The sequence below is a fragment of the Falco cherrug genome, chromosome 8 (genome assembly GCF_023634085.1).
Source record: "Falco cherrug isolate bFalChe1 chromosome 8, bFalChe1.pri, whole genome shotgun sequence".
In the NCBI taxonomy this organism is placed as follows: domain Eukaryota; kingdom Metazoa; phylum Chordata; class Aves; order Falconiformes; family Falconidae; genus Falco; species Falco cherrug.
The window spans coordinates 25,090,693-25,604,438 of record NC_073704.1 but is presented as its reverse complement, the minus strand read 5'-3'; the positions used below and the strand labels follow the sequence as shown (position 1 = coordinate 25,604,438).

The following is a 513,746-nucleotide window of genomic DNA, read 5'->3' as shown; positions in this document are numbered from 1 at the left end:
GCCTTAGGAGGGACATAGTAGCCTGTGAGTGCTGCATGGGGACCAGGTACTTGGTGCCAACCAGATTCCCAGCTCCTGGGTCACCAGTGTGGATACGCTGTTAGTTGGAGATGCTGCCCGTGTCCTCGGGACTGGAAACTGGCAGTCCTGGTGACCCTGACCCTGGGACCTGTCGTGTTGGGAGCTCGTGACAGCTCTGGATTTATGCTCCCAGCCCCCAGCACCTGCCTCTCCCCCCTGCAAAAGGAAACAAGCACCCCCACCACCTGGCACCCCACAACCAGACAGCTGGAGGGTCTCCATGTCAACCACAGAAAAACACAGGGCCAGTGCCCCAATGAAACGGGAGTAGGCTGGAAGCAGGTGCCCAGCACCCTGGGCTGGAGCTGGGCTACATTTGCCCCCTGCCCGGCACCCTCCTGCTGAAGGGATGTGGGTGCCGAACAGCCACTGCCCTGTTCCTCCTGCCAGCATCAGGGCCGGGTGCTGCTGGCTGGTCCCCAGGCCATGCCTGGGGGATGTCTGGGGACAATTGCAGCGTGGGTGACTGGAGCCTACGGCCCCCACAGCTAGTGGGTACCTGGTGGACATGGATGCCCAGGGCAGATGGGTCCCAGGGTGGGTGGGTGTGCAGGAGCAGGGGGTGACCAGAGCTGGGGTGGCCGGGGCAGGGGGTGAGTGGCAGGGCCGGGTGTGGCCCTTGCCCAGCCCTGCAGGCTCAAAGCAAAGGGCAGTGCCTTGGCATGCCGCAGCTATTCCTGGAGCAGCGGGGCTTCCAGAAAAAGCTCCTGCTGGCTATTTCCGGGTGGGCTCTGAATCACCCCTGGCTGGATGCCAGGGGCTGCACAACACCTGCCGTGGCTGCCCCCCACCCTGTCACCACGCTCCCGGGAAGGCACAGCTCCTGTTCCCGTCCCTCTCTGCCCCACAGACCCCCTGGTGCAGCAGGGAGCCCTCCAAACTGGCACCAGCTCCTCCTTGGGGTGTCTGCAGCGAGCTGCTGGGCTCAGGCGTGTGCCTGGGGATGCCTGGCAGGGGCAGGACCTGTGGGGACAGGGCACCGTGCCCCTTCCCACATCCCCTGCAGCCCAGGGTGGGGTGCTGTGCAGGCTTTGCTGCCGGCAGCCTTCCCTGGGGGGTGGGGGGTGGCTCTGGCGATGGGCAGCCGGAGCTGAGCCCCGCTGGAAGGGGTTAACAAAGATACGAGCCGGGACAGAGCCTGTAAATACAGCCAGAGCTCCAGGAAGTGCCACCCCCTCCACCCGATGCCTTCCAGGCTGCCTGGACCCCCGCCCTGCCAGGAGGAGTGCAGGGATGGCACCCATCGAGGTTGTCTGTCCCCCCCGCTACATCCCGGCCCACGTGTCTGAGCATGGGAAAGTGAAATCACTGCCCGGGCATTGCTGGCGGCTGAGCGAATGGCCACCATGCCTTACATGAGCCGCCAGTGATGCAGCCGGTGATCGCTACCTCATCTCCCTGGCATGAGTGATGCTATCGAGGCCTGCAGGAGAGCAGACAAACACTGCAGCATCCTCAAGGACCTTGAGGGCAGCCAGTCATCCCCACATCCATGTGGACCAGAAGGGCGCCTGGCACCCCAGCATCCCCATGGCCACTGGCACAGGTGAATGTCCCCATGGACCATGAGGACCAATTGCCATCCTCAGCCTGTTCCTGGGCTGCAGGGATGGGTGAACACCCCTAGCACCCCCAACAGATTGCAGGGATAGCTGGAGATGTGTGATGGGGGAGGGTATATGCCTTGAGCACCCATATGGATGTGTGGAGGTAGCTGATCTCTTCCAGCACTTAAATGACCCTGGGAACAACAGGTCAAACCCAGCATCCTTGTGGAGCACAGAGGTAACAGCTCACCCCGAGGACCTATGAAGACCCAGGGGGGCAAGCAAACACCCTGCAGCATCTATACAGGGGATAGCTGGACACCTCCATTATCCACGCATGCCGTGGGGCAGCCAGGCGCCCCCAGCATCCCTGTGCCATTCAGAGACAGGCCATCATCCCCAGCATCCCCATCACCTGGGACACAGGAGTAAGGATCAGGGGCAGCCAGACACGCTGTGTGCCCACATTGCCGGCCCCAAGTCCTGGTGTGGGCAAAGGCATGGGGGCAGCTGGGGTGAGCAGTGGGTGGGAGGCTGCAGCTTGTAGGGCACCCACCAGCTCTCAGGACCCCAGTGGGCCAGGCTGGGCTGCAGTTCAGGCAGAGAAGGAGAACAATCTCCTATTTAGACAATAGCACGTGCCCTGGGTCCGTCAGCACCAGAGAATGGGCCACACAGTCCTTCCCTCTTAGGGTAACGGCGCCTGGGAGGCTCATGGCTGTAAAAGGAGCGGGATGGAAGGAGACGGCTGGGGGCCAGGAGGGAGGAGGATGGATGCCCTTGCTGCCTCATTCCCATCTTTCCGCTCACCCCTGAGCCAGGGCCAGGCATGGGGGGGGCATGGGGGCCCTGGCAGCAGGGTACAGGGCTGAGGAGAGGCTGCCCAGCTCCAAGCCCTGAGAGGTGCATAGCACGGGTAGGCTGTGCCCAGTTCCCCGTGTGGCTTAAATCCTGGGGGAGCAGTGGGGAGGGAGGTCCGGGGAGGAGGGGCAGATGCAGGATGCAGCTGGCTTCCCTCACAGGGATGTCATGACCGGAGGGAGTTGTTTGACGTTCCAGCTCTCCCGACGCCTTCCCGGCAGCAGCCTTATCCCAGGGCTTGGTGGGAGCTGGGGTTGGGCCAGTGTGGGGGCTCAGGGGCCACTTCCCAAGCTCCATTGGTCTGGGTCAGCCCAGCCTGGGATGGAGCCTTGGGGAGGCTGAAGGGGGCTGGGCTGGACAGGAGGCACTCCTGCACCGCTGCTATCTACAGCCTCCGCACTTTTTGCAGCCCCTGGGGTTTTAGTTGGCATGGAGCACTTGGGGCTGCGTCCCTGGGATGGGACTCAGGCAGGGTTCCTGGTTCCTGCTCCTTGTCCCCTGCTTCCTGTGCTGCCAAACTCCACACGCAGATGGGGCTTTCCTAAGAGGCTGCGGAAATTCCAAGGCATTTGTCCACACTCTGCAAGCCGTGGGGCCCCTGCCTGCACAGAGCCATCCCAGAAGGCTGTCACGGCAGCTGTGGAAGAGCCACTTCAGTTTGTCCTAGAGTAGGGTCAGGAGGATGCTCCTGGTTAACCGCTCTTTGCTGCTTCCCTCCTAGCAGCAGTGCCCAAGAGTGCATTTCCCCTCCATGGGGCACCCCAACTCTGCACCTCCCTGCTCTGTGGGGTGAGGATAGGGACAAGGGCTCTCCAGAGTGGGGTCTGCATCATCCTACCTGAAGCACCAGGCCAGGGTTGTCAAGCACCACTGGACACACCACCCCTGGGGGGGTCATCCTTCCCACCCCCCTAGTCAGCAGGGCAGAGGGATGGGGTCACGGGAAGGGACAGCTGAACAGTAGAGCTGCCACTATGCTGGCACACAGCCCTGGGGTACCCTGTGCTGGTGTGGGCACCCACCTGCCCCTCTGCACCCCAGCCAAGGCCTGGCACGCCACCCTGCTGGCCCTCACAGGGCAGGCAGGGCACATGTGTGGGGCTTAAGGATGACAGGGCATGCTGGGAGCAGGGCCAGGAGGAGCAAGGATGCAGTCTTTTTTTCCATCTTCTCCCCCCTCGGCCTCAAACCCTCCTTCCTTCCATCCTCCCCCCTTTGCTGGGATGAAACAACCCCATCTGGAAATACCTTCCCTTTTAAAGGCAGGCTCCACCAGGCAGCGTGCACCCTCTGCGAAGCTGCCACATTACGCTGCCACTAGGCAGGCGGGAGGCGCTCCAGGGATGGGGGGTTTGGGGGGACAGAAGGGGTGCAAGGCATTGAGCTGCATGGCTGTGGGGCCCAGACCTTTGCTGGCCCCCCAGGTGGGAGGGAGCAGGCAGGCAGCAGCCAGGAGTGCCACCCAGAGCCGGGGCAGTTGAGGATGCTGCTGTGACCAAGCCCAAGCCTTTGTCATGCTGATGCTGCCGTGGGTGAGCCCTGGCATCTACTTTGCAGCCAGAGGGCCAGGAGGTGCGGGTCCATGCAGGACTCAGCGTTGCTCCGGCTGCTGAGTCATCCTGTGCCCAGTGGCACGTGGCGGTCCCCTCTGCCATAGCTTCCAGGGACAGAGGTGCTGGGGCTGTGCCAGGCTGATGTCAGCCAAAACAGCCCAGCTTGTAGGGCTGGCGGTCACCAGGTGTGCCAGTGGGCCTGGGGAGGAGGTGGTGCTGCCCATGCGAGGGGCAACCCCCGAGGGGTTCTCCCAGCACAGCCCCCCTCCCTCAGGATGTCTTCTTTGGCTGGCATGGGTTTGTGCATGGCCTCAGGGGTCCCTGCCATAGCCCACTGCCCGTGCAGGAGGTGGGAAGCTTTGGTGGGGGTCCTGGGGTAAACTAGGGTATTCCTCATTCTGGGAAGATTTGGGGAATTGGGCTGGGATTTCTGATCCCCAAAATACTGACAGGCCAAGGCAGAGGCTGAGGAGACTGGGCAGAGCTTGCAGCACCCCAGGATGATCTGGGGACCTTGTCCTGTTCTTGGGGTGATGGGGACCAGAGAGGGACTGGGGCTGCTCCAGGCAGAATCCCTATCCAGCCATACCCTCCACACACCTGGCGCAAGAAGGGTTAACAGGTTGCCTCCCCCGGCTATAAATACCTATGTCCCATGCATATGAGCTCGGGAGGCTATTTTGGTTGGGTGCCTGCTGCTTCGGGAATGTGGAGGACCCGGGGTGGGGGGGTAGGGGGGTGTGATGTCACCCTCACCGGTTGCTGGGCCCCAGCACCTGTTAGGGGTCACTCAGCAGCACCCCGAAAGCACCCAGCCCCAGGCTGGCACCCAGCTCCCCGTATCAGAAAGAGGGGTTTGGGTGGTGGGTCAGCACAAGGGCACTCAGGGCAGGGTCCTACCACATCCCTCACTCCCCAGGGCTCTCCCTTGCCCCCCCCCCGTCTGGGGGTGGGGGCTGGAGTCTGGCACCATATGGAGAACTGAGCCTGGTGTGCTTGCTATGGGGTGGGTCAGGGCATCATCAGGAGCATTTTGGGGTGTTCAAGGCCAGTTTGGGGACTGTGACTACTGGGCATAGGGTCTGGCTCAAGGGGCTCAAAGTAACAGTGTGAAGGGCTGAGTCCCTTTCTTTCCCCCCTCATGCCAGCCCAGGCCGTCGTCTGTTTGTCTGGGCAACCCCAGGTGGCACTGCACCCCGACGGGGGGTGGTGGGGGTGGCGGTGGGGAGCTCACCACCAGCCTGCACCACTTCCTCCCCTAGCACCCCCAGGGCTGGGGCAGTGCAGTGGGGGTCGAGGGGTGGCTGATACACTGGTAGAGTCTGGGAGTGCCCGGGAGTCGACGGGCATCGTCGTCATCTGCCTGGGGTGGGCAGGTGAGGGGCAGTGGGCGGGGGCTGGCGGCTGTCCCCCCTGCAGCAGCATCCCCCAGCTGCCCGGCAGCAGGAGGAGCGGGTGATGTCAGCAGGATACAAATAGCGGCGGCGCGGGTCCCCTCCCGAGCCTCGAGCCTCGCCGAGCTGCCGGCCGCTCGCCAGCCCCGCTGCCTGCTCCCTGCTCCGGCCTCGCCGCCCCACGCCGTCACCATGAGCCAGTCCTACTCCTCCAGCCAGCGGGTCTCTTCCTACCGCCGCACCTTCGGCGGTGCCTCCCCGGTCTTCTCCCGTGCCTCCTTTGGGGGCAAGGGCAGCAGCGGCAGCTCTGTCACCTCCCGCGTCTACCAGGTGTCCCGCACCTCCGCTGTCCCCAGCCTGTCCAGCTTCCGCACCACCCGCGTGACACCCCTCCGCTCCTACCAAAGCACCTACCAAGGTGCCGGTGAGCTGCTGGACTTCAGCCTGGCCGATGCCATGAACCAGGAGTTCCTCCAGACCCGCACCAACGAGAAGGTGGAGCTGCAGGAGCTCAATGACCGCTTCGCCAACTACATCGAGAAGGTGCGCTTCTTGGAGCAGCAGAATGCCATGATGATGGCTGAGGTGAACCGCCTGCGGGGCAAGGAGCCCACCCGCGTGGCTGAGATGTACGAGGAGGAGCTGCGGGAACTCCGGCACCAGGTGGACCTGCTCACCAGCCAGCGGGCCCGTGTTGAAGTTGAGCGTGACAACCTGCTTGATGACCTGCAGAAGCTCAGGCAGAAGTAAGTAGGGGGCCCTGGCATGTCCCTGTGGGCATTTATCCATGCATCTCCATTTCTAGGGTAGGTGGTTGCAGAGCTCCCTCTGGCAGCCCCTCAGGTGCTCACTGCCATCCTTGTACCCCACACTCGGAGCCGATTATGGCCTTACTACTCTGTCCCCCTCGTCCCATCCCCTAGGGTGAGAGAGCACCCCAGCCGTGCTTCTTGCTGGCTGCACCCATGTGCAGGGCACTTTGCAGGTTGCCAGGTCCTGACCTGGTGGCTGTGAGTTTTGGGAGGGAGAAGGGCACCTGCGACCTGCTGCACCAGTGCTGGGTGCTCCCCGACACAGGGCATGGGGCAGGCGGTGGGGAGCTGACCCAGCAGCATGCGGCAGTGCGAGGGAAGTGCCCACAGCCTGGGCATCTCAGCAGGGCAGTCCGGATGGTGCTGCCAGCCCTCGCCAGGTGCCCAGGCAGCACCCAACGGGCAGGCTGGCTCTGGCAGCAGGGGTGTCCTCCATACCGTCTTGCAGTGGGGCTGAGGCCAGGCTGTGATGCCATGGGATCTTGAGAGCTGGGGGATCAGAGTTCCCCCTCCCCAGGGTCCCCATCCCTGCTCACACCAGGGAGGGCTGCCAAGCCCATGGGTGAGCTGAGCCCTGTGGGACAGACAGATGGACAGAGCCAGCCAGGTAGGGCGAAGCAGGGGGGAGGATGGCCCTGGGGGCCACCAGCTCCCCATGTGAAGGAGGGGGAGGAGGAAGCGGCCACACTTCCACAGGCCTGCCGTGGGTGTCCATGGTGCCCCAGGAGCAACAGGGACTCCCCAAGGATGCTGTGGGCCTTGCTGGTGCTGGGGAGGGGTCTGGGGCCAGGGGGTAATAGCCACAAGGGCGGCCAGGCTGAGTGACCCCCCAGGGACTGACCAGCATGGGGGCACCCGGCATCAGGGACAGATGCTCAGGGGAAGCTGCTTGTTTTGATGCTGGTCTGCACCTTCTCTCCTGGCCCCTGTGCCCCAGGAACACAGAGTCCCCATCTCCTGGGGGTGACACCACCTGCTGCCTCCCCCTGCAACCCCAGCCTCTGCCCCAGACAGCCAGCACTTGGGATCCTGGCGGGGCAGAGCCCCTGATGCTGGGAAGCTGGGGGTGGCGGCAAGGAGGACCCCTCAATGTCAGGGGAGCAGCAGGGCCCAGAACAAACGGGTGTTGGGTTCCTGCCACCCCGTGTGCCAGCACTGCCTGGGCACCTCTGCCTCCTCCCTGCTGCCTTCCTCCCGACCCGCACTGCCCCCTCCTGTGGCACAGCCTGGCTCCCCAGCCCTGACCTTGGGCTCACACCCCAGTGGTCCCCACTCCACACCCCATCCCACAGCACCACTAAGAGCTGTCTGTCCTCCTGCTCTCCCCACGATGGCTCAGCCGGTGGCCATCCCTCAGACCCCCCAAGCTGGATCCTGCACCCTGTTGCCCCCGGCTGCCGGCCACTCTCCCCTATAAGGGCCGGGGCAGCTCACGTGGCACCGAGCTGACCTCATGCCTTTGTGCTCTCTCCAGCGTTGACTATAATAGGGAATGGGAGGAAGAGCCCCTGGCCTCTTGCCAGCCCTCCCGCCGCCTGCTGGGACTGCAGGACAATCCGCTGTCTTCTCACCGGACCATGCTGGGCTCAGGGACAGCTCAGGGGGACATCGCCGCTGGGGGATAGGGCTTCCTCTGGACCTCCCTAACCTCCCCTCTTTGCAGGCTGCAAGAGGAGATCCAGCTGAAGGAGGAGGCTGAGAACAACCTGGCTGCTTTCAGAGCTGTGAGTACCTGTCCCTCCAGGGTGGCACAGGGCCTCCACTGCCCTCCCACCCCCATCTCCCCCCTGGCAGCCTGGCCCCAGCACCAGGGCATGGGCCTGGGCACAGCTTTACACCTTCCTTCCCTGGTGCTCACCTGCACCACCCTCTGCTACCTCTCACTCTGTGTCCCCCCAGGACGTGGACGCAGCCACGCTGGCACGCATTGACCTGGAAAGACGCATCGAGTCCCTGCAGGAGGAGATTGCCTTCCTCAAGAAGGTGCATGAGGAGGTAGGTCAAGGGTGTCCCCCTTTCCTGGAGGCACCCATGGGGATGAGGGACAGAGTGGGTGCCCTGAGGTGTCACCTTGTCCCCCCAGGAAATCCGGGAGCTGCAGGCTCAGTTGCAGGAGCAGCACATCCAAGTGGAGATGGACATCTCCAAGCCCGACCTGACGGCCGCACTGCGGGACATCCGTGCTCAGTATGAGAGCATCGCTGCCAAGAACATCGCGGAGGCTGAGGAGTGGTACAAGTCCAAGGTGTGGGAGGCAGCGGGCTCTGGGCTGGCCCTGGCACAGCAGGTCCCAGCCATCCCAGTGGCCATGCCCACTGACCCTGGTCTCTCCACAGGTCTCTGATCTGACACAGGCAGCCAACAAGAACAATGACGCGCTGCGACAGGCAAAACAGGAGATGCTGGAGTACCGGCACCAGATCCAGTCCTACACCTGTGAGATTGATGCCCTCAAGGGCACGGTGAGCTGCGGGCAGTGGTGGGGAGATGACCAGCTTCCCTGCAGGGACCTGCTGCTCCAGGGATGCTCTGGGACATCTCTGGGGTGGGGGGCTCTTCCCAGCAATCTGAGTTGCTGCCATGGGGTGACTTGTACCCAAGATTTGGGCTGCGCCTCTCCCAGTGGAAGCCTGTGCCTCTGTGAGATGTTTTGGCAGAGCCCCAGGGTCAAGGCGCAGATTGCAAAAGGTTCCCCAGCCTTGGAGGCTCCAGGCAGGCGGGCACAGGGTTCAGGGTGTCTGGTTGCAGGCTGGGAAGGTGGCTGCAAACAAACAGGGCACAACAGTCCCATTTTGGCACAGTCACGGTCACAGGAGCCAGCCAGCAGCCACCAGTGTGGCAGTGCCACCCCTGGGCAGCCCTCTGGTGCTTCTGCACCTCTCCATGCCCTCCTGCTGGGGTAGGATGGCTTTGCTGGCAAGCCTGGGCACCTGGGCAGAGGGTTCTGGGGTTGCCCAGCTTGCCCCTGCCAGACCCTACTGCGCAGCGCTGGGCAGACAAAGGGTGACAGCTACCCACCACGGTCCCATATCAGCTGGACCCAGTCCAGGCCTGACCACGGGTCTCCCCTAGGACCCCTGCAGCATTCCCAGCTCCCACCACAGGTGACTCCTGGTCCCTCTGGGTCTCCCCCATTACTGACCCCCCTGTGCCCCCAGAACGACTCGCTGATGCGCCAGATGCGGGAGATGGAGGAGCGCTTTGCAGGGGAGGCTGGAGGGTACCAGGACACCATTGCCCGGCTGGAGGAGGAGATCCGGCACCTGAAGGACGAGATGGCTCGGCACCTGCGTGAGTACCAGGACCTGCTCAACGTCAAGATGGCCCTGGATGTGGAGATCGCCACATACCGCAAGCTGCTGGAGGGCGAGGAGAACCGGTGAGCAGCAGTGGGGCAGGACAAGGTGGGGGGACTAGCAGGGTCAGCTGTTTTTTGGGGCTCCCACTTCAGTGAGCAGCTGCCCAAGGGCTGGGTCTGGCTGGCACTGAGCTCTCCCCTCCTTGTTCCCGCAGGATCAGCATCCCCATGCACCAGACCTTTGCCTCTGCACTCAATTTCCGAGGTCAGTATTGCCCCATGAAGAGGGGGACTTGCGATGAGTCCCCAGGGGTCCCCAGTGTGGGGGCAAATCTCCCTCCTGGGGGGCTGCAGCTAGGCTAGCAGGGCACCCATGGGTGCCACACTGAGCCCCTGCTGTGGGAGCACTCAGTTGGGTGTTGCCATGAGCTGAGGGGGAGTTAAGCCAGGGCTCCTGAAGCCCACCAGTGGCCCCAGCCCCACTGCTGTGCCCCATGCCACATCCCTGTGGTCCTATCTCCTATGTCCTCCTGCCCGCAGAGACCAGCCCAGAGCAGCGTGGCTCCGAGGTGCACACCAAAAAGACCGTGATGATCAAAACCATCGAAACCCGTGATGGAGAGGTGAGCACAGGGTGGCACCAAGGTGGGAGGGGGGTGGGGGGGTGGGGGGGCCGGGCACAGCACCTGTCCCCGTGCTCAGGGACTCCAGTGCTGGCACGGCATGGCGTCTCACGGTGCCTCTCTCCCGGTAGGTGGTGAGCGAGGCAACCCAGCAGCAGCATGAAGTGCTGTAGAGGAGGCTGCTCCAGCAGCCCACTGGCACCTTCTGTCCCTGCCTCCGTCCCGCCGCCAAGCCCCCCTCCTGCTCCCCACCTCGCCCCCCGGCGCTCCCCAGCACTGCCTGAGGGCTACCCCTATGCAGGTGCCTCCAGGCCCCCTGCACCCCCCGGGCTTTCTCCTTTGGCTTCAGAAGGCTTGCTCTGCTTTCGCAGCTTCGCAGCCGCAGTGCCAGCATCAGGATCAGGCCCGGGCCAGGGGGGCGGGGGCGGCAGGAGGGAGGGAGGGGACAGACAGGAGGGGCTGGGGGGAGCAGGTGGTGGCCTGGGCCAGCTCCCCAGAGAGCCGGACGGTCCCAGCAGCGGGTTCTGGATCCCCCTGCAGCCTCCTCCATGCACTGGGCAAGGGCTCTGGGTTCATCCCACAGGAGCGGGGTCCCGTCCCCCCCATGCCGGCACCACTGGCCTCCCTGGAGCTGGCACTTTTCTGGGTGCATGGTGGTGGTGGTGGTGCTGGGGACAAGCGGGTTCTGGGCTGAGCCCCCTGTTCTCTGCCCAGGTCGGAGCCAGGGTGCTCCCAACCTGTGTCCCCACCGGCCCAGGGGTCTGGGGCCCTGTGCTCCCCCTGGCCCAAGAGGCAGCCCCGTGGGGCAGAGGAGGGCAGCACCCAGCTCTCCCTTTGCCCAGCAGCAGGAGGCTGTGTGGGGCCAAGCTCATGAGCCGAGAGGGTACCCGTAGGTGGACACAGGAGAGAGGAGGAGTGAGAGAGTGGGAGAGAGCGGGGAGAGAAGGAGAGGAGCCAGAGAGAGGCCCGGGGGCCAGGGCAGGCACCCCCATCCCTCGCCCCACTGCACCCCCACCCCACTGCATCTACGTGACTCTTCAGGCGGCTGAAATAAACAGCGGAGCATCACTCCTTTCTCCCAGTGCATCTCTGGGGCAGGGATGGGATGGGGTGGCGGAGAGGTGGCACGCGGGGGGGCATCGCATGGGCCCCCAAGGCTGGGCTGGGGTGGATGCAGGGTCAGCATCCTCCTGAGCTGTTTCTTCCCTAGGCTGCTGGTCCCCCCAAAACATGTGTGACCCTCACACTGAAGGTGCCCCAGAGCATTTTGCTGCCTGTGGTGGTGGATTTTCCAGTTGCGCTGTGTCAGGGAGCCCTGCTAGGACTGGGGACAGTGCCAGCCAAGCCCTGAGCAGCTTTGGAGGGGCTCTGGTGTGACTGTCCCTTGTGTCTCCCCCATACACCCTGGGCCTCACACCTTGGTCTGGTGGCTCTCAGCCCCACAGCCACCTTGTTTCTGCCCTCACCCAGGCCAGCCCTGCCCCAGACCCACACTTGCCCGGGACCTCTCCAAGCACGCCCCCATTGCCACCGACCTGCAAGCAGAGCCCCCCTTATCTCAAATCTTTCTCCACCCCAGTATCCCATGGACATCAGCCCCACCACTCCAAGCCTGCCCCCACCTCAGGCTGAAACTCCAGCCTTATCCTACACCCTGTGCCCTCTCCCCGCCAACACACGTGCCCCCCTCCCCATGGCCAGGGTGTGGGGTCCTTGGCTTCAGCTCCTTCAGCCCAGCGATGGGGGAATGCAGCAGGGGAGCCCGGGGTCAAGCATCCCACGGGGGGGAGAGATTCAGGGCTGCTCTGCCCTGGGAGGTGTCAGAGGGTCTGCACCCCACTTGGTGCAGCAGAGCCCTGGGAGAGCAGAGGGCTTGGCAGCAGGTGGCGTTTTAGGGACAAGGCAGGTGCTGCTGCCAGCAGCGGGGAGGGGTCCGGGGGGTCCCTGATGGAGAGGCCAGCGTGGCGAACCCCAGTTTTGGCTGCGGGGCCGGCCTGGGCCAGGGGGGTGTTGGATTTCAAGGACTGTCTCCAGCAGGTGGCCCTGTGACATCGAGGACGGTTGTCAGGTCTGCCCCGGGGAGAGGCGACACCTCCCTCCCTGCCGGGCCCAGGCTGGCGGTGGCAGGGCTGCGCCCCTGGGGCTGAGGGGACAGGCAGGGGACACAGCAGCCCTTTGCCCGCAGGGCAGTGCCGGCAGCGGAGAGCCCCCCAAGCCTCTCGCGGGCTTCTCCAGCCCAGAGACCCCCGTGCTTGCTCAGTTGCTCTGCAGCTGGGCTGCAGGTCTAGCAGGGCAGCAGCTCTGGTGTGCTCCAGCCGCTCAACCTGGGGGGATCCTGGCACCTTCTCCTTGCCGGTGATGCTTCACCGATGCCGGCGCCTTGGCCTGGTAGTGTGCCAAAGCCAGTGGGGCTGGTCTGCAGCTGGAAAGCAGTGTGCCATGTCACTCACATCCTGCTCACTTGGATTTACAGCCCCCAGCGAGGGCGGCTGGGGCCAGGTGCCCAGACGTGTGCCATCACACTGGGAGCTGGAGGAGCCCTGCCTTGCCCGGGGGAAGCGAGGCAGCACACGGCAAAGGCAGTCCCTGCTTGCTCGCTGCCTGGAGCGCAGCAAGTGGGAGCAATCGTGAGACACCCCAAATCCAAAAGCGGGGTGCTCCTGCTCCAAGCAGGGCCTGAATGGGGAGCTGGCTGGGACCCACGCTGTCCAGGGCAGCGAGGCAGGGACTCAGTGAGAGAAATGGGGTTTCACTGTGTTTGCAGCCTCCTGGTAGGGTGGATGTGGGGTGAGCAGCGATGCAGCAATCCCCCCTCTGCTGCCTGCTGGGGATGCGGCAAAGGGGACACGTGGGGCTGGCTCCTGCCTGGGGTCTCTCATTGCAGGAAGCATGAAGGTGTCCTTTCCCTTCACATGCCACCAGGGTCTCTCTGTCCCAGTCTGGTGACACTGCTGGAGAAGGCAAAGCGGGGAGGAAGGCTGGGTCCTTCCCACCCCCCCCCAAGCCTCACTGCTAATATGGAAAGGCTCTGGCCCCTTTTCTATCTTTGCAAGAGGAGCTGGGCTGCAGGGCCGGGGCGGCGGGTGCGAGAGGGGGAGCCCAGCCAAGGAATGTGACATATCAGAGGCAGCTGCCACTTGGAGAGAGGGAGCAGAGGGAGCGCAGCTCACCGGGGGCTGCGCGGGACGGGACGGGTGAGGGGGGGGGACGCCACGGCCCCAGCACCGGGACAGCTCAGCGAGTGGCCAGCATCCGCAGGACTCACACCCAGGCCGGTGGAGAAGCAGGTGCCGAGGTGCTGGGCAGGCTCGGGGTTGCAGCAGAGCATGGGGTGTGGGTGCCGCACTGCACCGGGCACTCGGTGAGTGGTGGCTCAGCGAGTGACAAGCCGAGCCCCAGCCTAAAAATAGGCCCTTGCTTGCCCACGGCGCTGCGACCTTCGGGGCTGCAGCCGGTGGGGGGGAAGCAGTGAACCAGACGGCACCTGGGCCGGGGGGCCACACCTGCCCCGGGACCCCTGGCAGGCACCCAGCACCCCCGGGCTGCAGGCAGGGGGAGAAGAGGGGCACGGTGGTGCCAGCTTGGGGTGGTGGGGGTCACGGGCGTGGGCAGGGGAGCTGCAGACCATGCACCGAGCGCAGGGACGTGGTGGCACGGGTAGGGCCAGTGGGGAGCCTCGGGTGGCCCCACCAAGCCCCGGCATCCCGCCGAAGCGCGCCAAGGTCACGGCGGACCCTGGGGTGCCTGAGGAGGGCCCGGCTCGCCTGGCAGCACCGTGTTTTGTGCGGAAGCTGAAGAATGCAGCTATCGGCACCGGCTGCGACATCCGGCTGCGGGTGGTGGCGGTGGGCAACCCCCGGCCCAGCCTCCGCTGGTACCGAAACAATGAGCTGCTGGCCCCACGTGGGGAGGAGTACGGCACCCTCTGGATCCGGGACAGCAAGAAGGAGGATGCTGGTGTGTACACTTGCATCGCTGAGAACGAGCGGGGAGAGGCCATGACCAGTGCCGTGCTGGCCATCATTGACATGGAAGGTAAGAGTGGTGTAGCCGCTGGTGCGGCCCTGAGCACAGGTTTGTCAAGGGTGGCAGCAGCGCTTTGCAGGCTCTGGCCACAGTGCATGCCTGGGGGCGTCCAGGGCTGGTCTTCGCTGTGCCCACTGCGCTGCAGGCTGGGGTGCCCAGTGCCAGTGCCGGCAGCACTGGGGCAGCTCTCTGGCCTGGAGCTAGCATGTGGCTGCAGTGTCCACTGCCAGGCCGGGCAGGGTGCCAGGGCCAGGCACGGAGGTGTCAGGAGCATGTGATGCCAAGCCTGCTTGGGGCAGGAGGAGAGAGAGAGAGAGCAGGAGAGAGATGTGGCTCAGGTGTGTGGCACTGATGGTGCCACCTTCTGCAGCCACCCACACTGTACCTCGGTACCCCCCAATGCCCCTGCATGTGCCACTCCTGTGCATGACAGAGCCGCCCATAGCATCACCATCGCAGCCGTACCAGGCACTGGGGTTGCACTGGACTGGGGCGAAGGGGCAGGAGCTTAACACTGCAGGGGGTTAAAGTGGGTGGAGCCTATGTCCTGCAGTGGGTGGGGCCTGATTTTAATTGACAGGGGTGGATGCAGCTTTTCCTGGTACCCAGAGCCCCCTAGCAACACCCACTGCCCAGCTCCTCATCCCTGGCTCCTTGGGCGCACAGGGAGTGCATGGGGGCTGCTGCAGGCCCTTGCATGGGTGGGCCTCATCCTGCACAGGGGGCCAGGCAGGTTTGGGGCTCAGCCACCTCTGCCCCAGGATGGATGCTACCTCCCCAGGGTATTGCAGACCTGGGTGTTTGGGAGCATGTGGCGCTGGCCAGTGGCATTGCACTGAGACATGAGCTGTGGTGCCTGTGTGGGGACAGTGAGGGCAGGGAGTGAGGGTGCTGAGCCTGGAGGGTCTGAGGAAGTAGCTGCACCTGGGGCTTTGCAGCACCGGAGGTGTGCTGGAGATGCTGCATCTTGAGTGGTGACTAGGGAGCAGTGGTGGGGGCAGAAGGAGCCTTGGTTGTGCTGAAGGGGAGCAATGCAGGAAAAGGAGGAGTTGCTGTGTGTGAGCTGGAAGGCTGCAGAAGCATGGTGTTCAGAGGATGGAAGAAGTTGTACATGCTGCTTATGGGCCTGGTGTGGGGGCAGGGAGTAGAGAAATGCAGAAGTCTGCCTTGTGGTGGGTCCGTGCAGGGTCACTGTGCATCGCATCTTTGGGGACCGTGGCACTCTGTACTTAGATGCATTGTGCTGTGTATGCAGAAAGAGTGGGAGACATGCACTGCCCCAGGGGCAGGAGCAGCCTGTCCCAGGAGGTGTGTGTGTGTCACCCTGTTCTCCCATTCAGCTGTGTAGCTGCATCTCTCCATGGCACTGTTGGCCTGGGCCCCCCTGCCTCTGCCCAGTGGTGCGGCACCACCTGATTTCCCAAGGTGCCTGTTCCCGTTGTGCTGACGCACTCATCCCTGTTCCCAATTCCCAGCCACCGGCCCTCACCACCGCCTTTCTGGAGCAGCTGAGGGAAGGACAGAGCAGCCAGGATTGCCTAAGGTGCAGGGTGAATATTGCCCTGCCCCAGGTGCTCCTCCCGGTGAGGTGAGCAGCCCGTGGATGCACTGCCATTGAGCAAACAGCTGCCCAAAAAGACAGCCCCAGGGCAGAGATGCCTCTGGAGCCATGAAAGCTCCAGGCTGGGTGAAGATTATGGCAGCCCCCAGTGCGGCTTTGTGCTTGCCCTGGAGCAGAAGGGTCTCCGTGGTGTGGTATGCTGTGGCAGTGCCCAGGGAGCACCATGTCCTGTTGGATGCTGGAGAGCGGTGCTGGTGTGGAGGTGATGGGATGTGGTGGGGGGTCCAGCTGCGTTGCCTGGCCCTGCTGTAGGGTGCTGGTAGTTAGCGTGTTGTTACCCCAAGGCCATTTTCTCCATGCCAGCAGCCAAGCGGTGGGGTGGGTCATTGCGTGAAATGGAGGAGCTGTGCCACTGCTCTGCACCCGCCCGCCCTGACACCCTGCCAGGATGTGTGCCGAGGCTCACCTGTCTCTGGCATGGAGGTTCTGGCTGCTCAGGGGCTCCCCACGTGCCCTGACAAGACTCAGCTCTCAGGGGACTCTGGAAGTTCCGCTGGTGGCTGTGCTGGGCAGGGGCACACCATCCTTGTGCCCTGGGGGGCCCTGAGCTGGGCCATTGGCCAGTTATGGGGCAAGGGGTGTGTATGCAAGGTCCCCAGGCAGGATGAGGCATTTCTTTGGGTTCAGGGTCCTGGCCCCCCAAGTCTGGAGGTGTTGGGGTGCCCTTGCTCTGTTTGCCTCCACTAGGTCAGGGTCTCCAGGGGGCACAGAGCCCAGTCCTCCACCTTCTGTTTCTGGTGAACAGGCCAGGCTGCAGTGCTCTGTGGGACCAATGCTGGCTTTGCCCAAGGTGGCTCAGGTCACTGCTGGTGGGCTGGGGGGGCTCTGTGCTGCCCAGCTCCATGCTCAGCACCAGCAGCTCCTCCTGCACCAGCTCAGCATTCCCCCTTGCTCACACAAGCCCGATTTAGCTCCTCTAATCCCTTGCCCTGAATCTGTCGCTCCACCCCACTAATGATTTTCTCCTGCTCTTCTCCCAGGTCCCCTGAGTGCGTCAGTGCCTGGTGTAGGGAGCGCATGTGTGGGGCTGGCCAGGCAGCTGGGCACAGGGGTTCCCAGGTGCACACCATCCCTACCAAGTCACACTATCCCCGCTGTGTCCCATCACTCTGCCCCTCTCCTGCTGCAGGTTTTCCCTCGTGCCTTGGCTCTATGGGCACAGGTAGGGTGTGTTGGCCCTTATCACGCCAGCACCAGGCTGGTCCAGGGGCTTCCCAGTTCCATCCAGGGACCCTGCAGACCCTTCTAGTCAGCCCTGGTCCGCACTGTGTCTCCACTGCCTCCAGGCTTGCTAAAGCCCGTATCACCTCTCAGCTGCATCTCCTGATTTTTTTCCCCTGTAAACCGGATTAAATCACCTCTTAAGAACCCAAGCTAATCTCCTTTTAGAGCCGAGCCCAGCCCTCCCTTGCCATGCCAACTCTGCCTGATCCTCCCCACCAGGGCTGCCTCTTGTTTCAAGGTTGGATGTGTCCATCTTGGGCTCCCAGTACAGGGTCTTGCTTCACTCGCCTCCACCTGCAGTCAGCAATCAAACCGTCTTGGAGTCTTTCCTCTGCCCAGGGAACAGCCTGCACCCGTCTGGATTTGGGGGCAGGGAAGGGGGCAGGAGCTGCCTGGGCATGGCAGCCCTGCACGGCCCCTTCCTGTCCAGCCCTGAGGTACGGTGGGGCAGTGTGGCCATGCTTTTGTGGCTAGTGCTGCGTGGCGATAGCAGTGGCACCCCAGTGGGGATGGCTGCACTAACTGTCCCTGGAGGGCTCAGTACCTCTGACCATTTATCTTGGTGCCTAATTTTGGTCTGTTACCTTACAGGGCCATGCCTACATTTAATCCCAACTGCCCCTTCCCTCTGGAGCCCCTGCCAGTCCTGCTCAGGGACCACATGGGGCTTAAGGCCTCCTTTTGCTATCTCCTCCCTCCTTTGGGACCCTCTGGGGCTGCTTCAGCTTCCCCTTGCTGTCCCTGGCTGTCTTCGCAGCCCCGGGGCACAGCAGCATCTTGGAGGAGCCCGGGATGCAGCAAGGCTCCAGCCCAGGCTGCCATGCCCTGCCATGGGGTGGGCACCATTCCCGGCTGTGCCAGCAGAGGGGCTGCTTCTGTAGGGCTTCTTGGCCTGTGTCACCCCAGGTGCTGGTCTCAGCTGGTGCCCCTGCTGGACCTGGCCCTCGAGGTGCCCGAAGCCCCCAAGCACAGGCACGTGTTCTGGGGCTGGGCTTGTTCCCTGGGCTCTGAGCTCTGTCTGCAGCCACCTGGGGGCTGGCACAGTGGCCACACATGCTGGGTCCCCGTCCCTGGGGTGCTGCAGACCAGGATGACTGCTTCCCAGTGAGCGGAGCAGCAGGTGCAGCTGTCCAGTCAGTCACCTCCACCCCTGCCCTCTCGCCCGCTGCCGGGGTGTTATTTTTGCTGAGGAATGTGCCGTCCCCTCGATTCTGGCGGGCTGTAGGGCTTGTGTTACAGGCAAGAGGCCGAGACCTGGGCTTGCAGTTGGGTAAATATAGCACTGCCGCTTGGGGCTGTGTGGTGGGGTGGCAGCCTCTTCCTTCTCCTGGGTCTGCTTGGTGCTCCCTGTGCCGCTCCAGCCTCCCAACACCAGGTTGCCAGCTTTTGCCCTGGCACAGTGGCACTGAGAGGGGGCTAGCTGCTTCCACCCTGCTGCCTGCACTCTTGCCTGCTTCCTCCCCCAGCTTCTGCATGCAGCCCCTCAGCCCCCCGCAGGGGGGATGCCAGCAGCAGGGCTGGCAGGTCAGGGACAAAGTGCCTCCTGCCATCCTGCTTTGTGCCTAGGCATCCAAAGCCAAGGTCACATTGCTGTCCTTCATCCCCGCATCCTCTACCTGCAGTGGGCACCATGTGCTTGGGCATCCTTCTAGTGGCGGCAAAGGGAGGGCACCTGGGATGTCCCTAACCCTATGGGAAAGGGGTCCCAGCAGAGCATCGCTTCTTCCCCAGGACGGGAAAGCTGCAGCAGTGCTGCCCTGCCCTGTGATGTGGGGCATTCTGCTGTGTTTATTTACCCCTGGGGACCGGGTTGGGGAGAGCTCCCACCTCTCCAGGCTCCCAGCACAGCCCCATCTCCTGCAGACGATCCCCAGCAGCTCCAGGAGGCACAAACACATGAAAGATTCATGCCCAGACCTCCTCCTACCTGAGACGGCTGCATGCACCCGCTGCCATCAATTATTCAAGCACCGAGACAAGGGGGCTGATGGCTGGGACTGGGTGGCTGGTGCCCAGCCAGTGCTGCGATGCAGGGGCAGCATCCATGCAGAGCTGCCGGGGAGGCCCAGCAAGGCGTGGGGAGCTGCAGCTCTCTGAGCAGCATAATTAATGCTGCATTTTGAGCAGGTGTTTGCTATCTGTTTTGCTCAGGGCCAGTGTGCATCCAGCAAGCAAAGCTGGAGCTGGTGGCAAGGAGGCCACCTGCTCTGGCTCTGCCCCTTGTCCTTGCCACATCCATGCTGTTCCCCATCCCCTGCCCTGTGTCCTTGTCCTGCAGAAGAGCAGGGCAGTGCCAGGGCTGCCCCCAGGCTGGGGAAGGCAGAGGGGCTGCCCTGGGCACAGGCTGCTATCACCTCCCACTGGACACCTTCTGCAAGGACTCTGGCTTTGGCATTGTGGGGGGATTTGCAGGTGCTGCTGCCTCTGCAGAGGACACTTGGGCCCCAAAGCAGACAGTCCCTTGGAGGTGACCCAGCTGCTCCCAGCAGTGCAGCATCTCTGGGGCAGCCCTGAGCCACCCCTGGGGCTTTTGCTGAGGGATGGCCGAGCAGTAGACCCACAGTCGCAGGGAAGAGCTGTGTGCCTGGCCAGGCAGAAGCCATAGCCAATGGGGCAGCAGATGTGGCAGTCAAAGGATACCCGAACGACTGCAATTTGGCTGGGCATATATGGTTCCTCCCTGTGGCCAGCCCTGGGGCTGTCCCTGAAGGTGCTGTGATGGCAGCACCTTTGCCCCAGAACCGCTGTGTACCAAGCCCCAGCCTTGGTGCTCCTCCCTGGCACCCCTGACGAGGCTTTTATCCCACTTGAGTGTGGAAAAAAAGGCACAGGCTGTGCAGGTCTGTGGCAGGACCGCAGGCATGCACAGCCTGGGTGAGAGCACCTGGCAGGGAGACTCTAGGTGCAGGGAACCTGGCCGATGAGCTCCACAGCCTGCCCCTTTACCCAGCTCTGGCTCAGGGGCACCCACCTTTGTCACCACCCAGGGCTGGGGGGCCCAGCAGAGTCCTCTGGCTCTGACAAGAGATTCCCTTAGTGCCAGCTCTGGCATACGTGGGACTTGCCTGACGTGTGGGGTCTCCACGGAAACCCCGCAACATCACTTGAATTGTGGGACTGTCAGAAATGTTGTATAAACAGCTCCTTTTGTACTGGGTAATTTGCAAGTTATTATGGAGCCATGAAAAGCCTCACGTTGGGAGTCAGGATGGGAGGAGAAGCAGAGAAAAGCTGCTGGAGCTGCCAAGCGTTGTGGGGAGTGTGGTGCCTGTGTGTAGCCCTGCATGGGGTGGCCGGCTCCCCAGGGGACAGGTGAGCATCATGGGGACAAGCGCTGGGTGGGGGAGGCCTCCAGCAGCATCCCCACGGATGCTCTGTAGTGGGAGGGGATAGCTGGACAGCTGGTGGGGCTGGGAACTTGGCAGCCTCTCCAGGAGCCTGGGAAGGGGAACGATGCATGTTACAGGGCTCAATGGCTTGGTGAGCTGGTGACACAGGGCACTGAGAGCTGTCAGGGGCACAGCAGACAGGAACAACCCCGGTGAGGCTGTGGGCTGGGACGGCCCCTCTGTCTTATTTGTGGCATCTCCCAGAGAACGGGGACAGGTCATCAGGGTTGGGGACCCTCAGCAGGGGAAGGCATGCCAAGGCCACGTCTGCACCCCAGGAGCTCTAACAGGTCTTAATGGCCCTGACCAGCCCCACCGGGGGCCCCCACTGACAGCTTCTGCCCACACCCCAGGAGCCCCATTCCGACCCCATCCCAGGCACCCAGCCATGCCCTGAGCTGTGCCATGCATCATCACCTCAGCACAAGGGGAGGTTTCATGTCTGTCATGCAGTGTGGAGAAGGACAACGGCCTACCTCTCTGGGTCAAGCTTGCATCCCTGCCAGACACAAAGCAGTGATGGTAGCCCAGGGCTCAGCAGTCCAGCCCTGTCATCCTGTGTGGGTCCTGAGGCACATGGGGGGCAGGGTGCACTGGGTGCCTGGGGCTGAAGGCTGTGTGGTTTGCGAGGAGAGGCTATGTGGTGTGCAGGGGGGCTCGTGCTGTGGCAGGGGGCGGCTGTGAAGGACTGTGCCTGTATTAGCTCTCGTTCATGTGCAGGCAGGTCAGCAGTGCTGGGACCCACACCCTGTCTTGCTAACGGGACCCTTATGCATTGCCGCTGGCTGGAGGACGCAGGGGACTGATGGGAGGCTGGCAGTGCTGGTGAGCCTGGATCTTGGCTGGGCAGTGCCATGGCACGCTGTGGCTGTGCTGCTGTGTGCAGGGTTGTGGCAGCTGTGGCAGTGGAGCTGCCCCGTTTGGGGGCCCTTCGGGGGCAGCGTGTGGAGGGCAGCTGTGTGCAGCGCTGGAGCGGTGCGGTGTGTTATTCATGTCCCCGTCGGGGTGCGGGTGGGAGCTGCGGTGGTGGGATGTGCCCTGTGGTACTGAGCACCGGAGAGAAGAACAGCCCCTGCCCCCGGCGGTGGGGCAGGAGGGACCCGTGGTAGGGGACAGTGGTACAGCTGTATTGCTGAGCCGGGGGCGCGGACCCCCGGGTGCCGTGGAGCTAAAGCCAGCGGGGGGAGGACGTGTTCCCACCCCAGCCGCTCCACCACCACCACCCCCGGCCCCGCGGCTGCCCGCGCCCCCTGCCACCTGTGCCCTGCCTGTCCCCCGCTGCTGTCACTGTGTGCCAGGGCTGGCGGGGAGGCGGAGGCGGAGGCAGGCGGGGGAAGGATGGAGGGAGGAGCACTCCAGTGATGCTTCACGATCACAGCTCCAGCCCTCCCGAGAGCCCAACCTGGCGAGCCCCTTCCTCTCCCTCCACCGTCCCCAGCTGCCGGCGGTGGAGGATGCTCGGAGCATCGCTTTTCCCCGCGGCGTGCTGACAGCGGGGACCCCGCCGGGAGCAGGCTGGCGTCCCGCCGGGCCTGAGCCGCTGTGACCGGGCCAGCGGGGCTCTGCAGAAGCATGAAGAAGATCTGGGTGAAGAAGCGTTTCCAGGTAAAGGCTCCGGGCTGCCGCGCCGGCGGGCGCCGGGCGGAGGGGGCAGCGCCGGGAACGGGAGCGCATGGGTGGGTTGGGAAGGGGGGGGTTTGCCCCTCCGGCTCTGCCGCCGCCGCTCGGGGCTTCCCGGGGCTTCGCCCACCGCCGGCTCCAGCCCCGCTTGCAGAGCCGCCAGCTGCCTGCCTGTCCTCGCCAGACCGCGCCGGAGGAGCAGAGGGCAGGTGTTCAGCACTGCCTGTGCCGGCAGCCGGCCTGAGACCCCCGCCGGGGGCTTTTCCCCGTGCCACCCTCTCCCCTCTCTGCCCTCCGGAGCCGGGGCAGCAAATGGAGGCTGCTTCATGGCTCCCCCCAGCTCCGCTGCCGGTGGTCACGGAGCTGGAGACGAGGCTTTGCATGCGTCATCCCCTCCGCGTCAGGAGCATGCCTGGCACAGGCGAGGCTGCTCCGCGGGCCCCGCCGCACGCTCCGCCGCCGAGCAGGGGACAAGGACGTCACTTAGCCTCGGCGACGGGTGGAGGATGGGGGCCATCCTTCCAGGAAGCCCCCACCCCTGCGGCGTGCAAGCCCACCCCACCACTCCACCCAGCATGGCACATAGCCTCCCTGCTGTCACCCAGCCTGGTGGCCCAGCAGGGACCAGGGAGGGGCTGTCACCCGCAGCCCCTTCCCAGGGGTGTGGGGCGCCCCGGGAGACACAGGTCTCCAAGGATGCCAGGAGCCACGCATGGTGGGGGTCTCTTCAGGGCAGGGTGGGTTGCACTGCCTGGCTGCCCCATCTGCCCTTGGGGGCTGCAAGCCCCGCGCGCCCATATGGTGGGGCAGGGTCCTGCTGCGCTGGTCGAGCATGGGAGGGTCAGGACACCCACAGTGGCTGTCCCTTTGCACCAGGCAAGCCACCTGCTACCTCCCCACCTCACTCCATCCCCGCTCCCTGTCTGCCTGTCTCAGACCAGTGGCACCAGTGCTGTGTGGTGCTGGGCTCCACATGTCAGGTGGTGGCAGGCTGCCAGGGCTGTGCTCCATGGTCCCAGGAGACCCTTCTTCCCCTGATTCCCCTTGGCCCCATAGCCATGGTCAAGTATGCCCCATCCCAGAGCTAGGGCAAGACCCCAGCCCGAGCAGGTGGATCTGCACCAGGTATGGGAAGGAGGCAGCACCAGGTGTCACCCAGCTGCCCTGTGGGGATCCCAGATAGCCCTTTTCCCCAGCCTGGGCTGGGTGGGCACAGAGTGGGCTCCTGGGGCTCCTCCACCCCTTTTCCTGGGTGCTGTGCCCAAGGGGGGTCCAGGCTGCGGGGTGCCCCGATCCCACAGTGACCTGTTGCGGGGTAGAGGGGAGTGGGCTCGGCCACCCTGTAGCTCTGGGTGATGGTGCCCAGCCCAGGCCTACTGGGTGTAATCACCATATTTGATGGGGAGCTGATGGCGCCGGTCCCTGGGGAAGCCACAAGAGCACCCGATAATGGCACTCAATTGCATTTTCATTTTTTAATGGGGGAATTATCCGCCGATGGTGCAGTTAATCACTCATCTATTTCCCTGGCCTGGAAGTCGGGCTGCCAGCCAGAACCAGCACAGTCAGCGAGGAGGGGAGGTGAAGCCTGGCTCAGACTGAATACAAATGTGTCTCGTGCAGTTACTGCCCTCTGGTCAGCACCATATGCAGGCAGGGGGCTGCTGGGAGTCCCCAGGTGCTGCCCAGCGGCAGGGGCTGCCGCTGCAGTTGCAGCAGCTTTGAGGCACAGAAAATGAGCCTGCTGCCCTTCCAAGGGCAACTGACTACTGGCCATGCTTGGCTGGCTGTCCCAGGGGGCTGGCTGTCCATGACCCTGCTTGGATGCAGGGGGCAGGCAGGAGGGGATGGCAGAACAGAGGGCTTCAAGAAAGCTGAGTGTCCAGCCCTGGGCTCCACGCTGGGGAGACAGGGCATGGGGTGTCAGTGTCCTGGGGAGACCCTGTTGCCCAGACTGGCTGGGAAGGATTCTCAGCCCTGGCAGCCCAACCCTGCCTGCCTGCACATCGCATCTCTGCTCTTGCCTGCCTTGGAGATCACCCCATCCCTCTGCTTTCCTGGGAGATGGCATCGGTGCACGCCAGGCCTGGCAGCTGGGTTGCCCCCAGCTGGTCCCTCCCTTGGCAAGCGAGGGCTCAGCCCTGGGTTGCAGCGCAGAGGGCAGCCAAGCTGGCAGGGAGCTCCGTGCGCCTCTGCCCCGTGCTGCATCCTGCCTGCCTGCCCAGACGGCGCGAGTGAGTGCAGCCCCCATGCCTCCAGCCCCGCACAGGTGGGCCAGTCCCATGCCGCTTGTGCCGGGCAGTGTCTTTTGCAACTGGCACGGCCTCCAGCAGGGATGGGGGATGCTGTCCCCGTGCTGGGCCGGTGCCCATGATGGTGTCTGGGCCAGCGTCTGGAAGGCACTTTGCTGGCCCAGTCCCCATGCTGGCGCGGGCGGTGGCTTCAAAGGGTCTACGGAGCATTTGGGCACCCACCCAGGCAAAGACCTTGCTGCAGGCAGCGCTGGCTGCAGACAGGGATGCCAGGGCAGCAGGGCTGCCCAGGGCTGTTGCTCCCTGGGCGTGGGCTGCAGCGCAGGGGTGGGGTGCACAGTGTCACCCCACAGCACGGGCAGTGGTGTGGGGCTGGGATGCACAGTGCCATCACCAAGGGGAGTGGTGTGTGCACACAGAGGTGTGTGTGCATGGCTGGGCATGTGCTACACGTGTCCACCTACACCCATCCATTTCTGCGTGCGCGGGGGTGTGTGCCTGTGGGTACCCTGTGGGTGTGCAGCCGGGGGATGGATGTGTGTGTGAGTGTGCGTGTGAGCGGTGCCAGGAGTGCCCTGCCAGTGGGAGGGTGTGAGCGGTGCCATGTCTGCTGTGCCAGTGTGTGTGTGTGTGAGCGATTGTGGGTGTGAGCGGTGCCGCATGTGCTGTGATGATGGGGGTGTGTGCGTGCGGGTGTGCCGTGCCAGCAGTGTGCGTCCGTGCGTGAGCAGGCGCGTGGCGCCATGCCATGGGTAACGCTCTCTTCTCTTTTCCTTTGCAGAAGACTGGCCACTCGCGTCGCTTTGGGCGCTTCACGCATGGTGCGTTGAGTTACCAGGACCTGACTCCCCCTGCCACCCTGAGTGTGCTGGGGTATGGGGTTCAGCCCCACCGCTGCACTGTGTGGGGGGGCATCAAGCAGAGGCTGGGCAGGGCTGGGCTGCATCTTGCCAGCCACAAAACGGGGTCCTGGTCAGCTGGTGGCTCCCGGTGTCCCCCACAAGGCTGGACTGCGCCTGGCCCTGCAGCTCTGGTTCCTCAGGGGCTGCCAGGCTGTTGCAGCTGGGCTGGGAAGCCTGATGTGGTGGCAGTGCACAGGGCAGCTGGCAGTGTGCCAGGCTGTGGAGGGGCGGCTTGGGTTGGGCGGGAGCAGCACAGCTCCTCACTATGCCATGGCAGTGCAGTGAAGGGGAGCGATGGTGGGGCAGGGGACACATCACTTCAGGGGTCTGTTTCAGCAGCTTGTGAGGGCTCAGGCAGTGGCCAGGGAGGAAAGTCTGACCCTCCCTGGCTGCACGGTGTTGGCTTTCCTGAGATGGGACATTAGGGTGGTGCTGATTTCACCTGGCCTCAGACTACCACGTGGGGATGCTCTCATGGATGCCCTGACCTGAGCATCCCTGCTTTGTCAGCTGGGGCCATGCTGTGGGGTGTGGCTGTATCATGCAGCACTTGCTAACTTGGGGTAGGGGGTGTACATGTACCTGCCAGAGGGAGGGTGCTTGCACATGGACGCACATGTCCGTGTGCCCCAGCACCTCCAGGAGCACCCAGCTGGGGCGCAGTCTAGGGGTCAAGCCCCAAGCTGTGGTGCCCTGCAGAGCGCAGGGACATGCAGGTGCTGCAGTGGCAAGGCCAGCCCATGGGGCAGCTCCAGTAGGTCTAGGGACAGAAGGTGGCTGTCCTGCTGGGCAGGAGGTGGCTGTGGCATGGGGAGGGGATGGTGCCGTGCAGGGCACAGGTGGGATGGTGCGTGTGTGAAGAGGGTTTGTGTGCAGCGCTGGGGTGGCATGCAGTGAACATGGGTGCAGAGTGGAGATGTGGTGAGGAAGTCTGGGTCTGCCAGACCTGTTTCCACACCCTGTGGGCGCCTGGCCCCTGCCATGGGGCTGGGCAGGGCAGGGGGTGCTCCTCGTGGGGTCTCAGATGGGCAAATGTCTGGTCCTAGCCTCATCCCTGGCCCCAAAGCCTGTCACAAGGTGCCGTGGTCGCCGAGCCAGCAATACCCACCCAGGTGCTGCCCTGGCAGGTCCCTGCCACATGGCAGCGTGGGGAGATGCTGGGGACAAGGTCCCTCCCCACTGCCCCCCGCGTCTCCGCAGGCTGGGCCGATAACCGTGTGTTGATGTCTCTCTCTCTCTTGCTGCCCCTATGGAAGCGAAGTTTTCCGCTCCTGCAGGAAACAAAGCTACGGTAGGAAGACCCCTGCCCAATGCCAGCCCTGTCCCCAGAGCGGGCCCTGTCCCCGAGCCTGCCACCCTGCCCCCTCGCCGCCACTGTCCCCCTGCCCTGCTTCCCTGCCCCCACATCACCTCCACCAGCCACATTCCCACCATTGGCACCGTCTCCGTTCCTTCCATCATCTAACACTACTCCTGCCTGCTTTGCCTGCCCTCCCCTGCTTGTCCTTGCCCTGGTGGACTTTCCCACCCCTGGTCCTGCTGTTCCCTGCTGGCAGCTTGTCCCTGCAGGTCACAGCCATGCCCCTGCCCTGGTGCTGCCTCCTCCTGGAGCTGCCTGGGTCTCCTGCCCCTGGAGCTGGTGGATCTGCAAGGGGCAGCACCAGCCTGGCCTTCTGTCCTCATGTCCCCTCACCCCCTGCTCTCTCATTCCTCCTCCAGACTCGGAGACAGGCGAGGATGAGCCCAGTGATCCCCAGGTGACACAGCGCAGCGAGCTCCAGGATGAGACGGCCTTCAGCACCCCCACGGGTGAGCAGGGGGCATCCGGTGGGCACCGAGCCCTGGCGCCGGCTGCGGAGCATGGCCCCCTGCAAGGGCTCTGCTGACCCAGCTGTGGGGCTCTCCATGGAGGGGGAGCTGTGACCCACCCGTCCAAAGGGGAGAAGGCTTGGTGCAGGAGGGGGCTGCTTGGGACACCCTGGGACACCCCATGGCAGCTCAGCCCTCTCAGAGCAGGGTGCTGGGTTCATCCCTGCAGGCACCTGGTGTCGGCTCACCCCTCTCCTTCCAGGTGGGTCTGACACCCTCGTGGATGCCTCCATGAACACTACGCCGACCTCTGTGCTGGCCCTGTCACAGGCAGAGGAGCGCTCCAGCTGGTCGGGCAGCCAGCAGACTGTGGTGGAGAAGGAGACGGATGCCAGCCTCCCCGCACGGGGACCCTACCTCCGCCCTGCTGCCTGGCAGCAGCCGCAGGGAACCCCAAGGCAAGCAAACGCGCCGGCCCCATGCGGCGCCGAGGTCCGGCACCTGGGCGTGGAGCCGCTGGTGCGGGCGTCACGGGCTAATCTGGTGGGCACAAGCTGGGGGTCAGAGGATAGCCTTTCAGTGGCCAGCGACCCGTACGGCAGCGCCTTCAGCCTGTACCGAGGACGGGCGCTCTCACTCCATGTGTAAGTAGCCGGGGGAAGCGCGGAGGGGACATTGTGCCGGGGCCATCGCCTTCCAACCCCCGCAGCCATCTCCTCCCCTCCGCCTGGGCTTTCTTTGCCTTCGCCATCCCAGGATGAGGAATGGGGGCTCTGAGCAGTAGGCAGCCTGTTCCTGGTGAGGAGGTGGGAGCAACCCAGGCTGGGGGTGGGGGGGGAACAGGCCCTTGCATGGAGAGGGGATGCGGAACGGAGTCATTTTCTGCTGTGGCCAGGTTGGGGCTGGGGGTAACCCCTGTGCCACTGTGTGAGCTGCAGCATCCCACCTGCAGGTTGTTGGGCTGTGGGTGTCCCCCTGTCCCACCCAGCGGTGGGGGCTCTGCGCAGCCCAGGACACCTGCTGGTAGAGCTCTGCCACCCACAGTCCCCACTGCACAGGGGTGGCAGCAGGGGTCAGGGACATGCTGCCTACCCAGGACCTGCTGACATGCTCAGAGCCCCTGTCTTGCCCCACCACCTTTGGTCCCCATCCCCACAGGCCTGCTCCTTTGACCTCCATCCCACCCCTTTTTTTGTTCAAGGCTGCTTGTTCCACCAGAACCTCATCTCCACCTTATGATTTCTGCACCGTGATCACCAAGCCTGCCCGGGCGCAGCAGGGAGTGGGGACTTGCCCATAGCAGCATGTGCATGGGGAGGGCTTGTAGCCTTGGGGACACCCTCCACCTTGTGGAGGAGCTGGCCTGTGCTGCGCTGCCCTGGCACGCCAGGACACCCTGGTAGACTGGGGCACCCTCCGGCCCCAGGTCCTGTCTGCATGGCAGCCCTAGGGAGGGGACACACTCACTGGGTATCCCAGCATCACCCTGCTGTTCCGCACGGGTACCCGCAGGCGAGAGGACACCACTGTGTCACAGCAGCCTAGGACTCTCACCCAACCCAGCCAGCTCCTGGTGGTGTCAGAGTGGCCAGATGCCCTCACTGAGGCCCCTCGAGGCTCCCCAGTCCTGGGGCTGCCCTGGGCACCTGCCTCCCTTACCATGCCCCGTTGGGTGCCATGGTGCAGGCTGGGAGCTGGGATGCAGATGGGCGGTGAGGGTGGGCTCTGAACCATGCTCCTCTTTCTCTCCCCTTGCAGCAGCATGCCCCAGGGAGGCTACCGGAGAGATGACTCCCACAGCGGCCCTGTGTCTCCAAAGCCTGGTGCTGAGCCTCCAAGGTCCCCTGCTGCCCTGCCACTGACCACCAAGCCACCCATCCTCCGCTCACCATCTCCCCGCGCTGGCCCATGCCTGCTGCTGCCCACTGGAGCTGTGTCCCAGCCTGCTGCCCGTAGCCCTGGCGTCCCCTCCTTCACACCCGTGACCCCTCGCAAGAAGTCCGCGGTGCCGGCCGAGTACCAGGACACTGTCCCTGAGGAGTATGAGGAGAAGATCAAGAAGCCCAAGTCCTCGGGGTACTCACAAGGCAGCACGCAAGAGTCCCGTCCCCAGACACCCATGAGCGATGCCTCCGGGCGTGTCTCGGTCCGGGCATCCCCCAAGCTGGTGCGTGCTGGCTCGAAGATCTTTGAGAGGCTGCAGTACTTCGAGGACCGGCGGAGGAGCCTGGAGCAGGGGGACAGCCCCTTCCCCACACACCCCTGCCTGCCCTTGCGCAAGACACGCTCCTTCGACCAGCCCGGCTCTGGCTCACGCCGTACTAGCATGCTGGGTGGCTCGCGGGAGGATGTTCGGGAAGGAGGCCACTGGGAGCCTGGCAGCACGGCGGCAAGCAGGCGTTTGGCCTTCCGGCAGAAAGCCGCATCCTTTGACGAGCGGGGCAAGTTTGCCAGCCGTGTCTATGCCATTGAGCACAAGTTTGCAGAGGAGCTGACTCGCATCAAGCGGACGGTCTCCAAGCAGCAGCTGCGGCGCTCCCAGGAGCTGTGCAAAGCTGGGCTTCCCCCAGCACCCTTGCCCCCAGCAGCTGCGGAGCCCGCTGCCCACCATGCTCCCCGCACCCCCTCCTCACAGGGCACTGGTGGGCGGAAGGCTCTGCCGCCGAAGACCTTCCCACCAGCGGAGAGCATGCACGTCATCCAGCACCTGGCACTTTCCAGCGTGACGCTGGTAGGACCTGATGGGGAGCTGGAGCCAGGGGGGCTGCGTGGGAAGAAAGCCCCAGTGCGGGGCGGGGCGGCAGCCAGCCAGCCCACTGAGGTGGAGGATGTGACCACCAGGAAGGGTCTGCAGCAAGAAGGCACTGGGGAAGTGAAGAAGAAGGAGCAGTGGCCATTAGCACAAGCCACCCCGCAGGGATGGGTGACCCTTCCACAGGCGGGTCCCACTGAAGGCAGCCCATGCCCAGACGGGAGTCCCGCTGGTGGAGCCCGTGCCCCCGGGGCAGTGAGCGAAGCCTTGGCCACCCGGCTGACCGTGCCCCATGGGCTGTACCGGAGGCCGGAGGCACCCACGGAGGTGCGGTTCCTGCCCTGGGCGAAGCCGGGGATGGAGCAGGAGGCTCGGCTGGAGAGGAGCTGGGCAGGGCAGCACGGCGTGGGCAGGGAGGTGGAGAGAAGGCAGACAAAAGTGTTGGAGAAGAAAGAGAGTGGCCGGATGGCTCAAGAAGGCAGGAGCATGCGGAGCAAGGGGAAGGGGCGCCGAGCCAGGCCCACCTCTCCGGAGCTAGGTAGGGGCATGGCTTTCTGCCCTCTGGGCACAGAGCTGGCCTGGCCAGCCCCTGAGCAGGATCGGGGACCCCCAGCCTGCCCCTGGGAGGCGTGGGGAGTCCAGGCCGTGCCAGAGAGCACAGGGGTGGGGTGACTGGCACAGGTCTGCAGCCTGGGGATGCTGGCACCAACCAGTGCTGTAAGACGGACCAACCTGAGTACCAGTTTACTGGGCCTTGAGAATATAATGCTTGCTGATGTCTCTGTCCCTCCTGCCTGGCACAGAAGGACACAGGGGGCTGACCTCTGGCACCCAGCCCTTGGCTGGGCTGGCCCCCAGGGGCACTGGGCACCCATTGCAGCTTGTCCCTGCTGGACCCTGCTCAGTGCTCCAGGCAGGGTGTGCAGCCCAAGTGTCCCCGGGGGATGCTGTGGTGACTTGGCCAAGGGAGAGGTGCCCTGCCCATCCCAGCATGCCCGGGTGAGACCAGACTGCACCCGGGCTGGGAGCTCCTTCCAGGCTCTGCTCTGGCCGGAGCAGTGCCAGGCCCACGTGCCTGAGGCTCCTGGCGCAGCCCCAGGACCTTTACCCATGTGCTGGGGCCACAGGAGGGGAGGGAGCTGGGAAGCTGATGTTGGTGTGGTGGGTCAGAGCAGCCAGCATCCCCCAGGGGAGCTGGGAGGAGCTGGGAGCAGGGACTGTGGTGGGCTGTATACTACTCTCCTCCTTCCACACCCTGCTGCCACCTCATCCCTTATGCTGTATGGGGATGTACAGCAGGCTGTATGCTCCCGGCCCCACGGTCCCCTGTCTTGTCCCACTGCAGGCACTATGCTGTGGTGGCCCCTGATATGGCCCTTTCCTCCACTGCATGGCCCAGGGACCTGCTAATGCCCCAGCGAGGGTGTGGGGCCTGTGGTGGCAGGGACAGGCAGGGGGTTGCGAAGCCCCTGCTCTGCCTGTGTGCAGCCTGGCGTGGCACAGGACCCACTTGCTCCACCCCACTGACATCCACGGGGCTCATCTTTCCCTGTCCAGAGTCTTCTGACGATTCCTACGTCTCAGCGGGTGAAGACCCCCTGGAAGCCCCCATCTTTGAGATCCCCATCCAGGACATGACAGTGGCCGTGGGGGCAGAGGTGCTGCTCAAGTGCATCGTCACGGCCAACCCTCAGCCTGAAGGTGAGCGACTGCAGGACTGGGGTTTGGGGGTGTGAGCGTGGCAGAGGGGCTATGTGTGCATCTGTGTGTCACCAGCTGAGCTGTCCCTCTGGGCCACCTGAGCTGTGTGGAGTGCACACGCAGCCCGAGCTGGGTGTCTCAGGGAGGTGATGTGCCCACCCCGAGAGCACCCCTTTTGCCCTGACTCCCCCTCAGGCAGCACTGAAGTGCTTGGACACTGCCTGCCAGGGCAGGGTGTGAGGGCAACTTGTAGGCAGCGTGCCTACTGTTCCCCGGCGCTGGGCTGTAGGGACAGCAGAAGGGCGGCTGAGCACTGTGCAGGCAGGGACAGGTGATGCCCTGGGTTGCTGTTGGGACAGTTCAGGTAGTTTCCTGGAGGCAGAGCCCCGATTCCTGGCTCAGGGCTGATGGGCTTTGGGTGTGCTGTAGCCAGGATGTGGGCATGGGCAGCTGGGCAGCCAGAGCTGGTACCCGCCGACACAGCCCAGCAGAAGCGAAGCAGCTTTGATTCCCTCCTCCAGCCTCCGCTGGAGGGCAGGAGGATGCCTGGAATCAGACAGGGGCCAGCCCCACTCCCTCCATCGGGGCCGGGGGAACCTGGGGCAGCTCCCCATGGCAAAGGGGTCCCCAGGCCAGGCAGGGCAGCACCTGGCCTCACCTCGCCCTGCACTCCCCCCGGCGGAGCTTGGGCTCTCCTGCCCACGAGTGACCCTCGCCTCTGCCGCAGTGTCCTGGAGGAAGGACGGGGTCCCACTGCGGAGCAGCACGACGCGGCCCATCAAGGCGGAGGGTGAGCGTCATACTCTGCTGGTCAGGAGTGCCCGGGTAGCCGACGCTGGCCTCTACACTGTCACCGCGACCAACGAGGTGGGGGCGACCTGCTGCAGTGCCATCCTCAGCGTGCGGCCTGGTGAGTGCTGGCGGCCGGCGGCGGGAGGGTGGCCGGCGGTGGGAGGGCTGGCGCCGCGGCAGGCTGCCTGCCAGCTCGGCCGCTGCTGTCACTGGGAAGAAACCGGCTTCCTTACCCTACAAGGCTCTGTCTGAACCAAAGCAGCTGACGTGCTCCCAGAACGCGCGGAGGGATCCTGCCGGGAGCAGGGGGTCAGGCTGTGAGCATCCCCCAGCACCCAGCAAGCAGCCCAGTGTCTGGCGGCCCCCACACCTGCCCCGTGCCCCGCTAGCCATGGGGATACCCCAGTCTGCCCTCCAACCCTCGAACTGCGGGGGTACCCCTGCCTCCAGACTGCAAACCATGGGGATGCCCCTGCCTGCCCTCCAACCTGCGAACTGCAGGGATACCCCTGCCCTCCAACCCGCTAGCCATAGGGGTACCCCTGCCCCACAAGCTATTAGCTGTGGATATCAGCGGGACGCCCTGCCTGCCCACCAAGCTGCAGGCCGCGGGGATGCCCAGCCCGCCGCAGTCCCGGGGCTCTCCTCATCCCTGGGGAGGGTGCGGAGGCTCAGAGCTGCCCTGGGGGCTGGAAGCCCCCAAAAATGTACCCGCTCCGTGGTGCGGCGGGGCCGGGCGCCCAGGGACAGCAGCGGCGGGGCAGAGCCAGCCGGGGGCCAGGCGGCGGGGGGCCGGGAAGGGGCCGGGAAGGGGCCCGGCAGCCCCCGGCCCGGCGGCGGGCCCTCCCCCGCGCTGCTGGCCCAGCCCCGGGGGCCGGGCGGCGCTGGGGCGGGGAGGGCTCAGCGGGCCGGCGGCGCTGCGGGCTGGAGGCGCGCCCGGCACCACCGCACCGGGCCCGGCGGCGGCGGCGGCTCGGCGGTGCGGCCCGGCACGGCGCGGCACGGCTCGGCTCGGGGCGGGGGCTGCCGGGGCCGCGTCCCCGGGTGAGTGCGGGGGGCGGCGGGAGGGCGGGCGGGGGGAGCCGGGGGTCGGGCCCCCCCTCCCAGCTCCCCGCCCTGGGGCTGCCCGCGGGGCCGCGGGGGGGCACGGCGCTCGCCCAGCGCCGGGCAGGGCCTCCAGCAAGGGGAGCGGGGCGGGCCGGGGGGAGAGGGCTGGGGGGGCAGCACCCCCTGCACGGCGGCCGGGCCGGGCCAGCACCCCGCGCCGCGCGCTGCTCCGCACTGGCACCCCCCGCCCCGGCCCCGCGCGCAGCCCGCACCCCGCGGGTCCCCCGTCCCGGCCCCGGGCGGGCTCCCGGTGCGGGCGGGCTCGGTCCCCCGGGGAGCGGGCAGGCGGCCGGCCGGGCTGGCGGGGGAGCGCAGCTGCCAATGTCACCTTCAGTCCTCGCCGGCTCGCGGCAGCGACAGCCATCCCGGGAATCCGGGCGGCTTAAGGATGGGAGCGCGGGCTGCTGCGTAAGAGCCACTTGAGCCCTGCTGTCGCCTTGCGGGATATCGCGTCCCCTTATCGTCCAGCGGAGCGCTGCTCCCTCCCCCTGCGCGGCCCCGCACCCCTTCGCTGCCGGCTGCTGCCGGGCTGGGGTGTGCCGCGGGCTGGGTGTCCCCGGGCATCCCGGGGTGCGGGGCGGTGGGGAGGGGTGCTCGGACCCGCGCGCCCGGCGCTGGCAGCTGCCAGCTGCTTACCCGGCCTCTCCCGTGCCAGCCCCCGCCGTGGAGCGGCATGGGAACCTGGCACCCCCCCTGGGCCAGGCCAGCCCCATCACCTCGGACGAGGAGTACCTGAGCCCCCTGGAAGAGTTCCCAGAGTCTGGCACGCCCCAGCACCGGCCGGCCATGAAGCTCCAGCCTAGAGCCGAGCATGGGGCTGCCCGTGGCTCCCCGGAGAGCACCTTCAAGGCTGCACCCACCTTTGAGGTGAGCTAACAGCTCCCCTGGGACCTGGCAGAGGGAAAGCAGTCAGGCCTTTCTGCCCCCTGATCTGGAGTGGTCCTGGCACCTGGGTAGCCTCCACCCCACCAGCTCCCCTGGTACTCCAGGGCTGCTGTTGTGTTGGGGAACACATAGCCCTGGGTGCAGTGAGTGGGGATGCATGATGCTAAGTGCAGGTGGGTGCTCGCTGCTCTCTGACCCCTGCTTCCACAGGTGTCCTTGTCAGACCAGTCGGTGCTGGAGGGGCAGGATGTCAGCATGAGCGTCCGTGTCCGTGGGGAGCCCAAGCCCATCATTTATTGGTGAGTCCCGGTGCTCGCAGGGGTTGTAGCTGGGCAGGGAAGGAGGGGACAGGCACGGTGACCTCCCCATTTGGGGATGGCCAGCTTGGAGCCCTGGTCCTGAGCAGGGTTGGGGGTGGAGGAGAGGGGTTTTCTGGGGACAGCCAGGTTGGATGTGCAGGGCCAGGCATGACTGTGCTGTTCTGCCCGTGTCCCGAGCAGGTTGAGGAACCGGCAGCCGGTGAAGTACGGCCGCCGGCACCACGTGGAGGAGGCAGAGGGCGTGCGGGGGCTCTTCACACTGCACATCCTGGCAGCAGAGCACACTGACACCGGCTTCTACACCTGCAAGGCTGTCAACGAGTACGGCACCAAGCAGTGCGAGGCCAAGCTGGAGGTCAGAGGTAAAGCTCCCCAAGCACGTCCCCCCTGACCCCGAGGGGCCAGCTGGCTCCAGTGCCCTGCATGAGCTGTGTGGGGAAGGGGCCACTGCAGACTCCCCCTTGGCCATGCTCTGGAAGAAGGGGATGAGCCTGCCTGCCCTTCCTTGTTGCAGGGCAGCAGAAAATTGGAGCTGTGTGGCCTGGGGCTGTCTGCAGAGGCTGGCCCTGCAGCAGAAGGCAGGCTGCCCTGCTGCCCCATCCAGATGTGCAGCCCCATGGCCCTGGATCCCACTGCCCAGCTCTGCCAGGACCCCTGTCAGCCTGACCCAGAGCCTGCTGCTCCCTGCAGCCCAGCTTCACCCCACATCCCCTGTCCTCCCACATACCCACTTCTGGGGCTGGGTGTTGCCCCTGTCTGTGCAGGCAGGGCTTTTGCCCTTGATGGCCCTGCAGGGGACATGTCCCCCCTGCCCCTGCTCCCTCCCTCCTTGCCCCAGGCAGCCTCCAAGCTGCATGTCAGGCACAGGGCAGCTTGGAGAGGTCCACCCCTGTCTGTTTCCAGCAATAGCCCTATGTGTGCACGGGACTGGGTTGTCCAGCCCCCTTCCCCTGCTGTCCCCCCCCCAGCCCTGCTGTGGTCCTCCCAGGACCCCAATATATGTGTGCAAATGGGAAGGGGTGGCTGGGGACTGATAGCCAGGCTCTGCCTGGCATCCCCTGAGATCAGGGAAGGAGCTTGTGGGGATGAGTGATGTTGCCTCTCTCCTTTTGCCTTTTGCTGTGTGTGCCCTGCTCCCCCCAGCCCTCCCCGCTGACAGCTGCCTGAGCTCCCTGGGCTGCGCCCATCCTGCCCCGGCCTTGGCTGCACTGCTTGTACCCTGCCGGGACCCCGCTCCCAGCCTCTGGCAAAGTGTGGTGGCACTGGGGTGGGAGTGGGAGCCGGCCCTGTACCTCACAGCCAGCAGGAGTTGGGCTGCGGGGGTGACGGCCTAAGCCCCAGCCCCTCTTGGGGGGCTCAGTGAGTGGCTCTGCACCTTGGTGGGCACTCACACCCCTTGTGCTGGTGCTGGCATGTGCGTGCGTGTGTGCCGGCCCTGTCGCTGCTGCACTAACCCTTCCGCTTGCTGACTGCAGTTTTTGTCTGTACGCAGGGGGAGTACGATAAGGGGGTGCATCTCTCAGAGCCGCGGCTGCGGGGCTCTTAGTTGGACACCTCTTAGGCAGTGGACCTCACCTTGTGTTATTACCTTCTGCTCCATCCACCGCCTCGTCCTGGATGCACCGCGGGGACGCGCGGGCCCTCGACTGCGGGCAGGGGCTCGCCGGATGGCTGGGGGAGGCGTAACCGAGGCGGGGCGAGGGGAGCAGTGGGGGAGCACCAGGCACCCCCTCAGCTGAGCCAGGGCGGCTGTATGATGCTGTCTTGTCTCTTGCTCCGTCCGTTTGTCCCTGTCTGTGTGTCCTGCTGCTCCTCTCCTTGCTGCCCAGGGAAGGGGAGCAGGGAGCTGAGCCCACGGTCGCCACTGTGCCGGCCGGGGCTGTAGGGAAGGGGCTGCAGTGTGGCAGCAGCTCTGCAATGGCCACCTTGGAGCGTGGGGGACAGGAGACCCTGGGGACCCCCGTGGGGGAGCACTCTGCCCCATCCGCAGGGGGGAGGGAGAGCTTCGGCCCCTTTGGCTTCGCGGCGGCCACCCAGGCACCAGCCTGGCCACCACAAGACGTCCCTTGCAGCCCCAGGGCTCGGGGTCTGTCTGGAACACCCCCTGGCTCCGGGTCTCTTCTCCCCAGGGAGGGGGCTTGGTGGGGGGGGCGGGCTGCGAGGCCGTGACCCTTTTTTTTGTAGCTCTAATAAAATCTGTTTGGTAAAGCGCTGTGTGGTGTGTTCCTGGCACGGACACCTCCCCTCACACCTGGCCCTCTCCCCGGCTCAGCTCTGCTTTCCACATCTTGCCCCCACCTCCTGCCCTTCCCCGCTGCACTCCCTGCCCACTGCGCCGGGCCCCCTCCCTGCATGCCTCCCCTGTCCTGCATGTTCCCTCCCTCCATCCCCACCGCCTCTCATGGTTGCTTTTAAGTTGCTGAGACGCGTCTCTCTTTCTTTCTCTCTCTTCCCCCTTCCCGGGCAGCTCGCCCCGAGTGCCAGTCCCTGGCCATCGTGGTTCCCCTGCAGGACATGGTGGTCGGGGCGGGGGAGCTGGTGCTCTTTGAGTGCCTGGTGGCTGGCCCGCCAGACATGGACGTGGACTGGCTGTCCCGGGGCCGGCTGCTCCAGCCCGCCCTGCTCAAATGCAAGATGCATTTTGACGGGCGCAAGTGCAAGCTGCTGCTCACCTCCGTGCATGAGGACGACAGCGGGATCTACACCTGCAAGCTCAGCACTGCCAAAGGTAAGCAGCGGTCACACAGCTCTCTAGGGGAGGGTCTTGCTCAGGGCTTGACCCTGGGGTGGTGCCTGGGATGGACAGCCCCCTCCCCTGCCCCTGGGTTTGGGGCTCTGGTCCCCCTGGGATGTAGCCGAGTGCTGCAGGTGGGGGACAGAGGAGCAGGGAAGGAGTGGTTACTGCCCCAGGAGCTGAGGAGCTTTCCCTAGCTGGAAACCTGGCGTGCATCAGCCCTCATGCTCCAGCACCCTGAGCCTTGCAGCCCTGTCCCACCTCACTGAGCACCTCAGCCAGTATGCATGCAGCTCCCAGAATCATGAAGAGATGCATTTGCACTGTGGCTGCACCAGCTGGATGCGCCGCACCGGGGTGCCCAGCTGTCCCTGTCCCCCAGCTCCAGAGCCTCTGGGCACCTGGCTGCAGTACCAACCTGTCTCTGCTGGGCTGGGAGGTGGCAGGGGGTCACAGCTGCCCATGCTCTCCCACCAGGCCATCACTGATGGCAGCTGATGAAGAGCAGCAGGAGCCGGCCTCTGTCCCATGGCTGTGACAACCCCTGTGCCTGCACATGCTGCCCAGCCTTTGTCCCCCACAGCAGGGTAGGGACAAGGGTCCCTTTCGTTCCCCAGCCTGCCTGGGCAGCCCCTTGGCGCTAATCCAGGCTGTGGTGGGTGTAGCAGTCAATGGTATTCCCAGCACCCTGAAGCTGGTGCCTGTGCATCCCTCCATAGAGGAGGCTGTATGCCTGCAGGGATTTGAGGGCAGCGGCAGTTTTGGGTGCAGGGAGGTCAGGCTGTGCCTGAGCATGGTGTCAATCCCTGCCCAGGGTGGGCAGCGACACCATCATTGCTAAGCGGTCCCTGCTGCAACCCCCCTCATCTGGAGCATCCAGCCTGTGCCCATCCCCATACTGTGCTTTGGTGCTGCATGCACTGGTGCTGCCTGCTTCAGTGTCACTGCCGTGTCCCCAGGGGGCTAGGCCAGCTGTGACCCCTGCCCTATGGGAAGGACGGGGCATTCTCCCACCCCACCTTGTTGCTGGCATCTGTACTGCTGTGAGGGGAGGGAAGAGGCACCCCACTGCCGGCAGGGACCCAGCCCTGGGCACAGGGACCCTGCACACACTTGTACCCCGCTTGCCCCGTGCAGGGACAGAGCCCAGCACACAGGCCACCCGAGCTCAGCCCCCACTGGGTGTGGGGTAGCTCAGCTACAGATATGTCAGCTGCTGGGGCTGCAGCTGGAGGGGCCACAGGCTGTCTCTTGCCCTGCTCATGCACATGTTATGTGGGGCTTACCCCTGCCCGCTCTCCTTGCAGATGAACTGACCTGCAGTGCCCGGCTGACCGTGCAGCCCTCTGTGCAGCCGCTCTTTACCCGCAAGCTGGAGGACATGGACGTAGTGGAAGGGCGGACGGCGCGTTTTGACTGCATGATCAGCGGGACTCCCCCCCCAGCAGTCACCTGGACCCATTTTGGTAACTCCCAAGCCCAGAGAGCTTGCCCAGGGCACTGCAGGGAGACCACTCCGGATCTCCTTGGGGGTTACAGTCAACGGCTGGTGTCTGGCTGGGGCTGGGAGGGGTGCTGATGCTGATCCTAGAGTGTGTTTCCATGCAGGCCAGCCAGTGCAGGAGGGGGAGAATGTGCGGATTCAGCAGGATGGAGGGCTGCACTCACTGGTCATTGTGCATGTGAGCAGCGAGGACGAAGGGCGGTACATGGTGACTGCCAGGAACACCCATGGACATGTGGAGTGCTCTGCCGACCTCTATGTGGAGGAGCCACGGCCATCTGCCGCCTCCCAGATGTAAGAGTTAGGGGTGCCCAGGATCTGCATCCCCCCTTCTTGCTCCCCACTGGTATTTGGGGGACAACAGATTCGTGCTTGGGCTGGGCTGGGGTCACTGTGCTCCCACTGTAAGTGTGTGTGGGCTCTTGCAGCTCCAAGCTGGAGAAGATGCCATCCATCCCGGAGGAGCCAGAGCAGGCAGAGACAGAGGCAGAGTGCTTCACCATGCCTGATTTCCTGAAGCCACTGCACAACCTGGATGTGGTGGAGTCGAAGGAGGCCGTGCTGGAGTGCCAGGTGGCCGGGCTGCCCTACCCCTCCATCACCTGGTTCCACAACGGTTCCCGCATTGACAGCACTGATGACCGCAAGATGATGCAGTGTAGGGCTCCCTGCCACCCTCCCCTCCCCCTTGAGGTCCCTCCACTGGGGCAGAGGAAGGAGGGACACCCTGGGAAGAGGCATCACCCCCCAGACCTTCACGCCCCGTGAGGCAGGGAGGGAGCTCTGCACCGCTTGGCTGGTGGGGTCTTACCTGTGTCCCCCTGTTCCCCCCCAGACAAGGATGTCCATCGCCTGGTGTTCACATCTGTCAGCCATGCACATGCTGGCGTCTATAAAAGCGTCATCGCCAACAAAGTGGGGAAAGCCACATGCTACGCACACCTCTATGTCACTGGTAAGCAGCAGTGGGCACCATCAGGGATGCGCAGCCACTTGCTGCCACACTCTCAGGCTGTGCCCTGCGGGTCAGTGGCACTACAGCAAGGTCCTAGGGTGATAGGATCACAGGGCAGTTCAGATTGGAGGGGACCTCGAGAGGTCTCTAATCCAACCTAAAAGTGGGGTCAGCTGTGCAGTCCTCACTGTGCAAGGTCAGGACCCATCCCTAGACTCCCAGGTCGCACATGAGACTTGCTGGCAGCACCAGTCCCACAGGGGCTGCCAGACAGACCCCCACTGCGGAACCAGTGAGGGTTGCTGGCCCCATCGTCTCCTCCAGCCTGTGTCTCCCAGGGAATGAGGCAGATGCCCTGAGGAGCTGTGGCAGTGCCCATGCTCACATCTTTGCCTGCCTCCCCATGCAGACGTGGTGCCAACCCCTCCGGATGGGCCCCCCACCGTGGCCTCAGTGACCGGCAGAGCCATCACACTGACCTGGAACAAGCCCAAGTGGCTGGACACTGCCATAGGTGAGGTGGCCAGAGATGGGGAGGGGCTGGGCAGGGAGTGGGCATCGCCGTGATGGGGTGTACAGGCTAGCCCAATGCCAGCAGCTCTGCACTGACCCTCTCCCCTTGCAGACCCCAACTCGGTAACCTACGTGGTGCAAATGCAAGTGCTGGGCACAACACAGTGGCTGGTGCTGGTGGCTGGTGTGCGTGACAACACCTACATAGTGCATGGGCTGACCAAGGGTGCCCAGTATCTCTTCCGTGTCATCACTGCCACCCCCAAGACTAACAGCAAGCCTTCCCCACCTGTGGGGCCTGTGCAGCTCCTGGACCGGGGTGAGAGGAGTGGTGGGGAGGGATCGGGTGGCTGGGGTGGAAGGGTCTCTGTCCCTGGTAGGGTGGTGAGCTGCCCAGGGCTGGGTGATGTGGGGTCCAGAGGTGATGGTGACAATGCGTGTGGCAGGTCCCTACCTGGAGGAGGCCCCAGTCATCCTGGACAAGCCAGATGTGGTGTATGTGGTGGAAGGCCAGCCAGCCTCCATCACCATCACCATCAACCATGTGGAGGCCACCGTCACCTGGAAGAGGTAGGACATGGCGCTGTGCCTGTTGCCTGCCCCATGCCCAGCATCACCCCACGGGATGCACAAAGAGGGGCTCCTGCACCAGCTCCCCATGTAGTCCACAGTGGGTGGGAGGTCTTCCCTAGGGTCTGGGCTGGGTGTGCACCTAAGGGTGATGTCCACAGCTGTGCCGAGCTGCGGGGGTGTGTGTGTGGGGGGTGGGCAGGGCTGGGGGGTGCTGTCTGTGGGATGCCGAGGGTCAAGCGCCATTCAGCAGGCAGAGCTAGCAGTGGGCTGTGAGCCGTTTGTGGGGGCTGCAGGGTGGGAGCTAGGGCTGCCTGTGGGTCAGGAGGTGGCCATGGGGCTGTGGGGTGGGATCTATCAAGAGCACTGCATCTGGGGCTGCCTGTGATGTGGCAGCTGGTGTGTCCGCAGGGGTGGGCAGGTGCTGGGGGAGCCAGAGAGCATGTGTGAGGTGATGATGCCCGATGACGACCAGCACTGCCTGAGGCTGCTGCGTGTGGGCCGGGGGGCTGCAGGGCCACTGACCTGCGAGGTGAGCAACCGCCATGGCACTGCCCGCTGCACCCTCCGCCTCCGCCTCGCAGGTAGGTGTCCCCGCACCGGGGTGCTGTGCCCCTCTGCCGGGGGTGGCATTGCCCTACATGCTCTGGTCTGTGTGCCATGGGGGAGGGCATTGCCCTGCAGGGTGGCACTGCTCCGTGGAATCCCATGTCCATGTGGTGTGGGGGCACTGTCCCACAGCACAGCACTGCTCCTCAGTGCTCCGTACTTATATGCCATAAGGGTGCTGCTCTATAGGGCCGCAATGGCCTGTGGGGCTGAAAACCCATGAAATGCATTGATACTGCTGGCTGGTATCCTGTACCCATATTTGACTTGGGTAGAAGCGTCCTGTGTGCTCCATGACCATGTGCATGGGTTGGCAGTGCCCCATGGTGTCCCTCAGCCATGTGCCATGGGTGGCACAGCTGCAGGGTATCCCATAGCCGGTACAATGTGGTGGTACTGCACCCTGGTGCCCTATAGCCAACAGTCATAGGGGACACCTCCATAATGGCCCACAGAGGTGTCATGGGTGGCACTGCCCTACGGTACCCCACATCCATATGTAATGAGAGATGCAGTACCACAGTGCTGCATGCCCACATGCCATGAGTGGCACTGCCCTGCGGTGCCCCACACCAATGGGGAACTGCCCCATGGTGCTGAGGCATATGCCATTGGTGGCCTGCCCTGTAGTGTCCCAGTGCCTTGTGGGCTGGCACCATCCCGTGGTGTTCCAGGCCCCTATATCATGGGCTGGCGTTTCCCCGTAGTGCCACACAACCATACAACCCGTGTCAGGCAGGGGGTGGCACTGCCCCATGGTGCCCAATGTCCTGTCTCTTGGCAGAGGCACCACGTTTTGAGTCCATCATGGAGGACATAGACACTCAAGAAGGAGAGACACCACGCTTTGCTGTGGTAGTGGAGGGGAAACCACTGCCGGACATCATGTGGTACAAGGTGGGCTGGAACCTCCCAAACCCCTGCCCGTTCCTGACCCACAGCCTCCTCAAACCCACACCCTCCACTGCCCCACCTGGGTTGCTCCATTTGGGCTTTAGGGTTGTGTTCACCCCCCGTGACGCTGCTTGTGCACCATGCCCCATCCATGGGGAAGGGGTGGTGGGAGCTTGTTGGGATGGGATGGGACACCACTGATGCTCCTGCCACCCCCAGGATGGGGAGCTGCTGGAGGAGAGCAGCCACCTGAGCTTTGTGTATGAGGACAACGAGTGCTCTCTGGTGGTGCTGGGTGCCGCCGAGCCTGACAGCGGCGTCTACACCTGCACGGCCAAGAACCTGGCTGGGGAGGTCTCCTGCAAGGCAGAGCTGGTGGTGCAGGCAGGTATGGCTGGCTGACCGCCCAGCCCTGGGGGGCAGAGCCTGGATGCCTGGCTTGCTCCCCGCCAGCGCCTTTCCTTCCCTCAGCCCGGCCCGCTGCCGATGCTGCCATGGAGGAGGAGGCACTGCACAAAGCACGACGCCTGACTGACTACTATGACGTGCATGAGGAGATTGGGAGGTACAGGGCTGCCAGCATGGTGGGCAGCAGGGCACCTTGGGCACCACAGGGACAGGGGTGCTGGAGCCAGGCTTCACCCTGGGGCTCTGACCCAGGGGACTGAGCTCCATAGTACGCCAGATCCTGATGTGCTGGGGCTGCTCTCAGCTGTCAATGGATGCTCTGGTGCCAGCTCAGGGTGGTGAGCTGGGGCAGCCAGAGCAAAGCCAGTGCTGGGGTGTCTCCATGGATGGTCCTGGAGAGCTGCCAGGACTGCGGGCTGCTCCTTGCAGAACAGGTGCCTGTGCCAGGAAAGGGGAGGTCCCCTGCTTGCCCACCTTCTTATCCCCCCCTTGCCCCCATTGCCACATTGCAGGGGGGCTTTCTCCTACCTGCGGAGGGTGACGGAGAAGAGCAGCCGACTGGACTTTGCCGCCAAGTTTGTCCCTGGGAGGACCAAGGCCAAGCAGTCAGCACAGCGGGAGCTGCACATTCTCTCACAGCTGGACCACGAGCGCATCGTCTTCTTCCATGACGCCTTCGAGAAGAAGAATGCCATCATCATGGTCATGGAGCTGTATCCTCTGCACATTGCTCCGGGAGCATGTGGTGTGGGGGATGAGGGGAGGCTTTTGGGGGGCATGGGTGGGCAGAGTGCGTGTGGAGGAGCTGGGTGCCCAGGAGGGGTGCAGGGCACAGTGGGGCATGGAGCTTCTGTGCTTCTTGACTGGGGCCCAGCTGTGCCAAGGAAGAGCTGCTGGACAGGATGGCAAGGAAGCCCTCGGTGTGCGAGTCTGAGGTGGGTGAACCTGGGGGGCAGGGGGGGAAGGAGGGAGCCGGAGGACCCCAGGGTCTGTCCCAGCCCAGGGACATGCAGTGCTCTATTGGGCTACAAAGGGGGCCACAGCCCACACCCTTCTTTGCACAGGGCCAGGGTGGGGCTGACCCAAGCTCAGGGCACCCACCCCCTCCACTCCATCTCTTGCAGGTCCGGTCCTACATGCGGCAAGTCCTGGAGGGGATCTGCTACCTACACCAGCACAGGGTCCTACATCTGGACATCAAAGTGAGTGTGGGGCTCCCTGTCCCCCTCCCGCCCCATGCCCACAGGGACGGGCTTCGGCCACACTGCAGGGCACTTGGTCCTGCTGATGGGGGACATCCCTTCCCTGGGGGGAACCCCTGCCCCCTGCCAAGCTCCCCTCTGCCCTGCACTGTCCTGTAGCCAGAAAACCTCCTGATGGCGGATTCAACCAGTGAGCAGGTCCGGATCTGCGACTTTGGCAATGCGCAGGAGCTGACGCCTGAAGAGCCGCAGTACTGCAAGTACGGCACCCCTGAGTTTGTGGGCCCTGAGATCGTCAACCAGAGCCCTGTCTCCAGCGTCACTGACATCTGGTAAGGGCAGCCCTAGGGTGGATGGTGGGCTCCTTGCTACATTGGGAGGGTCTGGGAGCCCCAGTAACTCTGTGCTGTGCAGTAACTCTGTTCTTCTCTACTCAGGCCCGTGGGGGTCATCGCCTACCTCTGGTAAGTGTCCTGGTGGGCCCTCAGTGGAGGGACACCCTTCCCACACCCTTGCCAGTTGCACTGCTGGGGCTGCAGCCATGCACATCACTCCTTGCAGACAGCCTCCTCCCTGGCTGCTCCTGCCTCCTCCCCATGGCACCAGTTCTGGGGCGCGGGGTCCCATCCTCGGTCCCCCATACTTGCCATGTTGTTCCCTATGTCCCCATGGCCCTATGACAGTGTCCCCTCCTCGGCAGCCTGACGGGGATCTCCCCCTTCGTTGGGGAGAATGACAAGACGACACTTATGAACATCCGCAACTACAATGTGGCCTTCGAGGAGAGGATGTTTCAGGGGCTCACCCGGGAAGCCAAGGGCTTTGTCATCAAAGTGCTGGTCAACGACAGGCTGTGAGTGCTTCGGGGTCCCCAGCGCCTCTGGCATGAGCCTTGTGCTCGAGGGAGGGTGGGAACCCCAGTCACCCCTGTGTATGGGGGTGCCCGAGGCAGGCTGGCTGCACAGCCCTGCTGGGGTGCAGCATGGGCAGCCAGACCCTTCTGCCCTTCCCCCTGGCCAGCCAAAGCCCCCCAGCCCGGGTGGTTCTCACTCAGTGGTGTTGGTTCACAGGAGACCCAATGCAGAGCAGACCCTGGAACATCCCTGGTTCAAGGTGAGCCTGGGCAGGGACCCAGCACCTGGAGGCAGCGGGGTTCCCTGAGCCTGCTGCAGGCTGCATGGGACACCACTGTCCCCTCACCCCACAGACGCTGGCCAAGGGGAAGGTCATCAGCACCGATCACCTAAAGCTCTTCCTCTCCCGTCGGAAATGGCAGGTGAAGGCAGGAGCTGGGGAGGGAGGGAGGGGGGCAGGCAGGGCTGTGTGCTGGGTGGGATGGGGTGATGTGCACTGGGCAGGACGATGCCACACCACCCACCTGGGTCTGACCCAGCCCTCTCCCCTGGCTGCAGCGCTCGCAGATCAGCTACAAGTGCAACATGGTGCTGCGGCCCATCCCGGAGCTGCTGCAGGACACGTCCAACCACCTCTCCATCGCTGTGCCCCGGCACCTCAAGGAGTCACCGGCGCTGTCATCCTCCTCGGACTCAGATGACCTGGATGAGCTGCCCTTCATCCCCATGCCACACCAGGTGGAGTTCTCCGGCTCCCGCATGTCGCTCAATGAGATCCCCACGGATGACGAGGCCATTGGGCCATCCGAGGGGCCACGGATGGAGGGGGTCATGTCAGGGGACGTCTCTGCCATGGAGTGGCAGAGCCAGGGCACAGGGAAGCCTGGAGTGGCCCTGGGGAAGCGGTCGAGGGGCACTGGGCCACGGCGGCCATGCGTGGAGATGGAAGCCCCTGGTTCCTCGGACGAAGAAGCCCCTGAAGCCCAGAAGCGGCCAGAGTACCCCCGCAAAGCCATGAGGAAGGGCTCCAGCCTGGAGTCCCCGGGGAGCACCCGGCGGGGAGAGCTGAAGAGGGGTGGCTCTGCCGACAGTGCCCTGCTGCCCCACCAGCCCCCAGGGACCCAGGAGGGGGCCGAGGTGAGCCAGGACTCTCGCCGGGCGCTGGCCAAGGCAGCATCCATGGAGCTGCCACGGCGGAAGGGGGCCTGGGGGGAAGACGATCATGCCCAGCGCCTGGAGCTGATGCGCCAGCGGCTGCTGCGGGGCAGCTCTGGGGACGGCAAGGTCAGTGGCTTGCGGGGTCCCCTCCTGGAGACCCTGGGGGTTGGCCCTGACAAGAAGGTCCCACGGCCGACCCGGTTGGAGCCACCGGCGGTGCCACGGCTGGTGCGGGCAGCCTCCAGCGAGGCCACCTCGCTGCGTCACCTCCCTGCTGAGCGCCAGCTGCAGAAGAGCAGCTCCTTCAGCCATGGGGACGCCGAGCCTGTTGTCCGGCACCGCCGCTCTGGTGCACCCCTGGAGATCCCGCTGGCCCACCTGGAGGCCCAGCAGCTCAAGGAGTCTCCCTCTCTCTCCGCCCTCTCTGATGCCCGGCCTGCAGCATCACCAGATGCCCCCAGCCCGCTGACACCCCCCACAGCAGATATCACTGTCCCCCGGCCCGCCCTGGCCAAGGCTGCCTTGGGGAGGAGGCACGTCCCCGAGCAGTGTGGCCAGCCCAGGGCCAGCACAGCCACCACCACCATGGGGAAGAAGCCCATGGCCAGGGGGCAAGAAGAGAAGAAGCCCACCAAGGCTGCTGGAGCCAGTGGGGAGAGAGCTTCCAGGACAGGAGCACCTGTTCCACTGCAGCCCCCAGCTCCCAGCACCCAAGCAGTCAAAATGTCTTCCTATGCCAAGGTCATGCAAGCCATGGGAGCCATCCAGGGTGGAGAGCCGGCTGCCGAGGAATCCTCCCAGCCCACATTGGCCACCCCTGTCGAGCCCCCTGCGCCCGCACCAACACCAGCATCAAGGAGGGAGGCGAAACCTGCTGGCTCCTCCAGCTCCCTGCTCATCCAGGACATTGACTCAGAGGAGGTCTTCGAGGCCAAATTCAAGCGAGGCCGGGAGTCATCGCTCAGCCGGGGGCTGAAGCTCCTCACCCGCTCCCGCTCAGAAGACCGGCACCTGGCCAGCCCCCTGGTCCCCGATGAGGGTATCTATCGTCCCATACCAGCCGGTGTGCCCCTGGAGCTGCGCAGGGACAAGCCCACTGGGCTAGCAGCCAAGTCCAAGTCGGTGCAGGACCTGCATGAGGTGGAGAAGGACAGGGGCTTCCTCCGGAGGATGTCTCTGCTCCTCAAGCGGACCCCACCTGCTGAGAGGAAGAAGAGCAGGGGGGAGGATGGAGGCAGTGAGACCCCATCCAGTGGGCGCCGTTTCTCCTGGAGCCTGGCCTTGGGCAGCTCGAAGGAGCGGAGGGACTCGGAGAGCCTCAAGTCGGAGCCGGGGGGCGGCGGAGAGAGTGAGTCGCCAGCAGTGGCCATGCGGAGGAAGATCAGCGCCACAGTGGAGCGGGTCTCCGCGCGGCTGCGCAGCCTGTCAGATGAGCGGCCAGAAGGCGAGGGGCCTGGGGAGCTGCGTCGGGCCAACTCCGAGGGGGAGAGCCTGCGGCCGGCCCCCCCCCCCAGCACCCGCACCCTCCTCTGAGTCCCTGCGTTCTGAGGGCAGCATTGGCTCCTCTGCCTCCACCAAAGGTGAGTGGTGAGGGGGGGTCCCACTGGCATCCCATGGCCCAGCCCAGGTCCAGCCGCCCTGGCCTGGCTCGCTCTCAGCCGCCCCGGGTGCCCGCAGGTGGAGGTGAGAGCCAGAAGCGGTCTCGCTGGGAGCGCTGGGGGCTCTCACGGAGCAAGAAGGAGAAGGTGGCCTCACAGCCCAGCATCCCAACCAGCCTGCTGCAGGAGGAGGGACCCGCTGCTGGCCGGCTACGTGCGCCCAGCGAGTCGGGTAGGTGCAGCCCCAGGACGGACGGTGGGTGTGCATCATTGCCCCAGCTTGACCTCCCCCTCTCTGCTTTCCAGATTTCCCCCCTGTTTTCCACATCAAGCTGAAGGACCAGGTGCTGCTGGAGGGCGAGGCACTGACCCTCTGCTGCCTGCCTGCCGGCAGCCCAACCCCCAGGATCCTCTGGATGAAAGGTGGGGGGCTGCCTGCACTGCCTCGGTGGGTGGGCTCTGGCGGGGCACAGTAGCATCCCTCTTCTCTGCTCCCCCCACAGACAAGAGGTCCCTGCAGCCAGACAATGTACTGAACATCATCTCCTGCAAGGATGGCCGGCAGATGCTCACCATTGCCAAGGTCTCCAGGAAGGATGCAGGGCTGTACGAGTGTGCAGCTGCCAACATCCTGGGCACGGCCATCAGCTCCTGCACACTGGCTGTGGCACGTAAGGAGAGGGGGGGGACACCTCAGGGGACAGAGGTGCTGCCTCACAGGGAGAGAGCATGTGCCAGGCACACACCCTAGGGCTGGAGACCAGTGCAGGTCACTTGGGCCCTGCTTTCCACATCTGCAAGAGACCGGAACTTTTGAGGGGGGATGGGCTGGTTTTGCACAGGCACTTCCAGCATCTCTGAGCCCATGTGTTGTGCTGCCCTTCTGCTGCAGCAGCTCTGCCCTGCCCCTGGCTGGGCACCCAGCCCACCCTGTCTGTCCACTCGCAGGGCTCCCAGGGCGGCCGGGCACCCCAGAGATCCCCCAGAAGTACAAGAACACGGTGCTGGTGCTGTGGAAGCCCGCGGAGAGCAAAGCCCCCTGCACTTACACACTGGAGCGCAGGCTGGATGGTATGTGGGGGCTGTCTCCTGTCCCCTGGGAGCTGCAGCCAGAAAGGTGGTCTTACCTGCAGACACAAAGCCAGGACAAAAATGGCCCAATGTCCTTGCTGTCCCCTGGGGCTTGGTGGGCTCCCAGGAGGGATGGGGGCCGGGGGGGCTGCCCCCTGCCCCTGATCTGCCCTGGCCTCACTTTGCCCCCACGCCGGCAGGGGAGCACGAATGGAAGATTGTCAGCACTGGCATCGCCGACTGCTACTTCAACGTGACAGAGCTGCCCCCTGGGAGCACTGCCAAGTTTCGGGTGGCCTGTGTCAACAAGGCCGGGCAGGGCCCCTACAGCACCCCCTCAGGGAAGGTGCACCTCGAGGCGGCAGGTGAGCCAGCCCTGTCCTGCAGGCTGTGGGGCAGCCATGGGGATGGCTGTGGGGCTGCAGCCTCTGGGATGCTCTGCGGGTCCTTGAGAACAGGGGATCTTCCCCCCAGGACTTTGGGGAACGGAGCGCCACTTGCACCCCACTCCTGGCTTATCCACACCTGGCTCATACCTGACTTTGTTCCCCACAGATGCCCGAGCTGCCCCAGCCAAGGACACCGCTGTCCCCACCGCTGTCCCTGAGAAGGTGGCTTCCAGCCGGTCAACCCAGACACCTGTGGTGCAGCTGGAGCCACCGGCCGCAGGAGCCCCCACCACCACGCCGCCCCACAAGCAGAAGGGAGCGGTGCAGAAGGCAGATGGGGCGGCAGAAGCAGATGTCCCCCTGGGGGCCCTCCAGCCCTCAGCACCCTGTGAAGAGGGTCCGCAGTCAGATCCCGAGCTCCCACCCAACATCACCGTTTGCGTGCCCCCTGAGCTGATGTTCACTCCCCCTCGGACTGTCGCTTCGCCCCACACGGACACCCCCACGCAAGGCTCCTCCACACCCCCTATGGACACAGCCCCTCTGCCCCAGGCTCTGTCTCCTTCCAAGGTTCCCCCTGTTTCCCCAGTGTCAACCACCCCCAGCTCAGCCCCCACACCGTCTCCCACCCCCAACGCTGCACCTGCACGGAAGATGCCCCCCTACATGGTCACCTCCTTTGTCTCCATGCCCCCTGCATCACCCCCTGCACAGGAGCTCCCGCCCACCACCCCAACCTCCAAGGAGTCCCCAGCTGAGAGCAGGGTCCCAGGGACAAAAGACAGCACAGCACTGCGGCAGGGTGTCCCCCAGAAGCCATACACCTTCCTGGATGAGAAGGCAAGGTGAGTAGCACTGGGACAGGACGCTCTGCTGGGGGCGTTCCGCATCCAGCATCCCATGCCAGGGATGCTGAGCGCTGCCCTGTGCCACAGGGGCCGTTTTGGGGTGATCAGGCTGTGCAAGGAGAACGCCACAGGGAAGCACTTCATGGCCAAGATTGTGCCCTACGAGGCGGAGCGGAAGCAGAGCGTACTGCAGGAGTATGAGATCCTCAAGGCGCTGCACCACGAGCGCATCATGGCCCTGCATGAGGCGTACATCACCCCCCGCTACCTGGTGCTCATCTGCGAGAACTGCGCCGGCAAGGAGATCCTCTACAGCATTGTGGACAGGTACAGGTGGGCGTGGGGCCACTGGGGATGGCTGCTGGCATAGGGCCACCTGCTGATGCCACCTGCCCTCAGATTTCGCTACTCAGAGGATGATGTGGTGAGCTACGTGCTGCAGCTCCTGCAGGGCCTCGAGTATCTGCACAGCCGCCGCATCGTGCACCTCGACATCAAGCCGGATAACATCGTCATCTCAGGCATGAATGCCCTCAAGATCATCGATTTTGGCAGTGCCCAGACCTACAACCCCCTCGTGCTGCGGCAGCTGGGGCGGCGTGTTGGCACCCTGGAGTACATGTGTAAGTGGGGCACCAGGGATGTGGTAGCATGGGGACAGGCACAGATCTGGGCACACTTGTGCCCAGGGTGTGCATGCATGTGTGCCCGTGCACTGTGGGGCTTGGGAATGGGGAGGAGTTGAGGTACCCTTGGGGAAGCTAGGGGGTCTTCGGGATGCTGGAGGTGTCTGCTGAGGGTTTCTGTAGGGTTGCTGTGCTCAGTGAGAGAGTTTGGGTGCTGTGGGGCAGCTGGGGTGTACTTGGAGGTGCTGGGCTCTGTCAGGGTATTGGGGTGTCAGGGAGGGGTGCTGGAGGGTGCAGTGGTGGGGTGCTGGTGATGCTGCGGGTGCTGGTGATGCTGTAGGTGCATATGACAGACATGGTTCTCTGCCCACAGCACCTGAGGTGGTGAAGGGGGACCCAGTGGGCTCTGCAGCAGATGTCTGGGGTGTTGGCGTCCTCACCTACATCATGTAAGAGAAGGGGCTGGTGGGACAAGCACCCTGAGGTGTAGTAAGCCTTGCCCAGGTCTTGGTGCCGTGGGGGACACCAGGCTGATGTGGACTGGGGGATGCTGTAGCCCTGCAGACCTTTCCCAGCTGGATGTGGGGATGGAGACACCCTGGGCGGTGTGGCTGTCCCAAACCAGGGACAGGTGGGTGCTCTCCCACCACAGTCTCCGAGCATGTGCCACCCCCTCCACCCTTGCAGGCTCAGTGGGCGGTCGCCATTCTTCGAATTGGACCCCATTGAGACAGAGAACCGCATCCTGGCAGGGCGCTTTGATGCCTTCAAGCTGTACCCCAATGTCTCACAGAGTGCTGCCCTCTTCATCCGCAAGGTCCTTGCTGTCCACCCCTGGTGAGTGCCCAGTCCAGCCAGTGAGGACGCACGGCCCCACACTGCACTTGCAACTGGGCCAGGCAAGCAGCTCCCTGCCCCACGGGGCCCCTCCAGACATCATCAGTGGGACCCTGGGGTCCACCCTTGCTGCCAGAGAGGGCTGGGAGCCTGGGTCTTGCAGGGCAGGGATGGCGGCTGGGTTTGGGGGGTGCAGCAGTGGTGGGCACCCTGTGGCCCCTGACGTGAAACTGCCCTTAACCCAGGAGTCGCCCCACGGTGAAGGACTGCTTTGCCAACACCTGGCTCCAGGATGCCTACCTGATGAAGCTGCGCCGCCAGACCCTGACCTTCACCACCAACCGCCTCAAGGAGTTCCTGGTGGAGCACCAGCGGCGCCGCGGCGAGGCCGTCACCAAGCACAAGGTCTTACTCCGCTCCTACCAGGGCGGTCAGCCACCGGGGCCGCAGTAGCCGGTGCCTTGGCCATGGCCGCAAGGGGCCGAGGAGCCAGAGGAACATTCCAGGGGCCATGGGACAGGGTGGCCGAGGAGGAGCCAGGACGTGTTGGGATGAGCCCATGGACCTCACGTGCCGCTGCCAGGGATGCTGGCGGCCGGCATCATTTTGGCGGTGCTGATGGAAAGGGGAGGTGTGGCCCCCGCTGGGCCAGCAGTGGGGTCTGGCAGCAGGCAGGCGACAGGAAGCCTTGCTGTGAGGAATGAAGAACGTGGCAGAGGGTCAGAAGAAGGATGGGATGGGGATGGGGGGCAAGAGAAGCTCCAGGTGGGAGCGGGAGAGCTGCCAGCATGCCGGCCAGCCCTGGCATTGTGGGTCCTGTCAGCCGTGTGCCTTATGCCGCAGCCTGCAGCTGACCCCGGCCATGGCATGGGGGTCCCTGCATGGCCCTAGGGGTGCATACCAGTGCCCAAGGACTGAGGCTGCTCTAGTGGTTCCTGCAGAGAGGGGTCCACCCACAGCCCCCTGCCCTGCTGCGGCCCTCCACCAGCCGGCACAACCCTGGTCCTCACGGCTGGGAGTGGGGGCCACCAGCCCCCCCTTCCACTCCTCCCAGCCCTGGTCCTGGCAAGCGGGTTTGCAGCCCCAGGACCGATGCCGGTGCCTTCCCTGGGGCTGTCGGCTGCGCTCCACACCAGGGTGGGAGGCTGGCCAGCACCCCCTCTTTGCAGGGGGGACCCACGTGCGATGCACACCTCCTGCACCTGCTCAGGCCCACGCTGCTTGTACTCTGCCGCCCGGCTCTGGCCCTCGCCCTGTGCCCCACCACCATCCCACTCACCTGTCCCCAGACTGCCCCCCCAGCACCTCCCCCCTGTCCCCCCCGGTGCCAAGGCACAGCCTCACAGGTGCCTTGCTGAGCCCTGCATCCCCTCCCCAGCCGGTGGCAGGATGCTCCGGTGTGTCCGAGGTGCCCTGCGCTGGGGAACGGGAGCAGCGGTTGGGCACCCACCTTCCAGATGCTGCTGTAGCAATAGGGCTTTATTTATTAACTGTTGGGAGAAGGCATCTGCCCATCCCTGCCCCCTTCCCCTCCCCTCTGCCGGGCTCCAGAGTTGCCAGCGTCCCCCTGGTTTGGAGCAAGCAATGTGCCAGAGCAGCAATAAAGACCCTGAGCAGCCGGTCCTGTCTCCGTGCCTCGCTGGGAGGGCATGAGGGGGTGGGCAGAGCAGCCCCCCGGGCACCTTGGCAGACTCCTGTCCCAAAATCCAGAGACCCAAAGCCAGGAAGGCTTCCAGGTGGGGCCGGGCTGGCGAAGGGTGTCGGAAACTTGGGGAAGGAGCCAGGAAAGCTGCAAAGCGCCGGGGTGGGTGTAGCGGGGTGGCTCACGGGGCACTGTCGTCATGGAGCAAAAATACCGGGTGCTGGCAGGCCCAGCGGTGGCACGGCCAGCAGGGCACCGGCACCGGGCTCCTGCCAGGGACACAGTGGGTGCAGGTGAGGGGCACCCCGCGGCACAGACCTGCCACCCGGCTATAAATACCCGCTGCCCATAAGAGGCTGGGCTGGCAGTGCTGGCAGGGGCTGCTCTGGTTACAGCCCAGCCTGTCCCTCCCCGAGCAGCACCCACCGGCCCCTGGGTGCACCCCCTACCCGTGTCCCGCGTGCATGCACCGCCGTGCATGGGCACACACGTCATGACTTGTGCCTACGGGCTGCCACGCTCCCACCCACCCTGACACAGGCGCACAGGCCCGTGCACACACACAGGCGCACAGCACCGTGCAGCCTGTCCCACACCCATGTGCCTGAGCACATACCACAGGCCACGGTGTCCCCGCCGTGCACGCCAACGCACCCCGCCCTTCTATAAACACACCCACTTACACGCACCAGGGCATGTGCACATGCATGGCGGCTCTGCTACATGCTCATACTGATGCTCCCCTATGCACAGCCACACACGGAGCCGCTCCCTTGCGCATATGCACACACGCATGCGTGCACAGGCAACCAAGTCCCTGCACAGCTGCTCCTTTGTGTGCCTGCCACGTGCATGTGGCTGCTCCCTTGCAGCTGCACACTGCCGCTCCCTTGCACAAGTACACTGCCACTCCTGGGCACTGCTGCTCCGTTGCACGCACACCAGTGCTCCCCTGCATGCGCGCACTGCCGCTTCCCTGCACGTGCACTAGTGCTCCCTTGCGTGCGTGCATGTCACTCCTTGGCACGTGCACCAGTGTTCCCTTGCATGCGCACACCGCTGCTCCCTTGCACGCGCACTGCCGCTTCCTTGCATGCGCACATCGCTGCTTCCTTGCACGCACACCAGTGCTCCCTTGCATGTGCACACCGCCGCTTGCTTGCACGCGCACGTCGCTCCTTGGCACGCGCACCAGTGCTCCCTTGCACGCGCACCGCCACGCACCCGCCACGCGCCCGGCCGCCGCTCTGCACGCGCACGACTGCTCGGCCCGCACACGCGCACACCGCCGCCCCTGTGCACGCGCGCAGCCCGGCCTCGCGCGCCCGCCGTCGGCCACGCGCAGGCGCGTCCCCCTCCCGCCGCCGCCGCCGCGCCCCCTGGCGGCCGCCCGCAGCAGCGCCGCGCGGCGCGGTGGCGCAGCGTCAGCCCCGCGCAGCTGACGTGTCGCAGCGCCGAGTGCGGAAGCGGCGGCGGGACCGGGCCGAGCGGGGGCCGGCGGGGCGGCGGAGCGGGGCCGCCATGCCGCTGAAGGCGGTCATCCTCATCGGCGGCCCGCAGAAGGGTAAGTGCGGCGGGGCCGCGGGGCGCCACCCCGCGCCGGGCCCCGCCGACCGCGCTCCGCTCCGCAGGGACCCGGTTCCGGCCGCTGTCCTTCGAGGTGCCCAAGCCGCTGTTCCCCGTGGCCGGGGTGCCCATGGTGCAGCACCACATCGAGGCCTGCGCCAAGGTACGGGGGGCCGGGGGCGGGGGGCTGGGGCCCGGGGCCGCGCTGCCCGCACTGCCCCCTCCGTCCGTCCCCAGGTGCCCGGCATGAAGGAGATCCTGCTGATGGGCTTCTACCAGCCCCACGAGGCCCTCAGCCGCTTCCTGGTGTCGGCGCAGCAGGAGTTCAAGATCCCCATCAGGTGGGCGGCAGCCCTCGCACCCCCGGGGTACCCGCGGGGGCCCAGCCCGCCCCCCCCGGGCTGGCAGCCTCCGGCCACCACCTGGCCGATGGGCGGGTGGGCCCTGTCCCGCCGTGGATGGGCACAGCTGTGCTCCCGCGTTCCTCCTGGCACATTTCCCTTGCCCTGCGCCCTGCCCTGGCTGGTTCCTGCTCCGGAGACGCCTCTCCAGCGCAGCTCCAAGCACACCTCCGAGCACACCGCGACCTCCTTCCCCTGTGCCCACAGCTACGTGAGCCCCGGCTCTGCGTGGCAGGATTATGGCTCTCCAGCCCCTGCCAGCCGTTCCCTGCCCTGCCGCCGGCTGGTGCCACCAGACACCCGCTCCCCTAAGTCCTCGCTTCTCCCTGCTTGGCTCGCAGGTATCTCCAGGAGTACGCGGCACTGGGCACTGGTGGTGGAATCTATCACTTTCGAGACCAGATCCTCTCAGGTGGTGCTGAGGCCTTCTTTGTCCTCAACGCAGACGTGTGCTCAGAGTTCCCCTTGCAGGAGATGCTGGAGTTCTGGCAGCGGCACGGGGATGCGCAGAGCTTTGTCATTCTGGGTACCACAGTGAGTGGCAGTGCTGGGGAACAGAGGAGCAGCGGTGCTTTACCATGGGCTTGTCTAGAAACCAGCAGCTCCTATGGTGGATGGGGCCCTGGGTGTGAGCTCTGGGTCTCATCTACGTGCCTGCTGCACTACCATTGCTAACATGTCCTCACTCTGCAGGCCAACAGGACGCAGGCACTGAATTATGGCTGTATCGTGGCGAATGTGGACACGCAGGAGGTACTAGAGGGCCTTGGGGAGCCAGGCATGGCATGGATGCGTGTTCCCAGTGTGCCACAGAGGGCGTGATGCCAGGTGTGGGGGCTGTACCCTGAAACTCATGTCTCTTCCCTCGCCTCCAGGTCCAGCACTACGTGGAGAAGCCCAGCACGTTTGTCAGTGAGATCATTAACTGTGGCATCTACCTGTTCACACCTGCCATCTTCCAGCACATTGGCGAGGTCTTCCAGAGGAACCAGCAGGAGCTAGTGCTGTGAGTGCCTCTCTCTGTCCCGCATCCCGCCCACCTCACTGCTTCCTGGGGCTGCAGTGGCACGCTCATCCTCCATTCTTTATTTATCTTCTCTCTTCCTCTGCCATCACTCACTTGTTTCCTGGTCCTGCACCAGCTGTCCTTACCTTGGGTAAGTCTCCCTCTGTGTCTGCCCTGGCTGTTCTTCGGGCTGGATCATCACTAGTGGTAATGCATGCTTTCCTCTGCTCCAGGCTGCTCTGCAAGGCTGCTCTCCCCTCTGCTCCCCTCCTGGCTAGCTTGAGACTCCCCCTCTTGCATCCTCTCCTCCCACCCCATTCTCATTCAGCTCCAGACAAGGGGCTGAACAAGCCTTTCACTTGGGAATGCTCTGCTCCCCCCTCCAGTTCTCTGCACCAGCTAGTCTGTCACCTGACATCTCTGCCACCACCCAAGCAAAAATCCAGCTGTGCAGGGCCCTGGAATGGGGGCAGGATCTGTTGCATATACACCCACTTGGACTGGGTGGGACTCTTGCACCATCAACTTCTGGCTCAGAGTTTATTGTAGATGGCAGAGCCCCATCCCTCTGCTGCTCTGGGGCTCAGGAGGCCTAGCCTGACAGGTAGGGCTGTCCCCACCTTTGGGGAGAAGCGCATGGTTAGATAGGAATCTAGGATCAGCAGAGGTCCCAGATGTGGGGAGGGTAGCTTCTGGGGTCCCTGGTTGAGGCCGTAACTGGAGTGGGTGCCTAACAGACCTCTCACTTGCAGAGAGGAGAGCTCCAATGGCTGGCAGCGTGCAGAAGTGATCCGGCTAGAGCAGGATGTTTTCACAGCACTGGCTGGGAGCGGCAAACTCTACGTCTACAAAACCGATGGCTTCTGGAGCCAGATCAAGTCAGCTGGGTAAGGGCTGGGGCTAGTGGTGGTGCAAGTGGGAGCATGTAGCAGTCTGTACCAGGGGTGGGAGAAGAGGATGCCCAGGCAAGGCCCTGGGGGTGGGTGGGTAGGGGGGTGCTGAATTCAGACCATTCTCTGTCCCAGTAGATGCCAGAGAGGTGATAATCTTTTGCTTTTCCTCCCCCAGCTCTGCTATTTATGCCAGTCGTCTTTACCTGAACCAGTACAGTAAAAGCCACCCAGAGAGGCTGGCCCAGAACAAACCTGGAGGCCCTATCATCCAAGGTACCTCTCTGACATCCCCTACCACCTTGGGGGCTTCCTGGCAGAGGCAGTGGGACCCATGGGCAGGACCTCCCCACATCTGAGAGGCAGGTGCTCCTGTGGGGTGCCTCCCCTGATGCAGCTGCCTTGTGTTGCAGGGAATGTGTACATCCACCCGACGGCCTCCATCGACAGCACTGCAGTGGTGAGTGCAGCCCTGGGGGCCCCACAGCAGGGTGATGCCTGCAGGTGCTGAGGGCACCATTGTCCTTGACCTCGTTTCCTCCCTCTGTCCTCACAGCTGGGCCCCAATGTCTCCATTGGAGAGGGGGTGACAGTGGGAGCTGGTGTACGTGTGCGAGAGTCCATTGTCCTGCACGGTGCCTCACTTCACGTAAGTATGGTTAGCCTGAGGAGGCAGGTGTCAACTTGCACCCCTTGCGGGGAGGCAGAAGTACCCTTCATACCCCTTTCTTCTGTCCCAGGACCACACTTGCGTCCTCAATACCATTGTGGGCTGGGACAGCACTATCGGGCGCTGGGCCCGGGTTGAAGGAACCCCCAGTGACCCCAACCCCAACGATCCCTATGCCAAGATTGACAGCGAGACCCTTTTTCGGGATGGGCGCCTCACACCATCCATCACAATCCTGGGTATGTCCCACCAGCACCCAGCTGCCCCAGCCCCACACCCTGAGGCAGTCTTTCACCTCCTGCTAACCCCCTCGTGCTCTCCTCACAGGCTGCAGCGTCACCATCCCTGCTGAGGTTGTTATTCTCAATTCCATCGTCCTTCCTCACAAGGAGCTGAGCCGCAGCTACAAAAACCAGATTATCCTGTGATCATCAGGTTAATCCTGCACCAGCCACCCACAGCAAAAGCCCAGGCTGAGGCTTCGTCTCCTGGGAGGTTTGCAGTTAGGGTTAGGTGCAATCCAGGAGCCCTGCAAGTGCCTGACTCCTACTCCAGACTGACATTAAAGCTGGTGAGCATCAGCCTCGTGTGCTGCTTCTCTTGCAGCCCAGGGACCGACCCTGGGGCAGGGTGAAGGCTTCAGGGACAGCATATGGCCCTGGCATCAGCCTGTGTGCCTGCGCAGGGAGCCCTGAACTGAGGCTGTTGAGGGAGCACTTGCTGCCTGCAGCACCTTGGGTCCAGCTTCGAGTGTTTCTCCACCAAAGGGTGCTACCAGCACAGTCTTGGAACCTCTAGCCAGGTTCTCCCTGCATCACTTGCTTTCTGCAACTCCCTGGAAGGTGTTGGCCCACCTCAGAGGCCAGGGAGCTTTGAATCGGCCTATCCTGCACAGGCAGCTCACCCTGCAGGAGCTGGTTGTGAGGATCCCTATTTCAGCAGCGTGATTGCAACAGCCTGAGCTGGGCTTCTGCCTGCTGCTGGGAAAACAGGGCAGCACCAGCCTGTCCTAAGGGCACTGGCACAAGAGCCAGGTTGGACAGGCAAGCTGCTGGCCCTGGAGGGAGCTGCAAAACCACACCTTCCCCCAGCATCACCTCTGCCCCTAAGGGCTCACAGTACAGGGGAGCTGCCAGCCAGCCTTGTTGAGCCTGCTGCAGTCAGGCCAAGACCTGCACAGGGTGCCTAGGCAGGGCTCAGGGTGACGGCAGCAGGCCCCTGCCACGCTGGTGGGCCAACAGCCTTCTCTTCACCAGCATGGGTGTAGCTTGGGTGGTATGCTGCATGTCTCCCCTTGCACCAGCCACATCCACAGGGCACCAGAGCAATCAACTTACACATGTAAGAGACCTACTATCTTGCTCAGTCTCAAAAAAACCCCCCTTTTTATTGAAGGCTGCTCCTTGCTGATACTGCCACAGTCTATGGTAACCAACACTGGCCTTTATCCGCTTACCTCCCCATCTTTGCCTCTGGTTTTGGAGCTCTGTGCTAAAGCCCTGCGGTCCACCGAGGGCCCCACCACTCCTTTCACCTTCAGTGAGGCACCGCATTAGGGATTCTCCATGCATCCAGTACCACCCCAGCCTGATGGATTTGCAGTAAATCCTTGCTCCTAGCCTTGTGCCTTCCTGTGCCAGTTCTTCTGTGGTCCTGGGCGGGGATTAGCTGTTCCCTGGCTTTAAGCACATTAAACTCCTTCAGTTTTGCCTCTGCCTTGGATGTGCTAATTTCCTTGCCCACTGGTGAACACCCCTGCACTGGGGGAAACAACTAAAGTACTTTCTTTCAGGATTGTACGTGAATTTTCTTCTGTGCCCCACCACCTCTGACCTGACTTTTAGTGTGGACAAAGGTTTCTCGGCTGCTGGGCTGCTTAGCCCTTGTTGTGTAATGCCCCTTCTCCCTAGGTGCCCCTTGTAGTGGCTGTCCCTTGTGCAGAGTTATCTGGGGAACAAGTCCTTTCTGGGCTCTTGCTCCATTACAGCCTCACCCAGCTTCCCCCTCTTGGGGGGAGAGCACTGTGCATCCAGCCCTGCTTGGGCTTCACAGCTCCAGTGCCAGGGCTGGAGGGGAGGAAAGAGTTAAAGGGGCTTCCACCGAGGTGCCAGGAAGTCTGGAAACGGTCTAAGGTTGTTCTGCCCTGAGCAGCAGCAGCTCTGATTAGTTGAGGCCAACATCTGGGCTGAAAGAGGGGCCTCCCGAATGCTGGCTCCAGGGCAGGGAGAGGAGGACTTCAGCTAGGGCTGGGGGCGGGGGGCTCTGCTTTGCCCTCCCCCTCTCTGCCCAGCAAAAGCAGGGGATTTGGGAAAGTACTGCTCACCTTGCTGTCAGTACAGCTCTTGACTGCTGCCCAGCCAGGCTTCATCATGCCAGTGAGCCCCAAAACCTGGCACCTGGCAGCAGGAGGGGGGGACAGACAGCAGCCACAGCCAGGCTTGGTTTACTGCAAACATTTAATACAAACTAGGCTGTAAGTACAATGCAGTGTCGCCACCGCGGCGGCTGGGCAGAGACAGCCCTGCTCCACCATCACTGGGGAAGCAAAGCAGGGCCTGGAGCTCAGCACCACCAGTCCACAGGCAGCTAGCTACCTGGTCCTGCAGGCTTCGCTCCTCTGGTGCCAGCTCCACGCCCCCAGGGAGCCACTGCTGCAGGCTACACCAGAGAAGGGAAGAACCGGCCCACCTTCTTCGGGGCTGGCCCCTGCCTGCGTGGGGAGAGAGATGAGTCAGGGGTGCAAAGCAAGCTCCCCTGCCCCCCCCCCCCCCCCAGCAGCACTCACTGGGGCTGGACGGCCGTGCCCATGCAGCTCCGTAGGGTGCCAGGGAGGCAGCAGGTGCTGGCTGGGCTCAGCTGGCCTGGCTTGGGCTCAGAGGCAGTGGTGGGGCAGAATGGCTCTGCAGGACAGAGTGATGGGCTGGCTATCACACCCCAGCCCAGCTGCAGGCACCCAGGACCCTTCGGCAGCCACAGGGCAAGGGCAGGGAGGGGTCAAGGTTCCTGTGCCTCACCACGATCGTCCCCCGGCACTAGCGTCTGCACAGGGTTCTCCTTCTCCATCCCCACAAAGCCTCTCCAGAAGTCGGGTGGTAGAGCGAGGAGCCGAGCCACCACCTGGGCAGGGAGGGATGGAGGATGGGGATTGCTGGCAGCACTCGGGGTACACACCCCATGCCTCTGTGACCCCCCTCACCTTGCACTGCCGCGGTGTGTCCTCCATGATGGCGAGTGGTGTGGGGTTGGCTGAGCCATGTCCCACCAGTGTGGGACCAAACACACGGGACAGGTTGAGCACGTCCATCTTGCAGTCAGGGCTGTGTGACACCCTGCGAGGTGGGACAATGTGAGCCAAGGGGCCTTTCAGCCCACCTTCCCTGCTCTGGGGCACAGAGCCCGGGCAAGGGGCAGAGCGCCAGGAGATGGGGACAGACCCCATGCTAGGATGAGCTCCTCACCTGAGCAGGTGCAGCATGAGGAAAGCCAGGGTGTCCCTGTTGGCTGGGGGCAGCTTGCTCACCATGTGGCGCAGGGCTGTGCCACAGGCAGCATCATCCGGGATGTCTGTGGTAGCACCAGGGAGCTGTGTTAGGGGAGGAGCAGCCCCTTCCCCCCCCACCTCAGGACCCCTGCTCACCAGCAGCCTGAAGGAAGGCAGGATGGAGGCTGAAGGTGACCAGTGGCTCCTTGAGCCCCCGCAGAAAGTCCTTGAGCACCCCGCATACCACGTGGATGTCAGCCACGCTGCTGAGGGCAGGCAGCGTGCCCCCAGCTCGCAGCAGCCTCCGCTTCCACTCCCGCACCTGCTGCTCTGCGCCTGGCACCCGGTACAGCCCTGTCTGGGGCACAGGAAGAGGGGCTTAGTCCTGGAGGGACCCTGCCATCACTGCCCCCACTGCCCTGGGCCTACCTCTGTCAAGCCTCGCGTCTCCACCTCAGTCACACACTGCACCACCAGCGTGGGCACCAGGGGTGGTGTCAGGGGGGCAAAGTCTGCCAGCACACCCTGGGGAGGACAACAGTGACCTGGTCTGTGCCCGCTGCCCAGCCCTGCGGGCAGAGCCCCAGCAATCCAGCTGACAGCCCAGCAGCCCTACAGGGACACGGAGCAGCCCCCAAGCACCACTGTGTCCCACTCACCTCACAGGGCCAGGCGTGGCGGTAAGGCTGGGGCGTGCAGGCGATGGGGCACTGCTCCCGGCACTTGGGGTGCAGCAGCAGCTGGCACTGGCGGCACTTGATGACAGCCCTACCAAAGCGGATACGGGAGCCACAGACACCACATGGCTCCGGACGGATCACCTGGAGAGGGCGAGCAGGGTCAGGAGCCCCCTTTCTTGCAGATACCACTCCACCTCCCCCAAACCAGCCCCCACTGCCTCCATCCATCCCCCATGCAGGCAGAGCTGGGGTGAAGGGGATGAAGGAGAGCTTTGCGCCCCTCCACCCCCACGCCAGAACAACTCCCTCTGCCCAGCTCCTTTTTCCATAGCAGCTAAAAGGAGGGAGACACGCTGGGACACACACCGTTTTGGAGGTGAATTGGTGCTGGGGTGGCGGGAGGCCCTGTGGAGGTAAGGGGAACGAGGCTGGCACTGGCTGTCCCACAGAGCTGCCTTTGGCATGGCTCTCCCGCCCCAGGGCACGGCTGCCCGGATCCTTGCTGGTGTCCCACACAGTGGTCAGCTCTGCAGAGAGAGGAGGCAGTCAAGGGGACCCTGAAAGGCAAACTGGCCCAGCTACTGGCTGGGACATGGGAAGGCTTCCCACCCCGCAGGGAGCCCTGTGGCATCCCAGCTAGGCTGGGACAATGGCATTTGGCATGTCCAGAGGACCCTAGTACCCCCACAGTGGGGACAAGCATCCCCCAGCAGATCCCCTCCCTCCCCGGCGACGATGGCAGCACAAGGCTGGTCCCACACCACCACACCATCCACAAGCCCCCTCCTCAGCCCTTCCCATGACCTGCATGTGTGGAGACACGATGTCCCTGGCGAGAGCGGCGGCATGGCAGCGGAGCAGCAGGCAGGAGGCTGTCAGCAGGGACCTCGGCAGGAGGGGGCACGGGGGGTACACTCACCTGCTGAAATGGGGGGCAGTAAGAACATGCCTGGCTACAGTCCCATGGTGCTTCAACATCTTCCCACAAGCTCTGCTCTGCCCGCTCCCTGTCCCTGAGGTCCTGCACAGCCTGGGATGCTGTCACCATGGGTATGGGGGGATACAGGCTGCAGGCCACCGGTCCAGCACAGAGAGGGACGCTGTCCCCACCAGGACCAGGGTGATACAGGCTGGAGAGCACAGGCACCCAGAGGAGACAACTGAGCATCTCCAGATCCCACAGCACCCACAGACCTGCAGGCCTGAAGGCTGCAGCATTGCCTTCTGACACCAGGGTAGCCCATACACCGCATCCCTGCACAAGGTATGCTGGGGTCTCTACTCACAGTGTTGTGGGGTGCCACGGAAGAACGGTGCCGCTTTGCCACCACTACAGGGCCAATCTGAGGGGCCAGGGACACACGCTGGGAACAAAGAAGATGGGGTGAAGGGTAGGCAGAGACCTCCTCCTGGACTCTGCCCCACATCCCAGAGCGCCCAAGCCAACCGGTCTCAGTTCCGCCAAAGGTCCCAGTCTCACCCTGCCTCCCAGCATTGCCTGCCCCACATCTGGCACCATGGAGAACCCAGGCTCCCCACTTGGGTCAGAGTCAGCCCAAGGGCTGGGGGAGGCCAGGCCTGCAATGCAGAGGTGTGAGTGGAGCAGGGTGTGGGATGCCTGCACATGGGGATGAATTATTGAGGAGCCCAGCTAGGCCACAGTGGAGGGTAATGGAGTTTCTATTGATCGCGGAAGGTTTGCTGAGAGACTATGCTCCCAGCACAGCATCAATAAATTAAACCCCCTGCCAGGCTCCTTGCAACCTCCTGTGCTGAGATGGAGAAGTATCTGGGTATCCTAACCCTGCGTGACCCAGGGCCAGCACCCCAGCCTGGGCCGCATGCTGGGACCTGTGCGGGCAGAGGGTCCCGCAGGCACAGTGCAGGAGAGCAGAGAGGACCTAGGGGAACCTCACCCATGGAGGGGCAGGGACCCCACCGCAGCACCCAGGACTGCCCCATCCCAGCATTTCCCTCATACCTGCCTCTCCTGGGCTTTGCGCTTCAGGGTCCGCACCACCGTCATATCAACACCCTGAAAGGCAGCAGGGAGGCTGGGGGCTGGCAGGGCCAGGGGCATCCCCAGCATCTGTCTGGCTCCGATGGCAGACCAGGGCAGCCCACCCCTAACCATGGCCATGCAAAGGGGCTTCCCCACACACACACAAATGGGGCAAAACTCCCAGCAGGGTCGCTCCTTACCACATCATCCTCAGTGCAGTCATAGCTGATGTCCGAGTGGGACAGGAGGGACTGGCACGACTCATCCACTACAGATGACCTGGGGAGCAAGCTGGGGGTCAGCCCAGCTGGGGCAACCCCTGCCCCAGCCAGCACCTGCTCACACAGCTGCTGCTGGCAGAGCTGAGGGAGAGCAGGGCACAGCCGAGCCCAGGGCTGCCCGAGGACCACCCGCCCCACTCACCTCCTGCCCTGTGCCAGGGCCACCCCGAGGCACCGGCCGGCCAGGGTGCTGAGGACAGAGCACTGCTCCCCACTCAGCACCCCGCTGCCCCATGGCTCCCGCATCAGGATCTCAAAGACCAGCTGAAGTTTGCGCTCCTGCAAGCGAAACAGGGCAGCAGTGAGCAGGTTGGGGTCCCCGCAGCCAGCCCCAGCGGGTAGCCCTGCAGCCAGCCCCCGGACCTGCTTCTCCAGCTCAGCCTCTGCACGGTGCCGCTTCTTCATCTCCACCTCCACCTGCTTGCGGGCGTGCTTGAGCTTCACCTCCAGCGCCGCCCGCTCGGCCTCCACCCGCGCCAGCTGCTCGCGGGCCCGCCGCCCGTCCTGCTCCAGGCAGCAGCATCGCTGGCGCGTCGCCTCGAAGCACTGAGCAATCTGGATGTAGTCTGGGGACAGCACGAGTGGGTGGCCAGGCGGGCCGGGAGCCAGCCCCCCGCTCCCCCAGCCCCCACGGGCAGCATTGCGGGGGTGCTCGGGGTGCCCGGGCCGAGAGGCTGCGCGCACCCACCTTCCTCCGCGCCGCCGCCGAGCTCCAGCAGCTGCAGCGCCCGCTCCAGCCGGGCCAGGAGCCGCCCGCAGCGCTGCCGTAGCATCCCGCCGCCGTGGGACAGGATGGGACCCCCGCAGCCAGGCGGGACGGTCCCCCCGCTTCCCACCCCTCCCGGGCACCCCCAACGCCCGCCGCCGGGGCCCGCCGCGCGCACCCGGGACGGCGCAGGCTCCGGGGGCGAGGGGCCCTCCCGGCCGGCCTATGTGGGCCGGGGGCCGGGGTGGAGCCCGTCCCGGCTCCGCCTCCGCCTCTAGCCGCCACCGGAGCCCGACCCGCCGCCCCGACGGTTGCCGGCGCGGGGGAGCCCTCCGGGAGCCTCGGGCGCGGGGTGCCCCGGGTGCGGGGCGGCAGTGCTGGCTGCGGGGGTTCAGGGCGAGAGCCCGGGGCAGGGTGGGGGGGTCACCTTTGGGGAGGGGGTGCCCAGGCACCGGGGATACCTGATGGGAGCACTTGAGGGGTGCAGGCGCAGCGGGTGCGGGGTGCTGTAGGGGTGCGGGGCCTTCGGGCGGGATGCCCGGGCGTGGGGTGCGCTGGGTGGTGCAGGGGTGCGGGGACGGCAGGGAGCTGGCTGCGACAGCGCTGCCCCCAGCCCCGCTCCGCAGGAGCGGCGTGGGTGGGAGCCGGAGGAGCGGGTGTCCTTGTCCGCTGTCCCCCACCGCTGCGCCCCGCATGCAAAGCGGCTGGCGGCGGGCGGGGGCGGTGGGGAACCCCCGCACCGGGGCTCCCGGCTGGGTCCGTGTCCTGCAGATGGAGCCACCTCCCCGCTTCAAAGCCCGGCCGCTGCCAGGCTGCTGTGCCCCCCGGGCTCCCCGACCCAGGGGCTTCCCGGCGCAGCCCCCAGGCCCGGGCCCCCTCCCTGCTGCAGCCCCAGGCCCTGGGGGCCCTGCGTTCCCGCGGGGGCTCCGGCAGCTCCCCCTCTCCGCTGCCTGCCCCGACCTGCTGCGAATACCGAGAATAGCAGAGGGGCTGGCGGCAGGGCTGGGCACGCAAGCCCCTGCACGCACCCCCACACCCCCACCTACCCCCCACACACATCCACCCCCCAGGTCACTTGCCTGCCTTCACACCTCCCCAGCTGCCTCCGACCTGGAGAAGGGATTTTGCACCCCGTGGGCATGAGGCGGCAGGTCCCCCCCCTCCAGCACCCTGGTACCTCTCGGGGGCTGCTGTGGGTGTAACAGGCTCCTCTCCCCGTGCCAGTCCCTCACAGGGCCCAGGCAGTGACAAGTGAGGGGCGCGGGGGAGCAACCCCCACGTCCCAGGGATGTGTCTGAGGCACTTGGTGAGAATAGCCTGGGTTCATCCTGAGCTATAGGGTCCAGGTGGCACAGACCCCACTCCAAAGGCTGAACCTCATCAGGGCCACTGCTGGGCTGTGTGGTGCTGGGAATACTGGCTGGGATGCTTTCTGATGAGGTGCTGCTGCCCTGCCCCCCCTCCCCCAGTCCCAAGGCAGGGTGCCCCTTGGGGACAGAGCCCGGCAGGGGTTGGGACAGGCTGGCAGCACCCCAGCAGGGCTGAGCTCCATGCTGTGCCGCACGGGGAGCAGAGGGTGTTTCTCAGAGAAGCTCCTTCCTCCCAAGGTTGAATATGAGTCAGGTTTTGGAGCGACTTTAATTACTGCTGGATCAATAGGCTCGGCATGGCCAAGCAAAATCCAATCGCAGCCCCGGGGGCCTGCCTGCTCAGCCCTCCCTGCCTGCTCAGCCCTCCCTGCCTGCTGGTGCTCCCTGGCTGTGGGTGCTCCCCAGCACCTGCCTGCCTGGCACCCAGCCCTGGGAGATGGGACCCCATCCTGCACATGGAGCCAACACCCCATTTGCTCAGCCCTAGCAGAGGACACGCATCCCCGGGGCAAGGCAGCAGATGGAGGTGCCCCAGCCCTGCAGGGCACAGCCGGTGCCACCCCAGGGGACCCACGCACCCCTTCGCCCCTTCGCTCACCATATAACACAGAGCAGATCTGTGGTCCCCAGATCGGTCCTGCACCCTGGGCACAAACCTGGGAGCTCCAAGGAGGGCATAGTGGCCCCAGCAGTGTACAGGCAGGTCCATGCCCGCCCAGGGACAGGAGGGGGGCACTTGCCAACCACCCTGTGTGTGTCCCCCAGCTGCTTCCCCCCTCCCAAGCCACCCTGGCTTGGCCAGGCATTGCATAAATAGCTGTTTGTGTCTCCACTCGGCCCCTGCGTGGGAAATAATATCGGCTGATGGAACATAATGCCCTGCTTCACATGTTCAATTTTATCATTTTCTGAGGCAGGCAATCTTCGTTTAAAGCTGAATGGGCTGGGGAATGTTAATGAAGCGCCGGCGCTGCTCTGCACCGCGCTTTATCTCTTCGAGAATAATTTGGGTGAGCTCGGAAATAGAGTTCCCAGTCCCAATTCAAGCGGCAGCAGCACCGCGTGCCGATAAAAGTGTAATTCCTGGCCAGCGCATGGCCCTGAATACATGACAACTTAACCCTTGGGGCCCCACAGGGAAGGTGCTGGCCACAGCTGCCTGCCTGCATCAGGCCCAGCTGCCCTGCGTGCCCAGCTCTCAGCCCGGGCAGGATGGGGTCTATCACTCCCGCTCGCCTGGGCCATGGAGCGAAGTGTGCAGCTTGGGGAGGCGAGATAAGAGGGCAGCAGCAGTGCTGGAGGAAATCAGTCTCCCTGGACAGACAGGACCCCACAGGCGGATGGATCTGTCGCAGTGCCAGCCTGCAGGATGCCTGGGGATGGGGGCTCTGCTGGGAGAGGGATGCCCTAGATCGAGGGATACCCAGGCAATGGGGGTCATGGAGGGATGGGGAGAGGCAAGGGGGTAGGAGCTGACCTGGAAGACCAGGCTGGAGGGAGAGGGCAGGGGACATGAGTCCAAGGGAGTAGCCCTGCATGAGCATCCCATCCCAGAGAGACTGGCAGAGCAGGGCAGGTGTTCATGGGCCAAGGGCACACACCTGCCCCAACAGCTGAGTGAGGGGCTCCCCTTTCCTGGACCCAAGTGCTGACTGAGGGGAGCAAGATGAATTTGCAGGAGATGTTTGCTGGTCTGCGGAAGGAGAAATGCAGGTTGGCAGGAGCAGGCACCTTGTGCCCCAAGAAGAAAGTCTTCAGTGGTCTGCCTGGTCCTGTTCTGTGCCTGGCCATGGGGCTCCCACTCCTGCTAGCCGTGGTCAGGACACAGGGTCCCTGTGGTCCCTGCACAGGGTGACTTGGGGCCCTACCCTCCTTGTTGTGTGCATAGCTCCCTTGGGCTCCAGATGCAGTGGATGGGTGTTCCCAGGGTAGCACAGCACCCTCCAAGCAATGGTCCCCCATGTCCTGAATCATCCCACTCCAAATATGCTGGGAAGAGGGTCTTGGCTCAGTGAGGGGTCAGCAGAGCCCTTTGGGCACCAGCCTGGGCCCCCTCTGGCAGGACAGCAAGTGAGTGCTGAGACAGACCCTTCCCCAGGGAATGAGCAGAGTGGGCAGGTTTCCAGCACCGTTAATCAGGGCTGCGAGAGCCGGGATTAATGTGCACTCCAAGGCTCTCCAGTCCCAGCTGTGATCCAGCCCTCTGCTCTCAGCCAGAGCCGCCTCCACCGCTGAATTATCAGCCTGAGTAATTAAGTGGAGAGCTTTGTTTTAATGCAGACATCTGATGCCTTCGCACCGAGGAGCACAACAACTGTCATGGGTGTTTATGCTCTGTGCAACACATCTGGCTCACAGGGAGAAAATCCATCTCTGCTGCTGTGCAAGATTAAAGGGAATGCGGCCTGGGTGCGGAGACAGGAGGGATGGCCTCGCAGCCAGCATGCCAGGCAGGATTTGTCCCTGAACATTGCCCCACCAGCTAGCTCCTCAGACCCTGCCAGCAGGAGACTGTGGTCCAGGGCTGCCCAGCAAAGCACGCATCCCCTCTGCTCCTCAGCACGCAAGGCAGCATAATACATTGTGAGATGAGGGATAATTATGGGCTGGGAGATAAATGGAAATAGGGCAAAATAAAACATGGGTTTATCTGAAGTAGATGGTGCCTGGCTCACCTGATACCTGCTGCTGATAAGAGAGCTGGCTTTCGGGGGAGGAGGGATGCAGATCTCAAACCAGCTGCTGTGCGACGCAGAAAATAGTTGCTTTGCACAGATTAGCGGATTAGCACCAGTGTGAGGAGCTGGAAAGAGGCTGGTGCGGGAAGAAGCCAGGCTGCAGTGGGAGAGGAGATAGCGGGAAGGAGAGGCTGCTGCTGGGACCACTGCGGATGTGCCTCACTTAATAGCTTCCTCTATCACCCCAAAAGTGAGGGCCATGGGGGAATCTGATGATGCCACAAAAACATAGGTCTTTTTCTCTCTGCGTGGTCCCCAAACCACTGGTGCTTTGCTCATCACACCCACTTGGGACATCTGAATGGTCTCACACGTATTTAGTGCCTTTCTTATGGAGCAGCTTGGCTGGCCAGGTGTTGGGGTGAGCTATACCTTCATGAGCCCCTTCTCCATCAGCTTCCCCTGGCACCTCGTGGCTCTGGGGACCCCATCACTTTGTGGACGCTGTTGACAGAAAGACTCCCTCGCTTTCTGCCCCATGGCAAGGCTAATTCCATGAGAGAGCCTGCCATCGCCTCCAGCCCCCAGGTCCTTGGCACTGCTGGGACAGGGGAAGGTGCTGTCAAAGCTGAAGGGGACAGCAAGAAGGACTCCTTGGTGAAGGGAAAGGCGGCTCCAGCCAGGAATGTAACTGCTGCATGTGGTGCTCCCAGTGTGAGCATCAAAGGAACCCTGTCGGGAGAAACTGTTCTCAAGGAGAAACCTTGTGCTCCAGGTGGTTTCCAGGGGAAAAAAAACCCCACTCCGGGCAGCTCCCCTGCTGAGAAAAATATGTCAGTATTTGGCCTGGGACCTCTGATCCTGCGCTGATCCAGGCAAGGAGCAAATGCCATTGCGGTTGAGTGAAGCTGCCTGGCTGAGGCTTGTCCAGCTCCGAACACATGGGCTGGCACAGCTCTGCTCCCAGGCAGGGCTGCCCGGGGCACCGGGCGCTGGGAGATGCTGCTCCTGGGCACAGGGACACTCGAGGGCCTTTGTCAAAATCTGGTGACAGAAATGGAGCTAGGGAAGTTCGGACAAGTGACACAAAATCAGCCAGCTCTCAGGGAGCCCGGGGTAATTTGAGACTGGGAAATTCAAGCTGAAGCAGCAGGAGCCGTACGGCCACCTCCGGGCAAGCAGCCTGATTTATTGCCTGTATGAGCCGAAATTGCAGCCCATGCTGGGCAGAGAGGCAGGACCAGATCCCCCGCCTGGAGGCACTCATGGCAGAAGATCACAAATGCTGTGCAAAGGAGATGGACGGGAATGGCTTGAGACATCCCAGCCAGTCGTGCCTAGCTGGGCATGACAGCTGCTCACCCTCAGTGCCGCTTCCCAGCCAGAGCTCTGAAGGCAGAGCCCACGGCAGGAGCAGGAGAGCCCTGAAGCTGCAGGATGGCCCTGAGCACACAGAGGTGGTGGGCCTGAACAGATGGAGTGGGGGCACTGGGCTCTCTATGGGCCCTGCCCCATAGGGCTGCATCCAGCTTGTCTGGATGCAACCCTGGTGCTCCCAGCACAGCCACCCTGGGAACCAGGTCACAGAGCGGGGGCTGTGGCACATTCACCTGGAGTGGGAGAAGAGGGGCTGCCCCTGCTGGTGCTGTGTACACCCATGTCACAGAATGCCACCATGCTCCTCCTTGTGCCCCAGCACCACCCTCGCTTCCTCAGCTGCACCCAGCCCGGGTGGGGGAAGTCTGTCCCTACCAACTGGAATTAATTCCCTGAGATGCTATATCAAATGATTCAGTAAAAGCCTGATATATCACACTTCTTGTCTCCTTTCCATCAATATATTTAGCAATTTTACCCCAAAGAGGCAATCAAATTGGACAGGGCAGATTTATTCTGTGTGAGCTCTGAGCACATCTTTATTGCTCCCTGTTCCCTTGCTCTTGAGGTCCTCAGAAGCACTTTTCTCTTAATATTTGTTCTGTCCTTTTACTAGGAATGAAGCTCTGTGATGGGCAGTGATTGCCTGGGCTGCCCTGCCTTCCTGTGATGAAGATTGGTACCTTACCAGTGGCTGCCTCCCGCTACCCTCCTCTCCTGTCCTTCCTCAGCAACATTATTGACTAGGAAAGTTCATTAACAAACCTCTTAATGACTGCAGCCACACCAGCCCAGCCCACGACCCTAACCTCTCTCATGGTTTCCTTTGGTGGCTGATTGCAGGAGGAGACATTGCAGGATGTTTTCTGCATCTCCAGAGCCACGTGGATGCCTGAGCCACTTCTGAAACCCTGCTGACTCCCCTTGCCAGCAGATGCTGTCCCTGCATGGGCTCTCATGCCTCCTGTTTTTGGGGACTGACCACTCCAGGCAGGCTGTGTTGGCCAGGCAGTGCAGGGGAGGTCTAGGTCACCGGTGGTGGAGAGCTTTTGGGGGTTCCTGGGAGCATCCCTGAGGCCGCCCGGCCCCTGGCAGCGCTCCGTGTGCCGGTGTTTGCTGTGCTGCCTGCTGTCCCAGCGCCGGCAGCCTTGTGAGCCAGGCTGGAGCCAAGCCAAGGCGATGCCGGGATTAGGCACTGCCTCCTACAAATGAGCTGTTAATTATCATAATCTGGTAATTGAGAAAAATCTAATTATGCAAAGCTAATGGATTTAGAGCTGTGCTGGGGAGCACAGGCCAGGGGAGCGCAGCTGGGCAGGGCCAGCATTGCCGGCACCGGGGCCTTGTGGTGCCTTTTGCTCTACTCTGGGGCCCTGCTGGGCGCCTGGCCAGGTCCAAGCATCCACAGGAGAGAGCCCAGCCCTCTTGCTTTCTTCCAGCCTCACAGAGCCTAGACACTACCTCCTCCCTGTGCCCAGGCATCCTTGCCTCTGATTAACCCATCTGCCCTCCCAGGAGGTTCCTGTGCCCAGTGTCGGGAACAGCATGGGGGAATGCAGTCCCTCCTCCCAGCTTGGGCAACCACCCCCATCCTGACCTGTCTCGTCCAGCCCCATGGACGCAGCTCTGCTCCGCAGCTCCTTTGCTCCCACTGCCAGCAAAACAGCGCTGTGCGATCTACCCAGGTGGGGGTGTGTGTGGCAAGCCTGGTAGGGAACAGCAGTATCTTTTACTAGACTGAGATGGTTCAGAAAGGGAGACAAGCTTTTGGGCACACAGGTGCTTCTCAGTGCTCACAAGCAACTGTTTTCCTCAGCTATATTGCTGGCCTCGTAAAAGATTTTGCCTCTTCCTGTGCACCTCAAGGACAAGGGATGCTGAGCTGCAGCAGACCCAGCACCGCACCAGAGCTCCTGGCCTTAAGACACCATGCTGGAGAGCCTGGCAGCATCCCCATGGTGGCATGCGGGGTGGTACCAGCACCCAGCACTCCCCTGGGGTCTGTGTCACTGCCCTGCTAGTGGCCTGCCACCTCCCACCTTTGCCCTGTGCTCACGGGAGCCTGACCCCTCGCAGCTTTTGGGGAGCTCAAAGGAGGTGCTTGGGTCCAAGGGTGCAGGAGCTGTGACAAGAGTGACACTTGGCACCTCAAATCCTTGGCCAGCCCAATGTCTCAGAACTGTGCTTCTGCAAGGCTGGTGCAGGGTTTGGGGTCCCCCCACGTTCCTGTGGCCAAAGAACTGTTGCCCCTGAGTCATGCCTGCCCACTCACACCTTCGGAGCCCAGGCCATGCAGCCCTGCCTGGGCAGCTCCTACATGTCCTGGCAGGGGGATGTGAGGATTTGCCTACCCCTCCCTCCCTGGGGAGCCCACGCTAAGTGCACAGAGATGGTGGAAGCGAGCAGGACTCTAGCTAATTGCCCGCACCCCCAGGGGACAAGCGGTGAGAGTGCCCCAAGCTTTCCAGGATGTTTCAGCCTCTGGCTCCAATTCCTGCAGGATGCGGCAATCGCTAAGTACGTCTGTGGTCTGGGCACTCAGAGAGCTTCCCGCTCGGGCAGGGTGTGGGCAGCACCATGCCGTGCTGGTCCCACCCGGCACTGGCACACGCCGCCTGCCGCACAGCCCAACCCACCCACCCGTCACTGCCTGGTCATCTGCTCCTCAAACCGCCCCCAGCGCCTTGGGCTCAGCTGGAGAGGCAGAACCGGGCAGCAGCATGTGGCCAGAAGAAGCCGGGAGGCCCCCCCCATGCCCCTGGAGTCCCCCCCAGCCCTCAGCATCCCTTCCCGTGGGGGGCTGCCCTGCCAGGCACCCAGCATGTGATGCCCCGGTCCCGCAGCAGCACCCATGCAGCCTGGAGGAGTTTGCTGGCCGCTCCACCCTCCACGGCATCCAGCACATCTTCCGGCACCAGCGCTACACTGCCCGTAACCTGCTGTGGCTGCTGGCCTTCCTGGGCTCGCTGGCCCTCCTCATCCATGCCTATGCCAAATGCATGGGCTTGTACTTCCAGTACCCTCACAACACCCAACTGGAGGAGGAGACGGAGCGCAACAAGACCTTCCCTGCCGTGACTCTCTGCAACCTCAACCCTGCCCGCTTCTCGCGGGTGTCTGGCCATGACCTGTACTGGGCAGGGGAGATGCTGGGTCTCCTGGATGGGGCTGGCCAGCCCTTGGTGCCAGAGGGAGCAGAGAGGAGCAGGCTGGAGGCCCTCCTGGGGACGCTGGCCATGACCAAGGAAGAAAAGAGCCACCCCTTTGACCTGGAGGAGTTTTATGGGCGCGTGGGCCACCAGCTGGACCTGGGCGAGATGCTTGTCCGCTGCACGTTCATCGATGAGGATTGCAATGGCAGTGACTTCCAGACAGTAAGTGCCCAGTGGCAGGACATCCCGGGAGGCAGGGAGGGCTGTACATGGTCCCTGTGCTGGCACCCACAGCCCAGGACACTGCTGGGGTACTGGCAAGGGGATCCTAGCCCCTGGTGACTGGGGATCAGGGAAGCGGAAAGCTGCCAAGGGCCAGTTTTTGCAGGCTGTTAGGCTGCCTGGTGTGACATGGGGTTTGTTGGGGCTGGGGCGGAGCCCTGTGCACAGCAAGGATGTGCTGAGCTGGGCTGGGGATGCTCCAGCAGGACTTGTGCTGTGAAACTAAGCTAAGAGGTGCCGGGAAAAGGCGGGCTGGGGATCCCAGCCCTGGAACTCAGTCAGCCTGGATCAGCCCCAGCAGTGGCAGGCTGTGATCTGCAGCCTTGCTCCAGCCTGACTGGGAAGCCTGGCTCCCTACCCTCCCGTGGACTCTGGGGGAGAGCCAGGTTCCCAAGGGCTTGTGGAGGGAAGGAAGGTAAATCCCTGCCTGGAGGGCTTTGGAAGGGAGCAAGGCATATTCCATTTTAGCAGAGCAGGGACCAGGGGATGGGCTGCATCCAGGCAGTAGCATAAGACAGCAGAGGGAGGCACAATCCTGCCCTCCCAGCCAGCACTGGGATTTGCCTGCAGGCACCAGCACAGGGAGGTGACCTAACTGTAGTGTTATCGGAGCTGGAAGAACTACAAAAGCTTATGAAAGTCCCAGTGATGGATGCCATGCAAACGCCCTTGCCTCAGATGCTTAGCACAGGTTTGTTTGCACAATCCCAGCTCGGTCAAGGGCGAGAGAGAGCCACAGTCCCATTGCACAGGTCCAGGGAGCCACCTGAGCCCTGCTGGGATGGGGAAAGCTGGCACACAGGGGCAGAACCAGACAGGGCTGTGTGAGGCCAGCACCCCACACGGGAAGCTGGCACCCCAGCCCTGCTGTGCTTCTGGCTGGTGGGCAGCCTGGGGCACCGAGCTGGCACCCGCTGCCATGCTGGGCTGTCCTGGCTTGGCAGATGCAGAGCTGTGAGCTGGGAGGGTCCCTGATTTAGCGTGATGGCTCCACTCATCACACAAATGAGAACAAAGCAGGGCTGCCACGCAGGGCCCTGCGGCCAGGTGTGGGGCAGCTGGTGGGAGACACAGCCACCCACCAGGCGGGTGTTGCTGGCGAAGGGGGACCCACAGCCGCCGGCGTGGGCCATCTCATACGGGGCCATGGCCTTTACCACAGCTGAGCTCCTGCCACTGTGCCACCCTCCATGGTCTCCCCACAAGCTGTGGAGAGCCCGGTGCCCAGCCAGATGCCGCAGGGCTTGGGCACATGTTAGCCCGCTGCATCAGAGCCAGGCAGGCATTGCGCAGGGCTGCAGGCAGGGCAGAGGCAATGCCCAAGGGGGAACCACCTCCTCCCTCCTGCTTCTTTGCCCACCTCCTCCCTCCTGCTTCTTTGCTCCTGAGTCAACAGCTGAGGATTACGGGGCTGTAAACAAGGGGATCAATGGTGCTGATGGGAACATTTCCTAGTAATAGCTCGGCCTGTAAAACACAGATCAGGGGGAGGAAGGGGAGGCTCTGCTCTCACAGCTGTTAACCCTTCCCACCTGCAGCCATGCGCTGGCTTCTTGGTGGTGAGGGCTTGGCCTGGGGCTCACTGGGGCTGGGCTGGGTGCTCCAGGCCAGGCAAGTGCTGGGTGCTGCTGTGCCCCAGGGGCAAAAGTGCCAGCAGCTCACAGGGCTGTTGCCATCCTGGGGACCTGGGTGACCAGCTGCAGGCCAGGCTGATGTGCCTTGGCTGGGACAGGCACCCTGAGCTGCTGGTCACATGGCAAGGTCAATGTCTGCTTGGTGGTGGGATGCAAAGCCAGCAATGCTGGAGGAGGTGTCCTGACCTCTGTGACTGAGGGGCAGCTGGCCTGTGCTGCTCGGAGATGGTTGCGAACAGGCAAGTGCCATCCTAAGGAGGAGCTGCCAGCACTGATGGGAAACGTTAACGCCGTCGTAGAAGGATACTCAGCTCTCCTCTGTGGTGCTTGGGAAGACAGGGGCTGCTGCAGGCAGATGGAGAGGTGGGAGCAGCCACTGTGGCATTCCCTGGCTCCTGAGCAGGGCAGAGAGTGCTGCCAGCCCAGGCTGCAGGGCTTCAGACGGGTGAAGAAGCCTCTTTCTGCTGGTTGCAGGGAAGGGTGCCCATGTGGATTTCCTTCACCTTCCTTGGGCATCTCCCAGGGCACCTCTGCTGGGGATTCCAGCCCTGCCTATTCTCTTCACTACCATAACCCTAGGAGGAATGAGTACTCCAGCAGGCTCCAGGCTCAGGCACCAGCCCTGCCCCGAGCTTACCCTCCTTCCCATGCCACAGCTGCCCACCTTGCTGCCTGCCACCCTGCTGCCCACATCCATGCGCAGGCAGCCCTGAGCACACCACAACCCTGGCCCACACACCTCCCTGCCCCATCGCTCTAGCATCGATGCCTGCATGTGCCCTGCACGTAACCCTGCCTCGGTGGGACTCCCTGTCACCAGTGCAGGGACACTGCCCTGCAGGCACACAGCCACACAGCTGCATGCCACATGCTGTCCCTACAGCCTAAGCAGGACAGTGGCTGGTGAGTACCTGGCACTCAAATGGATGCCTGTATCCCTCAGTGGACACAGCCTGGTCACGGTGCCCTCTACCCACTCTGCTCAGGGCTGGCAGGTAAATGTCAGCTTATTTTTATCTGCTCCCCCATGGGGCAGCTGTTCCTTCCATTTGGCTGAGCAGATGTACCTCCATTTCCCATCCCGCTGGGGACCAGGGTTAATCTCCCTTAAATTCACCTTCCCCGCTTCCCGGAGCTGCCCTCCCTGGGGCTGAGCAGTGGGGGATCACAGACTAATCCTCCTGAAATGAGCCGGGCTGCGGTGGGCTCTCACCATCACAACGCGGCGGCTTCTGAGAACATCACCTGCGGGTGGGGAAGGCCAGCTCCCCCACCCTGGCTGGCAGGGGCTGCCTCCTGCCCACAGCTGAGGCAGGCTGCACGGGGCCGGGCTGGCTGTGGAGGATGGAGAAAGCACTGAGGTCAAGCAGGGATGTGTTACGGGGTTTGCTTGGTGCTGGCTCACTGTGGGGCTGGGGACACGGGACTTGGAGGGTGACCCAGGCAGCACTGAACAGCATCAATGCAATGCGTAGCCAGCAGCACAGGTAACGGGGCTACAGCTGAAACACCCCTGGTGAGCACGATCTGTGTAATTATATCTGTTTCTAGGGGTTTTCCTGGCCAGTGCAGTCTGAGATGCTGCCGAGGGGCTGGCGTGGTGGCCGCAGCCACGCACTGAGTGATGGTGTGTGTAATAGCAGGGCTGGCAGGTAATAGCAGCCTTGGAGTCCATCAATAACCCTGCTTTCTGACTGATGCTGCCCTCCCCTCTCCTGGCACAGCAGGTGATTAGTCACAGCAAAGCTTGCCACCTTCCCCACCGTGCTGGTACTGGTAGCGCCAGAGCTTTTGGTGGGACCAGTGCAGGTCACCCAGGCACCCTCACCTTCCTTCACTCCCACCTCTGTGCTTCAGATGTGAGGGGGTATTTTGGTGTTCTATTAATGGATTTACCTCCTTAAATTATTGATCAGAATTTATAGCCAGAGCTGCCAGTGTAACAACAGACTTTCTCAGGAATCGGTCTGTGATTCTGCACAGGAGATCGGGGGCAGCAGGGAGGGTGGGGGGAGAGCTGGCCGGGCTGGGGGCACAGCACAGGGCTGGGCATGGGGGGCAGCATGGTGTGGGGCTCCCCAGGTACCCTGCTCACCTGCCACCTCTGCTGAGCTGTCTCAGGATGATGCTCCCAGTGCTTTTCCTCTGTGAATGCCAAGCCCAGGCCCTTCCTTCCCGGCTGTCAGGTGCCAGCAGACCCTGGGCAGCCAGCGGGGATGGCACCGCTATCTCTGCCGCCCAGCCGCTGCCTGCCTGCTCACACCCAGCTGCCTGCGGGAGCATCTGTGCTCGAGCTCACCTCTGTGAATTATTTAAAGCTTCCCCGGGTGCAGCAGGAAGACGATAATGTCGGAACCAGGGATGGATGGGGAGCTGGAGGTGTGGGGCAGCCAGTGGGGAGCTGTTTCTGTCAGTGCTTGGCGTCTGTGCCACCCCCTGGACAGGCCCCTCTGCAGCCAGGCTGGCTTTGGGGACGGGGCTGACCCCACCAGAGGAGCTGGCATGGGGCTACAACACTGGAGCTGGCAGAGGAGATGTGACCAACACAGGAGAGGAGCGTATTGCCCCCACCCATGAACACCCAGGACTACCCCCAGGGGTGCAGGCAGGCAGATCATGCCCGCAGGCAGGGAGCTGAGGCAGGCAGAAGCGGCAGGGCCACGCAAGGTGCCCTGGTGCGGGGAGGGCAGGAGGGGCCGCGCAGGTGGGGGAGCCCCAGGTCCTCTCAAGGCTGATTGCGGATCCGCCTGGCAGGGGATGCGGAACCAGCCGAAATAGCGGATTTAATTATCTCCGTGGAGCAGCGGGAAACCAGCAAGTGGGGAGGGGGTGGTGGGTACACGGGGACGGGGAGTCTCAGAGGGGGGCCAGTAAGGGCTTGATCTAGCAGGGCCATGCCCCCCACAGCAGCCACCCACTGCTCCCACGCCAAGTCCCCTCTCCCGCCTCCCCTGCAGGAGGGGCACAGCCCTGTGCTGCAAAGCCACCCCCCTAGTCAGGGTACCCAGGCAGTGCTGGGGACCCCTCGGCCATGTACTCCCCTGCAGCCCCCTCCCCAGCCCCAGCCCTGCTCAGTATGCTGCACGCTCCCTCTGGGCACTGGGCAGGAACTCTTCATTTCACACATCGTTTCCTGCTGCTGCTGCAGAGCCACCTGCAGTCCCACCCCTTTCCCCCCTCGGCTGCCCCCCATTTCCACCTCCTCAGCATCAGCCCCTCAGCTGGCCCTGGGACTGCTCGGTGCACACCGATGTCTGTGTGCCCTGGGCACCGCCCGTGGCTACCACACCCTGTTTGTCCCTGGGCACCGTCCCTTTGTCACCACCTGCCCTCCCTGTACACTCAGCACTAATCCCTGGCACCATGCCCCATCCCCTCCGTGCTGTCCCCTTATCACTGCCTGCCATCCCTGTCCCCTTGGCTTCTCCAGTCCTCCCCCCTCTCCTCCCCCCCGGGCTTGGTCCCTCTCCTTGCCAACAGATGCTCCCCATTGCCAACCCAGCCAAATTACCCCTGCCTGCCCTGTGCTGAGCCCTGGCTGGGAAAATCCTGCCATCCTCCCAAGAGATGGGCCCTGGCATCCCAGCCAGCCTGGGCTGGGTGTGCTCCTTGTTGCCCTGGCTGCTGCAGCACTGAGGTGTGCCTGGACACGGGGGCTCACAGGTTTGGAAGAGTTAACAGGCAGGGCTGGCTTGCCCACCTCACCAGGCAGCCAGGCAGCAGGGGCTGGGAGGTGAGGGAGCGGCAAGAGAAACCGGGAGTGATCAATACCGTGTGCTGGAGCCGCGCACAAATCGCAGCTCGGGGCCATAAATCTCCCTCTCGTCACAGGCGATGAGGATGAGAGGGGAGCTTATCTCCCAGCCACCGCTGCCAGCCCTTCCTCCCACACGTGCCCCACCGCACACCGCTGCGGGACCGCCGAGCCAGCCGGGAGCGGCAGCCGCCCGCCCTGCCAGGACCCCCTGGCCCTGCAGGGGCCGGTGGGGCAGCGGTGCGGGGGCTGGCAGCTCCCGGCTGCGGGTACAGCCGGGCTACATCCCCAGGGAGTGCCTTTGTGGGAGCGGGCGCGCGGGTTCAGCTGAGGGCTGGAGGCCAGGGTGATGGGCTGGCTCTGGAGGAGACATCCCAGCTCGGCTGAGGCAGCCCTGGCTCTCTGGCTGCTCCTGCCAGACACCTGGGATGAACCACCCCGAGGTGAGCGTCTCCTGCCGGCCCCCCTGGCCTCGGCCACCTTGGCAGCAGGGCTCAGCAGCAGCATCTGCTGCTCTTCCTCACCCACCCCTCAACACAGCGGTGGGGCTGCGGCTGCTCAACTTTCTGCAAGGGAAGCGCAGCATAGGGGGACGTCCAAGGGCCTGGGGAGGGACAGACAACACCAGGGGCTCAGCAGGGTCCTCAGGAGTGCTTCCAGTGTTCCATGTGTTCCTTTCCAAGCCAGATGCTGGCTGATCCCCATCAGAGCACCAGACGCTCCAGGCAGGCTCGGACCATGGGCACGTGGCAAGCAGCCTGCCACTGGCGTCTGGCCGGGATCAGTTTAATCCGTCCAACCCGAGGAAATCCAGCTCAGCCAGTTCTGGAAAGCACTAGCGCCTGGAGCAGCAGGCAGGCAGGCTGTGCTCACAGCCCCATCCCAACCCTGGCCAGCCTCCAGCTGTCCCGGTACGGCATGGCTGGTCACTCGCTGGAGCTGTTAGGCCAGAGCTGCTCTCACTGCAGCTGGCTCCGTGCAGGCAGGCTGCTGCCCTGAGCATCCCCCAGCTCAGCCAGCACACATTCCTTGTGCCCAGAGGAGGGCACACATGCTGCCGCTTGCACTGGTGCATGCAAGCCCTGTCTGGCAGAAGCCCTAAAGCCCAGTCCTGTGCAGGCAGCGTTGGGCACTGGTGCCCTGGCCGGGGGAGGACAAGGACCCATCACTGGGTGCTGCTCAGACCCAAGCAGAAGGCAGTTCTGGCTGCCAGGGGCTGCCAAGAGCCTGGGCTGGCATGGGTGATGTGTCACTAGCCCAATGTGGCATTAGCCATGAGCTGAGCCCCCGAAGCAGGCAGGGCTGGATGCCAGGACCCTGTGCCTCCCCAGGATCTCCCAACCAAGCCTGCCCAGGAGCAAAGAGCTGTGCAGTCAGCAGCTGAGCCAGGATTGATTTATTGATCTGGCTTCCATAGGGGCGGGAGCTGGGAGGGGCTTGGGCTTTGATCAACCTCCCGCAGATGAGGCAGACATCAAAGGCTGGTGCGTGGGCAGTGGTGGACTCTCTCTAGGACAGTGAGGAAATCTGGTTCCTGTCCTGCTGGGCACAGCCTGTGCTGGTGGCCCAGATGCCCATGGGGAGCTGGGGCTGGGCTTGGGCAGCCAGAACCAGTGTCCCCACCCTTTCTGGTGGTGCTGGGGAGAGGAAAGGGCTGGCAGGGACCCAGGCATCCCTTGATGAAGCTGATCCCTAGGGAGGCAGGGGGTGCCCTGAGGGTGGGCAACCAGCCTCCCTCTCTGTGCTGCTGGCACTGGGGCATCCGTCATCCCTGGGAGTAACAGCAGATTGGACTGCAGCTGCATCCCAGGGGATGACGGGCAGTGGCATTGGGCATCATGGGTCCCAGGGCTGTGCCCAGCTCTGCCCTGAGGGTGAAGGAGTGGGAGAGGTGAAGGGAGCAGGGCAGATGTTAGTGCAGCTGCTAAGCAAGGGTGACAGGTGGGATAAATGAGCACGGGCTCTCCAGGGGCCAGTAAATTAGAATCAATAGGAAGCAGGAATAATTTATTTGTTTGATATCGCCTGTTAATTAACTGGGCTGATGTGTGTGATGGGGAGTGGAATGAACCCCTCCACCTGCTCAGCTGGTGCCTCTCTGTGGGGCTGGGAACGGTATGGGGAAGTCCCATCCCCAGCACCACAGCATCCGTCCCTACTCTCAGCAGTGGAGCAGGACAGGGACAGGAGGGCATGGCATGTGAGAACTCCCTGCGATGGCCTGACTGCCTGTGACAGTGCACAAGGTGGGGAAGGGATCATGCATGGGGATGCTGCATGACTGGAGGGCCAGCATTCCTGGTTCCCAGCATCAACCCTGGCTCAGCACCCCCTCCCTGCCCTGGGATGCTGCAGAGATCAGGGGCTTGGGGCTGCAGGCGCTGCCAGACCTTGGCTCCTGCACCTCCCTGGCTGCTGGAGCACCAGTGTGGGCCATGTGCACATCGCTAGCAGAGCGTCCCTCCAACTGAGGCCACCTCTGCAGGCTGCCTCCACATCCTCCCTCATCTGCTCTGTCCCCAGAGCAGCTGGTAGACACCCTGGCAGGGTGGCTGGCTGGGCACTTGCCCACGTGTTGCCTGCGCTCCCAGCACGCGTCCTTGGCTCTGCTTCGCCCGCATCCTGCTGGACTAGCATGTGTCCTTGGCAGCTCTGGTGAGAACAGATGCAAGCACAGCTGGCTGGAGATGTGTCCCAAGGCAGCTTCACCCTTGCCGGGGTGCAGGCACAGAGCCGTCCCCAGGCCCCTGCCAGCGGGGGGGCTAGCCTGCCCCTGCTCCAAGGTCCTGCCTCAGCCCTCTGGCCCCGGGCAGCACTATCACCTCCCTCTGTTTTTTTTTTTAAAGAATAACATTTCTGCTAAATACTTTAATCAGATTAGTAGCAGTGTGTCTGCAGTGCTGTTAAATCAATGCTCCCCAACACATCTCGGCGGCTAGAAATCAATTACTGTTTAAGCCGTGCCTTGGTCCCTGGCCTGCGATCAATATGGGAGATGTATTACTCTCCCAGAGTCTTTCCCACTAAAACCCTTTCATTTGTATAACAGGAGCTCAGGCAATATGCTGGTGCCCTCCCCTCCCGCCTGTTTGCTGGGGACCAGGCAGCCCCATCCCAGCCCTGTGCTGGACAGCTGCTAGGGATTAGCTGGCTCAGGGGCTCTGTGCCACCAAGTTGGGACAGTCCCTGCTCCATGGGGAGATGTGCAAGACCGGGTGTCTCGAGCCTCCATGGCTTCCTGGCCCCTGCTCCAGTGTGGCTGGATCCCCTGCCTGCCCCAATGCCTGCTGCCCTGGTTTCTGCCCATCACTGCATCCTTGACCAGGGCACTGTCAGACCCAGACATCTCACAGAGAGGGTAGTGCACCACCACTGCCCCTTGTGCCCCTGCCCATTCCCCAGAGCTTTGCCCCCCTGCAGCCCCCTCTTTCTACAGGGCTTTTTACCCCCTCCTCCATCCTTGTCCCATAATTTGGAGAGTGAGCTCCATTATTCATGATAAGGATCTTTAATTAGCTGTGAATATTAACAACTTACTCTGTAATTAATCATGCTTTGCATGCTGGGGAGAGGGTAGCTCCTACCACCACCATGGCTAAGTATGGGTGGGGAGAACCGCTCCAGCAACAGGGGCAGCTCTGGGGTTTCACCCCATCCCAGGTGAGATGAGAGGCAGGGGGCAGGTGGCATGGGGTGCTGAGCTGAGACCCTGCATGTGGGGCAGGTGCCACCAGCCTGTCCTACAGCTTTGGGGTCGGCACACCTACCTGCGCCATGGTGGAGAGGAACTGGCCCTCCATAAACACACTGGCAGCTTCCCAGCTGGGGGTCCAGCCTCCCACCCCAGGCCAGGGCTGAGGGGTGCTGTGAGGCACAGCGGGGTGCTGCTCCCACCCTGCTCCCTGCCCCAGTCCTGCTTCAAGAGCTGGAGCAATCTGGACTGTGCTGGAATCATATCCCCCCGCCCAGCTCCTGGAGGTGCTGGGTGAGGGATGAAAAGTGGCTTTCAAGGCATCACGTCTTCTTCTGCCCCATGCAGTGGGCTCTGACAGGCTCCAGGCTGTGTTCTGCCTGGGGACGGCTGAGCCAAAGCACCTGCCTGTGCACGGTAGGTCTGCATCTGCCAAATCGCAGCCTCACCCCTATGCAGCTGCACGTACCCTGCCTGAAGCAGGCAGGCATCGTCCTGCCTGCACATCGCCTCACAGCTCCTGCTGGCAGGAAATTTGCACAGTCCCAAGTCCTGCCTGGCTGCCGCAAATGTGGCTCCCACCTTCCCTGCACCAAGGGGAAAACGGAGGCACTGGGGCTGGCAGTGCAGGGGGAGCCCCCACGCCAGTATCATACGCCTGTCCCCATCCTGGCATGACAGGGACGTTCCAAGTGCTGGGTGGGATGCCAGGGCTGGCTGCCCCGGCTGCCCTGGCGGCGGGTGGTGAGCGCAGGCGCCTGCTGCCCGCTGGATTCCCCTGCCTGCCCATGCCAAGCGCTCCCACGAGGGCAGAGTTTGCTTAAACAGAGACAGATTTAACTATTTCCATTACAGCTAAATGATGAGGCCCATAAACTTTATGGCTCCGTGCGCGCAAGAGCAGCTCTAATGGCCTTCGCCATCTGGAGGAGACAGCTCCACGGGGGACCCGCCGCCCGCCCACCGCCAGGACCTGCGCGCCGAGCCAGCACCTTCCCGGCACCAGCAGTGGCGTAGGTCTGCCAGCACCGACGGGTGGTGTGATGCCACTGGTGCTCCGTGCAGGGCTGGCTGTGTTTGACCCTGCTGTGATCCTGCCATGAAGCAGATGAGCTGGATGTGGAGGTGGCCCAGTTAACACTAGTGCCTGTAGGGGTCCGCAGCCCCACCTGCATCCACACTGCAGCAGGGTGATGGGAGGGCACCCCGGGTGCCTCTTCTCCCGTTTGCCCCACTGCTCTGTGGGGGTGGGCTGGGGGTAGCTACTTGCTTTGGTCCTGCCTGCACCTCCAAATGCTGTGGCCTTCAGCACGCTCCCCGCCACTTCTGCGCTGGTGCCATGCCACAGGATCCGTTGCTGGCAAGCGCAGGCAGGCTGCCCGGCGAGGGTCTGTGCTCTGCCCGCCCGGCGCCCCTCAAAAGCCCCTTGCTGCTGCCCCTGCTGATTGTGGAGGGAGCGCAGGGGGGCTGTGGGGTGCCAGGACTTATGGCGGTATCGACGTGATCCATACAGGGATGCTGCTGGGCTGGCAGTCCAGGCAGGGTGCTGTGGGCACAGCCCTCTCCTCTGGAGGGGTGGAGGGACAGACAGGTGTAGGTGAGGACTCACAAACCATTGCTTCCATGCTGCTGATCTCTGATTTTTTGTGGCTTCCCATGGCAGCACCCCCAAGGTGCAGAGCATTCCCCCATGATCATGGGCTAGGCTTGCTGTGGGGCAGCAGGACTAGTGGGTGCGTGGCCGCACGGCCACTGCTGGCCAGGGCAGAAGGGCTCTGGGGCTGCCAGCTGCTGGCTCTGTGCTGCGAGTGAGGGCTGCTGGCACGGTGCTGCAGCAGAGGATTAGGTTTGGTGCAGGAGAGCCAGGCAAGATGCTTTGAAGTCTCATGAATATGAATCAGTGGCTTGGGGCGGGAGTGGAGGGTCTACAGCTAATCTCTCCCTTGCCATGGTGACAGGTGTGACAAACATCATGGTGGCCAGGAGGCGAGGGCAGAGAGCCGGCAGGGGACAAGGGATGGGGCTGTGCTGCTGGCATGAAGGTCATCCCTGGTGAAGGGAGGGCAGGTGGCTGGGGCATGCTGAGGTGCTGCACCCAGCGCTTTGCAGCACACCCCGCTGAGCCTCCCACATCCTTGCACCCACCCGAGCTCCCTGTCCCCCCACCCCAGCAGGGTGCTGTCCCCATGGATGCTGGCACCCTGCCAGGCTGTGGGTCCCAGGGAAGAGGTGGCAGTGCAGCCACTGGCAGTGCCTGGCTGGCTTGGCACTGAGGGTGCTTGGGCTTGCCACCAGTGGCCAGGCACGGAGTGAAGTGCAGGCAGGATGTGGCCCCTCAGGGCCAGCTGCGAAGGCAGCAGGCAGCTACCTCAGCTCAGCCCTGCTGGGTGCTTGGGCAGGGGTGCAGGCACAGCTGCAGCCAGGGGAACCACAGCTGGGGAAGGGAACCCCCCTGTCCCTGGCTCATGCCACCACCAGCCCTGCCCTATATGAGCCGTTAGAGCCCCCACGGGACCTGACTGCGTCCCATCGATCCAGGCCCCGGTGCCATCTGCTCAGCAGCGCTGTGTCCCTGCCTGCCATACCTTGGGCTCCATGGAGATGTCATGTTTGGGTCCACTCCTCCTGTGACAGCCTGAAGCCTTCGGTGCTCTCCTAGGAGACAGTAACTAGAGCGGACGCTTGTTCCTAGCAGGACGTGACTGGGGCTTGCAGAAGAGTCTCAGAGATCAATTTGGAAGTTGTTTTGATGCTCTCCTGGTTGCAGGATGGTGGTGGCAGTTGCTTGCTTAGCCCAGGGGACTGTGCATGGACAAGCACTGGCTGGCAATGCACAGTGGGGCTCAGGGAAACTGTTTGGGCTGATACAAGCCACACAGCAGGCTGTCAGCTTTGCAGCCCTGTGAAGGCTGTGGGTGCTGGCACTGAAGCTACTGTTTGCTCTGAGGGGTGCCTGGAGCTGTCCTCTCTCTCCCAGTACCCATGGCCTGGGATGCTGTGCCTCCAGAATGGGGCAGAGCGGTGAGCAGGGGATGACGTCCCCGTCCGGAGTGCTTGCCGGAGGACAGGCAGCAGAGAGCGAGGGTTGAAGCGACGTCATGGCAGGAAGGCACACAAATGCAGAGCAGATGTTTAATTATCAGCACAGTGTTTTTGGATCCCTGGAAATCTCTGCATCCAAATGTAGATATTTTATGAGAGCATACACTTCTGCTGAGAGCTGGAGCTGTAACACAGTGCCCACAAGCCAGTCACTCCACCTCCCCACAGACGGTGTATCGCCGGGCCAGCGCAGTTTGCCTCTGCTGTGGATGTGGCACCCATGGGGCTGGAGCTGGGCTAGCGAGAGCGACCAGGAATCGTGTGCAGCTTTTAGGGATGAAGCGCTGCTGCAGACTTGCAGCCCCAGAGGCACAGCCCTCTATCCATCCTACTGCATCCTGCTTTGCACGGACACGCTGGGGTGCAGCGCCTGGCTCCAGTGCCCAGTCCAGAGCCCAGCCAAACACAGGGGAAAAGAGGTGCTAGAAACTGCCTTCTCCTTATATCCATCACTTCTCACAGCTGGTCCCTATTGGCCCAGGCAACTTGTAGACATTTCTTCTAGTCCTTTGAGATCTTTGAGGTCTCTCTTTTATACTGTGAGAATTGCTGGGTGTAGGCGTGCATGTCATCCCTGCGGACAGATTGTCTCTCCCATATCTCACATCCCTCCCGTGGCCCTTGGCTGTTCTCTGGCATGCCTCAGGCAGGTGGAGGGCTTTGCTATCAGCAGAGCAGGAGCTGGGGGAGGGCACAGGCAGGGCAGGCAGTGGAGCCACCCAGGGCTCCAGGCTGGTCCAAGCTAGGCATACTGCTTGCCTCTTAGCTGCTGGAGGAGTTGGAAAGGCTGTCTGTCGTGCCGCAGGCCATGTGCCGCTGTAGGTCCCTCGAGACAGGGACGTGCTGCAAGCCCCTTGAGACACTGCAGCTTGAGGCTGCAGCCAGACATGGGGCTTTTCGGCACAGACCCTAGTGCTTTGTCTCTGTAGTAGCATCATCCAGGCAAGTGCTGGCTGAGGCCAGCCCGTCTCCCTGGCTGGGCACATGGGCACAGGGAGCCCAACTGTGCCAAATAAAGGAGTCAGCAAGAAAAAAGTACAGGCTGGTCCCCACCCACAGGGCAGAAAGTGTTGAAGACCCCTCTCCAGAATCACCACAAGACCTCTGCAGCCCAGGGGAGCCCCCCATGCCAGGGCTTTGCCACAGGAGTGGGTTCAGCACTGGGGCATTGGGCCACCCTGAGTGTCCCCAGCTGGTCCCGCAAAGCTGCTGGGGGGATGCCTGTGATGAGAAAGGGATTTCCAACAGCACATCAGGGATGCTGTTGGTCTCTCCCCGGCGTGGCCAGCTCATCCCAGGCAACCCAGCCTGCCCTCCCTGCTTCACAGTCACCATGTCCCCTGAGGCTGTAAACATTTTGGATTCCCTGTCTTGCCTGCTCAGGCACCTTACAGATTCAGGGCATGTTGCTGTCTTAAAATCTATCAGGTTTCCTGTCACCTCCCGGGTCCCATGAATCTGCAGGCTGGCGGTGGCGCTGGGACTGAAATGACCCTGCAGGGGAATGGCTCTGTGCACCCCCTGCACTACCTCTAGCTCCCAGTGCCACTCCTCAGCCTGCAGGTTTGTAACAGCCCCCAACCCATGGAAAACTGCTCCAGCCCTGCGGAGGGGAGAGCAGTCTCCAGCATGCTGGAACTGGCTGCTCTTCCCTGGCTCAGCCAAAGCTCCTAGGGACATCCTGGACCTTGGGTACCACCTCCAGCTGTGGCCAGCGCTGCGCCCTGGCTGCCAGCTCTGCCGGTGGGCTCAGAGCTGGGGCAGGCAAAGGGCCCATCACTTCCGCCAGCCTAATAAGCCAGGACTTAGAGGCCGGGACATTTTTCTTGCTGCTGTCATGACGCTTGGACACGCCAGCTGAATCCCTGCCCTCGGGGAGGGGGGAATTAGTGATGCTGTGCGTTCCAGAGCCCTGCCAGGCGGCACGGGCTACACACACAGCCGACAGCCCCAAACCCTCATAAATCTCCCTCGCACGGCCCATGGCTCACCTAAGTAGATTTGATTTGTCAAATATTAAAATTAATTTAGGAAGGAATGGTGGCCTGTGTGTGTGCCCTGCTCTCCGGCCTTCCCCCCGCTGCCACCTCTGCTCCTGCCCAATGCATCATCCCCAGCCCCACGCTCTCACCCGAGCCCGGGCACCAGGAGCCGGGATAAATCATCCTGCTGCCGTGCTCGAAGATGAGCCGATTGCTTGCTTGGCGGCAGGGGATCACAGGGGAAATCACACCGCGTGCCGCCCGCTCCGTGCCGGGGGCGGGGGAGACGCCACGCTTAGGCAGAGATTTATTTATTTGATTTTACTGGGCTGGGATTTTTTTTTTTTCATCTCTCAAACGCCCACCAGGGAATTGCAGCCACTGGAATATTAATGCCACGCAGGACACCAGCTCGTTAAAATGTCACCTGGCTGTAATTTCTCCTGTGCTTATTATTCCCCAGGGAGCGCGAGCTCCCATCCCTCCCTGCCTGCGGTGGTCCCGGCACGCGGGGCAGCCCTGCCCGTCCCCTTTGCCGCAGCACAAGCACTACTCCATCACGTCACCCAAAATGTTCCTGGCCCTCTTCCACCACCGCAGAGGTGGGCTGCACCGCCTCCGGCATCTCCTGCTGAGCTGAGCCCCAGGGACCGATGCTGGGAGAGGCCTATGCCACCGGCCAGCGCCAGCATGGTGCAAACCCAGCCTGGCCAGCGCGAGGGACGAGGGGTGCCAGTGTGGGCAGGGTGGGGACAGGCAGGAGGTCGGCCAGTGGGCAGTGCTGGCATGGACTGGGGGCAGGGTGGCACAGGGAACAGCTGCCTTAAGGAAACTTTGGCTCAGTTCCTGCAAATTAATGTTTTTTTCCCAAACAGTTTCCTGGCGCTAAGCGCGACGCGGGGAGCAATTATCTTTAGTGTCGATGTTATTACCATAAAAATTGCATTGAGGACTTTTCTCCTCCGATTAGAAAGTTAACGATCATCACTGCCTTCATTGTTCCCCGCACCGTGCTCGCTCTAATAAAGAGTCTGTGCACTTTACTTTTCACTTAGCATGAAAATTACCCAGCTGCTGCTGTGCACGGCTGTGCAGCCCCCACGCTCACCTCCCAGTGACGGGCCCTTAGCAGGTACTGGTGGGGAGCAGCCTCTGGTACGCTGGGGCTGGATGGGCTGACCTGCAGGCTTCCATGTATGGCGAGGGCCAGGGGTCAGCTAGGAGCAGGGGTTGCCAGCATCAGGGCTGCCCGCCCCACGTGTGTGCCATGGGAGTACCTAAGGATCTTTTCCATGTGCTCTCCTCCAGGGATCTGCTGTCAACATGACCATCTGATGGGCATCCCCAGCCCACCAAGCCCCAAATCTGTGGGGTATCACCCCTGCTCCCCTTACCAAAGTCTTGGAGTGGCTGGGATGGGCCTTGCCATGGAGGTCGCATTCCCAGCATGAGCCTCCGCCACGGCTGAGCTGAGGGTCCCTCCCGGCCGTGCTCTCATTACCTCTCAAGGACAGGGGGTGAGGGGTGAGCCCTGCTGCTGCCAGCTGCTTGCCTGCCCTGGCATGCAGGCAGCACAGCATCGCTGCTGACAGCAAGCCGGCGCTGTGCCTGCCTGTGGACATCCAGGCTCTGGCACTCGCCGTCAGTCCCACTGCCTGTGATTTTCACAGGGAATATTTGTATCATTTTGCTCGATACCGGCATAGCTATTTAAATTCTCCAAGTGCTGTAAAAATCTTAGCTAATCTTCAGAGAGCTTTTTTTTTTTCTGAAGCTCTTCATTACTCCCTAATTGTTCAAACTTCTCTTCTTTTCCTTCTGATTAAAAGCAGATTTTAAAAGTGCAGTTCAGTTTCTCAGCTATTTTCAAGTCAAATGGATTCCATCCCCCTCTCCATGTATTAATAACCTGTTCTCGTGCATCCCCCAGTGAGCCAGTAAAAGCCCTTCTGAGCAGAGACAAGGTGACAGCAGTGCTCCAGAGGGAGCGATTGGAAGGGGGTTACAGCTTGGAGGGAGAGAGATCCATCCATCCAGCTATCTATCATCCACCCCGCTATCATCCATCTACCGGAGAAATAACATTTGCAATTCCGCTTTAGCTCTTCCTAATAATCATTAATTTTTTTTTTTTTTTTTTGCCTTCCCAACCTGTAACAGGAGGAGATGCAAGGGTTTGGGGTGTGGGCAGCTCTGTGGGGCTTGGGGGTGTGAGAGGAGGGGGGTACGGTGGGGTAGAGGGGTGGGTTGCAGAGGCTGGTGTGTCTGCATGCTGGTGTGCAGGATGGTTGTTCAGCTGTGTAGCTAGATGAGGGGAAAGCAGGAGAACCCGGTGCTGGCCCCCAGAGCATCCTGCAGCAGGAGGGAGGGTGCCAGGCTGGAAAAGCATCTTTCTGAGGGGACTGCGGGATGCAGGGACTCTGTGGGTGAAAGGCAGGCATGGTGCTGCCCCAGGCTCTGCTCCTGCCCAGCAGGGTGAGCCTGGTGCCAGTCCTGGGTGCACATGGTTCAGTGTGGTCAGAGAGCACCCAAAGGTGCAGCATGCATCATCCTCTCACTGTCCCCTGGGACTGGCCCACAGAGTCCCACTGCCCCTGGCTGGTAATGCAAGCCCCACCCCTGCAAAGCCCTGTCCCCCAGCCCAGCTGGCCTGCCACTGGAGAGAGGACAGTGATGGATTGCAGCACTTACACATCTTCCCAGGGAGGAAATGCCAGGTCCTGCAGGGTTCCGTCAGCTGTCCGGCTGCAGCCACGCTGGGGAGCAGGTGCTGGTTTCCAATGAGCGGTGCAGAGGGCAGGAGGGAGAATCCTGGGTGCCGATACCCAGCCCAAGCGCCTTCCATCTCTTAGGCACCTTCCCTCCTTTTAGTTACCACCACACAACCTGCCTTGGGCAGGGAAGCACCATAAAGGTGCCTGAAGGAGACCCCAGCACGACTCAAGGGAATGAGCTTCTGAGGTTAATGATCCCGCTCTCCAGGGAGCTTCAGACCTGCCTTCATGTTGGTTTGCACCATCTTCAAGCCATGTGCTGCTCTTAGACCATCACATGCCAGTGCCAGTGATGATAACATTTTAGAGCTTGTGAGCCATCAATTTGGTCACCAGGGTTCCTCAGACCCAGGCTAAGACATTCCTCTGCAGCTCTCAGCTTTGATGTCCTGGAAAGGTACACCGCACCCTTGAATCCCCAGCCACATCCATGGCAAGTCCAAGATGTCCCCTGAGCCCTGCTGGAGAGGACTCCTCTTCAAAGGTCTCCTCATCCCTCTGGATAACTCAGGCCACCCTTCACGCTTCCCATGGAGAACAGCAGGGCAACAACAGGGATCTGATGGGGCTGAGAGGCAGGAGGGCCGGGGGAGTTACCAGAGGCTTGCATCAGCACTTGGGAGAGGCTGCAGGCAGGGTCCTCCACACCAGGGTCAAACCTGCAGGTGATGCCAGCATGCTCATGGCTGTGGCCATGCCATAGGTGGAGGGATGCTGGTGGCCCAGGCATGGGGAGAGCTGCTGTGCACCAGGGTACCAGCATCACCTCAGCTGGCCTGTCCCGGCAGATGGCAGCAGGGACGCATCACAGCCTGGCAGCGCATGGGGACCTGCCTCACACCCCGACCTTGGAATAATCTTCAGTAGGATTAAGAGCTTAAACGTATCTGTGTAATTGCCAGGCCCCTGCTGAGCTGGAGTGTGAGTGCCAGCACAGGGAGGCAATGCCCAGGCATGCCTCTCTTCCTCCTGCTGCCTGCTGCTGCCTGCTGCCACTGCCACCACTGCAGGCACCACTGGGAGCTGCCACCCCGAGCACGGGTAGCTGGGTGCAGGCAGGTGGCTCAGGAGGAGCGGATACTTGACATGGAAAGAGATGATGCACAGGCACCACTGGGGAATGGACTCCACAGTAGGCTCCAAAGGAGGACGCCGAGTGTGCAGAGAGCCCTGGGTGTGCTGCCCACACCTCCCTGGCACCCCTTTGGTCCTCACAGGCGCCTCTCCAGGCACCCCTCTGGCACCCACCAGCTCTACGCTCAGGGATGGATATGGGGCTGCCCCTGTGTACCTTGAGGAATAAGGAGGGTTGGCCAGGATGCTGGGGGCCAGGGGACTGTGTCCTGCACGGCTGAGCCTGCCTGGGTGGATGATTTAGAAGGATTTGTTCCCCTGCCCAGGGGGAGCAGGGCACATGCCTGTTGGCGTCTGGAGCTGTGGGATGCTCAGCGTGGATTTTCAGCACCCATCTGCAATCAGATGTTCAGGCTTGGCAGAGGTGCCAGGGGGTCTCAGACACCCCTGAGGGGCACCCAGGCAGCACTGGGCTAGGGACACCCAGAGCACCAGTTTGGCCCCTGCCCAGCCATGCCAGGGAGGTGCCAGCACCCTGGTCCTGGCCCGTCCGGCTGGTGCAGGGCTTGGCACAGAGCAGGGAGCTGCCATCCCAGCCCCCTCCCTGTCTGCCTAATGGTCCCTGACATTTAAATGAGATTTAGTGCTCAGCCCGATGCTGAATATTCATGAGCCCATGCGGCCCTGACAGCCCGGCTGGGGCTGCTCTCATGATTAATAATTTGTTTTTCCCTTTACTGTAAACCTCACCTGCACTCGCTCCTTGCTCTGGCACTGCCAGCCCCATTGCTGCTGAGAAGCACCCATGCCTTTGCCCAGTGGGTCCTTGGCCTCCCTGCCTGCTGTGGGGCATCTGCTGCAGGGCCGGGCAGCCCCCCAGGGACCCAGCCAGGGGGTGAGTGGCATCTGCCAGGCTGGGAACCCCTTCATTGCTCTGAGTGGGCCAAGCCCTGCACAAGGGAAGCAAGCATCCTGCCTGCTCCTGGCATGGAAGCAGCCCTGGATGCCCAGCCTCTGCAAAGGAGCCCTGGAGATACTGCACGGGCCACCCCAGGGAGCAGTCTGCAGCCCACAGCAGTGCTGTCCCTTGCCGCCTCCCTGTGTCCCGAGCTGAGTGTCAGCACAAGCCCATGGTGGTGGGTCCTGGAGTAATTCCAGTTGCCCCCAAATAGAGACACCCTGGAGAGACACAACCAAGTCCTCTCGCTGTTTGCATGCTAGGCTCCATCTCTGTTGGCACCAGCCCAGGCAGTGCCGAGGCTGCTGGGCTCTCCTGGGTGGAATGGCAGTGGGCAGGCAGTCCACAAGCCCAGCATCTGGGACCCACTTTTGGTGCTCTTTGTGTGGTTTGTGGCTGGTGCAGGTGTTCCCGCTGCAAACCCAGCACAGCAGTGCCCAGCCCTGCCTCAGACACTCTGCCCTCCCTTGCATCCATGCCCAAGGTCACTGCTCCCAGGACCCTCACCTCCCATCTCACTGCCCGCCGGCTGCAGTGTGGAGGTGTGTGCAGTGACATGACCAAGCGGGACCAGCCCCAGGGAGGTCCCATGGGACCTGGGAGGGAGCCGTCTCCCCTCCAGCTCAGCAGCTTGGCTCCGGCAGCTCTGTGCAAATTGCATAAATATTCATGGCCAACCGAAGGAAATGTGACTGTCCCGGCTGATTATATGCGCCCGTCCTGAAGGCTGCAGCTGCTCCCCAGCTACTGCCGGCCGAGCACCTGCCTCACGGTGAGAGGCAGCGAGGGCACCCTGTGCTGCCCACCTGCAGCATGGCATGGGACACGAAGCTGCTGGCACCCCACACAGGGCTGGAACAAGGGCTATGGACTGGGGACATGCTTGTCCTCAGCCCTTCTGCAAGCTCAAGCCAAGGATGAAGCTTTTCCAGAAAAGGTCCCAAGATACCGAGGGACTTCCCAGGGTGTCCAGCCAGCCTGGCTACTGGGCTCAGGGACTCTCCTGAGTGCAGTCATGGAGTGCCCATTCCCCGGTGACATGTCACACCCACTCTGGTGACACTGGCACATTCAGTGCTGCCTGTGCTCCCCAGTGCTTTGGGCAGATGTGGGCAGTGAGTAGGACAGAGCTCCCGGGAGGAGCCCAGGGAGGCAGCCCAGCTGGGATCCCCCCACGCTGCAGAGATTAATCCCCTGCAGACCTGAGCAAGGTGCTGGGCTAATAGCCTGATTTATTCCTTCCGTCTCTCTGGAGCACGCGAGGTTCCCCACTGTGTCCTGAACGACCTCATGCATAATACCATGAACAATCCTATTAACGCCGCCCTGCCACGCACTCCCTGCTTAGCGCCGCCACTCGCCAATGCAATTTCCCCATGATATATGGGAAAAATAATTGAACTATATTTGAAAATATATTGAAAATTACAGCTCGCACCCGGCGGGATTTATAGGGGCCATATTTCACAAAACCACAGCCCTGCACACCAAGGCACCCGGTGCTCCCAAAGAGAGACCCATGGTCATGGTGGGTGCATGCCCAGGGCAGACAGCGGGGGGATGGGTCCCACCACCCTCATGAGGCTCAGCGTGTGCCCATGGGAGTCAGTGCAGGGCACAAGGGGGTTCTGGCACAGCCCTGTGCCCTGGGAGCAGGGTCAGGGTGCCATGGGAGTGGGCGGTGGGTGCAGTAGGCATGGAGCACCCAGCTGCGCCTGTAGCCGAGGCAGCAGCTGCAGCCACGGGTGCAGCCATGTGGGCACAGCTGCTGCCAGCCAGAGCTGGGCTGAACTTAATCCCCTCCCAGCGGGAGAGAGGAAACGCTCCTGGCATCACGCTGCCTGCTCAGCTGCATGGCTCTGCTCACCATGCCAGGTGGCCAGTTAGCCGGACACCGGTGTCCCCTTGCCTGCCACAAGGTGTCCCCTCGAGGGGCTGGTGGCTCCCTGGCCAGGCGAGCCCCCATGTTGAAGGAGGCAGGAAGGGGTCTGAGAGCTCTGCACAGAGCTTTGAGACCTGCAGCCCTCTGCAGCCACCCCTCTAGCCACTTCGGCCCTGGTGCTGCCCTGCCTGCAGGATGGCATTGCCCTGCCTGGCTCTGGATGCCCGACGGAGTGACGGTGGCGGTGGCTTCGTGCCCAGGGGACATGTCCCTTCCCTCCTCATGCCCACCTCTGCCTCTCACACAGCCCCCCTGCTCCCTGCCCACATGCCCCGGGCACCCCTGCCCCAGCCCCCCCAGCCTAGTTGCCATGCCAGGCACGTCCTTGGTACCGTGGGTGCTGCTGGCACAGGTGCCTCGGGGAACATTAATCTTTAATTTCCTGTCAAAGCCTCTCGCCGGAGAGAGCACGCCTGGTATGGGGGTGCAGCAGATGCCCACTCTGATCGGGGGCTGGGAAGCAGGCTGCTCCAGGACACAGGGGGCTCAGCTGGGGCACCCAGACCTCCACTGCATCCCGCAGCTGCACAGCCCTGTGCCCGAGGCGGGCAGGGGAGCAGCATCGGCAGATGTGCGCCCCTGCATGGGGAGGAAGATGAGAGAGGTAGTGATGCTGCCCAGATGGAGAAGCTCCCCCGGGGCCACTGGCTGCCCAGGCTGGGCAGAGTGCTGACCGCGGGAAGCCCACCTTCTCCCTGGCCCTGGCTGACCCGGCTGTCCTCGTAGCTGCCCCTGCTACGCATGCAGGGATGGGGCACATTTGCGAGCAGCTCTTAGGGCCTCGGAGCTGGAGAGCCTTCATTGCTGCAGCCCATTGAAGGGATCCCAGGGCATCGTCGTCTGGAGGAAACTCCCGGCGTGCCCTGGGGAAGGGGAGCTATAAATAGCTGCACAGCGAAGGGCGGAGGGAGACTGTTTGGGAAGCCGTTTTGTGATCGGAACAAAGAAGAGGCGTCTTTGCACTTGCTCTTCATTAGCTGCCTTCCTCTGGCTGGCCGGGCCAGGATGCGCTCGCATCGAACGACAGCAGGATGTAGCTGCCGGTGTCAAGGACGCGAACAATAAGGGCTTTAAATAGCAGCGTTGCCTTTGAAACCCGCTTGCCTGCACCAAAGATGGAGCCTGGGAAAATTGTGCGGCGCGAGAAGCCAGGAGATGTGGGAACGTGGGTGCCCTCGCTCCCAGGAAGGGTCCCCCACAGTGCCACGGCTGCTGCCTGTGGGCAGGCAGTGCTGCAGCCAGGACACACAGACACCTGCCCAGGAACGACCTGGGATGCCTGGGTAGATCCATCCAGCTCCTCCAGCAGCTCCCAGAGCAGCAGAGTTCAAATCTCCCCCTGCATTGTCCCCTGCATCCCTAGGCGTGTGGTTAATTAGTAGCACCTCCCTGCGCTGCCAGAAAGGTGTCCCTTGGTTGCTCCTGCTTTCCTCTCCCTCTGGCTTCAGGGCTCTGATCTCTTCCCACCTTCCTTCAGGAGATGAAAGAGCCCTGTGGAGGCTGACAGCGGTGTCCCTGCCATGCCCGGCACAGAAGCAGTTTTTCATCCTTTCCAGGATAAGCCAAACAGCCAAGTGGCATCCAGCAGTGCCAGCAGGGATTTGGTGCCATGTGAGATGGAGGAAGAAGGTGGTCTGCTGTCTTAGGGAGCCCAGGTCCATGCTGTGCCAGTGCAGGTCGTCCCCAGCCCTGGGTAGGGCATGGCGTTGGGCACCCAGGAGCTGCACATTAGGCTGATGCAGAGAGATCGGAGCCGGTGGGCCACGTGCGGGCACGTGCATGTGCACGGGGGGGGCCGGCTGCGCGTATTAGCAGGCCCTTAAATCAACACAGCACTTCAGACAGGAAGGAAATAGGCTTTGCCGACGGCAGGAGCGGCACTTGCTTTGTGCACATTACAGAACATCAGGAAAATGTCAAATTTACATAAAAATGATACAAACTCATTGGAAGAAACATGCATCCAATTATCGGCCCCAGCGCTGACACGGCTCTGCAGCCAGAGGCTGGCCGGCCGGCTGGCTGCAAGGGACCCAGCCCTGGGGCACGCATTTCATCTCTGGGTGTTTAACATCAAAGCAGCAAACAGGCTCGGCTCTGCGGGCCACCCTGCTCGCCTGCTCCCTCCCGCCAGCTGCCTGCTGCTGCACAGCCCCGGCACGACGGGTGCAGGGCAGGGGGCACGCCGGGTGCACGGCTGGGGTGGGGGCTGGTTCTGCTCCTGCCAGGGAATGGTGGGGAAGGGGCTGTGCGGCTGCAGCACCCCTGTATGGCAGGGGCGTTGGGGAAGTGGAGGCACCGCTGAGCAGCCCAGAGTAGCAGCGCTGGAGAGCCTGCTCACGCAAAACCCCTTCGGAGATTTTGCTGGCACAGCATTGAGATCCCGTTCCTGGCTCTGTGCCAGGCTGTGCCGGTGGCCCTTTCCCTCCTTCCTGCTCCTGCCTGTCCACCAGCGTCTCCAGGGCTAGGAGAAACCACATCTGACACATGCCTCCTGTTGTGGCCCCACAGCTGGGCAGCGTGAGCTGGGCATGACAGCCTGCATTCACTCTGGGGCTAGGGGCACCCAGAGGGACAAGGGCTGGATGTGGGGACACAGGAAGGGGTGTCCCCAGTGGGTGCTCTCTGGCTGTGCCCACTCCTTGCTCATGCTGGCATCCCACCCAGCTGCCCAGGATTGATGGCCCATCCTGCGTCCCCTTCCCGGCACGGTGAATGCTATGTTTCTATCCCTGCCGCCTGCTGGGATTGATGTCTCACTGAGCGCAGGCAATGGCCGTAACTCACACCCAGGAGCCGGGCTCCCGGCTCATTACTCACTGGGCACCGTCACTGCATGAGTTACAGCTCTGCTTCACACCGGGACACCTCAGCAGCAAGGGATCAGGGCAAGGGGGGACATGGCTGAGGCAGGGCTGGGACAGGGGACAAACCTCTCTCTCCAAGCATCCCATGGGCTGGCAACCCCAGACACCCATGCCTCCTTCCCTGGCAGTGGGGTAGGAGGTGGGCACACGCGGCCCCTAAGGTGGGATGCTGAGGTCCCAGCCGGGGGCAGAGGGTGGCACCGCAGCTGGGATTCCCCACACTGAACCCGCCAGCTGGTGCCCGGCTGCAGCGCTCGGGGGAGGCTGACGAGCTGTTAATTACAGGTGCTGCTTGGCTGGTGCAGCGCGTCTCTGCTGCTCGGCTGGCAGAGCCGTGCGGCGGGTGACACACTCCATGATAAATTGATATCCCGTTTAGCATCAATTTTCCCTTCTCTGGTGGCAGACAACTGTGCTAATGGGATGGGACAAGTGAAAATGAAATAACAGGCCCTGAGCACACCGGCACGTGCCGCACCACTGGCCCTCCTGCATGGCTGTTGCTTCCCAAGAGACAGGCAGGACCCCACACACCCTGGGGTGGGGGAACTGGGGGGCCAGCAGCCAGCGGGCCAGCTGCAAGCAGCTTGCCAAGTTGCTGTAGCACTCCTGGGGCAGGTTTGCAACACACGGTGTGCCAGCGTTTGGTGCCACTGCCAAGTCTGGTGTTTGCAGAGCACACTGTGCCTGGGGGGAACTGCTCTTTGCATCAGGCTTTGAGGCAGGCATTGGAAGAGGGCTGGTTGCAGCATGCCCAGCTCTTGGTGGTCAGCATGGGAGTGCCTGGTGTCTGCGTCCATGTGGTGTTTGCAATGCGTTTAGAGCAGAGTACCTTGGCACATTTCATTTATAGCACAGCACATAACAAGGAGCCGGAAATGCATTTGGTTGGCATTCAGTGCCCATGCTGTGTTGCATATTTGCAATGTACACAATGCCCAAGCTGATATATGCAGAATCTTCAGTGTCCGTGCCAGGTTTGGTGTCTGCCTTAGCCCGTGGCACTCTGTACCCACACTCACATGTTCTTTTTGACATACTCAGCGCCAGCCACACACTTGTTATCAGGAGCGTATTTGTCAAATTGGTGCCTGCGGTGTGTTTGCGGTTGCGGTGTGTGCAGTGCTTGATGCCCACGGTTTGCTTGATAATTGCAGAGTGCTCAGCACTTAATACCTGTGGCATCATTGTTATTTGCTCAGCACTCGCACTCAGTGGCAGCAGCTCTCAGCACACATGGTGTGCTTGGTGTGTGGGACCCGCCGCCGCTGATGTTTGCAGCACCTTCAGCATTTGGTGGCAGCTGCGGTTTCATGTTTGCCAAGCACCGAACAATCTCTGCAGGCAGCGTTTCATATTCAAGGTGTGCCCAGCGCCTGTTAGACTTGGCACTTGTGGCGTAGTCAGTGCTTGCACTGGCCTACTCTCTGTGCTGTGCTCAGTGTTTTGGTTCCTGTGGTGTGATCAGTGTTCACAGCAGACTCCTGGCACTGTGGATGGCGCTCAGTGCCAGTGCTGCATGCAGCGCTTGCAGTGGGCTCAGCCTGCGGCACCCGCAGCATGCTCCCGCTGTCCATGCGCTCCCTGCTTGCTCCTGCAGGTGTGCATACTTGCCACTTGCCCTGCATCCAGCCCCCAGTGCCTAACGGGCTGCCCATTTCTTGTGTGCCTTGTGATCACAGCCCATGGTGTGATAGGTACAAGCTTCCTGACGCTTTTGCTATTTACAAAGCTTCCTGCACAGTGTTGGTGGTGTTTCTGCTATTTAGCCTGTGCTTGGTGCTAGATGCCAGCCCACCTTGGAGTGGCAGCATGCTCTGTGCATACTGCTATTGCTGGCTCTCGCATTAGCAGTGCTATCAGTCTGTGCTTTCCCTGCTGAAGCTCGCTCTGCAGCACACTCAGCACCCACAGCCTGCCATGCATCCCATGTTCACAGCACAGTTTTCAGTGCCTGTGGTGCACGTGGCACCGGTGGTGCCCTCAGCACTTGGTGTCAGCTGCCCGTTTGCAGGGAGCTGGCACTCGGTGCCTGAAGGTGTCGTATTTGCAATGGCCCAGCTCACATTTGGGGTCGATGCTTCCAGGATGCTCGGCGGTCAGATGCTTTCCCTATTCTCAGCATGCCCAGGATGAAGCCCAGCAAGTTCCACTCTTGGTGCCAGTGGTATGCTGGGGGTTTGAAGCACACGGGGTGCTGAAGGCACCCAGCTCTGTGGCGTGTTTGATGTTAGCCATGTGCTCCGCAGCAGGCGGTACCCGCCTTGCTGTCAGTGCTCGTGGCCCATGCTGGGGCTGATTGATTTGATATGCTTGCTGGCCAGCTGCGTGCCGTGCCCTCAGCACACGCAGCCCGGGGGCCCGCCACCAGGCTGGATCCCAGCTCCAGGAGCTGAGCTGTGGAGCTGACATTGGGACTTCCCTACGGTCTCCTCTGAATTCTTGCTCCCCCCCAGCCCGACCTGGTCCAGCCACTGCCTCTCTGCCAGCCGCTGAGGCAGGGGCAGTCCTGGGCTTGGCTCCCAGCCCCTTCACCTAGCAGCTCGGGGACGGTAGGTAGGATGCCCCTGTCACACATGCCGTTGGTGGGGCCACGGCATTAAGGTTGAGGTTTTAATCACACAGATGTCAGGAAATGGGGAGCGATGGTTCCCATGGTAACACTAACTCTGCCCCTTGCCCGCGGCGCGGCGGCTGTGCATGCAGGGCCATCATGGGCACCATGCGGCTGAGCTACAGCTGCTCGGGGACCCATAACTTCCAATCTTCTGACTTGGGTGCATTTAAAACCTCAGCCCTATTGCTGCGCTGAGGCAGCTCTGCTGGCAGTTTATGGCTCTGTTGTTTTTAGGAAAGGCAAGCAGAAGGCAGGAGCTGCCTGGGAGAAGCACTGCAGATGGGGCAGGAGGAGCAGTCCGGGGCAGGAGGGAGCCACTGGGCACAGCCCAGGCACAGGTGCCAGTGGCTGCAGGGGACAGGGCAGGACAGGGCCTGTGGGCACAGCTGAGCATGAGGGAGCAGCTGAGTGATGTCTCCCAGAGCACGAAGAGCGGATCTGCATGCTCTGCTGCCTGGGCACACTCCCAGCCCTCTTCTTGCATCCCCTGGGGCCAGGGCCAAGACAGAGGAGCTGCAGTGGGTGGGCACCAGCCCTGCTGCCCAGTGTGGGTGTTGCTGGAGTGCCAGCATTACCTGTGCCCTGCACTGGGGCTACTCACAAGTTGCACCTCTCTAGAGCTGCCTAAAAAGCCTGGTGATGGGCTCCCTGCCACTGCTGTGCCAGGCTCCAGCCCTGCAGCATCCATCACCCTTCTGCTCCCATGCCAGTGCAGAAGAGACCTGCTCCCTGGTGCAGGGTCAGGGCTGTGAGGCGTGGGATGGGTTCTCATGCTCTCTGTGTGCCACAGCAAGGCTGCACCCAGCTGCACCCTGCCCCTCCAGTGTGGCACAGCTCTGGGCATGTCCCTTTGGCTATGAGATGCCCTCCCAGATGTGCCCATATAGGTGTGTTCAGAAACACCCCTACCCATGCATGCAGCTGTGCACGCTGGCACGCCAGCCTTGACAGTGTGCACCTGGGCTGGCGCTGTCGAGACAGGACAGGGATGCCCAGCTGACGCTTGAGGGCTACACACGGTGGCCAAGACTCATCCCAGCAGGGAGTCCAGTGCTGTGGGGGCCTCCCACCACTGGAACCATGGTGGTCCCCCAGGCTCAGCCCAGTTCATCCATTTAAGCAGCCCTTGACTATGAGTCAGAAACTGCTGGTAGGCTGCTTTAGGGTGTCATGCTCCCCCCAGTTCCTGGAGGTCTCCGGGCCTGGCTTATGATCAGGGAGGACTGTGGCCAAGGTGGGCTGCCCTTCGTCCAGTTGTCTTTACTTGGTTGTTGTTTAGGAGGGAGTGAAACAGGGGGTGCCCTGCTCACAGTGGGGCCAGGGGAGCCTTGACCATCTCCTGCAGTGCTGGCTAGAGCATCTCCCAGCCCTGATGCTGCCCTGCCTGCCTAACTGCTGCAGCTCCTATAATGTATTCATCCCAGGGTGCCCTGGTGCAGCTGCAATATCATTATTGGAGTTTATTACACCATTAGCTTTAAAGTTTTATAAACCACCAGCCAGGTAATAAGCGGGGGGTGGGGGGGCTCATGCTGCAGGTAAAGGGCCTGTGGATAGCACTGGGGACTGTCCCAGCAAGGTGCTGAGACCAGTTTCCCTGCTGTGCTGGTGCTTTAGTGGTGCAAGCCCAGAGGCACCCCAGGCACGTGCCCTACTGCCGAGCTGCTCAGCACAGTGCGTCCACGTGCCAGCCTGCCCGGCTGCCCTCCTCAGGATGGCAGAGACCAGGGAAGATCAACCAGCTGCAGCAATAAAAGGCTATAAAACCAAATGAGTGACTGCACGATGCAGTGATGGCTCCCAGGATGCCTTCTCCTTCCTAACAGCACTGAGGGCAGGAGGGACCACGCTCACCCCAGTGCCCTGTGCTCAGAGCCGGTGCTCCTGCAGCCGCGCAGCCACTCTCCGGGCACATCTGCGACTGCCTTTCCAGCCGCAGGTGATGCTCTGAGCGTGGCGAGACTGTTTCCTCCACTCCTTCCACTCAGTTCTGGAGGGCAGCATTAGCTGAGCCTGACCTCCTGCCAGTCATGGGCCAGCGAGCACCACCAGACCCGGAGCCTGGAGATAGGTGCTGGGCTGAGCATCCTCCTGGGGATGCTAAACACTCTCTGCTGAAACATGTGCACATTTTGCTAGGAAGGGAGCTCTGCTTTGCTCTTCTCCATGGATTTGGGAGGCTTTTAGATGTGTTTTCTCTCAGTGAGGATGTTTGTGTGGTGCAATCAAGTGGCTGGCTCTGTTTGGGGGTGGTTTGTACTGAGAGGGTCAGAGCAGAACACGGATAGGGGATGCTGATCACAGCTGCTCCTCTTGCTTTCAGCACGGCAGAGCCAGGGTGGTGCAGGTCCATGGCATGTTGATTGTCTCAGATGGAGACCAGGAATGGGGGCTGCTGGCAGGGGTGGGCAGCCCACAGTAGTCGCTGCCTGCTGCCTCTCCAGGGGCAGGGGGGCAGGGGCTGGCTGGGCTGGGAGCATGGCTGACCATCTTTGGCTGGAAGAAGTCAGGAGGGCAACCAGCAAAGTCTCAGCCATTCCCTGGGGCTAAATACCATGGAATCAACCTGGGCCCAGCACAGACCCTTCTCTTCTTTGAACTGGGCTGGGATCTGTCCCATTATCCCACTGAAAGTCCATGGGATTTAATCCAGCTCTGATGTGGGCAGACAATGTCCTCTCAGCCATGGTGGATGCTCCTACACCCAGATCCTACCGAAACCCACACCTTAAATTCCTGGAGGCAGGACCCCAAAAGCCGCATAAACCCAGCATTTTTCTGGCAACAGTAAAAGGTGTACAGAGCACCTTGTGCAAGCTCATGCACACAGCTTACAAAAGTGACTTTGTAATTGAGGTTTTGCGCTTAATGAAGGAATAAATTGCATGGGAGTGTTGTCCTTAATTGGGGTGTTGCATTAATTAAGGTATTGCACTTAATTGGGGTAAAGCATTTAATAAGGTATTGTGTTTAATGGGGGTAGTTTACGTAAATGGGGTCAGTGTGTTAATGGGGTGCTGCATCGTTGATGCATCTGCTGGTCCTGGCAGACGTGTCATCTGCTGCTGTGGGCTAAACTGGAGAGCAGCTCCCCACACGTGGGGGAGCCCAGCCCAACCCAGCCACCGCCTGACAGGGAACTAGGACCATCAGGGAGGCTGGTGTGTGGCACCAGAGCTGCTGTCCTCCCCATCCCAGCACCACGCGGCTGGTAACAGTGTTTGTACAATGGCTCCGCTCCCTGCGCTGGTGCATACAGCCCCCTCCTGCCCTTCCCAGCCCCGCCGCTCCCCACAGGCTCAGGAGGTTGTGCAGAGATTTTGGTGAAGTGGGGTGCAGGCAGCATTACCGCTCCTGTGGCTATCCCACAGCCAGCTCCATGGCAGGCGGTGATGCCCAGCATGCTCATCACACCGTTGCCAGCCCTGCTCTCCTGTAATTGGAGTGGACATCTTGTCATCCCACATCTCCCCACAGCCAAGGTACTCATCGCCCTCGCCACGGAGCCTGACCTGCCGGGCAGGCGCTGGCAGCATGCCGAGGAGGCCATTGGAGGAGGCTGTGCTTGTTAAGCTGACGTGTTTGCAAGGGTCTCGGAGGATCGAACTAGTGCGAGGCAGAGCCAAACACTGTGGCCAGCTGGGCTCCACGGTCACGTTTCCTTCAATTAGATCAAAATTAATGATCGCCCCAGATCCACTTCCCTCTGGGTGCAGGGCTGCGGCCAGCACCAGCTCCAGAGCGTATGGAGCTGTTGAAGAAGATGCAGCAGCCAGCTCATGGCTTGGGTTGGTGGCAGAAGCAACCAGCAAGCAGGATCTACGTCCCGGACAGCTCAGACTAGCAGGGCATCAGATGGAGGCTGCCTGCTGGGGGTCTCCCCTTGGGCAGATGCCTGCTGCCCACCCAGGGCTGTAACTGTCCTGTCACCAGTGTTCCTCATCCGCCTGGGCTGCCCCAGCCCCAGCACCCCTCGGTCCCCTGGGCTGACCCCCCTGTGCTGTCCCTGAGGACTCGCAGCCCCGCAGGGTGGCCAGGAGGGTGGGCTCACTGCAGTGGCACAGTGCCAGTGCCGGTGTGCAGTGGGAGGTTGCGTGCTGGTACAGCAAAGAGTAAATCCATCAGCTTGGTGGTCAGAAAATCACAACCAAACCCTCATCCAGACAGGCCTAAGAATAGAAACAGAGACAGTGTCTGTGTCTTGGGGGAGGGGGTGAATTATTACGAGGGTGCTGGAGGGCATCACAGCAACATCAGTCCCACCAGGCACCCCTCCAGGCTGTGGGACAGCTTCTCCCACATGGAGACTCCACCTGACCCCTGCTGTCTTCTACAGTGTGTCAGGGTCTGGTGCTCTAGAAAGCCCCCTTCCTGTGCTCACAGAAGTTATTTTGTCTATGGATGCAGCCTCTTAGCCTCCTTTGCTCTTGCCCAAACCCCCAGTGCCTCCAGCTGGTCTCCAGCATTGCTCTCTGTTATTGCCATCCTCTCGACTCTTTCCAATTAATTTGCATTTTTCTTGACGTGTGGTCCTGGATGAGGCACAGGGCTCCCACTGAGGCCTTGCCGCCAGCAAGTGCTTCAGATGCCTTGTGAATGATGCTCCTTCTCAGGCAGCCCTGAGCAATGTCCTCCTTTCCACCGAGCTCAGTGCAGTTGCAGGGCAGCCAGACATCCCATATTAAACTGGCAGATCCCATATCCCAAATGAATGAGGCTTCTCCAGTTTTTTCCTAGCTCTCGGCTGCTTTTCCAAACAGCTGCCTGGCTTCTGGGCATCTGGAAACGCAGCTTCTGCATGCACAGATAACTGCACCTGCACAGCACATCCTGCCTGGGGGGGTCCAACCCTCTGCACGCTTTGTTCATCCACCTGGGACTGTCCGGAGTGTCGGTGTTAAACTCGGACAAGCTGGTGCTGCTGCCCACTGCTGAGCCGGGGCTCTGCCCTGCCCTCCTGCTGCTCGCCCTCCGCTCGCTGGGCAGATTTGCTTCCCGCCCCAGCCCAGCTCTTGGCGCTTGTCCTTTTGAATTGTATCTAATTGTTTTCAGGCCATTTCTCCGATTTGTCAACATCATTTTGAATTCCAGTCCTGCCTTCCCCAGCACTCGCAGCCTTCCCCCATCATCTGAGCGTAGCGTGTGGGCCCTGCGCCAAGCCCCTGCTACTCAGCGTCCCCCCAGGCTGGGGGGTGTAGGGGGGAGCAGGAGGGATGCTCCTTTCCTGATCTGCCGGTGAGCCCTTGGCTGGCTCTCCCATCGTGTTGGCTTTCTTGCATGGTGGCTAGTGAAGTTGGTGCTCTGGAGCCTGGGGCATCAGGCTTCTCCTGGCTGTTAGCATCAAACCTAATGGCTGGATGTGGTAGCATCAGCAGGCACAGGCTCTGCAGCTGCTCATGGCTGGGTGGAGGGGCAGACAAGCCTCCCTGAATGCTGCACAGTCCCTCCTCATGGCCTTGTGCCCCCCCTCCACAGGCATGCTGTGCTCAGCCACAGGTGGGAGACTCCGGTGAACAACTGTGAGCTGCAGACATGCTGCCAAGTGGCAGCACCGGCCATTCCCAGCTGGTGCTCGCTGCCTTGTCTGGTCCAGGAGAAAGCAGTTCTTGAGCCCTGCTGTCTCTCCTCCCAGCCATGCTGCTTCCCCACTCCCTGTCCCTCCAGCCCAGCATCTGCCCCGACGTGCTCTCTCCCTGGGTGCTCCCTGGCTGCAAAGCCACAGCCCTCCCTACTCCATGGCTTGCAGGAGGCCTGCAGCCGCAGCTGGGGACAGGGCTTGTGCCACTCACTTGGGCACAGTTGATCCCAACCCAGCCTGGCTGCGCTTCAGCCCCGTGCTTTGGGTCATACTGCAAGGGGATGAGCCCCCAGCACCCATCTGCCCTTGCCAGGTGGCCAGGCAGAACCAGGGCACAGCAGGTGAAGAGAGGCAGCGGAGGAGGAAGGAGGGAACACATCTCTTTGGCTGCACAGGAGGGGGGATGCATGCTGTGGGGAGGGTGCTGAGAGGTGTCCCCAGCCCAGGTGGCAGTTGTTAATGGAGCAGAAGATGCCCAGAGCGAGCCTGGGTCTGTGGTGTCTGTGGTGTTGGGGCCAGGGCCATTCAGGGAGCCAAGACACAGTCCTGCTCCCATGCCATGACTGTCCATCACACAGAGGACACGGCTTCTGCTGATCTTACCCTCACACAGCCTGGTTTGCCCTGTACCTCAGGATCTGCATTTATGGGGGGGACCTGCCTGGCAGATCATGTGTGCCCTTGCAGCCCTCAGCACCACAGCACTGAGAAGCACAGGCAGGCACTCCACAGAAAGCTCTGCAGACCAGAGACCCAAACCCAGCCATTGCATTGCACCACAGAACCTCCTCACCGCTGGATCAGGCCCTTGGTGCGAGCAGTATTTGTGGGGCCAAGCACCCCTTGCAGCACCAGCAGCCCTGCAGAAGCGTCCTGGGGCTTGTGGCTGTATGGCCGGGGCCACCAGTGGTGGCGGTGATGCTTGGGTCGCCTGCCCAGCCTGCTCCCTGCTGTGCCTCTCCGAGCTGGGGACGCAGGTCTGGTGTACACTGCATCCACCGGGCAGGGCAAAGCAGGCAGCTGGGGCTGTGCGTGCTCCCCGCCGGAGGCAGCCTATCATGCTGTATTGACCTGCACAGAGGCAGGAACATGTGTGCCACGCACAGATCGATGAGAAGATTGAAGATGTGTGTGTGCTTGCTGGACGACTGGGGAAAGCTTTGCCGTTGGCATTGGCAGCACAGTGAAGGTCACGCTGACCTGCGGCGCAGTCCCTGGAGGGAGGCAAGGCCTCTTGTCGAGCTCATGGACAGCTGTCTCATCACTTGTCCTCCGGGGACCCTGGCTTCCCAGCCAGGCACGCACCTCCCCAGCAGAGCCACATCTCCTGGGTGTGTGTGGTGCTGGGCTCGTTCTGGAAGCAGGGAGTTGTTTCTCCTGCTGCTGTGCCACTAGGCAGGGTCACAGAGGGTTGCTTGACTTGGGGGTGAGGGGTCCGGCTCAGCCTTTCTATCAAAACTAACCTTCCATCACCAGCTGGGAAACTGAGGCAGGAAGCTGGGAGACCATGACTTGCTGGCAGAAGGTGCTGTGCACGGGGAGCACCCAGGTCCAGGCGGCATGTGGCTCTGGTGCTGCAGGGCGAACCCATAACCTCGTCACAGCTCTGACCCCCCGAGCAATGCGGGCTGAGCCGCGCTGCTGTGGGCAGTGCCGGGCAGCAGGACGCAGTCTCTGCGTGCGGGGCAGGGCTGCCACGGGACCTGGGTCCTGCGTGGGGTCTGTGCGCGGGGGGGGGGCGAGTGCGCCGTGGGGGGAGCGGGGACAGACCCGAGGAGGGGCAGGGGCTCAGCAGGGCAGGAGCGGCTGGGGGTCACCCTGGCTCAGTCTATCTCACAGAGCGGCTCTCTGCCTGCAGAGACCCCGGCTTCTCCTGCGCTGCCCTGGGGACACGCGTAGCCCAGCGTGCAGCAGAGCGGGGTGGGGGGCAGAAATGAGGCCGGGGGAGCCCAGCCCGGGCGCGCAGCCGGCGCCGCGGGGAAGGGGGTGGCGGACGCGGGGTGGGTGGCGGTGCTGCCGCCCTCCCGACTCCGGGGCACCAAGGGGCACCGGGGGCGTGGTGGGGAGCGAGGGGAGCTGCAACCCCGGCGCCACGTCTGCGGCCCCGCTCCGGCGGCGGCTTGTCGGCCGGGTCTTGGCGGAGCCGGGGCCGGGGCCGGGACCGGGACCGACGGTGCTGGGCGCTCGCCGACTTGGGGCGCGGCGGGCCGTGGCAGGGAGGCGGTTAACGGCCAGGGAGCCGCCGAGGCAGGAGGAGTCCGCAGGCGGGCGAGCAGGAGGGGGCCGCTGGGCGAGCTGCCCGCAGGCTGCCCGCCCCCGCCGAGCCGCGCCGCGCCGAGCCGAGCCGCGCTCTGCCCCGGGGCACACGGGCCGGCGGGGCACGGCGGGGCGAGGCGGCGAGCGCGGCGGCGGCGGCGGGGGGCAGGCTCCGTGCCCCGCCCGCCTCGGCACGGCACGGCACAGCACGGCTCGGCACGGCTCGGCGTCGCGCGGCGCGGCGCGGCGCGGCTCGGCATCGCACGGAGCGACGCGGCTCGGCAGGGCACGGCTCGGTTCCGCTCGGACGGCACAGCTGGGTTCCGCTCGGCTCGGCTCGGCTCGGCTCGGCTCGGCTCGGCTCGGCACGGCACGGCACGGCACGGCACGGCACGGCACGGCACGGCTCGGCACGGCTCCGGCAGCTCCCGAGCCATTCAAACAAGTGGCTCCGGCAGCACTTCGGAGCCGGGGCTGGGGAGAGGGCGCAGCGCGGCTCCCTGCCCCGGAGGCGCCGGGCCCTTCACACTGCCTCTTTTCTCTGCCGCTCGCTCTTTATTTGACGATGAAATAATGTTGACATGTCTTGAATTATTAAGTATTCCCTGGATTTTATTAGCACATGATGCCTAAATGCTGCCTGTATCTGCTGGGGTCTTAACCAGAGAGGAGCGAAGGAGAGAGGCAGAGAGACAGAGCGAGGGCGAGGAGAGAGAGGGGTTTTTGACAGCTGTATTTGTGCTGATAAGCGAAGGCACAAGGAGACGATCGACTAGTGAGACAAGAGGGAAGCGGCGGCTCGGAGCTGCTGAGAGGGGCTGCGCTTCCCTCCCGAGACGGCTCGGCCCTCCTGGCGCCGTGCTGGGGCTTGGGGGGGACCCGAGCCCCCTCCCAGCGCCTGGCCGGGCTTTCCGCCGGTGCCCGTGCCGGGGGGCAGCTCGCTGGCTGGGCACGCCGGCTGCACGGGGCAGATGCCGATTGAGATCGTATGTAAAATCAAATTTGCTGAAGAGGATGAGAAGCAGAAGGAGAAAGAAGAAGGGGATAAGGAGAGCCTGATCGAGGAGCCTGCCCGGCCCCGCTCCCGGGACCTGGCCACCTTTGCCAGCGCCAGCACGCTGCACGGCCTGGGACACATCTGCCGGTCAGGGCGGCTGGGCGTGCGCCAGACCCTCTGGGCATTCGCCTTCCTGGCCTCGCTTGCCTTCTTCCTCTACCAGGCGGCCAAGTCAGCGCTGCTCTACCTGGAGCACCCCCACGTCATGGCCCTGGACGAGGAGGCCATCCGCGAGATGGTCTTCCCTGCCATCACCATCTGCAACATCAACCGCTACCGCCACTCGGCGCTCACCGACGCTGACATCTTCCACTTGGCCAACATGACTGGGCTGCCCCCCAAGGACCGGGACGGCCACAAGGCCACGGACCTGCTCTACCCTGACCCCGACATGGCCGACATCGTCAACCGCACTGGCCACCAGCTCGATGACATGCTCAAGAGCTGCAACTTCAGCGGCGAGAACTGCTCATCCCATGATTTCACTGTGGTGAGTGCACACCTGGCTCAGTTTCCCTGGGGTCCCCTACTGGTGCAGGGGGCACCCACCTGGCTGTGCCTTGCTGGGGCAGGGCTCCCTGGCTCGCTCCAGCTGCTGAAGTTTGCATCTTTCTCTGTTTGAGTTTCCCTCCAAGTTTCACATGGAGAGAGAGAGAATCCTCCGTGGGAGCTCTCGGCAGGGCTCTGTACCACAGGACCAGGCTGCCGGCAGGTCTGTGCCGGAGGGGCTCGCAGGCAGGAGCCATGGCAGGGGGACAGCGGGGCTCAGTGGTCCCCTGGGTGGGTGTGCTGTGGGCAGGGAGAAAGCTGTGGTGTGCAGCCCTGCTCCAGCCTGTGCTTCTCTCTAGGTTGAAGTGCTCTGTTGCAGGGTGCTTTGCACAGCGAGAGCATCTGGTGGTGGAGGGGTACGGGCAGAGACACCTTTGCACACAGGGGAGCCTTCCCGCATTTGGGGGGGTTGATGCTGGGATGCCTATCAGTCTGGAGGTTGCCAACATCGCACATGCATTGGGCACACACACACGTATGCCGAGTGGCTCTGCTCCGGAGGCATGGCTGCAGCTGGGCAAGTGGGGGGCTGCCTGGGGCTACCAACTCGCTGCCCAGGACTTGCCAGCAGGGCCTCCTCCCGGCAGCACCCGCCTGCCCAGGCAGCGAGCTCCTGGCCCGGGTGCCGCCAGCATGCAGCTCTTGCTAATATTGAGGCTGGAATCACAAATCCCTGCTGTGGTTTGGGAAAATAAATGTGCTGAACGGGCGGAATACCTGATGGGACCCTTTTCAGACCATAATGACTCTGGAAATGAGCCGCCTCTCTCCTACAGCTGCCAGGGGCTACTGCTCGGCTGGCTTGATGCGCTCCCGGGAGCAGTGCTGCCAGCCAGAGCCTGCTCCATGCCGGGGAGGGGGATGCGATGCCACAGGCTGTGCGGGATGCTGCGGGGGGAGAGGAGCCTTCGTGGGGCTGGAAATGGCTGATGCAGCATGTCCTGTTTCACTTCATGCCCATCAGTACAATGCCTGCTTGCTGTGCCGGGTGATGCTGTCCCTTGGGAAAGTGCCACTCCGGGAGGGCTGCCCTGTGCGGGGGGGTGGGGGGTGGCATGAGGCACTGCAGCGGAGTGGGAAGGAGCAGGGGGCGTCGGGGGGGCAGTCCCATTCCTCCCGGGGTTTTGCTGGGCTCTGTGCCTGCTCTGTGCCAGCTGCCTGAGTTTGCCGGGGAGAAGTGCAGTTCAGCAGGGCTGGGAGCAGGGAGCTGTGGTGCTGGACAGTCCTGCACACAGCTCAGCCACGCTAGCTCCAGCCCCGGGGTCCTCTTGGGGGATCCTGCACAGCTTTCGCTTGGGGGGGAGGCAGCCAGTCCATCCTTGCGCCAGGCAGCGGCATGGCATGGCAGTGGGATTTGGCTTGTGCTGAGCTGTGCTGTAAGGCTGGCAGGGCAGAGCTCAGGCGGATGGAGCTGGGTACAAGCTTCCTGCAGCGTGGACATGGTCTGTGGTATGCGCCATGCTGTGTGGCAGCAGAGGGTGACTGCCAGGACAGTCACTGGGACCCAGTTTCTCAGTGGGTGGCTGTGCAGGACCAGCGGGCCTGCCTACCTCCTGCTTGCGTGTCTGCCCTGGGGATGCCCAGGCAGACAGGCTCTGGTGTGCCAGCACCTTGCACTGGAGCAGGTTCCAGGCATGAGGGTGGTCAGCGCCAGCTGACCCCTGGACTGTGGCACAAGGAAGGGGGGCCCTGGGCTCCCACAGCCTCCCCCCCCTCAACTTAGCCCTCCAGCCTGGCCTTTGTGGCATCAGGGGCTGTCAGGAGAAAGGGGTGTCCCTATCACCTCTGGCTTGCCTGGAGCAAAGGGATGAACCTGGGACAGGAGACGCTGCAGGGCATGAGCATGGGGAGGGATGGGGGAAGATGTGACCTCTCTCTGACGCATACCATGTCCCAGAGCCTTGCCAGGAAGCAGTGGGACTTGTGGAGACATCACACTGTTTGCAGCTGGAGCCTCCTACTCCCGTTCCCTGAGCCGAATCGGTCCCTTGTGCTGCCTGAGAATGACTGAAATGCAGCACGAGCTGCTTGGCAGGCAGGGTGAGTCCCAGCTGTGATGTGTGGGCTTGGGTGCTCCCGTGCCTCCCAGCTGTGGCCCTGACTCAGGGGCACCTAGGCTGCCCTGCACCCAGCAAACATGCGGTGGAGAGCTCCAGGCTTCATTGGTCCCAGTTGTGGGTCTTAAAGTGTGCTTTTATGTTCGGAAAGCTTTTGTACCCCCGCTGCAGTGGGTGGATATCGGGCGGATATGTGAGTCACAGCATGTCCCAGCAGTGATGGAGGGCTCCCAGACTGCAGCACATCCCAGTGGGGCAAATGGCCTGGAGTCCCAGGGTGCTCAGCTCTGGTGAGCAGCCCCTGGAGCAGAGGTCATGTTCCTAGGGATGCCGGAGAAAGGAAGGAGCTTTTCCTGCCGCCTGCTTGCAGGAGTGCTGGGCACTTTCCCTCTGGGCATGAGGTGGACTTCATCCAGAGGCTGGAGTTTTAGAGCATGAGGGTGGCCAAGCCGTGGGGCTGTGGCCAGCTTGCTGCCTGTTTGGGAGCAGGAACAACACCAAGGCTGGAGAGTGTCCCCGTGTGCTGCCGCTTGCAGCCTGTGTGCTCACACAATAAATAACTTGTGCGGATCCTTTAAGTAAGAGCTGCGAGTGGTAAATGATCTTCCCCTATTTAACGTCACAAATCCACATTCTTTATGGGATAGCAAATTAAGAAACTATGGGGGGAAAAAACCCAGCGTAAGCATCTTCCGTGTAATAAAGCCCGGCTGGGCTGTAAATCTCCCCAGGCGGCAGGGACAGCCCTGAGTCGCAGCAAGGTTCCCCTGCAACCCTGCTGACAAATGTGCCCCCTGTGTCGGCTGCGGGAGGTCCATGTCGGAGCCCTGACGAAGCCTCTTCCACCGCCCCCCGAGCCGTGCCGTGCTATGCTCTGCAGCCCCCCGATCCCTGCTCTGCTGGGAGGTGCGGGGCTGGGCTGCCCCTGCTGCTGCCCTGTGCCTGATGCCTTGGCGAGGGTGGCGGGTGCAGAGCCCTTCTGCCTGGGTGAGCGCAGCTGCGATGCCGAGGGTGCAAAAGCGTGCGGCGCCGGTGTGGGAAATCAATAGCGCTTTTTACGTGCCATTAAGCGGGAGGTTGGGAAGTGTCCCCACGGGGCTGAGGCTCAGCTGCCGCAGGTGGCTCGCACCCATCTTCACGCCTATGTCTGGCACCCTGCTATGGCCACAGCCCCAGGCCGGTGCTGGCCAACTCAGTGGGCATTGTGGGGAGAGCCCTGTCAGTAGTGCTTTGGGGATGGGGAACAGGCAGCTGGAGTATTCAGGGGTCTGGGGGATGAGGGAGGAAGCATGTGGAGGTGGTCCCCCCCGGCTGGCAGCAACATCCCGCCTGCTCACCGGCAGTGGCTGCGGCAGGAGGCTCCGCTCATGGCCAGGCAGGAGCCCGGTGCCTTTCTCAAAACCGCGTCCCCTGTCAAAAGCCTTTTGTTTCAGATGTGTGGCTGCCAAAGCCAGTTCTGCCAGGGCTAGAGGTTGGGGGGGGGGAGCGGGGAGGTTGCTGAGAGCTGGCAGCGCCTCTTGGAGCTGGCACTGGCCCCGGTTCTCCAGGCAGGGCCTCCTGCCTGCGCGGGACAGGGTTGGTATGGGGGGTCTCCCTGGCATCTCATGCAGACCCCAGAGTGGGGAGCCCCTGTGCTGAGCGACAGGGAGCATTCTCAGCTGCACACCACGTGCACCCCGAGAGATTCTGGCTGGGGTATGTAGGCAGGGGACAGCAGGCCGTCACCCCTGCCTCCTCCCAGAAAGGCTCTGCTGCCATCCCTGCTTCGACCCGCGCCAGTCCCGATGCGGGGACTCTTTTTGACCTTTCCGCCAGAACCGTACTTAATAAATGTCACATTTTCATCCTATTTTTACACTGGGTAAAAGAGCTAGACTCATTACTCTTCACCTGCCCTGCCCCACCTGATGCCTGCTCAGTGCCTGGCATTCATGCGCCCTGTTTCCCCTCTCCTCCTGCGCAGGGCTGAGTGTGCCCAGGGGCACAGGGGGCTCACCAGGGCCCCTCGGCTGCTCACTGGGCTGCAGGCACTGCAGGACCTGCTGAGGCTGGGGCACAGAGGGGCCCTAGGCCAGGCAGTGCCATACAGGTCCCAATACAGATTCACCCCTGCTGGAGGGTGGCATGGCTGTGGCTGTGGTGGGTGTCCTGCCGTGCATGGCAGAGACTGGCTGGGCTGAGGCTGGTGGTGTCAGTGCCCAGGAGAGCCTGGAGCATCCCTTGCTGATACCATGCCTGTGAGCTGCTTGGCTGAGCCCAGCTGTGCCCATCTGGGTCACCGCATTCCGCTCACCGGATCCATGTCCTGCAGCCCTAGCCCGGCACCTGAAAGACCTCCCCAGGGACTTGTAATTCCCCATCCTCACAACCTGGCCACTGTGCTTGTGCATCCCCAGGTCTGTGTCCCAGGTAGTGCAGGCTGGTCACACTCCTGTTTGGAGTGGCGGTGGCAGCAACTCCAATGCTGTTACACATGAGCTGCCCAGGCATGGCTCAAGGCACTGCTTGTGCCAGAAAACGGGGGACTTTAATGCAATTCGTTGCCATTTAATTTTACACAATTCCTGCTGCTTAATCCACTGAGAAATGCTAATTTATACAATTCACGTCTAAAAATAAATGTCAGTCCAGCAGCTCCCAGCAGCATGTAGCTGCGCCCACCAGCCCCCACTGGAACCTTTTGCAGGGACCCCAGCCAGGAGCCCACCTTGCTCCCAGCCAGCTGGGCTGCTGTTCCTCATCTCGCAATGTCCAGAATGTGGCAGCATGTGGGTGGATATAGGAGTAATGAGGATTTAGGGTACCATGGTGGGACAACAAGGGGTTGGCTGCACCTAGGGGTGTCACCACAAAGCCCCTCGCTATGGTGAGTCTCAGAACACCACGGCAAGGAGACACCAGGTCTCTTGGAAATCTATCTGTCTTTTGGATGACTGAGAAAGTGTGAGGGGCATGGGGCTCCCAAAGTGTCTTTGGGATCCCTGCTCCACCCTGGCTTCCCCCAGGAAAGATGGGCTCAGCCCCATGGGCAGCTGCAGCACAGGCTGCAGCTGGTGGTGCATGGTGTGAGAGGGGGGGTCCCATTTTGAAGGGCTGGTGTGGGGCCACCTGGGCTGCACATTGAGGGGTCCAGCCATAGATCAGGGCAGCCTCCGCCTGGCTGGCAGGTATTAATTGGTTGCAAAGAGCCATTAATGAATGTGGGAGGGGACCAAAGTGCACACTGCTCCTGCCTGGGGAGTAGGGATGCATCATTAGGTCCCTAAGGAGTCTGCTCTGCAAGAGAAAGGGAGGGGGTCAGATCCTGTGGGGAGGGGGACCCAGGGCTGTGAAGAGCCTGTACTCATCTCCCCACATCCCTGGCTCTTGCCCCTGAGCATGTCCATACCCTGACGCCCTCCTCCCCAACCTTGCTGGCTCTTGCATCTCACCCCCATCACCTTCCCTCTCCCACCCCTTTGCTGGGCAGATCCCCATGCTACCTCCATCTAAGTGGGTGGCACCAGCAGTGACACTGGGGAGGGGGTGCTGCGGTAGCGGGGTGGATGGTGAGGACCATGGCTGTGGGTGCTGACTCCCCACGGGAGGGGGCTGAGGCCGGGGGAGCAGGGGGGCGCGGAGGCGACACGGCGGGGGAGCGGAGATGCTGGAGGAGCCAGCGGCTTTCCCACTGTCTCCCTGATTGAGATCAGATCACCGTGAGCATAAAAAAGCTCTCTTCATAATTATATTTAATGAATTGACTTTAAAAGCTCTTACGCTCTTATCTGGGTAATTTAATATCACACACTTAATAAGCCTGTCTCCGATACAGGGGGGAGCCAGCGGCCAGGACGCCCGCGCCTGGTGTGGCTCCCTGGGGATGTGGGACGTGCCATGAGGCTGGTCCCAGGTGCCAAGCTGGGTGGATTGGGGACACTGCTGTTCCTGGGGCCGGAGCACCTGTAGGGTGTCTGTGGGGCAGTGCTCCCCCAGTGCTGCTGGCTGCAGAGTGGGATGGGCACTTTGGCTGGCTGCAAGAGGGATGGGGCCAGGGCACCCATGGGAGCTTGGCACCAGGAGTGGGTGCTTGCTGGTGTGTGAGGCGGCAAGACTGTGGGGCCACGGGGCAGTGGGGATGATGGGGTGCAGGATGAATGGCTGGAGGGGGTCATGGGGTGCAGTGTGGCTGGCTGGGCATGGGGGCTCTGGGCATCGGGCAGGGCTAGCTGGGGTGCAGGTACCCTGTGTCAGCACAGTGGTTGGATGCCACGTGGCACTGTGGCTGGCAGGCCATTTCTCTGACCCCATCCTTGGTGCCAGTGTCACCTGTGGTAGGGGTCCCACAGCCAGGCAGTGCTGGAGGCAGCCACGGGGCAGAGTGCACTGCGGGTGCCGGTGCCACGGTGCTGTTGGCTCCCTGTGTCCTGCCGCCTTCGGCCATCTGCCCACCTGGGGCAGCGGCTGGGGTGGCACAGGAGTAAATGGAGGCTTGTCATCATTGGTGTCTGCAGCTCTGTCTCCCCAGCTCCTATGCTGCCAGCCGGGGTGCCAGCTGCCTCCCTGCAGGCAGGCATCGCTGCAGGCACGGCAGGAGTCCCCGGCACCCCTGGGACCCATCGGTGCATGCAGGCAGGCGCCTGCGGCCAGCCGGAGGGGACAGGCTCTGCCATATGGAGCTGGAGGCTCCAGGGACCACAGGAGCCCGAGCATGGGCTGGGGCTGGGACCTGTGCCCCATGGCCGTGGGGGCAGCCCCTGGCATTCTGCCCGCTTGCTGGGCAGCGGGTTGGAAAGCCACTGGCCGGGCTCATGTACCCTGCATGTCAGAGCCTGAGCTTTGGGGAGCCAGCCTGCCCCCCAGCCTGGCAGTCACCCTGTGCCCTCCCGATTCCCGAGTGATGGAGGGCAGAGCAGCACCTGCCAGCATCCCAGCCGGAGCTGCCCCAGGACCCGTGGCCGGGACAGGGAGGGTTACAAGGGCAGGGTGTGTGGCGCTGGCCCGTGGGTGGCTGTCCCCAGGCGCTGGGGTGCCTGGCAGTGCCGGCTACTGTGCCAGCACTCGGTGCCAAGGCTGGGCAGGCTGGAGGCAGGCATGTGCCAAGGTGGCAGTGCGGGGGGATGAGGACACAGCTGCCACCTGGCTCTGCGGGGGGGTGGGAGGGCAGTCCCCGGCGGAGCGGGGACCCCGGACTCCCTGCTGGCAGCGCGGGGCACCAGGGCAGCTGTGCCGGGTCTCCCTTCACGGGGGAGCGGCTGGAGCAGGAGGTTTACGGAGCTGCACTAAGTGACGCAAATGGTTTGAAGCCCATAAAGAGAGACGGTTTTATGTAAGACGACTATATAAAGCTCTGCTGTTCTGCCATTGATGAGATATAGGCCTTTATTTATAGAAGGCAATGTTTGCGGTGCGAGCACTGAAAGCCAGCCAGGGACCCGCAGATAGGGCGTCAAGTCATTTTACATGCAGCTGCCGTCGACACTGTTCACACATTAAAGAAAAAAATTAACAAGTTTGCAGCCAGTCAGGTGGAAAAAACAATAATTGTTGAAAACTGTGTTTCCCCCTTTTTCCAATAACAAATAGCTGGAACGCTGCTGGTGAGGCTTGGGCTTGCTCCGGGAAAGGACAGGCTGAGGCTCCAGCTAGGCTGGGAGCTGGAGCAAGCAGAGGAAGGCAGCCATGGGCAGAAGGAGAGCCCAGGCAAGGGATGCAGGGACTGCTGCCAGCACCCAGGCAGTTGGCGGGGGGAGATGCCCCTGCCTGGGCATTTATACGTCCAGAACCAGACTAACAGGGCCTGCAGGCAGGGACGATGGTGCTGGCAGAGCAACATGGCCATGTGCGTCCTGGGGTCTGGGGAGGGGGGCAAACACCGGCAGCTGAAGGTGCTCACTGCATGGGGGGCTGCAGACCAAGCTCCATTGGATTTTCCTTCCTGGCCCAGCATTGTCTTTCCCCGCCTGCGCACACAGGGATGCTCTGAGGTTATTTCTTTGCCAGATGTGGCTGGGTTTTTACTGGAGAGCAAGCAGCAAGTCCCTGTGGTCAGAGCGCCCTGCCAAATTTTGTTTCATGCACGAAAGGAGGAAAAACTTCTCATGATTAATTGTGCAATAGGGGAGAACATGCATCTTTCTAACCTGCTCCTTGCTGGTCGCTGGCCTTTTCTCCCAGATGCTGCCCCAACACAACAGGACACACAGCCAGGGAGGTGGCAAGCTTGTCCCCAGGGCATGCTCCCTTGCAGGGGCTGCACAGCGAGGGTGTGAGGGCAGGAAGGTGCCGACACCTCTGCCACATCCTAACTCCGCAACAACAGCTGTGAAGAGGAGGAAAGCCAGCCAGGGCTTCGCAGCACGGGAGCAGAGTCAGGCTCATGCTTGAGCAGCTTCCCTGCAGCTCCCTGCACGATTCTGTGGGTGGCTGTCCCCTGCTTACGCTGCAAAACCTTCCCTCTGTGCTCTGAGCCGTGGCCCGGTGTGCTGCACCAGCAGTGGTTACAGGCAGGGTGCTGCTGGCTCCATCTGCGCACAGCTGCATCGCTGTGCTGGCAGCAAGCGGGAGGTGAGGACGGCCCCACCGCTGAGCCAGGGCACATGGCACCATGCCCCCGGACTTGGGGGTGGGGGGCTGGACCTGCACCCTGACTTGCTGGGGCTCAGGGCTCCCACGTCTGCCTGCCCTGTCCCTGGGAGACGTCGCTACTTGCACAGGTGGGGAGGGCCCCTTGGCAGAGGCACCCCCAGCTCGCCATGCCCCTCTCCAGGTGCCGATGCAAGCCAGAGAGCATTTTGCACCTGAATGGCTATTAAGAGCCAGGTAAGCTCAGCTGGACTCAACAGGTTTTCTTCCAGCAGAACAAAAGGTTCCCTTTGACTGCAGCACCGAGAAGGCAAGCACAGGAGGAAGGGGGGAGGAGGAAAGCCAGAGGCTGGGAGGACCTGCAGGTGCTGTGTCCCAGTGGCATGGGGGCTGGGGACCCCTCTGTGTGTTGGTGAGCTCAGCTGGGCTGCAGAGCTGGGCTGACCCCTGCCCACAGTGGCTGGTCAGGCAGGGAGCAGGGGCCGGGGGGACCCACTGGCCCGCTGCCAGCCGCCAGCCCCGGGGATGTGCAGAGCGGGAGGGGAGTGGAGGCACACACCTCGTCAGAGCAGAGCCCCTGATTAATCCCTAACTGCCAGCCCTCCAGCGAGCAGCTCATTAGTAGTTTAATTCCCGGTGCCTGGCGTGCTGGAGGGCTGCGTGTGGCTCTGATTGAGCCGGCCGCACTCATCTGGGCAGCTGCAATCAGGCCGTGCCCCCCCTGCCCCGGTCACAGGCACAGTTAATGGCCGTGGCCACCGTGCCCTGGGGGGACTGGGTGGCAGGTGCTGCGGGTGCTGCAGATGCTGTGGGTGATGCATGTGCGCTGGGTGCTGTGGTCGCGCACAGGTGAGGCACATTGTTGACAGTGGCTGTCGGGCAGCCTTGGGGGCAGGAGTCATGCCAGTGTCTCCTCCTGTATCCAGCTGTGCCTGGAGCATTGCTGTCCCCACGGTTTCATGGGGCCAGGCACAGCTGTCAGCTGTGTCACGGGCCATGGCCAGGCACTGCGCTCCGTTGCACGGGGATATCTCACCAGTCTGTCATCCCCAGGGGGCAGTGGCACCCTGTACGTCCCCGTACTGTCCACCTGCACCCACAGTGTGGCAAAGCAAGGTCTGTAGGTGGCACCCAAGTCCCTGCCTGCACCCTGCTGTTCCTGCCCCCACCCCAGGCTCTTTCCTGCCCTGGCTTTTCTTCTTCCCGGGCCAGGGCTCAGCCTGGGCAACCCCTCCAGGCATGGGCGGAGGATGCTTACTAGGGCCAGGGGAGCAGGGCAGGGGCAGGAGGGAGCTGGGTGCCCCAGGAGAGCAGGCACCAGTTGGGGATGCTGCCCATGGGCATCATACCCCATCCTGGGCATGCAGAGGTGGGTACAGCCGTGCCTCCCAGCTGCAAAGGGATGTTTGCAGCTTGGCCACCCCCCTTTGCCCTCCAAACCCTGCTGTGCCCTTCACTCCTGAGCTGCCGTCCCCGCAATTTCTTTGCAGTCTGAGGAGGGAGGGAGGGACCGTGCCACAGGGGAAAGCATCTCCATCTGTCTTCAATGCTCCAGTGGTTGGAGCAGGGCAGGGTGGGGGCCTGCAAGTGTCCTCAATGTGTGTGTGTGGGTGGGATGAGGAGGGATGGGGTGCACATGGGGGCAAGTCAGGGCCACGCGGAGGCTGTGACCCCCACGGATCCAGGTAGGGCTGGCCTGGCATCTGCTGCTGCTGCTCCTGGGAAGGGCACGGAGCAGCCTGCCTTACCAGGCAGCACGGGACCTAGGGCACTATGCAAATCCAGCCAAGATTGATTCAAGTATTAATTATGTCCAGACAGCTCAGCTCCCGCCCAGCGAGGCAGGGTGTTGGATGCCACGGCTGCTCGCGCAGGAGAGATGGGTTTGCACATCTGCTATGCCTGTACCCCTGTCCCCAGCCTGCTCCCACTGCCCTGCTGCACACCATGCTGTGTCATGCCAGGCCAGCCCTGCTCACCCAGCCCCATGGCCCAGCCTGGCCCAGGGGAGTGCAGCCGTGACCAAGCAGGGAGATGAACAGTCCAAGGTAGGAGCAGTGCAAGTGCTGTCAAGCAGCCTGGTGTGCCTGGCTCTGAGGCCCTGATAATCAAAGAGTGTCTGCAATTACATGTGCTAATTACGGGCAGAGGTTCACAGCGATTCCTGCCCTGCCGACATGGCGCTGGTCGTACTGGCAGTGGTGCTCCTACGCGGGGACAGGAGCAGATAACTACAGCTGCTCAGCCAGCTCTTCCTGGCATATCACAGCCGGGCCCCCTGCCCATCCCCAGCTCATCTTGTACTGGATGTGGGTCACTGGACCCACCAGGTGTCTGGTGCTGTCCTTGGAGTCCCTATGTGTGCGATTATGACAGCCGCTCCGTCCCCAAGTGCCTGGCTGGTCGCATCTAGGTGGAGTTGCTTTTCATACGGAGTTTTTCAGACTTTGACCCCCCTGCAATGCTGCCGCTCTGACATCCTGTTTCCTTATCGCCTGACATGACCTTAATTAACTCCCCAGGCTGATAACACTCTGGGCTTCTCCTCCAGGAGCTGTATCTCGGCATCATGCCCTGCCTCGCCTGCTCGGGGACTGCTGCAGAGACTGCACAGGCAGCATGGAGCAAGGGAGAGAGGGGGCTGCGTGGTACAGGCAGGGCAGGGCTGGAGAGGGGAGGTTGGTGCTGGCATTGAGGGTTGCAGGGGAGGTGCTGACCAGGGGGAGATGGCTGTCCTGGTGCAGAGGTGGGGGTGAGGGCAGGAGGAGGAGGGGCTGTGGTGATGCGTGGGCCAGGGTGGTGGGGGCAGTGGTGCCATGGCAGCAGCATCCATCCCAGGCAGGCAGAGATGCTGCACAGCAGTGTGGAGGAGCCCTGGTTCTTCTCGCACTGCTGCAGGCAGGGCACAGGGAGCTGGGAGCAGGGGGCTCGGGGGGGGCTGAGCTGTGAGTACCCTGCCACCCCAGGGGGCTGGCAGCCTGCCTGGCTGCCCCTCTGCCACCAGCCTGGGCAGATTGAAATGCCGGCACTGATGACTTTTGTAGCCACTTTATCTGCCACACTCGGCAAATATTGGCGGAGGGAAGATGATTCAATAGTGAGGTTTGCAGATGGGAATCTCGGCGTGTGATATCCCGCTGGCTCCGTGCCGTGCAGCAGCCCGGCTGCCTCTGCAGCAGCCGCTGCTCACCAGGTCCAAGCCTGGTGTGGGCAGAGCCTGGGGCCGGTGGGGCTGCTCCCAGCGCCTTCTCCCCACGGACTGGTTCCCAGCTAGGCACTGGCCAGAGCTTCACTGTGTTGCAGCTCGTGTCTCATCCTCCAGCACAGCTCGGGGGTCCTGTCACTCAAATGCCACCAGACTTGTAGGCAGCTCTGCCTGGCAGCATCTGGGGCGATGCTATGAGCCCTGCAGAAAGAAAAGGGTGCAAAATGCTCTCAGCCAGTCTCCTCCCGACTTGCAGCTACACAGTCCTCCTCCCCACAGCTCCTAGTCCAAAAAACCTTAATCCTGCCCGTCTCAAGGTGCTCAGCTCCCATCCCCAGGCCCCCAGCCTAGGCAGTGGGTAGGATGGGGGGGCCGGTTGTTCCTGGGGCATCTGTGGGCAGTGTGCAGTTTGTCCCCTCTGCTAATGCCGCCTGCAGATGCAGTGGGAATTGCATTTTTCTGAAGCTGGGCATACAGCGGAGACCATGGGCATTATGGCAGTGTGTACAGATACTCCTGCTCACAGCATGTGATGTATGGGCTGCTGCAGGCAGCACACTGTCCTGAGAATGTGGTGCTGGCTCCCAGTAGGGGGAAGGGGAGACAGTCTGAAGGATAGAGGAGGTGGGAGCTGCCAGTGCTGCTCCCCAGTTTGTGGGAGCAAAGGAGACATGAGGAGGGGGAAGGAGTCCCCCAGCTGCAGGGGCAGATTGTGTCATCCCGTTGCTGCCAGGACATGTCCCTGCTCCCACAGCAAGCCCTGAGATCCAGGAGGATCCGGGGTGGGACTGGGGAGCTCCTGCAGACATCAAGGATCAGCACAAGGGCAGGGACAAACACCCTGGGAGTCCTAAGACTCCCCAGCCCAATGCCACCTGCATGGCAAGTGGAGGATGAGGATACAGGGATAGGGGCTGCAGGGTGTCCCTGCCGACCGGTGCCTGCACCTCCTCCCTGGCCCGGCAACCCCAAGGAGGGAGCCTCTGCCAGCGCAGGGTCTCTGTTGATCAGTCCCTCCGCCCAGGAGCGTGCAGGCTGGGGAAAGCCAACCCCTATCATGTTTGTTCCATTGATTTAGCGCCGCAGAGAGGGTTTAATCAGCCTTTAGCCTGCACGCTCCAGCATTAAGAACAAATCCATTAGCCACGAGATAACCACAAAGGGTTGTGCTGAGGCTGGATGAGGTCCCAGCGCCTTCAAGATGCAAATTGGCAATCAAAGATCAAAGCCACACAGCTCCCTAATCTCTACTAAAAGGGCTCAGCTATTAACGAGCCCTTTCCCACTGGGCTGTGATCACCCCACTTTGCTCGGGCTCCCAATGTGCTGGTGGGTTACACTATCACCCCAACTGCCCCCCCCCAGGCCCCTGAGCTGGCCCTGGGGATGAGGCTGCAGCTGAGGCTTGAGCTGTTTGTTTGCATGTTCTTTCCTTCAATTTTGACATGCTAGGGTCAAATCCATGTTGTCGGAGAGAGCAAAGCCCCCAGCATCGTCAGGGGGTCAGCAGCTGGAAGGGTGGAGAAGAGGAAAATGCAGGAGCTGGGATGGAGCAGGGTGGTGGGGGAGCTGTGCAGGGCTTATGTGATGACTTTGGGGACAGGGGGGGATACTGGCAGGTGGCTCCCCCTCCTGCAGCTCAGGGATTTAGCCTGGTTCAGTCCCTGCCTGGCTGCACCAGGTGGGTCAGGACAATTCCCGCTGCCCTCAGGGAAATCAGTGCCCTGGAGTGTGGCAGTAGGGGGGGCAGGCAGCAGGGTGTGGATCAGGGACCAGGGCAGAGCAGGGTGCCCTGGAGACAAATTCCCCTTTTTGGGGTATTCCTGCCAACCCCATGTTGCCCTGGGGTAGGGGATGCACAAGGCCCTGGTTCCCATAGCTGCCCTGCCAGCTCCCATGTGGTGCTGGGGTCAGGCTACAGCTTGGGGGCTTCCCCCTCCCCGGCTCCCTGCCCAGGCCATCCTGCCTGTGGTGGCTCCACACACAGCTGCCCCAGCAGCCCCATGAGTCCCGGCTGCCCTGCACTGAACCGGAGAGCTGCGAAGCCACCGAGCTGTGACAGGAGCTGCGCTGCCAGCACCATCAGCAAATCACTGGCAGCACAGATGTGTGCTCCGCTCAGCCTGGCTCGGGGACCAGCATCCCTCTGCAATGACAAGAGGCTGGGCGAGGCACCCTGAGCCAGGTGGGCAGGGGACCCATCAGCCCTGGCAGCGGGGAGCAGAGGGTCGTGCCCAGCTCTTCTCCCATCCAGGGACCCGCTTTGCCAGTGGCCACCCAACAAGGTGCTGCTCGCGGCTCGCACGGCACCCCCAGGCAGGCAGCACTGCCTTGCAAGAGCAGCAGGCAGTGAGGCACTGGCAGCACCTCAGCCAGGGTGACAATAAATCTTATCAGTGTAAACCCATCCGTAGGCAGCAGGATAACCCCTGTGACAACCCCGCTAGCACGGAGGCTTCATCTGCACCATGTCAGTGCTGTGGATTTACAGATAAATGCCACGTCTGCAGAGACTGTGTCTCTGACGGCACCTGCTGGCTCCTGGGGGGCAGCCCCCCCCTCCCCTCCTGCCTCCACTGCCCTGGCTGCGGGATCTGCCAGGGCCAGGCCGGTGGTGACCCAGCGACATTGGCCATGGTGTGCCTAGTGGGTTGAGCAGCCAGAGCAAAGCTGGTCTGGCACCCGTCAGGGGAGCACCATGGCTAGGCAAGGATGAAGGGAGGAGGACATGCAGGCCGAGATGGCATTGCCCTGGCTGTTGTCCTGGCCTTGCTTTGTCCTATGCACATCGTCCCATGGAGCCCTGCATCCTCCATCCACCTGCAGGGCCACGGGCATGGCGCAGGCTGGACCACCAGGGCACATGTGCGGGGTCAGAGACCAGGGAACATGCATGACACCAGCAGCACATCCCCGAGGCCGTGTGGCAGTGCCAGGCGTGAGCCAGCACGCTCCGTGGGTGCAGTCTGTGTGCACACCCCCTGTCTGTGCGTGGGGGGGTGTCCCGGCTGGGCAGCGGGGGGATGTGTGTGCCGGGCGGGTGCCCCCCCGCAGCGGGCCGGCGGGGGCTGCCGAGCAGGCGGCTGGCAGCAGCCCTGCCCCAGGCCAGCGCTCCCCGGCTCAGCTCCTGCATCTCCGGGCGGCGCGGCCCGCGCAGCCGTGGGAGCAGTAATGAGATGGAGCAGCAGAAGGACGGCGAGATAAGGCTGCCTGCGCTGCCCCAGCAGATTAAACGCTGGGATTAAGCAGGCGGTGCCAGCTCTGCTGCCTTTTTATCTCGCTGCTTCTCCCCTCTTATTCTCCCGCAGTCGATAGTGAACGGTCTCCGAGCTGTCAGCAAAGGAAATTGCTTGTTAACCCTTTGGGGACGGGCAGCAGCGCTCCCTGCACGGTTGCTTTCAAAGAGAAGCGGTCCCCGGGGACGGGGCTGCCTGGAGAGCTCTGCCTGCGCCTGGCAGGAGAGCAGCGGGGGCTGCGGTGCTGCGCGCTGCCTGCCCGCAGTGCCCCGGGCTGCGGAGGGCAGCGGGGCTGGGCTGGTGGCACCCAGCACCTGCTGCTGTCTCCCAGCCAAGAGCCACCAGCGTCCAGCCAGCACCGTGCAGAGGCACTAATGTACCTGCAGGGACATCCTTGCAGCACAGGGGTCCCTGCGGGGTGGCAGCGGCCAGAGAGCAGAGACTGCCCGAGCTCCAGAAAGGAGACCCAGGGACCCCGTGTTCCCCGCTTCCAGGTATCCTTGATGCTCCTTGCTTCCTCCAGCCTGCAGGATGGATGGGCTCAGTGCTACATCTCTGTATGAAACCGCAGAGCTGGGGATCCTTCCCTGGTCCTGGGGCCAAGTGGCGCAGTGCTGCGCATGGCACTGGGTCTCCTCCAGCTGTTAAGAGGAGCCTGCTACCCAAACCCATAATTACTGCTCTCTGTGTATGTGTGTTTTGTTGGGTTTGCAGCAGCGAGGCTGAGTTGCAGCCCATCCTGGCACTTATCTGTAGCGTGCTGTGCTGTGAGCCTGGAGGCAGCGTGCTCGGCACCGGGGTGTCTGAGGATGAGAAGCTGGAGAGCACCAGAGGGTGCACAGAGTGGTGGCAGAGCTGCAGCTCAGCACAGTTCAAATCCAGGCCAGGGAGCACGTTAGCAGCTTGGCAAGCTCACTCTGGCATGTTTGGGCGTGCAGCTTTTGTGCACCTTTTCCATGGGAACCCTGAGCACCTCCTGGCTCTGCCCCATGGCTTTCCCCCTCTCCTTCCCAGGGGAAGCAGGAGGCAGACGTGGCACAGAAACCTCCTATAGCCCCAGAACCTGACCCACATGCTTAGGGACAGACCAGGGTAGGTAAGCAGCACGCCAGCATCTCAGAGAGGTTTGCTGGCTGATGACAGGCTGAAGTGGGCTTCCTTGGCTCCTGCACCCCTGCCTCTCTGCACCCCTGCACTGCACTGCAGCACAGCTCCCGCCTCTGCCAGCAACCCCAGCACATCATCTTCTGCAATTCCCTTGGTGCTGGCTCCTTCACCTGCCCAGGTCACCTTTTGATGGGTGCTTTAAAGTGCTTAGTGCAAGCAAACCATATAAAAGCATAAAGTGCCAGGAGATCTTCAGGGTCTAGGTTAACTCCGGCAGGGGCAGTGGTCCTGACCTGGGTGGGATGCTGCCCACAGCTGCTGTGGAGTGGAGAGGGCGGAGTCCTGTGTCTGCATGGGCTGGGGACCTTGCCAGAACAGTGTGTGAGCCCTGGACAGCCGGAGCTGAGGAAGCTGCTGTGGAGCTGGAGCAGATGCGCAGGCAAGCAAAGCCTGAATCAGGAGAGGAAACCAGAAGCAATTGGCACGTGCAGGCTGGCAGGCTGGAGGCTGTGAGGGGATGGGATTGCTGTTTATAAATACATCAAGGGAGTAAACACAAGGGAGGGAAGAGAGCTATTTAAGCTAAGGGACAATGCTGGCACGAGAACAAATGGTACAAACTGGCCATGAATAAATTTAGGTTGGAAATGAGGAGACGAGTGAGATTCTGGGATGAATTCCCCCCAGGAGCAGCAGGAGGGGAAAACACAACTTTGTGACTGCACTTGCTCTGCTGCTGCAGGCAGCTGTGTGCTGCCGTGCCCTTGCAGCAGAGCCAAGAGGTGAGGACCTGGGGTCCCCAGCCCCTTGCCTCTGTGTCACAGCAATGTTGGTTCTGTGTCGAACAGGCAGCACAGCCCCTTCTGGCTCCTGGCTTGGCTGGTGCAGGACTCCTGGAGCAATGGCTTGCAGGGAGAGCTCCTTCCCTGGCACACAAGTTTAAGTGTGCTTTCACAGATGCTGCTCCTGAAAGCAGGATGGTGCCAATGTCCCCCTGCTTTACTGTTTCCACTGGCAGCACCGGGGCAGATGCACTGGGAAGGTGTCCTTGCCTGCGTGTGCAGTGCATCCCTCTGCCATGCATCGCATCCCCATGCTCCTGACCTGCAGGGAGCCCTAGTCGGGGTCCTGCCTGCGCCTGGGGGACACTGCGCTGCATGCTGGCCCCAATGCAGCAGCCTGGCAGTGACCTGCTCACCCTGCCCACTGCTGGGTCTCGTGTGCCTCCTGCCACCCTGCCCGGCTGGCAGTGCAGCCTATGGCACAGCTGAACACTTGATATTCTGGCAGCGAGCCCGCTTAGCACAACAGGGGCTCTGCTGGCCCCACGCACCCATGTCTCCACTGCTGTCTTAGGCCTGGCCAAGGGGACTCAGCTGGCACAGGCTGGCCTGTGGCACAGAGAGAGGCACCTCTGTGGTGGCAGAAGATGTCCCAGCCCCTCTGGGAAGTGTCTGCAGCATTCCCTGCCCCCCCTGCTGCCCCATTGCTCTCCCTTCTCCTGGAGAAGTGGGTTGGGGTGCTGCGGAGGATGCTCTAGAGCTTGGCCCTTCACAGGATGGGGAAAACAAGGAGTCCAGCTCCAGTGCTGGTGTGCACTGCTCAGGACCGAAGGTGCCCTGCTCTGCCGGGATTGAGGCTGCAGGGCCCAGTGCCCCATGGAGGTAGGAGTCCCAGTCCCACAAGCAGGGCTGCAACCTGCAGGAGCTGACCCAGCAGGGGCAGGGGGCTGCACAAAGGGGCTGCTGGTGTGGGGCATGGTTGTGCTGCTGGTGGAGCTGGGGTTGAGCCAAACTGGCGCTGTTCCCCCACCCCTCCTGGGAACAGGGAAGGGAAATGGTGCGACCGTGCATGAGAGGGGACGTTGCAGAGGCGAAAACATCCCACTGGCTCAGAAAATTGCTGCAGAATCAGGCTTGAAATGAGCTGAAATTGCTGAATCCAAGCGGATCTCATATCCCGGGCAGTTGCAATGCTGGTGTCAGCGCTGCAGCTTCCCTCCCGGGGCACCCAGGTGGGGCCTGGCCATGCTGTGTGGGGGGAGCGGGCTGCTGGGGACGTGGTGGGGGGCTGCATCAGGGGGGCTGGTGTGGGGCTCCAGCAGTGCTGGGCTTTGGGCCAGGATGGCAGCAGCAGGGGACAGGAGCAGAGCAGGGAGCAGTGTGCGTGGATGTGCCATTGCCCTAGCTCTACTAGTGTTGTCCCAGTTTGGCCCCAGCTCCTGTGTTGTGTCTCCTGGCCAGAGGCATCCCTGTGCCTCCAGCTGCCTGCACTCACTCAGGAAGCAGCATTTCCAGTTTTGGAGGTTGCTTTCCTTTACACCACAGCCCTGCCCCTGCTAATTTGCTCTGTGGGCTGGGGTATCTGGAGATCACCCTTGAAGTTACCCCTGGAATGGCATCCCTGCCAAGCCCAGGGTGGGCAGCAGTCCAGTGTCTTCCGATCCATGTCCCCATCCCCACCATGCCCTGGTGATGGCTATTCTCAGAGGTGTCTCTGCTGGGCTGCTCACTTCTGCATGGTGTGCCCATGCCCAGGGCCTGCCTGCTAGCTGCAAGTCCCAGCAGGGACATGGGAGCAGGGCTGGATGTCCCAGCAAGGATGTGGGAGCAGGGGGCTGGGTGCCCTGGTGTGCAGAAGCAGGACCCGCTGGTACCGCACATGCTGCAGCTCGTTTCCTTCACATGAAAACATTTGGCTGGAAGCTTAGCACGGCCTCTTGTCTCCTCGGAGCAATCAGGATTTGTCGCTGCTTGCAATGTTTAACGTCGTCTTCCAGAGGCTAAATACCATAGGGAGCCGTGTAAGCCGCGGAAATACCTGTGTGAGCTGGGATCAGCTGGAGTCTGGCACAACGGGCTGGCAGCAGCAGGGATGGGGGACTGGGGGTGCATGGGGCTGGTCCTCATGACACCAGTGCTTGCAGGTGACCTGGCATGAGCCAGGGTGAGGATGCTGGGGGCCAGCACCTTGCTCCCATGGGGCTCCCAGCATCAGAGGGGCAGAATGGTGAGCCTCAGGGGGTTAAGGGGACTTGGGAGGCCCCAGAGCTGTGTGGGGTGGGGAGCAGGATGCCAGGGCCCCCAGTGATCTCTGGCTGGGATCCGCCTGCCAAGGCACAAGCAGCTATTTCTGTCAAGGTCAGCATGTCTCCACAGCAGAAAGCAGGGAAATGAGGAATCGTGTCGAGAAATTACCTCCCTAATGGGGTCTCCCCTGCATATGAGCGTGGCATGGGGATGCCAGCATGCGGCGGCTGAGTGAGGAGACCAGCACGCAGTGCGGGAATCCTGCCACCCCGGCCTGGAGGCTACGGCACTCATGGGTGCCTGGCAAGCAGAGAGCAGGGTGCCCAGGGGCCCATGCGCCGGGCACCATCCCTGGCAGGACTCATGTGCTTCAGCCCTGCAAGGCGCTTTTCTGGGTCAGCTGCAGGGAGGAAATCATGTTCATGGTGCTGGCAGGCTCTCCTCTGCCCTTCCTCCTCCTCCTCATGCGCTCCCTGTTATCTAATTGGGTTTGTCATGCTGGAAAGGCAAAGCCCTTCAGGACTGTGCTGTGCTCTCGCCAGTGCAATTTCACAGCTGGCCTCGGCACCCTCGCAGCCGACAAGTGAGTAACTCAGCTGGGCACCACGGGCACCCCTGCCCTCCCCACACGGCCCTACATCCATGCCTGCCTGTCTGAGGATTCTGAGGACAGAGGACAAGGCCACTGCCGGTGCTGGACCTTCTTCTCCAGCCCTGCCCAACACAGGTCCCTGTCCCCAAGCTGTCTGTCCCCATGTCCCCCAGCCTCTGCATCCTGTCCTCATCCCTCGCCCCACTCCAGGATGATTGTGATGCTGCCCAGAGATGTCTGAACTGACATGAGATGGAAGCGTTCAGAGAAATGACATTTCCTCCAGCCTGGGAAGCTCATCCTCCATTTAAAGAAAACTAATATAAAAGCTGCCCTGGTGTGCAAGGGGCTGATGGTATCAGGCTGGCAGCCTCCGGCTCTCAGAGCCACAATAAATCTCAGCAAGGAGCCCAGCCAGCTTGAGCAGCTCCACGCAGACGCACCAGCACAGGGCTGAGGCTCAGCCGTGTCCCCGTGATGGTGCAGGGACACACAGTTCAGGGTGGGGTGGGGTGACCCACTGGGCTGGTCCCGAGGGTGCAGAGAAGCAGGGAGCCCGTGCCATACGAGCATTGCGCCGGCTGGTGGCCGGACCAGTGACAGCTCGGTGGTGGTGGGGGGGGTGTTCATGTGGATGGCGAGGGCTGCTCCACAGCCTTGGCTTTGTGTCCCCGAGGAGCTGAGCTCTGTTCCAGGGAAGCTCTGTGGCTCCACAAGAGCGTTTGCTCCTCCAGCAAAGCAAGCAGCAGCGCTGGCATCCCGAGGTGGGTGGGACTGGGACGGTCCTGGATGTTCCCCAGGACACGCCGTGCCATGGGGCCAGCTGCTCCCTGCTGCTGCCTGGGCCACGCTGCCATCGGAGGGGCTGGGGTGCTGCCCTCACCCGCCCTGCCCTGTGCCGCGGCGTGGCCCGGCATGGCAGTGTGATGGGAGCCGGGAGTGCAGCGGGGCCCGGTCCGGCCCGGTCCTGCTCAGTGACCGTCCGGGGGTGGCGGGTCGGGCCGCGCCGGGCTGGGAGAGCGGGAGGGGGGGAGGGAGGGAGGAAGGGACAGAGGGAAGGAGGGACAGAGGGAAGGAGGGAGGGAGAGGAGGAGGGAGGCGGGGAGGGTGCCCGGCGGGGCCGGCGCTGCGCGCCCCGCTCAGCCCGAACGTGGGTCCCTGCTGCCCCCTGCCGGAGCCCGGCCCTCCGCGCCGCGCACCCACCTCCCGCCTGCGCCGCCGGGGCGCCGGGGTACGGGGCTGCGGGGTGCGGGGGTGCGGGGGTGCGGGGGTGCCGGGGTGCGGGGGGTGCCGGGGCGCCAGGGCGCCGGGGCCTGGCCCTGCCCAGAGCCAGAAAGGACCAGAGCTGGCACCCTAGGTGCCTTCGGGCTGGGCTTCTCGCTGCTGCGGGGCAGGACGTGCAATGGGGAGGGGAAGATCTCTCCACCCCCGGGCACCTGAGATGCTGCCCACACTGCCTCTGCTCACGTCCCTCGGTGACCTCCCTGCCCGCTCCATTCCCTGAGGCCAAGCCACGTTTCTGACCTGCCTGGAGTTCTCCTGCACCTGTCAACAAGCCGCCAGCTTGGCTCCTGTGCAGGTCGCTGGCATGGCTGCAGAGTCGTGCCTTGCTCAGGCAACAAGGCTGGCAGCATTGATGGTGCTGGGAGTCACTGCTGAGGCAAGCAGGAGCTCCCTCTTTCCAGTCCCCCTTTCACTGCTGCCCTCCTGTCCAGCTGCCATGGATGAACAGAGATGCTGCCCTTCTCAGGGGGCACAGCAGCCTTGCCTTGTCCCAGGGCTGCGGAGGCTGCGAGAACCCCCCAGGGCCAGCCCACACCTTGGCAGGGCTGGTGCCAAAGGTGGGTGTCTGGAAGCGGCAGCAGCAGGAGATGAGAGGCTGCCGGGGAGTGCGGTGCTGAGCTTTGAAGGCACCCTGACAGGCTGTCAGGGCCCTCCAGTTGTGCTGACAGCCTGGTGCAGAGGCACCCCCCCACCCCCTGCTGCCGCCGCGCTCTGATCACAGCCTTGTCGTCACTTCAAAGCGCCCGCCAGGCTCAGGTGGGCTCCCACGCAGCCTCCCGCCCCACGGCTCTACTCGTCCTGGCCCATGGCCCCTTTTCTCCCACCCCACAGGGCCTATATCCACTGGGGTCCCCAGTTCCAGGGCAGGGGTTACCAGGGTACAGCACTGGGGACCAAGGTACATGTAGTCCCAAGCAGTGCTGGCAGGAGGTGATGGCTCCCCCGGCCTGGCACTGCTCTGCCTCTGTGGGGCAGGGCCCTCAGCCCCAGAGCAGCCATGGCTGGGGACTCTGGGTGTCCAGGCAGGGATCCAGAACGGGCTGCAGTGCCAGGAAGGGGACAACAGGGACGAGTTTGGCACAGCACCCCTAAGCACAGGGTTTGCACAGTGTAGCTGGGAGAGGGCATCCTGTCCAGACACGGGTGCCCACTGAGCTGGGGCACTGGGGGCTGCCAGTTCACCCTATCTGGGGTAATGCAACACACCGCACCCTGTCCCAGCACGGCTCAGGGAGGAATTTTCCATTCCCGAATGGAGGTTGGGGGAAGGCGTGTGTTTGTAGCAGCCCCCTTCTCTCCCTCCCCTCGCCCGTCACCGGAGAAGCACGGGAAGGCGTCTGCCACATTTGTCTCCAGGAAGGTTCAGAGCAAAAGCCTCCCAGGAGGGAGAGCTCCCCGAAGGGGACGAGGGACCCCAGGCAGCGTTGGGGGCATCCTGCACTCCACTCTCCAGAGGGGTTACCCTGCCTGCTGCCATGCCGCTGCCCCTTGCCTGCTGCCAGGACGGGGAAGCTCTGACAGTGGCTCAGGACGGTGGCACTGGCCAGCTCGCTGTTGGCATCCTGAGAGCCACCAGGATCCCCGGGCTGCATTACATGTGCACCCGGCCACAGTCCCGCCTGCGCCGCCTGCTCTGGAGCCTGGCCTTCCTGGCCTCCGCTGGGCTGCTGGCCACCGGCGCCACTGACCGCCTGCACCACCTGCTCTCGCACCCCGTGCACACCCGCGCACGCCTCGCCTGGGCCCCGCAGCTCCGCTTCCCAGCCGTCACCCTCTGCAACCCCAACCCGGCACGCTTCCTGCGCCTCACCAAGCCCGACCTCTACTCAGTGGGGCAGTGGCTGGGGCTGGCCTGGGAGAACCACTCACTGGTGCCTGAGATGCTGGCCGTGCTGGGGGAGGACCAGCGTGCGTGGCTGATGCGTCTTGCCAACTACTCGCGCTTTTTGCCACCCCGCCGCTCTGAGCGCACCATGCAGAGCTTCTTCCACCGCCTGGGCCACCAGATTGAGGATATGCTGGTGGAGTGCCGCTTTCAGGGGGAGCACTGTGGCCCCCAGCACTTTGCCCCTGTGAGTCCCTGCCTGACAGGGAGCAGGACAGCTGGGCTTCCACATGGGTGTGCTGGCAGCGATGCTTCACCCCCCCCAGCAAGGGTGAAGGGGAGCAGAAGCGGGGGGGAGAAGGAGGGGGGAGGCTTAGATGAGCCCTTCCAAGGGGAGGTCTTGCACTTCCATGCAAGACTATTCCCCACTTCCAGCACTGCCGTGGAATTTGAAAGGGGTTCCTGGACCTCGTCCTGCTTGCAGAATGCCCTGCCAGATCCCTGCCCTCCCTCACTCCACCTTTCTTCATACCCAGGTCTACACACGCTATGGTAAGTGCTACACCTTTAATGGGGACCGGAGGAACCCACGGGTGACCCGCCAGGGTGGCATGGGCAACGGGCTGGAGATCATGCTGGACATCCAGCAGGAAGAGTATCTGCCCATCTGGAGAGAGACCAGTGAGTGGGGCTGTGATGTGGGCAGGGCACGGGTGAGGGGTGCTGGGAAAACAGGGAACCCCAGAGCGGGGCTATGGGGCAAGCAGGGCACTGGAGGGGTTCTGGGCCCCAGGGTGCAGGTGCTGGGTGGGTGCAGGTGTGCAGCCTCTCTCTCCTACTCCCACAGACGAGACATCGTTTGAAGCTGGCATCCGGGTCCAGATCCACAGCCAGGATGAACCACCCTACATCCATCAGCTGGGCTTTGGTGTCTCGCCTGGCTTCCAGACCTTCGTGTCCTGCCAGGAGCAGCGGGTAAGGCACGATGCCCCACAGCCCCCAGGGAGGTGCCCATGGGCACTCAGCCTGGCACAGCCCTGCAGCGATGCCCCTCTCACCGTGACAGCTCACCTACCTGCCTCAGCCATGGGGGAACTGCCGGGCCAGCGTGCAAGGGGAGCAGATGCTGCCTGGCTATGACACCTACAGCATCGCTGCCTGCCGCCTGCAGTGCGAGAAGGAGGCCGTGGTGCGGAGCTGCCACTGTCGCATGGTCCACATGCCAGGTGAGGGGATGCACATGATGGTCTGGGGGCACCCCACTGCCCTGACAGTCCTGCCCAGGGCTGCCCCGGCTCTGTACAGCCTGCGCCCAAAGATCAACCCTGCCCCATCCCTCTGCACTCAAGGGTAACCCCCTGCCCATCCCTCTCCACCCAGTGACCATCCCATCCCCTCCGCATGCTGGTTCAGCCTCTGTCCTACTCTCCTTACACCCTAGGTCAGCCCTTCCCTGCCTGCCTTGCACCCAGAGGCCACCCCTGCCCCAGCCAACCTGCAGCCAAGGGTCACCCATCCCCATCCCCATCCCCTCCGCACCCTGGGGCCACCCCTGCCTCACTGCCTTTAAGGGAGTCAGTCAAGGGTGGGGGACAGAAGCGAGCCAGACCCCCACCACCCCTGACCAGCTGCTTCTCCACAGGCAACGAGTCCATCTGCTCCCCCAACGTGTACATCGAGTGTGCTGACCACACGCTGGGTAGGTGCGGTGGCAGGCAGGTGGCTGGGCACCAGCCAGGTGCCCCCGGGGAGGGGCCGGGGGGGTGAGACCATGCCAATGGGTACATGCCCCCAGACGCAGCGGTGGAGGACAGCCAGGAGCGCTGCAGCTGCCCCACGCCATGCAACCTGACACGCTATGGCAAGGAGATCTCCATGGTGCGCATCCCCAACAAGGGCTCGGCGCGCTACCTCGCCCGCAAGTACAACAAGAACGAGACCTACATCCGGTGAGTCCCCAGTGCCAGGCAGCACACCCTGGGGTGGGCAGGGGACTGGGGACCTGGGCAGCCCCCACCCCAATCCTGGCAGTGTATGGGGAGCGGGTCCTGGCACATAGCATGCAGGGAGGGGATCCTGGCGCACGTAGTCCCTGCCACATCCTCTGTCCAGGGGTGGCTGCCACTAAGGCAGTCCATGTACACTGACCCATCCATGTCCTCCCAGCCCTCCTGCCATCATCTCCCCACCCCACGGTCCCTCCTGGCCTGGGACATGCCCCTTCCATGTCCCCACCACACCAGCATGAATAACTCATAAGGGCCCTGGGAGCACCTGGGAGCTGGAGGGCCGGGGGACAGGGGAGGTTTGGGGGCAGTGGGGGTGGGACAGTCGGTGACCAGCCCTCCTTGCCAAGCACTATGGTGTCCCCACAGGGAGAACTTCCTGGTGCTGGACATCTTCTTTGAGGCGCTCAACTACGAGGCTATTGAGCAGAAGAAAGCCTACGACCTTGCTGGGCTTCTTGGTGACTCCCCACCCACCTTCCCGTGGGACCCTGAGGCGCAGAGCTCTGGGTCCCAGCCCCAGGATGACGTGGGGCTTGTTGGGGAGGGATCACACAGGGCAGGAGCCGGCTGCAGGCTCACTGAAGGGTTGCATGCTGCTGACCATCCCCTGTCCCGCATGTCTCCTGCTCCCTCCATCCTGCTGCCCCTGTTCCCGTGACTGCTCTGCCCCCCTCTGTCCAGCAGCCCTGGCACTGCCCACAGCCCTGCTGGCCCACCCCAGACCCCCAGCAGGCTGCACAGCATCTCCCAGTGACCATCTCCCCCTTCTCCTCCCCAGGGGACATCGGGGGGCAGATGGGCCTGTTCATCGGTGCCAGCATCCTCACCATCCTGGAGATCCTGGACTATGTCTATGAGGTGTGTGGAGCCTTCAGGGCTGTGTCTTGGTGGTAGGAGCGGGTGAGGAGCAGAGCAGGGGCTGGGCTCCCTGGGGAGGGCATGCTGTGCATGGCCACCCCAGAGGGCTATTGCAGCCCCCAAATCAGGGAATGCACAGCAGGAGGTACTGGGATGAAGACGGGTCCTCCAGCATCCCTCAGTGAGCCGAGGACCAGGAGGATCGTGGGCAGAGGTGCTGTCTCCACTGTCGGCCCTGTGTCCCCGAGGCAGGCAGGGGGGCAGGCAGCAGGGCCATGCAGACCAGGGTGCCCACACATGGGGTGCTGCCTGCATGTGGATCTGGGGCTGACCCCCCGTCTGCACCCAGGTAATCCGGGACAGGGTGAGTCGGGTCCTGCGCCGCTCCAAGCCACCCCTGAAGAAGCCCTCAGGCAGCATCGCCACGCTGGGACTGGAGGAGCTCAAGGATCAGGTACCCCTGCGGGGTGGGCTGCCTGGGGGGCTGTGAGGACAGGGCCTGGGCATCATCTGACCCCACCCCAGGGGGAAGGGATGTCATCCCAAGGGCAAGGGACAGCTCGGCTCTGTGTTTGGCGCTCTCAGGCTGCAGAGCTGGGGTAGCCTGGGGTGGCAGGGAGCTGAATGCCCAAGAGGGGCTCCTGGGGACAGGCTATGGGGGGGACGGGGGGGCTGAAGGGGGCAAGGTGTATGGAGTCTGTGCCCACCTCACTGACTGTCATCACTGCAGAGCCCCTGCGAGACACTGGGCCGGCATGTGGAGGGCACCTACAACGCGGGTATCCTGCCCAACCACCACCACCGCCACCACTACCCTCACCAGGGCGTCTTCGAGGACTTCGCCTGCTAGGCCAGCTCGGGACTCGGAGGGGCAGCCCCCCGCCACTCCCCTCCCCACCATGTGTATGGAGAGGGACGGCGGCACCGGGCGCAGTGGGCACCGGCCCCTGCCTCCCCTACCCCACTGCTGTTTGCCCTCAGCAATGCCACCAGAGCTGCCTCAGCATCGGCACCAGCGTGGCCCCCCAGCCCTTTTGCCCATCCCCTCCACTTGCCCCCAGCACACGGGCTCTGCCCCGTCTCAAGCACACAGCGTGGAGGGGGGGACAGGCATGATGGGGGGGCTGGGGGAGCTGCCAGGTGCTGGGCAGAAGGGCCCTGGCAATGCAGAGCGTGCAGGGGGTAAGCTGGGGCTCCTGCAAGCCTCTCCGAGTCCTCTCCTGCTGGTCCCTCCTGGGTGGGTGGGGGTCTCCACCCTGCATGGTCCCCTCCAGGAGAGAAAGGTGCCTGAAACAGCTTCCCCCCTGCCCAGGGACCACCACTCCCACCTTCCTGCTGCAGGGCAGGGCAGTGTTGCAGGGCACCCCTCTGAGCAGCATGGCCCCCCCCGGCCAGCCCAGGGACACCCCACCTGCAGCCACACCTGCATGGCACCACCCTGACCCCTGGCGCCACCACCACTGTGACATCCCCCCGAAACATCTGCCCTTCCCCAAATTCATGCAGCCTGCCAGAGCTGCAGCCCCTGCCCATTGCTGTTCCCAGCCAGACCCCTGCACTGTGACTCCCCTCCCACTCCAGTGTTGGCCCCGATAGCCCCCAGTCATTGCGGTACTGCAAACCTACTGCCTCCCCCCTCTCCTGCAGCCCACCATGCCCCCAGCCCTCCTTATCCTCTTCTTGCCCATGTATTGCCCAAAGTGGCTCGTCCCTTGGTGCAGCCACCCGGCATGGCCCAGGCAGCACGTGGGGGTCCTGCCCTCACTCCCCTGCCTGTCGCCGCTCTTTTGCACCATGCACGTACCCCTCGCCACGCTCCCATCCCCGGGTGCTGAGCACCCGCTGTGCCTCCCCCAGACTGTACATGGTTAGGAGGATGCCCCGTGCCCAGCACTGCCTGGGCAGCCACAGCCCAAGCCGCCAGCCTGAGCCTCGGCCAGGACTGACACCCACAGCCCTCCTGCCTGCCCCGAGATGGCAGGACCCACGGCAGGACCCACAGCGCTCCCCCTGTCATGTCGGACATCGCCTCCTCCCCCTCCACTGTAGCAGACACCAGCGCAGGGCAAACTGCCCCAAAATATCTCAGGAGGGGGGGCGGGCTGGCAAAGCCCCCCTCGACACACACATGCAGCAGAGAGGGGGACCCCAGGGCAGGAATTTGGGACCTCTGGGGGAAGCTGTGGTTGAGCCAGGCATTCCCTGGCCCTGACGGTTTGGTCCCCATCTGTGGTGCCCACAGACACAACACGGCCATGCCACGCCGTGGCCAAAGCCATAGATGCAGGGAAGAGCCATCGTCCTTGCCTCCCCCAAGGCCCCACACATGGGAGATGCAGGGCAGGGATCGGAACACCAGCCTGGTGATGTGCCTGGCAGCCCTGGCTCTGGGTATGCATGGCCCAACAGCTCCCCAAAATACGCACCTATGAGGAAACATGTTCCCCATCAGTGCAACCACCCGGTTACATGGTGTCTCATGTCCCCCTGCATGGGGACACAAACACCAAGACTCCCAGCAGGGCCGGCACAGCAGCGCTCGCTGGGGAGCCCCTCCAGAGCACCCTGTGCTAGCTCCCCATGGAGTCCCCTCCCCACCCACCTGCAAGCAGGAGTGTCCCCAGAGGGGTGCCACATGTAAACCCGGGGACATGCTATGGCCGTGCCAACCAGCTCTACACCAGGAGCTCCTGTGGCAGGCATCGGGGGTGCAGGTTGCGGCTCCCTCCTTGCCAGCAGGAGCAGCAAGCCCCAAGCAGGGTGGGCATGGGCACCATGGTGGGAGGGCCAGCGCGAGTGCCCTCGTGCTGGCGAATGTGAGAGATGTGTGTCACTGTTTTATAAATGTACAAATGCTCCCTAATAAAGAGGCACAAGTAGGTCTGGAGCCGCCTGCAAGGGCTGGGGACAGCAGGCAGGCAGGGCTGGGGAGGGTAGAGGGCGGGGGAAGCTAGTCCCACCCAGGGGGAAGGTGGTGGTGGGACCCAGGCAGCACTTTACAGCCCTGAACTGTGCTGGGCACCATGAGAGCCAGCGTGCTGGGTCACCCGAAGGTGAGCACCTCTGCATCGCTGCCTGCAGAAAGCCTTGCCTGCTGCCCAGCGCTTTGAGTCCTGGCTGGTGGCAGAGGTGTGGAGGCTGCCAGCTGGGCACCAACAGCAGGAACTGCCAGAGCTGTACCTTGGCTGCCAAATTGATCCCCAGGGCAGGGTGGGCACCCCACCAGTGCCTTACCAAGCTCTACCAGCCCCAACCAGGTGGTGAAGTGGGGAACACAGGTTCCTGCCCCCCATATGGTGCTGCAGAGTGGGGGGCAGATGGACAGGCAGAAACATGGGCTAGGGGTGCTTTCGGGGTTGCCCCATGGATGTCTTGTGCCAGAGCGGCACCCTGCACGCCTACCAACACCTAGGACCCCATGCAGCACCCACTCGCCCGTGGGGTACCCCCCTGCAGCAGCTGTGTCCCCTCCGCTCCTGTGCCTGTTAGCAGTGGCAGGCACAGCCCCTGTCAGCTGAAGGCTGGCGCTTGCACTGGCGCTGCCCTCACACGGGCTCACCAGCACAGTGCCAGCTCCTCTGGACCCACTGCGGGCCATGGGCACTGTTCCCCCAGTAGGGGCTACAGCACAGGGGAGATGCCAGGGGCACCATCAGCCATCCCACATTGGGACCTCCCGCAGGACCCCTATGGGTGCCATGGGCAAGGGGTGCAGGCTGAAACTGAAATGGGGGAGGTGGAGGATGGTTTGGAGTGAAGGAGAGCCCTGCTGGGGCAAGACCCTGGGGCTTTCCCTGGCAGAGGTGCTCCTTCAGCTCCTGCTTTCTCCAGACCCTTGTCCAGCCACCCCAGCCACCCTGAAGCACAGGGAGGGGGACAAAGCGGGAGGCATGGCCTGGCCTCACAGTAGAAGCTGCCAGCACCGGGCACCACAGGGCTCCCTCTAAACCAGTGAGGACTGGAGATGTCCAGGTTAACTGGGTGCAGCTGGGACACAGGACCCCATCCCACAGTTCATACCATGCCCTGGGAGGGGAGCACTGTGGCTGGGTCCTGAAGGGAAAAGCAAATAACTACATCCTCCACATTTCTCATCACCCTGTGAGAGGATCAGGTTCCTTTGGGGTCCCCTGGGACAAGACCGTCTCTGGCACCAGGTCCTGACCCATCTGCCACTCCAGGATGCCCTGCCACGAAGCCACCTTCCTCCACACCCAGGCCATGACAGGGAGCTTGTGCTGCCTCCTGCTCTGCGGTGGAGCTGCATCAGAAGAGCTGAGCGAGGAGGAGAGTATGCGGTGAGCCCAGGGCGTGGTGCTGGAGGTGCCAAAGGGCATGCTGAGGAAGGACCAAGTCCTGATACAAAACCTGAAGGTCATGGTGGTGCTGGCCAGGGGGAGTGAGGGCTGGGTACAGTGCTCTGCCATGCTCACTGGGATGTTCCTGCACCTTGACTCCCAGCTCTGGCAAGCAGCTTACTGGAAGAACACCCACAAAGCCAAATCCTATGCCTATGAGAAAATAAAGATGATTTTGGAGGAGCAGGAGTGACGTATAGCTGAAGAAAAGGCTGAGCCTCATGCATGGCCTGTCCCAGCTCCCCAAGGCTACCAGCCAAGCAGCCTCAGGACGGGTCCCGGGAGCCCCATAGTGGTGATCTAGTGAAGATTTGATGTAAAGTTATTTTTATCTGTCGCTTTCAGCGCCTCTGTTCTTTAACGTGGCAACTTCCCAGTGGCACCTACAGATGATGCATCCTGTAGGGTCTCACACTCCCTCCGAACAGGATGGGCAGGTGAGGTGACCCCAGCATCCCCCCCTTGCCTGCACTGTGCCCAATATCTTGGGGCAGATGGCACTAGGCTGAGGAGGACCAGTGGGATGACCCAGATTTAACATCCCAGGGCCAGCTCCAAACTCCAGCACTGTGGTCCCTGTGTGCCCCCTCCCGTGCTGTGCCCATCCAAGGGCCACCAGGGCTCTGGTTCTCCCCCAGGGATGGGGCTGCTGCCACCTGGGGCTCGCCAGGCTGCAAAGTGATGTCAGCCCAGCTCAGCACTGCTTGAATCACCTGTAATGAGCCACATGAAATAGCTGGGGCATAATTAGAAGCGGATCCACTATAGTGAAACAGGCCCTTAATTTTAACGAGCGCAGCCCTCTGGACAAATGCCAGGCACCCGACTGCGGCAGAACCTGCTGCACTGCTGACCGCTCCTGTCACTGTGGAGGTGACAACCCTGACAGACTCAGCTCCTCGAGGATGTGGTGCCGGCCCGAGGGAGGGGGCACCAGGGTGGAGAAACCGGTGAGGATCCCTTCTGCCAATGGGACAGGTATCTCCTAGGGCACTTCCCACCATGCCTCAACTGCCACGCACTGCAATTCCAGCTTCTCCCGGGGAAAAGACATGTTACAAAGGAAACAAACCACCTTGCTTGGGAGCAGAGAGTCTGGAAGTGAGCCCTGGAGTACAACAGGATACATGGCCTCACTGCTGTCACCGTCTCCCCAGGCACCTTCTGCCCAGAGATGCTGGTGGTGACAGGCAGCACCTGCAGAAAGAAGAGACGCTCAGCATCTCCTGATGACCTGAGCATGCCAAGCTCACTGCTTTCCTCCTGGCTGTTTCCCCATGACCAACCTTTGCTGGGAAAATGGACTGGTGGGGCCTGTCAGTGGGGCCAGGCAGGGGACGCACAGCCCTCGCTTTCTAGCGCTTGCTTGGCCCCTGACAGCGGGCAGGCAGGCTGGAAGAACCAAGGAAGCAATTAAAATCAAAATCCAGGGGAGCTGCCTGCCTCTACCCCCAGCCCTGGAGTCTGCATTCTGCCCACACCAAGGCTGTGTGTCCCCAGAGGGGACATCGCAGGGCATGGCTGGGTGCACTGATGCCTCCACGCAGGGAAACCCCTGTGGGCAGGCACACACTGGCAGCAGCCCTGCCTGCACTTACAGCTACCAGCTGTTTCCCTCTTCATCAAAAGGCTCTGATTTCCCCAAGCTTGGCCAGAAAAGCCCCTGGCAAAGCCCCTCGCACCCTCCAAAGGAGCTCAGCAGCATGCTGGGCTGGGACATGGGGCACTGGGCCAGACAAAGCCCAGCATCTCCCTGCCTGCTCTTCCTCAAGCAGAGCAGCTTTGCCCATGTTCACTTGTGGCCCAAAGGAAACGTTTGCTGGGGTTGGGTCCCGCTCTGCAGCTGGTGGAGCTGCTCCTGCGGGACAGGCAGTGAGGCACCACTGGCCCCTTCCCAAGGAAAGCACAGGGACAAAAGGGCACTGAGCTTCTTGTTGCCCTTCAGCCCACTCCTGGCACAGCTGTGCTTCCTATGTCCTCCCAAAGGTCGGCTATTGAGCTGATCAACATTGCCAGGGCTGCAGTAACTCTGCTGCAGGGTTTAGCGCAGCCAGAAGTGACCCAAGCAGGGCCAGAGCAGCAGGTTTTGCTTTCCCTGCTTGCAAGCCCACTGCTACATTTGCAGAGACGCACCTGCATGACTGCATGGGGGAACAAATGGGGGGGGGCAGAACAGCACAGCAGCAGTTCGGGCTTTCCCCCCAGTTTAAGTCTTTTTCCTTGCCGTGGTGCAGGAAGGCGAGGGGAGGCAGGCACCCACCCAGCCCCAGTGCACCCAGCCAGCCCCTCACCCCAAAAGGAACTTGCATTGCTCTTCTCAAAGGCTGTGGTGAGCCACTAAGGCTTTTAGAAAATTTTCTCTAGGGAAGCAGAAGTCTACGGGCAGCCGACACATGTTTTCTCCTACCCCGCTAGGAAAATAGCCCTTTCAGTGCTCTGTCTCTGCAACTGCACCTGTGCAAAAATCCACATGTTGTATGGATGCACCAGTCAAACCTGAACAGGAACTGCAGAAAGTCCCTGTCTGCTCAGCCACCCACATCAGCACCCAGGGCTGCTCCTCCCTGCCTCTTTCAAGTGCCACCATCCTGGCCCAGTGCCCTGCCTGCACCTGCCAGCCCTGTGTGGGCAGGAGGGGAGCAGGGCACAGTTGTGCCTAAGTACCCATCATTGCAGGTCTCTGCCATTGCCCAGTGAACCCATTTACTTCACCCAGACGCAGGAAGGTTGTTTGGGGCCCCGACCAAGCAGGCCAACCTGCTCCCATCACCAACCCCCTTCCCGAAACTTTGCGCATCCTTCCCCAGGGTTTCAGCATGTTTTGACACTGCAAATAACCTGGCAAACACCACAGCGGCTTCAAACCTTGCCAGCTCCTTTTAAAGAGAGCAATAACTGCTGGAAGTGCCAGGAGCACTGTCATTTGCTTGTATGTATGTCGGAGCAGGGGGGGCTTCGCTGGTGCTGATAGTGTGGAGCGTTAAGTATGTAAATAGCTCTAACTCAGTCTGGGCAAACAGCAATGAGGATGCAAAAGCAACTCTATCTAGACCATCTTGTGACAATTAAACAACAATTCCAGCTTTATTACCATTTGGATACTCTTCTAATGCCTAATCACATGCAACTCATAGGTCTGCTTTTCAGACAAGAAATGTATCTGTAATGCACCTGCATATGCTTCGCTCCCTCTGTCCCAGATTCACATTTAAAAGGAATTAAGGATGTGCTCGGGGAAGATCAAAAATAGAAATAGTTAGAGCAAGCTAACGGTTATCATCTGAAATATAATAAAATTGTATTTAAACACTCCTACACTATGGATATGAAGACTGGAGCAGGAACATATGAATGAGGTATCTTTGGGGAAGGTATGCCACAGCCCAGGGGCTTTCCATGAGTTTCACTGAGCAGTAACAGCCTTGAAAACTTAACAGTTCAGTTAATTTTCTTGAGGATGTCTCTTTGATGTGTGTGTTTCACGAGCACATAAAATGTGATGACCAAAGAGCTGGTGGGAAGAGCAGGTGGAGCCATGAAAATTATGCCTGGAGCAGACAGCATGGCCAAGGGACACAGTTCCTGCTCCTCATTATGGCAACAGGGGCTGTAGGTGGTGAAACAGTCCGGGGCAGGACCATGGTGCTCTGCCCGACACAGAAGTGGAAACCACAAGATGCTGAGAAGCCCTGAGATGCAAAACAGCCCAAAAAAGGGTCAAACCAATGCAGAGAGGGCAGGTCTGGCCCCAACGATCTGCCACAGTGCTCAGATGCAGTTTCTGGCCCGGGAGTTTCCTTCAGCGCTGATCCCAGATGCTGGAGAGCAGAGCATACCCCACTTGGGGAATCCAACCTCTGCTCTGACATGGGCCAGGGGTTCCCTGTTACTCACATACAACCCACAAAGGCTGTTGTGGAGACAGCGTGTGTGGCAGGACACACAACTGTACCAGCCCCTTTTCCACCCACAGCTGGGGCTGAGGAGGGCTGGTCAGTGGGACCACAAATTTACAGCACCAGGAAAGAGGGAATTACGCAGAGCTCAGCACACTGCACACAGGCACCACAGCCTCCTGTGGCAAGGGGCTCAACACCCTGCTGCACCACCAGTGACTTGCAGCAGGTAACGATAGTCGGATAGCCCCAGGAACTGAACCATGGGCATCAGATGAGGTACAGGACCCCTGCTGTGAGCCCCGAGGGGCTCAAGCCAGCATTTCCAAGTGTCTGTTTGGCCACTCGATGGGCTCCCCCTCACCTCACTAAGGAGATGCAGTCACCTTTCAGCTCAGGTAGAAGATGCTGCAGGTGGTTTTGGGGAAAGCAGCATTTCTGCAAGGAAGCTGTCCAGCCAGCCGTAGCCAGATTTTATACGAGCAGCCAGCACCTGCCACCACACAAGACGCCCAGTGGGACACCCAGAGGTGCCCTGGGGAAGAATCAGCCAGACCCACCAGTTAATCTCTCCATTTTATTAGTGTAAATGCACCCCTCCCTCCTCTCCCCCCTATTAAATACAAACCAGGAGCAGAGAGCGGCTCCTCAGTCACTTTCTCCTTAGGAGATGCGCAGCCAAACCTTCTGCTGTGCCCACCAGGGCCGGGCACTGTGTCCCCTGACCCTGAGGGCGCCCCTATGGTGGGGAGGGCTCCCACCTCTGGCGGAAGGCTCTCGTCCAAGGGCTGCGACCTCCAACGTCCTATCAATACTGCGAAGGCCAAAGCGGCCTGGGTCATGGTTCCCATGGGGAGCAGCTCACAGTACATGAATACAGCAGGATCACCCCCTGTGCCCACCAGCCCTAGGGGCCAAGTACCCCCCCACTCCAACCAGCCAGGAGCGCTCCAGCTCACTGCCAAGTGGCAAAACCCCAAAACCACCTCCTTATTGCTCTTTTGGGGTGGGACATGCCCCATCCCACTGTCCAACCCTGTGGCAGGTGCAGGGATGTGCCCCCCCCCCACCCCCCACCCCGCATGACTGGGCCGATGTTCTGAAAGAGTGAGGGGCACGGCCCTGCCCCAGAACGCTGAGGGAACCACGAGGGATCACCCCCAGCCCCATGGCAGTCATGGCCCCACAGCAAGGGGGCCCTGGGCTCTGCATGCCCCCAGTCAAGGGGGGACAGCAAAGGACAGGGCAACCCATCACCTCCCGTCTGGGCAGCGGAGCCAGGACAGAGGGATGGTGCCAGCAGCCAGCAGCTCTGGGGCGAGGAGCTGGGCATCCCAACTCACAGCTCAGTGACTCCAACCCCACCTCGCCCTGGGGTCTGCACAGCCACGGCCGCTCTGGAAGGACCTGGGCACCCTGGGCTGGCAGACCCCGGCCCAGGCAGCCCCAGCAGGACAAGTCACAAGCTTGGGCACCAGCAATCCCTGCAGTTGCCGGGAGAAGGAAGACAGATTTGGGCAGCAGAAGAGGCAGGGTGGGCAGGCAGGCACAGCAGGGCATGGCCAGCCCCTCCATGCCCCTGGGTTCAGGTGCTGTTCCCCTGCTCCTGCTCAAAAAGCACCATGGCCAGCTGGGAGCGAGAGCCTACGCCCTCCAGGCTGCTCTGCACACAGCGGTGGTAGATCTCCTCGCTGAGCCGGGGGTTGCAGGCCTGGTTCCGGTAGCGCTGCAGCAAGGCAGGCTCTACAGCCCGGAAGACATGGAGATTGGAGTACTTGATGAACATTTCATAGATGTCCAAGGTCTCCAGGATGTCCTCATTCTCCTGCACATCACCTGCCATGCGGGTGCGTGCTGCCATGTAGTCAGCATTGTAGAAGCAGGCTTCGTGGAAGACGTCGCGGTCGAAGCGCCCTGCGTCCCGCAGCAGGTCCAGCGTGGCGGGAGGCACCTGGTTGTGGTAAGCAATGGCAGGGTTGTAGCCCTGGAAGTGGATGGGGAAGAAGACCTGCCAGTTGTTGATGGTGTTCATGCGGCAGCGGTTCAGGAAGTCAATGGTGACCTCTGTCCCCACACCAGCCACAAAGAAAAGCGTGTCCACGGGATGCTTCTTGGAGATGATGTCCATGACCTTGATTTGGGAAGGTGCATCTGTCTTAACACTGATCCATGGGATCTTCACCTCTGCATACTTGCGCTCATACTCTGTGATCTGGGCCTTCACGGGGGCAAAGATGTCATTCTGGGTGACCTGCTGGGCCTCAAAGGGGTCATAGATGAAGAGAAAGGTGAGAACCGTGTTCTCACTGCTCTCAAAGGCAGCTGCTGCATAAGCCTCCAAGAAGCGAGCAGCATGGTCCCGGTCATGGGCCGTCAGTGGCAGGATGACATTGATGCGGCTGGCCTCTGTCACATAGGGCATGGGGATGATCTCCACCTCACTGAGGGGCCGCACCAGGTGCACACGCTTGGTGACAGAGCGGCTGTGCCCCTTCTGGGTGACCACCTCCACCTGGAGGTCCAATGTGTACTCCATACCACGTGTGGGGTCGAAGCGTCGGTACCCATTCACCAGCTGCTGCTTGCGGACATGGAGCACCGGCTGGTACTTGCGGTTCAGTTCTTCCATGGCCGTGGCCACCACATCAGCCACGTCTGCCAGATCCGCGCCACGCAGCTCGCACTTGGGGGAGCCATCCATGCAGGCGTAGACCTGCTCCTCCGTGAAGTAGTCCCAGCGCAGCACTTCAAAGCGGGTTTTGGGCTGGAAGGGGGGTGGGATGCCAATGGGCCACGTGGCACCGTGGTCCCCATCAGCAGACAGGCTGCTGGCATTCTGAATCTCCAACTGCAAGGGAAGAGATGGAGGAGTGAGTACCAAGGTGGGCACAAGTAGGTCTTCCAGCTCTGGCTGCTGGCAAGCTGACACGCGATGCTCAGGGATCAGCTACTCCCAGCCCAAAGAGCAGTTCCAGAACAACTCTGCCTTCAGCCAGACTACTGTCCAGCACCTCAGGTCTGCTCTGAAGAGCACCCTGAATATGGCACACCACTTCCATTGGCAGGATCCACACCCTCTCCCACCCTGCCCAGCCTCTGCTGACAGACCTTAGCACCCTGCTGGCTCCATCACCCTGAACCACCACCACAGCTCCAGGACCCGTCCAGGCCCAAAGCTGTTCTCCAGCCAGCACTGCTGCCCCTGCAGCCACACAGGCTCATCTGACCCCATTCCACAGCAAGTTCAAGTGAGAAACCCTCACGTTAGAGGGGAGACGCAACAGAGCAATCAGAAAGCCCACAGGTATGACAGAAGGAGCCTAGACTCTCCCAACCAAGCCAGGTCTCACCTGAAGCTGCTGGATCTCCTGGTATGTCCTCTCAAGCTCCATCTGTGCAAAATACTTGTGCAGTCGGTACATCTGGAGGGGATCCAGCACAGGGTGGACAGTGAAAGCGCTCTGGAAACGGAGGTCGGTCTCCCGCTCGGGGTCCATGTTCTTCCCCAGCTCAAAATAGTGGTAACGCAGGCCCTGTGCCAGCCAGGAGAGACAGGTCACAGCCAGCCCTGACTCACACTCCCATCCCACTGGCTGCCAGCACAGCAAGCTCAAAGGACAACCAGGTGTGAGGGCTGGTCCCCCCAGGACCTGGGAGTCCACGGGAAGGTGGGCAAACACACTGGGCCAGGATCAGGCTCTCAGAGGCCATCTCTGCTGCAGGACCTACCTCATGCTCCTCGGCACAGTTGATGGCTGTGTAGTCAATGATGCAGCGGCCCAGCCACTCGTCAGGCCGGGCACTAAGGATGTCATTGCGGCAGCTTTCCAGGTGCTGCTGCAGGAGCAGGAGGAGGCTGCGGGACAGCAGGTAGCCGAACCCCCCATAGCAGTACTGTCCCTCTGTGTCCCCACCGATGAACTCCTCGGGACGGCCCAGGTAGAGGTGGGTGTCGATGCTGAGGTGGGCGACCAGGCGGCTGATGCGGTGTGCCTCTGTGTAGGTGTCGTCTTGCACCAGGAAGAACCAGTCAAAGTCATTCACGTAGTGGTCCAGGAGGTACCGGATGGTTTGGTACATGTTCCAGATGGGCCGCTCGTCACTATGTGTCACCACCGTCATGCCATGGGGCACCTTGCGGCCCCGTGTGCCTGTGAAGTACACCAGGCGCTCCAGGTGGTGGGCTAGCGTGCGGTTGACAGCCACCCCCAGGGTGTTCAGCGTGCTCTTGGAGGTCAGCACACCCACGAAGAGCCGCTGCCGCATCCCCAGCTCTGTGCTGATGTAGCGGGTCCTGTAGGAGGGAGAGAATGTCTGGCTCCAGGGCACTGCACCCCACCTCGACCTCCATGCTCCCCCTCCCCCCACAACGGCACAGACCTTGGCTCCTCTGCAGGAACTGCTCTCAGGCTTCAACTACATGTGCGAGACATCACCCCAGTGGCTCTGGCTGCCACTTTGCTTGGACCAGAGGCACAGCACAGCGCCCTGCTGAAGTCCTCCCTGCCAGCCTGAAACCTCCCTTCCCATGAGCCAGCCAGCCTGGCTCAAAGCAGAGGCTCGCAAGGGGCCGAGCACGGCTAAGAGAGGGAAGCAGGGCTGCACGCCCCAGCTTCAGCAGGGACACAGACCAGCAGGCACCCAGCCATGATGCCAGCCCTGGCTGGGACAGCCGAGCTGGGAAGCACCTTCCTGCCCGGTGCAGCGCCCTGGCGCAGGCAGACGGGCCGTGTGCCCTCCCGGGGAAAGCCAGGCCCCGCTGCAGTGGCTGAAGCCAGCGTGGGGCCAGCTGCGTCCCCCTCCCCAGCTGCCCCACTCACAATGACTTTCAAGTTTAATTCCCGCAGCCCGGCGCGGCGGCAGGAAGCGACCCCCCCCCCCCCCCCCCCGCCCGGCACACACTGGCCCCATTCAGACCCCTCCGTCCGACCGCCCGGCCGGGACAAGGAGGCCCTTTCACTGCCTGCTCCCTGCCAGCCCGGGGACGCCGGGCCGGGCCGCAGCCGGCCCCGGAGCGGGCTGGGGTGGTGGCGCGGGGTGGGGACGTGCCGCCGCGGGAGGGTCCGGGCCGGGGCTGGGGACCCGGCAGCACGTGCCGCAGCAGGCAGCCCTGGCACCGCGGGCAGGAGCGGGAGGCTGTTCCGAGCGCTCCCGAAACAAACGGCGGGGTGGAAGGAGCGGTAGAGGGAGGGAGGAGGCGGCGGGGAGGAAGGGAAGCAGCGGGGAAAGGCGCTTGCAGCGAGAAAAACCCGGCTGCAGACCGGGGCGGCCGCAGGGCGGAGGCAGCACACCGCCGGGTCACCGGGAAAGCCCCCCAGTACCAGCCCAGCGGGCAGGCCGCCCGCAGCCGGGCACCCCGAGCACCGTAGCCGCTCGCATCGGAAGCCCGGCTCCTGCACCGGGGCTCAGCTCCCCCAGCCCGGCCCGTCCCGGCCCCCCGCACCTGACGGCCTTCTTGGCGGCCCTGCCGGGGCTGGGCGGGCGGTAGGGTACGACGCGGGGCTCCCAGCTGTCGGCGCCCAGCCCGGCGGGCACGGCGTTGGGCCTGCGCGCCGCGTTGCCGTTGGCGTTGCCGGGGCCGGGAGGCGGCGCGGGGCCGCCGTCGGGGCGCAGGTGGGCAGCGGGGCGCGGCGGCGGCCCGCAGGGCTCCTCCACCCAGGTGACGCTGAGCAGGCTGAGGGTGAAGCCCAGCGAGACGCCGATGGCCACCGGCCCGGCGGGCCGCAGCACCGACAGCACCAGCGACAGCCGCATGGCCGGGACGGGACCGGGGGCGGCTCCGGCTGCCGCTCCCGCTGGCGGCGCCGCCGTCCGACGTGTCACCCGTTGGCCCCGCCCCGCTGCGCGTCACCGCGGGCGGCCCGCCCCGGCCAATGGGCCGCGCTCCCACCGCCGCGTCACGGGGCGGGGCGGGCCCCGCCGAGGGGAGCCGGGGCGGCGTGGGGGCGGGCCGCCGTCGCTAGGAGACCGCGCGGCCGGCCCCCGCCTCCGGCGCCCCCCGCGCCGACCCGGCCCTGAGGGGCGGGGCCCCCGCGCCGCTTCCCTCCGGGGCCCGGGGTCGCCTCGGCGGGGCTGGCCGCGGCACACGGCGTCAGCCCCCACGCCTTTTGCCCCCGGCCCGGCGAGCGCATTGGCCCGGCCCGCCTGAACCGGCTATAGCGCGGGGCTGCCCGGGCGTGTGCGGCGGGGCTGGGGCAGAGCCGGCTCTGCGCTCGCGGGGCCGGGGAGCAGCCACCGCGTTGCCACCCCCCGGGACAGCCCGAGCCGCCACGCTGGTGAACTTCCGGGGGTCTTGAAGCACGTGGTTGCCCGGGGGTCTTCCAAAAAAGCGTGGGCAGCGGCACCGGGCCCTACTTGCGCATCCCTGGGAGATGGCCGCGGCAAGGCAAGGGACACAGGGCTGCGGTCGGGAGCCTCGGAGGCCAGGCCATGGGCTGCCGAAGGCGCCTCGGGAGCCGGGGCAGTGGGCGTGCCGGAGGGCAAGCAGCGGCTGGAAAGCCTTTGGATGGGTGGCTGGAAAGCCTTTGGATGCAGAGCAGCAGACCGGTGCGGTACAGGAGGAGGGTGGGCAGAGTGGCAGGGGATCCCAGCAGCAGGGACCCTCATCCTGGGAGTCAAAATGGGACCGAAGAGGTGGGCCTTTCCAGCTGGCGGCCAGGTCACCGTCCCGCTATGAGCTGTGGTGCCAGCCACCATCCCACTGGCCACCGGCAGACAGCCCTCCGGCAGGCAGAGCTGGTGAAACTGGCTCAGGGCAGAACCTGCTGCACACACGGAGCCTCCGGTGCAGGATGGATCCAACCCAGAAGCTGCAAGGCCGGCAGCCCTATGTGGCTGCTCAGCGCCGGGCGCTACTGAATAAGGACGACAAGGACCCGTCCTTTCTGCCCATTCCCAGCCCATGGCTCTGCTTCCAGCAGTCCCACAGCTGTCAGGACTCTCAGATGCCCCTGGGTTTACTCTGGCTGGTGGGAAGCCCATCCCACCCTCCCCATGAAACACAGCCTGCCTGCCCCGGGGACTGCCGGCCGCCCACAGAGCACAGCAGGGCACTGAGGGCGGGCAGGAGCCTGCTTGGCTCCAGGGTCTCTTTCATATTCTGGAACAAAGCAGCCTGTTTTCACCAGGAAGTGGTTGGCAGCATCCCACCCCCCAGAGATACGGGACCATCATCCAAGCCCAGCTCATTTTCATAGGCCTTTTTCTCCTGAATAGGCCAAGAAAAGCAACAGGCAAAGGCAGTCACGTGGAAAGCAGTTTAATGAAGAACATATAAAAACTAGAAGCGGAGGGAATGCGATGGGACGAGGAGATGCCAGAAGGCAGAAAGATGCAGAAGTAAGAATGAGCACAGATTTTCATGGACAAAGGCCAAAAAGCAGGCACGATCATAAACAACCGGAGTCGCCTGTTTTCTGTACACAGAGGAACGTGTTAGGAAATAGATGTGTTTGATTTCCTTTACAGGTTGGAATATTTAACACTGGTCACCTTATACAAACCCGGATGATTTTGCATGAGTGATGAGAGGTTCATTCTGAAACGACCCTGCTGATCTCAACTTGCATTTAGGTAGAGGTGCAGGTTGGACAAAATCCTTAAGTTTTCAGAAGTAAAACTCTGAGCTCAGGAAAACCACACGGAGACAAAGCTGTTGGGGGCAGAGCGACCACCTCTGTAGGGTCAGCCTGGGCAGAGGCTACGTCCAGGCCCCCCTGCATGGCCCCAGGGGACCGCGCGGGGGAGGTGGCTGGTGGGCAGCAGTGCCGTTCCTCCGGCAGCCCCTTCGCAGCCCCCCACCAGCTGCAGCTCCTGCCTTTGTCTCCCTGGTGCTGGCGTGAGGCTGGGAAGGGGCTGCCAGGGGAACGGCTGCTGCTGCCAAGAGACTTATCCCTGCCAGGATTTCCCGGGGGGTCTCTGAGCGTCGCAGCCGGGAGGTGCCAGCTCCGGGGAGCTCTGCCTCCACAGAGCTCCGTGTCCTTCCGTCTGCCTGCCCCGCTTGCACCTCCCGGCCGCTCGCAGGGGGACCCGTGTGCACCTTTGCCCCCTCCGAACTCCGGTGCCGCAGCCCCTGCGGCACTGGCACAGGCCCCTTGCTCACTGCACACAGCCCCTGTGCCCGCCGCCCCCGGCGCTGGCAGCGGCCCCGCCGTGCACGGCGCTGCACGCACCTGGCACGAGGCTCCCCGCGGCGGTCACGCCCGCGCCCCCGCACTCCGGGCCCCGCCACCCCCGCAGGCCCCGCGCCTCGCACGCGGCCCTGTTCCGGCTCCGCGGCGCGCGCCCCACCACGCGAGCCCGCGCGCGGCCCGGGTCCGGGGCGCGCCACAGCGCACGTGCCGCCGCGCAGCCCGGCACCCCCGCCACACGCCCGCTCCCCCCCAGCCCCGACCCTCTCCCCGCCGAGGCCCCGCCCCCCGGCCGGCGCGGTGACGCGGCGCGGTGACGTCAGGCGGAGCTGTCCGCTCAGCACCGCGCGGCGGGCCGCGCCGCCAGCATGCGCGGGGGCCGGGGCCGGGGTCGGCAGCGCCGGGCGCCGCGGGGCCGCCGCCGCTGCGGGGCCGGGAACGCAGGTGGGAGCGGGCGGGGCGTGCCGGAGGCGGGGGGGAGGGCGGCACGTGGCGGGCCGGCGGGCGCGGGGCTCACCGGGTCCCTCGGGAAAGGGGTCGGGTACCGGGCTCCCGCCCCCCCCCCCCCCATCCCCCGGGCCCGGGGAGAAGAGCGCGGGGCCCGGGCCGAGCGCGCAGGGCCCGGCACAGCGCCCCCGGGCCCCCCGCCCCGAACAAAGAGAGGGGCGGAGCGGCCCCGCGCCCCGGCGGCCTTTGCGGCCCGTCGCTTAGCAACGCCGCGCCCGCCCCGCCGGCCCGGGGCCCGGCAGCCCGCCGGGGTGCGAGCGGGGCCGGCCGGGGGGCGGTGCGGTGCGGGGGAGCGCCGTGGCGGGGGCCGCTCCCCGAGCGCTGCCCCCGGGTCCCGCCGCGCCGTGCCTGCGGGGCGAGGAGCGGAGGGCAGGGGACCCGGGGCAGGCCGCGACGGCGGGGAGCCCGGGGCTGCGGGGAGGGCGGCAGCAGGTGGGCAAGTCCCGGCGCCAATGAGCAGGCGCTGGGCTCCCCTAGCAACAGTGCCCGCGCCAATGGGCGCCGGGCGCTGCCTGCAACGCTGCCTGCAACGCTGCCCGCAGCCTGCCCGCGACCCGCCGGGGAGCGGCTCTCCCGGGCAACCTCGCCCCACTGCCCCGGTACCGGCCTGCCGCGGGCCGAGGGGCAGAGCGCGGCCCCTCGCTGCGCTCCCCGTGCCCTGCCGTGCCCCATCCCCGCCCTCCCGGCGCGCCGGCCGGCGGAGCCCTGCTTCACCCCGCACGGCATCGGCCGGGCTCCGCGGTTAAAGTCCAATCCTGCTTGGCATCCCCCGCGGGGGCCCAGCGCTCGCTGCCCGCTCCCTGCCCGCCTGCTTCCCCGGGATTAGGCGCTGCGCTCGGCTCCCCGCGGGGATTTGCCCCGGCTGGTGCTGCCCTCCCCGGAGGGAGGGAGGCCGGCGGCGAGGGAAGAGGCGCTGGTGGAGCCCCGAGGTGCCGGGCGATAGGGAGCCATGTCTGCAGCCTCTGCCCTCTTGCCTGCACCTTCCCCGGGGCATCGGTTCTGGGAGCAGTCCTGAGCAGGCTGCTTTAACGCGGCACTTGGAAGGACTGGCACTGGCCCAGGGACGACCGGTGACAATAAACTAGTCCTAAACCAACTGAGCCTGGAAAGGGACCAAGGGAGCAAAGGGATGCTGGAACTGGCTCCAGGTGGGAGCAGGCAGACGGCGGCTGTAATTAGGTTTAAAGTGGAGCTGGATCAGTCTTTGCGGGGGATTATGACCCCTCCGTCTGAGTCAGCACTGCAGGGGGTCTGGCGACTGCCAATTTGGTATCCCAGCACACCCATGGCATTGCGGGTGAGCCCTTGGATGAGGGGCAGCACCAGCTGGGGCCAGTCCCCCTCCAGCCCCATGGGTCGGCGTGGGAGGGCTTGATCCGACGTGGAGGCCCACTTTGTTTTTACAAGGACACTAGGAGCTGGAGTGAGGATGAAAAATAGCCAGAAATATGATTAGAGGATTGGAGAAAATGCCTTGGAGTACAAGCTTAAGAGCTCAATCTGTTTAGCCTATAAAAATAGAAGACTGAGGGGTGACTTAATTACCGAGCATAATTACTTCACAGACAGAAAATACCAGGTAGTGGAAGTCTCCCTTTAATTGAGCAGGGAAAGGGTGCCGGAGAGCCAGGGGCAGGAAATTGAAGCCACAGACAAATTATAATGTGCTGCGTCCTGGCAGTGAAGCTCCCCAGGGGTGCAGGCGGGTTCTCTGGGGACAGTGTGTCCCTGCAGCCACCCATTGGGTGACGGGCTGTGCCCCCACAGGTGAAGCTGTTCCCCCATTCCCTTCCTTCCCACGCAGGAAGCGAGGGGACAGAGTGGGTTTTCTGGTGGCTGGGTGCCGAGCGGTGGGCTTCGCCATCAGGTGTGTGCCAGTGGTGCATCCATCCCCCTTCTCTCTGTCTCCCCAGCTGTGGCGGGTTCCAGGGTGCAGTTTTGCCGGCGAGCCATGGGGCAGGAGCGGAGATTTTGATGCCTCTCCCAGGAGTCCCCAGAGCCATGACTGCAACTGTGCAGACGCTGCGGTTCAAGCTGCTGCCGCATGAGCCAGGCCAGGAGTGGGGGCACAGCTGCCAGCAGGAAATCGAGCGTCGCTACCAGGTGGTGCCCTCGGTGGTGTGTGCCATGTGCTGCCTCTTTGGCATCATCTACTGCTTCTTCGGTGAGCCAGGCCAGCCTGACGGCTGGTGGGGCAAGCAGGGAGAAGGGCAGGGGGGAGCTGGAGGGGTGCTGGCCATCAAACCCCTGACTGCGGTGGTCTCTCTACAGGCTACCGCTGCTTCAAGGCCGTCATGTTCCTGACAGGGCTGATGTTTGGCTCCATCATCATCTTCATGCTGTGCTACAAGGAGCGGGTGCTGGACACACAGCTGAGCGTGGAGGCCTCAGTGGGCATCGGGCTGGGCATCGGTGTCCTGTGCGGGCTGGTCACCATGCTGGTGCGCAGTGTTGGCCTCTTCATGGTGGGGCTGCTCCTGGGGCTGCTGCTGGCAGTGGCCACGCTGGTGGTGATGGAGCAGTTCTACCACCCACCGACAGTGTGGATCCCCATTGCGCTGCTCCTAGGCGTGGGGATGCTCTTCGCCGTCCTCACCCTGCAGTGGCAGCGCTTCTTCACCACCCTCTCCACTGCTGTCTTCGGCAGCGCCGTCATGACCGTCACTGTTGACTACTTCATTGAGCTCTTCCTCCTGGTGCAGTACATCTATGAGCGCATCAAGGTGGCCCCTGCTCGCCCCGTGTGCTGGTACAGCTGGGTCATCCTGGGTGTCTGGCCGCTCCTCACCACGCTGGGAGTCCTGGTCCAGTGGAAGGTCACGGCCGAGGGCTACTCCCACACAGAAGGTATGTGGGGGCTGGGGGAGGTGGACGTGGCACAGGGTGAGTGCAGGAGCTGAGGGGTCTGGGGGCTGGAGTGGAGTTTCCCAACACCTGCTTTGCATGCACAGATAAGCGGTTTGGGACACTATGGGCACACAGCATACAAGGGGAGGCCTGGGTGTGTAGAGCTGGGTCTGGTTTGGGTGCCGAGCTGGTTTGGGTGCACTTCCTGGCACTCACAGGCCCCTCTACCCCACAGTGATCATCAGCCGGCAGCAGCGTCGTGTGCAGCTGATGCGCATCAAGCAGCGGGAGGACCGAAAGGAGAAGAAGAAGAAGCGGAGACCCCACCACCCACCGCCCCACCAGCACAAAGCCCACCCACCTGAGCCCGCCTACCGCCGCAAGCCCAACCCTGTGCGCCGCTTCGATGGGGACGTGCTCTCCCCCGTGAGTCCTGCACCCAGGGTAGAGATCTCCCCCAGCCTCTGCAGGCCTTCCTTCTCCATATGGGTGGACTGGGGTGCAGAGAAGGGAGAGGTGCCCAGGCACCAGCCGGCATCCAAGCTCCTCAAGGGACGAGGCTGGGGTATCCCAGGGACCAGGCAGCTCAAGAGGGGCTGAGCTGGCACGTGCCCACTGTGGAGCACTTCAGCCTTTGTGAGCAAATGTAAACTGGTGCCCAAAAGTGCTGCAGCTGCAGTAGAAACAGACAGTGGGCAAGGTGTAAAGCATGTGCCCAAGGGATGGGGCTGTGCACCCTGCTGTGGCCAGCCCCCAGAGGGCCTGAGTGCTGGGCTGAGTGGGATTGCACAGGGTTCTGGGGGGCTGCTGCAGAGCTTAGGGTGGAGTGGGATGGAGTGGGCCAGGAGCAGAGCCCCCCTCACTTTCTGTCTTCCCTCTCTCAAGCAGAGCTACATCCAGAGTTTTCGAGAGCGGCAAACAGGGCCATCCCTGAACAGCCTCATCGCCAGCTCCCACGCCGTGGTGGACCTGGACTATGACTGCAGCTCCACCGTGCCCCTCACCACGGGCTCTGGCCCCGCTGTGAGGGTATAAGCCAACCCAGTGACCTCGAGCGACACCAGCACCCCAGCCTGCTCTGACAGACCCCCTGGGACAAGTGGGGCTGTGCCCTTGACCCCAGACAACCAACTGCAGCTTGGGGCTGCAGATGGACACCCTTCCTGGGGACATGTGAGACTTGGCTGGGCAAGCCCTGGCTGTCCACGGGGCCCGGAGGTGCTGGGGGAGCCCTCCGGCAGGGACTCAGCCCAAGGACTGGGGACACCAGTACCCATGGACGTGTGGTGTGAGTGGCTCTGCTGGGGCGGGGAGTCCCTGAGCCCCTGCTGCTGAGCTTCCCTACGGCCTGGGCATGTTCGTCCTGCATCCCAACATTGCCCTCCCCATATTTGAGCCCCCCTTCCCTGAGTGCAGCTCCCTGCGCCTGTTCCCACCCCATCACACCCCCCAGCGACTCCCCAAGTGCCTGTGCCCCACATCCCTTCCTCAAAGAGCAGGTCCCACAGCCCTTGCCTCCCCAGGGACTTCCCTGAGCATGCGTGCCCTGTCCCACCCTGGCCCTGGGAGCAGCTCCCAGGCAGCGCTTCCCAAAACCTGCCTCCTCAGGAGGTCCCCCTGCTCTAGCCACCCTCCCTGCCTCCCAGAGTGGCTTGCCTCTCCCCACTTTTCCTGAGCTGGACCGGGGTGGTCCTGGGGCAGGGGCTGCCAGGGCCGAGTGGTTCCTGAGGTGATGCTGGCAAGTGGTGCCTGTCCAGCAGGAGCTGCACTGGTGGGGTGCACTGCACCCATCCCTCTCCAAAATGTTTTGATGGGAGACAGGACACTGGATCCAGCCTTTGGGCAGAGGCTGGGCTGCCTCAGGGATGCGGGGACCCCTGCAGCGTCAGAGGCCGTCGCTGTTTTGCTGGCGACTGGATTTTATAGTGGCTGGGGGGAGGGGGGCCCTGGTGTCAGGCTGAGCCTCCAACAGGGGCAGGGCAGGAGCCCCTGCCCAAAGCACCACTGTGGGCAGAGGCTACTGCCTTGTATATATTTCTCTTGCTGTGATTTGTATTAATTTATTACGGAGTGAGCCAGGACTTCCCCATGGCCAGGCAGGCAGGATGGTGTGAGACTGGACTGGGGTGTCCCCCTGTTTTGGGCCCCCCAGCCCAGCCTGGCCGGCCCCGCTGCCCCGGGAACTGCATGTTTCTGCCAGGCGCCCGTGTCCCTGCAGCGCCGTGCTGCTGTCCCCCTTTTCAGTCTCTTTTGTAAATGTGCCAAACGCTGCTGAGGCCATGGCCGCACAGTAAAGAGCCTTTCAGAGCCCGGTGTGTGGGGCTGGGGGATGTGCTGGGAGTGAGGGTGGGGGCCGAGGGCCAGGCTCCCCAGGGATGCTGGGTGCGATGCAGAGTGGTGCCACCACCCCTTCTTCTAACTGGAGCTTGGCTTGCTGGGGTGAAAGAAGCCATGTCGGGAAAAAATACTGTTTAATGCAGAGCCCTGCGGCTGGAGCAGACTGGGGATGGTGTCCCTGTATCTACATCCTGGGGGAAGCGTGACCCATCTCCCAGCAGCAGCATTCATCTGTGTCTGTGCAGCATGCTGGCTTCTAGCTCCCTGCGGGGACAATAGGAGTCAGGGAGAGCTGCAGCACCCCTGGAGCTGGTGGGGCGCCCAGAAGGGGTGTCCCAGACAAGGGGGGCACAGACCCCTGGTCCCACATCCAGCCTGCTCCCCCCACCCCAGTATTCGGACCCTCACCCTCCACAAGGAGCCGGGCGGTGGTGCGGTCATCGAAGGCATCACAGGTGTACGAGTCCTCGTCCTCGGGGCCCACGCAGTGGATGATGAGTGTGCGGTAGCAGTCCATAGCACAGATCTCATACTTGCCACTGGCAAAGATCTCGGTGTCTCCGCGGAGCCAGCGCACCCGGCCCCGGGCGTTGGACACGGTGCACTCCAGCGTCGCCTTGTGCCGTGCCAGCACCGTCTTGTCTCGCAGCGGCTTCACAATCCGGATGGGCAGCGCTGGTGGGCAGGGGGGTGGCCCGTGGGCATCGTGGAGTGAGCAAGCTCCCGTGGGGACCCCAGGGAGCTCAACCTGGTGCATCCCAGCCCCAGTGCTGGAGCCTGGGCAGCACTTGCACCCCGTGGTACCTTCCACCTGCAGGCTGGCCTCCGAGGCAGCTGTCCCTGCCACAAAGCGGATGAGTCCCTTGTCCTCCAGGCAGACACTGCACAGCAGCAGGAAGTGCCGAGTCCCTGGGGAGGGGGAGGCTGGCTCAAGCGGAAGGTGATGGGCACCCATGGCAGGCAGGGAAGCAGAACCCCCCCTGACCCCACCCCCAGCTTTTGTCCACACAAACTCCCTTTGCTTGAATTCGCACCCTCCCAGCCCCAAACAAGGTGTGGGGCTGCCTGCACCCCCCCCACCTTCTTGCCGTATCTTCACCGTGCTGGAGACCTTGATTTTCTCCCCGTCTCGGAACCACTCGCCCTTCACGTCCCCATGTGACATCTCGCAGGTGAAGACGGCATTGTCACCCTCCCGCACCTGGGCATCCTGTAGTTCCTGCACGATACAGACCTGGCGCTCTGCGGGCAAGGGGCAGGGTGCCAGGATGGCCAAGGGTGAGGGGGAGCAGGTTATGGGGGGGCACACGCCACCAGGAGCGGGGTGGCTGTACCTTGCACATGCAGCATGGCGGACGACTGGCAGTCACCCGCGTCGCAGGTGTAGGTGCCGGCGTCAGCCAGCTCGCAGCGGCTCAGCTGCAGGACGCGGCGCCGACCCGCTGAGTAGATGCGGCAGTTGGGCCCTGGCCGCAGCTCCTGCCCGTCCTGCCCGGGGAGAGTGTGCTCAGGGCTGCAAGCAGGCAGCGCTCTGCTGCTTTGTCCCCAGCTCCCTGCATGTAGCCCCCGCAGGGAGAGCAGCGGCCAGGGGGTGAAGCAAGGAGGAGGCCATGGCTGAGCAGCACTGGAGGGGATTGGGGTGAACCCTCACCTTGAACCACTTCACCTCCGCGCTGGGGCGAGACAGCTCACACTCAAAGCTGGCGACCCCTGTCTCTGGGACCCCCAGGTCCCGTGGGACCCTCACCATAGTGACTGGAGGCTCTGAGGTAGGAGAACACAAGGCAAGAAGGTTTGGTAGGGGAAAGACATGGGCTTGGGGCTGTGGGGATGGGGAGCTGTGCTGGGGGCACCTCAGCATGTGGTGAGGGTGGCACTTGCTGGGGCACTACCACGGGCACTCATGACTGGTGTCCCAGGTAACCCTGGACCCGGACCCTGGCTGGGAGTCTCCACTGCTCAGCTCACATCTTCTTCCATGGGGACAGGGAGACACCTGCCAGCATCTGCCCAGAGCAGCCCAGCTCAGCCCTGGCATCTACCTCGGGACCAAATGGCTGCAGGACCAGCAGTGCCGGTGCCATTTACCCTCCCAAGCCTGCTCCAGTGACTGTACCTCGCACAAGCAGGCAGGCGCTGCAGCGCAGGGTGTCAGTGGTGAAGGTGACAGTGCCAGAGTCCTCCAGCACCAGCCCCTCCAGTGTCAGGCTGTGCCCGCAGCCCTCAGCGGTGATCCGGCGTGTGCTGCTGGGCTTCACCCGGATGCCATCCCGTGTCCACACCCCATGCACGCCAGGGTGAGACAGCTCCAGGTGGAAGGTGGCTGTCTCCTTCTCAAAGGTCTCTATGTCTGCCAGTGGCGTCCGGATCGACACCTTCCGGGCTGCAAGGGACCTGTGTCTGTGAGTGGGTGCCTGCTCCACCGCAGAGCCCTGGCTCCCCTATCTATGCTTGTTGGAGCAATCCCCTAAATCCAGCCCTTTTTACCAGGCTCCTATCCCTGCCCATCCCTGACCCCCACAATCACCTCTCTGCTTGATGACCCCTTCCAGCCAAGTACCAGCTCTGCCCACACTCCCCCCTACAGCCTGCAGCATCGTTGCAGCAGGTGGATGCCATCCCCATCCCCACCTCCATCCCCATCCCCATCCCCATCATGGTACTCACGCTCCACGCAGAGCTTGGCCTGCGTGCGGTCGTGCAGGCTCTCGCAGCGGTAAGTGCCACGATCGGCAGGGCCAAGGCAGCGGATGGTGAGGGTGCGCCGGCACCCCAACTCTTGCAGCTGGTACTTGCTGCCCGACTGGAGGAGGACGCCCTGCTTCAGCCACTGCACCTCAGCGGCCTCGTGGCTCACCTCCACCTCCAGACATGCTTCCCCCTGCTCCTCCGCCACCACGTCCTGCAGCTTCCGCACGAAGAGCACCTGTGCCTCTGCACAGCCCATGCGCCAGGTCAGCAGCCAGCGCCAGGGCTGTGGCCTGGGCTCTGCCCCGGGCTGTGCCCCAGCCAGCTCCCTCCCTCTCACCTTGCACACTCAGCCGGGCCGTGCTCACCAGCCCCTCAGCGTTGGCTGTCACAGTGCCCGCGTCACCCAGCTGGCACTGCTGGAGAGTGAGGCTGTGGCACAACCCACTCCGTGTCACCAGCAGCCGCTCGTTGGTGGCCACTGGCTGGCCATTCAGCTGCCAGGTCACAGCCACGTCCTCAGGGGACACCAGGCACTTGAAGGTGGCGTCCTCCCCCTCTAGCACTGTCAGGCTCTGCAGCTCTGTGATGATCTCCACCACCCTGGGGACTACAGCCATGGTGTCGGGGCATGGCACTGGGGACTCCCTGTCCTGCAGGGCCACTGAGCATCCCCACAGCCACCTGCCATCACCATCCCTAGCTTCCTCACTGCCCCCACAGCACAAGGGTCCCCAGAGTGGTGGCCAAACCTTGGGCACAGCTCACCCTGCACTGTCAGCGTTGCCAGCGTCTGGTCGTCGTTGGACTCACAGCAGTACTCGCCAGCATCCTCAGGCTCCACGCAGCTCAGCACCAGCGAGCGCTCTCGCCCTTCTGCCATCATCTGCCAGCGGGGGCTGGGTGCCAGCTCCCGCCCATCCTTCCGCCACACCACGTCGCCCCGCGCCTTGCAGAGCTCGCACCACAGCACTGCCCGCTCACCCTGCCGTGCACGCACGTCCGACAGCCCACGCAGGAACTTCACCCGCAGCTCTGCATGGCCAAATGCCCTGCATCGGGATCTGCTGCCGCCCTGGGGCGGGGGGTCCCCGGGCACCCCCACCCCACTGCCCACCTCGGACGCTCACGTCGAACTGCATCTGGTCGTGGGGTGACAGGCAGGTGTAGACGCCGGCATCCTCCTTGGCCACGTTGTGGAGGACGAGGCTGTGCACGCGGCCGTCCCGCCGCAGCTCGCAGCGCTCGTCAGCCACCACGGCCTGCCGCGGGCCCAGCCAGGTGACATCTGCTCGCTCCGTTGAGGTGATGGTGGAGAGCACGACGCTGCCACCCTCCAGCACCAGCAGCTTCTCCCGCTCCTCACGTTTGTTCACGAACAGCACAGGCGCCTCTGCGCCAGGGGAGCATCGGGATCAGCCGTGCCCCAACCGGCACACCGCTGTGGGATGGGGGCAGGAAGTGTCCCGGTGCGGGGCAGGGGACTGCTCCTGCGGCATGGGCTGAGGGACACCTCCTGGCTCACCTTTCACATGCAGTGTGAAATGCACCTCGTCTTCACCGGCATCGCAGAGGAAGACGCCGCTGTCGCTCAGCTCTGCTTGCTTGATGGTGAGGCTGCGCGCAGGGCCCTCGCTGCACACCAGCAGCCGCCCACCGGAGCGCAGAGTCTGTCCGTCCTTCTGCCACTGCACCGCTGCCGTCTCCGGGAACAGCCGGGCCACCAGTGTCACGCTGTCCCCCTCCAGCACCTCCAGTGGGCTCTGCGCCTCCTCCTTGTTGACGATGTGCACGGGGCGGGCTGGGGGGAGCAGAGGACAAGGCAGGGTTCAGGAATGTCCCCACAGCACAGAGCGGTGCAGGGACAGGACTGCTGGAAGCGGAGAGGCAGCAATGCCCATAGTAAGTCACTGTGGGGTGGGAGGGCTGTGGGGCTGGTGGGGGTCACGGTGCATCCAGCTGCAGGATGCTGTGAGTAGCTGGGGGTTGTTGCTGGACTGGTTCGGGGTCACGGTGGAACCAGCCAGGAGTCCTGGTGGGGCATATGTGCAGGCTGGTGGGTCTGGCAGCTCAGGGTCCTTGTAGGGAAAGGGCCCCAGGCGGGGACAGCAGCAGAGCCCATTGCAGTGATGATGCATCCCTTCCTGCACAGGCAGCTCAGCTGCTGGGTTGGGGCCATTAGTTTTGGTGTATCCCTCATCCTGAGACCCTTGCTGGTAGCTGGGACACCTGCCTCCATGAAGCCCCCTCCCACCTTGCCCAGCTCTCCATCTCCAGCTGATAAGGGTCCCAGCTGAGCTCAGCCCTTGGCAGCAGAAGCAGGAGGAGTGGCGCCTGGGAGCTGGCCAAGGCTAAATTTAACCAGTCCTTGGCTGGGGGAGGCGAGAGGGACATGTCTCGCCACAATCTTGACATGTCCCTTTCTGACTAACGGCTCTTGTGGGGTTGGGAACAGGACTCCCACCCTCCTCTGCCATGCTGCCACCCTGGCCTCTGCCGTCAGTGGGGTCACAGAGGCATCCTCTCCTCTTGCCCAGAGCTATAGCACGATCCCATCATGCTGGGTGTCCCAGGGTGCTGAGCTCCTGCTGGCTCACCCGACACCTCCACGCTCATCACTGCACGGTCGCTGGCGGCGTCGCAGACATAGCACCCTGAGTCGCCAGGCTGCACTCCACAGATGGTGAGCTGCCGCAGCACCCCATGAGCCTCAGCCTGCACCCGCTCACCCAGCTGCACCTCCTGGCCATTCCGGAGCCAGCGCACGGTGGCATCGGGCCGGGAGAGCTCACAAGCCAGCACCAGGTCTTCTCCAGCCACCAGGCAGTAATGCTCTGTGGCACCCGTGCTGCTCACGATGGTCACCGGTGGCTCTGGGACTGGAGAGAGGGGCTGTCACCATGGGAGTGGCAGCCTGTGCCAGGTGCTGCAATGGCCAGATCCTGTCTGGACCTCCTCTGGCTGCAGCTGGGCAGCGCAGGAGTTTCCACAGAACCCCTACATAGGTGCAGCCCACTCCCTGTGTCCCCCCCACCAGCCTCCCCATGCTCGCTGCCGTCCAGCCCAGCCCCACACAAGCCTGGCAGCAGTCAGGGACCCACCTTGGTCCTTGCCCGACTGGCTGTCCCCTCCAGGACCTCCTGCTTACCTTCCACAGTGACAAAGAAGACGATGCTGTCATCGCCGGTGTCACAGAGATACTCCCCTGCATCCCTGCCTGTGGCACCCAGGATGACAAGGGAACGGCGTGCCCCGTCCTCCTCCAGCCGCACACACCCCGTGTCCTGCAGCTTCTCCCCATCCTTGTACCACTTCACCTCCCCATGGGCATATGAGAGGTGCACCTCCAGCACCATGTCCTCCATGGCCCGGCAATGCCGGTGGGTTGGCAGGATGTCCTTCTCCAGGATCCTGACCAGTGGGTCTGCAGCACCCAACACCAACAGAGTGGGGTTCTCTGGGGTCTGTGCACTCATCAGCCCCCACCACTCTCCCACAGCCTCTTATTCACCTGACACTTGGACAGTGAAGGTCACTGTATCATCGGCAGCAGTGCAGACATACTTTCCAGAGTGCTCGGCTTGGGCTGCGGGGATGAGCAGGCGGCGGTGGGCACCCTCCTCCTCCAGGACCAGGGTGCCCCCAGCCTCCAGCCTGATGCCCTCCTTGGTCCAGTGCACAGGCGCATCCGCGCGGGACAGCTCACAGCTCAGCGTCACAGTCTCCCCCGGGGACACGGTCACAACAGGGAGAGGTCTGTGGGGCTGCAGGATCTTCACCGGCGGCTCTGCAAAGACAGCGTGGCTGTGAAGCAAAGCAGTGCAGGGACAACACGGCCCAGGGGACACCTTTGCTGCCAGCTCCAGGAAAACACCCACGCTAGGTGGCCCAGGGGGTGGGCACCCACCATCTTTATCACCACGGAGGAGCCAGTACCGCTCACCCAAGCTGGGAAAGGCTCCACAACCAAGAGCCCTATCAGCACTTCTCTATTCCCAGTCCCTGCTGACCTGACACCTTGACATCGAAGGAGACAGCTTCATCCTTGCTCTCGCAGATGTACTCGCCCATGTCCTCCGCACTGCTCCTGGGGATGAAAAGGCAGCGCCAGGCCCCCTCTGCCAGCAGCACCAAGTTGTCAGTCTCATCCACCTCCAACCCATCCTTGAACCAGCGCACGGGAGCATCCGGCACGGAGAGCTTACACCGCAGCTCCACACGCCCTGGTGCCTGCACCAACAGCTCCACCGAGCGCTGCGGGGGGTCCAGGATCTTCACTGGTGACTCTGTCAGGGACGTGGAGGAAGGGTGTGAGAACTGCTCACCGCACCACTCCTGGCTCTGCTGTCCTTACTGTCATCTGCATCCCTGTGAGGCTGCACAGATGCTGCAGCCTCTCACCCCAGCACAAAGGGGCAGGAGCTGCTTGAGGGCAGGGGTGGTGGGCCCACAGTGCCAGCCCAGCGTGGCTGGAGGAGGGCACCCACCAGCCCTTGGGTGATGCAGCCACACCCCCTCCTCCACGATGCTGAGGGCAGGGAGCAGGGCTGGGGACCACATGGCACAGAGCTAGGGCAGCACTGCCCTTCCCGGGACATCCCTGCTCTGCCACCAACCTGCCACCAAGACATGGTAGGAGACAGACGCATCCCCGGTGTCACAGACGAACTCCCCTGCATCCTGCGGCCGGGCGCAGGGCAGCACCAGCCGGCACCGCAGCCCCTCCTGCTCCAGCACCAGGCTCTCGCCCGCCTCCACCTCCTCCCCATCCTTGTACCAGCGCACCAGGGCTGCCGGGCGGGACAGCTGGCACCACAGCTCCACGCGCTGCCCAGCCACGTAGGTGTGTGGGGCCTCCTCGTTGGAGCTGACGATCCTCACCGGTGCCTCTGCCAAGGGACACATGCGAGGGCTCAGCCACAGTGCTGGGTGAGCCCCACATGAGGATGAGCACCGCCCGGGCAGCTCACCGCTCACAGTCACCCTGAAGCTGGCAGCATTGTCCCCGTCATTGCAGGTGTACGTCCCCAAGTTGGACGGCGTGGCTGCGGGGATGTGCAGCCTCTCTGAGCATCTCTCTGAGCAGATGGCCAGGGCTTCGGTGGGGACCATGGCCTCGCCATCCTTCAGCCAGTGGACAGGGGCATTTGGGGGGGACACCTGGCATTCCAGCAGTACAGGCAGCTCTGGCAGGACTTCCTGGCGCTGCTGTGCCTCAGACTCCTGGGCAATGCAGACCTGCGGGGCTGAAAGGACCAAGACCCTGTGTCACTTGGCCTCCATCCTACCTGCCCTGTGGCCAGCAGTGGGGGGGTCATACCAGCCCTGCAGTGCTAGTAGCTGCGGGGGAGTATGAGGTGGCATGACTCATGGGCAGGCAGTGTGGCTGTGCCCTGCGGGCTGGAGGGGCAGCATGGCACAGGGCTCAGGGAGGAAACAAAGCAGCTGACCTGCCCCTGCCTGCATCCCCCTCCAGCCCAGAGGCCTGGGAAAGGAGCAGCTCATGAGGAGGCGAGGGGTAGCCGAGATGCTGCAGCCACTGGTGGGGCAGCAATACAGGCAGGGAGCCAGGGCAGAGGGAGAAGGAGAAGAGGACTGTAGCTGTGTGCTGCACCCACCTGTGATGGTGACAGTGTAGAAGACGGAGTCCCCGCCAGCATCGCAGACAAACTCCCCTGCATCCTGCGGCCGGGCGCAGGGCAGCACCAGCCGGCACCGCAGCCCCTCCTGCTCCAGCACCAGGCTCTCGCCCGCCTCCACCTCCTCCCCATCCTTGTACCAGCGCACCAGGGCTGCCGGGCGGGACAGCTGGCACCACAGCTCCACGCGCTGCCCAGCCACGTAGGTGTGTGGGGCCTCCTCATTGGAGCTGACGATCCTCACCGGTGCCTCTGCCGGGGATAACACGGGGCTCAGCCAGCATGTAAAGACCAGCTTGTTGGCTTTAAGGCTGGAAGGCACCACCTCATCTCCATCCCGCAGAGCACAAGTGGCTGTGCTGTCCTACTTGGGGCTCCTTCTTCTAACCCGTCACACCCGGGAGAAGCACTCAGCTTCCAGCTGGCTGTAAATTGCTGCTGTGCCCTTGCCCCAGTGGTACTTGCCCTGCTCTGTCCCAGGATGGAGCTGAGGGATGTGGAGGTTGGATGTGGGTAGGCAAGCACCTCACTAGAAAGCCCCAGCATTGCTAATTGCCATCTGTGGTGCCAGCAGCCGCCCCTGTGGCTGCCCTGTTGGGGGTACCAACCCCTCTGCCTGTCTCTCCATTTTGGAGGCCACCAAGTCCCAGCTGATGCTTCTGCCTTGTCTCAGCCTTGGCTGACACTGCGGTGCAGGCGTCTGGTTTGCTTGGGGCTGGCAGCCCCATTCCTCGGGCTAGCTGGGACCCAGGACCCCATGCCAGATTGCAGTGCTCACTCTAAATGCCACCGTTAATGGGTTACACTCGAAATGTGTGCCACTGCTTACGTCTCCCCGCTGACTTGAGTCAGATCTTTAAAGGCAGAGAGGCTCTCAGTACAAGCTTTAGGTGACCAGCCCTCCTTTCTCCTGGGAGAAATCCAGGATGTAGCCCCCACCTGCAGCAGCCAACGCCACCTGCCCAGCCATGTGCATTGCAGAGGGCTGTAGGTGGCCTGGAGTCTGCCGTGGGTGCTCAGCCAGCCTGAACCTCCAGGCGGGCACAGGGCACAGGCAGCACCAGAGCATGCCGGCAGCCAAGCAGTGGCCTGCCCTTCCCACGGCCCACAGCTCCCCCATGCTGGGTGTCCGGGCTGCAAACTTCCCAGACAACTTCCAGCCACGATGCCCAGGCTCAGCAGCCCACCGCAGCCCCGCAGCGCGCAGGAGTGGCGCGGCGCCGGTTTGCAGCATTCAACCTGCACCACACTGAGCCTGCATCCGCCTGGCTCCCTGATCAAACGCGCGGTGGCTGCCTGCCTCCCTGGGCCTGCTAAAAGCAATCAGGCTGCTGAAGTGCAGCTGGAGATGTTGAACGGCACCGAAGTGAGGAGGGGGCGATGTGCCAGCCCTCAGCGGGCAGCAGCGCTCTGGCCTCAGCCCCACCACCAGCTCTGAGGGATCCCCAGCGCTGTGCAGCTGCTGCTGGAAAACCCAGAGGCACGTGGGGATGGCTGGGCTTGAGGCAGGCGGACTCCGTGCCACAGCAGCCCCTGGGGGTGGGGGATAGCTGGGATGCCTCGGGGAAACCCAAGCGTGCCACACCAGTGCTGACTGCAGCGGCCAGCCCAGCAGTCATGCCAGAGAGGTGGCACCCTGAGCCTCCTGACATCCACACCCAGCCCTGCTGATGACACCGATGACCAAATCCTGATCAAACCAAGCCAGCCTGTCTAAGACCCTTCTGCTAAAGTGATGCAAAGCTGCTCAGCTGAAAGGCAGAGCTTCAGCAGATGGTGTTTGCCTCTCCCGCCCTAGGGGAGCTGAGCTCTCCATGCCCTGCACACCCACAGAGCAGACAGTGCCTCCTGCCTCTGCCCAAAGCCCACTGGACATTTTGCCTTTATCACACTAAACCTCCTCCCTTCTTCACCCTCCCACCAGTCACCACTTCACTGACTCTTACAGCACCTCTTATCACTCATCCCATTTTCACTCCTACATCCTCTGCCATCAACCTTGGCCCTTTTCCATGTATTAACACCGTGGAGAGGCTTTACCACTGCGGTCACAGAGCCTTTTAACTGGGCTTTAGCTCTGCCCCCAGTCACCTTCCTGTGGTTGTGGGATTGTGGGTTTTGGGGCCAGCAAGGGGAAGTCTTTCACTTGTTTTCAACTTTCATTATTCTCTGCCAGCCAGTAATGCCAGCAGCAGCTCCACAGCCAGGGCAGCTGCTGTGGGACCCCTGCTCACGTCCAGCAAAAAACACCCAATTGTCAGTATCCAGGCAACTGCTAATTTTCAGGTCAGCAATTAACACTGTTGGTCAAAGTGATGTCCGACCATGAGTCATCCCACACCAGGTGCCGGGCCCACTATTTTTAGGACCTTGGAGGAGGGCTTGGTTACTGGCCATGGCAAAGGTCCAGCAAACACCCTGGCGTGGAGGTCCTGGGTGCCCTTGGGTGCTTGAGCAGTTCAGATTGGCAGAGCAAGCTGTCCCTTTTGCCTGTCAGTCTGGGTGGTTTTAAGCACCAGAGCTGCCACAAAGACCCTGACCAACCGACCGACCTGTTGGTGAGGATCTGGCAAGAGCATCTCTGATGGACATCCCCAGAGCAGCAAACGATGGCAACACTGACAATGACACATGCTTTGGCACCCTCCACCACAAAAGAAAGCCCCCCAAGATGTGACTCTGCTAGCCCCTTGTATTATACCCACCTGTGATGGTGACAGTGTAGAAGACGGAGTCCCCGCCAGCATCGCAGACAAACTCCCCTGCATCCTGCGGCCGGGCGCAGGGCAGCACCAGCCGGCACCGCAGCCCCTCCTGCTCCAGCACCAGGCTCTCGCCCGCCTCCACCTCCTCCCCATCCTTGTACCAGCGCACCAGGGCTGCCGGGCGGGACAGCTGGCACCACAGCTCCACGCGCTGCCCAGCCACGTAGGTGTGTGGGGCCTCCTCGTTGGAGCTGACGATCCTCACCGGTGCCTCTGCCGGGGATAACACGGGGCTCACCATGGGCACCCGACTGACAGCAGCTTTCAGCCCCATCATGAGGACAAGAGAGGGGCAGGAGCACTGTCAGGAGGTGGGGTCCAGACTCCCGCACATGGTCTCCAGCTCACCAGTCACGGTCACCACAAAGCTCACAGCATCATCCCCAGCATCACAGGTGTACACGCCCGTGTCCGAGGGACCCGCTGAGCGGAGGAGCAGCCTCCGCACACAGCCTTCTTTCTGCACTGCAATAACATCATCCAGGGGCACAGCCTCGCCGTCCTTCATCCAGACGACAGGGGCACTTGAGGGTGACACCTGACACTCTAGCAGCACAGGCATCCCAGTCGGCACCTCCCGGAGCCGCTCAGCCTCAGGCACTGGGGCAATGTGGACCTGCGGGGCTGAGAGACATTGTGGAGGGGTGAGAAGCACACTCCAGCATGAGAGCCCCTGCTGCTCTTCTCCTGGCACGATCCCAGGGTGAGCGCACTGCTCACCTTGCACATGCAGTGTGGCTGAGTCCCGCAGGCTGCCAGACACGAAGGTGACCTGCGCCCCGCTGTCGGCCAGCCGTGCTCCTCGGATCAGCAGTAAGTGCTCTGTCCCACGGTGCTGCACACTGCACCGACCACCCGCCTCCTCCTTGCCCAGCCTGGCTCCATCAAGGAACCAGGTGCCGTGCACTGTGGCTGACAGCTCCAGAGAGAACCGTGCGTCCTCGCCATCCTGCACCCGCACATCCTGCAGACCCCTCTCCAGGCGAGCTGCTGGAGCTGGAGCACAGCCGCACTCAGCCCTGGTGGCACCAGCCAGCAGCATGCCATGGCACGACATCCCAGCTGGCCCCTGGGAAGAGCCAGCTCCCAGGTGGGTGTCCCTGGCTTAGCACCCTTACCAAGATGCACGGAGCCAGGGAACTCCACAGGGCTGCTCCTGCCGTGCTCGTTGGCGGAACAGATGCGGAAGCAGTAGTTGGCCTCGCGAGGCACACTGTCACCCAGCACCCGCACGTGTCCAGGCAGGTCAGTGGCAAGGCACTGCACCCACTCACCCCCTGCCACCTCCCGCCGCTCCAGCAGGTAGCGACTGGGGGGACGGAGGTGGGCATCGGGCGCAGGGCACCAGGTCAGAAGGGCTGTATTGCTCTCCACCACACTCATCTCGACTGCCACCGGTGCACTTGGAGGGTCATGCTTCACACCTGCAAGTCACAGCCCATGTTGCCTGCTTGGGGACAGCAGCAAGGCTCCCAGTGGGGAGGCAGAAGGGCTGAGTGGGGCTACACAGCCTGTTTCTCTGGGGATCCTCTCTCTGATGGAGAGGATGGAGAGGATGGTCTTATTCCTGTGTAGCACAGTGCTAGTTACAGGGGTTGTTGAGTGCCAGCAAGGCTGCGGCACTGGGGCACTGCTAAAAGCACCTTTCCCCAAAAAGCCATCACAGCATCACATCAACAGCATAGTGGGTGCCCATCTCATCTCTCCCCTGTGTCACCCCCCCACCCCCCCACACACACACACCCGTGAATGGGCAAGATGGAGGATGCGGGGCCCTCCAAGCCTTACACTTGACCCGGAGCTGGGAGGATGTCCGTGACTCCCCGACAGTGAAGGAGATGATGCCCGCATCCTGGCGGGTGACGTGCACCAGCACCAGGAGGTGTGTCCTGCCGAAGCTCTTGAGCACGGTGCGGGGTGACGCCCGTAGCTGCAGCCCGTCCTGGCTCCAGCAGGTCCCCTCTGCTGCCTCCCGCGTCTCCACACAGAAAACTGCGTTCTCCCCCTCCATCACATCCAGCTTCCGTGGCAGTCGCTTGGCTATCACCCCTACAGGAAGAGATGCATGAAGGCCAGGGAGGGATGCTGGGGAGCAGGGTGGGCTCTCTGGCAAGAGGCAGAGGAGGATGTTGAGGAGGGGCAGCAGCAGACCCCACGGCCAGATGGTGGGAAGGCAGATGCAGGGCACAGTGGGGAGCCTGGCAAGGAAGGGGATAAGAAGGTAAAGCCACACCAGCTAAAATCCTGACTCCCACCTCGGACAGAGACCTCGGCGATGCTGCGCCCCTTGTCCTTCATCTGGCAGAGGTAGATGCCATCGTCATCAGTGCAGGCATCACGGATGGTCAGGCGCCGCACCACGCCTTGCTCCTCCATCACATACTTGTGGCTGGGCTGCAGTTCCCTGTCCTCCAGGTACCAGGCAGTGGGGATGGTCTCCAGCGGCACCTGGCACTCCAGCACGGCATCCTCCCGCTCTGCCACCTCCACATCTGCCAGCTGCACCTGGAATCGTAGCCGGTGCTCTGCCAGCAGGAGAGATGGGTGCTGAGGGCACAGGGGGTACAGCACCCTCCGGCAGCCCTTTGCTCAGGGTGTTCCCAGCTCACAGAGTGCCAAGCCCTTGGCCCTTCTCTGCCCCTCTCCTCTTCGGTGTGTGTGGGATGGATGCTGCACTTAGAAGCATATTGCCCAGAGTGGGGGGAACCAGGGCATAGGCTGGGGAGACCCAGCCATGCCCCAGCATCTCAGCAGGGAGTTTTGGGTGATGCGAGAGCATGCATGCCAACATGCTGCAGCAGGCATCTCAGTGGAGGGGAGCAGTGGGGTGCAGGCAGGGTATGCACAAGCTGTTGGGTCACCCCAGTGGTGAGTGTCCCCAGCTGGCGGGCCAGCTCTGGAGGACAGGGCTGCCCATCAGTGCAGACACTTGGAGCCATGCCCTGCATGGCTGCCCACCAAAACCACTCAGCATTTCCAGGGGAATATGTCACCAAGGCACTGTCCCCTCTCTCCACTCATGGCTGGACACCCGCAGCCCTGCAGAGATGCCACCTCTCTGTTCGCAAGGGGCGAGCGGCACAGAGGGGGACACAGGTCCCTGAGGAAGCCCAGCATCCCCTGCTTCCAGCCCACAGCTCTGTCTGGTGGAGCCGCGGGTGACCCCAACTGCGCAGGGCAGGAGGGAGCCAAGGGATGCTGGGCTTATACACAGATGCATCCCTGCCAGATGGAACGCCCTGGACCACCCCAGCACCTGGCCACCCCCGGCAGTACTTGGGCAGTGCCTACCTTTCACCTGGAGCTGCACTGCGCTGAGGGTCTGGCCAGCGGTGTTGGATGCTGTGCAGACATACAGCCCCTGGTCCTGGGGTTTGCAGTACAGCACCTTGAGGATGAAGTAGCCCTCCCGGTCCTCGTAGATGAGGTGCCTGCGGCCAGGTGCAAGGGGCTCACCATCCTTCTGCCAGACAATCTCTGGCTTGGGCTTGCCGGTAACGTAGCAGCGAAACTTGGCGTGCTTCCCCGCGCTCACCGTGAACGCCTTGGCTCCCGGTACCCTGGATGGCACCGTGCCATTGGGCACCCAGGTCTCTGGTTCGGCGTGCCGTCCCGCTGCATGCCGCCGCTGCCGCTGCTGCCGCTCCACCAGCAGCTCTGGGCCATCAGCAGGAGAGCCATTGGGGAGACTGTCTGGCAGCACCCGGGATTCAACCAGGAGCACAGCAGCAGCCAGGGCCTCCCGGGAGCCACTGCGTGCCCGGCACACATACACCCCCCCATCCGGGGGCCGGGCACCAAACAGCTTCAGAAAGTGCCAGTCGTCTGGCTCCTGCCCCACTGCGAAGTGGCTGCTCTCGAAGAGGTCGGAGAGCTTGTGCCCGTCCTTCTCCCACTCCAGCACTGGACAAGGCTGCCCAGACACCCTGCAGGCGAACATCACGTCTTCCCCCCGGCACACCCGTGTGGACAAGGGGGCGACGAGAAAGGTAGGTGCTTCATTGCTTGAGCATTCCTCCTCCTCTTGGGGCTCCCCCACCTCCACCTTGAGTGTGGCAGCTGCGTAGGTCTCACCAACACTGTTCTTGGCCTTGCAGATGTAGAGCCCGCTGTCCTGGGGGGTGACGTGGGACACCAGCAGGCTGTACAGATCACCCTTGGTTTCCACATGGAAGCGGCCCGAGGGTTCAATTGGGATCTTGTCCTTCTCCCAGAGGATGCTTGGCCGGGGGTCACCCGTGATCTGGCAGCTCAGGACTGCATCGGTGCCGCTTCGCACCGTGAAGGCACGTGGGTAGGCCAGGAACCTGGGGGCTCCCCCAAACCCCTCCATCACCACCTCCAGTGGGTGATCATCAGCAGCTGTGGGGATCATCAGCCTGGGGGATGCAAAGACCACTAGGGTGGGGGCTCAGTCTTCTGCAAAGGGACCGGTGTGGAGCACCACCAGGAGGGACCTGTGTCTGGAGGAAAGCGCCCAGCATGGAACCCACACTGCAGGAGCATCACCCACACCCCGAGCACCCCAGCCCCACAGGATATGCTCCCGTCTCAGCCCGAATAGCCCATTTTCCAGCCCAGTGGCAACAGAAGAGGTGACAAAACGCGGCTCTTTGCACCTCGAAGGGCCGGGGCACCCACAGCCTGCCCCCGGCTCACAGAGGGGACCCCAGATCTAGGGGTGGGGGACCCCTGCCCAGACAGGCAGCGCAGGCAGCTGCTCGCAGGGCTCTGGATGCTGGGGCCGGGGGAGGCTGGACAGCCCCGGCCCGCCCCCTCCCCACCCGCGGGGCATTCCTGCAGTATCGGGTGATGGCAGAGCTGCATTCCTGCAGCATCTGGGCTGGCTCAGCAGGCAGGTGCTGATACGGGGCTGCCGCGGGCGGGAGGCACCCGGCCGGACCCGGGCGCTTCCTCCCCGGGCTCGGAGGGGCACGGACCCCCCTGAGCCCGGTGGGGACCCCGCAGAGCCGTGCGCTGGGGCCAAGTGGGGCTCCCCCGGGAGCAGGTCTCCCCTCCAAAGCGTGGTCCCACAGGCAGGATCCAGCGCTTGGGTATTGAAAGCCACAGCTGGAAATAATCAGCCCCAGGGGGTAGGGGAAGGCTGGTGAGATGGGTCCCGCTTTCGGAGGGCACTGTCTCCATCCCCAGCGCTGTGGGAAGTCGTGCCCGCTTGTCACAGGTGGGAGAGGCATCGTGGCCAGGGCTGGGGCAGAGGCATCTCTGCCTCCCTCAGACAGGGGGAAGAGAAATGAAAATACCTCCTGAAGGAGCCAGAGGGACCGTGGGAGAGGGCTGGTCCCCAGGGAGTGGCAGGGCCCAGGGCCCATCCTCTCCTGCCAGTCCCCTACCCCCAGGCCAATGCATCTATTCAGAGCCACCTCCCCAGCCACGGTCCCCTGACCCCCAGGCTGCCCCATGGCAGCTCCTGCAGGCATACACAGCCCTGATGGCTTGGCCGCCCCACTGCCCCCTTCCCCAATCACTCTGCCCCATGCAGCCCTACAGCCCCGTCCCCTACCCCACACACACACACCTCGCTCTGCCGCCTCTTCCCCGTGTCTCCCAGTGCCAGCACCCAACTCCTGCTGCTTCCCCCCGCTCTGCTCCCGGGTGTCAGGACGCAGGGACCAAACGTTACAAATGCCTGCAGCTGCTGTCCCCAAAAATACCCTCTGATGACACGCTGGGTTGATAAGACTGAGCCTGCTCCATTCAGTGCCTCGCTGGGGCAGGGCTGGCCTACCACCTATGTATAGCAGCCCCACTGGAGCCACCCAGCCTAGAGCGAGCAGGCAGCGCCCCACCTCCGGAGATCTGGGGTGCCACAAACCCAGATGTGCCTTGGTGCTAGCTGAGCCAGTGGCAGGAGGCAATGCACTGTGTGGGGTGCACAGCACGGGGGGCATGGCATGGGGTGGGGTGCGCTGTTCGGCGTGCATGGCCTGGGGTGCATGGCATGGGACACAAGGCTGCGGTGAGATGGGACATGCCAGGCAGGACATGCTGCACAGGGTGGGATGTGGCACGCTGGATGCTGCATGAGATGCCAGGCTGCAGAGGATGGGGTGTGCCATACAGGCCGTGCTATGTGGGATGCCAGCAGGAGGAGCAGGAGGGGTGCTGAGGCTGCCCAGCATCCCGCGGGGCAGGCAGGGCTGCTGGATGGGGGGTGCCTGGCCCTGTCCCCACAGGCAGCAGTGGGAGGAAGGGCAGGACACGCTGGGTTCCCTTGCAACCTGCACACCTCCTGCAGCTCCCACCCCAGGAGCCAGCTCACAGCCAGCCAGCCCAAACAGCACTCCAGGATCCCTCTCTTGGCCCTGCTGTGGGGGTCTCCAGCTAGCCTGGCTCTGCCTCACCTCTTCTCCTCCCCCTCCCCCTGAAGCTGGCCCAGCTTTCCCCAGCCCCAGGCAGTGCAGGGACCTCTTGCCATCCCCTGCTTCATGTCCTCAGCACCTCACCAGCCTCCGGGCTGCCCTGGAGATGCCACAGCCCCTCGGCACCCCAGCCTGCCCTCCCCAGAACCCTGTGCTCACATCCCTCCCGGCTGCCCTGTGACCCTGGGGTATCCCAGGCATTCCTGGCAGAAGGGTGCGCAGCCTGCCTCCCCCGACATGCCCCCCACACCAGGGCCTCACAGGGCTCTGGACCCCATCAGGTCCCTGCTCAGATGCCCCTGCTGTGCACAGTCACTGCCACTTCCACTGTCCCCTCAGAAGCCCCAAATCTGCAGCTCCTCCACCATGGGGGGCACTCAGCACCAGCAGCTGCAAAGTTTGCCCAGGGTGCCCCCTCCATCCCCACCAGCGCAGCAAAACCTTCCTTACAGCACCCTGCCTACAGCCCAGCCCCCCCCCCCCCCAGCCCCATGCGCCTGCCACCCCCAGCAGCATCCCCTCCCACCCCCCCTGCCCGGGCGCCATCCCCCCCCCAGACCACACTGTCCTTGCAGTCCTCGCATTCCAGACGTCTCAGCGCTTTCGCTGCCCAGAGATAATATTCACGGCAAGCAGACGTTTGCGTCAGTGTCAGATAGGTCTCAATGCCACCCTGCCCCGGGGGGAGTGCAGCAGGCAGACGGGCTAGGCAGGCAGGCAGGAGCCTGCAGCAGAGCCCCACAAGCCACCGGCCCACTGTGCGTCCCATGGTCATGCTGCTCCTCCTGCACCTGCTGCCTGCCATGCTGCCCACCGCTGCCCTGGCCAGCTGCACCGGCGCTGGTGCTGATCGGCAGCTCGTTCTGGCCAAGGTGCGGGCTCGGGTGCTGGAGCATCTGAGCCCCCCGGTTCTCCAGGAGGAGGCCCAGAAGGAAGCGAGGAGGGTACACCGGAGACACGTCCTTGAAAACCCTGAAGTTGAGCCAGAGGAGCTGGAGGACACTTCCCAAGTGATCCTTTTCCCTTCCACAGGTGAGAACATCCTGGTGGGATGGAAAGGGGTGAAGCAGGGTGGGCGCTCAGGGCGACACAGCTGCAGCAGGACGGTGGGGCTGCTGTGGTATGCCAGGCTGAGGCATGGGCGAGGTTTGGTGGAGAGCCAGGAGGTTGAAAGGTATGGCAGGCAGGGACAGGCAGAGAGCACAGCCCGGGACACAGGCAGGGAGAGGGGCAGGTGGCACAAGGGGGTGCCAGGAAGCTGCATAATGACTGGACCAGGCGGGATGTGGAGACGTGGGGAGGGCTGAGGAGCAGGCAGGGTGGGATAGGGTGGGGTGCTAGGGGATGGGGCAGGATGCTGGGAAATGGGATACTAAGGAAAAGGTCGGGATGCTGTGGGATGGGGCAGGATGACCAGTTACGGGGCAGGACACTGCGAGATGGGGCAGGATGCTGGGGGATGGGGGCAGCAGTAACAGACCAATCTAGGTCACAGCACGGCTCAGCTGTGGGGTGCAGCGCAGCGGTTGTTGTGTAGCAGTAGACATTCAGCTCCCCTGCACCCTGCCACTGCCCACGCCAGCAGCCAGGCACCCTACCAGCACCTCAGGGATCCTCTGCAACATCCCACCTCCCACCAGGCATCAGGGACCCTCCCCTGGTTTGGGCATATATCCTGAGCATATTTGTCCCCCCCTGCAGACGTGCCCTGCGAGCCCACACAGCCGGACAAGCTGCTGGAGGAAGAAGGAATTTTCACCTACCTCTTCCAGCCCTCGGCGCACACCCTGAGCCGCACGGTGACCTCTGCCAAGCTCTGGTTTTACACCGGCCCCTCTGCTGCCCCCAACCACTCAGCCCCCGACGTGCTGACCCTGTCACCACAGGGCCGCATGCCGGTGACGGCCATGGTGGTGCAGACGCCCGAGCACTGGACTGTGTTTCACTTCGCCCCGGCACTGCTGCCCCAGCTCTTGCAGCCGCTCTTCGTGCTCCTGGTGCGCTGTCCTGGCTGCCCCTGCCTGGCCGAGGGGGACAAGATGCCCTTCTTGGTGGCCACCACCCAGGCCAAGGGCAGCGAGAGGGCTCGCCGCTCCACCATGCCCTGGTCCCCGGCTGCCCTGAGCCTGCTGCAGCGCCCATCTGAGGACCTGGCTGCCCATACCAACTGCCGCCGGGCTTCCCTCAACATCTCCTTCGAGGAGCTGGGCTGGGACAAGTGGATCGTACATCCCAGCAGCTTTGTTTTCCACTACTGTCATGGGAGCTGTGCCGAGGGCCATGGGCTGAGCCACCGCCTGGGTGTGCAGCTCTGCTGTGCCGCCCTGCCCGGCACCATGCGCTCCCTGCGCGTCCGCACCACCTCCGACGGTGGGTACTCCTTCAAGTACGAGACAGTGCCCAACATCCTGGCGCAGGACTGCACCTGCGTCTAGGGCATCCTGCAGCCTGGCCCGTGATCCCACCCAGGGGACTCCTGGCCCCATGCCACAGGGACCTGGTGGAGGGGTTTGGGCTGTGCCACCCTCCCCTGCACAAGTTGGAGTTTTGGGCTGCCCTGGATACGGTCACGCTGCCAGGTGGTGGGACAGGGACAGGCACAGCCTCTGGCAGAGCCAAGCCCCTGCCAAAGCCAGCCTGCTGTCCGCAGCCAGCTCAGCCCCTGTTTCTCTCCACCTGCTCCCTTCCCCCAGTTCTCACCCCGCCTCCCCAAAAGACTGGGGTCCTGCTCCTGCCGCAGAGTACAACAGCCTCCCCGTGCTCCCAGGCAGGGCCAGGCTGCCACAGCAGGGACGGGGACGTGCCAGGGCAAGGCCATGCTGGGACCTCACACTGGTGGCAGGGCTGGCAGCACACGTGGCACTGCAAGCGAGCCCTCTCCTGGCGGCACAGCCTGTTGGAAAGCTTGACGGGATAAGTGAAATAAACCTGTTCTCTTTACCAGAACAGCTTGGTAATGCCAGCTTCCATCAGAGGCAGCCACAGAGGTGGCACGCAGTTGGGTGGCGGGATGCCAGTTCCCTGGGGGCTTTTGGCTGGAGGAGGGAGGGGACAGGCAAGTGCTGCAAGAGGTATCCAGGTCCCAGAGAGGGAACTGGTATGTGCTGGCCAAGATCAGCATGGCGTGGCTGGGTTTGATCCAGCCCCAGGGCATGGGGCATGGGGCAGGGCAGGGCAACATCCCTTCTGCTCCCGGTTGCAGTAGGATGGGGAGGCATGGGGGCAGCAGTGGGATGGGGAGGCATGGGGGAGCCCCTCACCGGGCGCCTGGCCGGAGTCAGTACCGCACAGGAACGTGGCTGGAGCAATCCTGCTCCACCAGGCTGATGGAGGCTGCCCTGGCCACAGCCGCCTCCACACAGCAGGAACGACTGAGTCACCCAGTGCGAGCAGGGAGGTCCCGGGGCAGGCAGCCGAGCTGCCAGCCCCAGCCCAGCTGCGCAGGATTCCCTTCCCACCCCTTCCTCCCGAAGGACCGGATGCAGCAGCTCAGTACAAAACGTCTCCAGCCTTTACTAATATAGATATAAAAAAAAAAAAAAAAGAAAAAGAAAAAAGAAAAAACAGAGTGACAATCATTTTCGAGTAAAAAACAATGCTACAAAAATCCCTGTGTGACCCAGGCTGAGATGATGAGAAATACCCCACTGGCTCCCAGCTGAGCCCGGCTCGGGGCGCTGCATCTCCCCCACCGTGGGACCAGGGTCCAGCCCTGCGCAGGGGGTCCTGGCCCCACGGCCAGAGTGGGAGGGGGTGGGCTTTGGTCCAAGGGCAGCTGGCTGGGAGCGGGGTGGAGGCATTGGGAAGGACAGCCCTTGCCCTCTGCACAGACATTTCTGAGTGGGCCAGTCCCACAGCTCACAACCCCGTGCCAGGATGCTGCACAGCACGGTCTCCCTGGCCACACCAGCACTTTCTGGCAGCAGAGCTGCCAGAACCTCTTGCGTCCCCTCTCTGCCATGTGCAATGCCAGCCCAGCACCCTGCCCCACGGTTCGGCCCAGCCAGCCGGACCCCCAGGCTCAGCACCCCCAAGCCCCTAGGCTGCAGGGGCAGCGCTGGCATCGCCAGCATGGCTCACACATGCAGCACTGGCCGGTGCACAGGTGGGTGGCAGCAGGCACAGGAGGGCACAGGGAGGTGTGAGGAGGACATGGTGCGGGAAACGGGTGTGGGAGGGGGAAAAGGGGGTGAAACTGGAGCAGGGGCAGGGCACAGGCCTGGAGCAGAGATTGGGAGTGGAGTATAAAAATGCCAGGGTGCACACACTGACAGGCTTATAAAAATGTACAAAAATAAGATATTCCCTTTTTGAAAATTAAGTAGGAATGTCCCCCAAGGCGCAGGTCCCCACCGCTGCCCACCAGGACAGGGCTGCCCAGCCAGCCGTGCCAGGCAGGCGCGCAGCACCCTCTGCCCAGTGCTCCCGGCAGGCTGCTCCTCTTGTGTGGTGGCGGCTGCTCCGGCAGGCATCGCCATTGCCCCTGGTGGCACTCACAGCCCTGCGGGGAGCAAGAGGCAGGTTAGCACCCACCCCAGGGGGAACGGCATCCCCTCCCCAGGGAGCCCAGTCAGCCCTCCCCAAACCCCTGCCCCAGTCAGCCGGATCCGCCCCCCTCCCTGGCTCACCTGTGGTCCTGTCGCAGGCGGCGGTCCCCTTCTCATGGGCAAGGTTGAGGCGGTTCTGCTCGGCAGCAATGCCATTGGCCTCGGGGCTGCTGCTGCGGGCAGGGCTGGGGGGCCGTGGGGCGGGCTGGAGGTGGAAGGCCACCTCCAGGTGCTCCTGGGCCAGGCGCAGGTGCTCACGTAGCCGGTCGAGCTCGTGCGCCGGGGGAGCCCCGGCCAGGGCGAAGCGCCCTGCCACCGCCAGGCTCTCCCGGTAGTCCAGCTTGCCATCTGGCAGCAGGGCTCGCGGCGGCTCCTTCTTCAGTGAGTGGTAGGTGGGGGGTGCGCCGGGGGCTTTCTTGGGGTACTGCGGCGCAGGGCTGCCACCAGCCGGGAGCGGAGGGCCGTCGGGCTGACTGAGGGCATCACGGATGCGGCCCACACCAAGGTGCACGAGCTCACAGAGGTTGAGGAAGAGGCAGAGCCCGCTGACAGCGTACATGACGAGGAGGAAGATGGTCTTCTCGGTGGGGCGGGAGACAAAGCAGTCGACAGTGTGCGGGCAGGGGCTGCGGCTGCAGACATAGGAGGGGCTCACCTCGAAGCGGTACAGCAGGTACTGCCCGAAGAGGAAAGCTGTCTCCAGCAGCGAGCGGCACAGCAAGTGCAGGACGTAGGCACGCATCAGCCCGTCCTGCTTGATGCGGCGCCGGCCGTCATGCTTCTCCCCACCCTCGGGGCTCTTCTCCTTCTCCACCTCGATTTCCTCAAAGATCATGGGGTCTTCTTCGTTATCATCCTCCGCCTCCTCATAGTCCCGCCCGGCTCCCCGGCGCACCACCGGCATGCGTGCCCGCCGGGCTGTCAGTGACCGGCGCCGCGAGGACTCAGGCATGCGGGCAATGCGGTGCATGGCAAAGCCCAGGTACAGCACTGATGGCGTGGCCACCATGATGATCTGGAAGATCCAGAAGCGGACATGGGAGAGCGGGGCAAAGGCATCGTAGCAGACGTTCTCGCAGCCCGGCTGCTGTGTGTTACAGACAAATTTGCTCTGCTCGTCGTAGTAGATGGACTCTCCCCCCACGGCTGTCAACACGATGCGGAAGACAATGAGGACAGTCAGCCAGATCTTGCCCACGAAGGTTGAGTGGTTGTTGATCTCCTCCAGGAGCCGTGTCAGGAAACTCCAGCTCATCCTGCCCAGGCAGTTGACTCAAACCCTGTGCAGAAGGGACAGGCAAACAGGCACTGAGCAAATCTGCATGCACCTCACTGGGCACCCCCCCCAACCACCAGCTGCCACCCCAGCTCTGTCACTCTCCCTCTCCAAGCACTGATGTCTCTTCTCTCATCCACAGGTCCAAAACCACAGCCCTGAGCAGGCAGCCATCTCCCCAAAACTGTGTCCCCTGCCCAGTGCCACATCCACACATTCCCATCCGTATCCTGTTCCTGCCCCACTGCCAGCCAGGTGGGTGGAGGGCACCTGGGGAGGAGGGGAAAGGCTGGGACGTCCCTGTCCCCTGCGGGACACATCTGGGGGAAGAATCATCACAGCCAGGGTAAACGCGGCAGCACGAGGCAGTGCCAGCTGGGGATTGTGAGAGGAGAGGCCTCCTCTGCCTCCAGTGCCATGGCACACATTTGCCACCTGGTCTTGGGCAGGTCCCCAACCAGCACCACACCCTGTGCCAGCACCCACACCCTCTCACGGGGGTCCTCCACTGGCCCCTGGAGGAAGGCAACACGCAGAGCCCCTCTGGCTCACTGCAGCTGCCAGCCCTGAGCCCCTGCTGAGGGGGTGTCCATCCCTGAGCAGTCCCCACCACATGTCCGTGAGCCAGCTCCTCTGTACCCCCCAGAGCTCTCCCTTGAGAGCCGGCAGAGACGCAGCGTCACTCTGCCCCACCAAACCGTCATGCTGCGCCCTCCCTCCCGCAGGGCCCCCACTCCCCAGTCCTTACAAGTCCCCAGAGCCTGCGGCGGATGGTGGTCAGAGCACCCGGCAGCCTGATGGCAAGGGCTGGCAGGGGGAGCAGAGCAGGAGAGCGGTGACAAGGGGCAGCACGGGGCAGCCAAGGAATTGCACAAAGTCCCGGCAAAGCAGCTGACACCGGAGGTCGGGGAGGAAATTACGAGGACTATGCCTCAGCTCCCAGCAAAAGGAGAAGACGCAAGAGGAGACACCCCACCACCGGCCACGGTTTCGGCAGTTTGTGCACAAGCTGATGCAAGGGCAGCAGGTGGCAAGACTGCCTGGGGTGAGCAGAGGGGACATGTCCCCACAGAGCCCTCAGCCTCTCCCACGCCTCACCTGCCCTCCAGGCAGCCCTGTTCCATTGCCTCTGGCCAGGGCGCATCCCTGCAAACACAGCTCCGCTGCACACGTGCAGCTATTGTCCAGAATAAGAGGATCTTTTTGGCTTATCTCAGCCTGCTTCCCGAGCAGCCTTGCCTAAACTGAAAAGCCCCTCCAGCATAAGCACCCATGCAGGGGACACGCTCTTGCTGATGGCCTGGTGCCCAGCAGAGCCTGCTGAGCTGCGGGAGGTGGCACAGGCTGGCACCGGGGACCCAAACCCAGCCCATCAGGGCCACCATCCTCCTGCAGTCAGGCACCCTACAAGGTTTCAATGCTGCCCCATCTCCCCAGTGTGCGGCCCTCTCGCCCACTGCCCCACTGGAAGGAGGATGCTTTGTGCCTGCATGTAGCCCTTGCCCGGTAGCAGCACAGTGCCCTGGCCCCAGGGCGAGGGGCTGGGGACAGAGGCGAGGGGACCAGGCGGGAGGGCAGCCCTGGGAGCTGGCACGCTCACGGAAAGTGAAAGCACACACGTGGGCACTGCCGTGGTGGCCAAGGAGGAGTAACAGGGATGGACCACAGGGATGGACACAGCGCGGGTCCGGCTCAGCCAGGGCGGCCCAGGGCTGCCCGCACCCACCCCCCGCCGGGGCCGCGCTGGGACCCGGGTCCAGCGCCACGTGCCTGGGCTGGGCCCCACGCACACCCCCAGCCCCACCGACCCCCGCGGCCCCCGGTCCCCTCCGCCCCTGCCCGCCCTGCCCAGGCCCCCGCAGCGCCGGGCAGCCCATCTCGGGGCTCGCCAGCCCCTGCCCGGCCGAGGACCCCTGTCCCACTGACCCTGGCCCGCCCACGCTGGGGCTCGCTGACCCCTGCCAGCCGTGGCCCCCGCCCCCCGGCCCCGGCCTTCCCAGCCCCCCGACTCCCGCCCGCCGCGGGCCTCCAGCCCCGTGACCCCAGCCTGCCCGAGATCCCCCCGCCTGCGGCCCCCAGCCTCCCTGCCCGCCGCCCACGCCCGGGGCTCCCGCCGCCCGTCCCAGCCCTCCCGGGGTACCACCGCCCGCCCCACCTGCCTCCCCCAGCCCCACCGGCCCGCGCCCTCCCGCAGCCCCCCGCTCCCCGGCCCCACTCACGGCGCGCCGGGACGAGCGGCTCCCGCCGGCAGCGGCGGACAAAGCGGCGGGGCGGCGCGCCGCCGCCTCCCGCCGAACAAAGGGGCCCGGGGCCGCCCCGCCCCGCGCCCGCCCGCCGGTGCGTACCGACCGCCCCGCACCGACCGCCCCGCACCGGCCGCCCCGCGCCGGCCGGCGGCCGCCACTTGGCGCGGAGCTGCAGCCCCGCTCCGGCCCGGCCGGCCCCACGCCCCCGGTGGCTCCATCGCCGCCCGGCCCCGGCTCGGGAGGCCACGCAGGGCTTTGGGCTGGGGCGGGCCGGCCGAAACTCGGCCGAGCATCGCGCCTGTCGGCGACACCAGCCGCGGCGAGCCTCGCTTTGCCGGCAGCCGCCGGGACCCACCCGTGCCGCCAGCCCCGGCCGCCCCACGCACCCTGGTGGGCCGGCTGTCCCACGCCGCCCTCGGCCCCCGGGTGCCGCTGCCGCCCCGGTGCCCAGCGGCGGCGGCCCGGCCGTGCCGGGGCAGCCGCTGGGGCCTGGCTCAGCCCGCGGGGTGTGCGGGGTCAGCGGCCCCGCGGGAGGTGAGCCTGGCCGCTGGAGACCCCTGCCCAGCAGCCCCTGCCCCTCCCAACACCAGATTCTTCCTCTCTCAGCGAAGAGAGAGGATGGAAGGAGAGACCTGGTGGCCTCAGAGTGGAGGTGGCCCCGGACGTGGTGGGAACGTGGAGGAAAATGTGCCTTTGTGGTGGGAATGCGCTTCAAAGCTTTTGAAGCCTGCGCTGCTTCTCAGGCCCCAGACCAGGTCCCTGCGGCAGGACCAGGCTGAGCGCCCGGTACCTCCAGACGTGCCCTTAGAGAGTCACAGCTGCTCATCCTGGGAGAAAGCACCGCTCTTCCAAGGCCGCAGCAATGGCAGCAGTGGCTTTGAGCCACCACCCTGGAGCTGTGGGCTGCCCCTCCACCAGTGCACACTGCCCACTCACTTTCCACACTGCTAAAATTGGCTCTGGGGGTTTTTGTCGGGGCTGAGTCCCCGCACTGGGCCACCCACGCCTGTGCCACGCTGGGCAGAGCACCCTGTCCTTGCACCCTTGCGTGGAGACGGCGAGGGACGCAGGGCTGCCTTGCGCAACCCGAATAGTCAGGGGGAAGCTGGTTTCTGCGTAAGTTTGTGGAACGCTGCTTCTCCCTACGGAAACACACGCTCCCTCCTGCAGAAGGGTTTCCAGGAACAGGCACTGGTGGGTGCAGCACCTCTGCCCACCTCCTGCCGGCAGTGCCAGGGGCTGGGTGCAGGAGGGCTGAGGCCATGTGGCTGTGGCAAGGAGAGGGGTGGGAAGTGTGGCTGCCACATCCAGCGTGGGGTTTTGGTTATTCTGGGCCCACTGAGTAACAGCAGACCTGCCACTTCCCCTGCTGCTTTCCTAAGTCAGCAAGAGCCACCATGGCTCAGTGCTCTCACGCGGGAGGGCAACTGGAGCCCCCCAGAGCAGCATGCTGCACCCCGACATGGGCACAGGATATGTAGAAGAGGAAAGGGCCCTGCTTCGGGCTCTCTTGCTCAATGCTGCTTTCCCCCCTGCTCATGGATGGGTCCTTGCCAGGTGACAGCTTCAGCCGTCTGGAGGGAGAGCTGCCACAGAAGGAAGGGGATTTGACCTGGCCGTGAAGAAACACTTCCCATTGAATTCTGCCCCCATGCATGCAACTGGCATTAACACTTCTAAAAGGGGAAATGCATGTTGCAGATCCAGCGATGTATCCTCTGGGAGCAACCCCTGGGCAGTCTCCATCCCAGGCTAGGAGCAACAGGCAGAGGTGGATGTGGGGAGACCACAGGCTGAGCACAGAAACTCAAGCTTTTGGAAGGGTGCAGGGAAGTGTTCAGGGCCAGGGAGGGAACCTGGTTTTCTTTCCCCACAGTCACCCCTAGTTTTCAAATGCTCCCAGGCCTTGCCTCCAGCCTGGCTTCACCGCCAGGCAGCCCAGCAGTTTGCCCTGGGTAAGGGACCTACATGAACCTCTGACTCTGGTGCTCAGTGCATTAAGAACGAGCCCCCATAGCACTAACCTCACATTAAACTGGGGAGCGTGACCCGCTGAGGCGCTGCAAACTGAGGCCATTGCACCCAGAACAAAGCCACTTGTTGGGTCGGGGCCAGGTATGGCTGCCGAAGCATTTTTACACAGCACAGCTCAGCCCACGCCTGGGCTGCAGGACAGAGCTTGCCTGGGGATACCAGGCCTGGAGGCCAGTGTCAGACACCCCTTGTGCAGACACTACTGTGCTTGCCAGCATCTGGCCATTGGCGTCAGAGCCTCCCGTTTCCTGTGGCAGTACCCTTGTTCCCCGGCTTTACCCTCATCTTGAGCTTGCAACACTCAAACGCCTGCAGAGGCATCACCTTTTCAGCCTGGGGTGGAGGGCAAACCCATAACAGCCAGGAAAGGAAGGTGGTAGGCGAAGGGTGTTGCCCACCCTCATCCTTCCCCACGTCAGCCTCAGCTGACAGCACAGGAGCCCATCGTGGGAAGGAAGGATGTGCAAGACCAGCAGCCTTGCGGGGTCTGGCTGAGACCAGCTTTGCAGAGGAAACAGGCACAGTCACCAACCGCAAAAACCAGCATCAGCCCCAAACTGCTAAGTCTGTGGGGCAAAGCCCAGAGCTGGAGCAAGCATGTGGAGCGTGGCAGGGTGGCTGCACAGCCCAGCAAGAGCGAGGGGAGCTGGTAATGGAGGAGACAGTGGCTGAGAGGGAGTGTAAACACAGGGATAAGAAGAACATCCACTTCTGGGACAAGCGCTGCAGCTCAGGAGGCGCATGGCAAGAGCTCCTGCAAGCAGTCCCCCCTCACTGCTCGGCCACCGGGCTGCAGTGGGGGCATCCTCTGTGACTCTGCCACTGACCCTCCTTCAGCTGCTCGACACAGGGTACCAGGGAGGGCATGGACGCAGTCTGGCTCTTGATAGCAGCCTCAGTTCCTGCTCTGATCGATAGGGGTGTCCTGCTATGACTGCCTCTGCTGCTGAGGATGATGGTGGTGTGGCAGATGGCAGGGCTGGGCAACTCAGGTGTATTTGCTGCAGGGCAGCATGGACTCTGCCCGGCTGGCACTCAGCAGCAGGGTGAACCAGTGGTGAGAAAGCCAGCTCCACCCTCCCCGAGCAGGGCCACCTGCGGGCAGTGCTGGAGGCAGCGCTGCAAGCGGGCAGCACGCATCCTCTGCAGCAAACACACTCTTCCCAGATTAAATAACTTGTCTGGCACTGGGACAGGGAGCAGACAGCTCTATTGGGGACTGTTTGTCCTGATACAAGACAGCTCAACAACTAGCTTAATAACTTTCTGATAACAGGCAGAGGCACGTTCCATTGCTGGAGCACAAAGGGTAATGACTGTCCCCTGTAACACAGGCCAAGAGAAGTCTGGGATGGCTTCAAAGTGAAGTCCCCTTCCCTTATTCCCCCCTGCCTGATTATGCAGCACAGTAGGAGGTACATGACACAGCCCCTACTCACCTCCTTCCTGCTAGGGTCTCCTTCCCAGTTCCTGGGTGCCAACTTCTGCCCCCACCCTGGTACTGTGTGTGGTACCCCAGCCCAGCCTCCGTTGGCTGCTCTTCCCCCCCCCCCCCCCCCCCCCCCCCCCCGCGAGCCAAGCTAATGGGCAGGGAAGGGGTTTACATGGCCCCAGGCCATTGCTCTGTAAGCTGGGTAAGGCTGTTGACATCTGCAGGAGGGATGAAGCTGGCCAGGCAGGTCTGTAAGCTGCAGGGAACTTGTGCCCATTGCTGCTACATCTCCAGTCCCCTGGATATGGTGCCAGCAGGGATATTCTTCTAGAAGGAAACGGTCAGCCCCTCCAGTAACCCAGTTGGATTAGAAACAGGGCTTTGTTATTTGGACATTGTGCAGGGGAGCTGACAGCTATCCCACAGACTATGTACGCTCAAGGCAGTACTGCTTTAGAGGGCAGAGTAGGAAGCACTGAAATAGCCAAACCCATGACTGAGGCATCATTTTCATTGATGAGTTGAACAGCAAAGTAAGGCAGGGCTGGTTATGTGCCCGTGGAACAGTGCTGGTAGCTTCAGGCTCGTGGCGATGGCCAGCCTGAAGCCTGAGCCCACGGCTGCCTGCAGCGGGTCTCCAGAGCCAGCCCTATGGCCACCCCAGGCCTGGGCATCCCTCCAGCACACACACCTTCAGAAGAGTCTGCTCCAGGCAGATGCAGGCAGGGAAATGCTGAGATTCGTCCCAGCCTTGCTCCATGCTAGCAGCTGAGTGCTGGAGCCAAGTGCACCCAGAAAAGGAGAGGGGAAGATGGGGAAAATCCAGAGCGTCTAAGAGCACAGCTGGGGGACGGCATACTCAGAACTGTGACAGGCAGTAGACATCTGCAGCTGGTTCAACAGATATCACACCTTTCTGTAAATCTGGCTCTCCTATGCATCCCCTGCTCCTGCACGGCCGTCAGTCAGGGCTGCCTGCAGTGCCGGAGTGGAGGAGCGCACACCCAGCTGATGCAATGAGGCCAGTTAATTCTATCATTCCGCCCAGTGCAAGGAGCCCACAGCAAAGTGTTCATGATCACGAAGGAACCACAAAGGAGTTAATCTGGTAACAACCAGGACAAAACCCGGAGGGAAAACAAAGCAAGTGCTTCATGAAGAGGCAGGAGACAGGTTGTGGCAGCACATGTGAGCTTCCCTGTCAGCACTCAGCAGTCTGAGGAATGCAGAAGAGCAGGGAGCTGTTAACTGGACCAAGAGGCTAGTGCTGAGCAGAGAGCACAGACTTGCAGAGACGTGGCAAGGAGCAGAAGCAAATGAATATCTACTTCTACGGTAAAAACTGGGAAGAGCTTCAGAAGAGCTATGGATGGGGACACAGCTGAAACCTTTGGTTCTGGCAGTCCACACTTTGTCAGGCCTCTCAACACATACCCAGACACCGGCATGGCAAAGCAAAGGTACAGCTCAGCTAAGATGGAAAAAACAAGCTCTAGGGATCAGCTTTCTCAGGGGATCAGCTTACACAGAAGAGACACCAGCAAGCTGGGCCAGTAACTCCAATTTTGACTCTTGCCCTTTGTGAAAAACGTGGCTATAGAAGGTGAAGACAAAACTTACACAAGATCCTTAAACGACAGGATGAAGACAGAAAACCCTTACTGGTCTTTACTGGCTCAGCACTCTCAGACTCTTTCCCCTGGACAAAGTGCTAGGTGCTGGCAGCGCTTCCACTGAGCTCACTCACTCCCACTTGTGATCTGAGATCACTCCAAAGGAACAGAGAGCAGCAGCCATATGCCCATTTAGGAAGAGGGGAGAAAGCGGAATGCGTTGTGACATCTGCCTCAAGACAGTATAGATCTTGCCAATCAAGTCTATAGGAGGCTAGATAAAAATATCGGCCACTGCAGGCCTTCAGCAACTCATCTGCTTCTGGAAGTGACAGGCGAAAATCTAACAGTATAGAAATTCCAAGAAAGCGTCCAACAGTGTACTGCAAGGTAGCATTCAGTCCGCTACAAAGTATGGAAACTGAACTTCCCTCTCTCCTATGCTATAAGGATGGCACAGCTGCGTTTGAACAGGACAGGAAACTTTATCTCATCTGTCCAGGTGAGACTGGAGCACCAGGATGCTGCAGGACCCAGTCACTGTGGTTTTCTAGATGACCAAAACTGAAGTCACAGACACCAACTCTGCGTATGTGGAAAGTTTGGCTGTCACGGAGACTGATGCAAAGAGCTGCCACACTCAGTATCCAAAGAAAACAGGCATCAGGTCACTGAATGACAAATACATGTCTTCAAAGAGATCAGGATCACCTTGACATAATATATAGATGTTTTGTCACTAAGGATTCAGCAGTCAAAACTTGCCCTGAAACTGTGGGTTGAACCCTCACAGCAAGACAGAGACACTGCTGGGAAAAGCAACCATCAGTAAAGGTCCCTGCTTAGGGTATCTGACCCCACCTGGCAGCACCTTAATGTAAAAGGCTCTTCTCTGCTCACCCCCACTGGGAGCTTCAGCTGCATCAAAGCACCATACGTGGCATCTCCACTTGCTCTTCACTGGGCAGGGTGCAGAGACACTGTGACAGAGCAAGCCCGGGCCAGACTGCAGCACTTCCTGAGCTGCATTGAACTCTGTGCAGGAGAGGCCGAGACAAGGTAAAGCCTAGTACAGGGCAGAACCTGGGGGCAGGCACTCCCAGCCCTACAGCCACAGCCAGCAGCAGCTCCTGTGAGAGGCATGCCTCTGTGGGCCTCCACAGCCAGCAAGCAACTTCCTGGGGCTGGAAGCCTACAGGATGCTCACCTAAGGGCAACTGACACAGGAGAACAACACAACCAGTACCTGGGGTCAAGTCTAATCCTGTTTGAGCCTTGTTCTCCTTGGTTGCTGCTTGGGAGCCAGGCAGGTGGAGATTAGTCCAGCAGCCCATCAGCACCCACCCTGAACAGGACATGGAGAATGGCTCAAACCCTGGGAGATGCTGGGGAATCCTTGAGGCTGCTGCAAAGGTAGTATGCAAGACCTTACAAAGACATTACAGCAGTGCAAGAGGATGAAACAAGGAAAACATGACAATTCAATAAATATAAGTTTTTATTACAATAGAAAATAGTAAAAGTCATGTTAAAATAGACTCTTGCTTTTGGACTGCTCGGAAAAGCCTACGCCTCACTTTTACCTGCCAGTGCCCATAAGGCTCCTGACCCGTAAGCAATGAGCAATACATTTCTGTGCTAAGAGCCTCACAGCTCCTCCCTCCCCCATGACAGTGAAGGACTACAGCAGCAGACCAAGCCATGCCCCATCAGGCAGGCAGGTAAGGGCTCTCTGTGGGGTTATTACTACAATACACCTCATCCCCTTGTGCAATCAGGCTCCTGTTGGAAGCAGGCAGCTTTAGGGAAGCTGTGGACAAGAGGGAGGGGGAGGAAAAGAAAAAAAAAAAAAATCAGCAGCAGATGATGGCAGCTGTCTTGAGACAGCTAGGAAGGCAGCAAATACACCCGCCAGAAAGACCACAACACCCGACTGTCTCTGGCCTGCTGTTTGCCTAGTACCACTGCACGTCCCACTGAACATGGTCTCGCCTGGCTCCCCCTCCTTCTTCAATGATTCTTCATATGACCCTGAAGGAGACTAGCAGACACTGTCAAATTAAAACTCTGTGTAACTTATGCAGTATTACAGTGAACACCCTCCACCTCCTCCTCCCATGGCCAGCCCAGTGCAAGTGTCTGTGCAGCCTGGATATATTGCGTGCTCCCCTCCTCCCCACCGAAAAGGGCCATGGGCGAGAGTTGAGTAGAAAGCAGAGGCCACAGGATGGGCAGGTGAGATGGGACTGTGAGACACTTATGCACCATTGCCAGCATAGCAGCACTCCCGACTCCAAGTCCTGCCTGCCTACAGCCAGCAAGTTCACTCCAGTCCCTCGTACACAGCCCTCCGCAGCTCAATCGAGAACATCTCCTCCCAGGGCCTGCGGATCCACTCCACCAGCTCTACCACGAGCTCAGGGCACTCTGTGCGGATGTGCCAAGTGCTCTCCAGCTTCAGCACCTGGGAGGGAGGAAAGAGAGGGAGGCAAATGAGCAGGGCCTAGCCTGAAAGGCACTGATCAGCCCCGAGTCGCTACTCCCCAGCACTGCCAGCTCCTCCCAATTCCTCAGTGACATCCACCTCCCTCTCTGCTGCCAGCCATGAGTGTCCCTGCATGACTTTTGTACAGCAGCAGTTTGCTGTGCTCCTTTGCCTCTGTGAAGCTGGGCCCTAGGTCAGGATGGGAGATGACGGCCCCAAGACACTCTTGGCAGGAACAGGATCTGAGCACAATCCAGCCCCCAGCATCCTGTGTGCCCCATGACCACCTCCTGGTTACCTCGTCATAAAGCATCAGCTTGATGTCACAGGGACAGAGGCGATACGTTATGACATTGCTAATACTGCTGATTGGCTGCTTCTCCTTCAACTGGATGTTGCTCCTAGGAGGCGTTTCTGCTTCATGGTCTTCATCCAAGGGGGGCTGCACCTGCCACTGGTGATTCTCCTCCAGCAGAAACAGCATGCTTCGGGTGCTCAGCAGGGTCACAGGGAAAGCAGATGCCCCTAAAAGGATACAACGGAATAAGAGAGGCTTTGCCGAGAGCTTGAGTCACCACAGAACCAGCTTTCCATTCCTCACCTCCTTTCCAGCAACAGTAACTGGGTGAACAGCCTTAGGCAGCCTCCCGACTGAAGAAAGGGAACAGGGTAGCTAAATGTGGCTGGGCTAGACCAGCTGATCAAAGCTCACTGCAGGAGCACGCATATGAAAGACCACTGCCCGGCAAGCCTTGTCCAGCCTATGTCCCCATTGAGGCAGGAAAAGACACTTGAGTCCTTTGACCTCTTAAACAACACTTTACTACCCCTTAGTTTAAAAGTCACTCAGCAGCTCCAGCTAAAAGGCCGCCTTTTTTGGCCTAGATTCATCTGGCTGCAGATATCTGATGGCTGGAACAGAGAGCACACACATAAAGTTTAATACAAAGCTGGGATGTGTCGTAAGTATGGCAGGAAACAAAGTAGTTTTGATAAACTGTAGGGAGCATAAACACCATCCAGCTGATTTCAGTGGATGCAAACAAAAAACGCTAGAACTTGGGAATAAGTCAGATGCACAGAAATAGGGAACCGCTGGCTAAGGTCACAGGGGATCACAAGCTGCTACAGCAACATGTTGCTTTTCTTGTCACATTTCACTCTTGGGAATTAATAGGAATATCAGAAATGGGACATTTAACTAGTCCTGCCTACTTGGCAATGAGGCCTCAAGCTGGAACTGTGTCCAGTTTTGGGCACTATACTCTAAAAAAGGAGAAAACTGTGGAGTAAGGAAAACGCACTGAAGTTCTCCCTCCCACAGGCTATTTGTTCAGCTTGAGGAGACCAATAAACACACGGATTCCTTCTGATTCTCATTCTCTCATACCTCCCCAACAGCCAACGGTGAACAAGAGTGCAAGAGCAGTAACAAATTGGTCAGATTAACAGCTAGGTTGCTTTTTTCAGTGTCCCAAGCTAAGATGACGCTGGAATTGTTCACTGAAGACTCAGATCCCAGGTTTGGCACGTTTGGCCCTCGGCAAGCCCTGGAACAGAACTTGATGGGCTCCAGCAGGCTGCTCCTGTCCTACTGTCTCAGATTCCGGACATCTGCTTCTGTTTTCCCAAACTGAGAGCCTTTCAGCTTTTCACACAAACCAGCTGTATGACCCCTCAGCTTTCCCCTCAGCTCAGGGCAATGATCCAGCTCTTAGATAATCTCCAGCTTCTCAGAAACCACTCCGAGTTGTCACCAAACCTGGTGTACAAGATCAACTGTTCCCTAGAACCTGGACTTCAGTGCAGAAAAAGGCTGGGAGACTCTTGATATACAGGAAGAAGCATGCAACTATCCTACACATCTCAACACCAAAAAAAAAAAAAAAAAAAAAAAAAAAATCTCACCCATGTCCCTGCCCTATCTTGCTGCTGTACTAATGGTCCAGCTCTTTTCTTATAGACTGTACACTAAAAACACAAGCATGTAAGCATGACAGCACAAGGCGTGGGACACCTGGCCACTGAGATCTCCTGTACCTTGGATCAGGTAGGCCAGCAGGTAGAAGAAACAAGCATCATCTGTAGCTGCAGAATCTGTGGTCTTGGAGTCCAGCAGAGGCCTGGAGGAGATACAACAGCAGGACAATCAAGGAAATACTCGTTTCCAGTCTAGGTTTGGCGTGAATTAGCTACTGTTCACTGTCCTCCTGGGGAAGGGACCCATCTCTTCCAGATGTTGCAAAATTCTCCTCTCTCCTGTTGCTATGCTTAACACCTTGTCAGCTAGGAACCAAATTCTTCCTGCAAGGGAGGAGGCTGCCCTGTGCCTCTTCCTTTTCCTCCATCCACTATGTTCTGCTCCTCCAGGAGAGCCGGAGTTGCCCCACCTGGTTCAGTCCAGGACACCCCTCTGTCTGCTCATCCCCTGTGCAGCAGGCACCTGAGCCAGCTCCTTAAACCTGTAAGGTCGGCCTGGCTGCCACTCCAGCAGCACCTCCTCCTGCGCTGCCCTGTTCGAGCACCATGCTTCCCAGGCACTGCTGGACAAGCAGAGATCCCCTTCAACCCGAAACCCCAACCTCTCAGGGGATGTTCTTACCATAACCAATGTTGTGGATTCATTTCCACAGTGGGGATTTCCTTCACCTTACTCCTGTGCTTAGCTGGCAGCTCTTGCATGAGATCTAAAGAGGGGGAGAAGGTAGCCATCTTTTACTGCAAGCCGAAGGGCAGTACCATAACACCTCAGGATGGTTCTCTAGTCTACAGAGAGGCACTGGAAATTATGATGCCAGTGAGGTTGTCCCTCAAGTATTTTCTGAGCTGGCAAGAAGTGAATTTCCAACGTACATCCAACTACAGCTCTCCTGGTAGCTCTCCAAGAGCAAATCTTTCAAATCCTCTTCTCCCCCCACCCCCACTACAGCTCTACTCTTACATGTCAGGGTCTGCAGGAACTGGTCACAGCAGCTTTGGTTCCGGATCAGCAGACTGTAGGAGGCTTTTGGGTTCTCAAACTCCATTCGCAAGCTCTGGTGGCAGAGTCCCACTTCCAGATGGGAAATATCAGACAGGTAGTGAGAGTCATTCTTCTTCAGCCAGTCTGCAGGTTGTCCCCTAATCACAGAGCACAGCCCTCAGCTGCAGCAGGCTGCGCCAGCTCTCCCACATCAGATTGCAGCAGGGGGATTTGCCAGGAGAACCTTTGCACGTCACCGCACCTCCAGGCTAAAGCTAGCACAGGCTGGCTTTACCCAGCATGCGCAGCCTTGTTGCAGGGTCTCACTTGCCACCATTTTCCTCACCTGATAGCCCCAGTGACTTCCAGCACATAAATCTTGAGATCAGAAGCAACCAGGATTGAGAGGAACTCTCCTTGTCGGCCAAACTTCACCATGACCACCTAAAGCACAGAGAGCGTGGGTCATGGCCTGGCCTGCCCCTTGCCAGCCCACCCATGGAAAGGACTAACTCATACACACTTCGGCTCCCTTCACACCCCACAGTCTCTGGAATGCCACCCCAACGCAGAACTTTCAGGGTGGCAAGGACAGCCAAGGAGCTGTAGGAGTGGTGCTACAGGAGCTCACCTTGAGGAAACACTGGAACTCTTCAGTGTTCTCCTCAAAAACCTCCATATCCAGGTACAATTTCAGCCGATGATCCACAGAACGGAAGTCCCTTGTGTTCAGGATGATGTTTACAGCTGAAGAGAGCAAAGGGTAGGCTGGCACTCTGTCTGCTGACCAGGTGCTGCCCAAGCATGCAAACTGGCACCAGGGCAGCAGCAGCGGTGTCACCCCCTCTGCACACCTGCTTCCATCAAGTCTCTCCTCAAGACAAAGGGCCAAAGCCAGGGTGTTCCAGGCCACAGGTCTCCATGTGGAGACACAAGGAGACTCCAACACTTGCCTCTTCAGATACACAAAGCTTTGTTCTAACCCATCTTCAACCTACGCTCAGCTGTTTAGTTACAGGAGGACACTGCTTTGCTGCCGGATTTGGCAGGAGGGCAATTCTTTATCACAAAGCCAGAAAGACATTTCTCATTTCAGCTGGTGTCAGCTCAGGTCAACTTTCTAAACTCTGACTTTGACTAAGGTCAAGGGGGACTGAGGAAGACACCAATAAAACTGCTTAAGAACATAATTAACTTTGTCATGCAATCATAGGACCAAAAAATAGCCGTGATACTGCCTGCTTGTATACTAGTAGTCTTGAAATGCTGGGGGAGATCTCTATAGAACAAGAAGCTGATGGGGTTGCAAATCAGGTGTAGACTGCAGTTGCAGCAGAGTCACTTGGTGGGCTGAACCAGATAACCTCCAGAGCTCCTTTCCAACTTCAGTTATTTTGTAAATCACAAGCTGATGCCCAAGCAAAGGCAGCCTGCTACGTCAGAAATCCAGGGCCCTGCACAAAAAGCATTTGTGGACCTTCTAGTAACTGGTATCTTGCATGATAGCCCTCACACAGACAGCACACATTCTCTTCTTTTGGACAGGCTTGGCCACTGAAACTCACAAAGACCACTGAGGAAAGCACAAGTAACTGTAGAGCCACTAATCACAGCCTTCTACAAACACACCAGCCTCACACTGCACTTAAGCCAGAGAACAAATACAGAGAAATTGTGCATAGTATTCTCCAAAGGTAGTGCTCCAGCTGGCAGCTCACTGGTGCCACAGGAACCCAGTGTGTCTGTAACTGAGCAGTGCAGCTCACGGAACAAGACCCTATTACTCATAGTCTGAGCAATACTAAGGATGAAGAGCTGCTCAGCTTTTCCTACCTTCAGGCATGAGAACTGAAGAGAGAGGGGAAAGAAACACCCTGCTCACAAGAACCATGGTTACTGCTGCTCGTGCTTGAGGATCCCCCCCTCCCTTCCCCATTAAACAGGAGGCAGGGCACCCTGCAAGCACCACTGATAAAACCCAACACCAAGATGTGCACACCCCTAAACCCTGCACAGCCCCTGCATACTCACAGGGACTGAGATTCCACATTTCCTCAGACTCAGAGTTCAAAGAGAGCTGGGAAGGAGTGGGCCCACGAGAAACACTGTAATGGTAGCTCCCCATCAAGCTGCCCCCGTTGGTGTCTGTGTGGCTGAGGGACAAATGCTGGCTCTTCATGCCCAGCTCCTTCTTCCTGCAGCCCCCATCTGAACTGCGGGAGCTGGAACGGAGAGCGCTGCTGTGCTCGCCACTCAGCTCCAGGATCCTGGTGCTGTTGCTAGTATCCATCTCCGAGCTGTCCTCCCCGCCGATGTAGAACTTCCCACTCTCGCTGGCCAGAGCAGGTGCTTCCTCTGGGCCCTCCTGCTGGCTGCCTCCCTCCAGGACAGAGTCTGACAGGTCCTCACTTGTGCTATCGAGGCCAGGGGGCAAAGGTGTGCTGGAGCATACCTCTGCAGGCAGGATGACCACATGGTCACTGGAACAACTGGGACAGGCTATGGTCTCACCCACTGCTGCAGCATCTGCGGAAGATTGCATCAAGGATAAAGAAAAACCAGAACAGCTCTCCCCCAACAAGATTTTGCTTTTTTGCTTTTTTCTGGTTTTTTTGTTTGTTTGTTTTGTTTTTAACTGTGCAAACCACAAACCAGCCCTTTCAAAGCAGACAATAGTTACAGTCCAACTTGAGCAGCTTGTTGGGCAACTCTGTTCGGAATCATATCCTACATACCTCCTCGCACAAATCAATGAGAAATTCTGCATCAGTGCCAACATCCACCTGAAACGGCTCTGCTCAGACTTAGAGTGACCGGTGTAGCTACAAATGAAACCACAATCAGGGTTTCGGCTCCTGACTTTCATCCACTTCATGCCCACAACTGCTCATGTAGCCCGTGAAGCCCAAGCTCACGACCAGTCAATCCAGCCTTCCTTAGCCACCTCTATCCCCAGCTTGGTTTATTCTCCAGGCAGCCAAACCACAAGCACGCCATGTCCCTTCTCCAGATGTGCTCAACCCTCCTGACCCCAGCTCCTGAGGCTCCCTTCACCCACACCACAGCAGACTCCCAGATGTATCTTGGGACTTCCACTACCCTGGTGGGAGGGAAAGTGTCCCAGCGTGAAGGACAGTGCTGCAGCCCGGACAGCACCTTTTCCCTCAGTGAGGTACTTCAATCCCAGGACACTTCATCTAACAAGCAGTATTGTCTGAGCTAGGGCTGACACTCCCCACTTCAAACACAAACTGAGCTTTGAAAAACTCAGCAGTCAGAAGGTGCCTATTCAGTACTAGCCGTGTCTCAGCCAAAATACCACATCTAGTTTCAGACACCCAAAGAAAAATGTGGACAAATGGGAAAGAGTACAAAGGAGACCAGCAAGAATAACTGCATTGTATGAGATAAGACTGACAAGCAAATTATCTAGGGAGTTGAGTTTATTCATTGTAGAGGACTGTCGTGGTTCAACCTCAGCCAGTAACTAAGTACCACACAACCCTTGCTCACTCTGCACCCCACCCTCCAGGATGGGAGGAGAATCAGAAAAAGGTAAAACCCATGGGTTGAGATTAAGAACCGTTTAATAACTGAAGTAAAAATAATAGTTATAAGAACAATAATTGAAATGAAGAGAGGAGGGGGAGAGAGGAATAAAATCTACGGGAAAAAAAGAAAAAAACCCCAAAACACCAAGTGATGCACAACACAATTGCTCACCACCTGCTGACTGATGCCCAGCCACTCCCCGAGCAGTGATCTGCAGCTCCCAACCAACTCCCCCTGGTTCCCCCTGGTTTATCTACTCCACACGACATTCTATGGAATGGAATATCCCTTTGGCTGGTTCAGGTCAGCTGTCCTGGCTCTGCTCCCTCCCAGCTCCTTGTGCACGCGCTCACTGGCAGAGCATGGGAAACTTGAAAAGTCCTTGATTTAGAGTAAGCAGTACTTAGCAACAACTAAAACACCAGTGTGTTATCACCATTATTCTTACACCAAACCCAAAACACAGCATTGTACCAGCTACTGAGAAGAAAATTAACTCTCTCGCAGCTGAAATCAGGACAAGGAGACAAGGACAGAAGACAGGAATAATTGTGGGGGAGAACAATGGCCCTCAAGTACAAAGAAAGGAATAAATAATTTCTCATAAGGGAAGCAAGATCACAGCCAGGGAGACTGAGGTTAGGGTTCTGGTTGTTTTTCTGATGTCTAATAGCCAAAGATTTACCTGAAATACTGAACCAGTTCATCCAGAAGCTTCTGTTAGCAAAAGCCCTTTAGAACAAATTAGTCTCTGTGGCAGAACTGACCGTGGTTTCAACAGGATGAGAGACTATATGACCTTTAAGGCCTTTGCAGACTTCAGATTTCTGTGGACCACCTGCAGTGTCCAGCACCCCTATGTTCTCCCAGACTCCAGGCCACCCACAACAGGGGTGGTTTGCTTAACCTTAAAACTGTGGCTTATTCCTGCTAGTGAACAAGGCAGGGTCCTTCCAGTCCAAGTGGCCCAAGTGAGAGTATATCCCCACAATCGGTTAATTCCAGTACAGCCAAGACATTATCCTTTCCTGTACATTCCATGCTCTGCACCATAGCTGCCATTCTGGCAGTCTGCCTGGGCATTAGCAAGCATCCTTTTCCTGGACACTACATCCTACCTTGATTTGAAGGAACTAGGGTCTCCAGCATTGTGGTGTCTCCAGCCTCTGAAGGATAAGGACCTTGATGCCAGAGAGTCAGGGACCGTGAAAACTCCTGCTTGCATTTCAGGCACTGGAGCTTTGTGGATCCCTTCTCCTGGTCCTGGTTTCGCCGATTCTCCTCAACAGCTGGGGACAACACTTCAAGGACACACTAAAAGTAGAACACAGGGAAAGAGTGCTAGCAGGCAACTATAACTATCCTAATAAAAGTAAGCCTCTGACACCAGCAAGTCTCCTCACATGCCTCATTACAGCGTTTCAGAGTGCAAGGGGTGCAGGGCTGTTTCCCAGCTAACAGTACAACAGCCAGTCTGTGCAGGACCCTCCAGGGGCACGGAGCTTCACTGCAGAAGACCAAAAGAACATGTTTTTGCAGGTCTGTGCCTTGTACCTACATATTGACAGGCCCTCCATAGAACTCAGGTCTCAAAGGTTCCATCTATTTGTGCCTTCTCTGTAACAACTTGTTTAAATGTACTTAAACAACAGTACCTCAAGAAAAATACTTGGATTTGAAACCAGAGTCCCTACAGCAGCTGTGCAGACCAGAGCTGCTGCAGCACTGACACTCTCATTGTCCAGAAGACTAAGTACAGGCTAGCGTATCAGTCAGCACCCAGGAAACATTATGTTGCACACGTACAACAAGTAAGGATCACTAACTTGACTACCAACTTACTTCCCCAAGAGGGAGAAAACTGCAAGGTTTTCTCCTTGAGAGCACCCTTTATGCTCCAGGAGCTCCACTGCCCATGGCCATGCTCGCAGGGCCCTGCACAGGTCATTTGTGCAGCAGCAGAAATCCTAGGCTTACAAGCAAAGTGCTGCCTGCTACAGGGCAGCAGATGTGCATATGCTCTGAGAACACTGACCCTGTGCTGGCTGGAATTATTCAGTGTCTTCCAGTGATACTGCTCCCTCCTCCCCAGGCCTTCCCTGCTAGCCTCCCCTACCTGCAGACACTGCTCCGGGCAGTTGTCGAGCACCACATACTTGCGCTTCTGACGGTCCTTGCGAATGTAGCTGAAGTGCAATGTCAGGACAGGGAAAACTCGCTCCAGGTCCTGCATGAGACAGAAAACACCAGTTCTAGAAAGAGGGTGCAGCATCCTGTATACAGGCTACGTATGCTTGCAACTGGCTGAAATGTGGCCATACAAGCACTTAATTTAGTAAGCCACAAGTAGCCCTCATGAGTAGCTGATGGCATTTGGGAGCCTGGTAAAATGGACATAAAATTGATAAATAAATAAAAGTAAAGCTCATGAGTGCTGAGGAAAACAGTAAGTTTCAGGGCCCAGAACAAAGCATTTCAAACAGAACACATTTTCACAAAGGTATTTCAGAAGAATGTCAAGCCACAGACTTTCAAGAGGTACAAGGGCAGGAAGAAAAAAATTAATTTGAGCTTTTGGGCAAAACAGTATTACAGAAGCCTGTGAACATGTCCATGCACACAGTGAATGTTAAAATCCTACCACAAGCAAAAAAAATTTCCACATTCCCTTTCTAAAGAACCACAAAAGCTAAATAGGGCTGGTAGGACTAAAGTGTGCACCTAGAGCAGATAGAAAACCACCCACTGAGCTACCAGTAGCTTTCTAAACATCACACTAGGCTTAGTGCTGCACTGTCTAAGAAAAAGTGCAAGCCACAAACAGTCCTCCAAGGCAAGGGCAATATCCCAGTGAGGAACAGATGGGAAGGAGGTCTCCATTTCATTTAGGCTCCTCTTGAGAAGTCTCTCATTCCTGCACACTGGAACAAGTTCAGCCATTGTCTTTTTAATGCCAGCTCTGGAACAGAATTGGTGCTGGCTTCTGCTGAATTATCACATTAGAGTGTCTAAGCAACACAGATGCTGTTAGATACACATGCATTGGGTGGAAGAGGTGCTCAGTCTATCAGGCTTTGCTGGAGCCAGGAGAAGACCTGCAGGGTACTCTGACAGAAGCCCAAATCCAGAATTCTGGCCCACATAGGGAATAAGATGCCAAAGGCTCACACGGAGGCATAACTCACCATTCTCTTCCAGTTCATCTCAGAGGTCTCAATCTTCTGCAGACATTTCAGTTCCAGCTTGTGAAGGACTCTGCCAGCCTTCAGTTCCACCTCAATCACATGCTTAGCTGTGACTCGTAGGAAGATCCAGTCTGGCTCTGGGTCCCCTTCACCTTCTATTTGGCTCACCAACACTGGCTGGCAAAGGTCCACTGCCGAACAAGACACAGTACAGGGTCAACACACACAGGATGCCTTCAGGCCTGCTTGGTCCATCCTTAGAATTTCCACAATACTAGGCACCACGTAAAATTTCAGGGATATCACATTTGATTCATCTATTTTATCATCACCCAAACCCTCAAACACAGCAGTGAAAGGACCCGTTTACCTTCTGGCTTCTCCTCTTCTTCCTCCCCCAACATCAGGTCATCTGCCTCCTCTTCTCCTCTCTGTTCTCCTTCCACAGGCTCATCAACCTGTACTTCAGGCTCTTCCTCCTTCTCAGCATCATCCAAAGGAGCAGAGGATTCTTTCTGGGATACCTGGGGTTTTCCTTGCTCTGGGTCAGAGCTCTCACTCTGCAAGTCCATTGCAGCAGGTCTGCCTGCGATGTCATCCGCAGAACGGCTACGGCAGATGACAGGCACTTGGTGGTCTTGCTCCTCCAGTTGTCTCTTGTACTGCAGCCAGTCAACACCAAAGCGATCTCTGAAGCTGTCCAAGCGCTTCATCTCCTTCTGATGCTGTAGGACCAGGCCTGCAGAGACAAAACTTGGGAAGCATGAAAATAGTCACCACGCCAAAGCACTCCTCCTCTGAGTGCAGGCAGTTCAGCTGCTGTGTTACTGAGGAAGAAGACAAGCCTCACCGGCAGAGAGAGGTAAAGCCTGGGACTCATGTTCTGTGTCACTGGGCTCCGAAATGCTCGCTCTGCGGACTTTGACTTTTCCCTGCAACAGAGTAAGAGCAGTTGGGAGGCACCAGAACTACCAAAAAAGCATCTGATGAGGGGCTCTGCCAAGCTGAAGTGTTCATAGCTGTTACAGTTGCAGGAGCACACCACAAAACATTTGTCACAGCATATCAAGGCTGATTGTTAAGCCCAGCCCCTTCCTAATACACAGGAGCATAGAGGCTCACTACCACACAGTCAGTACAAAACCACAGCCCACTGCATGAGGCTTTCATGTTGAGGCAGTCCCTTCACCCAGCATACTGGCTACATGGTTAGGAAGCTATCTCAGTCCCATACCTTGCTCTTCTTCCGAGGGAGCCTGACAGCCACATTCTCTGCTGGAGACTGACTGTCACTGAAGTCTGCGGCACAGGAGCTGTCCAGAGCACTTCGATCCAGTGTGGTCTTCTCTGAGGTAGAAGTGTGGATGGACTGCGACACACTTTGCACAAGCCTTGGAAGGTACTAAAGCCAAAAGAAGAGAATGCTGCCTTCTGAGTGCAAAGGGGAGACAAGGTAAGCAAGCCACAGCTCAGGCTGACAACTTCCCTGTCCCTTACCCCAAACTTTCACCAACTTAGTCAAACTGGTGACAACAGATCCTGACTGGTTGGACTGGATTGTTTATCACAACCACTCCAATTTAAATCAATCTCTGCCTTTCTTAAAAATAGCAGATGGGAAACTGATAACTGTTTGTTTTGTTGACATGTAATTCAAGTGTCAAGTACCAGACAGTACTGAAAGAGGAAACAGGCAAGGCTCCAAGTTCTGCAAGGCTGCATGGGACAGAATAAGTAACACTGGCTGGTCCCAACAATTATTAGGAATCAGCATGGACTGAGCCAAAATGAACTGCGTCAAAGAGTCAAGGCAGCCCATACAGACTTAATGGGACACATGACAATGCAAAAACCTGCCAGAGTTTCCATTCCCAAAGCCAGTAAGATCAGTTTACAGCACTTGTACTTACCATTAGGTCGGAGGAAGAGAGTGGCTCCCCATCCAAGAGGAACTGTAATTAGAGACCATTTCCAGTCAGACTCTATTTGTTTGGCACATACTCAGGACAACATCTGCTGACTCCTATTGCCCGTCAGGCCACCCTAGGATTGGGATCCCCGGCACAAAACTGCAAAGACTACCAGAAAGAACCCTGTTCCTGTCTATCCATCACTCCTTTAGTTGTAGCTACCTGACCTAATAGTGTATAAGGCCAGAAAGGACTGTTGTGGTTTTTCTGTTTACAAACTTTACAACTCCCAGAAACCTATCCAAGACAGTTCACGGAAGAGACACAATAGATTATTCTGCAACAACTCACAAATTGTTTTGAGCGGTACTCACTTTCACCTCAAAGCTTGCACTCTGTTTCCAACCCGAGTCCACCTAGCTTCCAGTAACTTGAGCTCAGTGAAAGCTCGGTCCAAGACGCAGTTTGAAAACAATCAACCCAGCCATTTGCAACTAATATGAAGGCCAGACCAGCTTTGGAACACCTCTGACCCTTAGCAAGCAAGTTTACTTCACTAAGTTGTCAGAACACTGTCTTCGCTGGCTTCTTTATTTAAAATCATATTACCAAGAACTGACCAAAGCACTAGAGTGCAAGGGAAACAGTGATGACAGCTAGCTGAGAGCAGTGTGATGGGGAGAAAGAAAGGTGGCCACAGCTGCCAAAGCAGTACGTAATTAGGCAAGGTGGCCAAGATGGCAAGTTCCTTCTTTGTAAAGTCCAGGCACATAGTCACTATCTAGCAGGAACAGAATAAAGTTTTGGTACCATCAGTGAGCAAAACTAATAAAGTAAACAGTGAAGATGTATTAAGATCTGAGGTCTTGCAAACCTGAGATCAGTATTCAAACTCTGTCTGCCCTGGTAAGCACACCACATAAAAGTTTAAGGATAAACTACTCTACCTGAAAAAAAACTCACCAATGCACAAAATCACCACTGTTACATCATTGGAATAAATTTTCAGGTTTAAGGAATTCTTCCCCTTCAATTGTCCCTGAATGTCAGAACACCCTATGCCAGGGGTCCTCAAACTACAGCCCGCGGGCTGGATATGGCCCCCCAGGGTCCTCAATCCAGCCCCCCAGGGTCCTCAATCCGGCCCCCGGTATTTACAGACCCCCCTGCCAGGGGTTGTGCAGGGAAACCGAGCAGCCGCAGATGACTGCCTGCCACTTCATCCGCGCGCCGGCTCCCTGTTTAAAAAGTTTGCAGACCCCTGGCCTATGCCTTCAAAAGCAGGAGCAAAAGGCACGTGGCCAGTACTCACATTGGAGGAGGCTGCCCTGGGAGACAGATGTACAAGGGTTGCAGATCGGTGGTTTTGATGGAACCATAATGGGTTTCCCTCTAAATGCAGCTGGGTGGAGGAAGTAGAGAAATTGTTATTAGAAGCAATATTCTACACCCTGACCTAATCTGTCTGCAGGCTCCAGGCTTTCCCTCTGCCTCGAGAAACACCCTTGCAGTGGAATGGTGATCAAGCCAGGACAAGACTAAGCTTTTACAATGCCTTCTGAAATTTGTTCTGTAAATAGAGAAGGAAATTAAAGTATGTCCTACTCATGCCCCTAAATCATTAGGAGCTTTTTCAGTATGGACTCTGAGAAGCGTTGAGAGAACAGTCCTTTGCAGGCTATCTTCCTTCACAAGCACTAGAGTGACTGCAGTTAGCCTCCTTCAGACTTCTCTGAACACATGAATCCACAGCAGGATTAAGGGAAGATCTTTGCTGAACTTGACAGTGTTAAAATCAGAAAAGGGAAGCAAGCAGGTGGGGATGAAACATGGAAAAAGGTTAGCTTGAGCAGGGGTCACCAAAAATGAAGGCTGAAATGAAGGTGTCTCTCCAAGGCTCCCCTGTCAGCTTCCCACATTAAAATTAAATGCTCAGGAGGTGAATTGATCTTTCAAAACTCTCTTCTTACCACGGTCTCCACCTTGCACCCCCTGACCATGATACCTCTAATCTCCCAACCCATCAGGCTTTGTGCTTACCTTTTTTAGATAGTGCAGAGTGGACAGTGGTGCCAACTGGGCATGTTCTAGCAGCAGGTTATACGCTACATCCAGGTGCTGCAGACTCACTAGCTGTTCAACCCCTGCAATCAAAGCAAGCAGCCATCAGCATGCTAGAAGATATTACTTAGGAAACTCCCACCTATCCCTCTCCCCCAAAATTGAACCCTAGTAAAAATAGCCGTGCTCAAGATTTCAAGTTCTGTTCCTCCTTGAGGAAGAGAGGAAGGCCTCAAACTCAGAAACATTCCTCCCTTGTGGGCTCACCATTAATGCTGTCAAGCTCATTGTTGCGCAGGATCAGAGTCACCAGCTTGGATCGGCTGAAGATGCTAAGGTTTGGCACCTTGGACAGGAAGTTATAAGCCAGATTGAGGTACTCCAGTTCCGTAAGGGTCTGTTCAGAGACAAGAGCAGCACCGGATCAATTGGGACTTCAGCACAAAGCCTGATCCTGAACTCAAGACAGGGCACTAGCCCCTAGCATTTTTTCCATCCCACCAAGGTCAACCAGCAAATGAGTTTCTTAAGACTATTTCTGCAGCAAGACTTTAATGTTCACATTTGGAGTGGTTTGTCTAGGGGCGCTCAGCATGATCTAACTGCTTTACAGAATTTGCTAGGAGCAGTTTTCTCCTTCCTTGTCAACTACTATGGAGCACAGGAAGGGACTGGACCCCCTGCCTCAGCAAAACAACTGAACTACCAAAAGAAGCCCTTTCTTACCTTTGCAAAGATGATGGTGAATGATACATTGTGAGCCCCACCAACTCCATGAAAAGCTGCTTCATAGCTTCTCTTAAAAGAAGCAGATCTAGCCCAGCAGAGCATGGATTTGTCATTCCCCAGAGACGCATGTGCCACTGTGATGGACTATCACCTTTCTAAAGTAACTGACAGGAGATTTCTGAGAGAGAGAAGGAAATGCTACTGGCAGTCTGAACAAAGCAAACAGCAAGTTGCTACAGCCCCACGCCTGGCTACATAATCCCCACCTGCTGCACAAACCATAGTGAAGTCCTGGCTGCAATGGAGTGCACACTGCATGTGCAACTGTACATACAGTGTACACTGCATGTATCACTGCATTTATCACTCGGCCACACTGGACTGCCACAGTGATACACACAGCTAACTTTCTTGTCTTAGAGCAGATGAGGAACACTACCTTCTCTGCCTCCGGCACAGGGGCTGCACATACAGGACAACAGTTTCAAGGCTGCAAGCACTAGCTCTAAACCACATGCCTGCTGGCCATGTCTCCAGTTTCTTTTGTCATACTTCACCTAGCAGGCACATGGTCAATGATTACAGCACTTGAGCAGTGTCTTCTCCACATGAAGAAACTCCGGTGCTCAACCCAAGATACTCACTGTTAAATAGTTCTCACAATCCTGGATCTTGTTGTGACTCAAATCCAAGACCCTCAGAGCATTCAGTAATTGCTGAAGGACAAAAAGATACAGGATCAGATCCCACAAGATGTCTCCATTGCAGCATGAAAACCCTGTCCTGCTGGGAGAGGCCAGCAAAATTAACACTGCCTACTCCCTCCCACCCAGATATAGCAGCGTCATTAAAGGAGTGCCCAGTTCTTGGCGTGAACATATCCTCTCTTCCCCTCAGACACACAGGAAGGATGCCCCACTCACCAGTGAGTCATCAAGGGCAGTGATCGAGTTATAGCTGAAGTTCACAGTCTGCAATTCCAACCATGGGAGAGCACAGCTCAGATCTCCACCACATGCTGAAATGATTTCCTAGGAAGAAGTGAGGACCCATTCCTTGGTGAGTACTAGCTATTACAGGAACAGCAGATGAACACAGGAGAACAGCTAGTCTAGAACAAGGCTGGCATATTGTGCTTTAAGGACCCTGCCCTGCCTAGAGTGGCAATGACTTTCATGTCGCTAATTCAAGCATTTGGAGCTGGTGGGAATTCCAAGGCTAGATATTTAGAAAGAAGGGAAGATGCTTTTGTTTCCTACACTCAAATGGCAACAGTTAACACGTTACAATTTGCAGGCTCTGAACACTGAGTGCAAAGATTCATGCTAAAAAACCCAATTTTTCAGACCTCCAGCAAAGCAGAAGAAAAATACGCACGCCCTGGCCAAACAACTTGTGCTCTGGCAGACAAAAGCAGCCGTCAAAGCATTTCCTACCAGCAGCCCCAGTTCCCCAGCAAGCAGCTGCTTCTCCGCCACAGACAGAAGCCCAGAACCCCACAGTTAGCATAGCCCACGCTACCCAGTTCTCCACAGCTGGAGCCTGCCTTCATGGCTCAGAAACCTGCTGGGCACCAGCACAGATAAGACACTGGTGCACAGCATTCCATCTGAGAATCAGCTCTAATTTGAGCCTGCTGAGGTACAATGAAATAAACCTCAATCAGCTGCAAGCCTTTGAGCATGGAAACAGCTAGACACACAGAACAGTCAGGTCTAGCTGATAGGAATATTGGTCAGTCAGAAATTCTCAAGGAGCTAAAGAGGAGACTACACAGCACATGTGTATCCAACCAGGAAATACCTCAACACTGTTTGAGTCTGGAGTAGGACCCCAGAACAGAGATGGGAGAAAAAGCTATATACAACATGGATCAATAAGATGGTTAACACCGATTCCTGCATCTTCCCTGTGTGAAGGTCTGTAGCATCAAGACAGTCTTTCTCCTGCAATTTTCCCCACAAACTGTGTAAAGGCACTTACCTCCAGTGTACTGATACATTTGCAACAGGTTAGAGATTCCAGCTGAGAGTAGACAAATCGCAGTCCCCGGAGGCAGTGTGGAGGGACAGACCTCAACTGCAGCAGTGATGAGAAAGTAAGGACAACATACATCAAAATACCACAGTGCAAGAACAGCTGCCATCCCAGGCCCATCTCTGCAAGGGATCTCCCACTTCCCTGCTGAAGCCCCCCTCTCTAACACTCCAGCCTTTGGTCATATGCAAGCTTCACCCCAAGCAAATGCTGCAGGACTTCAGCACAGCCTTCTAGGGAAGCCACAAAAGCCTACCCAGTTTTTAGGAGTAGAGGCATTCCGCAACCACAAAACTAAGTCCAGAAAAGCCAAACAGCAAAGCTCAAAGCCAGTTCTGCCTCCTGTACTTACTTCCAGATGCCGGAGGGACTTGAAAGGGAAGATCTTCACAGAAGATTGCAAAACACAGTTTGGAACATGAACAAGCTAGAGAAATCAGAAAAGAAGTCTCATGTCAAGCTCAATTTATGCTGCAATACCGCCCTCCCAATGCACTGACTGCAGCACCTTGAACAGGCTCCCCCTCCAGCTTGAGTGTTCACTAACAAGCTCTCCCCTGATGCTGGTATCAGCACTGTCTCCTGGCCCCATAGGTCAGTAGAGGTCAAAGAGAAAAGCATGTTAGCTAGCAAAAGACCATGGTCTACCAGACCATGGAGCTCCTTTTCTTCTTCCCTGCCTACATGCCTTCACCACTTCCAGAACCACAGGGAGGTCCGACAGCTGGATTCTTCATCAGCCACCACTAACCAATCTACTAACTAAAGACAAATCTAACTGCTGGAGCTATGTTTAATCAAGCAACCGAGCACACTGGTGGGAGGTGTGCATGTGCATTTCACTGGAACAGGCCAAATAAGGCAAATCACAAGCAGATACAATTGAAAACAGAAATGCTCTCCAAGACACTGTTAGCATTAGATTGAGGTACCTGCAAACCTCTTTGTATTTTGTAGTGCAGGCACAGGCTCTTTCACCACAGGGTAGTTAGGCTGCGTTGACATACCACATGGCAGCTTATTAAATACAGCTCTTTATGCTTTCTACATACAGTGCACAAACAATATTTCAGACAAAGTGAGTAATGAAGTAGTTAACGTTTCCACTGCAGACAGCAGAGTACAACTGGAGAGACTATCTCTGCCAGCTACATCCACGTTCACGCAGAAGTGACTCATCAGGTGCAGAACAGACATCCCAGGGCTTTGTCACCACTACTGCTCCCACAGTTACAGTGCTGGCAGTGATGAATCACTGCCCACTGCCTGCCAGCACTAATGCGGCATGTTGAACAGGACCATTTGTAGAGGAAGCTTGCACTGGGAAGCTCTGATGACCAGTTTTAGCAAAGGTTACCTCAGATTCCATCCTTACTGTGTGTCTTGACCAACTCCTCTCCCTCCATTGTCTAAAGAATCTGATCAGGCTGGTAAACATTATTAGTTTCTCCAAGCAAATCAGTTACCAAACCACAATGGGTAGCTTCCCCTTCTTTACAGGCTTGTTACAGAAAGAGACCATTTTTTGGTTAACACAAGCACTCACCACAACATCCTTCTGACTGCAGCATCCGTCTGCATTCTCTGCCCCCCCCCCCCCGCCACTCCTGCCAGGGGACCCGTGTTTCTCCCAAGGGCTCTGGGATCCAATCTCCAGCCTTAGCATGCTGCTACAAAACTCTCCCAACAACATTCAGATACTTTGTCCAATCCATCTCATACAGAAAAAACTTTTAGAGATGTTGCAGGCCATAGTGCTCAGCCACAACACTCCCGGAGCAGCACTGTGGAACCTAAGAACAGTTGCTAATTCCCCTTCCCCTTTCAGGCCCATTTCACCTCTGCTACACTCCCAACAGCGCCCCAGTACCATGTATAATCGTGTGCAGTCTCATAACACATGCCACCTTTCAAAAAGCCCTCTGAAGAATCCCTAGCTCTGTACTTTTACCTTTATTACAGCCTTCTTAAAATGAACGAGGACACGTTACTAGCAATAAACCATGCTGTGAAATGGATTGACCAGAACCACTTCCCAGGCAGGAGCACATAAAACTCAGAAATAAGAAGCAGAAAGTCTCAGAGTAGTGGGTGTACATACCCCAGCTCTGCTCCCTCATGTGGATCAGTCCTCACTCAAGGAGCACTCAGCTGTGCTCAGCTGCCAGATACTACCTGAATTGTGCAAGCATTTCAGGAAAAAATCATTTTCCCAACAGTGTTAACACCTTACCCAGGTCAGAACGTAATTAACTCCTGCTGCCTGTTTTTAACTCCGAAAAACTTTCTGCTGAGTTGCACGGCTGGTCCTAAACAAAGTAGCTACACACTATCACGCTGAACTATGACTCCATGCAACAGCCCTGCGAGAGCTATCCGACCCATGCAGCACGCACATAAGACGGGTTCAAGAGGCACCAAAGGAGGCCATCCTGAAGCCAGCAGCTGTGCCTGCCACCTCCACTGGCCGGCCTTGCAGTACCCCTGGCTCCTCACATCCCCGGCCACGGTGGGTACGGACCTTCAGGGAGTGAGTCTTCTGCAAGACGTCGAAGAGGAACTGCGCCTGGAGGATGGAGGCGGTCTCGGCGGGGTGCGAGGGCAGGGCCACGAAGCCCCGGTTCTGATTGCGGGAACCCAGGTGCTGCTCGAAGACCTGCGTGAGGTGCTGCAGGGTGGGGGTGAGCAGCGTCAGCGTGCTGGAGCCGTCCAGGACGAGGTCCCCTACAGCGATGGGGAAGGACGCGCCGGGCCGTGAGCGCTGCTGCCCCGCACCGGAGCCTTCGCTCCGGCCCGGCCCGGCCCGGCTCAGCCGGGCCCGCCACTCACCCGCGTCTTGCAGCAGCCGCGCCAGGCCGCGCACCAGCGTCTCCGCCGCCGCCATCTGCAGGGGGGAGGCCGAGGTGACCGCGGCCCGGCCCGGCCCGGCCCAGCTCCTCCCGCGCCGCCGCCGGCCCCTGGCACTTCCGCGTTACCACAGAGACGCGCCCTTCCGCCGCACCAGCGAGGCGACCGCCGCGGCTAGAGCGCCGCCGCTCACATCCGGTTGCCATGGAGCCCGCCCCAGCGTCCCCCTCCCGCCCGGCGGGGCCCGCGCCCCCCGGCCCCCGCCCCACTGCCGCCGCCCCGCGCCGCCGGGGGAGCGCCCCGCGCCGCCGCCCCGCAGCCCCTCCGGTAAGCGGGGGCTGCACGGAGCGGGGCAGCGGGCCCGCGCCGCGCCCTGCGCAGGGCCGGCGGGAGTCCGAGGCCGCAGCGCCGCCCGCCGCCGGCGCGGCGCGGCACGTGTCGGGCGGAGCGCGGTGGCGGGGCTGGGGCGCGGCGCGGCGGCGGGCGGCTCTCCTTCTCCGGCGGTGCGAGGTACGGGCCGGGCGGGGGCCGAGGGGGGGCGGGTCCCGGCGCTTATCCCGCCGCTGTCCCGGCAGCAGCAGCCCGCGGGCCCCGCGGACACGCGTGGCGGGCGCCGCTGCCCCGCCGAGCCCGGCTGGCCGCCCTCCTCCGGCCCCGTGTGCGGGGCGCGGCGTGCACCGGGAGCTCCGGTGCTGCACGGCGCGGTGAGGCTCGCTGCACGGTGCGCGGCGCGGGGTGCTGCACCGAGCGCGGTACGGCGCGCGGCGCTGCATGCTGCTTGCATGGCGGGGCACGGGGCACGGTGCATGGGGCACGGTGCATGGGGCACGGTGCATAGCACAGCACGCAGCGCAGTCCCGGGCACGGCGCAGTGCCCGGTGCTGGATGCTGCACGGCGTGGTGTGGTCCCGCGCACTGCACCGTACGGGTGGCACGTCATGACATGGCACGGCACGGTGCATGGTGCAGCTCATCCCCGGTGCCTGCCTGCATCCCTTCGCTCCCCCAGCTCTCCGTGTGTCTGTCGGAGCCTTTCGCACGCCCGGTGGAGGGGTGTCTCCTTGTCACTGTCTGGTGCTGGTGTACTTCGTTCTGGAGTGGGTTTTGTTCCCGTGTGTTTGTGTACGTGTCTGTCGGCCGTGTGAGATCCATCCTGCCCGGGACCCCTGCGAAGGGAGCGTCAGGGAACGGAGCAGGTGCTTCGGAAGTGAATGGCCGTGGTGGTTTATCCAGGCTAGTTCAGGGTGTAGGATTCATTTAAATATTTGAGCCTTGTAAAATACTTCTGCATTATTTAGTTTCGGCGTAGCCGTGTGGCAGAGAGATCCACAGGTTAAACCCTTTGTGCCTGAAAACTTTGTGTGTTTCATGTGCTACGTGTTGCCTTTTCGTTCTGGTGTGTGTGTCTGTTCCTGTGCCGTGGCAGGGGAGAAGCAGGGGCTGCAGGGCCCACTCCTGTTTCATTCGGCTTTGAGGCTGTGACTGTCACAGCAGCATCTGAATGCTTTGGTGTATGCAGCAGCACCCCTCCTGCTCCTTTCCTCTGTGGACAGGCTCATCAGTATATCTTCCCAGGAAAATCTTCCCAGGCCTCTAATCCTCCTCCTCTTTGAGCTCTTTCCATCTGTGTCTTATCAGTCAGAGTCTCTTCTCTTCTTCTGTCCCCAAACCAGCTTTGCCCCTGTGGCTTTATCCCTGTCTTAACATCCTTTCCTTGTCTAGACACTCCACGGCTAAATTATTCCCAGCCCGATGGCCAGGGGATTAGGGAAGAGCTGAGGAGGTGGATGCCGAGCCTGATGGCTGTCTTGGTGCAGCCCCTTGCCCACGGAGCTGGGGCAGCCTGTGCTAGCCCTCCCGGCTCATCTTTATTGCAGAGGGGCAGTGTGACTGCTCACCTCTGCCCCTCAAAGGTATGCCAGATGTGTTTTTCTCAGCAAAACAGGAAAGCTGCACTGACACTGTGAAGCAGCCTTTGGGGCTCAGGAGAAGCCCCACTGGAGTCCCTGTTAGCAACATGTGGGAGATGCCATACCATATCTGCCAGCATTGCAGGGGCATGCCTGCTCACTTTCCTTCAGCATGCATTTAGCCTGGGTGGTCGGTCCGAGGTGCAGTGGTTTCGGTGAGCCAGTTCTGTTTCCTGATGCGCTTGTGGAGAGAGCAGGGAGGTGTGAGTGCGCACAGGTCGCCAGGCTGTGGATTCTTCTGGCCTCCCTTCAGATCTGGCCTGCTGGCATGATGCTTCTATTACTGAAAATTACTTCTAGTGGGAATGCTGAATCACGTACTCCCAACAACCAAGAGATACAGTAGGATGAAGGTATCATTCATTCAGTTTTCTTTACTGTTTTTTTTTTTTTCTTTCCCCTTTTGTCTTGCGTTCTTATGGCAGCCCAGGCAGTGATGCCAGCAGACTGGGTGCTTCGGCATGATGCTCATTAGCAGAATTCTCCCTGATATTAATTTTAAGTTTCTCTTTTAAATTTTAACCATTTGTAAGTCTCTTTGTGCAGGGCCACCTGAAAAAAAAATCTTTTGTCATGTTTTACACCCTTGAGATCTTTCCAGACTGCTGGCTTGTTCCCTCCCCATCTTAGTCATCCCATATTGCGCTAGACCAATTTAGCTCCTAACCTTTCCTTACAAATCAATCCCTCTGGCCTACTGGCAATTTTTTGTTGCTCTGCTCTGAACACCGTCTGTTGTGGGTAATAGAAAAGCCAGGCCAGATCCAAGTAGGTGTCCATCCAGCCTTTCTCCCAGCGCTTGCACAGGGTGAGGGGCAAGTGTCCTCTAGTGGCCAGCCATCAATTAATGCACAGAAAGGGAGCACCAGTGATCCCAGGCCATGGGCTCCCCCTTCTCGAGAAGGCAGGAAAGCTGGGAGGGTTAAGGTCGGGGAGCATGCCTCCTGTCCTCGCCCCTTGGCCCCAAAGCAAAGCGGCAGACCCCTCTGGCAGCTCTGCCCCTAAGGCCCGCTGGCTCGTGGTGCCCATGCATTGCATCCCGCTTTCACTGGGTGACGAGTAGGGGATTGATGGCAACTCCATGGGCATCTTACAGTCCCTCTGAAATTTCAAAGCATGTCCCAAGGGCTGTTTTACTTTACTGCTAGTGCAACTGTCGTGCTTTTAGCTGTTCAGCATCACTGTTACAGTAATGTAATTTCAGCATAATTCAGAAGACACTGCTTCGGTGGGTAAAAAAAGACTAAGTGCTGGATTTTCCCTCCCTTTGAACTGCGTTTATGCAGTCAGGCTGTAGTTCTAAACTCAGTGTAACATCTTGCAAAGCTGGAGCCAGCAGGGTTTGTTGCATCCAGCATTTGTCCCAGCCGTAGGCTTCCTCCAGCCTGAGCACAGATGCCCCTGTGAGCCTCTGCCTAGCTCCAGATAACCCTGAGCTTGACCTGAAACAAAGCACTTTGTTTCACAACGTTGCTTATAGTTTGCACTTTCCTTTGGAGGCCCCACAAAGCACAATAGCTGCACAGAGGTGGAGCTGAGCATTAGCATATTTTTTTTTGTTAAATTACCTTTACTGTTTTGCTAGTTTTTAGGGATTCTGCCACTACAGGAGCTGCTGTCCAAAGCCCTGTTGTCATTTTATTCCCTGAAGTAGCAGTGCTTGCAACACGTTTTTGCAGGCAGTCTGTAGCTGTGGATGTTATGCTCTTTACAAATATCTGATCCTTTCTTTAACAGTTGTGATGCCGTGGCCCTGCAGGACTGCAGAGCCCGGTTCCCCACCAGCTCTTCCTGCTGGAATAAAGCGTTCCCTGCCTTCAGTTTCAAATGTGCTGCTGTTTCCTTTCATGGAATGATACCCTGTTCTTCAGTTAAATGTGAAAGGAAATAAAAGCCAAAGCCATGTATTACCCTTTTCTCTATCATGTCTCCTACTAAAAAGCAGCTTACTCTTTGTTTACAGATGATTTCCAGACCTTTCTCCTTTTTTCTGCTTTCTCCTCTGAACCCTTTTGCTCTCTTTTTCTTGGAAAACAGGGTGTAAAGTTGAAGATTACAGTTTAAGATCTACAGAGTAGATTGGGGATTTTCATTATTTTCTGTCCTGTTTGTTATGGCCTGGACTCTGCGTTTGCTTTTTAGATGTCTGTCTTGGCAGCGTATTTCTCTTGAGCTGTTCAGGCCTCATCAAGGGATTAAATTACTGAAGAGTCCAATGTGTTTTTGAGGGGTTTCTTCCAATAAGTTTGCCTTGTTCCTGATAATTAGGAGGGTGGACCAGGGAAGCATCCTTCATCGGTGGTCAGATTAGCTCCTCAGAAACTTGCCATACAGATAGCCCTGGGATTTTTGGTTTGAGTAAGCTAATTTTTCGGTTTGAATGAGCTCTTCAGGTGGGCAGAGTAAGCAGAGGCTGTAGTAGCACCTTATTGAGATCTTCAAAGATAGGAGGGACGATGAAGTGGCCTTACTGGTATCACCTTTAGACCATTTGTTTTAGTGGCCTGTCTTGGACAGTAGCCCATACTTGGTACTTCAGATAAGATAGTAAGAAACCCCTCAGCAGATCACCAGGGTATAACCTATAATACTTCTTCCAAACCTTTCACAGCTGGAGAATAGCTCGTTCTGAAAGATGTTTTTGACTTCTCTTAATTTTCTTTGTCATAAGTACGACAACTTGTTACCCAGAGAGATGGCCAAGCTACCCACTGACTTTGCAGATTTTTTCCTCCTTTGTGACATTACTGAAAAAAATGTATTCTTTTGCCAGTTTTGAATTAATTTGTATTCTACCCTTGTAGTTTTAACGAATGTCCCTTTTCTTGTGCTGCGAGATGAGAACACTTTGCTTATCCCTGTGTCCAAAGCACTGTGCATGTGCTTACATCTTCTTTCCTTCTCTATATGAGTTCAGATGTGGTTTTGGAGGTCAGTATCTTCCCAGTGCCAGTCTCTGTGCCATCTCCAATTTTTACTGGGGTGCAGCCCCCACTGAACTCAGCCTGTACTGTTGCTGTAGATGATATGACTGCAGCTGTTTCTGTGTTAGTCTCCATGCCACTCCCTGTCAACCATGGCACCTCATTGCCTTCCTCACGTGCAGCTGCATATTGGGCAGAGCATTCCCTCGGGCTGCTGTAGTCATATTGTCTACATGGTCTCTGGTGTCCCTCAGCCGCGCCGCTGCAGACAGGACACGGATCTGCAGCCTGAAGGTTGGCCTCTTCCCCTGTAACATGCGGTGTTTGGTGTTTGGTGTTTGAGTGGTGAACTGTTTGTCCTTGTGCCGTCTCTCTGGCCTGCGCAGATGCCTCTGAGGTTCCTTCTGGCCCTTTTGGGATCTTGGGCTCAGTTAAAGCTAGGTGGCACAGGACCACTCTACTGCCCACTCCTGGTATGCTCTCCCAGCACCCGATCTCTCCAACTTTATCCTTCCCCGGTGGTCTGTCACCCCCCAGCTTTACACAGTTGTGCTGGCGGGGAGATGGCCGAGCAGGAAGCCTTTTCTTCTCCCGCAGAGCCCGTGCAGGAGCTACGCGTAGCTGACGCCTCGGTTGGCCCCTGCACCCTCCATGCCAGCAGGCTGAGGGAGGGCAGGGTCCCACCTGCCCTTGAGCTGCTGGAGCGGTGCACGAAGCAGCACGGGCTGGGCCATTTCTGCCCCCTTGCTGCAGTGTTCCAGGGGACAGGTCTGTCCCAGTGATGCCGGGGAGGTTCCCTGAGGGGGCCGGTGAGGTGGCCTCTCTGGGTTAGGAGCCAGGGGGGTTGAGAGCAGTGGCCAGCAGTCTCCCACGACATTCCCTTGTCCTGCCCTCTCTCCACAGGTTATGCCACTCTCCAGGCTTGCTGGGTGCCTGCCGGTGAAAGAAAAGGGTTGATATTTTGCCCAGGCCCTTAGGTCCTGAACCAAAATGGCAGCTGGAGAGTCCCCTCCCGTAGGAGATGTCTTCATCGGCCTGCAGCAGGTGAGGTGGGAATCCAGCAGCAGCGGGGCCATCTCTCCCCCGGGGACTGTGCTCCTGCCAGGCTGAGTATGGGTTCCGCGTCCTGGCAGCCTGCTGCAGTCGGACACGCAGCCTCTGCTCTCCGGGGACAGGTCTGCACGAAGGGTGCCTCGAGGCTGCCCACGGCCTACGTCCCCTCCCTGTGCGGACAGCAAAGCTGTGGTCCAGGCAAGGCCAGAGGTCGCTCTGCGGGCTCCCTGTGCCTGCACGTGCCCCTGGAAGGGGTAGGCAGGGAGCAGGCGGAGCCGGGCAGCTTGCAGTTAGACTCTCCCCGCTTAGGCTGGGCTCGGGACAATGGTGCTAAGGTGAGAGGAGAAGCAGTCTCACCCACAGGTACAAGCTGCTCCTGGGGCACAGCTGGGAACAGCTGGGGGATGCGAGGAGAGGCACAACTCGGCTAAAACCGCCTTGCTCCCTCTTTCAGCCCAGCACAGACAGATTTGTCACAGTTGGGCCTTCTCCCGTTTCCATGGAAACACGGGAGTCCACAGCAGCTCCGCACTGGCATTTCAGCTATATTAACGGAAAATTTTACCAGCTGCAGCTGCTCAGGAGGCAGAAAGGACAGGGGTCACAGGCAATGGTCTTCCTGGAGCGTCTCTACCAGCAAAAGGCAGAAAAGCACCCATAGCCTGAAACAGGAGGAAAATGGGCAGAAAAGCCTGAAGAAAGCATGCCTAGGGGAATGGGGGCCCCTAGGAGTGCAGAGGGGAGGAGGGAAGGCACAGGGTGGTCACTGACCCAGGTGCAGCTCACCAGAGCAGGGATGCTGTTTCCCAGGGGGAGATATGGAGGAGGTCTAAGAAAGGGAGGGGTGGCAGACTGGGCAAACGGAAGGCCAGAAGGCAACAGTCAGATGTGAGGAGAGAGAAATTCCAGCTAAATAAAAGCTATGCATCTCTTCTAGTAGGAAGGACAGTCACTGACATAGCCCCTTGATACCTGCCACTCAAGGGAGGTGTGGAGGACTGCTAACGTATCTCTGCAGAGCGTGGCTGGAAGGCTTGCCGATCTGTTCTGGCTCTTGGTTTTGAGCAGAGCTAGCTGTGCCTCTAAATGAGAAACTATGCCTCAGCCCTGTTGTGTGGAGCCTGCTGCTCCTCAGCAAGCCCAGCACCATTTGCAGGGCAGAGGGATCCAGAGGGCTGTAGAGGTCTGCAGTGTTTGATTTCTGTGCAGGGCAGAGACCGCGCAGAGAAAGCCTCTCCTGGTGCCGAGGACGATGAGGACTTGGATAAGACTTTGTCAATCGAGAGATTTGGGGACCTGATAAGCAAGTCAGCATCAAGCAATCTGGAGAAGCAAAGACGCAGCTACAGTGAGAGAGATTTTGAATGTATGTAGGTTTGAACTGTTGTACCCACTTCCACCCTCTTTGCTAATCCTCGTTCAGCCCCACGTGCCCTGCAGCTTTGTGCTAGGACCCTGCAGATCGTGTTAGCCTGCTACTCACTTCCTTCCTTTGCAGCGTTCAGTACTATGTACACCCATTTTAGTACTAGTGCCCATGGCCTCTTCCCAGTCTGTTCCCTGTTTTCCCTGTCCCTGCAGGTGTAGCTACTGCCCACATGGCAGCATAGCTCAGCCCGAGGTGTTCGCTCACCTCCTCACCAGCATCGGGGACCTCTGTAGGCTCTTCCCCCACACTGAAATTTCCAATTTTTCTTCCATATGGCTGCAAAGAAACATCCAAATATGGTCAGAAGCCAGGCTGTCCTCCCCGGTCTGAAAGCAGATGGCTCCAGTCAGACATGCTTGTGTATTTCTAAATAGCAACCATGAAACCATCAGGCTTATCTGCTCAAAGAAAGGACTGCAAAATAAAAATGGGGTGTGAATTTAAAAATGCTGTAGCTATCTCACCTGAACTCCTCTGAGCAGCATAATTATTCCTTGAACTGCCCTTCCCTGATGAAGGCAACCAGTCTGCCTAAACTCACTTTGGCTGCAAAATGAGAGTGTGCCCACAAGAGTGGCCATAGGCTATTGCCTGGTGTAGGTGGCTTGCGTTGGCTTGTCGTAACAGCAGTGAAGGGCAGGAAGAAGAGGCCCCCGTCCAGCAGCCTGCTTGTGTGGCAGACAAGTAGCAATGGTTGTGAGAGGTTCCCACTGTATGGCTCTCCACAATCAGATACTGCTTATTTTCCAGCTCGGCTTTGATGGGATACAACGTCAAGAACATTATGTTGAAGTACATCACCAGGCTGTTTTCTGCTTGGCCACTCATTTCCAATGGCTGTTGTAAAAGTTTGCTGGTAAAAGTCTATTACTGTAGTGCACCCCAGCTGCTACTTTCTGCTTGTGTCATTTCTCTACAGAGGCTCCATTCAGATAACACTTTCCACCTGAGCACACAGTCACTCACGCACATGGCTGCAAGGTGCTAATAGCTTTGCTGTGGGTTGAATACCGGTCCCGTGCCCATAGGACTTACTTGCTTAGAAGCTCTGCCTGTGTGGACAGGTGTGTGGGTTGGCTTGGAGGACACGGATGATCTGCTTGAGCATGCATGGCAGAAGCTTCTTTGAAAATTTAACTAGATAATTGTACTGTTTGGTTTTTTTTTGGTTTTTTTTTCCTTCTTAATAGGAGAGTCCTTCTTTCTTTGTCAGAATCAAGCTTGTTTTCCTCCGAGCTCCTGACGTATCCCTGTTATCTAGGACTACGTCAGCCCTGGTTATCAGAAGTTTTATGCAGTTTGTATTCATAAAGCTGGAAGATCTGGTTAGGTCATTAGACTCTGAAAGATAACATACCAGCCTATGGAGATGAATGCTCTCTGGGTTTAGAAATGTTTCCTGCCCTATTCAAACCCAGGAATTCCTAATATGTAGGCTCTTCCTTCTGGGCTCCCTATCCAAATTACTTTCTCATATCTCTTGTATCAAGTTCACAGAGAAGTGTAATCAAACATGTTTGGCAATAACTTTCCATACAGGCAGGCAGTGCAAGGAAGGGAGCAGGGAAGGAGGAGGGCAGGGAGGAAGAAGAGGGAGGCATGAAGCCTTCTGTGTTTGGGAGAGGTGTGTTTTTCCCATGTCCAGGCCACCTCTGTGGAGATGTGATCAGCTGACATAAGGAGAGTCGAGTGCAGGGGTGAAGACTGGTGCTCCCCTCTTCTCTGCCAGATCAGCCATTTACCACCATTGCCCTTCCCTGCAGCCCAAGGCTTCGGTTTCCTTCTGGTCCAAAATGTAGATGTTTCTGTTTTGGCCCGATATGAACAAGCCAGAAGGGAAACAGACTGCATCCTCATCAGTAGCTTTGTGCTGTAGAAGGAGCAATGTGTACGGTTGAGGCCTTCCTTGCTTCTTCTTACATTAGAAATTCTTGCCTGACCTATCCATGGCATGCAGAGCAGTGCTACAGGAGTGCAGCAGTGGGATAGGAGGGTCTTTCTGCCAAAACCTGCAAGTGAAGTATGGTACATCTAGTTAAGTCAAAGAAGGCAACACTTTGGAGGAAAAGGGGTTTGTAAAGAGCCCAAACTTTCCAATTAGCAGATGTCTAACCATTTCCAGTCTCCTCTAATCTTGCCACAAGCCTCTCCTGCTGAACCAGGGAGGTGTGTGAAATATCTCTGCTGTTCCCAAGGGGGGAAACAAGGGAGAAAAGACTTGAGAAACCAAAGGAAAGGAAACATGACAGCAGAACAATGAACCTGCCTGGCTCTCCCAGGGAGAAGGTTACAGCTTCCATTGAAAATGCCCTTTGAAGGTAGTTTTCACTATAAACAGATTTTGCTGCCATGTCACAGGAAAGCTGGGAAGGAACCAAATCAAAACAGGCTGGAAACAATTCCTCAGGAAGAACTGCGGAGCAATGCTGCCTTGCGAGGTGGCTGCTGCCCCCCTGACTCTGGGTGCAGCCCCTGGGTCTATGTGCCCTGCAAACTGTCTGTGGGAGGCTTTGTGCCTGCAGGCAGACCTGGCAGAAGTGGCTTTCCTCTCTCTCACAGGGAGATACTGAACTTACCCTGTTCCCTGCCTGGTGCATTATCGTTGTTTTTGAGTGAAGGCTCAGAAATGCCATTAATTTTTTCTCACTCTGTAATTCCCACGACACCCAGGTCAAGCCTGTGTGAGTTTTTCTTTGTAGATTGGTTTAAAGAAAAGTCCTTCTGCCCTGTTTTTTACCCTGGTTTTTAAAAGACAGCCTCCTAATTGAACCTGCATTTCAGAGGCTGGTAGACACAAGCCCTCGCAGTACCTGGGGCGTGGACTTAGGCTGCAACTGCACTAAAAGACTCCGTCTGTGGTTCCTGGGTATGCAGGAGGGACTTTCTGTCAAAGCCTGGGGGATAAATAAGGTGCATCTGTTTAACTCAAAGACCACTGTGCAGGAAGGAAATCGTAGAATCGTTCAGGTTGGAAAAAACCTTTAAGATCATTGAGTCCAACCATAAACCTAATGCTAAGTCCGTCACTAAGCCATGTCCTTAACCACTAAGCCATGTCCCTAGAATGTTTGTAAAGGGCCCAAATCATGCTTGTTTAAAAATGCAAGAAATGTTTCCCCATCTTTAGGAATGGGACAGTGCCTCTGGCAGGTCACTGCAGCTCTGTGTAGCCATGTGAGTGGCTTTCAGCAACACTGGGAGAGGAGTCCTGCCTTCCCCAGGGCAGTGGAGCTGCACTGGGATGGGAGGGCTGCCTTCCCAGCCACCCCAGGCTGGACATAGCCTGCTGCATCACTGAAAGAGCTTTGCTATGTCCCTGCGGGCTGGTGGCTCTCCTTGCCCTTCCTGGCCCTTGATCTCCAGACCATGCTGTTTCCTGGAGGGGCGCCTGGCAGGTTCCTCCCAGCCTCTTCCTGCCCCTGACTCTCTTTTTCTCTCTCAGTCCACCGCCAAACCTCGCACCACATCCATCATCCCCTTTCCACTCACCTCCCTTCTGCCCTCAAGTTCCAAAAGAGGCCCCCCCGTGCCAGCAGGAGGAAAAAAAGGAGGAGGAAAAAGAAGAAAACCTCAGTACCCCCCTCAGAAGTCACCCCCACCATCCAGGAGGAGGACGAGGAGGGGGGAGAAGAGGAGGAAGAAGAGGAAGAAGAAGAAGAATCTGAGACAGAGGAGGCTCAGGAGAAAGAGATCTCTGCAGAGTCTGAGGGTGAAGCTCGTGGGAAGGACACGTCCCCTAAGCTGGAGCCCCCAAGCAAACCGAAGGCAAGGCCAGGGCATCCTTACCTGGATGGGGCTTAGAGGCTGGGGGGGAGGTGGAAGGAGAGTTGATGCTGGGAGGGTGCCAGGGTGCATTGTCAAGGGAGTGTGCTGCTCAGGGGGAAGAGGTTGTAGCTGTGCAGTATTGTGGAAAGAGTGGTTTTGTCCCCGCCTAACAGAGATGGGCACTGGAGGACAGCGATAGATAAGCCATTGCTTGGGGTGGTAGCTGGGGAGGGTGTGCATGACTATTTTGGGTGTGTAAGGCCCATGGGGGAAGGTCAGTATGTCTGTTCTTAGCCTTATGGGAGACTCAATATGGCCAGACCCAGGGTATGGGGCACGTGGGGGAAGTCAGCGTGGTCCGTTCTAGGAGGTGGGGATATGGGGAGGATCTGCACACCAGGGACGGGTGAAGGCTGCCTGCCCTGGCTCCTGCTGTCAGGACTGTCGTCTCTGCAGTTCACCATCGGCAGTGATGAGGAGGAGTCCAGCAGCGCTCTGGCCCCCGCGCAGTTCCATGTGGAGGAGGAGTGTGGCATCCTGTCCTCTGTGCCACGCTTTGCCGACCTGCTGCAGGACAAGGGCCCTGCCTCTCCCCGCAGGTAGGCGATCAGTGCCAAGCTGCCGCGGCTCTCCCTGGCTTGAGGTTGCTGCCACAGATCCTGTGCCCAGGGGTAGCAGCTGTGCCCAGCCTGAAATTGCCTGCTGAGCCAGAGGGGGCATGGGGTCTGGAGGGGGAGCGGCTGTGAGTGGCATGACTGCTCTCTGGTGGGACAGTCACTCCCTGGGACTCCTGTGACTTCCTTGTGTCCGTGGGATCCCCAGAATGCAGGTTTGGGGACACTGGGCTGCACAGCTGAAGCACCCTTGGTCCCAGCTAACTTGCGCTGTCCTGCTGACCTGCAGGCTGAGAAGCCCCAGGAGGGTCGGCCAAGTCAGGGGACCGTGAGGCCATTGACTCAGAGGTGGGTCCCCAGCACTGACCACAAGCTGAACCTCTCTGGGAGAGAGGAGGAGCAGAAGGGGAAGCATTTAGGTTTTGTGATAGGTGGCTCCTGGCTGCGCTCCTTTTCACAGACTTCTTGGCCAGGGCTGGGCTGAGGGACTTCAGCACAAGGGGCCATTGCCCATCCTCATTCACCCTGTTTGCTACTATCAGACTCTTTCGTTCCTACAGCCTCCCTGGGCCTCGAGAACGTCTGTCTCGTGGATGGGAGAAGCGCAAGCCCTGGGGCCAGGTGGCAAGTGGACAACGGGTTACCTATGACTTGAAGGAGAGGATGTGCATTGGCAGCATGACCACGCTGGAGAGCGCAGCGTACCAGCGTGTCCCCACGGACGAGGCTGAAGCCCAGATGCTGGCATCTGCTGACTTGGACGGCATGAAAAGTGAGGCTTTGCAATACTACCTATGTTACTAGTGTGTGTATCCCTTGCTTTTCCCTGCTTTGCCCCCTTCCCTAGCAGCTCCAGGCGTGGTCCTCAGCCTGCTGCAGGACTTGGTCCTCATCCCCCTGTCCCCCAGCCTCTGCCTTTCCAGCCCTGGCTCCTCTGTCAGCTTTGCAACGTTTGCAGCAGCAATCCCCACGTTTCCAGCACCTCTACTCACACCCACCCCATGGATGCTTGCTTCTCCACCCATCCCACTGCCCTTTCCAGTTTAGGGCTCCCTGTGTCTCCCTGAGACCCAGCTCTCTCTTCTCCTGACACACTTTCCCAGCAATCAGCCCTCTGTGCGACACGCCAGCTCTGGCATCGCAGAAAACCTGAGGCGAGGAGCCTCCCCTCTCCTCTGGTCTCCTGGCGGAGAGGCAGCTGCCCTCTCCGGAGTGCCTCGGAGGGGGACTGCCCCTGTGCGCGGCGTGAGGGCAGACAGAAGAGACGTCATGGAAATGCACGCTCCGGGCCAGAGGACATGGAGAATTCAATAGGTTGCTCTGCAGGCTGGAGAGGGAGGGAGACACCAGAGGGGAGCGAGGGAGAGAAGCGGTGCTGCACACACAGCCTGGCTGTCCCCGAGCCACAGGCGCTGTGCCCCTGGGCATCTGGCACGAGACCCCGCAGCAGAGCGAGGACCCTGCTCCTGAGGAGCTGGGGGGGCAGTCCCCCACAGAAGCATCCCTGGGTGGAGTCAGCTTTCTTGGGGCCTCAGCCATCCCCTGGGGCTGCTGCAGCTGGCACCTTCGTGCCCTTCGAAGAGGGGAGCGAGGCACAGAGGTTGGCCCTGGGGCTGCGGTGAAGCCCCTGCTGTGGGGTAGCTTTCTTTCCACACATCGATCTGGCTACCCCAGCCCCTCCTCTGAAGGCAAGTGGCTCATGGTGCCTGACCCCTGACCTTCACAAGGACAAAATGACAACCCTTCAAGACAGAGAGGAGGCAGCGAAGGAATCGGAAGGGGGCAGCAGCCCGGAGGTAGCGATAAGCACCCATATTCGCAACTCGCTCGGCTATGAAGACTTCGATGAATTTGCCTTCAATTTTGAAGACTATGATTTATGGGAAGCCATCAGAAACCATCTTGGCTACCCAGGCGGGGAGCCCACCAGTAAGTACTGGAGCAGTCACCTCACGGTTGAAGCTGTAGTTCAGAGCCCCCAGCTAAAGTGCATATCCCCCACCCTGTGTTTGCTGTCTGCACCCTCTCCGTGTCAGGTTGGTTTCCTGGTTTAGAGGCAGTACGGTCTGCCGGTCTGCCCCACTGTGTGCCTGGGGGCACCGGCGGAGCTGCCTGCTGTCTTGTGTGCCTGTCTGAGGTCTTTGTACAGATCTGTGTCATAGTGCTGAGGTGCTTCCCTGTGTGTGTCTCGCTTGAGCAGCTTCAGAGGCAGCTGCATCTTGCTGTTTGTGCTTATCAGGATGTGGCCCGTGCTGTGGTCAGGGAAAAAGCAGCTCCTTTGAGGTGTATATAAGGACAGAGCCATTTCCCCTTCCATCTGTGGCACAAGGTGACAGTGTGCTGCTGCTCTGCTGGAATTCAAGCTGAGCTGTGGATCTGACAGCGGAGGTGGGTATCAGGTTCTCAGCTCTGCACCGTAGCCTAATGCCTAGAGGAAAAAATAACTAATCTCTGTGCCTGCAGGCTTGAGTGTGGCTGTGAAACTACCTAGTGGTAGGCTGGCTGGGGTGTCTGGAAGGGGGAAAAGAGGAAGGAAGAGAGAGTGGGAAAAGCAGGGAAGGAGAGAATAGGAATCCTGAGAGCAAAGAACGTCTTTCTGTTCTCTGCATCTGTTTCCATACCCGTGCATCCTGTGCAGAGAGCTGGATGTCTGAGCTGTCCCGGGGACTGTGCAGAAACCGGAGCCTTGCTCCCACCTTGTGCAGGCGGTCCTTCCTCGGCAGATGGTGGTAACTCATAGTGAAAAGGTGGCTTTGTGTGTCGCTTGGGAGGGACAGTTCATAGCCATAGCTCTGTGGCAGTTGCCCAAATATCCTCATCCAGATCGTGTGTTAATTTTTCAAGAGATTTTAGGAGTGCACATGAGAGGGTGACATGACCCCAGAACTAGCCCATTTACCAGTTTAACACTCAGGATCGGGGAGGCAGAGTGCTTGCAACAGGGACTTGGGATGCCTCGGTTCAGCTTCTGACTCTGCCATAGCCTCTCTGTCTCTGTGTGATCTCAGGCAAAACACTACTTGCCCTGCCTCCCCATCCCAGCATCATGTTCTCTTTCCCAGCTGGCCCATCCCATCTTTACAAGCCTTTGGGTAAGAAATGTGTCTGTGTACCTCTGCAGGGACCAGCGAGTGGAGATTTGCTTCTGGCTGGGTCTGCTACTTGTTAACTGTAAATTGATAGACAATATAATAGCAGCAAAGTTCAAAATAGAACCCTGGAGCAGACTGGCTCCATCAGCTGTCCTGAGCTGAGCAAACTGTACATTAAAAGTGTGAGAAATTGACCCAGGTTCACACAGGAAAGGATGGCTATTCATGGGAAGGGAGAAGGTGCAGATCACTTCTGCAAGGTGTGGTGCTCATCACTTACGTAGTGGGAAAATTTGACTTGCTAGCAGTTAACGCGTTCATTGATGGCTACAGCTAATGCCGCAGGTGCTTGAAATAGGATGTGCTGTACAGTCAACTCTTAATTATTTTTGCACAATGAATCCACGCTGTGGATTAATCCCACAGAGAGAGATAGTGGAGGCAGAGATGGCTGAGACACCAGAGTCAGTTCTGTGCACAGCCAGCTCACGTCCAGCCAGTGCCACTTGCCCAGCTATTTACTCCATGGGGTACCTCTTCCAGGACCAGCTCAGATCCAGGAGGAATTTAATAGCTTTTGTGCAGAGTAGAGTCCTTGCTGGACCTGAGCTGGTCTCCTTGCATTCCTTTTAGTGTTTGGAGAGTGGGTAGTGCAGGACAGCAGCAGGGATGAGCTGGGGTCCAGCTCTCCCTATCACATTGGACTCAGCATCAGCCAGGGGAGACTTGGACTCTGCACAGCACAGGGCAGTAGCTTTTTCCAGAAGCCAGCATATGGTTGTGACTTACTGTATGTTGATTAACATTTTGCTTAGTCTAATTTTAAACATTCTAAGAGATGGGGTTTCAATCTCTTTTTTCTTGCTCTAACTTAACCATTGGGGTACATGGGAGGTGCGCACCCATGCTATGATGCTAGCAGGTTGCTGTCTGGTACCGATACAAATACTCTTGGTGCTTCTTTCTGGGCTTCCTGCTTGTGGATAGGGACTAATGAAAAGAGGGAAGCAGGAGCTAACACAGGAATTGAAGGCAGTCACCTGCTGAGTTGAACTGACTAGCACAGGCATTGTCGGAGGAAGAGTTTAACCATTGTAAAGTCATATTTGTCATCTTCGGGTTTAGGTTGGTGGAAAAGGGATTTGGTCATCCCAAGAAGTCTGACAGTGGAAGCCAGTGTGGCAAGATCTTCTGGAGGAGACTGTAGGAGATGCTGTATGGGAGAGTGCCGTACTGGTTTGTTGTAGCGGAGCTACGATAGGAATCACTCTCTGTCCTCAGATGCTGTCACTGTCTTGTGCTCTGCTCCTGGGGAGCACTGGAGAGGAGGTACAGCAAGAGCTGTCCTCAGCTATTTAATCTCACCCTGGAGAGTTTGGCTTCAAGCAAGAAGGGCAGAGCTGTGCCCTGGGCACATCACCCTTTGGTCTCAGTCCAAGATCCCATCCTGAGTAAGGACCCCAGACTTAGGTGCTCACTTGAGCTTGACTTTCATTTGTGGAAAGCACCAATCTGACAGAAGGGTTCTCTGTAGAGCAGCCTGGAGTACCTCAGCTGGGCTCTGCATGGGACTCCCAAAGCCAGTGGCCTCTTCCTAAATTAAGCCCACATGTCCACTCTGCTTCTGACTTGTCTCCCCCAGCAGGCATCTCAGTGGCCACAAGCTCTGCCAAGGGAGAGCAGCAAAGTGGATTGCTCCGTAGTCTTCTGTAGGGCTCTGGAGGTGTGCTTTCACCAGCTTGCTCTGAGCCTGCAGCACTCGGGCTCCTTTCCCTATCAGCAAGTGTGGGAGTCACTGGAGATGCTGGAAGGAAACTTGGCTCCTTTCATTTTATCTGTCCTCCAGCCATTTGGTGTCTGAGACTGAATGCCTGGGTGTGCTTTCTAGGGCTGTTGCTGAAGAGCACTGTGTAGCAGGTTGTCATCGCCATGGGGCAGGCTTGCCATGCTCTGGGTGAGCGCTCGGTCTTGATGGACAGAGTGTCCTCTGGTCCTGGTCTTCCAGGGACATGGTGAGAATGAGTCCCAGAGTGCATGAAAGAGAGCAAAGGTGCTGGGATTGGAGCAAAGTGCCAGATACCAAGATCGTCTGCCTGGTGGACTGTTTGTTTTATGCATGAACGCATACCAAGTATGATGAAGTGGCAGCCCTGCATGCAGGAACTGAGAAATCCATGCAAAAGCCCAAGGAAGCCCGACACGTGCCTGGCTCCCAGAAATGTTTGTAGCGGTGGGCAGTTATTGGTCCCCATCGAGGCTGTGATGCAGTAAGTGGAGCAGGGAGGAGTCCAGCTGTCAGCAGGATGTGCATCAGCAGGGCAGCCAATGGGGGAGTATGCCCTGAAGCTCAGTATCGATTCATTTTATATTTAATTTAGTGACCCAGATTTCCAAGGAGCAAGGCCATGGTATGCCTTGCTGGATGTGCCTTTCCATGCCAGAGATGCATGGATGTTTTCCTGCAACATCAAAGCAACCACTTGGCCTTCAAACCCAGTGCTTTTTGCTACCTCTCATGGCCTGAGAGCTGCAGGTCTTGAAGCTAAGTGCAGAAAGGTACGTGGTGACTGAACATTCATCCCAGCTGATGGAGAGCTGCCCTTGTTCCCCTAGGGAGAAGACCTTGGCTTTGCCTTACAAGCAGGACCAGTAAGCCTCGATAGACCGAAGCTAAGCAAAACCCCTGACTCCGTGGTCTACTTGGGCGAGTCTGCCTATCCTGGAGCCAGGCTCTGAGGCTTTCCCCATCCCCATGGGCTGTCTGTGCTGAGGAAGATACACTTGCTGTCTCTGGGTAGTGTCCAAGGAAACTGCTCTCCGTGGCAGACTGTTTCCCAGGTGCTGTTTCTTTGGCATTGCAAAAGGGGCTGGCACAGTTGTGGCCAGGTTTTGGTGGGCACTGGCTTGCCAACAGCACTGGTAGCTTGGTGGTGGGTCGTTAATGCGGCCTCAGCCACTTCTTTGGAGGCTTCAGGAGGTTTTGCTTCAGCCAACCGAACTCTGTAATGCAGACCTTTCAGAGGCATTACAGCAGCACTGCGGATCATCTAGAAACAGCCATAGCTGGAGTTAACTGCCCAGCCTCCGTGCCAGCCCTGGTCTGCGCTGTTATCCTACAGTCTCATCGCACAATTAAATAAACAGTCACTGATATTTCCATGTGTTTCCCAGACCAGCAGCTAAATATCCTTCCCCTTCACTGCCCTTTATGCTTGCTGAGCACCAGGCCTTCCTCCAGTGGGAGAAATGAGCCCCAGCCAGGTGCCTGTCTGTGCTGTCTGGGCACAGAGCTGTGCAGCCGAGGCTTCAGGTTGCTTTTTGTTGAGGGAGTATGGGGAGGGTCAGTGCACCGTTTATTCAGGAACCATGAATAAAAGCTTTTGCAGTGATGCTCCAGTGTATGCACAGCCCGGTGGGAAGCCTTGTTCTTGAAGGAATTAGCTTGCAGTCATCTGGAAGAGCTTAAAGTAGGCAGATGGGGCAGGAAGGATCTTCAAAGGTCTGGATGATGATAGTGAGCGCTCCAGCTGCCAGAGCTTTGCTGGCATAAGCTAATGAGAGAAGGGTGGCCTTGGATGTGTTTTTCTCCCAGACAGCATGTTTCCACTAGACAAACTGGTGGTCTTTTTTTTCCTTTCCCATATCTTTAGGCCACCGTTTTGAAGATAACCCAGGTGTGAGGAGGCATCTGATGAAAAAACCATCTCGGAGTCAGATCACCAGGACAAGCAAAAAATTAGCATCAACTCCATCTGTCAAGAAAAAGAAGAAGAAGAAGAAGTTGGATAGAAAGCCCCATGAGGTATCCATGTGCTGTCCTCCCACACTTCTTCAGAAGCCATAAGTCAGGACTACAAACAGGCACTTTTATAAAGTGATAAATGTGGTTTCAGTATAATTAATTCTTTACATGGCCTTGGGGGTGACATTTCAAGCTCTTACCTGTTGTCATGAGGGCTGAAAATACACTTTTTTCAAGATAAGCGTAGATTTTATCAAAAAAGTTTTGACCTTAGGAAAGACATTAAAAAGTCACAGAAATGGTAGTGCTGTTGTGGAAGTTGGCAGCATTGTAACATCACCATCTCTGGTAAGTGTGGGAAATCTAGGGGGAAACCAAGGAGCAGGCAGAGGACAAAATTGTCACAATTTGATAGAAAGGGATGCGGGATTGCATCATTCTCTCTCCTCTGCCCATGCCATCTGACTTGGAGCTTTCTTGTGCTGGTGGAATGGACTGATGGAAACTCCTACCACACTTCCAGTGATATTTGTCCTGGCTGCTTCTGCTCACTAAACTTCTGGTTTAACTAAGGCAGGCTTGTTCAGGTAGCACTTTAGACCAAGCAAAAACCTGAGGCTTTTTGCATATTGTTGATAGAGCTGTATGTATCAGGGGAAGTCTCATGTCCGCGCTGTAATTTGCATTAGGTGTTTGTGGAGCTGAATGAGCTGGTGGTGGATAAAAACCAGGAGATGCACTGGAGGGAGACAGCCCGCTGGATTAAGTTTGAGGAGGATGTGGAGGAGGACACAGCAAGGTGGGGGAAACCCCATGTGGCTTCACTGTCCTTCCGCAGCCTGTTGGAGCTCAGGAAGACGATTGCCCACGGTGAGTCAGGAACTGCAGGCCAGGGTTTGTGTCTTGCTCTGGGACAAGTTTTGCTGGACAGCTTCTGTTGCTGTTTGGCCCCTCACAAGAGACACTCCAACAGTGTTTGTGTCCAGGTTCCATATAGAGCCTGTGGAGACCAGCCATCCTGCAGCCTGTTTGCCAGGGTTTGCATTAGCCCAAGGGTGCCTGGGTTGGTTCCTTGCTCTGCTTTGCTGCTCTCAGGCACATGGCAGCTGCAACACCCAATTGTGCCTGGGCCAGCAGGTCTTGGACCCATCTTTGCTGTGAAAAGGCAACATTGGTCAGAGTGGGACACCAAAATGAGAGGGAGATACCAGAGCTACCAGTGCATCCTGGAGCTTTTGGGTTCTCTTGGGACAAGGGTTTACCTAGAGGACATGGGACACCTGGACCTGGGGCATTTCTCAGCTGAGAGAACCTGTACCCCACTCAAAGCCTGGCTCTGGGTGGGACAGCTGTGTCTCCAGAATGTGCATGTGGCAGGGAGTGTTGCACACTAGGAGCAGGGCTCTTCCCCTCCTGCTGGCAGGTGCTGTCCTCCTTGACCTGGAGCAGACCACTCTGCCTGGCATTGCTCACCTCATGGTGGAGACCATGATCATCTCTGACCAGATCAGAGCAGAAGACCGAGCCAACGTGCTGCGTGCCCTGCTGCTGAAGCACAGGTGGGTAACATGTGGCTGAGGGGTGCCAGGGCTTGGAGGGTTGTCTGTGAGCCCCAGGTGGCAAGGGAGGTGGGTCCCTTCATGGCCACCACTCTCCCCCTCAGCCACCCAAATGATGAGAAAGAGGGCTTCTTCCCGAGGAACCACTCCAGCTCCAGCATGAACTCCATCGTGGGGAACCACCATCACAACCACACCACTGACACTTGTGTGCCCCTCATGGGGGAAGAGCGCATTGAGATGGCTGACCCCAAGGCCAATGAGACCGAGTGCAAGGAGGTGAGGATGACATGAGGGGTTATTGCTTCTTTCTCCACACCCTGGGGACAACTGTTGGCTGGCGGCAGCCCTTGGTGCCAACCTTCATGGGGGGGTCTTGCACTTGCAAGGGCTGAGCTCACCTGGATCACCTGGAGTGCTGTAGTTGGGTCGCTGCATTATGATTTTGGGACCTAATTTTAGCCTCACACTGTATGCAGATGTCTGCTTGAGCTTCCATGGCAGCAACAACTGTAGCACTTGCAGGGTGGCCTTTGCTGAGAGGGTGCCTTATCGGTGAAGCAGGGTGTTGGGCATGCAGCTGAGGCAAGCCCAAGTGCAGATATGCCAGTGGGGTGCAAGTCTGTGTAGGGAGACCAAGGCACAGGGACTTCATCCTTACTTGTTTGTATTCTTCCCTGGCAGAAAAACCCACATCTCCATAACTCTGAGGGTCACCGTAAATACCTGAAGCTGATGGAGAAGATCCCTGAAGATGCAGAGGCCACAGTGGTCCTCGTGGGTAAGAGGCAACATGTAGAGTCCCCAGCCCCAAAAGAGACTAGAGCAGGTTCTGGCCCTAGCTCTCTGTGCCCTCCCTCCTGAGGGGTGTTCAGTTATCTTGTACATGTTCCCAAAGTTCAGCTGGGGAAGGAACCTTGTATGCTCTCTCCTTTGGTGACAACACCCGTTTTGTGTTAAATGTATGGGGTGCCAGGGTAGTTCTTTTCCTAAATGAAGAGGTTGATAGACACTGCTGTTGGGAGCTGGAGCTCAGCTTAGGGGAGAAAGTCCTGCCATGCTTACCAGAACATCCCGTTTTGCAGCTCAGAAGTGGGTCGGTGGTGCCCAAGGGACTGATGGCCAGGCACTGACTGCTGTTGGGCTTCACGCTGTTATCTGGCCATTGCTGCCCTCCGTCTGGCCTCTTCACACCTTGCCAGCAGCTGAGCCCTGCTCCTGGCCAGTGTTGGTTGCTGGTTGTATGTGCCAGGGAGCTTTGAGTTTATGGAAGCGGGGCCTGGCTGGTGGCAAGGTCTCAGGTATTGGCCATAGCACTGCCAGGAGATAATTCTCTGTACAAGAGGGCTGTGAGCAGGCAGGCTTGAGCATCAGTGGGTTTGGTTCCTTCTGACCACAAGAGTAATCTTTCCCAGCACTTTGCTGTCATTAACATCTTAGCAAATGTAGCTACGCTACAAGATAAATAAATGTCATTGCCTATCCAATAGATGAAAAGCTGAGGCAAAGCAGCTTGGCAGTGCAACCAAGCTGATACTTAAGCATGATGAGGCCAAATCAGCTTCATAGATGCACTTTGAATGCTCAAAATAACTAAACACTGGCCATTTCTGAGGTAAGACTGTGTCTTGGGATTCACTTGGCCACTCAGATAGCCCAGATTTGCCAGTCTAACAGAACACAGCTCATTGCTGGACACAGATGGCAGAAAGATCAGTAATAATGTCAGAGAAACACAAGTATTCAATAAACATTTGTGTTCGGTATGGGAAGGAAGCGGCTGGTGTGTCGGAGGATGCGGGAGTACTTCCCAATCTGTTAAGAACTGAGAAGGCTGCCAAGCATTGATGAGATGCGGACATTGTAAAACAAACTGCATTTTGCACCTATGAGTCTCTAGAGAACTGGCTCGTTTTCATCTAAAACAAATCACCAGCCAGTCTAGGAATAGAGAGAACATACGAGAAAGACAGAAGAAAGCTCATAGCATCAGCGCTCAAGAATGAAAGGACAGTGATCCAGTACCTGTAGGTTGTTTAACCTGACGTCCTTCACAGCCAACATAATGGCAGAACTAATATGGAATTCAATTAATAAAGAACTAAAGGATAAGAATGTAATTATTGTCAAGCAGTGAGGTTTATGGGAAATAGGTCATGTCAAGCAAACCTGATCTCATTCTTTGATGAGATTAGAAGTTTTTTTGATAAAGGTAACATGTAAGACACTTTCTCCCGTAAGGCAGTGGCTTAGTGGAAAACAACCTTCTGATTTAATGTTAGCCCCTTATAGTGTAACTAGAGCCCTCCTGTAAGAGATTAAGAACTGGGAAGTTAAAGAAAGTAGCACTGCTGGGGAGTGGTGACTGAACAGGGAGCTTGGGGCAGTCCTTGGCATGAAGCTCCACACTGTGACAGTGGTCTGGAGACACGTGTGGGACTGCAGGGCTTGTGGGAACCCTCAAAATCCCTGTTTCAGCCTAGTACACCTCACCCCGGTGATTAACTCTGCTCAAAACATTGCCTCCTGGCAGGTTGTGTGCAGTTTCTGGAGCAGCCAACTATGGCTTTTGTCCGACTAAATGAGGCTGTCTTCCTGGAATCTGTCCTGGAGGTCCCGATTCCTGTCAGATTCATCTTTGTGCTGCTGGGACCGAGTCAGGCCAACATGGACTACCATGAAATTGGCCGCTCAATCTCCACCCTCATGTCTGACAAGGTGAGGAGCTGACGGGAGGTGATGCTGGCACAGGCAAGGGAGCTCCAGTAGCTCCTCAGAAGTCAGTCTTGGGACAAGAGTGCTGAGAGATGCTGTGCAAAGGCCTGGGTGGGACTGGCAGGTGTGAACACCTGGGATTTTTAAGAGCAGCCTGGCTTGACCAAGGTAGAAGGCTTCGGTACAGAAGAGTAGGACAGACATTTGGCTGGGACAGAGTGCTAGGCTGGGTGAAGAAAGGGGCTGTATGTAGAAGCAGGAGTGAAGGACCGCCCAAGATTAGAGGAGTTGTGTTTAGTAGACGTTTCACAAATGGAGAGGCGGGGAAGCTGAGTGGTGCCTGTGACCATGATGCCTGTCCCAGGCCACACTAAAAACAAGACACAGCGATGCCAGGGGGCTGTTGTCAGATGCTTTCTAGCCGAGTGCTGTGACTGGGGCATCTATGCAGAGGAGCACAGGCATGCAGGAGGAGACGTGAGGAGGCAGGAAGGTTTTTCTACCAAATGTGTGTACTGCTAGAAGTCCCCCATCTGGCTAGATGGCAGGAAAGTGAAATTACATTATCCTTGTAAAGAGTTCAGGGCAAAGAAAAGACAATCTGAGCATCTGCATAGATCCAGGACAGGAGTATCAGAGGTTCACAGGGTCCTCCTGGCTGGTCCCATGTAACTGCCCATCCTGCCACCAGTGCACAGCTTTCCCTGAACTGGGAACTAAAAGGTCCGTTCTGGAGGTGGGTTGTGAACAACAAGGGCTCCCAGCTGAAAGATCCCTTCCGAGAAATTGCACAGGGCTCAGCTGAGACCATATTTTTAGCCAGAAGAGGTGAGGTGCCATATTCCAGCTTCAGCACTACATTTGTGGGCTGATCTCACTCATTTGAGCCTCTGCTCCTCTGTTGCCGGCTGCCGCAGCCGGGGCTGGCCATAGCAAGGTTACATGGTGGCTGGCGCCACGAAGAGAGTATGGTATCATTTACAGTTCGAAGCTACGGCTCCAGGGAGTCTGTGTGCTGCAGGGACCTTAGCTGTTCCCTACCTGCTTTACAGGCTGTTCACTTGTTCATTTTCCTCCAGCCCTTTCTCTGCAGGCCTGTTCCAGAGGCAGCGCAGCACTTCGGCCCATTTGGCAGCACCTCCCTGCCTCTCCGCAGCAGTGCTGTCCCCTCATGGTCTCCTTTAGAGTCTTTCCTTGTCATCTTGCCCTCGCTGTCAGGAGTATCTCCCCTTTTCTGCCTCGTTTCCTTTGCATGGCTTCCCTCATGCTGTAGACTCCTATTTTCCCTCCCTCTCTCATGTGGACACTCCCAAGAGTCTCTCATGCTCCCTGCTCAGGTGCTGGTTCTTGTGCTTTACCTGCAGTGCTTTAGGGCTCCACCAGCTTCTCTCTCAAAATAAACCCAAGACCAGACTAGGAGGACATTGGTCTGTTGCAGAGTCCTAATGTTGAGCTGCAGGGACAGGAGAAGTGGTGCCTGGCTTTTGGTAACTCTGAGCCGGGCTCTGAACAAGAGCCCTACGGGACCAAGCAGTGGCACGCAGGGCTTGTAAAGAGAAGGATCTTGGCCTGATGCAGCCGCAGTGATCTGGTGTAAACAGAGGCACAGGCTGGCCAGGTGTAGCATCTATCCTAGGGAACGAGAGGCACCGGACTAGCTGGGAAGCACAGATCTGATTTTGATTGATGGAGAGGTCCCATGAGAGGCATCTTGTGGTCTGGCAGAGATGCTGCAGGAGCAAGATCTTGAGCAGGAGCAGTGGGGCTTGTGGGAGAAAAGCAGGAACAAGGAGGTCACTGGAAAGGGTGGGCAGGGGAAGGAGGGAAGACATGGGATTAGGTGAGGGGCACTGGCTAGATGGACAAGGAGGAGGAATTTAGGAGTGTGGGTCACAGAGTGGCAGTAGTGAGACAGGCAGTGGGCTGGAGGAGCGGGATGTTACTGTATGGTCACAGCAAGCGCCGTGTTTCCAGGCTGCAGGTAGCTGGGTGCAGTCTGGTCTGAACCTTCTCTGTCTCTTTCCCTGCCCCTCCCAGCACTTCCATGAGGCTGCATACATGGCAGATGACCGACAAGACCTCCTCAACGCAATCAATGAGTTCTTGGACTGCAGCATTGTCATCCCCCCATCAGAGGTGGAGGGGAAAGACTTGCTTAAATCCATTGCCACCTTCCAGAAGCTGCTGCTGAGGAAGAGGAAGGAGAGGGAGCAGAAGTCCATGAAGGAGGGGGCTGTCCAGGAAGCCAAAGGTCTCTCCACTCACATTTGGGCAAAAGAGCTTGTGCCTAGTGCCCTGCGTGCCCCAGTGGGCCCTCCCCTCACAGAGCCTGGCAGAGGGGTGAGCGGGGCCTGGCTCCTGCAGTGGGCAGTGGGGAGGAGGGCAGGGGGCAGCAGGACAGTGGCTGCGGGCAGCTCTGGCAGCTGGGGGTGGCTGGAGGCAGTGGGATGTGCAGTCGCAGGGGGCCCACCAGGTTAGTGCTGCTGGAGGAAGGTCTCCATGGGGTATGGGGGAGAGGGACAGCCCAAGGGTGGACACGCGTTCCCCTGTTCAAGCCCTGCCCTCCATGCACCTCCAGAGCTGTGTGAAGTGAAAGCTGAGGAAGAAGAGGAGGAAGCTGAGGACGATCCTTTGAAGCGGACCGGGATATTTTTTGGAGGTCTGGTTCGGGACATAAAGCGCAGGTACCCCAAATACCTCAGTGACATCAGAGACGCCTTGCACAGCCAGTGTCTCGCAGCCGTTCTCTTCATCTACTTTGCTGCTCTCTCTCCTGCCATCACCTTCGGGGGACTCCTAGGTAATGGGCCTGCTTTCTGGTCTGCTCTTTGCACGCTGGGACACTGGCTGTGTCTGTGTAATGCTGTGCTGGGGTGGGCTTCGGTGCTGCTTGCTCGGGGAGAGCAGCAGCGCTGTGCCTCTGCTGCTGCCTTGTCCCCTCCCTGCCACTTGGCCTCTCCAGCCTCGGCTCCCCGGGCTCCCTCTGTGCTCCCTGCCCAATGCAGGGGACCTCTGACTGATGGGATGGGGACCTGCCTCCTCCATCTGGAGCTGTGTCTGCAGCCTGCCTGCCTGTGGTGACGGTGCCTGTGCCCAGGCTGTAATACTCACACATTGTTCTCTTTCCCAGGAGAGAAAACTGAGGGTCTCATGGGGGTCTCCGAGCTGATAATCTCCACCTCGGTTTTAGGGATCCTCTTCTCCTTACTCGGAGCCCAGCCGCTCCTGGTCATTGGCTTCTCAGGGCCTCTGCTGGTGTTTGAAGAAGCTTTTTACAAGGTACATGTGAGGCAGTGTCCGTGCTTAGCACCTGCTCGCTCTGCCCTTGTGCTGGAGAGGGCAGCCGGCATTTCTCAGCTCTCCAAATGGTCTTTGGTGGGGTGAACTCCTTGGGTCCTGCCAGGCTGCCCTCAGCTCAGCTGGGGCTGGCCCTGGCTCTGCTGACCCTTGGCAGGTCATGCCATAAGGACTTCTGCCTTCTGTTGCTGTATCCTGGGGGCTGACCCTCTTGAGGTGTGACAGTGGTAACAGCACTCCTCTACCTGCTGACTGTGAGGGGAGCATCCTCCTCCAGCCCTGTGCTGTAGCCCATCCTGGCAGAATGAGCACTTGTCGCTGCATCCTAAAATGCTAGTCCGTAATACTTCCTTGTTCTTGGGGCTTCCTTTGAAGATTAGTTCACGACTTTTACCTGTGTCTGGGTTTCCTTGTATGGGAAACCAGCAACATTCAGTGTACCACCCATCTGGGATATCCCACGTACGTTACTCCCACCTCGGGATGAGCCCAAGGGTGTGTGCAGAGATACCACGGCCATCCAGGATGGACAGGTTTCTTTCTCAAGTAGCACGATCTCTTTGCTGTTAAAAGCGTCCCTATGTCACTGTACCTCCAAGCAGTGGGTCTAATCCTTCTCCTTTTTTCTGATTCCTAGCATGTCTGGGCTTTTAAAGCCTGTTTTTTCCTACAGCTAGATTTTCACCTTGGTGTGTCAGGAGTTTGGAGCTGCTGATGCCATTGCACAGTGGGAATTTCTCTGCTCTCCTGTGACCACACTTCTCACTGACTGCTTTTGCGTTGCCTAGTCATTATGTACAAAGGTGTGCCTCTGCCCTGCGTGAGGGCACTGTCTGTGGTGGTACCAAGGAAGGCTGCGAAGGGAGGGATGTGATTTGTTGCTGTGTGTGGGTGAGCAGAGGCAGTGGAGATGGTCTGTTCTGTGGTGACAGCCTGCGGCTTTTCTCCACACACACAGAACCGTGTGTGTACACAGGGCGCTGGCTGGGATCACGCCCCAGCCTTTATGCAGTGGGACATAGCAAGCTGCTCAGGCCCTCCTTTGCAGGGAATGGGCTTGTGCTGGTGAGTGCACAGAGCAGTGGAGAGCTGTTTGGGTAATGGCACCTCCATGTGGGTGGGATGGAGAGCGTCATGCATGGGGTGGCTTCAACAGAGAGTGAAGGAGGCACTGTTACAAAGACTGGAGGAGTAAAGACCTGCTTGGTATGAGCTGGCTGGTGTTAATGCAAAGTCTGTGACTTTACCTTTGACTCCAGCCCCGAATTCACTGTCTCTGTGCTGGATGCCCAAGTAGTTGCAGATGCTTTTTTCCAGGATTGTGTTTGATCTTAATGGGAAGCAGATGTGGGAGGCAGCCTGGGGCGCCTTGAGTAACACCTTCCCCTTTCCATTTCAGTTCTGCCAGACACAAGGCATTGAGTATCTGACAGGCAGAGTGTGGATTGGTTTGTGGCTCATTGTCTTCATCTTCATTATCGTGGCAGCTGAGGGAAGCTTCTTGGTGCGCTACATCTCGCCCTTCACCCAGGAGATCTTTGCTTTCCTCATCTCCCTCATCTTTATCTACGAGACCTTCTACAAACTGTACAAGGTGAACCTTCCCCGGGGAGATGGGCTGTTGCATCTCTTGATCCCCCAGGAACCTGCTGCTTTAGCATACAGGAGGCAGGGGAGCAGGGCCAGCTCAGCCACAGCTTTCCTAGGTGTTCTGCAGAGCAGTTCTTTGCTGGCCTCTCATGCCGCAGCCCATCTGGCCCCTGTGCCACCACAGAGGCTGGCAGGATGAGCCCTAACATCTGTCTCCCCTTTTCTTCCTGCAGGAGGCATTAAAGAGGGGCCACTTTTCTCTCCCCAGCCCTCTCCAGCTGGGTAGGTTGTGAGGCGAGGTGACGGATGCTGGGATTATCCGCACCCACCATCTACCGCCCTCACCTCTCCACAGAGCAGAACACCTCCGCTTCCCCCTGCCCCCAGTAGTGACAGTGCTCCCTGCCCCTCCTTGCGGTGACAGTGCCTGCTGCTTCTCTCACCTGCCTAGGTGTTTGCAGAACATCCTCTGCTGAAGTTCTACCCACCGAACGTGCAGAGCGGCCTGAATGCCAGCATGCTCTCTGCGGATGCAATGTCACTGGGAATCAGGATGCAGCCCAACACTGCTCTCCTCTCCCTCATCCTCATGCTAGGCACCTTCTTCATTGCCTTCTTTATGCGCAAGTTCAAGAACAGCCGTTTTTTAGGAGGAAAGGTGAGAAATTTGTGGGACCCAGATGTTAAGGACAAGGAATGTGCCAAACAAATACTGCTTCTTGCTGCAGACCTTTGTCCTCCAGAGCATTTGGACCATACCCCAAAGAAACACCAGCAATCCCTTGAATACCATGCAGAAGGGATGGTAGCCTGACCGAGGCTGCAGACCAGAGCTGGCTGTTCATGATGGTGTCTGCACTGTCTTGCTCCACTGAGCTTTGCTGAAAAGTCCTCTGGACCTTGGGAAAGCTCCATTGGCTGGATAGAAGTCTGTTAAAATAGAGTATAGGAAGAAGAGCTTACAACTTTTTCCCTTTGGTCATCTCTCTACATCCAGGGCATTTGTGTAATACCTGGAGCACCATCTGAATAGGCCAATAGGCGCAACGAGTCAGTCACTTAAGAGTGGCTGGAGGACTGTGTTATGTTATGTGGGCAGTGGGATGTGCAGCCCTATGGGTCAGAGCTGGGCTCCCTTGCCCTGCTCGTCATCAGTGCTCAGAATTGCAGTGGTGCTTGGCCCCGTATGGGGCTTCGCTTTATTGCAGGCTCCCTGTAGCAGGGTGAGTGCATGGAGCTGACGCATTCCCTTTGCCAGCAAGGGTGTTTGTTTTGCAGGCTCGGCGGATCATTGGAGACTTTGGGATCCCCATCTCCATTCTGGTCATGGTGCTGGTGGATTACACCATCACTGACACATATACGCAGGTAGGTGCCAGAGCCACCCTCAGAGCCCCTCCTTCAGCCCAGCAGTGATCCCTGCAGCACCATGGCCTGCTCTTGTGTGGTGGGCGATTTGGATTTCCTGCCTCTTTAGTCATAAGAGCACAAAGCAAACAGAGATGCTCCCCTTGTCCTTACTCCCACGCTGAAGGGAAGCTCCAAGGGTCTGGCTGAGACTGAGACCAGAGCTGCAGGGACTGGAGTGCCCTAGTAGTCCTCTGATATTCCAGCTGTTAGTAGGGTAGGCTTTAGGGGGCCAGAGAGACTCAGTGCAGTTAGTTCCTTGTTTGAAACTCCAAAAACTTGCAAACGATCAACAAGACATAAACTGGTTGGTTATACATGCTGAAGGGGGTGGTATGTAGAGTAGTTTCAGCAGGGTACTTGTCATGGATTTACTACTTAACATGTTTATAGTCTGCTTGATTGTAGGCTACTAAATATTTTGATCACTTTATCTCAAACACAATGATCTCTTTCCCAGTTTATGCACAAACTTAAATGTTAACAAACAAACCCATCTCACAGGTTTCCTTTCCTCTCCCTTTTTTAGTAGATGTGTAGTTATATCTTTGTGTTTTGGCATTTTTTTCAACTAATATCGGGGAGAGGGTGAAAAGTAGTTCCTGTTCAGCATGCAAGGTTTTTATCGACAGCACAAGGCTTAATGGAATCCAAATGCATTATTCATTTAAATTTCAATGAAAAAATCGGTTTTATCAGATGTTAGTAAAATCATGCACTTTGTTACATCCTTTTCATACCCTTCTACACTTCGACAATTAATATCAAAAGCATTCTCATTTCAGTATTAACTCAGCATATGTACAAAGCTTTCTGAGAAAACGGTACTTGGTTACACAGCTTAGCTCAAGTACAAGCATTCCAGGAATATTATTCATACTTATGCTGATTAACATAAATGCAAATCATAAACTTTCCCTGCAGTGCTCACGCAGGCAGATAGCAAGAACTGCTGTTGAGCAGCGCAGAGCCAAGAGTTCAAATGCTGGTGAACACAGGGTCGGGACAGTATACAGCTAGGAGCCTGTGTGATTTCTGATGGGAGCACAAACATGATGTTCCCTCTGAACACGATCAGTGAGGTCATTTCCAGAGAATGTGACCACTTCTGGGGTCCACACTGCAAAAACAATACTGAAAACTGTCTCAGAAAAGGCTTGGCAAGTCTGGAAAGCCACCTCGGAGAAGGGTAGGCAGTTCAGGACACTTGATTTCTCCAAGGAGAGGTGAAGGAGTGCTTTAACCATGGTCTGCAAGCACTAACATAGGAGCAAGCTTCCTTAGGGAAGATATTTCCGTGGTCTCTTGGACAAACCCCAAGAAATTCCAATAGCTGAAAGGAAATGAGACAGGCCCATGTTAGGGGACATGGGATTTTTTTCACTGAAGGGGATTGTCCATGAGAAAGTTCTGCCTGGGTCAGGGTGCCTGTTCCATCATCTGAGGTGCTCAGACCAGGGAGACCAAGAGGATCAGGGCTAGTCCTGTGTGAGGCTGTGGGTATGTATGTATTGATGAGTAACTGCTGGGTTTTGCGGCTATACCACCAGAAGCTGAATGTCCCCTCTGGTCTGTCGGTCACATCTCCTCACAAGCGTGGCTGGTTCATTCACCCCATGGGCAGCAGTGGGACCTTTCCGCTGTGGATGATGTTTGCGTCTGCCATCCCTGCCCTCCTGGTCTTCATTCTTATCTTCATGGAGACACAGATCACTACGTGAGTACCTCCTTTGCCAACGCCAACCATCACTAACACCTGGGCAAGCAGGTGCTGTGCCATTCATGTGAAGATGCGCCTGGCATCCCAGCAGGACAGCAAGGGCAAGGTCCTGGCCATTTCAGACTGTACCCTCTTGGGTTCTTCCATCATCTGTTGGCTTTCTGCCTGGTATACTGTGTGGTGGAGACCTGCCTCAGCTAAGCACAGGATGAAACCTCTAACCTGAGGTTGATGGTCACCGTCTCTCTCAGCCATCTCCTTGTTGTCCCTATGTGTGCTCTCTCCAGGGAGTGAACGTTGTCTCCAGCTGCAGTGCTGTTCCTGGGGACAGGGCTGGGCCTGTAACTGACCTAGGCTCTTTTTCCTTCCAGGTTGATTGTTAGCAAGAAGGAGAGGAAGCTGCTGAAAGGCTCTGGCTTCCACCTGGACCTGCTGCTCATTGGCACTATGGGGGGGCTTTGTGCACTGTTCGGGCTGCCCTGGCTGACTGCGGCGACGGTGCGCTCCGTCACTCATGTCAACGCCCTGACAGTCATGAGCAAGGCCATTGCACCTGGGGAGAAGCCCAAGATCGAGGAGGTGAAGGAGCAGCGTGTGACTGGAGTGCTTATTGCTGCCCTTGTTGGTGAGCCTCTGCTTGGGTGGAGGAGTTGAGGGGTGGGGAGGTCAGGGCCCACCACTTGAATTTCCTGGCAGTGCCCCTGCCCACAGGCCAGCCTGTGCTCTGCCCACCTGCTGCAGGACTGCCCCCACCTATGCTGAGCTCTCCTGGCAGCCTTCGGTACCCCCCATGGTCAGTCCATCTCTGCAACCCTTCCAGCTAGACGCCTCTGGAGCTTCCTTTCCCTTGCACCCTGGGTCAGACAGAGAGGAGGCAGGAGAGGGACAGAGGCTGAGGTGCCTTGTGGAGGGGCGGTGTGGGACACACCATGCCCTGAGCTCTGTCTGTGCAGGTCTGTCCATTGTGATGGGGAACATGCTGCGGCAGATCCCGCTGGCTGTGCTCTTCGGCATCTTCCTTTACATGGGGGTTACATCGCTCACTGGCATCCAGCTCTACGAGCGGCTGCTCCTGATCTTCATGCCGTCCAAGCACCACCCTGACCACATCTATGTTGTCAAGGTGAGAGAAGGCAGGTTGCGAGGAACCAGGTAATGAGGAACAGAGGAGGAAGAGTCAGACGAGGGGAGGATGGTGTGTTGCTAGAGGGATGCTTGGCTTGGTGACCTGCCTTGGCTGCAAGCCTGTGCCAAGAAGTAAGTGCAAGCCGTACACAGAGGTGATACAATGCTGGGATGGCGTGCTGGTAGGCTGTGCACAGGAGTGTCTTGCCAGGATATTGTTATGGACAGACTGTTTGTTTACAGGAGCAATGCATCTCTTGAGCGGGTGTCGGGACATTGCACTGCTAGGTGGATACATAGGTTGCACAGAGGCTGATGTGTTTTGGAGTTCTACTTTGCTGTGGAGTACAGGCAGGGAGAGCATGCAGCAGTGTTGTGTTACTGTGCTGTGCTGTGCAGGAGGGTTATGTTTTGTCAGTTGGGTCTTCATTAATCTGTGTGGAAGGGTAATGTGTTCTCAGGCTGGATTTATCTCCCTAGGTGAAGACCTGGAGAATGAATCTCTTCACCTGCATTCAACTGGCCTGCATTGTGCTGCTCTGGGTGGTAAAATCTACGGTGGCATCCCTGGCCTTCCCCTTTGTCCTGATCATGACAGTGCCATTGCGACGCTTCGTGCTGCCCCGCTTCTTCCATGACAGGGAGCTCAAAGCGGTAAGCAGATAACTGTCCTCACAGTGTACCTTGCAACACTGGATTGAGGTTCAGGAGGTTTGACAGACTGAAAGGCTGGGAGATCCTGGGCTGCAAAAGCCTTGGCTTTCCCTGCTGTTATCAGGGGGTCTTTTGTTCAACAGCAGTAGTGGGGTGGATGGCTTCCTCAGAGCTTGTAGCCCTGGGAGTGCAGTGTGGGATGGATGGGCACCCGAGGGCAAGGAGACAGAAGATCCTACCACACAGAGGCGTGGAAAAAGGGTTTCCTCTTCCATCCTCCTCCCCATTTATGGCTTATTTATACAGAGACACCCCATTTCCCCAGAGACAGCAGCAAGGACAGCCCAGCAGCACACCAGAGCCTGTGGCTGCTTGGCACAGGAGCACATAATCACAGTGCCAGGGTGCTGGCAGCTCCTCTGCTGCTGCCAACATCCTGAGCCTCTGTTGGAGAGCAGCCTGGAGCCTGCCAGCAGGGCAGGAGGGAGGAGCTGCTGTGCTGGACAAAGCCCCAGTGATGGGGCACTGTCAAACAGGAACACTTACAAGAGAGAGCATCAGACTGGGGACACATGGGTGGGCATGAGGGGCAAAAAAGGGGCCTGTTGGAAAGGGAAGGAGCAAGAGCTTTGGTCTTCCCAGCGCAGCCCAGCTGCCTGGCTCGCGGTGCACTGATCCCTCCGTGCCAGGCTTGATCCTGCGCTGGGGGCGGCTGTGGCCTTCAGAGCCCGGTCTCTGCCTCTCCCCAGTTGGACTCAGAGGATGCGGAACCGAACTTCGATGAAGACGGCCGGGACGAGTACAACGAGCTGCATATGCCTGTGTGAGCTGGGAGCTGCCCTCCCCACTCATGGGACAGGCCACTCATGCCTGCTCATCCCTCCCAAGGACTAACTGGAGACTTGCCATGAGTCACGCAATGTCTTGCCTGGACCAACAAGTGGCGGTTCCATAGCCCCGCAGTAGGCAGCCCCACCTCCTGCTGCCCCATCACTTGCTCAGCAGAGGCTGTGAGTCTCTCTCCTCTTGGACCTGGCGGGCTGAGAGATGCCTCTCACATCCCCAAGCTGTGTGGGTCCCAAGTGCCCGTGGGTCAGGGGTCTGCCCCATCTCTTCTGGAGGCAGCCTGTGCCTGGTCTCCAGGTGGTGAAGGGGAGCTATTCCGGCTGGTGCCACTGTGTCCCCCTCTGCTACCATGAAGCTTGGGTGTCTCAGCACCATGTGCCCCCGAGCAGTCACAGGGATGGGCTGATGCTGCCTGCAGACAGCCGTTAGGTTTCTCACAGGCCAGCAGCCTCCTTGCTCAGCTGGCAGATGTCTTGCTCCTGCTCCCTCTGCCCCTCTTCCAGGAGGCCTCACGCTGGGCCTGTGCTATAGCCCCTGGCCCCCGCGGGGCTGCTGCAGCCTGGCAGATGGGCAAAGAGGGACCAGCACCATGGCCCTGTCCTTGAGACCATCGTCTGTCCAGTCACCCTCTCACAGGACTGTTTTCAGCTCCTGCTCAGCATGGGGGAGGCTGTTTGCTTCCATCCAGTTTTCCCAACCCTCTTCCCAAAGGAAAACTGCACCAGGAGGGGAGACTGGGAACAAACAAGTATCCTGAAGCCTTGAGTGCCTGCCCTCTTGCAGGGACTAAGAGGAGTCCTGTGTCATTCTGCACCTCCACCAAGGTTGCAGGGGTAAAAACTCATCACAGGGCTGCATCCCAGTTCCTGATCCCCATGTTCCTATCCCTGAGACCAAACCCTATACAAGAGATGTAGTGCTGGAGCACAGAACAGTCCTTTGGGTCCCCTCCTTTTCCCTGTGCAGTGATCCACTGGGTCTGGCTCCCTGCAGCCATACAAAGAAGTCACTGAAACCCCCAGCCCCAATTCTGCTGCCACACCAGGGTGACCTTTCATGTCCAGGGCTGCCCTCCAAGTGGGAAGGAGCAGCATGCAGCATGCCCAGCACAGCCCCCGTCACCTCTGGGCAGCTCCGAACATCTTTCCGCCTAGCTGGGCTGTCCCTTGGGGTCACCCTGGGCTGGCAACCCTCATTCAGAGCTGCCTCAGAAACCGCTGTCGGTGCCCCTGGCGGCTCTGAGGGTGGTGCCAGAGGAGATGGCACCCCAGCCTCTCCCTGATGGTTGGAGCTGGAGTGGCCTTCTGGAGGAGGCTGGGATGCCCACTTCATTATTGGATTTGGGGCAAGCTGCTGGTCCGGTTCCCACGTAGCAGCCTGGCTCCTGCGAGAGATGGTGGGTGCTTCATTACCAGGAGGGTCTGGCACCTTCCCCAGGAGGCTGCAGAAATATCCCACCAGAGAAACCTCCCCCGCAGCAGGTTCCTGCCCCACAGCCTGGCCCCCTGCAGGGCCCCGGGGCAGAGAGACAGTGTCTCTGTGTGTCTGTGGCCGTGTGTGTCCTGTCCTCCCCATGTAGTGTAGGAGGCCTGTTGTCGCTGTGCATTGTGACTCCTCTGACTGTAGTGGAAACAGCTACACCAATAAACTCTTCACAGGAACCATGTCTGGCTCTCTGCTTTTATTTGTTAATTGGCAATAAATTGAATTCATTGAAATTCCCTGACAGAAAACTGTTTCCTGCCCGTGACAGCAGCCAGTGAGGGAGCAGGCCCCAGCTGAAATGGGGACTGTCAGCTTGTCACCCACCACCGGCACGGAGATGGGCTCTCCACCACCATCACCAAGCAGGCTGGTTACTGTGGGCCTGGCTGGAGCCCCCATGCTTGGTGCTGGAAGCGGGAGGCTGAGCCCCATATTTAACCAGAAACGCATGGTCGTGCCTGCTTGCATCCATACACTTGTGAATGCGTGTGCCTCTGTGCTCAGCAGTGATCTGTGCCCACCTCCTTACCCAGCCTGTAGCCACACGCTGAATGGCAGGGCCACGGGCTGAGCATGGAAGAAACATCTCATTAAACATGCGTTCCCTCCACGCTTCTTCCCAAGCCGAGCTGAGTGTGGTCCCCCTGACCTGCTGGCTGCCTGCAGCCCATGCGTTGATGGGTTGGATGTCCTCCAGTCGTGTTCTCCTGTGAGCTGCTGCTGTGAGTAGGCAGTGGTCCCACCTCCCATGGTGACAGTCACTGGCTGCTCCTGGGGCTGGCTGCTGCTGTGGGGCACGTGGCAGAGGGCTGAGCCCACCCAGGTGCAGGGCTGGTGGCCATCCTTCCAAGCCGGGCCCACTGCAGGATGGGCAGTGCCTGGCCTCGCAGCATTCTCTCCAGGTCTCGGCAGCGCTGCTGAACCTACAGGAGAAGGAAGCAGCACAGGTGCCCAGCTCCTGAGCATCCAGGTGGGCTGGATGAGAGCATCCACAAATGTTTCCTGCAGGCTGCTCCACCATGTTAGGGAACACTCCCTTTCCCGCTCCCCACTCCATGGCTCTCCTTCCTCTCACCTGAAGCCCAGGACCACCCAACGGGCCATTGGTTTGGACTTGAGAGGTTATGGCTTTACCCAGTCCCAAGGATCCGTGTCTCCACACGTTTATCCAGCCCTTTCCATGCAGCTCCCCTGCCTGCGGCAGTGCCCCCACTCTCACCCTGGGACACGGGGCAGGGAGCACGAGCAGAGCGAGTGCGTGCCCCTTACCGCATCGATCCTCCGGATGAGGATGGGGCTGACCTCCAGCTCCAGCAGCCAGTCTGCCTCCAGGATGCTGTGGTGGTACTCCTCCAGCTCCAGGCTCTTCTGCAGCTCCTCAGCCAGGGCAGCCTGGTGCCGGTGATCTCCCGTACCCAGGCTTTGCTGCAGCCAGGCCAGCTCCATCCCCTTGCCCTGCTGCTGCAGGTGCAGGGTGCGGATGCGCTGGGCAATATGACACATCTGGCCATGCAGGGCGGCTGCCCTCTCTCTGCGGTGCAGCAGGGCCAGCAGCTCCTCCTGGCTCTCCTGCAGCTGGGCTCGCAGCACCGCAGCCCTGCCACCTGCACCCGAGGGCTGCAGAGGGACCAAGAGGTCAGGCAAGCCCAGGGAAGAGCCAGGCTGCTGGGTGCCCCTGCCACACAGTGGGGGCTGCACAGTGCTGGGAGCCAGCCCTGCTCTGCCCTGTGCTGGTGGCTGCTGTGACGGTGATGGAGATGGAGATGGTGGCAGGGAGAGGCTGTACCTGCTGCGGTGGAGATGGACCCACTGCTGGGCAAGCTCTGCTGTGGCCAAGCTCTGGTGAAAGACATCAGGGACCAGCCGCAAGACCTTCATGAAGGGCCCCACACCAGCAAAGCCACACAGGTCATGGAGGCTCTGGGGGCTGAAGACCTGCTCATTGAGGGGCCCTCCCTGCAGCAGCAGCCCCCAGTTACGACGGTGGGCAAAGAGCTGTGCAGCCAAGTGCGGGATGGATGCCAGAGGGGACTGCTGGGTGGGGGGGGCAGCTGGCTCCTCGTGCATGTACAAATTCTCACAGAGTGGGACCACCACCCTGGTGTCAAACCTCTCCTTCAGCATGGTCAGGTACTGCAGGTAGGAGGCCAGCCACCCCACATAGGTGGCCACACCGGGGCTGGGTGAGCTGGGCTGGTGCTGGGCAAGCCTCTGCAGGTGCTGCCAGCTCTCCACCTGCCCTGAGGGGCTCTGTGGCAGCACCAGCAGCAGTACATGATACAGACGACGCAGGTCAAAGTTCTGCTGACATCGCTGGACATGCCTCGTGAAGGCACTGATCTCCCCTTCAAGGGCAGAGTAGAGGGCCTCCATGGGCAGCCACAATGATGGAGAGGAGGCAGCCGGGATCACAGCTCACCACACGGTCCTGTGCTCCAGATACACTGGAAAACACACTGCACCTGGAGGCAATGCACAGGCTGGTGCAGGCAGGATTGCTGTGGGGGCTCAACCAGCAGATGATGCTACCCAAGGCTGGGGTGCTGCTTTGAAGGTTGGGACACCTGTCCAGCTTGGATGAGTCTGTCCTGGTTGCTCTGCTGGAGAGGAGACAGCAGGTGTGTGGGGAGGAGGGCAACAGGGGTGGGCTGGGGAAGGCATGAGGAAGCTACAAGGGGTGAGCTCAGTCTAGTACCCCCACTTTTGTGGCACCAGAGGAGAGGTTTCTGAGTGCTGCCACACCAGGAACATGATGGACCACAAAATGCCAGCATGATGCAGGGAGAGTAGCGGAGAGGCTGCCTGCAGCGCCAGGGGATGCTGCTGCAGGTAGGGGGAGAATACTCTGGGTACCTGCAGCCCTCCAGCTGCCTGGGGGATGTTCTGGTATGGGGCAAGTGTCCTCCTGCTCCCTGCACTCTGACCAGCAGTTTGTACCATCTCTTTGCTGTTTGAGAAGAGGTTTATCTTTATGAAAATAAGCAGCTACCCTTGCCTGTCTGGAGAACTAAAAATAGGTCTGTTCCCAAAATTATCAACTGTATTATTTTAAAACATTGTGTGTTCAGTTAAACTATCTGGGTTTCTGTTTCTGCCACCCGGGTTCAAGTACACTTAAGCTATCATTTCCAGTTATTTTTATTCTCTGCAGCCAGGAGGGGCTGGCACATCTCAGTGTTGAGATACCATTTGCACACAGTCACGCAACTGTGTGGCTTGGAAGTTAAGGAAATTGCTAGCTAGAACCATCCCCATGACAAAACTGGGAACCAGTGCTGCTAGCAAAGTTTCCCCTTTGCCCTGTATATCTGGAATTCTTTGCCTGGGCTTTTCAGTCATTCAAACGTCATTAAAATAAATTAAAAAAATCCTTTTTCCTTCCCCATTAGGAGGGTTTTGCAAGCTCTGACCTGGCAGGGGCAGGTAAAAACGCATGGACCGTTCCTTGCACTATGGGCTGGCGGGGGTGAGAGCAGCTTTGGTTGCAGTCGCCTTGCCCAGCAAGTGTCTGCAATTGGGTTTGTTCAAATGTGAGTTGCACCAGTCTGGTGAGAACAGAGCCAATGCTGAGGGCATGAAGCCCCAGAGACCAGCTAAAGAGCAGCCCCAGCTGACAGGCGCCAGGGTCTGGCTGGCTGTTTTAGCTGCTGAAGACTGCCAGTGAGTGCTGCTGAGCACTGGTGACCCCGCATATGCCTGCTGTGGCTCCAGCCCCATGCTCTCTGCCCCCTCCTGCCCTCCATTCACCTCCCCTCTGCATCACTCAAAAGAAGGACTCACCGCCCCCAGGAGAGGCACCAGGAAGAGGAGAAAGGGCTGAGCTGGGCCCTGCTGCCTGCCAGGGGAGGAACCTGCCCTCCCTGCCCACAGACACAAACCTTCCTCCCCATGGGAACGACAGGTTTGGACATGTCCCTCACACCAGAGCCAGCCTTTTCCAAAGCCAGTCGTTGGCCCCACAGGCATTGCCACAGAGCTACAGGGCAGAGATGCAGCTCCCTCCAGCCCCTCTCCCTCACATAGATCTTTGCAAAGGACACTTCTCTCGCATGGATGCCCGAATCTTGGGCACAGGCTTGGCTAGCACAGTTCTTCAATACAGGTGAGTACTCCTGTGCACGGCCCCGAATTTGTCCCGAAGGCTTGTCTGGCCTTGGCAAGAAAGAGGATTGACAAACTTGGGTGGTTTGCTGCCTGCCTGCTGCGCTGTGCCCCTGCTCTGTCGCTCCCTGTGTACCATCCCTGCACCTTCAGCTCTCCGTCTCTCTGAGGTGCCTGTGCTGGGACTGTCTGCCATAGGGACTCTTAAGAGAAGTAAATGGTCTCTTGAGGGAGTGACATGGGGAAATGGGAGCAAATCCTTTGTTAGTAACCTCTACAGGGACAGCATCCCTGGAACCGCTGTCTGACCCCAACAGCTCCCCTTCCACCTCCATGGGGCTGCCCATGGCAGTGGGAGCCTCGGCCATGGTATTTCAGCCTGCTCAGCGAGCTGCCCGGGGCTGCGCCCAGCCCTCCTGTCTTGCGCCAGGACCCTGTGGGGAGGGAGCCAGGGGCTGCTGGCTGGGAGTGATTCAATGAGGACAGCACTGGGACATTTCTGTGCCTGTGCAAGGTTCCCCTGTCCGGGTGCACACTTTCGGTTGGGGTGCACCTACGCACGCACCGCCAGGCTTTGCTGTGGGTGGTTCACATGAACTCCCCTGTAGAGAGGGCACTGCAATGCTGCTGTAAGGTCAGGATGGGGACGGCTTAGCCTGAGCTCTGAAATATGGCTGCTAAAGCTTCTTCCTTGTAGGGAGCGTAGGGATGTGGGCTGGCACCCATAGGTGTCTGCCTTGCTCAGGTGGCCATGCAGGAGCTGGAGCAAGGAAAAGTGCTGAGCACCAGCGTTGCACAGCAACCCCCATCACTTCTGTCATGTTGCTCTGTGACCTCCTGGGCCACAGGCTGCCAGATGCGACCTTGTCACTGAGCAGGATGGAAGGGTAATTTTCTTTTTGTGACTTCTGCAGAGAGGGGAGACCTTGTGGTCTCTGCTGCAGGAACCCATCTGGATGATTGCCTTCATCTATCAGCCCAGTGTCCCTGGGGGATGACCCCCCCTCCAGCACGCAGTATACAGCAACATCGTCAGGGGCTGGAGAGGCTGGGGAGTGGCCGGCTCTGGCTGTGACAAGCTCTTGTCTTCAGCAAGTACATATGGCCAGAAGCTGGGTCCGGTTCCTGATGCTCTGAACTGGGGCTGCACTTGCTTTTTGGCCCTGAAACGGACCTCAAAACTGGGTGCTCTGGCAGACAGGAGGTGTTAGCACAGCCTCGCTTGCTCCTTGGGTTTGCTAACCCAGTAGCCCATCATTGTAGACTGCTTCCTGGGGACTTATAAGGGGCATACACACCAAAGCAGGGCAGGGATTTGCATCGGTTTGGCTGCAGGTGCACAGCAAGGAGAAGAGCACTCTCCTTTAGCGTAGAAATGATTTTGCAGGCTGAAGCTGAGCAAATGAGATCAGGAAGAGGAAATGTACTGAGCTCCAGCTGCCAGCACCCATCAGCAGACCTTGGCCACAGCCAGGAGTAATGATATGACACCATTTAACCTCCTTCCTTGCTTGCCTGGGTTTATCGTGCAGCCAGAGACAAAAAGCTACCGGTAGATGGTAAACCAGCCCAGTCTGGGAAATGCCTGCACCACAGCTGGCTGACACACTTTCTACAGCATGAATCCCGTAGTGATGGTTTCTGCAAGCAAAGCCCTGCTTAGATATTTGGTTGAGCAGAATCCACAAGGCTGTTTGTAACAGAGCCATCTGTAACCTCCACAGCATCACACCGTTAATAGCAAGGCTTGGTCTGGGTCAAACAAAAGCAGGGCAGGCTTAATAGGAGAGGAAATTAGGTGGATGCGCTTGGCTGGCCTCATCCCCACATGTTCCTACTGTAATTATAGCCTTGTGCAGCTCAGCTCTCTTATTCTCGCCGCCAGGACTGCATTTCTCATGACCCAGGTGTAAAAAAGCCACACGAGGATATGATCTGGCCCCAAGAAACGCTGTGGCAGCACGAAGTGTGCAGTGGCAGGGAAATTTGGCTTGTTGCTGCTGGGAGCTGGATATATGGCCTGGGATGTGGCAGGGGAGGGAGGGAAGGGTTGGGCAGGAGGGACAAGACCAGGACCCCTATCTGCAGAGAAAGCTGGTGATACCTGATTATGGGTTTGGTCCGTCCAGCATGGCCAAGTGCAGGCAGGGCTGGTAAAAAGTCACAGCTAGTGCTGGTCCCAGTGACACAGCTTGGGAGGATGCTTCGGAGGCCAAGGGGTGGCTCACGGTGACAGTGGGGTGCATGTTCCCAGCATCCACCCTCTGGGCCCATCTGCTACAGCTCTCTGCTCTTGTGCTCAGGCTGAAAATTAAGAAGAAATCCTCTTTTCCTGACATACGGGGAAAGGACAGCCCTGGAGGCCATTCCTGTGCCTGGATGGGATAGAAAGCTTTTCCTGCTGTGGTCAGACTAAGCAGGGGTGCAGCCATCCTTGGCCTAGGCTCTGTAGTGTGCAAAAGCAGTGCTCTGCCTTGCAGCGAGACAGCCTCTCTGCTAGTGGTGGCTGAAGTGAGACAGGAGCCAGCAGGGTGCCCAGGACAGATAAACAACCCCTACCCTGGCATTGTCCCCCCTTGTCAGGAGGGCTCCCCCTCACACTCCTGCTCTCTGGGGGAGCAGGTGTCACAGTGCTTGGTGTGACCCTGTGAAAGCCTCTCCAGGCAGCTTTAATCACATTCCTCTGGAGCAGAGACACATCTGGTACAAACATGATCCTGTCCCTAAGGAGCTTGTGCTAATTCTTGCCACAGAGTCCTAGAGCAGACCCAGGCAGGGAGAGCTTTGGCATGGCTTTGATTGCTACCATCTTCATCTTGCAGGGGATGGGGCTGGCTTGCGAGCAGTGGGGCAGGAGGAGAGGTCTGCAGCTTCACGCTGAGTTCAGGCAGTCCGAGCCTGAGCTGGCCTGATGGGACCCCCCCCAGGTCTGAGCTGTGGCCAGGCTCCCCACAGGCTGGAAATGAGAGGAGGGGGGAACTGCCCTTTTCAAGAGCCGATTTTTAAGGCGGTTTCAAGCAACTGTGAAACTGGAGCAAGGAGGGGGCCAGAGCTGCAGGGTCAATGCACGCCTTGCTGTTTGTCCCCTTCCCCTCGCACACGTGCTGCTTGTGTTGGGTGAGTGCATCAGTGTCTGGTGCTCTGCCACAGTCAGGCTACTCCTGCAAGGGGACAGGCTTGATTTTTTGATTACTGCTTCCCAGTAATTCTCCCCTTTTGGAGAACCCTCTTATGGCTGCCCTGTGCTGTGGGCAAGGTGGGATTTGGTGGCCCTGGCAAAGCAGCAGGGCCTGGTGGTGGGGGCTGCAATGGTGGCAATGCACGGCAGAGCACAGGTGCCCTCCTCCGGCATCTGTGCCTCTCTGTGCCTCCCGCTGGGTCCAAGGTATCATGCTGCTGGATCTTCTGAGTGAGATCATCCCAGGGATGATGGCAGAGGAGATGAGTTCCCCACCCTATGAGCGCAGCTCTGAGGAGCCATTGGGGAGGTGGCACCTGTAGCAGAGGTGTCACAGCTCATTCCTTTGCAGGCGATGGGAGAGCAAGCCTGGCAGATGTTCTCTGCCTGCAGTGGGAACATGCTGGCCTGCCCGCCTCCCAGCCGTGTGCCAGACCCGTGGCAGAGGAGGAAATTAGGATATTGTCTGCTGTCCAGGAGGAATTCCTGCCTCGGCTTGTTCCTGCCAGTCCTCCGCCGACCTTCGCTTGGTGTGGAAAGCCCAGCAGGAAGCTGACTCACTGTCTGCTGCCGCCAGGACTGGGTGCGGGGCCCTGCTGCCTGCAGTACCGGGGGCTGCTCCTTTCGCGGATGCAAGTACAGCACATCGCCCAGACCCCCTGGCATCCGCCCACCCCGGCTCTCCTCTGCCAGAGCCCAGCTCTCCGCCATCAAGCAGAGAACAGCCGTGGCACCCTGGCTCCTGTGCCATCTGCAGTTGGGCTGACAGGAGGGCTGGGAGCTTGCCGGGTTGCTGGCATTGCTAACGAACACATGGGCAGTGACTGTGCCAGTCCCAGGGCAGCAGGCAGCCTCGAGGTGGGCAACGGGACTGATGGGCTGGAGAGGGGTCCCAGGCTCTTCCTGCATGGTGAGGCCCCTGCAAGCCCTTGCTGACTGCTTCGCGTTCATCATGTTGCTAATGTGGCAGTCAGCCCTGGAGCTGCCGGGGCTGGCAGAGGTGAGGTGCCAGACATGTCGTGATGGCAGTGTCCGAGCAGCTAGCGATGGTGAGTCAGCATTCACCTACTTATCAAAGCTCTGTGAAGAAGCAGATGTTTGTAGCCACCCATTTCCAGCCAGCAGCACTTAGAAAGAGTTCAGAGACATCGCTGTTTCCAGCTGGGCTGTATGAATGTAGGTCTAGCGACTTAATCCCATGGCAGAAAGGAGAAAATACCTGGCATAAGCTTCTTATCAAGTTTCTTGCCACCTTTCCTACTAGGCTGATAGAGCACAGGGCTTACAGCATCAGTCACTGCTGCTCTGTTTGAGGAGTCCCATGTTTATTGCCTGGATAGTTTGGAAAGCTACTTTGTTCTGAAGACTGGCTTGAGCCACCTTCTTCTTCCCTCTTAGAAGGCGTCACTGGACAGTAGTGTTAATATTAAAAACCTTGTCTTTTGAAACTTTAGTTCCTTACCCTGGGCTTTCCAGGCCCTGTTAGCCCCCTGCCTCAGAGCTGCAGAGAGGTCTGTCAGACTGGAACAGCAACTGCTCCCTCACAGCCCAGTAATACGTGTGCTGCACCACTGTCACTGTGCTGAAAACTGCAAAGTTAGGGGCTTAGAAATGTTTTCCATGGTGTGTGTGGAAACACAACCTTGCAGCACCCTCTGGGAGCTGATGAACAGGAAAGGGAAGGGGAGCTCACAAGGACTCTGGCCTGGGAAACAAGGGTAAGGTGCTGAGTTTATGAGTGCATTTGGGTTGCCTGGTGTGTTTGCTGGGAATAGGTTTGCCACTCCATTGCCAGACCTCCCTTGACATCCGGCTGTGAGGGTCATGCCTTGATGGGCAACCCAGCCCTGGATGACAGGAACCTCTGACAAAGCTTATCCACTGGAGAAGTCTGAGAGGGGACATGGGGTGCTGGAGATGCCTGCCAGTGGAGATGATTGGCAGGCAGGCAGAAGTAAAGGAGTGGTGTGCTTCTCAACTTTCCCATGGCTGTGAGGAACTCCACAGCCTGCTGGTCACCACCTAGAAGAGAGAAGGTGAACAGCCAAAATGGTTTGCAGAAGCAGCAATAGCAGGAGAGCAACCGTCCTCCTGTGGGGACAAGGCTGGCCATGGCAGAAGCAGCCTGATGACAAATGTGTGGCTGCAGAGAGCACTGTCAAGGACACTGTTGAGTTGATCTAATCCCCTTCACTAACAGGGTAATTGGCCTTGCGGATAGAAGTATTAGATGTGAGATAAGGACTGTAGTCAGGCTTCTGGCGCTGTCTTGCTGATGTTTTCATAAGACAGGGAAAGTGGTATAGATTAAGCTAATCCAGTACAAGTACAGAAGAGGCTGGAGAGTCATGCCCAGGGTAGCTCCCAGTGACCTGGTATCAAAATGGAAGACGAACTGACAGCAACTGCTGTATTGGGAAACCTTAGCCAGATAGTGAAGGTGGAAGAGGCTGGTGGGGGTGGTCATCACAGGTTAGACAGTGACCGAGGTGTGACTGTCTTGTGGCAGAGGTTGGACAAGACGCTGCCATCTCCCTCAGAACCCTCCCTATGTTTTAAACAGTTTAAAAAGCACATTACTGACAAAAATAACCAAAACCAAAAACTTGTGGTGCCCCTCTCCCCACACCCACTAAATATCCTTTCTTTCAGAATAAATAAATAATTTCTTACTGCAAGAAACACCGTCACAGTGCAGGTACCCAGCTATGATCTGGCCACACTTCTTTGACAGACTTCACCCAGCCCCTTGCTCTGCGCCAGATCTCGGAGACGTAACTATGCAGCTCTACCAAGATCCCCGTTAATGGTCCCTCTCACTGTGTCGTGCTACGATGACCTGCCGAAGGGACCCAAACCCAGAATGTTTGCTGTTCCAGATGACATCGGTTGTCCTGCCGAAGCCGGCCCTCGGCTGCTCCGGCTGTGCACAGAGCTGGCGCCCCTTCCCCGCTGCCCGTCCGCGGGTGGCACCGGCCGCTCGGGCTCAGCCGGCCCCTCCCGCACCCCAGGCCCTTCTCGGCATCTCCCTCCCGAGATGCTGGCGCCGCCGCAGCCAGCGCCACCCGCTCCGCTGCTCCCGCACGCTCCGGCAGGCACCAGGCCGGCCGGCCCCGCCGCAGCCGCAGCCGCAGCCGCAGCCGAAGCCGCAGCCGCAGCCGCAGCGGCCGCGCTGCCCGCGCCCCGGAGCGGGGCGGAGCGGGGCGGAGCGGGGCGGCCCGGCCGCTCCCCGCTGCCCGCGGCCGGCGAGGCGGAGCCAGCGCGGCGCGGGGCCGGCGAGCCGTGCCTGCCCGGCCGCGGCGATGCGGCGCTGAGAGCCGGCCGGCAGCGCTCCCTGCGCGGCGAGAGCGCCGATGGACGCCTCCCTCTGCCAGGTGGGCAGCGGCGGCGGCGGGGCTGCTCGGCCCGGCCCGGGGCTGGGGGCGCGGGCGGGCGGCGGCCGGCGGGGCCGGGTGCCGGGGCGGGACGAGCATCGGAGCGCCGTGCCCGGGCTGGGGGCCGCCGGGCGCTGCCCCGGGCCGGCTGCGCCCCTGGAGCCGTGGGACGCCACGCTCCCCGCGGGGCTCGCCGCGGCCCCGCTGCCCCTCGCCCGGGCAGCCCCGGCTGCGCTTTGCTGGGCGCCGAGGGGCGGCGGGTCGTGCCCCAGCGCTCCCGGGAGCACCCAGCGCGGCACCGGGAGCCTGGCGGGGCTGCGGGGGCAGAGCCCGAGCGGAGCGCGGTTCCAGCGAGCCAGGCTGAGGGCTGCTCGCGGGAGGAGAGGATTTGTCGCAGGATAGTCATGGCTGCCCAGAGACGGCTCGCCGGCTGCTTTGATCCCCTGGAGCGACTGAAGGGTCCGGAGCCAGCCCCTGCCTGTGTGTGCGTGTCGCAGCTCGCCTCTCCGCACGTGGCACCGGGCCACGGCCGAGCCGGTGAGGAACGTGCAGCGGGAGGCAGCGTCCGCCTCAGCCCCCTGCCTCCCGGTGCTCTGCCCGGTCACCTCCTCGCCGGCGGGCAGCGGGCTCCTTCGGGGCCAGGCTGCCGTGAGCCGCGGGCTCAGCTCCCGCGCCCTGCCCTTGGGTGTTTGCAACAGCCGGGTCGGGCATTGTGCTGCTCAGGGGGTGCGGGGGGAGTGATGTGCAGCCTTAATGCACGTGGCCCGGTGCTGTGCACACCCCAGACCCCCCCAATATTCTCTCTGCCTCTTTCCTTGTCTGAGCATGCACGGGTTTCCAGCCCAGCCTGATGCTGCCTTTGCTTGTGAGGGGCAATGGGGTGCAAGGCTGGGGCGGCCCTCGCTGGCCTCATGGGCAGCAGCGGGTACCCATGACATGGGCAGTGGGCACGGCAGGCACCGTGAGGTGACAGGGCCATCCTGAGGTCTGCGGCTGAGCCCTGAAAGCCTCCTGTTTGGGGCCAGGGGCATCAGCTATCCACTGCACTTGGACCCTGCGTTGGTGTCCCAGTGCCTGGCCGTTGCCATGTCCTGGTCCTGAGTGCGGCGGGGGGAACTGGCAGCCTCCTGGGAGCAGCCCAGCGTCTGTGGGCTGGAGCAGCTGATGGGCTCAGGTCTGTCCCCTCCCTGGTGAAGCACTTTCTTTATCAGAACAGATGCTTTCCTAGATCTGGCCCCAGAGGAAGGAGTGGCTGCCCTGGGGACTGTTCGGCTGGGGCTGCCCTGTGGCATGCGCAGCACATCGCTAGGGATCCTTTCAGCCATTAACTGATTAACCTGCTGCTCCTGGAAGCCTGGGCCGCCTCGTGTCTAATCGGATGGAAGCCAGGGTTTCCCAAAGGGCCATTTCACCAGAGCATTTGTGCCCATCCTCTCTATCATGAGGAACCTCCTGGCTTCTTGCAACAGGAGTAGCCACCAAAGAGCCTGAGGCACCTGATGGGACTGGGAGGCTGGAGAGGGGATGCCCAGAGGTGCGTGTCTCAGCAAGTAGCACCCAGCAGAGGACAGCCTGCATTGTCCAACTCCACTTGTCCAGGCGTGATTCTGCCAGTATCTGGAGAAACAGGGATTTCCAGGGAAGGGCTGAGGGGCAGTCGTGAAGCCAGAGGCTCTCACATCTCTGTTACAGAGGCTTATCTCTCTTTTTGATCATGTGGGCTTAAACCCTGGTGAAGCAAGGTGTCCAAGGCTGGAGAGCTGGCGTGAGCATGTGTGGGAAAGCACCAAGCTTTGCTTTGCAGGAAAGGCAGTGGGGGTGGGAGAGAGGGAACTGGCTTCCCCAGAGCGGGAATGTTTGGCATTTGCTGCACCCCCGCCACTCTTCCTCATTCTCCATGGGGGGTTCTTGGTGGGAGGGCAACCCTTGAGCAGAAGGGAGTTGCTCCACCTCTTTCTGCTGCAGCAGAAGCCAAGCTTCTCCCTGGGGATGCATGTAATCCCTTACAATGAATAGCTTAAACCCTGGTGTGTTGTTGGTCTTGCCTTAGCAGGCTGCCATGCTGTGCTTGCAGCATTTAGATGCCATGCTCAGCAATGTGGTCAGTGTCTGAGGTTAGGTGGGGATGTCATGGGGCTTCCCAGCTTCGCTGGTTCCTCCCTCGGCATGCCTGAGACCAAAGGAGTTCCTAGTCTTTGAAGTTTATCTACGATAGGTGGTTTAGTGATGGGTTCAACCTACTTATTGTCCTGGCTCTGCCAAAGGGGTGGAATAGTTTTGGCAGGTTGTGCCAGATTGACGCTGCTGAAGGGCCTCCTATATGCCATGCCCTCCTCTGACTGCTGACCCCAGGGACAGCAAGCTGGCAGGGTGTGTGCTGCTGCTGCCACCCTTCCCCTGCGGCATCCCAAGTCAGCCAGATTAGAAAGCCTTCATCCTCAGCAAGTGGCACAGCACAAAGATGTGTGCCTCTGCCATCTGAGGTCTGGTGTGCAGCATGGCTCAGAGATGCGACGAATGACGCTTTTGCTCCAGCTGGGTATGAGCAGAGGGAGCCGAGGTGTGTGAGCTCCACCGTCTCCTTTCTTGGCTGCTGCAGTGAGTCCTGTGCCCAGACAGGGAGGAGGGGCCCCGGAGGCCAGGGCTGTGGCGCAGTGACGGATGATGGCTTCCCTGCGTGTCTGGAGTGTGGGCAGGATGTGGGGTGACACAGAGGATGTGACTCGCTCTCCAATTCCCCCTGAGGAGCAGAAATGTTGTGGCCAGGGTTAAAGGAGACACTTCTCCCATCCCATCCCATCCCTCTGCTCTCCAGTTGAAGTGACCAGCTGGCACAGCCCCATGGTCAGTCTGCACTGAGCATCATCTAGTGGAGCCACAGACACCCTTCTCCTTCTGCTCATGTGCCACTGGCCCAGAAATGCTGGCATTTTAAGTATTAAACAGTTTTCCTCATTGCTGTTTTGGTGAACTGCAATGCTTTTTCATCTGTGTTGTAAAATAACCCGCCCCAGTTCTTAAGCTTTCTGAGATGGGGAGAGAAAGGCAGGGGGGATCATGTGCTCATGTCCTGCACAGCTGTGCTGGTCTGAGCTGTCCTCTGTACAGCTGGCCTGGTCTTCACTTACTGTCCCCCATCCTCCCTCGGATGCAGCCCTTCTCTTCTTTGTGGCCTGGGACATCTACTATGAAGTTGGGGTTGGGGAGAGGAGCCACTTCCCCCAGGGATGCATGCAGACCAGGAGGGAGCCTCAGAGTAAAGTCCGTAAAAGAGTACAAGGGCTACCCGAGTTGCCACTATGCATGCATCTGAGCTGCTTTCTTGGCCCCAAAATGAGGTGGGGAGCAAGCAGCTCTGCGAGGTCTCTTTTGCTCTGGCAGCTTTGCCCTGGCTGCTGTGTGGGTGTGCTGACTACTTGATGCAACTGGAAGTGTCTGACTGCTCCACAAAGCCATCAGCTAGTCTGGAGAGTGTGGCCATTGGCTGGTCATGTGATGTTCAACTATACAGGCTGTCCTCCAGGCATCCGATGGCTCCTTAGTCCTGGTGGAAATCATGTGTGTAAACATTTGCAGAGTACATGGGTAAGGAGAAGAACTGAAGGGACTTGCCTGCGAATGCATCTTTGCAGCGTGGAGCCTGTCTCATTCATGGGTGCGGCAGGTACAGGACTAGTCTGATTTTTGGTTGCACATGCAATCCTCACCAGCTTTGAGGTCTCTATTGAAGCTGCCTGGCTACATCATTCAGTGTCCCCAGGGAGGCCAGCTTGTGCTGGGTGGGGAGGGCTAATACATGGCATGCTGGATTAGGTTTCTTCAATAGCTTGGTTTGCCCTCTCACACTTCCTGCAGCTGGGAGAAGGTGGAGTTCCTGTGAGAGAAAAGTGTGGCCGGATGTCCTGGAGAATCCTTCCAGAGACTCTTGTCTGAGATGAGGGAAATGGTTCAGCTAACTTGGGTGACGCTGACCATGAGTGATGTGCTGTCTTTCCAGATAACAGTGAGCTGAGTGGCCATGTGTTAACAACTACTGGTTTAGGAAAATGCCGTCTTGGAAAGAAACGGTAGATAGAACATCATCTTCTTCAGCAGTGAGACTGCTCCGTGAAGGCGTATGCCCACCAGGCCCTTCTCCTCCCCTGAGGAACATGTGCTTTGCCAACTTTCCCTGATGACCTCCTAGTTTATTGAGAATATTGTAACCTCTTAGAAAAGAGGATCCGGAGACACTGGGAAGAGACAGAGAAATGCTGACTATTACATGCATGCTGCATATGTAATGCTTTCTGAGTCAATACCAAACAGAACAAACCCTCTCTGTTTAATTAGTCTGCATAGTTCAGCTAAAGAGAAATACCACTGTCCTTGAAGATATCTGTGGGGCTAGCACAGCATGGATGTTCCCTCCATCCTGGCTGCATCTCCTCAAAGCTGTTCAGAGTGATAAGGAGGCAGATGTAGGGCAAAAGGGCCTGGCTGCTGTGTTCTGGAGCAGAAATTGTGGGGAAGAAAGCTCTTGTGACAAAGGTGGCATGAAGAAGTGTCTGGCAGAAGAGAGGGAGTCCTGTTACCTCCCTCCTTAGGGCATTCATCTGGAGCCAGGCTGCGTGAGCTGCAGCCTTGTCAGATCCTATCAGCGACAGAGGGTGGGCTGGTGCAGGCGCTGGGTGGGAGCCCCCACGTGAAGGGAAGCTGCGTCTCCCTGGGCCACCCTGCAGCTGCCCATCAGTGCCTCCAGAACCACCTTGTACTGCTCTTGCTTCACTTCTTGCCTCTTTTTTTTTTTTTTTCATAATAATCACAAATGTTTTGCAATTTACTATTTCCCATTTTACTTTAAGGAGAATGTGCGAGCTATTTAAATGTGATCATTAAGACCGAAACTTACGTGAGTCTGGGTTTCCTGGTTATCCTCCAGCTACCCTAAGCTCTGCAGTTCTATCTCCTCATTTCCATCTGAGATTGCACACTGTTCAGTAGCTCTGTAGAGCCAAGTCCCAGGGAAAAAAACTACGGAGGGCCTGTCTGCCATGCACCGCTTGGCACAGCGTTTGGGGGACTCTTGGCTCCTGTCATTAAAAATGCAATAATTATTGTAGCAACCGAACCAGTGGTGGGGCCTCTTGTAGCTACAGTGATCAGCATATGTGATGAGAAGGTGGGAATTAGGGTTAGGGCCAGGTCTGTGTATTAGTCCTGTTTATTCCTGTTACCTGCGTCTTGAGCCAATGATTAAGATCTGGCTGAATCACACTTTCTGGAAAAGCTTCTTATTTCTGGAGGATTCCCTGCTTTTGCAGTTTCTTCAAGTGGTTACACAACCTTGTTTTAAAATAAATCCTGCTTAATTTCTTAAGTGTCTGGCAGTTCCATTAATTTTTGGGTCCTACTTTTCTTCTGCTTCATGAGAGTTTTTGCGTCCCAAATAACTTCTCTGTCTGCAACAAATTTTACTCCAGCACTGGGCTGCTGGCAAAGGTGAGACAGCAGGTAGCAGAGCAGTGGTCTCAGTACTGCCGGCAGCCCTGTCCTCTCGGCAGGGTGTAGTCAGATGAGTATGCAGGGAGGGAGGTGAGGTTTGTAGCTCATGCTGGGCCACATGCTGCTGTGGTCTCCTCCGCTATCAGTGTCTGGGCTAGATAGGGCAGCCCTAGCTCTGGCAAATCTACATAACGACTTTAACATTTCCACAAGTACTTTTGCATTACAAGGGATCTTTCTGAATAGCAAAAATGACTTGGATTTTTTAGATTTTCTTCTGAAGGCTTCTTTCTCACATCTCAAAGCATAAGTAAGTAGTAAACTTCCTTACTCCTGTTTATACATCCCAGACACGCATATCAGCTCTTGTTGCAACCAAATGTCCTGGGAGTTTCTGTTCGGCAACTCTCAATCCTCTTTGGGTCTGTGACTTTCCAGAAGTCATTCCTCTATTTGAAGTGCTCCTTGCATTCCTTCTCTCCTGAAGCTGACCTTTCAGTTTGGCTGTATTTTAATCCCATTTTGTTTCAAACAAGCGGCTGTGGAATCCACACAGCTCTGATGGTCTCATCCTTGTGGGTGCTTACTGATCTACCAGATGTTGGCATCTGCTAGTACTCTCAGCACTACTTTTGACTTTAGGCCCTTGATGAGGATACCAAACAGCACTGACCCTGTCTCTGCAAAGTTTTGATAGAAACTCATGCAATTAGTCATGATTTTCCCCATTCATAACAACTGTTTTGGGATCCCTTTGCTGCTGTTTGCTCTTCAAGGGCTCACTTTTTTCAGAATACTGTGTTCTTCATGAGCAATGCCATGAGAGTCTGTTGCTGTCCTACTTATCTCTTATGCTTGGGTGCAAAGAAGGAGGAAGTCTTTTTGACTAGACTTCTTTCTACGTGTTGACTGGCACTGGACAACGATAAAAGCTAGAGTATCCTTCAGCTGAAAAAGCTGAGGGCAAAACCACTGTGTTTTCCCTGGAGTTCTCAGACTAAGCAACCCATGGTTACTTGGGATAATCCTGCTATTGCCCCCATTTAGGCTCTGACCTTTCCAGTCTCTTGGATTTTCCTCAGCATTACCAGGCTTATAAAAAATTAGTATCAGCTGGTAAGAAACTTTACTGGACAGATCTCTGGGAACTCTTGGACCTGTTGATTTTCAAAATGTTTTACGTCCTTTCCATTTACTAATATACGGGAAAGCACTTCAGCATCTCAGTGTGATGCAAGAGGGGTGCTTTCCAGGGATGTTTATTAAAAACTTCTGCATGTCTCCATCGTTATTCATAGTGCTGACATCCCTATCTAGTAGTTGGATGCCGCTACTAGCACATGTCTTTGTCCCCGATGATTTTAGAAAATAGTGAAACATAGACTCTACTGTCTTTACTATCTCCCAACTTCTTACTCATGTGTGCTGTTTTCCCACTTCCACTCTTATTTCAGATCGGCTGGCAGTGCATCCCAGCTCAGAGGCACTCCGGTTGCTTTCTGGGTGCTGTTTGAGAGAAAGACACTGAGGACGATCAAACATCAGGAAAATGTTTCTTGCGAAGAGTTTTAAAAAACTGAGATTACTTTATTAGTGAAATGACAAATAGGTGAAGACATGGCAAAAGAGCAGAAAATAATGGATGGAGACAGAGAAGGTGGGTTGAATTCCTCTGTTCCTCCACCTCTGACTGCAAGAAAATTATTCCTAAATTATGCATAATAAACATTGCAGAAGAAACAATGTTTCAGGGCTCCTATCGGAGGTTTTTACAAAACACATTGCATTGTGACTGCTCAGAGGCATGATGCTGAAGCTCGTGTCTCTGTGATGGACTGCTGTATCCCTGTGGCTTCCTGAGGCCTTGAGCTCTCTGTGGACCTTGAATGCCATTCAGCTGTCCATCAGCCCAGCTTCAGCCCTGAGCCACTGGCCAAATTTGAGAGACGGATGGAGCTGTAAGGAAGCTGCCTCACTGTTTATTTGGTGGCAAGAGGGAGAGGAGACCCACAGCAATATCCAAGTTGAGGGCAGGGCAGGCTAAGCTAAGCTCAGCTCTTCACTTGCTCAGTTTGGAGCCATTAGCTGGTCAGGGGAAGTTTTGCTAGAGCCAGGCTGGGCTTTTGCACATGCCATATTGCCTCCTTTTCAGGGCTACTGAGAAGGTGTGGGAAAGCCAGTGTTGCTGTGATGTGTCTGTGATATTCAGAGGCAGGAAATACACATCTGTAGATACCCATGTGAGTAATGTGCTCTAGGGAACGACTTGTTTTAATTCAGGTTTTAGGTGGGGAAGAGCTTGTAGAGAATGCATGAAAGTGGTGCTGGCATTTATGAACAGAACTAAATTTAGTATGCATTTTTGAGGCTGGTGAGAAGTTCCTAGGTGCTTGCGAACTCTGTAGAACTGTTGCTTCACCTGAGGACAGTGACGCTACTGCCTGCGGTGGAATTGCAGTGGCAGCTCATCTTGAACTGAGCCTGGAGAGAGCTTGCAGTGAAGTTTGGAAGGCTACATACCTGCTTCCCCTCTGTGCACCTTGTCCTCAAGGCAAAGGGCAGCCTTGAAGCGTGCAGAAAGTTGGGGGTTCACTCCCTCCACTCTATTGGCAAGGAGCTTCTGTGGTTGCTGTAGTGGGTGGTTGCTCCTTTGAGAAGATCAATAATTACTTTCAAGGACCAGGCATTTCCTGGGGGATATCTGAAGTTGGGAGATGTGCAGGAGAGTGGGGAGAAGAGAAGCTGTACAGCAGCCAAACTGGGGGAGGAGAGAGGAACAGAACAGATGGGAGGGGGAGGTGAAAGAGGGGTGGGAAGCAGTGCATATACATCAGTGACCAGAAGTGACAAACTGCTTTTAAATGATTTAAAACGCACAAGCCTTTTCCTGATACTGCTATTCTGCAGAGCTGCTGGCAGACTGATGGCTTTGCTCCTTAATTAGTAAGGAATGGGGCTGCTAATTGGCAGGACTAGTCTGAGTCATGGGCTCAGCCTGGGCTGCAGCTCTGGAGCAGCAGGACCCACAGCTGCAGCTTTGCATTCAGTGCCATGAGCTGTGCTGGCTTGCAGAAGCTGCCTAGGCTCAGTGGGCTAGCATGTGGGAGCTATGTGACCTCCCCAGGTGCAAACTAGTCTGTTTTTGCTCTGCAGTGTGTCACCTTGTGCCTAATGAGAAGTAGACTTCTGTTTCTGTTATCCCTGCTGCTGCTGTTGCAGGTATTGTTCCTCTCCCTAGCTGCTCCAGGTTGGGTGCTGCCAGCTCAGCTGTTGTTGATTCTGTCTGTCTTACCTGTGGCCTCCTGAGCTGCCCCCTCCCTTCCAGCAGCTGGTCCAGGTTTTGCTGATCAGCTGTAACCCAGGGACTGGCTGGATGACTTCATTTCAGGCTGACATCAGAAAAACAGCAAGGTTGCATTCCTTCCCATATGGGTCTAGGGTGTCAGGGACTTCCCCTCCCCACCAATCCTGTATCCATTAGCTAAGTCTCTTTATCTGTCCTATCACTTATTCATGATCATCTAGATCAATCTGTTGAAAAGTGCATTTGCTGAAATCTGATCCCGGCTTTGTCTGGATTGCAAGGGCCTTTCTAGCCCAGTCTCTGCTGTGTGGTTTGCAACCACAAAGCCTGTTGAGGCTGGGAAAGGAGCTGCCAGTGCAATGCTGCTTCCAAGCCTAGGAGCGTATGGATCCATTGTCAGGAAAAACACAAGGCTTGGAAGGCTAATACCCACTGAACAGCCATGGTATGCCAGGAGGACAAAGGTATGTATATACACAATACTTATAGCTGAAAAACTTACAGCACCCACAGAGATCTTGTGCTTGGACACACAGTGCAGGGGTATACATTTTTGAGACAGCCCTGCCCCTTGCAGAATGGCTGCAGCAGTGACTGGGGGTAGTTACCCAAACCAAGGCAAGAGCCTCTTGTCATGTTGTGTTTGCAGCTAGATCTGGAGGCTGAGCACCATGTTCATTCTAAAGAAAACTTTACAAAAACATCTGGTAGTGGAAATACTGGACAATTGTGTGCATCTTTCATACACTGAAAGGTGTCTTCCAACTGAAAGCACTTTTCCTTTCTGAATAACTCCTGGAAAACTGATGTGCCCATCCTGGTTAGTGCCCCTGCTGAGCATGCTGTTCCTGGGAGTTCCGCAGGTGCGGGGTGTGTGAGTGCTGTCAGAGGGAGGCAGTGCTAACTGTCCCCTCAAATTCTGTGCAGCTGGGGCAGTTCATTCTTGCTTGTATGTGGGAAGAAGGGAGTTTCCAGAAGAGAGAGGACATCCTGGGGGAATGTGAAGATTCGAGGGTAGTCCAGACTATGCAGATTGGAGAACAGGAGATGATGACTTGTTTCTCAAGTGCGGTACGGTTGCAGAGCAGTGGCTTGCTCACATCAATCCTTGAATGTGTCCCCTGCTGGGCTGGGAGGCTCCGGAGGGGCAAAGGCACCTGCAGGTGCAGAGTTCTATGCCTAGTCCTCTGGAGCTTGCTTGGCCTTCAGTAGCTGGGTAGCCCATGAGGAGGGTGCACCTGCTGGTGGCTATATGCTCTGCTTAGTGCGTGGGTGTTTTGCTTCTGCAGTAAGGGTTGTGTGCTGCTTGTCTGCTTCTGTGCCCCTTCCCTAGGGTACAGTGTGCAAGGTGTCCCTCATCCTTTCCCTGCCAGCACAGCGTACTGCATCTGCTGAGAGGCAGATACAGGCAGGCGAATGCAAGAGGGAACTTCTGGTATCAGTCACTCTAAAAAAGGCACAGAAGGCCAAAGAACTCTGTGGCTTCAATTGATTTCTTGATAGCATGGATACCAGGAAGTGTTATTTATTTTCAAGTCTAGGATCCCAAAGTGCCAGGTGTTTATGTGAACAGAGAAAAATGATATCTTGGAGTTTGCTGTCCGCGATGGAAGACATCATGGTGTGAGAGGGTGAGGCAGTACTGGTGAAACACCACTCTTGGTATGCAAGCAACTTTATTTTCTAAATTATAACCCCATGTTATGGGATCACTTTTCAGGATTGTGCTTTGCTATGCGCTTTGCGGCAAGGCCAGTTCCTGGGCAGATTGTCACTGAGGCCATAGGAATGAAGATGCTGGTCTCTGAGAGTTTGTTTAACATCAGAGTGACCTATGCGTGCTACAGGAACTGTGGTACATTGCTACATTATTCTTTCTTACAGTATTTGCTGTTGTTGCTCCACTTAAAAACAACACAATCCCCCTAATGAACTCCTAGTTAAAAGAATTGGGAGGGGATGAGCTATTATCATTATATAAGTTACCTGTATCGTCAGTGTTCAGCCAGCTTTATTCCATGGAAAGCAGTTACACAAAATCATCACTTCGCTGTTCCTTAGCTGTCTTATAAGGTGTTCTCTTTAAATCGGTCGTTGCTTGTCGCTTCATTTTGTTGTTTGTCTCTGCATGTGGGTGAGATCTCCTGTATGTCAGTTTGAAAACTGAAGGGTTTTTACTCTTGTGCTGGGAGAGCTGAGGTTTCCTGGTGTCTGTGGGAGCTGGGAGCCCCCAGAGCTGGCAGGTCGCTGCTCTGCTTTGCTGCCCGTGCTTCTCCCGTGGAAGTTCTGCCTTGCTGCCTGGCAGTTCTTGGAAATTTTCTGCTCAATTTAATCCTTTCACCTGATCAATGAAATGTGTGGTATTGGGGGAGAGGGGAGTGATGTGAGGGCAGTCTCCTTGGTGTAACCATCTGTTTCTGTATTTAGTCTAGGGTCCTTGGGGGATTTCTTGTTTGGAAAAAAGAGCTGATGGAAAGAGATGCACTAAACAAACTTGGCCTTTCAGGAAATGGGGGCTATGCTGGGCAGAAGTTACAATAATTATTTGCTCTGTGGTTCCTATTCTGGCTGTCTCAGCATGATGTTCCTTCTGGAAACAACATAAATGGGTGCAGTTATTCTACTGGGCAGAGGCAATTGCTGTTGTAAAAACAGCTACAACACCAAAGTAAACTGAAGTAAGTTCTGGGCAGCTGAAATGCCACAGTGCCTGGGAATTTCATTGTGTTGCCTTCTACTCCTTAGCAGCACACAGAAGGATCTGCCGTAAGTCTGTAGGAAATGGTGCAATATTGTACAAAAGAACTGGGTCTCCTTTTGGGAGAATTTGTTACTACTTTTGTACGTGGACTTCTGCTGGGAACGGGGTCTAGGTCATTCTGGGCTTTCTGATAATTTCTAGGTGTTGAAGACACCAGAGGGTTCTCCTTGTCCCTCTCCCCACTTTTTTTCCCTCTAAATTGTACCTTGTATGTAACAGTGTTCATGCTCATGGAGTGTCTCTTGTGTGTCAGGTTATCAACTGCTGCTATCTCCAAACTAATTTCCGAGCTCAGGGAGAGGAAAGTGTACGTAACTCAGCCCCCCTGGTCTGCAGGGACAGACCACGCATGGTTCTGCAAGCACGGCACACTCCTAATGCTGGTGTGCGTGTGTGCGTGCCATGGCATCGGGGTGCAGGGGAGTGCTGGCTCCTGATTAAACTGTGCTTGCCTGCAGGCTCTCAGCTTTGTGCTTCTGGGTTGCTGGTGTCTGAAAGCACTGAAATGCACTCTTGGGAATGAGTGTTCATAAGCATATTGGAAAACCTTTTCTTTCATACCACTGTTGGGAATTCCAGACGCAGCTTTGCTGTTTTCTGACTCTTTGATCTATACCGTGATGGTAGTAGGAGCCTTTGGTGAAAATAGCATAAAGATCTTCTACTAATGTGTGTTGCTGTTCGTATGTTTATGCAGAATAGTCAGAATGTGATTTGGGAAATGGATGATTTCTCAACAGCAATGTCTTGCCCAGATGCCTCAGGACACTTTGTCTCAAGCATAAAGAGTTTCAGAAAATGTAAGAGGATGAGATTAAGACCTTTATATAGTTCCTCAAAATCTGTATTCAGTGCATTGCTTACCAGCTCTCTGGGATCTTGAAACTTGAATTTGTAAAATAAAAAACAATTTCTTTCGATTGCTGTTGCTTACTGTCCATGAGAGTGATCTTTGCGCACCATCCTTGGTTTAGGTGCTGATCAGATGCACTGGTGCCTTTCATTCACTTTCTGAGGGGAAATTAATCTGCCTGTTGTGGAAATTCTAGAGAAGAACACAGCAGCAAAGCTAGAATTATGTAGGTCTTTTTTAATGTCATTAAACCCAGTTCCTTTATTGGGAGGACTGGAGGCTGGCCAATAGACTTATCTTCTACAATAAGGAAAATCCAGGGTACTAAAGTGTTTAAAGTAGTTGAAAAAACCCCACCTAAACTAAAATAAATCATTAAAAATAGAATTAGCGTTCCACATTTTGTATAATGTAATATAGAAATACTATTGTCTCACTTCAAACATAATAGGTCTAGAAGCAAAGAGCTAATGGTGCTGATGAGTTTAAGAGGATAGGAAGGGCTTTTATAATCAATAACTTCAGGGCAGAAAACAAATTAGGAAGAATGTAGGTCTATGAATCAATGAAAAACAGGATGGCCTTAACATTACTCAACAGTTCAGCACTTTGGCTTTTTTCTCAATACGTATCAAAGCAGAGTTTATGAGGTTTCTATAGGGAGACATGGAACAGATTAGTTTGCAATAACTGAAATGTGATGTGATGTTATGCCAAATTCTGTGTAATTGTGGGTCATGCTCTCCCTGATTCGCCTTCATGCTCCTGTTCTTTCCCTTGTACCCGGTCCCACGGTCAGACAGGGCAGAAGAGGCCAATCCAGCAAACTGATTTTCCCTGCACTTCTTTGGTAGGCAAGCAATGAGATCTGCTGCAGATCTCTGTATATATGTTACCAGAAATCTGGTTTTGTGCTCAGGATTGTCTTGAGAGACAATGAGCAACTAAGCTGTAGTGTGTGTGAAACTATCTATGTGATCAGGGCCATCCTATATACATCAGAGAAACACTCAAGTCATGTCATTTGCTGAAGGAAATTCTTGCAAGAGGCAAACAAAGCTCTGTGAAGTCTACTTAGCTGTTTGATGTACAGTGGTGTGTGGGTGTAAGAAATTGTAAACATGCTTTATTTACATTTTCTATTATTATTATTATTATAGCATGACTTTTAATGACCGGCTATTCCAAGTTTGAAAATATTTAGACAATTGACCCACTGTTCTGTGTGTTTGTATCTTTCCATGACTCTTTCTATAAAAATTGATGTTTCCTTACGCTAGTTTCTGTATGAGGCTGATTAAAACTGCTTTTTCTTCCTCTCATGTTATGTTAAAAAGTAAAAAAAAAAATAATCAAACCCAGTTTCTCTGAAAATGTAAGTAGGACTTGCTTAAAAATTTGAAGCAGCTGTAGCTTGGAAGTACCCCCTGAATCCCGCAGCTTCCTCCAGCTTTCCCTGGGTGTTTGCACCCTGTGTGCAGATCTTGCAGGCTTCAGTTCTTTCTGATGGGAGGTCTTCTGTTTTTTTGCAGGGTGCCAGGGTATGGCTGCGGGAGCAGGACCAGCTGCAGCCATGCACTGTCAGCTCGTGTGCGGATGGAAATGTGCTCTTCACTTCAGATTACGGCACGGTAAGTGAAGTTTGCATGACGCTGTAGCCTATGCAGAGTTGCAAGATGGACTTCTTTTTCTTGCATGACCTTCATGTTAAAAGGAAATGTATCAACTGAAACGCTACAATTCTGTCTGAAAAGTGACAGGGCTCTGTTGCAGACCGTGCCAAAGGTCTAACAAAGGTTAAAAAGAGAAGATTGTTCTCTTTCTTCTGTTAATTTGTTTGCCCACTTCACTTCACTTGTTTTTTCTTGTGCTGTCTTTGAAGGAGTTGCATTAACAGCCTAGCAAAACCATTATACTGGTAAAATGCTCCTAGGAAGGAGGCAGCTCCACCAGCTCAGCAGCCCTTTCTGCCAGAATGTGCTTCTTGCAAGCTGTGTTGCTGTGTAAGGGCTGTTGTGCTCCCTACCATGTGCTTCAGCAGCCTTCGCCATCAGCCCTCTGGGCCAGGGGTACGTGGCAGTGAGCTCCCCGCTTCCATGTCAGCCGGCAGCATCAGTGCAGGAGCTGTGCGCAGGACAGCTCGACAAGGCAGCGGAGCCCCTCTGAGAGCAGAGCTTTCTGCCAGTCATAGGAGCAAGCTTCTTTCCTCCCTCGTTTCCAGCCCTGTGCTCCTTGTGGTTCCCTGGCAGGCCTGCTGCAGTGCTCATGGAGTAATATTGGTAGGAAGGGACCTCTGGGGATCATCCAAGTCCTCAGTGAGTCAGCTGAGCTTGTTAACCCTGGGAACACTATTCACTGCCTTCACTGAGGTTCTTGGTGAGTCAAACTGGTGCCTGGGCTGGGAGGAGGATGGGGAAATGGGCAGGACTGGTGCCCTCCAACAGTGAGCAATTAGATCTGCTCAGCTGTTTTGGTGAACAGTGCTCTACAGGCAGCTTCTTTCTTACAGAAAATTGGACAGGGTTTTACAGCCTCTTACCTGGCAAACAAAGGAGGGCGCAGGGGGAAAGGGGATTTAGGGCTTCGGCTTGTGGAGAGCCATTGCTAGAACTGTCATATTTTTTAGTCTTGCTTTGAAAGGGCTAGATTTCAAATGATCATTACTTTTTAAAGAGCCTAATTTTTTTCTTAGTCAGAAACTCACCCAGCAGACACATAAGTTTTCCATCTGGTCACTCCAATCTCTCAAACCCTTTCTGGAGGAGTTGCATTGTTTTGGGAGTGCTGGATAGTCACTAACTCATGTTAAGAGCTCACAAGGGAATTCATCACAGGTATTGCAGCAGCCTGTGGAGGGTCAACAAATTATGAGTACTTCTGTCACTCTCCCAGGCTTGCTCCTGTTTCTTCTGATATGCTTCTGTGGCCTTGGAAAACCCTCCAAACCCACCTGGCACCTCTGAAAGGACATCAGAAATCCCACTGATTTCTGATGCCAGCTGAGTGGGTGCACCCACTGCCAGCCTGTGTCTATGCTAGAAAAAGTGCACAGGATAATGCTGGGTAGAGTCACAGGTCTAAAAAAAGCTGGAGTTGGTTTTTTTTCCTCCATTAAAGAAGAAACCAATAGGCTGAAGGAGCGTGTGCTTTATGGCTTGTGTAGAAAAAGCACATGGTGATTGTTAAGGGGTTGAGTTTATTCAGTGCCCTGCACAACAGCTGTCCTATGTGCTTCTCTTGCCTGCTGCCTTTGTTGCTTCATAACTGTAGGAGGGACTGGCTGTCCTACCCCAGGTGAAAACTCAGATGAAAACATCTTCACTTTACTTTGGGTTGGATGGGCCAGTTGGTCCCTATGATTTTAAGGATCCCTGAATCTAGTGTCCTGTTTGCTGTGACCCATCATCCCTGCATCTCGGTGAGGTGAGAAGTGCAGTCATGCTTCAGAGCTTTTGCTGTTTGTTTTCACTTCCTTAAAAACACCTCAAGCAAGCAATCCATTGGAAAAGTGACTTCCTGGGAGGAAAGGTGGAGCCAGCACTTACACAACAAGATTAGAAACCATTGTCCAGGCAGACCAGCTGAATACTTTATGGATAACTTAGATGCTGGGTGAGAGCTTTGCTCACATGCTCAGGGTTGTGCTAATGGATAGATTTGAGGTTGAAAAGGAATAATTTCTGCCTTACTCAGCCTGGTGAACAGGGATGGCAATCCTCATTTTGGCTGTCTACTGGCCATGCTTTGCTTTGTTTCTGACCATTGCAGGGGCTTAGAGAAAGTCCTGGTTATTTTGCTCTGACCATGGACTAAATCTGAGACAAAATCAGTTTATCCTGGGGGAAAGTGGAAATCTTTGACTGTGTTGTGAGGTGCCTGTGTGGTATTTGATGGCTTGTTTGTAGTTAGACTGACAGCTGATGTTTTTTCTTCCCAAACAATAAAGATCTGCTTATTAACACATATAACTTTCTGTTTAAGTATTTACTTGTTGAAAAAGGGATATTCCAGAAGCAGCTCTGCTGAGACTTGCTTCAGGCAAAATAGCCATCATCTTCAGCTCAGTAGTGCAAGCTGCTGAAGCCAGCCTGGTTTACCTTGATGGGGAGGATGTTCTTCCGAACTGCTCTCCTGGAAGATTGCTGGAGAGGTCCAGAAGTGAGCTGGGCTAACAAGAGCCCTTTTACTGGGGTGGCTGGAGGTGGGAAAGGGCCTGGCTGGCCTGGATCAGTGCAGCACCTTGCAAGCTCTAAGGGTGGAGTGTCATCATGTCTGGGTCATGTTTGTGTCTCAAACCTCAGAGGTCCTCACGGAAAGCCCCTTTGATACAATCTTGGGAACAAAAACCCCCACCACGTCTGTCTCCAGGACCATGGGTGATCCCTGCAGCCTGTTGATGATACAGTGACTGGAAAGTTGCCTCTACCATGGGGGGCAGAGGACAGATTAAAAGTCAACTCTCTCTCAGTGCCAGGAAAGGCCTGAAACCTCTCCCACAAGCCACAAGTGCCTTCCAGAGGCACAGAGACTCCATATCCCAACTCTCAGTGGGGCTGGAGACACCAGCCTCTGCCTGAGGAAGGGTGGGCTGCTACAGGTTCAGTGATGAGCAAAGGTATTTGGTGAACCTCCCCAGCCTCAGGAGTGGACAGATGACGTCTTGGCCTCAGCTAGGGTGTCAGTGGGGCATCAGAGGGCTCCTCCAGGGAGTATATTTCACCTGTGTGGTGTCCAGAGGGTACCAGAACCAATGCTCCTAATCTACCCCTGGCAGTCCTGCCAGACCATCTGCTTAACTCCTTGAGAATCTTGGACCGGATTTTTTTTTTAGAGAGGGATGACTGAATTAACCCCAATCAGGTGGCTCAAGACATGTTTAAGAGGTGCTGCTGTAATCCTTACTTATAATTTACTTGTGTATTTAGGGCCCCTGTTGCTCTTCAGTGTCCCATTTTCTTCAGTGTTGCCTACAGATGGAATTAAAACAAGCTCTGACCCATCATACCAGTATTTTTCATGCATGGCAGCTTCTTGGCACAGGTGCTGCCAACTGCCTGGTATCTTTTGGGACACTTGTCCACTCAGCTTTTTCCCTAGATGTTTTCTTAAGGTTTCTCTTCTGGCCCAAATGGTCACAAGTGCTGACAATGCAGTGGTAAATAAGTAAGTACCAGGCAGATGTGAGGAAAGATCACATCATACTGTTTTGGAATTGTCCCCTTCCAAAAATTGTCCAAGTCAGCAGAGAAGAGAGAACCGGGGTGGTCTGCTGCCTCATGGTTTGCAAGTGCTGTGGTAATTTTGCTCCTGGCAGTCCGGTTCACGTTGTGCTTCTGAAGCTTGTACTCTGCCCTAAATTTAGGTGTCTCATTCTCCCTTCCTGCTCCCACAGTCCTTTTGTGGAAGTGCCCGAGGCCTCTGCTCTGAAGAATTAAAAAAAAAAGTTTTTTGTTTTTTTGGGGCCATGCTTGCAGAGTGGGGGATGCCGCTGCTGGCAGAGTTATACCCCTCTGATACCCGAGTGCAGAAGTGGTGCGGAGAAGCCTGGAGGTGGCCTGTGTACTGAGGTTGGCTTTGTTCTATGCTGTTCATGAATGTGAACTATGTATCTTTGAAAGCCTCCTGGCTGGCAAGAAAATTGGACTGTGGGGCAGTCTCCCAGTGGAAGAGACCGAGTCCTTGTCACATTAGGTGTGACTGGGCAGACCTGAGTTGAATGCACCTGGGGACATGAACCCACTTCTCCCCAGCTCCCTCCAGGAACAGAGCTGCTGTTCTGACGCATGCAAGCTTTTGCAGGCATTGTGGGGGTCTCGTAAAGGGGTCCTGTGCCAGGGCATTCCTTCTGTGCACTGCCAAGGGTGCAGGCTCAGGGCTGAGAGGGGTGCTTGCTGGGCACCTGCAGTGCGCTGCGGCAATGAGTGCCCTGCAAGGACTCACGAGGGTGGCTCCTCGCCGGAGGGGGCAGGGTGACCTCATTCTGTCTTCAGCCTGCAGCTGCGTGGATGGCCTCTCCCTAGCAGATACAGCAGCCCGAGGACTCCAGGAAAGCAGGCAGGAGAAACCAGTTAGATGAATGCTATAGATCATGGTTCATTCCCTATGGAGTCTGTCAGTTTCTTGCTGGCACCTAGGAGGGCTGACAAGCAGGGGTGGAAATGAGATAGAGACCAGAGCCCCAGAAGGGAAGGAAAAGCCCAGTTTCTTTGGAAGGGTTACTGAGGGCCAGTTTGCTTGTTTGCTTCTCCAGACTGCCTGTATGAAGTCTCCTATCTGTCTGTCTTGGGTCTTACCATCTAGCACAGCTTGGGATGCTGGGTGGGAGATGGCACATGGTTGAATCCGAGAGTGGGAAGCAACTGAAATAACTTTTGTGAAATGCCATCCTCGTGCTTGAGGAGGAGGAAAGAAGGGCTGGGATGTGGCTATGGTGGAGGGGAACAGTCACATAATCTCAGCTGTGTTGAAGGGGGTGAAGAAGGTGACCTGATAGCTGAAGAGTGGGTTATTGAGGAGGAGGAAGCTCTAGCAAGAAGAAAGATGCAGCAGTTGAGGCAAGTAGAGTGCAACTGCATAGAGAGGGAAGTGGGTACTTCCCAAAGCAGTGATAGAAGTTAATAGCTGTCACTGTACAAACATTTTGAAAGCTGCATTGTATACATGCATGCCAGCATGCACACAGGATGTCAGTACTTTGTCTTCTCATCTGCTTTGCTTTCCTTTGCTCTTGACATGGCAAACCTCTCCCAGACACTCTCTGGCTGCTCCTATGGAGAGTGCAAGGCCAGACTTGGAATGTGAATAAGCTTTGTCCCAGCATCCCCTCAGTCAAAAACATGATCTCATCTGTATTTTGTGAAAGACTGTCCCTGGTCTCTTGGGAGCAGCTGCCATCGTCATTCACAGTCATGAGTGCAGTGTGTAATACCTGTACAGCCTAGTGCAGCTGGAGGCTGGTGCCATGCTCCTGCTAAGGGGATTTTGGTAAAAATCAAGTAACCTTGCATTGATCTGTCCCTGTCAGTAGCAAAGGTGATAGACTGACTCTGTAGGAAAAGTAGGGATTGTGCTGTATGGTTTCTGACCAGAGTGCTCAAATATGTAGGAACAGAAATGGAAGAATGACTATAAAAATATTGAGCAGATCTGTGCCTTATTCATTTCCTTTTCCAGTGCTGAAGGATAAAGCTGTGGAAAGGGGCACGTTTCTGGTAGGGAATCAGACCGTGTGCCTAGGTGTCATGAGCTTATTTGCCTTTCTTCTCATTCTTCCAGGTATTCCAGTATCCCAGGGCCTCTCTTTCCAGAGAAAAAGTGTTGCCAATGCACCAGACCAGTGTGGATGGGGTAGAAGACATGTCCATGCTGGGAGATCTGCATGAAGCTGCCATCCTGCTCAACCTGCACCAGCGCTATCAACAGGGTAACATCTATGTAAGTGCTCAAGCTGGGCCACGTCCCTTCTGGCTAATTATTCTTGTTTCGCTTCGGGGCTGCCACTTTGCATGTGAAATACTGATTTTACCATTGTTTCCTGAAAGCATTGTTTCATGTGGTTAGAAATGGAGGTTTTTTCTGCCTTGTCAGCTCCATCAGCCCTGTAAGATCCTATCCCTACCAGAGGGACCTCTTTGCAGCTATAGAAGAACTTCCAAAACATGAACATTCACCTCTAGGCCTTGTGGCAATTCTGCAGCTCTGTGTCCTCCATGAACATCTGTGTTTTACAAGCTGGCATTCATGTTCCCCACATTCCCCATTGTTGCTGTTCAGAGGTTTATATGGCTAAGCAGACTGGAAAGTGCAGCATACACAGGTTGCAGCTGAGTATCCCTCCTGATCTGGACAGACAAAGCTACTGCTCAACAAAACTAGGAAAGCAAACCTGTTGCCTAAATCTGCTTTTACAAGCAGTTGTACCTTTTCTGAGTTGCTCTGCTCTCCTTGCACAGGTGAATACTCAAAGCATCTCGTAATTTCCCTCTCAGGCCTTCAGGAAGGAGGCAAGCATCAGAAAATGGACCTGAGAGGGAAAGCACACCTGGGATGAGGCATCCCTGGAGTGCTGGAATGGCAGTGGGCTCTGCTGAGACTTGAAGGGGACAAGGAGTGTATATTACAAAGAGTGTCATTTACCTTGGTAAAAACATTACCTTGCTTCACTCTTACCTTGCTTGTCCATGCTACATACACCCAGAGCTTTTTGGATTATGACAGGAAAAATGTAAATCTCTGTGTTGCACAGTAACTGTTACCAAGGCAACCAAACCATATATACCTGTATTCCAGGAAATGATCAATAAAGTGACCCTGTTTCTGAACCATCTCTTGCACCAGGATGCAGAGGAGGCTGCAAATTCTCTCTTTGTTGCTGTAGACCCTCTTGCCTACTGTCTGTCAACACAGCCTTGTGATCTTGTGGCAGAACCCACGTGTACATGCTCTTTTGATGGCCCTTGGTCCCTTTTCAGTCTATGTCTTGCACTAGAAATGCCACAACACCAGCACTGTGACAGTGTCACAGCAGCTGTATCTCCTTAGGCCTTTCCTCTAGCTCTGATGTGTCATTCCTTCATTAGTTTTGTGCCTTCTCCATCCAGGTGTAAAATTTTAAATAGGATGTCATTTTTTGCCTGTGCATAGTGCCTGAATGTGTCAGCTGTGCACCTCAGATCTGAATTTTTGGGGTTTTTTTTTGACATTTATGAAGGAGCCAGACTTCTGTAACATGCTCAGCACTGGGAAGAACTCCTCAGTGAAGGATTGTAAGCCCCTGCTGGAGTGGGACTGGATCTGGGTATATGTTTGTGCAGCGTCTGACCTGGGGGTCACCAAACTGTACAAGTGCTGTTTTGCATTTCTGCAGTGCAGACATTAATATTGCAGTTACCTTATTGCTAATTATAAGTTTTTGCCATGGCCCAGCTGCATATAGTTTTCATTTAAGCAGGAATTGGGAGTGTCAGCTGTAGTGTCACCTAACGACTTGCGTGATCTGTGAATACCATGAATGTTACAGGGCTTGAGTTCATTTAATATGATCCTCAAGGGTTTCCACAGATAGAACATAGTAGGCTAAGGTCGCAGATGAAGCTGTACTTACAGGAGTTATGCCTATCAGTCAGGGCCAAAAATCTTTCTAAGGAAACATGTGAGATCAGAAACAGGTGAAAAAAATAATTGTTTCCTGGAAAACAAATTCACCTGAAGGAATGGCCATGTGTGGCTTGTCCTGCTCTACAGAGTCCTCTGCAGATGACCACTCCTTGCTAATAGAACGGCTGCTATATTGTCTATAAGGGTGATGAGGACACTGCAACTGAGAGCTGGAAAAGTTTCCTAGAAACACCTTTGAAAGAGATGGCTGTAGTGGAAGAAGTTTCTGGAAGGGACTGTGGTGGGAGCTCTGTTCCTTGGGAGAGCTGAAACTGGAGTGGGAAATACAAAATGAAACATCTGAGAGAAAAAATGCTGTGAAGTGTTAGGATGGGCATCTCTGTCTTGTAGTCTCTGAACGTCTGTTCCCCCACTGCTTGTACAGTGCTTTTTCTTGATCCATGTTTTCTCTCTCAGTGCTTTCCTATTTCCTCCCACCTGTCTTGCCAGAGATAATCTGCTTGCTTATTGCTTTCATCACCAATTAATTCTATTTCTGCCCACACAGATCCATCTCAGAGGGTCCTCAGGACTTGTTCTTACTGTTCATACTGATAATGCAATTAGGCCTAGGTGATGTTACCCCCCCCGATGATCTCTGACTGCTGCTTTAATAAATGAGCCTTAAATATTTTGGTGACTACAGCATCTTACCAATCTGGCTTCTATCTTCAAAGCTTGGCTTTGCAGTATGGCCCCAGATTTCATTTGGCAAGGGGAAAGCATGTGTTTTGTCACCAAGTGTTTTGCTTACAGCTCCAATGGGTGCATGCAAATCCTTGGATATGTATGTGGTGACTCCTAGTTCAGGGTTTGGAAATAATACTAGATGTTGTCCCTAGTCACAAAGCTTGGCATATACTGCAGCAATCTAAGTGTTCCCTCTGTCACTCCTAGTAAGAATAGGTATTCCTGGAGTACAGCAGTCCCAGATGCCCCTGTGAAGGAGGCCCCCGCACCAGCAGCAGGATTTAAGCTGGATGTTGACCATATTACAAAGTCATTGTTAGGAGAGAGGAGGCACCATTGCTCTGAACTGCAGCTCTGAGAGTAACTGGATTTGAGCTGGTTGGCTGAACTGAAAAAATCATGCCCCAAAAACCAAAATTAATTTCCTTCTGACTTCACAAAAGAATACAGTTGAAATTCAATATTAGGCTTTGGGTATTTTATTTAAAACTTTACTAACTCTTTTCTTGAACTGTGAGATTTTTAAAATAAATATTTTCAAAATAAAATGTTTAGTAGGAAAGGTAGAAACGTTTTGACTTGAAATCCTGAGCTTCATCTTCAGCTGTCAATTTTGATTTGGTTTACCAAATGATTTAGGCTGCTCCAACCCATATTTTTCAGCAGAACCCCCCCCGATATGCTTAGTGGCTCTTTGTGTGTGTGTGTGTTTGTGTCTGTATCCCACCTCTTTGTTCAGGAGGTGCTTCAACCCTGCCAAGACCCCTTCACTTAAGGCTGTGGATAGGGGCATTGAAGGTATCTCCTGACACTCCTTCAGTCCTGGCTTTGCTTTCAGCCTCAAGCACAGTGCAGGGTAGCTGGGTATGAAGATAGCTTCATGTTTTTAAATTGCATAAGCTTAAGCTAACACAGACAGACAACAGACTAAGAACATTTTATTGTAAAGCAGCAAAATTCAAACGGTCCCATCGGTACTGAGTTATGCAGCCCTTGTCCTGGGGTCTGATATTCTTTGCCAAATTGGGGAGCTCTCTGCTGAAGCCCAGCTTCCTTATTTAGGCTTTCTGCCTTCACCATGAGTTATTTCAGGGTCCAGGTTTGTAGTGATTTCTTTTTTTTTTAGGAGCTTTATGTCCTTGCTGTGTTTTGTTTTCTCCCCTTAGACAAACATTGGTTCCATCTTGGCATCAGTAAATCCCTACAAACCCATCCCTGGTCTGTACAGTGTGGATGCCATAGACCTGTACAGAAGGCACCGCCTGGGTGAGCTGCCTCCCCATATCTTCGCCACTGCTAACGAGTGCTACTGCTGCTTGTGGAAGCGTCATGACAGCCAGTGTGTTCTGATAAGGTTAGAAATGGAAGAACCAGCTACTCCCTGATTCATTACATGCCTTGCTCCTGCTGCTCCATTTGCAATGACATCTTCCTAAATATCCACACCATCCTCCCTGCCCTTTGCCTAATCCCTGCTTGCCACGGTGGAGATGCCATGTATTTATCCCTGGAGATAATTATTCTGCTGTGGGTGGGATGATCATTAGCTCTGTCTGTCCCAGATTTGGGATTGTAATGTATATTTTTTTCTTAACAGTGGAGAAAGTGGAGCTGGAAAGACTGAGAGCACCAAGTTGCTGCTGAAATTTCTGTCGGCCATGAGCCAAACCTCCCTTGGGGCCCCTGCATCAGAGAAGAGCACTCATGTGGAAGAAGCCATCCTGGAAAGCAGGTACGGTCACCTCGTGGGCATGTGGGGCAGCCTGCCTTTGGCGTGGGGCAGCTGGGCCGTGGCCGGAGCCAGACCTGGGCAGTGAGGGTCACGCAGCTGAACCGTGCCATGTCAGGGAAATGCAGAGGTTGCAGTCTCACGGGGACGCCTCATGCTGGCTGCTCTCCCAGCTGCCTGTGGATGCATTAGGTTTCTTTCCAATAGCAGCGTGGCGTGCACATGGCTGCTGCAGAATTAATGCTGTAGCCAAGGCTGGGATTTCTCCTTCCTTCAGTAACCCATCCCTCGTGCTTGCCTGGCTGCACCCTTGAGATCACCCCCACATGGCTGCACTGTCCCTCTTCCCAACTCTACATCTTCCATGGCAGTAGCCGGAGGGGATGTGGTTAACATTCCTCCCTGGCTGTCCCAGGTCATCCCCATCTCCCATAGCTCTCGGTTGTGGCCGTGCTTGTGGTGAGTCTCGGTCATGCTCTGAATCCTGGTCTCCTCCTTCAGCCCCTGCTCTCCCCCAGCCTCCATTTGTTTCAGGCCATCGGTGGTTCTTGCCCTCAGGGGTCCTTTGCGCTGCCTTACAGCTCTCTTGCTGCCCAGGAGGTGATTTGATGGTGAATTGTCCATGGGATCTGTGAGGGGCACAAGTGAGGAGGTTTGCTGGGGCCTGTGTTGGGAGGAGGCTCTGGGCTGGTCAGAGCTGGTCTCGGCTGGAGCTGGCGCTGCAATAACCACCACCTGCCGAAGCCTTGCTAAGGCGTCGAGCAGGCAGGGAGGTGTACGGCACCTGGATCAAATGTATCTGTGGAAGAAACTGGCAGCCGTGAGGGGATGGAGGCATGCTCTGTCAGGGATCCTTCATGCCAAAGGAGGTCCTGACACCCCTGAGGGACCGTGGCCCACACTAGGGCAGGGACACCCCTGAGGGATTGTGGCCCATGGGTGACCCACGCTGGAATGGGGGCACCAAGGAAAAAAGTGTCAGGAAAACCTGAAGAAGCAAAGTGCAGCTGAGGAAAACCAGAAAGAGGTGAAGAGCAGCAGCGAAAACAAGGAAGCGAAGAGTGACAGAAAGAAGCAGTTGTGAGTGACCCCAGCCTCCTGTGCTGCCTTGTGGGGGGAGTTGCGAGGGACTGGTGGTAACCTGAGGTAAAAATGGAAGCTGAGGCTAAGAAAAGGAGGGCAATAGGTGTTTGACTTTCAGGTCAGCCTTGGGAAGAGGAAGGAAAGGTGTTTACTTAAGTGTCTGTTTTATTGTTTGTGTCCTCCTTTTTCTTAACACCTGAATTTTATTTAATAAATTAAATTAAACAAAGGTTTTCCAACACAAGACCATCTTGCCTGTGACTGGAGGACCTTGCTGGGCTCTTCAGTTCAGTACCGTCAAGGGCAAGGCTGCAAGTTGGTCCCAGTTTGAGCCTCTGATAGTTGCAGAAACCTGCAGAGGAGTAACTCAGATGTCTGCAACAGGATCTAGTTGTGTAATAAGCTGGAATCCTTTGAACCATCTGTGTAAAAGTGACTCTCATGCAAGTGGCATATTTCAGGGCCCAGAGAGAAGGAATGTTTCCTGGAAGACGGTGACGCAAAGAAGTTATTAGTAACTGTGGTGAAAATAGCCTAAGCAGACATGCAGTGTCTAACGTGGCAGCTGCAAGAACATTGCAGTTTTTAGGATCTTTATAAGCAGAGCAGCATTGAGCAGAAGAGTCGCTGCCTTTGGACCTAGTGCTCGAGAGACCTTTGTTGGATGATTTATCCTTTGCAGGTGTGCAGATTTTACCAGGGACATTGGCAAATTGGAGAAAGCTCTTAAGTACGATACAGTCATGACTGAAGATCTGCAAAATCTGCTTTAAGGCAAGCAGCTTAGAAGGCTCAAACCCACTTAGTGGTTAAGCAGTAACTTGACTGTGACCTAGAAAACTTACGACGGTAGGTAGGTGACTCCTGAGTCTGCAAGATCCTACAGCAGTGAGGTGGAGTAAGAGCTCAAGACCTGTTTGTGTGCAACTCTAGTGCTACATGAGCTATTGCAATGCGAATGCAAGAGAATCTGGTTGTTCACCTTTTCCCTGAAGAAATTGAAAACCTGGACCAGAGCCAGAAGCTGCTGCCACTCCTAAAGTGTCTACCGCATATGTTTGCAGTTTAGCTTCACTTGCTCTGCCAGTGGCCCTCCTTGGGTTAGCTTATGGTGGATTTTTATTCTTGCACCCCAGCATATAACCATGAATAATGCTGGATAAAGAATCCATTTCAGACAGCATTATAAACAAAGTGTTATGTCAGCTTTCTATCGTTTCTTTATGTCTTGTAACATTCATGCTTGGTATATTTCTCAGCAATCAGGCTCTGAAAACTCCCTCGGCACAGTAAATTTTGGTCTATTTTCCTTGAAAATATCCATCAGTCCATTAAAAATTCTGCTAACTTTCCTCTCGGCTTTTTTTCTTGCTTGCTTCACTCTGAAGCTCCTTTCTCCATGTTGGGTGTCACTGCTGACAGCATAGCCACCTTTCCTGTCATTCATCTCTCTAATCTTTGAATCTTCTTTTTTGTCTTCAGCTATGCATCTGAATCCTGGAGCTGCATATACTGCAGTATTTCTAAAATCCAGGCTTTGCTTTCTGCTGCCCTGCTGAAACTGCCCATCATTTTGAGTGCTGCAGCACACCCTGTCCACATGCAGCCAGCATCACCTTCCTGATGTGCCATTCTGCCTTGCACAGTTCACTGCTGCATCAAATGCCACGTTGTGACGCGCCCGCTGGTGCAGGCAGTTTGCTTGGCGCAGGCACCTGCCCTCATTCCTGGCTGTGTTAGCTCACCCACCCCTCTGCCTTGCAGCTGCCACTAGCCTCAGACACCCACGTGCCTGTTTCCTCCCGATCCCTGAAGGACTTCCGCACTCATGTGTGTGAGCTCATTGCCAGAATAAACTATAAAGATACTTCCTTGTGCTTTGCTTATCTAATTTAACGTGATTTAGAGCCATAAAGATTGGCTGGCTGGCTACTGCACCCTCACTGCAACTGTGATGGTTGTATAACATAACTTTGTCCTCCCTTTTTCTGGTTGTCCCCGTTCATTTTTGTTGATTCATGGCATTGATGTGTTCAGTGGGATATTTCTGTGCAATGTCCTTATTTCCATACTTGTTTCAGAGGCATGGGTCTTGGCAAATTCTCCAGGGAAAGGAACTTACCTCCTGATCTGTGCAGACAGGTTTCTATGTCTGAGATTTCTGTGGTTGTAATGTATTATAACAGAGCAATTTAATTTCTATGCTTTTGTTTCTTTAAAAAGGTATTTTCAAGAGATAAATAAGGAAAATACTACCTGAAGTTTCCTGAAGGTTGTTGGGCCTTTCTGCCAATCACAGCTCTCACTTAGCCAACACTTGCAAGGGCTGAAGCTTTCAGCAAACTCCAGCAGTATCTGTAGTTGTGATTATTTGTAATGTTATAATTATTAACTTGTGAATAATCCTGTCTCTGCTCCTGTCTCCAGAGGAACCACCCAGTAGATCAAAGGAGATGTTTAAAAAGCCAGTATTTCTCAGGGTAATGGTGGCAATAATTTTTGTTAAAAACTATGTATGTTTTAAAATTAAATGTGACTACATACAGGCTGTTCTTATAGCATCTCCATGACTCCTTACTTTGTCAGGCCTTCAGATTATTTTAGAATTGGCTAAACTGCAAAAATGAATATTTTAATCCTGGATCCATCATTTTTGAATGGTTTAGGCTGTTCACTTGTACTGTTGTTTGGAGCAAGAATGAAGTTCCATTTTAACTCACTATTTTCCATGTTGTGTGAACCTAATGAAGACAGGAATGTGACCAGGACACAAAATTCTTCATCACCTGTCTGAAGTTTGGTGATAGATTACTTTTTTTTCAACATTGTTTTCCTGAAGTGGATGATGTGGCTTAGAAAAAAGAATGAAGTTTTCAAATCTATAGTGCGTGTATAGTGCCTCTACTTGGAAGCCATGTGGCTTGTATCAGCCTAAGCAAGATTTAAGTAACAAGGGCCTTTGTGTTCCAGAATCAAATTTCAGTACCAAACAATTTATTTAGGACTATGTTTGTTTGTTAGTTTGAAAATGTTTGCCTGTAATTCTGAGCGATGACTTATACTGTCTTCTCTTTCGAAGACAGAAGGGGAAACAGAAGTACGTGGTTTAAAGCTACAGAGTGTTTGCTTTATTTATCTGATGCTTCTGAAAAAAATGCAAGCCCATTTGATGGAATGCTGCTGTGTTAAGCATGCAGCCTGGCTGGGTCTTGCCACCTTTCATTTCCTGAAGCCACATCGGTGGGGAATGCCCTTGACCAGCTGCCCATACTGACTGGGGACTGATTTAATTAATTCCAATCCCAAAGGATTAAAATTTTTCTAGCAGTGTGCTCTTGCTATCCTTTATTACCCTTGAGCTCTTCCTGCTTGTCCACTCTGTTGCTGTAACAAATTAATCTCACATGGCAGTGCACACTGTGCAAGTGGCGAAAGGCTGGACACATGCTTTGTTCTAATGGTACCTCATCACCTTCATAATGGTACACGCATCATACCTTCATTGCCTTGTTTCTGCAGCCCCATTCTGGAGGCCTTTGGAAATGCCAAGACAGTTTATAACAACAACTCCAGCCGCTTTGGCAAGTTCATTCAGCTGCACTTCTCTCAACATGGACACATCCAGGGAGGCCGAGTAACTGATTGTATCCTTTTCTTCAGTAGACCAGAAATGGATGGAGTGAGTGAAGATGAGGAGGTGCTCAGAGAGGGTCAGGAAATCCCACATCAGACTTTCTCAAAGCCAGTTTATAACTGTGGGCAAATTTGCAACTTGAAGAGGGAAGAAGTGTTTGTTTTGTGGCTCTGCAGCACCTAACTCTGGAAACCTTTTGTCTAGGTACTAAATTAGGAAGAGACATAGTTTGACTTTTCACTTTGGCAATCACAACACCTTGATACTTAAATCCCTAAAATTTGCTGCCTAGGAAGATCCCTCATGTTGACTGCATCCTGTTTTTCCCAGAAGTTTGTTCCCTCATGCTAGCTCTGCCAATGAATTAATGATTTAGAAAAAGTGAGACCAAGCTAAGAATCAATATATTCTGCACAATGTCTATATGCAGAGGAGACCAGGAATTTAGAGGGCCAGTTATAACTCTTTGATTTGGGTTGCCCATCTCCAGTGGGCCTTGGAACCCAAATCACAGAGTATCTCAAGTTGGAAGGGACCTGTAAGGAACATAGAGTCGAACTCCCTGCTCCTCACAGGACTACCTAAAACTAAATCATATGACTGAGAGCGTCATCCAAATGCCTCTTGAACTTTGACAGGCTTGGTGCTGTGACCACTTGCCTGGGGAGTCTGTTCCAGTGAAAACAAGGACAGGGAAGACTGGATATAATTGAATTATGTTGTGCTATAACCACTTTCTTCCCTGTATGCCCATGTACCCCTCTCCCAAAGGCTTTGATATACCTTTTATGTACATGAGGCAGCTAAAGCTGCCCTGGCTACAAAGCTGCTGATGACTTGCAAACCACACCAATTTCCAGTGGAGCAGCAGTCAGATGAATTTACTACTGTTGTAAATAACAGGCTTAGATTGTTTAGTCTCTGTTCTTTGTTCCTTCAGTAGATTAAAGATAGGGGTCTCTTGCAGAAGCAATGAGAATTTATGCAAGACTTGCTGTGTGCAATACAGACTTTCAGATTAGAGTGGCCTCTCTAATCTTTCTAGGTGTCCCTGGTGTGGCTCCTCCTTTGCTAGGTTACCTCACCATTGTGCAGGTTCTATGCTCTGTCTGATCCTGTCCTTTTAAATATCTCTTTTACACATAATACCTCCTTGGATAAGAAGTAGAGAGGAGGATCCGAGATGATGTTTGGGACTGCTCTTTGTCCACTTCCCAAAGTGTCAGTTATTTAATGATTTGTGCTTGTTATAAGTTGCATTCCAATGTGTCTAGAAGATTCTTTGATAGTCATCAGGAGATCTGTGCATATGACATTTGAATGTTTTCTCCTTAACATGCTATTCAGATTTACTGGAAAAGGTAGGTATCATCTCTACTGACTGACGGGCGAGACCTCTCCTCACAGTGGGGCAGTGCCAGATGTCTTCCTGGATGCTGCTGCCTCTGTCACAACACATAGACACGAGCCCTTTAGGTGTTACTACTGCAACTGCCCCAACTGAGGAAGTGAGGAAGGGGATAGTGGAGGAACAATGTTTGTTCTGTATCTATCAGAGCCTGTTCTCCTGTCTTTGATAAACTCTGTGCTTTATAGAGAGACTCCAAGAAAAAGGTATTTACAAAGGGGAAAGGGAGAGAGAACAAATACTTGGAAACTGAATTCTGCGGAGAGGAATATGGGCATACAACTCCAAATGCAGACATCTCTGCTCTGGTGTGGTTTACTTTGGACTCAGGAACTCACTGAGGAGTGGGGCCAGAACTGACAAGGTTTGGTTTGCCTGTGTGTGCACTCCGAGTACGGAGAAGTTGGTACACTGCCAGTTGCACATCCACACATGACAAGATCTTGATCTAGAGCTTATTTAGACAACACCATCACTAAACTGGAAGAAGCCTCTTTATGCATCAGCCCTGGAGATTTATTTACCTGCATCCTGGTCCTCTCTTTGCCTTTGCAATCACAAGTGTGATCTCTTCTACTCACTATTCCTGTATTCTTTGTTTCAGAACAGAGTGGTACACCAGAACCCTGGAGAGAGGAATTATCACATCTTTTATGCCCTGCTAGCTGGTGTGAGTGGGGAGCAGAAAGGTAATTTCATTTTCTGGGATATGGCTCTGTCCTCTTTCCGGTCCAGCATGTGAAGCAGGTGTAAGTAAGTTAGAGCATGGATATTTTATGTACTTGATATATTTTTCTGGAAGGCTATATGGTGATTTCATGGGAAACAGAAAGGGGAGTTGAGAGAAAGAGACTGAGGATGACAGAAATACTATATGAGAAAAGACACTTCAGGTATTCTGAGCTGGAAGGGAAGGTCTGTGCTGAAGTTGATTCAGATGCTGATGGGAGCTGTTCAAGGAGTTCAAAGGTTGGACTGACAGACATACCTTTACAAAAAACCTTCAATATAGGTAATAGGAGAGGTAAGAATGGGAATGACCAGTGATGTAGAGGCAGGACAAGAGTCAAAACATATCTAGTATCTGAACAAAGTGTTTATAGCTCTGTACCTTGGGAAGGGAGAGGTGGGTCTGAAAGAGGGCATGCAGAGAAAGCAGCAGCTGCAGGCTGTGGAAGAGTCCTCTTTGTAGTGCAGCACCCCCTTAACAACATTTGTGCATACCTGCCCTGAGCACTTGCTGACAGGTCAGATAGGCGGGCAGGAACATGTTACAGTTGCAGCCTGGTTTTGAGGGACTGGAGAATTTCTTTATGCTTTTGTTCTGTGTGTGTCAGAGAAATCAGATGGAAGAGTTGGGCCTGACAGAGTGGAGTGGGGCTTCAGTTCTAGGGAGTTCTTACAAGAATGGCCATGTAGGTCAATTCAGAAATCCATGTAAAGCAGAAGGGAAATAGTGAGGACCATGATTATCAGCAAGTACTTGGGGAAAGCATACAAACCAGATTATTTTCTTCAGCAGATCTCTGCTATTCTTCCCCATCTCCCTTTCCAAGCTGGTGTCCCAGGCTGCTTCACTTCTCCCATCTTTAATGTTTTTCTGGTTCTTGATTATCCTTGCCTCTTTTCTCCATAGATCTTTTAGTTCTCCTCTATCCTTTTCAAAATGGGTGTTCAAACCTGCAGATAGTGTTTAAGATGTAGTTGTGCTATAGTTAAGTACAGAGGTCTGATTCTGGTTTTATGTTCTGTGTTCCTTCTAAAACGGAAGGAACTGAACTGTGTTCAGTTTTTGGCTGCTGTTTAGCACTGAGATGATGTCTTCAAAAATCTTATTGTGACTCTCAGAACTCTCTCAAGTGGTGATACCTAATTTAGAGGTCATTACTGTATGTGTATAGTTAAGACTTTTTCTCTACACTTTATAAGATTGAATTTAATCTTCTCTCTTGGGTTTTGTGGTTTTTTTTCTGAGTCAATTCAGTATTGAAATATTCTTCTGTGACTCTGCAGCTTGGGATTTGACTGCTCTAAATAATTTTGCCTACCATTTGCAAGCTTTGTTACTGCACACCCTCCTCTTCCCCTTCCCCGGTGCATTCACTGCCTAGGTGCGGCTTTTGAGGGATATGGAATCTGTTCAGATGAACTTTCCCTATGGTAGTAATACACACTGTTTTGGGGGACCAAGATGATAGAATGAAAAGGCTGACTGCTAAGCAAAATTGTCTTCCCTGCCTCTCTTTCCTCTGTTGCAGAGAGCCTCTCCCTGTCTGAGCCAGAGACTTATCGCTACTTAAACCAGTCTGGTTGTGTGACTGATGAGAACCTGAATGATGTAGAGATGTTCAGTAAGGTCATGGTGAGTCCTGTCCTAATTCCTCCTGAACTTCTGGGCACAATCTCATGGGCTAAACATGCTGCAGGGTCTAGATCTTACAGGCAGAATTTATTTGCCCTAAGCCAAAATCTGGTGTTCAACAAGCCTGAAACTTAGCTCTGTTTATGGTAAAAACAAGGCTCAAAGAGTGTTTTTAGTGTACAGAAATGGGGGAATTTGGGAAACAGTCAAGGTTGAATAATAATATAGAATGATGACAGAGACTTTGGGGAGCATGAACCCCACTCCCTACCCCATAGTGGTTCCTGAAAGCCCTCTAGATGGCCCAATGCAGGAAACCTCACGCTAACCATTAGAAGGGGGACAGTTTGGTATGAAGGTAGTGTTCTCCAGAAATGGTCTGGTGAAGTTGTATCACCTGTGAAAACAGCATATTCTGAAATACCACACAGATTTCTATAGACATCTGTAACTTTACCAGAGGTTATGGGTTTAGCAGGATGAATATGCAATTCATGTTCTGTTTGATAAGTGGTTATTGGCCTGAGGGTTTTAATGGTGTAGGTGAAACTTGGTAAGCAAGGTGAGAGGAGTCAGCTTGGGATTTCAGTAGCTCCTGCTAAGGTGTGATCTGAGGGAAGGAAATGTCTCCTGTACAGTAGAGGTTTCAATAGTGACATGGCATTTATACTTCAGCTGAGGAGATGCCTGGAGGAAAAAAGGGAACTAGAACCCTGGAGTACCTTACCGACAGAGTGAATGCATGAAAACTAGGTCCTACCTCTCAAAGTCAATTTATACCAGAAGAATCCTGGCTCACATGCATGCAGTAAGACAGAGGGAATGTGCCATACTTCCTCATTATCTGGTAACCTGTTTCTGACCTTCTAGCAGTTAATGCTGAAAGGCTGGCTTTAAATTTTGCTGCATAGATCTACTGTTCTAAGTTAGAGTAAATTAAGGGGGTTACATGGATCAGGGTAAATTATATTTATGGGTCTGTCCTTCAGGGAAGACAATAAGGCAGAATGTAGCAGCAGTCCAGTGATATCTGTAAACTGTAGTGTCAGTGTTCAGGGAAGGATTTCCTCACACAGGCAATGTTCTTCCTGTGACAGACAGGCAAGGGCAGCAGCAAAGTCCAAGTTGATGATTGGGCAGATGCCCACCTGCCTTAGATAGGGATAGGGTAAATGAAGGAGAGAATGGGAGACAGTGAAGGTCGTTGACAAGATGTATAGCTGAGAGAGGGGCTGTGCCATCCTGTTTCACTTTGAGTCACAATGACTGTAATTCTGAGTTTTACATCTTGTATGAGCTGGGCATGAATGTGGCAGTTGCATTGTACTGCAGCTGCACAGTACAGTTATGTACAGCCAACATTAGCTGTATGGTTTTGTACAGACTGCCATGAAAGTGGTGGACTTCAGCACTGAAGAAATCAGAGACATCTTCAAACTTCTTTCTGGAACACTTCATTTGGGAAACGTTGAATTCATGACAGCTGGTGGGGCCCAGGTTACAACAAAAGCAGGTAAGTAGGACCCTAGCAACTTGGTAGACCATGCAAAGCCCCATAAGACCACCAGTGAAGCTTACTCCATCATCCTTTCTCTCTCTGCTATACTGGTCTGCAGTGCTTTTGCCAGCAAGTTCCCTGAAGTTTAACCCTGCAAAAGCATTGCTACAGGATGCGTGGCTCCAGAGCACCAGTATAATTCAGTTGGGTTGTGGCCCTGTGATCCATTTGTCTTCCTGGATACTCTCAGACTGAGTCCAGAGTCTCACAGTTTCTCTTTTGCATTGAAAGAGCAGGAAGAAATAGGAACAGGAGGGTATTTGAGATAAAAGTAGTCTGTTAGAGACTTTCCCACATCTTCCTTTGAAGCGTCTGCTAGTGTGCACTCTGTTACAGGTGAATCCCTAAACAGACAGAAGCAAATATTGTGAGTGCTTCAAGTCTTAAGTTAATTGCCTCTCTTCTTGAACATCTAGGTTTAGCAATCTCATGCTCAGACTGCACTATTGTGCCTTTAGGAAAACATATCTTCTCATTCAATAAATATTTTGTTGGTGCTGAGCTTTACACAGTGTTTTGCTCTTCCTGTTGTCAGCAGAAAGGCTGTCTGACTGGGGCCCATAATAGGTGCTTACCCTGCCACAGAATGGATATGTGAATGTACAGCTTTGGGTATGCCAAAGAGAGTTAAGAGGAGTGTGTTTTGTGCTGGGGCTTAGTCACTTGCCTTGTAGGAGTCCCTGGGGTCCGTGCAGGAGAAAAACGTGTCCTCCTCTGTTATTAGTGCTGAACATTGCCAGTGACCTCCTGGGCTTAGACTCCTTTCAGCTTTCTGAAGTACTGACACAGAGGTCCATGATTCTGCGTGGGGAAGAGATCAGCTCCCCTCTCACTGTGGAGCAGGTAAGTGTCCTAGTGTATGCTACTGCTTCTGCTACTTCTGCATTTCTAGGCCCTCTGTCTCCCTCTGGTTTCATCCATTCGACTGTAGGGTTCCCTGTTACACCCCTAGGCACTCTGCTGTGTCCTCAAATATTTTTCCCTTATTGGTAGTTCAGGACACAGTATTGACTTTGCTTTTTAGGCTTTACAGGGGAGTTCACTTGCAAATGGCAATGCACAATACTGATTTTAAGTCACCTTCGCTTACCAGGGATTGATCATTCTTGTGTCATGCAGAATATACATCAGATGCTTTGTGGTAATTGCATGTGTGCATGCTTCTACTTGCAGAACTCCCAGGTTATGCTGCATTTATTGGAAGATAAATCTTGCACGCAGTTACCACCAAACATCTGGTAGATGGTGGGTTGTAACCCCACAGTAGCTTCTTAGTGTATCCATAGAACCACAAAGGAGGACCAAATAAACTGATACGTAGTTCTCGTGTTCTGAACCTGTACTGCGTACTGGAGCCAGTCCTGCTTATCTATTACATTTCTCTGTGGTTCATTACAGTGTTGTGCCTACTAACTTTAACTTGTGGTGTTGCTGATCACTTGAGGGCACTCTTGGTGTTTTAGGTCCATGCACAGATAACTAAAAAATCTTCTGTCATTAATAAAATCCAAGACACTGGGAAACAAAGAATAAGGTTACTAGGATGAAAGAAGCATCATGTTATAGGAAAATGAACATCCATAATGGATATCTTGTGCTCACACAGACCGCAGAGGGTTTATCAGTCCAACCTCTACATTAGCAGAGAAACTGGTTACTAGGCTCTCTCTGGTGGGTGTCTAACTTTCCTTCAGATTTCCCATGGAAGGAATTTCACAGCCTCTGTAAGTATCCTGCTCTGGCTGCAGTGGAGTCTAGAGCTGAAAAGTTTTCCTCATATTTAGATTACCTCTGACACCCCAAGCTGTCCACCTTATAAGCTTCTGCTTCTGTGAAGTTTTTCATGTGGTGTTCTCTTTTCTAAGCTAAACAATCCAGTTCCTTCAATGTTGCCTTGTAAGTAATTTTCTAAATCTCTTCTTCTTCTTCTATCTCTATTTTCCCACATCTTTCAAGAAGTGGAGTGCTCCTGACTGAATGCCAATTTCAAGCTGAAGTCTCAGCAGTGTTCATTAGAATGGAGTAATCACTTCTTTTCTTGCTGCGAACACACCTGCTAATATATCGCAAACTAAGCTTTGCTTTTGAGAAATGGTATATTTTTTTCATAGTCTATGACCTTTCTTTGCAATGAAATTGTGTGAAAATTGTTTTTCAGCCTATATAGTCTGTGGTAGATATCCTCGATGTCCAGTACCATAGTTTTTCTTCTCAGCTGTCTGTCCTACATGAGCCACATCGTTCTGTATCAGTGCACAAGGATGGATAACAAATAATGCCAGAGACGCTCCATGCAGTCCAGAGCAACAGTGCGCAGCTGTAGGATTTACAAGAGTCTCCCTGGACAGAGCTTTCCCTGATAGTATAGCTATTCCTGACATTTGTGCATGTTGGACCCCATGCTTCCTGCGTGCAGCCCAGTGAAGTACTGGGACTGCTAGAAAATTGTTATAGCAAGCTACTACTAGGCTGTCTTCACTAGGTGAGCCTGTACACTGAACACTGGGCCTGTAAATACTGTTCCTGCTTAAGCCCTGGTGTATTGTGCCCACCTATTCCTGTGTGTTGTTGCAGGAATGCATTGGTAGAGCTGCCAGGGATTTCTCATTATGTAATGGGCTCGTTACCCATCTGAGCTTTGACATTTCAGTGGGATGAATGGATGAACTGGCCTGAAGGCGGGCAAAGCTGGGAGGGTGAAAGGAGCCTTTGAGAACGTCATTTGAGCCATATTGTGGGGAAAGTGGCTTTGCTTACAGCTGGATGGGGAGGTCCTGTTCCTGGAAAATGAGTCCAGCCAGAGACAATACAGAGGCATGGCCTCAAGGGCATTCTCAGTCCCAAGTAATAAGACAGACTATCTGACAGAGAGAAGAAATACCCAGAAAAGCCATGTGTGCCCATGCTTTGAAATGTTCTCTTCTGGGGAGAAGTTGCTGTGTGTTCTCAGCTTTGGGTTGCTGGAGAGGAGATACTACCCAGGAAGAGAAAGGAAAAGAAAAACAGTGAGACTGGGTGAAAAGGAAGATGTTGCAGGCTGGGCCTCTGCAGCTTGATGAGACGGGAGGATGCAGAGGCAGTTAGCCTGGGCCATTAGCAAAGCAGAACAGAAGAGGTCATGTTATTCAGGCCTGCAAAACTGAAGAGCGTGAGGGTGTATTTAGAAGATCTCTGTCATTGCTGGTCAAACCTACTGAAGGAATTACCCTGGTGTCATAAATGACACAGAGTAAACAGCCTGTAATTCACGTAGATACTGTGATTTATTTATGAAAGGACAAGATTATAGCTTTTACCCTACTTGATTATTTCACATACTTGCTCACTCATCCCTCAGCATTACATTCATTAGATGTCAACTTCTTTTCCCAGTTGGGAGGCTGCTGCTTGTCTAGGAGGGTCAAACAGAAAGTTGTGTTGATTTGTGTTGTGTAGCTCCTTGCAATTACTGGTCTTGGGAACTACCAGCCAAGGTCCTTGGGCATACCCTGGCATTTGTCTCCACCTGTCTCTGATCTCCAGGATTTTTCCCCGTTTCCACCGTCTTTCTTTCAGTCAAGATCTTTGCCATCTTCTTTCCTGGCCCCTTTTTCTACTCTCTAGGATCACATCCACTTTTTGGGATCCCTTACTTTGGCCTCCTCTTTTTCCAGAACCCTAAGCCCTGGTTTCCCAGTCTAAATAGTGTATGTGCAGAAGGATAGCATGTGATCAGCCTCTTAATTTGTGGTTCTGTCTCATGTCTCTTTATTAATTGGAGGATTTGGAGCATGCCACTTTTGTTTAGTCCAAGTGTTAGCATAATTTGCAACTAGCCCACTCCTGTTACAGCTATCAAGTAGCAGGCTTTTGCTTGAATTTCAAAAGTTCAATTTTAGACAATCATCCACCCACTTACATACACCCAGTCATCTACTGCCTGTTAGTGATTACAATTTAAGTCATTTTTTCCACCTATGACATTTGGTTATGATCACTGCATGGGACATTGGGTCAGCTCCAGGAAGATCTCTCAATCCATGCTGGCCTACCTGGCTTCCAGTAACATGATGCAGTTTGCAGGAAGGTTTTGAAGAGTGGATTTTTGAGGTAACTTGGTGACAGAATACTGTATTAAATCCTGCCCTACCAGTTTTTGAAAAACTGAGTGGACACCCATTTGACAGCTGTACTAGGAGTACTGAATTGAGATAACTTGCTGGTCACTGCAAATGTTGGCTCAAGTGATGTAAATGACTGCTGGAGGCTTAGTTGTGAGGTATTTTGCCACCTTCCCTGCCCCAACACTTGTTCCAAAAGATGTCAGTGATTTTGCTACTTCCCTCAGCCTCTCCAGATCAGTTACCTAAAGGTCATACACCATACATCTGTGTGTTGCTGGGTTATTTGCAAACTTGAATGTTGACTATACATATAAATACTGCACCATACACAACCAATAGAGGATGAGACATCTGAAGAGGAGTGGAGGAACCCAAAGTTCTATAGAGATTTTTGGTGCCCCCTTACGCTGCCTTTTCTCCCTGTGACTCATTTTTTCTCTATATATTTACAGGCAGCTGACTCCAGGGATTCCCTCTCTATGGCGCTCTATTCCCAGTGTTTTTCATGGCTCATTAGTAAGATTAATACGAAGATCAAGGGCAAGGAAAACTTTAAGTCTGTGGGCATCCTGGATATCTTCGGCTTTGAGAATTTTCAGGTCAGGATTTTGTCTTTGCAGGGTGGGTTGGTTTTGGAGACATCACTGCATATAGGAAGGATTTTGGGTTGGGTTGTATCCTGTTTGGATTAGCATAGGGTATTCTGAAATTTCTTCACTGCCCCCGGAAGCAGCAAGATATATTTAGCTGCCCATTTCTGCCACCTGTATTCATGTAGGCTGATGTTCAAGGTCTGGTTTGTGACACAGATCCTAAACAGATGTGCTATGATAGGTAATACTGAATTTTTGACTTGTGTACAAATGTCCAACCTCTACATGCATGTTGTTTGTTCATGTCTGTTTTGCCTTGTGTTGAGAATCCTGTGTGTAGTGCTTCTAATTGCAGCTGATGAGGGATATATGTTGAACAACCATACGGCGGTGACCGCAGAGGTATTTCACAGAACAGAACACCCAGGGACCTAACGCTCAGTGAATTATCTTTCTTTCTTCCAAGAAGAGAAATGCGATTGTCTTTAGCATCTTTTACTACTATTTAGGCCTAGTGAATTAACTTTGCATAAGCTACAAGAGCTGTTCACCTAGTGGGACCGCCCTGCACTCTCCTCCTCATGTCCATCTGACACTCCTTGCCTCTATGCTCTCTGGCTTTATTCCAGGCCTGGCACCTTCCCCATTGCTGATAGAGATTCTTTTAGGGCCCAGGGACAAGAATGTTAAGTTTTATTACCTTTGTTTCTTCTTACAGGTGAATCGTTTTGAGCAGTTTAATATTAACTATGCAAATGAGAAACTTCAGGAATATTTCAACAAACACATCTTCTCCTTGGAGCAGCTGGAGTACAACAGGTGACAAATGGAGGGAGTGGGGCCCCTATTGCTTTCACAAGTGGTAGAATGGGGGACATCATCCCTCCTTTGTGCTGTCCAGTCCCTACCACTAAGGCAGGAGAGGCAGCTGGGTCTTAGTGCAACCATGACTGTGGATATGTCTCTGTCTGTATGCTCTGCCAGCACAGGTCCCTTGTTTCCAAGCAAAAGCTTTCTCCCTTGTATTTAGAAAGTCCAGGCTCCCTTCTATGTCTCAGCTGAGTGGGAAGATCTTGGGCTTTAACACATTAGAACACGTGGTCACTGGCCTTATTACTGACTTCAGTAATGATTTACCTATGGTAGCGGTGGTATTACGCAGGTAGAATCTTGGTGTGCAAAAAATAAAGTCACTAAAGATAGATGGTTAGATATCTGACAGCTCTTTCTGTCCTAGAGATTCCTATGCTGTGAAAAGGGCACTTTTCATCAGCAAGGAGATTTAAACTAGGCTGTTTCCTGAGCTTAAAGAGCATGGGGCTTTCTGCACCACTGTTTCTCTTCTGTGGGCTTCATATTGGATTGTGTTTTGTGAAGTACCTGGGATGTTCTAGAGTATTTCTGCTTCTAGAAAATGCTGCTAGACAAATGCTTCAGTTCTTGCTCTGAAACAGAAGCCTTTATGTTTGTGAATGAAGCAATTGAATAGGGTCAGTGAGGGCAAATGAGAACAGCCTTGTAAAGAGAGACAGTTGAATAGGCAATTCATGAAATTCTAAAGATTACAAAACTGCAAGGCTATTTATGCACTGACTTCTCAGGCCAATTCTACCATTGCAGGAAGCTTGTGTTAAGAATGCTATCATCGTGACAAAAGATTTTTTCCTGATGATTACACAGGGTTTTAAATTCTGTGGCTGAACTTTGGAAAGAATGAGAGAATTTTATTATTGACTACTCATCAAGTTATTCTAGGGTGATGTGCTTAAAGCTCATCTTTCACAGTATCAGCTCTGCTTCCTCAGGTTTAATAAGTAGCTCCATGTATTTCATCATTTGATTAGACAAGAGGTCTGTGGCACTAGAGACGACTTGATTAATTTGTGATTTGATTTGTTTCAGAAAACTCTGCTCCCTTCAATTCTGGAAGGTCATCTTTTCTTAGAATTCTTAGAAAGAATCCAAGAGGTCTTTTTATAAAAACATGGCCTCTCTGACACCCATTGTTGCAAAAATCTGAAACACTGTGAACTGATATTTTTTGTCCCTAAGTGGATAAGATACTCCATTCCCTGTGGGGGATAGATAGTTCTTTGCATTCTTTAGAAATTACTCTAGTTTGTTGCTTCCAACTGTTGCCCATAGGTTTCTGAATGCTTTGAACCTGAAAATATGAAGCCTAGGCTGAAGGGTTTGTAGACAATGGCTTCACTATCTTAAAAATGTTAGCCTTCGCCTGAAAGGTGTCTATCAGAACGTCAGTATGTAGCTTCACACAGTCTTCCATGGATTCCTGAGCAAGAGTTATTCCCAGGCTTCTCTGAATTCTGAAAACAGAAACAGCCTGTATTATGGGAGTGTAAGAAGGTGGTAAGAGAGAAGAAAACACACTCAGCACACAATTACAGAATTTCATGGATGATTTTCAGAGCATGCTTATTGCACTGCTCTACCTACATCAGCTCCCATTCTGAAAGATGCAGGGCCACCCTATAGGTCTGCCTGTCAGGCCAAAGCTTGTCTGTGTCATCTTCTTCAAAACTCTCCCTGAGAAGTTGCTCCTGTCTCTTCTTCTGGTGGAACTATGAATTGTGGTTCAGTCTTCTGGCAGATGTGCGTCAGGCTTGCTTTCCAGATTGGTGGGTCAGCAGCTGACTCTTGAAGCTGTGTAGCAAACTGTCCACCATCACCACCAGTTGGGCTGAGAGCAGCTGAGACCAACTACAATTTCTAATGCTTGGTGTGGAATTTGCTCAATGACTACAAGATGAGCATTGGTCTAAATGACTGGATATGTAAGAAAGGCTGTCTCCTGCTTCCTTCTCCTTGTGTTAGCAGTACATTGTGTGTCCAATTCTTTTTCCTCAGCCATGGAAGCCTAATTCCTGCAAATTGTCTTGAGTCCTGAGACAGCTGCCACGCTCAGCTACTTCTTTTCTCTTGCACCTCAAGGCATTGCGTCTTGTATTTCACATCTTTGTTCTGTTTGTTCTTGATGTCAGGGAAGGGATAAACTGGGAGGCCATTGACTGGATGGATAATGCAGAGTGCCTGGACCTTATTGAGAAGGTGAGCAGTTATTTGTGACAGTTTCCAGAGATCACAGGGGGGACTGCTGATTGTCTATACACCTTCCTTGGGGTTTCCTGGTTTTAAAACCAGGTATTTGCTTAGATCCTTTTCCTATCATGACCTGGCGAAAGTACGAGCTGTTCTAGCCATAGTCCCAGTTCAAGAAAGCAGATCTCTGCTCATTGTTGAGACTAAGCTTAGGGAGGGTGTCACTGTTTTAGATAGGGAGCTGTGTTTAAGTAAAACCTTAATGTGAATTTTTTAAAAATAATATCCACTTATGTTCTGTTTGCTGAATGTGTTGACTGGCCAGAATTCTGCTTTCAGCTTGAGCTTTGCTGGGTATAACTCAGGGGTTACTGCTCAGTGCTGTGTCCAGATCTCCAGTTCTTGGCTTGGTGCTGTGTAGTTAGAGCTTTTGCTGACTGTAAAAGCCCATCTCTTGTTTGGCTGTAGAAACTGGGTCTACTGGCTTTGGTAAACGAAGAGAGTCGATTCCCCAAAGGCACAGACAACACCCTTCTGGAAAAACTTCACAGCCAGCATATGGTAAGTAAGAAAATAACCTGGCAGGCAAATGATCAGTATGTTAGTCCCATCAGCATTTCAAAACTGAAAGTGAAGGTTTTGTTGATGTAAAATATGTGCTTTGTGCAGGCAATTTGAAATGCCTTAGGCCTGAACCTGCGAATGTTTAATAAGGCTGCACTGAACAAAAGTAGTATGTGAACAAACCTGAAAACGGTCTCTTGTGCACATAGAGAGAGGGAGTGTGCAAACCATTCCACAGACTGTGGGTAGAAGAGATTGGAATTTGTAGCATGGGATGGAGGTCAGGTTCTGCTGGCCTGTGATGGGACATGAGGCAGCACCTCAGGCACAGGATGCGCTGCACAGTGTGCATGGGTTTCTCCTGCCAGCTGACTCACAGGAGTCTGCTCCAGAGCACGTCAGATCTGTCTCCTGGGGATGTCTTTTGCCTCATGACTTTTAATGGAAGCTCTCTTACTGTTCCTAATTAATTAAATTCTTTCCTCCTCTTTCTTGTATTCTGGACACAGGAGTAGAAGGGCTTTTTCATGCAGGTCAGAAAGTTATCCTGGGGACACAGAAACCACAGTAAGATCACTGTAGCAATCTCTTACCCTGCCTCTGGCACTAAAACAAAGCAAATTAAACCCTGTAGTGTGGACTTCCAGAATAATTTACTACTTTATTAAGAACATTGTCATGTTTCCTAGTCCTCTAATTCAGGCTTCATCCAAGCCTGAAAACATACAAATTTTTATCCTTTATCTGACCTTTTTTTTTTCCAATTGGCATAGATGAAGATATTCTCATATTTCATATTTGCATCTAACCCTGCCAGTAATACTCATGACTACAAATTTGATATGATAGCAATGACTTCTGATTGGCTACTTACACATAGTTTTGCGGAAATATTTCCTTTCTTTAGGCTTAAATTTATCCATTCAATTTAGCCCGCTGTGGCTCTCCCTTGTATTACAGGACAAGGTGTATGAGAATGCCTGATTTACTTTTTCTATTTTTTATTGTTGTTGGTATTTTGTTAACTTTTAATATAGAAGTTATAAATATTTTTAATACGTCACTTCTTTTGAATTTTCTTTCTGAACTATCTCAGCCTCTTCAGTTTGTCTCCAAATGGAGAAATTTCAAAGCTCCTCTTCCTTTCTGCTGTTTGTCTCTGAATTCCTCTACATCTTTTCTCTATTCTTTTCTGAGATAAATAATCAGACCAGAATGCAGTTCCCTTGGTAAGAAGGTATCTGTGATTTATTGTACAGCAGCATGAGACTGTCAGTATTATTTTGCATTCCTTTATGCACCACAACATTTTGGTTGCTATTTTTGGTGATTTCTGTGCATTGAGTAGCCTTTTCATTAAGCTGTTCATAGCGTCACCTCTGTCTGCTTTGAGGGGATAGCAGTTAATGTGGAACTCTAGGGAGCTTATGAGAGATGGAAGAGGCTGAGGAGTTGGAAATGCAGGGAGGTATGAAGTTAATGCTCTAAATTTTGCATTTTTTGAAGGCAAAAGTGGGTTTTATACCAGTTTAATTCTGTAGTGCTGGCTGGAAGAGCAGTGGAAAGCATCCAGCCAGCATTGCTGGAGAGCCCAAGGACACTGTAAGAGAATGAGCCCTCTTCTCTGCGTTGTCTGTGGATTGCAATAGGCTTGAGGAGGAAAAACATAGACCTGGGATTTAAGAGATTATGACCTCTGATACAACTGAGGAGAGGAGCAATAGGGGAGATGGGAGAGGGAACCAAAATTGTTGTAGGCATGGATGAAATATACAGCTTGGTAGAGAGGGAGAGGAGAGGAGGGTGCCGAGAGGAGAGGAAGGTGCCGATCCGTATGAGAGAGTCAGTAACATCGTGTTTCCAGTGGAAGAGAGGGAAGTTTGTGGCTGGAGAAAAAGACAACTGGATTGGTGAAAGGGAAGAGCAAAGAAATGGGGTCAATATGAAAAGGCAGAAAGACAGTGAAAAAGTTTTCAATAGCACTAACAAATTACCAGGGTCAGAAGCCATCCACAAGTACTGCTAAGAGAACTTGAAGATGAAAGCTGAATTACTAACAGTATTGCGCAACTTCTTACATACTTTTTTTTTAGTACTTGTATCTAAGAAGGTAGGAAATTATTTTAATTTTTTGAAAGTATTCTAGGATATTCTAGGCCTCTAATCCTTATTTCACTACCGGGTAAATTCACAGAATGTAAATGGTCGGGAGGGAAGCCTGTAAGACGGTCTTATACTAGCATTGGGGTGGCAATTTTCTGATGATTCACGGGGCAAGGCTGGACTGACAGGTGTATTATCAGACTGATTGGGTTGTAAAATGAAGATGAAAACCAGCGTAGATAAATGTAAAATGGCATGTCTGAAGGAAAACAGTTCCAGTTTCATATTTGAAATGATGAGCCCTGAACTGATTGTGGCTGTTCGGGGGCAAGACTCAGACAGAGGCTGTGATGGGTAGTTCCATGAAACATCTGCACAGTGCTCAGTAGTAACTAAAAACCCAGATCAAGTATTACAAATTCATAGGAAAGAAGCATAATAAAAGCAGAAAACATTGTTATGGCACTGTATAATCCAGGGGTCACGTGACTCAAGAAGGGATTATATCAGATCTGGTAAACAACAGGTCTGGGACAGCTTCAGTGTCATGTGAACTACGTTGAAGGGACCCTGCAGTATGGAGAAAAGATGACTTAGGAGGGATGAAATGAGTTTTTAAGTCACGCGTGGCCCATAGAAGACAAATGGCACTAATGGGAGCCAGGCTGTAGTTACCGGTGCAGTTGGTTAAGAGCTCCCTGCAAATGGATGCAAGAAGTCTGCATGGGTTCAGGTGTGGAATGGGCAAGTATTTCAAAGAGAAATCCACTTGGCATTAATGGTTAGGCAGACCTCATGAAAATAATTGGAGTTTGAGAGTTTATGATGATGAAAGTATCATTTATTAGCTTTGTTCTTACTCTATCCTATATAGCCACTGCTGGAGGCAGAATACTTAGCTGGATGGACCATTGGTCTCGAGCAGCGTGGCTGTTCTTACATAGTTAATGGTTTTCTTAGAACAAAGGAAGGAGGGGGAAAGTGAGAGAGCAGAACAGCTAGTAAAAGAAAGGAAAAAATGAATATTGAAAAAGGAGAAGGGTGCAAAGAAAGATGAAATATAGAGGAAGACAGGAGACTGGTATGATACTTCTGTTGACAAAGAAAAGATGCGTGGGTGTTCTACAAAGCTGCCATCTTCCCTGCATCCTGATCCCATGTCCTGCACCACATGGTTTGTGTGGAGCACTGCCTCCTCAGGTGTCAGACATGCAAGAACTAACATTTCATCCATGGCATGCCTGCCCAACCTTGATTCTGCAAGCCCTTGCTCACATGAGGAATGCCTTGAAGGGCTGGATTTTTCCATCTTATTGGAATAACATATTTGTAATGTAGCTGCAGAGAGCTGCAGCAGATGTGGACGGGCTCTGCAACAGCTAAGGTCCTCACCCATCCCAGCGTTGTCATAGTCATGGCAGAGTTCCTGACTGAGCCTATTTGTTCTTACACTGGCATTATAAGAAGATTTATTTTTCTTTCATTTCAGAGCAACCACTACTATGTGAAGCCTCGGGTAACAGACCATCAGTTTGGCATAAGGCATTATGCAGGGGAGGTAGGTGCTCATGGTGTATCTGTGAGATGCTTGGTATATCTTGGAGTTGAGGTTCTGGATTTTATATTCCAAAATCAAGAATATCTTTCACAGCTCTGTGTTTTCCCACAGTTAGTTCCCCATACCAGAGCACAGGGAGTGTGATGGGCTTCAAATAGCATATAATTCTCCAGTACTATATTCTCCTGCTTGGATGTTTGTTTGAGTTTGTCAGATAACTTTTGGGTTGGGGGATAAACTCCTCCTTACTTCTGTTATTTGTGTTGACTTTTCTTGGACATTCACAAAAAGCAAAACCCAAAGTAAAAGTCAACAAGAAATGTTTGACTTTTGGGAAGGAGAAGAACAGGCTCAATACCTATTGCAAAAAAGAAAAGCTCTCAAAGCCTTCAAGGTTAAATGCTGCTCTTTATTTTGGAGAGAGATGAAGCGGATGGAGGTATGTCAAGGGAGGGCACCTGCACAGTAAAGAAGGTCTGACTTTCTCCTAGAATCATATCTGCTAAGCACTAGTGGTTGGGAGTTCAGGGCACTGGGTGGCATAGTTAGTATTTCCTGAAGTGAATGGAGTACCTCACACCTTGCAGAGGATTTACCCCACCCCCCCAGGCAAATCTCTGCAGCTGTTTTATTTGGCTCCTGTTTTTGAGGTTGTTTTCTGTTAGTGTGTTTTTGGGGTTTTTTTGTTGGTTTTTTTTTGTTTTGTTTTGTTTTTTGGTTTTTTTTTTGTAATCGATGGCTAAAACCCACTTTCTTGACGGTAGCTGCAGAACTCTGGAGCTCTTTGACCCCAAAATCTGGATCTTGGCAAACTCTGGAGCTCTTTGACCCCAAAAACCTGGATCTTGGCACACGCCTGCAGCATTACTGTGTAGCTCTGCTGGAGGTCTTGTACATTGGCAAGTTAGTGCAGAGTGCTTAATGATTTGTACAGCACTGTTCTAGTGGCTCTGTCTCTGTTGCAGGTGCTATATGATGTGAGAGGCTTTCTGGAGAAGAACAGAGACACTTTTCGAGATGACATTTTAAACATGCTGAAAGACAGCAGGTATGCCACTCTTATGCTTGTGAGGAGGCCACATCTGTTGGGCTGAACTAAGATTCATTAATGTAATAACCAGACTAAGGGAAGCAGCTGCTTTTGTCTGAACATCTCTTTGTGCTTAAGTGTCCTGGCAAAAGAAAGGAGAACTGGAGAAGTCACATGAGGCACAGGTTTAATCAGTACTCTTGTCCCAGTTTTGAGAAGAGCTATGAAAGTATGACAAAAATCCCCCCAGGCAATGCTGGTTTTCTCCCTCCTCTCTCCTCCCTTTCCTCTTCTTCCTCTTACCTCCCTGTCCCAACAATGGCAGGTTTGCCCTGAATGAATCAAGGCTCTTTGTCATGCTGTCAAATGCCAGCCTTTGGACAGAGACTGTTTGTTTTCCAGCCTGCTTTTAGTGGAGAGCTTCTGTCCCTATCCTGAGCCAGACTGAGCCCTTGCTGTGGGACCAGACATAACCCCTAATATTATATGCCAGTACTGCAATGTGACTCCAGAGAAATGAACTGACTTTGACCTTGGGCAAGGTCTGGAAGACAGAGGTGGTGCCTAGTAGAAGGAGGAAGGCATTTAATAACGTGACAGACCCTAGAAGTTTTTGAGTAGCTACTCTGCCACGTGCCTGTTGCCACAGTCCATGTATTGCCTTTGGGCTCCAGCTTGATGAGACTGTTTGATAATTGCATCTTCTCTGAAACCTGCTGTAGGGTTTGCACTGTGAGCAGTCTTGAAACAACCTGAGAGAGCTGGGAGTATGAGCTGCTCATAGCTGCCTTACTTGGACAGTGGCACATGGGGAACATTTTACACAAGGCTTGAAGTCAGAATTGTGGTCATCATTGTCCAGCATAATAGAAGGACTCAGAGTTTTTCGACAAGCCAGAAAGGAAAGTTCTGCTAGAAGCAATCATAACAATAAACTGGCAGAAGCAGTGCTGGAGAACTTTGTGCAACTTTGTAAGAACCAGCACCGCTGTCTAAGGAGTGGGAAAATGGTGGAAGATTGCCCAGAGCTGACCTACACTGAGGGTAGCTCTAGAAGTCCTCTGGCCACAGAAGGGCTGTGGTTGCAATTGCATGAGCATGTCATGGGTGCTAGCCTTGAGATCTAGGTTGGGAGAGACGCTGACAGCACACAGTCTAGCTGGAGTACCTTCAAGCTAGTTTCACCTGGGGACGCATAGCTTGAGGGAGGTGTCCTAGCCAGTGCAGAATGGAGATCTTCCTCTGCCTAATATCCTGCTTAACAGTGTGAGATGGGGTTTGTGGTTTTGCAGCCGAGCGTGGCGCACAGGGCAGCTCACGGGATCTAGGAAGCCCCATGGAGAGGATTAATTTCCTCACTGAAGTGCCCAGCTGAACTCCCTCCTGCAGCTACTCTGTGGCACAGCAGGAATAAAAATGAGTTTCACACTTGGACAGAGTAGTAGCTGAGAATGAGAGCCATCTTCTCACAGATTCTGGGTGTGTTGCACCTTTCTTTTCTTCTCCCTTTAGACTGGACTTCATCTATGACCTTTTTGAAAAAGTCTGCAGCCGTTGCAGTGAAGAGACACTGAAGATGGGCACCCAGAGGCGCAGACCAACTGTCAGTTCCCAGTTCAGGGTAGGATGTTTTCCAAAAGAGCAGCAGGCTTCTGGGGAGGAGCAGATGGGTGAAGCAAGGCCTGGAGCCAAGTGGAGTCATTCATCCTTGTTTTGTGTCCAGCACAGAAAATGTGCAGGAATGTTGTAATGCTAAAAAAAGAGTAGCACTGCCCCAAGGATTTCTGTCTGGTGTAAAATGGGAGATGCTAAGACTGGGCAGCGTGGCACAGGAAAAGAATACTTTGCTACATATATGAAGCTTATGAGATTCTTTATCTTTCATGTTGGTTTGGTGTTTCAGCTACGTGTGTGTGTCCTTTTAGGCTACATCTTTAACAGGTATAGTGGCAATTCCAGTAAAACCTTATTGGAGGGCCCTTGCAGCTATGAATCTCACCCCCCCTAGATTGTCTGCAAACCTGCTGTTAGTTTGACAGGTTTAGTTTCCTATATTTGAAGTTAGAGAGACTTGTAAAAATAACTCACATCAGCTCTACAGCTCTGAGAGCAACAATGGCTATGTAAACAATGTGAGTAAACTAACTGTGGGGGTATGTTTTGGTCAGGAAGGGATCTCCTGGGTTATTGAAGTTTTGGTGGCAGAGTCAAAGTACGTTAGGAATGGGAAGGCTGCATGAAGACCCTATTACATCAAATCTAGCCCCTTTCCTTCCCGTAGGGACTGATCCTTTGGGTTTTGTCTTCCTGCTTTTTAGGATTCTCTCCATTCCCTGATGGCCACGCTTAGTACTTCCAACCCATTCTTCATCCGCTGCATCAAACCAAATACAGAAAAGGCAAGTCTGTCTTCCAGCAAAATGTATGCATGCGACACAGGCTCTCATGAGCACTCAATTGCACAAACACCTGACAAGTGCCTCCTTCAGGGTCCAAGCTGAGGACAAGAGCTGTTCCCCCTCACCTTCCCCTTTTCCTTCTAGTTGTTTTAGAGTTGAGGAAAAATACACCCTCCTCCTGGTAATTAGATGAAAAGACTGCATGCTGAGTATAATATGATATAGCCATTCCCACTTATGAAGCTTAGAAAATGGACCATGCTTGTGCAGAGGCCAGAGCTGTGCTAGAAGAAGCAATTGCTCCTGCTTGTGGTGGCTGTAGACAATTTGTCCTGGAACGCAGGGCTTGTGTGACAGGAAGCATCTCCTGCAGATCTCTGGCTCTGAGGCAGAGGAGGTGGACACTTCATGAGCAACTCAGAGTGCTTAGAGACAGCCTGGCTCTCACTTACATTGTGAACTGTGATGGGAGGATATGCTGCAAACTAGATTGGGTGGGGTGCACTGAACCGATCATTTTCTTTGTGTGTTTTGAAACTGTGTGTGATATGCCAGAAAAGAAATCTGCAGCTTGTCTTCAGTTTGACTGGAGAGAGACTGCAAAGAGAACTGAGTCAGAGTTCTGCATTTTGTATGGGCTAATGCATTATATTGTAGCTTTACTCCATGATCTGACTATAACAGCCACCTGCAGGCTTTTTTTCCAGCATCTGTCCACCTCCCTTTCATCCCTTTTTCTGCACCATGCAGTGTTGTGAGGTTGCTTTCCCCTTGACCCAGACTTCCCCCTTTTCAACTGGCATACCCAAATAGGCAGGGCTAACTTTCTACAGGGAAACGGATATACAGCCAGTGACTGTGCTCAGAGAAACAGTCACGGTTCAAGTCAGCAAAGAACTAATACACAAGATCAACAATTTGCCTCTCTCACTTTCTTTTAAATTGTTATGTAGGCACCAAACCTCTTCAGTCCAGATGTGGTGCTAAATCAGCTCCGGTACTCAGGGATGCTTGAGACAGTGAAAGTTCGAAGAGCAGGTTTCCCTATACGGCGCCTTTTCCAGGACTTTCTCAGCAGGTAATTGCTATTGTTGTACCACATCCCGTAACAGCCCCAAGGTATATGATTCTATGTTTGTTAGCTGTATAACTGCTGTTACTGATATGGATCATTTGTGGGATGTTTTTCTAACCATGGCCTTATTGCCCATATCATAGACTGATCTAGAAGCCCTTTTGGAGACTTGCCTTTAGGGTAAAAATCAGAATGGAAAAATAGCCAGACAGTCTATTTTAATTTTTTTTTTTTTTTTTTTAGCTTTGCCACAGATTTGCTTGTGCGATGCTCTGAAACCTAGCTGGTCATAACATGTAAAAAGAAAATATCATGCTTAAAACCTTTAATCTGGCAGGCTGAAGCAAATTTCAATGGACAGTATAGTTGATGATTAAAATTGGAAAGAGTGATCGTTTCTTTTAATTAGCTGCATCAAAAGCTTTTCTTGATGTTTAAGGCTTGAAGGGACCGTTGAACATTACTTCCTTTGTCTCTCAGAACATTAAATGCCACCCTTATTCTGAACAAAATAACTTGTGTCTGATGAAAGCACATGTTTCAGAGTGGCAGTTGTTCTTTACTAAAAATGCTGTTGAGTTTGTATTTTATTACTGGGATTGCAACAATAATTGCCAGTGTCATAGAAACAGATAAAGCTTGGGGGATGGAAATTTCCGAATTGGAAGGCAAACACAAATAAGGGAGGTCCCAGAGGAAGAAGGACTAATGGGAGGAGGATAATTAAGAGTTAAAAGCTTGGGGGTGAGTGTTACTGTCATACATAATCTCATGAGATTTTGTTTGGTTCTTAGGTACAAAATGCTTATGAAGGGGCCAAGTCTCTCAGACAACAGCAAAGCTGTATGCGCAGGCTTTCTTCAGACATATGACAGTGGCAAGAAAGAATGGCAGCTGGGTAAAACCAAGGTACTTCCTCTGTGTGGGACAGGGTATGGCTTTGTTCCAGCTGCAAAGAGATGCAATAGCATCTGGTGAGGTTTAAGCCAGTGGAAAGGACAAAGTAGTGATGACCCTTTATATTAGACTATGCCACTGACCTGTAGCACCTCAAATATCTGCCATATTATGTACCTAGAGATGTAGAAAGCTTTTTGATTTTGTCAAACTCCTTCTCATTGACCAAGCCAGATAGATTTTTGTTGTGTCTGATCCAAGAACAAGAAGAATGGGTCTCATTTTATGCAATTGCAATATGTACCATTAACTCATGCCTCTTGTGCCAGATATTTTGCTCTGGTTGGCTAACTGAAATTGTTGCAGAAGGCAGTGAGCTACTGCTTGGTATATATCTAAACTGTGAATGGGTAGCTAGATCACCAGATGTGTGACAGCTTTCTGCTGTGAAAGCTCAGATGATGGTTTATGCGGTTAGCCCAGATGCTAGCATACATTTTCTAGGAAAAGGTATCCAAATGCTTCTCCCCACTTGCATAATTCAGATTTTGCTTCTGTAAAAGCTTCTGGTAAACTTTTAACACTTCTCTCTTGCCTGGTATAGGCTGGATTTTGGGGTTGGGGTTTTTTTTGGTTTTGTTTTTCTCCAGACATCCAGCTGGAAACATACCATTACTTTTCATTTAATGGGGAGGGAGCTGGGTGTTTCAGTCTGAATTTTTTCAAGCTTTGAGACAGCTTCATCTAGAAATAGATGTGAGTGTTGTGAGGTATACTGCTATAGAAATCTGGGAGTGGAAAACTGCCTCTATCACAACTTTCCACATACTCCAGTAAATTCTTCAAAGAATATTCCAAGATGGATGGTGTCCAGTGCAGACAGCATTTCTAAGTAGTGGATATGCAGTCCATACCCAAAGCAGATGGCTGTCCATCCAAGTAGCTTTTTTTTTTTTGCTTTTTATGCCCTTAAGCCTTCAGAAATGTAGTTCAGAATATTTCCAGGGTCACAATGGAACCAGAAATGATTCTAGTGAATATTCACATTTAATTTGTCCAGGAGATCAGTATTTGTTGCTTTGAGCAATCACTACTTAGTGAGTGGATAGTCTATAATGTTTCTTAGAGAGTGAGATCCCTCTCTCCCCTTCTTAGAGGAGTGGTGGTGGCCCAGTTGGTAGTCTGGGCTATGAACTCTGTGTGATAACCACAAGGAAACCATTGACCATTGCTGTGAGAAGGAGATGTATTAACCTGAAGTTTTGAAGGCCTTCCTTCACATGCCTCCGCTGATACTCAAGAAAGAGGGTTTTATCACTTAACTGTATTTCTGCTCTGTGATTAAAGTGTTCCCCATCTTTCATTTGGGAATTTGGTGTCTCCTCACTGGTCCCTGCAAACCAGGAACCATTTCAGTCATTCTTATCCCTAGATAACCCATGCTTGGGTTATCCCACTTGCTCGTGTGGCTGCCAGTCTCACAGCATTTTAGTGTTAAAGCTGGTGTGGAGTGTGTGTGTGTGTTGCAGAGTTGCTTGTGCCTGGGAAACTTTAGAAAGTGGTGGTTAGAGCTGGTAAACATGGAGTTTGAACTTTCTTCCTATCGTGACAAGAGAGGGAAGATTGCTGGGCTACAGCAAGGGCAGCAGGGAAGTGCCGGTGAGGACCAACGTGTACATACTCACCTTTTAGAGCATAAAAGGTTATCAGCTATATAGCTGGAGTCCAGGGACTACAACAGACTGATGACAATCAGGAAATCCAGGCTGTTTTGAGCCCCTGGCAGCAATAAAGTCCTCCTTCTCTTCAGTCCCTGCTGTGCATCCTGAAGGACTGAGTCCATCTGTCTGTTTCCACTTGCTCCTTGACCTGCACAAATTCTTTTGGAAAAACAATATAGGTGGTAAATTGTGGCAAACAAAATGTGTTTGTATTTTGCCAAAACAGCAGATGTACTCTAATGTAATTTTTTTGAACAATTGTGTCCTATAAACTAAAACTTGGCTGAAGTGCAATATGCAGCATGTTGGTAAACAGCAGTCTCTCTTTGAGGGCACTGGTTGCTGCAGGTCTGAATATTGTGGGAAGAAAGAAACGATTAAGAATGGCAGTCTTTGTATCTTATGACTGAGGAGGAAAATTAAAAGGGGTTGGGAAGCAGTTGAGTCATCTTGTTTGGTTGTGGAAGTTACTTTGTATTTGGCATGGTTTGGATTAGAGATATGTGTTCTGGTAGAGGGGAGCAGTTCTGTTTATTCTAAAGAAAGTATCACTCCAAGGCCGTCCTGGCCTTTTACACCCTTGCTGCCATGCTGAATGACTGGCCTGCCCCTGGCCGCTCCAAGGTGCTGTTGCCATTACCCTACCCATTTAATTGTACAGATGCGTTGCTCGATGTCCTTTCCCTTGCTCAGATGGTGGCAAAGCCATTTCATTGCTCCCTTGGAAACCCCTCCTTGCAACTCTGCTTTGTGACAGTGCCTCCAGAAAACCTACCCCTAGGAGAGCTGATGCCAAGGCGAGGCCATGCAGAGCAGTGCTGCTTCCTGGCAGTTCCTTCCCCGCTGCCTGTATCCAGCTGTTGTGCCTTGGTTTTGGATTACAGAGTGCTTTGTCTGTGTTCATGTTTTAGCTGGTGCTGGGTAACACAAGCCTGAAATCCTTGGGTGGGTAAATAAAAAAGCCCTTATTTTTCCAGAGGCTTTCAGGTAAGGGTGAAGTGAAGCTACCAGCCAAGGGGCACAGAGTGTAGGTCGTGTCCTGGGGAGGAAGCCTGTGTGCCCTTGCTGACAGTTTTATTGCTACAGCTGCAGCTTTGGGTACCCAGGTAGTGATTCCCAGGACTAACCTTGGCTTATGGAGTCAGGAGTAGCTACTGAAAAAGGTGTGACAAGCCAATGGGGATGTAACCTAGGAAGAAGTATAAGGGGTGGGTGAAGAGCAAGGCTCATGGAAGGGGGAATACTTCCTGCAAAATGAATGGAAGGATAATTATATCCCTAGCAATTGTTTGGAGGAGGAAGGAAAAGACGCTGTGAATTAGTGCAGGGGATTGTGAAGCTTGGGAAAGGAAATGGAGGAGGAAGGGCAGGATGATCTTTGTGTTTTTCATTAAGAATAGAGCAGCTGCTGTGCTGGTGACTGTCAAATTAATGTTTATAAGAGGTATTATTGTATATAAAACAGGTTTTATCCAGTGGCATGGCAGAGAGAAAGGCTTGGATGCAAACAAGCTATGTGATGATGGAAGAGCTTGTGCTAAGGTGCCCTTGTCTTCACTGGTGATGTGCTGGGATGGAGCAGCAGCCTCTGTGCCTCTTTCCTCAGTGCACCTGGACCTTCTGCCATACTTGCTCAACACAGATCTCCTACAGATGTTTAACACAGTAATTCTTGCTGTTTGAAAGCATTCGTTCCACATTTCAGCCTGCTGTTTCGCAGGGCTTGTTTGAAGGAGGAGGTTTCTGTAGGCTATTTGGCATCCAGGTCATAGTGGCCCGCTTCCTGCTTTCCCAGTGTTGTCCCGAAGAATCATATGATCCCACTTAGGTCTGCATGGGTGCACACACAGTTACATTTGTGTCTGCTGGTCTACACCTAACCTTAACATGTTTACTATTGCACTGATGGTACATGCAGGCACTGAGGTTGTGTAAGGAACACTGTGGTGCTGCACTGTGGTTTAAAACTTTGCCAGTGTCTAGGATGAGCAGATCTGATAGAAGTAACCCTGTATGTTTTATGCAATCATTCCTCCCTCAGATGAAAGTGATCTCATGCTTTCAGAAAGTGACTGTGCATTATGACATGGAAACGGCTACCTTCCAAGTTGTTTCCGCACAGCATCAAAAATACTTCTGAATTTGAATACATTTTAGTCTTCCTTGTCATCTACAGGAGTCTAAAAAAAACCCACCTCAAAATCCTGATAGCTTATAACTAGATATTGTTATTATTAAGATTAACCCCTCACTCTCAATCACATATAGAAACCCCTGTAGATTAGGGTTGGGTCTTGCTGAACTCTGCATGCACCCTCCTTACTGGCGCAGCAAAGTCTGTGCTTGCTAGGGAAATACTGATGGCCTGAATGTTTTTGCAATTTGATGAAGATAATGGACTGAGAGAGTGTTTTGCTGGCTGCATTATTGAAATGTGTGACTGCTTGTTTGTTCTGGAATGTAATGGAAAGAGTAATCCCTACCTCAGAGAAGTCTTTAAAAGATTGTTGAGTTGACAGAGGGGGTGGATATACAACTTGCAGGGAAGGATGCCAGCTTCATGGTTGGCGGTACCTTGATAATGAACCTTCTTTTAAGGCTACCCACGGTTACTTAGTCATTACAAAACAGCTAATTTCTTAAGGCCATCTTAATGGAAATGGCTTCCCAGGAGAATTTTGAGTCCAGGGAAGCCACTGGCTATGGATACTAACTCAGGGAGAAGTTTCAGTACACAGGTACATGGTGGTCATTGCAGGGAGAAAAGGAGCCTGTGTAAGTGATGAGGCCAAAAGCAGTGATGGAAGAGGTGGTGTGCAATACAGAGATATAAGGGGAGGTAAGTGGGGAGGGGGAGAGTTTGTGCAGAACACTGGACTAAGGGGCTGTTCAGACCTCTGAGCCTCCCTCTGGCCTCTCAGCATAGCCACATGGATGCAAAAAATTTATAAGGAGTTTTTTACTGATTAATGTAGTTCTGCAGATTGATGAGTGTCAGTTCACAGCCTGTGTTCACAGTAGTGCTTTAACATGTAGGGTTGCACTTTCCTAGTGTAGTCCATTCTGCTACTGGCCCTGGCAGTGATTTAGCCAACACCAGGCAGCAGGTCACAGGAGCATGGCCATATGGCAGTTGTCGCTGTGACTGCAGCTTGTGTGGACATACCCTAGCCAACTTATTCTAGTCTGGGTGCTGCTAGCAGTGTACTCACGGGGCTGTGGAGCTCTACACAGGCAGCAATCAGTCTCAAAAAGCAAAGCATTTCTTTCAGCAATTTGCGCTGAACCCTGTGCTAACACAACGCAAGCCAGCTGATTTAAAGTAGCTCAGATTTGTCAGCACAATTCCTGTAAATGTGCCCTTACCTTGCTTGTATCTCAGTCCTTTTGTCTTTAAGATAGCACCGTCATCCCTTACACAAGCATTTAGCACTGAGCAGAGGTTTGAAATACAGGTGATGGAAGACGCTTGAGAATTAAAATACTGGACACTGAAGTACAACCAGTAATACTTGGAGACCTCTCCCAGTGGGGCTCAGTTCCCCCAGTGCATGCTGTACTGCTGAACCTCTTCAGCACGGAAGCATCTCCACCTCAGAGTTTCTGGAGCTTGGTGGAGGGCCTTGTCTCCAGTGCACTGAGGGTATGCTCAGCTTTGCACCTTGACAGGGCTTTTAGTTTTCCCACTGTCTTCCATTATTAGGACTGCCGTTAAAATTGCTTCCTGGAGTCTAGAAATCTAAATGTTCCTCCCTTTCCTTGAAGTGCGGAGGAGTTTCTTTGCCAAATATTTAATCACCCGGGTAGGTATCAGTGCCTGCTGCCGGGAGGTGCTGGGTTGTGCAGGGAGAGCTGTCAGCTGGGAAAGAGTTAATCAGGCGCAAGCACAGGCTCTCCTCCTCCCTCCTCTTCTTTCCCTCCTTCCTCAGCTCCCTCCCTCCCTCTCTCTTTAAGTCTTGACCACAGAGTGAGGGAGGCGGGGGTTGGGCACGGAGTTTGGCTCATGTCGCTGCAAAACTTTTTCCTGGTGCTGTGAGCGCGGCGCCGAGCCCGGCTGGGGGCTGGAGCGCGGCCGCGGGGCGCCCGGCCGGGGCGCTGGTCACCCGGGGGTGAAACCTCCCGGCTCTCCCGGGGACTGACTTCTTTCCTCTCTTTGTGTTTACTGAAACTCCTCCCCGTGGCGTCAGGTTTTCCTGAAGGAAGCTCTTGAGCAGAAGCTGGAGAAGGATCGGGAAGAGGAGTTGAGGAAAGCAGCTATAGTCATCCGGGCCCACGTCTTGGGCTACATGGCAAGGTCAGTGCTGGGGGCTGCCCCACCATCCCTGCGCTTCCCTACCTGGGTTGCCCCGACCCCCTGCTTTGCTCTCTAGTCCCCTCGCATCCCTCCCTTCTTCCCCTCCTGTGCTCAAAGGGAGAGTTGCAGTATCTGCCCTCCCTGCCGGCATCAGTTCTGCTGAAACCTTTCTGTACCGCCTCTTCTTCAGTTCTGCGTATATTTGCACCCTGCCTCAACGCTGCGCAGCAGGCTTCTGCAGGGACCTCTGTACCCGTTCCCTGCCTCTGATGACACCTTTTCCTTGCCTTCAGGGCTCTCCTGGCTGGATCCCAACCTATGCTTTGGGTCCCCTCCTTTTCCATATGCCCGTAAACTCTGTTTTCTGCACCCCCCGCAAATCGCTTCTCCCTCACTTGCAGCTCTGCCTTTGCTCACCCTTTTTCCTCGCCCTGCCTGTTTGCCTTGTGATCTCCCTCTCCTTTTAATTAACTCTTCAGAATTGGTTTTTGGCCAGCTTTGCACCCGTAATCTCTTGCCGCTCCCTTTTGCACCTGACCAGAGGAGGGTTGGGAGAACCAACTGCAGACAAACGGCCCCTCCTCTGCCCCTCGAAGTCAGTGTAACAGCTGACTTCTTAATGGCTGTGGCATGCACACTTAATCCCAGTGAGATGCTCTTTTCTGGCTGGTCTCTGCTCCAGACACCTGTCAGTCAGGGGTGTGAGGAGGTGAAATCCCTGGCCAGCAGAGCTGTTCCAGCAGGAGCTCTTTAAAGAGCTCCAGTTACACCAGGTAGCTCATTTTGTGTTGGGAAATGTGTGCAAGGGTTGTACCCTGTCTTGCCAATGTGGAATATCGGCAAAATACACGTTTGGTCTCGGGGGCTTTTATTCATTTATTTATTTCCCTCTAGTAAGACAAGTGAGCTAGCTCTATTGTTTGTGCATGAGATTGCAAGTTCATTGTGTCAGGGCCTCTGTTCTGTTTTACGTTGTGACTAGCATTTGGAGAGAGGGGTAGGGATTAGCACAGGAAAATTGATTTTTCTGGGAAACATCACTGCAGACAAACTGGATTACTGCTTTTCTGAGTTCCTGGGAAGGTAGCTGCTGTCCTGCAGGGCTGTGATGGAGACTGTTGCAGTAATCTTCCTCTTGGCTAGAAATCTTGTGGTCCTCCAGTCTCCACAGATCTGCATTTCTTATCCCACATGTTGCTCTTCTGAGTCTCATCTAAGACCAAGCTGTGCTTCTGCAGCCAAAGTGGAAAATCCTCACAAGCAGCTGGAGATAACTGGACTTTGCAGGGGAGGAGAGCAAGGCATGAGGAAAGAGCTAGGGAGGAAGGCTGGAAAACTTTTATGTGAAGAGCTTCCAGTTGCACTGCACCTGTATTGGAGAAGGTCCAGCAAGACGGAGTTCATCTGGGCAAGTGCTGAATGGTCTGTGTAGAGTTGGGCAGAAGTCAGGAGTACTGGTGCGTGCTGCCTTAAGTTTGATACCATTTCTGTTAGTTTTGCAAGGATAAGTGTATTTAAATTAATTTGGTCTCATGCAAAGGAGGTTAGCGAAGAAGGGTATATATACCGCAGGAAGGATTTTACTGGTTTCTCCCCCTTTGTGAACTTGTTCTGTGAGCCTGGAGAACCAGTCTTAAAGGTGAAAACACTTTCTTTGCTCTCATTCCCTGTAGCCTACTATCTCTGACCGCTAAAATGTGAGACAAGAAAATCAAGCCCATTCAAATGACCCCATTTTTTTGTAGCTAATCTGTGGAACTCTGAGCTGCAGGTAACAACTTCACAAGTTAAAATGCATGTAACTTTTCCTGGGCGTGCAGAATCCATGTGCAAATTTGGCTGTGTCCCTGGATTCTGCAGGACCTTATTGCTCAGGGGAAGACAACAGCAGGAAATCACTCCATAGCCCTGTGTTCTGTAGACCTTGAAGGAATAACTGCTAACTACAGCTCATCGACAGAATAATTAACTCAATTCCAAATGCAGCAGTGGAACCTTGAAACCACCCTGCCTTCTCTTATGATACATGGTCAGGATGTCTCCCAACTTCTTGGCATGGGCTGCAGGATGAATTTCCTTGGCCCGTGCAAGAGGGTGAGTGGAAGGCCGAACAAGGGGAATGAAATTCATGGCCTGCGTGCAGCAATTCCAGCTGAAGGCGTCTGCAAGCTTGGCTGTGGTCATGAGGAATGAGGGGGCACTTTAGCCTGGCAGATTAGCAGGCAGAGCCGGCCTGTAGCTGGGCAGGGCTTGGCACATGTTGCACTTGAGAGAGTTTCTGGCAGATGCATTTTGTAAAAGTCAGAGTGCCCTTTTTGATGCACTTATATCTGCCTTGACAGAGGGTGCATGTGCAGCTGTTCACACCCCATGTGCAGGGCACAGGGAGGACAGAGGGAGCAGGGGTAAGAGAACTGCCGCCCAGGAGCAATGAAACTAAAACCTCCCACTTACCACCTCTTCCCTTTCCTCTTCTCTGTGTTTGTTCCCTTTGACTTAATACTATGGAAAAGGGCATGACCTCTGCACACTACTGCTGTTAGCATCTCTCTCCTGATTTTCTTGACCAGGCTGACATATCTGATGTGCAAGGAGGTGGCAAGCTGTCAGCATGAGTCTGTGTTGCTATTTGAATGGGGTTTGATTGCCAGGAAGTGGATTTTGAGGTGTGTCTTTTCCTCAGGGGGTTGCAGAAGGTCTGTGGGGAGGATATGTGAGAATACTGTGCTATTTCCAACATGCTTTCTAGGACTGTAAAACCTCACAGGATTACTGTAGGCTGCTGGCCCAAGATCCTGTGTAACAGCCCCATAGAATTTCCCTCTGCACATTCTGGTTTGGAGTAAAGAAGGTTTTGATTTGAATAGTACCAATGATCATTTCCCTACAGTAAGAGTAAAGTGTCTGAATATATTCAATTACTTTTAAAAATGTCTGCTTATTTCCAGCCTGAATGGGCTTCATCTTCAGGACAATTAAATCTTGTTATATCCCCTGTTGGATAAATAGAAAGACCACCCAAAAATGTGGGTACTTTGACTGGGATCAAGCCTTTCCTTAGCCTTCTCTTTCTTAAGGTCATGGGGCCAAGTGCTCTCTCTCTGTAAGCCAGAATTTCTGGTTCCAATCCTGCTTCCTCAGAAATCACTTGAGGGTCTAACATTTTTCCTGAAATGGAGGTGCTAACACTGAACACAGGATAAAAGTAGCAGTGCAGTCCTGTTCTACACAGTATTTCTCCTTGCAAGTATGAGAATCCCAACAGTACTTTTCCTATAGTATTGTGATGGGAGTTCACCTTCACCTCATGATCTGTGGCCCCCAAATCCTCTTTTGACTTGCTGCTTCCTAACATAGTCCCACATCAGGTGTGTTTGGCCTTTGATTCTTCAAGAGAAGACCTTATGTTTGGCTCTTTTGAATTGTTTAATGTTTGCTTGAATCTAGCTTACAAATTGATCCAGATTACTGTGTAATAGTAACTCTTTTGTTATTTGCCCAGTTTGTATATCATGTACAAACTTCTACTGGTGACTTTTTTCAGGTCCTTGATAAAAATAGGCTGTAATGCAGAGGCAAGAAATTACTTTCCTTGAACTTCACTAGACTGCAGAAATACTGAATGTCGTTGAATCTTTTTTTTGGGGGCCCTACTGTGCTTTTTGGTTTTAAAGTGCTGCAGAGTTGATTTTGATATCATTATTGTTTAACAAAATTTTGTGCAATGTAAGTGTACGTTTATGGGAGCCTGTGAAGTATATGTGTTATGGGAGCAATTGGTATTGTGGTATCACTGTGGTTTCCCGCAAACTAATGTGAGACTAATGTGACCAGATGTATTTTCGGCCCAGTTTTGCTTCTCCTGGAGTAATTTGCTTTTGGCCACTTAAAAGATGGCCAATGTAGGACTTTTCCCACATATACTAAGGCCATTTGTGTGGTTTTATTATAATAAATCCACACTGAGTGATTATGCTAATTGCACAGTGAATGTGTATATGTGCAATGCAAGGAGACTTTGGGCCAGTGGACCTTCTCTTTCCCAGTACCAAATAACTGTCCTTCATCCTATGAGGGTCTTCACAAAAGTAGGTGCCCCTGGAAACAAACCAGTTGTAGATACAGTGAAGAGATCGGTGAAGAGAACATGATTTACAGATAGTGGCAGTAGAAGAACAGTAATCGTGTCATTTCAGAGCAGTATTTTTTCAAATTCATTTTTCTGTGGATGTGGTAAGATTGGTCAATATACCGGGGCATGAGAAATGCAAAACATGGATTACTTCGTGGTGCATTGAGTGTCTGGTTTTGCTTTTAGGAAGAAGTATCAGAAGGTGCTAGCCAGTGTTGTTATAATCCAAAAGAACTACCGAGCGTACTTCTGGAAGAAGAGCCTGCTGCGACTGAAGGCCTCTGCAGTCACCCTGCAGAAGCACTGGCGTGGCCGCCTGGCTCGCAGCCTCTACCAGCACCTGCTGCAGCAGGAACTCAGGCGGAAGCAGGAAGTGGAGGAGAGGAGGCGGCAAGAAGAGGAAGAACTGATCAGAAGAGAGGAAGAGGAAAGACAATGGCAAGAAGAGGAGGAGCGTAAGAGGAAACAGGAAGAGGAAGAGGTGAAGGAAAGGTACAAGATGGTATCTTGCACTCATAGTTCCCTAGCACTAAAGCTGCTGAGGTGTAAATGCGGGTCTGGGGCACTGGTATGATGGTAACATAGGAACAGTGATTGCATTGAAACAGTGTCCCAGTGCCAGGGGACAGAGTTGGGGTGAGCTGTGGGCAGCTTAGAATAGAAAAGCAGCATGGAAAAGGAGTGTCCTGCTTCCTTTAGGAAAGCTAATTCTGGTGTATTTTTACCTCTGTTCAATGTTTTTCTGCTTTGGAATATACATGAAAGGAGGCAGTTTCACTGACTGGGCAGAGATACATAATTTTCTCATTGATTTTGCAGTGGTAAAGGAAGTTTTATACAATCGTCCAAAATGTGGAAGGATTAGCGGTGTGAGAAGGTACCAGTATCATGGGTCTTGGTGTGTGCAGTCAGCTTGGTTGGAGAGCAAGACAGGCAGTGCACCTGTGCTGCTACTGCAGTTCTTACACTCGTGCGAATACATGTGCTCTCCCTGTTCCTGCTGCTGTGTGTCTCTCATCAGGCATATAGATGTGTCGGGAGACCAGGAGGGGAAAGGAAAAGTTAATGTGACAAAAAGAGGCAATCTGTGAGCAGTGACAGTACACCTATTGAGAATCTTGCACCTCATGTATCATTCACTGTTCACTCCATCGTTACCTATATCCTATCTAAACTGGGTGTCTCTCTTGATAATATTTTGTTTTAAGAAGAATAAAACTTCAACTACAAGATTATTATATGTTTGAACAAATAATCCTGTTGGTTACGTTTCTTATATATAGGCTTTTGTTACATACTTGTCCTGAAGTTGGATCTTGGCAGATTAAGATGTGTGACAAGCATCAGAAAATTCTAAGGTTAGAAGCATGTCACAAGGAAAAGAGATTGCCTGCGGTTTCACTGGAGGCAGTGGGGTAATATATCTTCTGGGACAAGACATGGAGTCAGTGACACCAATGATGAAGTTTGGTCAAGGAATTTGTCGAACAACACTGAAGGCTCCATTTTATCCATGTGTCAATTTTCAACAACAGCCTCATCAGCAACACGAAGCTGTGCGAGTTCAGAATGTCAGTAACTAGTTTGCAGATATCAAATGCTACAGACACTATCTCAGGTCTAAAGTCCTCGTTGTACTAAGTAGAGCTTGTCCCTACCTAGTTTTAGATAAAAAGACCTATTTAGCTTATTCGTTCTAGTGTGTTTCTACTCCATCCTTCAGTTTCCAGCCCATGAAAGATGTGTTGAACTCAGTGTCATTGTAAAGAAGTGTCAGTGTTTCTATGAATCAGGTGAACTGCTCGTTTTGCTTTCATTTTGTACTTGATGTCAAATAGCTTCATTCAGAGTGAGTAGCCAAAAAGGTACCAGCAGACCAACTTGGTTAAATCCTGAACTTCCATTTGACCTCAAAAATGAGGTGGATGTCCACAGAAATTGTGAATCGGCTAATCTAGTGAGAACAACCAAAAAACACACATGCAGAGACAAAATTAGGACCGAGATGCAACTGACTTATAATGAACTAAAAGTCAGCATGCAGTTATTGTGCATACACTGTTAGTATAAGGGAGACATTGAGCAACTTGGTCTACAGTTCAACAGGAAGAAAAAATAATGTTGAAAAAGCTGAGGTATTTGAAGCTATTTTTATTTATCTTCCCCAAAAGGCTTAACTTTTAGTTGGACACTAAATACATTAGCACAGTTGTGCAAGAATTCAGAACCTAGCAGGGAAATAAAAGGTTAGAGAATGCTCAGATAAATCAGATTATAAAGAAGTCATCTGGACTTGGTGAAACTGATGTTTGGGTACTTCGAGAACTGGATGAAGCAGTTAGAATCAGTAGCTATTTTCTTTCTCCTCCTTTGTGGATAGCAATGGAGTTTCCATAAAACTGGAAAATTCCAAACATAATGACCTCCTCCTTGTATGGGAAAAGGAAGAATGAGGGAATTGTGGACCAGTCAGCTTAACCTCAGTTTCAGGAAGATACTGAAACAAATAATCAGAGAGTTGTAAATGCCTTGATAATGGAGTTAAGAGCCAACTTGGTTTTCTGAAGAACAAACAACATTAAAGTTACCTGTTTCCTTCTGTGATAGTTTAAGACATGCCTTGTGGATAGGGAAAAGCCACAGAGGGTAGGTAACTTGACTTTGGGTCAGTAGAGTGTAGGTAAGGGCTTTGACATGTTATGACAATAAGACACCATAAGGAATGTGGTTTGGAAAACAGTACATGAAGCAAGACTAGGATCTGTGTTTTTACTGCATTGTATTATTGCATTTTAATTAGCAAACAATAGTCATTTTTGTTACATAGAAGAGAACTCTTGAATGGGTTCCTTCCATGGTCTGTGCTGGATATGGTACTAGTGCGATGTTTTCATAATAAAATGGGTGAAGAAATATGAATATCCATACTAAATTTGCAGATAAAGCCATCTGGTGAGGGGCTGTAAGTACACAGCTAGACAAAATCACAATTCAAATAATTCCGGCAAATCAAAGGGTCTGGAAAACATAGGATAACTTTCATTACAGACTTATGCAGATCTACAGCTAGGAATAATCAAATGCACAGAGAGAAGGAGGAATCCTACTTCAACAGCAGGAAGGTCTGGAGGCTGGATATGTAACCAGTGTCATGCAGTGTGAGAGGAGAAAGCAAATGCTGTATAAACAGGATTGTTTCTGTAAGATGTGGAGGTGACTCTTCTGTTCCACTTGACACTGGCAAGGCTTCAGTTGGAGTAGTGTCCCTAGTTTTGGATATCACATTTCAGGAACAGTGTAGATCAATTGGAGATGGATGGAAAGCAGCAAGAAATATTAGAGGTCTAAAAAATGTGAAGAACAGTTGCAGGAATTAGTGTGTAGATTGTAGGTGGTATTCCTGATTTGTTTTAAAATGGCTCTGCTTCTTGAACCCTCTTATCATTTAAGGCAGTTGTTTAACTCATGACTACTGCTAGAGATCTTTCAGTAGAGTTGGAACCATCTGGATCTCACTTATGTCAGCTTATAAACATTTATAAACATTTCCTGAATATTTTTTTTGAGAGAGAGCACAAGAGTGAGAGCTTTAAGAACTTTGTGACTTGCAGCTGCAATTTAGAATTTGGCTGGGAAAAGCTGCAGGGCCTGGGAAATAAATACTGTTGCCCTCCTGTTCTGCTTGGGGCTGAATTATAGGTTTGAAAGTTACCACTGCCAGTCTGAATTTAGCTGCATAGTGGTTGCTACAGGCAGACTTTTCCATTCAGCCACAGCCTACCTCTGCTCCCTATGCATGACTCTGTCTGTCTACTAGTTCAGTGGCTTGTACCGTGCACACTATGGAGAGATTGGCCACAGTGGTAGCTTTCCCTTGGAGTATGACCCTTTTGATTTGGGTGGAGGTGCACCACCGTGGGATAGAGCTTTTTCCTCTACTCATGTTTACTAACAAACTCGACTCTTACAGCCTTTACTGATAAACTAGGTTTTGCATGCCACTGAGAAGTTAAACAATCTGGAGCACCCACGTCTTCAGAGTAGGAAGTCCTCAGCTTAGTCAACGAAGTGCAAAAAATTGGTAATTTTGGTGAGGCTTTAATACAGTAAAAGCAAAACAAAGCACAAATTAAATGCTGGTATTGCAATAATTATTTTCTGTTTCAATAAACCAAAGTTACGTGATATCTATCAATTATGTATGTACAACCTCATTGAATATCCACAGATGTATAATACTTCAGAAGATTCTGTTTATGTTTATCATGAGTCTAACTGATCTGTCCTTCTGTCACTGTTCCCAATGTCCTTTGTAGTGTGTTCCAACTAATCCAATTTCCTAATTGATCTGAAAGTTAAGTGCGTGGGGAAAATCTGTTGTACTCACAAAGGCCATGCCAACCACAGAGAACTGGATTTTTACTAAATTACAAAAGCTTTTAAATCAGTCTTACAATGGGTACCTTATTTTAACCTTTTCCGTGGAGGGAGTTTCCATGTAACTCTGAAAGCCTCATGTAGGAGAACCGGGTCTACCTCTGACTATCACGTCTTGTTTATTTAACAGAGAAAAGGAGCAACTGAATGAGCACGTCCAGGTGGCTCAGGTAAGTTTAACTGTTATTATTTTCATATGTCTCCTCTTGAGTATCTGTGAAGGGTCCTTCATTACCTACACTTCACCTGCAGCTAATATTGTTATTGTGACAATGCTATTTAAAAAATGGGCTTTGTTCACTCAAAACCTGCAGGTGTTTGGCTTTGGCAGAGGTGCATAGAGTTAACAAGGTAGGGTTTTTTTCAAGGCTTACGTACCAGCTTGCATAGTTGCTATTTGAAAAATTCTGTATTGAACATGCAGCATCCTTTTTTATCTCTATTGCTTGAGCTTATTCCTTGACCTTGTGATGCGCTACACTGTGACACAGTCTGTTTTGCTGGATTGTTGCCTGTAAAAGCCAAAATAAGAGTGCAGCCGGCTGCTACGGTGGCTAAAATAAACCCCTTGTAACTGATCTTATTGTTGGTACTTGATATTTCAAAGAGCAGACCACCTACCCTGAGGTGTGTGAAAACAGCTGTGTATCTTCTTATTTCTTTTCCCAAACCACTTGTTCCCCAGTTTCAGGCCAGCTCGGTTCAGGAGTAGAGTATAGAAATGCATTTGCCCACAAGTAAAAGTCAAGTAGAGAACAAGCAACAGGGTAACCGTAAAGAAACAAGGATTGTGGCTTAAATGAGCCAGTTTATTGGCTGCATTGTCATACTCCTTTCAGGAAGTACATGAAATCCTTTTGGAATTTATTTTTGCTTTTCTTGTGTGTGTCTGTTTTCAACATCCTTCATGGAGGGGGGAGGGTGGCTTTATCTTACAGCTAAACATCAGTGAAAGTTACTGGTATCTTCTGTCTTCTAATTATTGTGTACTTGCTAGAAATATCCTGTTACTCCAGTCTGGAGAATAGAGGAAGACAGAGTCTTCAGCAGCCAGCCAGCCATCACCTATCCAGTGATGCTAAAGAATGCCAAGAAATTCTGGGTGGAGTTTTGGTGGAGTGGGGTTGGAAACAGTCCTGCTTCATTGCAAATATCCCTTCCAGACCTAGATTCTAATGGTTAAACCCTCAACTCAGGAAGTAACAAAATCCCCAAATCTTTTAATGAATTTCTGGGAAATCTTCAACTCTTAAGTAGACTATGCATATACGTATTTGTAAATAGTTGCTTTCTCCTACATGTGTGTATGTGTATGAGATAGTTCAAAAAGAGAGGACAGACTTTCAGAATGCTTTTATCCAAACTGTAATATACGAAGGTCCGGTAACATGAGCAGCAAACAGAGAGGCTCTTCTAAAAATTCACTGACCCCAGTGAGCTGCTTTGTATGATGCAGAAAGGAGGTAGGCTGCTGGAAAAAAAGGAGGTACCTGAAGATCCAGTAGTTCTGCCTTTAGTTTTTACACCATGGATGATTACAGGATGCTTAGAGTCATCTTTTTGCAGATAGGAAGTATGGGGCAAGCGCAGGAGATAGGAAGAATGAAAGGGCCAGGCAAGGAGCCTTGTAGGCTGAAGAAACTGCATTAACACTTTATAAATTCTTTAAGGTGGAATCAGTAAAGGCCGAGGAGGTAGATATTCCCCTGCAAGAAGAAGAGAGACGTCAGATGGAGGAGATCTTACGGCTGGAGAAGGAGATTGAGAAGTTGCAGCAACAGAAGGAGGATCACATGTCTATCATCTGTGAAAACACCAGGAATGAAATCAATCGGCAGCGAGAAGAAGAGATCCAGAGGCTGGAAAAGGAGGCATCTAGGGTTGCCCAGGAGTTCTTGGAGTTGCTGGATTTTGGCAACCTGGATGAAAGTGTGCAGAACTTAGAGCGCTCGCTTTCTAGTGAGGGCACACTCAACATTGACTGCAGCCTGGTGGCACCACTGGCTGAAGAAGAAGTGGATGAGGGTTTTCATGCTGATGATGAAGGACGGCCAGCTTCCAGTTTGGTGGTCTTGAATCAGCATGGCACAAGAAACAGTGATAACTACTCAGACGAAGTTGCGGACACAAGCCTTTCACTTCTGCAAAGGGAAATGGGAGAGGTTGTCCCTCCTCCAGAACAACCTGTGGAAAGAACCACTAGTCCCAAGGAGCAGAAAGCTCTATCTGACCCAGCAGAAAGTATTTACAGTACTCTCTCAGATACACAAAGGAGTAACAATGGAGAGGTGGGAGAGCCGATTTACACTTCCCCCCCAGATGTGGAGTCAGACTACGACCATGAGGAGTTTGATGGCTGTGGAGATGCAGGTAGCACCTCAGCTGAGCCTCTGAATGGTGAGGAAGGTCTGAGACACTCCCATGGTACCAGCCTGGACTCCAACCGTGGCAGCCTGGACTCGGTAAGAATCCCTCCCTTCACCTTTCCGGACATTAGTGTGAAGTGATATTTGTAACGTACTTGCCTTCTTACCTTATGCCTGCTTGCTCTGGGTATTGTTACTCGTATATAACGTTTTCTTACATCAGTAATCAGCTTGGAAAAAAGGGAAGTGTTGTAGATAGGCTGAAGGCCAGAGCACTTGTGACTGTCCAGTGTCTACTGGTACAAAAGGCAGCACATATGTACCTAGACTATTTTAGATTGCTTCCATCACCATTTATTAACGTAACACCCTTTTGGAAGACTAAAAGCAGGCAACTGATATCTTGTAGGTATGTGTTCTACCTTAGATTTCACAGAAGTAGCCTGAGCTTCCAGTGGACAATGACAAGAGGCAGTGGAAAGGCTGGGGTTTGATTTGTTTCTGTCACTAAAACTTTTGTTCCGGTCTTGTTACTGTTCAGAGTCAAGGGTTTATTTTCAGTTGCTGTGTACAAGGTAAGCTGTTCTAAGGCTAGAAGTAATTACTGTGCTGATCCAGGCTGGGTCCTGGCGCGTACAACTGAGACCACTGAACCTTTCCATTCCTATGGGACAATGATAGGGTAGTGAAGCTGGGCTATTAGCCTCACTCTTCAAGCGTCTCAGCTTAGATCCCACACTAGGCTGTGGACTTCCTGAGTGCCCTCAGGCTAGTTGCTTAATAATGCAATGATAACCCCACGTAAGGTTGTGGGGAGTTCAGGTGTAAAGCCAATGACAGCCATAAAAATACTTCAGATGAATGATGCCCCTGAGAATAGAGACTTAAACTATAAAATATCTTTGTATGATTGGAATTGATTCTGTCAATCAGAATTTCAGAATTCAGTCAATGTCAATCAGAAACGTCAATCAAAAAAACCAAAAAAATGATTGGGTTGTAAATTTATTTTGAAGGAATTCAATTTATGTCCTTTGCGATTCTTTTGCAATGGTAGATTGTGACCTTTCTTTAAAAGTTGCATAATTTTTCCTGCTTGCATTTCCCTAACATCGGCTGCCAGCCGTAAGAATTTCTTGTGATGTGATCTGTTTGAGTAAAGGTACCTTCTCTGTGGGCTGGTACTCACAGATCACTATCAGGTAATCTTCAAGTCATGAAGCATTCTGTCACAGCCTAGACCAGTTTCAGCCATTCTTAAAAGGTAAATAGAAGTAGAGGGGTTTATTGGGCTCCTCAGTGAGTAACACTCATGAAAAGTCCAGCTGATACCATGTCATGCGTGAGCCATAGGAAGAGATAACTGCAGCTGGGTCAAGATCTCATCAGTAACTGCTGATCCAAGAGTACCTGCTTTTTGAAACTTAATTACAAGAGAGGGATAATGAATGAGTGGAACAGGAATGAGACGAGAGGAGTGCAAAGAGGTCACAGAGAGAGGACAGAAGGGAAAAATTAAAAGAAGCAACATGCATTTGAGGAAGGAAAAGGTCTAAGGAGCTGCCTTCATTAGTATTAAATTAATAAAGCAAATCAAAGGAAGTTGTATTTAAGGTAAAGGAAACGATAAAGTAATTTGGGGTTTCGTGTGTGAAGGGTGCTTTCTTATGGCTGAGGGCCATATCTAGTTGGAGAACAGGGATGAGTAAATACAGTACTATTAGATCTTTGTTTTTAGGGTTCATTTACTCTGGAATGTGCTTTTTTCCTAATCAGTCCGAAGCAAGGCATTTCCTTGCTGGGATTGGATCAGTGCTCCATCTTGTCCAGCATCCTGGTTTATCTGCCAGAAAAATCAGAAAACTTCTCCAAAATGAAAAATTCTCTCTTAATTCCGTTAAATTAGATTTTGGACTGTGGGCTCTGCCTTGAAACAGGAAGGTTTGTTACTGCTGGTAACTGGAGTTTTCTAGCCGTGTCCACTGCCAAATGTCATTCTCCTTGCTGGTATGAAAATTCCATGCTCTGGAGACTCTTGCTTTAGGCATTAATGGGTAAGCTGTCAAGCCACTAGTTTTACTCTATTGGTTTTTTTTGTAAAGGGAGTATGTGTAGTTTTGCACCTTCTGATCATGTGACTTCTCTAGCCTTGTTAATTTGCTCCAGTCCTCCTGCGACCAGGAGAACCCAAGTGGCCTGTATTTCTGCTTTTCCTTTTAGTTTCTGGACAGTGAAGAAGAAGTAGATGTTTACATTGATACAGATGAAGAGTTTTGTAATGGGCGAGTCACTATTTTCAATGGCTCTGGACCACCCTATTTTCATAGCTATCTCTACATGAAAGGTAAGTGGCTTTAGCCAAAACCATGGAAGGATGGAATCCAGGAAACCTGCTTTCCTCCTCTGTTTCTCCAGAATAATTATCTTCATCTGCTCTTAGTTCTCTGTTTACTTTTTTCCCTTCTTTTATTTAAAACAAGCAAATAAAACAAAGACGAGGGAGGTGGATGTCAGGGAATTAGACTGGATATCTTTGGCACTGAGACGGAATTGTGCCCACTTGGCATGGGCTTAAATGACTCATTCTGAGTTACAAAACTGAAGGCAGTACAAAAATGTTTGAGTGGTGCATATGTTTCTGTATTTTGTGTTTGTTTCACTGGTTCGTTTGTTCTCTGTTCAAACTCAAGCATAACCTTGTTTCTCTCCTTCAGCTCTTTTGTTTCATGTAGGAACTGAAGTGGCTTTTGTTGCATGTCTGATGAAATCTTGCTCCCTTGCTTTGCAGGAGGTCTCATGAACCCATGGAGGCGGCGCTGGTGTGTTCTGAAGAATGAGGCCTTCATGTGGTTCCGCACCAAGCAAGAGGCACTGAAGTCAGGCTGGCTCTATAAAAAAGGTGGAGGCATGTCAACACTTTCACGCCGCAACTGGAAACGCCGTTGGTTTGTGCTTCGAGAATCCAAGCTGATGTACTTTGAGAACGATAGTGAGGAAAAGCTGAAGGGGACAATTGATATCAGAAGGGCAAAGTGAGTGAAGAAGTAAATCCTTTTGATCCCTAGTATTCACTCTCTAAATCAATAATGAAGTGTCCAGTGATACCAGTTCATTGGCCTATGCATCTCCCATAGGGCTAGGAGAATCAGAAACGTAAGGGAAGGAAAAGACAATTACAGCTTCTGGTTTTACTCTGGAGGGAGTCTGGAATTACTTGATGGGTCTTTTTCCAGTCTTGCATTTCGTAATCTGTCAGAAGCTCTTTCCAAGTGGAGTCAGACCAGGAGGGGCTAATCAAGTACACACCCCATGCATTCTCCCATACCCCGACTCTATCTGTTTCCTGGCTTCTGCAGGCATTTCACAGAGGTGGTATGAAGCTCACAGTGGGATTTGAATTTGACAGCATGTACTGTGCCTTCTCCTGAATCCTGAATGCTCTTTTTGCTGCCATAGCCAATTCCTCAGCTCCCGCTGTAAGAAAGGAGAGACTAGTCACCTATTAGCATTATGTGGACCTGTGAAGTGCCAAAAAGAGTGGCATACCCCACTTTGTAAACAGCCCTCTGTATCAACCTCCCTGTCACCTCTTCTTCCATCTAGTCTGCTGGTGTCTTGAAGAAAATCCATTTAATGCCTTAAGCTTTGCTTTTGTAGCAGACTAACTTAAAAAGCTTTTTAAGGGAACCCTAAAAGTCTTAATGTATATTGGAGGAATTTTGCATTTCTGTAGCCGTGTTAGCAGCCATCTGAACCAGTGATTTCCCTTCTGTATGGTGAATGGTATGATGTGAAAAAATTGGCCAGGTGGAATTTATGCCTGTGAAAGGTTTTCAGTTTTGTCTCTTGTGATTTGCTGTGTTCCAGGGAGATTGTGGACATTCATGAGAAGGAGAATGCCTTAGACATTGTGACAGAAGACAGAATTTATCACATTGTTGCGGAGTCACCAGAAGATGCCAGGTATAAGAGGGAGTTTTCTTGGGTTTGTTCCTTCGGTGCCAGTCAAACCCAGCTACGCATGGGAGAGAGAGCCTGGGGAACACAATAAATTCCCTTTTGCTGGAAAAAAGTTGGGATTTGTTCCAGAGTGTCATTTTGTACTTACTGGGAGGTACCACACCTACTTTGGGGACTCCCTGTTGCAGCTGCTGAGATGGTGGTTCAGCCTATCGGTCAGTCACAAGACTGCCACCTTCTTGTGTGGCTGTGAGCATGCTGAATTCAAGGGTTACTTCAGGAGACACACAAAACCTTAATATAAACTGGAACATCTAATAGCTGATTTATTTATTAAATGGAATCTTGAATCAAACAAAAAGTCTATTCATGTTGTCTGTAAATGATTTCAAGAGCAGCTGGGTTTTATCCAGGAGACAGAGCTTATCAGCTTATCAGAGTCTGTAGTGTCATCTGATAAAATCTTTCCAGTGCAAAGCAAACAAATGACTCATGTCCTTCCTTCTTGGGGTCCTGGCCGGGCAGTGGGAATCAGTTGTTTAAGGGCAGGTTGGACAACCTGTTCTGGCTATGCAAAGCCAGGTTAGGAGGTTACTGTCCCTAGCTGGTCGTGTTTTCCCACTTTTCCCACTCTTACCAAGGCTTCTGCTCTCAGCCTAGCCAGTGTGACTGTTTCTCTGATCTACTTTAATCTGATTCTGTGAAGTTATTTAGGGTCTGTTATTATTTCATTTGGGTGTAGGGAGAGGAAGAGGGAAGGTGTTTGGACACAAAATTAAAAGAAATAGGCTAAAGGACAGCCACATGAACAAGAAACAGGCAAATTCAGGGGGCAGTAGCTGAAGAAACAGTAACTTCTTAACCCAGCACTTCCACAACTGGAAAAGGCATGCCGTAAGATAACATTGCAGAATTGCTAGGACAAGTGTAAACCAAATGTGACCTCTCTCAATGCCATATTAGTCTCTTCTGAGGGAGGAGAAAGCACCAACACTTGCACTAGCAAAGGGCAGATTAGCAGATGTTGTAGAGTGTCCAGTTTTAGAATCTTTCATGAAGTCTAGATGTTTACTGATCTCACTGGAAGCTGCAGATAGAATCTGCTTATTCTGCAACAGATTAGCCTCCAGATATGTCTGTAACAAGAAGCCCCTTTAAAGACCAATAACTTAACTCCAAATTTACTTATAGAAAAACCCATGATTAATTGTCAGCCATAGGACTTTCAAGTTTATGAACAGATCAGAGAAAGCCTAGTTAAGAAGGCTGCCAGGTGTCTCTAGGATTCTAGTCCGGGAAGATTCCCAACTGACCCTATCTTTATAACTGCTCTGTGCTCTTCTCAGTCTGCTGACATGTGCTCCCTGACAAGGACATTGCTTCCTTACAGTTCTGTGAGCAGCAAGTAGAAAACTGGATTTTGCAGGAGCAGCTGTTAGTGGGTTGGAGAACGTGCACAGAATTTTCCTAGATCAATAAGGAAGGGAGACATTAGAATCTGGTATGATCAGCCCAAGAGATGTTTTGTAGCATAGTCCTCAGCAAATTGTGAATGAAGAGATTTTCCCACTGGCAGCTTTCCAGGGTCCTTGATCATATTCTAGAGCTAGTTTCACTACCCAAATCTTAACTTTGAGTCTGTTTTGATTGCCAGCGGTTGGTTTAACGTCCTGAGCCGAGTACACAGCGCTACAGCGCAGCAGCTGAGGGAAATGCAGGATGAACAGGCCAATCCGAAGAATGCTGTGGTGAGTTACTGTGCAACCGGTCTGTGGGCATGCTGAGAGCCCCCTGTGATTAACTATTTTGTGAAGGTTTTTCCTGCACATGCAGTGCTGTAGTTCATAAGCAGTATAAGAAAGTTGGACAATTATTATAAAGAAACAGCAAAGCTGATAGAAAAAAGGGTAAGCAGTGGAGAAACATGGTGGTTGTGGGTGACTTAGCTTGATCATCAGTCTTTGGTTTGAGGGGAAGGAGGGGGCTGCGTCGTACAGATAAAATGTCTTTGGATGGGATTGTGGCACTAGTTTGGGTCACAGTTATTCCAGACAGAAGATAGGCCGTTGGGAAGAATAATGTATTTATGTGTTTTGCTGGTACTGAGATACTAGCAAAGGTTATTTCAGACCTTCATAATGCTCTCTGGAAATTTGTAGCTTTTTTTCCTCCAGTCCATCCTGGCATGCTGTTTAAGGAGCAAAGATGACTCACTCGTGCCTTTCTCCTATGTTCATTTCTACTCAAGCTATTGGAATTCAGAAGAATGTTTTCAGTTCCAATCCTATTCATGAAGGAGAATGTCTGTAATTTGAGATGCAAGCAATTCCTGTTATCTGTGTCTTTCTCACTGTACAGGGAACTCTGGATGTTGGACTTATTGACTCTGTCTGTGCCTCAGACAATCCTGACAGGTAAGTAGAACAACCTGACCATCTGTTCGATCAGAAGCTTTCTAGCATATTTTTGTGGGTAGGTCCAGGTTTTCTTTGGGGTTTGCATTTGTTTAAACTCATAAGAATCTATGTCCAAAAAAATAAACGTGACTGAAATCTTAAGCTTGTTTCAAGCTATGTCACTTCACAGGCATGAAGTTCACATACATATTTTCTTTGAGTGACCATTTCTCTTTTCCCTCTTAAATGTGGAAACAGCATAATCTCAATGTCAAGAAATTATAGTCTAAGCTGTTACTAACACTAAACAAAAATGTTCAGCAAAAGCAGCGCTTCCAGTTTTTCAACAGAGTAATTTTGAGTTAATTTTGTAAATTCAGGGGAAAGAACCAGCATTGTGGAAGAATAATGGATGCATTTAGAAATCTGTACTCTTAAAATCTTTGCAATGCAACAGAGCACATTTAGTTCACAGATTGGTTAGTTTCAGAAAGGAGATATGGAACATTTCATACTGCTTTATGTTAACATTTAATTATTTCCCACAGTGTTAACAGGTTCAGACAGGGCAAAGTTTCTTACTACAGTGCTCAAATAAAATGTTAGTTATTAAGTTATTTACGTCTGTGGTCTGTTTTTTTTCTCACAACGTTGCCAGGACTTTGGAGTTAGTAGTTTAGAAAATGCCTATCTTGGTAGCATACTAAGGTTTCATTGATCAAAATATTTTAGCCAGTTCTCAGCCTGTGCTCCTCATAGTTAATCTGTGTACCAGTAAAAAACTAGGCACAAACAGTGAGCTGAACAGTCAAAATTTGTTCATGCATCTGCTGAGGTATACTCTTCTGGAGCATCTGTTTGATTCTGGATATCTGTTTGAATCAACATTAAACAAATTCTGAGAAAAATGCTTATTTTTCAACCAAAGGTTTTATGAGCTTATTTTTATCTTCCATAGGTTTATGCAATGGCCAGACAGTTGCTCCATTTGTACCATTTAGCTTTTGCTTCATCCTTGCATTCTACTTCTCAATTTCTCTGTTTTCTCATAGAAACCTATGTTTGCTTTCAAAGCTTTCTGACTCTGTTGTCCTGGAACTGGTCATATTATTTTTTATTTTTCCATTTTCCTGTGAAGCATCAATTTTGTACAGAATTGTGAATGTTTGTTTGATAGGACACATTTGTCTGTTGCACCAGAAGGACTAAGTCATTGAGATGCAGCATAACAGTTTTTCCTCTGTTTTGTCAGGGTCTGCTCATCTCTTTTAAAACCAATCTCAAACCCATTTTAGCTGACCCCTCTGGGTCCTGTATTTGCTACTGCATCACTGGTTTTAATAAGTACGAGGAGAATGGCTGTACTAGCTCAGCCGAGTGGTACTAGAACTAGCTTAGTCCAATCAGAAGGTAGAACAAAGTCTTTCACTTATGAACCCAGGATGTTTTACAGCTGGTCGTTAGCTAATTAATGTTTTCAAGTGTTTAGAAGTAGCTTCTGAAAGATGTTTAATTCCATTTTGCTGTTCTCTGCATTCATCAGTTTGCAGATCAGCTGCACAGGATATGCACTGAAGCGTTTCTACACTTCTCTGTAGTTTGTATTCAGAGAGTCTTTCTGTATTGTTTATGGGAAGGTTGAGGACAGGGCTTTGGGTGTGCTGTGTGTTGAGGTATTTGTATGGTTATGACCAATTTTAATGCTTTTATTTTCTGGCAGACCAAATTCTTTTGTGATCATCACAGCAAATCGAGTGATTCACTGCAACAGCGACACTCCTGAGGAGATGCATCACTGGATTTCCCTGCTGCAGAAACCAAAAGGCGAATCGAAGGTTGATGGCCAGGAATTCCTTGTGAGAGGTATAAGGAAATGCATGCAATTACAACATGTGAAACTCATCTTCTGTTTATGATCTGAGAGGGAGGTTTGATGGCAGCTAATCCAATCTAGGGTTTAGCTGCTTCCCCAAACAATTTTCTCTGCCCCGCTCCACCTTCCTGCCCACTACTTGCCATGTCTTGTGTTGTGCTGGCACTGGCTCTTAGCCGATTCCATGTCAGGTGGATTCAGAAAGCTAAAGCTGGAACAAAGTAAGTTCTTCATACATTTAGTTTTCTGATATTATTTCTGAGGCTATTTCAACATGTCCAGCAAATGCCATAAGGGAATAGAAGGGAGCATGGCTGCTGTTCAGGAGCAGCTGGCTTAGACTGACGATAACATGACACTGCAGCTTTTGTTTTCAGAAAGCTCTGTTCCTTCTGACACCTGTCATGTAGAGGAGGAGGGAGAGAGATCTTTGTGGGATTGCTGCTGTCCTCAGCTAAACAACCTAACCTGATTATGGTAGACATAATGAGGTGAGAATAATTTTCTGAGGCTGGGCAAAAGATTTAAATTATCTCTGCAGTTTGACCTTAGTTGGAGATGGAGGAGCTAATGCATGAGTAGTGATCACACATATATTACAAAATACTCCTCCATTTGTCTCAATTTTTTTTTAAATGTCCTTAGTACTTTCAGCTCATCACATGGCCTTAAATATATGAAGACACTCCTGATGCAATCTGTGGAAAGCAAGTGCATGAGCAAATCACCTTACGTCTTCTAGAAAGTATCTAAGAGAGAATAAAGGTCTGAGAGTGGTCATGGCAATGCAGGAGGGCAGGAAGAAAATGATCATCAAAAAGCATAAGCCTTTCATCCTAGTCTTAAATGTTTCAAGGAGACTGAATGATATAAAGCATATTATCAGACAAGTTTGAGTACCTTAAATTAAAAATACTTATTTGCAAGGCAACAGTTCCTTTTATCTTATATTGTTCATTAGTTAAAGAAAAAAAGGAATGCTCCTTTGCAGAGTCAGTATATGCTCTGCACTTCACAGTAAGATGTCTGTGTGACAGTGGTGTAGCCACAAAGGCATCTGTCTGGGAAGATCTGCAATTTTTCTTTACATCGAATCTCTGGGCTCAGTCTCACGTTCTTTGAACTTTTTGCCATGTGGGTTGACATTGCTTTTTACAGCTTTGAATAGAAAGTTGTCTTTTTGACAGCTTTAGCAATGCAGACTGTCATTTTTCTTTTATAGTATTGAATTTCTTTTTTTTTCTTTTTTTTTTTTCTTTTGTGGGGAATCTAAAATGACAGAGAAATTATTTTGCCTGACTGTGGGAGGAAGAGATGCATTTAATGCTTACAGATCTTTCTACATGTATCACCATGAAAACATGTATCACCAAACCACTTCCATCGAGGTTTGGATAGGCGTTTGGCATCTCTTTGGAAGAATGAATTGTAAATTACTCATTCAAATGTTTGTGATTTGTGAGGGAAGCATGCCAAATAGAGGATGCCCTCATGGTGATGGCAAACTAAACCACAGATCACTGATAGCAGCATACATAGGGCTGAAGGATGGAACAGCTTCATGGAAAATTTTGGGCAAATTTCTTACAGTGGCATTGCAGGATACTGCTATAGCCAGTAAGGCAGAGATGGTAGGTACCGGCATGAGCGTTTTGCAGAGAAGTGGACTTCTGATTGCAGAGTTAGAGTGCCATGGTGAAACCATTGACACGTTTGTGTTCCTGTGCTAGGCTGGCTTCATAAAGAGGTTCAGAGCAGCAACAAGATGTCCTCTCTGAAAATGAAGAAACGCTGGTTTGTTCTGACAAACACTGCCCTCGATTACTACAAGTCATCTGAGCGCACGGCTGCCAAGCTTGGCACACTTGTGCTCAACAGCCTCTGCTCCATAGTGCAGCCCGATGAGAGGGTCTTCAAAGACACAGGTAAGTGGAAGAATGTGGTAACGAGCAGACTTTCCATGTGTGGGGTTGCCTGAAGAGGGAATGGTGCAGGAACGTAATCGTGTGTCATGTTGAGAAAGTAGTCTTGACATTATCTGACGCTCTGTGCCTGGCTGCAAATATGTTTCACCACAGAAATGGTATTAGGCTTGCAAAGGGCCAGAGAGTAGTGTGCAAGTGATGATAAGTCCCTCACAGCTGGTGCAGATACACAGTGCTGATGGTTTTTCTGTGTTTCGGTAGTGTCACTGTTTATCCAAATGTTTTCCAAATAGGGAAAGGGTCTGAGTTCTTCCAGTTGACACTGTAATTATCAGCACATCTCTGTAAATAACTGTCACTTGGTAGCATGACCCACATTTGTCTCTGGGGTCTATGTTACTCTCTTAAATAACAGCAATGGCATACACTGTAAGTCTTTTTTGTAGCATCACTCAACTTGTTAGAAAGAAAAGATGACTAGGACATACGTTTGCTTTCTATGCAGCATGACACAGTTCTGTGTGACACAATGATCCTCCATTGCTTGCCTTATGAGTTTGGGAGGGAACTTGGGTTCTGGGGCAAAGGGTGAATCCTGCTGACAAAGACGGTGAACCTTAGAACAAGACTTGAAATGCTGGACATTTGAATAGTGGAGTTACTTGGGATATTTTTTAAAAGGGCTGGAAGTGGGAAGCCTTTGGTAAAGTGAGATGAGAAGAAACGTGTTCTGCTCACTTGCAAAACAATTGTCCACGTTTTTGATCTCAACAAATGTCTAGGGCTGTCTTTAGCAGAGTGAATTGTCATTGCCCTAGTGTGTTCTCTCAGTTTATGTCAAACATTATTTTTAAAAGTTAGGAGAATTGATTTGGCAGTCTGACTGGGTGTTATGTGTAGAGTGGTCATTTTCTGAGTGATTAATAGCACAGTGTATCCCAAATGCTGTCTGTGAAAGTGAGCTGGCTGGTTGGCAGGGAAGTATTCGTGCTATACTGAAGATACTTGTATCTTTGAAAGCTGTCTTTGTACCCAAACCTGAATTGGGACTTTCCTGCTGATAAATATGTTTTGGGAATGGTGGATGTTAATGACTACCTAGTCAATTTTAACCAGACGCACCATACATTGCTATCAAAGCAGCAGTGGTTTTCCTCAGCCATGTGCTACAGGAAAAGAGAATCATAGAAACATAGAATCATTTAGGTTGGAAAAAACCTTTAAGATCGTTGAGTCCAACCATTAACCTAGCACTGCCAAGTCCACCACTGAGCTGTGTCCCTATGTAGTGTCTATACACCTTTTAAATACCTCCAGGGACGGTGACTTGACCACTTCCCTGGGCAGCCTGTTTCAATGTTTGACCTTTTTGGTTGAAGAGATTTTCCTAATATCCAATCTAAACCTCCCCTGGTGCAATTTGAGGCCATTTCCTCTTGTCCTATCACTTGTTACTTGGGAGAAGTGACCTACAGCCACCTCACTACAAACTCCTTTCAGATAGTTGTGGAGAGGGGTAAGATCTCCCCTGAGTCTTTTTCTCCAGGCTAAACAACCCCAGTTTCCTCAGCCACTCCTCATAAGACTTGTGCTCCATTCTTCACCTTCATTGCCTTTCTTTGCTCCAGCACCTCAATGTCTTTCATGGGTTGAGGGGTCCAACACAGTATTTGAGGTGCAGCCTCACCAGTGCTGAGTACAGGGGGACAATCACTTCCCCAGTCCTGCTTTTCACACTTTATCTGATACAAGCTAGGATGCTGTTGGCATTCTCAGCCACCTGGGCACACTGCCAGCTTCTAGTCAGCTGGTTGTCGACCAACAATCCCAGGTCTTTTTCCTCCGGGCAGCTTTCCAGACGCTCTTGCCCAAGCCTGTAGCATTGCCTGGGGTTTTGTGACCCAAGTGCAGGACCCAGCACTGAGCCTTGTTGAACCTCGTACAGTTGACCCCAGTCTATCGATCCAGCCTGTCCAGATCCCTCTGCAGAGCCTTCCTGCCCTCCAGCAGATCAACACTCCCCCCCAACTTGATGTCATCCACAGACTTATTGAGGGTGCACTTGATCCCCTCATCCAAATCATTAATGAAGATACTAAACAGGACTGGCCCCAGTACTGAGCCCTGGGGAACACCACTCGTGACCAGCTGCTGACTGGATTTAACTTCATTCACCACAACCCTTTGGGCTCAGCCATCCAGCCAGTTTTTTTCCCAGAGAAGCATATGCCCGTGGAAGCCATGAGCAGCCAATTTCTCCAGCAGAATGCTGTGGGAAACGGTGTCAAAGGCTTTACAAAAGTCCAAGTAGACAACATCCACAGCCTTTCCCTCATCTACTAAGAGGGTCACCTTGTCACAGAAGGAGATCAGGTTAGTGAAGCAGGACCTGCCTTTCACAAACCCATGGTGGCTGGGCATGATCACCTGGTTGTCCTGTATGTGGCGTGTGATGGCACTCAAGACGATCTGCTCCATAACCTTCCCTGGCACCGAGGTCAGACTGACAGCCCCATAGTTCCCTGGATCCTCCTTCCTGCCCTTCTTGTGGGTGGGCGTCACGTTTGCTAACCTCCAGTCAGCTACATAAGATGGAAGCAAGTTTCATCTTCCAACTTCTTTGTTTCTCTACAGGCTATTGGAACATCATTGTCCATGGGCGAAAACATTCCTACAGACTGTACACGAAGCTGTTAAATGAAGCTATGCGCTGGGCCTCTGCCATTCAAGGTGTCATTGACAGCAAAGTTCCCATAGAAACACCTACACAGCAACTCATTCGTGACATCAGGGTAGGTGGCATCTTATTACTCCCCAAGTGAGCTGGGAGCAGCCAGATCACCACTGGCCTTACCCAGTCATGTGGCAAGAAACAGGGTTGCTGTCTTAGAGGGGAAAATAAAGAGAAAAAAAAAAAGGAAAAGAAACCTAAATGATTATGCAACTAAATAATCAAATCCTATGTGAATTTTATTTTGCATTCACATGTTAACTGATCTCCATAAGTCTAGGCTACAGTTGTGTGCAATTACAAATTGCATGCAGGATTACACCATCAAGTATTTGCAAATCCCCGCTTCATCCTTTCCTTTCCTAAGCATCTTCAGGGCACAAATATAAAAAATTTCCATTCCTACCAGCCACATGACCTTGCTGTACCCTGAAGTCCTCTTTGTACCTGGTTATCCGTTCTGTAAACACATGTAGTACAACCAGGTAAATGCAGGGAGAACAGACTCATTACTACATATGAAACATGGTGGATCTGTGGTCAGAAAGTCTATTAACCATTTACTGTTGAAAGCTTGAAGGATATACCAGAGAGGAATCATGCCGTAAGTGCCCGTTGCATGCCTGCATTAGATATCAGTCACAAGCCACATTTGAAGTCAAGATCCTGTGCTTAGTGACCTTTGGTATGACCCAGCATTATGTTTAATTTTCAGAAATAATGTGCAGAATAATTTTTATATGTGAATTATGCTTTGGTCACTTAGTCCCTCTACAGACCTCCAGAAACTTAGATAAAGGTGATTGATCTTGAACCTAAACGTGTAAGGACATCCTGTGAAGGATTATCCCCATCTAAGGTTAATATTTTTTTTCTTTCTTTTTTTTTTCTTCAGGAAAACAGCACAAATTTTGAAGTAGTGGAACAGACATATAGGAGGAACCCAATCTTGCGATATACCCAGCACCCCTTGCACTCCCCATTGCTCCCACTACCGTATGGAGATGTTAGTGTCAACTGTAAGTATTTTACCCATGTGACAGAGTCCGCTTATGTTTTGAGGATCAGTGTGGAGCCTGAGCACCACAAAAGTGGTCTGTAAGCTCTCTCTGTGCAGGTGAAATCCATTTGGGGCAGCGTAGCCCACAGGGTTCTGAGAGGGAGCAGTCCCTTTCTCTGCCTGGAATGTATTCTGTGTCCACTGCGCCATATCTTAGGAACACTGAATCTTAAAGTAAATGAGGGCAGATAGTTTATCATCCATCTGGGGGATGCAGCCCGCCATCCTGTAGCTGCAGCTGGGTTGCGAATGGCTCCAGTGGAAATCTACAACAGGATTACCTCATGCAACTGGCAGTGGGATAGTATTCATAGAGAAGCTGCTGTAAAACCAGGCTAAATGAACCCTTTCTTCAAATGCTTCAGGAACATAAAAGACCTAGACTGTCTGATAGGCCACCAGAAAACCAAAGTGATTTGCTGACGATTCCAGACTGTTTGGCATACTAAAACTGAAAGCTGCTGCTGAAGACCTATAGAAGAATCTCTAACACAGAGTGACTGGGCCACAAAGTCTTTTCAGAAATTAATTTCAGTCTGGCTATGCAAATCAATGTACATGGGAAAAACAGTCTACCACATAGGTAGTGATCTAGTTCTGCTTAGGAAAGGGAACACAAATTTACATAGCTTTATGAAAATGAGAACTCTTGTGCTGAACACAGAAACAAAATGGTTAATGCAAGGTTTTGAAAGCTTAGAAAAGGAAAGAAGAAAGTCTTTGTGCAGCTGCATTGATGTATCGTGCACCTGCATCTTGAATACAGGATGCAATTTGGCCTTCCACATCTTAACAACGATACAGGAGAAGCAGAAGCCTACTCAAAGATGATCAAAGGCATACAAAGACTTGCCTACAATTCAGAGACTAAATAGAGCAGGACTCTTCAGCCTCACAAAGAAGTTTTTAGGTCTAGAAGGTCTGTCATGAAGAAGGTGAAAGGGGAGCAACTGCTTACTGTCTCTCATGATACAAGGATCAAATCAAGTGGCAGATTAAAAATGCAGAAAAAATACGTTCTGAAATACAGAAAAATTACAAAGCAAGTACTTAAACTGTGGAACTTACTGCTACAGGGCTGTGTCTTTGTATTCTACAATTAGTGCATGGCCAGCGGGGAAGCAGTGGCTGTACAGGAGATTCAGAAGAACCTACAGCTCCAGAGATGTGCAAGGGAGCATGCAAGCCTGCAGCAGTATGGTAGTATTGCATACTTCTGAGCAATTCAAAGCAGACATTTAGGTTCTTAAAAAAGTTAACCAGTTTTGGTGTAGGTCTTTTAAAAGTAAACAACAGGTAAAAGCTGCATCTGTGGCACAACAACATGCCAATATTCTGTGTTGGCTCAGAGGTCAAAGCTAATACAGACACAGCGCAAAATTTTGGAAGTACACAAGCCAGGCTTTGATGTCTGCATTCAGGCACCTAAAGCCTTAACTGCATTAGTGACCCTCTGCTTTATAGGTGCTTCCAGGTGAAGAGACATTTTACACAGAGATGACTTTCTGCCATCCCTTCACCTGTGTCTGCAGATGAGGTACCAAAAGCTGTCTCTTGGTACCTCATCTGCAGACACTGATGCCCAAACTAGATTTCAATGCTAGTTTCCCTTAAAGATATTACTCTGTTTTTCTGCACGGTGTATCCAAAAACAGATTTGCAGTGGTGACAAGTTAGATGTTAGCAAGTACTAGTTAAAACTGCATTTGCACATGTAAACGGGAAGCATTAATGACTTTTGAGTATAAATTTAAGTTCAGGAGATGAGCTAATGCTGAGGTCGCTGCTGTTGTGTGACAGACTAGTACGGTTGCTTGTAGTGTTGTTGGGCCAGTAGAAAATGAGGGAGATGCTCACTTCTTTTGTCACCTTTGTGATCATTCCCCAGTGCAACAGGAGAAGGGTTACAGCAGCCTACAGGATGAAGCAGTGAAGATCTTTAACTCCCTTCAGGAAATTGAGACGGTGTCTGACCCCATACCCATTATCCAAGGCATTCTGCAGACCTGCCATGATTTAAAGCCCCTTCGTGATGAAGTGTACTGTCAGCTCATCAAACAAACTAATCACATGCCACATCCCAACAGCACTGGGAACCTGCACCACTGGCAGCTGATGGCATGTATGAGCTGCACTTTTCTGCCCAGTAGAGGGATCCTGCGCTACCTCAGGTTCCACCTGAGAAGGTAAACGTCCTCTTCCCGTCCACACTGCTTGTCTTCCACTGCCTGTTGTAGTTCTTAGTCTCGCCCTCCCCCATGTGAACATCTTCCTGTGGTGTTGCAGCCTCCCACCGTTGTGCGCAGTTCTGCTGTATTCAAACTCCCCCCTTGCTACCCATCTGTTTTCCTGAAAGGATGTGGCAAGTAAGGCTACCCAAACAGAACACCATGAGACTCTGTTAATTACTTTACTAATGTGCATATAAATATTGTTAACCTGCAGGAAAGGTGAGGACTGTACTTTCATATACATTGAAATATGTACTACTTTGCAGCTGCCACAGGCAAAATGTATACTGTAGAGTAGTAGATACACTGTAGATCCAATTTATAATTTTTCAATATTTGTTTGCTTAACTAAGCATGTAATACTTAGAACTTGTATTTCTAATCCGCTTTAACCTCCAGTTATCATGAACTAAATAATTTATATTTCTTCCAAATTCATCTTCAGTATCTAATGCAGCTTTCCAAAGCAGTCTGCACTGGGGCTGAGCTGCAGCCATGTAGCCTCACTTCATTCATTAATGATGAGAAAGATCGATGAAACCTATTTGATTCCTTCCAGGCTAGGAAAAAGCGAGGTGAAATTTGTTCCAATATACCAAACAGCTATATCCAGGGCCTGGTTAGAAGACGTGCTGAGGAATGCTCCATGTTGCCATTTCATGTTTTTATCACTGGAATTGCAGATAATGTTATATTTAGAACTGCTGGCCTTGGAGAGAAGAGAACCACATAAAGCATTTACTTTCTGTCCTCTTGATTCAGAAAAATACTATTAAAGTGGCCCAAGCACAGCCAACAAATTAAAAAACCAAGTAAGAATAAATGAAAAAAGCTTTACATTAAATTTCATTATTTTTAATCTCAGTTTTGTAAATTGAGATGGTCAGTCCTATCTGTCTATCTCCAGTAGATAGTCAGTCTACTATCTGCAGCTGGTACTAAACTCCTGGAAGTTTGAACTGTTTATTTCATATGTTGCTGAGAAATGCCACTGAAGTGACTTTGGAGTGGCTAGTAAAAGCAGGTTGTATGATGTAGGAAATAAGTGGGCTCCTTCTTGCTGTGGTGCTCTTGACATCACTATCTCTACTGAACACTTTACATGCAGTAGTCCAAGTTATGTGGTAACGCGTGCACTTTCTGGTTCTCTGTGTAATGGTTTTTTTTGTTTGTCTTTACAATTAGGGTAAAAGACCTCTTCCCAGGCTCAGAAATAGACAGGTATGCACAATTCATAAGTGATTCCCTGAAGAGAACAAAGACAAGGGAATTTGTGCCCTCTCAGGAGGAAATACAGGCTCTTCTCACCCGTGAAGAAATGACTACAACTGTGTACTGCCATGGTGGTGGCTCCTGTAAAATAACCATCAATTCCCACACAAGCGCTGGGGAGGTAATGCGTTAGTAGCATTAACCAGATGTAAGCACATCTCTGTGTCTGGGTACAGGATCTGTTGAAGGGACTCCTTTTTCCTATCCATCTCCAATTTCTCTTTATTTTTGTCGCTGTATCTGCAAAGTCAGTAGGGAAAGCTTAGCTTATTCTGCAGGTTCAGAATTATGCAAGGCTTACACCTGGGTTGTAGAATATCAATTAACAACTGTGCTACAAAATCTAAACACTGTTGGTGTTCTGCCCATTGGAAAGGTAGTAATTCCGAAGACCTGCTAAACACAGTTTTCTGGACAAGCTGAAATCCCAGTAATCTTTCTGGAAGGGGTATCCTACCAGTAACTTAATCGTTAGCAGGTCAGAAGCAAGATTCAGGTTATAGTAGGCATCTCTGTGAAAACACTAGCACTAAACAGAGATAAAAATAGTAGTAAAAAGTGGAATTGCATACTAGAGGAACCAGGAATACTGTCATGATATCTAAATCCAGTCTGTTTCTTGTGCAGAGTTCGAATTCTCCTTTCTTCAAAAGGGTAGTGGAGATTGAAAAGATTCAGAGAATAACAGTGAGAATGATCAAATCAAGCAATGGCTTCCTTGCAGGGAATGATCTTTTAGGGTTAAAATTCTTCTAATTTGAAAACAAGATAACTAAGGGAGAGATGCGATGGAAGTCTATGGAATTATGAGTGTCTTGAAGAGGTACTGGTTCTTTGTTGTGAAAGTATGTGCAGTGCTTACTCTGTGATTTTGCAGGTGGTTGAAAAGCTGATCCGAGGTTTAGCAATGGAGGACAGCCGTAATATGTTTGCGCTCTTTGAACACAACCAGCAGGTGGACCGTGCTGTTGAGAGTCGGGTTATTGTGGCTGATATCTTGGCCAAGTTTGAGAGGTAGGAGAATGTTTTGTAAAACCTTTAACTCCTAGTTGGATGTAACGCTGGGTTAAGTGATAGTACACTCAGGTAGTTTCATCCAAACCAGCTGAAGTGATTCAACCATTCTCTGGTGTGAACTTCCCTTTGGTAAGGTTCAAGTGCTCTTTCTCACTGTGTGGAAAACCATGTTCACATCTATTTCGGTGATGAAGAAACATTCTTTATCAGGCTTGTCAAAATTAGTAGCGCCTTTATCAAAGAGCAATGGTTTACTAGCAATGCTCAGGGAAGATTTGCTTAAATCTGATAATGATCTTGTCAATTTACATCATAATAGCTGTATCAGAAGAGAGAGCAAGGATCTGGGCCTAGAAATGCAGCCCTGATATCTTACCGTGGACTCTGGTTTTGTGGCCAGATATACAAAGAAAGCAATAAATTATGACAGAGGCTGGCAATGCCATTGTCTATTTTGTATCTATTGTGAAGACAAAAATAAAATTGTTCCAAATGGTGGCAAGACTGATGCTTTTCATAGATTACATGGAATAAGTATCTTGAAAATGGGGAATACTTTGAGTCCTAACTCCAACTCTTGCATTTATCTAGGACCATTGATCTAATTTTCTGATCAAGTATATCTGATAAGAACTTTGGACCCTTCTGAGACAAAATTTTGTGTGACTCAGAGGAAAAAATGGAAGTTACCAGAAAAGTCTGCTGTACTGAAGTTGTCCTGGTATATCAGCTAGTTCTGTATGCTCTACGTTTCAGAAATGTAGGGGTATCTTCATGTTGCGAGTTGCACTGTGGGCATCCCAGTACTGTGGTGCTTCTGGTTACTGGGGTTTTCCACCTGTCTTTCGCTTACCTATCTTACAGGCTTGCTGGTTCTGAAGAAGAGGACGAGGAAGGACAGTGGCAGCTGTATTTTAAGCTTTATTGCTTCTTGGATATTGAGAATGTTCCCAAGGACGGGGTAGAGTTTGCCTTCATGTTTGAGCAGGTAAGCTTGATCTTGGAGAATGATTTCGTTTCCAGGCAGAAACACACAAGAGTATAGAGAAAAATGGCTTACCTTTGTGTTAGAAGTGGGAATGCTGGTTGGAACAGAAGAATTTAGGGTGTTGGATTTTTGCCTGGAATCTACCAAGCAGATATACTGTGAAGTTCTCCAGGGAACAGGAGTATTAGAACAAAAGCAAGAGAAATGAACAAGGGCTTCAAAAAACTAGAAGACTAATGATAATAAAATGCTTTTAAAATTTAATTTTAAAAGATATAGAAATTTGGATAATGATTCAAGAAGGATCATGAAAAGTAGCTGCTTGCAGAACATAGATGTAAAGAAAACTGGAAAATCTAGTTATCTGCATATCAGCTTACAAGAACAGCACATCCTTGGGGTGTTACAGGAATTAACTAAAAAAACCTATCATTTGGGCAATTTCTTTTGATTAACAGGAGATTAGTATCTTCTGTTACTGGAAGAGAAAATGAAATAACCTTGCAATCAGGGATGTAAAACTAAACTGACTGGAGTGCCCAGCTGTGTGATTTGTCCTATCTATTACTTCTAATGGACACTGATCTTGCTTCAGAAAACTGTAGCTGTTGAAAATTAGCATGTGTTAAAGGGAGTCAGCGACATGAAGACTGAAACTCTCTGATAGTCAAATGCATGGCATGTACATCATACAGACAATGAAGGGGCCTAGGAGGGCTTTCTTGAAGTGAAGATGCAGTATTGTTAACTACAGAATGTCTAGGAAATGGTCAGGAACAAGACATCATGGTAGCCTGTGGAAACTCAATTGTACCAAACTCCCTAATGGCAAGGCTTTCAGTCCACACAGCTCTCGCTAGCAAAGAGTGGTGGAAGAGAAGTAACAGTACGAGCGCAGATGTTATTCAGATATTAGATGGATGTAGCAACCCCCACCCAAATATATTTCACAGGAAAACAGACAAAGGGAAGCAAGAAGATTGGGGGAGACATCAGGTGAAATAGGAGGAGGTAGAAGGTGTTGGTATGCAATGAGACTGAGGTTAAGAGTCTTGAGTTTATTGCATCTAACTCTCTGGTGCTGAATATGAACACACAGGAGCTGTAGCTGGTACAGCGCAAAACAAATTGCCTCAATTCCGATCTCTCCCATCGTTCCAGACCTAAGAAGTCCTCATTATAAGACTTTCAGTACAGGATAGGAGCCCCTCTGAGATCTCTGTCCTGTTCAGGCTTGCAGAAAGAGGTGCCCCTCCAAGACTGAACAGTTGCAGACTCTGACTTCTTTATTATAATGTCTGCTCTGATCTCCTGAACTATGCCTTTCCTGCTGGGATTGGCAGATGCCACAGGAATCCATGCGTGGACCCAACCGTGAATAAAGTGTGCTTCTGCTTTCTGATGAGTTTGGGGGACTTTCTGTTTGTTTCTTTGTAGGCTCATGAAAGCCTCATAGATGGTCATTTTCCTGCACCAGAGGACACTCTGCAGCGTCTAGCAGCTCTACGGCTGCAGTATCTTCATGGAGATTATTCCAAAATAAGTTGGACCCTTGATGGAATCTACCCAGTTAACAGACTAAAATCCAAAATACTGCACTCAACAAAGAGCAGCGGCACTACCAGTCATACCCTGGAGAGGAGACGGACCAGCTTCCTTGAAGGGACATTGAAACGTAGCTTCAAGACAGGCTCAGTAAAGAAGCAGAAGGTAGAAGAGGAGCAGATGATGGAGATGTGGGTAAAGGAAGAGCTTTCAGCTGCTCGGGCAAGCATAGCACAGAAATGGACCAAGCTGCAGGGACTCTCTCAGCATCAGGCCATGGTGAAATACATGTCCATTGTAAAGGAGTGGCCAGGTTATGGGTCAACCCTCTTTGATGTTGAGGTGAGCAATGCATAAACTCATGTAACTGCTGCCAAGGAGAGGCATCAGTCTGGAGAACAGATACAGCTGTATATATCACTCAGCAGCAGAAGGGAATTTCAGGAATTGGCTGCATTTTGCCTTAGTAAGCTTAGGGTAAGCCTGTAGTGCCACATACCCAAAGAGGTGCGATGCAGAGAGCACAGAGCAAGCAAGGTGGTGCATCCCAGTAAATGGAGGCAGACAATGGATTCCCACTTCATTAGAAGAGCAATAGAATTTGGGAAATTGTTTTGGGCTTAAGCAGGTGGAGGCTCGTGAAAGCAAAAGTAAAATGAAGCTCTGTTGTCCTTACCAGCAAAAAGTGCAATCCTGTTCTGCAGCAGAAACTGCTCAGGCTTGGTCACTTAGGCCACTGTGCTTAGCCTGCTAGAGTAGGAATCCACAGTTCCAGGTTTATCGGTTTTGTTGCTGCCTATGTGGATTACTATGGGAAGCTGCTTGCACTCACTATATTATCTGCAAAGTAAGTAGAATATTGACCTCATAAATCACTTTAAAATCTGATGAGAGCTTCTAGGTATTACAAGTACAAATACTCAACTAATATTTGATTCACAGCCACGTCACCTCTAAATCTTTGCAGCAGGATTGCCTTCAAGATTCCTTCTGCCAACATCCCATTTTTTTCTGTTGGGGGGAAGAGCTGAAATGTCCTATAGGAGCCAGAAATGGAGGGCTTTTCCTTGAGTCAAAAATTATTTGATCCTCCACTGCATTTATGGAAAATTTCATGTTTCTTTTTCTGCAGTGCAAGGAGGGTGGATTTCCAAATGATCTTTGGCTTGGAGTCAGCACAGAGAATGTGTCTGTCTACAAGCGAGGGGATCCTAAACCACTAGAAACTTTCCAGTATGAACACATTGTTTTCTTCGGAGCACCACAGCCTAACACGTTCAAGATTACAGTGGATGAGAGAGAAATGTTCTTCGAAACATCCCAGGTATATGAAAGCACAAGACTTGTTATATGTGCAGTTTCGCTAGCACTTCAGTAAAGATCTAATAGCCAAGGACTAGAAAAGTTTATATGCAAGAACTCCAGCTGAATGGACTGGACAGCCAAGGAAAAAGACAAAGGGAGCTTAAGCCTAAAGTGCCATGGCACCTCTTCTTGAATACAGGCATAAACAGAAAAAAAATTATGCTGGTTAGAAAGTGAAGGAGGTTGGATGGTCTTCCAGTGCATTGGGAATGTCCAGTTTTGGGTGCTCATGAGTGCACTTGGTGTTTTCGTTTCCTTCCAGTACATGAATGGAGTTCACAAACTCCAAAAAAATATAAATTAGTAGCATTACAGTTGCTTTTCTTTAAGCTACAAGCCTTTTAAGTGTCGCTACAGCAGAACACAAACTTGACGGGCACTTCTTTCCTTACAGTCACGTTCACATTTAGTATTACCTGCAAAATTTATAGTGCCGTGACTTTGGACAAAGGGAATCTTTTTCTGCATAACCTCTGGTATGCCTGAATGACATTAGGTTTTTAATGTGCTTATCCTCTGTTATTGTGTTCTCTCTCTAGGTGGGCGAGATAATAAAGATCATGAAAGCATACATCAACATGATTGTGAAGAAACGCTGCAGTGTCAAATCAGCCACCAGTGTGGACAGTCATGCTAGCATCTGGACTAGGTGATACAAATGAACTGCCACGAGAGAGAGGCAGTTGTTTAATGATTGGTATTTGCAACTTGCCAGCACAAGTGTAGCAAAGATGTTTTTTAAGAACTCCACTTGACTGACTACTGTAAAAACTGAAGTGACATCTACAGTACCATAGGATTTGCACCTCGGCCCAAAGACATTAAACAGTAACAAGTGTTGTTAAATATTAATGACGCAAAACTTGTTTTCCCCTTGCTTGTTTGATGAACAATGTACCTTAAAGAAGTCAGAAGCATCCTCCTTCTGCGTGTCCTCTCTGCTGCTTTCACCATTACCTGTCATACTGGCAGAAAAATTCACAACAATCATTTCTGCACTGCAGGAGACAGACTTAAGCTTCCTTATGAATTTCCAACATGCAGACATCTGGGATCGCAGCATGGTCTGCTAAAAGAATATTTGGTACTTTATTTATTTTGCAAGCAACTCTAAAAATATAAGCCACTGCGGGGGTTCTTCAGAATATACTAATGATCTGATCTGGTCTTAAAAGAAAATGCCTTTGTATAATTGAGGCCAAGTGGTCCAACCCTACATGAGAGAGCATTAAACAAACAAATAAAAACACCCAAGGTGATTCTTTACCTTCCCATAGAAGTACACAGGTACATGACTGTAAAAAACAGCACTTTAAGTTAAAATTCTGTATGTTCCTACATAGGAGAAAATCTCTGGGACTAGCACCACTGAAGTAGATCATCAGGTGCCATTCTGGGTACATTCCAAGGAGCACCTGTTGCCTAAAAATTAATGACTGCCTTTCCCCTATACAGCCCAGGAGATGAGATTGATGTAGTTGCATTTCCAGAAGAGCTGCTCTTCATAAACTCCAGGTTTTAGATGGAGGTCAGGGTTTTTTTACAGTGAGCAGCCTGCCTGTGTTAAGTTCCTTCTTTCTCTATATGGGATTTTAGGATGATGGATCCCTGAACTTTAGTTTTAAGTGAACTGTTTCTTACTGAGTGACTAGGTGCCTACATAAATTGTTATAGGCAAGGATTTCACTTCCTTGATACTATTGTAAGCAGATGCCAAACTCTTCATCCTCCTCCAAACTCTATAATTGGAATTGCTCCCATCACTGAATCCCCAAATCTCCTTCCTATCACCTCTAGCTCTCTAGTCATCAGCAAAACTTGAAAACAATGCTGTTTTGCCAAAACTACTGCTTCTTGGAGGTTTTTCTAGCTACTTGCGATTTGAAGAAGCAGATTTTTTTTTTCTTCTTGGTGAAAGATAACAGTCATCTTCAGTCTCTTGACTTCAATTCAACTTGATTTCATTGTTTCATATTCATTGTTTCATATTCAGTATCAGTCGTATCATAAATTGGTTGCATTAGCAATTCAGAAACCTGGTGGCTAGCCATTTTCTATGACCCTTATCTAGTCTTGGGATCCCAGAATGCAAAGACCCATTCAGTGTCTTAATGAAACTGAAGAGCTGTATGTAGTGTGGGCCTTGCTCCATGTTTAAAATTGGATGTCTCCATTTCTCAAGAAGCAGCAGTTAAGGCCTGTTAGCTATGAAATAGACATTTCATAGAAAAGAAAACTAGGAGTCAGTATGCAACAGGTTCTGTTCCAATGCAGCTTTAAGTTGTGCCGTGTCACTAATACTGTGTCACAGAACACCAGTTTTGAGGTTGACAGTCCAAGAAAAGACACTGTACATAATCCGTGCTTTTCTCATTTCCACTGCACTGCAGCATGTGCAAACACTGTCCACTTGCCACAAAACCAGCCTAAGAGGATAGCCACTACTGTGCATCGTACGTTCAACTGGAGTTTTGCCTTAAATAGATTTACTGAAGGATCCTACAAGCATCCCCTTGTCGCTAAGAATAAAAAGATGAGCAGGTCACAAGCAAGCGAGAACAGGAATGCAGAGGCAACCTGAGAAGCAACACTTTGTATCGGTCCATACACTGACTAGATCTCTTTATGTATCAGAGTAGCCTTGATTATCCCTGTCCTAACTCTGCACGAGCTCTGTGTTCTGGCTCTTGGGTTGCTGCAGGCAGCTTGAACCCACTTGGAAATGTAACTCCCATTACTGTTTGTTGTAATGTTGCTCATTTCTATTACAGAATTCCTTCTGCTGTCTTTTTTAATTTGTAACTGGCTTTACAAGATGAAAGTTTAATAAATTATTGGATTGCACAGGCTGTATCGACTCACAGACACTGTGTGCTCATGTTAAGATGTTTAGTCGGAGATCTAACACTCAGAATGTTTAAGTGAATCAATGGCGTGAGGAGACAACAGCTTTTCTCTCAGAAGCAAGTTTTGCCTTTGTGGCGAATTACAAAAAATAGTTTGCTGTTGCATTGGGAAGGTTTGTTTTCAGCTTCTGCTCGCTCTGGGGCTGAGTCACACCTTTGGTCAGTGGGAGATGTCCCGTGCAGGTTCAAGGGGCTGGTTCTGAGAGAGTTACTATGATGAAAGCAGAACAAGGAATGAATCAGCTCCAAAGGAGATCTGCAGGATTAGCTCCATCCCTTCTCTTTGGCACCTCCAGAGTCACTATGCAGAAAATCACTTCTAGCTCAAATAAGCTGCCAGCCGCATGACCTGGGTATGGGGTTCACTTAAGAGCATGTCACTGAAGTGATAAATCTGGTCTGGGGGCAGCTGTGCTGTCAGTAACACACAGGCTCTCTGCTGCCTGCAAAAGTTCCCTTGGTTCCTGCACAGGTATGGAGGCCAAGCAGTGATGCATCATCACCATTAATATGCTCTCGTATGTCCCCTGGTCAGATGCTCTGAGAGCCTTGGGCCCCTGGAGATTGGTCTGTGTCATTTCCTCCCCAACTGTTCACAGAGTTTCAGTTTCTCCACCCTTACCACCTTGCATAGCCCTTCCAGGTCTTTCAGCCAGAAACTGCCTCTGCTTACTTCAGCAGTTGCTTTTCTTTCCTCAGCTGTTACATTCCGTTCTGTACACTTGCAACGACATGCTGTCTCTGCGTCCTTTCTGCCTAGGAAGCCCGAAGTCGCACACAAGCTTGCTAGGGTGGAGGAGGCTGTCAAAGCCAGCCGCAGGCTGCTTGGCCTGCACACGTCTCCTGGGCACTGCTCGGTCACTGCAGGGTACCACGTGGCATCTCCCCTACACGTGGCCCGCTGGGCTGCCGCTAACCCAAGCTGAATTTTTTCCTGGTGGCAAACACAGAAGGAGCCCTGGTCACCGTGGATTAAAGCAGGAACTAGCCAGTGAGTCTCACTTGCTTGAGACTCTTCAATTTCAGTCTCCACTTGCTTCCTTTAACATATCTCTATCACGACAGCAAATGCACTGCTGCAGGTCCAGCGCAACTGACAACATGCACAAATTCATCTCTGACTGGTTGCAGTGAATAACCAGCCCCCAAGGCGATGGCCGCCTCACCGTGTTCCCGCGCTCCCTTTCCACTTCTGTTGTATCACCCTGTCAGCGTGATGTGCAGTCCCTTCCAGCCTCCACCCCAGTATTTCTCTAAAAGTTAATTAAGTTTGCGTGTTCTGATGTTTACTTTATGTGAAACAGTTTTATACCGACAGGTGTTAGAGTTCGGCTTTGGAACAGGGTACAATTTATAATTGGTACCTACACCATAAAATGATTTATACACAAAATCACAGCACATATCACAACTATCTAGTTATCTAACATATAATTATTAAACCAGTTTGACTGTAAACTTCAACTGCTTATTTACACCTTCCTTACTTACAGCTTACTTACGACCACACAGCTTTTCCCTGTGTGGGCTGTACGTGGTACCATTACTCCATGCATTGACTTCAAACCAACATGCACCCCTCCCTGGGCAGTTAAGCAAATCCCTCACACATGAATTCCAACCCCCACTGTAAAATACAAGCTCCTGGCTCTATGGATTGCAGATTTGCAAAGCTCTTGTCCATGTTTTACACCAGAAATCCCTAACGCTGCAGCTGGATACACGCTGCGGCCCCATGCCATTGCCAACACCGAGGCAACTGCCGAGAACGCGATTGCCAGTACAACCCACCTGCTCTGCCTGCCTGCTCAGCGCCGCTCTCAGAGCACAGCTGCACGTCCTCAGCCTCCCACACCCGCAGGGAACACCCCCTCTCCCAGCAGACCTGGGCTCTGCACCACTGGTTAGGATTGGATGCCACCAAGAGCAAATGCACGATGCCAGGTGATTCCTGGTTCTTGCCAAGCATGTGCTACGTCCTGCTGCCCCACGGCTTGGGCCACCCCACCGTCTAAAGCATGTGGCCAGCTGGCAGGGAGCCTGGCTCCGTCACCTGCTAATGCTGCACTCAGGGACATGTCTGTGTCCTCCTGCAGCCCTCAGACACTGCCCTCAGCACAGCAGCACCTCAGGCCTTCCTCAGCATGCTGCGACGGCTCAGGAGTGCCAGCACAAATGTGTCCTTCCCATAAAAGCAAATGCCAATAAATCCTTCCTGAATGACCATCAATGAAATATCGCAGCCCGTCAGTATGAACCGAACCAGCTCTGTAATGGGTTAGGCATTAGGCACAGTTTTTGCAAGTCCCCCAACAAAGCACACACGGCCACAGGAGCAGCTTACCTGCCTCGCTGCTTTCTCCTGTTGCAACATGAGGCTAAGTGAGAGCAACTCAGCTGTTGCTGGTTGTGCCTTGTCAGGGCGTGCCCCTGGGCACAGCAGGATTTAAAGCAGGAGCCTTCTCACCCCGGCTCCCCTGGGATACCTGTGTCTCAGTAAGCCATCGTCGTGCAGCACAGCCATGCGGAGGATGACCTGTGATTCCATGTGCAGAAGCAGAGCTGGTCCTGCAAGGTGAGGCTGGTGTGGGGTATGGAGGTGCTGGGGCTGCCTGGTAGAAGCCCTGCTTGAGGGGAGGGGCAGTCCCCTGGAGCTGGGAGGGGAGTGTTGCCTCCTGCCCCCAGCAAACACCTCCTTGGGCTGGGGTTGAGAGAGCTGCTCTCCCCCAGCTGCTGTGGGTTTGCCCCTTGCAGAAAAGGGGAAGAGGCCCACCCCTGCCAGGATGTGGTACCCTATCCTGGTGTCACAGGACACTCCAGCTGCCCACACTGGCTGTCCTGGCCCTTCCCCAGCACCCTGTGCTGGTGTTGTGGGACTGTTGGCACTGCTCATCCCGTGCATTTTGGGCTCCTGGCTGCGCCTCTTCAGGAAGCTGCGCTCTGTGGTCTCCCTTCCCAGTCCCTTGCGCTGCTGTAAGGCTGCCTGGCTGGCTCTTTGGTGGTGTGCTCATCTCTTGGTGGCTCAGTCATCAGTGCTGCAAGGCTGGTATGAGACAGAACAGGTACAAAGCAGAATGGTGGCTGCAGGGGACAATACAAGATGGAAATTTCAGGAACTCAGACTTTTTCCTCAAAGTAGCTCACCACCCAAACCCTGGGTAAATGTGCCCTCCTATTATCCCTGTACATGTGTAATTCACACTCTCATTTGACACTACCCAGATCATCTTTACGAAAGTAAAGACACTTCAATGAAACAGAAAGTATTTTGGTTGCTAATGGGGATGACATTCAACAAGGAGCATTTGTGAAATAATTTCAACCAACTACTTTGTAAGTTTAATTTGAATATGCCTACAAGGCTCGCTAGCTTTTACAAAGTACAAGCACCACGTTTTTGTATAATTATCTGCTCTATATAATCTGTTAAAGAGGAACTATAACACATGACATTTGAAGAGTTTTATAGAAAGCAGCAGTAGTACTCTTCCTAGCCACAGCATCCTGAGACACAGCATGCAGGAAAAGAACTTTGTTCTTACTTGTTTGAACAAAAAATGCACACCTAAGAGGGCAGCATGATGAAGAAAGCACAATTTGCAATAATTACTTTGTATTGCTGAAATTCCATTTTCTTAAAAGCCACCTTGGAGTGAGTTATTCTATTTATGCTGAAAAGGAGCAAAGCTAACAAAGAACTGTTGTTCTGTTTGTAGTTATAGTCCCATTTGCATTAGCAAATAGAAATCCAGAAGGACTTATGGTTTGTGTTGCATTATTGTGCAATCACAATAAAAACCTCATCTGGTATCCTCTCCTACCCCCTCAGATCTGTTGAAAGTCTTACTTACCAGCAGATACTGTGACAGAGTGCACAGGAGTTTTTCAATCTGAAAATACCATAAAGGAATAAAACCAAGGAATAACAGCATTTATGTTATGCACCATTTGCAAGTTAATTTGCTATCAACAGAAAATTACCTTTATCTAGTGTGTTGTCATCTCTCATCTTAAACTCTTCAGAACTAAATGGGAAATGTCCATTAGAGTGACAATTGAATTTTTCTCTCCAGTAGCTAATCCCCTGTTTTTCCTAAGCTTAGTTCTTTAATATTGCTCATAATTCTCACTTTAAAACTGTGCAAAGTCTGTTCAATTTGGCCAGTAAGAACTTTATGTGCTGCTTGACAACAGAACAAATTTGACTAACGCTTATGAACCTGGGCTGCCTGTCCCACTGTGCTCCACACACGCAGCAAGAGCAGATGCATAATGTGCCCAAGTTGTAATTCTGACTTCTAGCAACACAAATTGTAATATTTGGTTTATTTGTAGCCACACCAAAAAAATACCATTGACAGGCCATGCAATTTACTTCCTCCTTTCAAAAATGTTTAGATGCACAACACATGTCCAGAGCAGTGAGCAGATGGTGCATTTGGTTTAAAGGAAAAAATGGTAAGAAATACAACAAATCCATCAGGCCCAAACACTGCCTGTGCATAAGTGCTCGTGGTTCATTTCTATGTCAATTAAGTTACTGATGCAGAAATAGTGTTAGAATAAACACTGGCTGTTCTAGTGGCAGATGTGGATTAACCTTTCCATAACACTTTTTGGAGAGGGCAAAGTTTGAGAAGAGGAACCAAAACACATACTGCTCCACATGCTGTGGGAGGAGGCCATTCCTGCAGGAGTGGGCTCTGCCCTAACAGGAGGGAGGCCAATGACTGACAAGTGTCACATGTCCAGTTCAAAGTGTGTGAAAGCCTTTATGCATTTCCCCAAAGTCGGCCAGTTTTTGTCTAGAGCTACAACAGTCCAGCAGAGCCTGTGCTCTGGGATGAAGGAGCTTTAGAATGCCTTCCTAACTCCACTGCTCAGGGACCTGGGAAAAGCCCTTCACTTCTGTTCTTCTATTTCCCTGCATATCGTCTTGTTTTAAGATTAATGTTTTTGAAGCTGATGACCTCGTCTGTCATCTTGCTCAATAGGATGTTTCTCCCAGCAAGCCATTACTGTAGCTAAAAATAACACTGCCCCTTGGCCAGCAGTCACAGATTTTGCAAGTCTGGAATTCAGATGACACTTAAAATCAATACATCTCATGCCTTAATTGCAACTGTTATATGGCTGTGAGTAATTTAACCTTGCCTGTATTTTATGAGGAGTTACACTGGGAGCCCTTATAAACTGCCTTAGAGTTAATTTGGGCCATAAGGTGCTAATGAATTACACCTCAATTAAAAAAAAAGGCACAGCAGAGTTCCCTTTCTGTGCAAGTCCAGAAGCAGCTGGATAAAAGCCATGTATAACCATATGTTTTCAACTGCAAAAAGAAAGTTACTAGCATTCTTCTTAAATACATCAAAGATTTTTATCATCTCTAAGGTTTTATCACAGTAACACTTGCTTACCCGCTTTAATTGTGATTGCAGCCCCTGTGCTATGTGCTTTTTTTACCCAATGATTAATGAGCTGTACCTTAGCTCTGATAACTGCTTCCATGGAAATAAAACCAGTGTAAGCAGTTTAGTGGTTTATTCAACTTTATTCTTTCAATAACAATACTGCTAAATAATCTTTTTCTGTGTTTCAAATGAAGTGGGTTATTCACCTGCACTAAGGCAGTTGTGCTTACTCAAACAAGAATCACCAGTGATTAGACAACTCAGGTATGATGAAACAAACATGAGAAACAGGGCCTTCAAAAATTATTTACATCATTCATAAGAATAAAATATACAATTTTTAATAAAGTATATATTCATGTGTGTTGGAGAATTAGGATTTTGCTACTAATTTCCATTTTCCATTTCAGATTCACACTTAAAAATGCTCCAAGTATAAACATCTGTAAAACTAGTAAACCTCAAAACATGAGAATTTGCAAATAATTTTTCCCACTTACTGCTCTTGTTAGAAAAGGACAATAACCAACTTTTTTTTTTTTTTTTTAGTCCATTAAGTCAGAAGTCATTTGGCAAAGCACTTAGGCATATAAGCTAGACCAGAAGATGACAGGAACCAGGCTTTATGTTTCACACACTTCTCACACCAGGGTAAGTTTAAGGGGGGGTGAGGGTTATTTTCATTACATAGTAACTAGCATCATAACCACTTTTTCTACAAGTTACCTCAAGAAGTAAAGTGTTCACAATTGTGCCCAAAGTACCAAATAAACAACAGAAGTGCTTACTTCTTTGATCAGCAAACTAACACAATGGTTCCTTTGCTGTGCCCCTTCAGGCTGCTGTTCTAAAGTGGCATCTACAAGAAGTTCTCTATTTCTCAATACAAATGATAAACGCTTGCTTATCAAAATAGTGCAAACAGGAACAAAGAAAAGTGCTGTCAACATTAAGTAAACCGCAGGGGGGGAAAAAGGCAGCTGAACATCACGACCTTGCACCATTGGTTCAGAGAAAACAGTAGTACTCTTTGTCAGACCAAATATTACTACTATTTACCATATCATACTGCCATTACATGGGGAATGGATTTGGTCTTTTATATACCCTCCTTCCTAAAAGTAAATGCGTCTGCTCTTTGTATTGTGCATTAACAAAGTCTAAAGACTTTTTAAAAAAACATTGATCAAATTATTAGAGTAATTAATATATACAATTCTGTCTTCCCTTTTTCCCTTTATTGCTTTCTTTGGAGTGCATAGAAAAGGCCACAGTGACACATGACATACAAAAATCAAGTTTAAGTTTTATGTAAAATACTCAAGTATTTTTAGCATTTATGTATACAAGTTTATTTACCATACACTCTTTCTCACTCTTTCCTCAGATACAGCTTTATTTTTTTGTTGGACAGATGATGTATTTCACCTGTAACATTTGGCACTTAATCCTAGCATAAATAAGAGTATTAGGGGGAGTAAATGTCAGGAGGATCTCATTACAGAACAAGAAACACCGTCACTGCAACACTCCTGTCCTTGGGTGTCACAGTGCAACGGATCATAAAATGGAGCAGGTATTTTGTGTGTTTTAATCTACTATGAAATTGCGCAAGCCTAATTTCAGAGTAGTCTGAAGATGTAAGATAGAATGCGGTACGTCTTCCTCTAAGAGCTACTCCAAGTGCAGATCTTTTCATCTTATTTAATTACTGCTTAGGTCCAGATACTGATTTTTGCTGTGAACATTCCTGCTATTTGTGCTTTCAAAACTTTGTGAAAGGAGCTGTGGAAAGAAACTAAACCATTTACTTAAAGTTATGTTGCAGGATAAAACATAAATTCATGCCTTTGCTTTTATAGGGATAAGGCTTTTATTATATCTTGTGTTTGCAGTTAGCTCTTAACATGTATTTTTGTTAGCCCCACTACTACCTTCCGGGGAAAAGAGTAGTGATCTGCCAGCTTGCCACAGTCTCAGGCTTCAAATATTCTATGTTTATTTAATTTACTCCTAGATGGCATGGCTTTAGTGCAAGGTATTTCCCCTAACTTTTTTTTTTCAAAATGTACATTCTACATTCTAAGGATTTTTCTTCCCTCTCCACTGTAACATGATTTTTTTGGGTGTGTGTGTGTCCCCAAGGTGGGGCAGAGATAATTCACAATATGATCTTCCTCCACTATAACAAGAAAATTAAAATTCTAGTTGGATGGGAATTAATACTTTGTTGTTTGGTAACTCCCTTCTCCCCTGCTATATCAAAATTTGTAACTGCTTATTACAAAAGTTGCTTCTACTGGGTAAGCCAGTGCTAGCAGCAAAACCCTTACAGCGTATCAAAACGGTGCATCATTCGGCATGAAGTCATTAATAGATAACTGTACAAAGTTACAGAATTCACATAGAATTTAAGTGCATTTGTTAAGGTGATGTTCCATAAAGTACTGTTAGCATTAATTATTCCATTAAAAACTCTTTCCAGTAAAAAAAGAAAATACTGTAAATTAAGAACTATCACAGAACTCTAGAAACCTTGCACCTTAAATAGCTGAGGCCGAATGTAAAGAACTAACAAGGGCTTGAATAAAAATTGCACTTGTATACAAGAACAAAATTTAGCTCCCATGGATAACCTTATTACTTTTCCGAAAAGAAGTAATAAAACAAGTAGCTCATTCCTTATGGCTTCACACAGTGAAGTTCATGCTGAATTGTGCAGAAGGAAGTTTCTCAATAGCTATCTTTTGTGAACACATCGGTTTCGTCATCATTCATCCCTCTTTGATAGCGTACTGAAGAGAAGGCACTCCAGTGAAAACGCTTCTTTTTATAGAGATACCATACTAATCCAACAATGAAGACTAAGACAATTAGCAGGGCAAATGCTACAGCCACCCCAGTATGATTAGAACCTGTAACAGAATAAAACAGAAATCGTTACTCTGTAAGAGTTTTGGTAAGGATATTTTGTCACGGGTTGATGCTTAGGTAGCTATACACTAGTATTGCACTCCTCTAGTTGAAGTTAAAGCAAATTGCTTCATCATATTACCAGTCTTCATCACAGAGGAAGGTAGGTTCCTATATGAACCAGCTTTTACGAGCTTATTTTTGATCATTCCACTGTTAATTTCCTAATCAAGTTTAGGTTGGAAGGGACCTTTGGAGGTCAAAAACACCTTGCAAATGCTGCACTTGTTTCAAGGTTTGTGTGCTTCAGACATCTAGTGAGACCCTGGCCTCTCTTGGGAGTGGAAGGGAAATATGCTTCCCTTGGACTGAAAAGATCTTGTTGAGGTCTACCTTAGCAGCATCAAGTTAAATCTGTTCTTGCATTCCTACTTCAGTGAAAATGTATACAAAATCAGAAAGATTCCACTGCTGCTCAGGAACTTGCCTGCTTAATGCTCAGGGAAATGCTTTCTTCCCTGTACAGGGCAGAGTATGAGGAAGTAATGTGAGGCCTGAATCTTTTTCTGAAGTTGCAGGGCGGCATTTTCAGAAGCCTCCTCAAGACTGAAAACATGATCTGCACTACCTGCTTACTCAGCATCTCGTACAAGCAGAAGTCTTTCTGTTCCCACCTACACAGACTCACCCATGAGAGATGCCCTGTGGTAAGCAGCAGTAGCAACTACTCTGTGCTCTTTTAAGTGGGATTTCAGTTCTCTCCCTTACCCTTTGAGTGCATAGTGGGAGCCAGGAGAAGTAAATTCCTAGATAATTTGTTCCTGAATACAATTTTATGGCAAAACAGCAACAGAATGCTCCTGCTTAGGCAAAGGTACTTGATACGTGCTTTTGTGAACTGCACTTTCTGTATTTCAACACAGACTTCCCCCACCAAAAAAAGAAAATCCTGAATATAATCACTATAAAATTAAGTGTCCCCTAAAAAAAAAATTAAAAAAAAATCAATGCTTCTGTACCTAAAGGAGCTTTACAAACCACTCTGCTTTGGCTGCGACTGCAGTCAACTTTGGACCACGTGCCAGTTGTGGACAGGATAACACTGCATTTCTCATTGACTCCTGCAGTTTTATTTTCCCAGTTGACATAATTAACTGATGAGCCATCAAGCCAGTTCAGGGACTGATCTGTTGGGGAAAAAGTTTGCTTAGTTTAGATCGCCAAAACATGCTGTAATGTTACACAACATCATTCATGATCTATTTTTTTTCTTTATGTTGCTAAAAGAAACAGGACTGACTCTCTATGCCGTACATTAAAAGCACTTTTAGCTGTACCTTTCTCCAGACCATTAGCATTTGATGCACTTGCAGCTTAACCATTAGGCACCAATGAAAATACTGGGGAAAATGAATTCTAGTGACTTGTGATTATCTTAAGCATGCAGCCGGAAGGGACTTAAGCTACACCAAAGGCCTTTACGATGCCAAATGAGGGATTCCAACCTCAGACAAAAGTTACTGTAGGCTATCAGCACTACAATACTGTGTTCTTATTTGAGGATTTATGCATTTTTGTTTACCACATGAAACGTTCATGTTCATACATGGTTGCTGCTACTTACCCTTAGAGCTTTGAGTCAGGCCAAGCCATACATTCTTGGTGATGAGATCATTTTCCTTTATGTGTGTGCTCACAAATGCATTTTCTTCAGCATCCACTATAGTCAGAAGGGTTGCTGAAGGATCTAAGGGGAAGGGGAAACTGGTCAGAATTGCAACTTCAGAGATGTTTTTTTCATGGTGCTTGTATATAGAGTTTTCTGTGGGAAGAATAACTACAGGAAAAATTTGCTGATCTGGGCTTGTAAAATTAGCTTGAAGTGACCTACAGAACAAAGGCATAAACCTTTCATTCCCTAAAATACAGCATGTTATACAAGACTGTTTCAGATGACTGGTTATTCAAGCAGGTCATACAAAATACGATGGAAGTAAACTTAATGCAGCTGTGGACCACATGGAAGATATTGAAAGATAATGCCACATTCAGAATCACTAGCACTCTGCAAGCAATAAGCCCTTCTAAAAAATATAGTTGAACAAAAGCTCAGCATTTTGCCGAGTCAAGTTAATATCTCAGTCAGTACTTCACTGTGCCTCACATTTGTATATACAGTGTTACAGCAATTAAGGAATAAGAGGAAGGAAAGTGTACACTGGAGACAGGCTCAGTGTGTCCCCATTCTTTCCAAGTATATGTAAAAATAAGCCAGAAGCTTTAACTTAGAGAAAGATCACTTTCTCTTTCAACTGCCAGGCCAGGTAGGACTCGGCAGAAAATTGCATCCAGGACTGGGACTACTTGTACCTTCTCTTTTTCATCCTACATAGCAAGTTTGACTTCACATGATCAGGTAATTCAATAAAAGAAAGTTATAACAGTCACCAGCTTCTAAGCCAAGGTGATTAAAAATTCTGTACATGAGACTGCTTAACATTGTCTTCTGCAATACAATTCCCCACATAGCTTATCACAGGGAGGAAATCCTTTGACATTAAATTCTTAGATATTATGTGCCTTAATATCTATAAAGTACATGCTTTGAACCATTTGATAGGTTAGAAAACTCCCTGTTAGCAAGGGAGGCATGGATATAATCAGAAAGCACTGCTAATGGCACTAACTTTATTAATAAAGTTAATTGTATGCAAACAAAATTGTTTCCTCTAAACTGTAAGCCTTAAATTTCTGCAGATAGCCGTTGGTGGAGGATTCATTTTACGTACAGATATCCACGTGCCAAACAATCTTTCAGCATACTGCAGCATTTTATCAAGAGCCTTTATTAGATGTTCAAGGATAAAGCTTGCTAGTGCTTCTTGTAAACTAAAGCAGCATAAGAGCCCAAAAGCTGAAGTATAACTACTGTAGGTTTTTTGCTTGTTGGGTTTTATTTCTTTTTCAATAGTGGACCAATTACAAGTTGTAATGTGAAAAAGAGTCTAAACATACTCAGTTTCTGGCAGACTTTCTTAGCATCTTCCACATTATATACTGAAAAGTTGTAGAATGCCATGTCAAACGCGTAACAATGGTCCTTATACTGTATCCATTGTAGTGTACCACTGATCCGCGGGCATCCTGGAGCTCTGCTCACTTGGCTTGACTGTAATTGTCTCTCTGCAAAGACAAAGAGATTGGCGTTATTTCTGCTGCAGGAGTTTGTGCGTAGTCTCTCTGTAGTAACAGGACAGCCCGTATCAACAAGGACTACTGCTACCAACAACCATGATTCGATTAGCTTACACTCCTCCTTCCTTGTGTCATGGATCCATTTATTTGACAATGAGCATAAAACAAGTCCCAAAGGCTTGGGAACCATTTTATCTTGCCTTTTAGGGGCTTCTGAAGTTTGTTTTATGTGTTTGATAAGGATTTTGATTCAGTAAAGATACATATAGTTTGACATTCATATCACAGGTGATCAAAAAGCAACCAGGACTGGTTTAGATTTTTACCACTGAAATGAGGAGAATTAATCTCCCTAAAGTGTTTTATCCTTCCTGATCAACGGCTCTTTTTAAAGATGGAATAGTGTAGTATTTCAGCCTTCATTTCTACTTCTATATACAACATGTAAAGACAATACGTAAGACAACTAACAAAACATTAAAAAGAACACTTACTATGTGGAGGGCTATAGCAAATGGCACCTTCAGCAACATTTGTACATTTTGTACGGTTCCAAGATCCCTTAGTATCCAACAGAACACAGTTCTCAGTAGTATTTGAGTTTTCTAATTCCCAGGGATGGTAGTCAAAGTTGCTTCCATCTGACCATTCAAAATTAGCTTTGCTTCCCTAATTAAAGAAAAAAACTCACAACGTTTAAACCACAAGCATATGGTTCTGGTCTAAATCTTGTCAGTCATTGGTAAGTCATGTAGCAATATCACCCTGCAGCGTGATAAATTAAAGTGCAGGTGGCTTTGTTTTCTAAATTCACACTAAACAGATGTTCGATACAGTTCGCATCTTCCAATCAATTCTTAGCATAGAAATCTTGATTGTTTGTGGGAACTGAGAGAGTGTGGCATGTTTGTAAGTTTAAACTTGCAACGTGCCTTTATTCTGTGGGAAACATTTTACTTAATTTCATCCTTCTATTTAAGCAGTCTGCCTTCCTTGCTATGAACGTTATTATATGTGTTGCAAACTGCTCAACTGTAAAGATGGCCTGAGTAAAGCTGGGCAGCTCAGGAATGATTTGCAGCGCTACCGCCTACTTCAGATAGAAACCCATGGCAATGAAGAGTCAGCTGTGGGAAGTGGAGGAAACCATCTAGAGCAAAGGACAGGCCAAGGTAGCAAAGGTATGCATATAAATCACGTAACTCTGCAGAGGGGTATTCCTGCCACTTAACCACTGTGACCAGGTCTGACAACTATTGTGGGGATCGGGGTCAGGGCTACAGAATTTTGGCTCCAAGGCTAAGCAGAGGAGGACAAAGATCTGCAGCTGCCTCCTGGGAGCAGGGACGCATAACTTGCTAGAGCACCAGCTCCTGAACTGCCTTGGACAGTCAGTCCTGACCTGGACTGAACAGGCTCCCATACAGCCTTGTCTGACTCTCTGCTAATGGAATCTGATCCTACAAGAGGGCCTTAAAAACTGGGGCCTCTAAAGGTAGTGTTGCAAACTGCGCTTCCTTCTGCTACGAGGAATGATGTGGGACCATTGCATTATTTTAAAATGTCAAGGAATTGGAAAAATATCTTAGTGTGGCTACATACACTATTTCATATACTTAAACATATGTTACACAGCGTTGAAAAAGTAGGTAATTTACTACATGGAACAGAGATTCCGAGAAACTGGAAAAAAGCATCAGAAAATATTTGATATCCTGTGCAGAAAAATTATTTACTAGCTCTGTTATTGATGTCACCAGCAGTATATACTTACATCGTGAACAGACAACCCAAGCCACAGAGGATAGCCATCCTGCTTGACAATATCTTCTAGAAATAAGTGTTGTGATTCACTGTGTACGCTTGCTAAATCACTCCTATTTTGTTTGCATTCTCTCAATGCCTCATACCATGTTAACTTTTTCTGAAGGATCCTGTATGTTCTGTTTCCATGTTGAATAGACTCAGGCAATGGAGGCTTGTACTGTTGGGGTCCTATTCCAAAAAATAAGAAAACAAGTCCTGTGCACTTCATTCATGTTACTAGGAACATAAAGCATTAAAATCCATTTATATAACTCAAGCACTAAAGTGTTCAGTACGAGCCACTTAGATCAAGTAAATTATCTTTTGCTGCTTTGAACACTGTGAGCAGTTGATGGGAGGAGTACAGACACATTCCTCCTGATCAGAGTATTAGAGCAGTGATGCACAGACTGACCATATAACCCCAGAAGCCCGGGACAGCTGTGCCACAGTGTTCCGCTGGGAGCAAAACCACAGCCTTCTATAGCAGGTACTGCAGAACTAGGACTTCAATTACGGCCCTCATCCAACACTCCAATATTACACACAGATCTTCTTTACTACTTACCCCTTTCGATTTTACAGGCGAGAATACTGTACACATTATAGTGATGAGCATGCCAACTTTGAGAATAATTATAAATATCCCAAAAGCCGTCAAGATTTACACCAGCAAAAAAATTGTTCTTCTTTACGTTAGGTCTTCCCAGCCTCCAGTTATTGTAAGTCAGATGAGTTTCATCATACCACTTGAGAACTTTATCTGTGGAAAACATTGCATATTTATTAAAACACTGGCATTATGTATACAAATACCATTTAACTTTAAATATATTAATGACATTAACAGATATTCACTTTGGAAAAAATGCAGTCATACTCTAAGTTACTGTGAATCAGTTCCATATACAATGCTAAATATGTTAGCATTACTCATCCAGGCCCTTTTACGTCCTGCTTTCCAGGGAAATCAAATCTAGACTAAACAGAACATGGTGGACCCAATTATCACTCAATCAGAAAACATATCCAGTTATTTTCTTTTAGAGGATAAATATAAAACATTATTATAGGTTTGCATCAGTTTGACTTTAGTCAAATACTGAAACATGCACTTAAAGCTGAAAACTTTGTCTCCAATCCAGTAATTCAGAAATAAAAACCTTAAACCTTACCGCTGTCATCATAAATCACACCCAGCCAGACCCACATCGCCAGACCACTGAATGAATGAAGCTGCTCAGTAACAAAGTTATTCTCTTCTTCATCGCGAACACTCAGAACAAAGGCTTCTGGGTCTGTTGAAAAAATTTTTAAATTGCTTTCTTACAAATCCACCTTTCAGTTACAAAATAAATTAAAATGTTTTTCCAGTATTGTTGTTAGTTATTACAGACAGGCGAAGAGCGCGTAAAGGCTAGACCTTTATAACATAATAACTGAATTAACAGCGTGAAAACAATTTTCAAAGGTATTATCAACAGTGCTTCCCCTGGTTTTATGCATAACTGAAAGACATCAGCTCCAGAGATATTTGTGGGTCCTCCTGTCACTTCAAGTTGTATGTACTAAAAATTCTCTGCATAGAACATAAAAATATCAATCTTCCATGGTTTTCTTGAACTGCCTAGTAGAGAAACTATTAAGGAAAAGACTGAATTGAAATCAAGTCATGAAAAATAAAAGTTTCTAGAAAGATACATGTCTGAAGTGCCATAAGAAATGGGTTAACGTAAGAAGGGAGCTGTTCTAAGCTTACACTTTGTTCAGGATGGACAGGAAAAGCCCATGTGCTTTTCTGAACTGGACTATTCACAGCCTGTTTACTTTGTTCACCTAAGTGTTCCACACAGCAAGGCAGGGACACACCCCGCCCCGTGAAGTAAATGTGATGGTAAAGCCAGAATGTTGCCAAGGCAGTAACAATTACTATTTAAAATTTGTGCCCTACAAAGAGGAAAAAAACCCCAAACCATGCAATTTTTCAGAGAGCTCAGAATTCAACAGCTCCTAGCCATCTCTAACTCTCCTACCCATGCTCTGGCACTTTCTTATCAGAGTAGTTCAAGGGCAAACAGCACGAGGCAGTACAACACTAATACACGTTTCCAAATGCTACAACCTTTCTCAACACTCGCTCTGCTGTCATTGTAAGAGAGTGACTCTAATCTAAAACTCGTATCAGATACAAGTCGATAAATACCTGTAATATGACAAAGTACTTACTCATTTTCTTGCATAAATGATGAGCTTCTTGAGGCTTCAGTTCTCTCCATCTATTTTTTGTTATTATAAAAGTGTAACAATTGTTTCTAAATGATATCCAGGGTGTATTTTTAATCTTATGTGGGCACTTAACTTGGGTAACTTGTTCATTTTCAGTCTTCTCTAATGAAAGGAAAGAAGGCATTCAGGACATGACTTATTAATAACAATACCTGACACACCACAAACCACTTTCAGGTACCATTTAAAAATACAAAAGACAAATTAAGTGCCATCCTCTAGATGTGCAATACAGTGTTGCTTTCAGTTTCCTCGTGATGGCAATTTTCTTAAAGCAAAAAACCCAACAGTAAGCATTATCAAAGAATACAGATGCTAACAACTTTCCACAATTGTTGTGTTATATAGGTTTAAGAACCTATATCCTACATAAAAAAAACCCTAATCCCTAATAAAAGTGCTAAGTGTGGGCCAATAACTAAAAGCTCCTACTACTTCTCATATGAAGGCAAATCACCATTACAAGTAAGCTATCTCATAGCTGGCAACACATCTTAGTTCTGTGGCTTTATCCAATACTTGAGGAGTGAGAAGGACTCTTCCTGCAGTTGCTTTGACTGCAAGCACAAAACAGTTAAGGATGTCATAATGCCAAGTATACAGTCAGCTGTGACTCAGTGTGTATAATAATGGCTTAACTGTGTCCCCTCGCAGAAAAAAAACCCAAAACCATAACAAGTTATAATGGTCTCATAGGGAAGAAATCTGTGATGATTCCTAAGAAAGATCTTTCTTATTTTTCAGAAAAGGGCTGTGCTACATATGTATCCTCCCCAAAAGACATCCTGCTATATCCCAACCTGTCTTGCTATAATTGGTATATATTTAGAAGGGTTTTGTGAACTGCATGACTTAAATTTACACCCCTCAGTTCAGTGTCTACCTGCTATCTTTCTTCTCCTTGTAGTCACGTCCCTCCTCCCTGTATTGACTTCCATGTCTGAAGAGATTTCAGGAGGTCCCACCCAATATTAAGACTTAAGTAGTAGAGAGGTAAATGAATTTTCTTCCACATGCAAGTGGGAGAGATTAGTATGCAACAATCTTACAGAAACAGTGCAAAGGTAGAATCAGTTGGCAATACGAAGGGTACAGTCTGGCCCACTGCACCCATGACGAATTCATTAGTAACTAACATGGATTAAGACCAACAGGTGCATGGCCCCCTATTTGAAGCTTCTTTCTTCTTTTCATGGCATGCAAATCAGCCTGTCTCAGGAAATGTTTTACTTTTGAAGTTACAATCTGGAATTATCACATATGCTTCATAATACATACATACATACATATAATGCTAGGATACATACTTTCTGATACGTAGCAAATAGCACCTCGATTTTCAGACGAACAGTCAGAAGTTTTCCAGAAGCCATCAGTATCCAGAAACACACATTCTTCGCTTGTTTCTTCATCATTATCAGACCAGCGACTAAAACTAACATGTTTCCCATCCAGCCAGCCATAATGCTTTCCACCCTAGCATTGTATAAGTAAAAGGGATGAGCTTACATGGTAAAACATATTAGGTACAGAAAATGACATGATAATACATTTACATTGGTTAGACATTTACAGTGTCTCTGGTGAGAACTGTAAGTGTTCCACTGCCCTCGCAACCTGATCTGCTGCTCACAATGTAGCAAGCTTTGTTATTTTGTTTTGCGGTTGCAAACATATGAATTTGCTGAAGCATATGGCAAATTATTCAATGGTGATGTTTTACTACGATGCTTATAGAGGAAGGCCTGCCAATGAGATGTTCAAACTGCATCATTTGCACCTGCACATCAGTGGTGGATATAATTATCTGGTCTCGGAAAACTGGTAATATCTGAGACTAAGGGCCAGTCTCAGTTACTCAACACTGAGTTGAAAGTAATCTATTAAATACTTAACTGATTTACTAAATCAGATGTATTCCTGCCCTGGAGGATGCAGGAGGCATAAGAAAAAAACCCCACATACAACAAGCACACCACCTTTTAAGAGTCTTACATTTAAAAGCTTTCTTCAGGAAATCCCCCTGCTGCTTTGTAATTTAGCTTATCGTTTAGTATCTTTCTTTTGTGTCTATAATTCCAGCACCGGAGTAACAAGTTCTGTTGACCAGTTTCATTATAATTTCCTTTCATGTGACTTTTTAATTCTACCCAAATAATTAAGTGTTGCAATAGTGAAAAGCTGGTGCACGCCTGAGTTGTATGCAGCAAAATTAATCATTTCATCTTCACTTACAGATGAAGACTCAGAAGAGGAGTGAAAACAAGTTGTCTGGTTTCCCCATCTTCGCTGAGATTAAATGCCTGCTTCCTTTTAAAAAACATTCTCCATAAAGTATATTCTCAAATTTCTATTTCCCCCCACCTACTTTGCCTAGAAGACTCGGTAGCCCGTTACTGACATAGGAAGATCATAACACAACAGATGCTGACTGAGCACCATTAACCTTTGTAGGTAAGACACTTCTCAAATTCTAACTTTTTTCTTACAATTATCTCAAGACTGATGCGTTTGACAAAGAAGATAGACCCTGCAAGCAAGCCCAAGCCATTTCATTAACAGCTGAGAAAACTCTCAATCAACAGTGAAGATCTTCAAGAAGTACTCTGGCTAATAAAGGCAAAGTAGGTACCTCCTGCATTGATTTTTTCCAAAGACAAAACAAACAGGAGAAAAAAGAAAAACCCACTAACCTATCTCAGGGATGTCTCCCTCTAGGGAGACACAGGCACAATTAACATGAATTAACAACAGACTCTTAAGTTAGGCTTCAGAAACGTACCTCCAGAAGTGTTCAATGATTCATTTTGGATTTTATTTGCCACTTCTGGTTTCTCCCTTTTAAAACTGATTTTGGGTTGTCTTTCTAGAGGGGTACTGTAAACAGTGGTGATGATACCAAACAGCATATTAATTACTCATTTGTTAACAAGAGACAAAGATGATTCAGCAGTCTATGCTGCTGCCACTCTACAATATATCCCTTCATCCTATATTCTGTGAAAAGACCTGTCTCCTCATCATCAATCCATCCAGTACAGTTCAAGAAATATGTAACTTGGAGAACTGAAGATTTAGAACATTAATCTTGAGACCCTCCAGATGTTATCCCTAAATGAAAACAGTTACCCCAGAAATTAATTTTTCATTGCATTTCTTTATCCCAGTTTCTATTTCACACAACTCTAAAAATTACCTTAAGCCACAGTCCAAGGGGAAAACAAAACTTACGTCTCTGCTGAAGAGTCCAATCCACAGCGGGTAGTTATGAAGGGCAGCCTGAACAGCAAGAAAAGCCTGCTGGAACTGATCTGTGATGCTAACCAGATGCATCTTGCTATTTATGCATGCAGCCATTGCATCATTCCAGGATAAATTCTTCAGAATTACCATGTATTGAACATTTTGATAACTCAGTCTTTCATCAAGGACTTGCTCTGTCTGGTTATCAGCAGTTCCTATGTGTAAGAAAGAAATCAAGTTATTAGGTGGTTAAACACTGGAATACATTTTGAACTAACAATTTCTCTGTAACAAACAGAAAAAAGAAAATTCTTAGCCAGTAGATTATGCTAATAACTACAGTCAGAAGCAAATATCTTTGACACTTTAGATAGTTAAAAGTAGCAAATCTAAAAAGATGTGAACTTAAATTGAGAGAAAGATACATAAAAATAGCTTGGCTGAAAGTATTTTTTTTTTCCTAACAGCTACATAATGTTAAGAATTCTATTTATTGAATTAAAACCATATTCTACAATTTTAATGAAATACATGAATGGGAGAGAGTGACCGCTCTCTGCTGCAATACAGCAACAGCTAAACTTGACTCATCTCTGTGGAGCCTGTGCAGCCACGAAACTTGTCTATGCAGATCTCATTACAGCACAGTCCCAGAAGTCCTTACCACCATCCGTGAATATAGTGGGAATTGATTTTGCCTCCACAAGTGCTTAACTAATTGCAGAAAACGCACCTTGCATAGGGAGGCGTACAGTTCACTATTTGTGCTCTAAGCACTGAGTGTTACCACAGTTATCAGCATCATACTTGAAGGCATACAGCTCAGTGATGCATAGCAACTATGGTTAATGAAAGATGCAAACATTCCCACGGACAGTAAATTAAAGCATCCAAACCTGGTAACCCCCAAAATTTTATAGACAACCAGAATTAAATTGGCTCTCCAAGAGGGAAAAAAACCCTGACATTTAAAATATCTCAAGCAGGAAAAGGCTCATTGAGAGAAGAGGAAAAAAGGAAAAAGAAAAAAAAACCTCTATAAATAACAGTATATAAATGGCTGATTGATAGGCTGACACGGCCATTTTCCAAAACACAAGATGACAGAAAATTAACATTAATTTGGTATTTACAGCTTTCAATAGATCAGAAAAGTGACAAGGCTGAAAAAGCAGTTTGTGTCTGCTGCCAAATGCTTTCACTTAGTAAACAGCTACAAAAAAAGAACCATGGAACCAAGGGTGCATCACACATTAAGGGGTACCAAACTGGAAACAAGGTAGTAAGTAAAGCATCCATTTCTGAAAGAAGTAATTGCTGATAATTAACATCTCACAAAGTTCTGCAAATCACAATCATGCCAAGATTTCCAAGGAACATGAATTGTCATCTTCTCTAGGATAAAGCCCTAGGCAGCTTGGACTCTCTCACAGCTGTCCCTGCAACCTGCTGAGGTTCCTTCCAACCCAAGTTATCTTTAGGTCCCCAATACAATGATGACACAAGACTAGACCATACCAGGACACATTCTTTGGTAGTCCAAAACCCTTTCTCCTTACACCTTCTAAGGCTGTGGCAAGGAAGAAGTGCTTAGTATTTTAGTCAACCCAGACTAGTAATATATTGATCTACACAGCTATATTGTCAATCTCCTGTTAACAAAATCCCCCTTTTCAAATTTTTATGACTACATCTTTTCCATCCAGACTTCTAATCTGGACACTTGGAATTTCTGAAGTATCTGACACTGAAATAAAGATTTTTTTTGCATTAAAGGGGGGCTAGGGTCAGGGAAATCTCTTTGCCTACTTGAGAATGAAGAAGGTGGGCATATTCTTAGTGTTTTGCATACCTCTCTGTGGTTTTGGTTTGGCTTTTCTGTTTTTTGGGTTTTTTTTTGGGGGGGTGGGGGTGGTTGGTTGGTTTTTGTTAGTGTTTTGGTTTGGTTTTTTTTAGAAGATATCATCTTAGTTACTTAAAAGGATTATTTACATAAAGGAACATACTCAGAAGTGGGTATGCTGAACATTAGCCCATAGCAGTAATTAAATGCGTATAATGGCGACATGCGTTTGATCTGATTCCAGTAACTGGTATCAACCAACCCACACAGCTACATCAGAATATTATTTTTAGTTCAGATTAAGAAAACCCACTCACGCCAACAGATCCGCACAAAGCTACTGAATGCTGTATCACTCCTATTATCATTCTCTATGTATGGTTTGCTCTGGGGAGACTGATTTCAACATTAAGAGTACATGATACGTCATATTCTAATACTGCTAAAAACCAAAGGATATGTTTAAGGAGGATGGAAATATTGTAGGATTCCTTCCCAGGACTTCTCACTTTCAGAGTTCTGAAGAGGAAAAAGGAGTCACTTCTTCTACCCCTTGATCTGCATGACCACTACACCCACAGAATGTTAAAGCCCTGTCTGCTGAAGTATTGCTTCACTGAAACAACACAAACTCTCCCAGGAAAACAGATTCCCTCTGAACTGGACTAAGAAAAATAAAAGGGAAAATTCTGAATAGCTGACAAATTAGGTTCCAGATGATCCTCCACAATTTTTTTTTTTAATTTTCAAAATTTAACTACTCAGTCTCTACAATAATCTTGCTCTTCAAGTGCAACAATTTACAGGCATTAAAAGGTCTCCTGGCATACACATCTTAACTGTGAACTCTGGCTTTAATTTATTTTGACTCTTCAGACTTACCTATAGGCCGCTGGCATATACCCAAGAAGTGCCTGTCAGCACAAGCAGTGAAATTCCATGTTCCAACATACTGTGATTTGGGATCATTAAGGATTACACCGCACTGATTGTTAAATTCTTCATCAAAAAGCTGAAAACCAGAGATATGGTTATCAGACTCAAATAAGGCATAAACATACTTTAGTAGAGAGGGTGAAGTAACATGAGGCTAGGAGAACTCGAGCTGTCTGAACTTGTTTAAGCAGTTTCAAAGGAGTGATGCAATTCAGCTTACCAATTTTACAAACACTACCAGGTGCCTGGTCTCAAAAGGAATTCTTAAGTTAAATAAAGGGGAGAATATTAAATGAAGTGATTTTAAACTTAAAATAAATCTGATTTGTAGTGTGGTTCGATTACGTTTATTATGCTTGCTGCTCTACCCAAGGTGAAGCAAAGTACCAACATATAACGGTTTACAAATGCATTCTAAGTGTAACTGAACCAAGAATTATTGATGACAGCTTTTTGATGACTGTTTTCATCTGGTCTTTAAATTGCAAACAGAAGTTCCAAAAGAGTCATTAAACAGTTGCTTCAGCTTTTCTTGTTCACCCTTCAGTGCTTTGTATGTTAGGTCAGAAGCTGTCATCCTGTTAAAGGTAAACAGAACTCCCTTACTGTCATTCACCTTTTTTTTGCCAGTTAAAACCAGTAACTGGGGGATTTGGTCTGTTCCATATTTATTTTTTTTATTTTTGGTAATGCAGTCAATATTACAAATGTCCTTACTCAATAGTCAAGGGAAGTCAAAAGTCAGAACTTACGTCCAGTGGAATTTTCCTTAATCTTCCTGTCAGGAGTGGGTGAAAGTTACTATACAACAGTCTGCTCTCATCTATCCATTTGTTTTCCCTTGTGCTGAACAGAAACTGCAAACCAATCCAAATATCTTTTGGCATACCAGGAAGCAAGGATGTTATATAATCTGTTGGGCAGAACAGTAAATGTACATATTGTGGTTCAGACAACAACAGTGAACATCTGAAAAGACACATAAATAAGATAATGCAACCCCTGTTTGTATTAACTCAATCATCCCTTCCTTCTGTAAGATAACACCTTTCATGTTGATTTTATTGGAAAGGAGCAGACTTGGCATTTCTTCTCCAAATTCTCAGCTGAGGAGCAGGTACTGGATTTTAGCTGTTTCTCTGCCCACTACTTTGTATTCTTGCACTGAAAATCAAAATTTCAGAAGCTGCTTTTCCACAGGTCTGAGAGACCTTCTATTGTCCACCTGCAGAGATAACAGAAGAGCTCCCTCCCACCCTCTCTGAATTGATGGGGGAGGTCTTATCTCCCATCTTCCTCTCCTACTGACCATAAATCAGAACCATTTCTTGGATTCTGGCAGCATTTGCCCACCCCACCATCAAAGAAAGCAGGACCAGACAAAAGAAGTCAGGTTTAGTTGGAAAAAACATTGAGCCAGGAAAACCTTAAACCAGGCCCCTTGGAACGAGCATTCTGGCACGAAAAAATGGGCTTCAGTAACCCCCAGGCACCAAAGGCACTCGCTGAGTCTGTCTAGATTGGGAAGACAAATTGGAAGCTATGTAATTAGCTACTGCTGAAATGTCTTAACTATTGGCCACATGCCAGACTAGCCGCAGCCTATTTTCTGAGCTAGACAAAGGCACTGAAGATTTAGGGGGCTAGCCACCACCTCATGCCACCGGGAGGAGCAGAAGCAGCCCACAGAAAGAGATATGTTTCTTTAAGAGGACGGTGCCTTCTTTCCATATATGTGGCCTCCACTACAGGGGGGAACGAAAACAAACAAGAAACAGTAACAAACACTTCCATATGCATAAAACCAGGCAAAAAGATCTTGCTATGTAGCACTTCAGAATGGCTATGCTTTGACAATCTTGAAAGCATCCAAAAAGAACAGGTCACAGATATGAATATTCCTGTGTGGTTACAACCCTATTTCTCCCCAATAAGTGCAGTAAAAAAAAAAAATAAAAATTAAAAAACCATTCAGCTGCTGCCTGCAGGTAGACTAGTGGCCTCCCTAGTCTACTTTCCACATTCCATGGGGCAAGAGGTTATTTGCTTATAAAGCAAATATGCACCATGCGCACTGCAGAATTCAACGGAGCTCCTTCAGATGTACCTGCAGAGAACTGTTAGCTATCCACAAGACTGTAAATGCAAATACAGCTGTCTCATTCATCAGTTTATCACTGAACATTACTTGTAGCCAATGTGAACGCAATTCTTCCTTGCTGCATTTACTTCAGTTACTCTAGCCTACATGTCAGCTGAGAGGCCGGTCCCAAAGGTGGAACTCTGTGTTTTGCAGTCTCGCTGCCTTCCATCCTCCTACACTGCTCTGGAGAGCTTGCAGGTTGTCAGTTTAGACACACTGCCACCTTAAGTTGCCCAGCACACTTAGACACGAAGGTCCTATGTGCTCAGGCAGGCACTGTGTTTGCCATCTAGGTCCCGCACAGACAGCTGAGCTTGCCTTGGAAACCTAAGCTGGTTTTTATAGTGCAAAGTCTACAGTCTTAGTTATGTTTTAACTTGGAAAGCAAAATGTGGGAATTCTTCACTCAGTGGTGACCCTTTTAGCCTCAATCTTTAATACAAGGTTTTACAATTTTTTATTTTTAGAACCGGTTAAGCTCATACAGAGAAGCTGCTCTTCAAACTGGCTCAAATGTCTACTGACTGCATTTCCATGTTAGGTTTCCAGTGATGCAAACAACAATAGACAGCACATTTTTAACTGGTCTTGGATTTTTAGAATGCTCCCAGTATGCCTCTAGATAACCAAGTGATTTTACACTCAAGTTCTTAAGCAGAACTATACTGAACTTGGAAGAGAAGCCGCATACCAAAAGTGCCCCCAGCTCACCATCGTACCTTGCTCAGCTTGATTCGAGATAGATGGAAGAGAGCCTCCAAAAGTTACACACTTTTCATTAGCTGCACTGAATGTTAAATATTCAGGCTTCATCTTTAGAAAACACTGCAAAATAAACATAATGAAACTGGTTTTCATCATACCATTGCTTCCCAAGAAATAACTCATAAGAAAATGTTCTTAAAACAACCCTGAAAACTCGCTACTTATTTCCTGCAATAACATATAATTACTTTCCTCAGAAAGCAAGGGAACTGATCCTAGCTACACACATTTCTTATTAGATTCAACAGAACAGCTAAATATAAAATAATCCCACTGACTAACTCCCCCTTCACTGAAGATTAAAATTCAGTAATTTTTAATTGGCTACATCAAGATCATGTACTGTTTTAAGAATGAGAATTCACACGTGAACTCTGAAGTCAGATAGAGTTGGGCCAGGAACCTGTATTGTAATAATAACCTATTGGGAGAAACTACACGGGAACTCAAAAGCTATGTTCTGCAACGATGTGAAGTAGATTTGCAAACCTTGGCACAATGTAATATGCAGATCTGACACACAGTCCTTATGGGCCGAATAACAGCGGGCAAAGTAACAGCACACTCACTAAAACTTTAGATGACTGCCTTAAAACATAGTATATGTTTTATATACTATATACTATACTATGGCTTCTGACCTGTTGGTTCATTTTTAAAAGCTGCCTCTAATTCTTAAGTGAGTTAAGTCCTTAAGGCAACTTAGGAAGTAGAGTGCCTGCCAGCTTGCTGCCTGCCTATGATTACTCAGTGAGAGAATCAAGACACTTCTTCCTTCCTCCAAAGCAGAGCCCAAGATTAGACAATATAACCAATGTTCTTGGACCTAAACTTGCATTGAAAGGCTGAAAGTTACTGCTTTGAAATTAAGAAATCATCAGCCCTGAATAAGAGACAGCGAAGTGGGGAACTTGATTTTAATCAGTACACACCATTTTCAAAAGCCACCTCCTAGTCCATTCCTGAACACAGGGGCTACCTCCTCACCTCTTTCAGCCAGGCACTCTAGCTTAATGGATTATGAAAAACAGGTAAGTTTGATTGATCTGTATTATCTCTGTACCTTATTCCGGAACCGACCCCAACCTTTTGGGCATTTTCCTCTAACCGGGCGGTAACTGGGATCGTGTTTCTCTAGTAAGGAGGCATTATTTTTTTCACAGATGAAGGGCAGCTTCACATTACAGTTAACTGGGTAGTCTGCAGAAATAGAAGTTGTAAAAAAAGTTACGTGGTAAGGCCTATCACACTCCAAATTGCCATCCGTACTTCATGACATGACAAAGACCAGTCTGAAGTGAAGCCCTTCTCAGTGCAACCACAGTGAAGTACTATGCAATCTAAAGCATTAAAATTAACATGAGAGTAAAAGACAAACGTAAACGCTTTATGCCAGACAGTAATACATTATTCCTAAAGATCCAGAGTCTGATCCCTTACTTCCAGTAGTAACACTTCATATAGGCAGAGACAGCTTCAAAACAGAAAAATCATGAAATAAGATTTGGAATATGAGGACTAATCTCATATTCTACCATACAGAGTATGTGACCAAAAGGTCATTAAAGCTAAAAAGAATCTGGCCTGTACTGCTCTACATCACTCCTACAATAACTGGACTGGCTTCCTAGTCAGCAGCCATTTTTGGCTAATAGGGGTGAAAACAGATTGCCAGCATACAACAGAATAATGGGAAAAATGTGCTTTAAAGTGGAAATAGTAGTAGACAAGAGGAACTCCAAGGATTATGCATTTTCCCCAATATAAAACAATGATGGAAAAATAAGAAGCTTCAAGTACCGTGGATTTCCATTGCTTTGTGTACCTCTTCCAGTACGACTCCATTACCAAGTGAAATCTGCACCTCCAGATGCATATGCAAGTATTCAGTCAAGCTCCTCTAATTAAAACAACTTTAAGACTTAAATTCCTGAGTCCCGAGTACGTAGCATAAACACAGAAAGGTAACCACCAAAACCAGATTTCACCTGATTAATTCATGTCACAAAAAATGACGATCAATCACAAAAATCTGTCATCTGAATTCAGGTTTGCCTCTGGTGTTCAAGAAATTTTACCATGGCTTCTACCATAAGTAAGAAATAAATGATTCAAAATTCAGATTATCAAGAAGCCACTCACTCCTAATTCTACATCATTTTGCATTCGATGTAAGAGTTTGGGCAGAATAGTAATTACTTTTTTTTTTCCCCAATAATGACAGAAAGGAGTGAAAAAAATAGAAACAGCCTTACCTCTATACCAGTTCTTTCTGGAAACATACCAGCAATCTCTCAGGAATCGATCATGGAAGCGTGAAAATAACTGTAAACTGGATACAAATATTTCAGAGTCAATCTCCAATCCAATGTGATCTTCAAGTGGAAACTGTGATAGCAACAGAGCCAGTGCAAACAAAGATTTGGGCTGGTAACTGTTTCTAAGAGATGCCCTACAACACTGGAAAGGTCAGAGGGGGAAAAAACTAGACTAGGAACAAATATGTGGTAGGTTCAGTAGGTATGTATTGTGCCCAAATAAATTTTGTTGAGATCTGCAGAACGAGGAGGGTAGGAGGGTATTTATCACCATGCTGCAATTGCAGCACACTGTCAGGACAAGTGAGGAGAATGGGCAGCGGCCCATTTTATTTTCACAGTAGTATACTGCTATAGGATTCTGGAAAGTGAAGAATTTTCCTTGTAAGAAGCCACCGATTGCTCGCTGCAGCCATGAACGGCACAATGCAGGTTTGCTGTGAATCATCTCAGCTCTGCAGGGCTGTAATATAAGCCCTTCAAGACTCTGGCACTGCCTAACTGGAAAAGTGATGTCTTAAACAAATTTCCCATTCTCTGTTCTCAGGTATTTCTCATGTCCTCAGAGCCAACAGAAGGATTTTTTTCAGAACTTTTTTTTCAGTTCCCCAATTATTAACAGAACATAGAAGGCTTAAAAAAATGCAATAAAGGTATGTCAAAGATCAACCCAATACACTAGCTACTAGACCACAGATTTCAAGGATTCACATGACAAGATAGCCTGAAATACAGAGGCTCTGACAGATGCACAGGAAATGAGATTATGAATTCAGTTATTAGTAAGTTATTATGAATTAAACTTTTGATGCCGATAATGCTTGTAATGGGAATAGAACCCCGAATTTAGCAGTTAATTAAAATATTTCAATAATATTTTGAAATATACTCACTTTCTAATTGTACACCCATACTGTCTTAACTGCTATATGCACTACATAGTTCTGCTCCCTCTGTTTTAGGTACTCTATGACCTAAGTTTAGCACAGCAAGAACAGATGCAAGTACATGTGAACAAAACAAGAGAACAGTGGTCACTGAATAATGCTGAATTTTTTTCCAGATTAGTTCAAATTATTTTTCTTACTTCTTTGAGATGATACAGAAGTAACCTTTCACAATTTTGGGGATAAATTATTTTCCTTTGGAAACTATTCTAGTTAAATATATTCCCAAAAAGCAAAAAAAAAAAGCTTACAATAAAGCATCCCATAATTATTCTACATACGGTGAATGATAGCTGTAGCCATAATCAATGAACTTCAGCCACCACTTCTGTTCACTGTTTGATAACTGTGGAAATAAAGAAAAAAACCCCAGTATTTTACAACCCATAGAGAAAGAGCTCCAGACTCTACTAAGGATAAATCAATGACAAAATTAATTTTGCTTTAAAATGTTCTAAAATATGCAGGAATTAATATTCTTCAGCAATAGGAAAGGATACAGTAAAAGACCAATATGCCATGTAGATGGACCCCTGCAACTACTAGAAAAAAAACGGAGGCAGTGGGTTTGGGTTGGTTTTTTTTTTCTCCATGTTGTTAAGGCTACTCTTAATTTTAAATTTTTTTTACAAAACTGACATCAAAATAATTCTCTTTCAACTCATCTTTTCCTTTTAAGTACAATTAAAAACTATTAAGGCCAAGAAAAATAAAGAAATTAAGGATTAACATTTTCTAATGAAAAAACTGGCAAGAAAATTTCCCATTAGTGGAAAGTATCTGTTAGACAGATTACACCCCCTTACCTTTTCTATTTGAGACAGTATTGTCCGAAGTTTTGGGTAAGACTCCACAGAGGCTAAATCACTATCATTTTTCTGACAGTAGAAAATAGCTTCCTGGAAGCTCAGGTTTTTATCCGGTACAAACCACAGCTCTGCTCCATCAACAACAAGTGGGGCTCCATGAATTCCAATTTCATCTATGCAGAAGAAATACCACATGCATAAGAAATCAATTCTGAAAAACTCATTCGCTATTTTTCTGAATGTAATAGGAAATTTCAGTTTGATACTGGGAAAGAGCCAACACTCCTTGCATTCTGAGCTCTCTCAGAATCAAATTTAACTAGTCATGACCTTTGCTGGTATCAAACAGGTATTACAGTAATAAAATAACAAAACTAACAAAAGAATTAACAACTATATACATGTAGCAGAATATGCAAAAAGTCAGTTTACCTGGTATATACCACTCGGGTGTCTTTGGAGTGCTACCTGTCCAGGAAAAAAGGAATAGTTACTTCAAGATTACCTTCTACAAGACTGTGGTCACCAATAATGGAAACAATGAATTGTACTCATGCTTCTCAGTATGCATAATAGAAAAAAAATAAAAGGAGAAGGAAAACATACACAGGTTTAATAAAGTAAGCTGATGTAAAACTAATGGGAGTTTGGCACACCTCAATCTTAAATATCTGTGGGTTTTTTTCTTCCAAGCAGAATACAAAGTATTCAATCCATCACTACCTCCCCACAACAAGGAAGTTTCATCCCCTGAAATGCCTTTTAATGAAGAACCAAAATGTAAAAGCCTACTGGATTACAGTACTTTTCATACTGCCTGGAGAAATGTGGATCTGTGCAGATATGCCATGACATTCTTTTGTATTCCCAGTCCTCTGTCTCACTATAACGAAGAGTTAGTACACAGTTTTACCAGAAGGCAGCTAACTCACCTAAGGCTGAAGCAAACTGTAGACCCAAGATCTCTGTAGTAACAAATATTACTAAGAAAAATTAAGTGAAGTCCACAAAGGCTGCAACTCAGTGGCTTATATCACCTCACTTAATAAGAAGCCACTTCTCACTTCATGGGACAAGACAGAATATGGGAGCAGTGATACTGCATCCTCCTCATGGTCATTTTCCGATACATTTTTGAATGTTTTAAGTGCATGTCTGTTTGTATGTGACACAGGTGAGACATCTCACGTGCTGTCCTCTTAACAGTTCAGAGAGGAAATGATAAAATACTGTTTGTGAAGTTTCCGAGTTTAGGCAAAATTGTCAACGCAGTGATAATAAACTCTTTTATATGAATAAATGGATATAACAGCAGTTTACCTTTTGTTATCTGGCAGACCCATTCAAGTTTAGCTTCACAATCGAAAGGCTTGAAGTAAAATTCCAGGTCTCTGCCTTCATGAAAATAAAATCTCCAAAACGATCTCCTTGAAAACTGCGAGGTCTGTATAAAAGCAGAAACAGAGAACTGAGTGAGTATGGCATAGGCCTCTGAAATGTAAAATGAAACTATTAAAAAGGCACTTTGGAAAAGTCAGTGTGTTTTACTGTGGTGCTAGTCTCACAACTTATTTTGCAAAAAATGAGCAGATACAACTGTAACTCCCCACAGTAGCCAGTCTTGTGAAGCGGTTAGGTAAAGGGCCCCTTCAAACTGCTCTCCTCTTTTCTAAAATCCTTAGTAGCTTAATGCCAACAAATTCTCAGCCTGGGATCACGAACACAGGAAAAGAGCACGAGGGGAAATGGCTGTCAACAGAAGCAAAAGGATGCAACTATCCTTTCCTTCAGTAAATCCTAAAAGCTGAGGTGATTCTGATTAAGTTAAAGGAGTGGACGGTACTGTAATGATCTCATAAAAATCAGGTGATGCTTCAGAAAAGTTAAAGGCCATTTTAAAACTCATGCCATCAAAACTAAATTAAGCAATGAAGAACTAGGAATTAAGCAGAGGCCTGAATCAGAAACCAGACGTGCCACTTACAGTCTAACTTCACAAGTAAACAAGGAAATACACACAAACACAAACACACACTCTATCCGGGCTACAGCATTCCCCTACTTCAGGCTTCAAACTTTTTAATTTGCAGTTCAGAAAAACTAATCTAAATTTTAAAAAACTAGTAGGGCTCTGTTCACTTTTTTGGTTTACACTGCGTGTTACATCCTTAAGTGTTATGTGTAATATACAAGACATACACGGTATGGCATTATGCAATAGAAAATAGCATTGTTACTAAATATTCTGCAGTTCAAAAGAAGTCTTACGAAAGGTTACCATTAGCACAGCACTTGGTACATAAAAAAATTGCTTGAATAAGGGAAAATCAATAATAGCTGTAGACTGATAAAGGGAACACTAGTAACTTTTTCACGATGCAAAGAAAACATCCCAGCACTAAACCTAAATCCAATATATGGCTGGCAGAAGTATTTTTTCGAAGTACTTCCATGTAAAAATATGCATGCTATTATTAGAAACCTGGAAACTAACCTTTAATGCAGCACAGTCTCTTGTATCATATTCGTCTTCCAGATAATCGAGCGGCATAACGACACTAGTTACCTACAGAATAACAGGATGAAGCAATTATTACTTTACAACTATTTTTGTTATGGTAATCCCCAGAGATAACCGTTCAAACCTGGGATCCCATTACATTTATCACTTTTAAAATATGTGTTAAATGGCAGTTACTGTGTACCTGTTGTTATGGCAGGGGAGAGGGAAAGAACTCACAATTTCGGGCAAATCAGTTACAGTGAAGAAGATATTTTTGGAGAAGTCTTACACAGCAAGGAGATGAAATGATAAACCCTCCCCTCTGTCGAGGCATGAAGGTATCTTGTTCTCTCCACCAGTTTTTAGATGTCTACTACTATATTTCTGTTGAAATGTTTTAATGCAATACAGACAGAAATCAGGGTTAATCTTATTAAAGATATGTTTTTAATTAGAAATCTGCCGGGATGGCAGCTCTTAAGTGCACAATCTTCTTCTGAATTATTCATCTGTTGAAGGATCTGCCATATTTTAATTAAAATATTTATCAGTTTGTTTTCAATCCGGTCCAAACTGAAACAAATCAGGACATGATATTTATGGATTAAAAGTCAACTTACAGGTTTATCATCACTCCATTGCCAGGTTCCCAAAGAATCTGGACTCCTCTTATTCATTCCAATCCATACCCATCTGTCATTGCTGTAAATAAACAAGATAAAATCTTAAACCAAGTTTATGGTTCATCTTATTTAATAGAAAGACTGACTTATGTCATGGCATTACTTAGGATCAAGCAGCAAAATCAAAGCTTTATTTCTGCAAGTTGCAGCAGTTCAAAGAGAGAACGGGTATAAGGGCTAGGACCTCTTCTGCACTTTTCTTTAAGAAGATCTGTAAGTTGTCTTTCCCTGATCATAGAGAAAACTAACTAAATCAGGTAATTCCTTTGTTTGCTGCATCATCACTCCATCAGTTGTCACTCAATATAAAGGTCTCTTTTCTACACTTTTCTTCCAAAATCATACGCACTATTTGGCTTGCCTCTCTTTCTCTTGTCGATATCAGATCATCTCTCTCTGCACCACCAGCTCAAATACACCCTTCCTCAAACCACACAAGAACTACTCATACAGAATAACTGGCTTTGTATTTCCCTTATGTTTGTCAGTGATACAAAACAAACCAAGCATGGGCACATATTTCAGTTACGCACTTTCACAGAAGAGGCATAGTCATAAACAAGCATGTAACACCACTAACCCCAATGCTTACATAAAAGAATGGCATTCAAAAGAATGGCAAGTGACAAATTCAAAGCTTCAGCTATGCTCCAAGACACAAAGTTGCCCCCCAAAATAGGTTGGCAATGTAAATACTTAAATCCACATTAACAGCCTCTACCATACGAAGATAAGGATAATACAACAAAATTAAATACATGCTAGTCAAACTGCAAGGTTAGTTTTGTACTGCAGCCTCTACTTCTCAAAATATCAATTTTGTGCTAGGTACTGAAGTTTATAATAATTCACTCCAATCCACTACCCTGCCCTAAAAAGGCAACGAACACTTTTCTGAACAACGGTTAATTGGAAGAGCAAAGGGGAGAAAGACCATGAGTTTTCTATGAAATCACAGGCTATGTGAAACCCTACTGCGATAGAGCTGTGGAAAAGGCACTCTCATCAAGGTGGTCTGACAGCGATTGACTGACACCACAGTACAGGACTCCTGTAAAACTGTATCAGGAGTACTATTCCATAAATTCATGCTGTTCCAAATACAGAGGAGGAATTATAGGATATTTGAGGAAATCAGAGTTTAGGTTATTAACAAGAATTAAGGATTTACTTGTCTAGCCCTGGCAAAGACAATAAAAGGATAAAATTATTCTTTACAATATATCAAGAGACTAAACCCCCAAGTAGAGGTGCTATTTGAGCAAAAAGGCCATTGTGTCTGAAGGAACCACAGCTCAAAAACAAATTTAGGCTCAAAATTGGAAACAGATGTCTGACCAGCAGAGGTCAGAGTTTGGAAAAGGCTCCCAAAAAAGCAGTGCTGACAAACTTGAAGTGATTTTAAGACAGAAGATAAAAAGTTTATGAAAATAATTTCATTACATGGAGGAATGGACTCATACCCAGGCTTACCTGCATAAGCAATGTTATGAAATCACAGGGCAATGTTAAGAAATTCTTTGGTAAGACTGCGCCACTACCTTTCCACACATATCTCCATAAAGATGCTAAATTGAACCTGAAATAGTGCAGCACCAACAAACAACAGCTTAGCCCAGAGTATCTGGGCAACAGCGTTTTATTTTGTAGGGTGTGTTCCCATTGGAAAGAAAAGCATCAGCCACCACGGTATCTCATTTTTGGTTGGGTTGGGCTTTTTTCCCAACTCCCAATATTAATTTTCTGACATTGGAGTGATAGTGTGATCACACTAGTCTGATCTTACCGTACTGAATAGTCTTCGGTCTTTTAATGATATCACTAAGGAGCCTCTGAAGAGCCTAAATGCCCCATATCACTCCAGAGGGAAAACTGTGAGCCAAACATTCACAGCTGTCAAGCAGCTAAGCGGCTTTTTATTTTTCTGTGACTTCTTTCCAATTATGAATCAGACGTTGCTTAACTATCCCCTCCTAATCGTCACCTACAGGCTCAGTGTTGTTTAAACAACTGATCATCATAGAAGAATATCTACTAAAAAGAAAACTTGAGAAACTAATTTCAAAAGGATCTGCAGTAATTAACTGAAGAACTAGAGCAATTTTTCAAAGTCTTTCAACTTACATTTGGCTTTTATGTAACAAATTTTTTTAAAAATAAAATGTGTCCCAGGTCAAGAATTTCTCCAGTTTATCTCCCAGTTTACCATACTGGTCTGCACACATAACAATGTTTTCCATCTGACTGGGCACTTGAACATCAACATACATTTTTTGCTTCTTTTGGAACTGTTCAGACATGACCATGAGTACTTCAGTAACTGCTACATTATCCTTCATAGCACTTTTAAGGCTAAGTAAAGCCTTTTGATAGCCTTCTGAAATTATGCTATCATCTCATCACAAAAAAGAATTCTGCCAACTACTTAAGACTAGTATGAATTAAGACTCTCTATTGCAACTAAGCTTGCAGCAAGGAATTTGCTTGTACTTATCTGTCTCCTCATTGCAAAGCATTTAAAATTCATCCTATGGACTGGCATCAACATGGATTTATCAGTGCCAGAGTATTCTTTGAGTGACATTCCTGGAACCACCTCTAAAACCTAGATTATCCTGAGTTTTAACCTAAAAAATACGTGCAATTTGGGCTTTACAAAGGACTCCACACTGATTAACAATGAAAGACCCTAAATCTCCAGCAATCCCTGCAGAATACCTGTGGCTTTTCTCTCACACAGAGCTAAAACTTCTTAAAAGCCAATGTTGTACAGAAGTAATAAATACAGTTTAGATCAATGTGAAGAGACTATAAACCAGTAGTTTTTCTACTGTCATATTCTAACTGCTGAAATAGAAAAAAGATCTTTTGTGTCCCTTATGTCAGCTCCAACACAGGATTAAGAGCCTAAGTGAAGTTGCTGTGGCTTGTAGTTCAACCTAGTACTTCACAGAAGGCAAGATGTATACATCGGGGCCAAATGCCTAATGGTGCAATTTAAGGTGGCACCAATTAATCTTAGGCAGTGCCGGCCTAAAAGTATACATGAAGCCTATTTGACCCCTTGTTCTTCCCTCTGTAACAGACTACTGCCACTAACTGAATCCCCACCCTGCTAATCACCTGTTCTTCAGTGGAAGAAAAGAGAAGCTGTATTAATGCAATTAAAACTTGAATCTCAGCTTTACTGCTGTTTCAGCAAGTATGTTGACAATAAGATCAACTTTTTCTTGAAAACTCAAGTGTTAGTGAGGCTTTCTAGATTCAGAACAATTACAGCAGCAGAGCTGTGCATATAAAAGGCAACTGATTTCTTTCCAGTAAGGTGTCCTCATTGAAATGTTATTTCTAACCAAATCAAGCTGTTATTCTCCTTGTGTCCAGCATTGCTGCCAGCTATAAGATGCAGAATGCTCACAAAAACAATCCTAAATGAACGGAAGCAACTGAACCAGATCTGTTCTGCCTGTATCACGTCCCTCAAAGTGAAAAGAGGTTATCTCCTGTTTCTTCCAGAAAGCGGAAGGTTGTCAGCCAGATTTTGTTTTCCTTTCCAATGGCAATTGCCTGACTTGGCTGGAGCAATTCTAGCTCTTATTTGCCTCTAAGGTGGAATCTGAGTAAAGAACAGAATGGACTAGGCAAGCTGCCCTTTTCCTGGTGAACCAAACTGACTTTTGCTAACATTTAAAAACAAACAGTTCTCAATGAGTCACCAGAGAACTGTGCAAGGGGAAAAAACCCGAAACCAAAAAAGCCAAGGTGTGGCTCCTTCCTCAAGTTGAACTGAGTGCACTGAATGAACAGTTTAGGTCAGAGTTTGCACTGAGTGAATGTGGAGAACACTGACAAACTGCATGCCAGTGCACTCTAGCAGCTAATGACATCTAACATTATTTTAGGATGATTTCTCCCAGTTATTAGTTATTTAGTTACCTAAATTATTTGTTCTTGGTGAAATAATTTACTTGGTTTCTTCTCTCCTTTCTCAAATGAGCTTGTTTTCAGACAAGCTACCCCTGACTCTTGATCTCCAAAATACTTTATATATATAATCACCACCTCTGAGTAATTTGAAAGCGTAAATAACTCAAACACTTCATTATGTTATCTAAACAAACAATCATTATTTAAAAGACTTCAGGCAATATCAGATATGTAGTATTTCTGTTCATGAAGTTCTGCAGTGCTTGAAAAAGTATTAACCCAGATGAAAATACTGTGTTTTGAGTTATATTTGACATATGCAGTTACTGAATCACTGACTGCAAAGTCAATTTATACTGGGCTCAATATATTACCCCTTATTTACCGTCTGGTAGAATAATATTGAAATACTGGGACTTTCCTTCTTCCAGACTAAGTTCATGTTTTCTGAAAAATGGGAAGTGCTAATGTAGTAGCATTGTGCATCAGCTAACTTTCTGGAAAGGCAGAAAAAGTCTCCACCCTGAAAATCCTAACAAAAAATGGCCGTTAACTATAATTAATACCTCAGATAATCTGCAACCTGAAAAGTAGCTCCATGTACTTGTAGGGAAAGAAGGAAAGTTACTTCTCTATTCATGTTCTTTTTCATAGTAGATTAGGTACATGAAAACAAAATTCTTAATTGCAAAACCAAAATTTGTAATTGCAAAACATTATAATAAGATCTACAGCTAAAAATAAGTTGTGCACTAATTTTTATTTCAGGGATTTCAGTCACTTCAGCAAAGGAATCACAAGTGGCTTTTATACAAGCGAAACCATCTATATATAGAGCATACAAGTTTGTTTTTGTCTTTTATTAACATAAACATTGAGTAATTTTCATGACTTGTGCACTTCTAAAAAAAGCTCACTGGGTTTTCAAGGAGGCATCTCTTCAGTCATCATGTTTAAAAAATTTAATCACAGTGTCGTATGTTGGCAGCTTCTGAAATAATCCCAATTTAGTTTGTTGATGAAAAAAAAATCTAGATCACGTAACTGGCAGCATCTGAGTTTAAGGTGGCAAAAGTTCTGAAAAAACAAGGCTGCCAATCAAAGAAACCCCATATTACACAAGGATCTGACATCACACCAATGCCTAATAAAGCTTTGCAGTGACAGTTCCTTTGATTAAAAATAGAGCCTTAGACTCATAAATTATGTAGCATTTAATTTGTTGATATCAGAAAACTCAACACACCCATCTAATGCCCATATAGTGTTATTGTAGTTATGCCAAATGGGATCCATGCCAACCAGATTGCTGGACACTATACTATTCACATATTCAAAAGACAGCACCCACTTTAGTCAGGAAGCATTTCATGAATAAAGATGAGACCCATCTGAAAAACTGAAATAATAACTCATCTCTAAAGAACGTATCAGTAAAGAATAGGAACAACTATCATATAGTTATGCCAAAATTCAACATAAAGGAGGAGATACTTTGTTATAACAACACAGACTTAAATTCATGTAATAGAAGATTTTCAAAGCAATTCTCTCTTTTCCTCTGCTCCCTTTAGCAATGTGAAATATTTGCCCAAGCTGTACTCCCTTGACATTTTCCAGGAAGGCAGTGACATGACCAGCAGTTCAAATGCCACATCTAGCTGTTTTTACTGTGGGAAACGTAAGTCGCAGCACACTATCTCATACTTGCCATTTGGGGTCAGCAGCAGCATTTGCGAACTACTGCAGAATGTGACTGAAATCAAAACTTTAGCATGTGGCTAGTTTGTTACCTGATTATTTTTCTCAGGATAGAATGAAGTGCCTTGATTTCTTCTGCATGACTAAAACTAGGCAGATGGCCTCCAAGTGCTTCACAGAACCTTTCTGCCTCTTCCCAGGTCCTGGTCCGCAGCACTCTTTCACTGTGGAAGAACTTCACAACAGCCAAGCGTCAGGGTAGGCAATGACAAAAATGACAGCATTTAAAAAACACTCCTGTACTACCCAAATATGTTCATCCTAGATAGGAACGAGTAAGTGGTATTTCCATAGGAAGAGAGCTTGACTTCTTAACAATTATTTTATTATTTTCAGTTTGTTTGACAACAGCCAGACTCTGAAGTTCAGCTGACAAAATTTGTTTCAAATGCAACATATTCCATATGGCAGACTTTATCTGTTTGTTGGGGTTTTTTTACCAGAAAGATTTTAGAAAATAACACTCAACTCATTCCAAAACTGCAGGCCAAATTATAGGGTTTAAGGGATGTTGTTCTTTCAAATTTATGGTGAACTGCAAAGCCCAGCGCTCACTGCAACCTGGCTTGTTTGGGTGCTGCAGGTGAAGAAAGTTCTTCGGCATGCCCTTTGCTACCTGAAGGTATCAGAGTTGCATCTTTGGCTCACACACCCCAGCTAACATAGCCATTTGATCCCTTTGACTTCAGTCCAAGCCAGCTCGCATCAGCTAGATCTCTCTGCACAGACATGCTGCACTTGGTCAACAAGAGTTTGCAGAAAATTCCAGGGCCAGCTGTCACATCCCCTCAGCTATGAGACAGCTATGCTGTACACCAGCTAAACCCATTCCTTCAGGATCCTTGCTCACACTGTTGTTATTCAAGCTGGGTTTCCCCACTTCGCTACATGAGCTGTTTACAAGATAGAGTTCGTTGCAGACACTGAGTCCAGAAATAAGGAATAAACAGTCCAATAAACAGTCTCAGTTTTAACACGATTTGCTTGTTAACAGGATGGGGAAAAAACTGTGTTTCTAAATGCAAACTTGTTTAAGCCATTCTAGCTAAGAGCATGGCTGCTTACTTCCACAATTTATTGCAAAAAACAGTGAAATACAACTAAGGCTGCACATTTTCCATGAAATTTGGTATCATATTCAAACCAGAGAAAATCCCACCTCTATCTACAGTCTTAAAAATATAAAAAGGAAAAGGACAAGGGAAGATGATGCAAAGCACTTTCCTTCCCTGTTCAGGTGTCTCTGCATGCCAGATGATGGCAGGCAGGGTAGGGCACAGACAAGGCACCCCCTGCCAGCACCAGGCTCCTCAGGTGGCAGCACAGGGTGAATGCCGTCACCCCACTCAGCTCTGATGTGCAGAGCTGGCCACAGGAAGAGCAGGGAGAGGCACACTGCATCTTTCAGGAATCGGCAGAGGATGATACATGAGAACATCTGGAGGCAGCCAACCTGAATCAACATGAGTTCTTCCTCTGAAATAACCTTTAGCGCAGCTATAAGCCACAAGATGGCTAATCACACGCTTGCTGCCAGACAGTAATGAACAATTACCATCTACTAGGAATAACAGTTTACCTTGTAGCAGGCAAGGCCGGATCCATTGTGCCACCCAGGGGGACAGGGATCAGTTGGCTTTGGGAGCACTTCTGGCTCTTTGGGCAGCCCAATATATTTTTTGCAGATAGAAAATGCTTTAGTGGTTCTACAGTCCTTAGTCTCCCACTTTCCAAGAGACTTTCCACTGGGCATGGCCACACATCCTCCTGAAAACTCTAAGATTTAAGACACCAAAGACATATTTAAAACTATTTGCTCATTTTCCAAAAGATCCACAGATTTCTGAATGACTATTTTATTTCATGCTCGGAGTTCTCTAACATGGTACTCCAATGCTTGCTCAGTGTAAAATGACAGTATTTCAATTATTGGTTTACCTGGTTGCAAGGAATTCCAATTAGTATATGTCACAGCTTCCGTTTTTTCCCCATCCACTGTACCCCAGGAATATATTCCTGATTGGCTAATATCCTGCAAACCGGTCCAGAAGTATTTTTCTTCAACTTTGGTGTGTTTTCTAATCAGACTGTTTATAAATTCTTGCTCAAATCTGAAAATTCACAGATTAATTTGAGTCAATATTGGAAAGAGATCTGAAACTACTAAGACAGTTTGAAAACAGGCATATTACTACATGAGTGAGTTCATGTGGTCGTCCAGGCAGTCCTGTATTGAACGTGGGATCAGCAAGCTGGGAATTCATACTCCCAAAAAGGTTTTATCCTATCGGTTTACCATTGTCACACAATGGAAAACATAGTTTCCTAGTTCTCTGCAAAAGCAATTCTATCTCTTATTTTTTCTTTATAAACCACTAACTGGCATACAGAGGTTTTAATCTTTGACTATATCTCCAGGACTGTACTGTAAAACATGCCCAAATTAGAGATGTGCTTTACCTGTTCAGCACTGTAAGATTGCACCGTGCTCCAAAGGAAACTTCTGTTTTATAAACATTGTAACAGTAGTTGCCATGTCTCTCCCATCCCTGGTTAGAAAATGAAAAACACATTTATACATAACAACCTAACTTAGGCATTATCTACAATGTGCCCACAAGCTGGCCCAGAATATACAAGCAAGGAACGCAGGGTATCACACAGAATGTCCAGTACCATCAACTCTCAGATTCACAGTTCTAAGAAATAATGGAACCATGGGAACAAAATACACCCCTGTTTCAGCTCAATTGTGCAGCCCTCTTACTGCTGTGCGCATTTAGAAAAAGAAACAAGGGCGACAGCCTAGTCTTATTCAAAACAATAGGAGTTTTCATGCTGTTCCACTAATGCCAGGATTCAAACAGAGCAATAATAAGAGGTCACTGCTAGTGCTTCTTTACTTCTGAAAAATATATTTTATACTGAACATACATTTTCAGTATAAAATATATTTTTCAGAAGAAACAGAAGTAAAAGAACTTACAAAATTTCTCTATTATTCAAATATTTCCCCCTGTATTTACACCAAAATTTCAAGGACCATTAATGTGTTACCTCTTTGCTAGCCTAAGCAGCACAGAAAGCTGTAACTCTACATGCTGGCAGTCTCTGAAGAGACAGAGTAAGAATACCCTGAGGTTGTGCAGAAAGGTAGATAAGGGGTAAACATCTTCCCTATTGCAGGCAGTATGCCACACAAAACTGAACCAAAGAACTCTGAAGTATCTAGTAATACCATCCCAAGATTGTTCAAAACAGAAAAGACTTCTTTTCAGGCTTTATTTACCCTGTAACATGTTACATTGTAAAAACAACTCCAAACAAACAAAAACCAAAACAACAAAAAAACCTCTCCACCTTCACTGAAGTCAAAGAACAAAAATGAGAGCTAAATGAAGCATAACAGAAATCTAATCTCAATTATCAATCTCTGTATATCTTTATGTTGTGAAGTGCTTATCCTAAATTCTAAAACATACTTAAAGCAAAAACCACAGAACAAATGGCATTAACAATAACATATCTAGTAAAAGCAAATATTTTGTCAAACAAATAAATAAAGCACAACATCTGCTGGGTCCAAGCTCATAATACTTTCATCAATAAGAGTGGTAGGTAATACATCCAGAGCCTGCTTAAAAGAAGCTGAAATTTGGCTCATGCTACACAAATGTCCTTTTTCAGCTAAAATGTTCCATAGATTTTATTGTATGGGTAAGGAGGAAATGGAAAGTAAAAGAAATAAGTGATTTTACGCAGGTTTATGAAGCAAGTGAAAGTAAAAGAAATACAGGCTTCCTATTACCTCTTTTGATGAACAACTTTTATCTGATTTTGTTTCATTCAAAATCTCTCCTCTTTTCTTGCACACATATTTCAATTTTTCTTCACAGGATGTGACTCTCCACCGTCCCAACTGTAAGAAGGGAAAAAAAAAAAAGAAAAAAAAGAAAAGTATTTAAAAACCTAAAAACTTTCAACTTCCATAGTGCAGGGGCTGAGTTTTCAGAAGGGGGAAAGCCAAAATGCCTCTAGCAAAAATACCTGGGGTGGGATGCCCTGGATTATATGCATAGGTGCACATTTGGAAGGGAGAGAGAAAGCTGCCAAATGTGAGATGGGAGGATTCTGGGTCACATCTGAAAAGGGAAGAAAAGGCCAGGGTGCTGCCAGCTCTCTTCGATGGAATGGAATGGGTGCAGGCAGTGTGCTCAGCTTTCAGTGGAGACAGGGAGGAGGCAGCTCAGAGGAACTGGGCATGAGCTCCACTGCCAGCCTGACAGCACAGCGGGCAGACACTTGCCCCAGTTCTCTACTGAATCTGGGAGATGGGATACAGCCTGCTTCCCTCTCCACTCATCTTTGTGACCTCCCCCCGCCATGCAACCCTTGCTGCTTCTGCACTGTATCCCCCCAGTGTCTGTCCTATCCTTTTACAGAGGTATCTCACTACCCATGCTCAGACACTGTGGCACAAACACATCCTGGAGATGACTGAACCCAGCTTTTCCTCTAAATAGTTCAGCCCACCTCCTTCCTAGATCTCTGCCATAGACACACAAGAATATGGTAACTCAAAATGCAGAGTGACAAGGACAACTGGCTAGCCAGCAGCAGATGCAGTCTCATAGCTGTGAACAATTTCTGCCATTCTGTGCAGTACACAGCTACCACACACCAGCTAAATAACTAAGAAATTTGCTTGTAGAAAAATTATCTGTATTTTAAAGATTACTGCAGAAATAAAACCAGTTATCTGCTTTTCTCCTCCTCCTTGACTTACACACATAAATGTTGCCTCTGCTATGATGGAAAAAACACTAAAAAATCCAAGATGCTATTCCTACCTCGCCTGAATATGACACACAGTTAGGAGTGCTGTTAAAAGGAACTTTTGGTTCATTCTGATCCCAGTATGTAAAAACCACAGCTGAGCGATCTGACCATTTGAACAAGGTTGGTATATCTTCATTCCTGAGACCCATCCACATTTCTTCTTTGGCATCTGTAATTTAAAATTAGGACAACACTCTGGTTTCAAAATAATATTCAAACTAATTGTAAAGGAATGTGAAATCAGCAAAATTAGGTTTTTATCACCATACTGCACAGCATAAACGTCACATTTTGTTTCTTACAGCAAGAAAGGGGATTTGAGACAAGTACAGTATGTTTTTGTTATCTTATGTTCATGAATGTAAGTTTCACAGAGAAGGTAACAAACAGAACTCCTCCCAGAAATAATGTGTAGACAAGCAAAAAACCAAACAAATTTAATTTTTAGAGTGCAAACAAATACATAAGACCAAAGAGTACAAACAGTATTTACAGCTTCAGTGACCCAGTAGTCAAAATATTGACCCAACTATCTACAACTTTCTTTGAATGAGAAAATTAAACACAAGGTATTAGGCAATTAGAAGTAGCTTAGTCCAGTATATAAATAAATAAAATAGACCAAACCAAGCATTAACACTGAGGGCCTGGACCTGAACAGCAATATTCAGCACCAGCCTGGGTAGAAGCTCAGCGTTAGCACCTTCATTTAAAAGCTAGAGGTTATAACACCCATACGCTAGAATATGGAAAGCAGTTTGTAATTTCTGGTGTGCAGCACTTGGTGCTTAACCTCTACAAGTATCCCAACTCACCATTATGAAGCTTTGTAACAACAAGTTCGACGTCTGCTAATGAGTGTATGCTGATAAGGTTACTCTTATTTGCTTTGCAGAACTCATCTGCCATACTCCAAGGTGCCTGGGTGTTCACCAGCATGTAGCAAAAACCATTGTGGGGAAGCCAGCCCAAATCACAGCGAGTATCCAAGTGTCTCCAAAACTCTAATAGCAAAGAGAAACAGAATTAGAGGCTTTTGTTTTACATTGGCTAGCACAACGGGTTGGCATTTTCTTCATGTTTTAAATCTGGCAGCACCTTGAAAACAGCCAGAATGCAGTGATCAGAACATGTTCACATCTCTACAGGGCTAATGTTTTAAGAAAGGGTCACAGTTTAGTCAAGCAAATAGACTCGAATAAGCAGCATTATGGGGTTTTGTAATATTTCAGGGCCATGAAGCAGGCAGAAGGAGAAAGAACTTAGTGGGAGTGAAAGCAAAAAACTGGAATGCATTATATTAAGACTGGTCTTAGTATAACCAAAAAGTTGTAAGCAAGATTTCAAAAAGCAATTAAAAGCAAATCAAGTTAGGTCATTGCAGGACAGCAGCTTCAAAAAAAGTTGCTTGTGTTGTTTTAGCAGGGGCTTGCACTTTTACAGGGCGTTATTATCTATATGCAGTACCATGAATAAGACTGATTTTGAAAAGCTCACAATGAGGCAAACGCTTAAGTTTTAAGTATCTTTTTTCTTCTGAAAACTAAGATATTCCAGAATTTATAGTGGGCTTAATGCATGTTGAAAAAGATATATACTAATAGCCTTTCTGGTTCAAAACACACGGTAAAATACTCCAATTACGAAGGATTTTGGTTTTTAATTAATAAAACATTGGTAACAACTCCACATACCCCACTGAGAAGCCAGAAAGCAGATAAGGATGGTTAGTTGACAACTGGTTTTCAAGGATTCATTTAAAAATTTCAACAGTTTAAATTTAAACTACTTCCTATTTATTTATTGTTTTCTCCTCAAAGGCACACAGCTCTCCTGGGGGAACATGCCTTATCCAGAGACACTCCACGACACTTTCCGCCTCCACGACACTGCTTCATCCCTCTTATCCCCTAGTCCTCCCCCTCATCCAAGGACAATCATCTTTCAGTAAAAGTCTTCCCATGAGAGCCCCACAGCATGAGCCCTGGAAACCGGGTAAGGCCAAAGCACACATGGAAGAACAAGCCATAGATATGGGAAGGATTGGACATTCAGGTGTAGGTGAATGACCAAAAGTATGGAAGCAGCTATATGTCACAGCTGGACACTGTAAAAACTGAAGGACAGTATGCGTGCATGCATGTGTATAGGGAGGAGAGAATAAATATCTTCTAAGAGCTGCTAGCGATCTGGTAAATATTACATGCTGGGCAAGCTACCAACTCTTGCACTCTGATTTCCAGTGCTGGGCCTGGTTTCAAAGGATTGTAAGGTCATTTGACTACCTCTGTTTGAATTAACAAGAGTTTGATCCAGGCCCCAGATAGGTCCCATTTTATCTCAATACACACCAAGAATGAGAGAAATGGGCTCAGAGCTGAGATGGAAACGTTTGAGGTAAAACTGCCTGTTCCAGACCTTCAGCAGCACATGAAAGAGGGCACAAGCCATGAAGGAAAACATTGTGAAAAGGGCAGGAATTTTGCTGGGAAAAGCTTTATGTGTGAATGAGAAAGCTGCAAAACCAAAAGCTGTTTGTGATGCCATCATCTTGACACTGAAGATACAGAATTTGCTTCTGCTCTGCTAAAAAAACCCCAAAGCTGTTGCGAAAGTGTTTTGGCAGAGATGCCTAACACAGCTTGGGGAGAGGGCATTAGACAAAACAAAACAAAAAGACTCCGTAAGTGAACATCACATTCAAATTAACATACATACATATATATACACATACAAATCAAAGACAAAAATGCCAGCTGTCCTACCTGGGAGGCCTGAAACTTCATTGAGTGACTTCTTGCAAATATATGGAAGCGGAGTCCCACAGTGGTGACTCTGCCACTGACCTGAGGCAGCATTCATCATCACACAACTAGTCCCATCCAGTGGAGACAAACTCTGCATATCTACAGACAGGAAAAAATAAAAATAGAAGAGCACAAGTTACCAAACAGTAAGGTAATGACTGCTTCTTTTTTCTATTGCTTTTCAATACGAGAATAATATACTTTACATGGTACAGCACCTTGTATATTAACAACACAACTTGCTTTGAATGAAGGCACCTGCCCTACCACAGGTCCCACAGAAAGGTTTTTGTAAGAGGAAGTTTCAGAATCAAGGAATCTGGACTTCTTTTCTGATGTTTAATCATAGAACCAGGAGGAATGTTCTATTTACAATACAACAAACCCCTGGCTGAGCATTTTCCCAGACTAGAAATATCTCAGGGGAGAACCCTTTTTGCAGCCCTCTGTTTCCTCTGGCAGCCCCTTTCCAGCTCCACTCCAAACCCAGCTCCACACTCTTTCTCTCAATGCTAACCATAACCCTTACCTTAACTGAAATGTAAGACAAGGCCCCAAATTAAAAATATCACAAAGAAGAACCCTTTTTGCAGTCCCCAACTTCCCTTGGACCCCACTTCCAAGGGTACTTCTTGGCTTTTTCTTTCTTTGAGCCCCAATGCAACCCTAAGCTGTGTCTTACACAGAAAACCCCAGCTCCCCCTGCACTGGGCTCATTCAGTCTCACGTAGAAAAGGCTCAGGGTGGATCTTAGTTCTTCATCGGAGTGTACAAAAACACCAGGGCCAGGCTCTTTTCAGAGGTGTACAGTGAAAGGACAAGAAGTAACGCGCACAACTTGCAGCTAGCAAAATTTCTGTTAGATACCAGAAAGTATTTTTCACAAGACTGGCAGACACTAATACGCCTGCCACTACTACAGACTAAATTATGTCACTGTAACTCAGGACAGTCTAGTCTCTAGCTCTGCATTACAGTCCTACAGTGTCATCAAAGTTCTAGAAGAAGGTTCAGCCAGTAGTACAGGCAGCAATGAAGTCCTTAACCTTTCCAAAGGACAGACCACATCTGGAAAATCTCACAGAAATTTCTTAGTAAAGCTTTCAAAGAAGGAACAGACACCGCTTCTCTTTTCACAGAATTCGCATTTCAGCACTATTCTAGAAAATGAAGGAAAGACAACTCCACTTAAAAAAAGGTCAAATTCAGCCTGAATGACAGAGCAGTATTAGCTGCGGTATTCCTGGTTATTATTCCTTCAGGATTCCCATATATACACATCCATGGCATACTTGTATCAATATTACAAATACTTGCTGAAAATTCCAAACAAACAAAGAGTCTCACCAATTCTACTAAGACCCTGGAAGTAACTGAGAAAGGTTTTTCAAAGGTTTTATACTTTCACCTTCGCCTTGAAATGAGCGTAAGCAACCTTGAAGTTTAAAATCACAAGTTAGGCTTCTAAGTAACGTCAGTCCTTCCACATACATCAGTAATTGTAATCTGAGGGAGGCCAATGCCATTCTGTCAGTGGGAGAATTTAGCAGCTAGAGAAGCTGTAGATCCTTTACTAAAATGGACCTCAAAGATACTATTTAAGTTTTATCTTTTTAGAGATTTATCAACCTAATGATCAATGGCTAGGAGGAAAAGATGTTCCTGAACTTTTAACAGAAATGGAAGAACAGTGATTGTTTTGAAGAAGTCTGACAAAGTAAAAATAAAAATAATTAAAAAAAACCCAAAGCAAAATACTAGCTAACGTTGTGAATATTGTCAGTACCATGAGACACATCATTACCTGGATGCCAGTTGAGAAAATTCAAAGGTTTGTGATCTGACCACTGCCAACCTCCAGAAACGTCCAGTTGATTTAAGCCAATCCAAAAGATCTCAGCGACATCATCCTTAGCTGGAGATAGGTTTGTTTTTTAAGGAAACAATTAGTATAAAATGCTCATCCTTTATTGGTCTCAAATTCAAAAGGTGATCTGAAAGTGCATGCATTTTGGGAAAGAAAGACTGCTGCTATAATTGGACATGCAAACTTCCTTGAACTGAGGAGGAATTCACCCACACAAGTGGTCACTCCCAGTGCCTTCAAAGGTTTGTCTTTTGCTTTTATACTCCCAAAGGCACACTGGTAATTCCTCCAGGCCAAGCCTGAACATCAGTGAGGACAATTTCGTAACAAGTGTATAACATGCTGCGAAAACACAAACTGCCACTCTGGCCAGTATTTGAGATTTTGGGGACATTCTTCAGTACAAATATGAACAACAGCTAACCATTACAACGAAATAAAACAGATTAATTACTCACCCACCCCCCAAAACCCCACCCTCTAAAGTGAGATTAGCATCTTATTTTTACTACACAAATGAAATCACCACTGCATTTCAAGTAAAATTAAGTTTTAACCCAGAATTTTAAGGCAGAAACTAAAATGCTGTCTTCACTTTATGTTAATTTGTCAAGAATTCCTGATATTTATACGTGAATAATTACACCTACCTTGTATGTAACTTAATTCAGATGCATCTTGGATGCTAAGTAAATCTCCCCCTTGCCTCTTACATGAAATATAAGCTTCCTTCCAAGAAAGAGCAGACTGTGTATTAAACTGGTAGCAACTTTCAGACCCCGGATCATGTTCCCAGGCATCATGACAACCATCCTCTGTTTAAATGAAACAGAAGGTATTTGTAACTGCAACTATACTGAAACACCATTAAAGTTTCAAAAGAAAAATTAAAATACTGAAGGTCTATTGATTTTTATATTGGTAATCACACAGACTGCAGAGTGTGTGCTGATTGTCCTGTCAAGGCTGCAGTGGAAGAGGGACCTGCTTTTACCCAGCTTAAGAGCAACATGCTGTGCCAAGGTGGAGCCGCACATGTGTGAAGCGACAGAACGCTTTTAGGATATCTATTTAGAAACCAAACGTGCCTGGTTGTAAGCAGATTCCCCATTTTCCATCATGAGTATAATCTTCAGATGTGGCGCACCATTTCCCACCCGTATGCGTTTCATCCTGAATGCAGTCATGATGCCATGTCTTATTATACAGAAAGGGGAACTCACAGGGTTTTCCGTAAGAGTTCCCATCTTTGGTATAAACCTCTGCAGGAAAAAAAAGAAAATTAAGGAAGTAAACACAAGTTGCCCAGCACAGGAAAGGACAGCATACCAATATCACTGCTTGTACAGACACAGTTAACTTAAAAGCATGCAAATTGTACCTGTGGTCTTAAATAAAACACACTATCTTCTTGTTACAGACAATACACAGCAACGCCAGAACTTAAAGAAGTAAGAGAGGAAAATATTTTTCTGTACTTTTTCTTCCGAGTGGAGCATAATACAGCAGAAACTTGTTTCCCCCCTTCCTGGTAAGTTCAGAATAAATACATTGCCCTGTTGAAGTTCAGGTGGTTTGCACAGAGTCCTACAGAACAAGGCTCTAGGAATCAACAGATACAGGAGAGGGAAAACTTTTCAAACTGGAGCCTACTGGGCTCTTCAGACTGGCTACTTCGAATAATTCAAATACAAAGAAAATTCTGCTTTTAAATAGGATAAAGCAAGTTTTCATCACTTCTTCCAGCAAGTGACATTTCAGATAAGACTGGCTTCCATGGCAAGTGGACAGACTACCAGACCAAAGCAAATGGATGGTTCCTGACAGCCCAACATGCTGCGAGCTAGCAGCATGCACTGAATTTGACTGTACAGCCTACCAGCAAAAAAACTATCCTCAAACCTTGCTAACAGCAAAATTCCCATCACTACGAAGACAACAGTGTCAGGTCTGACAGAATTGGTTAATATTTCATCATTAAGTAGGCTCTGACTGAACTGTGGGGGGAGGAATTTAAACATGCTAAGAAATTCACCGGTAACAACTTCTGCAGTTGTGCATATTTATTTTTTATTAAAATTGGTTAAGGTTTCATAGTGTAATATCAGTATCTCTCTACAGCAAAACATTCTATTGCTTTACTGATCAGTCTTTTCATGTGATTAATACCTAAGAATGCATTGACAGACATACAGCAACAAGCCCTCAACAAAACAAAAAAACAATCCCCCAAACCCCCGTGCAAACTTACCATGGTAAGAATACCGACATATATCATCAGAGGATCTGTTGCTTCTCCACTGGTCTGTTGCATTTATGCTTGCAGTTACATAGGTACTCTTGATAGTCACTTTGTATTGAGATGCACCAAGGATGGAAGCATCAGCACATCGCCACCACAGCATTAGTTCTGAGTTACAATCAACCATTTTTAGGCGAGACGGCGATTTGGTGAATATATCAAGTCCCAGGCACTGCTTGGACCCCAAATGGAAGAGGCGATTCTGGGAAACCCATTTCCATAAAGCTTCACTTGTCTCCTTACAGTCATCTATCACTATCCGTGAGTTTTTAACTTGTATGCACTTGTCCAGTGTGTCATGCCGGATGCTAAAAGCATCGTTGCCTGTGTAAGAACAAATATCCACATATGGGTAAGATTCAGTATCACTTTCACAGGAAGTTAATTTTTAAAAGTATAATCACATTCTGAGACATGCTATCAGAAAAGTACAGCAGCTGCTGTTTGTACACTGCATTATCTCTTTTGTATAAGCCACACTAAGTACATTCTCCTGCTCTTCAGTGAGCATTCTTTACTTCTGGGGGAAAAGAAAAAAATCTCTTTCAAAGCCATTATAAAATGAGGAGAGATAAAATGAGGCTGTTTTCTAAGTCTAATCTTATCGGTGAGAATTCTTCCTTTAATTTTATCACACACTGATTGAATCTACCCCTAATTAATTTGCAAGCTTACTGGGTAAAGAAACGTATCTTCATGCCTACCTGCAAATGCAGTTACACAACAGGTACCATAAAATACAACTAATAATAACTTTTACTTAGCATGCATTTTTTTAAACTATGTATCATATATGATGCACAGCATGATAAGTTCATATGTAAACCAGTTTGTGGGTACAAACTGCAGTATTACTAAAATAACTGGCACTTCTTTTGGGAGAGAAATTTAGAATGAATATCCCACCAAAGATACCACACAGATTAGGAATATCATTTTTAAAATGACAGAAGCAGCTTAGTTTCATTTTCAGCTGTAATGTAGCTTGTCATTAAAAAGAAAAAAAATTGACAAAGCTTAGCACACAATTTGAAAAAGATATAGATTGCCCTACCGATACAAGCTGACGCCTCTGCCAGCATAAGAGCACTTCTGACAAGTGGCAGTAGGTTTAAGCTAACTGAGAAAAAAAGTCCCCTAGAACTACTTCTGTGCCAAAATAAAGATGGCCCCACAGTATAAAACTTACACTAACCAGGGTGAAATGGACCTTGGCTGTCCCAGACCCACAAGGCTATCACTCTGCTGTTTAAATAAGGAATCTGCTGAGTAGTGTTTTGTATTTAATAGTAATGCATTGTCAATCACATTCCTACTGCGTTTTTTTAATATGACTTAATAATAGGTTTGGCTGAATGGCAAGGAAAATATTCAGCGACGTTATGCAGTGGATTGTACCACTGCTTCCCAGGATACTCGTGAATTTTCCACTGTGTAAGTGCCAAATAGTATCTAAATAGTATTGAGCTGGTCGAACTGTAAAGAAGAATCTCTAAGTCAGCCACCTACTGGAGTGACTTTTTCTAAATAGCACACTTCAAACCAACAGCCTCTTTCATCCTATTAACTAAGAAAGACATTCTAACAACCAAACCCGCTTTTGTGGCATCTTTCTACCCTGTGCTTTCTCATCACTATACCTGCTTTTTGCTCTTTATTCTCCCCCTCCAGACTTTCTTCTTTTTCAACTTCTTGTAACATGCTCTCACCCTCTGCTCAGTTCTTCCCTTTCCTCCTTCTTCTTTCACTTCTTCCCACACAACTCTCATACTGACATCAGGAAGAAAAACACTTTCCAAAATTTCCCCGGAAAAACTGCTGCTGCTGTCTCACCACATCTCTCGCAATTCATTAATACCGGTGCTCGGCTCCGGCAGTTCCACACTCTGGCCATGAACTTTTACTTGACATCAGCTACAAACCCCAGCCCGTCACTGTCAAAGATAGAACAATATGCGACGCGCAACCAGTTCACACAGAACTCAGCCTGCCCCCCCGCAGCGCGCACCGAGCCAGCAGCTCTGGTCTGCACGGGGAACCTTCCCACCTGCTTTCCGGGAACGGGGCAGGCTCCTTCCCCTCGCCCCGCGCACCAACCCGCGAAAGAGAACCTCGGCCCGACGCCCCGCGGGGGCCCTGCCCGAGCCGGGGGTCCTTCCCCTCCGGCTGCAGGAGGCCGAGGTCCCGCCGCCCGCCCGCCGCCGCGCAGCGCACCGCTCCGCGGCCCTGCCCGGCACCGGGAACGTGGCACCCGGGGGCGGCGGGGCAGCGGCTGGTTCCGCGGCGCCCCGCGCGGCAGCTCTGGGGGTTTTTCCTCCCTGTTCCGCTCCTCCCGCGAAGTTTCCCACGTCGTTGCCGCGCAGCTGGACTTTGCCACCCAGCGCGGCGCCCGCAGGCGCCGGGACTCGCCGGGGCGGGAGGCCCGTCCCGCGCCGCGCCCCCGCCTCAGCCTCCCGCGGGGCGCAGAAGAGCCGTCCGCGCCCCCGTCGCCGCAGCGCACCCGCGCAGCGCCTCCCCCCTCGCAAGGCGAGCGCCCGGCTTACCGGCGGCGCCCCGGCGGGCCGCGCAGCACACGAGGAGCCAGGCGAGGCCGCAGGCGGCCGGGCAGAGCCGCGCCGCCCGCCCCATCCTCCCGCGGCGCGTAGGCTGCGCGGAGCGGGCGCGCTGCCGGGCTCGCTCTGCCGGAGCGTCGCGCCCGCCGCCGGCTGGCCGGGCCGCGAGCCGCCGCCCGATTGGCCCGCCCCGCGCAGCGTCACCTGTTGCCAGGAGCAGGGCGGCCGCGGGTTTGCGGGCAGGCGCGGGGCGGGGCCGGGCCGGGGCGGTGGCCGCGTGTGAGGGGCGGTGGCGAGGAAGGGCCGGCCCCGGCGGAGCGGGTACGGCTGCGGGAGCCGGGCGCGCCGAGCGGCAGGGGAGTCGCAAGTGGAAAAGTGAGAGTAAACCTGGGGCAAGCGAAGGGAAAGCGACGAGAGGAGGAAAAAAAAAAGAGGAAAAGTGACGGAAAAAAAGAAGGAAAAAATGATGAAAACCCGAGGAAACCCGAAGAAAAACCCCCAAAAGCAGAGCTGAGTATTGCATGGCACATAAATTTGGAACAAGAAATCAAAAGCCTTCAGAAGCTCACAGAAGTGAAGAAAAGGCAAAAAGCAAAGAGAATGCAAACCAAAATTAATAAATAGCCGCAGACGCTGATGTGCAACACCTGAAAGCCGATCAAACAATACGTTTCCGCGCGTTCCCCGGCCGCCCGCACCCCCCGGGGCCGCCACCGCCGCGGCTCTGCGGGGGGCGGCCGCCACCACCCGGCCCTGCCCGACCCTGCGGGACCCTGCCTGGGGCGGCCCAGGCGGCTGCTGTCGCTGCCGGCGCCCCCCGGACCTTCGGGGACTGAAGGCGGGACCAGGTGCGGGCCGGGCAGCCCGGCCACCGTTCCCAGGAGTTTCCCGGTAGCTGCAGCCCGGATTGCAACTGCCTGACCCGCTTCTGCCAGGGAACGGGGAGGAGGGGGTGACGCTGGGAGCAGCCGGGGTGACCGCTGCTGGGAAAGCTGTGATGCTACAGGAAGTTCCAGAAACCAAAAATAAAAACACAAGGATGCGGAGAACCGGTTGGCCTGCAGGAGGAAAAGGGAGAGAAGGGAAACTGACAGAAAAAGAAGGGAAACTGACAGAAACTATGTGAAATAAAACTGTGGCTGTTTATAGCTGCGGGTTGGGTGATGCGGCGCTGACCTGGAAAGGCTGTATAGCTCGAACCCTAGCTGTGCAAGAAAGCACCTGCCAAGTCACAAAAAAAAAAATTCTTTTTGGCTAGGAAAATCTATTTTGATTAGACTTGAAGGGAAGGAAATACTAGATTTTCATAAAGTTGGGAAGTGCAATGTGCAATCTGTTTTATGCATTTCAAGCATGCCCATTGCGTAGGAATCTGGACACCCGGGGAACTCAGGAGCTGTGGGTGTGCCAGACTGGGAACCGGGCAGAAAGACAGTGAACAAAACCAGGCGTCTGCCAGCGAGCAAATGTTCTCTCCTACTGGAAACCGCAGAGCAATACCTGGTTGCCAGGGTAGGAGCTGTTTGAAAAATCAGAAATCAGGGTCAGGCAGAGAGGGGTCTGCAGCTGCAGCAAAATCGAAGCCGTGCTACCAAAATGGTTATTATTAAGCTTTAAAGTCTCCATGCAGAGAGCAGGAGGCAGAAATTCCCTGCTGGTGAGCCTGATACAAAAGGAAGCTGTTGAAACTAAAATTAAATATGAGGTGGGACAGTGTTTCTTTTTAAATAAAACACACTAACAAGAAGCAGTAGGTGTGTGAACCCTGCACCCCCTTGAACCTTTCCAAATGCTTGCTATTATCAACGTAATAACTGTCCCGGTTTTGGTATGGAGAGTAGTGAAGAGCTTAACTTTGAAACTAACAGCATGTGATGCATACTTACTGAACATACACCAGCAACTCTGAAATCAACAGTACACTGTCTACTGAGTATGTATCAGCAAATAAGTATATTAACAGAGGGGATGTTCTGTTAAGGTATCTTAATGTATATAACATACAATCTCCAATGTGCGCTTCCAATTTGAGGTCCTGTTTCGTTTAACTGTTTATAAAATACTAGGCTGGATAACACAGGATCACACCCTGATCCTGACTCAAAAATTAAAGGATGTCCAAGGAAGGAAGGATTGCTGTTTTCACTGGTGCCTGTTCTTTTCAGTTTTGTGTGCCCTATACTTAAACTCTGTCATACATTAATGTAGGAGGAGATACGCAATGTATAGCCCTGGTGAGCCCACTAAAACACATCCCTGCCCTCTGCCCTCAGCCAAGCAAGCAGACAGATAAGAGTACACAGACTCACACCCATACAACTGTTTGGCTAAAGTGCTCTACACACAAAACCAGAAGTCCATGTTTTGGTGACAGAAGTTTAAAAAATTGAGAATTATTGAAAATCATGTGTAAACAGTAGTTTTACTGTTTTTCATATCGAGCATTTTTTAAAAAGCCTGAACAGAAATGCTTACTGTTTGGTTTGTTGTTTCTTTCCTTTGCCTTATACTAAGATAAAATAGGTTGTGCTACAATGTTTTGTGGTCTGTGGGAATAATCAATGAAAAGTGAATATGCAGACTGTGGTTGTTAATCCTTCAGTGGGCTTGCACAGTATCTCTGCAGCTAACCAGATCTTGTGCACTCTGGTGCTGTGCAGTCCCCCACTAAGGCAAAGCACTGTCAGTCTTCCTGGCAGCCCGTGCAGGGCAAAACCCACCATGGCAACACTCATCTATGCAGGACACACTGACGCACAAACCAGTGCTACAGGAATTAGTAGGATCTGGACACTGGAAGATATTCTTTGATAATCTCATATCCCAAAATCTCAACTAGAAATCCACACAACCTACCCAGAAAAGCCAGCCCCCATGTCCATTACAACACTACCAGTTGCCACCAGTAACTTTCTAGGCTGCCAGCTCCTTGTCTGAGTAGTCAACATGCTTCTATTTCCCTAAAGAGCTGGTGCACATCAACAATTTTACAACTGGTATCTGTTTCTGGTATTAGTTCTGCATAACACTGCTACATGCACTTGGGGAATAGAGCTTGGGAAGCCATGGAATCATGGAATCATTTAGGTTTTTAAGATCATCAACTCCAACTATTAACCCAGCACTGCCAAGTCCACCACTAAGCTATGTCCCTAAGTCTTTTAGGACCTCTGGGGATGGTGATTCCACCACCTCCCTGGGCAGCCTGTTGCAATGTTTGACAATCTTTTTGGTGAAGAATTTTTTCTAATATCCAATCTAAACCTCCCCTGGCACAACTTGAGGCCATTTTCTCCCATCCTATCACTTGTTACTTGAGAGAAGAGACCTACACCCACCTTGCTTTCAGGTCATTGTAGAGGGCAACAAGGTCTCCCCTGAGCCTCCTTTTCTCCAGGCTAAACAACCCCAGTTTCCTCAGCTGCTCCTCATATTGTGCTCTGGACCCTTCACCAACTTTGTTGCCCTTCCCTGGACCCACTCCAGCACCTCAATGTCTTTCTTGTTGTGAGGGGCCCAAAACTGAACACAGCATTCAAGGTGCAGCCTCACCAGTGCTGAGTACAGGGCGACAATCACTTCCCTTGTCCTGCTGGCCACACTGCTTCTGATACAAGCCAGGATGCTGTTGGCCTTCTTGGCCACCTGGGCACATGGCCAGCTTCTAGTCAGCTGGCTGTTGACCAACACCCTCAGGTCCTTTTCCACCAGGCAGCTTTCCAGCCACTCTTGCCCCAGCCTGTAGCTTTGCATGGGGTCATTGCGACCCAAGCACAGGACCTGGCACTGAGCCTTGTTGAACCTCATGCAATTGGCCTTGTCCCATTGACCCAGCCTGTCCCTATCCCTCTGCAGAGCCTTCCTGCCCTCCAGCAGATCAACACTGCTGCCCAACTTGGTGTCATCTGTGAACAGTGAGGGTGCACTTGACCCAGAACTGGCCCCAGTACTGAGCCCTGGGGAACACCACTCGTGACCAGCTGCTGACTGGATTTAACTTCATTCACCACAACCCTTTGGGCTCAGCCATCCAGCCAGTTTTTTTCCCAGAGAAGCATATGCCCGTGGAAGCCATGAGCAGCCAATTTCTCCAGCAGAATACTGTGGGAAACGGTGTCAAAGGCTTTACAAAAGTCCAAGTAGACAACATCCACAGCCTTTCCCTCATCCACTAAGCGGGTCACCTTGTCACCCTCCAGAAGGAGATCAGGTTAGTGAAGCAGGACCTGCCTTTCACAAACCCATGGTGGCTGGGCATGATCACCTGGTTGTCCTGTATGTGCCGCATGATGACATTTACGATGATCTGCTCTGTCTCGTTCCACTCTGCCCCATGGTACAGCATCTTTCTTGTCCCCAGAAAGGTGAAAAGTTCCACACACCTCTTCTTAATGGAGCTAGCTTTCATAGGCAATATCTCAAACAACCTCTATTCTGCTGAATTTGCAGATCCTCTCCCTTGGGAAGACTCTTGGCCTCCTCTTGGCTGTAAAGGGTGTAATCACTCTGCAAACAAAATCAAAGAAACCAAACAGTAGTTTGGAAAGAACAGGGCAGGAAAAAATCAAAATCAGTGTATGTCATATGATAACCTATGGAACTCTAATACAGTTTTCTGTTAATTGAAAATGTAGGTTTGCACCAAAGCTGATAAAAATTATTACCCTTTTTAAAAGGATTTAGCCTAGCTTTATCAATAAGGCTTCTGCATTTAATGTGAGCTGCACAGCAGCGTTACTGACAGCATATTTGGCGAACAATTTCTTAATTGCAAATCACAAATATTATCACATCCCCATGAATACCTACGGCTCATTGCAAAGCAGCACTAATACCAGAGCAAACTTCAACCATGCCTACAGAGATAACCAAATACAGAATTTCAGATACAGGAGGGACCCAACCACAGAGCTGACAGTAATGCACAGCAGCCTTTTCTCTTGCTTCCAAGCAGCTTACTTTGCCTTTCCAGTCAAAAAAACCTTTCAAAGTGCCAACATCATGACTAAGAGCCTTGTATTTTTAGCAGGACTCTTTCTTGCTCGTCAATAGATAATTTATTTTATGCCCACATGTTTAGAACAGTAGCATTCCCTGGAGAAAGTGTCAACACCTGTCTACCCATAAATCTCCACCCTATCTCTCCTTGCTCACCACATGAAATAGAGACTTTGCATGAGCAACCTTTCTTCCTCTTTTACAATTGACACATTGTAATCCAGTTTTTCTGGCTAGGTTGAGAGCATCCACATGCCAGTGAGCACAAAGGGAATGCTGGAAAAGGATTTGCAATCTCCAGCATCTCCCAAGAGTGGGAAGAAGCTCTGGAGATGACAATTTCTGCTCTTCGATCCCCCAGAAGTGACTTTGAAACTGTGACATCTGAACAGGGAACACTAGTTGTTTATTTCTTTCTTGACCTTGCAACATTGGTGCTTGCAATACCCAGGCCCTTACAGAAAAAAACCCCAAACTGAAACAAAACGAAACCTACCAAACAAACAAACAAAAACACCAAACAACCAAACAAATGAGGGCTTACAAGAACTGCAGGAGCAGAGTTATTTCCTGAGGTAGACGACTTTCTCTGAGAAAGCTGTGGTGCCCACAGAGCAGGCAGCAGACAAAGCTTTCAGTCCTGCCTAGACTGTGCTGCTGTTTGATGTTAGAACATGGCTCTGGTTTGAGTAAAGGGCCTGCTAACTGTTCAAAATATCAGCCCTGAACATGTTTAAAGATGGTCTAATGGAAAAAAAAAACTAGACAACTGCAACTTTTACCGTAAGCATGGCTAAAAGTCAAATGGTTCTTTTTGGACATATATACAAGTTTGGTTTGATTGAGTTAATCTCGTACATGGCTATGAAAAATATCACTAAAATTCAAAGAGGAGGTGGCAAACATCCAGCAACTGATTTGGATACAGAGGGATCGTATCCAGAGAGGTCTTTAAGCAATAACTTTGACTTGGTTTTGCATTAATTCCACCTGGATGGTCTTTTCTTCATGGACACTTTCTTTATTTGCTGGCTTGCTTTTTTAACTGGGTGTTGAGGACTTAATTATTTTTAAACAGTAAAGAATATTCTGCTTTTAGCAAAAAGGTAACACAAAGGGAAATGGCTTTTCTCTGTCATTGCTTTACATTTCCTCTTTCAGTGGCAGCAGCCTAAACTTTTAGCACATTATGAAACTGTCATATTGCACAGTAAACCTAAGATGAAATCATACACTCACTCAGCTGAAATTCTGTGTATTTCTTACATCTCTTTAACAATCTCTATATGAATCTTTGGCATGAGTTCCAAGGGTTTGAATTTTTTGTTGTATTTGAAGGGTCTATTATTGTTATGGATCCTTACATTTGACTTTCTCAAAGTGTTATCATTCCTAATAAATGTTGTTTATTAGGAATGTTATTACAGCATTTTAGATGTTATTACAGCATTTTAGAGACTGCTCTGTTTCTCCCACTGCAGAGAAACATGGTAGGTAACTTCCAGAAATAATAGAGTTACAAACGTTTATTCTAATACCAACCTCCTTTTTTTGCTCAAACGTGACAGTGCCAACTTCTGTAGGGCTGCCTCCAGCTCTGTCCTGCTGCATATACAAACTCAGATTAGAAAGGCCTACTGAAACACTAGAAACAGGTTTGAGAAATAAAACAAAGACAGGAGTGTGAACAGATCCACTCTGCGTCTGTGTCTATTGATAACAGGGAATGTCTTTCTCTGGGTGTTGGTTTGGCTTTGACTCCAGCTGGGATCTCTATGTGCTCCTGGAACAACAGGAAAAAATAATACAAGCTGTACTTCAATATTCAGAGAACTGCTTAAAATCATAAAGTAAGTGGTAAATGATACTCTTCTGTTGCACTTTAAAAAAGGGTCTCTCACACCTGTAATGTGCAATTTTAATGGAAATTGTGCCTCAGTGCAATAGCTCTACTGGCAGTGTTAATATGCTCAATCTCCTCAAAAGCTGTTTTCTGTTGTCACTGTGCCAGTGTAGGATTATTACTCAAATTATGATTGTAGGAGCTGGCAACTGAATTGATATTTTGTACCACATGACATTTGTTGCAAAAAACATAGTTTGGAAGAATGGTTTAAAAGAACATCAGTTATAATTTGGGAAATGTTTTTAAGCAAATAAAAATTAATACATGTGGAAGAACTTTTAAATTTAAATGAAAAAGCTTTTTTTTTTTTTTTTTTCTTCTTTAGACATGCAAAGCAGAACAGTTCCCTAAACGTGCTGAGGAAGAGCCTGTGGTTTTGAGTCTCACATGATGTTCTGGAGTCAAAATTCAGCTTGTTGAACAGAAGAAGATAAGACCCTCCCCAACAGCACTCTCCAAAATGCCCCCATGGCCTTATATGTGACCAGAAAGGGGCAAACTTTCATCATGCAGCTGAGAGGACGGTATAAAGAGCAAAATTTCAGATTGATCAGGACTTGGGAGCACTTCTGAGATAAGAAGAGCTTGTGTGGAAAGGTTGGACTCACTGGGGACTAAACTGCTGGCATTTAAAGGTTGTGATTGATTAAGCTATGAACTGAAAAGCAGCAGGTGTGGGGAATGCACAGTTCAGTATGCCATCAGCAAAGGTTTAGGAATTGTACCTTTTTGAGAGCAGAAGAGGCCAGAGAGCAGAAATAAGGAATGGAAAACAGTGCCCTTCAAAGGGGAGATGAAGGAGGAAACAAACGCTGCGACAACATATACTTTTACAGAATTGCTAAAAATCCAGTGAATTAATGGAGTGAAGACAATGACATGCTAGACATTGCAGTATCAGAACATAAAATATACAGAAAAGATAGGAGTCACCTCTGCTGGTGATGGGGTAGTGAAATCTTGTAATGGGGTAGTGAGATCTTATAATGAAATCAAATGAACAATGTGGGGACCCAGCAGATGACACTGAATCCACATGGATCGAAATGCCAGCTTTGAGTGTGTGTGGTACTGAGTCTGCACACTGCCTGCCTATCCAGAAAGACAGAGAGGGTATGCTGAGAGAGATCAGATGGGCAAAGAGGGCTGGAAACAACTGAAACTGTACTTCAGGTAACCCCCATGTTATCTGGACACTGCAGCATTGGAATATAACACAGACTACATTCGACTCTGTCAATACTGCTTCACAGAGCCGTTGGACAGGGAAGCCACAGAAGAGATGCAGCCTTTCATTTAGTCCTCATTAATGTGCAAGATCTTGTCATACATCTTCAGCTCACGGTTGCTGTTCCTGTGTTTATATTCAAAATTCCCACAGGCTTGACAAAGGCCAAGCATTCCCAGCAGTTGCACCCAGTTTCAAAAGGGCCAGAGACATAAGAATTGAGAAAGTTTGTGAAGAGGAAAAAAAAGCAGCTAGGAACATTCATTTCTTAAACAGTAAATTCTTAAAGGTGGAACTGAGTTTCCTGAAGGATCCACAGTGCAGCATCAGTGTATGCCATCTACTAAAGTGTTGAGAACTGGTAAAAGGAAGTAGGCACAGCTAATCTCACCACAGGGTAGATTATTAGAAACAATGATGAAGTCATCTCCAAATGAAAATCACAGAAAGGATTGTAAACTGACATGTTAAAGGAAAGCACAGTGAAAGAACAATAAAAAAGTGTGAGCAGCAGCTAGCAAAAGGAATCCAAGCTAATGTTAAGTCTTTCCTTTCCACATCAAGACCAAGAAGGCTACTGGAGTCTGACAGATCAAATGACAACTGCAGAGTAAAAAAGAGGAGAGATCAAAACATTTCCAGAGAAGCTGAATGATATATTTGCATGTATTTGCTGGAATAAGCAGATGATCCCCGTATCTGAACCCTTCTTTCTGAGGGAGTCAGCAGAGACTTTGCCTGCAAGTGTTCTGTGAAAGGCTGTAACCAAAAGCATGCAGAGCAACAAAACCCCAGGCACCCAAGCTTTCTAAGTGAGTGCAGATAAGAAATAGCAGATCTTCTAATGGACCTACCTTTCTCTTCAAGCTTTCTCTGTGCCCAGAAACTGTAGCGTGTCAATGTGACACCAATCTCTAAAAAATCTCTAAAAAAAGATTCCAGGAGTGAAGTGAGGGGACAGGATGCTCAATACGGAAGACTGGCAAGCCTAACATCAGTGCCAGGCAAAGCAGTAGAAACTGCAAGAAAAGACAGAATTAGTGTGCACCTGGATAAATATAATCTATTTATGTGCCAGCACATCTTCTCTTAATACAGTATTTACCTTCTAGGCTTCTAGACAGTTTTTTGATGAGGTCAGTAAGCACGCACATACAGTAGCGATCTGGCTGATATGGTCCACTGGTAATTTCTTGATCTGGATGAAAGCTCCTACTGGGTGAACAAATCAGCAGGCACTCCTAACTGGAACTTGCTGTTCACATTTTTCTATTGATTTGAGGGGGCTTTGTTGTAAAGGAATTATTTGTACCTTGCTCTTCATATTCCTGAGAGTGAGACTGAAAAAACTTTTGTTATTACCCAGAGCTTACATGAAGATGAGACTTGAACAAGAACTACCTGTCTGTGACTCAACACAGCAAAATTTGAGATAAAGTTTGTGGGTGGACAGTGCATACAAATGAGTTATAGAACTTCTCTCCGTGCTTGATGCCATGGGTAAATCAGGGAGAGACTATGAGAGTATTGCTATCAGCTTTTCATCACTGCACAAGTACTGCTGGTGAGCTGGTTTCATGTGCTTGACAGAATATGTGAGGGAGAACGTGGAAGATGAAGATAGCACAGAACAGCATAGATCCCTTATGACTCAGATCTGCAGTGCTCTGCACATGCACTAAGCATTAATAAGCTTCTAGAAAAAAACTTCAGAGTAGATTTTAAGCTATAAAGCCTTCAGGATTTTGGTCACTTCAGAGATCACCTCTGTGCATAATGTACTCCCATTGTAGAGATCATCAGTCGTGTCCAAGATGAACCTGTTCCTGGCTTTGATTTTGAGCCCACTCTCTTTCCTTTGCTGAGGCTGTCAAGGAGTAAGCCTGTGCTTATGGAGGACTTGCTTTGTAACACTGCATAAGTACCTCTAGCTACATTTTTAAATGCAAAAAACCCCAAAACACACCAAACAAACCCCCAAACCCTCAAAAAAACCCCCACCAAAAACCAGAAGGGAAAAGATAGTAATGCTATATAATCACTAAAATAACTAAATTGTACAGTTATTACTTTATTTGTATAGTCTTTATTCTCAATATACCTAAATAAATCATAAAATTCTAAAAATAAAATGGAGAATGAACCAAAGGTTATAGTGGTGAAGAAGATGCAACTGCGTGTAGAGTTCTAGTAAATGATCTATTTAATCCATGCTTAATTAAATAGCCCTGTTTCTTTAAGGAGCACATCTACATTTCTTTTTCTTTTTTGGGGGAAATAATATACCCACAGTAATAGTAACATTAATTGTTACATATATTCTATTAAACAGCAGCACTTCACTCTGTGAAATCCGTAAGTTTCTTAAGGTTTGTATTTCAAAGTGCTGAAACAGTCTGGCCATGCAGAATAACCTTGGGGCTGGATCTATCACAGGCAGCATTTAAATGCCCCAGTAGGAACCTGCGGCCCATATTTAGGGGCATGCACAAACTTTGGAAACTTAAAAAATCTCTTTACAACCATGGCCCTGGAATACTCAAGTAAATGAGTCAAAGAAGCACAGGATCTCTAGAGATCATCTAGTGCATCCTCCTGCTTAGAGCAGGCTCGGCTGAAGCAGGCTGCCCAGGGCTGTGCTCAGCTGCATTTTGAGTATCTCCATGGATGGAGATTCCACAACCTCTCTGGGCAATCTGCTTGAGTGTTTGACCACCACCACAGTAAAAATCGTTTTTCTTCTCTTTAAAAACTTCCTTGTATGTCCATTTGTGCCTATGGCCTCTTGTCCCTTCACTGAATGCCACTGAGGAGAGTCTGTTTACGTCTTCTTTATTCTCCCCAACTTCAGGTAGAGACATTGATAAAATCTCCCCGAGCCTTCTTTCCTCCAGCTGTCAGCCACTCCTCATGACAAATGCTCCAGTGCCTTGATGATATTTGTGGCTCTTCACTGGATTCGCTCCAGTAAATCCCTCTCTTTTCTGAACTGGGAACTCCAGAACTGGATCCAGCACTCCAGGTGGGTCTCAGCAGCGCTGAGTAGGGTGAAATGATCATCTGCCTTGACCAGCTGGCAATGCTCCTCCTGATGCAGTCCAGGATACTGCTGGCCGCCTTTGCTGCATGAGCACATTGCTGGCTCATGTTCAAGCTGGTGTTCACCAGGACTCCCATGTCCTTTTCTGTAAAGCCACTTCCGAGCTGGTTGGTCCCCAGACCTAGTCATGTATAGGGACATTACTCAGCAGGTACAGATTTCCTATTTCCCTTTGTTAAACTCCATGAGAGTCCTCTTGGCTGATGTCTCCAGCTTGTTGAGATCCCTCTAAATGGCAGCACAACCATCTGGTGTACCAGCTACTCCTCCCAGTCTTCAGCTCTCTGCAAACTTGCTGAGGGTGCACTCTGTTCCATTATCCAGGATCATTAATGAGGATGTTAAACATTACTGGCCCCAGCACTGGCCCCCAAGAGTACACCTTTAGGTACTGGCCTCCAGCTGGACTTTGTGCCACTGGTTATAATCCTTTGAGCCTGGTGTTTCAGCTGATTTTCAATCTGTGTCACTGTCCACTTGTCTAGTTAGCAGTTTGTTAGGGCGTATACTATGACAGCCAGCGATGAAAGACTTGCCAAAGTTAAGATGATTAACATTCTCTGTTCTTTCCTTGTCCACCAAGCCAGTAATTTCATCATAGGCAGCTATCAGGTTGGTCAGGCATGATTTTCCCTTCATAAATCCATACTGATGACTCCCAATCATCTTCATGTCCTTAATATATTTGGATATGGTTTCCAGAATGATTTGCTCCATCACCTTCCCGGATATCATGGTAAAGCTGACTGACCTGTAGTTCTCCACATCCTTCCTCCTTTTCTTCTTGAAGCTAGGCATGACATTTGTGTTGAACTTCCAGTCCTTTTCTGATCACTGTGACCTTTCAAAGGTACTTGAGATTGGCCTTGCAATGACATCTGCCAACTCCGTCAGCACTTGTGGATGCAGCCTGTTAGGACCCATGGACTTGTTTGCGTCCAATTTGTTTAAACATTTTGATCTTCTCTACTTAGGCTAAGTCTCCATTGCTCATTGGTCTCAATTCCTGAAAGCAAATCTTACTAGTAAAGACAGAGGTGAAGAAGGCATTGATCACCTCTGCCTTTTCCGTGTCCTTTGTTACCACCACCCCATGCAGCAGCAGGCCCACATTTCCTCTAGTCTTCCTTTTGCTGCTGATACACTTGCAGAAGTCTTGACAGTGCGGAGAGCTATTTAGCTCCTCACTTTTCTCTGAACTTTGCCAATGGACTTGTCCACTAGGAAAGTTCCCAGACAGAGAAAGAGAAGATGCTGTCATCCCATTTTTAACAAATATATAGGCAGTTCAGGCTGTTTCTTTGCTACGAAAGACTCAAATGCAGTCCCATTTTCTAAGAGGAATCTGGACCCACATTGATCCAGATTAATTCAGTAACTACTGGGCTAAAGCAAGTTCTCAGGGTCTCCTTTTGGAGCTTTATTAATTTTATTCAAAGCATTGAAATATTTATTAGAGCACCAAGTGGAATTTAAGTCTCCCTATTCCCTTTCCTGACAAATGAGTGCTGTCACTACTGGAGCACAGTCTCACTCATGTTCTCATTGCGACCTGTTGAATGTTTACTTATTGGTATAAAGTCCAATGGTTAGATTATATCCCCCTTATGAATCTAGCCCTTGACTACACAACGTGAAGTCTTCAGAAAGACAAAGTGCTAAAAGTATCTTGATTTTAACTTTAACTTGGGCACAGATGCAGAATGCAATTGTAATCCTACTTTAAAAATAGAATGATCCAACCACTAACTTCAGAAATGAATCCTTATGGCAACAATAACCATATTTGTTAAACCTAGCATTTATCTTTAACCTTTACTCCCACACACTTTTATAGCCATGGGCCCTGCCAGAGAGACATGACTGACACAGCAAAGTAGGAATAAGCAAAAGGGAAGCCAAGAGTCTTGACTTTAAAAGCAAAAGTTAGTGGAGACTCCAAATCTGAGTATATTTTATTCATCTAACAAAACATGTTTAAACACAAACGTTGGACGTAAAAAGAAAGCATGAGCAAACACAAACATAGTGCTAGAGATCACTTTAGGCAGAAGTTGCCTTCAATTAGTTTATTTTTATAAACAATACCATGGACTTTGAAAGATTGCTAATTCTGTAGTATAACACCATAATAACACTGTAATGAAACAAATTTGGATGGTAATCTCACATTTTTAACCCAATACATAACTGAAAATAGACCTGGTTTATCCATTTCATTACATCGTAGTTCTTCCTGTTACTGCTATTAGCCTGAACTGAGAACAAAAGTTACTCCAAGTTTAGTTGGAAAAAAGAACTTTGGAAATTAATTTTTACCAACAATTTTCTGGCAAAACATCTATCTGTCTGGCCTCAGAAGCATTCTGGAAACAGTGATGGAATGAGGTACTTCACACTGTTCTTGCAAGGGGGTTTCCCCTTGGTAACAAGGTGGTGTTTTGGCAACTTGCATGGTATTTGGCAATCATTTTCCCTAGACTGCCAGAGAGTATTCCCCCCTCCCCGCCCCACATTTTATGTGTGGAATACTCAAAGTGAAAAACAGGTGGGTCAGCCAAGATGACACAGTGATAGTAGTAACGCCAAGAAACAGAGACTGGACCTCCCCAGCTCCCAGCATCAGGCAAATCCTATGCCTGCCACCAAACAGCGCAAGTAAAACACACAGCTTCTCCTTTGCCCAGTTTTTCTCTGAAATAGAGAAATAAAGACTGGCTGATCCACAGATTCAGTGACTGACTATTGCTCTGATTTCATTTGGCTACTTTGTTATTAGTATTGTAACTGCCTAAGCAAAGAAACAGCAATGCATGCCTACACATCTTGAATATTCCATCTGTTGGATTTATTTGCTTGGTTAGAAGCTTGTTTTCTTACGATGGGAGGATGAAAGCAGCAGGACCCACAATCTAAGGCATCTCATAAAAATGGCACTTCACCAGCAGGAGTCAGGGTTGGGTCCCTTTTGCATTAATTTCTCTGCAAATGTGTGGATTTCCCCCCTAAACTCAAAGTGTATGGTAACATACTAAGACTCTTATTCATGGTCTCACACACACACACACACACACACACACACACACGTTATATGAAAGCAAATAAAGATAGTTGCAATTAATCAGAGAATGGACAAGTTCAGAAGGTACTTCACCAGCTACTGTATGGCCTACTGGATAGGACTTTAGCTAAGCTTGTAATACCACCTACAGCATTAAAAAGTCAGATATGCACATCTCTGATATCAAATTAATTGTTAAACAATTCAGCTTTAACAATAATAAGATTTTTCTCTAACGATCTGAATCTAAAATTACTACACACTGAATTATGGGGAAGAAAACAAAAATCAGTTCAGCATCCCACATGATCTGTTTGTTTTAAACAATAATGCATTCTGCTACATCTATTTTGGCACTTACTTGCTAACAGCAGATGTCTCTGTGCTGCAACCAATGTATCAAGCAAGAAAAGAGCTCCAATATTAAGTAAATGGTGAAAGTTGTTCCTAAATTTCTTTCCTTCTCCCATCTTTGGGTTGCTTTTTTTGTACCAGGATATTGTTTTCCTTTAATCTCTTTTATCTGTTTCCATTTCATGCTATAGTTATAGCTAAGACTGGCCACAAGTTAAACACTGAACCGCACTGGAATTTGATGTAGTGCCCATATTTTAAGACTTCCATTCTTCTATACCTAAAACACCTGAAGCAGGGGAAAAAAACCCTGCACATACTGTATATCCACCTCTCTGGCCAGGTTATAGAGGAATGTTTAGAGCATCCAGGTAGAGTGAGATATAAATATGTCATAGCAGAGCCTACTGTCCAAAGACCACTATGCTTTTTTTCTCCCCCTTTTGCTATTTATATTTTCACATTAAGTGTCTGAATATTTATCACAGTAGCTTTTGAATATCATTTTCTAAGGCACAGTATGCAGTTTGATGCTCCTCTCCTCTTTACAGCTTTCAACATCCCCCCTTTCCTTATTGCAGAGTGATCAAGAGGCTGACAGCAGTCTTTTTTTCCTCCTCTATGATTTATATCACAATAAAGACATAACTTCTCTTCATTTCCTAAAGTCATCCCTTAATGTTAGACATATTTCAGCCTCAGGACTGCTGAATCTTACTACAGGGAGAAAACAAGTCTAAGACTGATTTGTTATTCATCTTGAGAAATTTAGTCATATATTCACAATTGTCTTCTCCTTTTCTGCTAAAAATAAAATCAACCGTGTATGTATTTCTTTTCCAAAGAGATCTACATTATTTTTCATATTTTTCCAGAATTTCATATGCATATTTCCAACTCAGTCTGTTCCCTAAAGGGTTAATAACTAGCAAATGGACTTCCCCAGCTGGTTTTGTTCAAAGTGCCGTCATCCCGCTGAATTCGGTCAACATCTATCAGAAACAAAGACATCAAACAAAACATACTAGGCTTCAGTATTCTCTTGTGAAGTTTTGGCCTCTAGCCAGAAAATTTCATTATTTTCTATGTAAGCTTTATTTTTCTTTCCCTGACCAGCAGTTAGTGTGGATCAAAAGAACAATTGCTTTAAAATGCAGTCATAAGAATAATAAACACTGGCACTGACATAGCACTGTGCACCTTAGGTTAAGTTTTGGATCTGTTTTGGGTGCCCTTCTATTTGGGAACACGCTCCAATCTGGGCTTTCTGGGGGCTCCAGGTTTTTTCAGCATCCCGTGACCGTTCCTGTGTCTCCAGAGGCAGAAAACCTCCTAGCTGTGTTACGGCTCTGTTTAAACACCATTTCCAGAAACACTGAGGAATGTCCATGTCAGAATTAATTTTCTTCTTTCTGGTGTTTGTTATCCAAATGGATTAAATGCGTCCAATTTCAAAAAGGAAAATTTTAATGATTTTATGATCCTGGTAGAACTGGGATCAACCATTCCTGCCTGTTCTCACAGCTTATGGCTTTGCTTTGAGCAACATGGGCTTTACAGCCTATCCAGCAGCTCTTGAACCAGATTTGGCCACAGATATGTTCCAGCAGACCCACATGGAGCTAGGAAAAGATATTTGTAAGCCTGCCAAAAGCTGCCCTGTAAAGTCAGTCCTATCTCAGTGCCTCCAACCAGGCGGCTGCTGTGCAGGAAGTTGCCGTTTCCACTAACGCTACGGCAGAGGAGACATTGCCGCCTCCTGCACAGAAGTGAGGGCTGCTGCTTCTCCCAGCAGGCTGTCCCCAGCTGAGGTCCAGCTCTGCACCTGCTGGGGCAACTGAACCACTCAAAGGTACATCACAGAGACACCTTCAGAGGACAACCCAAGTAAACAGATCATCAGGTGTCTGATCAGCTGGGTCTGTGGTTTCTCTTGGGGGAAACCAAAACCAAAACCAAAGAGAGTTTATTAAAAAAAAAAACACAACAAACACAACAAAAAAAACAAACAAGTTTTTCTTTTTTGCATGTATCTTTTTATTTTTGTGTTTTTCATGTAGACAATCTGGGCCTTCACTTCCTTTACCTTGGATGTGTATTTTAGGTACCCAGGGCAGGTTGGGTGCCTGTGTCCCACTGGCAGCTGCAGCAGAGGAACTGGATGATTCAGCTTTTCTCATTTCAGAACTGTCTCTTTCTGTTCTGGGGCAGACCACAAATTTAACCAGAGGTGTTTCCCATATCCCAGTTGCATGGAAATTGTGTCCCCAGAGATGCTAAATTCTGGCTGTTGAACACGCGTGTGGGTCAGAAGGCTAGAAGCTAGCTCTGGGCTAGAAGGCAGTGGGATGATGTATCAGCAGTCCCACAAACACCAGTATTTTCAGGTCAAGCTTGCTTACTTTACTCAGGTTGAGCTGAAAGTGCCATCCAGCAGCATTGTGAATCTATTCCCCAGCAGTGGTGGTGGACTGATTTGTTTATTTCTAAATCACAGTTATCCAATTTAACAGTGCGCACTACCATTGAACATGACCCTACCACTTATGCTGGCTGCTTATTATTCCCATGGTTATCTATCACATATTTCCTGCTGTGGTATCAATCAGTTACTCTTTGTTGTAGTCTTCCCAACTAGTAGGAATAACTGATCCCTCTTCTCTTTACACTTTTGCTTTCACCAGCCATCAGCTTTCCCTTATCTTTCCTTCCACGAGCGTTTTCTTTCTGCTACATCAGAGCAAGTGTCCAAGCAACCTGTAAAAGTAGCTGCGGTTCACCCAACTTGCACTTTAAATTCTTTCAACCATGCAAGAATGCAGCAAATTTATATGTAAATAGCAATAGTTACAATGCAAATCATCAACCTGGACTAGATTCTGGAAGGTCAGAGGAGGATGGATGGTCAAGGACAAGGTGGAGAAGGGAGCCCGTATTTGCTTTCCTTTTCTCTTCCACAACTTAACTACACTGGGACACCCCGCCATACGGTGCATACACTCCAGAAGCACCATGTTCAGTGGGGCAAGGAACTCCAGGACCCTGCAGTGATAAAACTAAGGTCAGCTGTGTTCCCGAGTATGGCACATAGGGAAAAGCCACTCTGCTATTTATACTACAACTGTTTTCATAGAATCATAGAATGGTTTGGGTTGGAAGGGACCTTAAAGATCCTCTCATTCCAACCCCCCTGCCATGGACAGGGACATCTTCCACCAGACCCGGTTGCTCAAAGCTCCATCCAACCTGGCCTTGAACACCTCCAGGGACGGGGCATCCACAACTGCCCTGGGCAACCTCTTCCAGTGTCTTGCCACCCTCACAGTAAAGAATTTTTTCCTATTATCTAATATCAATCTATTGCCATTCAGCTTAAAGCCATTCCCCCTTGTCCTATTACTACATGGCCTTGTAAAGTCCCCCGGAAGGCTGCAGTAAGGTCTCCTTGGAGCCTTTTCTTCTCCAGGCCGAAGAACCCCAACTCTCTCAGCCTGTCTTCATAGGAGAGGTGCTCCAGCCCCCTGATCACCTTTGTGGCCCTCCTCTGGGCTTGCTTCAGCAGGTCTGTGTCCTTCTTATGCTGGAAGCTCCAGAGCTGAACGCAGTACTCCAGGTGGGGTCTCACAAGACCTGCTGGCCACGCTTCTTTTGATGCAGCGCAGGATTCGGTTGGCTTTCTGGTCTGCAAGTGCACATTGCCAGGCCACGCTGAGCTCCTCATCCACAGACTCAAGTCTTTCTCCTCAGGGCTGCTTTCAATCCGTTCTCCACCAGCCCGTGGCTTGTGCTTGGCATTGCCCCAACCCATGTGCAGGACAGACTGACCAGCCTGTAGTTTCCCTGGTCTTCCTTATTTCCCTTTTTAAAAATGGGGGTTACGTTTCCCCTTTTTGAGTGTGTGGGAACTTCACTGGATTGCCATGACTTCTCAAATGTGATGGGCAGCAACTCAGTCACTTCATCTACTGGTTCCCTCAGGACCCACAGATGTGTCTCATCAGGCTCCACAGACATGTGAACCTTCAGGTTCCTCAGATGATCTCAAACCTGACCTTCTCCTACAGTGGGTGGCTCTTCATTGTCCCAGATCCTGCCTTTGCCTTCTGTGACTTGGGCTGTATGGCTGGAGCACTTGCTGGTGAAGACTGAGGCAAAAAAGTCATTGAGTGCCTCAGCCTTCTCCAAGTCCTGGGTAACCAGGTGTCTGATTTCCTTCTGGAGAGGGCTCACATTTCCCCTAGTCTTCCTTTTATCACTGACATACTTATAGAAGCTTTGCTTGTTGCCCTTGATGTCCCCAGCCACCTTTAATTCTATCAGGGCTTTAGCTTTCTTAACCTGCTGCTTGGACAATTTCTCTGTATTCCTTCCAGGGTACCTGTCCTTGTTTCCACCCTCTCTAGCCATCCTTTTTGTGTTTGAGGTTGCCCAGGAGCTCCTTGTTTATCCATGTAGGCCTCCTGGTATTTTTGCCTGACTTATCTTTGTTGGGACGCATCACTCCTGAGCTTGGAGGAGGTGATCTTTGAATATTAACCAGCTTTCTTGGGCCCCTCTTTCTCAGGACTTTATCCCTTTATCTTCATGGCAGATCCCTGAAGAGGCCAAAGTCTGCTCTCCTGAAGCCCATGGTAGTGATCTTTCTGTGTGCCCTCATCACTGCCCTAAGGATCTTGAACTCCACCATTTTGTGGTCACTACAGCCAAGGCTGCCCTTGAGCTTCACATTCCCCACCAGCCCCTCCTTGTGGGTGAGAACAAGATCCAGCCTAGCATCTCTCCTTGTTGGCTCCTCTAGCACTTGGAGAAGGAGGTTATCATCAATGCATTCCAGGAACCTCCTGGATTGCTTGTGCCCTGGTGTGTTGTCCCTCCAACAAATATCAGGGTGGCTGAAGTCCTCCATGAGGACCAGGGCTTGTGAACAAGAGGCTGCTCTTACTGGTCTGTAGAGGGCCTCATCTGCTCGGTCTTCCTAGTTGGGCAGCCCATAGCAGACCCCCACCATAATGTCACCTGTCCCTACCCTCCCTTCAATCCTGACCCATAACCTCTCAGTCAGCTTCTCGTCCATCCCCAGGTGGAGCTCCATGCACTCCAGCTGGTCACTGACACGGAGGGCAACACTCCCTCCTCATCTCCTCTGCCTTTTCTTCCTAAAGAGCCTGTATCTTTCTATCCCAACACTCCAGCCATAGGAGCCATCCCACCATGTCACAGTGAGGCCAGTAAGATCACAGCCCTGCAGGCATGTGCACATCTCTAACTCCTCTGGTTTACGCCCCATGCTACATGCGTTTGCATAGAGGCATTTAATTTGGGCACCAATGAATCGGACTCACTGGCTGGAGTTTCTCTGTGCTGCAAATGTGTGCATTTTAAAGGGTAAAGTGGTTGCTCCTTCTGTAGGTATTCTATTAATCTGTCCTTTCCAAATGGAAAGCCTCCTGGAACTGTTCTGATGCATTTCCACATTTTACTGAATGGTACCTTACATTTTTTATAGCCACAATGTGTCCCATTTGTTTATAGCCACAATGTGTCCTATATGTATGACTCCATCTTCAGTATTTGCTTTTGAAACAATATTTAAAGTAATTCAATTTGCCTATCTACATAATTTTCATCCCACAGGACTAGCAGGACACGATGTGCAGCAGCACAAACATTACCTTCTTACCTTTTCAGAAAGAAACCTTCTGATATTCTTCAGTATTAAATACCAGAAAAAATAATGCCTATGTCAAGTAAGCATTTAGGTAGGTGTCAGACTTCACATACGTAACAGGTAAGCCTGCTAGCAGCAGCAGAAACTTCCAAAAGAAACCAGTACAGATAAACCAGAGTTATGCGTAACCTGTGCTAGGACCATAACAAATGAAGCCTTCCACGACTTCTTAGAACGTTCTTTTACTTTGTACTAAATGTTTATGTATTCCAGTTCATTGGCAATAAGCAGCGTTAGGGATTCTGCTTGCATACCTGAATGAACGTGGGGAGCATCAAGCTTTGGGATGGAGTCCCAAATCCAGCGTCAGTGAAGCCATGCAGCCCAAAACTGCTGATGAGGGAGTCTGTCCTTGACCAGCTCCGTGCAAACCTGCTTTTGGCTTCCAGCAAGGGCTTTCCAGGGGCTTCTCACCTGTAACACACGCAAAGGTTAGGGGACAAAGAAGTGGCAAAGCAGATTTAATCAGGTTATGGCTGCGTTCAGAGGCCTAAGATCACGCTTTAAAACAAATGACCCAAATAAATAGCTTCAAAAGAAGAATGTACTTGATAGGATCATTTTCAGTATTCACTAAAAAACTAAAAGAAAAAATACAGAGGGTTTTTTGTGCAGCATAAATGGAAACTTTTAATTTCTTAAGATGCACATCCATCTATAAAAATCTGAAAAGATACAGGGATAGTTTTGTTTTTCCAGTGTATGGTCTGAGCCATTGACCCAGCTATTGCATTCTACTGGTCAACCCAGAGGCAGTGGGGTGGCCTTCCAGCACCCCGCGACTGCCATCAGCTGCGCACTGGCCGCCCTGTGGGATGTGGGTTGTCAGTTGGGTCTTTACGTGCGTGATTCAGAGAAAAAGCCTTCCCTCTTTTCCTGTGCTGGCATGTGGAGGACAACAGCTTTTAGCCCGCTATGCATGTCAAGATTTATCTTGCATCTACAAGTTTAGCTGCTGTTCTCACTAAAACTATGTTTTGAAGCCTTTACTTCTGAGAACGGCAGCGAAGATTTAGTCTGTCAGCTGTGGTTGAGAAAAGAGTAGGATTTGTTACAATAGCAACGAGCCGACAAACAAAAATAAGCATCAGAAATAAAGACAATGGTGGTAGAAGCAGCTTTGCTATTATCTAGCGGTGCACTTTTGGAAATGATTGCAGTTGAGAATCACTCTAGTGGTTATAAATTACCACAGTGTTAGTTGTGAGCACGGCGGCAGGCTGGGTCTAGTACGCTTCCTTGGGCGACGGCAGCGGCTTTGTCACAGAAGGATCGGGAAAGTCTGGAAAAGCTGCAGTATAAGGAAACAAGATTATAAAAAGTAAGACTTTCAAGTGAGGCTTTAGTACAAAATGATTCTCAATGTCCTTTTTTTTATGGTTAAGTTTCTAAGATTAGAATCCAAATCACGGCCATCCTGCGTAAAGATATTGGAAACAGAAAGGGATCAGAAACTCTTACGGTCTGAGCAACTTACAGAATAAATTGAGAGAAGGAGAAACTAAATCTGCTTTCAGCAGTGCTATGGAATGATTGCTTATGCAATGGATGCCTAAAATGTCTAATAATTTTAATTTCTATGTCTTCATTTTCCTTTTTGCCATGTAAATTAATAAATAAATGCCTGCATTGATATAGTCAAGAAATAAAACTTTAAAACAAATGCGTTTACAATAAAGAGACCTGGCTGAAGCATTTTCTGTGGATTACCTTTCCATCAAAGGGATCAGAACAAAAACATACCATGCAGATACATTTACTTATTTATTTAGTACTCAGGAACCCACGTGGATTTTCCCATCACTCACCAAACAAAAGAAAACCCCACAGACCAACGTAAGGACTTGCATTATCCCATTCTGAGCATTTCAGTGCATCCCATGAAAGCTGTTGAGAGTGAACACTGAGACTCAGAAAGCCATCGTAACACAGCTTTGTAATGTTGTGGCCATGGCTAAGAACTGACACTGATATTTGCAGTCCTGCGACTTGGGAGTTTTGCTGCTTGTATAATTAAACTTCTAAAGGATCCGGAGAAGATCCCTCTGATCTCGCACAGCTCATTTTTCAGCCCTGTGTGTACCACTACCATCTACTGGCCTAACCGAGACTGACTGTTTTCCAAGCACCAAGAGCAACCATAATTCACGTCACCTCAGAACACCTAACGCCAGTCAATTTGCTCCTGATGGTTACTTACACGAGGGCTGCATCAGATTGTAAGAGACCAGCACTGGCCTGCAGGGGTTTAAAACCAACATTCCAGTGATTACCAAAGGAAATATTTTATTATTATAGCTCAAGAAGAGGCTTTTTTCTTTTTTTTTTAGCTGACAATTCAGAGCCTAGTTGCTGAATGTGCAATTTAGCTTTTAACCAAAAAATTCTGCTTATATACAAATGCCCTGGAGGAAAGGTATGCCACAGATTTCATTACAGTGGGTTTATTATTACACGAGACTGAGGATGCCTGTTACTACACTAAGAGAGAGGCAACATGATGAAAAAAAAATAGCGGGGGCTAAATTAAACAGGAATTTGTGCGATGCTGCCCTGGGAACCAAAGCTGGTCAAGTCTCTCAGAGTGTGAGGAAACCTTCTGTTCCCTACACTCCCTCTGGAGTGTACTGCGCAGATTTCAAGTGGCCCCATAGCTCCTTCCTTGTCGCGACCCAGCCACAAACTGTGTCTGTGACGAGAGGAGTATCCCTACGCAAAGAAAGGCAGCACTGCACCCAGGAGAGGCACAGCTAGAAAGGGCTGCATAGGTATCATGTTGCCCACTTACAGCCTTGTGCCACAACCCTTCGCTCTGCCGGGTCATGCTGGACATCTCCGCCATGCATACGTCCCCATTGCAGGCTCCAGTCCAGTTGGGATGTGACAGTTGCACCAGGCATCTCCTTCCCTGGGACTACTTTCCCAAGGACTGCTAAAGGGATCAGGAGGTAAATTTTCTCCTGGAATACAGTCTGCAAAAATAAGCACATGGATTTTTTCCAAACCCTAATATCTGGCAGACATGCTTGTCAGATGTTGGTCTGAATGTATCTATCTCTGATGGGGATACCCTTCCATCCCCCAAGCATGGAGGTGCTATGAAAACATCTAACGCTTCCCTTTCAGTAAACACATGCGAAGAGGCTAGCACAGCAGAGGAAACCACCAACATTCATTTGCCAGCTCAGGCTCTGGTGAACCTAGTTCTTGGGCATGGGAAGCACTTCGGTGTATCTCTGCAATGTTTGTGGCAGAAATGAACGGGCTCCCACACAACACAGCCTCCACAGTCCAGCAGGAAAACTCCTCCAGCCCATCACTCATCCCTGGTGCCCCAGCTCCCAGGGCTGCAGGGAACAGGCAATAGGCTGGAAGAATATCTGTGCATCATCGCCATGCTCCCATCCATCATCCTCACTAATGGTGCTGTGGCTCCTTCCTCCTCTCCGCACCTTATGCACACACGTCCTGGGGCATCCTCATCCACACCTTGGGAAACGCTGGGACCACCACGTGTGTGGAGACTGTCTGCAGTGCCCAGGTCTAGGTCCAGCCATGTAGCCAGAGAGCAGGCTGGTGCAGCTGTCCCTCTCCTACCAGGATGACCTGGTGTGAAGCCTGGGGACTGCTGTTACGAGACACTAAAGCCTGGCAACTAATTAAAGCTGGGGAAAGATTCAGGAAGAAGAATTACAGCACAGAAAATTACTATTCACGCTTTAATCTTCCAGTTGAAATAATACAGTGAATCTCACGGCCGATATCATCAAGGTCAGCAGTAAAAAGAGTCTCCACATACTCCGTTCGGGAACAGTATGGAAGGACCTCTGATTAAGGGAAAACGAATGAAAGCTATGGGTAACAAAATCCAGAATGAAGACTAGAAACAATCAGTGATTACACTCTTGAGTGAGTAATACCTGCAATTATAAAAGTTAAATGATAAAAGACTTAAAAATAAATATTTAAGGATCTGTTCCCTCAAACCCCTTTCAAAGTAGGAAGAAAACACCGCTTGAACTATTTTTCCCTTAATGCAAGATCATCTACATCGGAGTCGATGTTATAATCAATGATCACTATTTTGAGGGTAGGGTTATTTATTATACCACAGCCCTTCAAATATATTTAAAAGATTACAACATACCTCAAGGAAAATTGATTAAATGCTTATGTCAAGTTTTCTGGAAAAAAAATACACCTTCATTAACCACATCAAAATGCGACAAGAGCCTGCATAACTGGTATAACAGCATCATAGTCTGATAAATACATGTCCTTGGAGATGACACGGCTTGCTCTAGCAAACAAAAAGCACCTTGCCAAGCCACTGTGCTTGCTGGTGCTGCAGGAAGGCAGCTTCTACACACTTGTCAGTGAATGGGATGAAAGGGATTTGTTGGTGTAAGTTCCTCCAACTGTAGTTTAAATAGGCGACATTCTCATGGGGAAGGGAGAGATGGTCACACCCTTTTTTCTTCCTTTTCTTTTGGTGGTAAAGAAGCTATCACAGTTCATACATATCAACAGCAGATTATTTGGGGATTGCACTCAAAAGATGCAGTACACAAATTCTGATAGTGGACTTCACGTAAAAACAGTCCCATAGACAAATCTAGAGGACTAAACGTTTGAGTTTCTAAAACATTACTGAACACTAATGTATGGGGTCAAGCCATTAGACAAAATATACACAGAAAAGCTGTTTATATTTTATATGATGGAAAAAATCTCAGATTAGAGAACTTGTGATAGCTACACCCATAGAGGTTATTTGAAACAGTAAATTGAAAATAATATTGGCATCAAAATCATCTGCAGCCTCTTTGACATTTTGAATGGTTCTGTAAACCAGCACAGAAATAGTCTATGTAATAACAATTTTTTAAAATAGCCCTATACATAATCATGACAAGAACAGGCAATTTTTGTTTCTAGAATTGGCCATGTGAAATCTAACTAAAAGGCAGTCATACATTCCTGTGCACATGCACAAATAGTGTGTAAAAACATTTCAGTTGGCCTTGGCTGCTTGCTTAATTCTGAGGAACATACCTCCTCTGTCTTAGGGCTTTTGCAAAATTGTTACAATGAGTCATCTTAAAACAAACAAACCAACAAACCTAACAATAACTGCAGCCCTTTGCAGCAGCTTTAAGAGATGACTGAAGGCACAGTAAATCCATTCCAAAGTAACTTGTCGTGACTAACCATTTGTTTTTCCATGCTGCAATAAAAACAAAAAATAAAATCCCTGAAAATCTCCCGGGTATTTTCAGAGGCGTGGGTGGAGGACTGGTTAGGGTGGTGGAAGTCCCACGGAGAGCAGGCGATGCTATCCCGGGCCCCTGTAACTGAGGTAGTGCAGAGACCCGCGCCGGGTCCTTCACAGCCGCCAGCCTGCAGCCCAGCTGGCCTGTGGAATCATCTCCTTCATTAGCACCTTCGTACAAACGCTGAAAGTGAAAAGTGTCCTGAGGGTCTGCTACATGGGGTTATAGGACTATAGCACCCTTTGGGAACAGCAATGTGGCTCCCTCACACATTGTCCTTAGCTGCCGAGAGCAGGGTCTCAGAGGAGCATACATGAATACTGCAGAAATACTGTAGGTGAACAGTAAAACAATTTATTACCATAACTTCAGCAAGATTTATAAGAGGTTGTTTTCCTTGAACAGATACTGCCCAAAAATATCTTTAAATGAGGTTGATGGCATTCCATTTCTAAAATAACTCAGGTGAGAGATCACACGGTTAAATCATTAACAGGCTGCTGGATGCATCTCAAATATATTAACTTCAGGATGACAAAGCCCATATGCCATTATATCGCTAGACTAATTTATTTTCTAATGTGAACTAAGCATCGTGGGTCAAACCACCAGAACTCTGGCACTCCCAAGTCAAAAGTGATTTCACTGGAAATCTGCCTGGCAAGAATCCTCTGTCTGAAAAAATAACTGTTCAGTTTGCAGAAGGAATGGCTATTAAGAAAAAAACCCCTACCCCATAAATCTCGGAAAATGTTTTAGAGCTCCTAAATTCAAGGCCAAATTCTAATGCTGGCTCATGAGCAGATTCTGCGACGTAAAAAAACCAAAACACAAAAGCCCAAATGTCCATGAAGGAAAAAGTTGCATGAAAATGCCCATGGCTGTGGGGCCTCAGACACGACTGCTCCATGTGAGAGGCTGGAGGTTTATGGTGTGGGAGTATTTTCAGTTCCTGGCTTGTCCCCGAGAAGACAATTTTTCCATGGTTCTGCCTTGTGTCCTCACCTCATCCTGCCACAAAGCAAAAGCTCTCCAGGGTAGGGAGCCCCTGTGGCATTCACACCAATGGCTACAAGGCTTCCTCTGAACACGGGTGCCCCAAGGGACTCCCGAGAAGATCACAGAGTTTCACACAGAAGACAATGACCACTTGCTACTTTTGATGAATTAATTGTCGTCACTTCTCTCAAAATCAGAAATGAGGATGCTTTCTTCCAGAGCAGGAACATCAGCGTTAATCTGTGGCAAATAGGCATTTCTGACCCACAGTATCCTGCGGAAGAGCTGGTTATTCTGTTTGTGCAGGCACCACAGAAACAGGGAAATGGCAGCCAACATCACCAGCGTCACGAGAACAGCCAGAGCCACAAGCCCACGGTATGATGCTATAAGGGAAGGACAGAAATTGTTACTAAGCAGATATAGCTATAATTATAGATAACTCTAAATATAAACATACAGATGTTTTATGGAAAACATTATTACTCCTTATAAGTCACGCATTTTAAATTATAGGTTTAACAGTGAAAAATGTTACTTCACAAAGTATTGGCTCAAAATGTGTTATTACTGCTTCTAAAAAAAAATTAAGAAAGTATAGAAGGAACTTACCTTTTTCAGAGGGTTCTGTTGCATTGATATCTGAAATAGAACCCAGAACTGTCATAAAATTACCCACAGAGCTAACAAAAGTTGCTATATATACTCACTGTAAAATTGATACCGAGAAGATAACCTACCCAAAGCCATGCAAGGGCAGGCTGTTCTTTGTTTAATTGGAACCATGTCAATGGGATTCCAACTGGCCAAGTTAAACTTGACCTAACCTGTTAGCTAAAATCCCTTACATTTGGCGGAACATATTAATTGACATTTGGGCAAGGATGAACAGCACTATTTAAACCCACTTTTTAAAGCAGAAATGCAGAAGCGGGACTGTGCAGCAGCAGATTAACCTAGCGGCTGAGTCCAACAGTGACTCAGGCATTTTGGGTGGACTCTGGAAACACTTCAGCTCTCTCACAGACCCACGTTCCTACTGACACGGTGTCCGTGCAGCTCTCCCAGGCTGCACCTGCCCATGCTGTGAGGTCTGTGGGTCAGCCTGGTGGTCTGCACATGGCTCGCCCATACAACGGAAAGTCATACCGCAGTCAGCGATAACACAACAGCTGCCCAGGCTCCTCAAAAGAAAGTTACCTTGGCTGACTGGGTTTTTTGTAAGTATTTTTTCTAATCCCAAGGGACAGAATTATTTAAATGAAAACCAAGAGCAAGTAAACAAGCAACAAGGAACATTTTAAACAATGGTTATAAGGACACAACCACCTTCTTTCATGGAAGCACATACCTGCATCCATTTTACATACAAAACCTTTTTTTTCTCTGCATGGAGATAATTGCCAGACTCCATCTGTGGTCCTCAGGCTGATACAAAAATTCCCTTTGAGATGATCAAATTCAGGCTCCCTGATGCCCCAGTTAGAATAATTTAAGGGAGAACCATCAAGCCAGGAGATTGTCTCATCTAAGGGCATAAGTTATAAATCATTATAAAATAGCATAGTATTTTGATAAATATCTCTGTTTCAGTTGCACTTACCCTCACATAAAAAAAAATACTGTACTTCGTCTGCTTGGCCACTATATTACCTTTTTTTTTCCTTGCAGGATTTATAAACAACCTACGCATTTGACACAGAAGGTGGCCTGTAGTGCTTCTTTAAGAACAAAGGGATTCACATGCATGCATACATAATGAGTTTTCAGAATACTAACAAGTAACGATTACAGAAAGCTTGGCTGATTTTACTGCATCATAAACAGGTCATAAGCAGTGAAAAAAAATCTCAAAAAGTAACAAGGGTTTTGGAAGATAGGTACACTAACATTAAAATGACAAAAAAAACAAACCAGGTTCTTACAAACAGTTCTCTTCCACTCAAAACTTACTCTCTGTAACAAGCAGGATGTTCAACCAAACCATTTGCACTGAATAACCAAAACTGTGCAATTCTTCCAAAATGAAGGCATTTTCATCTTCATCTTGAATAGTCAGAAGATTTGATCCTATAAATTAAACACAGAACAAATTTTCAAACAATCCATGTGATTAAAATAAAACATTGCATTTCAAAAAGTTAGTATTATAAGCCTTAACTGAAAACCTTGAGAAGTCTGGTTATGCATTGTAAGTTCTTAAATTTGCAATTAACAGTTTTATATCATGCTGAACATTTTCACGTTCTTACATGATTCTAAAACAAGTTTGAAGGGGAAAAAATAATTTTATGTGTATTTTCAGAAATCAGTATTTTCACAAGGAAAGGAACAACAGTTTCATAGTTGGCTTATGAGCTTCACTATCGTTATCATGAACTAGAGAAAACACACGACATTATTTCAGCCAGTTCAGAAAACACGTATTTTTTTTAAGATATTAGGAAGATATTTTGCAGCTACAAAATAATCACTTACTTTGATTTTTGCAGACTTCATATGCAGTATCAAAACTTGTGCCCTGCAGAACTGTGGAAAAGCTGTAGCAACTGTTTTTGAATTTGATCCAGGGAACAGTTTTTTCTGAACATAAGCCTTTATAGGCAGTAAGTTTCTTTTCTGTGATAGAAATAACAGCACGGGTTTATTGGCACAACATACACATTAATATAACATTCCACGTGCAGTTTTGCAGTAATGCTAATAAACACATTATTGGGTTATGCCTCTATTTTTCAAAGTGAAAATTTAGTATATATTTGTATTGGAAGAGTAAAGCTGGTTTTACTTCTGATCAGAAGCCTTGCTTGATTGCAACAGCAAATCAGGACAATCTAACTGGTACTGATGTGCAGAGGGTGCTGTGAGCAAAGTACAGATCAGAGCATTCCAGGCTGCCCAGCATCTCCCAGAGGGCTGGGGATTTCCAAGGACTGCAGAGATTCTCTCCTTTAAGCCACAGAGGTAACTTGTGCCAAATACCACGGCACAGAGGAGAGCTTCCCACCGTAAGCAGCTGCCAGCCCCCCTGGAGTGCAATGTGCTGCAGCAAAGAGACCCTCTGACTCAGGCCAACCCTACAAGCTCATTTTGTGATACCCAGCATCACTTCCCAGTAGATTCAGCTACGTTACCTATAGTCTCACAAGCCTCCTACTTTGCTACAAAACACATTTTTTAAAAATTAAGTAAACCTTAGGCTATATATGATTACATAACATGACAAACACATTGGAAAAATCAGTCAGCTTCATGACAAAACTACGATCAAGAATAATTTTTGTCGTGAAGGATTCCAAAATAGCTTCCTTCTCAACAGGTCCAAAAGCTGTAATAAATGCAGGCAAACCCCTGGTGACCAATACCACTAAATAGGAACTCTTTTGAGAACTGGATGCTGCCAAAGACCGCAGTCTTGCACTGAATGCAGTTCCAGACCTGAATTCTAGATTCAGATGAAGCCCAGGTAATCGACAGAGTATTGCAGGAAACTCAACATATTTTAGGATACAGGAAAATATTCTTATCTTTACAACAAAAAAAGTTGCAAAATAAACTTTTATGTGCAACCAGTGAAAATATGCCTCTGATTTTTCATTTTGCTCTAAATGCTTCCCTTCTCCCATCCCCCAGTTAACTGTGGCTAACCGAATTTATTTCCCTTCAAGCTAGGTTATTAGCAATCATCATTTTTCAAAGATAATACAGTGTTCACTGAGGAGACATGTTAGGTAATCTTCCTGTTCCTTTTCTATTGTGAAAGTTCTCTTTCCGTTCTTTTATGGACCAGACCTGATGACAAATAATTTAGGGGGGAAAATGGTTTCACAAATAGAAGACAAAGCAAGGAAATGCCAGAAATATACTTCAGTTTTGAATAATACTATCATCATTGCTCAACCTCAAGCCAATTAATTTCCTTTCATACACTTCCACTGCCAATACACACATTTGGAGCTGCAAGGATCTCATATAACGGTTAACTCTGACTTACTGGGTGGCACATGGCAAACTGCTCCTTGCAGAAGTCGTTCACAGTTGGCACTCCTCCAGTGCCCCGAAGTATCCATGTAAACACAGCTACCAAAGGCCTGGGACTCGTCATCTTCCCAGAAGGTAAACAAAGACCTAGTCCCATCTGACCATTCAAAGTTAAGCCCGTTCTGCCAAAACAAATTTCAGATTATCTTTCCAATATGCTTTAGCACCACACAAGTTCATCTTCTCCTGGTGGCATTCTCACCAGGTATTACAGAATGTCTTTTACTTTTCCAAAGGCTGGGTAGATCCAGAAGGATCTACAAAAGGCAGATCCCAAGGATCCTCCCAACTTACTTCTGGGAGACCACACACTACATCTAACCTGCTGTTTTCAGCAAGTGGTTATTTGGGCCGTTGAGACACTACAAATGAAACAACATCACTTCAATGCTGAAACTACAAGAGACTTTTTGTTGGTTTTTTAAATGTTTTCTATGGCTTTTAGTTTTCATTAGTCATAGCACCAAAGCGGCTCTCATTAGACTTATACATTAGGTTGCAAAAAAATGGTTAGGGCTCAAGCTTCCCAGGACTTCCCGTGACTTCAAATGAACGACACAGCTCATTAGCTTGTTATCGGAAAAACTCCATGGCAGTATCACATTCACAGCCAGGGAGTGCACTACGTACATCCGAAGTGAACAGCCCAATCCAGTGGTTGTAGCCCAGCTGATTCACAATGACCGTGAGGAAAGATTGGTGATACTGGTCCGTAATGCTGACCAACTCTGCCCCATTTGCCATGCAGGTTTTCAAAGCTGAAGACCATGTAAAATTCCCACGTATTAATTTATACATTCTGTTTCCATATTCTAAAGTATCTGGCACAGGGTACATTTCAGATGCATTGATGACATGTCTGGATGTGTCTGTTATTAAACAGAAAGAAAGGATTTATTTATTTTTTAACACAGATTGAACATAGCAGAATAGCTCCTAAAAAATCAGAACTATCCTTAAAAACAAATCTAAAAATTGCAAACTCCTTGGTTTCAGGAAGGCATTGTAAGCTTTAACAAGAAAAAGACAATGACTACTAGAGCAGGATCTGAAATTCCATCACAGCACAAAACTCATCACAGGAGTGAATGAGTTTAATGTATCTCACACACACACAAAAAAACCAAACAACAAAAAAAAACCCCCAAAACCCTGGATGGAGTTAGTTCCACTGACTGGATCTTTGAAGATCTGTAAGAAATCATCTGGGATCTAGACGTATCCCAAACGTCCAATAGTAGTGGGCTGCAGAGTGCTCTTATCCCAGATACCGCGCATGTAATTTAGATTATGAAAAATAATGGGTCAAAAAAGGGGTAATTTCCAAGTTCAGTTTACAGCAGAAAGCCTGACCTCACAAGTGATTATACTGGCACAACTGAGAGGATGAAAAACTTTTGCTTATGGTACAACTGCGTGCTCGGGAGCTTCCTGAGCTCATCTGTACAATCCCCGAGCCAACGCAGAGAGGATCACAGTATTGGCACTTAAAGAGAAATCTTTAAGTGCATGGAGACTTAAATCTGTTTTTGATGATAAACTAACATATCAATGTCCAAAACAATGAAAGGAAGAAGCGGAGTTTTTAGATTTAAGAAATATAAAAAGGTAGAGCCTTCCATAAGAAAAAAAATGAAGAGGCAGAGACCATCTGCACCCCAGCCCAGTCTGTGATGCTGCTGCGCTTGCTTTTCTAGAGGAGGCAAATGCCTTTGCTAATGTGTATGAATGCTCACAGTATACTTTAAACAAGGCTGTTAAAGCAATACCTCAGCTTTAATCCCCTTTGTCAGTTTGGATAAGTTACTTCTGTCTGTAAAACTCTGTGATTACAAAATGAAGTGGTTACTCTGCTATGAGGTGGAGTGGTTTTAGAATTGGTTCCCATTATGACTAAGAGAGGAGTGTTAACAAGCATATTAAAATAGTACACATTTATTATTTGTCATTCACAAATCATTTACAATTAGAAATTTCTAATCAATAAAAAGTTATGCTCTTGAGCTAACTGAAGCACTCTATTTTGCTCCAGCTTTCAGTGTGTGTCACTGTTTAAGAAAAGGCAGGAAGTGCAGGAAAATCCCAACTCAAGCATCCCTAAGAGATCAGAGTCCAGTTCAGCTCTCCTGCTGGTGTATTTCATTTTAGCCTCCTACAGAGAATAATTCAAAAAAGGGAAGATGGGATGCAGGCAGGATAGCAGAAGCAAAGCACCATCTCATCTTCCCAGGAGCTGACACATTTGTTTGGACATTTGAGCAAATTTAGCAGTTCACTACTGCCAGCAAGAGGCTGTCCCACCTCTCCCTTCCTTGCTCCTCTGCTCTTCCAGCTCACATACCCATGCACAGGTCTGGCACCTGCCTGACCCTGCATTGGGCTGATGCAGCCTGGAAAAACGGCACAAAATGACATCAGCTGAAGGCAGGGGGCAAGTAGGGGGAAAGGGGAAAAGACCAGAGTGTTTTCTGCTGAATTAGCAAGCTGAGCTGCTCAATGGTTTGGGAGCGTGCCGTGGGTGTCACAGCAGGGAGGCAGGACTGCCCCCCTCACCCCCAGGAACACCCTGCTGCGCATGGGGCAGGCGGGCAGCACCGAGCCCAAGGCACAGCGCAGCCCCCCCATCACCACGGTGCTTTGGCCAGGGCCCATCGGCCACTCTCACGTGCACCTGACCAGGGAACATGGGAGGGTCCTGGTCACCCACTGCAGCCCCATCCCTCCCCAGGCACCCTGCAGCCTGGCCGGGGGCAGCGGCTCTCCTTCCTGCCTCTTAATGCCTTTGCCATCTGTCTGAAGCAGCAGCAAGGGTTAAAAAATAAACACTGGGGAGGTAAACTAAACAAACCAGCAGGAAAATGCATGCATTTATTTTTTCTACACTACGTGTAGGATTACTCCAGCACTAATCAATGATGTCAAATACAGCTATGGTTTGCTAAAGCCACATGTGAGCGCTGCCCAAAGCTTGTATTTGTTTATTCTACCTCTCAACTCACTCTCCCTGCCTGCCAGGCAGCCAGCAGGAGGGGATTGTCTCTTTAGACCCAGGGTTTAACTAAGTGGTGCTATATAAAGCTGAGCCATATAAAACCACCCTCGCAGTAAGCAGGCACCCAAGGACACTCCCTACAGGCTCAGATCACTTCCCTCCTTTGCTTTAGGGTTAATAATTTGTCGCTGGTCTATTTTGGTAACATGTGCTGGCAGCTTCCCGCTGGCAGCCCCTGGGATGGGGCTCCCAAGCTGCCTGAGCGCCCCAGGGAAGCCAGCGGCTCCCGATGTGGGAGGCAGCGCCAGAGCGTGGCTTGAGGAAACCAAACAACGCGTGTGCCCCACAAAAGCTTTGTGCTTCAGGCAAGTGAACTTCACGGTAACAGAACTACAGAAGCGTGAAAAGAAAAGCCAAACTCTATTTGATCAGCCAGTTGGTCCGCACTGTTCACATTCCTCGAGTCTGATCCAATATTGCAAGTTGTGTCCTCCCCCATCAAATAAAACTAGAAAAATCATATTTTAATCAAAAATAGCCTCAGTTTTGCCTTTTGTGATTTTGTGTGGTTACTCTGCTGCCATGACAGACACATGAAATTTCATCTCTATTCCTGATTCTGATACGCAACAGAAAGCTCAGTTAGAAAGAGAACTTAATAACAGAACATTTTTTTAGAAATTACTTCTACATCACAGCTATTGATTTATTAAATAGTGAAAAGCTAGACTATCTAAATATCAAACTATCTTAGAAAACTTTTATGTTCCTGGTTTTACAGACTCCTATAGCAAGCTGCTTCTAGATGACAATAAAGATTAATTCGTTATAGTAAGAAAAGAGAATAGAAGCAAAGCAAAATAAAACCTTACCCTGAGTCTTTTGGCAGACAAATCCATAATTTTTCTGACAGTTTTCTAAGTACCATTTTCCCGTAAAATAAAAATTAGGGTTATTTGATACCAGTGTACATAGCGGAAGTTGATCTTGAATGTTTGCACTGTTATACCGCTGTCTCTGCAATCAACATCGAAACTTACATTAATTTAAAAAGACACTGTGTAAAACAATGCATAATCATTACATTAAATTTAGAAGAATAATTACCTGAAAGTCACTATTACAAGTATTTAGGTGGAACAATGAAGGCTCCCACATACACAACCTGAAGCAATAACCTCGCAATAAAAAGGTCACAAGCTTTCACTCAAACTAAAATACTAAGCCCAATATAGACTAACATGGCATAAACCAACATACTAAAATGCAAAATTTATAATCTTACTCCTAAACATTGTTCAGCCCCAGCATACGATACTAACCATCTAATTTAAACTATGTTGCTTAAATGCACTTGCAAGAGAATGTGACTATAGCCACCGATTACGTGAATAGCTGTCTCAGTAGTTCCTTTTTTGCTGCCTCTAGTTATGCCCATAAATACCTGCCCACAGCTGTCTGAAGTAGCAAAAATTAAGAGAAGACTAAGTTGCTGTAACAAGTTTGGCCTTGTCTTTGTGGCAGTTGTGATTTTTATGGACAGAACAACTTTGCACTGTCTTTAAACCACCTGGAAATACTCACATCCACTACTTCGACTGGAGACCAGTTGGAATACATTGGAGGATTTTCATTCACCCATTTTTCATAATCGTCACTCTGGAAACCTATCCAAACACTGGTTTTCTGTCCAAATAGATTCATTGTTATGAAAGCTGGAAAATTAGACAGGAATAAATGGATCAACACTTTTCCAACAGATTAAAGCACTGAAAAAATTGATTACTAGTCAATGACACTACATAATTACTAGAAAGTAAGAACACGAGCAGTATTTCAGTATCATCTAAATGTATCAGTTAAACTGATTAACTTCAGTTGGGTTAGGATCTACCCATTAACTAATAAGTCTTCCAGAAACTTTCACATCAGCTTGAAGAGCTTGAACAACTGAAGTTCAGGGCACTGTCCCACTGGAAGTTTTTCTCAGTTTTAGCTGAGAATACGATTCCTCAACTAAAGATGTCCAGTGAGATTCCTCCCACCTCCACATAAAGTTTTACAGATGTATGAAATTCAACCACAGATTTTTATTAATAGGGATTATAATTATTTCTGAATGTGCTGGCATTTATTTCTCTGACAGTTCCAGCCTAGTGCTATGCTTATGTGCTATCCTATAGATCAGATTTAAAGTACTATTAAAGGGTAAAAATGAGATTGCTTTTGTAACAGGGTTATGTTGCATTTCCAAGGTAGAAATCTTACATACAAATTTTTAAATGGGTATTCCATTTTTTTTTTTTTTCTATTTCTAATGCATGGTAGTAAGAACAACAGAAATTATAATTGCTCCTCAAAACACCTATCCTATGGCTCAGTGAATATTTGAATCTTTACATTTTGAGAACTGGGAAAGAGAAACACTGATTTGTTTAAAGCAATGGAACCACGAGTAGGATCTGAACGATCTTTTTTTCCAAGATGAAACTATACTACAGCATCCTAATGAAGATGAAATTTTGTTTGTTTAACAATATTTTCAGTACTTTACCTTGTTCCAGCTCATCTTCGAGGGAAGCAAGTGACCCATCATAACTACTGCAGAACTCTTGCGCAGAGTACCAGTTTCTCAGATGTTCTGGATCCTTTGGAATTTGTATCAGAAAACACTGTTTAAAAAACCCCAACAATTTATCAGTCACTAAGAGTGATCACTAAAACATTTCACACACCGTTACTGACTATTAAATACTTCATTAGTTTCTGTCCTGCACAGGACCTCTCCAGCATGCTTGGTATCTTTCTCAGCTGTGATCAGGCTTGGATTCCAATCAGTTACTACAGGCAAACACAATCTGGGCTACATTTATCCTTTTAAGTCACTGCAGTTCAGCACCGGGATAAATCTGCCCACTTCAATGCATGTTGCTATTAAAGAACATATGTATTTAAGAGAAGCCTGATGAAATAATTGCCTTTTGACCTTCAACTGCAAATAGATTTTGGTTTGTGATTATCTTTGATGAATCCTATCTGAAACAGCTTCTTTCAGAGAACGGCAGCGGTTAGGTATCCACTTAGTGCAACAAGGGCCCAGAGACTGTTTTGAGACCATAAAAGACTCTTGAAATTGTCCTAAGTGGAAAAGAGAGGATGGAGCAGGCTTTTTACAGCAAATGCACAAATCCACTTAGATAGCTTTTGCATATATGAGTATTTTCTTCCTTGAGTCAAACAAAATATTTGACACCTTATTAGGACAACTTCTGTGTGCAAAGCTACTTCATAGCCATAAGCCTTTGTATCACTGTGTCAGTAGTCAGCAACCTAATGGCTCCGCCTTCAAAAAGGAAGAAAATCTTCAAATATTGAAAAATCCTTAAGAAGTTCAATTTCTGTCATAAATGTGGAAAGCATTTTGAATAATCAAACAGCAGAAAAAAATGTTTTACTTTGAATCCAAAGTGCAACCAGCCTTTGGGACATATTCCTTGTTGGTTCTGGTCTTTTGGAATCTCTTTCTCTATTTTCCATGCAATTTTACGTTTACAAATACAGGGAAGAGAGACAGTACAGTTTTCATCACCCCAGAGTCCTGTGTAAAAAGAAAAATCATAGCTCAATATAGGCTTCAGAAGTGGAAAGGGTTTTTTTCTTAGCTAGCTTTACTGGTTGAGACGAGATTCTACATGAAATACATTTGGACATACTGCATTCAGTGAATTTGATGGCTCCTGGGGCTCATACTTTTATTCCCAGTTTGATTTTATTAAGTTAAACCAAGTCCTCCAAACTGAGTCACATAACATATGTCTACATGATCATGTATTTAAAAAAATATGTTATAAAAAAAAAAAAAAAAAAGGAAAGTTAAAGAAGTGATGCCTTCCAGATAAAATAGTTTGACTTCCTTACATTGAAAATTTTTGGCAAGATCCAGGTACTGACCTAAAATGCTGACCTGCTTAGGAGGAAAATACATTTTTCAGTGCACTCATCAAGCTGTTGACCAGCTCCCATCTGCTGGCCAGCTGAGGGGAGGCCAGGCATCTCTTCCTTTTGTCCGATACTAACTACAGTAATGCAATGTCAAACTTAAGCATTCGAACATTGTGAATCGAAATCCGAAGAGTACATGTGGGGAAAACTAGAAGGTTTTACATTTTTTCAGTTTTGGCTTTTGAGGCTGAGATTACAAGAGTGCAGCTGGGTTACTTCTCACAAATACAAAGCTGGATATTTTGATCCATGGACTTTTTCCATGGAACCTGATATGTTCACTTCATCATATGAATTGCACCTCTTCAGAAAACAGAGACTGTAAGATGACAGAAATCACTGGAACCACCAGCACTGTAAATTGTTTTTGTATTACTGTAGTAAAATATAGAGCTATGTGATGATGTAAAGGCTAGCACCAAAACCATGGTACCCCAAAATCCCTCAGCAGATTGGCTATGGGATCAAAAATAAGTTAGAAACCTCAGTATTTAAAGTTGTGTGCTGACAGAACAGTTTATAAATATAGGAAAAAATGTTGCTCATTCCATCTGGCTCATTTGGTTATGAGAAAACTGACTGTAAAAACTAGCAATATATTAACATTTTTGCTGTGCCACTTAACAGATTCTTAAGGAAAACTAAACTATAAGTATCACTGGAATTTTTGTATTCTGACATTAGAGAACTGGAACTATTAATATACTTTTAAATCCTACAACCTAGTCTCTAAGCATATTAATAATATTTCACTATTATTTTCTTCACTATAAAAGCAGCTATGCAAATTATAACCCTGGAACATTACTTTAATATGGATTGCATTTATTGAGAGCAATTAAAAAAAATAACCTCTTTGGCCAACAACAGAATCAAGTCACAACTCCTGCAGCAAAAAGAAATATAAAATAAACCTGTTTGTGATGAAATGAAGCCACATCTTCTCCCTGGTTTCTGCAGATCTCGTTCCCATCCTTCATTCCAGTTCTGGTATTTTACTGGTGATTCATCTCTCCAGCTGTTAATGTTAAGTGTGTAGTTACACTTTTTTTCTATCCTTACCCAAAAATACACCCTCCATTAAAAGCATTTGTAAGGAGATACAAGCTAAAATGTAACCTTTATTTTATATTTATATATATATATATAATATATAACCAAGTGTTAAAAAAAAACCAGATAACCAACTACAAGGTTGATATTCATGTCTTTGGCTTGTATCTTTTATAACCCTTTCAGAAGAAATACTGTAACGTGGAGGTAGATTAAGGGTAATATATTCTGAATTATATTTACATGAGAACTGAAGTTGTCTCTTGAATATCCCACTCAGTCATCAAACTTTTAGTCCATCAGACTCAACGGCAGCCTGTAAACAGGGCATGCCAAGCACAACTCACAGCAGCTGAAGCGTAGGTACTCTTACCGAAATTCATCACTGAGGTTTTCTGCGTGCAATCCAATCCACCAGTGAACATCACTACTCGATAGCTATAAAAAAAATATGTTTTGCCATATGTTTAGCTGTTGTCACCCTCCTATCAAAGCGTTAACAAACTCTTAAAGTCAGACTCTATTCAGGCAAATACCATCTCCACTGGGTTCCAATGGGAAGAAGAGTTGCTAAATCCTGCCCATGTTAACTCATGTCACTTCAGTAAGATTATTCGCGGAAGTAGAGCCTAATTTATCCCCCAGTTTCCATCGGATTGCTGATGTTAACTTCTGTAAACTAGGAATTTACAATCTTTAATGTTTCCAAAACTTATTCTATCAACATTTACTGACTTTGTATAGCTCATACAAGAGAATTTTAGAGATGCTTTCCAGACTGATTGCTGTTCTCATGGAAGGGTCTAGACCTCCACTCCTAAAAGGCAAAGCATTATGGAAAAGTCTCAGAAATAATGTAATTCAGTCACTTCTTATTGCTGTGCTGACTTGATTCTGCCTTAAACTATGAGTGGGCTTCACTTTCAGGGTTAGCCACTCAATAGTCATAGTTTAGAGGTCTTTGGGAAAGAGCCAACAAAACCAAAAAAAGTTCTGAACACGGAGGACACTAGAAAAGCCACCCTGTCACTGAGAAGCACTTATTTTTTACCAGAAAAAACCAAGTGCAGCCTGTGTTGTGGCAGCCACACTGTGTTTGGAGTTACAGTTAGGGTCTCACCAGCTTACAGCTTATATGTCAAATGAAGAAAATAGACAGTTCTGACCAAGAAGAGACTCGGGAAGAGTCTGATGTGGTATGGCCTGGCCCCTGAGTTTAGTTTTCTAATCGCAGCACTCAGCCTACACATACAATTTTTAAAGAAACAGTGCAAAATGTGATTTCAAATTCCACGCTAAGAAAGTTTGACCACATTATCTAATGACACATGCAAAGTCTATTTGGACTGCTGAGTGTTATTATAGTGATTGCCATCCTTGCTCCTGCTTCCACAGGAAACCAGTTAGAATTACTTAGGGACACACCTGGCCATACTGGGAGAGCTTAGCCAAAGGCAGCAGGCTTCAAAATAGCTGCAGATCTTATATTCTGAGACAACACCTCAAGGAAGTTAAGGTGATTTCCAGTGCCAAGGGGCTGACCTTGGCTTTTCCATGGCAGAATGCTCACACACTGCCATCACCCCCACTAATTTTAACAATAAATCCGCTTTTAAAAGATCTCCTGTAAGTAAACATGATTTTAAAGAGCATTCTGATGAGCCATTTTAACTGGCTTAAAGTTGGAAAAACACATCTTTTATATAATTTTTTAAGTCATAAACATTCATTGTTTGCTAAAGGCAGTAACTACATCACATCACAATCTGTGGTAGATGTGGAAGAAGACAGCCTAGCCAGTTATGCTGCTCTTTCATTATAAGCTATTTCTGCCATGAACTGTTTGGTTTAAATCCGGTTCATCATTTTTTAATACAAAATTACTTAAATAGCAGATAAAAATAACACATAATTCCTTGGAAACATAAAAACCCCATCTTAATACAACACAATTTTACTTATGCTTTGTATTAGAGCTTAAAAACTGAGAAGGCTGTACACAGTGCAAGCAAAACTAAGTGTGGGTCAAGAGCTTTCCTACCCAGAACAAGTGGTTCTTTTAAAGATTACACTATGACATCTCTTTACATTACAGCCATAGAATTTTGCCCTTGGTAAGGTATACAGACTATTTTTATTCAGGTATGGTTTGGTTTTTTTAAAAATTTATTTTCCTTGTTTTGCTTTTACTGAGAACACCTAAAAGAAAACAGACAATTTTCTTGATAATTCATCTGCTCCTTGCAGCTATTTCTCAGTTTCAAAGCTGTTTGTTACATCAGAGTGGTTCTACAGAAATTCTGCTTTCATCCAGAGGAGGGAATTTAGAGGCAGATGTCTTTTTCCCCATATAAATATCCATAGTGACAAAGTGGTTTAATTCAGGGGACATCGTACAAATGTGTGGATGCATGGGAATGTTGCACAAGCTGGCATCACAGAGGAAAAGGCAATCGATCATCCACAGTCATAAGCACCCACCTCTGTGGTTTAGAGTTCTAGATTTAATTAAGGTGCAGAGAAATTCTTCATTATTAGCCAGCTCTGCCCAAAAGTAACTTTTCAAATCATCATGTTGAAGATTTAAACCATGAAGAACGTTTGAAACATCTGGACTTACTGCCTACATCATGCTCATATACCCACAGAAATGTCCCTGGGTATCACTACCTGATGACCAGCTGCAAGTTACTGAATGTTCCCAGAGCATAACTGTGGACCTGTGTGGGATCAAGAGACATCCTGGTGGATGCAGATGTTCACTGTGTGAACACCTGAGGAACCACAGCAGGTCCCCTTGGTCATCAAGGGGTGGTGGAAGACGAAGAAACAGAGGATGTACACCAGATACGAAACAAACCTTTCTCTTTACTCCTAACTACTTTCATAACTTTGGGATAGGAAGCTGGTTTTTGCTGCTCTCAGGCCTTTTGAGGCAGACCGATCGACCTGCTCATTAGCAGAGATGATTCTGCAGATTCTGAAACGTTACTGACTTCAGCTAAATAGGGCTTCAGGGAGGGATGTGGGAAATGGAGACAGCCAGAGAATTATTTCTGAAGTAAAACATCTTTCGGATTCTACCTGGAGCAGCAGGCAGCCAGATATTCCAAAAGATGCAGCAGAAAATAGGCAGTTACTCCCTGAGGGTTTATTTTTTCAAAGGAGTTGTTTCTGTTACCTTCTTAATTTTATTTTGAATAAAGGCTTGTTCACCAGAAGAATTGATCGTTGCCATTCCACTGCGAAGCCAGCCACAGACAAACTCATAGGTTTCCCAGTCCGTAGGGCTGACATGGAAAAGATATTCTGCTCCTTGATAATACGACCATGGCAGTTCTAGAAAATGAGCAAAAGGGTCAGTGGCGTGCAGGGGTAAAAACGCATTTCAAGTCTCATTCTTTGTGACCCCCACAGCCCACCTTCTGCCACATGTCAGAGAACAAATACACCACAACTAACAGCAGAACCATATTTAACATATCCATTTATGAGAAAAATATGATGCACTGAGGTGGTTTTTTTTAATCGCTATCCTGTGATATTACAGCAATTAAGATAAATTAAGAGATAAATTAAGCAATTAAGATAAATTAAGAGAGTTGCCCAGCCTTTGCAAAAAGGCAGTTTAAATGTGATAGAGAGGTTATTAAAGTTCTGTGCTTATTACAGCCAACATGCCTTTACCTAACCAAAGTAGTATCTGATGTTGCAGTGTTCCTAAACAAAAGTGGCAGATTTTGATCTGTAGCAACAGGTTCCTACAGAGTTCCTTAATGCAACTTGAGCATTTTAGTTATTTTATTTTGAACAACGGCTTAAATTGTATTTTCAGGTTATGTTTCAAGATGTAAAAAAAGAAAATGTTTCCATACCAGCTATGTACCAAGACGGATTCTTTGGTTTAACACCTGAAAAAAATATGTCAATAAATTAAAACATTACTGATTAAGAATGAAAAGAGAGATTTCACTGAAATTGCTTTCTCCACACAGTAAGCATTTAATCAAAATCATGATGAAAACTGCTATTCTCATTCAGGGACAAAAAGTAAACGTGATAAAATAATTGGCACACTTACTAAACAACTTTTTTTGTAACCTTTATAAATAAGAATTTTTATTAACTCCTGCTAACTAGCTGCTAACCATTGCTATCCATTTTTAATCTGACTGCACAGATTAGACCTGTTAACTGGCCAACAACTGGCCCAAAGGCCACACACAGCTTTGCCATGATTTCATGCACAAGACCAGTGAGGAGAATCCCAGGTGTGGCTAGAAAGCAGGCTTTTAGATACTTTTTTTCCTTGTCTCTCCTGATTTGCAAGTAACAGGTACAATAGAGAATGTACGTTAATTAACATTTCACCTTTTGGTATTTTGCATATCCATTCACGCTTTTCATTGCAGTGTGCTGGAAAGACTGTTCGATTTACTTTGAACACACCACAGTTTCTTGAGCCATCTTCAATGTATTTGCTCTCCAAAAATGAAGATACAACCTGAAAACAGCACATTTGTTATCTTTCACTAGCAATGCAAGATGAAGCATTTCAAAATATCATTATGGAGAAAAAGGAAGGATTTGGAGGTGTACGGTAAGAACATTGTAAGCAACAACTACAGGAACACCTAAATTATGGTGGGAAAATCCAAAAAATAGAGTCCACAATCACATTCTCCTAATGTTCTGTTCAACTTTCTCATCTTATATCACACTCCTTCTTTGTAAAATAATTGAATACCCATGAAACCTAACAATTTTTTTATGCGATTAGCAGCAGTTGCCCACATCTACCAGCCTTTGTTTTGGTTCAACATGTCGCAGAATTGAACTTTGCACTCACATTCTGAAATGGCTTAAGTAGCAATGGCAGAGCTGGCACTGTTAAGGCTGAAAACCAGTTACAATTTAAAAACTGACCCTTCTTCAGTTGTTCAGTGTTTATAACCCAGGTACTAACCATTGGGGTGCCATGTGGCACCAAGATCTTCAAGTATGCAAAATCAAAAGCGGTATTAAAAAAGAAAACACATAGCTCAGAATGCAAGCATGAACCTTGCATAGTCATAGAACAAAACCCACAACATTTAAGCACAGCTCTAAAGCTTTCCAGTGTGTGTGCATGTGTATATATGTAAATATGTGTGTGTAGATCCATATACATACACACACACATACATATATATATATATCTATCTATATATGCGCGTTCATTCTGCATATTCCTCACCCTGGGCTAAACACAATGTGATCTGCAGGAAAGAACACATTTGCAAAATTTTCCTTTTGCTGTTGCACAGCCCTTTTGCACAGGCTTCTATTTTAATAGTAGTGTACTATTAAACCTGTTGTAACAATTACTTTAAGTGAGTATATGGACACGAAAACTGAACAGCCTTGCTGGCCAACGTTTGCTCACAAGGCTTGTATTTGTGAACTTATGCTCAGATATGACTTGAAAGGTTACCGAAATAGGTATTATACAGATACTTACAGGTGTTCTGTCAGACCACTGCCACGTCCCCCCAGAAAGTGGGTTTTTTTTATTAAATCCAATCCAGAACTGTCTTTCTTCTGTCCTATGATGGAAACAAAGAAAATAACATTTCTCAGTAATTCCTTTCTTAGCTATTTCAGAAATTGCTTTTTAAATAGTGCAAATCCCCATATTTATTTCTTCTTGGATTCCACTTATCATTCTCTAATAAATTTCTTAACTTTTAGTATCCTTGAATTAAACTCTGGTTTTCCTACTGAAATGTTACACTATATTTTTAAAGACGAAAACATTTAAAATAGAATTAAAATTGCCGAACCTCCATTTCAACAGGGAATGTTAACTCACAAGAATATCACCTTGACATTAACAATTGCTTGACACCTACTACAAAGATCATCTTCAAAAAGAATCACATTACAGTGTTGCTAATACATTTCTTGTCACACATTTCTAAGTTCATGTTAGAGACTTCTTCAGCCTCTAGTAAAGAGGATGGAAGAGCCTAAATTGTAGATTATTTTTACATATTAGTATGATTAAGATAAATCTTGTTGGTGTTAGAAAATATACTTACCTATCAAAAATTGTATATAATAAATTGTTTAAAAATGTCTCTTCATAGATATGGCTAAAACTAGCAAGATGTGCTCCAAAATCTTGGCATAACGCTTCTGCTTCATCCCATGTTCTTCTCATCAGAACTTTTTCATTGTGAAATATCTGCAATAAAATAAACACTGTCATAAATATAGTTGATTTTGGAGAGTAGTTGTTTCAGAAACCCACAAAAATCAATCATTATTTGCAGTCTTTCCTACAGTAAAGCCATGTATATTCCAAGTATAGTTCTGATTCTCATGGTTTTCACTCATTTTAAAATGCAGAGAAGGATGGTAACAATTTTTGTTTGTTGAGTGAAAGAAATAATGCTTTATCAAAAATATTTTAGGAACCGCGGATCCCTAAGCTGATGTAGAATCAGAAAAATTCAAAGCAAGTTTGCAACATACCTTGTAACAGTTGAGCAGATTAGCCTCTGACTCCCATCCAAAATAGCAGGAACTCAAATGTTTTTGAAAAGTAAGTTCAGGTTCTTCATAAGAATTGATTTTTTGCTTGCACAATGACATTGCTTTGAAGTTCTTACAGCTTTTCACCTCCCAGTAACCAATGGGGTGCTGCCCTCGCATAGCCACACATCCCCCAGAATGACCTAGACATGGGAATAGGTGCTGAGTATCCAAATGAAGCATTTGGATTTTGTGATTTTTTTTTTGTGAAGTGACTGTTTTATTGGCATCAGGTTCTGGATAAAACCCTGATGAACTTAAAAGTGGCAAATTCTTTGGACAGCAACCAGTTTAGAAGACTGACTCGAGCTTGTAAAACAAACCATGATGAAAGGTTCCTCTCACAAAACACAGGAGATTAAATGCATTTTTAAATAGTTCTTTTGCAAACTGCAGTACTAAAGCAAGAAATGTAAAGAATCCAAAACTGAGAAGCAATTAGTGGAGTGTCTTTATTACTATGTGTCTATTCTCAGGTACTGCTGAAAAGTTTAGGTTTCAAAGGTTGAACAGCTATTTCATTTTTCCATTTTTTGTTTCCTTGGAATGTTTTCCTCTGGATTTCTATAAAACAAGCAAAATCAAACAAGCAAACCAAGTGTTGGCAAACTAAAGGGGAAGAAGAAACTTCCACACAGTATTCTTTCTGACAGAAATGTATCGAAGGCAATCTCTGCCCTCTTTTTTTCATATAAAACGCAAATTCCAAACTGTGACTGTTACTGAATAAAAAATTCATTACTTCCCTCGGACCTTTTGCTGGGAGTCTCAGGAAGCCCCGATGGCCTCCTTGAAAAGGCCATAAAGAAATGAATGAAAATATACAAAATTTTACATAGATGTAAAAAAATTACATCTCTCAGGAAAAAAAAAAAAAAATATTTCAGGGATTAGCTGTGCCTGCAAGGAGAACACGGCTGTTAATTCCCCCTGCCAGACTGGAGGATGGGAAGAGGGATGCCCAGCATCCTGCCACAGCTGGGGACCCCCTGATAGCAGCGCCCCGGGGGGAAAGCAGGGCAGGAAGCTCCGGATTCTCCACGACTGCCAGCTCATCTGACTCAATCCATGGTGCTACAGAGCCGACAGAAAATGTGAGCTTCTCTCTCTGCTCCCTTGACCAGGCAGGGAGGAAAGGGCTGGGTGGTGGCAGGGGGAGGAGGGCGCGCAACCCCTCTCCAAGCCATTTCTTTATTTGTTGGCGTGCTACTCACGTGGCTGGTACTTGTTCCAGTTTGTGTAGCTCACGGAGAGATTCCTTCCCGTTGTACTTATCCAAAAGTATTCTCCTGTGTTGTTAAGGTCTTGCAATCCTATCCAAAAGTAAGTTCTCTCAGATTTTACCATGTTACGGATCATGCTGTTGATAAAAGCTTGTTCAAACCTTAAAAAAATGACCAAGACAAAAGGTTTATTAGAATAAAATAGATCAATCAGTATTTCAGTGAATAGCTCTCATGAAAAGATTTCAATTGTGTGAGAAGAGAAAAATATATAACAGGTACTTAATCTTCTTTACAGAATGCTCTGGGGAACTTCAGGCACAAGTCTGTAGCACAAACTTTTTTCAGCATTTGGGCACATAAAAGAAACTGTAGATTAAGTTCGTATAAGCTCAATGCTTGAACTACAAGATTTAAATACAGAATATATTAATGATGCACAAATAAAAATAAGAAACTCCTCGTAGAAAAAGAGAAAAGAGAGCAGAGTCTGAAAAAGCTACAGAGAAAGAAAAGAAAAAGCTCTGCACAGAACGGACACACAAACCAGCACTGAGAAACCAGAGCTGAAGATTTCAAAGCATAGCTGATCTGACTACAGAAGGAATCACTTTTTCCTTCTTTAATTTTTTCATTAAAGTTACGTGAGAGATTTACAGCTTTTTGCAAGTAATAATTGTTGCATACAGTAATCCATTTGTCACTTAAATGTAATTTACTCAGACATAATTGGTATAGCATTACACAAAAATGCTTCAGTTTATGAGCACGTTTAATCAGCTTCTTATGCAAATACAGACAGCAAAGTAAATTCCCAGTTTGATAAAGATTTACATGACTTCTTGATTTCATACATGGTGAAAAGAACAGCTAAATACCATAAGGATGACATTAATGTAAAAAACCTGAATGTTTCTGTAACACTGAAAGTGACTGAGAACTTCCATTTAATTTTCATTTCCTCTGCATGTTCCCTTTTGATATCAATTCTCCTTCCTTTACAACCTACTTCTAAATGAGTATTTCAGGATCAACACACTGAAAAGTTTTTGCATGTCTCATACCAGAACAACAAACCTCAGCTGTAACTGGGGGGTGGGGTGGGGTGAACTAACAACGAGCTTCCTTTGCCACTCCAACATCAGGAACTAACATAATAAACAGTGATGGCTACGCCCAGAAAAAAATCAAATAAAAAGAAAGAAGCAGAAAAAGACAGAAGATGTGCTTCCAGAGAGCTGCAAATGCTTGGTTGTGAGAATTTGTCCTTTAACCTCCCCATTAAGGATTACTGTCGCGCTGCAGTACAGTGCTGTATGCATGGCGCACAATCCTGAAACCACCTGGTGGGCCAATTCCCATCAATGTAAATCCTTATGTGGGGTAGCCTGCGTTTTCCTAAAATTTCTAGCTATCATTCATCTGATTCCTGGTGGTTACAGTTCTTTCCCCCATCCTAAAGTGAGGGGGGATTTCAGCCTTACAGGTTTGGTTTTTTTACAATAAATACATGGAAGTTAAAAGTATGTATGTGATGTGTCTACCAGTATGCCATGAACTTTAACGGGAATCCAACATACAGGGTAAATCACGAAGAGAACAGAGCAAACCCAAGAATGTGGACATCTGCAGATGAGAAAGCCTGTGCTGAAGCTAGAATAGAGGTAAATAGGAATGAAGCAAGGGAAGACAGACCTCAGATGCTTTCAAACATTCACCCTCCCTCCTTATTTGCTGCAAACTCACGTAAAATGCATACGTAAACATTTATAAAATGTTATTTGATTTTGATTAAAATTTGATGTATTTTTAAAAATTAAATATATTCTCATTTTTCAGTATAGTTTCCAAGTACACTAATAAAGTTTCATAAAGATGTTACATACCTCTGTAGAAAGCATTTTGTTTAGATTCCTACATGCTCACACGTGCAGACTGCTACAAGTGTTTATTAGCCTGTCAATTGGTTTTCACTAAATTTATTTTCAATTAGAAAATAAAGCAAAGCGCTCCTTTGGTTTTAGCCAATGTTAGTAATTATGCTTGCCTGTCACATAAGAATTATTTCATAACAGTAATATCTTTTGCCATGCAACACTTTATAAAGTTAGAATAGCTCTTGTTAGAGGTACCTTCACGCTGTCTAATGGGATTAACTACCTGTTTGTTACTGATACAAGTGCAGATGGGCAGAAATAACCACTGGAAGCATGTTCAAAACTTCGAAGGCTACTGTCGATTTTGTAACAATATCCACCATGTCTTTCCCATCCCTTAAAAGAAATGAATGTTATTTTATAGATTATTAATTATAATACAGTTGTTAAAATCTTGATGTCCTTTTGTACTTTCTGTCTGATCACCACTGACACCACTATAGCCCTTTTCCTTTCTACCCTCAAGGTCACTGAAGACATGGGTAAATTTAACAAAAGTTTAAAGTTTAAATCCTTAAATTGTGCAAAAACTAGCTTAACACACACATGCACGCGCGGTAATCATGGCAGGGTAAACGCTGCCATACCAGATTCAGTTAAGTTGTTATGAAAAAGGCTTACAGCTGCCCTTTGTCTTCAACTGTAAACAGCAATATTTATTCCAGAAATTGCTGGCCTTTCATGCAGCAATGCACTCGAGTTATTTACCTTTTCTCAGCTCCCTTTCTCATTTTCAATCAGAACTTCCAAATAAAAAAAAAAAGATTTAAATTAACGATCATCCTACTCTAATAATGCAGAATTAAAATAACCCATTTTCAAGGTTTATCAGATGAGCCAGAACACTGAGTTAGTGGTCAGCTCGCCTCATTTCTTACTAGTATTTTACTATCGATCTTTTATTTCTTATAATTCATCTCTGGGCCCAGAAGATGCTACCAGGACTGGCATGAGTTCTTGCAGGGTACCTGCCTGGTCTTCCTGCTTGAATGTTTTAAATAACCAAGTGAAAAAAGAGATAATAAACCATCTCTGCCCAATCTGCCTTGAAGCCACACGCAGACAGGAAAACCGGCCGATCTCGCTTTGCCTCTTCCGTGAGGGAGGTGCTCTTTGCAAGGGAGCACAACGGAAAGCAAGCGCAGCACCCAGATGGACACCATCAAACACCACTGGATGATGATGTTAACAGAAAAAGGAGAAAAAAGAGGAAACGGCTAAGCTTCTTTTGTGCTATCCATTCTCAGGTACAATAAAGCGCACAGCAAGATGCTGCAGACCTATTTAGGACAGCAAGCAAACATGCACATCCTTCAGCCCTGCTGAACCTGGAGGCAAATTTCAGCTTCTAGTCAGGAGTGTGCTTGCTGTCAGAGTAGCTGCCAGCTCCGCTGCCTTCTACTACCATCCCTCATCTGTCAGCGCTTGGAAGATGGCTGGACACAGCCCTTCACGTGGCACAAAAGCAAAACAAACTGCAGTATCGCTTTCTGTGGTTTCACCTGAACAACACATACGCATTGCTCAGACGCTGGCTTTGCAAACAGAAATAAACAACCACATTGAGGCTCTTCCCTAACTTGGTACCACCGAGCTCGGATTCCCCATGGGAAAAAGAGAAAAACGTGCTGGCAGATGCCGAAGGCTCTGCAGTATGCAGGGACCCACCGGCTGTCAGCAGCCCTGCGGGGTGCACAGCAATGTTGCTTTCACCTTGATGTGCACTTAAACTCAGGGAGTGGGGGGCTGGAAGAGGGATAAGCACTGACTAAAAAGTCCTCTGTGGGAAAGCAGGTAAGAAACAGCAATTGTCTGGTTTCCTTCAACTGGAAATCTTGAGTGATAAATGCACTGGTTCAGATGAGGCAACCAATCATCCTGACCTCTCAGAATTTTTAATCTGGTGCAAATGGCACTGCATAACCTTCCTCCTATAGCTTTCTTGGTGCCTAAAGACTGGAGGGAATTTGACACTAATCTTTACTTTAAAAATTTTAAAAAAATTGTGGAGCAACTAGAGGGCAGCATGCTTGCATTGAGGAGAAGAATAGATAGAAAAATTCCAAACTTAAAAAGGCTGAGCAATTGGTCAGTAAAATGGCAGATGGCATTCTGTACAGATAAATATGAAATGATGCACTGGGACCCTCCCCTGCACCCCCTGATCGTTTCATGTATGAAGTGAGGGACTGCTGATTCACTCCCACCATGCAGGAACAAGATCTGGGGGTTGTGATGGTTAAGTTCCATGAAACATCACCTTAGTCAATAAGTCAAATTGAACCTCAAGAATTGTAAAACCAGAAAGAACACAGAGGGTTGCTCTGTCCTTTTAAATCCACTTTTTGCCATTTTTTGGAGTTCTGATCCCCAGTCTCAGAAAAGGATATTAGAAAAGAGCATCAAGGCCATGAAGCATACATGAAATGTATGGAGCTGCTTCCATATAAGCAGTAACTGAGCAGGCTGGGACTTTCAGCCTGGAAAAAGGAGATGCCTTAGGAAGGGTATAACACAGGTCTATGGGATGGTGAGTGCCATGACGGTGGGCAACCACTTCAGCACAAGACCTTGGGGATGGCAAACAAAGCTAAGCTAGCAGGAGAAAGGTTCAACAGGAAAAGAAGACGGCACTTTTTCATTCAAAGGGTAGTAGATTTACAGATCTTTTCTCTGTGATGTTGTGAATGCAGAGTTCACATGAGTTCAAGGGGAAACCGGACAAGCACTCAGAGGGGATACCCAAGGCTGTTAGATACACAAATCTTAAAAGGCTCAGGAAATCCCCTGAACAGCTGGGAGTCAAGGGAGAACTGGCAGAAGCATTATTCGTATTTGCCCTGTCCTGCTCTTTCCCAAACATCACTTGGAGCCACCTGTGGAAGGCAGAACCTGAGGCCGAATGGACCCTTATTCTGAGCAGTTTTGTAGCCTTAGTAGTAATTCTCTTCTTAAAAGTACAATTCTCTCCTGTTACAACAGCCGTACAGACAAATGCTCGATTCAGTACTATACTGTTATCTTTTGATGCACTAATTAAAGTGTACAAGACCAGAGAAAGTCACCAACACAAATACAGTCAGTTCTGCACACAGAAACCTCCAACTCAATTACCAAGCAGCTGACAGCTCCACAACCTGTTTCAAAAGCTGGTTGAAAGAAAATGTTTAAAACTCTTATTTCAGTGTTGGGGGAAACTGCCCAGAGAATCTGACCTTTGCAATAAAATATTTATTCTCAGTAATATCCTGCTGACTAGGAAAAACTAATAGTTGACCTGTTAAGGGAAGAAAGTGCTTAGCACTTTTCATGTCTTAGGATGACAGAAGTGTAGGGGGAAAAAAAGAGCTCAGGTTTCTGGTAACTTGATATGGACATACTGCAAAAACTGCAGTCAGCAGAACCACAGAAGATGTTTAAGGCTAGTTCATCTGATGCACAAGTCGCAAAATCAACATGAGATGAAAGCTCAGTAATAACACATAAGACTATAGAGCTTTAGAAAAGCAAACAACTGCGCCTGAGGCCAAAGCTCCCTGAGCATCTACTAGCAATCCAACAAGAATGACAGTACAAGGTTAACGAAGCAAAAGATCAAATGTGAGAAATGCCAATAAATATTCTGTACATTTAAGGGAAGTGAGCAACAGAAAAATGGGGGGGACAAGGTAAGTCTGTGTGAAATAAAGACTTAGCCTTGGAAAATCAGGCTAGTAACTAGCAATGACATAAACATTGAACGTTACAAGAAAGTGCATTGTCAAGACAAAGTGTCTGAAATCAAACGTAGCTTTGAGTAGGCTTAGTACTGACTTCTTTTGATCAAATGAATGTAACTTTTTTCACATTAGAAAGACAAGGATCTATGGAAACCAAGGGACTCTATCAGAGTTCAGCATCATCAACAAGCAGAAATTTATGCTGAGTAGGAAGTTTGCCAGAGCAGACCAAACTACCTGTGACAGTGACTCAATCTCGATTCTAGATCTGGTGAGGTACCAGAAGTTGAAGTGTTGTCAAGTGCCTGACTACAACTGGAAGTCTTGATGCTCTGCTCATTTTCATATGGTCAGGACTGTGACAAACCCTTCCTAAACTAACAACACACAGAATTCTTGAGTGATGAAATACATCAGTCCAAACAAAACAAATGCAGTTACCCTAAACTTTTTTTAATGTTTATACATATATATATATATATATGAAAAGTTAAGGTGGGACCAAACAGTAACTTCTGCCTCCATAATGGTATGACCAGAACTCTGGATCGGACCACTGTACGTCTGGGGAAAGACTGCATTGAACTCCAAACGGTTCAGATTCAACTTTCTTATAATTCAATTGAACTGGCCATGTTTCTTGAATTCTCAAGAAAAAGGACAGGAAATTAAAAAAGGAAGACAATGAGCTAAAGAGTAAAGCAAGTTAGAGAAGAGAGGCTTTTGTTGATAAAGAGGTTCACAAAACTCCTTCAGAGTATTGAATAAAACATGTCTACAAGCTTGCTCCTTTCACACTGTGAAATGGAACTGATGGCAAATAAAATTGTACTTTAACGCGTTACATTTTACTACCAGAATGCAGAGCCTATAAGCCTGAAAACCTGTTGCAATGTCCTATTTAGACAGCTGTGCTCCTTCCCATTTGTGTTTGAAAGCAAAAAGAATGCTAATGTACGAGTGGAAGAGTTCACTCTCCGTGTCAATGAAACTGATTGTTTTTCACCCTGACATTCCGTTTCAATGTATGAAAACCATGTGTGGGATGAGGCATCATATAACAGCCATTATTTGCACAGATGGTGGACAAAAGAAGTTTCACTTTTGATCTAGAAAAAAATGGGAACTTGGGTCACAACCGCTGACAACGCAACAAGCCATGAAAGGCATCTTGAGAAAGCTTTTAATCTTACATTAAAATTAGGTTCACATACTTCTAAGGCAAACAATGAGATTCTTCCTAGCAAAATATGCATGTCTTTAATATGAAAACCTAAAAATATCAATTTGCATCCATATGTTCTGTAGCTACATTTAGAGGTTGCCTATATAATTCTATTCTATTAGTAAGGCTCTAAAATAAACAAAAAACACAAAATGCCCTACCTCTGGACAACTTGATTCCAGCTCAGGAGAGACATTATTAAATTTCCCTCCTTTTTTGCAGATGTAGAAAGATCTGTCTTCGCATTTTTTAACCTTCCAACGTCCCTCCTAAGGGATATAAAAAAAGAAGTATATTCTGTACATACTCATATTCTCATGCATATCTATACACACATTAGATTCCCTCCTCTTATTTTAACGTTTCAGTAAAACCAAATAATTTTTCTCACTCCATTTATTTATCCTTAGACAGACCGTTTATTTCTACCAACACTGTCAGCAGGACTTTTCAAATCAATCACACAAAAGGGTTTGTCTCTTTGAATCACTCTCTGGGATGTAATGCACCTTAATTAACTAACACGATGGCCATGCCAGAGCACGCACTTGTCAGAGTAGACAGGAACTTTCTTCTTATCTATTATAGTCCTTTATAAGATTAATCTTTATGTTTGAAGACTCCTTACTCAAGACATAACAACGTTTGTACAATCTACGCATACTTCACACGTACCAAAAAAAATGCTTGAAGAATTTTATCTTGAACCTCCCTTTCCTTTGTATTTTACGTTATTTTTCACACTTACACACTGAGTAAAATGTGGGTTTATGTATCTAAACCCCACCATTTTACCAAAGTCCTATCTTCTGCTTCCAATGGGAACCCACTGTTACAAGTCAGTTTTCTTGTCTTGGCTTTCCCATGAGTTAAAAGATTGCAACCTGGACTCGCTACTGGGGAGACAACAGAAACTCTTTTTGATACAGCTTTCACACTTAGACAAGACATACTTCTTTTAAAAAAAAAGGATTATAGTGCTACTTACATAATTCACGTATTAGTGAATTTAAATACCGTTAATTGTAAAAGTAAAGTAAATTTATGGCCAAATTACAAAGAGACAAAAATGGCAGTGCCATGAACACTGATTATTTGAACATTTCTCCCAGTTTTACACCCAACTGATTTGGGGTCAATCCTACTGCTGTCGACTTCTATAATTTTATGTAGCTCTAGATTACTATCTGTTTCTGAAAGATGCTACATAAAATTTATAAATATTGACAGCAAGATAAAAGAGGCACCGGTGACAGAAGCTTTCAAGACCAGAACTGATGCATCATAAATTATGATATACACAACCTGGATTTTAAATTACTTTATCAAAATACCTACCCATATTTGTTCTCCTCCATTTGGCAAGCTTTATGCATGTAGCGTTTTTTACTGAACATAAACTCAAAAGCTATGATTCATATTCTGTGCATCAGCGCTGCAAAATGTATTGGTTTCTGAAGGCTACATCGCATTTATCAGAACATGAATATATTAAAAATCAAAACCCAAAGTCACACTACAGGTCATGGCTTAAAAGAATACGCACCATGAGAGAATAAATTATTATGAGCTAAAATAAAAGTGCCTGTCTAATTCTTTCAAAAAGAAAAGGAAACTTACGGATCCTTGTGCTGCAACACAGAGCTGTCCAGTTCTTTGAAAGGTGTTAGGTTCTTGGCTGTTCCAGTTAGAGAATGTTACTGGGGTGCGGTCTGACCACTCAAAAACAACAGGGGTGTTATTACTGTATAACCCAATCCATGCTTCTGTTACATTTTCTGTAAAAGAGGAAGTTCAGATTTTAACGGTGAAGAAATAATGCCTGCTGTTCCTGTAACATCAGCACCACTTAAAAATGATTCACGGGATTTTCTTAAAAATTACCTTTCAGGAAAAAAAACCCAGATGTATAAACTTTAGGAAACCTTATGGACGAGATAATGCTCTACTGCCCTTGAAGACTAAATTGTTTCAAAAATAGATCAACATACGCAATAATATGCTTTGAAATCCTGAGAAATGCAAATAAAGAGCACATGTACATTTTTGAAGCGCACTGGGCAGAAAGCCTGACATGGAAGGGAAAGATTTCTTCTTACAACCTGCTCTGGCACACTCAGCTTTGGCTGAGGAGCACACTTCTCCCTCTGCGCGATGCTCCAGTGACAGCACAGTTGTAGCTGCAGCAGCTGGCAAACATCGGAAAGACAAGGCTTGTGGTTTGTGCAGTGCCTCACTTGACCAGCTGCTCAGCCAGAGAACACAGACAGGCTCTCAGGCATGTAAGCCCTTCTCCTGAAGAGAGGCCTGAAGCAAGTCTGAAATAGAAACAGCGGACTGTGAAGCTGAATACAAGCTGAGAACAACTACAGCTGTCCATTACAGTATCTCTGGAAATAATGGTATTTGGTATCTATGGAGGGCGTTAATAGAGGTAAGGAAGATGATACAGTGGTTTATTTCTAAGAGAAAGACAGCACAGCAAAGAGGATGGGTGGCAGGAGGGATGATAATGGGAGGTGATGTCCAGTAAATCCAGTGTAACACACCTTCCTGCAACCACAGCCGATGGGGCAGAGTTGATAAAACATGTCACTGTGCTCCAGCCCTGGGAAGCTTAAACCCATGGCCCAACTGTGCAGCTCTGCCAGCACACTGATGTCAGCTGGAGGCACAAAATAATTTTCTTTGCTCCTGTTATGACAACAAAAGTCTTGGCATTGCTGCACTGAAGAGCTTTTGTTCATTAAGTTCCTTGTGTAATTATACTACCTCTTAGGACAACGTGGACTAACAGAACTCCTTTGATACACCCTGCTGTCAAAGGGGACTCTGCCAACATACTAGCAGCAGCAGCTTTAAAGTGTGGACAAGGCTAGCTTGAAAGCAAAACATACTCTGAATTGTTGTTGCTTCTAAGTGCAATTCTTGAATAAGGATGATCACCGAATCTTTTGCAACAGTTTCCAAGGAAGCAGCCAAGAACTTAAAAGGACAAAAGCTATCGTCTTTACTGTGGCCTCACTGTTGTTTACATTGTTGATTTATTTCTTTATTTTCAGTCTGGTTATTGAAGAAGGTGATGCTACACATTTTTTTAAGACTTCTAGAAGGAGCATGCATCATGCTTTCTTTTTTTGTCAATGTCAGTTGGGTGTGCCATGTAATATAGAGCTTAAGTGGCTAACAATGTTAAAGGGCTGCACAAAACAACAGCACAAAACATTTCAGGAAACGCTGCACGCTTCAAACTCACTCCCCAAACTCACCACTTTCAAGCAAGTTAAGGAGCAGCTCTGCATCTGCCATGGAGGATATACTAATGAGCCCGCTATCATCATGGTGGCATAAGACAGAAGCATCATTCCAGCTCTTCTCCTCTTTATGAAGTCTGTAGCAGTTGCGATTGTGTGGGTACCAGCCAGCATCACAACGAGTGGTGTAATACTTCCATTTATCTTTTAATCAAGCATACAACGTCCATGTATATTAGATAGAATTGACAAGGTTACAGTGTGCTCATAACACATTCAGAGCTATTTTTTTTAATCTTCAAATGAAAACAGAGTCAACCAAGAAGACTTAAGGTGGCCAAAACACATGCTCTGTGGAACATCACCTACCAACCAAACGGAAATTTCTCCCACTTTATTTTATGATTTAACCATTTGGGATGCTGGAATAGTGCAAACACACTAATGGATCTGTTATACAGTTTAAAAATATTTTATCTGCCGTTTTACCTCTGAACATGATTCAAAGCCAGCTAAAGCATTTTCAAGTGCATTACCTACAAAAAGTTTGGGTAAGTCCCTTCTCATTATCTGAAACAAGTAGGGAAACTTTCTTTTAAGTTATCAGGATGAAGCTGAACCTACATAAGTTGTTCTTATCAAAACAGAAATAAATTAATAAACTCAGCTCTGTGTTTAACTTCCCCACAGAATGAGAGTCTGAGGCATTCTATGTACAATATATATACTATATTCTTTATATATATATATTTTAAAAAATATATGTACAATGCTTTTTGTTATATCAAAAGTACAGCATGCCATAAAAATAACTGCAATTTTTGGGATGCATTTACACAAGTTTCTTCTCTGTGGGCCACTGGTTAATTCCATTCAAAGCTGAAGACCTAATTTTAAACTCCAAAATGTGGCTTTATTGTAATAGAAAAGAATGAACATTCTGTAAGCATCTGATATGTAAGGAACCAATTAAATGCTATTTATATTAAAATTATTTCTTAGTTTTAAGACTCTCAACACATTTTCCAGGACTGCATTTAAACAGAAGAAAGCCTTATTAGAGCAGTTAAATCAAACTGTATTCAACTTAAACTAGCAAACCCATACATTTAGTTCAGCTAAGACTATTCTGCTGGCTTTATATTCAGGCGGCTTCCTCTTGTTCTCCTTCCACACCCACAAATAGGATACAGTGACATTGAGAGACTTACCCAATGTTTCATGCTCTGTCTTATTGAGATATTTTTTGCATACAAAAGGCAATCCAGATTCACACAAGTAACTCTGCCAGCCGTACTTCAATTTTGAATTAATCACTGCACAATGATTTTCTTTATAACGGTTATCAGAGACATCTGCAAAGACATTTTTGAGAAGCACAAAATTACAAAAAAACCCGGTTCTTGTAAAATGGTATTGTCAGGCTCTCTGCACCTTATTGAAAGAGTGTATAAACATCCCCACACACCCAAACCTCTGGTAATGCTACACCAAGACAATAGACAGCTGAACACTGACCATGATTTACACGTGTGTGGCAATTCGTCCTTGGCTGCTGCTATCAGATGAGAGGCTGAAATAAGCTCTAGTGTCTATGCTATGTCTGCTGGCGGACAGACCTCAAAATGTAGCAAACCAGGTCACAAAGAACATGTTAATGTGCTAATGTTAATTACAGCATGTCAACGTAAACAAATTGAAACTCCTTTCCTCCATGAAACCATCCAGAGCATAGCTTTTAAATATGCAACTGGAATCTTAAATACATCTTTAAAAGTAAATGACAAAAGGGCTAGACCATTAATGCTTTGAACAGATCCACCTCAACTGATGCTACATCCCTAGAAGGGGCTTTTAGTTCATGAATATGAATAAATATTTCTACCAAACAAAAAGGTACACTTGTTCACTTGATGCACTTTTCAAACGCAGCTGCAGAAACAGCAGTCTTGTATCAAGCTGCAGTTACAGACAACATGTAATTAAACAGCTACAACATATCCAAGAACATCAAGTACTTGCTCTCCAGTTCACAAACACTAGCGGTGCTCCATCTGACCACTGCCAGCCAGCATCCTCCTCCAGGCGATTCAGACCTGTCCACAGCATCACATCTGTGGTGTTTAACTGCCCTGAAACAGAAAAAAATAACGTAATAACTCATGCTTTCCCCACGTTTTAAAATAAAATAAAATAAAAAGGTATAGATCTGCTGTCCTGACTTTGTAGAATAGGAATAACCCGAAACTTCAAATCATTCTCCAGAAAGTTCAGGCTGTTTTTTCTCTGCTTAGAAGAAGTCCATTACTTTGTTAATCAACAGAGAGAGAAAAGGAGTAAACTCAGAAGTCTGCATGTTTCAAAAGCTACTCATCTGGCAAACCCTTCCTACACAAGTTCTTGACCTTAGAAGTTAAATCTAGAACATGCAGCTACATCAACGCTAGCCTGTTTCAGCTTCCCATAAACCAAAAAGCTTTCAGCCCATTTACGGCCTGCAGGCATATCATAAAGCCAAGGAAACAATATCACAAACTTCCTGTTAGCTTATATCTTGCAGTTGAAAATCAGCAATCATGGGAAGCAATGGGCAAGAAACCTGAGGTATCCTTTCTCGTCACAGCTCCACCACCCATTCCTCTGCTCCATCCTCTCCACACATGCTAAAATACCCACGAAAGCCATGTTGTCAGAAGGTTCTACAAAATTTGTCTGAGATGCTTGCTCCAAGGGCTTATCAGAGAAGGGATCCCATCCACTTATCAAAGCAGAGTTGGATTTTTTTCCCATACAGGACATTTACTTTAAGCCTGCAGAAATGTTCTTGTCATTCACATTTGGTTAAGTCCAGCTTGCAAAAAAAGCTTAACAGGAGAAAGGGACACCAGGGTACATTGCAAAGAAGGCAAACATTTGCACAATTCTCCAAGGAAAACAAACACACTCCATAACCACAGCTGCAATAATGGAGTTTCTGTGGGGAGGGAGAATTAATACAATTGCACCCTCACATAACACAAACCACACTTCTGCCCTTGGGATATTAAGGTGGGAACCTTTTCAGACAGCTCTACTGAGATGTGATAGCGACAAAGCCTCGCAAGCAGCAACTGGAGAGATATCACACAGAGTATTAAGCTCAAAGCTTACCCCTTTTGCACGGCTAAAGAGGAAATCTAACTACAGGTTTCCTACAAGGTCCCCAGAGAAATGTCTACTCACTGCTTAAGTTACTTATGTAATTCTGCTCTTCGGGGTCAGCGATGCTCAGCAGGTCTGCTCCTTGCAGCTGACAGGCAGCCCGTGCCTCACGCCACGTCAGCATAGATGCAAGGTTGAACTGGTAGCAAAGGTGCGTGTCAGGGTTCTTCTTCCAAAAAACGTCACAGCCACTCCCTGCTCCAAAACAGACTCGTCACCAACAGCCCAAGACTACAGACTAATCAGAAATATAACACCTTGAACAATTCCATTAATTTATGGCAGTAACATCCTGATGGAGCTCAGTTGTGAACTCCTTTCATGTTCCTTTGGTAAAGAAACACACAGAAATAGGGCCCTAAGAATGAGATGTTACTCTGTATTTCATATGGTGGATAAAATACTCAGGAGCTGATCTGTGGCTGGTGGTGATTTTCACAGTTCTCATATAGCCAGAGAGCTACATTGACTTCATACCAGCCGATCATTTGTTCCTAAAGCTGAATGTTGAAATATTCAAACTACGAAAACCTCACTCACCTTCTGGAGAAGCAGCCGCTGGATCTCCTCCTACCTCATATTCAAGAGAACAGACTTACTAAAATTACAAAGTATAAGCGAGGCTGCAAATACCACCCATTATAATGGTTGCCCAGAAATCCCCCTTACAAAGACACATTTACGGCTGTTTTTAAGATGCTTTGGAACACAGATCTGAAATGTAGCTCGTGCAGGGAGGGCTTTTCCAAATCACTTTTGGAAAGCTGCCAATAGAAGAAACTGTTCTGCTTATTTATGCAGGAAGCTGGAATATTCACGAAGATTATACATCCAAAATCCATCTGACAGCACGTATTTTTAAAGCTATTCCTTCTAAGTGTTTTAGGCCCAAGACATGTCCAAGTCGTGCACAGAAGAAAAGGAATGTGCAAGTTGTAGTACAGTCAAAAGGAGAACGTGACTTTGCAAGAGCAACCCTGACTTTACCGGCTCCAGAGGAGCCCCCTGTATATCACTGGGCCACAGGAGAGAGGTTTCGCTGCAGGGTAAGATCAGTGGGCTGTGCAGGGTAACATCCTTCTGCTCACTCCCTGCAGTCTTCCTTTTGGGATGAGGACTTCGGTCTCTAAAGGCCAAACGTGATAAATTGCCAAAAAATTTGCTGAAGTCTTCTTTTGCGTTTTTTAAAGAGACATTCCCCTCTAACAGAAGGGAAGTAATCTAAAACACAGCACGTCCTAGAACTACTAGGAAAGGACAAAGATACTCTTGGGAGGTGGAGGAAGCGAGAAGACAAGCAAGATCTTACCAGCATTTGGGCAAAACCCCCATTTTTCGTCTTGTTCATAGTGAGTCGTTGTGGCACACCAGTCAAATTCCTTTCCATCTCTGGTACACTCATAATACCACTTGTTGTTATATTTAAATGGAAAAACGCATGGGAAACCAAAGGAATTTCCCAGCAAGGTGTATGTTTCTGGAATAAACCAGAATAAAATGCAGAGATTAAAAGAATGCAGACCACAGAAATTTCTTCACCCCCTTATTTCATTATTCCTGTTTTCAGCAGCAATGATAAATAAAATGTCTAAAGCTGTTTTCTAATTTATAATTGATACATTATAATTGATAAAACAGCATTACAAGTATAAGCAGCATAACCAGTGAACAGAATTTGGAAATAATAGTTTATGAAACTTGTCACCATGAAAAGAGGCACATTCTCAGAACTTACTACAACTGAAAAAACCTCCCAAATCTAAGCAATTAACATTTAAAATCTGCACTTACATTTCAGAACTACACAAAACAATAGTTAGCAGAATCAGTACATGCTCAGGTGCAAACTCTACTTATTTTTTATTTGTTAGTCTATAACTGACAAGCAACTTAGCATTATTTCCCCTGCTCCTCCCATTCTTTATAAGTGGATTTCCAATGTTTTTTCCATCCTCTTTGTCATTCTATGGGAAAGGAACTGTGAAAGACAAAGGAATATTAAATAAACTTCCAAAAATAAGGTTTTATACCATGGGGAATAATAATCTAGCTAAAGAACTGATGTTAGATACATCTGTTGTCACAATCCATTAATGACTTATAAAATAGTTAAAATATTTTCCTATTGTACTTTGAGTACCAAAATATTGAGAGAATCCCGTGCAACTGAAAGCTGTAAAAGCTTTACCTCAGTGAGTGTCTCCTTAATCCCAGAGCTTCTACAAAAGGTCAAAGAACCACAATCACACTTTGAATGAATTTTTTTGTCAAAGATCCGTGTTGATAGCCTAAAGATCAAAGTCCTTCAACTACAGAATCAGTGCACACTGCCAGGTTCCTAGAGGTCTCCAGAGTTAATGGCTGGCTGTACACATATAAAAAAGCAGTTTACACATTGTAAATGCCCTTTAAAGCCTTCTGATATGAACAGATGATACAAAGAACATGAGAAAAGAAAAACTGGGATCGCAGCTCTGCCTGCCCATTATCATGCTGCTAGCTATGGAGCTGCAAAGGAGTATCCCAGTCCTGGCAAGAGACCAAATTCAACAGTTGTAGACCTCTCACCACAGCTATACACATTTTTTCTTTGAAGATGTTCCCCCCCCTAACACGATGGACTAACAGGGTGGCTTACATTTACATGTGCCTATGCTAAGGTAGAAGGAAGAAAACAGAAATTGGAGGCAAAAGAGATTTTGCTGACGCAATTAATTACTTTGGTCCTGAAACTAGGCTAGAAGTGCCTGCCTAAGGTTGATCCTCTTCTCTTAGATGTTGCAGTACTAGAATTAAACGAGGTCTGCTTTCATCTCGCTATGTGTACATAGCAAATGTGTAAGACTTTTTGTGGGTTTAAATATTTTCTGTCTGGTCTTAAGTTTTCAAGAGGAGGTCGGATGCTATAGTGCTTTCCCAGTTTTCACAGGTCCCAAAGGAAGGACTTCGGTGAGAACAAAGGCCAAGCCCAGCCATACCTACAGAGGAAACCACTGAGACCAGATCTGCAACCCAAACACCCAGTTCAAATGGGGAGAATCAACAGCTCCAGCCTGAGACACACTGTGTAAACACTAGGTCTTTCCCTCTACAGAAACGCTAAGGCAGGGGTCAACGTACGGTCTGCCTGTTGCCGTTTGTAGTCAATGCGTTCAGTCTTAGTCCATATACCTGGAAAACTGCCCAGGTCTGCAGGCCTGGATCTTGACATACACTCCTATGCCTTCGCTAGCTGTACAGCAGGATTAATCAGAAGCCTGATCTCTGTTCCAAAGTTTGGCACGTTCAGAGTCCAGGTGCTGAACATTGCAAACATTTGGTTCTTGCACACTGCGATCACAGACAGGTTTGCAGTGACAGGAATTCCAAATCCTTCCTTATCTCTCCTTGAGTTTATCTGATAATGAAAGCCGCAGGATGGGCAACAACAAATCCTTAGTTCCCCTTTCTATGTCATAGAGGATCTGAAACGACCATTTCCTGGTTTGCCAGGATACTGGTGGTTTTTTGGGTCCATATAACAGATAAGGTAAAAAATCAGTTGTGTGGTATGCTCACCTCAACCACTGCATGGGAAAAAGCAGACGCTGAGTCTCAAACCACAATAGAGGTTGGAAGGGATCATAAGCACCTGACCTTGCTTCAAAAGAAATTTTCAAAACTTTTCCCACCAACACATCTACGACAAGATTTTATTTTTACCTTGAAATGGATGTTCACAAAGGTCTTCATCATAGGACATGTACTGTTTCCACTGGTAGGTAGATTTTTTTTTGGCCACAATACGTTTGCCATTTTCAATGGCTAATTTGTACCCTGATACACCAACTAACGCTTTTCCATCACAATTCCACCATAACGAGTATTGAGTTGAATCACATTCAAGCATACTTAATGGCTGTTCTGGTCTACTGATGTTCAGTCCTAGACAGGTGCTTCTGCCTATGTTGAAAAGACGCCGATTGGATACCCATTTCCATAACATGTCCTTTGAGAGCTGACTACAGTCTTCCAGAACAAGGCCAGCTGTGTCCACTTTAACACACATGTCGGAGTCTTCACTTTGGATAATAAATATCCCTTTATCTGTAGGGGAGGGGGGAAAAAAAAGGTAGTTTCATTCTGTAGAATACTGCTACTGACTGAATAGTATCAAAAGACTAATGTTTTAGTTGGAACTATTTAGGAAGAAAACTGAAAATATTCATCCGAGTGATTGACACTTCAAAAAATAAAAGCACTGGTCTAAATTTACTGCCAGCTGAGTTCTTAACACGTGGACCTCTTCCAAGATCATAAAAATAAGGCCAGGTAATATTTCTCAAGTTGGATAGGCAAAAAAATAAAAATGGGGTGCCTAAAAACATCAGTCATGTTCAAAGAAAAAAACCCCACTGGTCACCAAGAAACACCCACTAAGGAAGTACAGGTTTACGTGCTACAGTCAGACTGCATATTGTACAATAATTCTCTGGTGGAGATGGAAGAGTGCAATTAAAGTGAAAGCTAAAAAGTTTAAGGCTGACACTGCCATCTTCATTCTTCACTCTCTGCAACTACCGAGGCAGAAAGAAAATATTTTGCATTGTAAATAGCATACAGAAAGGATAGGATTTATGTATACCATGAGAGCTGGTGGCCAAGGGTTAAAGTATGCCTTCCCTATTGGATGCATATTGCTCAACTATACATGACTACCCTGGACCACAGCAGATGTTGTGGGGTCAGCCTAACACCCCGGCTTTCTTGGAATCCTGTAGAAATTCACTGAACTATGTGACATCACATTATAAGTATGTGAAAAAAACCTCAGCTGTTTAACATCTTGGGAGCAAATGTTTAACTGAGCATATAGACTGAAAAAAAAATGAGGGCAGCTGAAGAACTGGAAATCAGCAAAATACAAACTTTTAATGCTTCAGTTATTTCATTCCCTCTGAAATCCAATGGTAATTAACCCATGCAGTTCCTCTCACGTTATAATCAAGATACTTATGCCTTGGGAGATTTATGCATTGAAAACCTGAGCAGCACTTTCATTTTGCCTTGAAATTTTACAGCAATGATCTCTGCCACGTGTGCTTTCAGCTGCTGTAATTCACTACACCTAACAGCTCGAAGCAGTAACTATAATAAAAAAAACCTTCTCAGACTGACATAGCCCACATCTGAAGCATGAGATGCAGAGGTCCACCCAGATGCTGTGTCTGGGTTTAGTACATGCAGTTTAGGTGTAGCTCCAGAAAAGAAAGATTTTTCAAGCAGCAGCAGGACAGCGCTGTGGCACCGACAGACAGGAGATCAGCTCACCAACAGAACATGCACCAACAAGCAGAACAGAGTGTATAGGTTATGGAAAGGTATTTGGTGACAGATCCTACACAGAACACATCAAGCAGTCTAACTTACAGAGAGGACAGAGTCACGCTGCAGGTTGTATCACCAGTAACAGTGACTGTTTTCCACGTGGCTATCAGCACTAGCAGCTTGCGATAGTGCAGGAGCAGGGGCAAGCCTTTCTAACTGGCAGCAGGTGAACATCAGCTCGTTACATGTAATTGCACCTCACCTAGCAGCTCTTCTACATTAAGTCTTCAACCATTTTGGGCAGAGCAAGCTTCCTTTAATCCATCCTATCTCTACAGCTCTCAGGTATTTGTGTTCACTGAAAAACCATCAGAAAACACTCTGACAGATACTCAGCTTGGCCCCTTGCTTTGGAATTTTCTGTGATGTTGTATAGTTTGCTCTGGTTTCATCCTTCTTATCCAACCCAATCCTCCATGGGCGACACAGGCATCTCTAGCTACATGGCCAGAAAGGGTTTCTGCCTCTCATGCGAGGGTAGGGTATGTCTTCCACACAGTGGTTTTATCTTGGTTGACCAAGAAAATAGACCGTTAATTTGCTAGATAAGTGGAAGCTGGGATGTTTTTAGCACCAGTAAACACTGATTCATGAGGTTAAATCACCGTGATACTGGGATTCACACTTAAATAAACTTCTTATGCAAACTCCCAATCTACCCCCACCTTGACAGCACACAGGAGCTTCCTGAGGGCAGGGGGAGCAATGCCACAACCCAAAGATGGATTCTCCGAGCTTTGAATGCCTTTATCTGTAAGACTCTTAAAGAGTCGCAATGACTGCTGAGAAAAGATAAGGGTCTTAAACAGTCTACACAAATAGCCCAGCTGGATGATCTCTGGGAAGCATGCTGTTACTCACTTTTTCATTCTACAGCAATTTATGCCAAGAATGGTCAGACTGATTCTTGGGCTACGGGCTAAGCAGCCCCCTTCCAAATGTGGTTTCCGCTTCCCCAACCTCAAAATGCAGCTGGCGAGAGCCGTGCTGGCCGGAGGGCTGCCAGCTCCAGGCAGGAGCGAGGCACCAGAGATGGCAGGCTCAGGGACAGCTGCCCCGGCCCCAGCTCAGCCCTCTCCTCAAGGCAACTGGAGCAACACCAAACCTTGGGAATGCCTCTAGGGCTGCCCTCCTCTCAGCTTGCTGAGCCGTGCTATGCGTTTTAAGGTGATCGTGTAGAAGGGTTTTGTTACAAAGTCTCTGGGGTCAGGGAGGATTCTGTGCCCGATACCCTGCTGGAGAAGAGCCACAAGGGCTCTACAGACCTGCCAGCCCCAGGGGACCCAAGGAGAAAAGGAGATAGCCTGCACTTTGGGAACTGGCAGGGTGGAGGGAGGCCTTTGGAAACATCCCACCTCTGTTGCGTCCAGGCCCCTGGATACAAGGACAAGGTGACAAGCCACAATCTGCCAGAAGCGAGGCCTCTAGCTGCCGGTAGGGCACAGGCGCGGTGGTACTGCCAAGTTCCTGTTTGCTTCGGTTCAACACAGCTCATAGTTGGACGAACGGCCGTAACAGAACCAGGAGCCGTGGTATCTCTGTTTCCTTCCTCCTCACCTCCCACTTCCTTCCCCCCAAAAAGCTGCAAGAACTGCTTATGTGGCAATAGCGAAAGTTACTGGAATTTATTGGAAATGAGAAAAAAATCATCTACGTTCCCTCCAGGTGCAAGGAAAGCAAGGGAAGCAGAACAGCAGTGGGGGGCCGAGAAGGGTTCGCAGGGGCTCACAGCCAGCCCCCGGCCCGCCGCGCCCCCGACCCCCTCGCCCGGCCGGACCCCAGCAGGACCCTCGCCCCGGCCTCGCCCCGCCGCGGCCGCCCGCAGCGCCCGGGGCCGCGGGCTCCCCCGCCGCAGGGACGGGGCTGGGGAACGGCCGGGGCGATCGGCTCAGCCCGGCGCGGAGCGGGGACGCCGACACCGCCCGGCCGACGCCGCTGCCGGCCCCCCAGGGGTGCGCACCCCTTGCCGCCCCCCACCCCACCCCGGGCCGCCCCCGGAGGCGTCACTCACTCCAAAGGGACGGCACCTCGTCCCGGCGGAGCGCGGCGCCCCGCGCCGGACCGCGGCCGCCCAGCAGCAGGCAGCACGCCAGGAGCCGCAGCCGCACGCCCAGCATCGCGGCGGCACTGCGCCCACCCGCTCCGCTCCGCTCCGCTCGGCCGAGCCCGGCCCCGGGGAGGGCAGAGGAGCGATCCCACCCCGGCGGCGCCCCGCGGCGGGGAGGAGAGGAGGGGCGGCCCGGCCCGGGGGGGGAGGAGGCCCGCGGGCTCCCTCCGTGCGGCCGCGGGAGGCGGGCGGGGCGCGGGGGGGTCGCGGCGGTGGGGCCGGGGCCGCCCGTCGAGCGCCCCCCCCCTCCCCTCCCCGCCCCGGGACCCGCCGCCGCGGAGCGCTCGGCCGCGCTGGGGGGCGCCGCGCACGCAGCCCGGGCCCGCTGCCCAGGCTGGGGGCTGGAGGGGGCACAAAGCGCCGCGTTCATCATCCTTTCATCTGCAAAGGCTCAGTGGGCCGCGCCCGCGCCCCAGGTACCTCTATCGTAAAACCAGACCTTAAACCGAACCGGCACCCGGAGGGGCGCTGGGGGCAGCAGCGCTGAGAAAACAGCCCGCGTTCGGGCCAGCTGCCCTGGCCGTTCCCGCCCCACGGACCCCACGCACACGCTTCGGTGTTTAGCTTGTCCACCCCATGTCGTTTTACATTTTGGCGTGGGGAAAAGTAATCGCCGCCTTCCATTTTGTTCGTCTCTGCCTTCGGTGGGACGTCGGCAGGAGCTGCCCCGCTGGGGCTGCGCCTCCGTCCTGTCCTACGGAAGCGAGTGGCAGAGGGAAGGTCGAAAGCAGAACCTCTGTATTAAAGATAAAAGCATTTGCTGGAATCAGCAGGACAGCTCGGTTTTTATCTGCATAAGCATGTTTCTGCATGGTTCTTTCTGCATAGGAAGTAAGTGTATAAATGTATACATAAATTTATAAAAATAAAGGTACAGTTGGAGCATAACTGAGCTGACCTCCGTTCACCCGTGTCTGCCGCAGTCATGATACAAGGATGGAAACAGAAACCTCTGTGCTTGGGGGGAGCTTCCCACCGGTAGTTTGGTAGAAGAAGGAATTGAGAAGAAGTGAAGCCAAACACTTATGAAGTAGGTAACCGGAGGGGTTCCTCCAGTTCAACATGATAAAAATGTCTGGCAGAGAACAAACAGCAGGAAACATTGCTGAACAAGCTGTTCTGGAAGGGACCTGACTTTGCAAGACAGAAGGGTTGTAAACTCTGCAGGAGCTGTAATGTACCTCTCAGGAAAGCTGCAGCTTTCAGAGAATTTCAGATTCTGAGAGAGAAGCTTGTTAATGAACCATTTATGAAAATCTGGCCACTTTGGAACTGTCTACATCTCTTCGGAAGTGTTTGGCCACTGCTTTGGGCACTAAGCTCCAGAAAAGGGCACTCTTGCTCCAGAACCTGCTTTGGGGTCACACTGAGAGGTGACATTATGTTTGTGGTACTACGTTTAAAAATAAAGGTGCCAGGGAGCAAAAATGAGGCTGCTCAGGGTTGTGGGAAAGAGCCCCACCTCAGGTGGCTTTTTCTGCTCATCTCAGTAAGATCAAGGTAAAGATATTCTGATTACAGATTCCTAATAATGAACCTATTAACCATGCTTTTTAAAATATTGTACTGAATGCAAATTAGCAACTTATTAATTCTGAGTAGTTTTCCTTGCTTCTTTGATATTCAGATCTTCCTTTTTGACTGAACAGTTTTTTATTGTCTTTAATCTATTCTGTTCTTACTAAACTGTTAAATCCTTTCTAGAGTAGCTGCAGTTACACTGGCCTGAGTATTTATAGCTAAGCTATACCTACTTAATTACAATAAGAAGACATATTTGCTGGCTTGTAAAACCAACGTGGTTGCCAACATTTTCTGAAGTAAACTTGATGACATATAGTTTATCTTGCACAGTAAGTTGTCTGACTTTCCAGTTCTAGTCATTTGTTTGTTTGTTCAAAGCGTTACCGGTCTTCCTTCAAGACATTTGCGGTAGTGATTTGGCTCCTTTATTTCATTTTCTGTCTGGAACCCACTTGTTGTAAATATTTTTCTCCTAATTTTTCTGCCAATGATCTGTTCTTTTACTTCTTGTGTATACTTGGACATATATATATATATACACACACACACACACACAAACACACACACTTGTCTGAGCTGATATGCCTTTGCTATTTAGGTGCTCTACACAGATGTTCAATACCTTCCCTGTCTTTGCTTAGACATTAACTCAGCCTTCTGTATGAGACCTGCACAGAGATAGGAACCCAGTGTGCATTCGCGGCCCTCATCCACAAATACAAGCCCTCATCCAATTCACACAAATTCCATTTTCTCACAAACCCATTGCTTTTCTAAGGCACACAGAGATCTAGTGTGACATGTGCTCAGCATCTCCTCATGCAGTAATTTCTGTTCATGATCTGAAGTATGAGGGTGGGCCTTATTTTTTTCCCTACCGGCCAGAATGGGAATACCAAACATGAGAATAGCTAGGAAGAAAAAGCAGGACTACATTGCTTGCGTTGTGCCCAGCAACGAAAAATTCCATCTTTTTTAGGGGCACCATCCTAGATCCAGTTCAGCTCTGAAAAATTACAGCTCCCAGGCATCTTGGGTCAGCAAAGTTTGTATTCATCTTCCCTTTCACTTAAAAATTTTCCTGTTTACCCCAGACACAGATCTACTCTGATTTATCAGCTCTGCCACTCCAGTTATACCCAGCTACAGGCACAGCTTCCCCCTTCCCTGCCTCCTGTGACACGTCCCAACCATGCCCAGTGACCCCCTTTTCCTTCTGGCAGCTCTGGCTGTGTGTTTCAGTGACACTACTCCATCCTTCCGTGCTCCAAGGCAATCGCTGTGGCCGCCAGGCTCTGCAGTTGTGATCCCCATCAGCGCACACCGGGTAAGACAGCCCTACAGGACAGCTTATACTGGCCACTTTCAGCTTAACTGCAAGCCCCAGTTGCAAACTGCCAGTTTAATGTTTGCTAGTCAGCACGTGGGGTTTTTAATAAATGTAACTCAGTTTTATTTGTTAGTTGTTCATAGCTTTAGGCTAGCAACTTCTTTTTCTGAAGTGAAACACTCCCTTGTAAGGGTGACACCAAGAGCATTGACACAACCTTGTGCTTCTAAACCCCTGCTGCATAGCTGCCGTTCCTGCATGGAACCCCACGGGCATGGGGGGAGAGAGCAAACTACCTACGTGGCTGTTGCTGTGCCACACAGGCCACCTCGTGCTGAATCCTCACCTTTCCAAGCCCTTTGTCGCTCCTTTCCCAGTAAATGCTCACTTGACACAAATCTAGAATAGTTTGTTATAATATAGATGCTTTAATATTGGATAGAAATTTTACTAAATCTAGCATGTCAGACCGGCTGTTGATTGGCAGTAGTATCAAATCCAGTAGCAGACAAGACATTCATGTAATCCATCCAATGTAGCATTAAGGGAAAAAACCCCAATACTGCAATACTTGCAATAACACAAAACTGGCTAGTGGGGCCAGAGCGGCCTCTGGCCCAGCCCCGTTAGCTTCTCAAAGACTGTCTTTGCCTTATCCTTTCCCTTTGAGATCCTTGGCACAACTATACCTGGTATGTCATTCATCCTTCCATATAACAGTCATTTTTTTGCCATTGTCTTTTTCTCTCGAGGGTTCCCTTGCCACACTTACCCAGTGCAGTGCTGCCTGCCTTACCTGTATTTTTACCATATTCCAGTCTTTTAAGCAAATCCTGATTTCAGTAATACATACGCACCAGTACCAAGCCTTTCATATAACTTTAACTACCTGCAGCTAAAGCACAAATAGACATTTGCTTCTCAGTTATAAACACTGCGGTTCCAAATGCCTCTCAGCAGTGGGGCCAGGACATGGGTAAAATAGAGGGTGAAAAGAGCTCTTTGCAGCATCCCAAACGTGCTGTCAGCATCACCACAGGGAACATGAAGAGAACAGGGAAGTGGCTGTGGCACTCTCTTACCCTTTGAACATCCTCTTTTGCACTCCTTGAGGGGAGGGACTCTACCACGTTGTGCAGGGAACAGTCTTGGATTTTCCCTTGATTGCCTTTTACTGAACTGGGAAAAGCCAGTGTTAGGTCAGGACTTTGGATCAGAATCACGCCGGTGCCATAAAAAGGGGAATTACATGCAATGAGAAAATATTCAATAGAACTTTGTGCAATCTTCATGCAGCTTATAACTGTTACTGCTCACAGCTACCCCACGTCTCAGTCTGTTGGCCTAGACAGCCTGTGCCTCGAGGTACTTTCCAAAGTCCCCGTTAGCTAGTGCAGGTTTACGGAGCTCAGAGCCATAACATACATCTGATCCACTGGTTAAAGCATTTCAAGAATTTGTCACATAACTGATCTCAGTGCTTAGCTTAAATTTTCAACTCTGGCAAAGAAGCTAATTTGTTGCTTAAATTTTAAGCATTTAGGTGCTTGTAATGACTTCAAACCTTTATATATGCTTACTGGCATCTATGAGGTAACTGAGACACATCAGGACTTCGTTAACCTAGGGTCAGCATGTTTAAAACATACATGGCTGCCATCAAGGGAGCCTTCCATTATTAGTACTATTATAGTGAAATCAATAGTAGAATAAGACAATTTTTGCAAAGATTTGCTACGAAAGAGTAGTTAGTGATTTCCCAAGAAAAGCTATTAATATTAGACTGTAGACTTGTTTACTAAACAAACCTATGACTCATTGTACTCAATACCAGCAATCACACATACTGTGATCAACAAACCAATAAAGCCATCCTTTAATTGCTTAACAGACATTTTAGAATAAATATAAATCCCATAAAACTTTCACCTTTTTTTTTTTTTTTTTCATTTTTTAAATGCACCTGAGAGACCAATAGTTTTCTCTGTGCTTCTTAATCATATGCAAACAGGCTTCTAGGCAAAACCATTCCTCATTTATTTGGGCAGATGTGTCTTCCACCCTGTCCTAACCAATACCTTAAACACAACTCCTTTTCATTTTATCAGGATGAAGCTTCGTAAATCAGGGTAACAGGGAATAAACAGGTTCCACTATAAAAAATGAGAGTGGACATTGATTCTGACAGTGAAGCATCAAGGACACTTTTCATCAGCTCCAGGAAAACTGATGCTTTCAGGCACCAGTCCATCAGCGAGTGTGTTCCCCCCGTGCCTGCATGCCCATGCTGCCCTGCCAGCAGCGCTGGCAGGGTGGCTGCAGAGCTGCAAGGCAGGACAGCAGGAGTCCCAGCCTGCAGATGCTGGTCTCCAGCAGCCACCATCAAAACACCTCTCGCCAGGGTCCCAACTGTGCCTCCTGCTGATTTAATGCCATCTGAAACAGGAGTGTGTCCGTGGCTTTGGTGTAAACTACAGTGAGCAGAAGTAAAGGTTGGGCTTTGTCATTTACTAAGAGACTAAGAAGGACAACTTAGGAAGGACAGACAACCTCCAACAACATACCTTCAATCTACTTGGGGAAAAAAAACTTGCCTGGGTGTAACACTCAGAACAAGAACGCCTGCAGAAATTCTAGGGCATAATGTGTACACAGTGCTGACATGACTTCACAGGTTGGGAGAGGGTGTGCCTTTGCACCTTGTACACTCCTTCTTGGAAGAGCTGATCTGTTTCTCCAGCCGTGTGTACACATTTAGACTCAGAAATCCTACAGCTAATGGAAGCATTTACTGTGCTCATTAGAAAATACGTAAACAGAGACACCCAAAGCAATTTTCCTTTGCCGCTTTCCTTTAACCAATTTCTCCTCAGGTGGAATAATTTTTGCATTAGATACCTTACTTTGTATTCAGTAAAAATGCAGAGACATCTATTTTTTTAATCTTCAATGTTTTTTTTTGTCATAAATCACATATGCAGTCAGTCTCATATCTGAGGATTTAAGAACCAGGATTTAAGAGTCTGGAAGCCAGAGCTTCCACTGGCTTCACACAGTGGTAGAATCTGTCTTCATTACTTATATAATGGTGTTATGATTTTATATATTATTTATTACATATAATATATATTATACCATATTATATTGTATTACATATCCACATACATACGGGTAGGTGCTAGGGAACAATTTGTTAAAATTTCTGCTCCCTTCTCTGAATTTTATGCTGGCAAGACAATAGAAAAATCAAAAGTAATTTTCTTTCCCATCCTTCCATGCCTCAAATGAAAATATGTTAACAGGCACAAGAAATGAAATTAGATTGATAAAACCCAGTGACCTCTATAGTCACTGCTCATTTCAGGTAGGAGAATAATGTTTGCTGGTGGACTGTTCCTTTGAAAGAGCTAGACACGTTTGCGAGCATAGCATCATTTCTCTGCAGGGAAATTATGTTTACTATCACGAGGCTGAGTTTATCATCAGATGCAAATGTGCAGTCAAAAAATTTAAATGCTTTAATTGCAGCAGAGTAGGTACTCTGACTCTGAGTCACTGAAAGGCTATAATGACTTTCTAACCAGTGGGAACAACTTGCCATCAAGTATTAAACCAGTCAGGCCAGGTATCTTGGCCTTTGATATGGAGAAAGGCAGGAAAATTCCCAGCTATTTGTCTTTCTCCTCCTTTATGTCCTTCAAATCTCAACATGGAATAACTCAAAATTTAATCTAAATTGGTTAACTCAATCAGTGACTGTACAGCAAATCACAAACTGAATTAAACGTGTTCAGTCACTCTTGTCCTTACTTTGGAATAAAGATTAAGACCAGTCCAATTCAAGTGCATGTTGTCTACACAGTTTTCATGTGGATTATCCAGCCCACAATAAATTCCTCAATGTGTTTTGGAATTAATTTCCTGAATGCTGCTAGCAGACAAACCTTAAGGTACGGGCTTTCCACAGGCCCTTTGGGATGCTGGCTAACCACCCGCAGAAAATCCTATGTTCAGTGAGAAGCCCCTCTCTCTGGTAAAGCTCTGCATCTGCCCCATTCAGAGAGCATCAGAATGGGAATCCAAAACCTGTGGTCTGTGGGAGGGAGATGCTGAACTGGTTTCTGGCAGCTGCTGTCTCACACAGCTTGAAGCAGCAGCTGCATGCACTCTAGGATGAATATGAGAGGTACAGACCACTGTATCTGTAAAAAGTCAAATTCTCTTGCGTGACTCTGGTTCGTTGGATTGTCACCTTGTGTGTTGGCTCATGTCATATTAGCACAGAGGACTTTCTCTCCCTGCAAACACTGGTTGTAGGGAAGCGTGTCAAAGTTTTTGTAACAATTAATGGAGTTTAACAATTTCTAGGACTCTGCCTGAACTGTTCTTTTCCTGGTTTGATATATTTTCAGGCTTATTTTCTCTTTGAGACTATTGGGAATTTTTTGGTTTGGTTTGGTTTTGGTTTCCCTGCTTGGTTTGGGGTGAGTCGTTTTTGTTATTTTTCATTTCTTTCTTTCTTTTTTTTTTTTTTTTAATCTGTCCTTTTTCAAATCTACTGTAACCTAAAATAGAAGCAACTGTGGGTTTGTTACATGGTAAGTATGCTATAATTATAGGCCTGATTTTTAAGTCAGTTGAGAGTTTCAGAGAAAGCAAGTTTTAACCTCTCACTTAAGAAGATCAACAGGAGGTACAATTTGCCTTTTATCTAGGGTTATTCACCTGAAGTTGATGGTACACACTTTTTCAAACACAGGTAATGCCTAACTGCTCAACACTAAGTAGAAATTTCCTGTTTCTTCATACATTAAGGCCTTGGTTTTGTTTACACTCCTACTATTCTAAATGTGGAAAAAGTAATGAAAAAACCCACTGCTGATAAAAGTTAACTATGTGGAAAAATGGCTTTTAAAAAAATATGTCCTGCCTTCAGAACTTTATCTATCTGAATACAGAAATGTCTTGAAACAATTTAAAGTTGTCTGACTTGATTAAAAATACATCTAAAATTGTAGTGTAAATAGCATGAGGAGGGGAGAGGTTGCAGTGGAAATCAGGTTTTGGTTCTCAGTCTGCCTTTGTGTGATGACTGGTAGAAGAGAGAGGACGGGCCACCTTCAAGAAACACAGTTCTCATCTACCAAGATCTCTGAAAAGCCAAAGCCTTTATATTTACCTACTCTACCTGTCATCATTGCTGTGCTTCTGTTGCTATCTGTCAGTATTAGCTTATATATATATATATTTATATATATCAGTCAGTGAAAAAACAGAAGAAAAGCTTCTAAGCACGAACCATTCCTAAAAGCAAACAACCCCCCAAAAAGTATAGACTTTTGGGGGTAGAATACATTCTAAGTTACACGCCAGAAGTATACATTATGCAATTGCATCGGTTTCAGTTTTCACGATCCACTGGGAAAGGCAAGAGAACATGATCTTCCTGTGTGCCTGGAGAGTACAACACACTTTACAGTTCTGTCAGGGGTGCAGAGGAATGTTCTCTTCCTCAGAGCAGGAAATTAGCAGACATCAAAACACACAGCTTTTCATTAGCCGAAAAAGAGGATTCATGAGATTAAACAAAAAATATGCACCATGCCGTGTAGTTCCAAAAAGATATTACTGCTGTTACACTTACGGAGTGGATGGATCTTTAGCTTTAAGCAAGTTGTGCAATTTAGGGATCACTGTACAAAAGAACACCATATGTAATCAATCAGAGTTCCAGAAATAGGTTGCGAACAGCATTCATCCGTTAACTCATTTCCTTGAAAAGTAAAAGGATCACAAGTAGAAGAAAATCCAGATATTAAATCACATGAGCTGTCTTAAAAAAGGGGGGAGAGGAGTTATAAAACAAACTCTAGGGTACACCCAGGCGTGAGAACTTTGACAAGGTTCATCAAATCATGTGAGAACACTAATAAAGACACATGCAGAAATGGAGAATGAAGAAAGAACAACAAAAGTACATTAAAAATGCATTCAGTTTTACAATCTTTATTCAAGGTTAAATAACTCCTTTTTAACAGAAACAAGTTGAGGCATTTACCTGTTTCCTTCAACAGACTAAAATAAAAATAGTCTTTTTTTTTTTTTCTTTTAGATTGTGCGTGTTAAGTTTTGTGGGGCAATAACTCCCTTATGCCCACTGCAAAACAAACTTGAACCTTTGTATAAAGGCAGACAAGACATGGAGAGTATTGCACTTGACATCTGAGTCTTGTATCCCAGACTCATTACCCACTAGTTATTTTACAAAAAGAAGTTGAATGCAATCTGGACATATACAATACAGGTTAACATGCAACTTTTATAAATCAAATTAAAAATTATCCATTTAACATACATTACTGAAATTACCATTCTACAGGGTGTAGAAGAAACACAAATACCATAAAATTGCTAATGATTATTCTTTTATTCATTCAGTAAATTCTATTCAGTGAATAGAAGTATTACTATTTAAAAAAAAAAAAAAGTTTTGGCCATTCTCAAGGTCCAGCCTCAGGTCAAAACAATGCTCATGAAAACAGCAGAAACACTTTTTAATCCCACTTACCACACACAAACCCACTCATAATTTGGTGGAGGAAAAAATAAAAAAAAAAAAAAGAAAAATATGAACTTTGGTACAAATGCTACAAGATAAAAATAATATAGTTAAAAAAAGATGACCACCACTCTTCCTTCTAAGTGAATGCCAAGTAAGGTCTTAAAAGTTCTGAAAATCTGGGGGTTTAGTCAAAATCTATGATCTAAATTAATGCTGTTAAAAGGATGGCTTGTATGAACGAGTCTAGTTCTTTGACACCCCTCAATAACAGGCACCTTCCTCACCAAGCCCTTGTGTTTTCTCTCCTGGCTTGAATTCTTAATTCTTTGAGTGATTTCCACCCTGGTGATTTTGAAGGTGCACAAAACATTTATAGTACAGTCAGTGACAGTGGGGAAATTGCAAAACATTCTGCCTGATTTCTGTACATCTTTGATAATTTGGAGAGAGATTGCTAGGAGGAGTGATTGGACTGTAAACGTTGTCTACATACATTGTCTACAATTGGATTTTTGCTGATGATCAGAAGAGGCAAGTGATGGGAAGAGAGCAAGCAGCTTTGTGAAATGAAGTCTCCCCTAGGAACAGGGAATGTAGACCACCAAGTATTTGATATGAAGTGTGAACACCACTTTGTTAGCAACATTTGAATATCAAAATGTATTTCAATGTTGAAATGGGTGACCTACAGAAGAAGGGCTTTCAACCCTAATACTGAGTAGCAGAATCAGCCTTCTCAGAAACAGACCTTAAAAGGTATTTAATAAACAGTATAGATTTTTATTACTTTAAAAGTAATAAAAGTATTTTAATTTCTTTCAGAGAAAGTTTGTCATTTGATGACTTCTACATGAAAAACAAGAGAGTAACAGATAATTTACATGGGCTAAATCCAGATTTCCCTAGTTCCTTAGGTAATCCTGACCCAAGTGCAATCTGAGACAGAATCCAGGGGCCAGCTTTGCCTCCTGTGTCTTTATCCATGTGTCAGGGAAACTGGATTTGGTCCCATGTGTAACTTGCACTGACATCTGTGGGGGTCTAGTGGTTGGAAGAGTCACAGATGCAAGCCTTTGTGCACTTTTTCCACTATGAGATATGCAGGAATACTGAAGAGTACAGATGTGAACCTATAATTAATCTGTTCCAGTTTACTGACAGCCATCAGTTCCTTCACACTGCAATAATTCTGTATTTAATATGTGGTTATAGCTTCACCTTCTTTCCAAAGGCATCTGATACTGTTTATTTATCTTTGCACAGAAATATATGCTATAGGTTCTAAGCCACTAATAGACAGTATTAGCCGGTTTGTTTAAACAAAACAATCTTTGTAAACCAAAACTAATAGTTTCACTGAAACTAGATCCTCATCAGTAGCCATTAACTCCAGTAGGCTTTGGATCAAGCCCTAAAACAGGCATGGGTCAGAGCTAGCTAATATATCAGTCTCACATCCAGGAATTGTAGAGGATATAGAGACTGAAGTTGCACAGACTTTGTAAATATTTATTACAAAATTTCCATCAAGTTTTTTTAGACCAAATATGTGATTTACCATAGGGAATGTATGTCATCGTTTGTCTGTAGCTGTGTCAATGTATCTTTGATTTCTAAGTCTTTTTTGTAAGTATATTCATATGTACATTTTGACCATCTGTTCCAGAGTACTAAAATTGCAGAGGAAAAGTGATATTAAAAAGTGAAGTATGTTATTGTTAGCTTAAAATAGCTCAATGTAGTAATTATTTATGCCAGCATCTTAGCTGATTTTATTGGGGCTTTTTTTCCCTAGTGCTATGCATGATAACAACACTGCATTTTAAGAATTTGTGGGAAGTCATTAGTAACTAGCTAAAACTGAGGTTTAAAAATCCTCATTAATTTCATGGAAATCAATATGAAGTGGAATCCATAGACCTATATGTCGCTTAGTTTGAAAAAAAAAAAATGCCACCCAACAGCCCCAAAAAGATGAATACATTATTTCATACATGAATAAATGGCTTGGCTACTGGGTATTGAAAGAACCTCACAATTTTGGATATATCACCAAAAGAGTACTGTCTTTGTGTGTGATACTGAGCCTTTGTGTGTGAACTTTTCCTGCTTCCAAAGGGCTTCTGCAACTGTTCATGTAATGGTCCAGCATGTGAGGTTTATTTTGAGTGCCTAAATAGTATGTAAATGGTGAAATGGAGTTCTAGTAATCTGGTTTAAAGTTTCTCTACCGGGGTCTCTAAGTTAAAAATATTTCTCTTTAGCTCTGGATCCTTTCTACTAGAATTTAAAGGAAAGAAGGGAGAGGAAAAAGAAAAGGAAAAAAAAAAAAAAAAGCAGTCTATGCCTGGAACAAAAAACAACTCTGCAAGTGAATAAGGGCTTGATTTAGCTTTCCCTGAGATAACCCCAGGGACTGGGTTCTTAAAGAACATCAAACAGCAACAAGGGCAAGGAAAGAGTTAAACAGGACAAGAAATAAGAATTAGAGGGGGGATGTATCCATATACATTAGATACACAGAAGATAGGCAATTACACTACTCGTTTCTGATTAAAAACTATTCAGTCACACAGGTGGTGTGAGGAACCTCTAACCCCAGTAGTTTAAGCAGCATTGATGAAAAAATTCTCTTTCTAAATTTAAAGCAAGCCACCAGATAGACTGGTACAAAGACATTCCTAAACACAAATATATGGGATTGCACCTGTGAGCAAAGTAGTACACAGATCATTGTATATAACTAATTTCACAAAAATAGACTTATATATGGTAATTTTTAATCCTCAGTATTAATGAGAAAATGAAAAATACTTGTGATGCTATTTTTTTTAAGACAGGGGCTATTAATATTAAAGGCTGGTTTTTTAAATATTTCTACTAACCTTTACCACGAATATGTTACCTATAGTTCTCCCAACACAAAATATATTTTCTCTAACAGAATAATTATACCGCTGCAACGTGCAAACAAATATTGCATAATCAGCTGAGAAGAAACAAGTGGTTTTAGATTTCCTGCCAGTAAAATCAAGCTTGTTGTGTCAGAGGTGCTAAGAGAAATCTGCAGCCATGGCCCCTTTTTGCTTTTCTTGGTTCTTGTAAGTTACATTTTTAAAAGTGCTTGTTGAGCCTCTGTACAGTGGATTTGTTTCCTAAAAAACACAAAAAAACAGAAGAAATGCCAGTCATGCAATGTTTAACTCAACTTGCCATTGCTTCAGCTGCAAGCAGACCTACCTGCACACCACTGCCTTGAGCGTACCTCTTCAACAAAGGGACCGTTTTGGTCCATGATTCCTGACCCAGTGTTATGATGCAGGTCGTACATGCATCAGCTAGTACCGCTCTGCTTCCCAGCGTGCAGAAGATGATGATTAGTACTCCAGGAGAAACTCGGGCCAGGCATCTGCCTGGCCCAGCAATGTGCTCCCAACAGTGGGCGATGCTGGCTGCCCATGGAAAAGCTGACGCACATTTCACAAACCTCCTGGGTCAGAGGGGATGTCCTCCTCCTGTGGATTTGTCTATAGACATTTTGAATCCATGCAAACTTTTATCATTGAGAATATCTTTGGAAATAAGTAGGATGCCCTAAGCAGGTGTTGTGTAACAGTGTCTTTAGGCTTCTTTGGAGCCTGCTATCTCACCAGGCTTGTATGGGAAAAATCAGTGAACAAACATCCCGTCTTCAATTTCCCTAGTCATCATTTTATAGACCAGTAACACACCCTCCTCCTGCTGTTTCTTTTCCCTAGGGAGGACTTCCGGTCTATTCTTTGTACAGAAGTAATTTCGAAACTTTGATCATTTTAGAACAGCCTGCAGCAGCTCACTTGTGTTCCAAGCCACTGAAATTCAGGCTGGTCTATATGAGGTGGCACAAACCAGTCCAGGGTCAGGACCATGCTTCCCTTTGCATGTCTCCCGGATTAAAGTAATGCACATCATCAAACTATGCTTTATCAAATACGTCCAATACACTTTGTGTATCAAATGTGGTGGCTGGACCATTCTAGAAGCACAGACAGTGTCTTAGCAGTGAAGTGTGACTTGTCATGGTCCTCTTGCTTGAGCCACACAGACTACCACCATTGGGAGAAGGGCAAATCCACCTGGGCTTTTAATCCTAGCCTCTCATCGTTCACTTCCTATCATTTTCTCTTGTGACACAATATTAAAATGCTTCAATCAAGTGTATCCTTCCCTTCCCTCTTACTATAGGTAGCTTTCCCGAAGGATTAAGAAAACATTCTCAAGTAGCCTTGCCTGTAAGTAACTGATTTTTCCCATCTCAAAAGCTGAAAGGCCAGCAGTGTCCATTCTTGCAGAAATGCTGCAATCACAGGGCTCTGTACAAGATGCAGAGCTGGGTGAATGGCAGCGTATCGCCCATCCTCCTGACACCCACCAGAAACGCTTACTCAACATACTGTTTTTCCAAAGAACCTCAGAAGTCTGAAAGTTTTTGCAGAAAAGCAAAAAAGTCAAGGGCAGAAAGGAAAGAAGAAAAGGGAACATGTGGTATAAGCTTGCCTTAGATGTCCACACAGACAAGAAAGCCTGAATTTCCCCGTCCTTTCACCTACATTTTGGACAGCTTACATTCATTGCTCGTCTGCGTGAGTGGGCTCTCATCATGACGGAGGCCATCAATAATCTCTCTTTCCTAGAACAGGCTCTGTTTCTGGGCAGATGGGTACACCTCTGATAATTACATGGGCAGCGAACAACTTTGCTAAGATTAATCAAAGGCAAGGTACTAATTAAAAATGACAAATAAAAAAGATGTTTTCTGCATGCTTTTACATGTGGAAGAACTTAAACCAGGAGATGGAACTCCTAACTATTTCTCATCCCTAAAAAATTGCAATTTTACTTTACAGACTAATAAATGTAGTGAAAACCTACCAGCAAAATCTATCAACATAAAAGAACAAAACCAAGACACAGAATTTTGAAGGCAATTGTGGATCATGCAACCAAATTAAAGAACCTCATATAAATATAAATCAATACATTTAACATACCGTCTGCCATTTAACTTTTGATTTTTCTGCTTCAAACTTGGCCACCTCTTTTCGGTCTTGAACTGACACCAATAATTTCCATATACAAAGTAAAACAATGCCAATGAGAAGGATAGCAAGGGTGACACCCACCATTATCATTGGGATATTTGGAAGCTGTGGGCAATCTGTGGAGACAAAACCAATTATGACTGTGGATATCCAATCAATACATTTTTAGACAATTAAGAACAGCCAAGAGGCATGCTGGGCTTCTTATTTGCTGCGAGTTGTGCATGACTTTTCTTTCAATTCCATGTTATTTTCCTCCTGCTAGCTTGCTCAAGAGCTTGTGGAACTGGCTGAAAAATATTGCATTAAATATTAATAATAAGGTATGTCATCCTAAATCCGAAACACAGCATTATACCAGCTACTAGGAAGAAAATTAACTCTATCCCAGCCAAAACCAGGACAAAGGATAAACAAATGAATTGCTAACTTTTTCCACTGGCCTTTTACTATGTTGGTTAGCAGCTGTTGGAGACCCATATTCTGAAATGTTAGAAAATTATTTTAAGATCTATGTCAATATAACTCTAGAAGAACAGGGCTGAGTTAACTAGAGTATGAATTTCACAATGTAATGGCTGAAACTCTACTTCAATTAACTAATATTTAGTGTAATGAGATTTATATCAAGGTGAAGTCACCAATGATATTGAGAAAACAGAGGAAACTGCATTTTACTCATGAAAACAATGAGGGAAAAATCCATTAGACTGGCTGAAAACATTGGACTGAACAGTCTGAATGAATTCGGCATTTCAAGTTTGGCAATAAATTTTATCATACAATATTACAGAAAGTCAAAATTAAAATTCAAGTTTTTGCTTTGCCAAAACACATGGAAAATTGATTACTTTTATATTAAAAAGTATTGCTGATGGAAGTTGGTGAACACTACTATTTTACAAATTTTTCTGCTGAACCATGGTTTAAGGACATTGAAAAATTCATTTAAGTCTTATTTGGTTTACATGACTGTAAGCCAAATGGTTTCACATTGCTTTTTTGCATGATGTCATCGCTTCACTAATTCTGAGGAGTCTGGTTTGAGCTCTGGTTAATGCTCTGGCTACTGGTGCCATCTTGACTCCAGTTCCATAAATGAAATAAATTTCTAGAGCCTTTCTGGAGGTCTCTTCTCAGTTCACATTCACATGCGTCGCAGCTGCCACAGCACAAGTTTCCAGGCCCAGGAGCAGAGCAGCAGATGACAGAGAAACTGGTTATTGCAGAGCTGTGGGAGGGCCACTACACAGCATTTAATGAACTGTGCCTTCCCTAAGATATTTCTTTCACTTCCCCCCGCCCCCAGATCTACTTAAAATACATGGTAAATGTATTTAATAAAGCGAAAATCTTACCCTTAAGTCCTTTAGTCTTAAGGGTGTAGTTTACAAAGGGATGTGCTGCTTTAGTACTAAGCTTTGTTACAACCACCTTTAATAATAACCCATACAAAACCAGCCTACCATTCTTATGGTAGAAGCTGCTTTTTTGCACTGTGAAATCACTTTCTTTCTCACATGTATGCTAGAGAAAAGCTACGCAAAGGCTTAAAAAGCCACCATTTGTGCCAACCAAATGTGGTTCCAAATCTGCATGGCTTTCCCAAAAACATAACTAATATTTAGCACTGAGAAGCTGAGTATGTAAAAAAAAATAAGGGGAGTGGGGTGGGATCTGTATTGCCTGGAAACTAAACTGTTTGGCAGCTGAGAAGTTGTGTCTGTGTTCCCTCCTGTCCCATATGATTAGGAGGTTTAATGAAAAATCAGTAGTGAAACAACAGTAAATAAAGAAGTGATGTTAAATGAAAGGATATAAAGTGATCTGTTGAATACCAAAACTTAATGATGCTGCAACATTAAATGTAATTATAAATAAATTTTAGAATTTCATCAGGTATACCCAATCAGGCAGTCTTTTGGATATGTGTCCATCTATGGAATATATGTAATTACAAAGTGAATTCTAGCTTTCTCATATAATACAAATGACATTTGGTATCATCATCTTAGAATTGCACAGGGCTTTAGAAAAATTAACTTACTCTTGCCGCCCAGGAATCATTCTGCCCATCTTTCACGAAAGGGCAAGTATTTATTTTATTACCACATCAAATAAGGACTTGAGGAGGTGCTTTTTTGGCTGAGCAGAGGAGAGCTGTAAACACAAGGAGGTGCAGTGCTGCTTAAAAGAGCTCAGCTGCTGGGTAGCTCAGCCTGCCTGTGTCTTTAAATCAGGTTTCACACAGAAAAAGCAATATTCGCTGCTTACCCTTCTGTTCTATGCTATGAATGACTGTCCTTCCCTGTTCATCCACAGCCAGTAGAAATGTGGTTATACATTCATTTTCCCCCTGCAAAGAGCAGGGAATGGATTTTTCCTCTGAATAATCTGCAGAGGGAGGGGAAAAAAGTCACTCATCAGATCGAATGAAATTTAACATGTAATATCAAGAGAGACTGCTGGCATCGTGTTTGTCACAGCCTTGCCTGTGGACGGTAAGGAGTGAAAGACAAAAGCAGAGTTACCTTCAGAATTTCTACTAAAGTTAAACAACTTTTCTTCCAACCCAAGCTTTGTTTTGTTTCTGATTTTTCACTTGTATTTCCAAAGAACTGATCCAGGTGCTGTCAGTCTGCACTGACGACCTAGTGCACCTTATTAATCTAGCATGCTGTGAATTTCAACAAATTGGAAGTGCTTCCACAATGCTTAACCACCAGCTGTCTAGGAAATGTAATAGTCCCTAATTCCAGGACAAAGTGAACAGTATGTTCTCTTTGGTCTACAGCTACTCCTACCATGTCTAGATTATGTTTCAGAAGTAGATATAAGTACATCAAACAGCAATGGATACTGTTAAATGGGCTGCCATTCATTTCTTCCTCAATAGCCCTCTCAATGATTACTTGTCCAGTAATCTGTCCAGTACTGTCACAACAGTAAATATAGAATAATAATAGAAAACTGCGATTCTGGGATCTTTGTAATGTGATTCTAGGGGAAACAGATAAAAGGTAACCTGAGATGGCAGTCTGCCCCCATTTATTTGTCTCTTCATTTAATGCAGATCTGCACAAAAACTGAATACATTTTTTTTCCTGGATGATTCTTAACTGGGAAATTGGTTCTGCTAAGAAAAGTTTATCGAAAGGGAGGGAACAGGGAGCCAGGAAGAAGCTGGCTGTGAGGGACCATATAATGCAAACAAGACAGTCAAAAATGGAGACTACAGGTCCAGAGCCAGAAATGCTGTAATTTGAAGCAGAACCATTATATAATATTTTTACAGAGCAAAAATATCTGTCCTTATAACTGTGTGCAATAATACCTCTGGGCCTGAATGCTTATGTTTCCATATAGCCCAAGATTATATGGATTTCCAATGACTACAGCATTGGAAATCTAGGTATATTTTTCAATACCTTCTTAGAAAAACTTCTTAGGTTTTATTTTTAGAGGTAAGAAAAAAAAGTAGGCTTCTCAAACATTTCTTTAAAAATAATTGTGACTATTCATTATTTCTTACCTATTCAAAATTCTTACTGAAATTTCATAAGCAACTGTGCTAAAAATCTTAAGTCCTCAAACTTTAGTATGAAGAATAATGAAATATAAAGTAGGAATCAGACAGGAAGGTGAATTTTAAAGGAATCTATGGTACATAAAGAAATAAGTGCTTACTTTTTTTTATATTGGTTATTATCATGAAGTCTGGTCTTACACAAAACGCTATTAAACACCATAGAAAATAAGACAGCATAAATAGTTGACTACCCTACAGTCCTTTTCTCTGCTTTGTTATGAAAAGATAATCCTATCTGGTTGGATTTTAATGGAAACGTGTTCTTGATTTGTAATAAACTTGTATTTAACCTGTTGCCTGTCCTTGGTGGCAGAGCAGTATGTTATCTATCAGGGTAACAGGCAGAGAAGACTTGCTGATTTAACAAGATTTGGTTTTGTTAGAAGGGCCAGAAACTGCAGACTGAGTGTACTGAGTTAATGGCACTCATTGCTGGGTCACAATTCCAGTAACACCATCAAAAGTTTTGCAATATTTGTTGTTTCCCAACTCTTTTAAGCAAGCAGATCCAAAGAATATTAGCTTGGTTTGTAAATGAAAAAAAAAAAAAAAAAAAAGAAAAAAAAAAAGGAGGAAAAGGGTAGCTAACTATCCTGAAGGCAGAGAAAAACTTGCAGACATATTCCAAATACCATCCAGAAGGTGGTAACTACAAATATATTAGTTATTTTAAAATTGTAATTTTAAATTTAATGTCATGATTTGAGACCAAGGGGAGCAGAAATCTGATCATGTGTAAGGATGTGGAAATGAAAGCAAAGATGCCAGTTCAAGCTATTCAGAACCCAGCTTATGCTTAGCGTTTTTATTTCTCTGATGTTATTTTTAGGATGAGGGAACACTAAGAGAGGCTGTTGTATAGATTATTTTCAGTTCATCAGCACAAAAATTTGCCTAGTTAGATAAACTCCTGTAATATACACTGTTGTAATTTTCTGTGTTTTACAGTGAATCATCATCCTTTCCCCACCTCTGCCTGCAGTCTAATTCCATTAATGTCAATGGTATTTGAAATCACTGGATTCACACTGCAAGAATAATTGGGTAACAGTGGCAAGCTGAGGCGCTCAAGTGCGGAAGACTGTTTCCTAACAGATACTTAGATAAAGGTTTCAACCAAAAAAACTAACCGTAAATTTAAATGTTGCTGTGCCCTTTCTTGTTTGTCTTTTGCTCAACAAAATGCTTTTTTTAACAGCTTCATCTCACTTTGAATCAGAGCAGGGCTGATATAGACACTTATTCAGACACCAGCATCCACTTTGCTGCTGCACTGGGAATTTGTGTGGTGTCAACACCACAGGGTAGGAAAAATGGAAAGTGTAACCGTCCCCGTTGGGGCTGTGGTAGGAGCAGCCTGGTGTCCTGTGGCTGCAGTAGTGGCAGGAGTCGCTTTTGGGGATTTGCAGTTCCTCCTGGGTAGCAAGTAGAACAACAAGGGCTTCTCTTACACCCGTCTGGCAAAGGGGGGATTAGCCCTATTTAACATTCAAATATTAAAAATGGATGAAAGTAAATATTCAGAAGTGATGCCTGCTGTGCAGATAAGCCCAGTAAATAGGAGGCCACCAGCACCTCCAAAGCTGCTGTGCCACCCTGTGCCTGCTGGCTCCCCAGGCGGAGAGGATGCTCACGCCACCGCTGTGCCGGTGACCCTGGTGCAGGGGAGCAGGAGGAACCCCCGGCACCCACAGAACCAAGGCAGAGGAGGCGAAAGGCATGGCTCAGAGGCTAAAACAGGCATTCCCAGCAAACAGGAAAATGTAAAGCCTACGCTTTTTGTGTTGCTCCACAGTTCCAGTCACTGTGTTGCAACATACCCATGCAAAAAAGAAAGTAAATCTTTAAAGTGCTAATATGTTATTTAATCTAGCTAGTTTTCAAAAAGCCTTGAAGCATTAAAGAAACTGAAATATGAACCAGAAAGAAGCACTATGCTACCATATTAAGTTGTTCAATAATCTGTCTTTATTATGTGGTTGTTTAGTAATCTCACTTTCATTTTTTTTTTTCCTATTTAGATAATATACTTTTGATTTTAGGATTATTTTTATTATTATTATTTTGAAGATTATTTTTTTTCCCTCTCAGGACTTCTTAATGAAGCTACCTCTGTGCCAAAACAAATCCTTTGAGCTATTACACAAGCATTCAAGATGAAACACATTTTGCAACAGCTCTTTTTTTTTTTTTTATTTTTTTTTTTTTTAGGGATTAGGATGAAAACAGTTATCCAGTCTTCTGCTGCAAAGAAATTTTAAATCTAAAGAAGTAGCTGACAAAGCAGGGAAGCACAGGACATGAAAAAAAGGAAATAAGCAGGAACAGGAGATGTTGTCATGTTCGTATTCCTGTGACCTCTGTGTATGTGAACAGAGCCACTTAAGCGCCTGTTTCTACTTTTGATTAGTATTCATTATATGTGAAAGTAGACTGTCTTATATGTTCCTAGCTACAAATATCCACCATCTGGCAATAGCAACCCGAAAACTTTACTAACTGCAGAAATACAATAACAATGTTTCTATTTTTTTTAAGCTTGTAAAGACGCTTTAATATTTATAAACAAATACTGATGTCTAGAAAGGCAAAGCATAATAATAAATGTTATAAAAATAGAAAATAAGAATTAGGTTTCTTTATGAGGGCAATATTTGCAAGTTTTGGGCTCTGTATTGTGGAGTAATATTAAGAACAAAAAGGTGTAGCTTTGATGGGAAGATGTACGTTAATGAAATTTCTGCATGCATGCAGTGCTGGATGGGCTTCCAACGGTTTGCAGGCACAAACCTTGTATGTGCATACAGCATTCTGCATTATCATCCTAATTCCTACAGTTGTCTTATTTAATGCTTACAGTATATCTGCGATGTGGATATAATGTACCTATGTCCTGCCTCACCTAACAACAGCATTTTGCCATAGGATTGGGACTAGAACTGCCGTTATAATAAATACAGACTGCCTACTGAAACAGGCGAGCACCTTCCTCTACAGGAAAGAAAAAGATGCACTCTTCCATTTAAAGTTATATTTTTTCTGAGTACTATTTTATTCAAGGTTAATTCCTATTCAGAAATTCCTATTGACAGAGGGCAGTTTTGAATTAAAGTGAGTAATCGAAAGATGCGCTGAGCCTTTAGAATACTAGAAATGTCTTTGCCACAGGTTAAAGGACTCTGTTTGCCAGCTGTAATCAAGGGTCTGCATACGGACCAGAGTCAGGTTTTGCATTTGTGTGGGAAAAGAAGCCAGGCTAGAACCCGTGGTACAGGTGTGACTTAATCTCGGGAGCTTTCATCACCCACTGATTTGTAGGGAACGTATTTATTAAATTCTATACTTTCTAGTAGGCATGATCCAATGAGTTAATTAACCTGGAAGGGTAATACCAGGACTGATCTGCATTTCCTACTTACCACAGAAGAACCGCAGACAGACAGCAATTGCCTTATGAGCCTTCACATAATTCCACAGCAGAAAACCAAGGCTACTTTCAAATATAAAATTACTGAAAGTGGAAACTATCACTATCATGCATGGACAGAAAAGGAAGTCTGAGGATACAAACCCTTTGCTGTGCTGATGGTTGCATCAACTGATTTGCATTTTTCACTGCATTCTCCCAGTGACTTGTCATCAGAAGCCAAGTGACATTCCACACAGCTCCTGCAGAAAATAATTCAGCAGCTCATCAATCTCTGCCTGTCACAAAGCAAGAATATAAAAGCCAGTACATATGCATCTGCATTTTAAAAAGCAGCTAAACAAAAGGGTTTGTGCTATGGATAAAGTAGTTCTCAGAAATATGATACGTATTGCCACAAAAAAAAAAAAAAAAATCAACAAAACCCCCACAAACCACCAAAAAAGTCCCTCTACCTGAATAAAGGTATTGTGGATAAGCTCTCTCTTGTTCCTCCCAGCCTATTAGCTACCAGACAGAACCCCAGGCAACATTATTCATGTAGGTCTATCAAAGACATGGGGTGACTCACACGTAACATTCATTTTCAGAAATAAATATTCTGAACTAAGCTCACGCTAAATACCAGCTGAAGGAGTGCCTATCAGGTTAACGATATCTGAAATCGACTTCAGAGACATCAAGCTTGGGCACCTACTATAAGTCTTCCTTTGTTGAAAGTCTGTTGAATAATGTATTAAAACACTATTCAGGTGTCTTAACAGATGTCTCTTGAATGTGATTACTTGTCTCAGGAATTACTTACTCAGATCCTAATTATACCATTGCAATTTATTGGGAAATTATTTACCTTATTTAATGGTGGAATGACTGAAATATTATTTTAAAATGCAATCTAAACCAATTCCTTTAGAAGTCTCTGAAAATCTTCCCAGAAATTCAATGAGGATTTTAATAAATCCAGAGTTTATTCATGAAAAAAGGAAACAACAAACAGAATTCATATATGAAAATTTTTGATGCACAATGTATCTTGCTGATTCTTCACAAATAGCTTTGGCCAGACTGAGGGGCTGAGACTCTGAGAAGCAGCCTGAAGGACTGACTGCTTAAAGATAAGAAAAGAGAACAACTGCGACAAAACATTCCCCAAAAACCTCACCGTCTCCTGTTGCATTGAATTGACATGTATCCATGGGAGTAGGCTGAGGCTGCTGAGATTATCTTCACGGGATGAAGATGATCTTATCACTCGCTGTGGAGATGGCGAATAGTAAAAGCAAGCGGGTAATGGGATAGCCTCTATCTCATGGAGACGCATTCAGCGTTGTTGGTGTTTTTGTCATATTTGCCATGTTTCTCATACTACCACTCTTTTTCTCAGCTGCCTAGCCATTGATCTCCATCCCCCCTGACCTGGTCTTTCAGCTCTCTTGGTTACCCTACCCAAGTATTCCCAATGCTCTCTCTCTTTTGGCTTTCCCTGCCCTGCGTTTCAGCAAGGGCTGAAACAGAGAGAAAAGATCTAACACTGCATGCAATATACATGTTTGAGTAGGCTAATGTAATGCCCATCATGTAACTTTATATTTCTTATTCTCTGCCAAATTGGGCAGAGCAAAACAGCAGCATTGTCCTTCGTGTTTAGAGCAGCTTCATGCAGAAGTTGTCTTTACTTAAAGCTTTGAACAATTGGATAGGCTTGCTTTTGTAGGTCAAATTTAGCACTAACATAAATGATGATTTAATCACATGCCATAGAATAGCTTCTCATCTCAGATATAGTGTAGGCTGCAACAGCAGGCATGAAAATACAGTGGTAGAGAGCTGGTATGGAAGAGAAATGGGCCTTAACTCTAAATAAGTAGACGTGACACCATCATGAAACATTAATGAAACTTACACTGACTCCAGCGCTCAGCAAGCAAAACCCGGGTCATTAATATCATGTGTTCCATGAAGCTTAATTCAATTTCTAGCTTAGATTTCTACTGAAGACCGCTCGTTTTAGACTGACTTTAGCCTGGCAAGAGCTCATGTAATACAAGGGTAAGCGTGGGTCTACTTAGAGTGGTCAGCTTTATGCCACACACATTTTTGGTTGCTTCTCCTATCATGCACTGTACCATACACCACATGTCACAGCAGAAAAGATACATAAATTTTGTATGCTCAGTGAACGGAAGACAATTCACCATTTACTATCAATTTAGCATCCACTTATACATGACATACAGCTACCCACTGATTTCATCCCTAGACTATGACCTAGTTTATCATAGTGGGGCCTCTTTAATTCAGCCAGGCTTAACTGAATTTGGACTACGAATTTGCACATGTGTAAAGCTTGAGCAGACAGCATGACCTTATTAATTCATATGCATGAGAATCGTAATACAAATGTCAAATTTTTCTCTGAGTCCTCAATTTTGCCGTGGCAGCTATGCTGGGATATTTTCATTCTGTATTGTGGACTGGAAGGAGGTTCATCTGTCATTGTCTGATGTTGTCATATAAGGCCACCATTCTGATTAGTTGTACAGCCAGTGACAGCAGTGGAAGTGTGATGTTTTACTTGCGCTGCTCTAAGGTGATTAAACTGTTTTCCATACAGTTCTTTTGTGCAAAAGTAATGCTGATAAATGGTTGATGTACGTGTTATGACTACCCCTCTCAAAGGGCAGAGAAGATCTTGAGTTCTGGTCTGTAAATCCAATTTACGGTAGTGGCAGTGAGCACACTGCTGAGGCAATATAGGAACTAGATACCTGGATGATATAAATATCGGAGACAAAAACAGCACATTACCGCCTGGAACTGCAAGGGTCACTGCAGAGAGGGCATTTTTCACACGTTTGGCCTGAAGCCCCTGGATGGGTGCAAGCACAAGACCCACAGATGCATTCGCCTCTCCCACTGCACAGCGTCCCATCCTCAGCAATACAGGCGCTGGTGTCAGTTGTGCAATTACAGTATTCCCCAGTCCATCCACTGTGGCACATGCATTCCCCGCAGTCACAGTCACCATTGCCTGGAAAAACATTTATCATACTTCAAATCAGTCTTTTAATACGAATCTGAATGATGGCCTTTAAAATCATTCTCCTTAATAGCAGGTATTTTCCCCTCTCCACCTCTTCTCACTCTTAAACATTTCTTCTTCCCCCAGCATTTTCAGTTTTAAGCCAGAGGATCAAATTTTCACTTAGACTGGCTGTAAGCCAGTGCAGCTCCATTCTCTTCACTGGAGTCCTCCACATAGATCTTATATCCTGACAGTGCACAATCTAATGCATAAATCCTCTTTCATTTATAGCAGCAGAATTTCAGCCTATCTATTCAGCACAATCTCATTGCTGGTTCCTGCCAGTTTAATGCTATTCCCATTGTTTCAATAGAATCACTTCTGATTTATAATGGTATAGCCCAGGAAAAAAAATCATAAACAGAAGTTCTCCAATTCTGATTGTATGTTACCAAGATAAACCAAGAATCATTGAGGTTACTGGGTTAAAATTATAAAAATACCAGAATTATCCTAAAAGTGGTTAGTTAAGATTAATTAAGATTGCCATGCTTTGCTAATTACATCAGAGTGAAATTTTACACTGGCTAACGCTGACGTATGTCCATATACTCACCTAAACTTCTTTGGAACAACAACCATCTACAGCCATGAAAAGCCTGACCCACCGTGATAGTAGCTGATACGCTCCAATAAAGCCATGCCAACTTAGACTAGCTGGGTAAAGGTTTTTAAATTTGAAATCAGGGTTAAAAACTGTTTCTTGGTTTAAGTCTAAACATCATTCAGAAATTGTAAATTACACTTCATACAGAATAGATCGCAACGGCATATATGATAAAAATATAGATTCACAAGCTCATAGCTGAGAGCGAGGCAATAAAGCTGGAAAATGCAGGCACCAAAAAGGACCGTACCTCCACACTGGAGCCCTCTGTGTCTCACACATGAGAAGTCATCGCACTCGCAGCGCGGCCCATACACCTTCCCGTACAGGGACGGGTGGCAGACGCACTGCCCGCAGTAGCAGTCCCCTCTCCCGCTGCAGGAGCTCTGCTCTGCTGAGCCCTTGCAGGAGCTGGTGCCGAGGGAGCTCTCGTCACACTCGCAGCGTGGCCCCGCGTAGCCCGGGCTGCAGACGCACACCCCGCACTCCAGCGATCCCTTCCCCTTGTTGCATTTTGGGCTGTTCAGCTCGGCCTTTGCCTGACAGTTACAGCTGCACTGGGGGTGAATTTCCATTTCCAGAGTGTCGCTGAGCCCCACGGGTTTTATCACAATATGCCTTCTGGCTTTTTCACAAGAGGAGAGTCTTACAGTCATGTTGAAAGAGACCTGAAAGAGAAATTGGTGGCTGTCCATGTCTGCAGCACACGTAGCTCGGCAGGGTGCTCTGGGAGCACAACGCAGAGGACAAAAGGTCATCGATATCACCCACTTTTTTGTAACTTGTTTGGAGGAAGACCATTTAATAAAGAATAAAAAACATCTCTATTCTGGTGTTGTAAATTCTCTGGACATCATGTCTTTTGAGAATTTGTTCTTTACTTACTGTGTCCCCCACTTTAACACGAGAGCATTTCCTCTGATGTGGAGAAAAGGTCCCCTCGTTACAGATGGCTGTGAAAGAGAGATTGAGCCCATCTGTCTCTCCCAAGATCTCCAGCTCCACCTCGGATCTCAGCTCCTTAAAGGAAAAAGGGTGTGAGATGAATGGAGCAATAACGCTGCCAAGCGCTGCTAATGGTCCACATCTGTGTAACATGGACTGTGACTTATTCCGACTTACACAGGAGTAAATTTGTGGATTTGGCACTTTATTTACAGACTTCTCTGTGGCAAGAAAAACAGGGAACGAGCAAAACATAGTGCCGACAGAAGCGGCTCTCAGTGGAAAGCAATGGTGGTATCAGTTTAATATCCGCTGTCACGGGGCTTATTTCCTGCCCTTGCAGGAGAATAAATTCAATGTTTTATTAAATCATCTTTCATCACTGAGTGCTCTGCTGACTGATACAGCTTTTCCTTTAGCTCAGGTTTTACTGAGGAATGGATTTGTGTCCTTGATTGCATTGCTAGCACCGGGCTTTTCCTGATTAGCCAGCCTATGTCAATATTGCTCCCTCTTTATCTCTCCTGGTAGAATCAAACCTCACCATCTCTCTCGTGGCAGCGTAGGCTCTGAGCTCAGTTTTGCGTCAGCGTGAGGCCTCCACCAGTTAGCCTGATCTTTCCCGGGCCAGAGCCAGAGTCGAGCCCCATGGCGAGCTCCTGTGGCTAGGGGCTGGCTCCCTGCCTTTCTTTACCTGATGGAAATTCCTGCTTCATGAGCTGTTGGTGATGTTTCGAGTTGAATTCAACAATGTTCTCATTTCTTAAATCAATTTGTCCAGTCAAACTTTCATTTCTTAAGTGAAAAACTTACTTCCTGAACTCTCATACCAGGTTTTTATATTTAACTCTTTAAAATATTTTATAGCAACTTTGCTTACACAACTTAACCTTAATCCAAAGCCTAGAGCAGACCATGGGGAAAATCCCTATGACTTCACTGGACTGTAAATCTAGGAAATGGAAATTTTTCAAAAGTACCTTAGCAATTGCTGAACAAATGTCTCACTGACTTAGCTTTGTGCTCTCCTGAGTTTAATTGCTTTACAAAATACCCCCTGCATGTCAATCAGAGCATGAGGAGCTCCCTGACCTTACTTCAGTGAGTCATTCTAGTAAAGGCATCAAGATGACTCACTGGAGTAAAGGTCTGGTGGGGTAAAACAAACTAAAAGTAGAATAGGTATAAACCTGCATAGACAACTCCCTGTCCTTTGTACATGCCCTGGATTCCCTGGGCATTTGTCTTAGGGTTGTGTTTGGCATGTTTTTTTCAACATCTTTTTCATTTGGAAAACCTTATCAGTAAACCAAAGTAATACGTGTGCAAGACGGATTCACGTGATACCCAGAGCTCTTTCCAGCACCCAGCCAGAGCAGTAAAACTGTGCCCTGGCCATCAGGTTGGTAATGTTGGTAGCTCTGGATTCTCCAATTTTCCCTTCATGTTTGTTTTGCAGTGAGGTGCTTGTGTTGGTATTGAAATAGTGCAGAGGGTCTTAGATAACAATTAGTTTGCAATAGCTGGGCTCTCACAAAAGGACCAAATATAGCAAACCTCTAGATAAAACTGTGAACATTGGTATGTGCTAATTTACAGGAAATATCACCAAATAGTCCCTCTCCCACCAGCAGCAAAACTACAAGGCTCAAATGGAGTGCAACTATGAGAAAAATTCAATACTGCTGAACACGGAGCCGGAATACTTTGCATCCTGGTTTTGTACTGGGTCATTTGAACATGTCTTGCTGTTGTGAGAGGTCAAAATATGCACCTTACACCACTGAAAATGAATACGTACACTGTGACAAACTGCAGTTTCTTAGATCTTAATATCTGAGGACTTGTAATGGTGTTTTGAATCCAGTAAGCTGTCTGGTCACAGGGACAAATAGACAGTTTGGTGAGCTATAACCCACTCACCAAGAAACCACGCTTGCAGTCAAAATTTTTTCTGAATGACACAACAGACAAAGCAATGCTACAGACTTGTTCCCTTGTGTTCTCTGTCCTTTTTTAATATAGTATTTCTTTGGTCTTATTTTCCTGTAAGTGAAAGGACCAAGCACTGAAAAAAAAGAGCAGAATTTTTTTGAAATTCTAAAATCCTGGAATGACTTCAATCAAATGGCCTGATACCTGTCACAATGCATTTTAGCCTACAGCTCTGCGATACAACGTTATGCAGTATTCAATGTTAAACAAAGCAGGTAGAAATATGCTTACAGAAGAAAATGAATCATACTTGGAAAGAACATGAGAACTCCTTTTAACAAATATTTTGACAATTCAGACTTTCTTAACTCTGCTTACTTCCTCTCTGAAGCTTTTAGATAGCAACACATAGTGAATGGCATTAGCAAACCTTGTGTTTGTACAGCAAGCAAAGGCTCAAAAGCACTTTAAATCATTAAAAGATTCAGCCTATGTTCTTGGGTGGGGGTGAGGGAAATAGTTATTTCTTTTTTGTGAGTAAAAAAGCAGAGACACTGGACATTGAATTACATTTCTGAGAGTATGAAAAGTCTGTGACAAAAATGGAATTAGATCTTCTGTTTTGCATGTGATTTTCAACCATAGGTCTACCTGCATTTCCCCCTTCCCAGTCCAAAAAACCCCAGATGTCTTCACCTATGTCAAATAAGGTGGTTTTCAGTGTTTCCTGCTTGGAAGATTTTAAATCATGAAGTAATAATATTGTTAACCTTTGAGGTTAAGTGCAATAAAATGGGCTCTGGGAAATTTGGGTGTAACAAGTTGCTACTTGTACACTTTGTACATCTTGAAACATACGTGGGATTTTAAGAACCTATGAGCAATTTTGGCGCATGGTCCAGACATGCTGTACCTGAATGAGGATGTGACAAGTTATGGCCCAAAGGCAGAAGCACCATTCCTGCAGCTGCCTTCCTGCCGCTATGGGAGGGGAGCGAGCACAGAGCTCAGAGCCCCCTCCAACCCTTGCCCACAAAAGGGCTGAAACTGAACAACTCAGGACCAGCTGAAACAACTCAGGAGCTGCACCGAAATCACCACTGACAGCTCTGGGAGACGACTTGCTCAAAGCATGCGACAGCCAAAAAGCCAACAGTGTCCTTGGTGTCACAAGCAAGGATGCTGAGAACAAGACAGAATTTTGCCTCTGTTTATTAGCGTACCCTGTCTTGCTTCTGGTCCCCACATCTCAGGAAGGACTCATTGAGTCAGGGAGGGTAAAGAGAAGGTCAGATAAAGTCACCAAGGGGATGGAGCAGCCAAGGAGAGACTTAAAAAGCTGGGATTGTCCAATTTGGAGAGAAGATTGGGGGGTGGAAGGTGTCTCAATGACAAATTATTATGAAATCATCAAGACATGAAGGAAGATAAGGTGAATGCAGAGCTGTTATTCACAAAACCTTGCAACACGAGAACTAAGTGCATTCAGTGAAATTTTAAAGCATAGGGAGTATTTTAAAATGGGAAAGAAACCTCCACGTATCTTGACACAGTGGAACTGAACTCCTTTTTTCCACACAAGGCAATGGAGACTGAAAATATTAGCATGTTCAAAAAGGACAGTAGGAAAAAAAAAAATAATCATGCACAGTAGGTACATATGCAGACACTGAGGGGAAGAGGCAAGGATGCACTCTCCACCTTTCCAATGTCCCAGCACAGTAGAATGTGCCATGACACCACAATTAGAGGAAGCACCATTCTGCACTTAATACAATGTTACAGCAAAGGCACCAGGACACAGCAATGGGACAACTATTTCATGTTTTTGCGTTACTTACTGGAAAATGGTATTTCAGCTGTTAAATGTAGGAATGTCTATATGTTAGAGTGCCAGCCTCAAGAAATCCTGATAGGAACCAGATGTGACAGGTTGGACTGCAGAAGTGAAATCCTGGTGTCACTGGATGTTGAGCAATAACTTTGCTCATAAAAAGATTTCCCCCTATATTTATTACATTTGGAGACTACCAAGATTAAGGTAAAAGCTCTTTGCTTATTTCATTTTCCATAGGACAGAGAATATTTTGGTGGTTTGTATTTCATTTAAAGATTGTAACTCACCAATTGTATTGTTTTTGGAAGAGTTAAGAGACTTAGAAGAATCTGGTTTGCTTTCCTATCATCCAGACCAAAATAATTTTGGGGTGTAACTTTGATCATCTCATTCAGGTGATAGGAGGAAGAGCAGGGAAAAAAAAAAAAAAAGGAAAGAAACAGAAGCTATTTGCAAAGAGTTGTTTGTCATTGTAGGCAACTGGTGGAGCAGGTTTTTAATAAAAAGGAGCTGAGACGGAAGAGAGAAATCAATGGTATATCAGCATATATGTAAACTATAAAGCTGTGTAGACATGTAGAACTGTGTAAAAACATTCCCCTGACAGAAGAGAACCAGGTAGCCAGGGTGCATTCTACAAGCAAAGTTCTGAGGAGCAGCACTGTGTTTATGTTCCTATCATCTTTACAGTATTTCTTAGTATTATCTAAACAAACCCATTTCAGTTCCTGCATTCTGTTTTTTAAAAACCTCAGAACAGCCTCAGAGGGGCAGCATCAAATTGCTAAAGCAAAGAGGAGTACTGAGTACAGGATAGCACTTCTTTCCCCGATATTCCTGCAGAGCAATTGTACATCTGCTCTGGTGACCACTACCGATGGGAAGAGAGTTGAGTCCCTGTCGAGGTATTGAACCAGGAGACCTGACTACCTGTACTAAAGAAGTCTTAAGAGTAGGTGTGAAATACAGGACTATGAAGAAGGCAAGACAGATGAGACACTGATGGGAATTTAACATTCAAGCAGAACTAAGGCATGACAGAAAGTTATAGGAATTTTGCTTGTGTGCTCACTTAATCCTCAGGGTGAACAAAACTTTTCCCATTAAGGTCAGCACCTAAGCATAAAAAAGGATGTTCTTGTAATCACTGCATAAAAAGAATCAAAGACACTAGTTTTTACCAAATTGTAATCTAATTTTGATAACACAGACATACAGGAAGAAAACACTTTATAACCATCTTACCTGATAAGCAGCAATGATCAGCTGGAGAATATTTCCAGAATCCTTCTGTAATCGTCCAACTGTAGCTCCAGGAATAAGCTTTGCATAGTTCTGAAAATACAAAAAGAATTTAAAGCACAAAAAACCAACTAGCTGACAAGGAGCTACCATCTGGAAAAAAGCAAAATATATTAAAGCCAACTAAAATAAACAATGGTGACATTTTCAAAGACCCTCGTAGACTCAATAACACATGTCCTATTGAAAAAGACCTATGGAGAAGTGCTAATTTCACTGAAAGTTAATGGGAAATATATTGTTTAATCACCTCTGTGTGCTTGGAATTTTGAAAAATGTTTGAAAAATAGTATTTTTCAGCTCTAATTTTCAAAATCTTGAAGGAAGGTATTTTCAATCAACAGCTGTGTTTTTCTCTAATACAAATAGCCAAAACCAGAGTCAGCTGCTCTACTGTTGCTGTACTGTTTGAGAGTCTTGGACCCTACGTTCAGTAACAGCAGCCACTTTTTAATCTTTGCAAGCAACTGAACATCTTGAATTCTGATTATTGAGGGCAGAGAAGGTAAGAACTTCAAGGGTTACTAGAACTTTGAACAAAAGCCCTTAAAAAGCTACTGCTGGTTTATGTTTGATCTAACACCCCACATGCATCCCAGTGGTCTGTGGCTATAATTGATTGTATGCTAGCTTTACGTTAATAATATAGTGTCAGTTTAGCAATTTATTTCAATGATAAAGATACTTTCTTTTCTTTTTGCGTTAAATTGCATTGTGACACTAACATGACAGCTAGCAGCTAGGTTTTAAGTACGGTCCATTAAAATTAATCTTGCCTGATTCTGTGTGAACTTCTTTTACTCGTACCTGTGCTTAGGGAAAATAGTAAGTGTTCATTATTAAAAAAAAAAACACGTTGTAGCATTTATTTTCTTTCCCAATGTATCATATCAACACTGTTATTTTAATTTAAAAAAATCCACAGAGCTATTAATAAACATGGATAATTTGATACCCTTATATCCCTCTTACACTTCACATCTCCAAAAGCCCTGTGATTACTTTATATATTATGTATGGAATACTTATCATTCATTAGATTTCTAAAGTGCTATTGTAAATCAGTGGGATTAACTGCATTTTATGTTACAGCTGGTATCTTTGCATTCCTGACTCCTCCTGTGATTAGGGCTCTCTCAAGGATTCCTAGAATATTGAAACTCTGCTTCTTGTACACGTGGACCTTTTGGGAGATAATTATAAGAAAAGATGATAAACCTGGAATTTAAAGTGTAGCACCCTTTAATCTGTGGTATGCAAAACAAACAGCAGGGATATACTGTTCTGAAGACTTTGTTTGATCTTTCCTCTTTGAACAAAAATTTTCTGCATGGTGATACAAGGATGAAATTGCAAGCCCAGACTAAGTGTGTATCTCCAGTCCATTGGTTAAACCCTGTTTTCACAAATATTTCTCCTTAACCATTAACAAGGTGAGGCAGTCTGATGCTTTTAGAGTGCTACTATTGTAAAACATCCAAAGGATGTCATTTAATTTAGTCTTTTCGCTAACAGTCACTAAAAGGTTAACTGTCATTTTACAGAGATATTCTAATTCATGTTAGTGACATTTGACAAATATATATTTGAGTTCAGTGAGGTTATGTCAAACTTTTAGCAGTGTAATTGATAGAAGGACTTTCATCATAAATAAAGTGTTGTGCCAAATTTATAAAAATCATTTGAAATTATGTACGAGTGTGGAGACTGGAGTATTTTTTAGTTCAATTTTCAGCAGTGAAATGTAGTCTGAAAACCCAATTTTCAAGCTGTGTTTTCCTGTGATGTAAAAACAAATAATTTGCCTAAAAAAGAGCAATCTCTGTTTCAGAAGTGTTGCTTAGTCAGGATTAGAGAGAGTTTTTTCCCTTATCTAAGCTTGAAAAAAAATTTTTAAACTCTGCTTGAAAACAAGTAATATCAAGAATAATAATAACTTCATGAAACCTTAAAGATTGGCGTTTTCTTTTATGCCAAAATAGGATTTATGCATTTTGTCAAAATACCATTATTACCGCAATATTCACAGATGCTTTTTGAGTGCATAGCTTTTATAGAATAAAAGCATTCCCTGTTACTTTGGTAAGACTCAGCTGAGACTGATGCAAAAAGGTAGACATACATGAATGTATTTTAAAAGACCTTTTCTGAGGAAAAAAAACCCCAAACTCCTCCTTTTTTTGAAAAAAAAAATCATTTTTATAAGTAATCTCACAATTATCAGGGCTCAGTATAAGAGAGGAACTTCCTCCCCTTTCTTGCATTTGATTTTGAGTGGCCTTATAGATGTTTCTATGTGACCGCTTTTAAAGTTCTTGTGGTCAGGGAGAGCATTAGATCTAAACTTACCCCCTCTTTTAGATTGCTGTCCCGTAGCTGTTTGGTTGCATGGAAGGATCGAAACTAACACCATCTACGTTACAAGCATGTGTATTCTGTGCTCATGCAATCACAATATTTGTGTGTTAGGTAATAATACACAAACACATATGGGGATAAACTGAAAATTCAGTGAAGAGGATCAAGAATATTAAATGACTGAATTATTTGGGGCTAAATTGTTGGGGATTATACAGGGCTAGAAATATAAAATATATATTTGACAGTCTGAACAGTACACAAGACTAATGGAATCTATCAAGTCTATTTAAAGAAGTGCTTTCTAAGTCCTCACAGTCATTTTAATGTAAGTTTGTCCCTAGGAACTGAATTATAAATAGCAATAGTCAGTTTCGGGGTCTGATATAATTAGATGCTGAGTTCAAGTAGATTTGAGATGGGATACTTGGGAAGAGGCTTCCCACCTCAAAGGATAATGAAATCTGGGAGGATTTTCTGAGGGAGATTGCAGAATCCCACCACTGAGGCTGTTAAAAAAGTAGTAAAACACCACTACAAGAGTGGGTTAATAGTGGTGCCCAAGTGCCAGCTTAAGGTCCTCTCCCAGCTCATCCAGGCTACCTGAGCAATGGCCTTAATACAAAAATAACTCTTGTTGTCTTGCTTTGCTCTTTGTACATTCTTAAGCATGGATACCTGGTTATTTACATTTATATTACAAATTTTAGTCATGCAGATGAAAACATGACACTATTGGCCTGTTTGCAGGTCCTAGATATACCCTTGAAAGTATACTGTAGTATGGAAAAACGGCACTGTGGGACTTATATATGACTTTTGTACTTGCTTTGACTGATTTCCCACATCACATACAGGACTGAAATCAGACCATGACAACTATAGCTATCCAAATAAGTGACAGAAAGCAGTATTAAAAGATGAAAGCAGCAGATAGAATATACTGAATGGGATTACTATATACCCTACAAAATAGAAGATAGTTGCACTTTTTTTTTCGTAAAAAAGAAAGTAACAAGAACAAACCATTCCCCTGTTGGGTTAACAATGGCTTGCATTTTTTGTTAGCTATAAATCTTCATTTAGTGTTCCCAGTGAACAAAGGGTGTCACTTGATAACTTTGATACTGGTATAACACTGACACAGGGATACTGAAATAGAGACCCTCTGATAAGAACTCTGTTGGCCAACTCTGAGGGTGACCACCAGCAATTTCCAAGGGAAAATACAACGCCACCAGTAAGACAAAAGTTTCTTTGGACAAAGTAAGGCCCTGTAAATTAAAGAGATACTTCTCCTATTAACATAAATAAAAAAATATTTCATTAATCATTAATTGGGCCCCTCTTAAGAAACTGTTGAGCAATGATGAGATTTAGTAAAAGGTTTTAATGTACAAATGTAAACTAATCTATGCTATGACTATAGAATCCCACTGCATTTATAAGCGATTGACTTCTGCTGTTGTTGATTTAAACTTCCATGCTTCAGCTCAGTATTCAGTACACTCTTTAGAAAAGCTTGGCACTTAGTGCTCCGCGATGCAGAGTCTTGTCAAGCCTGTGGTCTGAGAATCAGTTTATGAAAGATGTATCTCTTGTAACTTTTGTCAAACACCTGGAGTATTAGTCTTACTAAAGACAACTCTGCCCCTGGAATCAGTTGCAGAGGCACTGGAGGTGGGGGGCTTCCCTGGGTTACACAGAGGGCAGAAACAGAAAACCCTGGTACTGCTGAGTACCTCAAGGACTCATCTGCCCTCTCTGCTGTAACACCGGATCTTTTTCCCTACCCTTTCTTTCCTATTTTCTGTGTGGTTATCACATTGAGGAGCACCTTCTCATTTCTTTACTTTTGGCTTCTATTGAGGAATGTTCTGTGAAGATTTTTCCTTTGGAAAGCCAAACCTGTTGTATCAGCAGGATCGACCGTATTGACTCCCTCTCAACCAACCTGAACAAATCTGTAGGCACGATTTCTCTCCCCTTGTCCCCTTTCGTGCAGCAGTGTGCGGCCAGGCAGGCAAGGTTAGGCAGAAAAATCCCTTATTATCCTCATGGAATTCTTATCTAGAATTTCTTTGTGCATGCAAAGATTTCTTTCCAGCAGCAGGACTGGCCAGAAAAGGAAATAAGAATTGCCAGTATCCTTCTCATTTTATCTTAGAGGGCTTTTGCTGGCATTCACTGCAAAAAGCAGTTAAGCAGCCGTTGGTGGCTTTGCCTCAGCTCACAGCTGGACTATCCACAGGCCGAAAGCAGCACGGGGCTTCAGGAGGGCTTGTATCTGTGGAGGCTGAAAACAGGTGCCTGCACAGATGACTGATGGAGCTGCAGGTATGAATGATATTCAGTTCATTAGAAATATGTATTTTGCATGTCCGTAAGCACCACTCATCTGCCCTCCCCTCTCCTGGCTCCCATTTCCCGTGATGTGACTTCACAGAGCAGGAAATCTCGTCACAGAACAAGATTCTGTGAGTCCTAATGGCAGAAGTGCCTGTACTGAAGTGTTTTCCCTCAGTAGACATGAGGAACGATACCTGAGGGAAGAGGACTCTGTCCATCATGTTTTGTAATTTTAACCTTGCTGCTAGTTTTGTCTCATTGGAAAGAGATGCAGAAATAAAGCAAAATTAATAAAACTCTCCGGTCAGCTAATATCCCCACCCACCCCCCACCCATGATCTCAGAGCTGTGCATGAAGACAACTATATTTTTCAGAATATATTCTTTGTCTTATAAAAGTAAAAAAAAGCTTAACTGTCCCTCCCTAGCCCTACAAAATACAATAGGCTAATCATAACGGTTACACCGAATAGTTTAGCAATGCTTAGTTTTACAGTTCTTGACTCATAAAATTAGTGATTCAACTTGAAATCCAATTTAAGAGTTACCCAAGAACATCAAATCAAAGAACATGAAGAAGCATTCCTAGTGTAAAAGAGACTTCCTCTGATATATAACTTCCTAGTTACTTTCATTACATAAATGTCTTGCAGAACTCAGTCCTTACTGCTGCTGTATCAGCTGTGAAAACAGGTGAGCTTTAAAACAAATACTAGTGAGCTGAACATTTTAGTTTGCTTACCTCATATATGTGAACTTGCTCATTTGTTACAGCAAAAATTAATAGAACACTGTTTTGCACAAGTTTGTCAATTAATTGTCCAATTGTGGGATACTCCTGCAAACAAACAGAAGAGAACCACACCAATCCGTTTTTCACATGCATCCAGTTGCTAATTACCTTCCATGAAACGCACATTCAAATGATCATAATTAACACCATTCCCTGTATAGTATAAACTATAATTAGGCACTATGTGTATACAAAATAAAAGATAGCGTGTATAATTTCCTCACATTGTTTTCAAGGAAACCCCTCTGAGAAGAGCACAGTGCCAGCCTCCCTACTGGGACACTTGGCTCACTAGCTTCTGTGAGAGATATATATAAATATATATATATATATATAATCCAAAGAATAACACTGCACCAAAGCAACTGGGTATTTGTCCTACACTGAACACCAGAGTGTATATATTCAGTATTTTTGAACACTGAATCTTAAGCTGGTAAGTTCTCCCACACAAAGTGTCCTACAAACTCCTCCTGAATTCACACCCTTACAGGGAACACGATTAATGCAAATTTTGCCTTCCCTTGCAGAAGGAAATACTAGTCAGTCCTGTTCTGTGTGTTTTCTGGGTTAGCAGGAATAAGATTAGTGCTTTCTTTTTTTCCTAGTTTTAATCTATCCTAACTCCATACAAACACACTGTTCTCTTTTTTACAAATAAAAGTTTACATGAAATATCTGCATTCCCCGTCTTTTACACATTTCAGTGATAAAGATATGGTTTAATTAATTTTCTAAGTTGCTTATGTTAGTCTTTAAATTTCCAGAATGCAAGAGTTGTACAAAATTCATAGTAAATTACCTGAACAGTTGACATGGAATATTCATTATTGTGGTCCAAATGACAGTTCCCGTCATTAGGAATAACAATCCCTGCCAGTTTACTGTCCATCCCAAAATGGGAATCAGCATCACTCACAAACACCAGCAAATGTAGAGAATCGTTCCTCCATCCAATTTTTTCCTGTAATTTAAAAGACATTAGTTTAGCAGGCTGTATTACACTCATAATATAGAAAAGCAGCAAAAGATTTGAAGAACAGCAACTCAAAATAAGTGAAGGGAATAATTTTCAAGGGAGTATCAAAAACATCACAACATCTCTTAAGAGATGATGTTCATTCCATTGTTTTTGGCTAACATTTTGTCTCCCCATTCCTGTGTTTAATAACATGGGCTGGCCATGTTCATGTCAGTCTGCTTACTACTCTAAACATAGTTAGTCAAAAATATTTAAAGAAAAAATAGTCAAGAAAAGAGACCCAGTAATTATACAATTGTCGTTGTGGGTTTTTTTATTATTTCTGGCAATTAAAAAGAAACACTAAAATATTCCAGTATGCGTGTTTTACTTGATACAGCCAAAAGTATTTTCACACAAATCTAATGAGGTTCTTGGACTGCATTTAAAAAGTCTTGAAAAATAACGATCTGCTGCTTTGAAATACAACTATTTAGTAATAGAAGTGGTAATATACAGAATAATTAATATTATACCAAAGTTTCAATTACCTTGCAAACAGCTGCCTGCATAATTGCATCGAATCCTCCCTCTGGAGTGTCTATGTTAGCAGAGATTCGCTGTCCTTTCACAATTTCATTGAATTTTTCAGCATCGTTTGTTAGTGATAAAACATGTTTGTATCCAAAGGTGGGTAAGCACTCGTACGGAACACTTCTACAAGGTAAGTGAGACAGCTTATGGATAATACAGACTGGAAAATCACTACAACGGTTACTTCTCAGCAACTTAAAGTTTTGTCAGAAAAACCTAAAGTAATCAAAGAGGGTCCGGTGAGGTGGGCAATACCAACAGGTCTGCAGTAAGCCTGGGAACGGCCTCCCAGAGCAGGGTAGTTCAGCCAGTTAACAGCCTGCGGTCCTTGCCATGCTCCCTGCTGTGCCTTGTTTTCATACTCAGGAGCACATTAGGGTCTGCGGTCCCTTGGGGACGTTCAGAGGGCACTGCCGCTCTGCTGCATTCCTGCTGCCGGCTGCGGAGCACAGCCTCTCCTCCGCGTGCATTAGGAAAGGGCTAGAGCAGCCTGGGCCTGCGGGAAAGCGCGAGACTTTAAGGGGAAAAAAACCAGGGAAATGACATTGACAGGTAAATGAAACTGCTATTCTGTGTTGTGTGTGAGTTTGCATCTGCTCCATATAGTGGTGTCATAAAATTCTTGCATATGTGTGCATTCTAGCAAATTAGAGAAAAAGATGTACTTACGCTGCAAGCTGCTTGTTAATCCATTAAGCATGCTTGTAACTAGCAAAAGCTAAAAAGCAGAATCATTCACAGATTCCTCTCTCCAGATAACACAAGACTTACCAGATAATGATCAGAATGCGAAACAAAAAAAAGCAAATCTTGTTTCCCAAACCAACTCATTTACAGCTGGAAGAGGGCAGAGGTTCCAGTGATGCTGCTGAATTTAATTTTATTCTAAAGATCAATATTACGACTTAACGTTGACATGTATACAGATGTAGGTATTTTTCCTGCCTACCTGCAAGGGTTGTTTATTTCTGCAGCTGTAGTTTTGATAAATGGTGAAACTGGTTTTTCAACAAAAGATCCAAACCCCAGTCTGAAGTTGCTCGTCAGTTTTGACATTTCTTTAGAAAGAGTGGAACCCAGTTCTTTGATTGTATTCAGATCATCATCCATAGAGGCTGAAAGATCCATGAGGTAGTAGAGATCAATTGGATAATCTTCAGTTTGACGCACCTTGATCTGTATTGTTTCTTCATGTCCTATTAAGGACGTGGGAAAATGGGTTACATATTAGCACTAATACATGGAAGTTACGATCAACATCATTTTCTTCATAACCTTACATATATGGTGAAAATTATCTAGTATTTTAAATCACCAGAGAATTAAAAATATAACTTCAAAAATTCTGTCAACAAAAATCTCAAACAAGGGTCTGAAAAATTAAAAGCAGTTCTAGTGGGTTTTTTCCTAAACTGTTCTTCAGTAAAGCCATAAGCATAGATTTACAACAGATTGCTCTAATTTGAAAAAGCATGAGAATATCACTTCAGCAGTATGCAGCTTAAGAAAATTGAGATACAAAGCTAATTAAAACTAAAGGTAGCACTTATGGGGCACACCATGTATTTTAGAAATATAAAGAAAACGAGAGTGTACACAGAGGTTTTATTTGCAGTTGCAACACTATGATGCAGCCTAACTGGGTGTCTCTTACGTTTCTTTATTCCAAATTTTCTCCAGGAAACATTCACATTTCAAGGACCCCAAAGTAGGTCTGAAGTGTTTCCATAGATGTCACTGGTACCTTTTACATCCTCAAAGCAAAGTTTTATGCTGCCTCTGAGATACACTGTTTGCCAGACCTGCGGGGGATAGGCACAGGAGCAGGGCTGGGGAGGTAGAGGGTGGTGTTTCCATTCTCTCCCTGCCACCTCAATGGCAAGAAAATAGAACTAAAAAAATACATCCTTACTTTTATGATGTACCTAGCATTTCTGAAAGTATTTGAACTCAGTCAAACCTAGTTTTCATCTGATGAGTCAACAGATATTTTTGGGTTTTTAGTCTTTATTCTATCAGGATTTTTTTTTTTAGACCATTCAGACTGAAAAAAAAAAAAATCCTGCATCTGTTAACTGAGTGACTTACCTGGTCTCAGCCTGAGAGTTAATTTTTGAGGAGAAATCTGTGTGACATCAGAATTCTTCTGGGATGCTACAGTTAGGGGCCTGTTACTGTGAATTTCTACCTCTGAAATGGGAAATTCAACCAAATTCAACTGGCATCCTTTTGACAAAAGGTTTTCTGGGGTATCACACCTCCCATGAATTCCAGCTGAGTCTGTGTAATTCTGAAGCAAACAGGAGAAGGAAGGGATGAGTTAAATGTATTTACTGACCAGCCACCAGCACCTGGCTGATGAAAGATTGATCCAACGCAGGGAACAGAAACAAAAGTGCAAGTTAGTGCACACTAGTGCAGAAAGAGATCTAGGTGGCACTGAAATCTGAATTTGCCCTTCATGGATCATGTCACACAAGTGTATAATTAATGTAACTTACACCAATTTGGTTTCCTGGGAGAAACTGCTCTATTGTTGGGGAATGGGAATTGTGCCACTCACTGCATTTGGCTTCTCACAGTACTGGGAATGATAACACAAAACTCCTACGAGCCCCTGGTTTTTCTATTAAAGAATTATGCCACACATCCATTCCATCTTTCCTAAACAGTTTTGAACTGCTGATGGAACAACATCATTTAATAACAGAAGAGGTCTCAAAGGGGATAAAGTCCTACAAATTTTGTGACAAACTGACAGTGGGGTACCCAATGTTCACCATTCCTTTCCGACCTACTCTTTCTCCTCAGCACTGCTCTCACATGCTCACTGAAGCAAGTCCCTGTTGCTCTGCCTGATGCCTACCAAACATGCAGCCACCCCCCCCTTGCCCCACAGCGCCGGCGGCATTCCCAGTGTGCCCACGGCTGTCTGGTCACATTTGGCCCAGCGTCCTACATGACCTTCTCCCAGCCAGAGTAAATCACAAGCCTATCGATATCAGTTGGATAGCTTGCTGTTTATTTTTGTTACTTGTTCCAAGGCAGTTGATATGCATTCCTTCCCACAGCACTACCGCAGGGTAGGTAGTATCTCCACGTGGTGGTGAAGTTAATGGTTAGTTTCACAGACAGGCTTCTGTGCCTCATTGCCATTTCCTAGAGCTACGTCTACAGTGTAGATCCTCAAAACCAGTCAGCTGCCCCCTGAACTGGAAACAGCTCTGGCCTGCAAGACCTTTTGGCCAAAACCTGGGCAACGCCTGGCAGAACCAGCACCAAAACATTCAATTCCCAGCGGATGGTCATGGGCCCATACTGTGAGACCACTCTTTTCTCCTGTGTTTAGGCAAGCAACCTGGGTATGCTCTCTGAATTCAGTCAATGCAAAACTTCCCATCCAGACCAAAACAATTTTACTTAAACCTATTTAAACCAGAACCAGGACCCTTCTTTCCACCAAAATGTCACCCTTCATGCCTCAAAATTACCAGGGTTGTTATATGTTTTGGTGGAAGCAATGTTGAGATAGCTGATGGGAACAGTAATTTGTTATTCTTCACACCAAATCTGATGTCTTTGCTCAGGCAAGACTCTCCACCAACTGCTTCTTGAATACAGTGTGCATAAAAATCATGTACCATTACAAAACTTTCACAGGGGGATCCATATCGGCTCCTTTAGTTTCACACTTCATAACCTTCCAAAACTTGTGTGAAGAGGCAAACTTATATTTTAAATACAGTTACAAGGTGCAGTTTTGCTCTATGGAAAACAGTGGTTTCTTTGGAGGCCTTTGGGTTTGACACTAAAGCTCCTACATCTTTTGCACGCTAGATGTGTTATCTCTAGCAAACAAGTGAATGAACCTACAAACAAAGAAAAAAACCCATGATTATTAGTCTGAAGTTTTCAATAGTTTCACAGTTTTGTTTGGGTTTTTTTTTTCTAATCAATAAATTGTTTTTAATTTTTGTTTTCTGAAAATACATTATGTGATCAAATTTTCATTTCAAGAAAATCCTGGTTTGGTTGTTAAGTACAAACATAAAAATGACTGCAAACACACTAATGTGGTGGGGTTTTTCCCCCATGGTAACATTTTTTGCAAACTGCTACATTATTTTAAGAAAATTTATTTTTTAAATAAGTGCTGTTCAGTCTTTGTCAGATACTTCATAAAGGAGTATGTTAGTTCCATCCTGGGTATCGTTTTGCTGTTCAAAAAAGCAAGAAATACTTTTAACAACAAAGGTGTAAGTATTGAAAAATACTTATTTCATGTCTCTTATCTCTGGCAAGTTTTTAATTGTGATAGCTGGCTATCTTGCTAACATTAATAACTAAGACCTATAATATTTACTGTGAAGTAGGGAGATATTATTTAGCATCATTTACAGGTGAAAGCTTTAAAAGCAGAGATGTTAGTTAAGTGACTTGCTCAGATAGAAAGTCTGCAACAGATATATAGGAAACAAATCCAGATAGATTTTTTAAAGCCCAATGTTTCAGCCAAAACTTACACCTATATCACACTAATTATAAAACTGACACTATCATCATACTTAAAATCAACCACGGATTGATCATTTGTATATGCAAACTGACTGGAGCACCTTCTGTTTGCAGTCTGACTTGACATGTAGTACGTAAGATGCCGTCTGGTCTCTAACTTGATGTCTGGTGCTTCATCATCAGTGCTGTGGGTGAGTCAGCCCTGAGGCTGATGAGCTGACCACCTCCAACAGCACTTTTATTTCTGCCTTAGATGAGGGAGGTTGTTTGAAAAAAAACAAAAAAATACGAAAAAATAAAGCAAAAAACCGCCACCCCCCAAAAAATAATAGACCACAAAGGCTAGACTGAATTCTGCTTTTGATCCCCAGGAAGGCTCCACTATGCGCTGCACGTATTAGAAAGCCACGGGCTGACCCAATTAAGTCAATACTTCATCACTCAGAGCTACTACAAACACTTCAGGCTTTACTTTGAAATTATTTTTGCATCATTTACTCTACCTCTTGAAAACACCAAGCACAGTGTGGTCCCAAAAGCAAACAATCTTCACAAGTCACTGCACTTTGCTGAGAACAGGTCCCTAAATTCAAACCCAAGAAGAGAAAAGACTATTAATAATGTGGTTAATCATTAAATTTATGAAGAATCTTGTCATTTAGAGAATGTGGGTGGTGAAAAATGCACACATTTAGCCATATTTAGGTTTACAGATAAAATTCCTTCGTAACAGTATTTCTATTAGTAGAAGATTAACACTCCAATAAAAATTAAAAATCCACAATTGCCAACAATTAACATACTTTTGCATGCTTTATGGATGGCATTCACTGAGAACATGTTATTTGTTTTTTCCAGTGCACCTGATAAAGCGTTACATGTGTTTCTAGTATGGTGCAGGTAAGACATTTCCAGCATAACCAGGGATATTAAAAGAACAGCTCTATGTTCACTCTATATGCTTAAAATTGCTTCACTCAGGTCTGTAGATACTAGATATGATTTAATTTGTTGTGCAAGTACAAGTGAATTACTCAGTCACATGTAGAGTATTAAGTTTCTCAGTGGATCAAACAGTGATTAGAATAACCAAAATTTCTCGAATGCCCATCTCTTTCATACATGCTGTGCTATGTAACAACCACATAAATCTCAGATGAATTTGCAGGGTAACCTTACAGCAGTCTGTCAAAAAAAAAGTCATTAAACAGAAAGGAATGATTAAATACAGAGGACAGAAAGCTATTTCATGTCAACTTCAGGCAAGAGACAACGCAAAAATGGTTTTGAAATGGATCTCCCTGCCCCTGAGCCTTACCTTGCACATTGTTATTTCTTTGCAGAAATAGGAAACAGAGGCAAAGCAATTCAATCCCCATTCGTTTTCAGTGCTGGCTGCGTGACAAAAAAAATTAGCGTGTTAATTATCATCCACGTAAAGGCAGAATGTCGTAAAAATCATACATTCCTGAAGGGTATGTTTTCAGATGTCACCTACACTGGATTGCGAGGAAACTTCAACCCTACTGGGACAGACCATGAATAAAAGTGAAAACAAGGGCTACCTGGGCAGGTAAAGAGGACAAGCTGTGCATAAAGTAACGTGAACATGGTTATCACTTCCTTGTTTTCCTGGACTCCTTATAAGGTATAAGGGGAAAATTCATTCAGGTGAAGATTTCTGTCAATCCCAGTCACTCTGGGTCCTAGAGCAACCCAGCCAAGAGAGTGGGTTTTCGTGTGTACAGCAATTCTTAAAAGGCTCCTCTAAAATAATGCCTTTAATTGTTCCCCGAGGGAGTGCGTTAGGTAGATGGATCATTATGATTGCCGAGCGACTATACCTTGAGAGATGTAAAAATCCCATTTTTTCAGATTTCCTGATGTAGAGGGAAACTTGTGAAGGCAACTGTGAAAAAAACCAAAAAGCAATCACTTGTTATAATTGAGGACCTGGCTTCAGTAATTCAAGATACATTTATTAACATTGCAAGCTGAAAAGGAAATTCTGCAGTTGTGGATTTTTTTTAATATGGAGGGAGGAATAATTACATTCCCAGTTCTGCAACTGACTGAAAAAGAAATCATGTCAGCTTTAACTCTGTGTAGTAAGTGGCCAAATATTCTACAGCACAGATACAACAATGTAACAAATTGCTCTCTCCCCATCTCCCCAACCTTTCTTACAACTTTATTAAAAGGAAATAAAATTTCTTACTTGCAGATTTCATCTCTTCCCATCTTTTATGCTCTGCTATTGTCTGTTTTGAAAATCACTTGTTCAGGACAAGCCCTCTCTTATCATAAGGGTTTGCAACAAACTCTACACACAGTGCAGCATAAAATTGTTATTTCATCAGTTGTGTTGCTGGCCTGAAAACATAGATCCTTTTTTTCTCTACAGTGAGAAATCCTACTGAGATTAGCTCTTAAGGACTAGGTTGCTCTCACCAAGAGAACTGGCAGGACCAGACCTCCCCCTTCAGACTGGTGGTGGCTGCAATCTTGGGGCAGGATGTGACAGTAGGAATGGGTCTATACTAGTTAATCTCAACATGCCTGGAAACATTCCTGGGCACTGAGGCCAACTGGCATGGAAAGACCTGCGTTTATGCTTGCAAATTGCCTATTGGGACCATTCTAGCAACCAAATAGTGCCCAGAAATTGTTTGGAAAGTGTTAATTGGAAGAGGTCAGATTCATGCCAGGGAGCATTTTAACAGTTTAATAGTGTAGACAGTCTCATTCTAGTGCCTGGAAATATTCCCAGGCACATCTGATTTTACTACTATTTACACAGTCTATATGTAGTTTCATAGCAGCTCAAGCTAGATTACGTCAAGGCTACCTTTGCTCTGCCCTTGCGTTTCCACCCCTTTCCTCCTACGAGTACTCATGTCCAA

General features: G+C 51.1%; 16 protein-coding genes across 25 annotated transcripts; 8 read left to right on the top strand and 8 right to left on the bottom strand.

The window, feature by feature from the left end:
- Positions 1-5,534: 5,534 nt before the first annotated feature.
- Positions 5,535-11,237, top strand: DES (desmin). Its single transcript, XM_055718187.1, has 9 exons — positions 5,535-6,182; positions 7,912-7,972; positions 8,148-8,243; positions 8,332-8,493; positions 8,585-8,710; positions 9,407-9,627; positions 9,762-9,811; positions 10,087-10,169; positions 10,301-11,237. Exons 1-9 carry the CDS (start codon positions 5,629-5,631, stop codon positions 10,340-10,342), a joined length of 1,395 nt encoding a protein of 464 aa, XP_055574162.1. The 5' UTR covers positions 5,535-5,628; the 3' UTR covers positions 10,343-11,237.
- A 2,558-nt stretch (positions 11,238-13,795) lies between these two features.
- On the top strand, positions 13,796-51,840 carry SPEG (striated muscle enriched protein kinase). The gene is given in 46 exon segments (XM_055718390.1): positions 13,796-14,204; positions 15,671-15,783; positions 21,923-22,034; positions 25,083-25,122; positions 26,460-26,494; positions 26,923-27,012; positions 27,275-27,656; positions 28,771-30,302; positions 31,322-31,465; positions 32,193-32,375; positions 34,020-34,231; positions 34,460-34,548; positions 34,750-34,931; positions 37,037-37,297; positions 38,611-38,769; positions 38,912-39,101; positions 39,236-39,465; positions 39,643-39,762; positions 40,172-40,276; positions 40,388-40,594; positions 40,722-40,845; positions 41,257-41,429; positions 42,239-42,351; positions 42,568-42,736; positions 42,820-42,913; positions 43,269-43,469; positions 43,631-43,691; positions 43,881-43,958; positions 44,118-44,290; positions 44,396-44,422; positions 44,659-44,811; positions 45,029-45,071; positions 45,166-45,234; positions 45,371-47,473; positions 47,475-47,550; positions 47,648-47,800; positions 47,875-47,991; positions 48,072-48,239; positions 48,517-48,639; positions 48,840-49,004; positions 49,195-49,873; positions 49,964-50,203; positions 50,276-50,499; positions 50,876-50,951; positions 51,190-51,339; positions 51,585-51,840. Coding segments are annotated over 46 exon segments (10,755 nt in total). The 3' UTR covers positions 51,793-51,840.
- A 2,557-nt stretch (positions 51,841-54,397) lies between these two features.
- Positions 54,398-59,230, top strand: GMPPA (GDP-mannose pyrophosphorylase A). Its single transcript, XM_055718185.1, has 12 exons — positions 54,398-54,545; positions 54,613-54,710; positions 54,785-54,888; positions 55,290-55,482; positions 55,642-55,701; positions 55,824-55,954; positions 56,707-56,841; positions 57,023-57,120; positions 57,258-57,304; positions 57,401-57,493; positions 57,585-57,753; positions 57,842-59,230. Exons 1-12 carry the CDS (start codon positions 54,503-54,505, stop codon positions 57,940-57,942), a joined length of 1,272 nt encoding a protein of 423 aa, XP_055574160.1. The 5' UTR covers positions 54,398-54,502; the 3' UTR covers positions 57,943-59,230.
- Positions 59,231-59,861: 631 nt separating this feature from the next.
- On the bottom strand, positions 59,862-65,446 carry LOC102049368 (rac GTPase-activating protein 1-like). 3 transcript variants are annotated; one of them, XM_055718181.1, is made up of 16 exons: positions 64,647-64,839; positions 64,322-64,524; positions 64,101-64,237; positions 63,878-63,956; positions 63,657-63,710; positions 62,962-63,039; positions 62,480-62,594; positions 62,042-62,202; positions 61,655-61,816; positions 61,425-61,520; positions 61,152-61,353; positions 60,973-61,078; positions 60,711-60,843; positions 60,529-60,631; positions 60,300-60,414; positions 59,862-60,224 (listed from the first exon to the last, which is right to left on the bottom strand). In XM_055718181.1, the coding sequence occupies exons 1-16, from the start codon at positions 64,729-64,731 to the stop codon at positions 60,173-60,175; spliced, it is 1,881 nt and encodes a 626-aa protein (XP_055574156.1). In that variant the 5' UTR covers positions 64,732-64,839; the 3' UTR covers positions 59,862-60,172. The 3 variants fall into 3 exon arrangements, with proteins under 3 accessions (XP_055574156.1, XP_055574154.1, XP_055574155.1); XM_055718179.1 differs by having other exon boundaries at positions 62,480-62,597; positions 64,322-65,446; XM_055718180.1 differs by having other exon boundaries at positions 64,322-65,446.
- A 7,358-nt stretch (positions 65,447-72,804) lies between these two features.
- On the top strand, positions 72,805-137,999 carry ASIC4 (acid sensing ion channel subunit family member 4). 2 transcript variants are annotated; one of them, XM_027810794.2, is made up of 10 exons: positions 72,805-73,463; positions 132,794-132,938; positions 133,105-133,232; positions 133,324-133,483; positions 133,900-133,956; positions 134,053-134,206; positions 134,633-134,724; positions 135,045-135,124; positions 135,474-135,578; positions 135,855-137,999. In XM_027810794.2, exons 1-10 carry the CDS (start codon positions 72,810-72,812, stop codon positions 135,972-135,974), a joined length of 1,695 nt encoding a protein of 564 aa, XP_027666595.2. In that variant the 5' UTR covers positions 72,805-72,809; the 3' UTR covers positions 135,975-137,999. The 2 variants fall into 2 exon arrangements, with proteins under 2 accessions (XP_027666595.2, XP_055574161.1); XM_055718186.1 differs by lacking the exon at positions 72,805-73,463 and adding an exon at positions 107,601-109,299.
- Positions 138,000-143,941: 5,942 nt separating this feature from the next.
- Positions 143,942-149,204, bottom strand: CHPF (chondroitin polymerizing factor). Of its 2 annotated transcripts, none has more exons than XM_055718183.1 (4): positions 148,822-149,204; positions 147,108-147,672; positions 146,729-146,911; positions 143,942-146,226 (listed from the first exon to the last, which is right to left on the bottom strand). In XM_055718183.1, exons 1-4 carry the CDS (start codon positions 149,130-149,132, stop codon positions 144,964-144,966), a joined length of 2,322 nt encoding a protein of 773 aa, XP_055574158.1. In that variant the 5' UTR covers positions 149,133-149,204; the 3' UTR covers positions 143,942-144,963. The 2 variants fall into 2 exon arrangements, with proteins under 2 accessions (XP_055574158.1, XP_055574159.1); XM_055718184.1 differs by lacking the exon at positions 148,822-149,204 and adding an exon at positions 147,759-148,170.
- Positions 149,205-151,828: 2,624 nt separating this feature from the next.
- Positions 151,829-157,165, top strand: TMEM198 (transmembrane protein 198). Of its 2 annotated transcripts, none has more exons than XM_055718191.1 (5): positions 151,829-151,951; positions 153,928-154,178; positions 154,286-154,861; positions 155,097-155,287; positions 155,750-157,165. In XM_055718191.1, the coding sequence occupies exons 2-5, from the start codon at positions 153,989-153,991 to the stop codon at positions 155,894-155,896; spliced, it is 1,104 nt and encodes a 367-aa protein (XP_055574166.1). In that variant the 5' UTR covers positions 151,829-151,951; positions 153,928-153,988; the 3' UTR covers positions 155,897-157,165. The 2 variants fall into 2 exon arrangements, with proteins under 2 accessions (XP_055574166.1, XP_055574165.1); XM_055718190.1 differs by having other exon boundaries at positions 155,097-155,305.
- Positions 157,166-157,272: 107 nt separating this feature from the next.
- OBSL1 (obscurin like cytoskeletal adaptor 1) lies at positions 157,273-172,894 on the bottom strand. The gene is made up of 24 exons (XM_055718173.1): positions 171,582-172,894; positions 170,546-170,815; positions 170,079-170,339; positions 169,409-169,714; positions 169,011-169,286; positions 168,639-168,914; positions 168,231-168,503; positions 165,505-165,777; positions 164,503-164,775; positions 163,897-164,172; positions 163,398-163,673; positions 163,035-163,310; positions 162,484-162,765; positions 161,412-161,687; positions 161,004-161,279; positions 160,655-160,921; positions 160,227-160,496; positions 159,866-160,132; positions 159,315-159,581; positions 158,850-158,962; positions 158,533-158,686; positions 158,279-158,440; positions 158,003-158,107; positions 157,273-157,873 (listed from the first exon to the last, which is right to left on the bottom strand). Exons 1-24 carry the CDS (start codon positions 172,663-172,665, stop codon positions 157,455-157,457), a joined length of 6,978 nt encoding a protein of 2,325 aa, XP_055574148.1. The 5' UTR covers positions 172,666-172,894; the 3' UTR covers positions 157,273-157,454.
- A 2,331-nt stretch (positions 172,895-175,225) lies between these two features.
- INHA (inhibin subunit alpha) lies at positions 175,226-177,674 on the top strand. Its single transcript, XM_005442840.3, has 2 exons — positions 175,226-175,702; positions 176,372-177,674. The coding sequence occupies exons 1-2, from the start codon at positions 175,336-175,338 to the stop codon at positions 177,103-177,105; spliced, it is 1,101 nt and encodes a 366-aa protein (XP_005442897.1). The 5' UTR covers positions 175,226-175,335; the 3' UTR covers positions 177,106-177,674.
- Positions 177,675-178,158: 484 nt separating this feature from the next.
- Positions 178,159-183,103, bottom strand: LOC102049892 (gap junction gamma-1 protein-like). 2 transcript variants are annotated; one of them, XM_055718188.1, is made up of 3 exons: positions 182,713-183,103; positions 179,299-180,497; positions 178,159-179,171 (listed from the first exon to the last, which is right to left on the bottom strand). In XM_055718188.1, exons 2-3 carry the CDS (start codon positions 180,470-180,472, stop codon positions 179,164-179,166), a joined length of 1,182 nt encoding a protein of 393 aa, XP_055574163.1. In that variant the 5' UTR covers positions 180,473-180,497; positions 182,713-183,103; the 3' UTR covers positions 178,159-179,163. The 2 variants fall into 2 exon arrangements, with proteins under 2 accessions (XP_055574163.1, XP_055574164.1); XM_055718189.1 differs by lacking the exon at positions 182,713-183,103 and adding an exon at positions 181,242-182,136.
- A 6,195-nt stretch (positions 183,104-189,298) lies between these two features.
- On the bottom strand, positions 189,299-209,721 carry STK11IP (serine/threonine kinase 11 interacting protein). 3 transcript variants are annotated; one of them, XM_055718176.1, is made up of 24 exons: positions 209,569-209,721; positions 209,261-209,463; positions 207,092-207,166; positions 206,686-206,781; positions 205,626-205,733; positions 205,347-205,418; positions 204,241-204,370; positions 203,953-204,056; positions 203,225-203,314; positions 201,913-201,954; positions 201,237-201,404; positions 200,853-200,934; positions 200,373-200,741; positions 200,003-200,193; positions 198,934-199,044; positions 197,936-198,131; positions 195,297-195,791; positions 193,897-194,012; positions 193,612-193,709; positions 193,245-193,423; positions 192,906-192,990; positions 192,344-192,426; positions 190,602-190,828; positions 189,299-190,282 (listed from the first exon to the last, which is right to left on the bottom strand). In XM_055718176.1, the coding sequence occupies exons 1-24, from the start codon at positions 209,621-209,623 to the stop codon at positions 190,142-190,144; spliced, it is 3,516 nt and encodes a 1,171-aa protein (XP_055574151.1). In that variant the 5' UTR covers positions 209,624-209,721; the 3' UTR covers positions 189,299-190,141. The 3 variants fall into 3 exon arrangements, with proteins under 3 accessions (XP_055574151.1, XP_055574152.1, XP_055574153.1); XM_055718177.1 differs by lacking the exons at positions 205,626-205,733; positions 206,686-206,781; positions 207,092-207,166; positions 209,261-209,463; positions 209,569-209,721 and adding an exon at positions 204,700-204,880; XM_055718178.1 differs by lacking the exons at positions 192,344-192,426; positions 192,906-192,990; positions 193,245-193,423; positions 193,612-193,709; positions 193,897-194,012.
- Positions 209,722-209,821: 100 nt separating this feature from the next.
- On the top strand, positions 209,822-244,749 carry SLC4A3 (solute carrier family 4 member 3). The gene is made up of 23 exons (XM_055718192.1): positions 209,822-210,096; positions 215,384-215,524; positions 216,743-216,899; positions 220,405-220,727; positions 221,184-221,326; positions 221,902-222,113; positions 228,084-228,235; positions 228,865-229,045; positions 229,599-229,734; positions 229,839-230,013; positions 230,419-230,515; positions 232,268-232,452; positions 234,487-234,700; positions 235,028-235,249; positions 235,580-235,728; positions 237,146-237,340; positions 237,788-237,994; positions 238,615-238,704; positions 240,294-240,460; positions 240,835-241,088; positions 241,417-241,586; positions 242,069-242,242; positions 242,992-244,749. The coding sequence occupies exons 2-23, from the start codon at positions 215,471-215,473 to the stop codon at positions 243,067-243,069; spliced, it is 3,735 nt and encodes a 1,244-aa protein (XP_055574167.1). The 5' UTR covers positions 209,822-210,096; positions 215,384-215,470; the 3' UTR covers positions 243,070-244,749.
- A 10,353-nt stretch (positions 244,750-255,102) lies between these two features.
- Positions 255,103-348,792, top strand: LOC102050241 (unconventional myosin-X-like). Of its 2 annotated transcripts, none has more exons than XM_055718175.1 (41): positions 255,103-255,226; positions 269,161-269,259; positions 274,904-275,062; positions 278,641-278,828; positions 279,072-279,206; positions 283,806-283,930; positions 285,268-285,281; positions 285,933-286,017; positions 287,587-287,690; positions 289,074-289,203; positions 289,973-290,091; positions 293,804-293,950; positions 294,663-294,763; positions 296,947-297,013; positions 297,473-297,565; positions 301,161-301,229; positions 302,195-302,277; positions 303,772-303,880; positions 304,578-304,658; positions 305,612-305,736; positions 306,528-306,642; positions 312,539-312,645; positions 316,964-317,269; positions 321,345-321,384; positions 322,885-323,676; positions 325,801-325,924; positions 326,369-326,612; positions 327,448-327,543; positions 329,195-329,288; positions 329,899-329,954; positions 331,657-331,799; positions 333,540-333,734; positions 336,369-336,526; positions 337,361-337,484; positions 339,414-339,711; positions 340,942-341,149; positions 341,906-342,042; positions 342,910-343,033; positions 344,471-344,920; positions 345,711-345,902; positions 346,483-348,792. In XM_055718175.1, exons 1-41 carry the CDS (start codon positions 255,206-255,208, stop codon positions 346,594-346,596), a joined length of 6,171 nt encoding a protein of 2,056 aa, XP_055574150.1. In that variant the 5' UTR covers positions 255,103-255,205; the 3' UTR covers positions 346,597-348,792. The 2 variants fall into 2 exon arrangements, with proteins under 2 accessions (XP_055574150.1, XP_027666397.2); XM_027810596.2 differs by lacking the exon at positions 255,103-255,226 and adding an exon at positions 264,191-264,478.
- A 5,588-nt stretch (positions 348,793-354,380) lies between these two features.
- LY75 (lymphocyte antigen 75) lies at positions 354,381-400,875 on the bottom strand. Its single transcript, XM_055718474.1, has 35 exons — positions 400,697-400,875; positions 398,103-398,477; positions 396,940-397,113; positions 396,502-396,666; positions 395,789-395,899; positions 393,943-394,083; positions 391,993-392,181; positions 391,189-391,346; positions 390,147-390,257; positions 388,799-388,887; positions 388,277-388,449; positions 387,918-388,114; positions 386,371-386,513; positions 380,588-380,669; positions 379,959-380,030; positions 378,785-378,908; positions 377,897-377,932; positions 377,462-377,637; positions 376,937-377,001; positions 375,646-375,722; positions 374,454-374,590; positions 373,345-373,450; positions 371,235-371,395; positions 370,429-370,558; positions 367,692-367,918; positions 365,768-365,936; positions 364,401-364,562; positions 363,350-363,472; positions 362,743-362,937; positions 362,143-362,363; positions 360,863-361,037; positions 360,189-360,356; positions 358,798-358,920; positions 358,193-358,360; positions 354,381-357,175 (listed from the first exon to the last, which is right to left on the bottom strand). Exons 1-35 carry the CDS (start codon positions 400,779-400,781, stop codon positions 356,994-356,996), a joined length of 5,190 nt encoding a protein of 1,729 aa, XP_055574449.1. The 5' UTR covers positions 400,782-400,875; the 3' UTR covers positions 354,381-356,993.
- Positions 400,876-424,787: 23,912 nt separating this feature from the next.
- PLA2R1 (phospholipase A2 receptor 1) lies at positions 424,788-468,150 on the bottom strand. The gene is made up of 30 exons (XM_055718149.1): positions 467,954-468,150; positions 464,278-464,661; positions 461,885-462,052; positions 460,597-460,770; positions 459,393-459,506; positions 458,586-458,729; positions 457,390-457,578; positions 455,741-455,898; positions 454,282-454,389; positions 449,400-449,512; positions 447,231-447,400; positions 445,957-446,159; positions 445,521-445,666; positions 444,941-445,025; positions 443,812-443,944; positions 443,316-443,351; positions 442,622-442,779; positions 439,814-439,878; positions 439,302-439,405; positions 437,841-437,983; positions 436,940-437,057; positions 435,970-436,100; positions 435,258-435,402; positions 432,024-432,262; positions 431,347-431,515; positions 429,831-429,971; positions 429,306-429,422; positions 428,704-428,880; positions 427,965-427,994; positions 424,788-427,738 (listed from the first exon to the last, which is right to left on the bottom strand). Exons 1-30 carry the CDS (start codon positions 468,057-468,059, stop codon positions 427,521-427,523), a joined length of 4,386 nt encoding a protein of 1,461 aa, XP_055574124.1. The 5' UTR covers positions 468,060-468,150; the 3' UTR covers positions 424,788-427,520.
- An 8,751-nt stretch (positions 468,151-476,901) lies between these two features.
- ITGB6 (integrin subunit beta 6) lies at positions 476,902-512,754 on the bottom strand. Its single transcript, XM_027810806.2, has 16 exons — positions 512,688-512,754; positions 512,162-512,238; positions 511,347-511,426; positions 508,417-508,618; positions 507,278-507,524; positions 506,286-506,451; positions 505,576-505,737; positions 504,723-504,818; positions 499,217-499,306; positions 494,140-494,274; positions 493,505-493,922; positions 492,371-492,593; positions 489,707-489,804; positions 484,821-484,940; positions 482,496-482,662; positions 476,902-480,620 (listed from the first exon to the last, which is right to left on the bottom strand). Exons 2-16 carry the CDS (start codon positions 512,220-512,222, stop codon positions 480,519-480,521), a joined length of 2,367 nt encoding a protein of 788 aa, XP_027666607.1. The 5' UTR covers positions 512,223-512,238; positions 512,688-512,754; the 3' UTR covers positions 476,902-480,518.
- Between the last annotated feature and the right edge of the window lie 992 nt (positions 512,755-513,746).

What these genes read in the sequence shown, in the direction of transcription:
- DES (XM_055718187.1), top strand. Translation starts at nt 5,629, where the DNA reads ATGAGCCAGTCCTACTCCTCCAGCCAGCGGGTCTCTTCCTACCGCCGC. An exon ending in ACCTGGCTGCTTTCAGAGCT is followed by an intron (nt 7,973 to 8,147) that starts GTGAGTACCTGT and finishes GTGTCCCCCCAG; the next exon opens with GACGTGGACGCAGCCACGCT. An exon ending in TCAAGAAGGTGCATGAGGAG is followed by an intron (nt 8,244 to 8,331) that starts GTAGGTCAAGGG and finishes TTGTCCCCCCAG; the next exon opens with GAAATCCGGGAGCTGCAGGC.
- LOC102050241 (XM_027810596.2), top strand. Translation starts at nt 264,374, where the DNA reads ATGCTGCTTCCAAGCCTAGGAGCGTATGGATCCATTGTCAGGAAAAAC. An exon ending in CCCCTCTCACTGTGGAGCAG is followed by an intron (nt 290,092 to 293,803) that starts GTAAGTGTCCTA and finishes ATATATTTACAG; the next exon opens with GCAGCTGACTCCAGGGATTC. An exon ending in GAGTCACCAGAAGATGCCAG is followed by an intron (nt 327,544 to 329,194) that starts GTATAAGAGGGA and finishes TTTGATTGCCAG; the next exon opens with CGGTTGGTTTAACGTCCTGA.
- SLC4A3 (XM_055718192.1), top strand. Translation starts at nt 215,471, where the DNA reads ATGGCAGCTGGAGAGTCCCCTCCCGTAGGAGATGTCTTCATCGGCCTG. An exon ending in TCTTCATCGGCCTGCAGCAG is followed by an intron (nt 215,525 to 216,742) that starts GTGAGGTGGGAA and finishes ATTTCTGTGCAG; the next exon opens with GGCAGAGACCGCGCAGAGAA. An exon ending in TGACTTGGACGGCATGAAAA is followed by an intron (nt 222,114 to 228,083) that starts GTGAGGCTTTGC and finishes CCATATCTTTAG; the next exon opens with GCCACCGTTTTGAAGATAAC.
- OBSL1 (XM_055718173.1), bottom strand. Translation starts at nt 172,665, where the DNA reads ATGATCCCCACAGCTGCTGATGATCACCCACTGGAGGTGGTGATGGAG. An exon ending in TTTCACACTGCATGTGAAAG is followed by an intron (nt 161,280 to 161,411) that starts GTGAGCCAGGAG and finishes CCCCTGGCGCAG; the next exon opens with AGGCGCCTGTGCTGTTCGTG. An exon ending in GTTCGACGTGAGCGTCCGAG is followed by an intron (nt 160,922 to 161,003) that starts GTGGGCAGTGGG and finishes TTGGCCATGCAG; the next exon opens with AGCTGCGGGTGAAGTTCCTG.
- CHPF (XM_055718183.1), bottom strand. Translation starts at nt 149,132, where the DNA reads ATGCGGCTGTCGCTGGTGCTGTCGGTGCTGCGGCCCGCCGGGCCGGTG. An exon ending in ACTGTGCCGAGGAGCATGAG is followed by an intron (nt 146,912 to 147,107) that starts GTAGGTCCTGCA and finishes TGGCTGGCACAG; the next exon opens with GGCCTGCGTTACCACTATTT. An exon ending in AGGAGATCCAGCAGCTTCAG is followed by an intron (nt 146,227 to 146,728) that starts GTGAGACCTGGC and finishes CTTCCCTTGCAG; the next exon opens with TTGGAGATTCAGAATGCCAG.
- LY75 (XM_055718474.1), bottom strand. Translation starts at nt 400,781, where the DNA reads ATGGGGCGGGCGGCGCGGCTCTGCCCGGCCGCCTGCGGCCTCGCCTGG. An exon ending in GAAAGTCTGCCAGAAACTGA is followed by an intron (nt 358,921 to 360,188) that starts GTATGTTTAGAC and finishes CCTTCCCCTTAG; the next exon opens with ATCCTTCAGCAACCCTTCTG. An exon ending in CCTGACTCAAAGCTCTAAGG is followed by an intron (nt 358,361 to 358,797) that starts GTAAGTAGCAGC and finishes TTTCCCCAACAG; the next exon opens with ATCAGTCCCTGAACTGGCTT.
- STK11IP (XM_055718176.1), bottom strand. Translation starts at nt 209,623, where the DNA reads ATGGCGGCGGCGGAGACGCTGGTGCGCGGCCTGGCGCGGCTGCTGCAA. An exon ending in AGTCCCTCCGGCATCTGGAA is followed by an intron (nt 206,782 to 207,091) that starts GTAAGTACAGGA and finishes TCACTGCTGCAG; the next exon opens with TTGAGGTCTGTCCCTCCACA. An exon ending in GCTGGCCTACCTGATCCAAG is followed by an intron (nt 190,829 to 192,343) that starts GTACAGGAGATC and finishes GTATCCTTTTAG; the next exon opens with GGGCATCTGCTTTCCCTGTG.
- TMEM198 (XM_055718190.1), top strand. Translation starts at nt 153,989, where the DNA reads ATGCCTCTCCCAGGAGTCCCCAGAGCCATGACTGCAACTGTGCAGACG. An exon ending in GGGCTACTCCCACACAGAAG is followed by an intron (nt 154,862 to 155,096) that starts GTATGTGGGGGC and finishes TCTACCCCACAG; the next exon opens with TGATCATCAGCCGGCAGCAG. An exon ending in CCGTGAGTCCTGCACCCAGG is followed by an intron (nt 155,306 to 155,749) that starts GTAGAGATCTCC and finishes TCTCTCAAGCAG; the next exon opens with AGCTACATCCAGAGTTTTCG.
- PLA2R1 (XM_055718149.1), bottom strand. Translation starts at nt 468,059, where the DNA reads ATGCTGGGCGTGCGGCTGCGGCTCCTGGCGTGCTGCCTGCTGCTGGGC. An exon ending in TTGTGAACATCCATTTCAAG is followed by an intron (nt 462,053 to 464,277) that starts GTAAAAATAAAA and finishes GGTTTATTCCAG; the next exon opens with AAACATACACCTTGCTGGGA. An exon ending in GTTTGTGAACTGGAGAGCAA is followed by an intron (nt 458,730 to 459,392) that starts GTACTTGATGTT and finishes ATGTCTTTGCAG; the next exon opens with ATGTCTCTGATAACCGTTAT.
- LOC102049892 (XM_055718188.1), bottom strand. Translation starts at nt 180,472, where the DNA reads ATGAGCTGGAGTTTCCTGACACGGCTCCTGGAGGAGATCAACAACCAC.
- GMPPA (XM_055718185.1), top strand. Translation starts at nt 54,503, where the DNA reads ATGCCGCTGAAGGCGGTCATCCTCATCGGCGGCCCGCAGAAGG. An exon ending in AACCAGCAGGAGCTAGTGCT is followed by an intron (nt 55,955 to 56,706) that starts GTGAGTGCCTCT and finishes TCTCACTTGCAG; the next exon opens with AGAGGAGAGCTCCAATGGCT. An exon ending in TGGAGGCCCTATCATCCAAG is followed by an intron (nt 57,121 to 57,257) that starts GTACCTCTCTGA and finishes CTTGTGTTGCAG; the next exon opens with GGAATGTGTACATCCACCCG.
- ASIC4 (XM_027810794.2), top strand. Translation starts at nt 72,810, where the DNA reads ATGTGGCCAGAAGAAGCCGGGAGGCCCCCCCCATGCCCCTGGAGTCCC. An exon ending in GCCCATCTGGAGAGAGACCA is followed by an intron (nt 132,939 to 133,104) that starts GTGAGTGGGGCT and finishes CTACTCCCACAG; the next exon opens with ACGAGACATCGTTTGAAGCT. An exon ending in TCCTGGACTATGTCTATGAG is followed by an intron (nt 135,125 to 135,473) that starts GTGTGTGGAGCC and finishes GTCTGCACCCAG; the next exon opens with GTAATCCGGGACAGGGTGAG.
- ITGB6 (XM_027810806.2), bottom strand. Translation starts at nt 512,222, where the DNA reads ATGGGGATTGAATTGCTTTGCCTCTGTTTCCTATTTCTGCAAAGAAAT. An exon ending in ATTCCATGTCAACTGTTCAG is followed by an intron (nt 504,819 to 505,575) that starts GTAATTTACTAT and finishes GTTTGTTTGCAG; the next exon opens with GAGTATCCCACAATTGGACA. An exon ending in AGCAAGTTCACATATATGAG is followed by an intron (nt 499,307 to 504,722) that starts GTAAGCAAACTA and finishes TTGTATTTTCAG; the next exon opens with AACTATGCAAAGCTTATTCC.
- LOC102049368 (XM_055718179.1), bottom strand. Translation starts at nt 65,359, where the DNA reads ATGCGGGGCGCAGCGGTGGGGGACAGCGGACAAGGACACCCGCTCCTC. An exon ending in TGCCTTCCTTCAGGCTGCTG is followed by an intron (nt 61,079 to 61,151) that starts GTGAGCAGGGGT and finishes GTGCTACCACAG; the next exon opens with ACATCCCGGATGATGCTGCC. An exon ending in AGTGCCGGGGGACGATCGTG is followed by an intron (nt 60,415 to 60,528) that starts GTGAGGCACAGG and finishes TCTGTCCTGCAG; the next exon opens with AGCCATTCTGCCCCACCACT.
- INHA (XM_005442840.3), top strand. Translation starts at nt 175,336, where the DNA reads ATGCCACCCTGCCCCGGGGGGAGTGCAGCAGGCAGACGGGCTAGGCAG. An exon ending in GATCCTTTTCCCTTCCACAG is followed by an intron (nt 175,703 to 176,371) that starts GTGAGAACATCC and finishes CCCCCCCTGCAG; the next exon opens with ACGTGCCCTGCGAGCCCACA.